We start from the raw sequence: 569,957 nt of genomic DNA on the forward strand, positions 1-569,957 counted from the left end.
AATAGATTTCTGTCATATTTTTGGTTCAGAAAGTCTTGTGGTGGCCTTGTATAGAAACCTAAGAAGTATTTGTTAAGCCTTTGCTCTCCAGCACTGTGCTGAATTCCGGGGAAGAAGGAAGGATTTAAAATATGTTTATAGCAACGTCTCCTCCCTCACGCTGCTCATAATCTAATTGGGAGAAAAAAACATATACACACAAAGGATGAATGATAAGGCCAGAACAGAGGAGCTGCGACAAGGCCAGACATGATTAGTTGCTAAATATAACATATACACATTAAATTCTGAGACAGAAAAAGGGGTGTGTCCAGAGTCATCAGGGAAGGCTTACAGAGGGAGGATTTAAGACGGGTCTTGGAAGATGGTTAGTTGGCACAAACCACCATACTGACATGACTCCCTGACATCCTCTTTCTATCCAGTTTCACTTTCTAGAGGTCCTTCTTTCATAAGGGTCTCCCTGTATTTACAGCTAGCATGATTAGACTCTGCTTCTGGTGCTATGGAGGAAAAGAAGTAAGATCCGAATCCTCAGAGCCATTAGTCAAAGGGAAGCTCTTTCCTGGTGATAGACAGAATGGGATAGGAGAAACATTCTGGCTATCTTTAGTCCCCAAAGCTGGCAATTTATATTTGCTTTTCTTCTCAAAGACTTCTTTCCTTTATCTTTTATCTCTCATGGGTTTGTTTTTATAGCCATACATGGAACATCACAAAGGGTTTGAATGTAACACTGCTGGCACATAGTAGACAATAAATAAAATTTATTCTTTCTCCTTCATGTTTCCCCATCGCCTCTGCCATCCACATCTAATTTATTAAATGCCCCATGTAATATTTAGTAAATATCACAGCATTAGGCCTTTGCTGTAGTATTTGTACAGCAAAGTTCATTCCAGGAGATCCCAGTATAGCACTGGGACACAAGGCAAGGGCTCAGTAAATATTTGCTCTTCCTGCTTGCAGTTCCTGAAACTCATCATGCTCGCTCATATCTCTGAGCAACTCATCCATGTTGCTCTATCTGCCATCACCTACCCCACTCACCAACCTAGCTAACTAGTTAATTCCCATTCATCTTTGGCAACTACTTGTCTAGGAAGACTTCCTTGCCCCTATTTCCCACCTATCCCCACTCTAGTTTAGGTATCTCTCCTACTGCTCCTAGAAATGATTATGGAAGGATGGAAAGATGGATGGATGGATGGATGGATGGATGGATGGATGGATGGAAGGAAGGATGGTTAGCTGAGGTATCCCAATCGGAAATCAATCTGCTGGGGCACCTGGGAAGCTCAATCAGTTAAGCATCTGATTCTTGATCTCGACTCATGTCTTGATCTCAGGGTTGTGAGTTTGAGCCCTGTATTGAGCTCCACACTGGGCATGGAGCCTACTTAAAAAAAAATCAATCTGCCAAAAGCTCCTTTAACACATTTGGGCTGGTATAAAGTGTCTCTTATGAGGCACACATTTCTCAAATCAGAGATGGAAGCTAAACTTTCTCTGAACAGGTGGGAGTAAATTATTAAGTCTCAGTCTCCTAGAAAAAGAGACCTGTCATGGAAAATTCCTGCACAGCACGTTGCACACTTAATACTCAGAGGAAACAGCAGGTAAGCAACATAATTAGTAGGAGATGCATAAACCCAAGGAACAAATGCCATTCCCCTCTGGAAGTTTCCAGGGGCAAACTTAAGACAAGGTCCATGGAGACAAGATTCTTTACCAACTGTCAGACTCAGTAAGCATAAGACCCCAAAGTTGAAATGTTTGGGAAGGAAACATTTCTGTCCTTGGAGACTGAATTTAGTGGCTCCGGGATCCCTAACATAAATCATTTCCATCCTGCCGAAGGCTTCAGCTAGCAATGGGACCAGGAGAGTCCCAGCTCTCAGTTTCCTAATGCCTACTTTCTCTCTCACCCTACAAAAAAACCCCCACCACCCCCTGCCCCACCTCATTATACAATGTGTACTAATGTTTTGAGATGACAGAAAAATAAACATTGCTTATTTCATTTGAAACACCATGACATTTTTCTTTAAAAAAAACTCATACAACAAAAATAAAACAAAATAATCAATTCAAGTGTTAAAGCCATGAAGAACACACTATCTGAATCTAATAAGAGAAAATGTATATTGTGAGTGCTTGATATTTTAAGGAAAAGTGTCAAACAAAAAAGAATTAAACTGATTTCTTGCATGTTTTGTCCCTTAGTTCTTTCCTTCTTGATATACACACAGCAAACATTTATTGATCGTTGTGTGCCAGACAGTGTGCTAGGCGCTTTGATGTAAATTGAATAAGACATAATTGTTTCCCACAATCTAAGGGGGACAGTGACAGATGATACACAGTTACTGTACAGTGTAAGACATGAGATGAGAGATATGTCCAGAGCACAGCAGAGCACAGAGAAGAACAACTTAGATCAATCTGGTGGGTCACAGAAGGCTCCCCCCAGCAAACAGCATCTGAAGGGTAAGAGTGATTTTAAGGATAAGAAGAGGTTTGTTTGCCAGTCAAGAAGGATGCAGGTTCCATGCAGTAAGAATGGCAGACACCAAAGCAGGGCAATGAATTAGCATTCACAGAACTATAGGCCCCTCATCATGACTACAGGAATGGGGTGGACAAAATGAAATTTTTTTTTAGATTTATTTATTTATTTGAGAGACAGGAAGAGCAGGTGAGATGCAGAGGGAGAAGGAGAGAATCTCAAGCAGACCTCCCACTGAGCACGGACCCCCCCCCTCAACTCCTCAGGGCTCGATCCCAGGACCCTGAGATCATGACCTGAGCCAAAATCAAGAGTCAGACGCTTAACCGACTAAGCCACCCAGGCACCCCCAAATTCTGAAATCTCTTTCATGCAAAATTGAATTTGGACTTTATCTTAAGAGCCCTGAGAGCTACTGGAGGGCTGTAAGCAAGCTATATTATGATGTGATTTGCATTTGGAAAAACAATCCATCATGGAGTGGAGGATGGACAGTAGGGGGGTGAAACCGGAGGCAGAAAGACCACCTAGAAAAGTATTGGAGTAACCTCGGCAAGAAGGTATGGAGGCCTGGTAGACCAAAGCAATGGCCATAGGAAAAAATGGTTGAGAGTCTTTCCGTTTTGGGTGGAATCACGTATTTTTGGATGAAACTTTCCAGCACATAATGTATTGTACATTCAGCCTTACCTATAGTTTCCTTTACATTCCTTTTATGTTTGCTTTCCATCAGTATCTGGTTTGGGAAACAATATGTCTGTGCCGTCACTGTGATCAGAAGCCAGCCCTGTGTTCTTCCTCTATCCCAATCCCTCACTAGCTTATTCCTTCAGGTGAATCATTTGTTGTCTCTGAGACTCATTTCTCTATTGATAAAATGAGATCATAAAGCTCATCTTCCAACCTTGCATAAAAGTTAAAACAATTTAATATATTATTGTTTAAACAAATACATTGCACAAATGCCATAAATCATCACACACTGTACAACATTAGGAACATTTTGGATGCAAATTATAGAAAAGCCAACCTAAACAAGCTCAAGCTAGAAAAAGAGTGCCAGCAAAACTGGCTTCAGGCACAGATTGACCCAAAATGATGATGTCACTAGAGTCCGAATCTTAGGTGTCTGGTCTCCGTGCAAGGGTTCTATCCTCAGGTTCCCATTGTAGTCTCCTTCTCAACCACTAGTAATTTCAGACACACAACCCTGACTCTTCTGGTAGGTTCTTCAGAAGCCTGGAACTCTTTCATTGGACCAAACTACATCATGTGTCCATCCCTACAACTAGAAAATGAAACTGATATATTAACTTATCCCTACATCAAGTGCTTCACCCCTGGGTCACCCAAATGTACAGGATGGGAATGTGAGGGACAGTTCTCCTAAAGCAAAAGTGGAGTCTACAAGCAAAGCAAAGGGAAGCTATGCTGAGTGCAAAACTCCAAGTGTCCCTTACACGCACTTCATAGTCGGGCACCACTCAAAGCCTCTAGTTGCTAAGCAGCTTGTAGAGATTAACTGACCTTGCTGTGGTTGCCACCGTTCTGAAACGAAGCATTAAAGAGCTGTGGCCCTTCTTTCCACTCATGTCATAATCATAAAATGGTTATTTATCGCCAAGCTTTCAAGTAGTCTTCCAAATGCTCTCATAACACCTACAAGCTATTCAGGGATCACCAGGATTCCACAGGACTCATTTAAGAGGCACTTGTAGAGGTAATGTGAGGCAGAGGGCAAGAGAGAGCTTCTAGCAACAAGAGAGGGCCTAATGGGCAGGAATCAGATAAAAGAAACTGACCATAATCAATAGTAATTGTATTTATAAGAGGTATCCTCTTCCTCGTTGGAAAGTACCTTCTAGCCCCTGGGGACTTACCCGTTTCTATAAGCTTTAAATCATTTCACAAATCTTTTGCATGCAGCAACCTTGTGAGTGGACCCCAAGAGTGAGTTGCCATTATGGATTCCAACAGAACATATCCAAGGGCAGGGAAACACACAAAACTAATAATTGCCTGGCCATCAAGAAAGGTGACCCTCCACAACTCAAGAGGTGGCTGCCATCATTTCTCGGACTACAGGAGAGCAAAGAGGGGATGAACCTTTTCTTGCCCTGGAGGTGGCAACATAGACAAAAAGAATGCCTCCTTGAAGTCTAAATCTCAGAACCAGATTCCTTTAACGTAATTCCTGGACATGTGTGTAGGTCACTCCTCTATTGGAAAGCAAGCTCCTTGAAGACAGAGGCCATGTCGTTTTCCTCTCTAGCACTTAACCACTATGCCTGACCCATAGAAGGTGTTTCATAAATGTATGTTGAATCAAGGAATTCACTTCACTAGGCACTGGCAAATATAAAGATCTAAAAGACAGCTCTGTGCTTAAAGGACTCATAACCCGGTGGAGTAGGAAATCAGAACATAACAGATTTGAAATAAGGTAAAGTGTTCCCGGTGTACCCTGCACACGCATGGTTGTCTTCTGTTTACAAGGCACTAAAACCACATCCATTTTCTTACCTGATTCTCCAGACACTCCAGTGATGTTGACATAGTGGATTCATTAGCCTCATTTTACATACATGGTCAGTTCCTTGGGATGCAAGAGGCAGGAATACTCAAGCCAAGTCACAGGACTTTTAACTGACAGAGTTTGGACTGGCTCTGAACCCCAAGTCTAGGCTTTTCTTATGATATCTTTGCAGATTGAACTTAGGGTTGTTCAACTCTCAATATCAAAGATGGTGGAACTGACTTAATTTTTAAAGAACAATCTTACATTATGAAAAGTGCTTTTATCTTAATTGTCACACTGTATTCATGTAGTGATTTCACAGAAAAAAGAACAGAAACAGCATTTCTGGTTCCTGAATCTAGACTAAATTGGACAACTCGTCAGCAACTAAGTTAAAACTAGAATCTAACCCTCCTGAGTTACCACTCCCCTCTCTCTGGCCTTGAAAAATTAGAATCATAGAATCCTTGGATGGTAGGAATAGATGAAAATTTGTGTAGTGTACTCTCTCACCCCATGCAGACATCCCTTCATCCAGCTTCTCCTGTGAGAACACGCCACTCACCACATCGCAGTATAGGCCATTCGCCCTTGGAAACCCCTGGCATCGATCTTTCTGTCATTAACAAATAGAATTCTGACTCCCAGCCATGTCCACTCATTGGTTCTGCACTGGTCCAATTTCTGTTTATGTTTCTTAAGTACCTGCCGTGCACCAAGCATCCTGTAGATTGCATCACTATGCCCGTTTTGCAAACAAAAAAATTGGGCCTTTGAGAGGTTAGAAAACTTACCGAAGAGGTTGGATCAGGGGTGCTACTTAAAAAATACAGTGCTATCTGTGGCTTGTACTTAGGAGACACACGAATGAAATGCATGCCTGCCTCCTGATAGGGCAGATAAGACCAGTTTTGTAGACATGGCTCCCTCTATGCCACTCTCCTGTTTTACAAGTCACTAAATGTTCAGGAGCTCCCAATCCAATGTATGAGGTTAATTAATAATATGTAAAAGTTTATAGTTTATACAGTATAATCTCATAAACATTTATTAGTATGCTAATAGAGAGTAATGACCATGTGAGCATAAAATGAGACAGGGGCTGGATGACAGAGTGAAAGAGCTGTCAAAAAAGCGTGGTATCATTTTTTACCAGAAACGGCATTTCAGGCATGATCTCCCTACAGATTCGTTTTCCTGGCTGCACGTCTACATGACCTTGACTGGGTTGAAAGGATGCTGACCTTAGAATCGGGACATCTGGGGTCTAGACCTAACTCTGTCCTTAAAGAAGGAAACGGAATTGACTTGTATTGAAACTTATTCTGTGTCAGTGCTCTGCTAAGGGCTCCCCCAGTGATTTCTCTGTTTGCCCTACCTGGCTGAGCTCATGGAATTGCTTGGCACATGACACATATTCAATTCTATCTATTCAGCGGTGCCTGGATGGCTCAGTCTATAGAGCATACGACTCCTGATCTCAGGGTCATGAGTTCGAGCCATATGTGGGGTGTAGAGGTTACTTTTTAAAAAAATCATTTTCCAAAAATAAAAAGATGCAATTCTATATGTTCAGTTATGCTGAGTTGAAATGAAATTGCTCTCATTCTCTGAGCTGTCTTCTCACCCTATCTCTAGAGGTCTTTGTATATTGCTCTCCTGATTCCAGGAAAGCCTTCCACCTTCTCTTCTAAGTACATCAGGCAAGTGGCATAAAATTTAAATTATCCCACTTTCTTGAACTCTAATGCAAAGCAGTGGAGTGCAAGAGAAATGGCACAAGAGACAGGGCACCTGGTATCTCGTCAGTCACTGCCCTCAATGGCCAAGGGCAAGTTACTTGATGTAATGTACTGCAGTTAGCTTCCTCATCAGAAACACAGAGATAATAAAGAGCTCATGACATGAGAAGGTCATGAAATATGTGTGAGTATCTAGAAACTCATACATGTGCATTTCTCTCTGCACCACTATGTACTGAGCATCAACGATAAATAAGCTGTCAGGCTGAGACACTGGGAATACAAAAATGGTAAAATTTGATTTCTGCATTTAAGAAGTTCACTATGTACACGTATTGGAGAGTAAAGGGCAACAAGTCATCCCTAAACAAAAAAAGTTATAAATAAATTTCTATGGGAAAAAAAGAACAATTAATTTCATTTAGATGGGATTTTTCAGAGAATGCTTCATTAAAGAGAAGGATTACATTTTTAACCCAGCCATGAAAAATGAGCAATTTCACAAGTTGTCTTTTTTTAACCTAACATTTGTTTATAATGCATATAGATTTTATTTATTTTAACTACGATCTAGTATTTCATTTTTTTTAAAACCACAGCATATTTTTATTTGCCTACTAAGGGACAATTAAGCCGTTACCACTTGTGCACTGTTAGACTGACTATACCTGTACATGCTTTGGTCACATGTAAGATCTTTCCCTATCAGGGACAATTGCGAATAAAATTACTAGGTATTGCTAAATAGCTCCCTGAAGGACATGCGCAGATTACTACCATTATGCAAAATATAAAATCACATAAACAATAATATTATGTATTATTTGAAGATGCATTTATTTTTAAAGATTTATTTATTTATGATAGACATAGAGAGAGAGAGAGGCAGAGCACACAGGAGGAGGGAGAAGCAGGCTCCATGCCGGGAGCCTGATGTGGGACTCGATCCCAGGGCTCCAGGATCGTGCCCTGGGCCAAAGGCAGGCGCCAAACTGCTGCGCCACCCAGGGATCCCCTGCAGATGCATTTAAATATAGTAAAAGCACAATGGGAATGATTACATCTGACTTCACCACAGAGCTCACCTCTAGTGAAAGGAAGGATAAGGACATTAGCAAATGTCAACATCTCTTCAAGCTGGGCCATCGCCATGAGTTTCTAGTAAATAATTTCTGTTCTTCTCTAGATGAAATGTGAAATTCCTCATAATCAATCCTCTTTTTTAATATTTTATTTAAATTTGATTTGCCAACATGTAATATAACACCCAGTGTTCATCCCATCAAGTGCCCCCCTCAGTGCCCATCACCCAGTTACCCCATCCCCCCACCCACCTCCCCTTCCACAACCCTTTGTTTGTTTCCCAGAGTTAGAAGTCTCTCATAGTTTGTCTTCCTTTCTGGTTTTTCCCCACTCAGTTTCCCTCCTTTCTCTTATGGTCCCTTTCACTATTTCTTATATTCCACATATGAGTGAAACTATATGATGATTGTCCTCCAATTGACTTCACTCAGCATTACACCCTCCAGTTCCATCCATGTCAAAGCCAATGGTGGGTATTCATCTTTTCTAATGGCTAATATCCATTGTATACATAGACCACATCTTCTTTATCCATTCATCTGTCGAAGGACATCTTGGCTCCTTCCACAGTTTGGTTTTTGTGGACATTGCTGCTATGAACATTAGCATGCAGGTGTCCGGTGTTTCACTGCATCTGTATCTTTGGGGTAAATACCCAGTGGTGCAATTGCTGGGTCATAGGGTAGCTCTGTTTTTAACTTCTTGAGGAACCTCCACACAGTTTTCCAGAGTGGCTGCACCAGTTCACATTCCCACCAACAGTGCAAGAGGGTTCCCCTCTCTCCACATCCTCACCAACATTTGTTGTTTCCTGCCTTGTTAATTTTAACCATTTTCACCAGTGTAAAGTGGTCTCTCATTGTGGTTTTGTCAATCCTGTTTTAAATTAGAAGACCCATGTCAGGCTGAGAAAAGGGGAGAGGTTGGCCTTCCTGGCTGATGGAAGCAGAGCTAGAGCGAAGCATAATGAGAGCACAGCCTGATCTGGACGGGGCATGGAGCATGGCCTTAACGAGAGTGAGTGATTCTTGGGTGGGAAAGGAAAATGGGAACCAGCCACCGACATATCTGGACTGTCTTCTGAAACTAGTGGGGAGCTGCTGGTGGCCTATGAGGCCTCCGGCCCACATGTGTCTTGCTGGCCTCTCCCACTGTTTAGACACCACAAAGTGCACAGGCCACACACCCCCATTGCTGCTCCCCTCCTCACACGTTTGACCTCTGGCAGATGCTGCAGTCCTGAGCTAGGGAGCCAGGCTGCCCGGAGGCCAAGGCCCCCCTCCGTGGCAGCCCTTTGAGATGAGTCAGCTCAGAGCTGCTAACATGGAAAATGGGCATTGTCTCATGCACAGGTGTGAGAATTGGGGGAGCTCTGAGCCAGCGCCGCCCTAAGCTCGATGAGAGTTCAAACAATCCCCAGAGCCAGCGAGAAGAAAATTGTCTCATAAAACTTCCCATTGATTTTAGTTGGATCCTTATAAATTCCCGAGGGGCCAGATTGCTTTTAGCATGATTAATATCCCTGCCTTCCCTGAGGCACGTTCGTTTCTTTCTCTCTCTCTCTCTCTCTCTCTCCCCAACCCCCCCAAACATGTACACAGTCACACCACACGCTCACACCTTCTCGCACACACACACACACACACACACACACACACACTTCCTGACACACACATCCAGTCACGCTCTACAGCAGGGACATGTGCACACCACAGAGAGACGCATGGTTTCTGTGTGTCTCTCACACTCCTTAAACATAGGGTTAAATGTTTCCCTTGTCAGGAAACTTCGAGTCTGTTTCCTTTTGCAATGTGTTTTTCACACTTATCTCAAATCTGGCTAGGCTTTGCCTTATGACCAAAATTTTCCCTTGAAAACAGCCCGAGTTCACATAACCCAGAGCACAGGCCTACATCAATCATGGGGCCTGATGACTGGTGGGTCGGCCCCACGAACCAAAACAAGCCACTCAGCAGCTTGTTCTCGGCTCTGCCGGGGCTTCCCAGGGTTCGTGAGGGGAGAAGACATCTCAGTGTGTCCTGCACCCAGAGGAGCGCAGACCTGGGGCCAGAACCCTGAGGGGCTTCACCAGCTTGCACAGGAGCAAACCGAGCTCTAGTCTTTGTTCAGGTAATCACAAGGAATGAGGAGAGGCAGAGTTACCCGGCCCTCTGCACAGCACAGGGGAACTCCAAACGAACTTATCCACAGAAAATGGTCCCAGAGGATACAGTTTCCAGCAGATGTCAGCCTTCAGGACTTGTTATTTTGGTGGAGAAATTAGTGTGTGTAATAAGAAGGGAAGAGATCCATAATAGTTCTTTTTCAAAGGCACACGGCTAAGCAGAGACGTTAGCTCACATTCATGACCATCTGGGAAACCCACTTCTCAGGCAAGAAGTAATCCCTGCCAGGTACCACATACTGGCTGTCCGCTCCTCAAGGCATCTCCTCCCTGGAGGTTCCCCATCCATTCTTCCAATTCTTAGACTTAACCAAAAGCTACCCAAAGAAGGCAGATTCTAGCTGGTAAGAAAGAACTTACGAGAAGCCAAGCTGCCCAGGAACGATAGGGGGCCCTTTGAGCTGTAGAAACCAGTGGCCAAGAGGAAGAGTGGGCAACAAACAATTTAATGGAATTATGGAGATGGGGCTTCATACAGCCCATGGCACATAGGGAGATTTGTGAATCCAAGGATTAAAAAAAAAAATTCAACTGAGTAAATTCTAAAGATCTTGTTGGCTTTATTCAACGATTCATGAATGAGGCAGCCTCCCATCCAGCAGATACTGAGGAGTGGAGGAGCTGTACAAATGAAAAGACTTTTCTAAGCAGAAGGCAGCAGGAACAAGGAAACATTGCCCCCCCCCAAAAAAAAGCAGGTTGGTTATGACAAGGTTATTTTCCTTAGCAGCAGGCAGGGGTCTATCAGGCAGGTTTCCTAACTAGTGCTGATCAGGTGATTCTTGATTGACTGATTTAAGATTCCATTTCTAGGAGAGCTGAAACTGTAATTAAGTCTTGGTTTGGTGACATGGGGCTTAGCATAAATGACTTCATTTCAGGCTTATTTTTACTGTCCTATTTTTAACACAGGCTCCATCTCAGGCCTTACCTACCACCTGGAAAGCAGTGGCCCCTCCACCACAGAGCTTCTATAGCCCATCACAAATATCTTTGTCTTCAGCGATCTTCCCATGTGCAGAGATTGTTCTCAGATGAAGTCTAGGGAATTTGAAAGCACGAACTTGATCTCATTGTTCCATCTTCCCCATACCTCCTAGCACAGTGCTGGCACGTGGTGAATAAATTATTTTATTTTTGGAGTGCTTTAGAAAGGAGGTGTACGCAAAAAGATGGTCCTGGGAACCTTCTCTCTAGATGGTTCCTAGAGGGCAGACAATCCAGAGTGGGATCATGTCAGGATCCCCTCCCATCATGGTAGTTCAGATCCAAACATGGTGACACACAGTGGACCTTCTCTGTGCATTACTTGTGCCCCACGTGGGATACCATGGGAATATCTGCAGGTCCTTAAAGCACTATCTCTTTTGTATAGCAAATGGCTAAGAGCAGGGACAATGGGTATCAGGCTGCTTGTGGTTCAGATTCCAACTTTACCTCTTACTAGCCGAGTAATTTGAGGTTCATCTATCTCATTGCTAGAACAGGGTTATGAGGAGTTTGTACCTCAGAGGGCTGTAATGAAAGTAGGTGCGTCGTTGCATATAAATCTGTTTAGAATTGTGGCTGGTATATTTATCTAACAACAAATATTTACCATGTGTCAGGCACTGCTCTAATTGCTACAAAAACAAAACAAAAAAAATAGTAGTGAATAAAAACAACAGACAAAAAATCCGTGTCCTCATAGAGCTATTAGTCTAGTGGGGGCATTGCTCTAAATATATATCATTGGTCTTCATAATTAGTTTACTTGTATTATTTCTACAGCATCACCTATTGTCTCCACTACTGACCTATATCTCCAGGCCTGGTAAAGTTCCAGGCACACACCGGCTCTTCAGTCAACAGTTTTTGAATGGACAATGCCTAGATGAATCCTTCACTGTAATCACTGCAATATTTACATCAATCTCAAAATTATATTAGCCAACATGTATGGAGCCCTGCTCTAGGGGCTTAAATGTTCAGACTCAGTTAATCCTCACAACAAACCCACTGGGCTAGTACTATTATTACCCCCATTACATAGATGAGGAAACAAACAGACCAAAGTTAGAGACCTTGCTCAAGGCCAGGCACCCAGATTTCATGCTCATGGTGTCCATGCCATCCTGCCTCTAAAGAGAATAAGCCAGATTTTTTTAAATGCACAATGGATGCTCCTCCCACAATTAGGAGGAAATCAGTCGACACTTGGACAATTATGGCCACCTAACTCAGCCGGCTGGCCTTGGTCCGCCCCACTTGCACAAAGCAGCCAGGGATGATCACCCTAAGTGGCAGATCTGATTGAGTCATCTGGTTAGTTTCCTGCTAGAACACCTGTGAGGCCCTGTCATCTTTAAAATGTTTTTCAAACTTCTTTTTTCTATTGTTATCTACTATTAAAAAAAATACATTTTACATGGTAACCCAGTACTTACAAATACATATACATAGAACTAAAACAAAACTTTTCAGAGCAGCACCTGCCCTTCTTGTAGGCAATATAGTTTGTGCTGGATATCTTTTTTTCCCCAGATCTACTCCCCACCCTCTCCATCCTACCCTGCTCTGGGTTCAAGGTAGCTGTGTGACCATGGGCAAGTTACTCATGTCTCTAAGGCTCAATTTTCTTCCCAGTAAAAAACAGAAATGGTAATAATTTACACAGCTCATAATAGGACTGAATGAGATTGTACATATTCAATTCCTGGAGTAGGCCTGACTTCTAGCAACACTCCAAGAAATGCCAGCTAGCATTATGATTATTTTGAGTAGAAATAACAATAAATGTACACTAATTTTTGCTATGGCACTGCAATGCCCATCTCTGATTTAGCGCAGAGACCTCAGACCTAGGAAGTGTGTCCACAGTCTTGGAGCTACAATATTAAGATGACTATTTTGCAAAGAAAACCAGCAATATGTTGTGTGAGGTGATTTATTTATTTGACACAGAGAGAGAGCAGAAGTGGGGGAGTGGCAGGCAAAGAGAAAGGCAGACTCCCGCCGAGCAGGGAGCCAGATGTAGGGCTCCATCCCAGGACCCCGGGATCATGACCTAAGACGAAGGCAGACACTTACCCAACTGTGCCATCCAGGTGCCCTGTATGAGGCAATTTTTAAAGCAAACTCAGATCGATTGCCCTACAGATCCCAGTTGCCCCAAACTGTATGTTAGAAGGCAACTTTGCAACTGAAGAGCAATCTCATATCTGGCAGTGTCGTACTGTGTCAGAGTCAGAAACCTGAGCAGGTGCCATTCCTAACAAACTTACCGAACACCGTGTTTCAGGTGCTGGGTAGTGAGGCCACTTGGGTCTCCCTTGCAAGATTATTCTTTTGCATAAGCACAATCAATGGCTTTTTATTCTCTGGAACTCAAGATTATTCCCAAAAGGCAACCACCCAGGTTAACAGCCAACGCTAAAAGGTGCCAAGGTAGTCTATTAGGACAAAAGAAAAACCTGAGATTATAAGGCACTTGGAAGGCTGTTTAATTATAAAATGTGTGAGGCTGAGTCTTAAATGTGAAGGTTCACATGAACTGTTTTCTAGGACTCTTTGAAAAATGTTAACTAGTTATCATTATATGAAATTTATGAATGTACCTAGCCCAGGGCTATATATTATTTCCTAGGCTCCTCAATAACTCCCAGTTACTAGGAGCTGGTATTCACTATTTAGACATTTCAATGCAGGCATCAAATTCAAGGCAAAAGCCTTGAATGCAAACATTTTTATCAATAGTTTGGTCACCGAAAACTCTTCTAACTTTGGAATATGTTGAGTGAGCATCTTTCAATAATGTTTAAACAGCCACCTTCTTACCTTCTCCCTCCTACAGCCCAACAATGTGAATCTTCTTCCTATCTAAACCACACACACACAAACACACACAAACACAAACACACACATGCACACTAATCCATTTTGAAAGCATAATTACTACTGATAGAAACAGCCTGGCACAAAATAAGTTGGTACAGAAGATTGGCCATGATGTGTCCTCAAGAACTCTACCCCAGGGGATCCCTGGGTGGCTTACCAGTTTGGTGCCTGCCTTTGGCCCAGGGTGTGATCCTGGAAACCCAGGATCAAGTCCCATGTCGGGCTCCTTGCGTGGGGCCTGCTTCTCCCTCTGCCTGTGTCTCTGCCTCTCTCTCTCTCTCTCTCTCTCTCTCTCTCTTTCTCTCTGTGTCTCATGAATAAAATCTTAAAAAAAAAAAACTCTGCCTCAACTAAAACCTACCTCTTCCAGTTACAAGAATGAATAGGCTTACAGTCCTTGATGCCATTCACCTTTTCTCCATTTGTCACACTGTGAGATCAAATCAAGGGGAAGGGCTGGGAATAGTTGGTAGATGTTGCCAGAAACCACCTTTTCATAAGCCCACACCCAAGTTTTCATTCTGCAAATAGGCTGGGGTAGGTCACCATAGGGAAAGGGAGAATATATTCCAAAGATGAATAGATGCTGGTCCCTGTCATCCACCTGGTCATAGAGCACAGAAGGATGCAGTTGATATCCCAGCAATGGCAAACAGTGTGGTAACTGCCTTGGCAGAAGTCTGAGCAGCCTCAATAGGCCACACTGCGAGAGCTGGACCCAGCATGGTGCAGGTCAATGCTTAACAACCAGCTCTCTGAGGAAAAAGAAGTCCTAATATGTAGTTCATGACATGAGATACTCCTAACTCGGGTATTCCCTACCCAGTGGCTCAGCAGTTTGGCACCTGCCTTTGGCCCGGGGCGCGATCCTGGAGTCCCGGGATCAAGTCCCACGTCGGGCTCCTGGCATGGAGCCTGCTTCTCCCTCTCCCTGTGTCTCTGCCTCTCTCTCTCTCTTTGTCTATCATAAATAAATAAATAAATCTAAAAGAGAGAGAGAGAGAGAGAGAGACTCCTAACTCTGGGAAACGAACAAGGGATTGTGGAAGGGGAGGTGGGTGGGGGGATGGGGTGACTTGGTGATGGGCACTGAGGGGGGCACTTGATGGGATGAGCACTGGGTGTTATACTATATGTTGGCAAATCAAACTCCAATAGAAAAGAAAAAAAATATGTAGTTCATGCCAATTGCCATGGTGTACATAATCCCACTATGACCAATATGAAGCTAGCAGCATGGTATCACAGAACAGAGAGCTGGAAAAAGATGTGCAATAATACACCATTACATAATACTTCCACCATAGAGTTACAATAGACAGAATAATCCCAAATACAGATCAGAGTGAAATGTAAGAAAATAATTTGGGAGGCAATACATTTTGAATACTTATTAACTCAGTTTTAAAAATCACTTATTTGATTGTGAATTGATATAATTTAAATTTTAGTAGTGGCTGTGTTTAACAACCAACTCGCAAAATTCCTACAACTTTTAACAATTGACTTTCACCAGCGGTTTCAATCCACTTCAGCACACTTCTAGACAGACTTCACTTGGACGGAGCGCTGACCAGGGCACCAGCAGTAGGGTGGGGATTCAAGAGGCCAGATGTGAGCTGAGAGCTTACTTGAAGCCATCTGGGTTGGCAAGAGCTAGAGGTGCAAACCCAGCCAATATTTAAGGGGAACTGAAGGCCAGACACATTCGAGACAAAGTACTAAGAGCAGACCACAAAGACAGTGTAGTGCAGAGTTGATTTGAGGCCAAGTCATGGTAAGAAAGTGAACAAGCAGGTCAGGAAACAGCGAGGAGGGTTTTAGAAGGTGTCACAAATACGAGGGGTTGCATTGCTTACATTTGTTAATAAATGATCTTGATAATCATTCACAAGTGCTTAATAATCACTACGGTGCATTTAACACAGACTGGGTATTGCTTTAGATGCTTTATATGCTTTCCTGCCACTATGATATCCCCACTTCACAGAAGGAACAGACGGCCCGGCTCCAGAATCCATGGTGGCATCTGCCATGCAACACGGGTGCCGTGTTTGGGTTAAGCTGGTTTAAAATGCCGTACAGAGGGCAGCTCGGGTGGCCCAGCGGTTTAGCACTGCCTTCAGCTCAGGGCATGATCCTGGGGACTCGGGTTCCAGTCTCAGGGATCCCCGCATGGAGCCTGCTTCTCCCTCTGCCTGTGTCTCTGCCTCTCTCTCTCTCTCTCATGAATAAATAAATAAAATCTTAAAAAAGAAAAATATGCAGTTAGCTTGATCCAAAAAGAGCATATAGGGCAGCCCCGGTGGCTCAGCGGTTTAGCCCCACCTTCAGCCCAGGGCCTGATCCTGGAGACCCGGGATCGAGTCCCGCATCGGGCTCCCTGCATGGAGCCTGCTTCTTCTCCCTCTGCCTGTGTCTCTGCTCTCTCTCTCTCTCTCTCTCTCTCTCTCTCTCTCAGTCTGTGTCTCCCATAAATAAATAAATAAATCTAAATAAATAAATAAATGCCGTACAGAGAGCAAACTATAAAACAAAGAATCACTTCAAGGTGGAACAACTACGTGTTTTCGAGACCGTGCTCGAACACTTGGTCCAGAGCACACACGTGTTCAGAGATGCCGGCACACGTTGCCTGCGCGGGGAGGGAGAGGATCGTGGGGTCAAGCAATGTCTGGCCTTACCTGTCGGGGAGCCAGGTCGCCGTGAGCGCGCCCACGGAAAACGCGAAGGTGGCCCCTGGCCTCGCAGGACCCCAGCCTTCACTCTTTTACCCCCACGCCCCAGCCCGGGACTCGACCCGTGCACGGTCCAGACTTCCCGAGCCTCTGGCCCGAGCACAGAGGCTCTGGTCCCCCTGGGCCACGGCCAATCCGGCCAAAGCAGCCCCACCTGTCCGCAGCCCTCCCAGAGCCCTGAGCCCGCGCCTCCCTCGGGGCAGATTCCAGCCTGTGAGCTCCTCGAGGTTTTACGGAAATTTTCTCCCAGGCTCCAGCACAGTGCCCGGGACGGTAAATACTGAACATCAGGTTTGCCAGGGCAGAAGGCAGGCATTATCACGGTTTCGGATTTATTAGGCCTTCTCGTTTCATGACGCGCCGCATGGGACAGAAGCCAACTGTCCCTCTCCCCTCAGGAAGTGGCCTTCGAGCTCGCAATGACACGGTGCTGCCCATTCCCGACAGAGAACCGCCAGGGCCCCCCAAATGCTTCAGGCTGGCTGGGAGCTTTCGACTGAGGCTCGAGAAGTGTTCTTTGCGGTCGGTCGTGTCTTTGAACGGCTGGGGCACACGAGGGATGAGCCACCGGGAAGGGCCACTGTCGTCCCCGGGGTGCTTCGGGGAAGTGAGTGACCGGGTCTCGCGCGCCGGACCTGGGAAGGTCTCCACGAATTCACTCTCGTCCCACCCTCATCACCTTCGTGATGCTCCGTTGGCTGACTCGGCCAGGGGAAGAGGTCTGTTTTCCATTAGGGCCTCTCAAAAAAGCGTTTTTCAATAGCCTGTAAAAATAATCCAATAAAGGCCTGAGAGGTGTGAGCTGTTGTCATCATCCTGTTTGGATAACGTCACTCAGAATGCACCCAGAAGTGAGACAGGGAGGTTGTGACGCCTTCAGAGAATTAATTTGTGAAATGAAGCTGCAGGATTAGTTGTCCCCCTTTGTGCCGGCTTTAATGTGTCCTCCGCCGGGGAAATCGGAGGCTCTGGGTCATTAGCCGGGTCGGATCACGTTACCCCGTTTGGCTCTCCAGAAATCACACTTTTCATTTTGCCTTTAATCCTAAAGGTCACCGGGAAGGTTAGCCCCCAACACAAATGATACTTTGTGGTCTTACTTTCAGACAATTATCAACTCATAAATCTTGGTCAGACTGTAATGAGAGTGCGAGAAATAATTGAATTCGGTCCAGACGAGCAGTGTCAGAGGGGGAGACACCTGAGGGCGACGTGAAAGGCGAAGGGAGGGGTGCTGGGGGTTCGGGGCCTGGAAGCCAGAAAGCCTTTGCTTTGTTGAGTCCCGTTTGTCCTCGTTGGATCGCTGTGTTTGGAGCCTTGGGTGGGGGTGAGTGAGGCCATGAAAGATGGTGCTGGTCCACTGGGAGCTCAGAGAACAGAGGGCAGGAGCTCAGAGGCAACGGCAGCCAGTAGAAAGGAGCCCAGGGAGGAGCCTGGCACTGGGATGCTCAGAGTCCCAGTTCAGCCGATTACCCAGTTGGCTGGCCCCAGGAGACCCAATTCACCACCGGTCCTGGGATGGAGGCTGCCAGCCGCTCCTACATCACAAGATGGTCACAAGGATCACACGAGATAATACACTGAAACTTTCTTTTTAATCCTCCAAAGAGAAAGTAACTCTTAAGCATGTTAACTCTCTAAGCCCCAATAATTTGCAGAAGACACTGTTGGCTGGATTTCCCTAACACATCTAAGACTTGTCCATTTCTGCGTCCAATCCAGCGTCATCTTTTTAGCCAGGCTGTTGGAATAGTCCAATAATCATTCTGTCTCTGAAGGCCCCTCCTCCCTGACCCATTCTCTACCCAGCGTGTAGTCAGGATCCTTTAAAAGTGTCCTATTCCTCTTCTGACTAAAACCTTCCAATAGTTCCCCACGTCACATGAGTCCAAGGCAAAGTCTCAGGACTCTCGACAAGGCCTTGCCTGATCACGTGCCCATCTCCTCCCTGACGTCCCCCCTCACCGCTCCCCACCTAGCTCATGCTCCAGCCACAGCAGTCTCCTTGCGGCTCCCCACACCTGCAGTGCATGCTCCCACCCCAGTCTTGCTCTGACCCTTCCTTTGGTATAGGACGCCCCTTGCCTGGGTAGATATGCATGGTTACTCGCCCGTCTTCTACTCTTTATTCAAGCTACACTGTCCCTGACTAGTTAAGCCCCACCTACCTTATTTATAATATTTGTTATCTGTCTCCCCCCACCCCCCAACTACAACGTATGCTGCATGAGGACAAGGATTTCTGTGTTTTTCTTTATTGCACCCCAGTTCCTAGAAGAGAGCCTGGCGTGCAATAAGCACCCAATATTTGCCAAACTGAAATGAAAACCTGATTTCTAATGGACTAGAGAGATTTCCTTCTGACTAGAGCTCTCGTTTACGCCAGGTTAGATACTGACGTGACGAATAATGCTACCTGAATTTCCAGACCACTTTTCAGGAATGACGTGTGTAAAGCCTGAATGAAATGCCTGGTTTTGTCAGTCTGTGTGCCCACCCGGGTACCCTCCAGGGCGGCAGGCACCATATTTGGTTTCGGTTTTGTTGTTCGATTGGTTCTTCCCAGTTTGCCCAGGGCTGGAAGCAGGTCCTGCACCTCTAGTTCGGACCAGGGACATATCTGGGCCAGCTTTCCAAGAGGTCAGGGCGAGCATGTTTTGGTGGGGAAGGAGAGGAATTTTGCACCACTGTGCCTTCTCCCTAACCAGCCTGGCTCGCACCCACGAGAAGCTGCTACAAATACAGACTAGGCTGGCAGCACCAGTAACAGAAAGGGAGGAATCAAGTTCAGCTTGAGGTAACAAGCATTTTTGTTTCCAACAACAAGCATTGTAAGTTAATGCGTATCTTACCTAGGCACAGCACTTCACAGTGTTTTCCCACATGCGGTTTCACTTACCCTTATCCCCAATAGCGTAGGCATTATTGTTATCTTTACACTATAGACAAGGAAGCTGACTATGGATTGAGTCCTTGGCAGAGCCACGTCTTACACTTTCTTGCAGTTGTAAGTGAGTTTGGCGTAGCTGGCACGAACATCAACAACAAATGTTCCCTGTCTGCTGTTGCACACTTCAGAATTCTGCTGCAGTGAGTCTGTCCGTCTTGCTTTCTCTGCCTCCCAGTTAAAGCAAAGGCTATTTGAGTGCAGTGACCACGTCAGATCTCCAATGACTGGGCACAGTTCTTGGCACAAGGTAATTTCGCAGTTGTAAGAGAGGCCGTGGTATGAAGTCAAGAAATAACTGAGCAAAATATAGGCGCTGTGAAGAAACAAACCAAAGGATGCTGAGGGAGAGAACATCTTCCGTGACGGTGATCTCTTTGGGACAGGGTAGCCAGGGAGGGGACCACTCGAGAGTTCACATTTAAGCTGAGACCTGATGGATGCCTGTTTGCCCCCTGGCAAATGACCTTGGCAGGACAGAGACAACTTACAGCTCCCTGAAAGCCTACCGAGGGCAGGAGCCAAAACTGTACATCCTGAGCACAGGACTTCTGAAAAAGAAAATGGGCAGGGGGATGGGAATGGAGCCACACGTGCTGTTTTCCTTTTAGTCAAGGAAAATTCATTGAGCATCTACTTTGTGCCAGGCTGCTCTAGGCACCAGGGGTATGAATAAAACTCGTGGATCAGGTGTTCTAACGGAAAAGACAGACATGGAGACTCTTTTTTAAAGTGCTCAGAGTGCAGGCTAAATAGGATAAGAAGAGGATAGATGATGATAGGGGAGAAAAGTTGATGAATCAGTAGGGTCAAGGGAAAGGCACACTCAGGAAGTGGCATTCCTACAGAGCCCTGAATAAAAACAAGGGATATGGGACACCTGGGTGGCTCAGTGGTTGAGCATCTGCCTTTGGCTCAGGTCATGATCCTGGGTCCTGGGATTGAGTCCCACACCAGGCTCCCTTCAGGGAGCCTGCTTCTCCCTCTGCCTATGTCTCTACCCCTCTATGTGTGTCTCTCATGAAAAAATAAATAAACTCTTAAAAAAAAAAGCAGGGGATACACACCAAAAATTGAGAAAAGAGGAATAGTCCAAAAACATTTTAGCAACAAGAGCAAAAGCAGAGACTGTGACCCAAAACTATCTTGCAACATTCAAGAAGAACTGAAGGAATAGTGAGCCACCCAGTAAGGCTGGAGACTGTGAGCAGAAGAGTAGAGGGAAAAGAGGAGGGAGGTGTTGCCAGGAGCAAGGTCACAAAGAGCCTTACGCCTCATCAGGAGTTCGGATTTTATCTTGTGCCATGAAAAGCCACTGCCTGCTTTTGACGAAGGGAGTAGTACAACCTGATTTGTATTTTAAAAATATCATCCTGGCTTCTGCGTGGTGAATGGCTTGCAGGAGAGGAGTTGCTAGGAGATGGGGGGATGGTGGCAGGGGTCTAGGTGGCAGTGGCCTGGGAGACAGACTCAAGATGAAGGGGGTGCAGGGAGGTGGACGGATGTGGAGCAATTTTTGGAGAAAGAGGTCACAAACTTATCTCTGATTCGTGGTGATGAGGAAGAGAGCAGAATCGAGGACACCATTAGGTCCAGGGTCTGAACAGGTGGCTGGAGGGTGATTCCATTTTCCGATATGGGAAACTAGCAGAGGCCCAGGGTCTAGAGGGCGATTGATGTGCTACATTTGGTGGAGAGAAGGGTGCCGAGTGAGACCTGCCAGCGCCCTTCCTTCCCTTGGTCTCTCCACTCGGGTAAGTCATTGTTTAGGAAGAAGGACAAGAAATGCAAATCCCACACTTTCCCTTCTCGGAGAGATAAGGGGAAATTTCATCCGGGACCTGTAAGGGAAAGTTTATAAAGTCTCACCCGAAAATTTAGATTTTATTTTCAGTTTCATTCACCCGGAGGAGGGAGTAGAGAGAAGCAGTAGGGAAGAGACAGAGAACCATGTAAATAATACATGCCAAATTGTAAGTACTGGAAGGAACCTGGTCTTGTTCATCTCTGCATCCCAACACCTATTACTATGTCTGGCACAAAAATATTTGTTGTACTGAACTGTCATACAACGTATGAATAAGGAATGAGAGGTGATTCTGAAGGAGAGGATCAAGGAATTCTTGGAAGAGGACTTCAAGCCTTACCTTGGCGTTTTCTTTATATTTGTTGTTTCAAGTCATAGGATTACTAAAACGTACAGCAATATTATGGTCCTGGTACTGTGACGAACCCACTTTAACAAAACTAGGCTCTACCCAAAGATCTTGGAATATGAAAGTGTATCAAGCCAGAATACGTCGAGCCCACAAAGTTTGTAAAAATTAGGAATCCGGTAGACAGGGGATAAGTACATGGACTTGGTGGTCTGAATCTCTTCTCTACCACTTACTTGCTGTATGTCCTTGGGTAAGTTATTTAATCCTTCTGTCCTTCAGTTTCCTCATCTGCATAATGGAGATTTCAATAGTAACTATCTCATAAACTTGTTGCAAAGATTGTGTTAACATGCCGAAATCACATAGAATGATGCCAGGCACGTTACAGAGATATACTGCTACTACGATAGGCAGTCTAACAGACCTAAGGGTCGTGTAGTTTAGCCTGTTCCAAGATGCACACTCTTGAAAATGATTTCTCAAAACAGGAAGTACAAAGGAGAAATGTTGAAATAAATGCTAAACAGGAATATATAATGCAATAATTAGGTATTCTTTTTCACTAAAGCTGTTTTTAAATCCAAGGAAGCAAACATACTTTTTCCTCTTGCACCCATGATCTTTGAAGATTTTCTCTTATCTCTTTGAGCGGTGTGATCTTTTTTGGGAGGGGTGGCAGAGGGAGAGAAGGAATCTTAAGCAGATTCCCTTCCCAGCTCATAGCCCAATGTGGGGCCCCGTCACACCTCCCTGAGATCATGATCTGAGCCAAAATCAAGAGTAGAACGCTTAACCAGCTGAGCCACCCAGGCACTCCAAGCAGTGTGAGCATTTTAATTGTATCCAAGATGGAAAGTTTTCAGAATAAAAATAAGGCCTTATAAAATGAATACCTTACAGGCAATAACAAGTATCAGTAAAGATGTGGAGAAATTGGAGCCCTCAAACACTGCTGACGGAAATGTAAAATGGCATAGCTGCTTTGGAGAGCAGTTTGGCAGTTCCTCAAAAAGTTAAAATACAATTACCATATAACCCAGCAATTCCACTTCTAAGTATATAATCTGAGAGAATTTAAAACATATATTCAGGGGCACCTGGGTGGCTCAGTCAGTTAAGCAACTGAATCTTGGATTCAGCTCAGGTCACAATCTCAGGGTCATGAGATCGAGCCCTTTGGGCTCCATGCTCAGCGGGGAGCCGGCTTTTCCCTCTCCCCACTCGTGCTCATGTGCTCTTGCTCTCTCTCCCTAAAATAAATAAATAAAACATATTCAAAAACAAAAACAGGAAAAAATTGAAGGAAGCATCTATTCATATAAAGGTGTATGCGTGACTGATACTGCAGTATGATTCACAACAGCACCAAAGCGGTAACAACACAAATGTCCATCAGCTGGTGAACGGACAAACAAAAGGTGGGTGATCCACACAATGGGAGGCTATTTAGCCCTAAAAAGGAAACAGAGTACTAATACGTCCTGCAACATGGTGAACCTTGAAAACACTATGCTAACTGAAGGGAAGTAGTCACAGAGGCTGTAATTTGTAAGATTCCATTTATACAAAAAATCCAGAGTGGGCAAACCCAGGAGACAGAAAGTAGATGAGTCATTCCAGGGGGTAGAGAAAAAGATGAGTGACTCCTAATGTTACAGGGTTTCTTTTGGGTCTGATGGAAATGTTCTGGAATTAGAAAACGATCATAGTTGCACAACCTTATGAATATACCAAACACCACAGAATTACATACTTTAAAAGCTTGGATTTTATAGTATGTTAATTAATTCTCAAAAAAGAAAAAAAAAAGATTAAAGTGTGCTTGGGTGGCTCAGTCAGTTAAGCATCCAGCTCTTTGTTTCAGCTCAGGTCTAGATCTCAAGATTGTGAGGTCTAGTGCCAGGTGGGCTCCATGCTCAGCAGAGAGTCTGCTTGAGGATTCTTTCTCTCCTTCTCCCCCGTCCCTCCCCTTGCACACCTGCTTGCTCTCTCTTGCTCTCTCTCATAAATAAATAAATAAATCTTTTAAAAAAATAGGATTGGGGGACGCCTGGCTGGCCCAGCCGTTGAGCATCTGCCTTCAGCTCAGGGTGTGATCCCAGAGTCTCGGGATCAAGTCCCACTTCGGGCTCCTGGCAGGGAGACTGCTTCCTCCCCCTGCTTATGTCTCTATCTCTCTCTCTCTCTCTCTGTGTCTCTCATAAATAAATAAATAAAATCTTAAAATAATAAGATTAGAGTTGTTAACCATAACCCTGTTTGCAAAGTTTTCTTATACATCATTGTCAAAGATACAAAGAATGTGGGGTTATTTGACAAAATAACACATGTAAAACACCTACACAATAAATGTGTATGATACTATCATTCCAAATGAGGTTGAAGTCACAGATTCAAGAGTTACACGGGCCACTAGACTTAACAGTGACTCCAAGGACTTGGCCTGTGTGCTCCATCGGGAGGTTGATCATACAGTAGAGGGAACAGGGAATAGGACTTAAGGAGACAGGGTTTGACTGGGGCTTTGCCACTAACTTAAGTCTGTGCCTTTGAGCAATTTACCTCTTTGCTCTGTTTTAGTTTCCCATATGTTAAATAATGGGGGGGGGGAGAAAAAAGAAAAGAAAAGAAGAAAAGGAAAAAAGAAAAGAAAAACTTTTCTCTGACCTCCCAAATGTTATGAGGATCAAGTGAAACCAAGTATCTAAGTTGACTTTGCAAAGTTGCTATGAGAGCTTATACACCACAAGGGAAATAGCTCCCTGATGGAAAAGGAACCCCGGAGAATGAGGGCTAACATTTTGCAGAAGGCTTGCTCTGTGCCCAGCACTGTTCTAAGTGCTTTTCCAGGAATTAACTTGCTTAATGCCTACAACAATCTTTTGAAGGCTGTTATTTTATTTCTGTTTTTCAAGTGAAGAACTGAGGAGATTAAGTAATTTCTTAATGTCACACAACTAGTAAGAGACACAGACCCAAGTGCCCTAAACCCAAAGCTGGCACTTATAACCTCCAGCAATGTTCAGTGTATCCCCATTTTACAGATGGGAAACTCATGAAACTACACACATGTGAGGCAGTAGAAGGCAAGAGCTAACACGTACCAGGAGCCCACCATGTGCTGAGCCGTTTCTCCTGCTTTCCACATGCTGTCCTACTGCCCATAGCAATCCCATGAGATAGGAACCATACCCATGTCACTGTTGGGAAAACCCAAAGCACATAATTCACCTACCTAAAGTCACCAGCGGAATAAGTCATAAAGCTAGGATTGAACCCTGTTCTTTCTGACACTAAAACCCCTGCTCTTTCCACCTACCATGCCTGGGTAGAATTTACCTTGATGTCAAGAATAATTCACACCACACACACACACACACACACAGCCTAATGATAAGGAACACTTTTTCCAATGGGTTCAAAGTCTCATCTGGATATAAGGAGGGCAGCGCATTTTGTCTGTCTGGCCAGAGATGCTGATACACTGGCAAGTACTTCTTTCAGCCACTGAGCAGGAACAGGCCTGTGACATGATGAGTTACACATCACAGAAAGACAAAACCCGTAATGACGATGCTGGCAGCGTCAGCCCTGGTGGAACTAGGAGCAGGTGGTGCTGAAATTAAAAAGTAACTGGAAAGCAGGGGAAATTGTGGCATACTTCATTTGGACTGATAGGCAATTTTTGGTCAGCTCCCATGGAAATCACTTGGGGATAACTTGGAAGTTATTAAATGCACCAGGCTTGTGGAAAGACCCATTCATTACTGAGTCCCTGCACCCAAGTTCCTGCTTAGCAAAATGTCCACATCCCCAGACCTGATTTAAGCCTAACACAAGAGGCCACAGTAAATCCTGTCACTTAGCAAAAGGCAAGAGAAGACAGCATCTTCTCAGAGATATAATGGGGCTGCAGATACTGCATGCAGGTGCCCGGAAATAGCTAAACATAGAGAATAGACTGAAGTGATCACATTACTTGTATTTTCCTGAAATGAAGGTTTCTTGTACTGAAATCCCAAACCTTAGGCCCCACAGTGGGAGCCACAGGGCATGACGTCACCCGCTCTGCACCCCCTGTCACTTCTGGCCCTCTCCTTTGGTCTCCTTGTCCCCCGACACTTAGGCCGGGGCCACCAAAAGGCTATAAACCCAGCTGCCTTGCCCATCACTGGCCACCGCAAGCAAGCCCACAGGTCCACTTGCACAGGCCGTAAATGTAGGAGCCACCTTGGCTCCTCTCTTTCTTCACCACCCACTCCCAGGACAGCAGGAAATTCTATTACCTCTGCCTCCTAAAGATGCCCAGGATCCAGCCATTTCCATTACTGTCACCCTCATCCAAGCTGCCAGCATCTCTCATCTGAATTAGGCAACAACCTCCCAACTTGTCTCCCTGGTTTCATTCCTGCCACTCTTCAGTTTTTTTCTCAACGCTGCAGTTGGCATGATCCTATTAAGATGTTAATCGGATTATGTCACATCTTTGCTTAAACTCTCCCTCCAATGGCTGTCCCTCAATAAATAATCCAGGTCCACTCCTTACAGTGGCCCTTGATGCTGTCATGATGTGGCCCTGTCACCTACCTTACCACGTACCTTAGTTCTTCTCCCCCACCACCACCGTTCTCTGGACCTGCCCCTTTGGTTTCCTGCTATTCCTCAGATGGCCCAGAAGGCCCCAGAAGGAGGGGGCCACAGAAGCTAAGCCCACCAGGGCTATGAGTGGCCAGGGCATCCACCTTCAGGTAGTCCAGCCTAGTGAGTGGGACACAATTTGCCTACAGTGAATGGAGGGTAATAGTGTGGTGCATCTGGAAGTAGCAGGGATGTTAAGCAAACTATGGGGACACTGAGAGGGGACAATGACCATCCAGTCTCCTACTGGTTCTGTAACGAGAAAGATGAGCTAATCTCCATTAGCTTGTGCCGAAGGCCCATTCCACCCTTTCATCTACCTTGCTACTCTGGTCACGTCCCCTCCTGTGTCCTCCTAACTCCTAGGCTTCCTCCTGTGACCCCTAACTCCATCCATCCCAGCCTGCTAAGAGCTCCCCAAACCAGTCATGCTCTTCCATACTTGAGAACTTCGACATTTGCTATTTTGAAAAACACTGATCCCTCTCCTTCTTCACCCCTCCCCCAATATTTAAAGAATCAGCTTGTGTCAAAGCCAGAGTTCCATCCATCTCCCCATGCCTCCTGTCCACACACATGCAACACACGCATACACACACCCCATGTGATTTAAGATACTCTTCCTCTCTGCTCCTATGATGCTGCGTGCTCACAACGATCACACAGCTTCATCCCCCATACTGTGATGCCTGACTTGCTTATCCCTGCCAGACTGAGAGCTCTTTATTGGCAGGGACTGTATCTTGCGCATTTCTGCATCCCTCGCATCTAAAACAGTGCCCGGCACACAGTAGGCGCTCTCTAAGCTCCATACACAGGCACCGAGTGAATGAAGGAGGGAAAGCAGGTGTCCCATCAACACAGGGCAGCTTTGACAGCAGGTACGGAGCAAGCCCCATTCACAGGCCTGGAGGTCTGAGCCAAACCTCCATCATTCTCGAGGTGAGAAAGCCAAGTAGGGGCTGGTCTTCCAAGAAGTGGACCATGCACAGGTCATCAAAGTGGACACTTAGGTACAAGGAAGGAGTCAAGGGCAGCCCCAGTGGTGCAGTGGTTTAGCGCCGCCTGCAGCCTGGGGTGTGATCCTGGAGACCCGGGATTGAGTCCCGTGTTGGGCTCCCTGCATGGAGCCTGCTTCTGCCTCTGCCTGTGTCTCTGCCCCCCCCTCTCTCTCTTTCTGAATAAAATAAATAAATAAATAAATAAATAAATAAATAAATAAATAAATAAATAAATCTTAAAAAAAAAAAAGGAAGGAGTCAGAAACTAGAGAAGAGATGGGATTGGTCTCAAAAACAGGACAGAAGACCCCCAACTAGGAATGATCTCTGACAGCCAATGGAGCTAGAAGAGGTGGTAGTAGATGGAAATAAAGCTTAATTGCCCCTGTTGCTGAGAACAAAGGTAGCAAGGAGTCTGGTCTCTCATCACATTACACAGTTTCCATGGAGGGTTTTTTGGGGGTTTTTGTTGTTGTTGTTTGTTTGCCAGCCTCCATCCACCAAACCTTAAATGCGCTTACTAGTGGCGGGATCAATGGGGCCATCCCTTGGCAGAAACTAAAATAGGTACTGTTCTATTCCCATATTTGCCTCTAACAGCTTTCTCCTTCTTTTTATCACTTCCTTTCCAAAAAGCGCAAGGAAAGAAATTCAGTCACCACATTCACATCTAGCAAACAAGCTCCTGAGTCAAATTGCTTGAGTTTAAATCCCAACTGTGCCACTTGCTACCAGTGTGATCTTTGGCAAGTTGTGTGCTCGCTCGGCTTTTTCCTTTGTAAAGAAGGGATGACAATAACAGTACCTACCTCACAGGGTTCTGTGAGGATGAAATGAGATGCGTAAAAAGCGTTTAGTACAAGGCCTGGTGTACAGTACTCGGTGAACGTTCACAGCTATTGTAATTGGTGTTGTGCTATTATTTATGGCATCATGGTTATGAACACAGACAGTAGAGCCAGACTGCCAGATTCGAATTCTGTCTCCATCTGTCACTAGTCCTGGGGCCTTGGACAAGTTCTTCACCTCAGGGACTCACCTCAGTTTCCTTATCTGTGCGATGGAGATTCTAACAGACTGACCTCAGAGGGGTGTTAGGAAAATGAGTCAATAATTATAAAGCATGGAGAACAGGGTTCTATGGGTTATAATAAGTGCTATCTAAATATCTGTGGAATAAATACGTCATTATTTCTAAGGAACCAGGGGCTTAGGGTGTCCTACTTCCTGAGATACTTGCATTTTTTTCAAAGGGCCCAAGGGGACAGCAGTCCTTACCCAAGTGGCCTAAACCAATAGACACGGACAATATTGGAGGTAACATTAGAGCTTGCTGGTATCTCCCTATAAGCACCAGCCCTTTCTCTGTGCTATCCTTCCGGCTTCACAAAACCCAAACCAGCTCCAAGCCTGCGGGGAACATGGGACAATGAGTCCTGACAACACATAACAAAGTGGCAGGAGGGAGTGGGGCCCCCTGCAGAAAACAGCTGACCCAGTGGACTGGCTCCTGCCACTGGATCTATTTCCCAGCGTCTTGGAAGTTGCTGACTTCAGCCTTTCCCGAGTAAAGCACCGTCCGTGGTCAGAGACAGCACTGGAACGAGCATGCAACACAGCTGTAAATCTGCAAGCCGTATTATTTAAGAGACCTGACTTTCTTGTGTTGCGATATTAAAGCAAATCTGCCTCCTGCTCATAAATCAGCAGGGTTATTTCTGTCCTCAGCCACTCTGCTCAGCCGTCTCGAGATGCACACAGCATACATTTTACTCACTTGGGAGGTGCAGGTTGACAAAGGAAAGGAAGATATGTATCCACCCCCTCCCCAAACCCTCTACTCACAACCCTGCCTACACATTTCTTTCTTATCTTCTGAGCCTAGATCCCCAATCCCCTCTTGGGAGCCACAAACACTACAACATAAGCCCCTGATGCTGAGTTACCAGGGCGGTTCTCTGGGTAGACAGGGTGGGTGCTGGGAGTCCCAGTATACAGATCATGAAACTGAGTCTCCAAGATATGAAGTGAATTTCCCAAGATCACACCGAGGGGACACAGGGCAACCTGGGCTAGCTCACGTCTCCTCACTCCTGCTCCAGTGCTCTTTTTGCAGCTTTAAACCTCTCTTATCATGAATTTCTTCATATACATAAAGCAAAGAAGTTCAGGCACTCTCCTGGAGGAAAAAAAAAAGTAGTCTCAGCTCAAAAGTTTGAAATGAACAGTGACTGAGACTCTGCACGTGCCAGGTGTTTTCTACTACATCAGCAAATTGTGCGGCTACACCAAACCTTTCTGTGCTTTCCCATTACCCAGAATGAAACCCAGGTTCTTAGCATAATGTACAATGATCTTGGCACTGTCTATGGCTTTGCTCCATGTCCTCCCAAAGCAAATTACAGCCCTCATTTCATCTCTCTTTCCTCCAGGACGTCAGCCTGGCCCCACCCCACCTCCTGCTGGGTTAAGGCTCTGTCTCAGCGTTCCGTAGCATCTCATACTGACTTCCACATGACATGCCTGCGCTTGCTTACCTGTCTGTCTCCTCTTCAGACCTTGAACCCCTTAAAAGCAGGGGTACACATAGCTTTGGGTAAAACAAGTAGGTGCTCAATAAATGTTCCTAGACTGAATCCTCACCACCAACCTATAAAGTGAGCACTGTTATCCTCATTTTACAAATGAAGAAATGGAGGCGCTCAGTGGGTTGAGCACCCGACTTTGGATTTTGGCTCAAGTCATGATCTCAGGGTCATGAGACGGAGGCCTGTGTCAGGCTCCGCTCTGGGCATAGGGTCTGCTCGAGATTCTCTCTGTCTCCCTCTGCTCCTCCCCCCACTTGCACATGTTCTTCTCCTCTCTCTCTCTCTCTCTCTCTCTCAAGTAAATAAAATAATAAATCTTTTTTAAAATGAGGAAATTGGAGGTGCATATGCAGTGAGTAAAGGTGGCCATTGATCCGTCAGGAGGGTCCCCGGCTCACACTAGAACTCAGCTCCCAATTTCTGGGCAGTAACCCACACCCACACCTTCTTCCCACCCTACCCCCCAAGGCCTTACACAGCCTTGGATGTTTCATCTGACTCCTGCTTTTCCAACCTGAGCAATACACTGAATTCACCCTGCCACTAAGTGACATCCAAGGCAGAAAGAAGAAGAGAGATAGAGTGTGTCCCTGGCTTCCCCCACCCTCCACTCAGCATGCCTCCACCATCTCTCTAGAAAGGATGCTTGTGGGTCACCCTGGCAGCAACGTTGCTCTGCATGTTCCTCAGTCGGCTGACCAGGGCAATGGGTGAGCACCGGAGGGTAGGGTATTTTCATTGACGAACATTGAATGTTTACTCTGCCAGGCATTTCCCAATAACTAGATCTATCAGAAAAGAGAATAGACTGGGCCATGCCTGGAGGGGGTCTTCTAGAAGCGGAGTGAGCACCTGGAAGGAAAGTTACAAGCAGAGACAGAAGCATTTGATGGGGGTGGTCTTAGGTATCTGCTAAGGTCTCTAACTTTGGAGCTTACCACCCCCATAGCCCTGAGGACCCTCTTTTTGCTACCCTCCCTACCTCAACCCCTCCCCGACTCTTCTGAGCACTGGAAAAAGGCAGAGGTTTTGGAAATGTAACTAAACTAATCGTGTGGAAGATTCTAAAATGTTCTTTAAGTATGGCTGTAAGTGATTTTGTTTCCAATACTTGCTGGCAGAAAAAATATTACCTCTGCATCTCAATGCAGGAGAAATAAGCAGGCTGCATTTGGCCAAATTCATTTATTTAAGTTATTTCCTAAAATGAGTGTAATTTGGAAATCACTAGTATTATTTTCTCCCCGTACAGGTTAATGCCTTCTACATGGCCTCTGGAAGGGACACTTTTCGCAAGAGAGTTATTAGTTTTTTATTTAGATTGTACTGTATGGGTGATTTGTGGGTGTAACAAACCTGAATAATTTAAAGTAGTCTTTATTTGCTGAGAACTGCAGTTTTAAAAAAAAAGTAGATTTTAAATCTTTAAACTTTCAGAGATTAAGAGAGATTGGCCAGGGATTTATTTGTAGCAGGAACTTCTTTCTCTTATGCTTGCGTCTTTCCCAGCATCCATTCTTCTTTCCTGCCTCCATCTAGAATCATGTAATGTCAGCGCTAGAAGAGCCTGTAGACAGCCATCCTTTAGGGCAGTAGTTTTTCAACTTCTTTTATGGGCAAATCCTTTATGCAAAGAAAATCTTCCCATCACTTGCAATAAACAGAAAAAAACAGAGCTTCTCTTGTTGGAGCTTCTTTCTGCCCTCAGGTCTCTCCCTCATGCAGAACCTCACAGAACTGCTAAGGAACACACTTTGAAAACCAAGACCCGGGATCCCTGGGTGGCACAGCGGTTTGGCACCTGCCTTTGGCCCGGGGCGCGATCCTGGAGACCCAGGATCGAATCCCACATCGGGCTCCCGGTGCATGGAGCCTGCTTCTCCCTCTGCCTGTGTCTCTGCCTCTCTCTCTCTCTCACTGTGTGCCTATCATAAATAAATAAAAAATTAAAAAAAAAAAAAAGAAAGAAAGAAGAAAGAAAGAAAGACCAAAGGAATGAGCAGGTCTAACCAAGGCAGGTAGGGCCCCAGAGTGGGCTAGCTGGAAGCATCGTGACCTTTGACCCTCCACTGCCCGAGTTTCTTTTCCAATAGGCGACCCAGTTTCATTCCCCACGACCACGACTAGTCTCCAAGCTACCACATGTCTAGCAGGCAGCCCTCAGTAGAGGCCGCCAGGTAGCCTTGAACCCAGAGGTTTGGACTCAAGCCTCGATTCTTGCCCTCTCTGATTCTACGACCACGAGTAGGTCATTCAGCTACCCAAGCCTCAATGGGTGTATTATTTAGTAATGAGCTTTCAAGCGCTTTCTTTTTTAAGAAGTAGAAGCTTTCTTCAAGTAAAATCTTAGGCAGAAGCTCCAATATACAAGAGATCAGAGCGGAGTTGGTTGGAAGAAAGTGAAGGTGACCATGGTGGCCCTGAGTCACCCCACAGACGCATTCACATAGAATGTCACCTGGCAGGTGCCCCCCCCCCATAACCTGGAGCGTGCAGTGGAGCAGTGCTACCTGTTCAGCTCCACATAGCACAGCTCAAAACATCACCCACTGCACAACAGACTCGCCCTCCACTTCCAGCAGACTATGGGAATACGCTTGCTCCAAAACAGGCCACCCATAGGGCTAATCCCAGCTCTCCTTTGCCCCAACTCAGCCTGGTTGCACCCCAGGAGACTGGAGTCTGGTCAACTTTGGACGAAAGAAGAGGAGAAAAAAAAAACAATGCCTATCTAAGTGCTTGGTTGTAGGTACCTTGATTTCAAAATAAAACACACTGGGGCACCTGGGTGGCTCAGTCAGTTAAGTGTCAGACTCTTTTTTTTTTTTTTTTTTTCTTTTTTTTTTTTTTTTGAGAAAAAGAAAGCACACGTGAGCAGGGAAGGGGCAGAGGGAGAGGAGAGAATCCCAAGCAGACTCTGTGTTGAGCTCGGAGCCCGATGGGCAGGGGGTGGGGGGACACAGATCCCAGACCCATGAGATCACAACCTGAGCGGCACCAAGAGTCTGACACTTAACAGGCTGAGCCACCCAGGCGCCTCAAGCTTCTGACTCTTAGTATCAGCTCAGGTCATGAGGTCAGGGTGGCATCACCAGTGTGGGGCCCCTCACTGGGCATGGAGTCTGCCCAGGATTCTCTCTCCTGCTCCCTCTGCCCCTTCCCCGACCCTTGCACATGCACGTGCTCTGTCTTGCTCTCTCTAAAAAAATAAATATATAACTGCAAAGCACACTGAAGGAGGAGATTGCTGTTGTATATGGAATGAGGCCTCATTTCTCAGGCTCCTACCACCACTCACCAGCTGTGTAGCCTCTGACAATTCACCTGTGAAATGGGACAGGCATAAATGCCTGCTGTCCTTGTTTGCTTTGAACAGAAGAGACGTTTGTGTTAAAATACATGTAAATCACGACAGGTACATGGTTTTAGATATTATTAGATTTTTTTATTTATTTATTTATTTTTTTATTATTTTTTTTAATTTGACATCTTCCTAGACGTGCTTTGGATTTTAGTACAATCTTTTATGCCACTGAATCTCAAAATGTGATTCAATTAATGTTTCAGGAGTTCTATAAACAATGAAATCACCATTTCAATTTTTTAATACATTCAAACACTTTTAAACTATTATTAAGTGCTTTGAAAGACAGCTACAGGGTACCTGCAGAACATCCTGGCAGTAGGAGGGGCTGCCTTGGATTGAAGTTATAATTGAGAGCTAAAGGATACAGGGGTGCAAGGAAGGCCAAGGGAGCAGCATGATAGATACCCTACAATAGGAAGAAGCATGGAGTATTTAAAGAGGCAAGAAGACCAGTGTAGCTGGAGGGAAAGAACAACGAGAGTCATGAGATGAGGTTAGCGAGGGAGGAAGGCAGGAGCCAGACCCAGCTCTCATGACCAGGCTAATCCTTACACAGGATTCAGAAAGTTTACTTTCCATTGTTAGCTCTCTTTTTTTAAGATTTTATTTATTTTTTCATGAGAGACACAGAGAGAGAGACATAGGGCAGCCCCGGTGGCCCAGCGGTTTAGTGCTGCCTTCAGCATGGGGTGTGATCCTGGAGACCCGGGATAGAGTCCCACGTCGGGCTCCCTGCATGGAGCCTGCTTCTCCCTCTGCCTGCATCTCTCTCTCTCTCTGTGTCTGTCATGAATAAATAAATAAAATCATTTAAAAAGAGAGAGAGAGAGAAAGACATAGGCAGAGGGAGAAGCAGGCTCCCTGTGGGGAGCCCCATGTGGGACTCAATCCCAAGCCCCCAGGATCACGACCTGAGCCAAAGGCAGATGCTCAACCACTCAGCCGCCCAGGTGCCCCTCATTGTTTTCTCAATAGCTAATGTATTTTTCCTTCATTTGGCCACTAGTCACAATAGAAATAAAACACCAAAATATTAAGGTACTCTGGCCAACCAAGACCTTTCTGACCAAGAAAAGCCTCAGAGCAGGAGTGATACCTGAATAATTTCCAGAGCAGCAGGACACAAGGGCTTGGCACAGAGCGACGCTGCAGAAATGCTTGTGGCATGAATAAATGATTGAAAGAATAAATGAATGACATTCAGTTTAACTGTTAGTTTATCAATGATTCTGCCCAAAGGACTGGAAACGAACTCAGAAGGCCCTCAGCATCGGGCTAGAGCTTCAGCCACTAAGGACCACCCGCACCACCCGTCCTTCCATAGCAGAGAGTGGATTGCTGGGCTTCGGTTCTTGTCTTTCATTTTAACTTGCTTTCAGGTGTCATGAAATCAAACACCCATACAAAGTTTCTAAATTAGAAGGGGCTTTTATTTTTTTAATTTTTTTTTTTTTAATTTACGATAGTCATACAGAGAGAGAGAGAGGCAGAGACACAGGCAGAGGGAGAAGCAGGCTCCATGCACTGGGAGCCCGACGTGGGATTCGATCCCGGGTCTCCAGGATCGCGCCCTGGGCCAAAGGCAGGCGCCAAACCACTGTGCCACCCAGGGATCCCTAGAAGGGGCTTTTAAAAGCATGTTGACTAAAGCCTTCAACTTCCTCTCTCAAGCCCCCACCTCAATCTCTTTTACCCTCCCTCCCCCCCCATCTCCACTCTATATCCTCAGCTCCTGCGACCAGACCTGCAACTTTTCAGCTCTCATACAACCATAAATGCTAAAATGATTCCTCCCTAAGCCCAAATCTACCTCTCTGAAGCATCCATTCATGAACCTTAGTTCTATTCCTCTGAGGATATGCAGATTAAGTCTACTTCCTCTTTCAGATAAGAGCCTGTCAGAGATTTTCTCCCTCCCTTTGCTCCACGGAAATCATGCTTTAGTTTTGGGTTGGAAAATTGGAGTTCTATCTCCAGTGAAGATTCCAGCATCCCAGGTTCATGGGCACAAAACCAGCGCTTGTAGGTGGCGTCTCTACGTCCTTGTTATGTGCTTCAGGTCTTCATATAGGGAGGTCAGTAAAATAAACACTAGGACCTTCGGCAGCTAGGGCTGAGGTTTGAGTTCAATTTGAAGTCTCCTGTGAAATATGTTGGGTGGTTTGAACTCCGACACTTGTGAATATTAGCTCACACAGTAAAACTATCATGACTAATTCAACCCAACTGGAGGAAGTTATTGGCAGGGTGCAGGGTAGCAGGGGTTACTTAAAGCGTTGCTTTTTGAGAAAGTAAAGTTGCATGAAGATTGAATGATTTGTTAACCCCCAGAGAAGGTGTTACATATAGGTCAAAGCAGAGTTCATTGGCAGGGCAGTGGTGGTGAAGGGCTCCGGCTATAAATTCACCTTATTTCAGCGTTTATAACAATGGGCCTAAGACAAACTTTGAAGAGTGTACACGGTAATTTAATAAAGCTTATTTGTGTTATATAGGTCTGCTTGAAATAGGGCCATGATCTTTATCTTTTTTTTTTATGACCGACCACTAGGCAAAGCAATTTCTTGCCCTTGTTGTCAGAAGTATGATTCTCCTCATCCTCTCAAGTGGACACTGGTAGCAAGAAAAGGCAACTCCCATGACCGCTTGAAGCCCTTGGTCAACAGTGTGGCATACCATGGCAGTCATGTCTGGGCCACTATTTGGCTTAATGAATCCACTTGACTTTCGTTCTAACCCAGATGTATTCTTTTATAGCTTAATGATCTGTTCTCCCAGGCACGCTGATGAAATAGAAACAGTTCTCTAGAATCTGGTGAAACTAGTTTTTATTCCCCATTTCTGTTTCTGATTAATTGTTGAGCAATTAGATTGAAACCTGATCTGTGGTAATCACTATAAAATGGCACCGTGACAAAGATTCTTAATAATGATCTTGCATCAGCCCCCAAAGTAAGATGCACTGGAGAAAGAGGGGAAACACTGGGAGGGCAAATCTTTCTTAATTTGCTCAATTACAAATGTAACATTTTGCACTGAAACAATGCCTATTATCTGAATCGGGCCTTTCAGCCCCCTGGTGAATGGGATGGATGCAGGAAGACGCAGAGGTTAAGTGAGTAACTGGAGGCTGAAGTGATGGGAGGCCACAGCAGAATTCAGCAGGGGAGCCCTCTCGTTAACTATCATAGCCCAGAGCCAACAGTCACAATCTAAATTAAACACCCCTAACCCAAGAGAGTCGCAGAGATGTCACAGTCGTACCAGAAAAATTACAACCAGGGCTTGCCTCCAAACTCTGAACGCACGTCCAAGGAAGAGAGGAAGAGGGTACACTGTTCTCATCCTCGATTTCCTCTGTTGGAAAAATGACGGTGGTGCCATTTCTAATTCAGTGTTATGCTGGGAAGGTTGCAAATTAATTACAATTATGCCTTCTTTGTGCCAAGTGATAATTTACTGCAATTAATTATCAAAAGATCTACTGCTGTCAATTATGATACTTGCTCTTGAGGGGGGAGGAGCTATTTGTGAACATCTGAAATCTGTACCAAAGTTATGTTTTGCCCTTTTTTCCCCACTTCCAATTAAGCTAGTATAATTTGTTTTCATTATGCCAAACACAATGGAAAAACTAACAACGTTACTCTAACCTTTTTCTTAATCTAAACATTATCTAGACTTCCACTGAGTCAACAGGCCTATTGTTACACCTGCAAGTCGTACATAGAGGGAGGCATACTTCAGAATTAATGAGCGCAGCTGTGGTCTCTCTTACATTCAGCACTTGTAAAATAGACCTCTTTAAAGTGCCATTATCACAATATTGATAGAGTTATTTATAGCATTGCAAACGCTCCCAGTCATAACAGAGGACTTGTTATCCACAGCGAGTTCATGCTGCTGTCATCCTCTGGCCTCCATCCAGCGCCGAGGAGCAGGCACCAGGTGGACCATCTTTCACAAACGAGCTCTAAAAGACATCCGAAAAACTTTCTCAAAGTGAATGTGATCACCAGGAGCAGGTCAAGTGGCCGAGCAAATGGGCCTGAGCCCAGGTATATGAGACACGTCACCTGTGAACTGACCCAGCATAGTTCTGCCGGCAAATGGGAAACTCAAGGGCAAGATTTGTTCTGTCTCTCTACGAGTCAAAGAGACGTCCTTGAAGTGGGGCAGTGTCAGGGGAAGTCTGTCTCCATGTCTTTGCTCAGGCTCTTCCATTCAACAGAAGATCATCCTCCCTTCTTCTCTTCCGTGTATGGAAATCCTCGTTTGCATCTTTTCCCCCATTAAATTTTAAGCTCTTTGTGAGTGAGGCATACAACTTATTTTTCCTATTCTCACATGCAATAATATTACCCTCTGTAATTTGCACTCTCAATTTATTTAAGAATTCTTTGCTATGCACCAACCATATAGTAAACACTGCATAGTTCCTACAAAACAACTGTGTATAGAAGTCATCATTTCTTCCCTTAAGAATGTCATAGTCTAGAACAAGGGATCTATGCCTTTTTTTGAAGTTATAAGGTCCTGTGTTAATCTCCTAAGGTGAACACTATGAGACATCTCTGTAGAGAAAGCGAGGTGTTCCTGGAATAGAACCCAGGTCTCCAGAATCCACGGCCAGGGCACTTACAAAAGAGGCTGCCTCAGAAACCATCTCAGCACAAGGGGGAGAATGCTGACCTCAGACATCCAGACCTGTTCACAGAGGTTGGGGGATCCCCTCCAGATGTCCCTGAATACACCTGGTAGGACTAGGGGAAAGATCCAGCGGTGGCTTATGAGGTCTCTGCAAAGTAGGTGACAGTCTGCCTGGGACCCTTGGAGCCAAGTGACACCAGCTGGGCTTATTCCCTGTCACCTTTCAGGGTGTCTGTGTCAGTGGGGACTCTCTAGATTCTTGCACCAAATTTTAGGGACTCACAACCTTATAAAGCCCACCCAGGGATGCCCCCCACACACACACACCTATGGGTGGTGGCTGTACATGGGCCAATTGAGAGAACTCTGTATAGCGGTTGAATTTAAAATTCCCAAGGGCATGTGTTGGCTTTGGGGAAAAGGCTGTTTTATCACCCTTCCTCCCAGATGCATATTCTCCCTAAACTGGTTGCCCTGGCCTGCGCGAATAAAGCTAACCAGTCATTCTATATTTTGTGAATTTGTGTCTGGATTTGTGGATTTGATTTCTTTTTCCTATCTGGCTTCTGATCAAATTCACCCCACCTCCTCCACCCGTCCACCCTCCTCAGGCGTGCTTCTTGAGAGTAGTAAAGATGCACACACGCAGATCAAGCCTGCCGAGTGAATAGGTCAGGACCTTTGCCAGCCCCTTCCACGCCTGGGAATAACAGAAACCCAGCTGAGAGGGAGAGATAAGCCCTAATGCATAATCTTCCCCACCCATCCACATCTGAGTTTGCTAATAGGCATTCTAAAGTGACCCTGGCTCAGAGGGTTTTCATAGTGATGTGTTCCAGCCAAACCCTATCCTGAGTTTCATTCCACAGATACCCTGCTATCTCTCACCTACACGGGTACCCTAAGGGGAGACAGGGTGTGCACCCACCCCATGCAGAGTAGCCTGTCACTTATCTCCAGGTGCAACACCAAACAGTTGCATAGATTGCAGAGAACTTGACATAAGTCTCCACAGGCCTTCCCCATAAACCCCACTACCTGCGTTTATTGGTGGTGCTAAAGAGGATTTTTTTCCCTTGCAAAGGGCAGCTTGGTATGGTGGCTTCCTACAGCCTGGACACATTATCTTCCCAAAGCGCTTTTCTGAGACGCAGCCCCTGTCACAGGAAGAGCCTAGTTGAGGTAGGGCACCCAGGATTCTCATCTGAGCTCTGATGTATTCCAGTCACTTTTCCCTCCAAGCCTTAACCTCCTTGTCTGCAAAATGAAGGGGTCAGCCTAGATGAGAGGTCGCAACCTCGGCTGCCCTCAAGGTACCGGGCAAGTAGCAGTCATTGGAGAAGTGTTTGGAAACCACGAGAGCAGAGAAAGTCTGCCCCACCTCTGAAGGCATTTTTATTTGAAAATTGTAAAATGTGCTTGAACAGCAAAATGTGTCTGCAATCTAAATCCATCCTGTGACTGCTAGTTGCAAACTCTGGCTATTGATTACAGCCCCAAAGCAAAATGATACTATTGGTATTTCAGTGCTTCTGGTATTTAAGGAGCTCTTTCTTTCAGGAGTCTTTAGACTGTTTTAAATAAAATCAGTGAGGGATCCCTGAGTGGCACAGCGGTTTGGCGCCTGCCTTTGGCCCAGGGTGCGATCCTGGAGACCTGGGATCGAATCCCATATCGGGCTCCTGGTGCATGGAGCCTGTCTTCTCCCTCTGCCTGTGTCTCTGCCCTCTCTCTCTCTCTCTCTCTCTGTGTGACTATCATAAAATAAATAAATTGAAAAAAAAATTTAAATAAAAAAAAAAATAAATCAGTGAAATTAGGGCAACCCGGGTGGCTCAGCGGTTTAGTGCTTGCCTTCATCCCAGGGTGTGATCCTGGAGTCCCAGGATCGAGTTCCACGTCGGGCTCCCTGCACGGAGCCTGCTTCTCCCTCTACCTGTGTCTCTGCCTCTCTCTCTCTCTCTCTCTCTCTCTCTCTCTCTCTTCTCTCTGTCTCTCATGAATAAATAAAGTCTTAAAAAAATCAGTGAAATTAAATATATTTCCAAAGTGAAATTTTAGCTGAGGTTCCCTCGGTGGGGACTGGTTCGGCCCAGGTCATCTGGGACCGACCCCATGGGACAGAGCTGGTGAAGGTGGGCTCTGACCTCTTATAGGGCTTAGCCCCTGAATGCAGCGTTCAGGAGCCCAGGTTCTGGGCAGCTCCTTCGCCCTGTCCAGGAGCTCTCCCCACTGCAGCAGTTTTTATTCTTCTCCCACCCACCCCCGGGGATGGCCCTGCCTCCAGCCCTCACCCTCCCTCTGCTTCTGCAGGACAGAAGGTGGGCAGAGGTGCAGATTCCACTCAAAGCTGGCTCTCCTTAAGAAATCACCTGTTGATGATATTATTCAGGTCCCACCAGTCCCCTGCCCAGCCTTTTCCCCCATGGGAGGGGAGGGAGGAAGGAAGCTCCGTTGATCCCTGTTCTTCTGGCAGCAACTGTGCTTCCCTCCATCACTACACTTTTCATACTGCATTCTTCATTTTATTGTTCCCATGTTTGTGTGTCCCACTAAAGCCAGAATCTCTTTGAAGGTATTTTTGTTGTCCAGGCCCTAGCACAATGTCCAATATATAGTAGACTCAACACTTTTTTTATATTATCCCTTACTTCCTGTTTATTGCAAGGATGTTGAATTTATATAAACAACATTTAAAAAGATAGGACATTCTGAGCTGGGGAGTGGGGAGAGCGTGAACATAATCAACATAATGTATAATTATGTATATATTTGTGTTTGATGTCTGTCTCTCCCCCTCCAATGAATTGACAGCACCCAGTGAAGTCCCTGGCATATGATGTGTGATGAGTTGATATTTTCTGAATAAATGAATGAGGAGAGGAAAAGCATTTTGCAGAATTTCTGTTTCTGGTGGCCTTCCTAGATTAATTCTTTTAGCTTCCCCCCTTTCTCAAACTCACCTACCAGCCTCACATCTCAAGTGTGTTAATACTTCTCTGTATCCTTGTGTTGGTTGAGAGTATGGAAATCTTGAAAGCAAACCTTATGAACAGCTCATGTACATACATGATAAACCAGACTGACAGTTAAATCAGAAAGGCCTTTTTCATAATTTAATTAAACTCCCTTAAAAGTAGACATAAGTCAGGGACAACATTATTGATTGAGTCTAATTGCATATACTTTCTTACACTTTTACTAAAGTCTGTGCTTTAAGTCACTTGAAAGACTGCTCTCATTTCTGAAAGGGAACATGCCAAAGCAAGGTTTTAATTCATTACCTTTTGGACATAGTGTCATTCCCCAGCTAGCACCAATCCGTTACAGTATGTGATAGTGTAATTACTTATAGGACTCCAATCTACCTTTTTATAAGAGTTAGCTTCTGGAAAATTCTGAAAAAGTTTCTGCCTTTCATTTATTTAGTCAGTCAGTCATTCAACAAATGTTTGTTGAGTCCCTATTATGCGCTAGAAATAGAGATGAATAATATACACAACCGTTCTCTAGGAGCACCCAGTCTGATGAGGGAGATAGATGCACAGTTAATTTAGTGCCATATGAGCAGTGAATTAGGAGATTTGTACAAGACACCAATGGTAACCCAAGGAGGACAGAGCTCATTCATGGAGGAGAAGTCAGGAAAGAATCCACAGAATGATGTGTGACCTGAGTCTTAAAGGCGATAGGAATGTGTCAGACAAATAAGGGGGGCTAAGGGCATTCCAAGCCATATAACCACCACAGCAGATCTATCCACCAGAGCAAGTAAAGTGTAGCTAAAGCACTGAGTGTCTGAGATGGAGGAGCAGCAGCGAGGACCTCTCATGCTAGAGAGGGAAACTGTCACCAGGAAGGAAAGGTCTTCTGAGTATAATAGGCACAGCCAGCCTTACACTTCAGAGCGAGGACTCCAGTGGCTGTAAGGGAAATGGCTACAGGACAGTAGGTAGACTTCATACTCCTAGCTGAAGCCAGAGCACTCTAGCACCTCCTCCCCAACCTATGGATGAGCAGTGAGGATCCCCCGGAATCAGAATTATCTACAGACTAGAAAAAAGTGTGGAATGGCACAATGCTTACCAAAAAATTGGACAAAGACCGAGGAGAGAGTATCCAAGCCCTACCCTTCAGCCTGACAATAACAGTTGCCATTTATAGAACACTCCATGGTAAGTGCTGTCGCACTCATTGCCTCTAGCCTTTACATCAACCGTCCAAAGAAGGAATTTGCTTTCCCACTTCAGAGACAAGAAAACGAAGGCCCAAAGGGCACCCTGTGTTGACACAGTGGGAAGGAGTAGAGTCAAAATTCATGCCCCTGTCTAGTAGGGGTAAAATTCATGCTCCTCCCTGCTACACACCATCCATCCAATGGTGCCTTCATTCACAAGTGGAGCTGAACCATTCCGGAATCGAATGGATTATTAAAGGACTCTTTGAACTGACTTTGGTAGACAATTGGAAACTTCTATGGTTTACTTACATACCCTCACCAGTCCAGTCCTACTGGACTGAAATGCTGCTTCTACATTAATTCCTACACCCACTTCAAAACCCAGCCAAGGCCAAGGCACAGCCTTCTCCAAAAGCCTCAAACTGGACAGAAGCCCCTCTTACTTTTTTTTAGACTGCCTAGTCTCTGCTTCCTCATGTATCCTGTCACTTATCACAAGACATTCTAGTTTCTATTTATCTCTTCTCCTCACTTTCCCCCAGTTCCACTAAACCACGAGTTCCTGATGGATACAGACTGTGTTTTACTGATTTTCAATTCTCAGGACTTAGCACAGTACCTGGCAAATATGTACTACTGGTTGAATGAGTGAGTAAACAAGATGGTGATGGGTCAGTTAATTCCAACAGTCATAGACTTATTTAGTGTGATTTGCAAGGATCCAATCTGTTTGCTGAATCTGGAAATTCTGATATATACAATGAATAACTAAATCCCAGAGCACTGATCCCTAAAGCATACCGATGCTTTTGAATTAAGTTTCCTTTGTAAGCTGTTAGAAGTGGAAGTCATGAATTGTCGATTTGAGCTCTGGCCCTAACACTGGTGCCTATGTGACCTGGGGCAAGTCATTTCACCTCTCTGAGATGAAGAGTTTCATGTAGACAGTTTCCATCAGTTCTGTCTGGGACAGTACAGTTCATCAAGGCAGCTTCATATCTTCTCCAAGAGCAGGCTTTGATAGGGAGGAGGGTTGGTGAGGATGGTGGATTTCAGCCTTGGGCATGACATGAAGCAGCTGAAGTATGCAGAAAAGGAATAACTCTTGGAGTGGATTTGTCCCCTGCTGCTGCTACAACAGATTACCAAAACTTGGGTGGGCTAAAATAACATCAATTGAAGATCTTACAGTTCTGTAGGTTAGAAGTCCAATCTGGGTCTCCCCAGGCTAAAAATCAAGGTGTTTGCAGAGCTGTGTTCCCTAGAAGAGAGACACTAGATGAGAATACATGTCCTTATGTTTCCTGTGTCTAGAGGCTACCTACAGCCCTCGGTTCTCAGTCCCTGTCTCCATCTTCCAAGTCAGAAACACTGCTTGTCTCTGACCATTCTTCCATCCCCATATCTCCCTCTCTGAGTCTTCTCTTCAGCATCCCCACCCTCAACATTTCCCACTTTTAAGGACCTTTATGATTACATTGGATCCACCTGGTTAATCCCGAATCATCTCCTTATCTTAAAGTCAGCTGACTTGCAACCTGAAATCCCTTTTGCCATGGAAGGCAACACATTCACAGGTTGCAGGGGTTGTGACATGGATATCTTTGGGGGACCATTATCCTGCCACCACATGGGAGAAGGGTGCAGAATGGGCCACTGTTAGGCACTTTAAGGAGGAAATCATTAGGATGTGATGGAAAGAGCTCTTTCCCCTGTGGCTTTGAAATTAGAGGCCTAGGAGCAAACAACATGTCCACATGATTGCCCATGAATTTGAACAAATCATTTCAGCCTCTGAGCCTCAGTATCTTCATATGTATTAGGAATAATAATAAATACCTCCCAGAAAAATCAAGAAGATAAAATATTCTTTTAAGTTAATTAGGCAGTGCTTGACCAAGAATAGATACTCAGTAGATGAAGAAGAGCAAAAAACTGGTTTCAGCTGCACCATTGAGCTAGCAGAGGAGCAAAAGGATATAGAGCTGGAAAGGTAAGCAGAATCCATACTGTGAGGAGCCTTGAATGCCAAATTTTATTTTATAGACCATGAAGTGCTATCAAAGGCATTGACTGGAACAGTAGTGAATGGCTTGAGCATTCACCAAGCAAGCAAGAATGTCCAATGAATTAGAATGAGTAGCTTTCGCGTGACGATTCCCTAAGGACAGGTATGCTAGGCCTCCTCATATCTAGATTTCACATTTTAAGCCAATAAGTAGAAAATAAATCCCCCAATTCAGTGCTGCCAGTGGCGAACAGCATGTTGCCTTCTAAGCGTTCAGTGCATGTTCACACATAATTTTAATTCTGCTTTAACTTCAGCATCATAGATTTCCAATTTATCCAACATCTGGAAGACCAAGAGCATTGGAAAAGCCATTCTGGGGCAGCCCCGGTGGCGCAGCGGTTTAGTGCCGCCTGCAGCCCGGGGCGTGATCCTGGAGACCCTGGATTGAGTCCCACATCAGGCTCTCTGCATGGAGCCTGCTTCTCCCTCTGCCTGTGTCTCTGCCTCTCTCTCTCTCTCTCTCTCTCTCTCTCTCTGTCTCTCTCTCTCTCTCTCATGAATAAATAAATAAAATCTTTAAAAAAAAAAAAAAAGGAAAAGCCATTCTGGGAGCCTGCCACTTACACAGTCATGCCTCAATAAACATTTGTTGATCAAAAATCCCAAACCTGGGGAAAAAGAAGATTTGGAAGCTCAACGAGATCTTTTGAAGTGGAACGTAATCTGAAGAGTTACTGTGACCCTATTGAAAATCATATTTCGCAATTGAACAATCAGTGAAAAATTGGCTAAGGTTAGCATAAACACCCAGGAGAGAAAAAAAAATCTAAAATCTTTGCACATGTGAAGGGAACATTTCGGACTTATTTTCATTTTTGTCATAACCACACACACACATATACACACACGCACACACATGACCTGGAGTGAATACATGATTACGATCGTCAAGCAGTAACTTGGAACATTCAGAAACAGGCTCCTTAGTTCCTATGACTATTCCATCACAAATATCCCTAACTAATATTTGTTGATCAATAAGTTGTTTTGCAAAATTTTCTGCAACCCACAAAATCCATTTGGCATGGCATTTCTAGTTAGCTAGTTAGTTCTACATAAATTGATATATTTTTGACATTTAAAAAATGTTTTTTAAATAACTATTTCCTCCTCATTAGAGGATAACACACGCACACTGTGCTTATTGCACCAATGATCTCTGCCAGTAATGTGAATCATTTTATACTCATGAGTAGTGAGTTCCACATGTGTTGACTTTGGCTTCCTGATTTAGAACGCTTGTCAGAGCCTTCATCACAGACCATAGTGTCATTGTGTCTCCAGAAGGTTCCTTTTAAAATGTGCATTTGTGGGGCGTCTGGCTGGCCGCCCAGTCAGTAGAGCATGTGACTCTTGCTCTGGAGTCGTGAGTTCAAGCCCCACGTGGAGTGTAGAGCTGACTTAAAAAAACAAAGAACCTAAAATGTACATTTGTTCCTGAGCAAAGGGCAAAAGGAGACAGAACTGATATTTGTATAACTGCTTGGACATTAACATGGACATTATCTCACTCCATCCTCACATCAACCCCACAAGGGAGCAATTATGAGTCCCATTTTATAGATAAGTGTGTGAACCTCAAAGCGTTTAATATCTTGCCAATGGTCTTTCCACCAGTAAGTGACAGAATCAGATCTGGACTCCATTTTCTCAGCCATCCATGGCTCTAGTTTCACTTCCATCTGCCAAGACAATTGGAAAAGGACTATGAAGATAAAACAAGTCATTGAAGAACCCGAACAGATGCTAAAACCTACAGGATGGGGTCTGAGAGTCATCCTTACTCTTTGAGTTATGTTAAGGAAAACATCACTGAACTAGGAATTACTAGTTTGTCGCTAAGAAGAAACCAAGAAAGATTTCAGTCAATAGATAAATCCCTGAACTGCAGTTGAAAGTAGATAAGAATAGCCACCACAGTCATGAAAATGCTTGTGTACTTACCATATGCCGGGCCTTCTTCTAAGCACCTTAGAGATATTTAATTCTTTCAATCCTGCAACATCCCTGTGAGGTTGGTACCGTTGTCATCCGATTTTACTGATGAGGAAGTAGAGGCACAATAAGGCTACAAGGTGAGTGGCAGAGCTAAGAACCAAAGCAGGCAGTCTGGTTTCAGCTCCCGTGTTCCTATCCACTAACCCACGCTGCCTCTGTAAAGAGGATTCCAGGACATACAATATCAATGAGCGCAGAACCATGCTGATACAAGAGGGTCTTTCAAACACAGAAATAACGATGCCTGCATGTTTACAGAACTTTGCAATTTGTAAAAAAAAAAAAGGGGAGGGCTTCTTCATTATTGTTCATATCATTCATTCATTACCTCACTTGATTCTCATGATGTAGCCTGAATGTGCATTTTTATCCATACTGCACAGATTTTCACTCATTTTAACAAATTTTGTTTGAGCACTTGTCTTGAGCTACCTTTTAAGATAGAGGAGTAATGAGAAAGGATCTCATCCTCGTCTTCATGGAGCTTACAATATAGTGGACAGGGCTTCTTTAGTAAATAATCACATGAGTATGTAATTACAAATGGTACTAAGAGCTATCAGGAATTATGAGAGCACATAACAGAGGATGACCTAGTTATACATTCAAAATCTCACTGATTGATCTGGCCTGGAAGACATTCCTAAAGAAATTACTTTCAGCTAAATTCTAAGAATAATTGAGGATTAATTCAAATTTCACCATACCAGTAAGGAGTTCTCTTCCATCCTATTTTAAATTCCCAGCACTTTCCACACAGCTTACTCCTTTCTAATCTTCCATATCAATTATCATCTTCTAACATACAATTTACTCTTTTATCATGTCTATTTTGGTCTGAGTAACCCCCCCTAAACTAGAATGTAAGCTCTCCGAGGGTTCTTTAATTCGTTTCATTAACTCAAGTGTCTGGCACTTATAGACAAGTATTCCTTACTTGTTGAAGGAAGGAACGAACAAACGAACTCGGGGAAGGGAGCATAGGGGTAGAGGGACCAGTGATAAGGGGGAGGGGCAAATTTCTCAGTAGAGAGAGCTCTCTTTCAAGGGTCCTGTGGCAGGAGAATATATCATATTTTGAAGAGACTCAAGAAGGGTGCCTGGATGTGGAGAACAGAACAAGAGAGAAAGTGGCAGAAGAGGAGGTAGAAAGGGAAGATTAGGCCATGTCATGAGGAAAAGGAAATTCAGAGTATACAGTCCCCAAAAAAGAAACCATACGTACATCTCACATTAGAGCTAGCCGACTTTGCTGTTTCTTAGGCTTCTCTAAGAATACAGAGCTACTGTCTCCTCATAGGAAAAATAACCATGCCTCAGCTGAGGACAAGGAGCAGCAGAACCAGATGAGAGGAATATTTCATATATAGTTAAAATATGGTCACTTCAGTCAGCATGCTTGCTGACTATGGTTGATTTATGAGCAGCTGGATATTAATGCAGGGGATGTCAAAGTGTATGAATTTTGTAGGGTTTCCTAATTCTGGTTTGTTAAAATGTAATATTAAAAAAGTGGTATCCTAGATCATTACTATCTGAGCTAGAGATAATTGATATTGTGGCAGATAGCCAGCATTGTTGGAGGAAAGAGAATGTTCCAGGTGGCCAGGAGCACCAGGCATTCCAGGACCCACTGAGAGATTCCTACTTGCCTGCCCCAAAGCATCTTTGTCCTCTTACAGGAAAGAGCAAAGTGTTCCATAGGACAGGATGGTTGAGGGTACACTCTTCTATGTCCCTCCACCTGCTCTAAAGAGGGAGGTTTGTGTCTTTTAATTAAAACAGACCTTTGTCATACTAGTGTTTTGACTTGAAGCTTATTTAATACAGACTCCCAGACTATGCCTACCATGTGGTAAGACTCGTGAAACCCTGTGGCACGGTATTACAGGAGGTGCTTTGGGCTTGCTTCTGTCAAACAAATTAAATGCCTGCACTTCATACGCCTTACAAGGCCAAATTAAACGGCCGTCAAAGGGGAGATGGCTTTTCATGTGCGGTGCCTGCAGCCTTCTCGACACCAGCTAGCTTTCTCAACAAATCCCAAACTGTCTTCACTGAATACATGAGGATGGCATTTTATCTCCTAGGCAGTCATTTCTAAGATTTAAGTCTTCCCTAAAAGGACGCTTCTTGTTCCAACTACTCTGAAATTCTAGTTAGTACATAGAAGATCTTAGCCACCACAGATATTCTTGCAAATAAATGTTACCATAGCTGTCAGCTATCCATTTTGCCCAGAAGGTAATTTATAGAAAATTAAATGGGACCACCATTCCAGAAACTCTTCCCAAAATACATGGCTAAAAGCCTTTGGAGAATGGCTATTTGTAAATTGAGCTATGAAAACTTACTATGTGATTCCACTTTCTGACATGATTACTGTAAATGCTCCGGTTGCTATAAACTAGAGATATTTAGCTCCCCGTTCAGATTAAAATCTAGACAAAACCTAACATAAGCATGCCTGCTGTGATCTTGCCAGCCAGGTATTGATTGACCTGGGTAATGCTTTAAGGAAGTAGGACCGTGTTCTAAATTATTGCCTTATCTTCCCCATCCTTATATTTATTCCGGAATCTTACATGTCAAAGGCTCAAAGAGACCTTGAAAGAACATCTGGCCAAGTAATTCTCAAATACAAGTCAGCTGAACAGCTGCATTAGAATTACCCAAGGTGCTTATTAAAAATACAATGTTCCTGGGAGCCTGGGTGGCTCAGTTGGTTAAGCATCTACCTTTGGCTCACGTCATGATTCTGGGGTCCTGGGATTGAGTCCGGCTCAGGGCTCCCTGCTCAGCGGGGAGTCTGCTTCTCCCTCTCCCTTTGCCCCTCCTCCTGCTGTGCTCTCTCTCAAATAAATAAATAAATAAACTTTTTAAAAGTACACTTTTCCAGACCCCACCCCAGACTTACTAAAGTAAGAATACTGGTTGTAGAACCCAGGGATCCATGTTAGTAATAAGTTCCACCAGTGGTTTTGATCCTTAACCATCACATTTGAGAACCGCTGAATTCTGTTCTATCCCTCACCCCCCAATCAAGAGGATACATAAGTCCTCTTGGCAGAAGAGCCCCTATAGAGGGATACAATAAATAGTGCCCCCTTTTTAAAATTATTATTACTTAGAAAGAGAGAAAGGCCTCAAGTTAGCAACATTAACTTCACATCTTCATCCTATTATCGGAGTTAGGTCAGCATTACGTTATAAGGAGGAGTAATTCAACATTCAAGTCAGTACACAAATGGTTCAGATCTATTGAGTGTGTTACAGCGTGGCTGGAGGTTCTAGGCGAGGTAATAGTCAATATCAAGCACCCGATATATCCAGTGGGAGTAGGACTGCAGCAAGTAGCCGCTCTAAGAGGAAACAAGTCCAAGACCATCAGGGGAAGGGGCCAACCAAACTTGAGTGAGAGCCCAAGTTGAGTAATTATAATAACAGCTAGCGGTTATAGGGTTTAATATGTGCCAAGCACTGTTGCAAGCACTTTCCACGTATTAAATCATTTAATCCTGACAGCGGTCCTTTCACATAGGCACTATTATTAACATCATTGTACAAATGAGGAAACTAAAGCACAGAGGGGTTAAGCAACTTGCCCAAGGTCACAGATACTGAGTGGCTAAACTGGGATTCAGAACCAGGCAGAGTGATTCTAGAATCCACACCTTTAATCTGCATCACCTTGCTTCCTCAGAGGCTCATGATAAGGATAACACTCTAGTCAGGAAGGAAGTGGAGCCCTCAATGAGAAAAACAGCCAGAAGTTCAGATGAATGCATAGGTCAGGCTACCAGTCCTATTGAAAAAAGACTACATTTTGGTGAACAAGCACGACTCTTGAGGCGCAATCAATCTAGACCATACCGTAGCAGGACTAATTACAAACCAACCTCAACCCCAGGGATGGAGCAGAGGGTTCCCTGTTGTCTCTGCTCAATAAGGGACTAGCTCAGGAAAGAAAGGGGCTGAGCATTGTCTTAGCTCAGGCTGTCATAACAAAGAGCCATAGACTAGATGACTTAAACAACAGAAACTTGTTTTCCTACAAATAGAAAGTAGAGGCAGAAAGTCTGAGATCAGGGTGCCACTTTGGCTGGGCTTTGGTAAGAGCTCCCTTTCCACCGTGCAGAGGGCCACATTCTCTCTCTGTGCTCCCATGGCCTCTCCTTGGTGCCTTGAGCGTGAAGAGAGAGAGAGAGAGCTCCTCCTCTTTATAAGACCAGCAGCCCTATCAAGCGAGGACCCCACCCTTATGACCTCATTTAACCTTAACAACCTCCTGAAAGCCCTATCTCCAAACACGATGGCCTTGACCTTTAGAGGAGTCAATGCTTCAACATATGGACACAATTTCGTCCATAGCAGGCATTTAGATGTAATGGGAACAACTTGATCCAACATCAGCCATGACAATGGTAATTCCTACCATTTAGTGAATGCATTTCTGTGTGCCAGACACTGAGCTAAGCACTTCATGTATATCATATCATTTAATCAATATTCCACAAGCTCAGTATTAATAAGCTCTTTTTTTAAGATAGATAGATAGATAGATTGATTGATTGATTGATTTTAGAGAGAATGAGCAGAGGGAGGAGCAGAGGCAGATGGAGAAAAGCTGACTTCCCCACTAAGCAAGGAATCCTACGTACGGCTTGACCCCACAACCCCGAGATCACAATCTGAGCCAAAATCAAGAGTCGGTCGCCTAACCAACTGAGCCATCCAGGCGCCCCAATAAACCCATATTTTAGATGAGGATGCCTTTGAAAGTCTACATAAAGCTATAAATCCTCTCCCTAGAAAAATACACACAAACACAAAATGTCATATATCATTTTAAGACACTTCCTAGCCATCTAGAGTAAGGTCATGTGGAAGCATAGAATAAACATGGATTTTTTTTCTCCCTATTATCAGGATTTCAAGTAGCCATATTATAGCATGAAGGCAACTCTTGCATACATTTCTAAGCTAAAGCACATACATCAAAACAACCTCACTGTTGCACAGGTTGTACTGGGCTATACCCCATGAGAAGAAGGTCACAGTTCTAACTGGGGATAAAGATGGTGCACCAGGAGACCGCTCCTTTCTGCAAATAGATTTGATAAGGGAAGAGGAAATGGCTTTTAAAGAGATGCTAAAAGAGCAGGCTGAAGACACAGGAGAACAGGAGTCTAGAACTCAGAGTCTGGGTCAGCAGATAAGAAAAGGATTGAAGCGGATTTGGCTTCACAGGTAGGGAGGGGCCAGCGGTCACCCTATGGGACTACCACTCAGGAGCTCACCATCTCCACGAGGTGGGGACACATCTTCATTTCTTAAAAGCAAAAATTCCAGATCTTTATGTAAAATCTCCCCCTTTTCGAATGTCTGCCTTAGAAGACATGCCGCCTAAGAAGAATCTCATTATTTATAAGCCTCAGTTTCTCCATTGGCAGCATGATGATTATAGGAAGATGAGTCTCAAAGGGTTTTTCAGGAGATCAAAAGAAATATGTAGATAAAAATGCTTTGTAAACCACAAAGTGCTGTATAGGGGTTAACAGAGAAACCCGTGAAAAAACAGTTCTCTCCCCAGATGGTGATGTTGTATCTAAGAGCTGTTTGTCACACACCTATAGAATCTGCAGGACAGGGGGAGGGACATTTTTGAAATGCAAATCAGATTCTTTCCTCCCTGGCTTAAACTCTCAAATGGCTTCCCATCCTACTTAAAATAAAATGAAAGCTATGTGAGATCTGGGCACTGCCGGCCTGTCAGAGCCTACTTTCCCCTCACTAGAATGCTCCAGCCACCATGCACTTGTTTGTATTCCTCAACCACAATAGGCACTTTCCCCTCCTAAGGCCCTGGACCTAGGCAGCCCCTTGGCTGGAACGTGCTGCCCCTGACCCTCTCTGCAGGTGGTCTCATCCTGCAGCTCTCCGCATAACATCACCTTCTGGAAAAGGTGCCCCAGTTCAGAGGAGCCACCGATCACTCTAGGCAGCAGCACCCTATTTACTTTTTGACATATCCCTTCTGACCATCTGGCAGGGTTCTTGATTTTTATTGGCTTGCTTTTTTTTTAATAAATTAATTTTAATTGGTGTTCAATTTACCAACATACAGAATAACACCCAGTGCTCATCCCGTCAAGTGTCCCCCTCAGTGCCCGTCACCCATTCACCCCCACCCCCCGCCCTCCTCCCCCTCCACCACCCCTAGTTCATTTCCCAGAGTTAGGAGTCTTTATGTTCTGTCTCCCTTTCTGATATTTCCCACACATTTCTTCTCCCTTCCCTTATATTCCCTTTCACTATTATTCATATTCCCCAAATGAATGAGAACATATACTGTTTGTCCTTCTCCGATTGGCTTGCTTTTTAACAAATGTGTCCTTCTACTAGGAGTAAGCTCAATCAGAAGGGACCTAGATAGTCTTATTCACTAGTGTATCCACCAGCCTCAGAAACAGGTCTAGTACATAGTTGGAATGATAAACACCCATCAAAAGGATAAAGTCTTAAAATTGGAATTAAGAGTAGAGAGTTGAGTTGAAGAAAGCACTTTGGACTAAGCCTACATGGTTTCTTGGGCCTCTCGCCAAATTTACCAAAACAGAATCTCTACACACGTAGGTCAGGTATCTGAGGTCGTAATAAACAGCTCAGGTGGGTACTTCTGATGCAGGTGACTTCAGAAGACACTTTAAAAAAAAAAATACTGGATTTAGAGGCCGAAGACCAAGTTCTAGATTTCAGGGTTTTCAGGAGGACTCTAAAGCTCTAATGGCTGGTAAAGTTTTTGCTTATACCCAAACTTACAGAAATAGAGCCAAGAGCTCTTCTGTCATGGCTGTCTTGTCTGGAGCTTGCAACAGGTGCATCCGGGGCCAGGGAAGCTCCCTACGCCCTGCAGCGGCTCCAATATGGAGGCCTTCCTTTCAGCCTTCAGCCCTTCAATGATTAAAGACAACTGTGTGGCTCCCTTGGGCATTCTAGCTCTTTCACCATTCTTGGGCCATGGCCACCTGGACAAACTTCAGTTTCTCCGTGCTTTTTTTAAAGGACAGATTAAGATTTCATTTATTTATTTATGAAAGACACAGAGAAAGAGGCAGAGACACGGGCAGAGGGAGAAGCAGACTCCATGCAGGGAGCCTGATGCAGGACTCGATCCCAGGACCTCAGGGTCATTCCCTGAGCCAAAGGCAGATGCTCAACCACTGAACCACCCAGGTGTCCCTAGAGAATGGATTTTTATAAATTAATGATATATTCCAATATGGTCTGTTCAGCATCACTACATGATACAAGTATCAGTTTAAAATAATAAAAATAACTATTTTTTATAGCTCCAGGATCAACTATTCAGGAATTTGATTTTTCTCTTCTCAGCTCACCACGATGAGGCAGATTTTTGTGGAAAGAATCATCTGCAGAATCTCACAAAAGACTGATGTAGAAACTTAAAAAGCTAGTGTATTGATCTATAATGAAGAGAATGATAATGACTAAAATGCATTGAACCCTGACCAACCCACACTATCTCATTTAATGCCCACTACTCCATAAGGGGGGGATCATGATCCTCCCCATTCTATAAAGGAGAATTACCAAAGCATCAGTAACTTGCCCAAATTGTCATAGTTGGTAATTTGCAAATTTGTCTTGGAGCCCAAGGCCAGGTTTCTTACCCACTGACTTATACCATAGTCAAAGGCCTTTATCCTCTGACACCAGGCCAATTGGTCTGCACTGGTTCTTCATTTCCTATGTTTTATGCTGACCCATCAATTCCCCTTGTCACAGATACTTTTTGCTTTCTAGGTACCAAACCATCAACTCTGCCACAACCAAATTCCATTTGCTTTCCCCAAGTCTCTTCCTGAAAGTACTTTTGCATATATCTAATCCCGTCCATTAGGTGTTGGTTCTGTAACTTAAGCCTTTAGACTGAGGCAGAGGGAGGGTCCCTTGCTGATGTCTATAACTTCTTTTAAGGATCAATGAAAATTCCCAAATATTTTTCTAGTCTGCTGATAGAAAACTAGGCTTGTATACTTGTGCCATTGTTGTTGATGTTGTTGTTGTTGTTTTATTCTAAATACAAAACTTTGAATCCTGTGGGATTTCATCTTGTGGTTTCTGACCAATGTTGGAGCTTGTCAAGATCATTTTAAATCTTGATTCTATCATCTGTGGTATTAGCCATTCCCCCCAGCTTTCTGTCATCTGTAGGTTTTATTAAATGAAACATCCATTCCTCATGCAAAAGAATTGATAGCAATGTTGAACTACATAAAAGGTTTCCTGAAGGAGGTGCACCTGGCTCAAATTTGACAGTCAAATGTGACTTAGCCACACCAAGAGTTGAAGGTGGAGAAGTTGTCAGGAGCTAGGGTCACAAAGTCCCTAGGCCATTCTAGAAGACAGGATTTTATATTAATCACATTAAATATTCTCTATAGGCTCTGTCTCTGAAATCTTCCCCACCCACCTCAACTTTCACCAATACCTCCAGCATCGAATATCCTATACCACTTGCTCTCCATCCTCTGGGGGCAGGTTGCCCTTAACCATATATGCATATTTTTACCTCATTAATGGGCACATGTATCTTTTCCACCCTCAGTTTGTGAAAGGGCATTGAAAACTGAAGCTATGGCTCTCATCCCCACCATGGGGCCTCATACAATCTTGCACAGTTCTAAGCACCAAGACGGCAGCGCACATATTCTTGATGAACTGAACAGAAGCAATGGCAATGAATGACAAACAATAGCTGTGGGAGATGAGAGGGGAGGCTGAGAACCAGGAAAATGGTGCACATGGTAAGGATTTTGGGAGACTGGGAGAGAAGCCCCATGAAGGTGGGGATCATATTTGCGATGGTCCCTCTCGTTGCCCAGTAACCAGCTGAATGCTCCATCTTATCTTTTGATAAACAAATAAAATGTGCTCCAATTTTCTCAAAAGAACTGTAAGCTGTACTTATTATTTATATGTGTAGTCCTATTTTCCAAGGACAGAATATGCCTTTGGAGTCCTCTGTCAAGTTTCCTGAGTTGTGAGCTGGTGTTAATTTTATCCACAATGTCTTTATACATGTCAATATATACTTGGGAGGATATGCCAAGCTGCATTCCTACACAAATTGGCTTGATTATTCTACTTTATCTAAGTCGTCAGGATACATAGACGACAGATGGAGAATAGATTGGAACCTTCATGACAAGTCAGTCAGGTTGGTTGAGAATGGCTGTCAGGGCTCTGTGGAAAATGAGACACAATCTACTGGTGATGTCTATTGGCCCAGGTGAGGGATGTGGTAATTGGAAGACACAGGGCCATATATACACCATCCCTGACAGATATTGTCTTTAATGTGGGTTTCTCAAAGATTTTTGGCACAATCTAAATGCTCAACATCATCCTTCACCTTATAAACTGTATGCATGTGACTTCATCCTCTAACTTTTGTACTATAAAATAAAACACATATACCTAAACATATTACTAAAGAAAAATATGTAAGATATACATATATAGTTCAACAATTTGTCCAAAGTGAACATGTGTGATCCTACCACCCAGGTCAAGAAATAGAACATGATCAGTTTCTTACAAACTGTAACTGATCATGATCTTTTGCCTGCTCCAGCCTACCATTATCCTGGTTTTTAAGGATATCATTTCCTCGCTGTCTTTCATAGTTTCTTCACCTAAGTATGTATCCTTAAGCAGTGTAGTTTGGTTTTGCTTTGTTTCTTTCTCTTTTTGCTATTTATACAAATTGAATCATATACTACACATTCTTTTGTGTTGGCTTCTTTTGATCAATATTATGTTTGTGAGCTTGATCGATTTTGCTGCAGGTAGCTAGCTGTAGCTCATTCATTTTTCACTGTTGTCTTAAAAAGTGTGAATATAAGAAAAAAGTGTGAATATATGACAGTTTTATTTATCCAATCCACAGGTGATAGACATTTAGATTGTTATCAATTTTTAACTAGTTTAAATAATGTTGCTATGAGCATTCTTATACACATTTCTTGGAGCACACTTTTCTGTTGGATCCAGGCCCGGAGAGTAATTGTCAGTAAGGTCATAAGGCATTCTTACGTTCCATCTTAGTAGATAATGCCAAACTGTTTTCCATAGTTGCTGTATCAATTTCCCTGCTACAAGCAATGTATGAGAATGTCATACATTCTTTACATTCTCACCCACAGTTGGTTCTGTAGTCTGTTAATTTTAGCTCCTCTGAGATGTGTGTGATAATTTATTGTGATTTTGATTTTTATTTCCTAATGACTAAATGGGCATCTTTTAATATAATTTTTGAATACCCTCTTCTATGAAATGCCAGTTCAGGTCCATGAGCCAGATTTGTTGTTTTCTTTTTAAAATCATAAGCATTGGGGTTTTTCTGATTGTTTGTTTGTTTTTTAAGATTGTGTTTACTTATTTTAGAGAGAGAGAGCACGAGCAGGAGGAAGGGCAGAGGGAGAGAGAGAATCCCAAGCCAACTCCCCACTGAGCACAGATTCTCCCATGGGGCCGGATCTCAGGACCCTGAGGTCATGACCTAAGCGAAAATCAAGGGTCTGACACTTAACCAATTGAGTGACCCAGACACCCCTATAAGAGTTGTTTTTATCTATTCCAGACACAAGCCCTTATATCTGTTACAAACATCTTTTCCTATTGGTGACTTCCTTTCCACTCTCCCAGTGGTATACTCAGAGGAAAAGAAATTCTTAATTTTATGTAATCCTTTATATCAATATTTCTCTTTAAAGTTTGTGCTCTATTTTGTCCTCTCTAAGAAACATTTCCCCATCCTGGGGTTGTAAAGATATGCTATATTATTTTCTAGAGGCTTTATTGTTTTATCTCTCACTTTTTACCTGGAATTTATTCATTTATTTGTTTCTTTGTTTGTTTGGGGTCTGCTGTGAAGCATTAAGTCACTCTTTCCAAAAGGATAGCCAACTGACCCAGTATTGAAAAAAAAAATTCTGTGAAGCAGTATCTTTGTTTTGAATCAGATGGACATATATGTGTGAGTTCCTGGGATCCTTATTTTATCTTTTATTCAGGTGGCAATGCCTTAGTGATTTCTGCAGTCTTCCCATCCAGTGGAGGAAATCCTCCCACTATTCCTCTTCCTCCAGTGTCTTTGCTATTTTTGGCCATTTGCATTAACATATGCATTTAGAATAATCTTTTCAAGTTCCATTTTAAAAATGGGGTTTTAATGAAAGACTCCTAACTCTGGGAAAAGAAATAGGGGTGGTGGAAGGGGAGGTGGGCGGGGGGTGGGGGTGACTGGGTGGTGGCCACTGAGGTGGGCACTTGACAGGATGAGCACTGGGTGTTATTCTGTATGTTGACAAATTGAACACCAATAAAAAATAAATTTCTTAAAAATAATAATAAAAATAAAATAGTTTAAAAAATAAAAATGGGGTTTTAAATAAGAAAATATCTATTCAACCTGTAGATAATTTTGGAGAGAAATAACATATTTATAAAATTGTATTGTCTAGTTTTATACATGGTATATCCTTCCTTTTATTGAGGCATTTCTATACAATATTATTGTTTTCTTGAGGCTTATTTCTGAGTATTTGAGACTCTTGATATTATTAAAAAGAACACATTTTCAAATTTCATTTTATAATTAAAGCATATAGAAATGCCATGTTTTTGTATATTGATCTCGTATCCAGTGATCTGCTAAACTCACTTATTAATTCCAATAATGCATATAAATTTTGGGTTTCACATACCTAATCGTGTCAAATGCAAGTAATAGTTGATTTCTTCCTTTCTAATCCTCATACATTTTATATCTTTTATTGCCCTAGTACAATAGCTAGGATCAGTACAATATTGAATAAAATACAATAGTAGTGATAGTGGTCATCCTATGCTGTGCCCAATCTCAAAGCTTTTATTTTTTTTTTAGATTTTTTAAAAATTTATTTATTCATGAGATACACAGAGACAGAAAGAGAGAGGCAGAGACATAGGCAGAGGGAGAAGCAGACTCCATGTAGGGAGCCCGATGTGGAACTCGATCCCAGGTCTCCAGGATCACGCCCTGGGCCAAAAGTAGTGCTAAACCACTGGGCCACCCGGGCTGCCCATAAAGCTTTTAATATTTTATCATTAAGTATAGCGTTTGCTATTGGGTTTTGGTAGCTACTCTTTTTCTGGTTAAGGAAGTTCCTTTAAAAAAAAAAAAAAGAAGTTCCTTTTTTATTCCTAGTTTGCTAGGGTGGGTTTTTTTTTTTTTAATCATGAATAGATGTTAAATTTTATCAAACACTTTTCCTTCATATATTTAGATGATCACACAATTTGTATTTTTTATTCAGCAAATGCAGTATATTTGTTGAGTTTTGAATAGCAAACCAACCTTGAATTCCTAGAATAAACCCAAATTGGTAATGATTTATTATCCTTTTATGTATTGCTGAAATTATTTTTTAATATTTTATTTATTTATTCATGAGAAACAGAGAGAGAGAAGCAGAGACACAGACAGAGGGAGAAGCAGGCTCCATGCAGGGAGCCTGACATGGGACTCGATCCTGAGTCTCCAGGACCAAAGGCGGCGCTAAACCTCTGAGCCACCGGGCTGCCCTATTGCTGAAATTCTTTGCTAATATTTTGACCAGAATTTTTATATCTATGTTCATAAGAGAGATTGGTATATGATTTTATTCTCTCAAACTGTCCTCATCAAGTTTTGGTATTAAGGTAATGCTGACTTTATAAATCAAATAGAGTAATATTATTTCCCTTTTTCTATTCTCTGGAAGACTTTTTTGGGAGATCAACAATATTCTTCAAAAGACAGTTTTTGCTAGGAAGGCCATCTCATTCTAGATTTTCTTTGTAAAAAAGGTTTCTAAGTATGGATTCAATTTCTCTAATTATCAAACTGTTCGCTTTCTCTTTCTAGTTTTATTCATTTCAGTAAGTGTGTTTTTTAGGGAATTTGTTTATTTCATCCCAACTCTCAAATGTATTTGCATAGTTATTCATACCCCTTTCATTCAATTTTTCAGTGCATGTAGTGTCTGTAATCATTTCTCTTTTTCATTTGTGACATTGATTATTTGTGTTTCCCATTTCCTTTTTTTCGTCAATCAGCTTCAATAGGGATTTATCAACTTTATTAGCCTTTCCAAATTAACTTTTGGATTTGTTGATCCTTTCTATTCTATGTTTCCTATTTCATTTGTTTCTGTTCTTGTCTTTATTATTCCTATGTTCTATTTTATTTGAGTTTAATTTTCTGCTTTATCTCTAAATTACTGAAATAGATAGCTTATTGATTTTCAATCTTTCTTTTTTCTAATATATGCTCTTGAAGCTAGAGATTCCCCTCTCAGCATGATGTTAGCTATATCCCACAAGTCTTGATCCATATTTTTCATTAATATTTAGTTTAAATTATTATTTAATTCCCATTGTCATTTCTTGTTTGAACTAAGGGACTATGAACTATATATATTAATTTCCAGATGTTTGTAGTTTTCTAGTTATCTTTTTGTTATTGTTTTGTAGCTTAATTGCATGGGGAATTTTTTTAGGTTTTTGATATTTTTCTTATGGTCTAGAATTTTGCACGTGCTTGGGAAAAATTTATGTTTTGCTATTATTTGTTGTGTTATTATATATGTCCATTAAATCAAATGTCAGCATAATGTTGCTCAAATCCTCTGTAGATTCTTAGTGATTTTTGGCCTGCAAGTTCTATTAGATTTTGAAAGTGATTCTTAAAATTTCCCATTATAATTATGAATTAGTCTATTTCATCTTTTAGTTTTGTCAATTCCTGCTTTATATATTTTTGTGCCTATTATTAGGAATATATACACTTCCTGTGAATTAAAAAAGTGTCTCCATCTCTCGTAATTTTTATAAGCATTTTAGAGTGTATAGCCTAACATTTTATATTTGGCTAGTACTTATATTACGTATATTTTTATTCTCCTTTCCTTCAGCTTTTCTGTATTCTTATGCTTAGGTATGTCTCTTACAAATCCACAAAACATAGTAATCTTAAAGTTTGTATCTTGTAATTCCTATATCTAGCATCTCTGTGGGTCTGTTTCTGTTGCCTATTGGTTTTGTTAGTTTCCATTCCTGTCATCCTGTTTCCTCACATGCCAACTTATTTTCTTTTATTACATAATAGTCTTTGTAATTGAGCATTTGTTTATAGAATTAATCTGTGGCCTAGGATAACATTATCTTCCCCACAGAGGATTTACATTGGTCTCTGCTGTCAAGCCGTAATCACTTCAATCCAATTTAAAGACGATTCAAGAGTCTTAGTCCCTGCTGGGCCTCTCTGTTTCTGGTTCACTCATACTCCTGATCACCAATCTCTCCCTGCCTGGCCCCACCCCCTTAGCTTAGAATTGGCAAAGTTCCCTCCTGGGAAAGTAGACCCAAATGCTGAGATTACTTTTTGGGCCTCACTCTCCTCTAGAGCCTACCCAGGTCATTCACTACCCTGTTGTTTTCTAATGCCTTCAAGTAGATATTTTTATATTTTCATCAGTTTTTCTCATTGTCCTCAACAAGATGATCAGTTCAAATTACCTTGTCCACCATTACTAGCTAGACATACAAGTCTGTTCCATTTGTTTTGATAAACCTGGGGGGATATAAGTTATCATAATTTATATTACATAAATATGTACATAACTACACAATAAATTACATATTTTCTTGTTATGCTTTCTTATTATGATTCCTTTCTTATTACAAAAATTATACATTCTCACTGTCAAAAATTTAGAAAATAGAGATAAAAGGAAGAAAATAAAAATCACATATTAGTTCACCATTCTGAAATATATTTCCTTATTTTCTTCTAATGCATATATACATTTTTAACAAAAATAAGACCACACTATACTTATTTTTTTAAAGATTTTATTTATTTATTCATGAGAGATACAGAAAGAGAGGCAAAGAACAGACGCAGAAGGAAAAGCAGGCTCCCCATGGGGAGCCCGATGCAGGACTCGCTCTCAAGACCCTGGGATCATGCTCTGAGCCCAAGGCAGATGCTCAACCACTGAGCCACCCAGGTGTCCCTTTAACAGAATTTATTCATTTAATATATCACAACATCTTGATAGCTTTATGGCATTCAAGTGTGTGTGTGTGTGTGTGTATACCATAATTCATTTGAACAATTCTCTAAAAGTGTATATCAAAATTTTTCTAATTACTCATCATTATAAAACCACTGTCACAAACTTTATTTTGTCAGATATTTGAACAGTTCATGATTATTTCCATAGGATAAATTCCTACAAGTGGAGTCGCTCTTCAAAAGCTAAAAAGCATTATATATATTGCCAGTTTGTCCTCAATGTACACTTCTCCCAACAGTGTTTGAGAGCAATATTGTTAAACTCCTAAAATCAGATTAGAATTTCCAAGAAATTATTTCCTTACCGACATAGGTAAGATTTTTGCCATTTTGAAGCAATTTTAAAAGGATTCTAAATGTTCTCTGTCCTGCCTTTTGCTATCATTGTGACTTAGATTTCTTCTTTGGTATGTAAAATAAGCCACTAGCTTGGGGATTGGAGGGATTTAGGGGCTTAGCATTGGAGACCAACCATTTTTAGGAGGGTGGGAGGGCTGTACAAAAGCTAGTAGTTTACTGAGGATCACCAGGGGTGACCACTAACTTCCAGCCCACCAATGGCCAAAGTAGGGCTCCTCCTTCTGGTGGGTACTCACATACTCTCTATTAAAAAGCAGTTCAAGTAAACAAGCAAAATCTTATTTTTGGTAACTCAGAAATTAATATAATACCTAAGCAACACTCTAAAATAGACAAACTTTGAACTCCCCTGTACTAGCAAAGTCCAAACTCCTTAACAAAGCAAAGTCCAAACTCCTTAACAAATCTTTTTGAGAACTGACCTGTGTCCATCTCTCCTGCTTAGACTTTCTCCTCCACCTCATACTTTGACAGTAATAATGATCTCCTTTCAGTTCCCAGAAAGACCCATGTTTCTCTCTTCTTCTCCCCTATAATATGGATATAGTGTCCTTTGCATGGAATACCCTTTCTACTTTTCACTATCAACTCAACTTAACCTTCAAAGGTCAGCTCAGCAGTCAGTCACCCCCAAGAGGAAATTTCCTGTGACCCCCACAGCCTGGCATAGGAGTTACTCTTGTCTTAGAGTACTCTCTATAGTTATCGCCACCACTCTACATGGCACTCCTCTGCTTACTTGTCAGTGTCACCCACTACATTAAGAACTCATGCTGTCATGGACTGTCTTATTTCACATAATAATACCCTGAGTACTGCACTTGGGAAAATGCTCATTAAATTATTTCCTTCCCCCATAAACTTTCTTCCATTCATTCCCCCAAGTCCAGGACCTTCATTTTCTTTATTAAAGAAAATCAGGGGCACCTGAGTAGCTTGGTCAGTTAAGCATCTGACTTTGGCTCAGGTCATGATCTCAGGATCCTGGGATAGAGCTCCACATCCAGCTCCCCTCTCAGCAGACCTCAGAGGGTTTGCTTGTCCCTTTCCCTCTGCCTCTCTCCCCACCTCCCCCCCCCCCCCCCCCCCCCCCGCCATGTTCTCTCTCTCAAACAAATAAATATAATCTTTAAAAAAAAGAAAATCAACGTAATTGATTAATTGTCCCAATTAAGGCAACAGTGGGATGTGGTTGCATAACACTCTAGAATGATAAAACTGGGAGGGATATAGGTAATCACAAGCCATGTCCTTTATTTACATAGCAAAGGAACCAAATTTCAGGGAGCTGAAGTGACTTGTTCAAGGTCATACTGCAATCTCATGGCCAAAACTAGAATGAAAATACTAGTCTTCTGGTTTCTAGACCAATATGCTTCCCACTAAATTAAGGATCTTAGGAGTAGTGCCCAGAGGATCTAGTGCCCAGTAAGGATCTAGGAGCCCAGAGGAGACAGTGCTTAACTCGCAGAAAGGAATCTCTACTGGTGGGATGCTCAGATGCTATGGCCCACGTACTAGGGAAATGACTGGCATCTCTTATCCTATGCTACATATGTCTACCCAAACTGAGGAAAGGGAAACTCTACAATATTAACATGGAAAAAAAATACTATGTTTCATTGTATATTCTGTAAAGAAGATTTTGTTAATTATTGTATGCCCTTATTAAGATGTTGAAACCTAATCTTAGTCTTTTTGGAGACGGAGAAGTAGAAACACTAAGCTACACATACTTTTTAAAACTAGGTGTTGATTGTAATCAAAATTGAGTTTCAAAACTGAGTTACTTTTCTTGGCTTACATGCTGTTGAAGAACTGCCCCATGGGAAATAGCAGATAATCCGTTTCTGAAATTATGATGACATGAGTTGATAAGTTAAAATCAACAAAGAAAAAAATAAAATCAACAAAGATATCTACCTGCCAAGTCTTCTATAATTCCAATTATATTATTTTTATATTTCTCTAAATATTATTAGAAAATAAGCTCGCAAAAAATATTGTATTACTAAGGTCCCGGCTTGGCAGGGGACAGTAGAGTATAGTGGTCAATATCATGGGCTCTGGAGCCAGACTGCCTTGAGTTTGGATCAGTAGCCCCAAGCTAACTTTGAGCAAATTGTTTAGTATCTCTGTGCCTGAGTTTTTTCACCTGGACAATAGAGATGTCAATACATGTTTCAGTTGGCTGTTTTAAGGATTAAATGAGATAATACTTTGTAAAGTGCTTAGAACAATGCAAGGCAGGTAGTATGGCTTGGAGTCAGTTGTTATACTAGGGGCTCTATAAATAAATGTGAGTTAAAAGTAATCAACAGACCCATGTGGAAACGGAGACTAACGACTCAGTGCCCGGAAATGCGAAACTCCTGCTTTTGAAATACTTTTGAAAAATAGAAATATCCTCCACTGACTCCTCATGATATTATGCCACAAGAGGCCCATGAAAGAAAACCTGATGAAATACAGGCATTAAATATTATCACGTAACTATCCATAAATTCTGGATCTCCACAAAGCAGTTCTTTCGCATCATAATTAAGGGTTTGAAAGTCAAATGATTTAAGTGCTAGTTTTAATTACCGCTTGGTGAACTTTAGTGTGTTAGAATTGTCACAACTTTCCTTAAGGATTACTCTGAAGCCAGGCAATACAGTGGGAAATTATTAACTCCTACTTTGGTACAGCAATTATCTGCATTACAAGGTTTATGCAATTAGCTGTTTAAGATGTCATTATATTTTGCCATCTGGTACACAGGAGTTTATGCATATGAACAGGCACGTGTTGAAGTGATTTTCACTATATGACTTGTTCTCAACCCAAGTCATCTCTCTAATGAGGGGAAGTTACCGTGCACCGTACATTAGTGGCAGGTGCACACTATCAAGCTTCATTTTCATTGAAGACCTTCATTTTTCCATTTTAAAGTATTCCGCACAAGTGCTGGGAAATTAATTAGTCGTTTGCAATTGAACAACGCCTGCAGACATGTTCCTCCGCAGTTAGAGGGGGGCACGGCTTCGCTCGGGGGCCGCTCCTCCTCCTCTGGTGGCAAGGAACCAGAGGTGAAAAGATCCGGGGCGCGAACCGCCGCGGTAGCCCGCCTCCCGCGGAAAGGGAAAGGGAAAGGGAAAGGGGGGGCCCCCGCCCCCGCCCCCACCCCGGGCAGAGCCTTCGGAGTCCCGCGGGGCCCCGCACAAACACTGCCCACCTGGAGGGGAGCGCGGCGGGAAAGGGGGCGGCGCGTCCCCGCCCCCGCCCCCGCCCCCGCCCCCTGCGCGGCCCGCAGCCGCCGCTCTCCCGGAGCGCGGGTCCCCGACCGAAGCGCATTAAACGGCGCCCTCTGGTGTCCGCTAGCAGCCGCCGGGTAAGAAGGGGCGCGCCCGGGGGCCCGGCCACTCTTCGCCCCGTTCGCACACTGGAAGGCCGCCTGGAAGGAGCGCCTGGCGCCGCCGGGCCGTCCGCGCGGGCACCAGCCCCCCCCCCACCGCGGGCACCTGGGGGCGCAGCGACCCGGGGCGCGCCGGGCCCCGAGGGGACTTCGGCCGCCGCGGAGCAGCCGCGCCCGCCGGCCCGCCCCGCCCCGCCCCTGCCCCTCGGCCCGCGGCGGGGGAGCTCCCCGCAAGCTGGGGGTCCTGCGTGGGGGCGCCTCCCAGCCCCCCAGCCCCGCCGGGCTGCGTTCCCCACCCGGGAAGGCTCGCGGACCCCGCGCGGGCCCCGCAGCCGCCACGGCCCGCGCTGCCCCTCGAGCTAGGCCCGCTGCTTCCTTTGGGGGAGTAGGGAGGCGCCAGGCGCGAGTCACGGGGCCCCCGGGTTCCCTAAGACACGTTGCCCCCATGCACACACACCCCAGTTGTCCCCTCACCCCCCCAGCACACCCCCGCAGCACCCCCCCCCCCCCGCAGCACGCACGTGTTCCTCTTTCCCAGTCCCGTACCACCAAGGGAGCCCAGGTTCCGCCCCCGCGGTTGTGGACGGAAAGCTTTTGACCACGGGGAAGTGTGGGTTTGTTAGAGCTAAGGCGAGAAGGTGGCCTCCCCAAGCCTTTTGTCTGGCCTCTCTGACTGCAGAGGTATCCTTTCCCCCTTTTATATTTGGGGCCTGAGGGTGACAGCTGGGGGATGGACGGAGGGAGGAGAATCTGGCTGAACCTGCTCTTTTTTCTGTCGTTATTTTTGCGCCAGCCTTTGTTGTGGGGGATGGACGGGAGGGAGAAAGAAGTGAGGGTAGGTTGGATGCCTTACAAGCAATCCACGGATATAGTTCCAGATAGACAACAGACCCGACCTATAAAACCCTGAACCAGGCACCAGCAGTGACTGAGAATGGAAGTAGGAATGTGCAAGGTGATTAGAGACAACAGGATTCAAAAAAGGGATAAATTGCTTTGATTAAATATTCAAAGAGTGCAGCCAGGCTGGGTGTACAAATAAAGGGTGAGTAAAACTACACTGACCTATTGGAGTGTCCGGATTTTTGTAACTGGGCGTCCCAGCAAGTGAACTGGAGATTAGAAGTGGTTCTGTGTAGGCTCAGGATAGGAAACAGATACTTAATAAAGGTTGAGATGATGGTGCCAAGAAAAAGAGCCAATCATTCCTGTTGGAAGAGGAAGTTGGACAAGCAAGTTGAGGCCAGATTGAGAAGGCTGTGGGGCTGGAAACTGAGTGAAGAAAATAGGAAAACGTGTGCTTTCAAGCCAGACTGGACCAGGTCTAAATCTCATCTGTCCCTCTTACCATTTGTAATTATGAGTCTCTGTTCCCTTCTGTGAAATGGGATAACTGTGCTGCAATGTTACTGAGGAGTGCATGGGTCAAATAAGACAATGTCCTTGGCCTAAACACATTCAATGTTAATAAAGCCCTATCTTCTCTACCAATATTTCAGAATTGCTCCCATGATCTCTAGGCTTCTTTCGGGCATCTTCAAAGGTTCTTCAAATAAACACGTGGCTGTGTCCCCTCTTGTTTAAATTTAGTCAGACAGGCCACCTGGGTGGCTCAATGGTTGAGCATCTTGCCTTTGGCTCAGGTCATGATCCCAGGGTCCTGGGATCAAGTCCTGCTTCGGGCTCCCTGCAGGGAGCCTACTTCTCCCTCTGCCTATATCTCTGCTTCTCTCTCTGTGTGTGTGTCTCCCATGAGTAAATAAATAAAATCTTTCTAAAATAAATAAATAAATGAATTCAGTCAGACCTGTTGTCTCCAGACACTCAAGAGTCCATGCTATACTACTATCATTTGTAGCTTCTAAGTTCCTTGAAAATACTGCTTTTTACTCCAGGCTTCTAATCATTGACTTTCTGAGCAAACATCCCATCAGATGGGCCATCTAACGCCAGTAATATGTAACGTTGCTTATTAGACTTTCACCAATGGCTTTGGCAGAAAACTCAACACTCCATGATCAGGAACAGCAGTTCAGCTTCTCAAGCTCCTACACCTGTCTGTTGTAAAAAGCTATCCAATTGTATTAAGTATATGCTTTCCCAGAGCTGAGCCTGGGAAACACAGAACAACCTCTGACCTGCAATTGACTTGGGGAGATACCCATAGTCAGAAGTCCTAAGTCTGGGACTGAGGAAAGTCAAGACTAAGGAGTTTCAAAGTGACTTACATATCACATCTGTCCTTTCATAACTAAAAAGAGCCCTGGATTGCTCACTGTTGGGAGAAGGATACCAAAAAGAAGTAGCCAAGATTTCCAGATAAACACCCATTCACACACTTGGGCTGATCAATATGTATTTCCATGGCAGAGTTCATCTCAGCATATAAAATGGGTGTCTCAAGTAGAGTGTTATCTCTTATAAATGTGGGTACACGTGTGATTGTGCAAAATGAGGCCATAAGCCATAGTTCTCAACTTTCCTAAAGTCTTTTCTCCATTCATTTATATAACTATATCTAAAGATAATGAATTAGTAACATTAAAATTCTCGGATGGGGACGCCTGGGTGACTCAGGCCATTAGGTGTGGACTCTGGATTTTGGTTCAGGGCATGATCTCAGGGTCATGAGAGCAAGCCCCACATGCGGCTCCATGCTCAGCAGGGAGTCTGCTTGTGATTCTCTCTCTCCATCTCCCTCTGCCCCTCCCCCCTCAAAGAAATAAATCTTCAACAAAATTCTAGGATAAAGATAGTAATTTCAGAAGGAAATATTTCAGCTCAACATTTGAGCTAGTATATGTGTTCTTTGAACATTTAGCCCATCATTTTATTATAACAGCACTAAGAGTTCCAGAGAGAGAAGAGAGGTTTCTACCCTAAAGCTTAGACTATAAACTCTGCTATATCTCTGTTGGTACCTAGAACACTATGGAACATGTAAAATACATTCCACAAATATGTATTGGTTTCAACAGATTTTTCTTCTTATCTAATGCCAGATAGATAAGCTACCAATCCAAACAGCTACCAATCCAAAGCCACCTGACCTTAAATTTGATAACTTTATGCTGTTAGTTACACAGTGGGGCTTTCCTGCTTAAGAATCTCCTGTGGCATCTGTTTCAAAATGAAAATCTATTATGTTATTAGAAACAATGTATAGAAGACAAAGGTGAAATGCAGTTAAAGTCTGAGGTAGTGATAATACATTCGCAAGCAGAGTCAGCATGGCTGGGCCCAGTAGGAAAAAGATGAAAGTGGGAGGCGCATGTTTACATCCAATGCCCCAAACCAAAGCATTTTATCACTTAACTCTCAGGCCTTTTGTATGTTTAGTTATTCTCAGGTGTGAAAGGGAGTTATTCTGGAGAGGAATGATGGTTTGAGTTGGTACTTAGGTAGGTAAGAAGAAAGAGGACTAATGAGTAATTGCTACACAATGGGAAAATGAAAGCCATGAAAGGAATATAATTCTCCCTAAACAGTCCAGCCCTTTCATCATAAAGTGTTGCTATTACACGGACACAAACCAGCCAAAATATTTAATGTACAAAAATACTTACTGTTAATAATTTTTACAACCAAATCAACAAAGCACTGTCTCCCAAGGTCCAATGCCACAATTTGGCAATAACCACATTATACTCAACTTCTCAGTGTAATGGCATTTGTTATAATGAGATTTGGTTGATTCAGTCATATTTATTTAATGTTATTCACACTTAAAAAATATAAATCAGCTCATTCTTTGGCCTCTCCCAATACCCCTTTGTCCCCTTCTTCGACCATCGATGTTTCAGTAGGAAACATTGTCATACTTTACCATTACTAAGGCTATAAACGCCATCCATTTTCTATAGGTGCAATGTGTCAAAGACACCAAGGTGACCGCTTCTCCTGCCTGACCTTCCTAGATAGCTTTTTAAAGTGCCCTAAAGCTAGCTGGAACCATCCTAAGTTGTGGTGTAACAAAAGGTATCTAGATGTGTAGTCAGAAGATCTGGGCTCTGCATGATCGGGCTCCACCACTTCTTTGTGAAGTCTCTGAACCAATATTTCCTTTTCTGTGATGAGAGAACTTGAAGTTTTAACTCATAGAGGTTTTGTGAGAATGACATGAGACTTATGATGTAAAATTGTTTAATACAGGAACCAAGCACATAGGACCTGCTTAATAAATTGACATTAAAGGAGGATTCTGAAATATCTGAAATCAGAAAAGAAAAATTTAAGTAATCTCTATGCCCAATGTGGGGTTTGAACTCATGACCCAGAGATCAAGAGTCACATGCTCGACTGACTGATTCATCCAGGTGCCCCTGGAATATAAATTTTTTAAGTAGAAAAAAAAAAGAAGATGAACCAACTATGCCTCATATCCTTATGTCTTATTTCCTCATCTTTAAAATGGGGATAATGCTTATTATATAAGGTGGCAAATTTTTTTAATTAAATGAGGTACTACTAAGTGGTAATAGTAAGTGATCCACAAATAGGTTATTATTTGTCTGTGAGAAGGGGATTAGCTAGAGAGTAGTTATTAAAACCTCCACTAACCCATCCTTCTATCCTAATCAGACACTCAAGCCTCTTTGGCTCTCTTTATCTTCTTCTAAGGCCCTAATCTTTGAGGAACAGAAAGCAGCTAGCCAAAGTCTTGTGTGTTAGATTTCTTAGGATAAAAAAAAAAAAAAAAACGTTTTCATATTAGAAATAGATGAAAGCTCCCTGCAAGGCACCTATATTTTCTCAGTACATTATTTCATTTAATTCTCACAAGGACCCCGTCAGAAAGATATGTGTCCCTCCCGCCGCCCCCCTTCCTAAAGTACAGCATCTCTGTGAAACCTTTTGTAAGCTGAAATGGTGTCAAGCAAAGAGGCGATTATCATTATATTCTTTGGAAAAATCGTAGTACTCCCAAACCCGAAAAATGAGCTCTCCTAGACTCTTCTCACACCTTACCACACATCCTGCTATGGGATGCACAAAATAAATCAAAATAAAGCACGGATACTCACAGATCAAAGCTTTGGCAGCTTGATGCTGAGATGCTGAGTGTAGTTCTGGGGGCAAGAGCTTGGCGGCGCCACTCTGGCGGCTGGGGGTGGGGAGGGGAGAAAAAGGGGGCTCTGTCTCTATAATGATCAGCTATTGCTATTTTTGCTTTTTCCTAAGAGCAAGAGTCCTCTTCCATTTCTTTCTGTTTCCAAAAACAGGTACCAAGCTAGGTTTTTCATGAAGTGGCTGAAACTTGTGAAAAGCAGGGGAGACCTGTACCACCACAATTCCCCCTTTTAAAGGTTGAGGACACCGAGACAAGATTAAGTAGCTCCCCCAAGGCCTCGCAGCTTACCCTCCTCTAACATGCTGCACTCCAGGAGACCAACCTAGGAGGAGATACTTCTTTCGTAGTGCAATAACCCAGTTCCTGTATCTACCCCCACTCCCAGCTCCCCACTCCCCAAAAGTTCGTTCTCAGTGCCCTCAGGACGCTCGCTGCCAACAGAGCCGAAGCTCTGGAGCACCGAACTCCCTGCCGCCGAAAGCTGGCTCTGGACTCAGCAGGCCCCGCTCCGAGGGCCGCGCACAGGGCGGGCGGCTCCCCCTCCCTCCTGCTACCCGGAGCTCGCCTGTAGGTGGCGCCCTGACTCGCGCGGGGGAACTTGCAGACCCAGGACGCGGGTCTCTAACTGCCTCCCCTAAAGGCCAATTAAAATAGTCCCTTGCCTAGAGTTTTGCAAAGGAACCTTGGCAAGGCGGTCGTGCCCTCCACCCCACCCCACCCCACCCGCCGCCGGGTCTCTTCTTGTCCCCCGCTCCCCGCCGCCCCCCCCTCGGGGCTGGCGCGCCGGGCGAGCAGTTAGCCTGCGCTTCCTCCGAGGCAGGGCTCCGGCGCCGGATCTCCAAGCGCCCTGGGCCGAGCCAGCCGCCCCTGGGTGGTGCCCCGATCCCGGGGGCCTCGGGCCTGCCCGCTCCGCTCTCGTCCCGCACCCCCCTAGGCCGGCAGCTGTGGCGGGGGTGGAGGGACCGGGGAGAGTGTGACCCGTGAGTGCTGGGCGGGGCGGGGCAGCTTTAAAAACTTCTGAAAGGCCTCGTTCAAAGCCTCAAAGAACAGAACTTGGGCCGGAAGGCGGTTTCCACGGAGGGGCCTTAAAGGGGGCGGGGGTGCACCTGCAGGGCCAGGAGCTCCCCTGCCTGGGAAGGGGGGGCGGTTACCCTCGAGGCCTGAGGCCTCCCGCCCCGCGCTCGCCGCCTGGCCTCGGCCTCCTCCCCCCACATCCCCCCCCCGCCCCAAGCTCTCGCCCCCTCGGGGGAGGGAGCCCGGGGGCCCCTCCCGGGGCCCTGCGCTTTCATCCTCCCTGCGGGAAGGCCGGGCGGCGGGGTGGGGTGGGGGTGGGGGGCTGCTTGGCCCGCGGGCTCCGCAGGGTCTTCCTTCCCTCCAGCCCCTCCCTAGGAAACCGAGATTTTGCAGCAAAGTTGAATTCCCGGATTTCAATCCCAATCCAGCCGGGGGTGGGGAGAAGGCAGAGCAAGTGGGCAACGCGAGGCAGGGAATGTTCCCAGTTGACACCCCACCCCAGCCCCCATAAAAGTCACTGGGGAGGAAGGGAAGGAAGGGAGAGCAGTGGCTCGCGCTGGGGGGCGGGGAGGGGGTGGCCAGGGTCGCGCGACAGCGCGGATCGGAGAGTGGCCCCGGCGGGGTCGCGAGTCGCCGCCGTCGCTGGGCGCCCTGGGGGTGCCATCTGGGGGCAGATGCGGAGGGGCCGCGGGCCAGGGCCTCTGGACGGCAGGCAGGGAGCGGACGCCGTCCCTCGCGGGCCCAGGAGACACGCACTAAGGGGATTTCCATTAGTATCGCATTATGGGGATCATCGTCCTCCAAAGTCCTTCCTATAGAGGCTCTTGAATGAATTAGGTAAATGGTTTGCTCCATTTGTAGTTTCTGGAGAAGACATTTTCTCCAGGACTTTTGAAACTGAGCGCTTTAGGTCCTAGGTCCCTCTAGGAGGGTTTCCACCACGGGCGGACTCCTCTGGGGAGAACTGCCCAGTGGGTTAGTGAGGACAGGAGGGGGCAGGGAGACGTGCGATCGCAAGAAGCTGCACGATTTAGTTAAGTAGGAAAAATAGCTACGGAAAATGCGGCAGCTAAAAAATAGCCTACGTAAAGTTTATTACTTTGCTTGGAGTCCTCTTCCTTGATCTGAGCAAATAAAATACAGGAGAGTTGGGTGGTGGTGGTGTTTTTCCAATTAGCGTTTATTACACTTTCTCAAAGAACTTGAAAGAACTAGTTTGGTGAAGTTTAGGAACAATAGTGGCTGTCATTACAAGCGGCAAAGATGCAGTGAACAGACTGGTAGATTCCCGAAGAGTTTGGTTGCAACATTAACTCTCAACTTTAGTGTCTACTTTATATATGTATATATAATGGGGTGATGTTTTTATTAACTCACTTCAGGAGGTAGGGAACACTGAGAAGGAAAGAGACCGAAGGAAAACTAGAGCAATGGAAACAAAAAGAGAGGCGAATTTAACTCTAAGAGTCTGGTCTTCAATGAGTCCCCAGCCCAAGTCAAATGCACCGCACATTGCTGGTATCGTTAACTTTATCCTGAATATCGGTGGGCCTGGTCTCTATGCGCTTCCTAAGAAAGGACAGGCTTAAACAAAATGTTTTTCCTTTTGTGAAGGTCTAGCTCTTTGCTTTATTAGGTAGCCCAAAGGAAAAACGGATCCTCTGGATCTGATCTCCCGTGGGCTGCTTTAAAATCTGCAGGTGTGCGCAACATCCCTAACGCCACCGGCATCCTCTGCGCTGGAGGCCAGACCTGCTGGTCAGAGAAACAGAAGACTGGGCTGCGGTGTGTCCCGAGTACCCTGCCCTGGCACTTGAGCAGGCAAGGACTGGCATGTTGAAACTATCCTCCTGATGTTAGCAAAGCCAAGAGATCGGGTTTCCTACAAACTTGGCCACTTTGCCCCCCAGCACTCTCCATATACAGGATGAAAGGAACATTTTTATCCCTTAAGGCTAAAATGTAGCCTTTAAAACACTCCTAGGATAGGGTTGAAAGCATGTCAAGGGCTCAAAAGCAAGCTTGTGTTGCACACAGGGCAAGTGCAACTTATCATGCTAAACAGCAAGAAACTTTGTAAAAGTTAGAATGGCCATTCAAAGAGACAGTTTGAGAAGGTGCTACAAAATAGTCGAGTAACCACAAGAGGACCAGAAATACTTGGGGGATGTATGTGTGTGTTCCCAAAGGCAGGGGAGTTGAGATTAGGTGTACTGTGTTTAGATGTTTTAAAGTTTATGGGAAGCAGTCCTTATCTTCACCCTCATGAAGCTGGCAGGTGATATTTTCCCAGCAAAAGACTCAGTGATTTGTTCCCCCCCGCCCACCCACCCAGAGTTATGGGGTCCAAGACCTTTATAAAATCTGAGAAATCACAAAACTAACAAAATCTGCAGTTTTTTTCTTGAGTTCATGACACAAAACACAGAAACCTTCAGCTCAAAAATAATGAGGGTGGTGATTTCTCTTAGAAACTCCAACAAAAGTTTGTGGAGATGAGAGCTGTGTTAGGCCCACTCCGTGGGGTGAGGGCTCAGACAACAAACTGGCACCTAACTTCACCTGCGCTGGCACCCACATTCCCATCCTGAGTCCACAGACTGCCAGCTAAAGAATGAGAACTTGTGCACTTCGTGTGTGTAAGGAGCAAGGCTTTTCACACATACACACACACACACATAACAGGGTCCAAACACCCACAAAACACAAAGGGGAGAGACCTAACTTTGGCTGTTGAGGGGAAAGGTTACCGGAAGAAAAAGTCTGGAGACTTCCAGAAAGCAGTGCAAAGAGCCTTGGAGGTCTACAACCTGTCGGCTCCAGCGGCAGTCACTACATTCCCCCGGCCCCAGGGTCCCACAATGATCAGGGCTTTGGTTCAAAAGTTGGAAACTGCGGTTTTTAATTGGGGCTCGGTCCTGCCTTTCCCCCTTCCTCTTTAGCGGCTCCTCTCTATAAGCGGATTTGCTTTTCCATGCATCGCTGGCAAGTCGCTTTTAGGAAACCTTGCCTCTGCAAAACCTTTTAAACGTGGTAATATATTGCAGTCTTATTAAGTCCCCTCCAGAAGTGTGTGAAAGGGGCTCTGTTTTCCTGAAAGATTCAGGAACTCGACTATCTGACCAAGGACTCAGCCGGGCCCAAGGAAGGTTTGGATTGATTCCACTCTATACTCATGTGAAAGTAGCTTTTTTTGTTTTTGGTTTTGCTGTTTGGTCTGGCTTGGTTTTTTAACGCCTAGGAGATTTTAAAGTCACACAATACTCTCCCCAAACGGAAAAAAAAAAAACATTGAACTTGTTCCCTTCATTAGAAGACACCCCCCCCCAAGTCCCTTAGGGAGAAGGGGCTGCTGAGGTGGTGGGACCACGGATTAATAAGGAGAAGTAGGCCATCCCGGGCCAAGTTCCCGGGGCCAGAAGACACTGAGGGGAGGGACGAAGTTTCTCACAGGTCGCCACTAGGGCAGGGGGCCGGTGCAGAGAGCCCCTGCTAAGGTTCGGTGGTGCTGGGCATCCGATCTTTCTGCCAGGACAACTTGCCTGGGAGCCCCGCGGGTTTCGGCTTCCACCAGGAAAGTAAGGGTCGCTTCTGCCGCGCCGCCCCCTTCTTCCCCCAGGGCTGCACCAGGCGGGTGCGGAGGAGGGGGCGCGGGGGGGGGTCAGCTCGGGGCCCGAGGGCGGCGCCGGGCCCTGCGCCCCGCACCTTGGCCTCCTCCTCCCAGGGCCTCGCGGTCGTGACCTTGCCCGGCGGTCCCGCTCCTCCCGCCCGGTCCTTCCACCTGCCCTCGCCCCCGTCCCTCTCCAGGCCGGCAATAGGGGATCCCCGTCGTCCCGGTTGGTGCTGATGGAGCGTACAATTTAATTTATTTACTCTCAATTTGCCCAGTACCTTTGAAGCTGGTAAAGTCCGCAGTCCACTAGGGACTGGGATCAGGGAAGTCGTCCCCCGGACGCCAGACGTCTCAGAAAGGTCTGCGAGGCCAGACGACCCACGGTCTCTGGATGCTAAGTTGGCTGCGGGTGGGGAGGAAAGGAAGTCGCCAGATTTCTCACCTTTGGCTCCGGAAAGTTTTGAAAGTGTAGGTACCATGGGTTTCCTCCCTGGCACCTTACAGGGACTGTGTAGGAGAAGGGATGTGCGCTTGTGATAACGCTGGAGGGGTGGGAGTCTTCACCTGCTGAAGTTTCATTCCGCTCCCACAAAGGGAAGGAAGAAGGCAAGCAGGTGGAGTAGAAGGCAGCGCACCCTCTTTTAGGGATGCATTTATTTAAGATATTGTGTTCATCAAGCTGACCAAGGATATCTGGAGCACTCACGCTAGCGCTTGGAAACAATCAACTTTTCTCCCAGCGCTCTCACAGTGAGGCGCTTTCTGTCCCAAGTTGAACTTAACCCCGGGCGCCTGCAGCCCTCTAAACTTGGTGTACGCCGCCACTCTGGGACGTCCCAGGCCTGCCAGCTTGGTATCTGCGCTGGCCCTTGGTGGAAGAGTTAGTGCACCAGGGCTTCAGGTGGCACTGGAGGAAAGAAGTGGGACATTACTTTCCAACAAGCAGAGAACTGAGCCAGCACCTATCTTGTTCTGGAAAAACACCTAATCTCCACTTCCTCTATAAAGCTTAACTGCAGCTCGCCTCCAATCCCAAATTGCAAACACTGGTGGAATTCCTCCCTGAAGCATTCCATGCCTATGACCCTTCCTAAAGCCTCGTTCAAGTCTGCACTCTGGGGGTCATTAAGAGAGGAGAGAAATCCAGGATGTCGCTTTTCCCCTTTAAACTAATAATCACACAAAGGGAGCACGCCAGAGATTTGGGGTTGTTTTGACTTCATAGTTCAATGACAGAGGCTAGGCCTAAGGTAACAAGTTGTACGCGGAAAAAGTATCACAACAGATACAGTCAGGAGCTGATGCCTTAGAAACTTCTCTCCAAAGGGGGAAAGAAAAAAACAAAAACAAAAACAAAACTTGGCTTCCTCCCACCTGCATAGTCAAAACACACATTAGTAAGTATGCATTCAACATATAGAGCCAATGTTACATATTTGCATTTATCTGATAAAGTGGAGAATTCTCCAGTTTCCCAACTACTGTATGTATGGGAATGGAGTTTTGGTAGGGAATGTTCTGGCCTATTCTTAATAATAATAAAGACTGCTGAGCTCCTCGCTTTAAGCTGACATAAAAGCCAGATAAAATAAAGTGCTTAGAGGCCTTAGTTGAAATCCAGGAGCAGCTCAAAGATTCCTCTATTATATCTAACGTTGCTTTCCCTGTGTTTACATTAGAGTCATAATAACCTCTAACATTTATTGAGCTGTTTGTTACATGTGCCATGCTCTGTTCCAAGCACTTTAATATGATAACTCATTTAATCCTGACAACAGCCCTATGAATTAGTTGCTGGTATAATCCCCATTTTAGAAATGTGGGAAACTGAGGCACAACTAAAGCAAATAATATGCCAATGATTACTCAGCTAGTGCATGTCAAAACTAGCTAATGGTTTGGCTCTAGCACCTACACTCTTGACCACTCACTAGAGAGATAAAGGGGGGTGTCAAACAGTGGCCCCTGCCTGTCTCTGCTTAGAATTGTTTTCTGGAAAAGTAGATGGGGAGCAATTAATCCTATTAATTCAGTAGATCTAGACAGCCAATCTAGTACAGAAGAATTCTTACCCACTAAAAAGTTATGTTTTCTGAATTATCCAAGCATTTAATGCATTTCATATACAGATTACAAGTAAACAAGAATACTGAAAAGTGTTCCTGTCTCAAAATCCTTTTGGCTGACCCTTTCTTCTCCCCTCCCCTAAAAAAAATATATATAATTACAAGATTACATTGTCATTCTCAAAGAGCACTCATTATATGCTATATATACTTGGACAATAGCAGCTCTTAATATAGACACAATCTTTATTGTTAAGGACTCAGGCATACTGGACTCATCACTTTCATCACCACCAGTCTTAACAGATGCCACCTGAAGAATGTGACCTCTTTTTCTCTCTATATTAATACATCCCCCACCCCATCATCATTCCCTCCTAAATAGAATCATGGAGTGTGTGTGTGTGTGTGTGTGTGTGTGTGTGTAGGGGTGGAAACATAAAACACAAAACTTAGAAAGCATATCATTTACCGCCTGCGATTTTACAGGAGAGAAAAGAAGGCCATAAGAAAAGAGATTTGCCCAACCTCACACTCCATTGTGTCTGAGACCCAGGTCTCCCCGCTCCAGCTCAATCCTCTTCTCCCAAACCAAACTGACCGCTAACGCTCATAAAGATATTTAGATCAAGAGCACGCTTTAAAAAAAAAAAAGTTTTAACAACCCTTTTTTGACCCAAGATACATAAAGAAGGGGCTGTCTTACGCCTTTCTTCCTTTCAGATGTGTTCCTGGAATGTCTTCACCAGATGTTTACCCAAGAAATTACAGTCGCTGAGTCTTCAACATGTGCGTGCATTTTAAAAGCAGCATTTTAGATCTGAACCCAGTTAATGATTTTCTTTTCTTTCTTTTATTAAAAAAAGAAAGAAAGAAAGAAAGAAAAAGTAAAAGGGTGTGTGTGTGCATTTTAGTTTTGCCTGCAAGTGCTCCGGGTCTTTACAGAGTCTGCGTTAACGTCACTCACTTTCACTCTGGGACGTGCTAGTCTCACAGTCTAGTTTTGTTCAGACTTTATTTTGCTCCAAGCTGCATTACAAGCCACTTGTCCACGCTGCACAAGGTGGGGGCAGGGGGTTGGGGTGACGGGCCCTTTTGCTCTTTTGCCCCCTTGGTGCACGTGAAGCCACCTGGAATCATTGCACTGGGCTCTGCGCGCGCGCGCGCACACACGTGTACATGCATGTGTGGGGCCTATGGATCCGTGTATACGCGCGTTGGTGATTTAAAGTGACAGGACCAAGAGCTGGACTGGAGCAGTGAATTATTTTGCGTGATAAATCAACTTGATTGTCTCCGCACTGTACTTCCATTATTCACCCGAGTGCTCGGTGGTTACGGCGGACGTGCGCTGCGGCAAAAATGCCCTCGGAGCCGCTAATTCTGTGGCCACTGCGGCGGCTGCGGCGGCGGCGCGGGGGCGCGATCACGGATTGATTTTTCAAGATCACGTCTCCTTCAGTGCAACTCGCCAAATCGAATCGAGTTGACTGCAGAAGCCTCACTGGATGCTTGTGGATTGGGTTTTGTACCTGAGATTTTTTTTGAATACTTGTTCTTTGGAGGGAGGAGCTGAGCTGTTGGTGCAAGAAGGGAGATGTACCTTTTCTGTTTTATTTTCCTTTTAGGCTCTTAAAAAAAAAAAAAAGAAAGAATTGAAAATGGCTACCAGCGCTTCCTCAGGACTGGGGAGGCCAGACCTTTTGCAGATAGGGCGATGATGCTTTAAATGGTCTTCTCCCCCCACCCCTCCCCTCCCTCCCTCACCCCCATCCTCCTCCTGTCAGCTCTGCGACAGCAGGAGAGAAAAATGGTCCTAGGCTCTTGTGCGGGTCGTTTGTCCTCGCTCTCGCTTTTTTCTTGGACATCTAGTTACCCTTTTTTTGTTTTTTTCCTTTTTTTACAACCTGGTCCTTTTTTTTTTTTTTTAATCTAGACTCAGTTTTAAAAAAATGTTTCCGGAATATGTTTGATTTGTTTTCTGCTTAGACACCAAAAGATGCAGGGGCTGAAGAGCAGCATGGGGTGGGATTGGGGACAATCTGGTTACCAGATCTGTAGAGATCACCTGGGGCAGACATAACCCAGTGATTACAGACACCTTTTTTTTTTTTTTGAGGGATACAGCTAATTACCAAATTGATTACCAGATGTGTATTGGTGCCTGTTTGTTTTACAAAAGCACGCCCAGAATTTCACTTGCTTGTATTTATTACTGCATTGCTCTTCTCCATAGCCTAGCAGAAGGATGATACCAGACTGATAATTTGCATTGAAAATAGGGGATTCCAAAGACGTAGGAGACAGCTTTGACGTCTCACTTTGTTTGCAGGATGAAACCTGAGTGTGTGAGTGTGTGGGTGTGTGGGTGTGGAGGGGCCTTTTCCAAGTGTAAAGGTGGCACTGACATACTTATCCTTGATTTTTACTTCTGAAGCTGATACAAAGCTGTGGTGGTATTTGCCAAATTGGGAAGATAATTGCAATGTCCATGCGTGAGTAATGACACAGTGTTGCATAATAATAATTTAAGCAACTGTGTCTTTGTTTATGGTGATGTAACTTTCCCAAAGTTTGTTTGTAACTTAAAAGGGTTTAAGTGCAGAGCGGATTGCAAATGAGTAGCTGCCCTGAAGAAAGTGCGTGTAATACAGTTCCCCCTCCCTGTGGGGTGTGGGGGTTCTGTACTTCCTATCTTTATCTGCAATCCCAACCTGTAGGTACCAGGGGTGTGGTGGAAACGGACCCCATTTTCCTTGGAGAGATTGAGAAGAAAGAGGCCAAGCCAATGACTTGACTTTCCCTGATAATGCCTGCCTGAATTGTCCATGATATGAAAGAACAGTCCTGTTCAAGGCAAATTAAAAAGCCAGATGCAGCAGTGCAGTGAAAAATCCAGCTCAGTTAAATGTGAACATATAACATAGTTGAAATACAGCTTTTTAATGAGCGTGTCTCAAGTAGTAAAAATGAGTGCAAATGAATTCAAAACCAACCACCCCATTTGCTCCAACATTTAAAACATACTAAGTTGGTCGTGTGTTTGGGTTGCTGTTTCACAGCCCATGATGTGTAGACAGTGTGCAATTTTCACATTATAATGATTCGGAGATAGAGGGGTATTTTAATTCAGTCATTAGAGTAGAGACAAATGAAAGTGTGTTAACATCTAGCTCCACAGAAGAGCGGCCTACCAGTTCAGAGGAAACCCACACTTTTGCTGGCAGCAACACCTCCACTGTCTGTTTTGCTTAAAGACCCAGATTCCAGGGCCTCACAGTTGGGCATAAATCTGATTTACAACTATAAAAGTAGGATACCAAAATGTATTGATTCACATGTGAACATATTAAAACTAACAAAGACTGTTGGCCATTAGGCAGGGCTCTAAATTTAGAAATACTCCCCTAAGGTTATCTGAATTAATACTTTTTGTAATATTTTCTATATAACCATGATTCGCCATATATATAGAGACCCTATTCAGGCAGGAGAGTCAGCTTTTTAAAACTTTTGTGGTACCAAAGTTTTTTGTTTTTAAAGAAAAATTACAAACTAGCCTTTCTTATTATAGGAAATGTTTAGTAAAACTGTTCATGTGTTGTTGCTTTAGAACTAAAGTGAACAGGCATTTCATTTGATGATACTTATAAATATCTGAATATTATATACATTAGTTATGGTGTTTTCTTAACTGATCATGCTTTTATTTTTAAAGCGATATGATAGTAAAAAAAAGCTTCAGATTTTCTATATTGAGATTACTCTATCAGTAAAGTGTTTTTTTAATTTCAAATGATGATTGTGATGTTAAACTTTCATATCCTAACCTGTGAAAATGGAGAGGTTTTTTTTTTTTTTTTGGCACTTCAAAGTTAATCCAATTATTTCATCTGCAGTCCATGGAAGTCTTTTTTTTTTTTTATGGAAGCCTTTTATTATTGTACCTAGCATACTCTTTAAGACAAATAGTAAGTACTTGTTATACATTTAAAAAAAATTAAAGCAAGAGACTTGAGCCAATTGAAACAACTGGAGTGATCAAATAACAATGTCAAAACTATATAGACACTTGTAAAACTATGGATTTGAGCCATTATTTACATTCAAACTTACAAAAGAAAAAGAAAAAAAAAGTATGACCTTTTATAAACTCTTCAGTAGCTTTCCAAGAAGAAACATTTAGCTTGGGAAATATGGGTGCCTGTATCATTGTTATCTACTGCGAAAAATTCTCACCTGGTCATATTACCAAAAAAAAATAATAATAAATAAATACAAAAGCATTTTAAATAGCACTTGATATTGATATTGTGATGAGTCTTTCAACTTTCTGTAACATAAAATTCAATTGCCTCAAATTTTGACTTCAAGAAACAAAATCAAATACTAGCTATATTTTATAGGTATTTAAGTAGCTATAATAGCTATATTTTAAAACATACTTTAAAGCAAGTATCATACATACTATATTTTCAAAATTAACTCAAATGTTATGTTGTCACATAAGGATTAGGATTTATTGCAACTAACGTTCAAATAGAGACTTTCAGAAGATAGTCCTACTAATAAAAGTCATTGGATTTGGAAGAAGAGCAGCGAGGTAGGATGTGCCTCGGTAATATGGTATAACATAATATGTCATATGTTTTTACTGACCTGGAGAAGGCTATTCTGCTCTGGCCTCTGGCATATAATGTAACCCAGCCTTGCTTAGAGTCAATTGCCTCTTTGAAGACCAGATCACCACCTACTTTTCCAGCAACCCCAGAACCTGATATAGTGCCTGGCTTTGGTGGCATTCAATAAATGTTTTCCAGACTTGAATTTATTTGATAGTTCATTTTTTTCTTAATTTTTAATAGTAAGTATAAATTTTTGAAGTGAATAGGACTAGTAGAAATACTTTGGCAGATGACCAGTTGGAAAAATTTTGTTTCTATCTGCTATCTCATGGCAAATTAAAATACGTTTGATTTATTGTCTACTTTATAGCTCTTGGGAGGACTAGCAAACTCATAGGAATAATGTTAAAACCAGAAACACCATTCTTTGGCTTCTTTCTTGAAAAAGCACTTATTTTTCAATACACCAAAAATATACCAAGCACCTCAGAAACTTTAATTTTTCAACTCTTTGCCTGGCCCTACTTTTAACAAACTGGAGATTTTAAGCATCCTCAACAAACTAAACCACTCTTTATAATGAGTTCTCTTTGCTCTCATTTTGGTTTTCTTTCCTTGGTAAAATACAAAGTAAAAACTATGCCAAACTGCCAAATATTATTCAATATAAATGCCATTCTTTCCAACATTATTTCACTGAACAAGGCATTAGTAGTTGAATGAATCTTAATATCTGCAGTTAATCAAGGCATTATTCTTGCATATCAAGACTTGGAGTATTTTTCCAAACAACTCTTTTCTGTACTCATGTGATCTAAGACAGAAACCAAATTCTTTTCTTCACCCATTAAAAATAGTGTCCTTCAGGGATCATTCATTGTTTTCATAGGTATACAATCTGCTGACACTGCACGACTCATAACTTTCATAGTGAAGAAAATAAGAGGTGTATAAAAAAGGAAAACAGTATCACTGTGTAATTTTGATTCTATAATACTGCATTATTTACATAAAGAATATTATATAAAGCCAGAATTAGACTATTTGTATCCCAATTAAGGAAAAACTTCACTGAGTCCCATATGAATTTTAATTTTTCTCATACAAGATAGTATACTATTGTGTGATATTTAAGTTTTTAACCTTGTAGATAAAGGGATAATAATCTCCTATCAAAACTTTTAAAAAATTGCCATAATGTCATGGTCTTAAAATATTAATTGGCAAACCAATGACCTGGAGACATTAATATATCACCAACCATGGTGAGTAGTTTTCTCAGTTTAGGGAAAATGGTGACCAAATATTTTTTTATTGTAAGGAGAAGCATAGTATAGTATTCTCCAAGATGAAATGATGCAGATTTAAATATCTTTTCTTGAAGGTTAAGTTCTGGGACATCTTGTCTACTTTTCCCACTTACAAAGCAAAGGGGAAAATTGAGATAATGGAGTGAAGAAAAGATAGCTTGTTTTGAACCTATACAATTCATTCTCTACACTATTGTCAGAGTGACATTTTTTTTTAATCAAACTGATCTTGTCACAGTCTTCTTTAAGCCCTTTAATGGCTCCCCATTAATGTCAGGATAAAGTCGAAAATCTGAAAGTTGGTTACTAGGTCCAGAACGTTCCCTTCATTTACCCCTTCAGCTTTATCTCAGAACCACTCTCCTACTGGTTTGCAGTACATTTTCTTTCTTTTTTCAACCATCAAACCAGCCTTCTTCCTCCCATTCCCACTCCTCCCCTGGTTACTCTTTTGTTTATCTTTGGGGGGACCTGCTCTGGCATTCAAAAAACATTTCCAAAATGAATGAATGAAGACATAAATGGATAGATCCACATGCAAAATGAAATACACAGAATTATAGACCTTTAGAATTTTAAGGCCTTGGATATCAACTATTTCAAAGATATCATTTTTCAGATGAGGGAACTGAGAGTGGTCCTGATAATTCACATGATTTTCAAAGAGCACTCAGTTAAATGGAGAACTGGGATTAGAATCCAAGATTCCTGGTGCTCACAAAATCAACTTCATAAATGAAACAAGTCATTAAAGATTTTGTTCAATTTTTTCTCCAAAGATAAACTATGATAGCTATATTCTCCTAAAAAAAATTAAAAATAGAATTACCATATGATTAATTCCACTTCTGATGTATATACCCAGAAACATTGAAAGCAGGGATCTAAACATATTTATATACCATGTTCATAGAAGCATTATCTGCAATAGCCAAAAGGTGGAAGCAACCCAAGCATCTATCAATGGATGAATGGATAAACAAAATGTGGTATATACATAGCATGGGATATTTCTCAACCTAAAACAGAAAGAAATCCTGGCACATGCCACAACATGTGTGGCCTTGAAGACATTATACTAAATGAGATAAGCCACTTACAAAAGGACAAACACTGAATGATTCCACTTATACAAAGTACCTAGTCAAGTTCATAGAGACTGAAACTAAAATGATGGTTGCTAGGCGTTGGGAGAGAGAAGGGAATGGGAAGTTATTATTTAATAGATACAGAGTTTCAGTTTGGGATAATAAAAAAGTTCTGGAGATGGATAGTAATGATGGTTGCACAACAATGTGACTATACTTAATGGCACTGAACTGTACATTCAAAATGCTTAAAATGTAAATGTTATGTATTTTAAAATTACAATCTAAAAAAAAAAAAAGATTACCATTTCCCAAAGGGATCTGCCAGCATAGTTCCCTCTCTCCCTACCCTGCCTGATCCACAGGCTTTTTAGTTTTACTTTTCTTCTGTCATGTTTTTGGTTGGCTTGTAATTTATTTGTATTTATTTATTTATTTAAACTTGTAATCTGATTCTTAGCCTACCAACTGGGCTTTGAGGCAAGCTACCTACTTGTTTTTGCTTGTGTGTCCAACACAACAACAAACTCAATTCTATAACTTCCCTTGCTGGAGTTCCCTTTCCTGATCCCATTTTGAGTCCCCTTATGAAAGATAGAGGTCAAGAGAGGCGGGAGAGCTAGAGGACACAGGCTGGAAAAAAGAGTCTAGACTCAACGTCCATGCCAACTGGGTTTTCCAGCTCCCATTTCCTTCCTCTCCATGTGATTTTTTGGGGGTGGGATATGATCTTAGGAATATTACAGTGAGTCTGAAAAACCTCAGGGTCAGAGGAGTCAACCTAAATTTGTTCTTTCTTTGTTGCAGATTTTCTGGGTCTATAGATACTGTTGTCAAGCTAAGCACATGCTAATTTACCAGGTACTGAACACTAGTACCACTAGCCCAGGGTATTAAAGCTATAACTGAGGAGTTCCTAAAATAGTAATTTTAGAAGCTGCCATCCTTCCCACTCCCTCTGTCCTTATGCTGGCTGAAATTTCATCCAGGGATTGAGTACCTGGTTCAATGTGTCATAGTAAAGATTAGTCCTCTTCATGACAACCCTGGTCTGTATATATGTATGCAGTGGTGGTGATGGTGGTGGCAGGAGGTTATGGGTTCAGTTTTCTCAGACCTAAGAATGTCTATGATGCTTTTGAAAATTGCTTCTTGAATTTGAACTTTATAATCATCAGAATATCATATATTTCATAAGTTTTTACCTTTTCTTTTTAAAATTATTAGGAAATTCAAAGTCAAATTGCAAATCAACCCTTAAAAAGTACATAGAATTTCAATGCATGTATTTTAAAAAATGTTTTATTTATTTATTTAGGAGACACACACACAGAGAGAAAGAGGCAGAGACACAGGCAGAGGGAGAAGCAGGCTCCATGCAGGAAGCCCAATGTGGGGCTCATCCCGGGACTCCGGGATCATGTCCTGAGCCAAAGGCAGGCGCTCAACCCTGAGCCACCCAGACATCCCCATTTCATGTATTTTGGATACAAATCGTGGCCTTGATTTCACCTTTTTTTTTTTTTTTAAGATTTTATTTATTTGACACACAGAGAGAGTACAAGCAGGGGGAGCGGACGAGGGAGAAGCATGCTCTCTGCTGAGCTGGAAGCCCCATGCACTGCTTGATCCCAGGACCTGGGATCATGACCTGAGCCTAAGGCAGATGTTCAACCAACTGAGCCACCCAGGCGCTCCTCACCTTATTTCTATCTTAATGGTGTTTGTCTCTCTTAAATACATAGTTAGTTAGTTAGTTAATCATATTTATCCTACCTCTATTCAAGGAGGTTTTGGAATGGAGATTTTGTGTATGCGCATATATATATATATGCACATTATAGATATGGATATAAATCGGTATAAACACACACAATTGTTATTGTAAAACCTTTTGGATAAATAAAACTATCTATATTCTTTATTTTGTGCTGTATTATAAACAATTGTTGGTGGTATAGGCCTTCACGGAAGAGAAACCTAAATTTATAACAGTTTCACATTCATGATTTCATTGAATTCTATCAAAATCCTGAGAAGTGGGGCTGATAATATTTACATTTTACTGAGAAGGAAATCAGAGGGAGATATTTTGAACTGCCCAAAGCCACAAAGAGCAGAGAATAGAGAACCAGTTCAGCTCATATAGCTCTTACCACCAAGGTAGAGTCCTATACTGTTGCTCTCATCTCCACCCTCCCTTATTTTTCCTGAAAATTATCTTTTGACTGTCTGAACATGTTTCGGTAAATCTTTCAGGTACCAGCCTAGATTTTATAGACATCCCTTTGGTTTAGATAATTAACCGTTTTCTTTCTCCTATCTGATTCACTATTTCTTCACTTGCCCAGGCCTCTTTTCAGCTGTGATACCAGAGATAGTTATTCACTCCTTTCCTGTTCCTGCAAAATATCCTCTGCATGATGTAATGAAACTGGCACTGGACTAGGAATTAGTTCTTTACCAGCTGTGTAGCCATGAGCTAGCTACTTCACTCTCTAAGTTTCGGTTTTGTCATCTGTACGATGTGGTGACTGGAAACTTCTGAGCTCCCTTTTAGCTTTCCTTCTGTAAACTAGAAGCTCATACTTCACACCCATGGCCTTAGTCAAGACCCAGTCTTCCTCTCTCTGATTATCCTAGCAGCTCAGTTGAATGACATTTGTGGTTCTTCAAGAACCTCTGCAATTTATTGTGGTGTGTGTCCAAGATAAGAAGGATGGATCTGTGTGGTGCAGGAAACAGGGAGCTGTCTTCAATGGGTGTAAAGTTTCAGCTAGGCCAGATGAATAAGTTCTAGAGATTTGCTATAAGACCATAGTGCTGGTAGTTAACAGTACAGTGTTAAGAGGGTAGACTTACCCCCAAAGGGATTAGTCTTTACCCTAAAATGAGAGTGAGGGGCCAAGGAAACTCTGGGAGGCATTGGATATGTCTATTGTCTTGATTGTGGTTATGGTACCATGGGTGTTTGTGTATGCCCAAACTTATTAAAATGTATATATTAAATATGTGCAGTTCTTTATATATCAACTATACCTCAATAAAGCTGTTAAAAAGAAATGGGTCCATTTATTTACCTTTGATCATGGTTAGAGCCAGCCAAACATTAAAATGGTACTTTAAAAACTTTGAAGCCTCAACTCTTTCCCGTCAGACATCATAGCCAGAGCTTTGGGGAGGAATATTAAATGAGTTGAATTTGGGCAGCCCAGGTGGCTCAGAGGTTTAGTGTTGCCTTCAGCCCAGGAAAGAGGCCTGGGATCCAGTCTCATGTCCGGCTCCCTGCATGGAGCCTGTGTCCGGCTCCCTCTACCTGTGTCTCTGCCTCTCTCTGTGTGTCTCTTATGAATAAATAAATAAAATATTTTTTAAAAAAATAAATGAGTTGAATTCTATTCAACCACTCACTAAGTGAATGATGTTGAGTGACTCCCTATAGTTTCTTGAGCCTTAGTTTCCTCATTTGTGTGGTGAGAAAGACAGTGCCTGACTCACCTATCCAGAAGGAGGGTTAACAGTGACAACATGTGTGGAAGGTCTGTAAAAAGCCAACTCAATGCCCTACTATTTATACTTAAAATTTCCCTTTAGTGATAATGCCATGCCTTGCATCAGCCACAGTCCTGAGCTTGTATTACATCAAAGTTCAAGGTAGGAAAAGCATTTGTTCATCTCCGCATTCACACATTAATTTACCAAACATCTATTGGCTTGTAAGGCCACAAGGATGAATAAAGGCATTGCACTTTCAAGGAGCTCATAGTCTAGCAGGCAAACACACAAATAAATAACTGGCACATGATGTGAAGATAACTGTCCTAGAGATGAGTATAAGATGTCAGAGAACACCCAGGAGGGATTGCCAATTCTGTGCAGGGGAGGTGGGAAGTAGCATTAAACTGACTGGTTCATGGGGGGGGGGGGAAGAATGGAACAGGGAGAAAACATTAGAAACTTCTGGGCAGAAAAAAATCACACAAACCAATAAAGAGAGAAATAGACATGCATGCTGTGTTCATAAAGTGGTGAAAGTAGAAAAGTGACTCATTTAATGCGTCTGGGGTGAGGCGCAATAGAGAGAGATTAGGCAGGAGGAAAGTCTGGAAAAGGAGGCTGATAACAAAATCAATAGGAGAAATGGATGAACTTTTTTTTTAGTTTAAATAAATCAAATTTTAAAAAATTAAAAAAGAAAATTCCAAATGTAATTTGTATTAAATTGGGAAAAGCCATAAGCTTCTTGAGAGGAAACAATCCAAAGGTACCATGAAATTGTTTTATTTTCTTGATGATGATGATGATGATGATGATGATGATGATGGTGGTGGTGGTGGTGATAGTCAAGGCTGGGCTGCCAAATCAGAGATCTAAAAATATAGTGGCTTAAATATGACCTAGGCCAGACAAGCGCTCTGTTCCATAGGATCACTTAGGGACCCAGGTTCCCTCTATCTTGCTGCTCCCTTGTCTCCCATGTCATTGTCCCTGGTCTCTGTAATTGAAGTTGAGCCTCTAACATGACCTTGTTGCAGCCTTTGGGAAGGCCACAATTTTAGGACAAATTTATTTTAAGCTAGTGACATGGAAGGTTGACTCAAAAATTCTTCTCCATTCTATTGTGATCTTAATAATGTGTCATGCCAGTCTGCAAGGATGGTTAGGAGATAGAGGCTCTATGTTCATTTATGCATCCAAGAATAGAGAGAGACCAGTTTAGGGGACAACAGTCTGCCAAAACTTCCTGATTAGTGAGTCTCATAAATTCCTAGATTTACATTTGCTTCTAGTATTTATCATTTATATTGTTACGTTGGTCCTCTAAATGCCAGTGTTGATTACTTAGCCTAAAAAGTGCTTTGGATGATCTAGGATTTACCCAGTCAAATCAAGAAAATGTGAAATGTATCCCTGTAGTCAACATTCAATTTAGTTCACAAATTTAAAACTATAGTATTAGAAAAACACTGCAATTTTGAATCACGTTGCTAAATCTGTAAGTCTAATGTTGTAGTCTCCATATCAATGCCCTGCAAGAGGATTAAGTTTTTATTTGGGTCAACAAAGCAGAATTCCTGGAAGAACCTACTATTTTCAAGGCATAAAGCCAGCCTACGTGGAAATATGAGGCTCTTAATGGGGTTGGCAACCCAAAGTCACACTATTGGATGTGCAGCTGATTTTTGGTGGCATGGTGGGACTGATGTCACTGGAATGCAAAATCATAGGGTGAGAATAGCCAATATAAACACTTAATCCATGTGTGCTATTGTTCCTGTTATGACTATTATTTTAAAATTATTTAATATTGGTAGGCTTAAGGATATAGAAGTGGAGTAAAGAGAGCTTCTTTCACTAATAGGTCTTATTATATATATCTTGTGGGTGTTTGGAGTTGGGAGAGTCTGGAAAAACTGTATTCCTAAATTGTCCCTGTTGATCAAAGTCCCTAAAAACTAATATTAATGGTGGGTCTCTCTTGCTTTTTCTCCTTTCATCCACCCTCTGCTCTTGCTTCCCTCTCTTTCTCTTGCTCATTCATTCTTGCTGTGCATAGTTCCAGATTTCATCTTCTCTCACCTCTAATTGGTCTCCTTGCCTCCTTTGCTGGGATGATCTTTCTAATCTGCAAAGTTACTTTGTGTATCTTTTGGTTAAATCCCTTTGATGTCTCCCCGTCCCTCCAGTGAAAGTTTAAACCTCTCACAAGGCTCTCTACTGTCTTGCCTCAGCCTCACTTTCTAACTTCATCTCTCTAGCTACTATGATACAAGCTAATTCAAGCTAGAGCAAGTTACCACAGTTGCATACATCTCCATCCTCTGGCCCAGGGCATACACTGACATCACTGTGCTTTCCTGGACATGAATGCCCTGCCTCTCCTTTGTCCACCTGACAAATGCATACTTCTGGCCCAACACAATATCATTTCCTCTTTTTTAACCTTCTATGTATGACTCTCCCTATGTATATACCCAGGCAAAATCAGTTATTCTATCATCTGTAGTTCTATTGCCCTTTATATATATATCCAAGTTGAACTCAGCACTTATCACATTACATTATTGTTTATTTTGGGGGCTTTATATCTTCCAAGGGACTAAAAGCTTCTTGAAGCCAGGGACAGTGTCTTCTCTGTGTCTCCAGCTCTTAGCACATTCAAAGCACCTGGAATATGGTACACATTAAGCAGTAACAGTGGTATTACTATAGCGACAATATGTTGAGCACACATAATGTTCTAGGTAAATTACATGTTATCTAAATATCTCCTATATTCCATATGAGGAATCTAAATCTTACAGAGGTTAAATAATTTGTCTGGAGTCATATAGCAGGACCAACATTAATACCTAAATTGGACTACAAAGCCCATACTATGCTGTTGTTGACTAGATGCAGATATAAAATGTCACTTTGGAAATGGTGCTAAACTACCACATTAAACTAAGTTAATGAACTACAGACACAAAACTCACTGTTACCACCTACTAACAAGGCCTGACTTGCTTAGCATTGGTGATTATTCAGACGTAGCATCTACAGAGCAATGCAGTACAAGTTGATACTTCTTGTGCATTCGAAAGGCTCTTACCTCTTGACAAGATCCTCCATTCTCACAATAGGTCGATGTCCTATTTTAGGGGTGTTATGTAACTATCTCAAGGTCACACAGCCTAGCACCAGCTGAACAAGGCCTAGAAGTTTTTTGGGTTACTTAAAAAAATTTTTTTTTCTTTTTACTTAAGCCATTAAATCCCATTAACTGTATTTCTAGAGTGAAAGTCCTATGCCAAGTTGAAATGGATGCTCAGTAGAAGGGGCCAGGATTAAATGCCACAGACTTTCTAGAGCAAGACAGTATCTGAATCTATAAGAGGGAGACCAGAACAGCAAAGCTTGTCTAAAACCACCGGTGGCCACAGTACCATACCTTTCAGTAATGTTGCATCGGTTAGCTTGTTGTATAGTGCAAGCCTAAAGCTAAAAATGTGGTTCAAAACAAAATAGGAGGTTTCTCTAACCTCTAATTTAACTGTGCGAGGTCTCGTTATTAATTAATAGGTGCCTTCACCAAGGACAGTTTAAGAAAATCAGACAACTGCCAGGTTGCTTCCTATTCCTCTCGACTTCTTATTGGATAATTTTTATCAAGTGAGCTAAGCACACATTTTCCTGTAACTCAGTTATTCAGCAAAAAACATCCAAAGCTACTTAACTGACGCAAAGCAAACAAACGCAATAGCCCTGGTTGTGATGCTTTCCATTTAAAGGGACACTCCCTTCCTTTAGAGTCGCCTTCCCCGCACCACCACTGCACCAAGGGCTAGTCTGTTGTTTAAAATAAACACTTAAAAGGTTGACATTGAGTGGTATTAAAGAGCCTGGGTTAATGAAGTAAGATGAATCAGTTAGGTGAAGCACTTAATGTTCCAATAATTACATTAACAGCCTCCCCCTCCCCATTTCAAACGTCCAAATCCAGCCCTTCTCTTGGGGCGAGGGGATGGGGGTGGGGGGGGAGGGCGTTAAACTTTGTGGAATCCCGGTTTTGTAAGGATATTGACACAATAGATGCTTGGCAATTAAGCTAGAATTCCACTGCATCTCCCCCCTTTAAAGGGACAACTTTATTTTTGAGGGAGCCCACCTAACAATTTTATGTTCAGTCATCTGCAGAGAGCAGAACCGGCCAGGCTTTTCCTTTCGGAATCTAAAGTAGAAGCTTTATTTCACTGCAAGTTCTCTGTGACATTTTGCACTCTCGTGATTTAATGCACCAAAGAGGATCTTTAACTCTTGGTCTACACCAGTGCAAATAAAGGTTAAATCTCTCACTAACCATCATGAACTAGCCTAATAACTCACGAGAGGCTATGGAAAAAGAAACCGAGGGAGCAGCTGTGCAGACTTGATTAAAACGTACAAAACCCGCACAACCGCAGGCAAAGGTCCTGCATCCTCACATAGTCCTAGTACCGGCTGCGAGGTCCGCAAGCAGGGGAACTTCCACCGCGCCAAAAACACGATCCTGCGAGCAGGGCCTAGTAACACTGGAGCTTTTCTTCCGAACGGTGTGCAGACCGGAGCCTGCGCTGAATGCCGGGGCTCCTATTGGCCACGCACCGTGGGGGAGGAGGAGACTGGCGGGCAGGGAGACGGGAGGAGGGGAGAAGGGGGCAAGGCCCGGTCCCTGCCCCCTCCCCGCCCCCTCCGCAGGCTGCCGCCGGCGCCGAGTGCGTGGTTACTATGCAAATTGCAGCGATTGCGGAAATAAACAAGGGGGTAGGGAGAGGAGAGAGGGACTGCGAATCGATTGCAACTTCTGCAAAGTCTCGTACAATCCAAAGCACACAAGGCAAAACCAGAGAGAATCTGAGAACCAGCCAGCCCGGGTTGGATTGCTATCAAAAGAGGAGGAGAGAGAGAGAGAGAGAGAGAGAGAGAGAGAGAGAGAAGACAGTGAGAGAGGCAGAGAGCGCGCATTGCAATTGCAAAAGCCTTCTGATTTGGAGTTAAAAAAAAAAAATCTCCAAGAAGCCTGCAATTGGCCAACAGCTTTAAAAAAAAATCTCTTCCGGGTTTTCAACGGTTCCAAGTTTATTTAGATCTTTTTTTTTAATGCAAAAAAGGGGGACAACAAATGAAGCCATTCGTCTGAACATTTTAAAGTTTCTCACGTACTCTTTTTACATTGCAATGGTACGTGGTACATCTTAAACTTTCTATTTTGCGTTTATACGATGTGTGTTTTATAAACAACAATAATGGTAGAATGGTTTTGTTTAATGGCTAAGACTTTAAAATTTCTCTGGCTTGCATATGCATTTAAGTGATTGCTGGGTGAATGTTTATTGTGATGGTTTTGTTTTAAAGACGTAGCTTTGTGGATGGCTTTTTTTTTTTTTTTTCTATGTGCATCAGAGACCGGGTTTCCTTTTTTTTTTTTTTTTTTCCTCCCCGAGATTTGAAAAAATTGCTGAGCTTGACAGATTTTTTTCCTCCTAGCGCTTGCTCGGTTCCAGAAAGGGGGAAAAAAATCCTGTACGTGCTCTGTTCTGTAAAAAGACGTCTGGCCTCAGCAGTCAACCTAACTCGAAAAGAAATGTCTGGACCCGGAGAATAATTGACGATTCGATCCTCTAATCAATGGGACAACATGGGAGATTGACAAAAGCTTTATCCAATCGTGAGGAAGCCTGGGTGTACAATGGTTCTCAGTAGCCAGAGGGGGCGGGGCAGAAAAGATCTAAAGTTCTCTGCGGCTCTGAAGGGGATGGTGTGGTTCAAGCTGTCAAAGCTACAAGCTCTTCCGGATTTAGCAAGCACAATAGGAAAGAGTTTTTGAGTTTAAGAAAAAAAAAAACTGATTGGGGGAATTTTTGCATGAATTGTAATGCTTTCCTAATTGCCTTTCGGAGAAAGTTAGAAAAACTCTTCTAGGGAAATATTAACTTTGCATTATTATTTTTGAATTCGGGGAAGCTTTTAACTGTTGTGCAAGGGGAGGTTCAACTTTTAAAAATGCGTGGCTTAAAAACTTGCCTGAACTATCCAGGAGAGTACTGAGCTTTGGAAAGTCACATATTGGATAGGCAGCATTACAAACTTCCCTGGTTATCTTAGAAGCTTTGACTTTTCAAGTACTTCGCAGGAATAGGCAAGCCTCTCTTCCTGAACTCCAAACAGTAGTTTTAGGGGAGATAGAATGTTTCACAGGTGGATTGACAGCTGTTTTATATATTTGAAAGGAGGAAGGGGAGAAAGTGTTTTTTTCTCCACTCTTCTTGAATTCTGCTGTTTAAATATATGGTCGGTACCAAATAGGATATTAAGGCTGGCCAAGTTCACATTTGTTCTTGTTACCACAACAACCCCTGTGGAGGGTGTGTGTGTGTGTGTGTGTGTGTGTGTGTGTGTGTGTGTGTGGAAGATTGTTGACTTGCTAACTCTTAGCTGGAGTCTGGCCTCTTGGACAAGTCTTTGATACCAATCCAGTGGAAGCCAACTGCAGTAGCTTGTCTTGGAGACAGTAACTGGCAGCCTCTGACCAAAGTACATCCATCTCTTCCTTCCCTCTGAGCACCTAATTCTGTTGGGAACCGAATGGAAAATAAGTATGGGCTCTTTCCCATCTTTGGATTAAATTCCCATCGAGCTATTTCCCAAGGCTTTAGGCCTTCTAATCAAATCTGGTTTGGAAATTTGACGTTAAAATCCACTTGGATTCTCAGTTCAGTGACATTATTCAATTTAGTATTATATGCATCTAAGAAAGATCTGCACACAAGTGACCAGCAGGTCAAAAAACTAGAGAAAAATATTGGAAAATGCTAGTGATAAAGTTAGTCTTGGTAACAACTACAGAGTTAATGGCATTGTCACTTATGAACCCCAATTTTATCTTCACTGCTTTGGGCATTAAAATCTAAATCATATTAATAAGATCTTCCTACCAAGTAACCTCCCGAAATGAGAGGTATTTGAGCTGTACATATAAGTGAAACCTTATTGACGTAATTTATATATCTAAGAGGATTTCACTAAAGCTGGCAAGGTAACATTTCTGCAAATAAAACACAGTAAATGCAAGGCTGGGCTCTGTGCCAGGAAGAATATGGATAGCAGAGAGCATGACAGGAGCCTCCTTTGCGCAAAGACAATCCCATTTCAAGGCAGCCTCCTAGCACTTGCAAAATAAATGATTGGAGCGGTTATTTCCAATAAGGGGTTTATCCTTCCTAACAATGGTTCATTTATGTGATTGCAGGAAACTAGGTTTTGTACTTCACCTGTTTCCTACAACTGTTCTCTCTTACTATCCTTTCTTCCTTCTCCCCTCCTTCCATCCGAGCTCTCTCTCAAGTGTCTTTAGTATCTTTGTGAACTCTGGACAAGGATTTACTTTTGCAACTTGGGAAGAGGGGAGAGTTGGAAATGTTTTCTACCCCCAGACTGCCCTTTGCGGAACATCTGTTTCTTTGTGTGTGTGTTTAAATTTATGCCTGTTGGAGAGAAAGTTACCAGAAGCCTTTCTGTAACTGTAACTCTTCTACTGTATTTTTCTCAGTCTTGTTTCCAAAGGCTGTAGTTGGAACGGTGCTTTGTAGAGTTCCCCCCGCCTCTCCCCCTCCTGCCAAGCCCCCCCCCCCCATCCCGCGGGGGAGGGAGCGGGAGCTGGCGGAGATAGGAGAGAAAGCAGGAGCGGATGTGCAGGGCTTTGGTGCTGAACTTGGATCCAGCCCTTGCCTAGAGGGCGCAAACAATCGTCCCATATCCAAAAGTCTTACGAAGGGCGCCAAAAGTTACTTAAGATAATATTGCTAACCGCAGAGAGCTGGAAATCGCGGGCACGTTCACTGCTGCAACAAAAGAAGTTTTTAAACTAGAAATATCAGCATTAAATTACTTTTCCCTATTTTTAAAAACCAGGGCGGTGTTCCAATCCCTTAAAAAAAAAAAAAAAACCTTTTCTTTTTCTTAAGATTCGGTTAAAAGGAAGAATCTTTCTTGTTTTGGAAAGAGGCAGATGTGAACTCTATCTTTTAATACAGCAAAAGAAAGATTTTAATCTGCTCTGGAAGAGAGCTTCCCAAGAGTACACACGGAACAATAACTTCTCACTGTGCCTCAGTTACATGTTGGGACTGTCAGCCAGAAACTTCTATCGAGGAAACTTGGAGCGAGTTGAAGTTATAGATCCCAGCAAAGGTTTCCGTGGCCAGGGAGGGTGTCTCTGTAACTCAGCTTAGCTTTTAGGACATTTCTCTTCTGCTGAAATCCAAAAGGAACCAAGGAGAAGCAGTTATTTAGTTGGGGAAAATGGGACTCTCTCATTAAAGATTTAAGTCATTATCTCCCCTCACCCCTTAATAAATAATTTGAGACGTTTCCAAGGATGTTTAGGAGCGGGGTTTGTGAAGATGGTCTTGAGCATTCAGAAATTATTTTAGCCACAAAGCAACTGGAGAACAAGCATACAATGACTTTAGACACATGCAGAATATTTCAGAGGATTATATTTTGCTTTTTCCAGTAACAGATTTCTTGCCCCTTACTTAAAGGAAAAAAAAAAAAGGTGGAGGGTGCAGAGGGGAACGCAGTCTGAATGAGAGTGGCCTTAGCACGTCACCTCTCACTCACCTGCAGAGTGGGCATTCCTACAGGAGTTTCCCCTTTTCAGAGGCTCTCTGGCTCTGTAACCTCTGCCAAGGTGCAGATTTCCCAGTCTGTGTGCCAGTGTCTTTCACCCTGGTCTTTCCTCTTGGAATTTTGAGAAGGGTTCGCAAATGCAGCAGGCTTGCAAACTACAGTTAGGAAGATGGGGGATGATGAGATGGGATAGGGGTCAGGGAAAAAGAAGGGTTTTGTTGTTGTTGTTGTTGTTGTTCCATCAGAGAGGAAAGCCTGGAGAGAAAATATGAGGTTAAAAAAAACTGGAAAAGCAGGCTTATTGGCAACTTGCCAAACCCTAAAAACCACCCCCCTTTTATGCCAAAACAATACTTTAGCAAACCTAAAATAATTGCAGGAAGCTCTTTTCCATTTTAAGAATGATTACCTGGGGGAGGAAAAAAGAGGGGATTCTTAAAAGGCACCCTTCCAGAGGTGTCCCAGGAACGGGGACGGTAATGATAGCCTGTGTCCAGTTCTGGGCACGCGTCTGTGGACCAGAATATCTCCCTTCCCTTAGGGGACATCCCTTTCACATTTTTTTTTCCCTCCTAAAAAGAAAAAGATGTCACAGCTAAACCACTGTTGTTTCTGAACGTGATAGAACTTTTTCTATGGCGTCTGTGTTCAGACCCACTAGTTTCACAGTCCTGGGAGGGAGAACGCTCATTAATCTCCGCCTCCTTTTCTCCAGACACCCCCCCCTCTTTTACCGCCCCCCCCCAAATCCGATGACTCTTCTGTGTGAAATTATTCCCCACCACCCCCGCTTCTGAATGCCATAGGACTGAAGCTGCACAAAGTTTGCAGGATTTTGTGCATAATTACCTCTACCGACGATCTATTCCCACAGAAAGCTTCGCTGGAGAGATTACAATGCTTTGAGCCGTACCGCATTTCAGAAGGGGGGGGGGCGCGGAAAAGTTACCTAGGAGGTCTGATTTTTAAAAAAAATTTGCATACATGCAAATTTGCCCCCCCCCTGCCCCCCACCCCCCACCCCCCCCGGCCTGCTCCTCGGTTTTCTACGTGCGCACACAGCGAGCCGGGAGCGCAGGGCAACCTGGCAAAGTTGCCCAAGTCCTCCACCGAGGTCCGCGAAGGTCTGCGGCGGGGCTTGGGGGATGGGGATGAGGAAAAGTAGTTTTGTTTGCTTAAGCACATCCTGTGGCAGCCTATAGCTGCCCGGGAGTACAGACTGTAACTGCTCCTCACTGCGTTACCCAGTAATGCGCTGAGCGGGGAAGCGGGGGCGGGGGGGGCCGAGGGAGCGAGAGAGCCTGCGAGCGAGCGAGGGAGCGAGAGAGGGAGCGAGCGAGCGAGCGAGCGAGCGCGAGCGGCCGCGGAGGCTCGGGACCCGGCTGGCCGCGCGGCGCCGCAGCCGCCCCCTCCCCCACGCACCCCCCCCCCCCCCGGCGGCGGCGCGAGCGGGCGGCGGCTGTGCGGTGCGGTGCAGAGCGGTGGCGGAGGCGGGCGCGGGCGCGCGGGCAGCTCGCGGGCACCGGGCCGGGCGGGCGGGCGCGGGAGCGGGAAAGGGTGCGCTATGCCTTTAACGCCCGCGTACAGTAGACATGTATAGTGGAGTGTAGGGAAACTCTAGGCGGGGTTAAAGTTCAGCTCATGGAGCGGCAATCGCGCTGGCTGGCTGGCTGCAGTTGAGCCGAGTTGGAAATGTGAACGCAAGAAGCAGGCTTGATTTTTTTTTCTCCCCCCTTCTCTCTCTTTCTCTTCCTCTCTCCCTCTTTCTCCTTTCTCACCCGCACTCACGCACACCTCCAAACCGCACACCCAGACGCACACGCACACCCCACCGCCCGGCAGTTATGTATTCTCCGCTCTGTCTCACCCAGGTAAGCAGCTGTTTGGATGCGGCGGGGTGTGTGGCAGGGCGGGGGGCGCGGGGGCGCGGGGGCGCGGGGGCGCGGGCGCGGGGGCAGCCCCGGGGCCGGGCGCGGGGTGCCGGGGACCGTCGCGCTGGCCAGGCCCGGGGCATGAGCCTTGCTGTGTGCCCGTGTCTGCGCGTGTTTCTGTGTGTGTGTGCGCGCGTGTGCTCGTGTGTGTGTTGGGGGCAGGCGGGGGGGGGGGGAAATGCAGCTCTAAGAAAGTAACTTTGTTTCCACGCGGGTGCATTCCTCTTGCACGGCCATTTGTGTGGGCACATGGCTAATGGCGCCCTCTTATTAATGCGTTAATTAATATCGGGGCGACTGACTGCGGAACGGCGGTGTTTTCGGACGCCCCGCACGTGTTTCGGCGGGGTTGCAGCCCATGACACGCTGAAATCTGGACTCAGCGTTTCTGCAGCCGGCAGGCCGGTGTCTGTAGTTCCGCGGCTCCGGGGAGGGGGCCGCCCACCGAGCCCGCCGCGCGCCCCGCACGCTCCGGGCCACGGAAGCCCCCGGTGCGGGGGAACTCGCGCCCCTGCGCCCACGGCCCGCGCGCGGAGCCCGCGCCGCCGCAGCCTCCCCAAACTCTTACTTTTGTTTATTGTTTGTCAGCCTTTGGGGTCCGGCCGCGGGCGGGACGCGGGCGGGCGGGCGGGCGGGCCGGCGCCCCGGGCCCGGCCGGGACAGCGCCCCTCGGACGCGGGCGGGCGGCGGCGGCGGCGGCGGCGGCGGCGGCGGCGGCGAGCCGGCCCCCGGGCTCGGCGGAGCGGGCTGCGTGGACGCGCGTCCCCCGGCGCCGGCCGGGTGGAGCCTGCGTCCTTGCCGCTCGTCCGTCGCCCGCTCGCTTTCCCGAGTGAAAGTTTCGGTGCCGGCACGAGCCCACGCCGCGCAGGGCTGCGAGCCGCGGAGGCCGCGGGCCGCGGGCCGGGGAGCGCCGGGCGGAGTTGGGCTCCGGGCCGCGAGCCCGAGCAGCAACCCGGGCCGGACGCGGCTCCCCCGCCGCCGCCGCCGCCGCCGCCTCCCGCCGCCGCCTCCCGCCTCCCGCCGCCGCCTCCCGCCTCCCGCCGCCGCCGCGCGACTCGGGCAGCTCCGCGCGCAGGACGGGGGCAACTTTTCCCCTCCGACTCTGCTCCGACCGTGGGTCCCTCTCGCCCCCCGCCCCTCCTTCCCAGGTCCTCCCTTTCCATCCCTCTCTTGTCTGCACCACCCCTGGGCAAAATACTGCTACTCCACGGCCCCAAATCTGGTCCCTTTTGAATATATTATTTATTTTCTTGGACTAAAAGGCATGAAGTCAAAGTGATTTTTGCGCTTAAAAAATTTTTTTTTATATTTATTTATTTTTTTTGGGAAAAAAGTGTGAGCTTTCATACTGTTTTGGTACGTTGCAGTCTGACCATTAATCACCTACATGAAGTTGTATGCTCCATATAAAATGTTTATTTATCACTCCCTTAAAAAAAAAAAAACCTGCTGCCACTTATTGCTTTCATTTAGCAGGAGATAACGGTTTAACCCGAATACTTTATGGAAGGTTAAAAAGTACCAGTGATTTTTTTTTTCCCCCTTTCCTCTCTAGATTCTGGATTTATTTCTCACATGACATCCTTTCTTATTGCAATATCTAACAGGAATAATACCGGTATTTGATCTCAGAAGACTCTTAAATGCATCTTTTATGTTGAAATGATCTGTTTGGGATTTAGGCCTAGCATTAGTAATGGGTAGCAGTTGCTTTGAGTTATTGTAAAAGTTTTTTATTTTTCCCTAACAAACTTCCAAAGTTCCTATTTTAGGAACTTGTGGAAGTGTGGAATGAAACTTTTCCAACCACTTCTGGCAAGGTTCACAATTGCATATGGATAAGATGCAAAGTGTAAGAGAATTTGAATGAGTTATGACTACAGTGGAAATGCTGAGATTCAAAGGCTGAGGTTCTTGCTGGCAAAAGTTTGCAGCAGAGAGAACTTGTAGACAATACCAGGGTGCTGCAATAATGGGGCATGACCTTAGCAGATACATGAACGTCTTCTCAAGTGAGCTCTCGAGAAAGATAAATTTATATTTTGGGTTGGTGCATATATAAGGATACCTGTGTATCCATGCAGGCCCAGGGCATAGTCAGGTACTTGACAAAGCTGGATTCTCTTGGCTCATGAGCCATTAACACATTAAGAAAGTTTAAAAAAAAAAAAAAAACAACAACCATATTTGGCAGCGTGATTGATACACTCCCTAGGCCTTCTTCTGGAAACACCAGTAAAAGAAACACTGAGTATAACAGTTTGTGAAGAAATTGTACACTAACTAGTGAATGAGAAGAATTTTTAATTCTTCTCTTAAAAATTGATTTACAATTTTATTTAACTTGCTGGAATGCTTGCAAAGCTTTAGAACCAGTTTTAAAAAGAAAAACTTAGGTAGTTTATTGGTCATTAAAGAAAAAGTCCAGTAAGCACAGTGATAGAAGTACTCTAAATGAAAGAATAAACTCCATGTACGTGTATGCAATTTTTAAAACTTTATCAGGAAAATGCCAGACATCATCTTTTAATCCATATAAGCATGTCATAGCCAAATCATTTATCTGGCCATAGAACGATACCCCAGTAGAAATTTATAGGTGAACCTTTAAAAGTAGTTCTAGAAATATCAGCGTTTAGTGGTTCTTAAACTTGGCTTACTTACAAACAGATCAACATATAAGATGCTGATTCAAAGTCATACCGCTTTTGAAACAGGTTTTCAGGTTTGTTTTCATTGGTGGCCTATAACTTTCTCACTGAGTACATATGTAAAATATTCTTTATTATCTCCCAAATATCTTGAAATATTACGTGGCTTATGGTAATATGTGCAGCAACATGCTTAATAGGGCTATTTATATATATATATATATTTTTTTAAATTAATTTATGCTGTGCCTTGACATTTCCTACAAGTTAACGATATTCTTTACTTTTGATGGTCTGGAGTATTTCTAATTGTGAGTTGAGAAAGATGATTAACGCTTTGATAGTACATGTGAGTAAAGTTATACAAAATATTGTGCACTTTTACTGGCACATTCTTGAAACCTTTGGGGAGTGATAAGTTGTAAATACTTTTGATGCAGAATTGGGGACTTAGATTATTCTTAATAATTAGTTGACAGAGTTGGCCTCATTTAAGGGCTTTTATGGTGAGATATATAGGCATTTGGTTGGCAGGTAAACAAAATCCTCTTGAACACGAAATGAACGCAGTTCGCAGTCCTGTGAGCAGCTCACTTAGGAGTATCTTCAAACACTTAAATGCCATATTAGAATGGTTTTAAAAAAATGTTTATTATTATTATTAAAGCTTTTGAGTAAGATAACATTTTAACATAAATGTGAATTGTTTGGAACTTAGTTGTTCTTTGCTTTATAAAATGGGCCTGAGATTTTAAAATGAAATCTTTTGGTGAAAGCTCACTTTGTAGTTAAGGTAGACTCCAGGAGTTCTTAACATAATACCACAGAACCTTGGTCCCTAGCATGTCCTGTAAAAAATCAATCTATGTGAAGGACTGTTTCAATTCCAAATTTTATGTATTTTAGAGCATTTCAAGGATGAGCCCAGAATTTAGTAATGTTTAAATGCTTTGCGGTGTGGCGTATACCTTGTTAGATAAACTGTGACCTGAAAAAATCCCCCTTCTCTCTTTTAAATTATGGCAATAAGAAAGATTCTTAAACATCAGAGATTTAAAATGTTTATGGTAAAGAATAATATGATTCTTGCATTTTTTTTCTGTTCCCTCTCCACTTGAAGAATGCACACGTGTTATAAAAGCTGACTTCTCTTTTGGATTTTTATTGAAAAAGAGCAGTTTTCAAAGCTAAATTTGTAATGTAGAGTCTAAAATTTGTTCAGAGAAGAAAAAGATAAATGCCAATTATTGAAGTGATTTATTATGTATTACATTAATGTGTACTTTAAAAATAATCATATATAGTGTTTAGATGATTGATTATAATTTATAATATTTTAACAGACCTGATAAAATCTTTTTCCAATTTTAGCCACTCAATTTACATTTGAACATTTAAAAATTTAATAATTTTTGTATAGTAATAGTATTTTGGACGTTACAGTTACTTGTGCCTCCAAAGTGTATATTTAAATGGATATTACAAACCAAAAAAGAATGCATTTTATAATATTTGTGTGTCCTACACTCTTTTTAAAAAAGTCATCAAATATCTTTTTGGTTTTCTTATCCTCATTTATTTGAAAGTAAATAATTTATCTTTTGGGGGTTTGTGCGGCGGAGAGAAGTTATGTAAGATTAGTGTGGGTTGGTTAATCAAAAGTTAGATGTACTCAGAAAGCTTTGTGGAGGTTACTGTTTAATTTTTCTTTAATTTTACATTTATATTTCCTAAGGAAATATCAGGTAAAAAAATCAAACATTTTCATAAGACAGTAAGAAAAATTTAAATATTTTAAATTGAATTTTATTTTCAAATTACTTGAATTTTAAGAGGCAACCGTGAGGGTTTTCCTGGAGTCTCGTAAACATTAAATGTACCACGTTCTCTGTTTCCTTGTGAGAAAAAGCCTGAAATATTAATTTCAGGAATTAAATACTGATTCTCTTTTTTTAGGGATGATTATTACCGAAGGCATTTCACAAAATTAACTGTATTTAGTTGCAACCCTGTTGTCACAATGACGCATTCTATTTACTATCTGGCATGTACGCTTTTCTTTGTTCCCCCCCCTTTTTTTTTTCTTTTTGTTTCATTCCCATAGTATCAGCAAGTATGTCTTCGAGATAGATCTTTTATTTCAGTCTGAAGAATATCAAATTCATCTTTTCTATATGCCAGATTTTTCTAAGTTTTTGACTAAAAAAATTATATGCAACCGTAATCCTTAAGAAGGAATTAAGATGTTACCAAAATGCCTAAGAAACAGATTAGAGTCTACATGCAATATTTTTAGAGGGAAAGTCTTTGTTTTCATTGATCGTCGAGATGATTTTTTTTTTGCTCCTAGACTTCCATAAACATTGACTGGCATCTAAATGTTTAGGATTTGCCAATCTGGCGGCCGAGACCTGGCTGTACTACAAGTAGTGAGGTCAAGGCTGGAGCAAAATTAGATATGCCTTTCTTGAAATAGGGTTATGATTATATATTGTTATAAGCATTTCAATAAATTTCACTTATTATCTAAAGGATTTGGGACCTAGGCCTGGCAATAGGACCTGGTGCACTTTGGTGAACATATCAAAACATTTAAAATTTTTTAGCAATTTTCTTCTTTGAGATTGTGAGAAAAGCTACCGTTTCCTTTTTTTCCCCTGTCAGATTTCCCATAGGCATCCTCTGTATAATTTTGGTAATGTAATGCCTGAGTTAACTTTCAAGTGAAATAAGCATTTCTTTTTAAATGACCATCTGAAGGAAAAAAAAAAAAAGTTCTTTCCTTTTGTTTTCATGCTAGTTACATTTTTGTGTTTATTCATTCCTCCAGGATGAATTTCATCCTTTCATTGAAGCACTTCTGCCCCACGTCCGAGCCTTTGCCTACACATGGTTCAACCTGCAGGCCCGAAAACGAAAATACTTCAAAAAACACGAAAAGCGTATGTCAAAAGAAGAAGAGAGAGCCGTGAAGGATGAGTTGCTAAGTGAAAAACCAGAGGTCAAGCAGAAGTGGGCATCTCGACTTCTGGCCAAGTTGCGAAAAGATATCCGACCTGAGTACCGAGAGGATTTTGTTCTTACAGTTACGGGGAAAAAGCCTCCATGTTGTGTTCTTTCCAACCCAGACCAGAAAGGCAAGATGCGAAGAATTGACTGCCTTCGCCAGGCAGATAAAGTCTGGAGGTTGGACCTTGTTATGGTGATTTTATTTAAAGGTATTCCGCTCGAAAGTACTGATGGCGAGCGCCTTGTAAAGTCCCCACAGTGCTCTAATCCAGGGCTCTGTGTGCAGCCCCATCACATAGGGGTTTCTGTTAAGGAACTCGATTTATATTTGGCATACTTTGTGCATGCAGCAGGTAAGTGCGATGGTGAGAAGTTGTTCGACTTTCTTGTGTGTTTCTTTTCTGCTGACCTCCGTATGTGCCGGGGCCATTCCCGAACCCTCTAAGTTATTGCAGGCCGCGTACAGAGGGGCAGTGTGGTTTCAGAGGTAAACCAAAGTCAGAACAGCCAGCAGCCCCACAGTCTGCAGGGACACCTTCATTCAGGTGGATAAGCCTAGTTTTGAGAGGACTCTCACTCACCAAGTTCTCTTCTTTTGGTGAGTGGTGTTATCAGAGGTGTTGGTAGTCCTGTGATATGTTTAGATCACCCTTTTTTGATGATGGGTGAGAGAAGCCTCATAAAACTTCTGTAATAAAGGCGATGTTGTAAATGGCAAGTGGAGATTTCGTTCACAAGCACTGGGTTTGGTGGCGAGGCAGTATTTTTAGTTGCTTATCTTCCGGGTGTGTTTTTAACCTGCTGGGGCCTCTTGAACCCCCTGCTAGTTAAGAAGAGGTGGTACGAGTACTATCAAATTGCTGATCATTTAGGAAGGAAAAAGAATCACATTAATAGGCAAACTTAGTAGCTCTGTGTTTAGGAATTTGTAGTGTCTAAGCTGAGCGAGAAACAGACCAACTCTTTAATTGATGGGGAGGTTAATCTTAAAAGTAGCCAATCTGTGTAGTGCATGAATGCACTGAGAAATCGATATTGATCATTGATTTAGTGAGTTGCTTTGATTGGTGATAAGATTCTTTATTGTTTGAAGGCTGGTTTTGAGGCATGTTTTACCTGTGTATATATTACAGCATTTAGAGTAGCATTCAGGCTAAAACTATTGAGCACTGACTAAAAGAATGCATTTTTACTTTGTTTCTTTTGCCTTGATTTAGACAAAAGGTTCATTGTGTTATGGGAAAGCTCAGGTCTTGTGTAACTTGTTGACTTTTTTATATGTACATATCGGCCTTGCTAGATTTTATTTTCATGGCAATTACTTGAGCCAGATGGAAAAAAGAAGGTTGTGGAATCCTACAAGTAGGCTGTTTTGGGGTTCATATATTTATGTATTTTTTTTTCCACAAAGAGAGGTGTTACCTGTAAAATCAACACTGTACTGTTTTTGTAAAATGTTTTTAATTCTAAGAATGTGAGCTTTTTTAAAAAAGAAGCCAGCTGATAGCATATTCTCTATTATTTTTCTCAATATATGTTTTAGAAAGAGAACTTTTGTTATCCATCTGTCCTTACATAAGAAACTGGAGAAATTAACTTTGCAAGCATGTCACATTATCATTTGCATTCTGTTGGCAGGGGATAGATAAGTATTTTAGAGGATGTGATCTGTAAGTGTTTCAAATATTTGGGTTTTGGAGAATGTATACTTAATTGGTAAGGAGTGCCTGTTGCTTTAGCCCGTTCTGGGTAGTGAAATGAAAAGGCAACACCTCTCTAATGACCTCTAGACAGGAACAAGTATCCCTTTCTTAATCCCCTTTTCACCCTATTGTTACTTTGTTTTCTCTACTGGAAAAGCAGAGTTAAATTTTTAAAAAATTAATTTGTGTATGTAAGTGGAGGTTCCGAAAGAGAAAGGCAAGGTGCAAAAAAAAAAAAAAAAAAAAAAAAAAAAAAAGATGGGTGTTGTAAGTGCTTTCAGGGAGGACTCTTTAAGATCTTGTGTTTAATCTTTTCGATATTTAGAAAAGTAAATAATTTATAAATTTTAACAAATGCTCTCGTTGGACCAGTCAAGAAAAAATGCGGGTGCTGCCAACAGGTGGTGCACATCATGGGGTGTGCTTCCTTACCAGGTACCCCAAAATGGAATACCACTTACACTTTTGTCCCTTTGAGAAGCACTCGTTCTGAGTTTTAGATATAAATATTTCCCATAGATTGCAGGAGCTGCAGCCTTCCTAGCTAGTGCCATAACGTGCATCCTCTGTCGTCGCTGACTGTGTGTTACTGTGCTGTTGCTCCAAATCCTTGAGCTAACATGGTTGCTGGTGGTTTCAGTACCTGAAGGATTCTGTTGGTAAAATGACAGGTAGAAGGTGGCTTTGGAGAGGTAGCATCCTTATTGCTTATGAAAGATTTATTGACAGCAACATGGATCAGACTACCTTTCGGTTTGGTTTTCCTGACGTATCCCAGAATCCCTTGGTAGGCCTGAATGGCAGCCAAGTGTTAGACCATTGGCTTTCACCGAGCGCGGTGATGGCTGCGGCTCTGTGCACGCAACAGGACGACTGCAAAAGAAAATATTAAGGGCCTTTTGTCTGAAAATATTACAAATTTGATTTAAGAGATTTAGAGACCTGTTATTTGTGGAAGGGAAGCTCATTGCCAATACAAATATGAGGTAGATCGGTCAACTTACATACAACTGATTTGACAAGCATCTGTTATAATACTGAAGATTTGTAAACACTAAACAATGTTTTTACCTCCTTAAAAGTTTTGAGAACTTGCCAGTATTGGCAGGAGGCAGAGACTCTGAAACGTGCTTCAAGAAACATGCCAAAACCATTGTGGCCTTTTCACCTATAGTGGATTTCCCACACCCCCCCCCTCTTTTGCTGTGTTGCATTTTTTTTTTCCTTCTGAAATGCCATTTTTCCCTCTAGATAGTCCCTCAAATGAAATTTTTTTTCTTCTCTTCTAAAAACGTATATGATAATTACGGCTTCATGCCTCGGCCTTCTCTTTGGTAGGAGGTTGAAATCTTAGGACACACGTGTAAATACTGGAAGCCAGTGCAGAATCAATCTTTTTTTTTTTTTTTTTAAAGCGGAGGTGATTTATTCGAAGACTTACTGAGATGCTAAAATACAATACATAAACTACATCACGGGTTTTTTTTTTTTTTCTCTCAATCCAGCAGCATTAGAACTGTGTGAATTTTGTGGCTGATAAACAGTAACAAGTATAATGAAATTGGAGTGATTCTATAAGCCTGAGAATTTCATCTCGTTAAAAGTATAAAAGAGTAAAACCGTGTTATGCCCTTCATTTGGTCTTTATTTGAGTCGTCCTTCCATATGTATCGTATGACAACTTGAAGATGTTATGGAATTGTGGCAAATGGTTTTCTTTGTGGGCGTGTAACAGTAAAGCTAATTTATGACCAGTCTTTACCAGATGATCTGTATCAGAATCTACAATATACCCGGCACGTGGCAAGGTCACAATTTAAGTTGTTAAGGTCATAACCTTAGCCACCAGGCATTTGACCTTTTAGATAAAGTTAACCTTTGTTCATTAGTAGGCACTCAACCGAGAACTTTCTGGAGAGTTTTTTTTTTTTTTTTAACTGCGTCTATATAACGTCTGGTAATTTAATCAGATTCTAGAAAGATTCTCAATTTAGTTAAGTTTTGTAAGAGGTTAGACTTTTTAAGGACTCATCTTTTGGACAGAGGTAAGTTGCTATATCCAGACCACAGAATGACAGAGCCACAATTTATTTCTGATAGTTATTACCTGCTGTGAAGTAGTATATAACTCTGAGGCAGCTGTGTGGAGACATTTAAAAAGTAAAATTAAATAAATAGAATCATATTCAAATCAACTAAGTAAGGCCTTTGCTAATTTTTTAAGCGGCGTTAGGCTCAAAAGCTAAATCACAATGAGCATCTTCAACCTTTTGCAGATGGGGATTTTTCTAAGATTGGAGTTTTTTCTTTTTTTCCCCTCGCCTTAAAATTCGCTTTGAAGGACTAACAAATGACAAAAATTTGTCAGATGATTACTGTAACTGTTAATTAGCTAGTGACAGAGTGAATTGAATTTGTCCTGGCGGTAGGACGGGTAGTGTTAGTAGTAAAGTAGAAAGTGACCATTTTTGTACAGGGATGTTTTAGTCCGGTAGCTGCTGGCTGCTTCCACGCTACCCCGCTCACTACTTAGTTTTGCTTGGACCAGGAATAGTAACGGTCCTGTCACTCACTGGAAGAACTGTTTGGGTGTCTTGGAAGTCTGGTACCTGTTCTGTAAACCTGTACGGCCGGTGTTACCGATTACCACACGACTTGTACCATATTGTTCATTTAATTATGCTGTAGTGAATGAATGCTCATTTTAAATTATTTACATTCTGCCAGTTTTGCTCTGATATGCCACATATTATTCCATTTCCACAAAGAGAGAGATACTCCCATTCAGGTGCATTTTACTTTTATTTTGGCTTCGTGATTGTCATTCCTTCATATAGTAATAGAGAAAGCCGTGATATGCAGATAGACCAGATGGTCATGTTGACAGATTGAGAATTCACTTCCTACTGCTTCAGAGCAGGTGTAAGATTAGGAGTGTCTGTGTATGAGTGTGTGTGTGCTTCGTGTGCATGTGTGTGCACATGAAGGCTGCACACAGTGCTGTTTAGAGCAGTGCAAATGATTTCTTTTTAAAAAAGTTGGTACTTTAAATACGGTATAATTCTATGCATAAGGTTATCAGTGCATATAGAATAATTGTAAAAAATTTTAAATGAATACTGTTAGATTGTTACAGTTTATAATTTTATGCTGAATTGGTTATGGTAATTTCTTAATTTTGGGATAACTTATCATGTTAGTTTATGGCAGGATTGCTTATCTAAAACATGTTCAGTATATTTTGTTAGCAGGCATACATGTGTATGTGTATTTATGGTCAACTTTTAGGACTATACGTTATGTAATTAAACTTTTTCAGTACCTTAATAAACTCACGAGGAGAAAGTTGTGCAGCTGGCACCTTATTTTTATAATAATAAACTGTATTAAGGAAAAGAAGGTGTAAGACTAATGTATAGTGACATTTAAAATTAAAAGAGCAGTACCACCCTATCTCAAATTGTTACTCTAACCTTACACTGAACTCAAGGTGGAGTTTGTGGCTCGCTGATCTATTCTAACTCAGTGGTGTATGCACAGTTCTAGAAAATTTAATTTATCTTTTATGTTTTAATTCTTCAAAGGGAATAGCACTAACAAGTCAACACGCTTAAGATAAATATGGCTTTTATATCCTTGAGTGTTTTTGCTGAACTTGAGGGTAGCAACAATATCTTTTACCTAGAAAATAGTAACAGTATCTTTTATCTAGAATGTAGTGAAAAAGATGGGAATTCAAAGTCAGGGAGGGTTATTATGGAGTAAACTTATGAACAGAGGTCAGCTCATTTATGGCTAAGAGGTTTGAGTGTTGGTAAGAAATTTCCCAATGCTGCTGGCTTAGATTTGCCTTGTCTTCTTTTCCACCCAGTGATGAATAGCATTAATTTAAACCTATTTAGGGCTAGTGTGGGAGAAACCACAGCCTTTGTTGTGGTCACTGCTGTACACAGTAGGACTGGGTGTTTCACTTGGTTAAGGCCTCAAGCTGCTTCCAGAGGATGCAGAATGGCCTGTCAGTTTTTTAAAACTTGCACAGAAGCAGCAACAATTCTAATTGCTCGCAAATGTTAATATAGATTCTTGAAAGCAATTTTGAGGTTATAAGAGAAGAAAAAACATGAAATACAGATTGAATTCACTGAATGTGCAAAACACCAGTTTATTACCATTTCAGCAATAACTTCCTCATCGTTATTTAGAGGTTAGATCTTGTTTTTAAATATATTATAAATTGTAAATCCTTGGGAGGGTGGGGTAAGGGGAAGGAAGAAGTCAGGTGGAGGAGGAAGAGAATGAATGAACTGGCATGTTTTGTTAAGAGAAACATAAAACCGTGAATTTAATCGCAAATGGAGATGCTCTCAAAAGTATTTTGGCTTAAGTAATAACTGTAAAAGAATCCTGAGCAACAAGATAGCAAGTGGAGAATTTTATAGTCCATCTCTCCACATTTTTTTGCAGTTTGTTTCTAAGAGACTATTTGGGGCTTTCGGAGTTTCTATACAAATTTTTGGAAAAAGAAAAGTTTTGTAACAGTTTTTTTTATTGTTTAAGGGTCCAGTAAGGGATACTGTAGCATATATAAACTTGGAAAAGGGGCTGTTGAGGTGTTTGTTATTATTACCATTTTGCTTTTTAAGGTGATAACTTCCAGTGTCATCAGAATTTTGGCTGTTGCTTAGGCAACTGTAGGATACAAATTATTGATCCAAACTTTAGCGTCCCTCTGAACTTACCAGGATTCTCTAGTTGCTGCTAAGACAGAAATGGCTTTTATGCTTGGTTTTCCTGAAAATATTAGAAAACAGCGCATTCATGTTTTGTTATGATCGTTTCACAGTGTAAAAGTGTATTTTACCTAACGGAATTATCCCCTCTATTAATATTCTGGTTAAATAAACATGGCTTATGAGGCAAAGAAATAAGTCCACAAATGTCGTTCTGTCAGAGAAACCAAGTAAGATAAAAGTGAGAGAAAGAAATTCTTTTTATTTTGTTACGTATTGTGTATTTTGGCAAGAGCTGGTCTTTTTTTTTTTTTATGTGTGATACATTGTTAATCCCAAATGCAGACATGATCAGGATGACCGTAATAGCTAGCGATTGAAGTGGAATAGCTTTAGTGTTCTTTGAGACGTTTACACTTAATTTCTCTTCATGGCTTTCGCATGCTTTCCTAGTGCTAGATATTTCGGACCTAGATTAATTGAAAATAGAGAATAGGAGATGGATGGAAGACAGGAAGGCAGGAAGGCAGATAACTTTTATAGAGTTGTCTGTTTTGCAGCAAGCATACTAAGTTTTGCCATACATTATAGGTTTCTCTCTCTCTTTTTTTCTTTTTTTAAAAAAAATTCACAGCCATATTGCAAATAAGTGATGCACTCTCCATTTGTACAGGTGAAAATAAAGTCTCAAACTGTCCAGGTGATTGGTGCACAGTAGGATTAAAGCCAGGCCTTCTGATTCTAAACCTAGTGCTCTTCAATAACAGTTTGGATCCATTCTGTATCCTTCTCTATATCCTGTTTTTGGGGGGTTGGATGTCATTTAAATGGTATCATCCACTACCTCGAATCAGAGGGAAAGAAAAAGTCAAAATCCAGACCCTTCCCATTGAGATATTTTACTATGGAGTCCAGTTCCTAGGCACAGGATGAGGCCCTACTTGGTTAGGAGAGGGAGAAAATGTTCTTATGCTTTTTGTCAGGGCTGGGGTCAAAAGTCTGGAGTGCCTTGTTCTTTCTTGTTTTTAGAATGTTGAACTTTGGTGAATAGAAGGATTATTACACAAGTTTAAGGAGTGTTTTTTCCTATTTGTCAGGTAGATGAATGGTTCTGGATGCTTTGGGAAGCCACTGAGAATTAAAGCAAGCTTCAGTTTAAAAATCAGAATTGCAGGCCATATTTTACTAGGTAAATTTTTGTACATACTTTCTTATATGCATAGGAGGTGTATTTCTCACTTCCCTTGATGATTAGATTGAAAATTTTAAAATTTGCTTTGCTCTAAAAAGATCCTTTGATTATGGCCTTCTGTGTCATTATTAAAAGAAAGCAAAAATTGAGTTTGTCAGTCAAATTTGTTTTTTTAATTTAAAAGAGAAAGAAGAAAAATTCAAACTACAAACAAGGTCATCTTAATCCCCTTAAATGATTGATTTATGGGTGGATCTATTTAATGCTCTTATTTTCTTTTCTTTAAGTGTAGGCAAGATTAGTTCTTAATGACTTCAGTGCAAAAATTCAAAGACTCATTCAACGTGAATTTTATAGTTGTAAATAGAAAAAAAGACTTGTAATTATAATTTATACTATGTTCATTGTATGTATATTAATTCTTCTAGGGTTTATTTAAAAATAAGCTGCTGAACTGAACTTACATTGAATAAAATGGAAATGTGGTTTCCTTTTTAAGTTTCTCTTTTAGAAATGCTGATAAATCTAAAAGTTGTGGAGTATCAGTTATGGCAGCAAGAGAAAACTGAAGGATGTAAATAAACGTGTAAACTGGAAATGAGAGGATCAGAATAAAAAAATAAGACTCACACCCATTGATTGTTCCATACTTCCTACCTTTCTGTGTCTCTGATGAGTATTTGTGGTGGTTGCAATAATCTGTGAGTTTCTAAACATAAATAATTTTCAGAGCATATGTGTTAACAGTATTTTAATGGATATTTTTGAAATGCTCAATAGGTTAAAAACGTGAGATGAAATAAAGATAACAATAAAATATTTTGAAAAATGAATAGTACCTAAAAATTTCTGTGTATGCCTGTTTAGCATCTGCCATTATCAGGCTGTTGTCTTTGTTGCTGTGGTTTGGGTGATTTTATTTCCTTTTGTAATTTTGCCAGCCCATGATTGGATAGTGCAACATGTTCATGCTCTTGGGGAAGATGTATCTGTGGTGAGTTATATAGCTTGATCTGAGTGGTAACTTTTGGTATGGAAAGGTATTTGTCAGTGGATAATAGGAACTACCTTGCTACAATATCAATTACCATTTAATTTTAATTTTCAAAATTAGGGATGTGTTACTTCCTGTGGGAAACTCAGGACTCTCTCTTCTGTTATGTGCCTGCCTCTTCCCCTACTGGAAACATTTGGAACTCTGTGTATTTTGATCTTAAAAGGATTATTTAATTTTAAACTCCTACATAAAGTGAATATTCTACATGCAGGATCCCATCATTGTCACTTTCAAATATTCCATTGCCTTTCAAAGGAGCTGACATTACAAGTCCTTAGGTTGACAAATTCTCATCAACTTTTGTGAAAAATTTGGCTGCAGAAGGAGTAAAGTCAAAAGAGGGCCATAGACAGATGGATTTCAGTGTTAAGATGACATCAAGCCCTTCTTCGTGGCATTTTTAAACATTCCAAATGAGTGAGGAATGGAGATGCTTAAGAGCTCACTATAGAATGAGTAATTAAGATACTATGTATCTCCTGTAAACCTTTGTTGCATACTATTAAAACAGAGCTGTACAGGCTCAGACATAATGGCAGATCAGCAGGGAAAATCATAAATATCTTTGATGCTGAATACAATTCATAAATAATATTAGACGCTAAAAATGTTGATGGAAAACAGCATCTACCTGAGAGAATATTTTTAGCATTTAGTAATTGGAAGTTAAAGATGAGTGGGTCACAAACGTTGAAGATCAAGCAGGGATTCTGGATAACAATTTGGCAAAAGCTGATCACTATCTTTGTGTGAACATAGAAAGATTTTTGCATGGATGCATATTATAGAAAAAATGAATAGGTTACTAAAGCCTCTGATTGATTCACTTAGTTGGCTTTTCCTCCCCTTCTTTTAAATGGTAGAGGTTCTCTTTTGGAGAGTAGTTTCAAGTAACTTCTGAGAATGAAGTCTTTGTAACTTGATGCCGTTCAACAGCATAACTATTGTTGTATGTTCCTGTCAGGGAAAGATAGTCATTGCAATACTTTTATTGTATGGCCTCTTAATATGTGACAAGGACTTTTATTAAGAATTCTTTTTTCCTTTTACATGTACTTTGGAAGTCCCCCCTCCTCCCCACCCAATCAAGAATTACAGTGGTTTTTAGTAAGATCCAAATGAGTTTTTATTACTTTCTTGGTCTATTCGCTGTATGGACAAATGTCTTATGTTTTTAAAAAAGGTTATGGAATTTATGTACTTTAGATTTTCTGTAAAATAAAGTGGGAGTAGTAATTAACAGAAAAGTGCCATCTCATGGGGCCCAGGATGTATACAGCTCTTTGGAGAATGAGGATATTGCAGTCTGAAATGTTAGGATTGAAGAACTAATTGTTCTAAAGATATTTGCTCCTCATCTCAGAAAAGATGGCAAACATGCAAAATGGATAAATGTAATCCTTTGTACTTTTACCACCTACATTTTTAAACTACAGTGACTCCGATTTCTCTAGAAAGGTCAGAGGTTTCAGACAGAAAGCTTTGTAATTCTTCAAAGAGAGACATTTTCAATTTTGCTATATAAAGACTGATTATGCATAGCTTTTTACTTTATTTGCAGTTGAGCCTCAGAGGTTCTGGGGTGGGGGCAGTGCTGAGTAAGTGAAGCCGCGTCATGAGACAGCAGAATTGCTCGGAAACAGATTAGAAGAAGAACATAGATTCACATTTAGAGATGTAAATTTTTGGCCCTTTATTCCCCCATCACCTTATTTGAAAGTGAAGACAGGGCAGCTGTAATGCTGCATTTTGCTTTGCACTAGGCATTTTATGACAGACTGAATATTGTGGGCACTTGAAGGAGTTTACATATCTGGGTGCCCTTTCTTAGGATTGGCTTTGTTGGTTTTTCAAAACTGTGGATATGGCTTTCTCTGGTTTTATGTGGGTTTCTTTGTTTCTATTTTGTTTTCCTTTTGGACTTCTCCAGGTTCTAGAGAATTTTTCATGTTGGGTGTTGGGGGAGAGGAGAGATGGTAGATGACTTTTGTTGTGGGTTACTCCTGTTATTCAGGAAACTGAGGCTCAGAGACTGTTAGTAACTCACTCAAGGTCTTGCCAATAGTAAGTGGCAAAGCCCGGATTAAAGCCAGATCCATCAGAACCCAGACTGGTGTAGTTAACCTCTATAATATTTAAATTGGCTTTTCGTATGCATTGTCTTATTCGCTCTGCATATAGACCTTAAATTTAGGTAGGGGAGCTTATAATTGCTTTTGTGCAGGTGAAGAAGCAGAGAGGCTGAATAACATATCTGTGGCAGGATGGTTAGTGGTTAGGGCTTTGTGTCTCCAAGGTGGTCCCCAAGATACCAGGCTATCTGAGCTCCACCCCAGAATTTATGGATGGGGTAAAAAGTGTTTGCTGGAGGTATGTACTGGTGCTGAAAGCCATGGGTTTTTCTCTGAAGTTTAAAAAGGCGTGCAACTAGAGCTTTTTCTGGTTTGTTGGTAGATTTCAGAGTTTCAAGCCTTGAAGGAAACTGAGAAGAAACCTTCATTTTACAAGGTGAAGATGCTAAGTGTGTGCGTCCCGGAGCTGTGAAGCTAGAAAATTCTTGTGTACAGTGGAGTGCAGTCATACGTAGCCTGTTGTTATCACTTGCATCAAGGTGGAAGCTCTTTGGTTGGTATTGGCATAGAAAATTTACCTCGTGGGACGCCTGGGTGGCTCAGCGGTTGAGCATCTGCCTTCAGCTCAGGGTGTAATCCCGGGGTCCTGGGATCGAGTCCCACATCAGGCTCCTTGCATGGAGCCTGCTTCTCCCTCTGCCTGTGTCCCTGCCTCTCTCTCTCTCTCTCTGTGTCTCTCATGAATAAATAAATAAAAGCTTAAAAGAAAAATCTTCCTCAGTTGCCTTTGTTGACAGATTCCACTGTGTCATTGGCAGCTTGGTTCAGCAAACATATTTTGAGCACTTACTACCTGTTAGGCACTATGCTAAGCGCCAAGGATACAGAAAAGAAGAAAATAACTATGGAGATGAGTCAGTGCCATCTCAGATGAAATTCCTTCCGAAATTCAGATTCTAAAAATTTTATTCATTCACTCATTTATTCATTGAGAGACAGAGAGGGACAAGCAGACTCCATGCTGAGCACAGAGCCTGAAGTGGGGCTTGATCCCATGACCCTGAGATCATGACTGGAGCCGAAATCAAGAGTCGGAGGCTTAACCAACTGAGCCACCCAAGAGCCCCAGAAATTAAGATTTAAAAGCTTTTGATGTCTTTGAATTAGGATCTTTACAAACTGATAGCCCATAGGAAGTTTTAAACATATGTAGAGCCAGCTCTAGGTATTGCAGAGGACCTTACTGTACCAGGTATATGTGGAGGAATCCTGTCACTTGCTGGTACTTCTAGTAAGTGGTACATTTTTTGTTTTCTCATGTCAAAAATATCTCGGTAAATGGAAGGAAAACTCAAGCAGATACAGGACAAGGCACAGGTGGTTTTTATTATTTAATAGTTCACTGTGGCATGTTTTCTTTAAAGAAAGCTGGTGGTGCACAAAAAAGTTCTATTTCTTTTTTAGAGGACATCCTTCTAGTAATGCCGAAGTATAAAACAGAGTTATAGGAAAACTAAACAGCAGGAGAATGAGGGAGTGACAAACAGAAAGGAAGGGAAGGCCTTTGAGAGCAAGCCGTGGTGAATTCATTTGGCAGTTGGTAGTAGTTCCTAAAACACAGCCAAGTCTCAGTAGCATAGCCACTTAAATTCTCTGTTTTGCTCTCTCTCCGAAGAAAGTTAGCAATCTTGAGACTTTTACACTGAAGTGGGTTTTAAGTTGTCCGAGGTCTCAAGCTGCTTTGCCTTTCTTTCTCTTGTGAAAAGAAAACAGATATGTATGACATTCAGACAGAAAGCACGGAAGAGGTCCTATATGTGTGAGTGTGTGTTAGTGTGTTAATGGGACAGCTGTGAGGGTCTTCTGGGAAAGTGTGTGCAGATGGTGATAGGAAGAAGAACTATCGCATGTCTGATAAATGAAACACGGACAACAACCCAAAAATCTGGTGGTCCCAAACAGTGTGTGTCGGAGTTTTCGTTTTTTTTCCCCCCGCTCTCCCTTCTATCTGCTTTTTGTTTAATCTGAAAGTGAAATCTGTTTGTCCAGCCATTAATATGTGTGCTTTTCTTTGAATAGAGTGCAGAACAAATGATTTGTTCTGTAATTATTTTCAAAAGGCAGAAAATCTGTGTGTAACATTGAGAATGGCATGAGATTGTCATAGAAACTCACTCTGAACACTGTAAATAAAAATGGTTGGGGATTAGTCACCCTACCATGTGGGACATCATGAAACTGAAGACAGATTTCTTTGTTTTACAGTCAGTAAGAGAAGTGAGGCAAACTTGATAGAGTTCATGGGATGTTAGCAGTTCGGTTCCTCCAGGGAGAACCATCTTGTCTTCAGATTAAATAAGCCACCTGGATACAGACATTAGAATTTACCTGATGATTTTAGCAATCGCTGATGTTTCCTTTATTTTAAGAGTGTTTTATCTCCAAATAATGAAAATTTAACAAGTTCGAAAATCTGTTTTTGCTACTAATCTTGAGAATCACCCCCTCTCACTTCCTCCCCCACACCTTATTTTCTTGTAATCTCGAATAACATTTTTACTGATCTGGCCTTATTCTGTTTTCTTTAATCTCCCATTTTCTTTTTTCAGTTAATGAATAAAACTGAACACATTAACCATCGGCAGACTTCATTAATATTATATATTTTAAATTATATATATTCAGGTTCGAATAATGAGTCTGCAACATAACACCCTTTTCTGTTTCTAAACCCATTATTTAGAAGGAAATTGTTTCAGAGTATTCTCATTGTCTGAATCCAACATCTGGAAAAGGGATTGTTTGTCTTTAAATTTGGACTGAATCCCCAATTGCAGATTCCCACCAGGGTGATGTTTCAATAAACTCTAATGTGTCAGTTTTGGATCCTTGAACTTTTGGAGGTAGGAGCTGACCTCTGAGAAGGGGATTTCAGGGTGTAAGGAGCTTAGCGTGTGCACTGACTCATCTTCCTCACGAGGCCCCTTTCACGATGCTATATGTTATTGAACTTCCTATTTGTAATCAAGAGAGTGGCTGCAGGATTTAAATAGGGGTAAGGTGTCTTTAGACAAATATGGGATAAAGTGAGTACATTGCCTTATATTAACAGTGAATACAGCTAACCTTGAAACGGAAGAGAGCACATGCAAGGACAGAAATGAGAATTTTGGTGCATGGAATACACAGGGGCAGGCTGTCTTCCTGCCTCTTTGCCCTAAGGCTCTGGCCACACTTTCTGTCATAGTATGTGCATATATATGTATATATTTTTGGTATCTTTTCCTTGTATTATTCCTTCTACTGAGAATGTCCTCACTCACCTTTAATTGGCTAATGATGCTTAGGCCCTCTTTCGACCCTAGCATTGGGCTCCGGGCTCCTTCCCTGCCTTCCCATAGTGTCTTGTTAGCATTGTAGTAGTGCTCACTATTACTGCTTCATTATAATAAAATGATCTGTCTTCCAAGGTGGGCTGTGATTTCTTTATGAGCAGAGACTGGGTTGTATTTATTTTTGTGTACCCTCTCCCACAGCGGTACGTAGGACCCAGCACCTAGTATGTGTTCAGTACCTTTGTTGAGCTGGTGACTGGGTGGGAAATCTGGGTTGAACAAAACAAACAAAAATGTGAGATATTTATAATATGAACTTAAAAACTAGGTGACATATAGCTTTTGTTCATCTCAGGAATACTGAATTTATGCCTATGTTTTGGGGGTTAGGATGACTTTCCCTTCTCACTCTATCATGTTAACTGACTTTTCTTTCTTCACCCAAATCCAGAGTCTCATGTTAACCTAAGAGAGTTATTGACCTGTGAATAATCACGGGTCAATAAATAATTCTGAAAATAAAGGTTTTGTGATGCTAGACTGTTTATAGAAAATATTCAGGTTATTTGTTTTCCCATGTAAGATCTTGGTCTTGACTTTTATTTGGACTGTTTACCTAGAAAAGGTGGTTTGGAAGTGATCAAGTAGCATAGCTGTTGATCGAGTTCCTTTGTGAGGAAATCATCTTTGTACCAGCAGTCTTTTATCTGGTACCTACTGTGTGCTAGGTGCCCTGCTGGGAGGGAAAAGAAAGGATTTTAATTTCATGCTTGAATTTTTTTAAGAGCATGATCTTGATTAAAAAAGGAACCCCTTCCTCAAGATGGCACACTTTTTTTTTTATTTGAACCCCACACTGTCTTGCTCTGCAGGGAAAGCTTTTGTGAATCATACCCTTGTTTCTAGTGAGCATTTGCAAGTTTGTCTGTCTTGTCTTTACTAAATAGGATACATTTTGGCATGGTTACTTATCCTATGTTGGGAGAGGCCAAAGGCAGTAGGAGTGAAAAGTTAAAGATCAGAATTAAGGAGGTAGGCCCAGTTATATATGGTTACCCCTAAATTCCCCTCCTAGCCAGTGCCGTACTCTCATTAAAACTGTTAGACCAATTTCATTAGCTCCAAAATGCACCAGCATATGTAAATCTTCTTTGTTTAATTGGAGACCTATTGATTGTAGGGTAACATAAGCCTCTCTAAGGGAAACAGAACCCAACTGAAGATAAGAGTTTCTTCCCCCCAACACATACAGCATTCATGATTTTATTTCTCTAGGCATGTTCATTATCAAAATCGTTCCACTGCAGATTTTCCCATAAAGTGTTTCCGTCTGGCCCCGTTTTCATATCTAAAGCTCCTACTGGTTTCAGCAAAGGATAATGGAAGCATTTTGACAGAATATATGTTTCTTTATTCCATTTTTTTAACTAAAACATTAAAAATAACGAGAAACAAAAAGTTATCACACAAAAATTAATTTGCTTGAAAAAGAGTGAAAATAAATCTTTTTGTGTTTTCATAGAATGCTAACAGGGACCAAAATCTGGCCATCTTCTTTAGGTGAGCAATCACCAAAAGTATTCCAGTGGGGAATGAAAACTAGAATGTAATTTTTTTCACTTACATCCTAATTGGATCTCAAAGCTGCAGAGAGGATAGTGTGCCAGCCTGCACTTTGCAAAGTGGTATAAAGTATGGGATTTTCCCAGTATGCTTCTTAGGATTGGAACATCTTATAACTGTTAAACTAATGAGAAAGCTTGCGTTTTCATATATATCTTCTTGCATTTCCATTCTTATTTCTGAAGATTCAGGTCAATCAATCTATAGCTAATCGCTTACAATAAGAATCTTAGGAAGGAGAAATATCTGTTGAGATGTTATAGATTGTTATACAGTAATTCAACATTAAATGATAAAAACACTAGACTGTATTGAGGAAGTAAATATCTATTTTCATTTCTTAAAATTATACTAAAGATTACTTCTAATAATAAGAGCTTGAATTAGGAAACATGCTAATTTTTCTCTCCCTTAGAGCATTATTGATTTCTAAAGGAGATATTTAATTAGTGAAATTACAGCATCTGGAAAAAATTGGTTATTTTCCAATTTTATTCTGTAGTTGATGCTATAGCAATGAATTCATGGCCTTTCTCATATTCATCTTCTTTTGTTTGGTGTCGCTGGTTGAGCACCTCTCAGGTTGTGAGGAGTGTGTGCTTAGATGGCATATAGTAGAGAGATCTTGAGTGGTAGACAGTAACTTTATATCAGCCGCTATAATGCTTATCAGTGAAATTCTAACTTATTTAATTATTACTTAATTCTCTGCTTATATTTTTGTATCTGATGATCACGTTCATTCTCGCAAAGTATAGGTGGAAAGACATTGCTATTTCATTTTCTTGGTTCAGCAGGGCTGGGAAGGCACTTTGAAGTTGAATATCTTTTAAAGAATAGTATAATCTATGTACCTATAAGAACGGATGTGGTGAAATTCTGACCAGGCTCATGGTGAAATAGGGAATGCCTCATTTTAATTAAATTAATCTTTGAGTACTGCATACCACACTTGTTCAGTCAGCTTTTTACAAATTTTCTCTTGGAGATAATTCATAGACACTCAGTTCTTTAACTGAGTTATTTATATTTAAATATTATCTTTGGTAGGAAGCTTTGTGCTCATGTATCATCCCCTCTCTGCCAAACCACACAAATACCTTGTTGATTTCTTCTTATATACATATTTTAATATGATATGTGATATATGACATATGATATATGATATGTGTGTGTATGTATTATTGCCCAGCTATCTACAATAAACCTGGGTCATCCCTCCTTGGTCCCTTCCCAGAAATAGAGGTTTCTTTGAGAGCAAGTATAATCAGGACATGAAATTCAGTGTTAAAAGCCTGAATGATACATTTTAATTCAAACAGAAATGTGGATTATCTGCTGTTTGGATTTGCCCATACTGGAGTTAGTTACCTCCTTTATCACAGCATCATCCCTGTTTGCACAGGGAGGTGAGATTGGATTTAAAATACAAATTATTCATATCAGTCAAGTAAGAAAGAATGAAGATTCTCCCCACTAATTTGATTATTCATACAATTTGAGGGGAAAAGGGGACAGCGTTATTAAAACAATTTAAACTAGTAATTCAATTGTATTTCTTTTAAGCCTCTTCAGGCCTGTTGCTAAAAGGTTCTAAAACATTATGAAAAATCCTTTTGTTTTAATAAGCATTATGGGCCTGATTTCATTATTTTCACTTTGTTTTTCAATATAAGAATATATGTAAGGTACAACATCATAATGAAGACCTGTGAATTTATCACCCTATCCGAGAAGGAAAACATCACCAGTGCTTTGTATTTATTTCTGTGTTCCCTGAAAATATCCTCTATTATCCTGAGTATTGTGTACTATTCCCCTCCTATAAAAGAGATGTTTTCATCACATATAAGTGTACTTAATATATTGTTCAGTTTTGCTTGTTAAGTTTTATAAAAATTATATAGACATATATATATACACATATACATACATACACATATACATGATTCTGGAAATTGTGTTTTCGGTCAACATTACATTTCTAGACTTGCTGCATGTACTGTAATTTATTCTTCTTTCTTATATAATATACCCTTTTTTGGTAGATTGATAGGATGTTTCTAGTTTCTTGCAACTAACAAGTGTTATGAATTGTAACGCGTCTTGTGGAGCATGTGTGTAAGGATTTCCTTAGGGTGTGTACCTAAGAGTAGAATTGTTGAATCACATGGTGTGTAAATGTTACATTTTATAAAAAGATACTGTTATTTTATTAAGTAGTTGTACCTGTTTACACTCTCCCTAGCAGTAGCACTGTACAAAGGATTCTGTTCCCTCCAATACTTGCCACTGCCAGATTTTTACTTTTTGCCAGTCTGGTGACTATGAAATGATATTTTATTGCAGTCTTAATTTGCATTTCTAATTTGATTAATAATGAGATGAAACATCTTTTTGTATATCTATGAGCCACTATCTTTTCTGTTAAATAAATGCTCATGTCTTTTACTCATTTTTTTGTTTTGTTGCTTATCTTTTTCTCGTTTTTTTGTTAGGAATTCTGTATATATCCTAGGCTCTACTCTCTTGTGTTCGGTGCTTGCAAACATCTTTTCATAGTTTGTGGCTTGTTTTTTCATTTTCTTTAAGATATCTTTGATGAATAAAAGTTCTTTTTTTTTGGAAAATTTTATTTGTTTATTCATGACAGACAGAGAGAGGCAGATACCTAGGCAGAGGTAGAAGCAGGCTCCCCTATAGGGAGCCCAATGTGGGACTCGATCCCAGGACCCTGGGATCACGACTGGAGCCAAAGGCAGATGCTCAGCCACTGAGCCACCCAGGCATCTTGATGAACAAAAATTATTAATTTTAAATTAGTAAAGTTTATGAATCTTGTTTTACAGTTGGTGTTTTGTGTCTTATTTAAAATACGTCCCTTACTTTGCATTTAAAAAAATACATGGTATTTTTTATACACCTTTAAATGTTCATCTCACATTTACATTTGTATTTCATTTGGAATTTATTTTTATGTATGGTGTGGGGTAGGGATCCAATTTCATTTTTCCCCCCTATAGGAGTAACAGTTTCCACTTCATCGTTTATTGAATAGTTTCTCTGTTCCCCAAATGATATTTAGTGCCACCTGTCATTTGTTAAGTTTTTATATTTGTGTGGGTCTGTTTTTGGATTCTTTGTTCTGTTCCAATGATTCATTTGTCTACCCCATACCAACAACATGCTGTTTCAGTTACTAAGCTCTTATAGTTAGTTTTGATATCTGATAAAGCAAATCCTGCACACTCTTTTCCTCCTAGGAGTGCTTTTAGTTATTCTTGAACCTTCATGTAGATTTTATTTATTTTTCTGTTATTTTATGTTCATTAAGATGGGCTACAGAGATACGCTTTCAAATAGGTTTCTAGAATTGAATTTCTTTTTTTTATGTCTTTTCACCTTTTGCCCCCCTTCATCCATTTCTCCCATACCCTACTCTGCAACCCTGGCAGTCACCAACCTGTTTTCTGTATCTGTGAGCTTGGTTTATTTTACTTCTCTTATATTTCATATATAAGAGAGATCATATGGTATTTGTCTTTCTCTGACTTATCTCCTATAGCATAGTGCCCTTAAGGTCTATCCATGTTGTCATAAATGACAAGATTTCTTTCTTTTTAATGGATAAATAATATTCCATAGTGTGAAATATTCCATTTTTTTACTTATTCATCTGTGGGTGACCACTTAGTCATTTCTTTGTTCTGCCAGTTGTAAATAATGCTGGAGCAAACATGGTAGTTCATATATCTTTTCGAGGTAGTGTTCTGTTTTCTTTGAATAAGAACCCCAAAGTGTAATTGCTGGATTGTATTTGTATAATAGCTTTATTTTTAATTTTTTGAGAAACCTCTATATTGTTTTCCATAGTGCCTATACCAGTTTACATTCCCACCAACAGTTGTTATATTTTATCTTTTTGATAGTAGCAATTCTAAAACATTTGAGGTGATAGAATAATTTTGTCAAGTTGCATGAAAAATCCTGTGTAGATTTTGTTTAGAAATGTATGGAATCTACTCTTGAATTTTAATTTGAGGGGAATTGACATCATTATCAAATCTTACTATGTCTATGAACATGGTATGCCTCTCCATTTATTTAGATTTTATCTTTCAAGAAGCTAAATTATTTTTCACCCAGGTCTTGAACATCTTATTTGAAATTACTTTTATAAATTGTATTTTTTATCTATGTGTTTCTAGTATAGAAAGAAATACAGCTAATTCTTGTATAATGATCTTATATCCAGCTATCTTTACATATTTTCAGCCAACTGTTTGTAAATTATTTGGTGTTTACTATGTAGCTACTCAGATCAAATAGAAACCATAGCATTTTCTTTTCTGTTATTTCAATCTTAGGCTTTTATTTTACTTATACTTCTCACTGCATTGGCTAGTACCTTCAGTTTAGTATTGAATTAACCTGTGAGGGTAGGCATCCTAGACTTCCCCTTAGTTTCCTATTTATTTTTTATTCATGAATGAGACTGAGTTAATGCCCTGCTATTTAATATTACATTTGCCGATCACCTTTTAATCAGAGAAATGCAAGACCTTAGCTAGTTTTGTTAAGTTTTCCCCAATTTTTCTTACTAGGTTTGATCTGTTACCCATAACTGAAACCTCAAATTCTCCTGGAAAATTATGCCAAGTGATATAGTATAAATTACTGAATGAGTGGTGTTTTTAGGAATGTAATCATCTAAAATTTTAAAATAAGAGCCCCGTTTGTACTAATCATTTTATATTTTAGTGAAGAACAGTACCATATTTTGTATTGACTTGAGATTCCTTGATATGGTGGTGTATAGATTAGCCTCTTAAATTTGGGTTTGCTCTGTGGAATCCTTAAGTATCATTTTTCACAGTTTAAAATGCCTAGTTTGAATGGTTCACTTTTTCCCCTTTTGCTCATGCAATTTTTGTTAAGACTTGAACAGATTACTCCTAATCTTGTGAGCAGACTGCAGGAAGACAACTATTAAAAGTAGAAAGCTATTAAGCAGTCAGGGGTTTATTATGCTTTAGTGTTTTGTTTAAGTCTGTTCTTAATTGGTTGATTAATGTACGTGAAGTCCTTTTCCCCCCTCCATCTCTACAGATGGCAAATGGTAAGTCCCAACTGTCATTGTTCGAAAAAAAAAGGTTATGGTTCAAAGTCAAAGATTCAGAGATACTACAATAATCAATCATAGGAACTTGTCTTGGGGTGCCCAGCCAGGCAAAAGTTAGGCAGAATAGTATTTACTTGGAATCCCTTAGGAGCATTTTTTTTTCTTTTGGTGTTTTCTTGATTTTATTTAGAAAAGATTAATTAATAGAAATGTCTCTCTGAATTTAGTGTCAGGCATTTCAATAAGTATGAAGAAGAATGGTAAATAAGTTTTCTGTTTATTGGTTGTCACATAGGGCTGGAATTTAGGCATACAGTTTTAAAATGGGTGTAATAGAGAAAGTAACATTCTTAATATATTGAGATTAACAGAACACTTTTAAAGGAACACCTTTTTACCATTTTCGTGTGAAGATGATTTATAATAGTTAGCTTCCTTTTTTTAGGAGGAAGAATAGAATTATGTTCTGGTATTGATCCATAAAGAGGATTTGCATTTTATTCATACTATAAAAGTACCTTTAATGGATACATTGTGGTAATTGAATCTATACTGTGTATCACTATCAAAGAATCTTTTTAATTATTTTACGTTATGTAATTCAGTAACTAAATTTAAGTCATGGGGAAGGAGATGACTATATTATATCTTTTATGTATAATGTATAGGCTTTAATATTCTTAAAGTGGACGGCAGTTAAGGACATTTTTAGTTGAATGCCAGAGAGGGAGAGAGGGAGAAAAGAGAGAGAGAGAAGGAGGGAGAGAGAGAGTGAGAGAGGAGATTCCATTACATTCAGCACAGTATGAAACTAAGTCAAAGGAGTTTTGTTAATTAAATTCAATTGCCATCCATTAGACTGGTGGAATGAGATGACTCTGCCAGGACGCTGACACAGCACAAGTAGGCAATTTGGCTAAATGGCCATTTCTAAACCATAGCACACATTTCTCTACTTGTTCACTTTTTTTTTTTTAAGTGAGAGTTTTTACTCTTTAAAAGTCAAAGTGTAACCAGTGCTTGCTGAAGGGTAAAGGTATCATTTTTATACAGTTTATTGAGAAACAATCAGTTTGTTGACTTGGAAATGTGTAGCTCACATGGAGAGTTTGGGAGAAAATGATTCTTTAAAAAAGTATGCAATATCTGTAGGCAAGCATATTTACAAAATGTATACACACATGTGTCAATATAGACACATGTATGTTTTAAAATTTAGTTGTCTTTTAATCTAAAGCTTTTTGAGTCGTAATTATTCCTCGAATTTTTGGAAGCCTCCTTAAAGTTGTAACTACAATCTGGACATATATCTGGGGGATGTTTTAATAATTGTGGGAATTATAAAAATGAAATTTAGGTGGTGGGTACGTGCATCTACATTTTGGCATAAACCACTACTTTTAGAGGCTTTATATGTCAGACTGATAACTTTCTTACCATAGTGAAATGACAAGAATACCACTCAGGCATTGGCTGACACATAATTTTGACAGCCAGCAAGATTGCAGTGTTGCTGAGTGCACAGATTTCCACTTCCTGCCAAGATTAAAATTGGCAAAAACCAAAAAGGATATTAGGGATTGTCACTTTAAGAAGAAAAAACATGTTAATGCTCTACATTTGCTTAAGAAATAGAAGGTTGATCTCTTGAACTGTAGTCTGTTGAAATCTACAAGTTTGCAATCAGTAAAAGAGTTTGGTTAGTGTGCACATCAAAAATTAAATAAAATAAATTGAGGTTCTCTGACATTTGTGATAATAAAGCTCATTTTCATTTTACTTAATAAGACATTATTATTTCTGTATAAAAAGAATTCCTCACCAAAGCTATAAAATAGGTTGCCCAACAGCCCCGGAAGAACAAAGGCCTACTTTAAGTTTGTGAATTTGAAGACAGAAGGCCTTACTTCCTGAATTTTCTTATTTTTTCCTGTGTGAGCAGATGGTTTTTCTTTTTATAAGTTGCCAGATCTTTCCTATAACAATAACTGTCGTTTATTGAGAAACTACTATATGCTGGGTTCTGCACAAGGCACTCAAACCTTTGACTTTTTTTTTTATTTAGGAGTTTTTGTTTAAATCTAGGCAGAAAAATGAGGAAAAATCTAGACATAAAAATGTGAAAAAGTCAGACTCTGAATTATGCTTATACTTTGCTATTTACAGTAAGTACTTTTGAAACAGCTGTAGACGTTCAAATCAAAGTAGCAATGTGGAGTGGGAAATGTGGGAGCGTTCATTTGTGAAGACTTTGCATTTCTCCAGCTTTATAGCCAACAGAAAAGGAGATTGTTGTGCATTCTATTAAATACTGCCAGTATGATTAATTTAAAGGGTTACATTTTATTGAACCCTGGTGTAGATGTTCTTTGTCAACCCACATTCACAGCTAGTTAGAGTGTGTGTAGCATTTATCAAAACTTTCTGGAGCCCCTCTCACCTCATTAGCATCTGAATCTCTATTCAGCAGTTAATGTCCGTTACTGCTAGAGTGCTCAATTCTTGTTTTCAATAAGCCAGTTGTAAAATGTCAGACTGTCACTTACAATATAAAAAACCAAAAATGATGGTATTTGTAAAAATGTTATCACCTCATAAAAACAAATTGTAAAGACATGAAAGTGATCTTGCTATACTGGGCTTTCAGAAGGGAGTTAGTACAGCTACTTTAAATACCAGTTGTGTAGATTCCCACACTTTTCTACCAATGGAGAGGTTTACACAAGCATAATTTAAGTTACAATTACACTAATTAACATCTCATTTGCATAAATTGTTGAAGTCAAAACAACAAAGAATTGTCTAAGAAGCTTAATCCTATTTGTCCAAAATAGAAAGATTTTTCTAAAAAAAAAACAAAAAACCATACTCTAAAAATTGGCAGCTTGAGTATGTCTTTAGTATGTTGAGCTGTGCCATTTAAAAAATAAATGCTTTCTATTTGCTGAAGAACGTATTTCTCTATTCTTTTTTGAATCTTCCATATTTAGTATGCTCTGAAAATAAAGTATACTTTGCTTCCTAAGTCACTAATAACTAGATATTACAATCAAGATACAGTACCATTTACATGTAGTGGTGGAGAGTAATGTTGACTCATTAGATAGGTGGTGAAGAATATTTGTATATATGCACATGTGTGTGTCCGTGTACATGTACACATGTATACACACGCCCATGGGCAGGAATTTGTGAATTGTCCCTGTCGTTTATCCATGGTCAGCTAACATTTTTTTCTTGTAGGCAGGTCACATTCAGATAGTGCAGGTATTTTCAGGGTCTTGCAGGGTCTTTGTCGTTCAAGGTAGTTTTTACCCATGTCTTCCACATGTGTGATAGCTCACATCTCCGGTCAGAAAGCTTCCTGTTTCATGGCCACCCAGATGCAGTTAGCCACTTCAGGGGTGACTTTGTCCTGTAAACCGTCTTCTTCGCTAAGACCCATTTAAAATTAGGGACATGTTTGCATACAGTGGACTAATGAAGTTTTCAGACGAACCCACAAAACTCAGCTGTACACTTCTTTGTAGGTCTGACATTCATTCATTTCATATGCAATTATTGTTACTGGTGAGTTCCCATTAAATAACATTGTGCATCTATGGAAATAAAATGTCACTGGCAGAGTTTAGGATTTTTTATTGTTAATTTTTATAGTCACTTGGGGTTGAGGAATTTAAATTATCCTGCTTAGTTAGTACTTCCAATGGTTTATTAGCTCTGAAATTGTGACAAGATGAGGAATAAGATTAGAATGAAAGTTTTACTTTAAAATTATAGGCCTGGAAAGCATTTTATTTGTTTTTAATAGATAGTGTATCTTAATTTAGTTGTGATAGTTTTTAATTTGATCTTTTAGTATAAAGTTTATAAATTACTGACTCAGAAATAATTAGTTAATTTACAAATACGTATTGAGTGTCAACTCCATGTGAGCCATTAGGCTAGGTTTGGTGAAGGAAGTAATTTTATACATACACAGTGTAGGCCTTGCTTGTATGAAACATACATTTTTCTTGGGGATGTATAAATAAATAGCAAGTAAGAACATGTTTTATAGAAATTTAGAAGAGAATTTGTGAAGAATTGGGATAATCTAGACAGCTTTTAGATAAAATGAGATTTGAGTTGTGGATTGAAGCATGGTTTGCATTCGGGTGAGGCGGGGTGATGCTTGAGATTATAGTAGAGAGAAGATCTGGAGAGCAGAGGCAAGGCATGGGGGAAAGTGTAGAAGCTAGAATATGCTAGATTTATTTCAGATGGGGTCAGCTGACAACTTTGATTAAGATAGGCCTTCATGTAGGGCAGGGCTTCGAGTGCCAGTTTCAAGACTTAGGCAATAGAAAGTCACGTAGGGTTTTCGAACAGGAGCATGACGTGTTTCAGGAAATGTTTTGGCAAGATTAACCATGAGGCTCAAATGCAGGGAGCCTTGAAAAAGAGGAAAAAGTGGAGTTAGGGGCAGTGAGCAGTAGCTCTTGTAGTTGTCTTGGCACAAGATTATAAATCATAGTGGTTTTCATTTCCTATGCCCTGAGTAATATAATGAACTAAATATCTGAAATGAAAGGGTGCTTTTGAAAAAAACGATTTCTGATTCTGAGTAGTACTTAAAACTTTAAAAGAAATATTTCCACGTAATAAAACATTTTATTTCTTTTTATTTTTAATAGTGATTAACTCTATAATTTAGAAAGGTATGTGTGTGGGGGGAATGAGCTTTATTTCTTTTCTCCTTTCAAAGGAAAATGACTTCTAGATTATTTTCCCATTTATTTCTTTCAAGGTTGATTTTTAAGAGAACACATTTCCATTTCTTTTGAGTATGGCCAAATCACTTCATTGTCAATATTTGATCTTTATCGGAAGTTGAGGGCATGTTGGAATTACTCAGGAGAACGTTCTGGACTTTTCTTTCTATCTTTTAAAGGCTTATCTTTCATAAGGTTGGACATGGTATGCACATGGTGACTTCTTTTCATTCTTCTTGTCACTTTTCTATGTTTACCTTTTTCATGGTATATAGTTTGAGAGTGCCTTCAAGAGACTAGAAGAGACCTGGCCTCAGAGACACCACATATAATCAGGAGAAAATTGGGTGTTGTCAGACAGGAAGGTTGAATGCATTGGTATAGAGAGAAGTGCTGGTTTTAAGCAGTCAACAAGTGCATATTAATTCTTTACTAGAAATATGGTAACATGGTATATGCTGATAGAGAAACAGGAAATCAAGAAGCTCTCCTTCCCTCCCAGCTGTCCATAGACCTGCAGGGGAAGAGGCAAAACGTCTTCAGTGGTATGTTTCATAGTGGAATACAAAGGATCCACATGACCCAATAGAGGACAGTATTGAGTTACAGAGAATGAGAAAGACTTCTGGGCAGGACAGGACGTTAAAGCAGGGCCTGGAAGGTTGGCAGGAGAAATGAAGGGACAGAGCCTGCCGATGGGAATGAATGGCATATGTTCTGTAAATGACCCACGGCTGAGATGAAGCACAGTGTGTGCAGTGTGTACAATGTCTTCACTTCTGTCCTCATTCATTCAGCAAGCTCCTATTATTTACCTTGTGCCAACCATTGAGCTAGGCTACCTGAGAGGAACTCACCAGCTTCTTCATGGACAAAGTTGAAAGGGTGTGTCCAATGGCCCTTGCCCCAAAGGGAGAGAGGGTACCACATATGGTACCTTTGGCATACTATCCCTTGGCATATTTAAAATTTGATTCAAGAGCACATTTAAAATTTTACATTCCCTTAACTAAAGAAACTTTCGATCCTATAAAAAGATGATGAAAATCATTGTTCTCTCTGCTCCTTCCCTTTCTTCGCTTGCAACCAGATTGTCCTGCCTTCCCTCCAAGGAGGATCTCAGGAGTATCTGCAATATCTTCTGTCCTTTCCTTGGTTTGAGGAGTCCTCTTCTTTCTCCCCTGAGAGAGTTTGGGTCTGATGCTAATTTCTTCTCATTCAGGAACTGCCCAGTTATAACAGAGTTCAGTGGTATAAATGCAAGGCCCAAATTGGTAATCCAAGAATAATGTTGGGGAAGGATAATTCTTTAGCTATCAGTAGACTTGTCTTATGGATTTGAGGAAACCCTTGTCTACCGTGAAAATGAGACCCTGAGTTAATTAAATAACTTCACAGTACATATCTGCCCCTGCCAGTACTGCTATAAATAATTGCAAAGGTAAGGATTTTTAATAACTGCAAATATGCAGAAAACATGGATATTTGAAAGTTTAGATGACCTTAATGAAGAAACAAGGTTGGCTTTGGAACTGTGCCTAGCAGGAATGAGGTTTTGTGAATATGATAAACACTGTCAGTTGTTAAGGCATCTTCTGATAGGTAAAAAGTGGTTTTTCAATGCAGTGCTGCCTGGCATGCATCTTCTCTATGGTCTATTATCTTGTGGGAATGACATTCGTTAAGTTGGTATCTGTGTGCATCCCACCCAAATAAAGAATGTTTCATCAGCAAAGTGAATTGTCATATAGTCATCAGACTCTAGAAATAAATTATCAACCATGACTGCAGTGGGTGAGGCTGTTTGTTTATCAGATCACTTGAGAACAGAGTAAAGTGAGTTTCATATTTTCCTGAGTCTTGAATTCTCATTTTAGACATCTGTTCAGAAGCTTTCTAAGCCATGGAGTATTCTAAATGAGCATTTTGTTAAATGGATGGAGGAAGACTTAGTTTTCCATTGTTAGGTGAAACCTAATTAAAAATTAAATAATGACCTTGTGTTGGCTTGTAAATTCCTTATTCCCTGCATGTGCAAGTGTATTTTGTTAGAACATTCCATTTTAAAGCATGGCTTTTTTTTGATGATGAGAAATACTTTAGAGGTACTGTTTGCTTTTGGAATTACAGTAGAGTATCAAAGAATAGCCTATAGTTGAGAGTAGAGGGGTTTAGGAGATGTTAGAGGTATGTAGCTTTATGAATTGTATTTTCTGTGAATATAGCAGAGTTAGTTTAATTGCAATGTTTCACCCTCTCCACCATGATTGCACCCATCATGGCAGTTAACAGAGGCACTGCTATTTGTGTTATATTAGGAGTTCTTTATAAACTTAATAAATGAAAGCTTTTTCTCTTATAGGCCTGATACACTAGTGGACTTCTAGTGAAATTAGATGGCTACCTTTCATTAATGTTAATGGAGGTTATAGATATAATTCCTTCCATAGTGATGGAAGAATGAGCCCTAGAGAAAAGAATGTTTGTAATGAATCACTGGGTTGTGGTACAGGACTCACTTGGTCTCCCTAATACTATTTTTTCCCTCCTAAAAGTTTAAAGTCTTGTATTTGGGAACTAGTCTCTCTCCACCCTAATCCTTTGTGGTCAAGTCTGCAGTTATGTTAAGAACAGAAAAATAAATACAGATTGATGAGTAGGCATAGTTTTGGAGTATGTAGTGACACAGCACATATATAATTTTATGTTTTCTTTTTACTTAATATTATTTGGTAAATATAACTTTAAGTTTTAAGAGATCATTATATTTTTCACTAATAATGGTTGCTTGCTAATTCATTGTCCTGACAGACTGCAGTTTATCATTTAGATATTAAAGCTTTCAGATATATTTATTGAGTACCTACTGTGTTCAAGGCTCTAAGCCTAATACATATAACACGGTCCCTATCTCAAACTGCCTGTCATCTTATGATGCAAGTTAAACCCAGTCTTGAGGCTCTTTCTTGTGGGCCAAGACCAAGTGTAAAGAATTTGTTGGGAGGGGTGTGTGTGTGTGTGTGTGTGTGTGTGTGTGTGTGTGTGGCGGGGTGGGGAGGTCTGTGAGTCTTTCTCTCCTCTCTCTCCCAGGGACTGAAGAAAGGAAGGCTGTTGTGGTTGGATGGTGGTGTGGAGAGAGTGGTCTAAAGAGAGATAACTAAGTTCCTCCAGGGAGGAAACACAAGATCTTGCCACAAGATCACATAGCAAGTTGGTGGGGGTAAAGGTAGTGTTTGACTCCAGACTGTGCTGGTAGCCTACCACATGATGCAAGCACCAGAGGGTAAGTGCCAAAGAGTAGTAGAAGAAATAATTTCTGAGTAGTAGAAGAAATAATTTCTGCCAGCATACAGACACTTTGATCTAAAGGAAATTTCAGGACTCTCTGAGAAAAAGTATAGCATATGAAAGATGTTAGAGGTATTTTCTTCCTATAATATAAGCAGAAAATAATTCAGGCTGATTTTCAGATAAATTATGATCTTGAGTTGAAAGATATAATGTACCTAAACTTTTTTTACTGGGTAATCTTTTCCCATAACATTTCAAATATTTATGCATGTAATATGGTGATGATTTTTGCTATTTAGGATCTTCCCTCCCTAGTGATACAAAATCTTCCTTGCCCAACTCCCAAAGTCCATATCACTAGTAAAAGTCTACTGCCTCTATTGCTGTGCCAAGCGTTCTTCCTTTGTTACTGGGTCCCTGTAATTAATGCTTTATCATGTGAGGTAATTCAGTTACTCAGCAAAACTAATGATATATACTTTTAGAGATGGCTCGAGAAAGTAAATTTGAACCTAAAAGTATTTAGTGGAGAGGAAATTTCTGTTTGTATTTAATTAAGAGAAACTATGGAAATGTAAGCTAAGGATGCATTAATCAGAGAAGTTGGCATTGCACCATGTTATTCATTTTTATTTGGCATAGATTGCTTGGGTGCTCATTAAATAATTTGTGTGGCTGAAATGATTCTTGTGATATTTCTTGCTAAATTTTTGCATTTGTTCAGACTAAAACTCTGGAAAGTTTTTAAAAAATTCAGTCCTTAGGTTTGAAACTTTGACCCATTTGTTATGACTGAAAATCTTTATTGTGGAAATATATATTCATTGTAATGTGTACCTCATTTTTGGGGAATAAATGTATGAGAGTATGTAAGTTGTTAATGAAAAATTATTGATCATATATGAGGTTTGTATCTGGTGAGTGGATATTTGCACTTAATGCTCTTCAATTTTAACAACTTTGCCTCTGCCCATCTTATCTGTGATCTTGTCAACTTTGATATTGTTTTAAAAACAAATGTTAGAAGGAGAAACTTTCCACATTTAGAGGGTTGGTAGTTGATTTCCTTCATAGGTATACATGTACAGTAGGAACCTGATCTATATAGATATCATATTTGGATCATCAAGAGAAAGAGAAAGAATTTTCCCCTACCAGTTTACATTTTTTTGGTTTATATAGTCAGGCTAGATTTCTTTGGCCTAAATTATGTGATGTACACTTGGCCATAGGTTTGGCTTGGTCTCTGTAATATTTGCAATTATATGAGATGACAAGATTGAATTAACTTAATTGTAGAGTTTTACGTAGTGTTTGTACCAAATCCTAATAAAATAATATGAAATTCGATGAAGAGTGCCAAGTGGGACAGTGTTCCACTCACATAAGCTTACTAAACTTGATATATTCTTATGGCGCTTCTCCAGAATGTAGAAGAAACACATTTATCTAGGTGATTAGTATTCTTTCTGTCTGCCAGATTTAAGGATTGTTTGGAAATATTGTTAGAATCAAAATCAATGTTTGTTGCTACACAGGGTTGGGCATTCCAGGCAAACTCCAGTCGTTTTTAATGGTCTTATTCTTCTGTCCACTTATTTCACATCTGCCACGACAGTAACGTTTTCAGTTACACAGAGCTGCTCTCAAAAGAGTGATATGCTTTTAAGTGAAGCCTCTGGGAAAGTAATAAAGTCATTTGTGTCCCGTCTCAAAGGAAATTTTTGAAAATGTCTTTAAAAGTGATCAAGGTAACGCATACTAGGCCCTCTATGGTTCCAGTTTTTGAAGTTAACAGCCTGCAGTTAGAGTCCATTTCAAGCTGAAAAGTGGTTCTTACACACTTTCTCTTTCTTTCTTTCTTTCTTTCTTTCTTTCTTTCTTTCTTTCTTTCTTTCTTCTTTCTTTCATCAAACATTTTTTATTTTATTTGTTTTTTAAAAGTTCAAATGTAGGGGCACCTAGGTGGCTCAGCCGGTTGGGTGTCTGCCTTCGGCTTAGGTCATGATCCTAGTGTCCTGTGATAGAGCCTTGCATCTGGCCTCCTGCTCAGCTCCTTCTCCCTCTGCCCCTCCCCCTGCTCATTCTTTCTTTCTCTCTCTCAAATAAATAAATCTTTTAAAAAATATTTAAAAATTCAAGTATCTTTAATACACAATATTATATTAGTTTCAGATATAGTCATTTAACAGCGATTTGACACAACTATATACATTACAAAGTGCTCACAAACTATTCTTTGAATACTATAGCTGGTTCTGAATTTAAGGAAGAATGAAAATATAGGAAAATAATAGTTACAGGGAACTCTAGGGTAGAAGACATCTTTAAGTTGGTAACTGCCTGGGTCAGATTTAACTTGAACACACGGCAGTGCTTTGCATTTTATGATGACGACTTCATGCCTTATGGTATATTTTGTTAATGGTATCTATCAGCCATGATACCAGGTCCAGTTTTAAAAAGCGTGAATAAATTTACGATAAATGTATTAACAAATGGTGAGGTTTTTAAATTGACCTCCTGGACATTAGGAAATCAAATTTAAAGCATTGCATTGTCTGTTACTCAATGGAGTGGACTGAGTACAGCGTGTGACTTGTGTCCTGCAAATGACGCAATAAGCTAAACATTCTGGTGTGAGTGAAGGTTGACTAGATGCTCATCTTTAACTCTGCTTTCTCTGGGGGTTTTTGAGCTATGTTTTCAGGTGATATTCTATGCCGTATTTTATTGCTCTTTTTAAAAAAATGTTCTCTTTTGGGCAACACAACATAGAGACTGTCTTTGGATTCTAGATGGAAATTAGCAACCTTGTGCTCAGAATGTAAAAGTATACTGTGTTATCACAAACTGACTCTCCTCCAAAAAAAAAATTCTAGGGAGTAAAATATATAAGCAAGACATCAGAAATTGATTTACAGAGTTAATAGATTTTTTAAAACTTTCTTACGTTTTTGTCCTGGAATTAATTTCAGTGAAAATGAAGACTTTTTTTTTTTTTTACTCATCTGGAATCGGTTTTTACCTCATTAGCAGGAAATGGTGATATACATTCAGCACAAATAGAGTTCACTTTATGAGGCAGAGAATTTGCACTCCATAAGTAGATGTATGTACAATAAAAGACCCTTTCTGCTGTCCTTAAAGAGCATTGTGAAGGAAGTTATGAAGCAGATACCACTGGCCAGGTAACCTTCAGTGGTGTGATTCCTGCCCCCCTTCCCCACAGTAAGTCCAAAGAAAGGAGAAATTTAAACTTAACCTGTTGGGGAGTAATGCAGTGTAGCCTTTGTATATTGGTAAAATTAAGTGTTCATTAGCTGGGCCTTGGTAGCGATGGCATGTGGGTATAGGGTAGAGCTCTCTTTTCCATTTTCTTTTGATCTTAAAGTTACATAACTGTGCATTCAGCTTAACTTGTGTTATTGCAGTAGGAAGATGTGTAGGTGGAAAGATATTCTAAAGGGAAGCTAGAGCTACCTTCCCTGACAAGAAAAAATTCAAGGGAACAAATAAATAAAAATACACTCAAAGAATCATAGAAGGTTATAGCCATAAGGGACTTTAGGTTTCATTTAACCTGAATTTTCGCTTCAAGGTCTTAGAAAAAAAAAAGTATATTCTGTGGTTGTGAATGGCATTTCTCCATATCTATAAGTTAAATTTATTGCTGTGTGTGCTTGTTATTCATGATGTTTTTGTGGCTATTTTTCACATTACTAATGGGAACATATTCTATATTATAGTATCTTTTTATTTGTCTGGGTGCTTGTTTATGCCTGTTAGTCTACTAATACTCTCATGGGTGCAAACGTACAAGAGCAAATGGTAATCCAGTGTTAAGACATGGAAAAAAAGTTATGGTGCAAAAAGACTGGATTAAGTGAGCTTTTCACAGTCAAGTAGCCATAAAGGTCATATTTTAAAGTTTTAGACTAATTCACATGTATCCCAGAGTTTATACAAGGTTGTTGAGTGTCTCATTAGAAATACAATCTGCCTGCTGTTTGGTCTTGACGTATAAAATGGATATCATTGAACTGGCATCTACAAAGCGTTGGTAGCACTGCAGATTTTATCACTCATTCCAAACATAGGAATTGCAAAACACCTTTCTTTAAATATTTTCTCTTCATGGTGCAACGGGGGAGGGCCAAATTCCAGGCGTCAATAAAGTTTCAACCTGACTAGTTGGTTGAATGGTAGCAGTGGGAGAGTAATAGAACTTATAATCAAGAAGCTAGACTGTGTTGAGGATTAGGCTGTACATTTGCGGCTGTTTCAGATGGGCTCCTCATTTCTACTCAAAACACACATCTTGTAGCCATGAGAGTTCTACCTTTGGTTTCTTCTTCTAGAGATGATATTCCCGACGGGACTGCTAGGCCTTAATCAGTATTCTTTTACTGATGATAATCTACTTAAATGATATCCTATCATCAGAACCCCTTTATTGAATTTTCTTTGCATTTTTCACTGTTTTTCCATCCCGGCTTCTAAAGGCATTTTATTATTATTTTTTCTTAAATCATTTTTCTAATGGTGACAACATGTAAATATGCCAGGAAGAATCCATAGTATTGGCAGGAAACCTGCATAGTAGGGCTGGTTTTGATACACAGTCCACCCTACTGGCAAGTGCATTGTAAGCAGCTTCAGATAATAATGCAGAGGGTACAAAAAGAGACCTATGCTGTGATTTCTTTGGTTTATATATTTTGCATTGAAATTGTAGATTTTTTTTGTTGGAATTTATTTGAGATGATTAAAGACATTTTGCAGAGTACTCAAATATAGGTGAAAGAATTTCAAGTTTGCTCATTTTGGCATAATTTTAAAACAAAAGTGTTACTGTTGGATCTGGGCATGTGATGGGTGAATGAGTGTTTCAATGAAATGACATAAGTCTGTATAATTTGGAGGGTAATGATGCCTTAGAACGAGAATAAATCTGGAGCGATGGAAAGGCTCCATATTCTAGATGAATGCATGCTTCCTCTTATGAATCTGAAAAATAAAATTAAATCTTTATTTATACGAATCCACTGGGAGAAAAAGCTACATGGACTGGGTTTATGATATATTTCAGGACAGGAATATTAGCCTTAACCTCTTTCCTCACATTGCATATGATATTTAATCCATCATCTTTGTTTTAAACAAACAATACACAAGCTGTTGCTGGCATTGGTATAAAGCTGATGGTCCATCTGGAGAGCAGGAATATAGATCAGGAAAATAAGAGAATTGAAATTGGGTGCAAGGGCAGATTTGCATGTGTAAAACCTCTCTGTTTACTAGCTTTTTATCAAATTGTTTAATATGAGGCAAAACAGAATCTTTCTTCTTGAATCTGCGAGCCTTACTGGAGGAAGAGTTGCTTGATGCTGAAGGGAGAATAGTTGCGTTTTGAGGGACAATCAAATAGCCAGTACTGTCATCTCCTTTAGCATGAGACCATCTGTGTAGAAGAGTTGAGAACACTGCTGGGGGGCATTGGGTTCTTGTTCTAGCTGTGTGATCTTTGGCCAGTCATTTCAGCCTCTTGACCTTCAGTGTCCTTTGATCCAAGTTAATTTGGCATCCACTTCTTGAGGCAACCATGAGAATTTTCTCTGAACCAACCATTATGCTAGACATTGTGGATCCAGAGACAAATAAGACTGAGTCCTAGTCTCAAGAAGCTTCAGGTCTTGCAGTGGAGACAGATGTTACTATTGAATCACATAGTGAGTGTTACATATGAGATATGGGCTCAGAAAGGAAGGAAAGATTACTTCTGTCTGGGATAGACAGGAAGATTTGTATTACCAATCTTTTGTAAGGATTTTATACTTTGACCGGCAGAGGAGCAGACATCCCAGGTATGTGAATAGTGAGAAGTTCAGAACAAATTATCAACAAAGTTCTTTCCAGTTCTACATTTGCGGTGTTATCAATGTAAAATTCTTTGAATAGCTTTCCACTGATGAGGTATTCGCTGAAGAGTGTTTATTGTCATGGTTGAAAGAAAATAATAATGAAAGAAACAATGATTTGCCTTAGTTAAAACTGGGGCTGGGTGGGAGGAGGCAGCCAGTATTTTTCTCTTTAATTATTGCATATAGGGTGGCAAGCACTCTGGCGTAGAGGCCTCCTTCCTTCCTTCTGGGGAGTGGCGGTGGATGGAACCACTGTAACCTGGCCTCCCGCCACGAGAGGAGGGAATCCAGGTGGCTGTGTTCAAATGTGTCTGTGTGCAGCAAGGCTTCTGAAATGACAGGAGGGCCCGGCGGCTTCCAAAGCAGCTGTGACTGGATCGCGCCCACCATCTCTGCTTCTCACCACAGGAGGAGTGAATCTCTGCTGCCTTAGGAGGCATGGAGCCTGGGACTTTTCTTCCTTTTTACATTTTTTGTCTTTATTTTTAAAATTCCTGAGTGGTGGCTGAAGCCTTCTTGACAAAAGAGAGATTTCCCCCCTCACCTCCCTGCTTTTTAAGTTAATTCAAGACCTTGTGTACGCTTGTGGGTTAGGAATAAGACTAGAATACCTTCTTTTTGTTGTTTACGAATGGCCAATAATTTATTCACATGTGACATTTGAGCTGGCATTTTTTTCCCCTCCCGTCCAAAGATGACAGTAGCTTCCGCTGTTGTGGTATCCTGAAGCAAAGTCAGAGTAGCCCTTTGCTTTTGTCCCCACTGGTAGTTCTGTTTTGCCCTCTTGCCTTTCTCATTTAGACCTTCTGGTATTTCCTCACCCTCAGACTGTTTTGAAAGGCTTTGATTAAAATATGCTGATAAAAGAATTTGATAACCAAGTTAGGAACCAAGGCTATCTGGGGAAGACCGAATGATTTGGCAGCCTAACAAATTCTATTCAGAGCACACAAAGAGATTCTGGGACGTTTTATAGGGACTTGTGTTTGGGGAACGCTATGAACTCAAGTTACCTGCTGAATAGGGTGTCATATGGAAACATTTAAGAGCGTATGGAAAATTCTTTGAAATAAAGTGGAATGAGCTAGCAAGCGTATAATACCTAAGAAGAAAAATAAGAGCATTCATTCTGATTTTTGAGGTGGCTGCTTAAGGAAGGGAGATGGATAGAAGTAAATCATTTCAACTCTGTGCACATAATGCAGAAGAGCTGTCACCTAAGAATAGTTTTGCTAACCAAACCCTACACTTAAAAGGATATTAAAGGTCATCTTGTCTAACCACCTTCCTCTGGAGGAACCTCCTTGGTGTTATGCCCAGCAGCCTCTGCTTAAATATGTGGAGAAAACAAGCGAGGGACTGGGGGAGTGGAGATGAAGGCTGTCAGGAACTTCTATAGAATACCTAATATTGGCAAGATCCTGCAGTAAGCACTTTCGCACCATCTCATTTGACTTCTGTGTGGATTTTACAACCTCCAGATTACAGGTGAGGAAACTGAGTTATATAAGAGTAAAGAAACTTGCCTCAGCTCATGTGTCTAGCTTCAGGCAAAACTGAAATTAGAGCCTCATTCCCTCTCCTTGCACTACACTAAACTGCCTCTCATTGAGGGAGACCTCCCTTTCTCATAGGGCAGCCCCTCTGTCTTAATAATGTACGTTGTTTAAAAATGCTTTCTTTTATTTAACTGAAATCTGTCTTTCATTAACATCTCTCCTTGGTCCCAATTCCACCTCAGAAACGACACAGAGCTGATGGAGTTCTCTTGTCTCACGCAGGTATGTTAACAACCACTGCTGCCCATATGGCCTGTGCCATCTTATACTCAGTTGATTTTTATTTTTTGACCACACACACACACACACACACACACACACCCTAATGCCCTCTTGTTGATTCTAGTTCACCTTCCAACATATGGAGCTCTTTTTGAATGGAAGTCTAGACCCAAAGATCATGAGTGTTAGAAGACATTTTAGTTTCATCTTGCCCTGCCTCATTCATCAAGTTGTTAGTATGCCATCATTTAAGCCATTAACAAACTACTCATTAATAGTGAACAGGACAAAAAGGTGAGGTTAACTCATGGTCTATGTATCAGACTTGAAGCCTATAGGAAGAATTTAGACTACCTGTGAATTTTTCTTGGAAGAAGGTTGGTGACGACTGCCACATTTTTAAGGGCACTTGTCTTGAAAGATTAGAAACTATCCAAAGTGGAGAACTTCCTCCATTTTTCTTTGTTTTAAATGATGAGCCCAAGTATTATTCACCAAAATCTTACCTCTTGCTCTGTAGGAACCTTTGAAAATGTATGGGACACTGATGAATATCCTGTATACACCCAGCACTTACCCGTTGTAGAATAGTGGTTGGCTTCATCCGTGGACTGGGAGCTCCTCAAGGTTAGGACATTTGAAAGTCCTTGACTCACCCGCTTTAAGCCTCTGGTAAATACTAGATCCTTAAAGTTTATGAATTGAGTGGAATGGTTCAGATGAAACTACCCATATTTTAGGATTGTGCTGTTTATTTTAGTCCACCTTATTTCATGTGCCTTTATTTTGGGTGAATGGCATAATAAGACAATTGTACTAAGCACCTAATTAATTTAATAAATAGTGAAGAGGAAGAATAATGGACCATAATGAGATGTGAAGAACTCAGTTAAGAATGATGAGTTTTATTAGGTATGAAACAAAAAGTATGTACCAAGTAAAAGTGTTTATTAATGTACTCCTTTATGTGTTGTTGTTTAAGATGATAACTGGCCTGCATGAAATGGAAATTGATACATACATAAAAAGAGAATTTACCTTAAAGAGTTTGGCTGATACAATCCCCTATACTTCCCAGATTAAGGAAACTCAGATTCTGATCATGAAGTGACTTTCCAAAGGTCACACAGTCAGTAGAGTAGTACTCTTTCTAACAAATGGTGGTGCCTACCTCACGTTTTTTTTTTTTTTTAATCTTCTAAATGTTAAAAGTGTAAGATTAAGTAAAGGCCATTTTTTGACCGTATAAAGTAGCCCAGTGGCCCCAGAATTAGTTTATTGTATGTATATCTGCTCTTGGCTTGCAGACTAAGAACATAAATCCATACAACTTGATTTTAAGGGACAGTTTCTTTGCAAGTGAAATATACCTATGGAAAGGAAGCAGTCATATTGTCTTATATGAGGTTACTAGTTCTTTGCTGTATTTCACATTAGTAATGGACATTTTCCAAGGGGAGTTTAGCGATAATGAATATGTTAAAGATCTCTAATAAAGGTAGGAATTTTGAGAGACATTTGGAGCACAACCATATTTCCTCAAACTGTCTCTTAGTTAGAATCCTGGCTTGAGAGACAAGGGAATTGACCTAGTGTAATGGTTTTTATGTTGTTATGAAGAATCTTCCTTGACTCTTGTTCAAAAAGCCAAAGTCAATGTGTTTGATGGCTTTAAACATGATTGTTTTGTCTCGCCAGCCTAGACTCTAAGCTTTTCATAGGCTCCTAGAATGACTTATTCAGTAATTACTTCTACTTTTTATTAAAACAGTTTTGGTTGTTGAGGTAGGAAGAAGAGGTAAGACTAACCCACTTCTAGTTTGCTTCTAGTTTGATGGTGTCTTTCAGACTGCTAGTGAAATAAGAGAGATTCCTGGTTTTTAAATCAGAGATGCTAAGTGTGTGATGAAGACAGATGTTATCTTACTCATTTTGAGTAAGGGACACAAAGACGTGCCCATTGCCCTGTAACTTTCAGATCTTCTGTAACCTTTTTAAACAAAATGGGAGAAGCAGCTACTTGTACCCAAGGGAAGAGAAAGTTAATGAATAGAAAAGACAGAATTTACTTAGGAGAACAGTGGAATTAAGCTCTGGACAAAACATGCATCAGTGATGCATAACATTTTTGTTAATTGGGTCTTAACAGGTTTCTGACTCATGTGGTAATCATTGTAGAAGTGGGTCATACTAGACCATGCCAACAGCATATCCCACAGCTATAAGAACTCCCACCTACTTGTGCATGTATACACCTGAGTTTCTGGAGGCATACATTTCTATAGCTTAATTTAGGTTCCACATACACTTCAGTGGTTAAACCTGAGCTAGACTCAAAGAGTTTGTTTCCATTAAGAAAATGAATCTTTTATGTGGACCAAGGTCAGGTTAGTTAATTTGTTTGCTTTTATTGGAATAACTTTTCCCATTCCAATTCATCACTTAATTTTAAGTGGTTCTACTAAAGCACCCATTAAAGTCCCTTACATTTCTCACAGACCAAGGCTATGACGGGTTCATGTGACTTCTTTTTCAAGGTGCAAAGGTAGTTTTTCTGGTCATCAGCGTATTTTTCCTGGTCTGTAATTTCCCAACAATGAGGGAACATTTTATATAATAGTATGAACTCCAATTGCAAAGAGGCCAAATGAAGTTTACACAAGAAGTAAGATTAAAATATAAAAATGCACCCAACTGTGATAAACTTTTCTTTTTAAAAAAAAAAACAATATGACTATTTTTTTCTAAATTCTTCTTTTTTTGCCCACTTCACCCTCTTTCCCACTGATGCCTTTTCCAGCAACTCAGAGTTGACTCCTGCTAGTAAAGTAACTAAATGTGATGTTATTGCTCTAATTAGTGGTGACAAAAGATCAATTAATGTTATAATTAAAAACAGTGTCTAGATCTGTTGTTTGTGATGAACAAATGTGACAATTACTTTGTTCATTGACATAGATGTGTTGAATTTCCTCTCTAGATTTTAAGGGGATGCATTTTAGTGCTGATGTGCGCATTTAACTGTGGACAGTAGGAACAAGGCAAGCATATTAGGGAAAGAATAGGGCCCCTAATGTCTAAGCTAGAGCCATATTTTAACATACTTGACACCTTTCCTTGGTGCCTGGTGCTATATCAGCAACTTGCACTCACTGGGTCTGGAGCCTCACGCTTTTAATATTTTATCACTAAATGCTTTAAGTGTTTATGTTGCAAAAAGAAAAGGAAAAAAAATTCCCACTTGGACTCTCAGCGCACATGAACAGGACAATGTATGATAACCATGTCATTGATGATTTTGGTTCTATATATGGCAGTAATGTTTAAGTTGATGGGATAGAATAGCGAGTATGTGATTTTTGCAAATCTGGTTGGATTTTCTTCTGATACAGAGCAAGCTGTTTTTCATACATTCAAGCCTGGGAAAGCTATGTTACTGTAAAAAGAGTAACCGTATCTCTTTTTTGAGTTGTTGCCAAGCAGATGTAGACTTTTGGAATGTGCCCAGAAAACTACAGCTGATATTTTGGTGACTTGTTCCTACTTCTGGCTACCAGCACCTATTTAAATAGCAGAGGAACATGATTTTGTATCAGAATGTCACAATTTCGTACATTCCTCTACAAGCAATTAAATATAACGAAACTAATATTGATGGAAATGAAGTAAACTCCATTGCTTTTGAAGAATAGCAGTGAAGATATGACCAGTTTTGCTAATGTCATTTTTGACAGAAAAGAATCAAGAAAATCCATCTAAAAAGTTCTCTGAGAGATTGGCATTGAGCGTCAAACAAGGCAATACTACGATTACTAAAAGAATCTCACCTTTTAACCCCATCCCATAAATGGATCATGCTCAGTGGATCTATCTGAACAGCACGTGGTTTCATTTTAAATTCTTAGATTACTGACTCCCACCATCATGCTTGAGTATTCTTTCCATGGTATTAAAACCGTAAGGGCTATTAAAAATGGGGAAATATCGACAATGTCAGGTTCACAAGTTTACCAAGAAATGAGCGTTTTCTGTAACATCAGCTCAAAACAACAAACACTAATATTACAATCTCAGGTAACTTGGTAGCAATGGAAATCCTGTAAACCTTGAAGGTCATGTGCTTTTGACATGGATGGTAAAAGAAAGAAGCCAGTTGAATTCATTTGCTCTGTTGCTGACTAAAAAAGACAAAACAAGAGAAGGAGAGAACAAAGAAAACTAAAATCTTTCTTGAGGTGTTGGAAGATGAGGAGGAATAAAACACGCTAGATATATATGTTAAAAACTTACAACAAATCATAGATCATACTAAAGGATTAGTGAAGTTTAAAACATGGCTGAGGGTATAGATGTCAGATTTTTCTTACACAATAGTGGGTCTTTTGTTTCAGAGTTCACTCTTGGCCAGAAACTCCCTACCACTGTGTTAATTTCCTGTGGATCTTTCATTCAGCAACAGAACTAGAGATGGGGAGCAGACACCCCCCCACCCCCCAGGCTTTTTAAGACTGTGCTTTGTGTAGATTAAAAAGAAGAAAGAAAAAAGAACAAACTTTTTCCAAACAAGATGTCCATGTGCATTCTTTAAGATCCTGTGTGTGTGTGCTTAAAATGATCCTTAAAAAAAAGCTCTCTCCATAATTTTGAACCTCTCCTTTTTCTGAAGACTTTTATAGCCACTTTTTTTCCTTCTCAGCATGTGAACAAATGTGTAACTCGAATAGATGTTACTTTGCTATTTGCTTAGATTGTTTTAAAAGCCTAGCGGTGTGGAGGAATGAAGAAGGAAGGGAGGCAGGAGTAGCTGGGGTTTATTTGTTCTGTGTTGACCTAATGAGTGCAGTTCTTAAAAAATAATAAATATTCATATGTGATCTTAATTTTTAATGAGTCTCATAAACTGGCTGGTATAGAAAAGCCATATATATTAAACTATACATATTGTAAATATATGCATATGCAGAGTAGAATGTTTCAGGAGGGAAAAGACCTTATTGATCCTGTTCACTGTTGTTTTTCTGGTATCTAGAACAGTGCCTGACATATAACAGGCGCACAATAAATATTTGTTGAGTTAAAAAAAATAGAAAAGAAATAGGCAGCATCATATAGTGGGGTAGCATTAGGTTGGAATTCAGAAGACCCAGAGTCTACTTTCGGCACTGCCATTAACAAAGTGTATGTGAAGTCTCTGAAGTCATTTCATTTCTTTGCTCAGTGTTTGCTTGAAAACTGGAACCCTGGCCTTCGTGGGTTGTTTTTGTTTTTAATTCTTTTATGATGATTAAATGATACCTAAAGGATACTAAAGTGCTTTGGAAACTCCAGGGTGCTCTAAAGAAGTGTGAGTGTGTGTGTGTATATATACAGAAAATCCTTTATCTCTTTGCTTCTCAATTTCTCTTCTTAGGAAAATCAGATTATTTAAATCCCATTATGCGCAGCTCTCCTCTGCTCTTCCTAAGCCTCTGTATTCCATTACCTCTAGTAAATCAGAAAAAGGTGGTGAGTCAGGCTATTGTAGGCGGCAAGGTCTGCTGTTTCTCATGACCATTTTACTGTGTGGAACTCTAAACTCTCCCATGTGTATGTGTCATGGAGTTTCTTACCTGTTTCAGCCATACAGGATGTAATGAATGACATGGGGTTCTCTTGCAGATTACCACTTAAATATTCTCTGATGAACGGGTTAAAGTATTAATTATTAGTACTATAGATTGATAATCATGAATTTAACAGTCTGCCTAATATTAGTGTCATGGAACATGGAATTAGCAGTAAAGATTTTTTTTTTTGAACACAGGGCTTGAGCTCATGACCCTGAGATCAAAACCTGAGCTGAGAACAGGAGTTGGATGTCCAACCGACTCAGCCACCCAGACACCCCTAGCTGTAAAGATTATTTTTTAAATGTGTGTGTGTTAATGATAATATGTCCTGAAGCTGCATATCTGGAAGAGAAAAGGATAGAAAGTCAAAAGTAGAAAGATCTCAACAAAGAGAAAAGAGATCATCATCAGGACAGTTGCTTTTCATTTTTGAAACTCCTCAAGGCTTTATACTCATTTACTCTCCACAGGTAATTTTTGAATTAGGATTCTTATTCTTAAAATTTAAGTTTCGAGTAACCAATTCGGGTGGTCCTTCGTATTAACATCTTGCCCTAAGTTGAGAAGAAAAGGGTGTGAAGGTTGAGGTAGATTATAATAGCATCACAGAACTTAGATTTGGAAGTAGACTGTATGAGCATTATAGGACTTCTAAGATTGTAGGAGACTTTTTAGTTCACTGTTGCACTCATTTGGATCTGAGGAGAACTGAGGCCCAGGTAGACCAGGCCAGGAGCCTTTTGGAAGATCAGGTGACCAGTTACTCTGGAGTCCAGACTAGAGCCCTAGGTCTTCAGATTTCCAGGTTCCAACTATTCCTTCCCAATACCCAGACTCAAATTTCTTAAAATGAAAAAAAAAATATACACCCCACTTAGAAGAGCTTTCCTAAATATTGTTAGTGTTGAATGCCGCAGCATTGCATTTGCTAGTGATGGCCACTCAGGTTTAGAGCTGGAAGCCTAAGTTGAGGAGGAATGAGACAGGCAGTGGTATCTGTGTGCCATCACTGGTTGGACATAACTAACAGATCACACATTTGAAATCTGAAAGAATGTAAGTAATTCTCTCCACACCACCCCCGCCCCCATCCCTTTTTAAATGACAAGGGGCTATTGACAACCCTCCAATGTCACTTGCACCCATGTGGTTTAAAATATATACTGGTGATTGAAAGAGTTGTTCAGCTCACATGCAAGGAGGTATATTATACCATGTAATATGCCTGCATGTGTTCATGCATTCTTTTTGGAAACCTGATCTTATTTATGTCTGCTTTTACCAGATAGGCTAGGTTAAGTTATGTTAAACATGTTGTACTGAGACTTGATTCACAGTGCTGCAGCCTGGCTTTCTTCCTTGATTAGCTTTAATCAAACTCTCCGCATTCCATGACCTTAATAAAGCTATTTTTCCTGACAACTGAAGACTGTCTTAACAAGCACAGCTCATCTGCGCTGAAACTAAGGCTGAGTTAAGATGGGGTTTAGGTGCTCATTAAAGCCCAAAGAATGGAGTATAAGAGGAAATGATGAAATGGTGCTCCCTGAAACATCTCTTCTTTAAATTTAATTAGACAAATTATACGAAAACCAGTAAATGCCCTGGGAAGGCAATCAACATTAGGGCCAGTAAAAGGCTTGAATAGTATAAAAGGGCCAGGGTTGGGAGGAGTTGTAGAACCTTTCTAACACTTGCGAGAGGTAAATTAACACCAATTGTTAAACACAGAAACTAGATGAATTTCAACATTGATTTAGAAATTAATTTTATGATGCCATTCTAGGTACAAAAATATAGCTTATAAAATCTTTTGAAGTTTGGCATGTACACACTTGCACAAAGTGTTTTATGAATACTTTGTATATAAATTATTCATATACACTTTATATATGAACTGTTTTATACACTGGGAGATGCAGTTATGGTCTGACTTTGGAGTTTTGACAGACCTGGGTCCAGATTCTTATAAGTTCCCCCCATTTTAGCTCCCTGTGTGTGCATGCAAATTACTTCACCTCTAGGAAACCCAATTTCATCATCTGTAAAATGAAATAATTCTTTTCCTGAAGAGGCTTTATGAGACTTAAATTAAATGAGTGAGATTGCGTGTATAGAATGCTCTGCACAACCCCTGGCACACGATAGGTACTAAAAAATAGATGCCCTATATTTAAAAAGAAACTCCTGCTTAGTCAAAGGTGGTTTTAAGCGAACTATCTTATAAATACGTGAGAATTAGATTATGAGAGTAAATATTTTCTACACATAATCTATGGATTCAAGATCACCTCTTAAGGGAAAATGCTAGAGGACAGAAGCTTGTAGTTTTTTAGAAAGAATGATGGCTCAGACACACTAAATGAATTGTTCGGGACCTAGAGCCACCAAATGGAGAGACACTTCAGAAGGTTGAAATATTTATTAAGCACCTTATATACTATTTGAAGATGACTCTGCAAGGTAGGTGTTATTGATCTAATTTTATAGACAAGGAAAAAGAGATTGAGAAAGACTGGGTTGCACGTACTAGGGAAGAACCGGAGTTGTGACTCAAGGTTGGCTCAGCTCCAAAATGCTAGCTTTTGGGGGCTGTTGGATGTCAGGCTAGTGCAGATGTGTGTATCAGTTTAAAAATAAGATCTGCTGTATAAGTTACTGGATATACAGGTCTCTCTCCCTTTTCATCCTTGGATGAATTCTAAGTGAACTCATTTTGTGTTGTGTTTAACCCTCAGTCCCATTGCTTTTGGACTATGGTTCTCAGGCTTGGCTGTCCCTTCTAGCATCACTCAGGGTGGGATCAGGCATTAGCATTTTCTGAAGCCCTCCTGGTGATTCCTAGTGTGCAACCAGGGCCAGGGGCTTGCATTCAGATATGTTTACCTCAGACATAGGTGTTTGGTAGCCCACAGCATTAAGCCTAAGTGTCAGCAGTGATTTGTCAGAGTTGATTATGATCCTCCTGCTTGTTTAGAGGAGGAAATATGGAAGACCTGAAATCTTCTCCAGTTGTGATAGATGTTGCTTATGCATTAAATGTTCTCTGTTCTTACTGTTAGCTCATTTTCTCTTCTTCCAGCTGAAGGAGGCTAAATTATGGCAAGACAAAAAAGAAAGAAACGTGACTGTGGTAGCTTTGCCCCTCAGAGGGCCAAAGAGCAAGAGCATTTTTTCATTTATTTTTAGTCAAACAGAAGTTCTTTTCAAAATAGTGACCTTACTTACACCTGCTCCCTTAGAAAGGGAAAGAACTTTGGTGGTCAAACTAATTCGTGGACAAACTCGAGCTCTCACTTTCTAATAAAAGAATGAGTCATTTTTAATGCATGGAGTCTCGGTTTCCTAATCTGTGAAATAGAAATAATTCTTAGCTCATGTAGTTAACTCTGAGAATAAAATGAATAAAACAGTTTGCAGAGGACAGTCTGGAACCCGAAGTGTGTAGCTCCTCTTCTTAGCTTCCTGTGACCAAGTGTCTTTGGATACTGGTCAGATTGAGTGTTTTCTGAGAGGGTCTGTGGGGCTGGCTGGTTCTGCAGAGCAAGGAGGTCTGCAGTTGACTCTCTCAGTCCTGGATGCTCCCCATTCACAGGGACCTTTTTCTTTTCCCTAAGAGATCCTGGGTATCTTCTTTACAGACCAGAAAGTAAGGAAAGAAGTCAGAGTACCTTCCCTGAAAGCTGGTCTGGCGAGTTAGTTGCTGATAGAAATCTGCATCCCCTAACTTGAGATTTCATAACACTCTCTCTGGTCTGGATTCTGCGTCACCCGTGCCTGCCCTGGTGGCATTGTTAATGACCTCAGACAGTTACTGGGAAGTGATCTTGTCTTTCCTCCTGCCTTGAGGCACAGCTACATCTAAATTACCCAAACAGATGTATTCCCACTCTTCTTTAAAAGACTCTGTAATGAGCTTAACTAATAAGTACATTCTAATTTCTAACTTTGATAAGCATCAAGTTAAGCATATTGCTACTCTTAACCATCTTCCATAGAGGTATAAAGTTGCTTTTATACGTCTTAGGGATTTTTACGAAGAAATTTTGGTGTGAGTTAATAGGTTGAAATTTACAGGAAGTTTTAAGAACTCACCAAAAGAGTAGCTTTTCCTGCAGCTCTGTGACCTGGTGGGAATCCAGACATTAGGTTCCACCAAACTTAAGTGATACCCAATAAATGATGATAGGAATATCCAGGGAGATTGAAGACTTGAGACCGCTCACTTAACCGAATCCTTATATGACCCTGAGACAGCCAGGCGGAGGGGCTGCAAAACTGAGATAAGTGCTGGAAATTGGCCAGTGTACTTTTTTTTGAAAAACATAGCCCTCTCCTTTACACTTTTTTTTTTCTGTACCTCTGCCCTGAAGGCTACACAGCCTGTTACATACTGATAGCTAAATAAATGCAATCAGCATTCCTTACTACTGTCTGCAGAAAAGACCTCAATTGTTCCCTGGCCTCCAGGATGTTGGTAAATATCTGGCTTGTTCTTTTTTGGGGGAGATGGTGGGGCAGTGTACAGGATCTAAGTTTATACTATGAAAATACAAATTTTGTATCATACAATAAGAAAGAAGTAATTGACAGTAGATCTGCATTGTTCCAGGACCAGTGAAAAATTATCTTATTCTCTGTGTGTAGCACCCCCAAGCCCCCAGTGGCTTTACATATGTTCTGTAGGGAGAAATGTTATTTATAAAGTAGCCTGGGATACGGAAAAGCCAGTGAAAAAAAGGATGGAACATTTTCAGACTCTTTTATTCTTGGAATGTAGCATGGGACAGCTCATTCCAAAAGGCTATATACCTCTGGGCATTCTGGCAAAACTAGGGACTGAACTGGTAAGAATGAAATAAAAATGGGGTGAAAATCCCCATTTTCTGCTAAACGCAGACAGGCTAGGAGTGGAGCATCCTGCATTTAGAATAGAAATGTCATTATACAAAGACAGGGTGGAGGAAACCTAATTTGACAGCAGTTGATGTGAAAACAATTCAAGAGTGTAAGTTGACCACAAGAGTAATAGGGGCCAGCAGTGTGACATTGCCGTTTAAAAAGCTAAGGCTGTGTTGGGCTGTGGTCTGACCACAGCTGGAATATTTTTGCCCAGTTTTGGTACAAATGCTAAAAGGAATGCCAACAAAATGGAGACCCAGATGCTAATGGATCAGGAAGTCATATCTTAGGAGGGGCAGTCGAGGAAAGCATAGCATGTCTGGAGGAGGGATTCTTTAGAATGACCCTAAGAACAAGCTAACATATTTAATGTCTGGTGGGATATTCTCTTTTGTTCTAGAAGACCAAAGTAGGAGTTGGGTCTTTCTCTGGAGCCTCAAACCCACACTTGACATGAAAAAAAAAAACAGAGACGAAAACCTGAGTTAACATCTTGCACTGCCTGACCCATTTTTCCAACAATCTGCTCATCTTCCTGTGTTTCAAAATGAGTGGCTGTCACCATTCTTCACCCTGTCATCCAAACCAGAAATCGGGCATTATCTTTCACTCATCCCTTTCACTCAGGGCAAAAAAAAAAAAAAAAAAAAAAAAAACACCACAACAAAACCATTGCACTCATAGTCAGCACCTCTGGACTGGATTTCTATTGGTCTCCAAAAACTCAACTGCTAATAGCTCTTGATGGGGAGGCAAAATAGTTAAACTTGATAATTTCTAGAGAGTTTTGAGCTATTTAGCACTAACTGATGCCAAAGGAAAAGAATACTAGCATTACTCACAGCAGAGGGAATAATTTAATATCCTTTTTGGGGGCCAAGGTTAAGTTCTGTGTGACTCAGCACATTATCATCCTATATGACCCTAAGTCCCTTCTGTTTCCTGATCTGCTTGTCCTGACCTGTTTCATTTCCACACCAAAATAGTTTCATTAACACTATGATCATGCACAGGAGATAGTAGTTAACTGATGTAATTAACTGGTGTGTCAAAGGCTATTGGTTTATTGCATATGCAACTGTCTTTCCTGGTGGGAAGATACTTTCTGCTGACATAATAGATCTGCAGACATGCCAAATTGCCAAATAATCTGCTGGGTGATGGTGAGGTGTTTGTAGTGATTCCACTTACATAGGCAGAATGGTGGGATCTGTTGCTGTGTTCTGCTGCTAAAATGCAACTGGCCAAAGGTGCTTATTGTTCAACAGTTGAAACAGAAGAAGAGAAGGCAATTTAATTTTGGGCCTTGGTGAGGTTCTTTTTCTTTCTTTCTTTCTTTCTTTCTTTCTTTCTTTCTTTCTTTCTTTCTTTCTTTCTTTCTTTCTTTCCTTTCAAATCTGTGCTTTTGGCATGCTAATGAATGCATTTAGTCTCTGCAAGAAATTTCCGTTTAAGAAAGAATTTAAAAACACGAAGTGCTCAATCCATATCTCCTAAACAACTAAAAAGACTGCAATTTCAAATGAGAAATTATGTTGCAAAGATGAAAAAAGTTGTTTATTATGGCTCAAAATTTTAATCACCCAAGGGCTGTAAAGTTAAAAATAGACAATTCTGCCTTCTGTTTATGGTAAACTTGGCTGAGTCCCGGCAAATTTCAAAGCTGAACATACTGTATGTTATTTTTGCTTAATTTTAGATTCCACATTTTTAAATTATTTCTTACAAGAAGCATATTTCAGGATATAAACTTAGCCTGAAGAACAGTATTCTTGATTTCTGCCCATATTGAAACTCCTTTGAAAATAGTAAACTATGGTTTTGGGATTTTCCTGTTCCCAAGAGTCCAAATGGGTACCTTTCTAAGTCTTTTACATTATGAATGAACACAGGAATACAAAACTGTAAAGGTTACTTTCCTCTCTCCAGTTCCCTTAATTGTCATTTTAGTTTTCTGCACAGTAGAACTTGATGCAAATATACAGAGTGCACACTAACTTTCACTCAAGGGAGGGGCATTTTGTGTTGCCCCTCGTGTTTCAGGTAGGGAGACTGGGAGACGCAGAGGGAGAGTCTTGGGGCTTAGGGAAGGTGTCTGCCCCTGTGCCAAGAGCTTAAGAGAGCACCTGGGACAGAACCTTCCAGCTGTTGCTACTGGACAGTGCAGCCTCTCTTCTGATACATTCACACCTGCCAGGAGAACTGCCTGTGTGGTGACTGTTTGCCCTAAGAGCAAGTAGGGTTGTTGACTCAACCTTCTTCATGCCTCCTCAGAGAGGAGAAACACCTGGCTTTACCTCTTTACATAACTCCTGTTGATTCTTGCCTCTGCGTTCTTCCAGAGAGCTCCTTTGGGTCTTTCCTCCTGGGGTTTTTAGAATGAGCCCTTTGGATGGTGAGAAATCTAGGAAGGGACTCTCTCTCTCTCTCTCTCTCTCTTTTTTTTTTCTTTAACCCATTACTTAGTGTGGCATCTGAAAATCAAACATGCCCCACAGAGTGAGTGGCATGCTTGGTAAGTATTTGCTAAATTGGAATGAACAACTATTTCCTGAAGATCAAGATCTCTATGATGACCCTGACAGAGGTATATTTGTGATTAAGGTAATTGTAGCTGCTGTTGAAGATTTCTTACTGTGTGAATTCTTACTCCTATCTGAAAACTTCATCTTTGTTGTCTTTGATCTTTCCAAGAACCCATTTTATAAAAGAGAAAACTAGGCTTTCCAAGGTTAGGAATATGCCTTGGGATATTCAGCTATATAGAATAAGCTCTGTGGAATCTGTGCTTAGTGAGTATAGAACCAACACTGATTCTGTGTTCTTTCCAATAGGCCACACACATCATCATGATTGAGAGAGGTTCTGGTAACAGTACCCCTACATTGATACCATGCTTCTCAATGGCCAAAGGATATGTCACAACATTCATGAAGGTGCTCATACCCTTAATCATGAAATAATCTCCCAAGTCCCAGTCAGAACCTGTTTATATTTAACTTGCACACAATTTTAATAAAGTTGGTTATCTGTTTTTCAAGTACACAGCAGATTCATTCACTCAGTAAATATTTTCTGAATACCTAATATGTGCTAGGTATTCTTCTAGAGACTGCAAACAAAAAAGAATCATTCCACTTAGATTATATTACAGATTTATACATCAGTGGTTCTCAAACTGTGGTCCTCAGAGCAGCAGCAGCAGTCTCACGTGGAGACTGATTAGAAACACGAATCCTTGGTCCACATTTCAGAAACCAGGGGATCAGGGACGCCTGGGTGGCTTAGCAGTTAAGTGTCTGCTTTTGGCTCGGGGCATGATCCTGGAGTCCCACATCGGGCCTCCCTGCAGGGAGCCTGCTTCTCCTCCCTCTGCCTATGTCTCTGCCTCTCTCTAAGTCTCTTGTGAATAAATAAAATCTTTATTATTTTTTAAAGATTTTATTTATTCATGAAACACACACACACACACACACACACACAGGCAGAGACACAGGCAGAGGGAGAAGCAGGCTCCATGAAGGGAGCCTGACGTGGGACTCGATCCCTGGTCTCCAGGGTCAGGCCCTGGACTGAGAATGGCGCTAAACCGCTGAGCCACCCAGGCTGCCCAATAAAATCTTTAAAAGGAAAAAAGCAACTTGAGGATCAGAAGCCCAGGAATCTTTTTTTTTTTTAAGATTTTATTGATTTATTTATTCATGGGGGGGGGGGTGGCAGAGACACAGGCAGAGGGAGAAGCAGGCTCCACGCAGGGAGCCTGACGTGGGACTCGATTCCAGGTCTCCAAGATCACTCTTTGGGCTGAAGGCGGCGCTAAACCACTGAGCCACCCCGGCTGCCCCTAGGAATCTGTTTTTAAGCAAGCCCTCTAGGTGATGCTGGTGTATGCTACAGTTTGAAAACCACTGTTCTGGAAGGCTTAAAACAACATTTTTTGTTCTTGTGGCAGGTAGCTCTGTAGAAAATTTTGTTGCCAAATCTCTCCTCTTTGTGTGTGTGTGTATTGGGGTCTGAGTTCATGATGGCATTAGTGATGGGCCCTTATCGGGTAGAGGTTCTAGGACATTTATACACAAGAATATGGACCCTAAAGTCACATGGACATGGATTCAGATTCTTATTTTGCCAAGCACTAGCCACATAAACTTGAGAGAATTATGAGAAATCTAAGCCTTGATTTTCTCCTGAAAATAAGGATATTAGTAAGGGAACCATTTTTCACACTTAGTGCAGCTGCTTGGTACAAAAAAATGCTCAATAACTAATTATCACTGTGTTTCTATCTCTAGCATCTAGTACTGGGCTCGGCACAGGGTCGGTGCTCAGGGAACATTCTTTAGAATATGGATGGATATTTATTTTCCTTTGTGTCAGCCTTAGCTGAAGACCTGTAGCTCTTTAATTCTTACCCTGTGTCCACCTTCAGCAAAAGAAACCAGAATAATGAGACCCAGTGTCAGAGCATACCCAACACACTAGGCCCCTTTGGAAATGTGTGTTGACCTGCCTCAGTTTAGCTCCTGCTGGTACTTAATCCTCACCTGTGTAAGTGACGTCGCCTTTTCCTCTAGCCTTTAACTTTGGAATAATTCAAATGCCTATAAAATTTTATTTAATTAAGGGTCTTCCATATCTGCTTGTAGATATTCTTGAAATGCTGGTGGCATTACTAGTAACTCTAAGAGAATCAAACCTCTGCCTCTTTTATGCCGTTTCAGCACTAAGCCAAGGAGAAAAACTCTCAAGGAAATTAATGCTTCCCTCAAGTACAGTACGAACACGAATCTAACATACTGCCACATAACCTGGTTTCACTGACTTTCCGAATTTTAGTTTTGCCATTTTTATTACATGTCACATCATATGGCTAAAACCAGAAGTACAATTATGAGGAGACTGTTTTCTCAAAATCTGCAGATTCTGCCAATCAGATAACCTTTCAGAAGAAATATTATCCACCAGAGACTTACTTGTTATTCACAAATAGATTATTTTTTATCTCCAGACTTTCATTAATTCACTAAATATTATTGAGCAACTATTGTGTGCCAAGCATTGTTCTGGGTGCTGGGGAACCAATGGGACAAAAACACTTGCTCTCCAGTTACTTCCTTTTGCACATGTGTGTTTAGGTGTCTCTGGTATGGAGCGTCCTGCCCGGAAGCTGAGCCTGTGGTGGCATGGCAGAGGCACTCAAATATTAATTCCCTGGACACTAGCTGTTTGTTCAGTTTTAGTCATAGAAGCAACCGCCTGTTTTAGGTTTTATGTGTGAAGTTTGACTCCTTTAGTAATGACCACTGACATTGTTTCTCTGCTGTGGTGTATCCTGGGATCCTGGATTTGTGAGGTCAAGTAAGTTCCGATTTAACTTGGCTCTCTGTATCACTGTAAGCCCCGTGTTTTATTTTTCTATTGCTGCTGTAACAAGCTACCATTAACTTAGTGGTTTAAAATGACACAAATTTAGTTTCTTAGTTCTGAAGGTAAGAGGTCTAAAAACCAGGCTGGTGTCAGTAGGGCTGGTTCCTTCTAGAAGCTCCAGGGAAGACCCCTGTTCCTTGCCTCGTTCAGCTTCCAGAGGCTGGTTTGGCCACTCTTTGGTCTCTCTGCTTCCTTCTCCTGGGTTTTTGATCCTCTCCTGCCTCTCTCTTATAAGTAACCTTGCGATCACATCATTGGGCCTACCTGGATGCTGCAGCATAATCTCCCCACTTCAAGATCCTTAACTTGATAACATCTGCAAAAATCCCTTTTGCTATGTTTACAGATCTGGAATTAGGAAATAACACATCTTGAATGGGTGGATAGGTGTGAGGGGGGTCATTATTCAGCTGACCCCCACTCTGCCAGAGATTCCAGTGGCCTCAATGGCTGATAGGCAGGATTTTTAAAGTAGTTTCTTCCATTCTATAAAACTCAACCCAGCAGAGCACACTCTAAAATGCAAATATTGCTAACTTCACAGAGTCAATAATACACATACATAACTATTTGAAACCTCCTTCATTATTCCTGTTTCTTTTACAAGACTGAGTTCAAAAATCCTGCCCCCAGGAAGCTTTCCTGGGTTACCTTGAGCTTGCAAGGTGTTTCTCATTTGTGATTCTGTGGCACTGTGTGACTACAGGACAGCACCTTTGCTCTGTAGTTGCGTGGACTTACTTGCCACCCACTGCCCCCACGTCCCTCTCCTCTTCTCCTAATTAGTGTGCTCTTTATAGGAAGGGACTGCTTCTGCTGGATGCTAGGAGATCTTTGGGAAAAGTTTCTGTAGCAATGAAAGGATTCTTTTCTCTCATACATTTTTGAAAAAATGTATTAGGAGAGTTTCACTGAATTTCACTTGATAAGATATTTACTAGAAGTTGAGAGTGGACTGTGGCCAGGTGGGTTCAGAAAGGACAGGCATCCTGTGGCTTGCATCAATGTATCTCATGTGGTTAGGACACCTGACTGGCCGGGAGTTAGTGAATCTTACAGATGGTTCTTTTCAAGTGACTGGTCCTGAAGCTATACACTCTTCTTTCCTTAGTGTCACCATGAATCTACCATAAACCAGGTAGATTCCTAATATTTGGAAATAATGATGTAAATCAAGGTGAATGACTGAATACTAAAATTAATCTCTACCACCAAAGAACGGATTCTGTGGCCTAAAAAATTTTAGGGTTACTCTAATGGAGTCAGGTCTCTAGTAATTGAGATATTTTATTTTATTTCAATTTTTAAAAGTAGAATCTTATTATGTGGAAAAATCTGTAAGTCCTGCATGGTTGCTGGTGGAAAATCATTTTGCCTTCTTTTATAGCATTCAGGCTGATTTTTTTTTTCTTTGTAAGTAGACCTTGGGCTTTCTGTGTTGGTTGGAAAGCATGTAATTTTCATTTGCTTTTTTTCACCTAGTGGTGCTTAATGATACCATGTGAATTTTTATGGTCCCAGCTGCACCGAAGTGTGTGCCCTGAAACTTCAGTTGGATTAAGAACCTACCTTGGTGTGAGGGCTGAAATTGGAGAAATGGGAGAACACAGGGTGCATCTATATATGTTGCAATTAATATTGATGAGTGGGCAAAAGTCCAATGTTATCCTAGGGGGTTGGCTAATGTTCATTGTAAACCAATGCAAGTGAGTCCTTCCCCTGCAGGTGTGGATAGTTTAATTTAGTAGGTGGATTAGGAAAAGCAAGGGGTATTTTCTTGTGTTCCAGTTTACATTTCATGTTGAACATCAACCAGCTGTGTAAGGTACAGCTCATCGTTGAGTGGTGGTAAGAGCTATCCTGAGACGTTGCTAACCCATCTCAGTATCTCTGAGGTCAAGCATCATGCCCGGTACATAGTGGATGCTCATTAGCAACTATAATGAATGCTCACTATCAGAAGGTCACTTAAAAATACTGGCCCCTGCTGACCTCTCAAGCCTTCTTTTACCTGCTAGCCGGAATATACTCTTTGTAGCTTGTTAAATGTTCCACATTCTTTCTTGCTTTTGGATCTCTTTACTTTTCATTTTCTCTGCCTCAGACCATCCCCTCCCCACCAGCCACAACTCCATCCCCTTTGACCAATTCCTGCTGATTCTTTACAATTTAGTGCCTTCTAGAAGACTTTCAGGAGGCATCATTGTTAGTATATGGTTGAAGGCCTGGCTCATTTTGCAATATCTCTGTGAACCTTTGGATAACAGCAGGAAGCTACTGACTAGTAGAACTGTTGAAATCTATGTCTCTGATTTTTCTTTTCAGGAGAATGTGGATCATCGTCACATGCTTGAATCATTTGGATTACATCTCCCAAACTCTATTAGTACTTTACATTTAGAAATGGGCAAAACATGGCTCTATAGTAACAGGAACAGAAATAGTCAAGTTGAGCAGCAGATTCTCTTGCGTTTGCAGAGCATCACAGGGTAAAATGGGATGATGAAGGAGAATGATTGATGAATTATCTTTAGTATGCCTGATACCAAAGAGTCCAAAGGCAAATAGATGTTGGGAATTTGAACCATTTCCTTTCTAATTAAGGATAGGAAAGTTTGGTGCATAGTAGGTGCTCAGCCAACATTTCCCAAGGACAAAAGAATAAATGAATCAAGTTTTTCGTTTGTTTGTTTTTTGTTTTGCCTCTTTCCTGTGGATTTTTTTTTCCAAGGGGGTGGTGGTGGTAGCTTTATAATAAATTTTAAAATTTTTCAGATAGTCTCTTTCACTTCACTCCTTTTTGCCCACATAGCCCTAGCCTCAATCTATACTTAGTGCTTTTGCTGAGACTGACTCATCTTGTTTCTGATTGCTTTAGTGATATGAGACTCTGGTATCCATGGGAATGGTGTAAGACTATATTGCTTTCATGCTTGGAAAAATGTTAACCAGAAAGGCCAGCTATTAGTACCAGCATCAACTAATTCCTGATAACTCTAGGGCAATCTCACCCTTAAATTCTTAACCAGTGTGGAAAATAGCATCATCCTTTGAAAAAAAAAAATCAGCCTTTGTGATGGATAGCTGTGATTTAAACCTTATCTCTGCCGCTGACAGGCTGTGTGACTATGGGCAAATTGTTCAGCCTCTCTGAGTTCCTTCATCTCTGTTTTTTGTGAGGTTTTTTGGTTGTTTTTTTAAAATTTATTTTCATTTGTGAAATAAGAGGACAGTATTAACTCAGGATTGTTTAATAGTTGGAAGCGATTTTGTTTTGCAAGTGTCCCCGTTTATATCCGATGCTCAGTAAATGGGAGGTATTATGTGACTACCATTACTGCTAGGAACCAGATTGGATATAGGCCGTCCATGGTTTCCATCAGGACATGGTCACAGGTAACCACCAAGATCAGCGCAGGATGGCTGAATTAGATCTAAGCAGACTCTTTATGTCCTCAAAGGATGTGTTTTTAACCCCTCTTGTCCCCTCTCCCTCTCAGGGAGAATTCACATCAGTTTAAGAAGGGAACTGAGTGTCTTCTTTATGTTCTGGGTGTTTCAGAGATGGCTAGAAATTGATAGTAGTTACTAAGGAAGAACTTTAAAAAAAATACACGTTAGGAGGCAGGGTGGTGTAGAGGAAGGAGTGCCGACCCGTGTTCCCAGGGGTCAAGGCTCTGCTTCGCTCCAGGTTCTCTGCCAAGTCCCCTTCTATCACTGTGCTCTACACCTCCCCCTGGGAGTGTATCAGAGCAGACAATTATCCTTGCCCTCTGGTTTGTTTCCTTCCCAGGCAAGTCCTTCTTCCTGACTGGGAGTTAGTATGGGTGGCCCCGGCTGGGGTGGTTTTATTGTTCCAAAAAGTGTCAGCAGAGAAATGGCTGGATCTTGGAGTATCCCTTGTGATTTAACATTTGGGGGCATCCCTTTATGGCACAAATGTACGTGGCCCCAAAGTCTTCCAGCTCAGAAAGTCTGTGAGTAGAAACTCTGAATAAGTGTAAACTAAGAAGGGATTTTCAGTGTAAATTGAAAAATTCTCATGTGGGGTGGCTGTAGCAACTGCTTCTAACATTGGACTTCTTTGGGGGCATTGAAAATGCTTGTATTTGAATGGGGCAAGAATTTCCCAGCTTTCTGGGAACAACAACAAAAATTCCCCCAACAAACCCCAGGGTGTCTGAAGCTCCTGCTTTCTTCTCAAAACAGCCAATCGAATACTCTTCTGTTGGTTCAAGAGCTATCAGCAGTATTGAACAATTAGACTAGAAGGAATGGTGGTGAACGGTTGTTCCCCAAAGGCTTGTAACTAACAAAGGCCATATTAGTAGGACCAGGGAGGGGGGAGCAATGGAGAGGACGGGGGCTGGGAGGAACAGTTCAGAAGTGGAGAGGGTGATTTGGAGGGGTTTGTTTCCCAGATAGTTTTCAAAGAAAAGAGATTTGTGCAGTTTGCTGAGGGGCTGAGAACGAAATGCAGGCCCAGTTGATGTTCTTTTTTTTATCCAACAATTACTTTCTCTGGCACATTCCTTTTAGGCTAACAAAGTGTCTTCCTTTTCTTTTTCATGGTCATTGATAGCAAGAGCTTAAGGACTCTTTGCTTCCCAGGGCTCGGGGTGGGGTGGAGAGAAGGATACATGTAAGAGGGAACTGACATTTTTTAGATTTTCTTGAATTTTGTCACAGACAAGGGGAAACCATCCAATGACTAGGGAAGGCTCAGGTTTTCATTTTAGTCTGGGGGTGATTGATTTCTTTCTTTCAAGGGGCTGATGGAGGAGGTCAGAGTCTTAGGGAAGAAGCCAGGGAAAAGGAGAAAAGAAAGAATGAGATTTATGACCTTCTGGATCCCAGCTTTTATGTCGCGTAACCATTCCCAATACAGGAAGTTCATGACACCCTGAGAACCAGCCTTGGAACTCAGAGTGGTGATCTGCATGCAAAGGCGAAATTAACCAGTCCAGCAACTGCTTTGATTGAGAGACACACACGGTCCGATCTTGGATTCTGAGCCCTGCTTCCCCTGCGTTTGTCCTGTAGGCACAGAATCCCGGGTTTCACGGACTGATGAGATGGACCACCCAGGGCCACTCATGTTATACTGAGGGTGATTGACGACGGTGCTTATAGAGGAATTATTTCAACAATGGGACTTTTCCATTATTCTCTCTGCAGTCAGCTCTCCACGCTCAGAACATGGAAACCTTTGGATCTGTCACCAAAGAATACTAAACGAATAGGTGTTGCTCACATAAGCCCCACCCTGGCCCCATAACCCTGAGATAATACTTGAAGATCTTAAAAAAAAAATGTATCTTCCATTTTTATTCCATATGGCCCCTTAGGTAACATGACCCAATGTGGCCATTAAATGACCCCGCTTACACTTGGATTACTCGGTACAAAGCAAATTTATGGTTGTTTATTCTCTCCTCCTATCAGCTATTAGTGCCTAATCATATGGTCTATCGATCATGAGATTAATCGCCTGCTCAAAGAGGCAGCAGGTCTTGTGGAATGCCGCACTGCGCCAGACTGAACTTCAACCTTTTATACAAACTGGAGGAGTCAAAATCATCATTCACTGCCTGAAGCCCCTGGTCCCTGGGCCTCCTGAACCCCAGGAGGTAAATCCCTGCTTTTTTACACAGTGTACTTTGCACTTCCTTTTCTTGTGTAAAACTTCACCTCATTGATTCAGGCAGGCACTCACAAATAAAATCCTTTTCAAGGCATCCTATAAATAATGATCTAAGCTGAAAATATGTGGGCTTTATTATACAAAGCCCCATAGTGCTGCCATAATTAAAGGTCTGTCAGTATTTCTATTACAAATTCTCATTTTGGAAGATTTATAACTGGGCCATTAAAGTTTTCTTAGGATAAGGGGTGTCATGATCTGAGACCTTTTTTTTTTTCCTTCTCTTTTTGTAGAATATATTTCTTTAAAGATTTAAAGCCCAGAAACATTATCACACAGTAGTACATGCCTGCAAAGATTGGACGCTAAAATTTGAGGACCGCGTCCCCTCACGTGGCTTCTGGTCACCTCCTCTGTACTTTCACTGCAGTTATGAGAACAGAGAATCATTGAAATGTTCATGCTGTATGGTAATGTTTGTTTCCTGGTCTGTGTCTCCTACTCTAAGGACAATGAGGGCAGGCATCTTAAATCATTTGTCTTTTCAGGCCCTGGCTTTTCCAGAGAGGATAGCCCAGTGTTAAGTGCTGGGTTTGCTCGGTAAATGTACCCAAGAATGGGCATCAGGAAACATTCTTTCCAGTCTTTCTGTACTACTTTAAGATGGGGAACAACCATAGTCGATACATTTAAGCAAATCACTTTACTTCTCTGAAAACAAGTTTCCTGATGGCTGAAATGGGTGTGTGGAGTTCAGGGCTGGTAAAGTGGTGCTCTGTGAGCTGGAATCTGCCCACAGAGTGTTTTCAAACATTTGAATCTGAACACCTTGAAATGGAATCTGGGCTTTCTAGTTTGCCCTAATCCCCACCACCATTCCCTGTTATATTAGGATGTATTAGCAGCCTGCTTTAAACATCTGCCTGCATGGTCGGGAAGTGTTTATGATTCCTTGTAGTTAAACCTTTATGGTGTGATCTTTTGCTTTGTTGTTATCGTAAAGGATCTAAGTGTGAGATTCAGGTGAGCCGGGGCTGCCTTTGACTGTGATTTTAATTCTCTGACTTCCAGTTCTTTCTACCACCGGGAACCTCAACTATTATTTTTGATTCCCTGTTTTGAAAAGTTGTGTCTTCTAGACAAACTGTGCTGGTTAATAATTAATTTGTTTTCCTATTTTTAAAGCAAACAGACATCTGAAACTGAGCCCACAGATACAAATAAGACATCAGCAGTGAGAGCATGGAGTCGTTTTTGTGTAATGAGTTGGTTGAGGTTTTAGCAAGCTTGTGCAGCTGTTTCATGAGTTAAGTGTATGGTTTCTATGTGAGCTTTTGACACACTAAAAATAGGTCCTAGATCGTCCTACCTTTTTAGACATGTTCTAGGTGAGTGCCTCGTTTGTTCTTTTAGGAGTTGCTGGGCTACTCTTGTCCTCAGAGCCCCAGGTCAGTTGTTTGTCTACATTCATGGTCCTGGTCTTTCAAAGTTCGCCTTATGGTCGGCTTAGGGAAGGCAGTCTCTCTAAAAGCTGGCTTTTATGCTTGTTAAGAGGAGGAGAGCTTCCTGATACACGTTGACCTGCACACCTTGGTTACCTGTTCTCCCTTCCGTCCAGGGCATTTCAGTAGTTGGTTAAAAAAGAGTGGGAGAAAAAAAAACAAGAGTGGGAGACCATTGGATACTTGACTCCCAAGCTAAGGAGAATCTTTCCATTTCTCTCTCTCTCTCTTTTTTTTTTAAGATTTATTTATTTATTCATGAGTGGCACAGAGAGAGAGAGAGGCAGAGACACAGGCAGAGGGAGAAGCAGGCTCCCCACAGGGACTCGAACCCGAATCCCAGGATCACTCCCTGAGCCAAAGGCAGATGCTCAACTGCTGAGCCACCTAGGCGTCCCGAATCTTTCCATTTCAACTCAGGCTGTTGCTTATTCTTGTGGATTGAGGAATTAAAGGCATCTATTTAAATAGAGCAAATTAGAGATCTGTAGCATAGAAATAGTCTGCATGGAAACCAATCCAAGACCTGACCTTTGGGGCTTGAAGTAGTCAGCATCACGCAGAAGTAAAGTGTGTTTGAAAAGAGCAGCCCGGTTTCCCCACATTATCACATGGATATTGTGTAATAAGCGGTGGTGCCTACTTTGTGGCTAGGAGCTTAGGCTCTGGGGTTCCACTAATTTGAGTTTAGTTCTGTTTTGGTTCCTTACCAGTTCTCACCTCTTAAAGAGGTTATTTAACTCTCTATAAGCCTCAGTTTCCACATTTGTAACCTGGGGATAGTCATAGCATGTTGTAAGGAATAAAGGCGGGCAACTCACACAAAGGGGTTATCATGTTGGTCATAGAGTAAACAATGCATATTAATTATTATTAGCTAGGACATAGAAATATAGTTCTGAGCTTTAAGGTTTTCTTTTTTAAGATTTATCTATTTTTGAGAGAGAGATAATACAAGCAAGTAAGCGGGAGGGGGTGGGGAGAGGGAGAATCCCAAGCCGACTCCCCACTGAATGCTGAGCCTGACCCGGGCTCAGTGCAGGGCTCGATCCCATGACCGTGAGATCATGACCTGAGCCGAAACCAAGAGTTGGATGCTTACCAGACTGAGCCACACAGGTGTCCCTGCAGTTTTCTTTTTAAGAGTTTTAAGATATACTTAAAGGTTTGCTTTCTTATGAGTGTCCATATATGCTGGGTCACTTACCTGCATTTCTAGGAAATTGTATGTTTCAGCAGTCCATATGTGCTGCTTTCAGGTTTTTCAGGAAGCAAGTAATGTTTGACTTTAAAAATCTAAAGCTGAAATCTTCTTTCCTGCATTTTCTTTTCCCTCCAAATCAATTCAAATTAAAGTTTTATTGCAAAAGTTTCATGGCCCATGATTAGCATTAATTATTATTGGTGTGCTGGTAGGAATCCTAAAGTGGGTGCATTAAGAATTAAAACCCTGGAGAAAACTTTAAGCCCTCATGGACTCATAGAGCTGGAAGGGACCTATGAGATCATGTTCCCTAAGTCCCATTTCACAGATCAGGAAAGTGTATTTTACAAGGTAAAATAAGTTTTGAACATAATGGCTTTTTAATTTGCACTCTCACTGGAATCTGCACTTATTTGCCATGTTGTGATTAGGTTCTTATTGTGGGACTTGTAGGTATTTATTAGAGACTATTGAGATGTCGCATTGGGCATTACTTTTGTGGCAAAGGCACGGGGGCAGGAATCATTATTAATGGATTCCATTATTTGGGAGAGCATTTTACTGACTATAGAGAATTCATTGCATTGATCTATTGTGCCACATTTGTATTATACCAGGTAGTTTAAAATGATACTCTCTAAACTGTTAGGCTGAAAAATTGTCCACTCTTGGCAGTTGTCCCATCAGTAAGACCTTCCTTTTCCTAGTGAAAATACATAGTTCTGTTGAAAGAAACCTTTTGACTGGTCCCCAGTGCCCTGAACGTGCTTAAATCCCTCACTACTGAAATAGGAGGATTACTACTGCTATCATTGTTCTAAAACAAACTTCCTTTTGGGCGATAACAGCAGCGGTAAATCAGATGTTGAAGAAAGTACCAGCTTAACTCCTGTTTGCTTTAAAAGGGTTTCCTCTTTAATTGACAAGTGTCATGTATAATAGAGCATGGTGGCTCACATAGAAAACCGTGTGCCGGACTTCCCGCTGTGGTTGGAGTTCTTAATGAACATACAAGTGAATACACCGAGGCAAAGACGTAAAGCGCCCCAACTGTGGAGTATTCATTCTGCTTGCTCTGGCCAGCGTGATGATCAGCACCAGCCACGCCGACGACCAAAGAGACCCGTACCGGTCATGTGGCTGTTTTGTAGCTGTGAGCTGGTGTGACTGTGGCCTTTCCCAGTGACATTTTGAATAACAGCGCGGAGTCCAGCTTCACATCTAAGGAATAAACAAAGTTTTGATTTTTTTAAAGAACTTTTTTTTTTTAATTTTTTATTTACTTATGATAGTCACAGAGAGAGAGAGAGAGAGAGAGAGAGAGGCAGAGGGAGAAGCAGGCTCCATGCACCGGGAGCCCGACGGCGGGACTCGATCCCGGGTCTCCAGGATCACGCCCTGGGCCAAAGGCAGGCGCCAAACCGCTGCGCCACCCAGGGATCCCCAAAGTTTTGATTTTTTAACGGAACAATAATACGTTATTTGGGGCACCTGCAACCTTATCCCAGCGCGATAGTTTTCTTGAGCCCTGGACCACTTGCTAACACTCAAGTTCCCTCACTTTGGAGTTCCCCCCGCTTTCCTTCCTCTCTCCCCAGAAGAGAACAGAACTGATTTTTTAGAGGTGATGTTTACAACAGTTCAACACACTTGAATAAGCACTTAGAGTAATGTCAATAGAGGAGGGGAGAAAAAAGGCATATTATTATCAAATTAAGTGATGGATGGGCAGTGATATTTTATTTATTAAAGCTCATCTGAGTACCATTGGAAACAGAGTATGTTGGTTCTGAAGTGCACAGATTAGAAAGGAATGTTGAGTTTGGAAACGTGGCAGCCTGCAGCACTGTGTATGGTTTAAATTAAACCTTTTTTTGGAAAGCAGAATAGCTCTAGGCCACATTTAAGGGAAAAGCTACAGCAGAGTGAGCTGGCTGTGGTTTTTCTTTTACTCTGTAACCGGCCCACTTTCCCTTGTTTTAACACAGAAAAAAGACTTTGGACTCCTTCAGACCAACCACATAGCTTCTCTGCTGACCACAAAAAGGAAGTTTGGCGTAGAAGCCATAGGATTAATACCCACTGTCTCTTAACCCAACAGAGTGTGAAAACTTTTATAAGAGATTTCTCTGGGCAGACTGACACTGTGGTTGGACTTTAAACATTTTAAATCAAGAACAACTCTGAATTGCATTATGCCACAGTGCTCTGTAAATTGTTATGTGTGATCCCACTGTTAAAAGTTATTTACATGAATCCCCAGGTTTCAGAGGGATAAACCACTAACAGCTTTGTGTATCTTGATAAAGAAATACAAGGAGAATTAAAGGTGTGCCCATGCCAAATTATCTCAGAGACAGTAGGTAGATCACAGTCTATCAGATTTTATTGTTCATAAGCAAATGGAGACAGTAGGCTCTTGGCAGAAAAGCCTTTTCATCTTTGAAAATAATAAGATTAAGATTGTGGATTCTATTAATCACTTGATCAACTTTATTAACTCATCACATTATTTTTAAACTGGGGAAGAAACCTTCCTTTTAATAGATTCGCATTTTTCTAAAATAATGATTTTTACAGTTCCACGATGTTATTTAATATGCTGACCTACTCAGCTATTATACATGGTTGTTTGTATGCCTTGAGCATTAATTTTAATGATTGGATTCTTACTACCCTGATTAACTAATTATGTGTTTGCACAAAGCAACTCTGAAATTACCAAAAACCAAACAAAACCAAAACCAAACCAAAACAAAACCCATATGTGTTTGTATTTATAGTTACTTTTTTTAATGCCTAGGGTTGATACTCTTTTTTTTTTTTTTAGAAAAATCATTTGAATTTATATTTGGCCATGCTGAAGCAAGCAGCTTTTCACAGGTGCACTGTATCAGCATTCTGGTTTCTGTTCAACAAAGAATCTCAATCGAAAGAATTGATTTGAAAAGTTGAAGGAAAAACCTGCATACATGTTTCAAAACTGTGATCTTACGGTAACCACTGAGTTACTTCTTGGTTGACTGTATGTCGCGAGAGGGGTTTATTCGCTGTTGTTAGAGAATTTGGTCTGTATGACACTTCCTATATGTGAAGAAATGCAGTTGTCATCTTGCCTAGATCATTAAAACAGTATTTAAATACTTCCAGTTGTGAGGAGCCTTGCATTTATTGTGGTTATGTTCCCAGGTGTCTTAGGAGCAGCTGTTATGTGCTTTTCTGAACTTAATAGTTGAAGAATGTGGGAAAGAAATGGTGTACTTTCTGGGCAAAGTATTTTAGCCACCCTGGAGTAGATACATTGCATCTTGATCTTTTTTTCATCTTGGTAGAATTATACTGTAACTAATTGAATCCATTGATCACTGTCTCGTTTTTTTTCCATCTTCTTCTCAGAGGATTCATTTCATAGGGGTCTGTACATCAGTCAAGAAAATGACTTCAGAGGAATTACCAAGACTGGTAATCAAGGTAATTTAACCTGGTTTAATATTTTTTTAAGGGCAAAACACTGTAAGTGCCCTTTAACCGGTAAGAGTTAACTTCTTACCTGGTAAGAGTTAGCTAGTAAGAGTTAACTTCTTACTTAGGTTATGTTGGAAAACAAGTCAGACTGTGCTACTGAGCAGTACTTTCAGAGAGAGAGAAAGAGGGGCGAGAAAGCATCGATTTTGGAATTAGTTGACCTGGTTTCCAGGCCTGTGTACCAAGAATCATAATGCATTTGAATCAACTGAGGATTCTGTTGGGCTGCAGAGTGTGACTCAGTAGGTCTTTGATCCAGCCTTAGGTCCTGCCCTGCTAACAGGCTTCCTGCGATGTCCTTGTGCGGCCCCAGGCCACACCCGACATAGCGGCCATCCATCAAGGCACTTGCCGAACTTGGTGGCTTTGGATCCACTGTGTGACAACTCTGCATCTCAGTTTCCTAATCTCTAAAATAGGAACGTTAATCTTTGCTCTGCCTACCTCATTAGGCTGTTATGAGACCCAATGAGATAATGTAGATGAAATTTTAAAAGGCTGCATACGTATAAGACACTGAGGATCTTTGTTTATAGATAAAGACATTCTTGGCATACCTTTCATCGGTCGGATCAGTGTGAGTCTCGTTCTCTGATGGGAAGTGTCCTGAACTGTGAGATAGCGGAGAGAGACTGGAATCCTCTCTTCCCTTGTCCACTCAGTGCCTTGGCCAGATCACTCCACCCTCCTGGTCCCTTGCTGTCTCTTTAAAACTGTGGAAACTACTACCTTTTTTTTTTTTTTTTTTTTAAAATGAGAGAGAGAGGGAGGGAGAGGCAGAGACACCAGGCAGAGGGAGAAGCAGGTCCATGCAGGGAGCCCAACACGGGATGTCATCCCAGGTCTCCAGGATCAGGCCCTGGGCTGAAGGTGGCGCTAAACCGCTGAGCCACCTGGGCTGTCCTGTTTCCTCTTTAAAATAAAGACTTCACCTGAATTAGTGGGCCTCCACAAGTGGCTGCAAGTCCAGTGGCCTCAGCATCATTTGGAAACTTACTAGACGAGTGGATGTCTAGTCCTTTCCTAGACCTAGTACGTCAGAAATTCTGGGGGAGGGGCCCACCAGTCTGTTGTTTAACAAGTACTTTGATTGATTCTGATACATGCTGAATTTTGAGAACCACTCTGAATGAAGTGTCATCCAACTCCCAGTGAGATATTGAAGCATTCTCTAGATAGGTCCAGACATGGGAGTGCCTTCTTGGGTGATCTAGAGAGTGTCCTGTCTCATTGGCAGAGACGAATTAGGAGTTGAGTATTCGTTAAAGGTGCCTGCTGAGCATGTGGAAAGAGGAATAAACATCTGGCGGTTTAACCTCACCTCCCTGGAAGTCAGAACAGATTATAACTACACTGGCCTACACCTTCCTAGTTTAGCCCAGCTTTGAGACTGCTTTCGTGGTCCATGACGGGATTAAGCCTGAGCAGAACATGCAGTCTTGCATTCTCCTCTTTACTCTTCAGTTCCCCTGATGGTTGTTGGCATGATGCAACATCAACTAACATTTTTCAGACTTTATAGGAACTTTTACAAAGATTATCACAATCTGTTTGCATAGGGTAGATTGGCATGACAAGAGAGGAACTGAGAAAATAAAATACATCTTTTTAGTGAAGTCATTGACAGCCAGACTTCATATACCTATGGCTTTGTTTTTCTGGTTTTATATTATATGAGAAAATGTCTGATAACTAGAAAAACACAGCCAGCCTTCAGTTGTCCAAAGTAGATTTTCTCTAGTTCAAGCACTAAAGCACATGATCTTATGCTCAGAAGAGACAATCAGTGAAGCCTAACTTCTATCCAAGTCTGATTTTTCATTGCAGAGCAACAAATAAAGTCATAGTGGACAGGTGCTTGAGACTGGAAAGTGGAAACAAATGAGGTGTTAGCTGGCAGTTTGAACAGTAAGAGGAGTCATGGAGATACTGTCAAAGTCGAGTAGATACGAAGTCAAGATGGTTAGTAGCTTGAGCTCCTCTCTCTCTGTAGATATACACATATTGTATGTGTACAATCTGAAAATAAATATTGATAGTACATATATGTGTATATGTATGCATATCTAGAAATACATAGTGCACATATGTGTGTATGCATATATAAATATATACAGGTATGCGTATATACACATTTTTTATATATGCATGCACACACATATCCTATATGCTAGTATTCCTAAGTATAATATTTTTGGGAGTGTTAACAGTGATAGAATACTTTTGTGTAACTCATGTTCTTAATGATACCTTTAGGAAAAGATCAAATTATGTTTCTGTATATAAGGATATTAGTTATAAATTATAGATTTCTCTCCACAGGGAGTTGATGTAGAAAACAAAGAACCCTTATAGTGATAAGTATAATTTTGCAAATTTGTAAAATCATGGACAGCTATGGTTATGAAGGACCTTATAGATTGTTTTATCCAGTGGTTTCAGATTTTCTTTACTGTATTTCTTTTTCTTTTTCTTTTTCTTTTTTTGAGAGAGAGGGTGGGGAGGGGAGAGAGAGAGGGAGAGGAAGAGAGAGAATCCTTAGTATTCTCCATGCCCAGTGCAGAGCCCATGGCTAGACTCTGTTTCATGACCCTGAGATCATGACTTGAGCTGAAATCAATAGACACCTAACTGATCGAGCCACCCAGGTGCCCCTAGATACTCTTTAAATAGGGATCTTTAGAACCAAATTCGTGGGAAAGCTGAATACACACACACACACACACACACACACACACACATATTTATATACACATATATGTGGAAAAAGTGGAAAAGTGTGGGTGTCCTGGATCCCTGTTAGCTTGGCCCATTTGTCCTTTCTTCCTAAAGCAATTCCGAGTTGGATTTGATCACTAGGGCAAGGAATCACGTAGGAAAACCCATTATAGGGAGATTATGATTTTGTAGGTCTGGAGTGGGGCCTAAGACTCTGTCTTAGGTTTTAATAAACCCCTGAAGTGTTAAACATACACTGACCCTAATTCGAGTGGCAAAGTCCTGGGGGAATCTGTGCAAATAGTTTGAAAACTTTTGATGGGTCAACCTCTGCATTTTCCAAGTGTGAAAAGAGAAGTCTGGACTTAATTTTCAGAAGCCACATGCCTCGTGAAGGTCTTCTGATTTCTGGTGAGATTCTGTTCTCTCCATGGCTGTGTCCTAACCCTTCCAGCTGGATGAGCTCAGTAGTACGAGGGTTCCAGTGGCACTACCAGTGCCCTGTGCCAACCTAGTTTATCACTGTAGATGATGCTGGGAATTTGTTCCCTTCCAGCCCGCTCTTTGCCCCATGGAAAAATAGTACTTTGAATCAGACACCATTTAGGGTGGAACATTCTGATTAGCCAGCAAGGGCCGTTAGGCTGGTAGCTGTGGTGTCTGCTGCCACAGCAGAATGGATAAGCAGTTCTCAGCCACCCCCCCCCAGCATAATCCATAAAACTCTTTCAACCTCTTTTTTTTTTTTTGCATGATGTCTAGTGTTTGCAAATGGAAAATGGCTGAGGAAAAACAGAGTGAAAGTTTGTATAAAATATTTATACCTTAAAGATCTTTTATCTTGTGTCATTCAAAAGATAGAGAAGTGAAAAATGTATTGGGAGTACATTATCAAGAGTACATTATAAATTTAAATCTCAGATTGAATAATACCAGCTGCTAATGTGTGGAGCTTTGGAAATGAGTCACTTTTGAATCTTGAGAATTTACTGTACCAGGTCAGTTACACTTAAGTAGGAAGTGCCTCTTGAAAAAAAAATTCCTATTCCAGAATCAAAACTTATACTAGTGAGTATTAAAAAATCAAATATTTGACATAATGTTCATATTCAAATGTAGTTATGTAGGAGTGAGATGTAGGGTCTGAAACATCTTACTGAATATTTCTCAAAAAAGTCAGATATTTTTGGATTTCTTTGTGAAGCAATGTAACCTGTGGTTAAATAGTATGTGTCATAGAGTCAGACTGAGATTCACATTTTCCTTCCACCGCTTGTTAACTGTGTGATTTTGGAACAGTTACTTTCTCTAAGGCTCACTTTCTTTATTTTTTAAAATAAAGGTAATAGTATTTATCTAATATATTCTTTTCAGAATAAGCGGCATAGCATTTGTAAAGCACTCAGCACACTGCCTAGACTCTCATAAAAATCTCAGTAAATAGTGGGTGTTATTACCATCATTATCACTATCATACTATCTTTAGCTCTAACTGATAATATATAGCCCTTTGGTGACATGGTATCTTTCTCCTCTCTGTATAAGTGTGCTATGAAAGCAAAACCAAAAACAGTGTGCCTACTGAAAAAGTTGGTAGGAAAAGAAAATATATAGTTTGACTATGACTGTCTATGCCAGATACCTGGATTCTAGGGAGCAAAAAAAGAAATATTTTGTTGATTATGATAGTACTTTGTTTTTATAGTGCATAATATATATTTATGTATGCTGTGTGTAGGATCTCACATTCAGGTGGTTGAAGCAGATGGACAGGTAACTAAAGGAGTGAAATGGTCTCTGGACAGAGAGACTCCAAGTCCCATTGAAAGCCAGTAGTTTCGGGCAGTGTTGAGTTTTTTGTGAAAACCTGGGCACAGTGTCACAGTTCTTCTTCTCCTTTTTTTCCCCCAAGAATCTGGAAATACAGATTGAAGAATTTTAAATAGTGGTAACCAGGTGCTGAGAATGCTATTGGCTACAAGAAACAAAAACCAGTAGTTGAAATAAAGACTAATTTTTCTTAACTAATGGCAAGTACAGAGGTCGTAGCTAGCAGTGGTTTATTTGGTCATTCCTACCAGTAAGAGTCGAGGCACTTTTCATTTTTCTGTCCTGCCGTGCTTATTTGTAGACTTATATTTTGTAATTCTTTTTTTTTAATTTTTAAAAAAGATTTTATTTATTTATTCATGAGAGACACAGAGAGAGAGGGAGAGGCAGAGACACAGGCAGAGGGAGAAGCAGGCTCCATGCAGGGAGCCTGATGTGGGACTCAATCCCGGGTCTCCAGGATCATACCCCGGGCTGAAGGAGGCACCAAACCGCTGGGTCATCGGAGCTGCCCTAATTCTTGTCTTGTTACAGTTGCCATAGGTATGTTTAAAGCAGGATGGTGGGGGAGCTAGCTGGTCATACTAACCTAATTTCTTCCATTTATCAGAGAAGGAAAAACTTTTCCAGAAACAACAGAGGTGGCGCCTCTTGATTATACACTTGTTAAAACTGATCACTTGCTGTAAAGATATTCAGATATATGGCCGTGCACCTTTCTAGTTCCTGTAGTGGGCAATGATGGGGAGGTTGTAAATGACTGTCGTGTTTGCCAGGGAACGGGTCCACCACAGAAACAAACTCAAAAGGAAACCTAGATGCAGGGCCCGGAGACCCTGTGACCACCAATACATATCAAAATCTCCAGATTTGACCATTATAAAGAAAAAGTATCATTTGGGTGAAGGCCAGTGCTTTAATTTTTAATAAATGCTCTTGCATTATATGAGACAGGTCATTGCTAATGATGAACAAACTGTTGGAACAGTAAATGAATTTATTTAATTCTTGGAGTTTACTTAGAATTTTAGTAAAAAAAGTTAGAAAAGAACATGCCATTTGGAACCCTGGGTGGCGCAGAGGTTTAGCGCCTGCCTTTGGCCCAGGGCACGATCCTGGAGACCCGGGATCGAATCCCACGTCGGGCTCCCGGTGCATGGAGCCTGTTTCTCCCTCTGCCTATGTCTCTGCCTCTCTCTCTCTCTGTGTGTGACTACCATAAATAAATAAATAATTTAAAAAAAAAAGAACATGCCATTTAGTGTTATTTCTGTATTCCTGCATCACAATAAAATATCTAAGTTAACCCATACATATTTTCCTTTTTCAAAATTTATAAACTACACTTTTTTAAAAAAGTATTTTTACAATAAATTTGTTTTATAAGTCATTCGCATCTGATTTTAATAACCTGTATTGGAAGAAAATCTTTTCTGTCTTTTTATTTATCTGTATATTTAACTCAAACACTGAGAGACTCTTCCAAAAATGTTTTATAAAAAGCAGCCATTTCATGCTGATGAAAAGCATGTTTTATATGTATGTGTATAGTTGAGCTGCTACCAAACCAGGTATATATATTTTAGTTAATTAAACTCAAGAATTATAGAAGTTTGAAGAACTGTTAATCATAGGGAAGCATGAACTAAAGGAAAACTATCTGCTTCTAGCCAGTTGACTCGTATGTAAAATTTTTGCTTTTACCTTTTTGCAGCTTATTGCTGATTAGATGGTCTCTAATATCCTTGACAAATTCAGGAAGGCACTGCATGTACACAAATTGAGACCAAATATTTTTGCCAATTTGATCCTGATCATTTCTACTTAGGGTTATACATTTGGGTTTTTATAATCTAGATATTAATTGGGGAAAAAAGCAGAAAAAAACCCAAACCTAAATGAAATGAAAACAACAACAACTCTAGATAATCTGAAGGGTTGCTCCTTGGTATAGGAAAGTATTGTAGAGCAAATTGGCCACCTATTGAGTACCCCAGAAGCATGGAGACCTTTACAACATTCATACAATTCCAATATATAATCACTTTGTCAGGCCCAGCAAGTTAGTGAAATCTCTCATAATGCTAGGATAATTAAATATTTCAGTAACTGTAAGCTAGAAGGAAAAAGGCAGAACTGGTTTTTATTAGGGTTACTACACCGAGACCATCTTTGTGAATTATTTAAGGAGGTAAATAGATATGTGAACCAGTTGACTCCTCTAAATAATCTGTTTAGCGTTGAAAACAAAATATCGTCCAGATTCTGCATCATAGTCTACTGTAGAGTGAAATGGTAATGAGGGACTCTTTTGAGAGTAAGGGAGAAGGACAGGGAAATCATTTGTATGGGTCAGTATCATGTGTTTCCATGCCAGAAGCATCCAACTTACTCATTCATCTTCATAGCAATTTTCTACACTGGCTAATGTGACCCCATTGCCCTGGTGAGGATATCAAAACTCTGAGCACTGGAGTGACTTGCCTGAGGTATGACTGTAAATTTTAGAGTTGACCTCTGAACCCCGCTCTATCAGTGTTCCACATGCAGTCTCTTTCCCCTGTATCGGAGGATTCACCTCACTTTGCACAAAGGAAACGCGAAACAGCAGATGGACTTAAATGTGGGTAAATAATGCACTTAACAAAGAAACAGTCCGAACTATTTGTAGGATATGCGCTCTCAGCTGCTAATTACAACTCAAAAAAGAAGCCTGAAAGTCAGTGTATAGGCTGTTGCTGGACCTGACCATTGGCTATCGCCTGCAGTCAATTAATCAAAGACTATTTGTTCAGCACTTCTTTGTGTGAAGATGGAAAGAAAATGTACTTGAACTTACGTCTTTTTCCATATGACTTTTCAAATGTTGCTAGAGTGAGAAAAGTCCCCAGTAAAACCTCCTTAAGCAACACATCCATCTGTATGTGGAAAGGATGGATAAGTGTACTCTCATTTAGGATTACAAACTGATTTGGAGTGTATTTTGGGAATGACGACTAGAAGTTAAAATAAGTTTGCTTTGATCTAAATGAGGCATTTTCTTAGTAGAGTCATTATGATATTATTTCCTTGCTATTAAAATTTGCCATCTTGATGCTTGGTTATTCACTGAAAGGAATGAAATATTTATTAAGGTCATATCACTGTTGTGTACAAAGGGAGCCATGGAGTGATTTTTATGCCATGCTTTTTGGTAGCAATGTTTCTGCTGGGTTGCATCAACGTCTGTAGATTTTATTGATTATAATTAAGTTGGTCTGCATTGTCTCTAAGAATTTTACATGAGTTTTAAAATCAATCCTTTATGTATTCCTTTGAAATAATTTGAAAACGGATCTTAGTAGAAGGGACAAATCTGCAATTTTTAATCCTGTTATTTCTGTAAGCCAGCAATGGTATTATTTCCCATTAAAACAGTTTCAGGTTTTAGATGTTATGATCCTTTTAGTTTTCTTTTAATTTTATTTCCTCTACCTCCAATCTTTCAAAAGCATGTCATAGCTTATCTTTATCTCCAGTAGATTTCTGGGTGTGCCTGGAAAACCTCCTAGCTCAAATTGTGGAAGGTTATTTAAATTCCAATATTGGATGCTCTCCACATATACAGATTTTGATGTAAAGTTAATAAGATATGAAGATTTTATGCCAATTGATATCTCTCATTTATGTGATGGATCAGACAAAGGACTATGGAAGTGCTAATGGATGGGTCTGGGCTTTGATTAGAAGAACATTACCAGGGCCATTTACTAAAAGATTCCTGTGTTACCTTATGCATACTCGTTTAAGCCAAGTTTGACAAATATATTTATGTTAAATACTGAGGCATCAACAGTTTTTTTTTTTAAAGAATTTATTATTTAGTTATGAGAGACAGGGAGAGAGAGAGAGAGAGGCAGAGACATAGGCAGAGAGAGAAGCAGGCTCCATGCAGGGAGCCTCGATCTCAGGACTCTAGCTAGGATCACGACCTGGGGCTGAAGGCAGATGCTCAGCCACTGAGCCACCCAGGCATCCTGAGCCATCAACAGTCTTACAAGCTTGTAGAATGAACTCGTATTGATAAATGTAAGGTCTTAAGTAATCATGCAGATGCCAACTGCAAGACCTGCAACAACTAGTGCTTTTGTTGACATTCAAGAATTGAGTTATATTTACATTATTTTTCTGTAGCAATTAATTTCAGGTATATCTACTTCTGCTCAAGTGCTCTATCTCTGTGTGTGCATGTATATTATAAGTATATTTTGAGAGAGACAGAGAGATGAAGAGATACTAGTTTTTGACACAAAAAATACCAAAGTAAATTGCACTTTTATTTTTATGTTGAGGAAAGATTATATAAAAATAAAAGAGCATTATTTATAACATAAACTCAAACTAAATATACAGCTGGGTAAGCCTTGAAAAAAAATTTTTTTTTGAGATTCCTTTAAGAAATCTTTAAGTTTTAGCTTCTTAAACTGGAGGTAGATGGAGATTTTTGGACACCAGCATTTTCTGTGGCTGTAATTCTTGAAGATATTCAAGGAAAACTTCTCCTGTTACATTTCTTTAAATGAACATTATATCTGTGTTATCCTAGGACTGTTTCAAGCTTTTGTACAGGGTACATGTCTCTTTCCTAGGAGTTGGAAAATTAAATCCTGGCTTTCAGAGTCTTGGTGTTTCCTATAAGTTCATAGCTTCACTCCCAAGTTTTTGAAACCTTCGTTATGAATGGCTGTTAAATATTTTTCTCTTCCCCAATTATCAGCATTTTCCCTTTTTTTGCAGCAAGACTTGCTTCCTCTGCTTATGGGAGGCCCCAAGCTTGTTTGGAAAACAAAGTCTGTCTTATCATAATTTCTTTGGAGACAAGATGGGGCTACATAAAACAAAGAACAAACCTGTGAATCTTTTGCTCCTGGTACCTGGCGTCTGTTCATGGGAAGCCTAAATGGATAAAATAGCAACTTAGTAAACTTAGCCTTGACTCTGTTTAAGGGGATCCTTTACTTATTAACAACATTGAGTTGGTCCCTCCTGAAAGAAAAAAAAAAAGTATTTTTACCACTAAAATTATCTTGAAAGCTTCTAGATAAATACTACAAGTTTTTTTTTTTTTTTCCTGCTGCTGTAAGCTTAAAAAGCAACATAGACAGTCTGAAGCCTGGTTTTTCCAACTGTGTAACAAGCACAGAATAGAGATTCTAAATATGTATTTCCCCCATTCCTGTCCCCTAATCTGTTCTGTGTTGCAGTCAACTTGATTATTTGCTGTTTGTTTCCAGGACACTTTTCACATGGTGGTCTTCCAGACCCTTCCTACCTTCACTTACTTGTCTGTTTAAAGGAGTCCTCAGTCTGCATCATAAATGCCATTTCTTCCTGAAGAATCTACAGACTCCCCAGATTTCTCTTTTGGAGAGGGGTCCGTGCTTTCCAGTGCAATAACCTTACCTACTTTGTGGTTTGCTCCACGGTGTGCTTTTTCTGCCTTGTGTTTTAGGTATTTGTGTATTCAGTAGGGTTCAGTGGTCAACAGATATTTATTCAATGTTATATTACTTACTGGAGAAACCAGAAGGTTTAAAGCAAAACAAAAAAAAAGCATGGCCTGGCATGTCAATAACCTCTTGGTCTTTTCTCTTCCCAATTTGGCTCTGAATTTCCAGTGGATAGAAGCAGCCTCGTGATTCTTTAGTACTCTCCACAAATCTTGGCTTCTTGCACATAGTAGCTGCTCGATAAATGTTCCTCTAGTCAAATTAGTTGACTAAACTAGCTTTTCCTAATTGAATTTTATTTTATTTTTTAAAGATTTTATTTATTTATTCATGAAAGACACACAGAAAGAGAGAGGTAGAGACACAGGCAGAGGGAGAAGCAGGCTCCATGCAGGGAGCCCAACGCGGGACCCGATCCCGGGACTCCAGGATCACACCTGGGGCCGAAGGCAGGCGCCAAACCACTGAGCCACCCAGGAATCCCCATCCTGATTGAATTTTAGCAGCAAAGATTGGCTTTTCTCTTAGGGATTTGAATAAGAGTAATGTTATTTATGCCATCTCCAATTCTACCGTGATCTGTTTGCAGTATATAAAGAAAAACTTTCCCACTGCCCCTGCCATGTAGTCTTAGATGTTCGCTGTTTACCTTGGCTTGGTAACAGCTAGCATAGGCCAGGCAATCAGAGTTTTACTGAGTACCAGTGGGCACTATGTTGGCCTCTTCATCTGGCCCCACGGAGCTACCCTGGGGTTCCTTATGCAGAGACAGCTGTCTGACTACAGCTTCTGCATATCATTGGCTGTAGCTTTCATCAAGTTCCCAGAGGCTTCCAGGACACAACAGAGGGTAAGTGAATGAGTAAGTTCACACCCGTCTCCCTGAAAGACTGAAAGTGTAGGTGGCATTTGGATAGGTTCATGGTCGCTCTGATCCATAGCAGTATATCAGAATTTCCTTTTCCTTGCATGGGGGGAAGAGGAACACCTATAAATGTGGAGAGATAATAAAACTAAAGATGTCCTCCGTGGAGCTGTAGGGATCTTGGGAAAATTATGGCTAAGACCTACATTACTTAGGCTAGCCCAAGAAACCCAGCTTGCTAGTAAATTGTCTGTGAAGATAGCTTATACTCTGACTGTAGCATTTGGCATTTTCCCTGTACTCCAGCCACTGTAGGATTTCTGTGTGTTTAGTACCGAACTCTTGCCTGAGGATATGCACCCTCCCACTCCCACCCCCCTAACCCCTTTCTGCCACTAAATGACAAAGATAATATCAGTAACACTGGAACTTTCCTGCAAAATGATATTCTTCACTGAGTGTAATGGGAAGTATTATTTCTTTACTTTGGAACTTTAGAAGATGGCCTGAGTTGAGCAAAAATTAATGTCACTGCCTTTATAACGGCTGGACACTTATCACCACACTGTGCCAGCATCAGTGATGGTGCACCCGCAAAGGTGTTTGGTCTTGATAAGCCTCTAAAGAAGCAGACTTTGTTTGTTTGTTTGTTTTAAATAGCTGGTGGACTCTGTTTCAGTTTCATTAAAAAAATGAGAGAATTATTTGCTAAATAGAAAAGGACAGAAAATTTACAGGAAATAATGCTTCAGCTACTAACGCAGTGTTTGCCTTTGCTCTGTGGTGTGTGTGTGTGTGTGTGTGTGTGTGTGTGTGTGTGCATGCATGCATGTGCGTGTTGCATGCACATGTGGCTGCTTGAGTTCATACTTAGTCTATGCTTTTCAATGGATACCAGATTGACTGTGTAACCTTGGAAGATTTATTTACTCCCTCAATTTCTTTTATTCCCAATCTTTTATCAAATACTGTTTATTATGTTCTCTGAGATGTTAAATAAAAGAGACTGTGGAAAAATTCTAAATTGCTAAATTTATTCCAGGCTGAAAGTATTACAATAGGATGATGCTGTTTAACTCGTCTACTTGAAATAAGAAGCCAAGCAAATGGAAATGTGATATATTTAAGAGGACATTTCTTAGAGGAAAAAAATGTTTGATGTTCTTTCTAGACTGACATTATTCATTGTATTTTTATTTTAAGCATAATTTGAAAATATTTTGAAAGTAACTATAGTGACTTTCTTCTCTGGTTGAGCCAAAGGATAATAAGAGATAAATGTTATCTGTAATGCAGGCTACATTGAATCATTAAAGCCCCATCTTTGTTAAGACATTGAATATTGGATTTGGGAGGAGGAGGAGGAGTTGCTTATTTAGGAAAGATTTTTTTGTAGGTTGCTTAAAGAAATGCCCTGCTGATCTAATCTGGGAAGGCATAAGAGAATCCAGCCCTCTGTGGCCACCATGCCCACAGTCCTGTGTTTGTATGGGTATGGATGTAATGTGTGCTTTTGTCAGGGAAAGGGAGCACGGGAGTAGGTTTATATACCCTTAATTCTAAGCCACTACACCCCTTAGGAACGGTGCGCTCTACTTGAGACAGCAACATGTGATCCTCAAAAAAAGGGGGAATTTCCTCTGCATCCCTTAGGGTTTCTCCAGGGTTGATGCAAAGGGTAATTTCAAGGGATTTACCTTGGGAGCTTTGTCACTGAATACAGAAGGAGGAATTTCTATGATGATTCCAAACTTAGCATAAATGCTGGGGAAGGATCCATAGAGCTCCAAGGACTTCAACCTCCAGGGGAGAAAAGCAGTAATTTATGGATCTCTCTAGAAATTATGGTTAGGTTCTTTTCCCTCTGAACCTAGTCTTCCTTAGTCATGTGACCGGAATTCAATTATCAATGCCATAAATAATCTTGTGAATGGAAGCAGTGTGTTTGGCAGTGAATTTCTGCTTCCTAAAGAGAAAGGAACCTTTAGCAGTTATTAGAAATAATGCTGTACTAGCTGTGATTCTGAAGGCAAATGGTCACAGAGGCACAGTACCAGCTCCCTGAAGACAGTGGGTTTTAGATGAGTCAGATACATGCTGGTGACGGATGGCATGAAGATTGGATGGGTGTGTGTGTGTGTGTGTGTGTGTGTGTGTGTGTGTGTTTGTAAATGCATATTTAAAGCAGGCTGTATTTAGAAGTTTATTTATAATTGGTTTTAGGATAAAGCCAGCCTGTTGATGCATAACAGAGTTGATCTTTTGGTTCCATTAGCATCCTTGAAATATTTAACAAGAAGCTGAGTTTAGCCTTTGAGCTTCTTCAACCATTGTTGGAGATCAGGCAGTCCATGTTGGATAATTCTTGTTGTAAAACAAGCAGGCAACCCCTTTGTTTTTCCATCTTGCCCCATGCCCTGTGTTCTAGACTTGGGAAGGTCAGCTTTTTATCGTCCGAGGTCTGTATGCCTTTGAAAATAGCCATTCCCCTACCTATCCTCAGCTAGTAACAATTTATGTCCCGAAGATAGCAAAGAGTGCTGATTTAATTCATTTTACAACCAGTGTCTTTTCATGGGAGCGAGCGGGGTGGTAAAATTGTTTCAGGAACCAGAACATTTTTCTTGGTTATTTATAACATAACTTGACCATCCAGCTACACAGAGCTTCTTTCAATTGAGAAAGTCTATTGAATCCAAAAATAATAATCCTTTATATTTGTACAGTATTTGCAGTTTTATAAGGGACTCTTCATGTCCATTCTCTCGCTTGATTCTTCTGACAACTCTAGGAGGTAGAGAGCAGGTATTGTTACCTCCAAGTTACACATAAGGAACCTGAAACCAAAGTGCTTGTGAATCCTGCCCAGGGTTTCACAACCAGTAAATGCCTGGGACTTGAGCCCCCTAGATTTTATTCTGGCTGAAGGGCCAGTGCTCTTTCCACTGTTTGTTTTGATACCCTTGGAAGGTTCATTGCTCATCTAGGAAAGAAAAATTGGCAGCTCTTGCTGAAGAACATGGAAGGCCGCTGGGAGGGACAGATCCGAGAGAGTCATACTGGCTAATAAGTAAAATGAGAAAAACCAGGGAGGGTCAAGTGATTTGGCTTCTGTCCCTGAGTCACTCCCTGTGTGATCTTGGGCAAGTCACTTAACTTATCCATGCCTGAGAATTCTTTTACTTTCTCCAAGGATGTCAGTCTCTAACCTGCCACAGCCATCCTGCATACCTGTGGTGAAGATGACAGAGAAGTAATTTCTCTGAGGGCTCCTTGGGAGGATGCACATCAGAATATGAAAGGTGGTATCACTGTGCTACCTTTGAGGTGTGAGGTGGAGAAGCAATTGTTTTGTATTGATAGGGCCCTCAAATCTACCCTAAAGGGAAGAGTAAGGGATTGCTTTATCTGCCTTTAGTAAAGCAAATAAATCAATCCTTTACTCTTCGTGATTCTCCTCTGTCTTCTCTCTCTCATCTCTCTGGATGGGACTGTGAAGATGTCCCTGAGTATTCCCTGTGAGAGGTGGGGGTGTGCCATTGAAGGAACATCAGAGTTATGGCTAAGGTAGCCCAGCCCTCCCACTTTGCAGCTCTCGGGCCTTGAACAGGTGACTTCACTTCCCTCAGCCTGTTTCTGCTACTTCAGTCAGGGACAAGGGTGATACCCGAGGGGACTAAGTGAAGTAATGGATGCATGGTGACTGACACTCAATACACTCTCAATAAGTACTATTCTTGAGTTAGGGAAGAGTGAATATTGATGATGAGGGGTGGAGCTGATGGGAAAAGTAGGTGGAGAGAGGGATGGCTGGGGGGAATCTGGCCGTTTTCTCCATTTGAAACACTATTGGTTATATTATCTTTCAGCTTTCATTTTTGTCTCTCATCTTTTGTCCTCCCAGCTCTGAGGTGTCTTAAAGGAAAAGGCAACGTAGGAGTGTAGTCATGGTGCGGATGGAGGAGTCCAGGGCCAAAGGCACTAACGGAGGCTCTGCCCTGGGTCTCTTCCCAGTCCACCTTGACTTTGGCGGCGGGCACCCCGAGTGGGCCAGGGTAGTTTGCGGAGCTGCCGGGGAGGCTTTCCCCAGGCAGCAGTACCCACCCCGCAAGTGATGCCCGAGCCTACACACGCTTCCTGCAGCAGGTGGGGCCTTTATTTTCCACGTGGTCTCAGAACGAACTGGACTTTCCCCGGGACTGGGTTGGGGAATGCCACAGTCCTTAGTGACTCTGGTGCCGGGGCAGAGATAGGGCACACCGTGGCTTTGAGAAGGATTTGCTGTCTCTAGTTTTGTCTGGCCTGTGGGGTAGGGAGATGAGGAAAGGGAAGCGAGTGGATGAATGCCACCATTCGTTCAGGGGGCATGCTTCTGGTCTAACAGGTTCCCACGGGACCAAGTGGGAGGGCAAGTCGGTTTGGTTCTGTCTGATAACCTTTGAGCGCCTCTGATGTACCAGGCACTGTGATAGGTGCCTCGGTGTAAGTAGGGAAGACCCAGATCTTGTCTTCGAGAAGATGGTGTTTAAGCCACATTTGATGGGGCTGAAGCTATGCCTTGAATTGTGAAAGTCAGGATTTTTGGACGAACTTCTGATAGGGCACTGATAAGAGATGATATATTCTTTTGAGGGGTGCCCTGGCACACAGCAAGGAACACCCTCTGTAGCTAGATGGTGTTTTAAATATTGCTATTCTTGGAAATGTGGCTTCTTCCCCCGTGACAGTGTCAAGGGTTTTGAGAAAATACAGCTCAAGTCTTGGTGTTTATTGGGTAGCAGCAGACCAGTCCCCAAAGCATCATTCATTCTTGACTTCTAAGCTAAGTCTTTCTGTGCTTTGGTGTATTTCCGGATTGTGTAAATACACAATAACCTGTAACCACAGACTCTTGCTGAATTGCTGTCCCCCCTTCCGTGCGCCATGCGCTGTTAGGCGTGCTCCTGTCGTCAAGGAGCTCACTCTCCAACCAAGAGACAGACAAGGGAGCAATTAAGTTTGCTTTGTGATAGACTTAAATGCAGTTTTCAGGGCATTCTCTGAAAGAGGTTTCCCTGGCTTAGTTAGAGAGGCTGAGTGGGAGCACCGAGGCGCAGAGGGGGAGGATGTAGGAAAGGTAGCACGTGTAAAGAAAAGCAGAGAGGCTGGAGATAACTGGCTATGTTCCCACACTTGTACCCGGTTCCGATGGAGCCAAGCGGGGTAGGCGAGAATCTGCTTGTGAAAGCCGATGGGGCCTTTGGTTATCTGCTGTGTCACCAAGAGCAGAATGTGACGTAGGGGTTGGTAAAGGACCACCACATGGGCTGTACTTCCACTTGCCCAGATACTGATTTTCCCCCTTTTTAAATATTGCCATCGTTTTTATTGTAAATGTCATCGTTTTAAGTTGGGTCATAAACTTTGCAGGGCGAGGAGGGCAGGCATGAATTAGTGAATGGTAACGGCCTTGAAATCTCCTTATTAAGGTCCTACCAAGTTCCTTCTTTCATCTTGGTAGATATTTCATAGGATAGAAATGAAAGAGTGCATTTTTCTAACCTCCTAATTGCTGACTTCTGTTTAAAGTTTTTTTCGTATAAAATGTGTTGATATTAAAAATAACTTATTTCTTCTAGTAAACTGGTAATATTATCTCTAGTATAGAAAAGCTAGAAAAAAATCACAGATGAATTTTAAAATTAACTCTAATTCTGGCCCCTTTTTATCATTTTTTCTCCCTTTGTTTCCCTGTATACATTTTTAAATAAAAGTGGGATCATACTATAGAACAAATTAATTTTTAAAATCCATTTGTTCAAGAGATGTTTGTATTAATGTTTCTGCAGCAAAACAAGCCTTCTAAATCCTTTATAGGGAACTCTGACAATTACTGGGAATACCAAAATGAGAAAAGTAGAATTATCTGTATTTCTCTCCTTCCTGTGTTTAGTTTTCTATATTTATGAGAATATTCAAAAGAAGCTTATCAGGAGTTACTTCAAAAATAAGTTCAAATGTATGTCACAGGGTTAAGCCATTTCAATTACCTGTATCTTCTCTATATATGTTAAAAACTATTTAGTGACTTCATGATGACAGTCATAATAATAACCCTGACTTAAAGAATATCTGTATGACACCATTTACCTACTGCTATTAGGTACATTATTTCATTGAATTCTGAACAATTTGTTATTGTTATCACTATTCCAAAGACAAGAGAATTTTGAAGTGTTGAGAAATTAATCCTATACCATAATACTCAGGTATGTTCTGAATCATTGAAGAAGGTTATATTATATTTCAGTATTGTGTTTATAGTAAAAATGTTTTCTATCCCCTATGAATATGTTTTGGAAGACCATGCTTTATATACAAGTCCCCCTTGATTTAAGCTAGTCAGGCTTCCCCTTCCATAATCCTCCTCCTCTTCAAATATAAGGTATCTTGAACAAAGAGGAGCTTTAATAAACCATCTCTATCACTGGTTCTGTAAGACCTTGACATTTGCAAACTTTATTTTTTTTGTCTTTTGTCCCACACAGTAGCCACTCTTGCAAATCAACCTTGGGAAGTTAGCATTCTTAATGAAGATCTATAGGAGACTTTCTCCTTAGACAGTAAATCAGTTCTTTCAAGGCACCATTCATCTCTTCCTTCGAGCGCATGAATTGGTATGTGGCACCTTACAAGAGCTCATTTATCTTATGTGGGTCCCTAGTTATTCCCTCTGCCCACTTCCCCTAGATCGCCGGAGATCAAGGCTGAAGTGCATTAGAGTATGGCTTTGTGCTTTGAAAGTTGCCAAGGTCAGCCGAGGTGCCTGTGGCATTGACTTACAGAGAGTGGTGCTGAGTATCACCCATAACTTTTAGGGTGATATCACCCCGCACCAGCAAAGGAGTTAGTTTGCTAAAGCATTTGAATTACTCCTGGTTAATTTAAGGTGATTTAGGGCAGCCTAAATCTGAGTGGCTCAGCGGTTGAGCGCCACCTTCAGCCCCGGGGGCGTGATCCTGGAGACCCGGGATCGAGTCCCACGTCGGGCTCCCTGCATGGAGCCTGCTTCTCCCTCTGCCTGTGTATCTGCCTCTCTCTCTCTCTCTCTCTCTCTCTCTCTCTCTCTGTCTCTCTCTCTCATGAATAAATAAATAAAATCCTTAAAAAAAATAAAGGTGATTTAGAGGATAGGCAAAACGGGAAAAATTTTGTTACCTGGTACCTTGCCATTAGAGAATGTTTTCCTCGTTAACATTTGTCCACATCCCCTTGGCTTTGTAGTTAGTTCCATAACAATGATAACGATGAACTTTTATAAATCTCTGTTGTATGCTAAGTGTTTTTACAACTTCCCTATTTTTTTCTTACAATCCTACCATGATGTAGGAATCATCCTCATTGCTCACACGAGGAGCAGATGGTCACTGAGGGTCAAAACTTGCTGAAGAATACACAAACAGAAGGGCAGAATCAGGAGTCAGAACCCAGTGCCCCCACCATGTTTGCCTCTATGACCATCTTTTTTGGCAAGACTGCAGCTTTATTAGACTTGCCCACCGTTTGAAGGATGCTGCAAACTGTACATAACATTCTGGTAACTAGCAGTGGACCCCAAAGCCAAGCTCACTCCGCTAATAGTGCTAAATATTAATTTTCTAGTTTGGGTTTCCTTGCTAGCAGACCCTGAGATGAAGGTTTGGGTGCAGTTTATTTAGGAGGTGATCCCAGGGAGTATAGGGAGGAGATAAGTCCAATAAAAGACGCCTTAATGTAGCAGATTATGGCTGTGAGCAATGGGGCCTCAGTCCTTCTGCCTACCCCTACCCCTCCTTAGAAACTATAGGACGTACACTTGTTTCACTGAAGGCAGACTCTCCTACTTCATAGGTTCAGGGTTGCTCTTAGGTACATTAACTTCCCTGTACTTTCAGCCTGCCCCGCTCTACCCTGTGGACAGAGAAAGCCCCAGGGCAGAGAGACTCAGGTGTTTGTGTTTTAGACTGGGAGGCGTGTCCACCCCAGCTGTGAGTGACTCCCAGGATGGGAGCCAGCATGTGGGAAGGGCACCAGTAGTTTCTGCTACATTTGGTTTTGAAGCCAACACTAGGGAGGATCAAGATGCATCCAGACTGGTGACCCTGACTGGGGGGTTGGCAGCCTTATATAATAAGCAAATCAAGGCAGCAAGGAGGGCAGTGAAGCTAAGCTCAGACTCGGAGGAGGAACAGAGGAGTTGGAAGAGTCACACAGTCTTGGACTTTGATCCCAGTTCTGCCACTTACTAGCTGTGTGTCAGGGTGAGTCACTTAATTTCTCTCAGCCTCAGTTTTCTCATCTCTAAAGTGGACTTAGCTGCCTTATAGGGTTCATCAAAGCCTTTGTAAACTATTTCACCTTTGCATGGTTCCCACTGGAGCCCCTGATTGAGGCATCTGATGGAGCACTAGATGCTAGCAGAATTTTGAGGGCCGCTGTTTGCTTTAGGTGGAGCTCTTTGAAGGGTACCGTCTCAATACCTTAGAGTCTGTCCTCTAATATTCTGACGCTTTAGAAGTCATGGGTGAGTTCAAACCCCTTCCTCTCAGTACAGTTTCTGATCAGCCGAGAATTGGTAGCCCCGTTTCTCTACCATGGTGAGATTGGGTTTCCAATAACCCCCTGTGGAGTGCAGATTTTTTTTTTCTTGTCTCGTGAAAGTTGATTTGGATTTGCAACCCCACAGATAAAAGCACTGGTTCTTCTAAAGTTCCACCAGCCATTGGAAGATGTCAGTAGGCTTTCATCTCTTATTTTCCATTTGGTTTCTGACCAAAGGCTGACTCATCCACAGGTGGCTGATGTCAAGTGAATCAGGACTCTCTCCACATATGAACTGGGCCCTACCGTAGCCAAGAACGGCATGGAGAGCCAGGAGCACATTTTGGTATCCACCCTTCAGTAGCCCCTGGCTCCTCAGGAGCCACACTCCAAGGAGGCCCTGAGTATACACACTCATATCCAGTGCCGTGCCCGGGACCGCGTTCCTTCACCCCACTCACCCAGTCAGACCCTGGCTTGAACTCCATCACTCAAAAGGGAACATTAAAAAACCCACACCTCTGACTCATGCTTTGATTTTGTGGCCTAAAGAGGCAAAGACGCCGTAAGGAGCTTTTAGGGTCCATCACCATGGAGCCTCTTTACTGCCTAGCAAGAGCCTTAAATGATAATGGGAAACCTCACTATTGATTGGCTGACTCTTAATTCTTCCTCTTTGGGTTTTGAAGTAGTAGTGATGGTCCAGAATATTTATATTACTCATTGGATATATTAAATTAAACATACAAAAGTCCTGAAGCCATTTAAGATGAGTTTGTAGCACTGGTGAATAGGACTTTATTAGCAAAAGAGAGAATAGTAGCTTTTAGTTGTGGCTTAGCTGGTAAGTATGTTGATGATAAGAAACGGCTCAGCAGAGGTCTTAGAGCTCTCAAAAGGGACTCAGAATGTGCTTTCTTTTAAGAAAGTTCTTCAGGCCCATCCTCTATAAACACCCAGGTCTGTGGTGTGATGGACAAAGACGTAGCTTCTGTCCTGGTGGAAGATAAGCCCTGTTGACATCGTGGCAAAGGCCGTTTTTGGGCCACTAAGGACCAGCGCTTGGGTTCTGGAGGCGCAAGTCTCATAAGGAAACGTATGCTCTTTGGAAGAAGCCACTTGAAGTATAACCTCACTGTAGTATGGGATTTAGATTCTTTATTTTTTTTTCTCTCTCTCTCTCTCATCTTAAACCCATTGGAAATTAGAATGGATGGGAGAATTGGTCCATTCTGCTAAATGACTGGGCAGGCACGTAAGGGCTACAATTTTTGTTTTAAGAGATTTTGACCTCTAGAAAAAAAAAATACAGGGCCCGAGGCAGTGAAATGGTTAATATGACTGCCTCCCTTACAGGTTTCCCCAGATATGCTTACTCGCTGTACAATGGATAATTGTTAGCTCTTGTTGTGCAGATGCTGTTGCAGATGGAGTCCTGTACCTGCATGCATAGCAAATGAATTAGACTGGCAATCCCCTTTATAAAGCATAAATATGTAATTTGTTCAGCTGTTGTAATTAAATATGTATGTGTGAAACAGCCACCATTCAGGTCATTAATGATGCGCCATGCCAAATTAGAGCTTACAGACAGTAATGTACATTGTTGTGCAATGAGGGAATTGCAAATAACATAACTAAGCCTTTCCTAGTAAAGTGATGCATTCAGCAGCTTTAAAAGGAATATTTACATTTGCAACATTTTTATTTAGAAGATACATTTTTGTTCAATGTGAGAGTCTGTAGGATAGAATTACTTTTAGCGCCAGTTTAGTTTTATTAATGTTTTAACATTTTATTGTACAAATGCCACAGACTTTATTAAACATGCTGTTTGGCGATAAGTCTTTTAAGTATCTACTTATATATAAAACAGCAGTTGCCCCTGGTTTTCTACATGGTTATAATAGAACTGATGTATCATAGCACCTTGGAATGTCTTGATTATTCATTAAAAAAAAAAAAAAAACAACCAACCTCATAGTATTTCAACTCTATTCCCCACTGATAGATAAAGAAATTCCTTTGACAGTAAACAGAATTTTTATTTCCATAGAAATTGAGCTGAGAAAAATGTAGTTATCAAAATATAAACAAATAAAAGTGGTGAATTTGCCTCTTGTGCTTTAATTCCCAATGAATTGCTTGTGAATCCAAGGAATTTCCTAAGAAAAGTGTCATCCATGGGTCAGAATGGTTGTTTTTTAAATTTTAAGACTCAAAGTCTGTGAAGTTAATACACTTGGGGAAATTATCGTCCGGTCCTTTTTCTCCTTGGCTCCCTGTTAGAGTCTTTAAAATACTTGTAGCTGAAATTTAAATATATTAAAACCACTTTTATTTTAAAAATTTTCTGCATTTATATTTTAGCTGCCTACAGACACTCTATTTTTAACGTGCGCGTTGTTTTGACGGTTGGTACTGAGAGTGTAAGAGCTAACCATCTTGACCTTTCTGTCTACCAGGGCAGCAGGAGGAAGCGTCTCAGAGTTAATTCTGTCTTGTTCACAGCTGGGAACAGAACATTCCTCTGTGATTCGCTTGCCCATGATTCGTTGGGATCTCTTGGAAGCCAAACTTGATACTATAAGTCCTGGGCTTCTGAGGTCAAACACAGATCAACCCCAGTGACACATTTGGTTAAGAATTAGATTACACAAGACCAATGTAGTCAAAGTTTTACAGACAAAGGAAAATGGAATTATTTGGTATATTATTTTAGTCTTACAACAAATTCAGATGCAGAAATTTCCTTAAGCAAGATCAATCAAGATTAAGGACCTTGAATTTCAAAGTTAGAACTCCACAAATTGTGTATGGATGTAAAATCCTCTTTATTTTCAGCAAACAGCAAATGTTTCAATTAAGCGAATGTGTATTTTATTTGAAACAGATGAAATCATAACAACTTGGCTTGCTTTACCTAAATTATTGTTCCGTTACATCGAAAATTTCACTTAAAAGGAGTTCTTACCTTCACAGCCCTTGATTTTCCTGTCCTGTTTTCTGTATAACTCTTCAGCCCATCCGAACAGAAACATTTCGTTTGCGACAGTAAGGGAAAGTTTGGTTCACTCATTGTTTATGGAGATAGAAACGTTACACGGGTGACAATGATTCAGAAATTTTGTGACTTATCTTGATTGTACTCAGACTGCCCTGAATACTGAAAACCATGAAAAGACTTTGCCCTGCTGGCTACATGGTTAGCATAAACTATGAATTCATAACTTCCCTGAAAGGATTTTCTTCCAAGATCCTTTTCTCATTCTGTTCCTTTATCCCTATTAAAGATCTTAATCTTTTGATGGGCAGCTTCTCTTATTTCTACTGATTTCAGAAGTAGGGGACCAGTAAAATAGGCACAGTGGTCTCTAGGTTTTGGTTTCTGGAGAAATTTGAAGGATGCGTGGTGGATTTGTGTAAAAATATCCTATGGCCAACTGTCTCTCGGAGGCCTCCCGAAGTATTTTCTTGCGGGAATTTCGAGGATGCTCGAATTCGTCAAATGATGATGACTGAGGGTTTAATGAGAGCATTAACGCAGGGAAGGGACCAGAACTGGAGGTGTCAGGCCTGGCGCCACCAAGCAATGCCAGGTGGTGTGAAAAGGTCACGGGGCCCTCCCGAGGTAGTTTCAAGGAGCAAAAACAAAACAAAACAAAACAACAACAACAACAACAACAAAAAGCCCTGGTTCTGCAGTAGTGGTAGCAGATTCCTGGGTGGTTTGGCTCCTTCAGACCACCTTGCTGTGGAGGAACCCATGCAAAACCATCGGCATGCCTCTTGGTCTTGTATTAACTGTGGCCAAGGCTGTGCATTAAAGAACATGACCCTTCCTGAAAGGGTGGGAACACCCCAGTGGCCAGTGGCCAGTGGCCAGGTGCTTTATGATAACACCACACGCAGGCCCGGCCAATCAGATGGGATCTTTTCTCTGGCAGTGGCTCCTTTGGCCACCACTGCAGTAAACACTTTCCCTTGGATGTTGGTTTTCTGTTGTGTCTGGCAGCCACACTGGGCTGCTTGAACTTTAGCCAGAGGCAAATATTTATACACCAGAGTGTGCGGTGTTCAACTGGTCAGGCCTGGGAGGGAGAGCGAGAGGGAGAGGGAGAGACCTCTGTGCCTTTTCACCAGAGAGGATGTGTCCTCCCCCACCCCCTTCCTCCCCTCTTCCCCTTCCCACTGTGTGACATGGTGAAGTGGGACCATCCTGGAGGTCATCTGAGCTCGGGCTGCGTGGGCTGCCCTGCCTGCCAACCATATGGAGGCAGCAAACGTAGGCCCTGCTTGCACACACACACACACACACACCAAAAAAAAAAAAAAAAAAAAGAAAGAAAAAAAAGAAAAAAGGGAGGGCTTCCTAACATTTCAGGCCTGCGCCTTTAATTCCTCTTGGAAAGTTTACAGTTAATATTTTCCCTGGAACATTGTCAAGCTTTTGACAGAGCCTGAGTGTATGCCCGAACTGTGAAACTGAGCCGGAGAAAGCAAGTTGTGAGAAATCTGTTTCTACTCAAATCCGTAAGGTTTATTGAAAAACAAAAACAAAAACAAAACCAAGAAGAAGGAAAAAAAAAAAAAAAAAAACCACCACATTTGAGGAGGAGGAGGAGGAGGAGGGGGGGGAGGGGGGAAACGGAGAGCGGGTCTCTCAGCTGGTGCGGACTCAGGCCGCCATTTTAAGAAGCCGGCGAAGGGCGACGTTCCGCTCCTTACATGGCGGCTGTATTTACCCGGCCGCAGCCAATCGCGCCGGCCGTGCCAAGCCACGTGACGTGCCACGAGGGCACGCACAGCCATTTCCTCGTTTCTAAAAAGACGTGCTACCTCCACGCGAGCGCTTTACCTTGGGTGGCGTGCCAAATGCGCCTGCAGAATGTGTCTAGCAGACTGGCGTTTGTCCATAAAGTTATTTTAGTAGGTAAAAAAGTCTCTGAGCACTTGAGCTTTGTGCATTCTTTATGTAAAATGGATTTCCCTGCTTGGCCAGAGGCCAAGGGTACAGCACACTCGCTGGGTGAGAAGAGAGCTCCTCTGCTGAGAAACTGGTGGACCGACACACTCTTAATTTTTTGGCTTCTGACCAAACAAGCTAGATGGATGCCAAAATTCAACAAAATAACACATTATTGTGTGATAGGAGCCGGGCTCGAAGAGAGCAGGAACTCTCGGAGCAACTTCATACTGCCCACCCCCACCCCCCCAACCACCCGCTCTTTTTTTTTTTTTTTTTTTGAATTTAAAAAAAAACTAAAGAAATTTTTAAGATTTTTTTTATTTTTAATTTTTAAATTTTTTTTTTTAAAGGCTTGTCACATCGGGGAGGACACGAGAGGAAAATGGCAAAATGCAACCTAGAGAGGGAAGGTATGATTTGACACGTAAGCACAAGGGGAGGAACTGAAAACAGGAGTTTGAAATTACTTTTATGGACTTCTCCCCCGGCGGGAACCCACAGTCCTCTCTGACTTGATTCGACTTACATGCTTTTAACCCTGTAGACTCCGTGTGTGTGTGTGTGTGTGTGTCCTACTCAACCTCCACTGCTGGGTATTCGTGTGACAGTTCCCTGTGAGACTTAAGCCCTGGAGACAGGCGTCGAGATGGAAGGAGAGCTGCAGAGTTCAGATACGGAGTCTTGGCAGGCCTCGGAGGAGCAAACAAGCCTTTGTAAACTCCTCTGTGTCCTTATGCCTTTGCCACCCCACCCACCCCACCACCCCGACATCTGCCTCTTGAGGGAAGTCTGCTCTGAATCAACCTGCACAGCGGCGTTAGCAAGTAAGGGGAGCTTTTCTCTACCTCGCTTTCCACCTACGAAGACCATAGAGGAGAAGAGTTCAGAGCTCCCTGAACTCCAGAGACACTACAAATTGAATTTGCAGAGACAAGTACAATAAGCATACAACACATCTCCTGTTTTTCTATGGCAATTTGTCGGCCCAAAGGCGGGGGAAAAAAAAAGAAAAGAGACCATCTCTAGTCTGAGCCACCACTCTCCTTGCTGAGATTTGGTAATTTGGGTAATCTGTGAGTACTCACCCTTATTCTGTTCTTACTCCTTCGCACGGTAGCCAGACTGGTCTCTAAAGAACTAAGTTTGATTTTTTTAAAGATTTTATTTATTTATGCATGAGAGACGCAGAGAGAAAGAGAGGCAGAGGCAGAGGGAGAAGCAGGCCCCACGCAGGGAGCCTGATGCAGGACTCGATCCCGGGTCTCCAGGATCACACCCTGGGCCAAAGGCAGGTGCTCAACCACTGAGCCACCCGGGCTGCCCAGATCTAAGTTATTTTTTATCGTTCCTCTGCCTAAAAGCCTTTCATGGTTTCCCATGGATTCAGGATAAAATCCAACTTGTTGCCATGGCCTGCAGATCCTAGTGCCTTACTGGTCTCCCTTTGGTTGTCGGAACCTGGCAACCTCTTTGCTCCTTGTTGGCTGCTCAGAATGCACTTACCCCTGCTCCTTCTGTGGCTAGCTTAGGTCCGCCCTTCAGGCCCCCGTTCAAATGACCTATCTGCGGAGCAGCCATCTATCTAAGATTGGCCTTCGTATTTATATATTTTTTTCATGGCACTTTTAGCAATCTGAAATGTTCGTGCTGACTTCTATTTGATTACTCATGTTATACCTGTTTTCAGTCCCACAGTGACAGGAATCGTATTTACCACTCTCGTTTTCTGCTTTTTGCACTGTACCTAAGCACAGTGAGAGCGAATGGTTGGGCAAGTTAGGGCACTCCAAGATGCACACTCCATTTACCTTCATTTTACTGAAGAATCCGGTATTTTATTACGTATACTCAAAAAAAAAAAGTTTATTATAAAATGCCTCGTGAGACCAATGCCTTCAGTTCTCCACTGAGAGTCAGTAGATCACATTGGTTTAGAGAGGACAAAGCTTGTGGATCTTCGGAGGGCCTGGATGGGAGCGTTGGCCCCGCCGCCGTGACCAGCTGTGTGAACTGAAGCAGGTGCCTCGGCCCCAACACTTCAGTTTCCTTAGCTCTAATACAGGATTCCAGATGATGCCTACATTATAGGGGTATCGTAATGATGAAATGTGATACCACGTGTAAAACTCTTGTCACCAAAACGTTAACTCTTGCTATTGCTGTTGCTGCTGCTGTTAATTAGTAGCAGTGTGGTGGGCTCAGTACTGGCAGGGGAAGTAGTAGGAAACAGTCCTGGCCATTAAATAGTTCAGTCAGCTGAGGAGACATACGTGTAAATTACCTACTGTAGGTGACACACACGGTGCCAACAGCTCTAGCAATATGTGAACAGAGGATTCAACACAGAAGGGGGAGCAACTAGCTTTCAGTAGACAAGCAAAGGTGCTTTGGGGGAAGGAGCGTGTGAGCCAGATTAAGGTAGGTAAAATACCTACCTTAGGTAAAATACGTCCCTTAGAGACAATAATAAAATATAGTAGCCTTTGCCCACCTAATTCTTTTAGTAATACACAAGACTCCGAGTGTTTTACATATACTACCTCATTTAATCCTCTCGGCCACCCTGTGAAGCAGGGCTACTGTCGTCATCCCCATTTTACAGGGAAGGAAACTGAGCCAAAGAGAGGTTAAGTGGCATGCCCAAGGTCACACAGCTATTAAATCCCAGTCCTGGGACCTCATACGTTTTTGTTGTGAGAGCGTGCGTGCCACCTCTACTTGGGTACTCGGGCATTTCAGGAGGGCTCCCCACTTTGGCGTTCAGAATGTATGGAAGCTCCAACAGGATTCCTCAAAGAGCTGGTTTCACCCTGTTAGCCTTGTTGCTTTACTGGTAAAATGTCCACCTACCTTGTGGGGGTGATTATGAGCTTCAGTGAGATAATTCAGGTGAAGTGCTTAGCATATTGCTTGGCATATGGTACACATTTACCAAATGTTCCCCCTAAGTATTATTATTATTATTATTATTTAGCCGTATTGAAATGAGATCTGAGATCCCTTGTGCAGGCCCCCCCCCTCCCCCCCGCCCAGCCTCTCTGCTCCTGTTAACCTCCATACTGGGATATCTGCCTCCAAAGAGAGCAAGTTCCCGGCAGTTGAAATGGCATGCTACCCAGGTTGCTAGCATCGTCCCTCAGCTGCCTCTCCCAACTGCCAGAGCTGCCTTAGTATTTAAAAATTACTCTTCCCGTTTTATATTTCAACTCAGAAATCGATGCATCTGTGAGGCAGTTTGTTTTCCTGGGGAAGTGTAAGGAGCTGTGGCGGTGGTATGGAGACGCGCTCGGTTTAGACTCAATATTGCCACCCACTCCCTCAGCAGTGTCAGAGAACAGTCTCAGAAAGATCTGTTCCTTCCCCTCACAGACTTGGTACCACAGGCTGGCCTATCCTCAATGACTTCGCTTATCTCCAGGAGTAGGGAAGTACTGATTGCCCACAGCTTGCCTCTGTTTCTTGTTTGTCTGGTGCACATTTTTAAAAAGGCTTCTAATGTTTCTCCTCCTTCAAGAGTTTTCGAACTGTCTAGATGCCCCTGTTTCAACCCATGAGGGAAGGAGGGGAAACTGAATGGAAAGAAATCAGAGAGGGAGACAAACCATGAGAGACTATTAACTCTGGGGAACCAACTGAGGGTTGCTGGAGGTGAGGTGGGTGGAGGAATAGGGTAACTGGGTGATGGGCATTAAGGAGGGCACATGATGTGATGAGCACTGGCGGTTATATACAACTGATGAATTATTGAACACTACCTCTGAAGCTCATGATGTACTGTATATTGGCAGGTCGAATTTATTTAAAAAAAAAAAAAAAGATGCCCCTGTTTCAGAAAGCTAGTGTTCTGAAAACCAGGGCAACCTCATCATAGCCCAACTTCTATTTTCCTTTTGTCGAAGTGGGTTTCTGTGAGAGGGGTGTGTGCCCCTTCCCCCCTTCCTTCTCTCTCTCTGTGTTTGGGACAAGGCAGTCCTGCAAAGAGGAGGCTAAGAAAGGAGCCTCTCTTCCTGGTGGAGATGGGGGTCTGTGTTCCCAGAGGTGGTGGGCCTGGCGTAGCTAGTTGTTTAACTGAAACAGGTGGTTTATCCCGGAAGTTTTCTTATATGCCCATCTTTAGATTTCAGAGAAGGAAGAGCACAGTCCCCCAAAGCACTGAGAGTTACAACATACAAATAGCCCTGCTGAGCTGAACAAAAGTGACCATTGTGTGGTGTACTGCTTAGCAAGATATAAACTGGGAACTAAGAACAAAATACTAGAGTTTTCTTTTTTCTTTTCTTTTCTTTTCTTTTCTTTTCTTTTCTTTTCTTTTCTTTCTCTTTCTCTTTCTCTTTCTTTCTTTCTTTCTTTCTTTCTTTCTTTCTTTCTTTCTTTCTTTCTTCTTTCTTTTACTTTTAGCTTGAAAAATTTGTTTTCCTCATTGCATAGTGCATTTACTCTTGTGTCTGAAACAGAATAATTTCAAAATGTGGGTTCAAATCCTGTGCTGATCACTTGGCAGCTATTTGATTTTTGGGCAAATTATTGAACTCTGTGCTGTTGTTGTCACTGCTCTTTCAGTGCATTTTGTAATCTTCTGGAGGCATTTACGATGGATAGAAATCTGCTCCAGATAATAATTCACTGTACCTAAAAATTTCCTTCTTTCACAGCTTAGGCCAGTTTTAGTCATAATTTTTCTATTCATTGTTGTTACCAGGCCATACTTAGTTGGTGTTTTTTCAAGTTAAATAAATCAGTTGAGGTGTCATAGTAATTGGTGCCTGAGCTTGTGTTCAAAGCCCTGTAGGTCTGATTCTACCTGGGGGCAAGTTTTTTAGGTACAATAAATGTTTCCTTGTCTATAAAATAAGGATAATAATACCTGCTAACAGGCTCATTAATAGGCTCATTGTGAAGATGACATATAATATAGGTAAAAATAGCCAGTTTGGTGCCTTTCCAAAATTTGAGGGGATCATGGCTGGTCACACAATCAAGCTAGTAAGGAGCCAGATAGATCACCTGTGATCACTTAAAAGCCCTTGAGTCGGCTAGTGTAGGCACGACGAGGTGGTAGAAAAGGTGAGTAGTCTTCTGTGGCCAGAAGAAAATCAGGGCAAGGGTGTGCTAATGGAAAGGAGGCAGATTTGGAAACCAAGGCAGACAAGGCCAGAAGTCCTGAACATTAGCGGTGTGGGGCCTGATCTTCGGGCAACAGCTCTTGGGTTTCTGCATTTCTTTCTGCCCTCTGCTTAGGTAGCACATGACTTCAGAACTAGAGGACAGGTATAGTGAGAAGGTTCTAAAATGTGGTTCAAATATGTGCCATAGGTCGCTTCCCCAGTTTTCAAATAAGTACCATATATCTAAATCAGGAAGTTCACTACCAGTGTTTTCTCATATAGAATGATTTGATTATATTAAAAGAGACTTCCCTTGTCTTCTTTTTTTTTTTTAAATTTTTTATGATAGTCACACAGAGAGAGAGAGAGAGAGAGGCAGAGGGAAAAGCAGGCTCCATGCACCAGGAGCCCGACGTGGGATTCGATCCCAGGTCTCCAGGATCACGCCCTGGGCCAAAGGCAAGCACTAAACCGCTGCGCCACCCAGGGATCCCTTTCCCTTGTCTTCTTACCTATAAGGAGATCTGGCTGGCAGGAGTGCTGGGATGTTGACTCTTGGGCAGGCATTTAACCACTTGCTGACAGATTGATTGGGTTTGGACCACATCTGGGTTTGGGGGAAGTCTCGTTCATATTTGGTTTTAGAATAAGGGAAAATGTCACATATTGCTATTCCTGATGATAACGCTATTGAATTTTAATAATATTAAGAGCATTTATTGAATGCTGCTGTGTAGGCAAGCAGACAGTGTTCTCAATCTCTATGCCCCTTATCTTATTTAATCCTCACAGTACTCTGAGTGAGGTAGTGTTATTCCTCCCGTTTTACTGACCAGGACATTGGCACCAGCTAGGGGACTCCAGAGGCCACCGACCTAAATCACCCCACGACACTGTCTCCACTCAGAATCATTCCATCTTTGCAGTACTTTGGACTAATTAATTCTCCAGCACCATGCGGTTGGTGAATTCCTTCATTGGCCAGATATTTCTTATTTCTGTGCTACCAGTATTGGGCCAGGCATGAAGTAGCACGTGGAGTCACTCCTGGAGGCTAGATCATTTTTCCTGGGTAGGATTGCTGTCAGAAGTGCAATTTAAAGATCCAAGTTCATGACTTCCGGTCTTGTGCTTGTAAAATGGACCCACATACCTTATCCCATTTTTATGGTTGCATCACGAGAATGATTTGCCTTTAACCAGACACAAGTGAGGCAGAGTGGTAGCTAATCAGTCTCAGGATTTGTTGCAAATTTTATCATTTATATAACTGACTGGGTCAGACTTGGGGCATTCACCAAAACAAACAAATAAAACATTTACTGACCTTCAGAGAATTATAAAGTTTGGGTTTAGAATATGTGCAAAATCAGGACCTAGGAATATGAGTTGGATAGTATATTAAAACATAGACTATATTTGGTTACTCCAGCACCACGGATTTTAGTTACATGACTTAGACTTGGATTTCTTGCAAGAGTAGCTCCTTTTCTTTCCTTCCCCATCTGCAGGCTTTCTATCATTTTTGGTACTGAGTACCAAACTCTTCTGGCACTTTTTTAATTGAGGTTTTGTAGTTTTAATGGTTTGGTACTATAAAAAGCCAACTTTGTGCCAAAATTCTTCCAAGACCAGACATGGGTTTTGACACCACAATAAATTAAAGATAAATAAATAAAGAAACATGGCAGTGAAAATGCGGGAAGTGGGTTTTTGTTGCTTTTTTTTTTTTTTTTTTTTAACTAGCATTTGGGGCCTACTTGTAAATTTCAGGCATGTTTTCTTAGTACTCAATGTTACAATGCTTAGCTACATTAATCTGTTACTGGGTAACTCCAGAAAGAATGTAAGACCAAACCATTAGGAGATTGGCAATGCCCCCCTCCCCCGCCCTTGAGCATTATTGAAATTTGACAACATTCTCATAGCCTCTGCTTTCATTTAAGGATTTGGCTATCAAAAATACAGGCAAATGAAAGGCACCAAGAGAAACTAATGACCAAGTGAATAGTAGTATTTAAAGGCGCAAGTTGCTACGATACAGGCTTCATCGTGACCTGGATGGATAAGGGCTAAACAGGATTTGCTTTCTGGAGAATCTGGGTGCCTGTTCTACCAATTCTGTTTGTCTCCAGCCTGCCTCGCTGGTCTCCTCCTTTTCCCGGCACCACTTATTTAGGTTCTGAGAAACAGCTTCCTCCCATTACATGTAGCAATTCAATTAGGCAGGAGATCGTACTGAATGAAGGTTTTTGATTCCATCAGCTTCTGGTGTGTAGACAGTAGCTGTGTTTGGGAAAACTCTGTGAGGTGCATCCTTCTGGATTCTGATCCCTACTTAACTTAATGACTTTTAAACCAATCAGTGAGTTTTTCTCCTTTCTTTCCCCTCTCCTCCCAACTGCCCTTCCTCCCATCTCTCTCTCTTCCTCTCTCTCCCTCCTCCTCCCCCTCCATCACAAAATGATGGAGGTGATGGCACTGATCAAACCCAATAGCTGTCTTGGTTCACAAATATTGGTAAATCATCAGGAAGCTATTAATTTTCTTTTAGATGGTATGTAATGATAACACCCTGTTGAGCATGTGGGTTTGGAATTTAGTTTGTCCCTTCAGGGACCCGTTTCCTCTTTCTACACTGTGTCTTAAAATTTATAGAAAAAGGGCTGAACAAGCTTTGAAGCGTATTAAAAATAACCAACAAAAACTTCCTTCTCTTTCTTTATTCTACTAAACTTTGTCTAATTTTAAGCCAGCATGTGGAACCGAGCCTTTATTGAGGTTTGAAATGTCAAAATAAGGAGGGATTTGTGTATATTTTCACTTTTGACTTCATTTACTGGAAGTGCTAAAGCACCAAGTGGGAGGTGGTTTTGGAAGTATTTCTGATCTAAAGAGGAAATTCCATAAATCATCCATGGTGATGTGTCTCATTTGGTATTCCAAGGAGGCGTTGGCCATTTTCATCATGGATCCTGGCTTTTGACCACATACCTGGTCTTAACCTGGATTTTAACATTTCTGTTTCTCACTCTTGAAAACTTTTATACTCAGATTCTTAAAATCTTCTTTTAGGTATTTTACAGATTAGCCTAGAGTAGAGTTCAAAACTGGCAGGCACTGTCAGAATTCTCTGATATGGGAAAAAACATGGCTATTATCATTGAATGTGCCTGTAAAACCTACCAAAGTTGGCAGGTGACCATGTATTTAGTTTGGACCAATTTATAAAATGTTCATGTGTTTATGAAAATTTTAATCTCTGCTATTCAAAATAGTTCAGTATAAAATTGAGCAGAAAAGCTTAAGAAAAGAAGCTTTCTGGGACTTCCACTGTTTCTCTTTTGATCACTGAGTGCTATGAGAAGAGTCTTTTTTCATTTCCAACTTTTGCTGAGTCTCTTAGAGTTACATCAAGTGATAACTTACTCTGGTGTCCTTTTGTCTCCTCCATGACCCTCTCTCCTCCCCATCCAAAGAAAGATGGAGTAGCTTCTGAATTAGCTGTGGCAAATAAGTGGCTTCTAATATATAGTCAAAATTAATTCTTTCTTTATTGAAAAAAATGTAGTAGGGGCTTTCCAATTAATGTGAATGTTTTCTTTGCTAATGTGGTGGAAAAGAGATGATGAAGGATCATCATCCAAAGTCATTTGTATTTTAGTTCTACCAAAGATGATATACAAGGTGATAGATTTCTGGACAAGCTATAAACCCACTGTATCCCAGGAACACATTCTGATGGCTAATGTATTTATTTCATCATCTGCCTGCCTTTCCCTTTAAAAATCCCACCCCTTTAATGTTTTTATTGCCTTTAATAGAAATACCAAAAGGCAAGCATCCTATTATAAGAGGACTTATGATTCTTGTGCAGATTCTTAGGAGTATGTCTCCTTAGACTTACTACATTTTTATTCAGGACTTTGTCTATATACATCCAAAGTCAACTTAACTTTTGACCCAATTAACTGATTGGACTGATGAATTTAATTAAAATAGGGGAAGTGCTTTTGCAGAGAGGAACAGCATTAGTATAATGTGGTAGTTAAGATTAACAGGATTGATTTGATTTGATAATTAAATCATTTGATAATTTGATTAACAAGATAATTTAGTGTCAGTCAGACCTGGGTTCAAATCCATATTAGCTAGATGACTTTACCTTAAGCATTTTAAATGTCATTCCACCCCCCCCATCTATTAAAATGGTGAAATAGCACATACCTCATGAGAGTGCTGTGAGGATTGGTGAAATCAGTCATGTAAAGTGCTTATTAGCACACTTGGCCCAAAGTCACTGGTGGACAACACTGCCTTTTGGTACATTCTAGAATTTTAAAATGTGTCCACCTAAAGAGACCATGTCTTAGTTTGCTGTCAGCTTTCTTTCTGAATGGATAGAGCATCCTTTCTTTTCCTGACATCAGTAGCCCAAGTATTACCCTTTGGTCCATCTTTTGGCAGCTGAAGCACTCCTCCCTGCCTTATTCATGTCAACTTTAGGTCATCATGATAATTCCCATATTAAAAAAAATTAATAATTTCTACACACACTTATTCTCACAGAAACCTAGTAAGGTAGTCAAGGTAGAGATTAGGTCATTGAGATAAAGAGTTTTAGAGCTAGAAGGACATGCAGTGGCCTCGGCTCCACAATTTTTTGGTAAGTGAAGCAGAACTGTGTTCAAGTTCTGTGTGGTTAGTGGCAGAAGTGGAGAAGCAGACCTGAGTTCAGTGCCCTTTCTTCTACACCATGCTGATCACTTCTTTTTTTAATTAAAAATGCCCTGTTCCTGGCCTCTTATTGACAAGTTGCTCATAGCTTTTAATTTCTAGGGTTCTTAAAACTGTTTAATGAGTGTATCTGGATTAAATCCAGATACTCTGACTGTATAGAGCTCCTTTCAGTTCCAAAGATACCTAAGCAAGGACAGCATAGAATCCATAACAAGTTCCTATCAATTTCCTCTTTTTAAAATCTTGGCTCTTTTTCCGGAGCCCTCTGAGAAATCAATTCTGTAGACCTCTGCTTCCTTCTAGCACCACTGCTTGTCACATATGTTCCTCTGATTGTAGCTGCCACATTTAAGATAATGATAGCTAGGAATCTATACTGAAGTATTTGCCATTAATTCTTATTTAGTCTGCAATATGGACATTACTGGGCTGCTAGATATGCATTTACAGATTTCCTTTTTCTGTTTTGTTTTATTGGGTGTTAATTTTGTTCAGCAGAGGTTCCTTTGTCAAAACTGCTCTGATCACAGGGTCTTATGCAGTCATGATTATCTTCCCCTGTTAGTTAATATTATCTCAGCTACATAAAGAAATGACCAGTACGTGCCAACTTGTATATGAAATGCAAGCCAAAGGATTTTCACTTAAACTTTAATTTTCTTGAATCCTTTGTATTTTAAGGTCTAATCCATAATTTACCCCCCAAAAACAATGTTGTGCCTGTGGCCTTCCTTGCATACTTGCCTCTGTATGTTTGTCTTTTCTTATTTTTGGTTGTATTTTCCCCTTAAAAGTTAAAAAATTTAAAAATACAATTTATGGCCTTATCCATACTATCTCTATTTAAATTGTTTTTAACAAGTAAACATTTTGCTTTTGCATCAGCTTTATGAATTTTTATCCTCTGACAGTTTTTGCCTATTCAAAGGTGAGATTTATTTTTGTGAATATCCTATAATTTGACATTTCTGTGAGATTTAGTGAAAACTTACCTATAATTAACAGTAGATATTATTTAGAACCATAAGAAATATCTGTTTTAAATGTTACTTTATAAAATTTTAGAGACTAGAAATTCAGTTTGTTTTTATTAACCAAGTTGTATAGTAGTCAGAAAGAATTACGTGAAATACTATATTTAACAGTTTTTAATGAGCCTGGTTTTTCTTGTAGAGTAAATGAATTTTTTCTGTAACAGAAACTTGATCTTCTTCGATAGATTTTGCTTTATTTGTCCACAGGTGGATTCTTATTCTCCTCATATTGATTGGAAATTACATTTTAAACTCTACAGTTCACACGTCTTTCAGTTTTTAATTTTACAAAGAAAATTAAAACTAAGTTTGCTTTGTCTGTGTGTGTGTGTCCTTTTGTGTGTGGGTGCTGAGGTGGGTTTTAAATGAAACTTAGTGCTATCTTTTGAGAAAAATCATAGCTAGAGTGGGCTATTGGAAACCCAGGGCTGGGAAATCAGTACCTAACAGTTGATTTGAACAAGAAATTTGTACTAATTTGATAGAAGATTTTAGCTGGATGAAAAATTTGTGTCCCTAAGGCAAGATCCAGTACTACTTAGTAAACTCCTAGGTCATGGCTTTGGAGCTCTTCCTCAAGTTAAAGGAATCTTCACTTGTGCTAGTTAAAGCTAGTTTAAGATAGATTTGGAAAAGATCTAGAATTGAGAATATATATTTTGCCCTCAGTTTTCTCTGTTGCTCTTAAAGGTACATTTTAGTGCATTTTTTGGTGCAGAGCAAATTTTATGGGCAGTATGACTGAGCAGTAGTATTTTATTTCAAAGAGCTCATGCTAATATATAGGAGGCTACAATATTTTTTGTTTGTTTTAGCAGCAAGCTTTATTTTTTTTTTAAGGGTAGCTGTATGCAGAATGCATATTTGCTGTCCAAACTAGTTAATGGGCTTACAACTAGAGGGTGTAAATTCTAGTATCTGTATTTTCCAGCTTGCAGCAGTGTTGTCTGAAGCCTGAAACGGCTGATGTTAATCTTTTGCTTGTTTTGTTGCTTTCCAAAAATTAAGTTGAAGTAGAATAAAATGTGATGTAAATCAATTGCTTTGCATAATAATAACAATACCAATAGTAAAATGTAAAGTGAAATTTCCTGTATGTCAACACTGTTTAAAAATTTGAAAGGAGTATGTATGTGTGTATGTTTAATTGAATAAGAGGAAGCAGTAAATTGCTGGCTTTTAATCAAATTGATGAATTTTGAATTTCCACTTCAATGATAGTTCTACCTTAAATTCATTTGGCTGATTTGATAGCAGTATTTGGAATGCAAGGAAGAGATAAGGATTTGGCCCTCGTATTTATAATATCCCAGAAGAATTTCATTGCTTATTGGCTAGAAACTCAGATTTCCCACAGAGTTGTCGATGGTGCAGTTTGGCATGTGCTTTTCCTTACTCCAGTTCTTTACAGTCAAAGATTTATAGCTCAGAAGGAGTCTGTAGGTAGAGAAGGATCTAAAGAATGGTTCTCTTAATATTGCATGGTTTGGCTAGGAAACTCTTCTGGTTACTCTGTTTCTTGTGGGTCCTACCTAGACTTGCTTAGAAACAGCCAGACTGTTCCCACGTCAAGTGAACTACATAGGCATAGGGGGATCAGGAAAAGCGGAAGGAAGCAGCAGCCACAAGGCAATTCATTAACCCATTTTAAGACATTTTCAGATGACTTGTTCAGCTTCAAAGGTCAAACTGACCAACATTTAATTCATCATGGAAAAAAATTCTGGTGGAAGAAAAAAGTTAGCCAACCTGACCTTTAATGCTTAACAAGTTGTCTTAAAATGTTTTTATTCCATCTTGATACTTTGCTAACATGATTCATCTTCTAATCTATGTAAATGTGACTTTTAAATCTTATTTGGTTTTAAGTAAGGGCTTAATGCCCTGGACTTTGGAGCAGGTAACATACTTCTTTCTTAATCGCGATATCCTGATGTGTCTTATCACAGACACATGGAGAGTGCCTTCTGCAAGGCTGATTTAGTGTGAAACTCCTAGGGTCTCTGAAACTGAGAAGTCACACACACAGAATCAGTGGTTGGGATATTTTCGGGCTTGAAACTGCAAATGGGGTGTGGGGGTTTTAATCTTTTTATTTGCTCTTCACTGTCTGTCTGAATTGCAGCAGTGGTCCCTGGCAGGCAGCATCTACAAGCGGCGGAAGGCAGTGCTGCATAGGGGGGTGATGTTGGCAGAGCACTTTCCAGGCATGCTAGCACCTAGCGCACAAGCGGAGAACTTTGCTTCTGCCAACTGTGACTTCAGAACCCAGGTCTGTTCCTGAACCTGGACGCCCAGCTGTCAATGTGTCGCCATATGTCACCAGCACATGGCACCCTAATTAAAATTTCAAATTGCATGCATTTGTGTTTGCTGGCTGGCTTGCTTAAAAGGCAGAGACCTCACCACCCCAGCCTGCCCCCCTCCTTCGTCACTCGGAGGTATTATGTTCGCCATCCTGAGGCATGGGTTGGGGAATGGCCTGTCCCCACTAAAAACCCATCATTCTTTCATTTGCTCACCTCCCATTTTGAAGAATAGTCCCTATTTTAAGAGACAAGGAGGGGTGTGAGAAAATGTGGCCAGTGGCCTCTACTGCAATTCTAAAGACCAGAAATGGGGTCTTGGTTTTACCAGTGGCTTATACAGATCACCCTTTATTCTATAGCTTTCTTTTCTCAATTGAAAAAAAAAAAGTGAATATTACTATCCCTTAAACATAGTATAAAAATTCTAAATGAAGCCAATTTCTTATGTTAAATATTTGTACTTTTGCAATAGACATTGTGAGGTGGTGTGAATGAGTACATGTATTTATTTTGTGCTGTCCTCTCTCTGTCCATATACATGTAGCTCTTTGTGTGTTTACATTTGAAATTTTCAGAAAGGATTAAATTCGACTGGAAAACAATACCAGCAAAATCCTATGAAAGTAGGTCCCTCTGTAGTAGTACCATTAATAAATGGTACTAATAGGCACCATTTAATCATCATTTACAACATGCTAAGGAAAATGCACATCAACTTGTCTATGTCACCTCATTTAATTATCAAACTGACCCTTACTATATCGCAACCACTAGTGTCCTCACTTCGGCAATGAATATACTGTGGTTTGCTTATGAAGCTTTTCCAAGTTAACACACTTAGTGTGTTAATGAGAAATGAGACTTGAACCCAGATCTGTTGGACTGAAGACTATGTGGGATTATACTGCTTCCTCTCTGGGAGAAGATGTAAGTGTTTTTCTGACTTATTCTAATCTAGCTCTCCTAGGTATGAGGTATACCTCCAAGTGTAAGCATTTGTGTGTAGTCTTGGTAGTTTTTGCTGATATGCTAGAGAATTTGAGCTAGAATTACGTGATTCATTTCATATCAAATTGTAGCCACCATTTGCAATGATGATAAGCCACGGGTATTTTCAACTGCAACTAGGTTGGGATCATACTGTCTGTCTCATGGTGAAATGTGCCTGTGGTTTATTTTAAATCTTTGACGAACTCCAACATTAAGCTCTAGAAGGACATTATTGCCAAAGATGTCACTGCTCAGGTGTTTGTGATTGATCAAATACATGTCATAGAATTTGCATATTTATTTACTTACTAACTGGTGATTAATGGTGAGGCCACTCATCTACAGAAATAGGCATACAAGGGGTTTTCTTTCTACCATCTGGGAGGCTGGTAACTACCTAAGAAGGCAGCATGGTCATTAGTAGGGACTCTGGAGCCTGCTTGCTGGTTCAAATCCCAACTTCCCTTTTTCATCTTGGGCAAGCCATTGACTTCTCCTCTGCCTCAATTTCTTCCTTTGTGTAAAAGGGATAAGAGTAGGAGTAGATCCTCATAAGACACTTCAGAATGTTGCTCCTGGAACACTGGAGGTACTCAACAAATGTTAGCTACAAGTAGTTACCACATGTAATACTTGACATAAAAAAATAAGTTATTTTTTTCAGGAAGATTAACCAATCCACTTGATTGCAAATTTTCTTTTTCTTTTCTTTTTAAGATTTTATTTATTCATAAGACACACAGAGAGAGGCAGAGACATAGAAAAAGGGAGAAACAGGCTCTCTGTGGGGAGCCTGACGTGGGACTAGATCCCAGGACCCCGGGATCATGACCTGAGCCGAAGGCAGCCATTCATCCACTGAGCCACCCAGGCGTCCCTGATTGAAAATTTTCATATCAAAACATAAACCTTTTGAAAGCATCTACATAAAACAAGTTACCTTCTTAATTTGATCTGCCAGTCAACAAATATAGATGGAGCTTCTGCTGTGAAACAGTGTATGGAATCTCCAAAGTAAAAAATACTATCACAAACCTTAAAGAGCTATCAGTCGTGTTGGGTAGACAAGACCTATCCACTTACTTATGTTTCAACAAGTGCTGTGGAGTATTTCCATATTCAGTACAGCAAAGTGTCACAATCATATAATTAAATGTATACTCATCCCCCAGGATGAAGTATAAAGGATGAAAGAAAGCTAAACACATAAACAAACAAACAAACAAAAGCCCGGAAATGTTGATAATGTATATAATGCTAATAGTGATATTTCTAACAATGATAGTAGCAGTAGTAAAAGCTGGCAGGACACATTTAAGTAGCTTCTCTTATGGCTGTAGACAAATTATTTACATACTTAGCAAAGTTATGAAATTCTATCATCTATAATCTTTTCAACCACAAACTATTCATTTCTTGTAAAACTCCCATGTATTCCACAGGGTTGCTGAAACACAGCAGAGGGTGAAGGGGAAACAACTACTCCCTCTACGTTTTATTTAAAAATAGAAAGTTCTGATGAGAATCTGCAACACAAGCCAAGATATGTATTAAGATTTCACATACATTCTCAGATTTGGCTTTTTTTAACCCCAAGTTATCATATGGAAGGAAATACATCCTGATAGCTGAAAGAATCAATATCTTTTACTACATCTATGGAAAATACAGTGATTGTTGATAATTTTTGTAAGGTTCATGATACTAATTTTCATCATCACATCCTCCCACCTATAGCATCACTAGCTTGAGATAAAACTGGCTAACGACCCATTAACTGACCTGTTTTCTTTCTTTCATTGAGCTTTAAAATGTTATGCTCTCCGTGCTGTTCAAAGAGATGTATTTGTATGAGCCTTTGTGTGTATTATGTATCATTAAGAAAATTATAAAGAACTTGATGAAAGCTCAAGGCAAACTCTTAAAATAGAATTTGTCATGTCAAATTCCCGTCTCCTTTGAGCTAAAAATTTTTAAAAAGAAAAGAAAGAGAGTGAGGGCCATTTGGAGGATAGCAGGTAGTAAAAACCTGTTTAATGTAACATCAATTGTGGAGAAAATATTAGGTACAATTACATAAGGATTGCATGAGAGGGAGCACCTTGAGAAGCGTAATTTAATTAGAATGAATTTATGAGAGAGGTCCTGTGCCATTAGACAAAGGGAAGGCGGTAGTGTTGCGCTCTCCTTTCACAAGAGCATTTTAATGAGTTTCCACACAAAGTATTTCAGGTAAAAGATTTGTAGCAGGTGGGAATAGAAATGTAGCACAAAGCAGAAACTGTCAAGTGGCTTCAGTGGCAATTTCTGAATTAAGAGTATTCAGTAAAATACATGGATAATAGTATTCCTTAATGGTGATTTTAGTGAACAACTATCACAGCAAGATAATCCTTTTCTTTTTTTAAAAAATCAGATGTCAACGCATTCTTTGGTTTGTCAGTGAACATCGTGCTGTAGTCCTTGCTTGATTCCCGTCTTAGACATGTGATAGGTCACACCTGACTTAGCATTGCAAACTCATCATCTGTCCTGATATTCCAGAAGGATAGGTGCCAGTGATGACTTTAGATTGAGATTTTGCCTTTATGGAATGTTTTCTGGTTCTGGTAAGAAGAACTTAAAGTATTATCTCCCTATAGTAACTGTGGTCATAAACTTTATCAAGATTGTCTTAAATAAAATTCAAGTAGGTGAAAGGAAGAAAAGCACTGTGGTGAAATTGGGGGAAAGAGGATGCAATAAAGAGATGACCTTAATTTTGGACAAAATATGTTCAGTAAGACTCTGGAAAATTGTGTGTTATATAAGATTCACGTGGAAGGGGTTTTTTAAAAAAATTAACAATAGAATAATTCGTTATTTAGGGATTTATTTGTGTCTGTTCCTTAGAAGGTAGGTCTTTGGGGTTTATTGCAAATAATTCTGTTCATCTTTTCTAGGTATTTTGGCATGCCAGGTGGTTAAAGAAGGATGATACATAACAGGTCTATGAGATGCCATAAACTATTACATAATAATATAAACATTTGTGGTATCCATGACTAACTTTTGGAAGGCAAAGTTATAAATATCTATAAAGTCTGTGTGCAGTTGTTACTGATTATTGTGGCATTAATGTATAAATAACATTTGTTTTGTTTTGCCTTCCACCCTAAATTCTACTTGTAAAACAAAAATTTTATATTTGCATAGGAGAATTAGAGTGTAAGTTAAAGACCAAAAAAAAAAACCCCAAAACCCCAATAGGGGAGAATATTTGAAATGTCTTACAAGGAGTAGAAGAAAAAGTTTTGCTTAAAAATTCCACCATATGCTAACTATATACAGCACTTCAAGTTTATTTATTGTTAAAGCCTCATGTAAATCACGTCATTCTGAAAGTCATGGAAACTGCACATTTGTGCATTAAACTATGTAAACAACAAAAACTGGTCATCCATCCAATTGTTGCTTCACTTATTTTGAATTATAGTGCAATTTTGTGGAGAGTGAAATGGGGATTACACAATATAGCGATTTCCTGTAACACCTACATTTTTGCTGATCTAGCAAGGTCTGTTAGTATGAGAGCTTAACCTTTATTTTATTTCAAAATGTGTTTTTTATTCGGAGAACCATTGGTGCCTGTGGTTTCACTTTTCTCCACAAGCCACATTTTAAAGCCTGCCCTGTCTAAATGAAGGAGTCAAGTGGTAGAAAAGATGTTGTAGGCAGGGGAATTTTATACTGGAATGAGTTCAGGAATACTTTGAATCTATCAGTAGTAGTATTAATAGGGAGACAGTGTAAATGCTAACACCTCAAACACTAAAGTGTACATGTCAAAACTAAAGCATGAAGTTAACATAAGACCACTCATCATCCTCCCTTATTTACAAAACAGATATATATTTTGTACCTGACTTGTCCCCCTCTCCTTTTTTTTATACCTGTTCTGTGACTGGGGTGCTGACTCCTCCCTCTGCTTGTGGAAATCCTGCTCAGCCTTGAAGCTGCTGCCAGCCTTTTGTGGAATAAGGAATACATGTGTCTTCTGCCCCACCTGCCATCACTCACCTTCTTCTTTATCCTTTTACCCACTGCACATGGCTTCTGTTGTCTTATGGTAGTTGAGTCTGGTTTGTATTTACCATTAAATGTATAAGAGTTGGTCTTTGATGCTGGACCAATTTTCTTAGTGCATATGACAGCTCTTTGTAATGGTGATGATCAATAACGATTGTTTGGACTGAAAGGGAAACAGAAATGAAAGTAATCTACTTCAGTACCAGCCAGGCTATACAGTGGTGAGGATACACTTAGGGAAATCCCTACATCTCCAGAATCATGGCCAGTTGCCAGGCTCCAGTACCGTTTGACCCTGTGTCTCAGGGTAGATTTTAAGGTGTGTGTATTTTCTGTGGTCTGTGAATACTCCTTTTGACCAAAGAAGAAGTTGTTTCTTTACATATAGATCTTGTGAGTCCCTCTTCCAAAAATTCTAAAGGATTTTTTTTTTTTTTTGGCCCCACTGGCTGCTTAGGAATTTAGGAAATGATGAACTGGGCAGGGACCTTTCTTTATCCAAACGTTCTCATCAAAGTGGCATCCACTTTTCCTCTGGCCCTCTTGAAGTGGACCTAGTCTAGAAGAACCTCTGATTAGTTTGTTCTTCAGATTTTCATCTACTCAGCCATAGGCTCAAAGGATCAGGATGAATTTGTGATTAGTGAACTGAAGCTGCTTAGGTGATGGACTGCAAGTTATTCAGGCTTGTACTGATTCATACCAAGATCTTTGGAAGTTGTCCTTGGGCCACAGAGCTTTCTATAGTCCTACCCATACCTCAATTTGGGTTTAGAGCATGCGTGTAAATGACCCTAAAGGGTAATAGCTGATATAAGGACCATCTTTTTTAAAAAGTGCCTTTATTGGGGATCCCTGGGTGGCTTAGCGGTTTAGCGCCTGCCTTTGGCCCAGGGGGCGATCCTGGAGTCCCGGGATTGAGTCCCACGTCGGGCTCCTGGCATGGAGCCTGCTTCTCCCTCTGCCTGTGTCTCTACCCCTCTCTCTCTATGTCTATCATGAATAAATAAATCAAATCTTTTTTGAAAAAGTGCCTTTACTGTGTAATCTTAGATGGTTTGTTAAGTGACTTTCCTTTTATTTGTATCTAGCTTCATTTCTTACAAAGACAAGCAAAAATGCACTAAATTTTATTTAATTTCTAGTCGTGAACATTTGACCATACTATAATTGCCTTAGTCTACCTTATAGCCCTCTTGAGTTGATGTGGTTACTGAAGATAACAAAGCTATGTGGAGATTGGATGTTGACCTTCACTTTAGTAGAACAAACTCAGCTGCTGTTCTTACCTACCAGGGGTGGTGAGTTGTAGGCAGCTGCAGCCAGTGATTCTGTTTGTTAGCATTCTTCTGGCATATACTGGGTGATACTGAAAATATTTAGGTAGAGGTGTTTACTCTCTGAGTCTGCTCATTCATTCACTCAGCAACTGTTTATTTAGTACCCACTATCCTAGGCACTGAGGTTGTATTCTCCTAGCTTAAACACACTTTGCTTAGTTCTAGGACACATTGATTGATTTCAAGTCTCTTGCCCATCATAAACTTATTTTGTTGTCAATTCAGTTATGTCCTTACTGTCTACCCTATTAGGTCATGCCATTATTATTCCCATTTGACAGATGAAGAACCTGAAACACAAGAGGTGAATCCATTTATTCCAGGTCATGTTGCTAGCACATAAGTCGTAGAACTAGACTTGAACCTAGCTAGTCTTCAACTCTTGAGTCTGTACTCTTCTATTTTTTTAAATTTTGTGATCTTACCATTATGCTAAGTTGCCTAAGACTTTTCAGAAGGCTTAGCCTAAATGAAATACAGCATTTCAATTTCTCTGAAGGTTCATTTAACAGATTTTCTGAAAAGCTAGCTCTCAGAAATGAGGCTTTTTCATAGGTACTGCAGTGATGATATAAAAATACAGAACATTTTAGAATCATGCAAATTTCCAGCCCCTGGAGATGATCTATCCACTGGATTCTTCATTTTAAAAATGTGAAAGTTGAAGGTCAGGAAGTTGTGAGACAGGCATAGCTCAAACACTCAGTTATCAGAAAAGGCAGGACCAAGAGGTTCGGTGAGTGAACTGAGAGCTTCAGTGATGCAGTATTTGTTTCACTGTTGACACAGGTCTCAATATTTTGTATCGATTTACAGTTTTACAATATTCAACAAATATCCTACAACGAGGCTTTACTCTTTATTTTGCAAGATTTTTTAGGCACAAAGTTCATATATATATATATATATATACACACACACACATATGTATGTATATATATGTATGTATATATATGTGTGTGTGTGTATATATGACTTTCATGGGTGAAAGTATTTTATTTTTCAATATTTTGTATTCATTTGAAAACAGTCTTTTTGTCAGCGCATGAAATCTTATCCAAGTTGATGCATAGTTTCTTGCTGAGAAGCTTTCAAGGTTTGGTTCAGCCATTATTAGGAAGAAAAGCTACAGATACTACCTTGGCAGCTAGCAAGACTTCAGATCAGCCCAATTTCACTGTGCTGACAGGACAGGAAACAGGTTGGGCTTCTGTGGGCTTTAAACTGAAACCAGGGACTGGCATGTTTTCTCTTCCAGTCATAGGCATGATTAGAAGTCAATTTGAAGGTTTTCTTTCCCCAGTTTTGATCATTCTTGTCAGTGTGACCTCAGAGACACATATTTCCTCTGCTGTGCATTCTCTGTCGAGATGGAATTTCCCTTAACATTGGATGTTACAAGAAAGCATTTTAAAGATGCAAGGTGTCTTCCCAAAAAATATAAATTAATTAGGTACTAACTTTTGAAAAAGAACAAAGATAGTCACAGAGCCCTTCTTTTTTCCTTTGCCTTTCAAAAGTGTTATTTTCTGCTCATCATAATACTCTCAAACCAAACCTATGGCAGTGTGCACGCATACACACACACACACACACACACACACACACTTTGTATTGTTGCCTGCAAACCTATGCATTGAGGCCAACATCCCTGTTTTTTTGAAGAGCTGTCATATCAACGAATAAGTGAACGCTTGATGGCTGTAGGTGTATATCTAGGATCAATGCCTGAGAGAGGCAGACAGAAGTCAATTCAGTATGAAGGTCATTGTAATTACTGAAGAAGTCCAATGGTGGACTAGACTTGTAGACAACCAGGGGACTCCATATCTGGTGATCTGGTTCAGAGATTTTGTAGCTGAGATAGACTGAGTAGTTGGATAAGAAGACCGAAATTTTGTACAAGGTTGAGATTTTGAAATGAGATCTAGTGAACTGATTTGGGGAACAGCTGGTATTTTTCTTCAGCCATTTTACTTCTTTCAGACGTAAGTAGACACTGGGAAATCATTTCTGAGTAATAAACAATAGACTCATTTCACATATATCCCTATGTGTTCTTTCCCCAAGATTTTTAAATTTAAAAACAAGACCACAAGGCAATTTAAAACTTGTTTAGCTGTGATGTCTGTGTTTTCCTTTGTCCTTTCCTTTCCAACTTCATGATTTTGTCCTGGCAAACTTACTAATTCCACTTACATGTGCCTCCCTTCCCAACCTGACAGCTGTCACTAAAAAGTAGCCTGGGTACACGTAGGACATGGAGGGTTCAGTTGATCCCCTGGAAGTGCACAAGGAGCCCAGGGAAAGATGTAGCCGTGAATGCTCATGCGTGGCTACAGAGACGCTGCGCTGTTAAGATGTGCCCAGATGGAATTCCTGTGACCCTCTCTTCTATGAAGTGGGACTTCTGTGGCACCAGCAGCCAAGTGATTCATGAATGAAAAGCATTCTCTGGTGTCCCCACTGCATTCACTATTTTGCTTTCCTTTGCTTTTGCTAGGCGTAGGCCTTTTATTGATTCACACACAAGTTTTTCAGAGATTAGAATCTACTCCCATGGTAATAATATTCCATGAGTTACCATTTGTGGGAGGAAGGTGCACATTTCATCTCGGTGTTTGTGTGTGGTTTTGCTGAGAAAAAGAGAACTGAGCAAAGTTTCATTCAGTATATGGGATAGAATGGTATGCCTCATATATGTACTGAACTTTTTTTTTTTTTTGACTCAGCTTCTCACAAAAGAATAAGGTAAGGCACTATCTATAGCACATGAAGTATTTTTTAAGAAGTGAACATTCTCAGTAGAACCATGGTATGGCAGGAACAGGTCAAGTGCTTTCTTTCTTTGATAGTTAACTAGGAAAGACCACTTTGCTACTCTGAAGCTTTCCCTACAACTGATCATCCTTTTCTCTTTTTTATTCACAGCATTATGATCAAACTCTTGTTCTTATCCACCAATGAGATCTTGCATCTGAAGACCCTGCTGCAAGCTCATTCTGACCAACTTGTCCTTCTTTCTGCCATACTCTGCCCAAGTGCAGCTTGCTTTGTGCCAGACTCGGAATGAGCTCAGCAGAAGAAGGAGAAATAGCTAGTGGTTTAAAAACATGAAGAGGAAAAGAGTGTTTTGGTGGTTTTTCTGTCTTCATGTTTGCTTTGTGTTTTAGCTTTGAAAAGACCCAAGCTCCCACTCTTTTAATTCAGAGGGAAGCAGTTTGACAGATGAGAAGCATGGTCTTTGGAGTCGAGGAGATCTGAGTTGGGAGCTATGCTTTATGACCTTAGGTTACTTAGTCTTTCCAAGGTCCAGTTGGCTGTCTGTAAAATAATAGCAGTCTATCACTGGGTTGGTAGGAGGATTAAATCAGACATTGCATGGAAGTTCTAGGGCACATAATAGGTGGCTTGCTGTTATTCTTATATTAACAAAGCTGCCCTGGTTTTTCTTCCCATTGTCAATTTTCATAAAGTACCTATTCAGAATACGATGTAAAATTTTTAATAAGCAGTTTAGAGTCTAAGATTTAAGACTTTAAAAAGGGTTCAGATATGACTGGTTTCTTGGTGATTAGTAGTGGACAGTGGAAAACTACTTATTTTGTGAGATGTTTAGGAGAAAGTACTGAATGAGGTTCACACTGGTAACATCCCCTTTGATTAGATGACCAGTTAGAGAAGTCATTCCCAGTGCTGTCTGGGAATAGAGTAGATTTCCTGCTGCATTAGAATAGCCCTGGGTAAAGGACCCCAAAGCATTCCTGAACTAAGAGAGCCTGGAAACTAAAAAATACAAATATTTTTCTTTTCAGAAAAATGATATATTGCATTCTAATGATATTAAGTAGAAGTTTGTTTTTTTTTTTTTCCAGAAGAAAACAGCTCTCTCGAGAGCTTGCATTGTCTGTCAAATTTACATATTTGATTTTGGAGAAACTGAAACCTGTTTGTTCCATAAAAGTAGTTATTTGTGTTCAGATTTGCTCTTTTGGAATCCATCATTAATCATTTAAGGTTAAATTAAACCCTAATTTTGTATATTGTTGTATATATTGTATATTGTATACAATATACTATATTGTATATTGTAATTTTGTTTTGGTATATTCATTTTTTAAAAAAAATTCATCTTTCCATGTAATCTCTTTGAGAGCAAGAATCAGGTAGGCTCCAAAGTACAGAGCACCTAGGCTCTGTACTACATACTGTGCTACACAGCATGTACTTAGGCTCAAAACTAATGTCTTTATTTTTAAGTACTTTTATTATCAAACGTAATGTGAGCTAATTGTAGCTCATTTGGAAAATATAGCAAAGTAAAAGGAAGAGAAATCATATACAGTTCCATCAGCTAAAATCAGTGTATTAACACCTTGAGTATTTCCTTCCAGATCTTTTTCTGTTTGTGCAGAGCACTATGATAGACTCATGATTATAAATATATATGTAAGATCCTCAAAGACCTTCTCATGCTGAGGCCAGGTGTTGTTGGACAGAAACTGATGGTAGCCAGGTAAAGTGTATAAACATGATAATAAGGATGACAGAATCACAGCAAGGATAGGAATACCCTTGGTTTCCTCAGCCCAGGGCTCCCTCCTCTCTGCATTGTGAAATGTGGTTTCTTATTTTGGAATAAGATTGTAGAGGGAAGGTAGGCAAACTCAAAATAAGTCTTCCAATTGCCCCTATGGCAGGTAACAAAGGCAATAAAACAACTCAGTTCTGCTGTATTGTGGTATTCCTATATTCAGGAAAAAAATAATTAGTTTGCACAAGTCCAAGCTTTGAATGTAACTTTTTTCCCTTGAACATATTAGGGCTTAAATTATTATCATTAACTCCACATGTAGACAGGGGGCACATAAACATGAGAGAATTGAGAATTGGTAGCACATGCAAATTTTTGCAGCATCTATCACAGTCCTGAATCATGAAAAACTACTTTTTATTGAGTGCTATCCTTATAGATGCTTTCTAGTATGGCCCACGCATCTCTGGCTTTTCTCCTGCTGAACCATACCTTATTCTGTTACGTGGATGTGTGTGTGCGTGTGTGTGTATCTCCATTATTGTACAAAGACTGGAGAAATGGATACGGCATTGGGAAATGTGTAAGATTTCCAAAAAGTGTATTGAGAGAGGATTTTATTGTAATCCTTCCTGATTGGACACCTCAAACCTGTTATTCTCATCTGCAAAAGTGAACATTTTTATTCCTTTTCCCTTGGCTTTTTGTCTCCATCTGCATGCGTTGCTCAGGTGGACTTCTTTCCCGAAGAGAAGAGCATAATATTCTTCTAGTTTGCCTAGCTCTTTGGCATTTAAACAAGCTAGAGAGATGCATAAATTTAGCAAAGGATCGGGGCCAAAGTGATGGCTGAACTGGCATCATTTCACATTTTTCATGCTCCGTATTTATAGCAATAAATTTCAAGCAAGGAAATAGATTGCAAGGAGTGTGCTGTATTAGGAAGGAAGTTTGTACACTTTTGTGGCTTATTGGTATCTTAGAATAACCTTCTTCCCACTTCTCTGGTTGAGTGAACTGAAATGAGTAAGTTCAGGGACTTTTTGGTGGTTCATGTATCTGGCCGGTTAAGGGATAGGGTTTTTTTCCTCACTAAACTGGGCTCCCAAAATTATTGTGCTGGGTTGTGACTTTCTTTTAAGGAGCTTCCCCCATCACACACACACTAGAACTCTCTCTCTCTCTCTCTCTCTCCACACACACACACACACACACACACACACTCAAAAACTCACAATCTATCTCACTGTCTCTCATTCTAGAGCCTGAAGAAATCCTCTCATGACTGCTGCCTCCACACTTAGAACATTCTGGGGCTTTGCGATGAATTGCATCTGTTAACTTAAAAAACAAACAGTACCCATTTTTTTTTTTATGTGTGATACAATAAAATTGTGTTTCCCAGTCATTCAGAAGCTTTAATAGTGTTGAGAAAATTTTGGTTCATGACTGTCTCACTTTTGGAATCAGTGGTTAGTTATAGTTTAGAATAAATTGCCATGGGGTGCCTGACTGGCTCAATCAGTAGAGCATGTGACTCTTGATCTCGAGTTTGTGAGTTCGAGCCCCATTATGGGTATGGAGATTACTTAAAAATAAAACTTTTTCTTAAAGAAGAAATTGCCAAATGATGATAATAAATAGTAACAGCTTATTTTTTAAAAGACAGATACTGAGCTAAATGCTTTCATGAATTATCTCATGCAATTTGCTCAACAGTCTTTGAAGTCTTATTATCATTATTCCCATTTTACAAGTGAAGAAATCCTTATTAGTTTGTTTGTTTGTTTGTTTGAGTGAGTGAGTGAGAGCACACGTGAGCAGGGAGGGCAATGAGGGGCAGAGGAAGAGGGAGTGAGAGAATCCTGAACAGGCTCCACACCCAGCACAGGGCCCAACATGGGGTTTGATCTCACAATCCTGAGATCATGACCTAAGCCCAAATCAAGAGTTGGATGCTTAACCCACTGAGCCACCCAGGTACCTGAAACCCAATTTTCTGAGAGCCTAAATTAACTTCTTTTAAAATGTAGCTCATAAATATCCTGAGTAAATAAGTGACACCGGGAAATGCTCCTCACAATTAAACATGTTTTCTCCCCCATATTCCATAAGGTAGATATTTTTGGAGAAGGGGTCTGTTTTGTTTGTTTTGTTTTGTTTTGTTTTTTTTTAAGAGAAAATCCCAGTGGAGGTTTTAGCCTTCATTAATCAAACACACTTAGGGTTTAAATTTGAATGAGCAGATTGGGTTGTTGGATATGTTGTAAGAGAATGGGGGTTGGTTGTGAGAGATTTCAAGGAGGGGTGAGAGCTTTACCATAGAAGTTTGTTTTCAAAAGAGGGACATGCAAGCAAGCTGGCTTTCTGTGCTCAGGAGTACGAGGTGAGATAGAAACAAACCACAGATCCCACTTGCTGCTGAAACTTCACCTTTTACCCCAATGAAAATTTTTTTTGTATGTCAGCTTTGAGAGACACACAGCTTCTTGTCCTATAGAGCCGCCAAATAAATTACATTTACTTCAAGGACAGTGAAATAATAGTCTAAAAGGATATATATATTTTTAAGATTTTATTTTATTTATTTGACAGAGCACGCCAAAGATCACAAGTGGGGGGAGGGGCAGAGGCAGAGGGAGAAGCAGGCTCCCTGTGGCGCTTGATCCCAGGACTCTGGGATCCTGAGGCAGATGCTTAACTGACTGAGCCACCCAGGTGCCCCTAAAAGGATATTTTAGATTTAGAAGCATGATTTTTGAATTCTCACGATTTCATATCCAGCATGGACTGTGAGTCCCATGAGTAGGAACTGAATTGTCTTCATCTCTATGTCCAGAGTGCCTGAGATCGTGTCCAACATATAACGTGGTAAGGATTTAATAAAACTTTATGAGTAAATGAACGAGCAAAGGAATGAACAAACAAAATTTATAGTTTTCTTCTGTCATCTACTAAGCCTCTGCCTATCGTGTTATAGAACTTAATTTTATATAAGATTCAAGGTATGTAACATAGCTTTTATTAACAACATTCATTCGTATATATTGTGACGGTCCTATTGTTGAAAGAGAACTTTGCCACTTGGTTCCTGAAAGAACATTCGCCATTCCGTAGAGCTGGGACCACACCTTCAGACACAGACACTCCATTCAGACTTGCAGACCCCCACCCCGCTCAGCGTCTGGGTCGCAGCCCAGACTGAGGTTGGGCAGTGGGAAGAAGGAAGCCGTGTGGTTAAACCACTTGGGATAATTGAAAGTCGACCATACTTATTTTCAATTTGGCAGCTGCATTAGCTTTTTCCTCAAGTGTGCAGTTTTCCCTGGCTGTCTTCACGCTGCGGCCCGCTCACCATTGGTGACCTGGCAGAGGCATCTGGGGAGGCTCGCCATGGCTCTTCCCTGATGGTTTCCCCTAGCCCGGCATTTTCCCTCATTGCTGTGCTCTCTGGCGTCTGGGAGTTAGATCAGTTTCCGTGAGTGCAAAAGAAGATAAAGACAAAAATCAGGAAAGCATAACCTCGAGAATAACAATAATGAAATTTTAAATTTAACATGGTGTGAATTTGGCTGCATGCAAATACTTACAGCATGGGAAAATGCTTCTGGTTCCTCCAGCCATTTCACCTACTTTGATTCAGACCCTTAAGAGTTTCTGGTGGGCAGTTGATATTTGAGTTCACTAACGTGTCAGTCCTGATGCTCCTGCCTTGGGATGCTATTTTCGTTAGACGCCCAGCATGCCTGCTACAGATTATGTGTGGTTGTTTCAGTGTCAACAGGAGAGGAAGGTTGTAAAGATAGACGTGGGACACATTTGCAAATCCAGATCTCCAAGGACAAGCTAGTGTACATAACCTTGTTCATGATGGGCCTGTGTTTTTTTTTTTTTTCTTTGTCCATTTTCCATCTCGAGTTGATGATATGTCATTTAAATCTTCACTGTCACATGGGCATTGTTTTCTACCCACGTTGAATCTGAGTTTGAAGGACCTCAGCTCTGTGGTGATTTTATTTTATTGTTTTCCTTGGATAAAATGCCCTTGATATCAGATAACTGTATGCTGAATATTTATTATTGCTAGAGTATAGTTTCTTGGAAAGGACATCAGGGTTTCCATAAAGGGGCAGTAAAATCCACTTTTCCCTTTAGCATTTACCAACGACTTCGCAATTTGGGTGGGTTGAAATATGGTCAGAGTGCACATTACTCAACTTCTCCCGGCTGCCCTGCTCTTTCACACTGCACTCAGATGATGCCCTCCACCCCCTGCCAAAGAGCGTAAGGCCTGCTGATGCATCAGGAGCACGCAGGCAGGGCTTTGGTTATATGGTTCAGGACTCTAGCAGGGAAGGATGGAAGCCAAGAAAGCAAGAATCAAACTACTGACCTGCCTGGTTTAGAAGACAGCACCACTGCATTTCATTAAAAGTATGGGAGTTTGGAGGTGCTCTCAATCAGACCTGCAGGTGGCCAGCCGTGATTGGGCTTTTTTCTTATAGATGTGCAGAGGGCGTCATTTCATGACTACCTGGGTCTGAGTGGACAGTTGATTAAAAGATATAAATTCCTGGGTGGAATTAGAGAATTCTATCTTGTGGTCGGTCAGAAGTGGGGCTCACGCCTGTATTCTATTAGAGTTGATCAGGATATTTCTTGCAGGGAGTTGCTTTTCCAGTTTGGATTGAACCACTTAAGTTAAATGGAGCCCCACTCTTAGCTTTGCAAGTAAAAAAATAAATAAATAAAAAATCCTGGAAAGTAAGAGTTATCTTGTGTGGATCTCAGTGATGGAAATTGGGATTAGGAGCCAGGGGAGTGGTGTGTGGTTGGTTAATGGAAGTTAGAAGTTGAGCTACTAATAAGTTACATTTGCATATCAGTTAACAGCTTGCAAACTGGCTCACACACCTTATCTGAACGTTATAATTGCTCACTGAAGAAATTAAACTGTTATTAGTATTTTTACCACTATCACCAGCATCATATTCCATCTTATGGATGATAAAATTGAGGCTCTGAGAATTTAAGAGATTTTTCTCAGATTGCTAAACTGTCACATCTGAATCTGAGCATATGACATGAACTCTGTCCCCAGATCCCGTGTTGTCACCTATAAACTATACTATTCCTAAGCCTAGCTTCCTGAGGACGTCCCTATCTTTTATTATTTCATATTTGGCATTCTAGCAGAACTGAAGATGTTTTATAAATGCATATTTTATTTAATACTTCCATGGCCAATATAGGAAATGGCACCAAAGTTAGTTACTTTGCTTGATAAAATCAGCACACTTGTGAAATTGGCCTAAACTTTTATAAACTTTCTTAGCTCCCTAAGGCTTAACTTCTATATTATTATAATAAAGTTTGTGAAGCACTGCAAATATTAAGAGACATACTTTTCCTCTTGCCTAACGCCAGATAGTACTATGACATGTCTGGAGTCTTCAGCAGAAGACATAGCCTGCAGTGATATATTTATTAAAATGTAGAGTTTTTCAGTGAGTAAATTTCTTTTAAAACTGAAAAAATAGTATCTAGACAGAATTTGTAGCATTGCTTTAAAATGTGTTTTTAATGAAGAGAAATACAAAGTATATTTGATAGATTCTTTCACATTGCCAAACTTTTAAAAATGATTATACTGGTATTTGAAGTATAAAGCCTATCACATACGAATGTTTCCATTATTTGTAACACAGCTAAAAAATTCTAATGGGGCTGTGTCCATGCAGCTACAGATTGTGTAATACTATGCATTTTTGATAAGCATGTTCCAAGTTTTTCCTGTTCTAAAAACAAAAGCATTAAAGTCACCCACTGTTGAAGATAAAAGACCGTAACTTGGGCAGCCCGGGTGGCTCAGCAGTTTAGCGCCGCCTTCAGCCCAGGTGTGATCCTGGAGACCCGGGATCCGGTCCCACGTCACAGTCCCTGCATGGAGCCGGCTTCTCCCTCTGCCTGTGTCTCTGCCTCTCTCTCTGTCTCTCATGAATAAATAAATAAAATCTTTTTAAAAATGTTTTTTTTAAATAAAAAGACCATAACTTTTCTTTAGGAGACATCATTAGATACATTTAGAATGAGGTAAAACATCAAAACTAAATCAGAAGACGGCTCCACTGATAAAAATTCAGTTCCTCTGTAGCCGATGAATAGAGAAGTCTTTTCCAGTAATAACCACTGAACATAGCAGGCTTTTAAAGCACACCTCACTGTCATTGTAGAAGTGTGACTTTTTCAAGTAGGTAAGATGAACCAATTCTCCTTCTAACAAGCTGTAATTAAACAAAGATGATGATATCTGACCTATAAATGACTTCTTTTTTTATATTGCCTGTGTGAATCAGGTCACTACAAAATGGCTGTCTGTTACATTATTTCAGTAACACAATGGCCTGAAGAATTCCACGACTTGTCCATCCCTTTTTCCTGTGACTCAGAATTAGATTCTGCCCTCTGCTCTGCCAGTGTCATTCCCACCCCAAACAGGTAAAACTAAACAGGAGGAATGAGGACTTAGGCCCGAACATATATGGTCATCACATACGTTCCTCACTTTGGTTAAGTAGTCCTTTGTTCTACTTGATTGCTTATTTACTGAAGACGTGATAATCCCCCCAGACTGTTGATGTTCCTAAATGCAAGGAGATATATTGATGGCTATAAACTTTGCACAGTGCTGCTGCACTCTCGTAGTGCTGTTTTTGCACCGTTGAACTTTCTTGGTTCACTATCCTTCACTGCATTAGCCTTTAGGCCTTTAGTGAGCATCACCATATGCAGTTCTTGGTGATATGTAGCCCTCGTTTCTAGAAGGGCTCTGAGATTTGGGTAGGAATCCAGGGTTGTCATCATTGAATCTTTCCTGGAAAAGATGTATCTGTATAATATAAGTGGCCTTTACTTCTTGGGATGCCAAATTCAGTACTGTGTGTTCCAGGGTGTTTTTTTTTTTTTTTTTTTTTTCTATCGACTCCACAACCTCCTCGTTAAAAAAAAAAAATTAAGGTGAATCTAGGACTTTCAAAGGAAGGTATCTACTTCTTATTCTGGTGACCAGTAGTAGGTAGAATGTTATGGCAAAACATAGAAATTGTTCCATTTGGTTCTTGAAACTTGAAAAAATTTCATGGTTTCATCTGAACTGGATACTGAGTTTAGTTTTTCAAAACTGAGCAATTCAACAGGACGTGATTGATTGCACAGGCAAATTAATTGCTTCTGAGACAAATGTTTGGTATAATTATTCATGTACTATCTCTGGTATCAGTGTGTAGCAGTAATCTTTACTGTCCCATTTTGTTTAATTGTCTGTGTATATATTCTCTAGAAAGGAGGTTGATTAAACTTTGAAATAGCTTGTATCTGTTTTATGAATTCTTATTAATATGCATAATTATGCCTGGAAGAGAACTATAAGTAATTATAAGATTTATAGTTAGAACAGGTGAGATATATATATATTACATATATACATTATATAATATACATATATATTTCCCTTTAGCTTCTTTTTACCTGTGTTTTAAGAGCTGTTCTGGAGTACAAGTTTTGGTTAATAATCCCTGAGAGTGAAAGTCAGGAAGGGATGGTCCCACAGGACCTGAGCTGGATCTTGCTGGGAAAAGCTCAAGATTGGGAAATAGAACTTTGGAGACACAGGTCAAAGGAGGATATGAAGTATTTGCCTCACCACCCCATACATGACTAACCTTTATTTTGGAGAGGAAAGGTTTCTCAGGCTTCCTGAAATAGCATTAGATTAGAACAAACCTGATTTCAGTAGTTTATAAACTCATAAACTAGCAGAATAAAGGCTTAAGATCAGACACTGCATTCAGCCTGGGCTCTGCCACTTAAGAACTTGGGGACTTCAGGCATGCTGCTTCTTATCTGTTAACCTCAATTTCTTCAGTCTTACAAAGGGTAATGATAGTATCTATATTGTGGCATTGTTACCAAGAAAAAAATGAGGTAATGTCTGAAAGTGTTTATTTAACACAGTCACTGGCACATAGAAGATATTAATAAATGGTGGTTTCCTTCTTGTTCAGCAAAAGCTTAAGGAGAAAGCTGGTGGGGATGTTTATGTGTTTCACTACTTCGATAGCCTTTGCCAAACACAATTACCTCATTGTTGCTAAGTAATTAAAATAGAAAGCACATAGCTAAATATGCAGATACCTATTTTGTAATTAAGGTACCACTCATTTTTTGTAGCGCATTTGGAGTCTTTTGCCTTTGCACCTCTGAACATTTGACACTTTTAAGATATGTTGATAAGCTCATCTGGGAGTCTTCTAATTGAAATGGGAGTTTTTTTACCTCCATTCACATACTGACTTCAGAATATCTGAGAACTCCCTGAATTGTCACACAAAGTAGTTTGTTTGTGAGTATATATATATGTGTTTTCTTGGGAGGAGAGGCCATGGCTTTCATCATTTCCAAAAGAGATATGGGATTCCAAAAGTTTAGTATTGATCCTAATGATAATAGGATGAATATTATCTGTGTTTTTTGGTCTAAGAGTATAAACATTTCTATTGATAGATGTTGGAGATTTACTGTATGTTGGGCTAAGCTCGTTATATGTTTTACACTAATGGAGACTGGGCTTTTATGAACCTCCAGTTCACAGAGACTCTTCAGCACACTCAGGAATGGGAATCCAAGGCACGATTTACCATGGCACTGTAAAAGACACAAACCAAGGATGGACAATTAATTCTGCTGTTCATTTTACATATAATTTCTAAAATATTTGGCTATAATGTCATAATAATGTTATGTTTTTATACCATGTATAAAAGACATTATAGTTTTTTTTTCAAGCACTAAAAGGATGTGATGTCAAAATGATCATTCCATGAATTGTGGTGTGTGGATGTGTATGGAATATACCGTAACCCATGAACCTCAGATTTTGGGGGGTTTATTTGTTTATTTACTTACTTAAACAGGCCGGAAGACTGCCATTGCCAAAAAGATTAGCTGTACTTGTCCTTCATCCCCTCTGTGGGAGTGAAGAGATGGGATAATCTATGGAAGATTCAGATGGGTTAGAAAACCCACAGCAGGGAGTCTTTTGCTGTGAAGTGTCCCAGTTACAGCTGGGAAAATTAGGAATAACACATACTGCCAAATATTTGGATACTGGCCAGTTTGAGAAAATCTTTAATATAGAGATTTAGCAAATTCTTAGCTTGCCGTTGAACTGTTCCATCATGTACATAGCTTGAAATTATCAAGACTTGTGAGTTGAAAATAAGATTGTATTTGCCTTGATTAGAATTGTCAGCCTTACTGGACATCTCCTGAAATAGCCCTTTTGTACCTGGGGTTTGTTTATGTCTATTGTATTTTAAACATTGTTAATAATACAGTCAATCATAGCACCTCTGCAAAGTCAGTTTTAGTGGTTACCTGGTTACTTTTGTTTGGAACACAATTCAGATGCTTAGTAGAATTCTTTTCATCTATTGTGCATTTTTTATGGTTTCTGTAAATTTGCCCTCAAACTTCATTCATTCACTCTGTTTATCTAGTGTGTAAGTACTGAACAACTATTATGTCTGTGTTCCAAGTATTAGTTCATTGCTTTTAAGAGTGCACATCTGGACATTGTTGTAGAATTATTAGCTGTGTTTTGTCCAGAGGAATAGGTGAGAAGGAACAAGGAGATTCAGCAATTTTGTCAGTGTTCAAGTATCAAAAATGATTAATATAAAATAGAAATACAAGTCTGGGCATTCTGTTTCCTGACTACATGATCCCCCACGTCTAATGCATATTATAAAGTGTGTGTAGTAGAATTGCTGTTTTTCTAAAGCCATCTTTAGAAGATTTTTCAAAGGATTTTGAATTTTTTAGGGAATATAGAAGAATTTTACTTCATTTTGGCTGGAAATTTGGTGTCTCCATTGAAACTTGGAAACCAGACCAGACAGCTTTGGGTTCTCATTCATCATTTAGAATGTCAAAGAATGTAAAAGTGCAAAAGCCAGTTTTATCTTAATTCTGCATATCCATTATATTTTATTTTCAGTTTTTACCCAATAAGACTGACTTCACTTGCTTCTTATGAACCAAGCCTAATAATCTATATTTTTTATCTAGGCGTGTTAACTAAATTATGTATCCTTGAACAAAGTAACATAAGCTTTCTGGCTCTCAGTCTACTTCTTGACAGTTTTTAAATTTTAAGAGTTGTTTTTTACTTAATTTTTCTGTAAGAGAATTTCATGGTAGTAATCTAATAATAGTTTGTATTTGTTGTGTCTCTGAACTTTTCTTCCTGATCACTTTTAGAAATCTAGCACAATTTAGTAAGTAGTGATTAATACTAGACCACCAAAAAACTTAGGAACATTTCTAAAATGCATCTACTCTTAGGATCGAATTTGATAGGAGTGATTTAAATGCCTAGGGCACAAATGCCTTGCATCATGATATCTTTCTTAAAAACAAGAAAAACTTACTTCTGTTTATTATTACAATATTCATCTGCCATTGTCATAATTTGCATCATACATCCAGTAAAGAGAAGAAAATGAAATCACCTCGGGGAAAAGAAAATAAAGATCACCTAGGGAATGCCATTATTAAAATTTTGCTATTTTGGGGTTTAGCCTTCCAGATATATGTATGTTTAAAAATCCTTCTTAAAAATGTAATGCTATACCACAAACACCCTTTCCTGTCATCGTACATTTTCCCACAGCATTGTGTTTAATGGCTGTGTTATATTTCATAATACAGATAGACCATTATTTGTGAAATCAATTCTGCATTGGATACTGAGTTTGTTTGCAGGTTTTTGCTCTTATAACTAATATGGCAATTATTATCAGCAGAGCACAATTGCCATTTTATATTTGTAGAGCATCTTTATAAAAAAGCAGTATTTACTTGTGATTGAAGGTTATTTCAGACAAAACAGTGGTACAGAATTGGTCAATTTTTCCTTTTATACTTTCTTATTGTTTGCACCCTTTGTAAAAATTATTTTCCAAACTAGTAACCTCAATTATTTTAAAGCAATTTTAAAACATTTATTAGCTATATAGTTTTGATGTGTTGTGTGAGTAATCTAGTTTTTAAGCTTATGGTTGTCTTGTACTTGAGGAAATACCAGTGGTCTCACATTATTTTCACCAGTAGAACAAAATATAATAGTGTCCATTTTGGGATGGCAGGTAAACTAGCATATCTTCCCTTGGCATTTTTCATCAGGGGAGCATGTTTATGCCATTGTCTCCCTGGTGAGAAGTGAAGAATTTCTTCAGTCTTAGGGATGAAGAGGGACCCAAAATTCACAATAATTATGCTTATATTTTAAAATACTCTTTTACTTCCTGTTTGGTTTCAAAACCTATGAGGCTTTAACTGTATGTGTGTATTTTTCCCTGCCCATATGCCTCACTATCCCTCATAGAATATCTTAAATGCCATTGGAATACTTTACCCTGTCCCCCCCAATTTGTGGGTTTGTGGGCTACTCCAGCAGCAGGCTTTGGAGAAGTTACTTGCTACCTTATTATAACATACTTAAACTCAATAGCAATTCAGGCTTTACTGGGTATTTACCTAATTTATTGTGGCAATGCGGTATTTAGACCACTGATTAAGTGAAGTCTGTCAGTATAGTTAAAAGAAATTAGAGACACTATCATTGCTAAATCACTTAACAATTCAAAGAAGAATTGTAAACATATGAATCCATTTAATTATAATAGTGCCAATTATAAGAGAAATTGTAACGCTGAGAACAGTGGCTTTTATGTAATCATAATAATGGCATGTATTTATCTTGGTTTGGCAAGTTAGGCCTTTCTTTAATACTTGGCTTTGCCTAAATAGAATGTGGTTTGCTGAAACCCACAATAACCCCCACACCCTCCAATTTGTTATTGCAGAAAATACTGAACAATAATCATGCAGTATGAATGATTAATGTATGCATGGGTTAGTAAGTATCTTTGAGGTTTAAAAAGTGTTTTTATTTACATTCTTCTGCTGGCTGAAGGTATAAAACAAATAAATACAAATCCACATGTGTTAAGTAGTCCCATCCCTTTTCATACAAGTATTTGCAATGTGAGTACAATCATAGTTTTTTCCTTATTTTCTTTGCTTTCTGTTTATGTTTACCCAATGCATATCCTTTGATTATATTGCAACTGTAGTATTTGATATATAATCCATTTTTAAATTCACTGAGTACTTGGAACATATAGCTTCCCCAAAATATAAAAATAATTAATTTAATGATATTTGAGGATTGGCCTAAAATTTAATTTATAATGTTGTGTTCTAAATACCTATTGGAGTCACACTTATAGGAAGAGTATATGTAAAAAGATTACTCGCATTCTCTGCTTAATAAGATTATAATTGAGGACGAAGTGCTATCTAGTGGTATAACCAAAATTACTCTGGAATTGGAACATTTCTGTGTTTTATTCTTGGGTCTTTTATTTCTTTTTCTTATTTCAGAAAGATAAATTTGCAGCAGTTTCACACTGTGCCTTTCTCGAAGTAGAAGGAAATCCTACTTTCTTGGGCAAAGAAGAGAAGAATTTCAGTTTAAAGAGGGCTCTGATAAAAACTTCTAAAAATTTGGACAGGTCTTTTTTTTAAGAATATCCCTTCCATGGACACTTAGAATTCATTGTGAAAGCTATCTATTACAGAGAACATCAGAAATCCAAACTGTGAACTTTTTTTTTTTTGTGAGAAACAGCCTAAAAAGTAAAGAAAAACTGGAGATTTTAAAAATTAGTGTCCAGAAAGGGTTAATATTTTTATTACTTGAAATTTGATATAAAATTGTGGGCGACCCATGACATGGTTTGGAGTACTTGATTATTCTTTTCTCGATAAATAAGAGTGGCATACAGTTAATTTCAGCACTGTGATTGAGCAATGCATTCTGGGAAGTCGAAAAGCACTGTATGATGAGGAAATGTTTTAGGGCCTAATCATGAGAAGAAAGGAGCCTTTCATAGGCCGTATGATGCTGTTGTCAGAGCTAAAGGCAGATAATGATTCGGTAATAATGGCACATTGTGAATATTTAAGCTGAAAAGATTTGGGCAAAATGAACAGACATTGTTGGTTTGTTAAAACTGAACAGTTGGTCTTTGGGCTTCAAAAGCACTCTGAACTCAGTACAACATTTTTATTCAACATTTTTCCTAAAGCAAGATACTTTTTTTGAAAGTTATATCAAACACCATCACCATAAGAAGTTTTTAAAAAGATCTTCTTGTTTAATTTTCACTCTAGAAATTGATAGTATGGGCTCTTTTTCGTTTCAGAGTTTAAAAGTTTCACATGTTTCTTCCTTAAACACATCTTTTCAATTTTGTTGGCAGAAGCAACACCTTCAAAGAACACTCTCGTACAGAGCAATGATGTAAAATATTAAATATAAAACCAGGAGTGTCAGATTGTGAAGAAAGTGAAGTAATTTGCATTTTGTTCCTAAGGTTTCCAATACGCCCTCAAGAGTCTTGCAGCTGGGTTTCTATGTACCTTGGCTTTTCTCCTCATTAGTATATTTTCAACTTGTTTGTTTTTGTTCTTGAAACATCTGTAGATTGCAGATTTATACAGGTCTGGTTTCCCATTTTGGGGTGAATGCTACCAGAAGCTTACGATTTGAGTCCTCATAACCTTCTTAACTTTAACTTGAATAGAAGAGACCTGGTCCCCAATCCCAAGAGCAGGATATTTTAAAACTTACTTAACTTTCATGGTAGGTTTTTAGAGTTGGTAGCACATCTGGTAAAGAGCTAGGTTCTGTTTTGCCAAAGTATAGGTAATACAGTATTATTATATTGAAACAATGCTTTTTGAGACTTTAAAATCTGACTCAATTAGAAAAGAAAACTTTTAGAATAAGTTTTAGGACAGAATTCAGCCTTTATGAATGTAAGATATGTGATAACTTGTGAGCTCTCCCTTATTGTGTACGTGCTACGATGACATAAATAATTCGCAGTCTGGTATTTCTTTTATAAATATACTTCTCATGTGCAGTTTTACACAAAGACTGAAATTAAACAGATTTCTGAGGCTATATAAATGTTTTTTCTTGAGTAAAAAAGATTACTTATTAAAAATGGCTTCATAATTTAAACCAAAATAACTTTTTTTTTTCGGGAGGGGGATGTTTCTACTCTGAGATTTTTTGAAGGGAAAAAAATGTTGCCGTATGTTTATACTAACATTCATTTTTGCCCATATGCTTTAAATCTGTGTATTTGTTTAACCAAATATTGTTTATTTTTAGAACTGTTTGATTTTTTCTTTTTAACTGGAATTTTTAACTGAAGTTCTTTTAAAATTAAGTTAAATAAAATTATACTACTTAAAGGACATTTTCATCAAGAGTTTGAACCAAGAAATAAATCATCTGTTACCATTAGGTGAGACTTTGGGCAGGAAATAGGCAGAGTCCAGAAGCAAAAATAAAGCAGAAACAAATGTTTACCAAGAAAGTGTGATGTGATCCAGGCAGATTCTTGTATCACTGTTTAAAAGTAGCTTTTATGCAAGGAACCCAAGGTAGCCATAAGCAGAAGAGTCTCTCCCAGTCTTCTACAAGGAAATACAATTTGAATTTTGACCTGTACAGACTTACACTTTTTTAAGTTTGTAGATATTGAGAATATAAAATGATATTGTTTGCTTGGAAGCACCATAAAATTTAACTTATTTTTAGCATGTATGATCAACCTTTCAAGTTGTATTTTTAAAAAGTCTCTATAATCATTTTTTTACTGAGTTTTTTTTTAAGATTCCATATCACGTCAGATTTGTAATTTTTTTTGTCTGTGTGTCTGAGAGTGTGGACTTCTTATTTAATAGTAGCAGCAATTTTATTTAGAATGTTGATTATTATCCCCCACCCCTTCCTCTGTATTTCTGTTTATTCAAATTTACATTTTTTTGTCTATGGTCAAAATCAAGTGAATCAGGGATGCTAAACTCTATTAACATTTACTTTGAGGTTTTCTGAGGATAGCAACTAAACCTTTATTAGAGGAAACTTCCAGGAACATTAACCTTAAATTTTGTTATAAATAATTTAAAGCCCATATTCAGAAACCAGCCTGTTTGAAAACTGGCCTCTCCACTTACAAATTACCAGATGGTTCTTTCCTAATATGAAGAGAGAGGCTTGAGTTGGAGCTTTAGTGGGGAGGTGGAGGGAGGGATTGTTACTGCTGCCAGAATGGCATTTTATTTATTGAGGTATAAAACAGTAAGGTTAGTTAGATGATATATTTAAAATAGGAAAATTACTGAAGAATTTCAATTAGTTTAAAAAATTTTTAAGTTTATTATCTTAAATTCAGCTTTTCAGTTTAATTTAAAATTTTTTTACTTAATGAATGTAAATGAAATTATATAGGTAAAAGATAATATACTTATTCCAATTAAAAGCCTCAAATTTATACTAATCAAAATCTATTTTTCAAAATATGCACCTTAGGACATGCCCTATGGAAAAAGGGATTGTGTGTGTGTGAAATATTTTTAAAATATAAATGCATACTGTTGGCCCTCTTGAAAAGTCACAGTGCACATTAATAGGTTAAAAGGTCTGAGAACGAGCAGTTCTCAAATTTATCTGTTAGCAGAACCTTTTTGCTTGTCACCCTTGTTAACCCCCCAAAACACCCTTTGCGAAATTATGTCTTTCACCTTTTCTCCGCATGTAAGTGAAGAAACCCAAGATTTCAATCCCTTTTGGTATAAACATTATCTTCCTGCTGACCTTCCTGCTCTGCCAGAGCCCTTAACAACAAATATGTTCTAGTCTCCATTTGGGTGGCAAATGCCCCCTGAAGGGGGATTTTATCTCAGAAGCAATACTACTTCATTCAGTTGTCCCACCTCCACTACCCATCCAGTCTATTGCAATTTACTTTAAGTACTTCAAACTGTGTCCTTGGAAGACAGATTTGCCTGGAGCTGTTCCAGGTTGGCAAAGGGATGTTCTAATAAAGCTCTAAGTGGTACTACTTGCTGATCAAGAGGAGAGGGTAAGGGTGGTGACAATGTGATGCTACAAAGGTCATTTCATATGACTCTAAAAGTCTATTTTTAAAGGTCTCCTTTCCTTTCACCCCATAATTTTTTGAGTATTGCAAAGATTTGTTAATGAAGCTCTCTTACTGTAACGCCTACCAAGAAAGAGACTTTTTTTTGTTTATTTATTCACGAGAGACACAGAGCGGCAGAGGGAGGATGTGGGACTTGATCCCAGGACCCCAGGATCACGACCTGAGCCAAAGGCAGACACTCAACCACAGAGCCACCCAGGTGTCCCAATAAAGAGACTTGTAAAAAAATATTATTTTCAGGATTCATGACATAGAGATCCATTAAACACTTGTGTTTTAATTTGCCCCGTTCCTCCAAAAATGTTTTTATCACTTTTTTTTTGAAAAAAAGTCTATGAGAAGGAAATTGATTTGAATTTACCTAAAACTCAGTAAATATTCATTGTAAAACCATGATATGAATTTTTAGGTATTTAATATCTTTTTACGTGGGAATGACAAGCAATTTTAGCTGAAAATTCTGGTGTTTTTTTTTTTAATCAAAAAAAGTTTGTTGTCCTCATCTTCAATATTTGCTGGGATAAGCATCAATTATTTTTTTATGTCATAATATATATGTTTGCAACTATCTCAAAGATTTTAGATTTGTTAATGTCTGAGGCCCTCACTAATACGAGAGATGAGTTTATGTCAGTGCTTGAACTGTTACCAAGCTAAACAGTCTTTAAAATGCACATGTGCATGTACACACATGAAACCAACCACATATACACCAACTCTATAATCATGTTACCAAGTAGACTCTACTAATCCTGAGGATTTAACACAGTTTATTAGATAAATGACATGCAATATTAAGAAACCATAAGCATACATTTAAAAATTATTGTGAAACAGACCTTGATAATAATTCATATAATCTAATTAGCAGATGTATCAGTTGTTAATACTTTTTAAGATATCCAGTAAACTAAAGTGAAATGTTGGACACTGGCAAACATGTGTGACAGAAGAAAATCCAACTCCAGCAGGAAAAAAGTATTTGTGGAATATTTAATGTGGTGCTCTAGTAGTATTACAGAAGCTTAGTGACCAGCTGGGGTTATTAAACCTCAAGTTTGCCTCATGCTATTGACATTAGGCAGCCACTTGGTAAAGCCTGGAGAGTAACATGTGCCTCAACAGTTAGCGCTTGGGAGACTGTTTTAACAAGTCTCCAGATATGTATTTACATGATAGACCATACTAACACCTTTTAGTGTTATCTGTCAATCAAGATTTAATAATGTTCCTTGATAAAATGTATCTGGTGTTCATTTCCATTGAGTTACCCTACTTACTTGGTATTTTTACGTATCCGTTAAGGATCCGTGGTCACCTGACCTCTTGGCAGCCTTCTGTACCCTGCATGTTAACCTGCTTCCCAGGGACAGCAGGGGTCATTTTCACCCTTGTGAAGCTGAAAAGTTCCCAAAAATGAAGTCCAAGGACAGTTGAGAAGGGATCTGCTAAAGTCTTCCCCCAAAAAAGAAAGGCTTAATTTATGCATTTGGCAACCACCCCTCCTCCCATTTTTTTTATTTTTATTTTTGGTAAAAGGATTTTACATCAGACAGATATTATTAAAAGATTTTATTTAACACTCACATGCATTTTGTTCGAAAATGAATGCTTGCTCAAGAGTCTAAGAAGGCTTCATGGGAAGAGCAAAGCAATCTAAGCCATATGTATTGGGCAGGTTGCCAGTTGTTTGCCAATATGCCCAAGCCACCTGGCTGTGCATTCAGCCAAGTATGCCATTCCGACCAGCCAGCTTTAACCTCCCGGCTGCTTTTCAGTGCTTAGGAAACTCCAAAGGCCTGGGAGCTGCACTTCATTTCTCCCATGCCAATAGTTTTCACTCAGGCAAACTGCACAGCTACACTGACCAGTAACTCACAAACGCCCATTTTGAATGAGGTCTCCTTTTGTTGAAAGCACCATTCACTGGTGTTGAACCAGTGCCATCAGATGAGTCTGGAGATAGCAGACTGAAACCTTTACCCATATGCCATAGACAGACACTTTGACTGACAAGCAGTATTTATTCCCAGGCCTGCAGTGACAAGGTTTTGTGATTCTGGTTTGCTGAGATTTAGGTTGACTTTATTTGCCGCTGGTTTCAATTTTTATTTTGGGTGCTTCCTAACTTTTAAGTGTTTGGAAACATGTGTTCATTTGGTTTTCCCTTTTTGTTTAGTTTAGAAATTTGTTGTGCTGTCTCATAATTTATTTATCAAGCCTGATTTCATAATCGTTGGCAATCTAGGTCAGGAATTGTGTGGAACAGGCAGCCTTAAAATTGTCAATGGAATCTTGAAGACTGATTTGTTCCTTTCAAAAGTTTTTATTCCTAAAAGGTGGTCTTCTTCCTTCTAGCAGATCATAAGAAGCGTATAGTGTGTTGTTTGTTTTTGCCTTGGCTTACAAGAAACTCAGAAATAAATTTAATTCTTAGCCTCAGTAACTACATCAGCCTAGGTTTTTGCCTTCATGACTTCTCTTCCTGAACTTCACGCTGTTGTTTTTGTTCTTATGTTTTTCTGTTAGGCCTGAAATTTGCATGTTTTGTATATGTATGTACGCATTTACTATATGTTTGTGAACCATCTCAGATCATTTTTGGAAGGTTGGTGTGATCACTGAGAAGTAAACATAAATTCAGCATAGAAACTTTAGTCTCTTCCTAATTAAAATCTTTAAATGGACTTTTCTGGTGTAATAAGCAGCTGCCTCAGATTAATTAACACATGTTCTAAATAAAGGGGGTCGTGATGATTTAGGCCTAGAACTTTCATTATTATAAATTTCCATACTAGCCCTTGGACTGGCCCATTTATTATTTCCCATCAGTATTGTGGTCTGTACATTCTCAGTTGATGCTGTTTCCCTCTTCCTGGCTCAATGACCACTATCTCTCAGATCTTGAAGATCTGTTTTGGCCTGGCTCCAATTTAATCAGTCTGAATGGATCCTATTGAGTAACTTGACTCATTCACCCTGCTGAAGAGAGTCTGAATACACTATTTCTGAGGGTTTTTTAAAAAAACTATTATAATGTTCTTTTTGATTAGAATTGTCAGTCATTTCAGGAGAAACATGTGATCTCTGTGTGTGTATGTTTGTATTTTGGGAGCCCATTTTTCATCCCATTAATAAGACCCTTTTGGATGGTAACATTTTGGCCAAAGTCCTATGATACACTCAACAAAGCCCTAAGCAAGGTGGAGTTACACCAGCTCACAAGATGGATAGACAGAGCTGGGGGAAGTGTCCCAGCGGGTTTTTGCAGCCTGTCAGAGGAACTGCAGCTGTAACCACCCATCTGTGCATCCTTGGCTTAGACTGGGCCTCAGTGTTGAACACTTAGCCCGTAGAAAGATGTTCAAAAGGAATGGATGGTATGGTTCAGATATAATGACCAAAATGTGACAGGGGTAATGTTTAAAGAGAAGAATGATTATATTCCACAAACTGTAACATTTAGCCCTTTGACATTTCTAAAATTCTAAAATTTCTGCAATATTCGTCCCTTTGCTTATTTTCCTGGATCCTACCAAAAAAGAAATACTGGGCTTTCGGTTTATTTTTTCCACATGTACATGAAGATTTTCAGCATAATGTTAAATCCAAAAGAATCCCAGTGACCATATTCGTAGTGTCTTCCCTGATTCATGCTTTTAGCTTATGAGTTAAGTTTCTATATTAGGTAGTCATCTTACATATCTTTGTTCCTGAGCATTTATTATCTCCTCATTCATTTTTCTTTTCAAAGCACTTGTGTACAATACAGTGAGCTCAGTGTTTCTGGACAAGGAAAAGGTCATTGATTATTTGTGTTTTTTAAGGTTCTTTGTAAAAACCTTAAAAGACCCTGATCAGAACCCATTAATAACCAAGAATGCAAATATTCCCCCCAAACAATATAAAATTTCTCCCCCTTTTTGATATAGGCAAATGATACTATCATTTATATTATATTTATGTTTGATGTAGACAAACGAAGAGGTTTCATCTGAATTGTCTAAAATAAGTTATTAATGAGGTCAGAGTAGAATAAAAAGCAGACCTGGCAAGATTCTTTTCCCTTATTGGTTAAAAATTTTGATAATTCCAATATATAAATCAGACTGAATTAAAGAGCATATGACTTAAAAGGTATTCTTGGAAAAATAAATTACAGTTGACCTTGAACAGCACAGGTGTTCGAACTGTGCGGGTCCACTTATATGTGGATTTTTTCTGATAAGTAAGTACTACAAATGTGTTTTTCTCTTCCTTGTGATTTTCCTAATAGTATTTTCTTTCTTGTAGCTTACCTTATTATAGGAATACAGTGTATAACACATATAACCTACAAAGTGTAACATATCTACTATGTTATCAGTAAGGCTTCCCAATAGGAAGCTATTAGTACTTAAATGTTGGAGGCGTCTAAAGTTATATATGGATTTTTGACTGTGCTTAGGGGTTGGTACCTCTAACCCCCATGTTGTTCAGGAGTCAACTATACTATGCTGTTTCCCCAGTACAATTTCCAAAACCGATTACTCAACCTATATTTTTAAGGAAAAGAAATATCTTTTATATTTATGCTTAAAAATTTGTTATGTGTTTACAGTACAGTGAAATCTGTATTCCATTTTTAAAATATTTTCCCATACTCAGAGGCCTCCCAAACATATTTGCTGTCCTAGGCCAGATCCGTGAGTAGCTTTTTTTTTTTTTAATTCTCTTTATTTGATTTCACTGAAGTAGATGAAGTAGATGAGCTTATCCCGCAAAAAGTGGAATGGTAAACCAGACCTCATCTCAATGAGGAAACGTTGATGGATTTATTTATTGAGTGCCTCCTGTGCTAGGTGCAATAAATCCCATCCTTGTTCTGTGGAAGATGAATGTACAATTGAGTCAGGAGGCACATGTCTTTCGTTCCTCCCCAAAGTTCATTTACTAGCCCTTTCCTCTAATCTCCTTGAAAATTCTTCTGTGTTGAATTTTCTATTAAAATCTAGGATACAGGTGCAAAAATTTTATTAAAAATAATTTTGGACCGGGGCACCTGGGTGGCACAGTTAAATCCAGTTCTTGGTTTTGGCTCGGATCAGGATCTTAGGAGCTCAACACTTGGCATGGAGTCTGCTTGAGATTCTCTCACTCTCTCCCTCTGCCCCTCCCCCTAAAATAAATAAATACATCTTTAAAAAATAGTAACTTTGGACAAAAAGGATTTGATAAAATTCAACACTGATTCTAAACCTTTCAGAAATCTTTGCTAACCAGTAATTAAGAACATCCTTAACATGATAAAATTATCTGTCATATCCACAGAAGGAATCATACTGAATTATGAAATATTGGAGTCATCCTCACTAAAATAGGAACAAAACAAAGATGACCATTATCAAGATTATTATTTAATGTTCGCCTAGAAGTTTTGACAAATATACTAATATAGAATCAGGAATAAAAGGACTGTTAGAGAACACAGAATTATCATTAGTTGCAAATGACAGAATTATCTACTTAGGCAAAGGATTCAACCAAAAACATGTGGAATTAATCAGAAAATTTAGTAGACTATTTGGTTAAAACATAAATACCCCAAAGCAATATATTTTCATCATTCAGTTGTTTCCACTAAGCAGCTAGGGTGGAAAAAAGATCTCATTCAGGAAAGGAATAAAAAGTACAAAATATCTAGGAATGATTTTAAAATAATTTGGCAGTGATTTGATGAAAAAGTCGGCTATGAAGTTAGTGTTCTGAATTATGAAGATTAAAGGAATGGGAAGGAATGGCATCTGACAGGATTACCACTTATGCATTTCTCCATATTGCAACCTGGAAGTTATCTCTTACTCCTCTTTCATCATGCCTTTCGTCTCTAATCAGCCACCAAGTTCTGCCAAGTCAGCCATCTTATTAGCATGCAAATCAGTTCCCATCTTGCCCTGTGATTCCTTTAGGTTTAGACCCTTATTATGTCTAACCTGCACTATCTCTGTAGGCTCCTCTCTTTGCTCCTGTTCTTTCTCTGTCATCCATCCCTTCCACCTATTCATGATACTACTGCCAGAGAGATCTTTCCACAAAAAAAGATTTTTCACTCCTTTACCGACATCTCTTCAATGGCTCCCATCACTTGCTGTATAAATTTCATGTTTCTCAGCATTCCATACAAGGTACTTTATGGTCTGGCCTCTCTTCGCCCCTCTGGTGTCACCTTTCACACTTGGATACACTATTCTTCAGCTCTCTGATCCATCTCTCTTAAAATGCTTGTGGTTTACCAAAGCTCTCTATCAGTACCTCAATGCTTCAATAGCAGTGTGGCACCGTTACATATTCTGGTTCCTCTGCTGAGTATACTCTCCATCCAGATGGCTCCACAGCCTGCAAAACTCCAGGTCCTCTTGCCACACTCAGTGTAAGCATTGAATCATTTGGAAAACCATTGCAGACACCTTCTTCCAAAGTTAGAGACTAACTTTCTCTGTTCCTTAGTATCTTTTTGTACTTCCGTCATTACAGTTACTGTACTATACAATAGCCAAGAGTGGCTGGTAACTCCCACTAGAGTATCAAGCTCATTGCATTTCTAACATCTGGCACAGTGGCTGCTGGAACATAATGGACACTCCATATTATTTGCTGAAAGGAACATTTTAAAAAATCCCTTACCTTTGAAATTCATGAAATTCTGTTTCTGGCGTAATTTTATAGTTATATAATTGTTTTCTGTGACAATTGCTTTAAAATTTTGTAATTTTTTTTAACATCTTGGAATTAAACAATGGGGATAAAATGTAAGTACACACATTTTATGTCAAAGCTAAAGTTTGACAGATATTGAGTGTTTTTTGGGAATAAATAATAAAGTTTTATGAATTAGGCTATAATTTGTGTTTATATTATCAGTGCTAATCATTGCTTTATTTGATGCCTGCGTTATGGTCATTACCTAATTTGCTGACATTTGCAATCATCTATCAGTGTTTCATTTAAGCTAATAAATGACACAAAATAATCATAGATATGTAAAATTTGGACCCATTTAATATATTTATTCAGATTCTTGTATACACTTAGGACTAATGTTGGTGCTATTGCATTTCAGAAAGGTATAAAACAGCTGCATCATTAAGAAGGTTGTATAAAAGATAAGACTTGCTTGCATACTAGCTAAACCAAGACAGAATTAAAAGGGCATTGCATCCTGAGAAGGCAAGTATCATCATCCCCATTTTATAGATAAGGAAACGGAGTTTCAAAGAAGTTTGGTGATTTTAGTAGTATTACACCCAGCTGTTAATGATGGGTTTGAGGCTAGGGCCTAGGTTTTCAGTCTCCTGATGAAGGGCTCAAAACAGAGTTTAATATGCTAAAAATCAACTTAATGAATTGGGAACATGTAAAGCAAATCCACACAGATCAAGAAACAGAATAGTGATTTCCTGATTTTTCTAATTGTTTTCCCCTATTTTATTTATCCATTTGTAGAAATAAATATTGAGTAGGTTATATCTGAATAATACAGCATGGCATTTGGGTGGCTCTTTATTTTGTAGGCATTCCAGAAGCACTAATTAATCTCAGTTCAAAAATATTCCTCTGAACGATTGGGCTAGACCCGTTTTAACTAAGAGGGAAATCAAGCCATATGTATTATATATGTACATATTTATGTAAAGCATAGTAGAGCCATATTACATCAGTGTTTTATTGCCGTGAGTTTGGATGACATGCTGTAAGTGGTAAAGCCACAAGTGAGTTACGCAGGTCATCTCAACTAAATGCCAATAAAATGTTTTTACGGTACCACGTCATCCGGTATTCTGCCTATGCTACAAATTTAAAGGGAACCAATTTTAGAAATTTCCAGAGTTGTAAAAGTTTTTATTGGCACTATATTTCAAACCTGCTGGCCTATAAATATCAGTTCCATTAATTGTGGCAAAAATTAACACACAGATTTTTTTAAAAACACTCATAATGGGGCCTTTTTTTTTAAAAAAAAAAAACGTTTTTCTTTTAGATTTAGTCCAGTTTTTCTGGTTTTAAGTATCAGTGCTTTTTTCTCTCTTTCCTCTTTATGTAAATCCTTTTCTCTTTTCTAAAAGGTCCTGAAGCTCCATCTCCAAAGAGCAAACTGTAGCTAATATCCCCCCTAGTTTTGATCTCATTTTTCACTTACTATTCATAAATTCATGTGGTGAATTTTTTTATTGCTTTTTAACCACTGTTAGTTGTAGCTTATTGTTGAATTATTAATTTATAATTTATCATTATTATACTGTTGAATGCATACTGTCTTCCCAAATAAATTCTAAGCTCTTATAGAGTTTATTCTATGCTTTGATGTCCCTGGGCTCTAAGGCAGTATTTTATTTGTTTGTTTTTACTGTCCTTTTTTGTTCCTTCCCTTCCTTCCACAGGCATCAGCTGAATGCCTACCATTTTCATGTCTAAGCCCTATATTGGATTCTGGAGATGAAAAGGCTGCCTAGTGGGACATTGGGCAGCTCAGTCAGTTAAGCATCTGCCTTCATTCAGCTCAGGTCATGATCCTGGGCACCTGGGATTGAGTCTGGCATCAGGCTTCCTGCTCAATGGGGAGCCTGCTTCTACCTCTCTCTCTCTGCTGTTCCCTCTGCTTGTGCTCTCTCTCTATATATATCAAATAAATAAATGAAATCTTGAAAGAAAGAAAGAAAGAGAGAGAGAGAGAGAGAGAGAGAGAGAGAGAGAGAGAGAAAGAAAGAAAGAAAGAAAGAAAGAAAGAAAGAAAAGAAAGAAAGAAAGACCTGCCTACGAAAGAGCAGATAGAAATGATTCTCAGGGATCCCTGGGTGGCGCAGCAGTTTAGCGCCTGCCTTTGGCCCAGGGCACGATCCTGGAGACCCAGGATCGAATCCCACATCGGGCTCCTGGTACATGGAGCCTGCTTCTGTCTCTGTCTCTCTCTGTGTGACTATCATAAATAAATAAAAATTTAAAAAAAAAGAAATGATTCTCAAACTGTTGTGTGCATAACAATCCCCTGGAGGGAATTGTTAAGCAGTTATATTTCCAAGCTTTACACTGGAGGTTTTGGCCAGGGAAACAAATACCTGTATTTATGAACAACAAGTGATTCAGATGCAGGGACCCCACAGATGTGGAGAAATCACAGTATATATATATATATATATATATATAGGTGTTGGGAGAAAGTTCCACAGACAGATCCTCACAGTGCTATAGTTTAAAAAGTCTTGTGATAGCAACATGCTCTGGGTATTGAAGGAGCCCAGTAGAGGGACATCTGTGGGAACCAGAGAAGTCAGAGGAGTGATGTCACAGTTGGTGCTTAATATGTGCTCTATAAATTAAATGAATGAACACTTGAATTTAGAATTAGACCGAGGTGGTTGAGTTCGTGGGGCTTGATTTCTCTGAGCCAGAGGGGAGTGGTCACAGGTTGGGGTATCCCCAATGCTATTTCCATTAAATTGGTTTCAGTAGTTGCTTGGCATAATTGATTATTTTCTTCTAAGAATCCATAGGTAGTTGCACAGAGAGCTGTGAAGCAACCTTTGAACTCTTAAGTTTTTCTCATTTTAAACAATGTGGACAGAAGGCCCTATTCCTATTGTTTTGAAGGGCCCATTTCACAGGGACCGAATTTAAAAATGGGTTTCTCAGATTCTAGCCCTAGTTCTGCAGTTTTGAATGTTTGATGCTGATCCATCCTTGCATTAATAATGTGGGTACATGTGTGCTCCTCTGTTCTCTGTTTGCCAGCCATTCTGTGAGCTAGAATGTCTGTCCTTTTCTTTTGTCTCAACAAACCTATCTGCTACTTGGCCCTTAGTTATCCCTTCAAAATACTGGTGTATAAACAAAACACTTCCCTCAGAGGTCCCTGGTAGCTAGCTGCTGCCCCAGCAATAGATGCGGTATTTAACCACTTTAGGTAAATAAATAATTAATTAATTAATCTTAAAAAAAATTTGTGCTTTTCATATTACCAGAGAATTGTCACTGTTTCTGCCTCTCATGCCGTGCTGCTTTAATAGTCAGAAATTTGATGACTTACCAGTTATTCAAGAAGACAGAGTAGAAGTCGAAACTGCCGGTACTTCCAGGATGAGATTTTCATTAAAAGGCAAGAAGAAGCATATTTGTGTTACAAAATTTTTACTTTTTTTCTTGGTTTCTAAAGATGCCCACAACTGGGTTGTCCTAGAAATAGAGCCATAATAGTGACAACCATCTACAGTTTCTGCAAACTTGTGAAGGCTGTGACATCTGTCTTTGGTTTTCCTGGCTTCGTATTTTAGTCCCTCCCTCTCCCTGGTGGGTCCTCTCTTAAACAGAGTCAAGCCTTTATACCCTTTATACCCTTTAGACTCCACTGACAAGAATGAAGCTATTCCCACTAACAGAAGTTACAACTTGTGCGTAGGGTATGGTAGACAGGAGTACCAGTGTCTGTTGAGTGAATAAAGGAACGGAACAGCTCCATGACAGGCAATTTCAAAAGGGTGAAGAAAGTAGATTTATCAGCTTGTCATTTCATTGTAAGAATGGAAGGGGACAGTGTTCCCCCACTCAATTGAAGATTGCTTTGCAGCTATGTAGACTCATTGTGTTTTTAGGGTTAGTATCTGACAATGTAGTTTATAGATCCGTGGGGAAGGGTGTTCTCTTATTCATATGGTTCCTGAACTTCCCTTCCCTCTCTTTAGCCCCTGCCTTGTGACATACCACTGGGGCTGCTCTTATGTTCTAATGCTGATTCAGAAAACATGGAAAACACCCTGAATGACCAGTTCATCTGCATTCAATGCAGGGTATACTTATCTTTTCAGAAAAGGTTCACCTTTAAGAAAATGGTGGGAAAAGGGGGGAAGAGAAGTAATTTTCTTTAGATCAAGATCAACATGGGAACAACTATTCTGCTTAGAACTGACAGATACAGTCGTCATTTGAGAGAGTTCTGTAGGTAAACAGGTGTGAAGTGGAAGGTGTATCTAGAGTGTACTGCCAGGTAGGGTCCCCAAACATATGGCACAAGATATCCTTGAACAAAATAACAGTGTGTGCTGCTCTTTTAAGGCAAGGGTGATATATAATTTTTATGTTCTTTCTTTGATGTGAGTTGTCACAGTGTACTTTATCACAGCCAAGCCCTCAGTCCTGATTCTCACCTCCAAAAGTGTGATCTAGACAAAGAACTAGAAAAGCTTGAAGTTGTAGGGCTAACAAACACCTTCAGGCCATACCTTGGCCTACTAGTCTAACTTAGCTACCTTTTACTAGAAAGGAGTTTTCCTAGAAATGACCTATTTCCTGCTTCTCATCACTCAGTTTCTTTATTTTTGTAACTCCTTTCTTTTCCCTGTTGTTGGTTAGTTGACAGTGATTCTGCCTGCATATTCATTTACCATATATTTTTTAAAGATTTTATTTATTTATCCATGACAGAGAGAGAGACAGGCAGAGGGAGAAGCAGGCTCCATGCAGGGAGCCCGATGTGGGACTCAATCCCGGGTCTCCAGGATCACACCCTGGGCTGAAGGTGGTGTTAAACCACTGGGCCACTGGGGCTACCCTCATTTACCATATTAATGTGTGAGGGGTACAACCCAGGACTGTGTGCTTTTTAGTCTACGAGCAGATAGTGACCACCTCTCTAATTATCTCCAGCTCAGTGAGGTATGTCAATCACTCTTGCTTTTCATCAGTGAGAAGCCTTAGGAAACTTAACCCTTAGAAGAAGGGGAACAAAACAAACAACTCTGAATCAAAGCCATGGCCAGTAACTTTTTTCATGTTTCTATCCCATGCCCAAGATGTTTACTAATTATAGCATGGATGAATTAATACATACCTAGAATCTTTGTTGTCAACTCCAGTCTAATATAAGATCACAAAGGGCAAGTTTTGTCTCTGGTTCACCACTATACCCATGGTGCCTAGAATGCTACGTGGTACATGGTGTGGTAGATGAACCTCTCCTTGCCATCCCCAGTGCTGAATGAAGGAATGAATGAATGAATGAATGAGTTCAAAGCATTCCTTAACCCACAACAGTCAATGATATAGTCATTTCTAGTCCATATTGTTGAGAACCTCAGACTCACAGGGACATGATTCCAGTAAAATCATTTACATAATTGTACAAAGTGTGTGTACTTATTTTTATAATTTAGTCACTTTATTAAACCAAAGATAATATGAGGACCTTATCTTTGTTGGGTTATACTGGTGATAGCATTATTTTAACAATCAACTAATACATTCTTAAGTCTCTATAGTGGGCAAAATAGGGTGCTTAAATTTATTAGAAATGGAATTCAGAAAATACATAAACTTCTTACTGGCAGAATAGGTAAAAGCAAACAAATAAAGCTCATTGTTTGATTTTTCTTTTTTTAAGTAACAAAATCAACAGGAGATGAGCCAGATCACTTTTTTGTTAGTCATACAAGTTTTTTTTTCTTTCCTACCACTATTTTTAAATGTAAATTCAAAGGTAGAGTATTCTGTAAATCTCCCACATTCTTATTTTCATTCTTGTGTATGCCGTATGATCTTGGTTTACCATCATCACTTTGCTTTGCCTCAGCTTTCCCAGGTGTAAAACTGGCCTGACAATGCTCAATGCTCATCTACTAGCACAGGGGAGGGGGGTGAGGGTGGTGGGGGTTATGAGACTTAATTAGCAAACAGCTGGAAAATCCCTTGAGACAGTTCTGTGAGTCAGAAGGGAAGTGTATTGTGATTAATCATTATTATTATTGTTATTATTTGCAAATGGCTCAAAGCCATCTCTAAATTTAATAGTAAAATGAATGCATCTAATAATTCTTCTCATGTACATGATCTGTGGTCATGCATTTCACAAATTAAATGGCAGAATACTTGTAGGATATGATTATAATGATCCAAGTAAATGGTCCTCAACCAATTCAAAATTATGTGATTAAGACCCCAAGGAGCTAAAGCAAGCATTTTTCTTTGTTACCTTTCAGCTTCTCGAATAACCCATTTGTTAATTTATGTGAAAGGGAAAGATTAGCTATTTTAAATTATTAACTTGGACTTTTCTGTGTAATTGGTTGGGAATTTGGGAGTGGGTGTGTCAAATAAGTTGATCTGTCACACCTGTCTGTCATATACAGGCAAGTTGTTTCAAATATGATTGGCTTAGCTTCCTATCAGTTGTCGGGTCGAGGTAATTTGTGAACCCTTAGCTTCCTATCAGTTGGCGGGTCGAGGTAATTTGTGAACTCTTGAAGTCAGAGACCTTCAAATACCACCTGAAAAGATAACCATATGTCTTTTTTTTCTGGTAGTTCCCTTTCTTCCCCTGTACCCTTTTGTCAAGAAATGCTCTTGGGTCTGAGTTAGGTTATGTTGCACGTCAATGAAGAATCGGCTTCTACTGTAGATTGTATACCTTTAGCTTGAATTATCGCAGGCAGACATCCTGGCTAGCTGTAGTGCAAAACTCAGAGGGCTCATGCCTGGGAAGACCTACAGTCGGCAGCCCCGTAAGTTGGAGAGGAGAAAAGAAAAGGGAAATTCTATCTTTTCTGGTGCTCTTCTCCTCCTGGTTTCCCCACTCACAATCAATAATGTGGTCGATAGTTGGTTTTGAGTTGTTCACTACATGATGGAGTTTTTCTGATGTAAACCTTTGGTGTCTAGGCTTCAGACATTATAATGTATCAGGGAAGGTTTGATAGCTGCCACAGCCCTCCTGGGTTACATTTTATTCCCTGTGACAGCTTTTGTAATGTGAAAGGGGAAGTACAGATCAATTTTTACACCATTTAGTTGTTGGGGGAAATTTTTTTTTCATGAATTGATTATTCCTTTACAAATTTACCATATTTATGTATTTTTTTCTTAACAGCAGAAGCTAATAAAATGAGGCCTTTTCATTAAAGAATATTTTAAAATACAAAGTAATTCAAACCTTTCTTGAAATTGTTAAGGCCCTGTTGTGTCCTGTTCAGAGTTTCTCAGATTCTCTTTGCATGACTTGGGATGACACTTTTAAATTTAAATGTATCCGTTTGGGAAAACCTGGTGTCTTTTCTTAGCAATGTTCTGGAATGGTGATATAAGGAAGAAAATGGCACAGTGTCAACTATAATGCTTGTGTGGTTTTAATGCAGATTTTGGTTTCTTTGAAACAATATGGTAGCCTTTATGGATATAGAATAATTCTGGATGATGAATAATCATTATAAGTGATGTCTACTACAGAGTTTCCATTTTCATTGGAGTCCTTTCTGTTAAACGTCTTGCTCTCTGTATTAGCAAATCATTAAGTTTTCTCTTCTAAAAATAATATTTTAAATTGCTTACCTATTTTCTCTCTCAACTGTTTCTTCTTTACCACAGTAACTTAACAAAATTGTTCTTGAAAAGCTTAAAGGTAGGTAACCTCTAGTCTATTCAGTGAGTAAGTACAAGATAATAAAGTCGCGTTTGTAAAATGTCTTCGAGTTTTGAAAGATCAATTTCTAAATGGAATGAAAATGTTCGTGCAAGACTGTGTTGAAACAGCACTACAGAAATGCAAATGGTCTTTAAAGTACTAAATTCATTTATTTGAAATGCTGTCAAATATTTGAACAATAATATTTAAGCAAGAACTCTAGAATAAGGCCGCTTATTCTCAGACAGTGTTAGAAATCCATCATGCTGTATTAATTGAAAGGATTTGGTATAATCTCGTAAAGAAACAGGCAAACGCTGGGCTTTCCTCTCTAGTAAAAATATATCATTCATGTCTTCCATTACTGTGCTATAATTATGGTAAGTGAAGCAGAACGGAATCAATAGAGCAATTTATCAATGCATTCTAAAGTATGCTAGCACCATTTACGTCATCTACTGCAGATACTGTCATTCAATAAAGAGACATCTAATAGTATCAGGACTAAAGACTGATCCTTTTCAGCATAATATTTTCACATGTAATGTTCTAGTTTTGATAATAGATTAATGAATTGTTTCAGTTGTGTGATATAATGTGAAGTAAAATATTTCCTGAATTAAATTTCAGTAGAAATTTAGAATTTCAGTCTTCAAGTTCAAAAAGCACTGCAACATTATAAACATTGGAAATAGTTCACGGATTTAGCCTTTTTTAGGTGCTATTATGAATCATATCATAGTTGGAATTAGAATACAAGCTGGGTGTCCCTTTTGCCCCAAGAGGCATTAAAATTTAAATGACAAATATTTGGCGAGGCATATCATTTAATGACTTCCAATTTTTGTCATTTTATTATCACAATATTCAAAATAATTTAGGCTTTATCTTCATATTTATGATTTAACTATAATTATGGATTCAGAGAAAGATGAGTTCACTTAGATTTTTTTCAGAAAGCCACAAAGAATATGACTTTTTTTTTACCATAAACCACCCTTCATATTAATATGATTAAAAATTCATGACACTAAAGGGAAGATACTAAGTTGTATATTAAAATGCTGTTTATTTCAGTATGGAAAAGATATTTCAGATTATTAGATCATCATTTTTCTTTTCCATATGGTGGTAAAATTATCATCTAGTATCATTTTATTATCATAGTATCATCAATTCAACCTTCTATAAAACTATATAAATCTGGTGATGCCAAAGTATACCAACACAAAATTATTATTTGTATTTCAGACTTGTTACCATCAAAAAATGTTTTCAGGAACAGAGCTTATTTTTCACCAAGTTACAACCATTGAAACTGAGGCGACGTTGAATATAATAGCATTATCCAAAAACATTTATAACTTCTAACTTTGGAAAACTGACATTATGTACAAGATTTTTCTCTTTGTTTTCTTTTACACAAGTTCTTAGGGTTACTTATTTTTTAAGGTAATTCCCTTACCAAAGGAAGAGTTTTGTACTACACAACTCAGGATAGTTTCCATGAACTCATAAAACATTAAAGGAAAGGGGACATAGTCTGAAGTTGTGGGATCATTTTCTGGAATTATACTCCATGGAGCGGAATGACATCCTTCTCCCTTCTATTTTATATCTTGGATTTGAATGGACTTGTGAATGTTTTGATATAGATTGTGACTATGTTTTCGGCCACTTCTTTCATCTGTTATACTTTCCACTTCCCTACTGGCTGGTGCCCCTCCAGTATTGATTTTTAAGAACTTGTCTGCTAAAGGGTTAAAGAGTCAGCTTTTAAACTGCTTTAGCGCGAGGTATTTAAGAAAATGTGACTGTCATTCACCTCAGTGAAGATGTTATAAATTGTTTTGTTGGCGAGGTTTATTGAGGGTTATTCTACCTGATATCACATTGTATTGTTTAACGTGGACTATTTTTAACTAGCATTCTATTTAAACAGTGTCAGCGAATTCTGAGAGCTTGCCAAGCAAATTCTCAAAATGGTTGCCAAGCTGTAAGATGGCTGCCAAGGTCTGAACACACTGAACAGGTTCAAAATGGTGACCAACTTTTTAGGGTTTGTTGGTCACATTTCCCTACTGCCACCCTCTCCCCCCCTCCCCAGATACCACCCAAAAAGGAAGGGGAGAAAATCCCGAAGATGCAAGACTTGGCACCAACTCCTTGGCACGAGTGGTTATAGTGTCATCCAGAGATTCAAGTAGTCACCGTGTACTACTTGTTTCACATGCTTGGCAGAGGACTATTCAGGGGAATACGTGAGGTGAAAACACCACTGTCAAATAGCATGGCCATTTTCTCCACCTGATCTAATATGCACCAAATACTTATTTAGAAAGAGGTCTGGGGGAAGACTAGACAAGGCAGTACTTTCAAAGAGCTTTCTAAATGAGATCGAAGAGCGTTCACCAAGACTTCAGGCTGTGCCTTTTTGTACTGCTTGCCTAAAGTGGCACAAACTTTATATACAACAGGTTTAAGATTTATTTTAGTTTTGCATTTGTTTACTTAAGTTTATAGCAATTGCTTTCTGGCAGTTGTGCTACTTAGCAGATTGAAATAAAATCATAAGGGTGAATTAAAACATACTGCTGTTAGTGCTGATTAGAATTTTAGCTTAGTGTAAATACCGGATGCAGGGTCCAATTTTTCAGACACTTGGCATGAGCTCAATAGGGATCTCCAGGCTACACAGGAGACAGTGTGTTGTGTACTTGGATGCTTTTAAAATTCTTGGATAGGTGGAGCATACTACTTCTGCTGGCATGTTAGTTCATTGTGCTGGCTGCATAATGTGCTTGGGTTCCAAGGTAGATAGAGAAGCTGGGGAAATGATAATAAAGGAAAATGGTTTGCACATAAAAAACAAAGCCTGGAGAAAGGGATGTTAATGAAACCCCATGCAGTTTTTACTGTGTATTTTGATGATTAGATATAAATAACTAATACCAACCTCAGTTGAAGAACTGTAGAGTTTGTGGTAATTTGAAGAACGATCTAAAAGTGAATATATTTCTGCAACTTGTTAAAATTTCTCTCCGTGTGACACTCTAAAAAATATACTGGTGAGTTAACTTCTCCAGGCAGGCGGTTGACTCAGTGAATGCCCGGAATAGGTCTTCTGTTTCATATCAGCTGGGGACTAGGTTTTCCAATCTGATCGAAACCTGAATTCCTAAAGATATTTTTTTAATGGGGAATGTATTTAATTCTTAAGTAGCCATTTTAAAAAGCTGGTTGTCGGGAAAGGTGGTGGTTTTATGTCATTTAATAATTGGAATCAGCTAGTGATACTATTACAGTCAATGGCATATATAGTTTGAGCTTTTAGAAATCTACAGTTCTAGGTTGTTTTCAGTCATGGAGCCCTCAGGCGATGAGATGTATACTTGGCGTATACTCTGTTGTAAGAGGTAGCTAAGAAATAATCACTTTTCAATCCCCGCCCCCCCCCCTTTTTTTTTTTTTACCAATTTTCCCTGGATGTTTAGTCAACAATGTTTGTAGTTAAGACTCTTGTAAGTTCATTTCTAGTCCTTTCCCTCATGGAGGACAATTATCAACCAAGACGTGATCATTCAATAGATGAAAACAAATGTTATTGACAGTGATGAAATCTGAACTCTGCATCCTTCAATGTAAAAGATCAATGCCATTAAGATGCTTTAGCTCTGGAAACTTCAACATAGAGCTACATAGGCATTTAGAGGTTAGCTGGGCAAATGAGTGATATGAAAGTTGCATGGCAGATCCTTCAGTACATATTTATAGAGTACATTCGTAATGTATGAGATTATAAATGTAAGGTAGTTTAAGAGTCTTTCTTGCTAATTCTTATATATCTTACTATGAATTGGTGACAAGGAACCTGAATATTTATTTATTTTTAATTTTTTAAAAGATTTTATTTATTTATTCATGAGACACATAGATAGGCAGAGACACAGGCAGAGGGAGAAACAGGCTTCCGTTGGGAAGCCTGTTGTGGGACTCAGTCCCAGGACCCTGGGATCATGACCTGAGCCAAAGGCAGACACTCAACCACTGAGCCGCCCAGGTGCCCCTTGAACATTTCTTTTAAAGTAAAAATCAAGAGACCGTGCTGCTTTATAGTAAATCAAAGCATCTTTTTAATCTTCAAGTTAGGAACATACTGATTATTACCTGTCATTTTTTCCTATTCTATTACATGTTATTCACTGGCAGTTTATTTAGATGAATTACTATTATTGTAGCAAAGGTAAAAATTAAATCATTTAAAAATCTTTTACCTTGTTCATAATGGATTATATCTATGAATGTGTAAATAAGTGGAATTGTTTCAAATTGCCTGAAACATGAGGTAATTCTAAACTTTATAGTATGAAATGCCAGTCAGGCAATGTCTAGGGAGATAGAGTGAGGAATATTTTTGCAAATTCTCAAAGAATTCATCAGCATCCTTGGTTACATGAAAGGCAGAGTATGTTTTCAGTATTTTAAGAAAACTTTTACTTATCTTGCCATTGTTAGATATAGCCCGTATTTTAAATTGGTGAATTATAAAATCTTTTCTTTAGGAAATTTATCTATTCGTCCTTCCAAAGGGAGTGTTTTTAATTCAAAAGAGCTGTTTGTGTTTCAAATTTATGTGGCAGTGTGTTTGGCACTGTACCCTTTTGTACGTAGGATACGTGTATAATTAGTACATGGGGTGTATGTGTGTGCTCGTGTCTCCCTGAGTATGTATAGAGATATAAATTTTACTTTCTATATAGTAGCTTTCTGCATAGGGCAACCCAAACAGCTGTTATTCCTTTTTATAGCTTCTTTAATCTATGTGCCAACAAGTCAGTTTACAAAATCTGTTTTGTTGATGGCTGCTGTGATAATAATTGTGGTGTTTTGTGGCTTGGCAAAAGGCTGGGGTCTCCTCTGAGGACTCTTGCCAAAGGCTTTGAAGGGGTTGAGGTGGATTCGCTGCCAGAATGAGTCACCACTCTCTATTTTATTTAGTGTCCTTCTGCCAAGGCCTTAGACACTTTCTGTTTTCATTCTTTTGTAGGCTTTCCTCCCCACATTGTGGTTTTCTTCACAGCCAGAGGCCTGGGTCTGCCAGGATAGGTGAGAGAAGCTGGCTACCCTTCACCACACGCCAGCGTGCAGTCAGGCTGAAGGGCTAGGGGGTTAGCTGTGGTGCACCTTGAGTCAATGTGAGTTTAATTATACCGTTATGAATTATAGATAAAATGATGGACTTGGATAATCTAGTATATACTGTAGTCACCTGGGTTTGGATCAGAAATTCTCAGAAGAGTAGTTATTACTTACTTTTAAGTAGCATTCAGATAATGTGACAGTGTTGTAGTGCTTTTCATAATTGATTGTTTAAAAACCTTAGATAACTCATGAATTCTGGCTCTAGGCCCAAATCTTGAATTTTTCCTCAAACAAAAGAGTACCAGTCCCCTCTTTTTAAATTCCCTAGTACGTGCCTCACATAAACTGTTTCCTGGATACACCTAATGGTTTTCAGGAAATAGTCTCAAAAGATGTTATTTCTACCTATCTCCATGTACATTGTCACTGGTAAATGGACTCAGATATGCATTGCTAGTCTTTTATTTAAGATCAAGTAGAAATTCAAACATATTTTTATCATTAAATACTTTCAATAGATGAAACTAAGTTGGATGAAAAGTCCTCTGGCTACGTTCTTCCAACTTAAATATACTATATATATATATATATATATATATATATATATATATATATGCCTGTGATAAATTGGAATCTTCAAAATGTAAGCAAAAATGGAATCTCCTACATTCCTGTGAGGAGGACTTAGTCCTTTGATGATTTTTGCTCCATAAATTCAGATGGCTTTTTCTTGACTAAAGTTATGACACCATCCTAAAAATCTTGTAAACTGTGTGTGTAGAATTAAATTGAGGGGTGTAGCTTTTGTTTTCTTAAGTACCCATTCATTGTGTTAGATCTTTAACCATGGTGTACACAGTACAACTTCATTATAACATCCCCTGAAAACATTTCCATAAATGTAAAGTGTATTTTTCAAAGTTCAAAGTCCTAACTGTGGGGTACCAAATTTTTTTCCATGTATTATGGTCCAAGCTTTTGTTTCTCAAGGGAAAAAATGCTATAAACTGACTTAATTTAATACTTTGTTTACAAAATAAATGCTATTAATAATTGATTATTATTCCTTATAAATATTTGAGTTAGAGAATGTATAATTACATAGGTGAAGAGTCTGAAATAAGACTGGATAAAATTGATCTAATCACATCATACAAAGCTCAATGGTTAGCATTCAGGCAAATTAATATATGTAGAAGTCCTTTGTAAACTGTAAAATATTGTATAAATTTTAAGATATTACATTTTTATTTTTTTCCTTAAATTTCAAATTATCAGATGCTTCTCTCCATGTATCTACCTTACAGTTTTCATCTTAAAAGAGCAAAAATAGGGATGCCTGGGTGGCTCAGTGGTTGAGCATCTGCCTGTGGTTCAGGGGATGACCCTGAGGTCCTGGGATTGAGTCCTGCATCGGGCTCCCCACAGGGAGCCTGCTTCTCCCTCTGCCTTTCTCTCTGTGTCTGTCATGGATAAGTAAATAAAAATAAAAGAGCAAAAATAAGAAAACAGCAACAGATACTAAAAATGTGCAGTCACTTTGTGATGTAAACTCATTTGGAATTTTAATACTTGGAGTTCACTGCAAGATAGAAATTCTTTTGGATGATCTATAAACCACTCAATCCCTGGTTAATGCTCAAACCATGTGAGAAGTTCCAGGTGAAGTTCACTTTGAGCCTTGTCTGAACCCCATAAACAAAATGAAGTCCTGTAAACCCTGTGTGAACCCCAAAGAATGAGAATCACTAAACCTGATGCCTCTAATTAAAACCCACTATTTTCTAGTGACTGCTTTATGTGTCTGATATTTGGAGACAAAATTTAAATTTGGAAGTAAGCTATTTTATTTTGGAAGGTATGAATCATAAGCCACTAAGTATTTAGATGTAGCTATATTGTGAAGCTCTGATAATAATGCAGTTTCAGAAAAGGAACTGGAACCTCCTTATGAGTATTAATATTCCCAGGATCTCTTATAAAATCAGCAAGACATAAATACAGTAGTAATAATGGTTGTGTTAGCAATAGTATTAATTGTAGAGATCTTCATCAATATTATTTTGAAAGAGTAATGTTATTTTGAATTCATACTGAACCTTTGTGCCGAATGCTTAAAATATGACTCAATACATCATTTGTTATGATAGTATGAGTTGATAGGCTCTAGGTATTATTTGTCCCTTTATACAGAAAGAGAAACAGAATCACTGATCAGTTAAGTCATTTGGCTTCCACCTAGTTGCATGACTTCAGATACAGATACATCTGTATTATCAGGTTATGATCTCAGAGTTGTGGGATCAACCCTGCATTAGGCTCCTTGCTCACTGGGGAGTCTGTATTATCCACCAGGATAATACGGGGGGGGGGATAATACAGTGGTTTCCTCTTATGAAAAATGAGGAGATTGGACTAAAATGACTTCTTAGATTGCTTTCAACTCTTAAAAAAGATCTGGAACTACTGTTGCTGTTGTTTATGAAAGCTAGCTATCTTTGTGTCATGGTTCATTATATCCCTTTTGAAGATGAGGTGACTTTTCCATGGAGGACACATTATAAATCACTAGCCTTCACTTATTAATCATCATAATCAGAAATATAATCATAGTTATCACATGCCAAGCTTACTTTGTCTTAGACATTGTGTGCTGGACTCATTCCATGAATTAGCTCACTGGTCCTTCTGCAGTTCTTCATTAGTAACCTTAGAACCTGGGTATATCAATGATTTTACTGGCTTGACTAAGCATTTCATATGACCATTTTGTGAGGTGGAGGGGAAGGACAGAGGGAGAGGGAGAGAGAGAGAATCTCAAGCAGACTCCTTGCTGAGTATGCAGCTGGATGTGGGGCTCAGTCTCACTACCCTGAGATCCTGACCTGAGCTGAGATCAAAAGTCAAATGCTCAACCAGCTGAGCTATCCAGGAACCCCTCACATGACTGTTTTTGTAGTCCGATGTGTCCTTGAGTGTTCAAGAATCCTAAAACCATTCCATTTGCCTTTAAATGTTAATAGTTAACCAAAATGATAACTCTCTCTCTCTCTCTTTCTATCTTTCTATCTATCTATCTATCTATCTATCTATCTATCTATCTATCTATCTAAGATTTTATTTATTTTGAGAGAGAGTGTGAGCGCAAGCTGGGTGAGAGGCAGAGGGAGAGAGAGAATCTAAAACAGACTCCCCAGTGAGCAAGGAGCCTAATGCAGGGTTGATCCCACAACTCTGAGATCATAACCTGAGCCAAAATCAAGAATTGTACCCTCAACTGGCTGAGCCAACCAGGTGCCCCTGAGGACTCTCTTTCTATCCAACAACCATTTTGCTTTTTTGACTGTTTGTCTCCCGATAAATTGTATAAGGATTCAGTAATTTTCATATATTCATTTGCTCATCCATCCACTTGATTACTTGCAGCCCTTTGCTCACTGGAGAAAGCTAGATGAGAGAGAAGTGCGGTCTATCTTTAAGAGCTTACAATTCCCAAAGGATTCACCCACAAAAAGAGTATTGTGTCACATGTTGAGTTCATCACCTAACTGCGAAAAACCATCACCTAAATGGCACTGAAAAATAGTTTCAGATGGGCAGAATATGCAGCTGGCACACAGTGAAACGTGTGCTTCACAGATTTTCATGTTCCATTTCCAGAGAAGAGGTGGCACTGTCAAGAACTGGGCTTCTCAAATGCGTGTATTTAACTCCGTACTAGGTGCTAAAGAAAGTAAATGGCTGCTGAAATTGTCCTCTGTCCCACAGTGAACAATATCTTTGAAGCAGTCACTGCATACACTGTACCACGTGAGGCTCTGTCTGGTGTCAGGTCAGCTCATTAAAGCTACTTTCTGGGTCTTTGTTAATGTCATGCAGACCTTGTGACAGGTGTTACAGCTGCCAGCCTGGCACAGTCCATTGAGGGTATGCTATAATTGCTCTTGATGCCACCCTTAATGGGTGGGGGAAGAAGGCAGCAACATGGGTGAGGGGAGGTGGAAGGATGCCCCCAGGCCATGACTGACATCTGGTCACCACTGCTGTCTCACTGCAGTGTCTGTTCTGTGCCTACAAATATTGGACCTTTCGATTGAGTTTGCTGCCACCACTGGATTCCTGGCAGCCATCATTATTTCACAGCTGGGCAATGAGTTTAGGTTGGGAAAGGGGTATTTATCATAGGGCCAGAAACAATCTACTGCCAACATGACCCTGAGAAATTTCCTACGTTTATTAAATGAGAGATTAGTATCCTTGGGATCTCCTTTATTAAGTGTTTTCTGGTTTTGATGAACTTTTGGGTTGGTGGTGAGAATGTGATCTTTCGTCATGATATCTGAACCCATAAATGACTAGATTTCCTCTTAGGCATTCCAGATATTTCTTATATGTATGTAGGGTGATAAGCAAACCTCGATTGGAGGAAGTTCTGAGAAATCTTTTTCAGCCAGCATTTACTGAACTCTTTTGTATCAGCCACTGAACCAGGTACTGGAAAAGTGAAGGCCTGACCTCAGCCAACTCTCTCACTCCTTCTGGAGAGACAGACCAATGCATGATGAACCATAATGTTAGCCAGGCTGTGGTTGAATTACAAATTAAATAAAATGTGTAACCGTGTGGGTACAATTAGGATCTGTGTGCGCTGCAGTGCGAGATAGTGCTTTTGACTGTGAAAGCTTGGGTGAGACAGATTTTAGGAAACTTCATGCAGACTTTTTGATGCCACACAAGACAGCTCCCTGATATTAAAACAGTCTTGAGAGGGAGATTTTCAGGTTACCTGGAATCTCCAGACTGGAGTTTACCCACAGAACTAAGTTGAAAATGAGTACCTCTTCCTTGTGATCTTTTTGTTTCTCTATAAAAGTACCGTCATACTCATGCTCTGTGTACTTTTGGTTCAAGCAGAGCTGTCACCTCTTGTTAAATTGCATCAGAAAACTGAGTGGGGAAAAATCAGAGAGGAAGACAAACCATGACTCTTAACTCTAGGAAACAAACAAAGAGTTGCAGAAGGGGAGGTGGGTGGGGGGATGGGGGTAACTGGGTGATGGGCACTAAGGAGGGCACGTGATGGGATGAACACTGGGTGTTATACTCTATGTTGGCAAATTGAATTTAAACAGAACATTTAAAAAAATAAATCAATTGCAGCAGAAAACTCAGACAATTAATGAAGAAGATTTGAATGTTTATTTTAAACCAGTCACAAAGTTCTTCTTTACAGAAAATACCCACAGTGCCATCCTAACTTAAATACCAACTTAAACAGGACACTTGGCTCTGGGTGTGCTCAATAAATATTCAATGACCATTTCTGGGGTATTATGAAGCACTTTCAAAACACTTAATTATAAAGATATTAGTAACTAAAAAATTACCAATTAACCCCCCCCCATTGTCATGTCTCTGTGTGCATACCTACTCTCAGTGCTCATGGAGAAATAACATTAGGGCTCTCATCTCACCGTAGTGATTTCACAAATGTAAAGGTAGCATCTCATAGTCTCTGAAGTGATATATTATTGGAAAAGCATTCATACGATTTTGTTTTAATTGATTCTGACTCTTAAGTATGCAACCAGTCTGTGTATATCTCCTTTTAATTATTTATCTGAACTATGAGAAAGAAGTAGGCAATCATTCGGTGATCCATTCAAATACCTTGAAAGGAAGGCATCCGTCTTTTATGACAGACATACTGAAAGATATAAAATACATTTTTATTTAATAATTTCAGTAATATTGTTTATAGTGCCACCCATTTAAAAATACAACTTATATGAAATGCTCAATAACTATTTTTTGACTGAAAAAAATGGCCACAAAAAGTAACTTTATGAAATCAAGTAAGGTAGGCAGCCCAGATGGCTCAGCGGTTTAGTGCCACCTTCAGTCCAGGGCATGATCCCAGAGACCTGGGATCGAGTCCCACGTCAGGCTTCCTGCATGGAGCCTGCTTCTCCCTCTGCCTGTGTCTCTGCCTCTCTCTCTCTCTTTCTCTGTGTGTCTCTATGAATAAATAAATAAAATCTTTTAAAAAAATTAAGTGAGGAGAAAAGAACATAAGAACAATAAATTAATGAATAAACACTTTTCAGAAGGAAACCAAATGCTGTTGTTAGGACAAACAATGAAATAACCCCACCGCAAGAAATGAATTCAGTCAGCACATTTATTAAGTGCCTCCTGTATGCCTAATATGGGAAATGTGACTGGAGGATGTGGAGGAAATGTATCGAAAATGAAAAATATTCATTCCCATGTTCCTATGGACATGTTTGAGTACATGACATATGCTTGTGAAACTGTGAATTCAAGGAAGTAAGCATAAGATAGGTTAGAATCATCATGGATGGATACTTACTAGAAGAGACAGAAAAAAAAAACATGTAATTCCTCTTCTAGGAAAATATTTGTAAATTATGTGTGGTTAGTACAAGCACACAGAAAGCAGATGGAAGTTTTCAATCTATTTTCCATAGAGTTTGTAAGATGTTGGGTATGGTGTATGGGTCCTTGTCCTAGCCCTTTATGCTGAAAATGAGCATTTTAATTGGATTGCTTCTTTGGAAACAAGACAAAGAGTACATTGCTAAAAGCTTTTGGAGGCCATTTTCAATATTCGCAATAATATAAGTGCTAGGGATGTGCTTCCATTTATATGTAAAGGCAAGAGTGTCTTCCGTAAGCATAGAGTCTCTTATAAGACTTTTATTATATTGTTTACTTAAATGCAAGCAAACAAATTATTTTTAACTTTAGATGACCAACTTCATCTTTCTCCTTTGCAACCTTTTAGCCACTTTTTCTATTTCTGCTCCCAAGAGCAACTTAAAAGTCACTTTTTATTTCACCAAAAAGGGAATGTTCATTTCTACAAGTATCTTGTCAGCTTCACATGATCTGGATAGCGTGTGTCATAAACATAATTTCTGTATGATTAGCCGAATTTTTCACCTTTAAGTTAAGATTGCTGCCGTAGCCTAATACTTGGGAATGTTTGCATTGGGGGCTAACTTAGAATTTATTACCTTACTTTTAAAAGTACCTCTGATAATATAGGTTTAATAGTTCAATTATTAAGTTCCATCATCTGTATATAGTTATACACATGAAACAGGTTTAGAAATTAAATGAGCTATACCGTATAATGTGTTTCTTTTCAAGATTTTAATTAAACTTTTATGATGTTATATATACATAACAGACAAGATTTGAAATTTTAAGAAAACAATTCAGTGAGCTATTGAAACGTACATTGGGATATTGAAATGTAGAGCATTATGAGTGTGTTTAGTGAAAAGGCACTCTATCTCTTTTCTTAAGCCAAGTCAAAAAGTTTGCTTTCATAACATGCCATTGAAAGAGATACTATAAAAATATTTTATAAAATCTGGCCTTGCAATTTTTTTTCTTGCAAGTAAGGAATTATGTTTGAAATTATGGATTTTACTAGAGGGTAATGTAATTGTGTTTAACATAGAAAAAAAAATCATTGAGAATGTGTTGATTTGGTTCTTCTCAACTGTAAGTTGGTTGAACTTCTTTTACTTCCATAAATTCCAGATGTCTTTTCCTGGCTTTCCCATGTATGAGAAATCCATATACAGCAGAAAAAAGACGGAAAAGATGGAGAGCTTTCATTTCCCTTATTTTCACTTTTGTTCCATCCCTCTGTGCTTGTTCTTTGTTTAAATAAACTTTTGTGGTATGTCTTTCACACATCATCGCTCCTTGCTTCAAAGGCTTCTTTTAATAACTTAGCCCTGGCTCACTTTTCTTTTGCATATGAAATTGATTTACTAAAGTGTGTGTGTGTGTGTGTGTACGTGTACAGGCCAACATGCACACACACATCTGTGCAAATAAAAATTTCACTGAAAAGGAAAGTTTATGATCTCTGGTTTACTTTAAACACACACACACACATGCAGGCACGCATACACACACACAAAAGAAACCTTGTAAAAGTGAGAAGCCTAAGCTTGGAGTCCATCTACTTTTGAGATCCTGATTTTTCTCTTACTGTTGTCTCAGTTTCCTCAACCTGAAATAAGAATAACTATATTTACTTTGCAAAAGTTGCTGGGAAAGTTACATGTATGTAAGTCACTTAGCTCTCAGTGCTGGCCATTTTTAAGCAGTTAGTAAACACTTGCTATCATAGTTGTCATCATCATATATGAACTGAATTAAGTAACACATTTATTTAAAGCTGATAATAAACTGATAATATTAAGTTTGCTAATAAGCAGAAAGTTGAGATTAGGCTTTTCATTGCTAAAAAATTGGTCTGGGTACAATTACATGAAAAGTGATAGTTATATAACCTAAAAATAATACAATAGTTTAAGAAGCAGGACAATATTATCTTTGTGATTGTTTTCAATTGTCAAACCAAATGATGGTAAAATGCAAATTAAAGTTATCCAATTTAGACAATTACAGTGTCTATAATTTTAAAAAATGTTTTACCAATCACGATTTTATTTTTTTTAAGATTTTATTTATTTGAGAGAGAAAGAGATAGCGAGGAGAGAGAGCATGAGCAGTGGGGAGAAGGAGAAGAGAAGCAGGCTCCTTGCTGAGCAGGGAGCCCGAGGTGGAGCTCAATCCCAGGACCCCAAGATCATGACCTGAGCCAAAGGCAGATGTTTAACCACTACCCAGGAGTCTCCCTATCACAGTTTAAAATCAAAAACAGAAGTAATGATATTCTGGTACTTGTATAAAGTAACAAAAATATAAATATAGTTTACAACTTGAAATACTATATTAGGAGCTAAGTTGTCCGGTTAAGTTTGTCATCATTATTTTTTAAAAAATAAATTTAGGTCAGTTTAAATACTGTTTTTTGTTACAAGTGAATAGAGATACCAATTCAGTTACCATTTTAAATACAGTAACTCTGATATATGTTTCTAGTTATTTCTTTTTTTAAATTTTATTTATTTATTCATAGAGAAAGAGAGAGGCAGAGACACAGGCAGAGGGAGAAGCAGGTTCTCTTCAGGGAGCCTGATGTGGGACTCGATCCCGGGTCTCCAGGATCACACCCTGGGCTGCAGGCGGCGCTAAACCTCTGCGCCACCAGGGCTGCCTTTCTAGTTATTTCTTACGCTATTAGAAATTAGGGCTATATGAGAATGCTGGGAAAGATGTCTTTTCCAAAAATGTGTCCCACCGTCAGGCAGCATGCATGCAGCATCAGTGCCTGCTCATAACATACACTCAAAGACTATTTGAATTTTATTTTCTTTGGGTGGACCCTCACAGTAGAAGCTTTGTATTAATCAACTTACAAGATTAACTAAATCTTCTTATTTCCTTTGTAATGTACTAACTGATGCCTGTAGGATGGTGATTGCTCATGGTCAGTAGTTACCTACTAGTATATCCTAGCACTTTGTTTCTTCTGGTTGTGTGTTGTCACCAGACCTGTTTATACTACTATATTGGTATTGCTATTATATAATTCAATTAAGTTTATATGAACCGATGACATGCAATTTCAAAAATAAAAAAGAGTTTTATTTCTATGAGACTAGGCCAGTGCCTAGTCTTTGAAGGCTTTGGAAGACTCAGTAAAGGTGAGTTAAAAAATTTCTGTCAGATTATATGTAGATGTGATGTCTCAACTGTAAAGAGAAATTATGAAAATATAAAAGGATTCTGTACTCAAATTGGTTTAGTATTTTTAGGTTGTCTTTGTAATTAAAAAATAAAACTAGAAATCTTATATGATGCATTATGAATGTGGTTTAAGAAAGGTGCTGCAATTAATAGACATTAAAGTTTTCTCTGCATTAAAAGATCTGCCAACGAATGTGTATATATGTATATTCAAAGTTAAAATGCCTAAGGTGTATATGTCTCGCAAAAAAAAATTGTCTTTATCTAGTTTTTTAAACTAACCAAATACCAGTCCTGATGGTGGTATTAGATATGAATGCTTCTACTTTTTTGTGTATATTCTTTTCAGAGTTTTAGAGATGTTCTGTTTCTTTCCTACCAAGGAAACGTAGAGGGGATTGACAGAGGGGGGTTTGTACCTTGGAATATTAGACTCATAAAGGACCAAAACTTGAAATTATTATGTGAGAGGTGATATTCTGAAGTTCATCTAGTTTTGGGGTTCTGTAAAAAAATTCAGCCCATCCTAAAGAGATTCTAGATGGTCTGATTATAGAAATTGATTGCTAGCTTAGTGAAGCAATGGACAACATGGAGGTCTAATAGGCAGAAAGTAGAGTGTCCCAAAAGTTAGGCAGACTCAAGAAATAGAATACGTGGGCAGATGATGCTAGTCCAGGCAGGAAGTTATAGCATCAGAGAAATCTGTCAGTAGGTAGTTAGAGGTCCAGATGCTAGCCTGGGCGTCAGTGTCAGAATCTTGTTCTTGGGAAGGTGGTAAGGAAAACCAAATCGGTGTCTCCAGTTCCAGATGAGGCAGCATACTTGACCAAACACAGGTACAGGAAGGAGATGGCACTTAAGGTGGAGCTTACTGATTGGAGAACAGGACACAAATTACTGGAATCAAAATTGGAGCCTGAGGGCCAGAGGCCTATGGGTTGCTTAATGGTGGTGAAATTTTCTCACAGCCCCTCCTGTCTGCAGAAAATGGAAGTGCTTACAGATTGGGACTCTTAAGAAATTGGATATCAAATGGTTTAACTGGGGAGAGTCCAGTTAGGTGGACCAGAAAATAAAACTGCTTCATGCCTGTCTTCATGACAACAAAACCCGAATGAATGGCCACAGGACTGAAAGTTTTCCCAAAGAAACCACAAGTTTTGAAAGGGCAGTGGAAGATACATCTGCTTCCTATGTTAGAATAACCATGTCTAAATGGGATAAACTCTTTGTCTTTTATTGTTGCTGTTGTTGATTTTTGTCCTGGTATCTACTATTGCCTGGCACCAAAAAAAAAGCAGTGAATAATTATTGGCTAATTTGACATTTCTTGATGACACTTGCAATTCAGATATAAATAGTTATTTAAATTAAGTGTATTCATTATTATTATTTTTAAAATCTGTTTACTATTTTTGTAAATGTGGGTTTCTGTTTTGTCTGACCTGCAGCTTAACTAAGGTGTTTGGATCAGACTGCATAAACATTAGAGTACTTTGCATGCATTTATTTCATGTCCTTCATTTTATATCATTTGTGGCACTGCAAGTGAGATCATAATTCCCAGAGGGCTGGGACAGTTCATTCAAAGGCCAGCCCACCTATGTTTATAGTAGTTCTCTGTAATATAATTGTAACTAATTTCCACTGTTGTTTTTGGAAAAAACAGTAGACTGTAATTATGTGTTAGCACTTTTTAAACAGCTCCCTGCATTGTCATATTATTTTAAACGGACTCTGTTTTAAAATAACCTTTCATGTTTTGATTGCAAGAATATAGCTTACATGGGTCTATAGTTAACAAAATACAAGGATCTAGTAAATGATAGAGCGTCAACACAGCTCTGAAAGCATTTGTTCAACATCTCTAGCACTGCCCTAGGTTTAGAGGGGAAAATAGAAATTCCTTGTTGTTGTTGTTGTTGTTGTTGTTGTTTTTAAGTTTGTCAGTTTTATTGGGTAGGCAAGATATTACAGAGAAAAGGGTCACCTGGGTGGCCCAGTCAGTTAAGGCTCTGACTTCAGCTCAGGTCATGATCCCGGGTACTGGGATGGAGTCCCAAGATATTGGGCTCCTTGCTCACCAAGGAGTCTGCTTCTCCCTCTTCCTCTGCCTCTCTCCTTATGCATGCACAAACGCACCCCTCTCTCTCATATAAATAAATCTTAAAATAAAATCTTAGTTATTTAAACCCCCATGTGCTAGTTATACGATGTTAGAATGCTACAAAGAAGCGTACTGTATTTCATTTTTGTGGTTCACTCCTAGGAAGTCTCAGCGAAGAGTTAGGGGTAAAGTTCCATCTTCCAGGATTAAGAGCGGTCCCACCATTTTATCTTTTGGGAAATATTGCCCGTATCTTCAAATGGCAAATATCCTCATCTAGTTAGTCATGTGGACACACCCTTCCCCTGCTACATTTCATTGCCATATTAGTAATAGAATTTTAGTGTTGATTTAAAAGACAATCTGCCTTAAAGCAGATTGCATAGTTTGCACACTGTGAATTGTAATTAAAGTGTAAGGGGTGCTTATTATGTCAACAACTGGCATGAGAACTCCCGAGCAGCAGGTGACCCCGAGCAGGTGACGTTTGTGACAGCTAGGATCCCCTTTTCACTGGCTTAGCAATCTGAAAGTCCAAATTGAAAGAAGCCCAGAGGCTGTATATTTCATTAGATCCCAGGGGAAGTTCAGGATACAGCTTCCTTCTGCTTTCCTGGGAGGTCGCCAGAAAGTTTGGAGAGCTCTGTTTCTGTCAGAGGCTCAAAAGAGAAAAGAAAAAGCACACACAAAACAAAACAAAACACCATACACACCACAAAACCATCCACCAATCACCCCCAGAACCATAAATTTGACATTTCCCACAGTCTCTCTGAGACCACAGCATTGCTGCGTCAGCAATATGCCCGTCGCTTTGAATTGTATGAAAAGAAGGCTCAGTGTTCCAGCCTTTAAGAAATGTCTGATCTTCACAGGCAGTGACTCTCTTGGTTTTGAACCATGGAAAATTATCAAGTACAGATATCCTATGATTTGCTTTAAATACTTTCACATTACATATTCCATCCTCTTCAGCTTCTAGAATGGGACAGAAGTCCAAACTTAGAAAGAGGAGACCACACGAATAAGGAAGGAAACAGACCAAGGAGGCATGCTATATGTATTTCAGTTCTTAACTGTGATGGGTAAACCATGTGGAGGGTGGTCACCTTAAAGGTATGTTACTGTAGGAGGTTCAGAACCTTTCTAGACTGGTGTTATGTTGTATTTCACAGTGAGTACAGTCACTCCCTTTAGTTTGGTCTTTAGTCACCTTGAAGTCTGACTGGCAGTTGCCAGAGTGAGGAGAAAAGGTGAATCTTTTTCTTGGCACCTGACATGAGTTCATAGGCTTTTTTTTTTTTTTTAAGATTTTATTTATCTGTGTCTCATGAGAGACACAGGGAGAGAGAGACAGAGACATAGGCAGAGGGAGAAACAGGCTCCATGCAGGGAGCCTGATGTGGGACTCAATCCCAGGAATCCAGGATCATGCCCTGGGCCGAAGGCAGGCTGAGCCACCCAGGTGTCCCCGGTTCATAGGCTCCTTACTATCATAGAGTTTTCATATCACAGACATGGAAACAACAGTACTATCTTGCTTAGCTTCAGTAATCCAGATCCTTTGATTTTGAATTTGAGAATCAAGCTTCCCACGTGAACTTGTGGCGACTACTGCTAGCCTGCCCTCAGGAAGACCAAAATTTAAGCTCAGAAGGAAGTATTTCTCACCCCACATATACCTGCCATACCTTTTAGTCCCCAAGTGTTATTAAATTTAAGGCAGAAAATAATTCTCAGAACACGGATTCTGTTTTCCTGTGTGCTTTATTTTTTTGGTCAAGAAAAGTGTTAGCAGTCACCATTTGTATGCTTGTCTGTGACTGTGTGTGTTTGCTCTTGCTAGCGTGGAAAGAGAATTGCAGGGCTTGAGAGAACAAGATGCACCATTCTTATAAATTTGGTAAGTAAATGAAAACTGTCCAACTTTAGAGCTGCATTCAAGTATTGTTATTAAAGGAATACCAGTTGTCTCTAGTCCACCAATTTTAGCAAACTTGGAAATAATTATTTTCTGTTTATTTATATCTTTCAAGGTCTGTTCCTTTATCCAGCTAGAGGAAAACCTAATATACTTAGCAGAATTTTACTTCAATTACCTAGACAGAGAAGAGAAGAATAGGTCAGAGGGATGCGACAGACATTTGTCTGTCTGTGCTGCCTACAGTTAGCTAGCTAATCATCAATTTCTGTAGCAGTATAAGCAGGCAAAGGTAGAAAATTGTCCTAGGTCATGAATTTTCCATTTTTTACTTAGCTCCTTATGTGAAACTTTCCTTCCCTCTCATTGTATTATTTAAATACTTCATCTTTATTCTTAGTTCAGCATCCTTTATTATATGTCCTTAGCTCTCTTGCAAGTGTGCAGTATGTTATTTTATCATCTGTACAAAGTCACATCACTTCATGGATATTCTAAATATAGTTTGTTAGTATAGAGCACCTAATAAAAGGTGAATATAAGTATATTTTAAAAATAGGCTGTTTTCAGAACTTTTGGCTAATTTTAGAAATAACATGCTCAACTTTAAGCTAGGTTTTTGAAAAAAGAATGTAAGAGTATCTGAGACTGTGCTTACATCAAGCCAAAGGTAGAGGCTGTTCTGTTGAATGAAATAGGATGTGGCAAATGTGCTGCATATTGGAATTGGTCTTTTACCTCACAACTTTTTAAACTAGTTTTGGTAGCTATCTCCTAAAATGCGTGCTACAATGAAAACCAAAAAAGGAATTTTTCAATCTTATTTTTAATGATCTAAATATAACCTCTGATATTCTTTCAATGTCGTTATTGCTATTCTCATTGACAGCAACTTTACTAATACACTAGTCCAAACATAGCTATGTCACTCCTTCCCATACTTAGTAAAGTGTTTTTGCCTTCTGATATATATCAAGGAGTTGTCTGTCATTATGAAACTAGAGATGTAGAAGCCCATCATCACATACTATAGAAATTTTCTATAAGATTGACCTAAAAGGATTTAAGGTAAATAACATTTTAAGCTTAACTTGATTCCTCCTACTACAGATAACAGGAAATGTTTTGAAAGATCAGTCCCAGAATATTTGCAAAGAATTGTCAGAATTGTCTCATGATTTGAGTAATCTACTTCCCTCTTAGAGTCATATTTTTTTGTTGATTTATGTTTCAAATATTGCATTGATAGGATGATTGTGAGCACGAGAAAAGACATTTGGCCATTGCTGATAGGGATGAGGCAGTTCTTTCATATGTAACCATTTCATGAATTGTAGCCTTAATTGAAAAAAATTCAGCATGTTTTCCAAATAGAGTGTGTTTCTGCTGGAGATAGAAAAATCTAAAAGCCATCTCTGGCATAGTCCCTGCTTAGAAGTCCTACCCAGCCTGGCCCCTCCCCTGTAGGCCTCTGTTCAAGGTCACTTACTGAGCATTTACTATGTGCAAACTTTCTTTAGGCAAGTAGGAGCCTTGTGCCCTCAAGGGTTTACAGCTTGTTGGGAAGGCAGATGGGGATTAAGAAATGAAATAGGAGCCTAGCCTTGTTCTTAGTAACCAGGCAGTGGGGAACCAGAGGAAGGGAGTGATTAATTCTGCCAAGAGGAAGGGAGAGGATTCTGTCTTCAGCCTCCTCTATACTGAATTACCTTCTAAATTCAGGAGAGGGATCTGTGCTGTCTAAATGTGACTAACAGGGATCGGGAAAGAATGTAGTTACTTTCTGTGCCTAAATAGGGTGTTGGCGAAAACAGGGTAAAAGCAAAGTCAGAACTGTGCAAATTATCTGAAATCTTTTCAGATATTTGATAGAAGTCCTTGGGTTAAGTGTTACAGTTTTAATTAATGTACTTTAATGGCAACGGAGGGTTAATAAACCCGATGGGCATTGTCCTAGTTATCAACGTGTTGTGGCCATACAGTTGGGAATAGCAGTGTGGGCTTGTTTGTGCAATACCCGTGGGTTAATTAGAATTTGCAATAGTCTGTCACTCATTCCTTAGGCAGAACATCTTTTGAGTTTGCAACAGATCATCCTGTTAGCCACAGTTGTGCCTACTGAAAAAAAATCGTGTAAGAAATGGAAAAAGTGTGGGGCACCTGGGTGGCTCAGAGAGAAAGGTGACTGACTCTTAATTTTGGCTCAGGTCCCCCATCTCAAGGTGGTGAGATAGAGTCTGCTTGAGCTTCTCTTTCCCTCTTTCTCTGCCCCTCCCTCCATTCACGCTCTTTCTCTCAATACATAAATATATAAGTAAGTACAATTTTTTTTAAATGGAAAAAGTGGAGTTTTGAATTAATAGATTTGTTCAGTCAGGGCAGAGGTCCAGTTTGAACAATTTAAGCCACAGACATCTTTCATGGGAGACTGTGTCTGCACTTTGATCCTTATTGCCCCTGTGTTCTTCTTTGCTCCTGTGTTCTTCTTTGCTTTGCTTGTTCCAAAGGCATGATGCCTATTTTCCATGTAATTTTCCAGCAAATATCTGTACCCATTTATTTTATTTTCTAAGAAAGCTTTGAGAAGGTTTGTCAATGTAGTGAGCATGAGGGACCATGTCTGTCTCTACGTTGGTACTATCACTACCCTGTTTTGAGCTGCGTGGTGATTGCAGTTGAATTCTACAGGGGATAAATGTCCCAACTCTGTAGATTGTAGGGTTAGTGTTTTGTGGATATGATGAGTGCAGGACTTTGGGAGACTTCTATTCACTGTTCTGTCTCCAGAGTTCCCAGGAGTGTTTGGCACACAGTAAGTGCTCAACATATATTTGGTTTTATTTATAGAATGATAAGCTAACTGATTAGAGTGTATCATTAAGGAATTTTAGTTGAGCTTTCATTTTGTCAGTTGCTAGATTTGTAGTAATTTTAATCTGTGTATGACATTTCATAAATTATATCAGACTTATCAGACTTATACATCTGAAGCTCCATTTACTCTTTCACAATCAGTAGTTTCTTGGGACATACAGTTTTAGGGAAACATGATTTAAAGAATTTATAAATTTTAGGGAAAATCTAGATCTCATTGACTTTAATAGCCTTTAATAGATAAGGTCAATGGGACCCAGGTTTACCAAGCTTTTAACAATTGATTCTGGATCCCAGATTTCATGATTCTGAACTTGGTGTTCTTTTTTTTTTTTTTTTTTTTTTGGATATTAAGCCAAACACCTTAAAGCTTTTCCTCTCTGTTGCTCTCACTTTTGATCTCTCATTTGTGAACACTTTCTTTAGACCAAACAGGGAATAATAAAGTACTCCAGTAGAAGAGAACTCAGAGGTGAACTTCACGTGGAAGTATTACAGGCCAGGCCCTACTGGAAAGTGCAGCCAACAACAAAAAAAAAAAAAAAAAAAAAAAAAGAAAAGAAAAAAGGGAAGAAAGAAAAAAAAACATGAAGCTGGCAATCCGCCTCCCATGCAAAGGTTATTTTTCTTATTACAACAAAACTAATTAGTGGATTTTCTAATGTAAGAAAATGTTGCTGTTAGTAAAAGTTTCCTCAGTGTGCCAGAAAGCAGATGGTGGCAGTGAACAGTGTTTTCTTTTGCCAGGTTTTGTATATGCTTTCTAAACCTGCAAGAGATTTTGCTTTTCCAGATTCAGACTTCTGATCTTTTTTATTTTTCAACAGAAATAGAAACTTATATTTAAATGTACTTGCATCATGTGGCCTGTTTGACATATCATGGTTACTTGAAAATGTTGAGTAACATTTGATGTTCTGCATGAATTTCTTCTCTGGGAGTCTTGTTCTATACTTTCTCTCCTTACGGAAATCAAGAGTTTGTGCCTTGAGAGTGCCACAAAAATGAGGTTTGATGGGATGATGAAAAGCCATGTATAGGATTTTTTTTACGTGGAAATCTTTTTTACTTTGTTTTGTTTTGCTCCCAATTACTGGGTAATACCAGCTTTTCTCAGGAAGGTTCCTGAGAGCCTGCCTCTACTCATTGTGGCATCAGTGTTTGTGTCCTTTGGAAGAATGCATTTCCCTATCTAACAGAGAGATGTTACTTTCTGCTAATTTGGGATTTTCTTTTTGCCTGTTTTTCAAATGAAATCCCTTCCAACCATATTTGTTTAAATTCTTCCCCCAGAAAGTCTAAGCATGTCCATACAATACTACAATGGCAATATTAAAACAACACTCTCTGAGTTTCAGGCCAGTTGGGAGAATATGTGGCAGCTGTGGTGTAGGCATGAAGCAGTTTTGTATGGTAAAGACTTACAGCTTTGTTGACTCCAGACATTTTTCCCTTTCTACAGGATTTCCATTTAGAGGGGAAAAGGAAATCATTAAATCATTAGGTTTGTTGTTAAGTAGAAAATAAAAGTGGGAAATGGAAACCAACTCAGTGATATTGTTGAAATCATTTGAGCGAAATGTTAACAAGAAAGAATCGTCCCCAAGTTACTAAATGAGAAAGTCTTATGAAATTATGTGCTATTTGTGGAGATGAATAGCCAGAATCAAAGGAAAAGAAAGAAAAACCATTGTTCCCACGTAAAAGGGGGTACAGATACTGTTCTGTCCATTCCCCAGGACTAACCTGGAAATTCAGAGATGCTCTGCAGGGAGTTATTTTACCCTTCACCACTGAAAAAGCTAATTTTTTACTTGTAACATTTCCCATGTGTGTTGCAAATAAAATTTCCTATCCCATTGGAAGAACTGCTATTCCTGACCCCAGTTCATAAGATACCACTTCTTTTGTTACTGCTTCCTTTTTTCTTTTTTTTTCTTTCAATTGTTTCTCTCCCCCGTCCCCACTTATGGTTCATTTTTCCCTTCTAGTAACCAAAACATAAAACAGGACAGAGTTTAGAAAGCACATTCATAGGTTCTAACCAAAAATGGTCTAGCCAGTGTTTTTTCTTTGCTTATCTTAAGATTGTAAATCTGAAAAGATGGCGGTGATATTGAAGTCACTGGGAACCAGAGGTCAGAGTCTTGGCTGTGGGAAGGCTACAGGGACTTAAATGCTGCCTCATGAAGCCTAGCAGGGTAGGGAGTAGAGGTGAGGATATGTGAAAGTGGGGGCTGATTGGCGGGTAGAACTGCTGGCTTGTGTTGTATACACTGGTCCCTGTACCTCCCTTAAACTTTTACTTGAACATAGGCTCTCCACCATGACCAAAGACATTGGAAAAACCATACATCCCAGGGATCTTTTTTGTTGACTATAAGACAAATACAGGAGCCATTTTTTACTTATATAAATATCTATCTCCTCACCCCTGATAAATTTTGGAAAGGGTTCTAACTTAGAGAAACTCTATGGTACTACCCCTGATGGAAATGGAGTACGTACTTTAAAAAAACAAGTAGTGTACACTTTTCTAAGAGGTATGGAGTTGAATGAGTGGAATTCTTAGTCAACATTACGAGCTACCTTTGGACTAAATAAAAGTTCACAGTGCTTTTGCACACAGTAGGTGATCAATAAATGTTTGATGGGCTGAAATAATCAAGCTTCTTCCTCCTAAGAATGACTAATTATTAGTCGTTGCATAGAGTGGCGATGATTTTTAAATAAGGAATCAGAGTAAAGATCAAATCACCCCCTTAGAATTTTTGATGAGGATTAGCTGTTGAATAGCACCTATATTAGATTGCCCAGAACACATGATTTTTTAAATCAAAATAAATCCAGGTGACAAGAAACTCTTATTTTAAAAGCACATCCTGGGGGCCTTTGGGTGTCTCAGTTAAGTGTCTGCCTTTGTCACAAGTTGTGATCCTGGAGACCTGGGATCGAACCCTGTGGGGAGTCTGCTTCTCCCTCTTCCTCTGCCCCTGTCCCCACTGCTTCTCACTTGCACTGTCTCTCTCTCAAATGAATAAATAAAATCTTTTAAAACAAACAAACAAACAAATAAATAAATAAAAGCACATCCTGCAGATAATTCATTTGACTAATCTGACCCAGACTATCACTAGGCATTATAAGGAAGATAGTTTAATTTTAGGATTAATAAGCAAATTATTCGTCCATACTGAGTTACTAAAATGGAAAATACTTATCCCTTACCCCAGCATCACCACAGAAAAGAATGTAGACTGTGTCCCAAAATGAAAACAAAAATGCGGATAGATGAACTTTAAATGAACACATGCACTCAACTGGTACCTAATTGTGTTCAAGTAATAGGACCCCACAATCACTGGTGGATTTCTGAAAGTTTTTCCAGATTTCAAAGCTATATGAGTGAATTCATGTGTTTTAATTATCTAGGTTTGTTTTTTTCTTGTTACGTAGAATGTTTGCAGTTTTCTCATTTGTATCAACTCACACATTTTTGAAATTTTATAATTTAGTATAGTTTTGGTTATAGATTAAAGTTCACTGACTAATCTTTTTAGCATGTTCAACTGCTCCATGAGAGATACACAGAACTTGATGGCTTCCAAGTGTGGTTCAAACATCCAAAGCACTTGAGATTAGCACCATGTGAAGAAATTTTAAAATATTGTACTGCAATTAATTTTAAATAACTTAGCACTGCATATGTCAAGGAGAAAGCCGATAGGATCCAAAAGGAAACTCCTGAAAGTGAAATGATTCAGTACATTTAAATCATTTTATCTATCATAAAGACATAGAAGCAAAACATATATGATTATTTCTACTTGTAAAAGACTTGGGTGAATTGGTAGAGAATCAGATATCACTTGAGCTTTATTATGATACTATGGGAAGTCTGAGAACCATTTTTTGGCTGGCCAAGTGATAACTCCCCATATTCATGCATATTTGTTATAGGTTCAGAAACCAAATTATTAAGGAAAAGTTATTGTCAATGTGTATTTTAAAGATTATATAGGGGCACCTGGGCAGCTTAGTCAGTTAAGTGTCTGCCTTCAGCTCAGGTCATGATCTCAGGGTCCTAGGATGGAGCCCCCTGTCGGGATCCCTGCTTCTCCCTCTCTACCCCTCTATGCCCCCCTACCCCTGCCACTGCTCATGCTTTCTCTCTCTTTCAAATAAATAAATAGAATCTTTATATATATATATATATATATATATATATATATATCCACACACATATATATGTATATATGTATTAAAGGAAGTATATCTGAAAAATTTTCTAACAAGTATTGTTTTAAATCCTAGGGCCTAGACCTAGACTAAATTCTTTAAGGATACCTTATTCAGTAGATCCTAAAACACAATGTTTTCTGGTTCTCTGGATGACATGGTAGATCAAAGTCCAAAGAGAAAACATTGCTTATAGTCTTTTGTGGTCAGGGTTGGCCAAGTCACTTAAGATAAACATTTGCAACTCTTCATGGGCCATTTGTGGTCATTTATAAAGTAAAGAAGAGACAGTCTTTGACTTATAATGATAATTGCACTCATGTTTTTTTTTTCTAATTGTGCTTATGATTGGCAGCAAATAAGAAACTATCACCCAATCCCTTTTGATGGAATAGGGTCCTGGCCTTGAATGCCTTAAAAAGAACAACTGGATTGCTCATGATCTATTTCAAATTAGAATTCTAGGGCTGCAAAGAATCTTTACAATATACCTAAGACACCACCACCACCACCACCCGCCATCCTGCAACACCCCATTCTGGCCCAGAAAGCAGGCCTTCTGACTTCTGTAGGGTCTTTCCTTACCATGTGGGATATACCACCACCCAGTCTTGCAGTCTCCCCAAAGCCAGGGAATCCACCCAAAAACATCTATTGACATTTCCTAAGATAGATCCTTCGGTTTTTCATGACTCTAAAAGAGCTATTTTTTCACTTTCTGATTTCAATTCCATTTTAACAAACATCTATTAGTACCTATATGTTCCAGATACTGTGCTATCTGGCAATAAAAATAATGGGGCAGGAAATAAAAGTAGGTAATAAGTGTGATTCTTTCACCAGTTTATATACTTTAGAAAACCTGCTTCTGTGCAGTGTGCAGTTAGAGAATTATTGCTCTTATAATTTACAAGACATTTAAAATAATACCACTCAGTTCTCATAATCTTGAAACTCAGGCGTTTAAAAGATGAGGAGAAGCAACGGGGGCTTGCCCAGTTGCCCAGAGAGGCCTCAGATCCAGGCTTGCTAATACCTTTGCCTCCTTCACTTGGACCACAGCTTCATCAGTTAGAATTGTCCTTTCTGTTAAAAGGGAGGACACCAGGCCTGACTAGGAATAACATTTGGCACTACCCTAGGAAATTGTTTATATGGGGAAAATCTGATTCAAAAACACTCTTTTGGTATTTACACCATGCCCGACAATGCCAATTATATAATTATAGCTCCTATTTCTCTTAAAAGGATTCGGCCTAAGCCTCCTGTATCTAACTAAAAAAGTGAATCCCAGCCATTCTGCCAACAGTGAGCATCCAGGCTCTTGTAAATTTTGTTACAAGGCTACATCTAGTGGTACTGATTCCTGCTAACAGTAAGAGAATAAAAGCAATTAGGAGTGTGCACAATAACATGTTGCTGTACATTGATTTCACTAGGAGATAGGACTCAATCAAGAGGCGATGCTACAGAATCTTGATTATTATTGTCTGGATAGATTGAAGGCTCCTTGAGAACAGAGCCCTTACCTTTTAATATTTTGTGTCTCTAGGTAGATAGGGTAAAAGGCACACAGTAGATGCAGTAATGAATGCAACAACTTCATGAATGGAGTGGGTAGGCCCAAGGACAAGGAATTAAAAGGAAGCAATGCTGTTTCAGGAAAATGTTCCAGTGTTGTCCTTCCACCCCTTGGTTAGGAGTAGTGGTGTGAACACTGCTAACACTGCAGAATCCCAGACTTGTCCAAAATCTCTACTTCTATCTCACACCAGGGGTGGAATTCATCACACGCTGATAGTCCTGTTTTCTCAAATGCTTCAGGGTAAAGATAAACAGAAACAACAACAACAACAACAAACTTCCTGATTCACCCAACCACGGAACTTTAACCTTCCCATTAAGGTGTCTGTGTTTCTTAGGCAAATTGTTTACTATGCCATTCTCACTCCTGTTCTTTCACAGAATGATTTTCTGGTTATGGATTGATGGGGTCCGGTTGTCTCATTTTTGGAGTTCAGTAGTATAGTTAGTGGATTTGAGTCTCTTCCACTTATGTTTTCTCTGTGCCCCTTCATCTCTGGCCTCCCCCCACTTTAATCCCCTTTCCTCCTTTTTTTTTTTTTTTTTTTTTTTTTGCCTCTCCAAGCAGGCAAATGTCACAGCACACCCACTACCTTGTCATCCAAAATTCCATGGGAGCCTGAGCTCTGGGGGTCTTCTTCTTGAGGCCTTAACCTTACTTTTAGACAGTTGTCATTATCTTTGTCTAAAGGTCATAGCTAAATTGAATAAAAGGAAAGCTGTGTTTTCCTGTCGATGCACAAAGGCAGTATTGACTTCCCTAATCCAGTTTGCTGAGGGGTGAGAGAATTAAATTAGATATCTAAGCACAGAAATTGAGAGCCTTTGAAAACAAAGATAAGGAGACAAGACTGTATTTTCCCTTTTCCTGGGAGCTCTGGACTCAAGATTTTGCAGGTGTGTCACCTGATCCATGGCTTGCATCGATCAAAACTGTGCCAATGCATATTTAATTAGCAAGGGGACCCTGGATGCATTATAGCCATCATCCCTATATTGAATGGACTGTCAGACTCTCTGCACACTTCTCCACCCCCACCCTCCCTTCCAGCCATGCCCCCTCCCTTGCCTCCTTGTTTGGGGAGCTTCTGCATTTTGTCTGAGCAGCTAAAAAGTTTCTTTGTTTTTAGCTGCTGATGCATACAGCACCACTGAGGAGAATACAAACAAGTAGAGTCCTAACGTGTTTATTTTGTCTAGGAAGACAAGCTAAACCAATTCAGTTCCTTTGGTAAGATTTTTCAAACCCTGTAGGAAACCAACACACAAAACAAAAAGAAAAATACACTGTTCAATTCTTCATGTATAGATTTTTCTTTTTTAAAGATTTGGTTATATTAGGATTAAAAAAAAAAAAGAGGATTCCAGGATAAATAATAAGAGGATTAAAGAATACTTTTTATTATGAGAGAAAAGTATTTTCTTTTTAAAAAAACCTGTCTTTTGATCATGACATGAACAATTTTAAAAAATTTACCAGTTCAATTTGCATGATAAAATTCACCATTTTTGCCTGAGTTTATCATGCCTGTAGGAGATACGGTGAATGTAGAAAAGTTATTTAAGATAGAAGGTGGGCAAAAAGTTAGAACTCTATGAATTTTTTTTTTTTTTTTAAGTTTCAAAGGTTTCATGGGAGCTTCTACTGGTGGGGATTCTTAAAGTGACAGGAGGTTTGGAGTTTTGCCTCAGACAGGTTATTTCATGGGATTATGGTCACCGTTCATTTTCACACAGGTTACAAAGCCTGAATACCCAGACAGAGTGTTGTCTGATAAACAGATGTATTGCACCAAGTCTGCTTAGAATAAAGAGCAACAGACTGTGAGCACATGTTTAGGACTCATTTAAACTAATCAGCATAGTCTAGCTCATAGTTCTGTCTCTAGTCTACTTTTGAGGTAGCTTCTTGCTGGTAAAGTAACAAGGAATTTTTTTTTCCTTGCTCCAATTTGCTGCAGAGACTCATGGGAAATCATTTGCATACATCTTGTTACAAAGACTGACTACTTCCTGGCTTAGACAAAGTGTTGCCTGATAAACAGACTTAACACACAAATGTCTGTCTGGAATAAACAACGGCAAGCTGAGATTTACATTTCCATTATCAGAGATAATCTCTTTCCCAGTATATGGGAATTAACCTTTTCTTTTACACCAGGTCTGTGATGCTGGTGTTTTATATCAGAATCATATCATGTGTGGGTTGGGTCTGATTTTTAAAAAGAAACAAACTCATTTGGGTGGGAAGATTTATGTTGCAGTGGGAAATGTACAATTTTTTTTTGGAGGAGGGAAGAAAACCAGATTTTCTCGTATAATTTTATTTGAGTTTATCAACAATCCTGTTAAATTAGGCAAGGTAGCAATTAGTGTCCCCATTTTAGAGATGAAGAAACTGAGATCAAGAGCAGTTATATTATATAGTTGAGATTTTTTAACACCTTTTTTTTAATTCATTTCGTACTCCTTTCAGTAGTAAAATATGAATGCAAAAAAAGCTAATACTTAGTGTACACCCCGAACTTAAATAGCATGGATGGTTCCACTTAACAGAGGGTATTTTGTTATTGTACGAAATTTCTTTTTTTTTTTTTTTCGAAATATCTTTATGGTTATTCAGATACAAGAAAATAATGCATCTAGACTGTGACTCAACTATGCATCATTTTCATTTGACACACTTGTTTTTATAACATGAAAGTATGCAGGGGAATTTTCTATTTAAAGTTGTATAGATGAGGGGATCCCTGGGTGGCTCAGCAGTTTAGCGCCTGCCTTTGGCCCAGGGCGCGATCCTGGAGTTCCAGGATCGAGTCCCACGTTGGGCTCCCGGCATGGAGCCTGCTTCTCCCTCCTCCTGTGTCTCTGCCTCCCCCTCTCCCTCTCTCTCTCTCTCTCTCTCTCTCATAAATAAATAAATCTTAAAAAAATAAAGTTGTATAGATGACTATGTAAGTAGTCTTCAAGTATATGTTCTTCTATTTAAGAACTCCAACAACTTACAGTTGTAATTAATTTTGTTTGTGAAAAAGGTGACTAAAAAAGGGATGTGTTGGCTTTTTAAGCAGGTCTTTGTTTACACATGAGTAGGTAGGTGACCAAGTTGACTTATTAGTAACCTTGGAGTTCTGAATTGATCAACAGGTTACCATCACATTTCCTGTTGTGGGAAAAACAAAACTCAAAATGATTGTCTAAATATCATAGTTTATTTTAGTCACAGACCCTTGTCAAAGAACATGTAAGAGATTATAAATTTAGTGTCACGTTTGCAAATCTTGTATCATCTCCATATTCTTGCTATTGACTTTATGTATAACTTTATTGAAAAGCTGATCATTACTTGAAATCAGCCTCATGCAAAGATTGAAGGTTTAAGATTGAGTCATTTTGTCGTTACTTTCAGAGTGACTGAGTTTGTAATTTTTAAAGCTTAGAAATGATTCCCCTTCACTGTCATAACACAATAGTTACGCCATTTTATTTTTTTCCCCAACGTGTTAAAGCTATATCATTCTGCAACCTCCTTGTGCACATAGAAAAATAACACATTTATGAGTAGGTGATAAGACAGTTGACTCACTCTTCAACCTAAACGGTCTCATCATCATACACAGTCCCGACTAAACAGATGGGCTCTGAATACCAGTACTAATGCCAAAAACTCTAATTCTTGCAAATTTAATATTTCACAAATTCTTCAGGAAGACATTTAAAAAAAAAGTTTCAAGAAAAAAAATTGTAGTAACCTAGATTATGTAACACTCTTGAGTATGCCCTGAAAATGCCATCTAGGGGGCTGGCTAAGAGGTACAGATCTCCTGAGCAGCTGGCAGCCCCCAGGGTGGTCTGGTGAGCCCTTCCAAGTCACTGCTGCATGAATGCAAGCCTTCCCCCTCCGAGTCTGGATTAGAGATGAGGAAGGCCCACATGTGTATATTAGCCTAATTCTGTTGGAACTAGGGCTTTTCCTCTGCCTGCATCTCTCCTTCTCCCTTCTGGTGAAAGACTTGCTCTGCATACTTCGGTTACTGTGGTTATCAAGCACACACACATCCATACAAACACTCAGTTCTAGCTTAGTGAGAAAGTTCTGGAGATCAAAGTTTGTATTTTAAATATAATAAAGATAAAACTTCCCATTTAGAGGACCGTGGAATGTGTCCATTTTTAAAGCTAAGAAAACCTTTATGGTGTGATGCACCATGTGATTTATCTGTGTTGAAAACTAGGTTATTGTATGTTAATTTTTCATTAAGTGGGTCATGACTGTGTACATTAATTGACATTAAATATTGGTTCGGTTATTCACTGAGCTTAAAGGATTTTATCTATTCTCTGGAAAGCTAATAATAATTGAATATATTGAGTAGCCCCAGATTGAATGATAGTATTATAAATTTCTGTTTGTTCTTTTTCCAGACCGTGATGGATAATGTTAGATTTAGCCGATGGTATTGTATTCATCAGTGTTCACATGTAAGCTGCAAATTGTGTATACATACACCGACATTTTACGTTCTCAGATAAAGGTTTTTCAAATATTTCCTCACACCTCAGTCTTTAAGGTCATGGTCATACTGGGAAAAAATAGATATCAGCCTTAAATATTATGAAACCTTATAATATTTCTTTTGTAACTATAGCTATAATGGCTAATAAGCAAATGTGACTATCATAACAATTTGACCTTCCAGATTTCTTTACTATCATAACATATGTGATACTGGATGGTCACAGTAGAGTAATTCTAAACCTTACACTAGTAATCAGAAGGAGAACTATTTTTCCATTATAACATCATGGACGTAGAAAAAAATGAATCTTGGTGTGTTTTGGCCCGACTCTTTTGTGAAGAACTCTGTCTTCCTGAACCATAAGAAACAAAACTTACTAAATTTTTAAAGTCTTTAAGGGCTACAATTATGTAGCGTAACTATTAATTATATTCAGAGTATAATCACCCCTATTCCTTATTTTCTTTTCTTCCAGAAATACTCCTAACTCTTCATTTATTTGCAGCCAAGTACTCATTCCCGTCTTTGCCTTTTCTTTTCACATCACAAAAAACTCCAAATTTTTTTAGATGAAATTTTCATTTGATTTCGTTCATTTAACTGACTCATTTTTGTTCCTGAGTACCTTCTGGCTTTTTCATACCACCTTTAAATTAGGGAGATTTGGGGGCGCCTGGGTGGCTCAGTGGTTGAGCGTCTGCCTTTGGCTCAGATGGTGATCCCTGGGTCCTAGGATTGAGTCCCACCTCAGGCTCCCCACAGCCTGCTTCTCCCTCTGCCTATGTCTCTGCTCTCTCTGTGTGTCACTCATAAATAAATACAATTAATAAATAAATAAATAAATTGGGGAGATTTCAGACCAGACATAGAAGTTTAATAAAAGCTTTTCCAACTTCATTTTTAGTCAAATCATTCTTCTGGTAGGGAGGTTGAAACCTCGGCTGAATCATTTTCCTGGTGGAACAAGAATTTGTACTGTTATGGTCCATAGACTTCTGTTGATACCATGATAACTGAATGCGAAATACATTGGTTTGCATCAGAAAGGGAAGGGGTTCTTCACCCCCCCCCCCCCCCCCCCCCCCCCCGCTCTCCTTCCTTTATCAGTTGTTCACGACAGCAGTGCTTGGGATTTTGAGGCCCTCTTCAGGTGTCAGAGTATGGCGAATTTCTCTCAGCTCTGTGTTTTTTGAATGTGCGGCAAGGTCCTCTGCTACCTGGCATTTTAGACCACACACATTTTGGGGGGCCCTCCCACATGCCTGTCACCGTCCTCAGCTCCTGTTATTCCAAGGAGCCTCTTGTGGTGTGTTGGCCAGGGGACCATTGGAGGTGACTGTCTGCAACTGCTAAACACTAAGCAAGGTTTCTCACATGTAGGCCAGAGGGATGTACCGATCTCTCCCTTGCCAGGCCCCATGAAGGGGAATATCAAGCAGAGATAAAGGCCTTTCCTGCCTTCCTTCCTCATTTCGTGAGTCCCAGTCCCCCTTAGGTGTGACTTTGGTACAATTTTCAGTTGCTGGCCCTGACCCCATGTTAGAAAGCTGAACAACAGGTTCATCTTATTGAAGATTCATCTCTTTAGTTCAGCAATTATTCACTAATTCACTATCCTTGGCTGGACCTGGCACCTTGGAAGGCCCTGGGGGTAAGACAAGAGTCAGAAAGGAACTCTTGGGATGCCTGGGTGGCTTAGTTGGTTAAGCGTCTTTCTTCAACTCAGGTCATGACCTGAGGGTCCTGAGATTCATCCCCGTGTCAGGCTCCCTGCACAGTGCGGAGCTTGCTTCTCCTTCTCCTCCCTCTGCCTACTTGTGCTCTCTCTCTCTGTGTCAAATAAGTAAATAAAAATCTTTAAAAAAAGGAAGGGCACTTAGGTGGCTCAGTGGTTGAGCATCTGCCTTCGGCCCAGGGCATGATCCCTAGGTCTGGGATCTAGTCCCACATCCGGCTCCCGATAGGGAGCCTGCTTCTCCCTCTCTCTTTGTCTCTGCCCGCCCCCTCTCTCTGTGTGTGTGTGTGTGTGTGTCTTAAATAAATAAATAAATAAATAAATAAATAAATAAATAAATAAATAAGATCTTAAAAAAAAAGAATTATTTTCTTACAGAACTTGATTCTCATAGGAGATCATTTAAGATCACCTTAGTGTAACACAGAGTAAATCACACAACAGGAGATGTATATACAATGAAGGGAACTAGAGAAGAGAATGTTTAACAGTGTGTCAAGCACAGGGAAGATTTAGCAACATGCCACCTTTGCTTCATGTCTATAGAATGTGAACTACAGGGAAGTAAAGTCTCTATTTTTTACCTGCCTAGTTTGACCGTATTGACATATTTTTGACATTCTTCCCCTTTCCCAGTAGGAATGTTCTCTGGAAGCCCATGCTGAGGGGGAGCAGAACTCAGATTGGGACAACTGCATGTGTGGATCAGTAGCAAATCCAGTACAAGGTTTCTGTTCATTGCACAAGCTTATGGAAGCGGAGACTGATATGTAGGCATTAGGATTTATTTTATTCCTTTCCCCAGTGATTATATCGATAGTAAAATATCTTTGAGTACTCCAGCAATATAGCTGTAGGCGCCATAAAAATGCATAGATAGATGGCTACAAGTTCAATTAAGAGGTCTCAACCCAGCCTCCCATATGCAAACCCTGTCTATTTTAGGTTTAAATTTCTCCTCATAAATTTTTTAAAAACCAAAAGAAACATTGCTTTTCAAGATTAGGTTGATGTCTAAGATTCCTTAAACAAAAAGGTAGTCCCTAGATGGGGAAAAAAAAATGATGACCCTAATGTATTTCCTCACAATAGCATTTCCAACTCCATCATTTAAACACACTTAAAATAATATTCTCTTCATTGTAACATACAAATCTTCTGGCTTTCAACCAGGGAACTAGAGGAAGTCATGCCAGATATAAGATTGAAGCTATGAGATATGGCATCCAATTCCATGCAGTTGCGTCTGTTATTCTGGGGCCTCTAATTCTTTCAGGAGGTGGGAATCAATGGGCCATGTAGAAATTGTCCAAAAAAGTAAGCTATGAAGTTAACCTAGGCTTCTGACCTTGGCAGGTCTCTACCAAGTATGAAAAAGAAAAGTAAGTTAATTGTTAACCTTCATGATTGTGTTTCAGTGTACATGCTTAAGAGAACAATCGTTTATTTATATCAATTATGTATGGGTAGAAATTAATTTGCAATTCTGGTCAGCTCCATGCTTAACAGCATCGATGACCATTTGCAATAACTGGGAAAGTGTCCATGCATCCTCAGTGTAGAATAAAGCCCTGGGGAGTGCCTGGGTGGCTCAGTCTGCCTTTAGCTCAGGTCATGATCCTAGGGTCCTGGGATCAAGCCCTGCATTGGGCTCTCTGCTCAGCAGGGAGCTGCTTCTCCCTCTCTTCCCTGTTTGTGCTATCTCAATTGCACAAAAAGGAAAAAAGAATATAGCTATGGGACAGGGCAGTTCTGTTCCTTGTTGGTTCAAAAAAGAAAGGTATTAAACTGCCTGGGGTTGAAAGTAACTGCTGAAATTTTTGGATCATTTAAATTTTCTTGTAGATTTTTGGCTCTGCCTATTCCTTACCAGGATAGTGTGTTTTAGTATGCTGTCCTCGGTGGACAGCAGTGTCTCTAGCTTTTCAAAAAAACTGGATAAATTAAATTCTGTTTCCGGTTTGGCTAGATGCATCCCCCAGTGTGTGTATCTGAGCTTTCAGAAGAGCGCTGCGGCCCCTTTCACACCAACTCTGAGTCTTTTCTTGCCTCTCAGTTTATTTGCTGCTTTTTCTCCTTCTGTAGCTTGGAATTTTAAACTTTGAACACACCTGCAGGCATCTTTTGTTGCTGTTCAAGTTTTCTATAATCATGTCATATTTCAATGAAGATAGGATGGTGAACCAAGTGGAAAGGAAAAGGAAAAAGAAGTAGTCCACTTTCATATTATTAAAAACATTTTTTAATCTCATTATCCTTCTTGTTTTAAATCAGTGGATAAATATCAGAAAAATAATTGGCCTTTGTATATTTGAATCAATTGAGATGAAAAATGTTCTTCTGTTTATTCAAAGTGATTAATCCTAAGGATATATCTAGAAGAAGAGCATCGGCAAAGCTATCATATTTCCACCAGTTAGGTTTGCTGGTATTACTGCAACAACATAAGTGTTCTGTTTGGCAGAATTTTATGCATCCTTTTTGGAATGAGATCTGAAAGAATTTTAACTTTCCCTGAAGCAAAATTATGTATTTTTAAATTTTTAATTATAAATATTAATGGTTTAACATTTTCTTGAACAAAAATAATAAAGGTATGCCTTTCTCGTAAAATGATGTTGAAATAGTTCTCAGACTAGTTTATAATTTTAATGGCAAAATTGTAGGATATTTTTTTAGAAAAAGAGGAGGTAGTCCTATTTTTTCATTGTTCCCTACAAAATTAGTATTAGTTTATGGGGTTAAAAAGTCAAATATGGTCCAATATAACTTTGCAGTTCCAATTTTCAGTGTAGCCTCCATATTTCATTTCAGGGATCATCCTAAAGGATTTATCTCAAGTTTTTTTTGACCTGTCATGCTTTTATGTTTTCACTATGACAATTGTTACAAAATGATAAAGGCTATCATGTTGCCAGACTTAAATAAAAATTCACACTTCATGTCTTTTGTTATTTGTTCCTTTGGATCAGCATAGATTTTTTTTTTTTGTTGTAGTCACCAGGTTAAGATCATCTGAAAACTTAAAGATAGATATTTTCCTAATAGTACTTCCCTATAATTAAAACCCTCATTTGCTTAAAAGCAGGGAGCCTTTCTAAAGTAATAAATTAGCATTTCTCGACTTAGGGTCACTAGGAGTGCTACTTCTTTTTGCAAATATCTCCAAGAAAGAGAATAGTAATGCTATACCTCTGTTGAAATAGAAGTAATATTTTCAGTTTAATCACAGTTAAGTATCATGACCTTTTGATCTTGCACTGAACTTCTTGCTAAAATGTGGTCAAATTTTAGACAGCCGATTCTAACCCTGTGTAGCCAAGGTAAAATTATTAACCATACTTTCCATAGATATAGAACTTTTTCTAAAAAAAATTTTGTTTTTAAATAATGTTCTATACTGTTTCAAAGTCTCCGACTGTTTCAAGCACAAAAATTTACCCTTGAAATATTTTGCCTAATTTTTGTTTCCTCCCTCCAAAAAATGTCTAAGTATGTTTACTTCTAATTCTGTGAAATTCTTTTCTTTTGCTCTAACTTAATTTTATCTCATTTTTAAAATTAAATGTTATTTTGTAAAAAAAAAATCCCATTTAGAAATTAACTGAATTGTTTTAGTTTGAAAATAATTGTGGTTTTTGGTTTTTGGTTTTTTATATAAATGGAGTCCTGTGAAGGTGTGCAAGAACCTGTTTTTTGCAAACAAGTCCTCTTAGGAGCTCCCAAGGACATCAGTACAAGAGGAAAACTGTACTTATAAAGTGGAGGAAACATGGCCCCTTCAGAAAGATGCCTTGGAGTTATCCTGTGATTTCAAGTAAATGCGCTAGAATATTAGGACTCTTGTATTTGGTGGTGTTAGTCTGCATGGTGTGTTGCTGTAGCACAGAGCTAAATATCAACAGAACTTGTTACTGTTGTTTGAGTTGCTTTTTATATACCAGCTTCAAAATATGTTTTGACACTTTATTATGTTCTGAATCAAGCTTCAGATGTGTGTAATGAAGGATGAAGTCTTTATCAGACTCTAGTGTATAAATAATGGAGAAGAGCAGTTTAGAAATGGTTTCTCTGTAAGAGAATAGTTTCTGAAGAGTTTCAAGTTATGATCCTGGCTCAAGCCAGACGCTACTGCTGAAGGCATATCCAGAATGGAGCATCCTCTCTAGAGGCACAGGCTGCTCTTGCTGCTTTTCTCTCTCCTTTTTTTTTACCTTCCTCCCTTCCCCCACTCCCCTCCCCCCACCTCATTCATCTTGTCATTTCTATAACATCCTCATTCCTAGTTTACATGCTGAACCTTTTGAGAAAGTCTGGCACCTCTGATCCACTTTCCCTCACAGACCCTGTAATTTTTGGCTGTATTTTTATGTTTTTCAGATTCAAGTCAATCTGAAAGTCCCAGCCAGCCAAGTGATGCTGACATTAAGGACCAGCCAGAAAATGGTAAGTTTAGTTGGGGACTCTAGCTGCTGCTCTCAGAGTCCAGCAGTGGCCAGGAGCCAACCAAGGACAAGGGTTTTTGAAGTCTGCCCTGTGGGCAGCTCACAGTAGGAACAACTTCGATGACTCAAGGAGTTCTCTGGATCATTCTAGCAGTTAAGCCCTTCTCCACCCCTGCTCCCAAACATCATCAAGAGAACTTTAGTTCCCAAGAACATCGATGACTCTGGGAGGTGGGGTTGGTTTACCAAATCAGAATCTTTTGCAGCACAAGGGAGGAGGCACTGCCTCTCTTGTTTCATTTCTCGTTCCTTCTAAGGTGACAAATGCCCCTCGACCTTCTTTGCTGGTGACTTAAGGGTACTGACTGATAAATATTTTTGTGGCCTTTCACAGCTCAACCCTTTCCTAATTGCTTTCATAAAATGAACTCTGCCTTTGAAGGATTTTCCACTTTCAGTTGTCTGAAATAAAACAGTAAAGGTACCTGACAGTATTACCTTCCTAAATTATGTAATTATATAAATTTTCTGTCTCAGAAACTTGATTAACATAGAATGCATGTTTTATATACAAAATAATAGTATCCAGTAAAATACTAGCTCCACGGTATGCACTCCAAGTACAAAACAGATTGTTATAGGTTGAAATTTAAGATTGAGTAAAACTATCAGTTTCAGAAAAAACTGAGAAGTGAATTTGCAGTCCCTATCATATACTAAACATTGTACTGTGCTTTTTTACTGTGTACCTTCATGGATATCATCTCATGAAATTCCAGAGTGTTCTTCCTCAGTGATACAATGAAAGACTCTAATTGGGAGGCTTGACCTTGAGGGCCCTGTGAAGGGCATATAGCATCATGTTTAAAATTTTGAGTTGTAGCATCAACCTGCTTTCAAATTCCGCCCCTGCTATTTCTTACCTTTGTAATATTGAATAGGTTATTTAACCTCTCAGGGTATAAAATTACTCCTCATCTTTAAAATAGTATGGTCATAATATATTACTAATAGCCTACCTGTTGAAGAGCTAAATAAAATGCACATATTCATATAGTTTATTAAAAAAATTATTGACTCCTCAATGTTACTACTTATTTTTCTTGTCAGTATCATCCGTACCATATTGGTTTTTCATTTACTTAGAATGACCTCATTCCTTTGGTCACTCTTTTATTGTTCTATACATTTTTCCGTTTTGATCTCCATCTGATCTTTTGGAAAAGATAAGGTAAACTGAATTCTGTCAGTATCATGGGATGGAGGATTTTTACCACATGAAATATCCTCTCACTAATTTTTTTCAGGATCTGTTTCATTTTCCAAGCCTGGAAAATTCTTGATAGCATTGCTGGATTCTGACATCAAATACGGACTCTGGCTGTCCCTCTTTTCTGGTGTTTCAGTGGTAGTTTCCTTATCAAAGTTGTCTCTTCAAAGCAAGCATAAGGAAGGAGAGACCCCCAAAGTCTTGTTTTTAGTGACATTAACAGCTACATCTTATTTTTTGTTGACATTTTTAAAGGGATACTTATACATTAGTTTCATCCTCTGTTTCCATCTGGTATCTGATCCATAAGGAATCACTTACCAGTGATACCTTAAATGTTTCATTTTTCTAGATTATACTTAAATATAACCTGCCTGAAGTTGTGTCCAGAGATACTCATTTTATTCTCAATTCATTTTTAAAAATTTGTGGGCTGTCCGGGTATGTGGTTCGCATACTTGGGTCTGGCCGCCCCTTTCACAGACCTGCAATTCATCTGTCTTCATAAAATGGCCGACAAGCTGTTCACATGCAAATATAAATTGAGAGCATGAGAGGCCTGGCATGCCTTTCTGGAGCTGTCTGTAATACCGATATTGTGCGTTTCCCATTCCAAAAAGCAACCAGGATCAAGCCTGGATTTTTCGGCCAAAGGCACAGAAATATTAGCCAAGTTCATATTAACCCCAGATTACTTGGGGCTACTTCAAGGATTCTCGATACCATTTGGGGGTGGGGGGGAGGGGATAGGGGAGGATTGTGTGAGTTCAAAGAAAACATTAATATCTGGGAGAGAAAGTAGTAAGTTCCTCTGTTTCAAATTTCTATTTATTTTAAAGAAAAAGTAGAGGCTGCTTTGTCTTGGATGACTCCAGTTGAAGCTTAGCCTAGAGGAATGGCAGCCTACGCAGTTTCCTCTACCTGCCTTTTGTCAATCTCAGATGAAGTGATTGAAGGAAACATGATTTTACCTCTTTTCTATAGACATATAATCCCTAAAGGAAAATAAACGAAGAGTTCAGGACCAGGTACTTACACCCATTAGAAAACCTTCCAGTGTCACTTTGACCAAGAGTGATTTTCTTTTTCATTACCCAGGTTATGAACAATGAGCTCCTGAAGGGTTTTCGTTTGTTTCATTGTTGTTTTTAAAAAGGCAACTCTCATAAACATAGCAACCAACCTCTGAGAACTTTTGGAATCTTGGTGGGTGAAGAAGTGACAGACTCTGGTCTTCAAATAAAGTGGGAATGCATTACATCTTCTTTATGTATATATGCGAGGGGAAATCATATTCTTTTTATCCTAGCTCTTGAAGAGAAAGGTAATGGGAAACGAATGGTATTTTCCTAGTAAACCATGGAGAATGAATAGACAAATGGTAACATGCCGTTTCATCCAAAACCATAAACTAGGCCATGTAACTTTACCTAAAGTGGATGCAGCTGTTTCTTCCCTGTCCAACTAGTCTGGCTTTTTTCTGTGGAATTTTTGCTTTCTTTTCTTGTACTCCCTTAAGACCCAACTGTAAAAGAAAACAAATCTTTGTCCAATTAGAGTATTAGATGGGAATCTTGAAGGAATTATTTGAAGCCCAGAGATAAAATATCAGAATCTCTGAAACTCAAAATTGGCATAGTGTAATGATGAAAAACTCTGTCTTTCAAGTCAGACAGACCACCTTTAGATGAAATAATGGCTGGGTGACTTTGAATAACCTATTGTCCCAATCTCAGTTTTCTTATCAGTGAAGTAGCAATACTAAAAGAGCATACTTCGTATTAAAAGGGAGACTATTCTGTACACGAAACAGCAACATGTCTGGTTCATGGTAAGGACTCAAAGAAAACCTTATATCTGTAAAGTGCATGCATATTGGAGAGGCCAAAAGCTGGGAGATTTGGAATGGAAAGGGGTTTGGTGTATGTCAGAAATAAACCAAGACTTTTAGAGACATCTTTTGTCGGTACCTGTTCTGTTCTGAAATGTCAGACATAAGTCTCTTTAAATCTGTCCATAATCCCCACAGTGCCACATCTAGTTTATTATGTAGACTATTATTCTTCACATTCTGTTCCTCTCCTAGCAGTTGACTACCACAAAAGTGATTCAGAGTTGTCAGAACCTTCAGAATGAGCACTCCCAGAGAAGGCGATTCTGGAAAGAAGGGACCCCACCTAGATGGCTTTAATTTTAGCAGTCTTTCCTTGGCCAAAACCAACTAGAATCTGGCCTATTAAAACCTATAAGCTGATTAAGGGTCAGTTTCATGACCAGTTCCTTTTAAAACAATATGGCAGAGCATATTGCTCTGTGACTTGAACTGAGCAGGTACCTGGTATTTATCTGCTTAATGAATAGAATTAATAAGTCGATGAATATGTTCTCATTGTCCCCAATATTTTGTGAATGTCTGCTCACTGTTGATTTACCAAGAGGTTTTTAAAGAAACAAGTATCACATTTAAAAAAAAAACTGGAAATGCTAAAAATCTAATTTGGGTGTGGGGGAAAATTGTACATGGGGTCATCGACAGACATGAACAGACATGCTAGGAAGCCAAGGCCAAAGGCTATGTTAATGTCTATGGTAGACCGAGTTGTACCTCTGCCCCTCCCAAATGAGCAGGTGTGAGCAAAGGTATGAAATACCATCGTGTTAGCTTATGCTTGCTTACCACAGGGGACGAAATTCTGACAAAGTTCTCAGCTCTGGCTGGACTCATGCATTTAATTCTTTTGCATACGACTGGAACCCCCTTTCTGGCTTTTCAAGAGACTCTGAAGGATATAAGCCTTATTTGTTGGACTTTGACTTAGGACGTCTATTCAAACCACCTTTGTGAATTCCCGTGAAGTACTTTGGCTACTGATTGTTAACAGTATTTATGGGACAGAACATTTGAAATGACTGCTTGGTATTTACAGGACCTGTGAACAGTCGTCTAAAGCTTGCACTTTGTGGTGCATCAGGTCAGTCATTTCTGAGGGAGGGAAAAGCTCATGTGATAACCCTCCTCCTTAATTCAAGTCATGCTTCTGTAGGGCCACAGTGAATCCATGTCTGAGGGAAGCACAGTCCAGCATTGGCACTCTGAAAGCATATTCCCCGCTGGGACTCGCTGTGAAAACACCCTTAACTGAAAAAAGAAAATATGGGATTCCCTTGCCAGAAAAAGAAAAGCTGTGTTCACATGTTTTTTCCCCTCTATTTACTCTCTCTCATCACCTGCATAGACTACTATTAATAGGCTCATCTTCATGGTTTTTAAAATGTGATATTCATAACAGGAAAGCAGAGTTGGTATTTGGATTATTTCCTTTAGGCTTAATCATGTTTGTTCTTCCTCATTTATCTGGTGCTTGCACATATGTTGGTGGCATAAACCCTCAGATGGGCCTTTGCAATCAGTGGAAAGCCATTAATCATGATGCTTGCCCCAGATTTTGAAAATATTCAGCTCTACCTGCCAATTTGAAAATCACCCTGGAGAATTGGTTGAGTATGGCTTTCATGGTCACCAACTTCATTTGTGTCATTTCCATCTTGTATTGCTACACTAGATATTGTTGCTAAATGTTGCTGGATGAACAAGGAATGTACTCCAACCACAGCCATATCTCCCTGGTTATCCATTAACTCATTTCTGTGAGTATTTTGAATATTTCAATACTTATGAAATAACTTTCAAAGCTACTGACCTGTAGGATCCACTTTGTAATTTGAGGGTGAGATAAGAGAACTGTAAATTTCTATTTCTCTTATGGATAAACATTCTTTTATCTGATAATGTGCTCTTAAAACATTGGAGGCCCTATGCTTTAACTTTTTTCCCATCTCCTCAAAAATATAGTAGGTATATTGCAATGTTATAATATTATTAATACACGGTGGAAAGGCAAAAGATAATTCATAATTCCAAATTCTAAGAATTGTCTGTTACTTATTGCTGGATGCACTGCCCATTTTAGGAACAGTTTTGATTAGTGCGTCATTTTTGTTGGGTCGTTTTAGGAATTTTTGAGGTAATGCAGCCCTATAATTTGCATTTTGCTGGGAAGGCAGGAGCACTCTAGTGCCATTGACTTGTAAATACAATTTATCAATATTTCATAATTTACATGAGTTTCTTTTACAATTACCTAGCAACAGTCATTCTCCACAATGCTCTTTCAAAAAAATGCCACAGGGACAGACACAGCAGAGTGACCACCAGAATAGCAGCAATAACAGTAATGATCAATATTCTAAACTATGTAAAGGTCCCAACTTAGGGAGACATTCAAAACTAAATGCCTTCTGGTTTCCAGATCTGTATAATTAAATTCTGACTGATGAATTTTCAGCAATGCGATTAAGTTGGACTCTCTCCTTTAAGAGACTAGAGAACCAGAATTTGGTTTGAACCTAAAAATGTCAATCTGAGACCAGGTAAATTGTGCTTTCTTAAATATTGTTAGCAGATGTGACCCATCATTATTTGCAGAGGCTCTTTAGAAATGCCTCTAGACAAAGGAAATTCTTGGATATTGTGTTTTGAAAGATGAGGTACCAGGTGAGGCTGCAGGGTTTCCCCGGCATGTGTATTGCAGTGCAGTGTATGTTGAGCTCTACCCCAGGACCCAGTGTCATTAAGGAGCTTTTTCAACTGAAAAATAGGGAGGAAATTTGTAGTCATTTTTAAAAAGTAGTTTTACCTCACACATTATGGGTATTTTATTGTCTACATACAGAGGATAACTAGCTGAATAGACTTTAAGTGGTTGGCTAGTAGCCAAAATAGGGAGTGTTTTAGACTCATGTTCCTTGATGTCTAAATTCTAAAATGGACTGGATGGGTGGTCTAGTTCAGACATCTTCCCTCCTCCACCTCCCCCCACTTCCCTCCCTGACCATCCCTCACATGTTAGGGATGTTACAGAGGAAAGAAAGAAGTTAGTAAAGGGATTTTTTCCGGTCCTCAAATTTATTTGTGTCTATAACTCTTGACCTAGAAGACATGACCATGTGAATGCCTATTGGGTATAACATTCTAAGTAGGAAAGCATTTTTAGGTGTCGATTTGTAATTTATATGGGATCATGTAAATCTATCTGTAGATCTTGATTCCAAAAATATGAAGCAATACAATTCATGTAGTATTTGAATTGGGCTCAGAAAAGAAACCAAATGAGGAACCGTCATCAAATCACAGTGTGGTAGAAGGTACACCTGGTGTTTATCTGCGGCTCCATCTGCTATTGTTCTGTTTTCTCTGTGATCTGAGCCCGAACAACTGATAGGACCCTTTGACAGAGAAGGACCTTAGAAGGACCTGCAGGATACTTTTAATGGTCCCTTTAGGATAGCTTTCCATCAATTAAAAATCAGCCCAGTGAGATATCAGGGAGGCTAGATTGGGTCAGGAATAGTGAATGAGCTTTCCTTGCCACAAATAATAGGGTCTGATTTGACACTTGAGTGTGAATTTGTTGATTTAAAGCCTGTATATTATTTTTGGGAAGGAATTATCCATTTGTGGGTAATATTAGAAAACTGAATGTAATATAAATAATTTATTTGAGGATTTGGAGTCACTAATCCAGATTGATTAGTTGTCTGCTACAAAAATTCATGTGGCCACAAGGATTTTTGGCACCTTTTCTCCCTGCAGCTTCCCCATTCTTTTTCTCTTCTTCGGGTTTTACTCAGCTCCAGGCAACTCTGTTCCCTTGGCATTAGCTTGTCGTTAAGGAAATCTACTGGGATAGCTCAAATAGAGGTGGGGGGAGGATAATATTTACTGCCGATTACTCTGCCCCATCTCAGTTGTTCACTTCTGTACCTGGTTGATTTTAACCCAAAGGCAACAAGGGGGTCTCATATGCCTTATTCGCAGGTATCATATGGTGCATATCCAAAGAGAGAAATGGAAAGGATGTTGTGGAAAGGCCCAGCAAAGTAATAATAGGCTTCCAACAATCTCCAAGTCATTGTTTTCTTAGATCTCTGTAGGTATTTTGCAGCCAGAGAGCTGCTCAGTAAGCAGCATTTGTAAACTCAAGAGATGAGAAAGGAGAAACTGAATCACAGCTTCCGAATAGGTCAAACCAGTAAGGGAGAGTTGCCATTATAAGTCTGACGTTGAGCATCTCTTAAGAGAAAATCAGTTGTCCAAGTCACTTAAAGACTTTGTTCCTCAGTTTTCTCATAAGTAATTCAACAGATAGTTATTAAGAATCTGCTAGGTACATTTGGTCAATGTACTTAGATGCATTGAGGGAATACAACCATGGACCAGACATCTTGTTCTTGAAAACCTGATAGTCTAGTAAGGGGGAAAAGGCTTAATTTGTCTATCCACTCAACAAATATTTAGCTAATACATCTTAAGAACCGGGCACTGCACTGAGTAAAGTTTACCTTCTGGGGGGGGCGGGGAACAGACAGTGAACTAACTAATAATACGTATGTCATGTGCCCAGTGATATTAAATATTACAAAGAAAAATGGGGACAGATAAAGGGTTGAACAGTGGAGGGTATGGGTGCTATTTTACATAGCATGATGGGGATCAGCTTTTCTGATCTGTTGACATTTGAGTTCAGACCTGAAGAAGGTAAAGAAGAGAACTATGCAGACATTATGGACTTTGATTCTTAAAGGAGAGATCAGTAAATGTAAAGGCTTTCAGGGATGTGGGAGGAACAGTAACCAGTGTGTGGCTTTAAGGGCATGAATGAAGGAGAGAGTGATTGGAAATGGGGATAGCAGGAAACAAAATTGTATCAGACCTTCTAGGCCAGGGAAAGGACCTGGCAGCTCCTTGGAAAGCTGTGATATGGTCTATAGAGGTATGCACATTCCAACTCCATTCATTTCTTGATATAGTAAATATATCCTGAGCCCCTACCATATACAAGATACTTAATGTTTAGTGACGAGCAAAGCAAGCATAGAGTATAGTGCAGAGCTATAGACAAAGACCTGATTTGTAACATTGCCAGAGAGAGAGAGAGAAAGAGAGAGAGAGAGAGAGACTCTCTCATCTACCATGGCAACATCCTTTAGTATCCCCAGAGGCTTGTTTGTTTTTGTTTGTTTTTTATGCATGTCATACTAAAAGCTGAGTTACTTACATGGGATACTTGACTTCACATACCCACTCATGCAAACGATTCCTTTTTCATTTAATGGAAATCTAAATCTGTGGGCTTCTAGCTTATCCCTTATCTCATGACACCATTTAGATCATAAGCCCCCAGGTCTCAAGTACATTTACCATGAAGCTTCATTTTTCTCCCTACTAGTTACCAGATTCAGCAATAAAAATGGAGGACACCACGTTAAATTTGAACTTCATGTAAATAAACGATGTATAATTTTGTAGTATTAAATGGGATATACTCCTATTTTTAAAAAGTATTTGTTTACTTAAAGTAACTGCTACATTTTATCTGGCAACCAGTCCTAATTGGCCACACAGTCCTGTGTACAGTAGTAACAGCAGCATATGGAAAGGTTTGATTAGTCTGTGATAATTTCACTGATCACAAAGGGTCAAACCACTGGAATTTCACCCACTGAAAATGAACCCTGGGAAGAGAACCGCAAAGTTCTAACGAGTTGACTACTTAAATTCCATTCCTCCTGCATCTGCTGGTACCTAGTCCAGTAGTTATCTTGGAACAATAAGCCTCTTGTAAGGCACAGTCAATAGGTACAGTATAGTAGTTGAGAGCCATTCAGCCTATGCAAGTAAATTTGTAAGTTTAATTAGTGGGATAGCAATTGAGTAAGCCATTGGACAGTATGTGAGTCACTTCTTCAGAACAAATGCAGAGGAAGTATACTTTATTACAAGATTTAGTTATCAGCAGATTATTTGCTTCATGAAAGATGGTGAAAGTAGAAAATCGGTCAAATAATGAAGACTGGGAAATTCCACATTCAAAGGTGAGGTAGACAAAAGACAATTCAGGTAGACCTGAAAATAGAAGGTGCCATATTTTTCATGTGCTATCTGGGAAACAAAATATATATGTTTTCGTTTGTAATTGAGGACTGTTTTGCTAGGTGTGACAAACCTTGTCAGAATATGTTACAAAAACACAGTGTGATCTTTGAACCCTCCCATTTAAAATAAAGAATAACGTTCACAGATTCAAGGAAAATAGTTTGGAAAATCAAGATTAAACTCTACTGGGCTGTAGAGCCAGATAATGATAAAAATAATGATTTTTGGTCATAATCATGATAAGAGCTTACATTCATTGTGGACTTCCTGCATGCTGGCTTGTTACTTTGAATCTTTCAGAAAGAATATGCCCTGGTAGAATTATATGTGCATGGATTTATTTGGGGTAAAGCCTATTAAATATAAAGAGAGGGAGCAAGAGTTATTAACTGGGAGAGCTTTCACACCACAATACTGACCTGATACCTGTGGAAGGAGATGGGGAAGGAAGGAGGATTGGATTGGAAGCCTCTCACATATCAGTAAGTTTCTAAGAAAGTTTTGTACAGGAGAGTCTTTGAGCCAAAATCACCTGTTTTAAGAGTTCTATGTCCCATGGGGTGCCTGGGTGGTTCAGTTGATTGTCTGACTCTTGGTTTGAGCTCAGTTCACAATCTCAGGGTCATGAGATTGAGCCCTTCATTGGGCTCAGTGGTGAACATGGAGCCTGCTTGAGCCTCTCTTTCCTTTTCCCTCTGCCCCTTGCACTCTCTCTTTCTCTCCCTATCTCTCAAAAAAAAAAAAAAAAAAGAGAGAGAGAGAGAAAGTTGTGTGTCCCACTGGATTGGGTCCACATTAGTATTCTCCCCCTTAGTCATTGGCTGGAATATCCTGGAGGAAGGATGGCCTTTGAACAGAGGAATGGCCGCTGGGGTTATCAGGCAGTTATGCTCCTTGTAGCAAGTGATCTGATGGCTCATTTTCATGGCCACCACAGCAAAGCACCGTGCTAGGATTTCTCCTTATTTAATCCTAATACAACCTTACAGAAAGAGGTACGATTAGCATGCCCATTTCACATATGAGGAAACTGAGACACAAAGAATTTAAATAGTTTGTCCACCATCCAGAAGGTGGGAAGTGTACTCAAGCTTACTCTAACTCCAGGGTCTAATTGCTTAATCATGACATTGTGTTATAGAAAGAACAGTATTCAGCTTCTGGTTCCATATCTTATTGATTATGTGAATTTGAGCAAGTAATTTGAACTCTTGGACTTATGTTTCCTCATTTATAAGGTGGGATGTCATCACCTTCCCAGGAAATGTGTTTTTGTCACTGTTTTGTTTTGAGCTTAAACAATGTTAGTTCCTTTTCCTTCCTCATGTTTTTCTCTCATCTGGGATTGTCATCTCTTCCTTTATTCCTTATCTCATCCTCCCAGGTATCTGCCTCAGCCTTGCTCAGGCTCCCACAGGTTTAACTATGTCCTCAGAACTAACAGGACTGTTTCTGTACAGATTTTATATATGGATGTATGTTGGTATGTAAAGCACCTAGAACTTGCGGTGATCGGTGGTAGATAGTCAATCACGTATAGCCCGCCTTCTCTTTCACCTGCCTCATTGCCTCATAGACAGGAGCCATATTGCCAGAGGGGCGATCCAGAACACATTTTTTTTTCTTGCTTTAGATATTTGAGGGCCAAAATTACATTCTTGTTTTTCTTCTGAACATTCTTTACTCTCTTACCCTACAATCTCAAGTATTATGAGTACTTGATTTTTTAATGGTTTTCAACAATGGACTGAATTTTCACTTGATTTTTCTGCTGGAGACAGAGAGTATCAAATGAGATGAGCTGTGAGATATTTATACCAGATGTCATTAAGTTTGTCGAATGGCATAAAACAATTATGATTGCCAATAAATTTGAAGGTATTGCAGTGACAAAAGAGGTACGAATGTATTTATTGAAAACATAAAATGTTTATTTCTGCTTCCCGTTGTTGGTGAAGTGCAATCGAAACTTGTACCTCATCCCTTTGATTTTAGATTTCTGAATTATTTAAAAGAATTGGTTAATTCTCCAATTCAAGTGAGTAAGACCAAGTTCATTAGGATATCTGACTCCTAGCATGTCCCACATTCACAGATCATGTTAACTCCATGGAGAGGTTTATCTTCTCTTAAAATTGCAAATGCTGCCCAAACTGAAAGCTTTTCCATTAAATGCATTCTTGCAGCTTTGGACTATAAGTAAGATCCTTAACGATAGAGAGGGGGACAATGAAGTACCTTGTTGTCAGAGCATCAGCCAGTTCTAAAAGTAGCAGTGTTTAGAACATGCATGTCCTTTGAGTTCTAGCAGATTTGCAAATTGGTATCATGAAATAACATATAGGTAAACTCAGCACACACTAACACACTCTTTTGACCAATGGTTGCCAACTGGTGGTTCCCGAAGGGGGTGAAAAGAAAAATCTTAAAAGAAATTATGTGTTTTCCTCCTAGAAAAAGCTACACAGGCTGAAGATTTTTGCTTTTGACTCCATTTATGAACTCACTGGTTATCTTAACGCTTACAGAGATTTATAGTTTGGATTCATTAGGTAAAAGGTGGGGGAGAGATGAATTATCCATTATTTAATGAAGGTGGCAAATTAAATACTTTGAGAAATAGGCTCCATGATAGGAAAATATTACAAGATATCCTTAGTAGAGAAAAGATACAGAAGCCTCAACTACGGACCAGTGGTTGAATAATAATAGCCTTTAAGTTTCTCTTAATGGAAGGAGAGAGAAGATAAAAGCAGGTTCCAGTAAGACTCAGACAAGACTGGTTGTGGCCATAAGCTGTCTAGCACCTCTATATTTTTTCCTTCCACTCATTTTTTCCACTAGATATTGCTGAATTCAATTCTACCTGAGCAGAATTGATAGTGAAGGTCAATGGCGAAAGCAGCTCAAAATAGGAGACTGAGGCAGCACTTCTCTACATAAATTGATCAGGAAAGCATACTTTTGGAATACAAGATCTAAAGAAAGTTTGGGCAGCCTGGTCATACATAATTGTGTAGAATATTTGAGTTCCAGGCTCAGATCTCTCTCTGTATAGATTCTTTCTGTGCGTCAATTGGAGAGGCAAGAGAACTGACCATAGTTGTATAATATTACATACTAGAAACTTTAAATCATTTGGATATATTATCTTAATTTGGCATAATAGTTCTGAGAAGATGAGGAAAATGAGATTCAGGGATGTTGAGGCACAAATCCATGGTGAGCAGTAAGTGAGTGGCAGAGGAGGTGCTACTTCATTTTCCCAATTAGACTTTGAGACTCAACAGAAATAATGGGTAGTGAGGTGCTCTGAAATGTTTTGGAGCAACTATAATAATCTCCAATAGCTTGTATCATAAGATTTTCAGTGTATTTTCTATCTGTCCTATTCCTTCTTCCCAGGGAAATTACAACCCTGAGGTTAGGAAATGGCAACGGTGATGTCACACTTGTGGTGGTGGTAGTGATGGCAGTTAACTAGTTAAAACTAGATGATCTCCCAGTCTTTTCAACTGAATACTGACACCTGAAAACAGTGATATGTCAGAGTGTGCTGAAAGTGAAGCGAGTAAGAGTGGGTGTGCAGTTATTCTGCATTTTGCTAGGGATACCTCGTGTACTATGGGCGACATGTCACCATCTGACGTATGTACCAAGTGAGGAACATGGCATTATTAATAACTAATTCATTGTTATTTTTTAGAGGATGCAAAATAAATATGAATAGAAGCCATATTATTTTCTTTAAGTCCCCCAACATGTATTTTGAGGAGACTACTATGTTAACTGTATACTCCTTGAGGGCAGAAACTAATATTCATGCTGCACTTCATTTTTTTTAAAGTTTTTATTTATTCATGAGAGACACACACAGAGAGAGAGAGAGAGAGGCAGAGATACAGGCAGAGGGAGAAGCAGGCTCCACGCAGGGAGCCCAAAGCGCGACTCAATCCCAGGACTCCAGGACCACACCCTGGGCCAAAGGCAGGAGCTCAACCGCTGAGCCACCCTCGTGCTGCACTTCAAACACAATGTCTGGCACTATAAATGTTTTTGGAATGAATGAATGAGTGAGTAAATGAGTGAATGAATAGACCTTGTCCTCAGGAGTTCAGAGTCTTTTGTTTTTAATTGAGATGTGTTTGACATATAACATTGTGTAAGTTTAATTGTATACAACATGTTGATTTGATTCATGGCAGTATGATCTCCATCAGCTAACATCTCTACCTCGTTATGTAATTATCATGTCTTTGAGTGTTGGGAATGATTAAAATTAGTCTCTAATAATGTTGATAATTCAGTTTTGTCATCTATAATCACTGTACTGTATGCTAGGTCTCTAGGACTTCTTTATCTACTAATTGCAAGTATACGTGCTTAAACAGTATCTCTTCTATTCCCCCCCACCCTGGTAACCACCAATTTAGGATTTTAACGTCTTTTAAGAGAAAAATAATAGGTAATTATAGGTAATTTCTCCTCTTTCCAATTCATCTTTGCCCAATCATACTAGTGTTTATTAATATATGTGAGAATCCTTGTGTTAGGCGATGGGGACATAAAGATAAATGAGATTAAGATGCAGTTCTCATTGGGTGCACATTTAAACACAATTTGCCATCAAATGTGATTGTGTTTTTCTGAAGGTATTTCAAGTGTTTGGGGCCCATGATGAAGGTGGTACAAGAGATAAAAAGCTACTCAAGAGACAGCAATAGTTAAGTTTTAGGTGTTCATAAAAGAGATTTATTGGATATTTAATATAAATATTGAAATGTATGTAGATTTCCAGATGTTACCTATGGTCTCCTTGCCCCTTAGAATTAGCTCGAGACCTCTGTCCCGCACGCTGAAGAAATCTAATGTCTACCACAGGATTTTTGCACATTTTGGAGAGGGCTTTCGGGCTTAGGTCCCCTTCTAGCTGCAGGTTCCTGTATTTGCTGAGTTAATTGAGGCTTCTCCATAGCCTTATCCAGGCCCTGCACCCAGGTGTGGGATTCACCCCTTTCATTATACCTCTATACTACATACATAGAAATTATGGAAGTAGTTGACTTTGGTGAAGTTGTAAGGTGGCAGGGTTGGGGAGGGAGCACTTAGGTTATATCTCAGAACACACAAACCACTTGACATTGATTTTAAACAATTCTGCTCTTAAAAACCACTTAGGCCACGGTGCCACATTACCACAGCAGCCTGTTCTGTCTCCTACCCTCTTCTTTCTGAGCCTCTTTTTGTTCTTGTTAACTTGTAAACACAGAGGAGTTTCACTATCTCGTATTTCCTTCAATTTTGCAAATTTATGTTCTTGGGAGTTCATTTTATTGCTAAAAAAAGACCATCAGTGTATTTTCCTAATCAATGAATTCTAGTATTCTTTTTTTTTTAAAGATTTTATTTATTTATTCATGAGAGATACAGAGAGAGAGAGAGAGAAAGAGAGAGAGAGAAACATAGGCAGAGAGAGAAGCAGGCTCCCCTCAGGGAGCCCAATGCGGGACTGGATCCCAGGACCCCCGGATCACGATGTGAGCCAAAGGTAGAAGCTCAACCACTGAGCCCTAGTACGCTTGGTTAATAAATGGGATTCACTAGCTATGTATGAGAGGGAAAACACAAGGTCCTTGTCAAGCAAAAAGAACATTAGGCCCATCACATAAGGCTCCGTTTGGCGGAGGCAGAGTGTTTCTGACCAGTGTCTAATACACCAGTTGTATCCTATTTAATTCTTCACTGGCCGGCCATCTAGTGCGCTCTCCTTGGAATGAAGCTTGCTGACTGGTCAACAGAAAAGCATCCAGAAAGGAGAGATGGAGACAAAATTAAAATGTGACTTGTTTGGCATCCACCTTTGGAACATAGGCCTTCCCCCACTTTACTCTAATTCAATTGAGTAGATGTTGGGTGGAAACTAATACAGTTAAAAAGAACTTCATGTAATCTCACTAACATTCTTAGAACATGATGCTCAAGGTCTTCTGGTCAAGGATATTTGCATTTGCATTTAGAGAATAGTTAGAGCCAGAACTCTGTGAATGCGAAAAGTCCTTGCTCTAAGGATGACATTTCTAAGCTGTCAAAATCTGACGCGCTCAAGGCTAAAACCCAAAATCGCCTTATATTCCGTAAATAATGAAAAGAAAGCTTAGCATGGCACTGGTGAATTTGCTAGCCAAGGTACTAGCCTAGTGGGTTGGAATCAGAGAAAATCCATTTGTTGAGTTTAGATTGTTATAAAAATTCAAGCCTGAGGGACATGGCAAGAGAGTATAATGGGCAGACACAGTCCCACATTTCCCTGTTGGCACTCAGCCACTCTGACACTATTTACGAGTGAAGTTTCATTTGGGGCATAAGCACATTACAGAAATTTCTGTTACTTGACTGTTCTTATCTCTAATTTCTTCATATTTACTGTGAACTACAGAAATATTCACACCAAATCTTCACATATTCTATTCACTCACTCAATCAACATTTATTTAGCAAACATCTGCTGTATGCCAGACACTGTTCCAGGCATCAGTTACAGGACTGTTGGAGCCCAGAGAAGTTCAGTGATGTGCCCGAAATAACACGATGAGCAGTAGAACTGAGGCCTTTGAGGTCCAGCACTTGTCCTGCCTTCTTTCTCTTATAGTATTACTCTGCTTTTCTTTGCCTTCTTGCTTCTCCTCCCAAAAGAAACCAGAATTGGAAAGCTACTTGAAAGGCTATTGAAACATTTCCTTTAATTTGCCAACAAGTTGTGAAGTTTATTGGCAAGTCATGTATTTAGAATTCCGAATTGAATTATTGCAGTTTTAATATCACATCTTTTTGCATGTGATTCTCTGAAGAGTGTCGGCAAAGGCCAGTACTATTATAAAGCAGATTGTAAACTCCGTGAAGGCAAAGACTGTTTATTCTTTCTTACTTACTGTTTTGTGGTTTTCCTGTAGCACGTTGCCTGCCGTGGAGTCTGTGTCTACAATCGTTTGTTGTAAACGCAGCACGAAATGCATCTCTCATGCCTTATAACATCTCTGTTTATCTTGTGTAGTATGTGTGCAATATGAGCTCTCCATAAAAGCCTGCTCCAGGGGAGATCATAAGTGATGTCATCCGTATACAGTGGGCCTCCGCTTAGAGCATGAATTTCCCAGCCCATATTTTCCTATGTTCAGTGCTTAGATGGCCAGTCAAGCAGCTTGCAATTTTGCTTACTGGATTGGGGGTGGGAAGTATGCCTATAATACCTGGAGGCGGGGGGTGGGTGTTCATGATACCGGGGGGTGGGGGGACTGTGATACCTGGAGGGGGGTGCCTATGATACCAGGGAGGGAGGGCCTATGATACTTGGTGGGGGGGTTGCATATGATACTGGGGGGAGAGGGCATGCCTATGATACCTGGTGGGAGAGTGCATATGATATCGGGGTGGGGGAAGGTGTGCCTGTGATATAGGCAACACAGCAAGATGGTTTTTCTGGCAAAACGTGGGAAGTTTGCTGCCAAGTGAGGGAGGAAAGTTTTTCCCCAGGTCTTGGCCAGGACTGGCAGGAGTTCAGGCTGCACATTTGATAGTCTTCCCTTTTTGCCGCCACCACTGTCCTCATCTGCCTGTAGTCGTCGGTTTTCCTAGGTGTAGCACTCCAACAGAAGACAGTATGTGAGTCAGAACCAGGTGTGACTAGTCAAACTGTGAGAGATGTGCAGGTTATATGGCAAAACTGACTTAGACATGAAAAGATCTTTGTGCCAGAAGAGGCTGAGCGAAAGGAAGGAACGCAAGAATAAATAGAAGTAGGCTCTGTGTAAGCATGTAAGCAAGTACACATGTGAAAAGAAAGGCCAACTCATAATTCTAATAAGTAACCTATACTTTATGGGAAAGCATAAATGTAAGACATAATGTCTCTCTTGCTCATTCTTCTTTTTCATGATCTTGTAGGGTCTATCTAGAAAGTGGGTAAAATTTGAGGAAGGTGATGGGTTTGATAACTTCACTTACTGGAGGAACTGTTTTTTGAAAGGAAGAGAGGGTGGCCCTCCAATTTGAACTTCGACAGGTGCATGGGTAAAAGAGGGATGGGAAACCGAGGCCAGAGCCTTGACTTTGTCACTTATCTGGCCATGAGATGCTTTTAAAACATTCAGATGCACTTGGGTAAGGGTACTTAACCTCTCTGTGCCTTAGCTTCTTCGTCTGTGAAACGGGACTACTGATTCTTGCTCTTCTTCCTCCCTAGAATTTAGTAAAGATATAATGAGGGGTTGCCTGGGTGGCTCAGTCAGCTAAGCATCCGCCTTCGGCTCAGGTCATGATCCCAGGGTCCTGGGATTGAGGCCCGCATCAGGATCCCTGCTCTGCAGGGAGTCTGCCTCTCTCTCTCCCTCTGTACCGCTCCCCCACACACACTTGTGCTCTCTCTCTGGCGTGCTTTCTGTCTCTCTTTCAAATAAGTAAAATCTTTAAAAAGAAAAAAGATACGGCGAGATATCCGCAAACACTTTTTAAGAAATAGAATGAGGAATTCCTTCATTTCCAGCCCTGGTCTCCAGACAAATGCTAGGAAACAAAATTAGTATATTCCACATCTTTTTTTTTCAGTCAACCTAACAGTACTCATTTTCAGGTGAATACGGTTACAAAGCTGTTGCATGGGAAATGAATGCTCCTCTCCTCTGGAAGCATATTTTACCGTTTAGCCCACAACTTCTCTCGCATGCCCACAGAGTCCTAAGGACACTGAAAAGTATTCTTTCCATATTTATCATTTTTGCCCTTTATTACCAAGCTAACTTAGAATTCTAAAATTTTCAAAGATAATTTTTAAAAATGTAAGCACCTAGAATTACCTCAAATCGCTCAAACAAATAAATGAAACTCACAATTTCTAATAATGACATTCCAGTTGATTCAGAATACATTTAAGGAATCTTTAGACAATGTTAGCATATTAGTGTTTGACCTCATCTTAAACTTCCTTGAATCTATAGCCATTTTTCTTGTTTGTACTGAGTATATTCACTCCAGTGACATTTAGATACATTTTTAGTTGGCTTTTATTTCAGTTTTTTCTTTTTCTGGGACAGTCAGGTTAGAGACAAAATAGGCTCAAGCCCAGCATGTTTATTGTTTTGGCAAAAAGATGTATTTCACTAGATGGTGAGGGTTATAGGAACACGATTGTTTCCAGTAATTCTTATGTGTGTTTAGTGGTCTTAAGTGGAAATATTAGTGTCTTCTTTCTTAAGCCACTGGTCTGAAAGATCTATCAAACATAGAATTTAAATCTTTGGCAGATTATGTCTACAGTTTTAGAAGTTTTGAGCACCTTCTGATTCCAACTCTCACCTCTGCTTTTGAGTCTCCATTTCTATCCATTATGACCTCTGCCTACCAAATACTTGTGTCCTCAAGATATCAAAGCTCATTTCAAAAAAGAAAAAGAAAAAAAGAAAAAAAGAAAAAGATAGGGCAGCTCGGGGTGGCTCAGTGGTTTAGCGCCACCGTCAGCCCAGGGCATGACTGGAGACCCGGGATCGAGTCCCACGTCGGGCTCCCTGCATGGAGCCTTCTTCTCCCTCTGCCTGTGTCTCTACCTCTTTCTCTCTCTCTCTCTCTCTCTGTCTCTCATGAATAAATAAATAAAATCTAAAAAAAAAAAGGAAAAGATAGTAAGTTTCAAAGCATATGTCTGATATATATTGGGAGGGCTATGGTATGTTTGCCTTTTTATGCATTTTTCTGGTGGAACCAAATTTGTTCAGCCACTCTTCTCAGAAAAGTCTGAAACCGTGCCCATGTAGAGGTACAGCAGGACAAGCAAGAGTCAGTCATTCCCAAGACCTTGTTTTTTGGTTTGTGGTGCCTACCGAGGAGGCTATTTATAATCTGACATATATGACATAAATTGGTAGAGAAGAGCCTTCTTCGTTAAATGGTTCATTCATTTCACTGGCCTGATGCAAGTTATATGAACCACAATGAGTCACAACAATTACTCGTTTAATTCTTTTTTTACCCTGTATTCATCTAAAAGGTTTGCTCTATAAATATAAGACCTGTAGATAAAAGGTTTCTCTAAAAATCACTCTCTTTTCAAGATGTTTTCATTAGTTGGGATTCATTTAAGTGGGTTCTACGCTGCATACCATTAAAGGTGTGTGTAAATGTTTTTATTGGTTTCTTCCCTATCTTCCACTGTGATATTTCCCCTATCAGAGGCAGTGCCATTAACCTTAGCAGTGCTGAGTGTGATTGTCTTTCGATCAGCCCCATCATTGCAAACCACTGATCCATAGCTTACATTACTTAAACCACTGGTTCCTAAACAGAAAAATAGCCCCATTACCTTCCTTGGAATGGTGATAGCCTGTCTGAAAAATCCTTTCAAAAAGAAGAGTGAGCAAAAATACTTCCTACTTCCTTTGGGAATAGTCCTTTCTTTGATATAAATGTTGTAGTAGTAGACTGTAAGTGTCCTATTTTAACTATACACGAAACATTGATTGAGTGCCTGCTGCATTCAGGGTGCTGTGTGAGGTATATGGATGATACAAAGATGGTTTGGGTGCAGTCCTTTAAGAGACATGCTTTTTTTCTGCAGGTGATGGGCGTATATGCCTCTAATAATAATATAGGGTAGATATGCTACATGCTCTAAGAACAAAACAAAGTCCCCTGAGAAGATAGTAGAGAGAATGCTTTAATTCAGACTTCAGGGACAGGGAATGGAGAGTTGGATTTCACCCCAGCAGAGAAGAGTGAGGCACATTCCAAATCAGTAGAAATAGCCCCCACAGGCTCTGTGTGATCTAAAAGTTTATGGTGAGCTTGGAAAAGAACCAAATAGTCTGGTATGGCTTGCGCAAGGTGAAAATGGGGGATGACAGAAAGGCACAGTGTGCACAAGTATGACCTTCATGTTTTAGCTTTAGCTTTTCGGTTCTCCTTGCAACATAAATCAAAGATGCTATCAGTTCACACACATGGCAGACTCTCACTGTCATTAGAGTTCAAGTCTTAATCCCACCCCATCATTCACCCAGAATGTTGAAGACAGTATCGGATTAGGAACCCAGAAAACTGGGTTTCACTGCTGGCTTGGTTGTTAAGTAGCTGTGACCTTGAATAAGTAACTATTCTTCCCTGAGCCTTGATTTCCTTTTCTGTAAACCAGAATAAAGATAGTGCCTACCTCATGATTGTTAAGAGCTTAAATGAGATCATGCATAAAAGGCATTTAGCGCAGTGCTCTCAGCATCTAGCTAGTGCCCCTCAAAAATGAAAACTACTAATTTTCAATAATATTTTGACACCTCATCTCCCATCTTTTTTTTTATCTGTCCTAATACTTTATTCATTACCTTTTGGCCTGTGCCCAGCTAGATGGGCTCTAGGGAAGGGCTCACCATTCATCAGCTCCCAACTGGGAGAATGAGAAGGCCTTGATCAAGCCCTCCAGAGTCATGGACTATGAAGTTTTAAGGGGGCAAGTCTGGCCTTTCCTGGGTCAGCATGGGGTATCCAGGTAGGGGTGTAGGTGGGGGCCGACAGCCCAAGCTTTCCGCCTGTCTGCAGTCTAGTTGTGTTTGGAGAAGTATTCTTTGCTGTCGTCCATGTTAGGCTTGATTGTGTCACTGCCTGGCTTCCAGCCAGGGGGGTAGACTTCCCTGTGCTCATCCGTGCACTGCAAGGCCTGAATCAGTTGCAGAACTTCATCCACAGAGTGCCCAACAGACAAATCATTGACAGTGATCTGGAGGACACCTTGCCATCAATGATAAAGAGGCCCCTGTAGGCAATGCCCTCATCTTTCTTCAGCACACCATAATCTTCGGATTAACTTCTAGTTACACAGCCAGCAGGGGATGTTCAGGGGGCCTCTGTCCTTCCTGGGAGTGTTGATCCAAGCAGGTGGGTGAACTGAGAGTCCGTGGAGACCCCAACACCTCACAGTGCAGCTTGCAGAAGTCTTTGGCATGCTCGCCAAAGCCAGTAATTTCCGTTGGGCAGACGAAGGTGATGTCCAACGGGTAGAAAAAGGGGACCAAGTATTTCCCTTTGTAGTTGCAAAGCTTCGCCTCCTTGAAGGTGCTGTCCACCACAGCAGTGACCTGGAAAGGTGCAATGGGCTTTCCGATGCGTGCCTTGCCAGAGGTCATGACTGCAAGCTGCATGGGCAAGGGCAGCGTGCACAGGCTGGCAGATGCAGGAATACCCTCATCTCCCATCTTAAATGAACTGGACTTTATTTTAGTTATTGATAACTTATAACACACTGAGGGAAAAATCCCTCTGTTCATACGTGGGTGCATTAATTTGAAAAGAAGATCCCAACTATTTCCTTTCCTATAAAAAGCACTCTAGGTGAGTGCCGACTTCTATTTGTAGAAGAGGCATTTTGCAGATTTGGAGATCTAAGGCTTAGAAAATTGGACTTTCATGCATATCTAAGATAATTTCTAATAGAGCTCTTTTTCATCCAGTGGGTTTATGGAAGCTAAGAGAAGATAGTCCTCTCTAGTTATGTACTAAGTGCTAAAGTTTTCCTTACATGGTTCCATCCTTTCTCAAAAGGCTCTAAAGATCCCTCACATCGCTGTTAGCATTTACTGCCGCTACCATAGCAATTTTGCATCTTGATCTTTTCATTGATTCATATTTTACCTTCTATTTAGATCTTTGAAATTCTTTTCTGAACTTTGAAAAGACATAAGAGTATGACAGCTTGACCTGGCTCTGTCTTAGGCTATGGGGAAGAGATTAACTTATGTTCCAAAACTAGGGTGTTACCTCTTTAATTTTACTTTTAAATTTAATCTCTGTGTCTGTAAAAATTAAAGTTGTTGGGGTTTTTTGTTTTTGTTTTTGTTTTTTTTACTTAAAGCACAACCTTTAAGAAAAGCATATTTGTTAAAGGGAACTCTTAATGGGGAGAAGGAGAGATAACAAATTTGAAGAGAATGTCTGGCAGCACAGACTTCTGCAAGTTTGAGGCGCTTGGTGAAATTTCAAACAGTCCAAATGGAAAATTACCCAGTCTGTTTCCTCAAGATAGACTTGTTTGTACAGCTACTCAAAGTTTAAATGGCAGAACAGTAGGTACACACGCTGTACTTATAAGCTGTGTTTGTATTACAATGCTGTGTTTTTAACCTCCTTTGAGTTTGGAACACAGGCTGGTTAATGTCTTAGTTCTGTGCTTCCTGGATTATTAGGGAATAGCTCGGTTGTATTTAATAACCAGAAAGAAAAGAAAAAAAAAACAGGCAAATAACTCCGCTAAAAATATCTCTCATCTCTTGGGTTTTTTCTTCTGTTTTATAGGGAGACTATTTAAAAGTTAGATATTAAGTCCCAGTTTCATGAGACTGAAGAGTGTTCAAATAGCTGAGGGTTTTCTTGAGTATCCTTATTTTGTAGAGACCCAGTGAAGGAACACACAGGACAACTTGAATTCATGAGCAGATCTGGTGCATCTCTGATAATCATGTTTTATATGATTATGGGCAATGGTAATAATAGCTAACATTTGTATTATCCCTTGGAGTTTTGCAGAACACTTTCCTATGCATTATCTTCTTGCCTTTCTTCTTCTAAGTATAATTACATGATATTCAAATCGGTCTCTCCCCAATTCACTGGAGCATGAGTAATAAATATAGTGAATTGTAAAAAACTGACACATGTCTAAAATTTTGGAGAACAAGGCCATGAAAAATTAGAGTCCATGAAGTCTAAATCCTCATTTGTACTTGGTAAAATAATATTATAGAAAATTATATTGAAGTGTAATACAACTATTTCTGTATATTAGTAGTTAGCTCACAGAGATTTATAGAACGTGTTACAATAATTTCTCTACAGTGAATGATCCAGTACAACCAATTTTATTTCTGTTTCATGTAATAGTTCTTTCCCATGAAAATAAATATACTATTAAATTGTGATCTTTCTGGGGTGCCTGGGTGGCTCAGTGGGTTAAATATCTGCCTCTTGATTTCTGCTCAGGTCATGATCTCAGGGTCATGAGATCGAACTGTACATGGGGCCCCCCATAAGGGGAGGGCTCCACACTCAGTGGGAAGTCTGCTTGAGATTCTGTCCCTCTCTCTCTCTGCCTCTCCCCCTGCTTGTGCACTCTCTCTCTCTCTCTCTCTCTCAAATAAATAAATAATAAATCTTTAAAAAAAGAAAAACTAGAGGTGCCTGGGTGATTCAGTTGGTTAAGCATCTGCCTTCAGCTCAGGTCATGATCTGAGTCCTGGAATGGAGCCCCGCATTGGGCTCCCTGCTCAGCGGGGAGCTTACTTCTCCTTCTTCCTCTGCAGCTCCCCCTGCTTGTGCTCTCTCTCTGTCAAATAAATAAATAAAATCTAAATAAAAAATAAGGGGATCCCTGGGTGGTTCAGCGGTTTAACACCTGCCTTTCGCCCAGGGTGTGATCCTGGGGCCCCGAGATCAAGTCCCATGTCAGGCTCCCTGCATGGAGCCTGCTTCTCCCTCTGCCTGTGTCTCTGTGCCTCTCTCTCTCTCTCTCTCTCTTGAATAAATAAATAAAATCTTTTTTTTTAAATGAAAGAAAGAAAGAAAGAAAAAGAAAAGAAAGAAAAGAAAAGAAAAGAAAAGAAAAGAAAAGAAAAGAAAAGAAAAGAAAGGTACTCTTTCTAATTACCAGGCTGACATAAGGGGTGTGTGTATGTGTGTGTGTATAGTTTGTATGTATGTAATCTGTGTATATATAATAGCTCCATTTTGGAAAGATCAAATGGCTTATAAAGAATAAGTACAGTAAAATGGAAAATATAAACAAGTTTTAAAAATGAGGGTTGGGAAATATATAAATTAAAATAGCAGAAAGGCAAAATCAGAGAAAAAACTTGAACAAAGATTCTACAATATAGATCTACATAGTTAATAACATTGAGATATGTTTGGTTCTGTATTTCCTGGCAGCCAAAGGAAAAAAAGAAATATACAGGACTAATTATGTGATTCTTACTACCCATAACATGATACACAGCAATTCCTCAAAGAGAGAAAGTGTTACCTGGCACACAGTTCTGATATTTCCATGTAGAACTTCCAACAGGGGGACACGGAGTTGCTCCAGTGACATTCAAAGCCATTAAAGTTAATGCAGTAGAGGATTTGTTAAGATAGCTTCTTTAAGGGCCTACTAACTAGAAGCTGAGAGCCTAATGCAAATGTGTAACTCAATAAAAATAATTTTGAGTGACCCATGAAGGTAATTTGCTTCCAATCCATCAAGAAATTTATAAAAGTTAGAGAAATTTACATCACAATCTTTACAAAGTCTACACAAGGAGGTAGATCTCATAGCCTTCAAATGATTTTAGATATTTCTCACAGCTAGACTTTTGATTAAAGCTGAGCCATAAACAATTCCCATTGATTTTTTTTTAAATAACCAATACTTGCTTAGAGACTGGATCCATATACTTTACACAGTAGACAAGCAGAGTTGGCCTCATAGGCAGAAACTGTGCTTTTTAGGAAAGGTCTTGCTGGGGTAAAGGGAGAACAGGTATTTGCCCTTGTGATTATTTTTAAAAATTCCGTCTGTAGTATCTTCCCAATGGCTTGAAGATCTAGTTAACAGTGAATAAAATCTGTTGTTGGCTAAAGAGAAACATGATTTAGAATGCAGAGCCTTTAGAGAGAGAGTGAAAACATGCTGATTTAATTCTTCTCCAAATAGAAATGATTGATATCACATTGTTGTCTGAAAGCACTTTCCCCAAGTGGAAAGAACTTTGGGTTCTTTGGGGAAGGGGGTTGGTGAAAAGGTATGTTCTGTCAAGGCCAGCTCACCTACAAAAGCAAACACCAGTGCTTCTTCCAAAGGTGCTTGTTGGCAGTCCTCAGCCTCTCCTGGCCTAGTCACCTTTTCTTTGAGTTCCACCCATAACTTTTGTCTGAAAGAGAACTTTCTCTTTTTTTTAATAATAAATTTATTTTTTTATTGGTGTTCAATTTGCCAACATATAGAGTAACACCCAGTGCTCATCCCATCAAGTGTCCCCCTCAGTGCTCGTCACCCAGTCACCCCCCCTCCCACCTCCCCTTCCACCACCCCTTGTTTATTTCCCAGAGTTAGGAGTCTCATGTTCTGTCTCCCTCTCTGATATTTCCCACTCATTTTTTCTCCTTTCCCCTTTATTCCCTTTCACTATTTTTTATGTTCCCCAAATGAATGAGACCATATAATGTCTGTCCTTCTCCGATTGACTTATTTCACTCAGCATAATACCCTCCAGTTCCATCCACGTTGAAGCAAACGGTGGGTATTTGTCATTTCTAATGGCTGAGTAATATTCCATTGTATACATAGACCACATTTTCTTTATCCATTCATCTTTCGATGGACACCGAGGCTCCTTCCACAGTTTGGCTATTGTGGACATTGCTGCTATAAACATCGGGGTGCAGGTGTCCCGGCATCTCACTGCATCTGTATCTTTGGGGTAAATCCCCAGCAGTGCAATTGCTGGGTCATAGGGCAGATCTATTTTTAACTTGAAAGAGAACTTTCTGAAACATTTACAATATTACATGAACATGCTACTGTTGCTAAGGACCAGAAGGGTTATTCACACAAGGGAGAGTGTGGTAGGTGTGAAGGTATGTGTTTTGACAACTGCCATTCCCCCATACAGTGATCAGTTTCTCTTTTGACCCTGTCCATCCATTGCAGAGAGGTGTGGGCTAGTGTTGGATGCTTGGAATGGGAAGTCTAGAAGGGTCTTTTGTTCATAGTAAAAACCACATGGGATTCAGGATTGTTAAATTGTTGAGTTTGTATATCCTGATATTGAACTTTTAAGCATAACAGAACAAAGAGAGGGTTTTGTTCTCCAAATACCCAGCTCCTAGCTGTGGTCATTTTTTAGTACGTCACCTCAAACTGATGTCACCAGAGAGCAGCTGGGAGGTCCCAGGCCAGTGTCTAAGTGGGAATATGCAGCAATGATGAGGGAAAACTTAGTTTCTAAGAATTTTGTCTTTTTGGAAATCCCCCTTAGACTAATGACAGAAGAAAAAACATGTGGTGTGTGTTGAGTTGATCATTCCCCAACAGGATGTTTTATTTTTTTGTGTTTAGTCTTCGTCCATAGTAACAATTAGAATGGACACATCAAAAATCAAATATGCAGACCTTGTGACCTATCTTGTAATCAAATTAGTTTGGGGGCAGGAAAATCTAGCTACGTAATAGTCTTATTAGATGTTCCCAAACATTTTATTGCAATATTTTGGAAAAAACATCTACAAACAAACCTAAGTTTTCAATGTGTTTCCTATTCAATACATATTTTGTTTTTGGAAGATTAATTAAGCTGTATGTTTATAATTCCTTAGTTATTTTAATTCATCAAAAAATGCTGCCTTTTGAGAAACCCATGTCAGCATAGGGAGATTATGCTTTGCCCCCAAAAACATGTTCCTGGAAAGGGGGATATATCTTTAGTACACTCACTACCCACTCCCAAATGTTCTCCAAACTTTAAAAATATTTTTGAAACTTCAAGCCGTTACTCTTCATTTGTTTCTAGTGATATTGAAATAAGTTTTTTCTGGGGCGCCTTGGTGGCACAGTTGATTAAGTGTCTGACTCTTAATTTCTGCTCAGGTCATGATCTTAGGGTCATGAGATCGAGCCCTGCGTCAGGCTCCATGTTCAGTACAGAGTCTCCTTGAGATTCTCTCCCTCTCTCTTTACCCCTCCCTGCCCCCACACTCTCACTCTTTCTTTCTAAAATAAACAAATCTTTTTTTAAAAAAAGTTTATTCTGATGATCACAGTTGCTACCATTGAGTGACTAAAATGAGCTGAGCACTATGTATACTTTTCATTTTCCTAAACTGTCTTTTTATCGATGAGTAGACTGAGGCTCAGAGATGTCAGATATCTTATACAAGTCAATGGCTACTAAGCGCCAGAACATAATCATTTCTTCCTTCAACACTCAAGAAATATTGAGCACTTACTTTGTGACAGAGACTTTTCTAGCTACATAGGCTACATCAGTGAATAAAGCACCTAAACTCCCTGCCCACTAAGGAGCTTCCATTCTAATTAATGGAGACAGAGAATCGAAATATGTTGTAGTGTGCCAGATGGTGAGAAGTGGTGTGGAGAAAAATGAAGAAAAGGAAGATAAAGGGGGAGTCAGGGGTAGGTTGTGTTCTGAAAAAGATGGCCACAGATGCGTTAACTGAGAAGTTAACATTTGAGCAAAGCCCTGAAGGAGGTGAGGGAGTAGGACGTGCAGATATATGGGGGAAGAGTAGGGTAGATGGGGTGCAGTGAGAGAGGAGGAGCACAGAAGGGCTGGGCAGAGGCACAGTTCATGCAGGACCATGGTTCTCAAACTTTAACTGCACCAGAATCACCTAGAAGTCTTATTAAAGATTTTATTTTTTAGAGAGAGAGAGAGAGAGAGCGTGCACACACAAGCAGGGGGGAGGGGCAGAGGGAGAAGGAGAGGGAGAGGGAGCATCTCAAACAGATGCTCCGCTGAGTGCAGAGGGCAACACAGGCTCGATCTCACAACCCTGAGACCATGGCCTGAGCCAAAATCAAGAGTGGGATGCTCAACCAAATGAGCCATCCTGGCGCCCCTTGGAAGTCTTGCTAAAACACACTGTGGAACACTTCTCCTACTGTTTCTGATTCAGAAGTTTGTATTTCTCCCAAGGTTCCAGATGATGCTGATGCTGCTAGTCCAGGGGTCACACTCTGAGATCCACTGGGGCTGTTGTAAGAGTCTGGCTTTTCCCACCAGTTGCATGGCTGTTGTTGGCGGGTTGTGAGTACAAGAGAGGTCTCTATGCTTGCGAGAGTACAGTGTAGGGGACAAGGGCAGAGGAAGGGACACCGATTAGGGCCCTACCACAGCAATCCAGATAGGAGATCATGTTGATATCACTAAGCTGTGTTCTCTCCATTCAGAGTCTCTTTGAGGTTGTCCTCTAAAGACAAACTTTCTAAGTGTGAGTTGTGTTCAACCTAAAATTCCTTTGGCTAAATCTTTAGCTTCGGTAAGTATTTGAGTTTCCCTTCACAGAGCTGCTAGTCAACAAGTTTCTGAAAAGGATAGAAAAGATGGGGGAGCTCAGAGTTGAGAACTCTTCCGAAAGAGCTGACAAGGCTCTGCCTAGGAACATGGAACTTTGTAAAGAGATCATTAAGGTGCCAGTGGGGATGCCAGTGAGGACGGTGGGTGGGAGGGAACCCAAACTTGGCCTTCAGCTTCTTGCCACTGTGTCTACGAGCTGATCCTTGGTAGGACGGGAAAGGTGGAAATTCCCAGCGTCTCAAAAGAAGTGTTGTTTAGGGTGCCTGCACAGGCTCCCTGGGACAACCCACATCTGTGAGGGTCAAATAAGGAAAGAAGGAACTGAAAGGTGACATCGCCTTTGCTTCCTTCCTGATACACAAAATGAGGGGAGCAGCAAGGAGAAAGAAGTTTGAGCTTGGAGCCACCAGCCTCCAATGAATAACTGTGCAACTTGGGCCTGGTCCCTTAGTCTCATCTGCAAATGGGAGTCACAGTGGTGCTTGTCTGCTTGCAGGGGTTGAGGGAGCATACTCATCAAATCTCAGTGGTAGCTGTCATTCTTATCACAATGAAATTTAAGTAGGTTTCCATCAACTTTTCAAATCCAACATTTCGTGGTCCCTTACACAAAAATGGTATAGTGTACAACTAGGGAAAGGGGGAAAACATGGAAATGCCATGGGTGTTGAAGTACATAGTGGATGTGGGAGAGGGAGGAGTAATAACTGCTGTGAAGGAGGGAGGAGGAAGAGAAGACAGGTAGAAAGTAGAAATATAGTGGAGATTGGGAGGGAGAGGTGTTTAAGATAGAGAACCAGAAGAGGCAACATAAAAAAAAAGAGGGAAATGAGGAAAAAATGGCAAGGTGGGAAGAATCAGAAGGTCATGAGACTGCTTAGCAGGGCAGAGAGTAACCCCAAGGCAACCATCAGGGCAGATGTCCCTTTTGGAACCTCCATGACACACAGGAGGGCCACTGACTGGTGCTGCAGAAGTCTCTACAGTTCTGAAGGGCCACAGAAAACAGCAAGACAGGTATCAGAGAGGTTGCAAGTTAGTGTTTGGAGACTTCTTAAGTGTGATGTCTGTGCCATGTAGACTCATGAAATATGATATCCATGCAGACCTCTTAGCTGAGAACCTGGACAGTTTCTACCAGTCCCCATGAGAGCACACGAGGACCAGGATTCCTTCTGCACATCCTGGGGCTGAGTCCTGTGTGACCTGCTCCTCCAATGGATGGGAATGACAAGGACCACCACCACCATCCCTTTGGGGCCTACCCTTAATGCTCAAATGGGCAGCATTGGTTGTGTTTAGCAGATGCAGACTGTGAGGCTTAATTTGTTAAAGGGGTATGGGTACTCCAGCCTGGCTTGAAAGGACTGTCTTTCTATGAGCAAGAAACTATCTTCTGATGGTTTTTAGGGACTTATTACTCAACCTTTTTGCTTCTCTCAGTTCTCTGGCTCTCTGCCTGCCTGCCTTTTGACTCTTTCACTCTTACACCCTGGAATTGTTCTTGAATAGAAACTATGAGATTTGGTGTAGAATTTCTTTTTTCCCTCAGCTGTTGTTTCTAAAGTGTTTTCTCCCTGTCATCCACCTCTTCTTTACCACTTGGCATTATTGATTACTCAGGTTACCTACAGAGTGATCTTGTTCTCTGAATCACCTGGTCTATGGAGGTTCTTTGCTGGTCCCACCCAACCTTACAAACATAGTGCCCACATTTTGACCTGAGAGTCCTGGAGGCATTGTCCCATAGGATCAGCAAGTCCATGCACAGCCGTGTATTGTCTTCCGTGTTATGTCAAGTTATACAAAACCCCTGGACTGTAAGAAAAGTCATCCTAGGGCTAACGTTCAGGAAGCATTCCCCCCCTAGTGTGTCTTTCTGGGCATCATCCTTTTCCAACTCATCTTTTCATCTACCAACATCTGGCACACTACCATACACACAGAAGTTCAGAAAGTATTAGGGTGACTCATGGAGAGTGGATTACCCATTTTAGACAAAAGCACTTGTAAAACCTCTGGTGGGTGGTGTGTGCACAGAAGGATCCGTGCATTTTATAATAACCACACCGCCATCCAACACCAGAAAATGTGATTAAAAAAAACATAATGAAAATCAGTCACCTGGATAAGTGTGTTGAGTGATCAAGTGAATTGGCTGTGATCTACAAAGAATCATTTCCAGTATGCAGGTCTGATCCTGTTTCCTTTTTGCATTTTTATTGAGTTGCTCTGGGGTAATACCAATGGGAGTGTTTGCCCATACAGTGGAGTTGGCAGTTGAGTCACTTGTTTGTGATAGCTAAACTTTTATGAACCCTTAGCAGTTCCATTTGCAGGCATCTTTAAAGATTCCAGATTTTCCCAAGCCTTTTGTGGTAATAGCTGATGCATCAGAAGTAGAACTGGGAGCTATTCTTTGTCAGGAGTTAGGAAATATAGGCAGTCTTGTCTTCCCTATAAATGTAAGTTGTTGTTGTTGTTGTTATTATTATGTCAGCAGTGAAGTACTCCCTGGAGAATGGAGATACAGCTTCACAGGGAAAGCCTGCCTTGCTGTGGAAAGAGGCAGTAGGAGGAAGATGATATTATCTTGTGGTAATGAATTTACCTTTATGACAGATCATTATCCCCTTCTGTAGCTGAACCGGATGAAGGACAAGTCTAACAGAATAACCTAGTGGTACTTGGAATTTATTGGCTTTAAATTTTTCAGCTGGAAGAATGCAATAGCAACCAGGTTATTTCTATAGGAATGTTGCAGAGGGGGACAGAGATGAAGGAAGTCACATTTTCTTGCTAGTGATGGTAGAAAGCAGGGGGTGGTGACAGTCCTTTACAAAACAATGAGTGTGGGATGTCTGGGTGGCTCAGTGGTTAAGCATCTGCCTTTGGCCCAGGGCTTGATCTTGGAGTCCCTGGATCAAGTCCCACATCTACTTCTTGCATGGAGCCTGCTTCTCCCTCTGCCTGTGTCTCTGCCTCTCTCTCCCTCTCTCTCATGAATAAATAAATAAAATCTTAAAAAAAAAACACACACACATGAATGCAGTTTCTCATATACGTTGCCATTTCGGTGTTTGAGTCACAGGACTAAATGAGTGGGAAAAAAGCATAGGACATTGTCATCGTCAGTAATAGAAATTGCTGGAGGTCTTACTGAGTGTTATACTATAGGAAAAGAGCAAAGATTTATTTTTAAAAAGAAGGAGATGAGCAGCCTGGGTGGCTCAGCGGTTTATCGCTGCCTTCAGCCCAGGGGGTGATCCTGGGGTCCCCGGATCAAGTCCCGCATCAGGCTCCCTGCATGGAGCCTGCTTCTCCCTCTGCCTGTCTCTCTCTCTCTCTGTGTCTCTCATGAATAAATAAATCAAATCTTAAAAAAATAAAAAATAAAAAATAAAATAAAAAGAAGGATATGAGATTCCCTTCGCAGGTGTGTATAATCTGAGGTCATGCTTTAACAGCTGCATGTAACATAGAGCCATCGTGTATTAGTGAACTGGGGTTGTAGTTTTGCATGGAGGCAAGCAGTGGTATAAAGAGGTAGGTATCCTGATGGGACAAGGGTAGGCTTTAAATCATCTAGGACTATATCCTGGCTTTGTCCTTTACTTAGGGTGTGACCTCAAGCAAACCACTTCAACTTTCTTAGTTTTCTCAGTTAGGAAGCTAGAAGTCAACACCTAGCTCAAATCTTTTCTGTATGCTTTAGCATCAAGCACCTAGTAAGTCTCCAGTAAATGATCATTTTTGGTGTTTCTGCCATTCTTGTTGATGCTGCTACTGCCTGGAATAAGGAGGCCTGGTGTGACACTCTATGCTAGATTCCAAGTGGGGCCCACATCTAATTATTTTGAATGATCAAAAATCAGTGTTGATGTAAAGCTCCTCAAATCCAGCATTGCTACCGGAGCCATAAGGAATCCATCGCATTGCATTGGTAATCCATGCTATAGGGTCAGACTCTCAAACCATTTCCATTTGCACAATCATCAGGAAAGACAGATACCAAGTGTGCATTATCTCTCTGTACACACTCCATGGAGTTTTCCTCATCTTTCCTGTCTTTCCTGTAATTTCCAGCTGATCTCTAATACTTGTGAATCATGTTGACTTTGTGGAGCCTAGCACTAAAAACTCTATATTGAGGGGCTTTGCCAGAGTTGGATTCAAAGAGACCACTGAGCCGTGTTCCCTACGTTTGCTCCTGTGAATCTGGGAACCTTATCTCCTTCTTCAGTATTCATGTCCATTATCTTTCATTTTTGGCAAAATGAAAACCTTCTCCCTATGACTTCACCAAAAAAAAACCTTCCTGACCCACAAGTCTATATTATGATTTTTCCTTACTTAAATCTTCTCATTTCGGGGCATGTTCTCTCTCTCTTTCCCTTCTCCCCCCGCCCTTTTTTTTTTTTTGTTTTTTTAACTTTTTCAACCATGAGAGAGAAAAACAGGAAAATTCACACGAGAGTTTACATACGTAAAGACTTGGTTAGAAGTTCCCCTGAGTTCAGGGAGTAAAAGAACTTTCAAAGCATAGAAATTTAAGTGAATGCTTCCTTCTTCTCTTCTGTTTTGTAGAATGACTGCACAAAATAGAAGCAATTGCTTCCCTTTTATTTTTTAATAAAGCAGAAGCCTGTTTTCAAATAAGTACTTGAATTTCCCTTCGCAGAGCTGCTTGGAATACATAAGAATACCTAGAGAGCTTTACCATGGCAGAGATGTTTTACAAAGGAAGACCCAGTTGGAGTTGCTCAGTCAAGATGTGTCTTGGGTGAAATGTTAATCAATTCAGCACATCCTTGTGTTTTGGAAATCTCTTTCCTGTGCTGGGCTGGTGGCCACATTATCTGGTAGTATAGATGCAGTATTAGACTTTAACAGGTCTGTTGCAGCAACTATGCGATCATGGTGCAACAATAGGAAAAGACCACTGGAAATGGAGCAGCTCCACCTCCTTCCAGTTAGAACTGCCATTTTCACCTTCTGTCTGATTACATTACTATGAGCCTGCTACCCCTCAGGAGCTGTGCAGTGCTTCAACCAAGCTTAGATGGAGCGGCAGTGCTTGCTGCTTTTGGTATCAGAAGTCAGTGGAGGCTGCCCTCTTTGTCAAGATTCCTGGGGAGGAAGTGTCTTACTGCCTTTTAGTGTATGGGGGATACACGAAGGGGGAGTTAGAGATGCTAGGTATCTTGTAATGCTCTGGATAGTCCTGCTTGATAAAGATTTATTCTGCCCAAGATGCCGGGAGTGTCCCCATGAGGTAAGGGCCCCCAGACTCTTCAGTCACATCAGCATTTCCAGCTCCTAGTTACAGCCCTCATCAGCATTTGAGCCACCTGCTCTCTTTTCTTCCTCTTTTTTCTCCTTTCCTCTTTCTCCTCCCCTCCCCTGCACTCCCACCTCCCACTCTGTATCTTGTGGTACATCTCCTATCCTTTCTTCCTTCCTTCCTTCCCTTGAATCTCCTGTACCTCCTTCGATAGACAAAACAAGTGTCCCCACCTCTGTGAGGCCTTCCAAACACCCCCACATATTTTTAGGGGCTACTTCCTCTGTGCTGGCATTGCCTTTAAAATACATGACTCCATCCTGGGAGTGATCCGCTGCATGATGTTCCCACTGTTCTGTGCCCGTATAAGTGCCTGGTGGGCAGGTGCCTGGTCTTCCTCTCTGTATCCCCAGAACTCACACAATCCTGGCAAACTGCAGGCTCTCCATTTCCGTGGAATAAATGGATGAACAGTAGGTGTTCGGTTAGTATTGCATTGCATTTTCTGAAAAAATATGCATACTGTGCTGGAGTTGAGTAAAATTTCAGTCGCTGCTTCTCAGCCTCAGCACTACTTCTACTTTGGGCGGCTGCTTCCTTCATCTGTCTTCACATCATCTTCCTTCACTGTCCTGTGCATTAATGAGATGTTTAGCAGCCCTGTGGCTGCTGCCACTAGATGCCTGAAGCACCCCTCCACAGTTTGACCACCAAAAATATATCGAAACATTGCCAAGTATCACCTGAAGGCCCAGTGACTCCCAACTGAGAACCATTAAATTCAGGTAAAGGGGGGATCCCTGGGTGGCGCAGCGGTTTGGCGCCTGCCTTTGGCCCAGGGCACGATCCTGGAGACCCGGGATCGAGTCCCATGTCGGGCTCCCGGTGCATGGAGCCTGCTTCTCCCTCTGCCTGTGTCTCTGCCTCTCTCTCTCTGTGACTATCATAAATAAATAAATAAATTAATTAATTAATTAAAAAAAATTCAGGTAAAGGAAGAACTAACGTGCATTCCATTCCATTGAATAAGCAAAGTGTACATATCTTGTGGCATCAATAGTTCATTAATCCAGTTAGCAAACATATATAGAGCTTTCTCCAAATTATTGGGCTATGTGGTCTTAACTGTTAATGCTTGAATATTCTATGAAAATCCACTGTTGGCAGAATTCTAGCATTATGAAATCACAGAGCAACCTCTCTGATGCTTGAAGGCCCTCTACATGGCAAAGAGGCCTTTGGAATCACCATGAACATCTTAGGTCCCAAAACATAGCATCAGAGGTATTAGGAAATGGTGCCCACTACATTGGTTTTCCACACCACAGCCTTTATGAGGTACCATGCTTGGGTTTGTGCATGATTTCATTTAATTCTTCACTCCAGCAATAGATTAAGAAATTGAGGACCAAAGTGGTTAAATAGTTTGCCCAAGATCCTCAGCCATTAAGTAGAAAGAATTTGGATGGGAGTGTATGTCTGCTTGGGAGCAAGACCTAGGCTCTTTCATGCTGCCCACCTCTTAGATGAATTTTTTTACTCAGTGGGGAATAGAAGTTGCCCACTTCTGTCTAGAGGTTGGCTGTCATCAAGATGTGGAGAGACATCTATTATCTGTTCTGTGCAGCAACATCTGTACTCCTTATATCATTGGCAAGCTAATAAATATCTGACAATGATTAGCCCAGTTATGTGCATTTGGGAGTATTGAGTCACAGCACAACTGTAGGTATACAGTTGGCTTATACTTTGGGTGTTGGAAAGTAGAGTTCATGGAGATGGGGCCATGGCCAACCAAGAGATTTGTAATCCCCCCTCATCTTTTGTCTATACCAGACCTTTGTAAGTGCAGTGTCTACATATCTTAATGAGGTCTCAGATGAAAAACAGAGGTATCAGTATTACCAAGGTTGTTCTTTGTAACAGTCCTTTATTACGTGACTTGATTGGCAATGCAAGATGAGTTTCCAGATTGTGGTTCTGAGTAGCATTCTGTAATTCACTGCTGACCCCCATTCCCAACATTTTGATTTGAAAAAAAAATTTCAAATTGGGATTTCTTTATAATAAGATGAATTCTATACAGGTTTCATTTGATAAACCAAAAAATAAAACCTTCTTAATAATTCTGTTCCCCCCAGTGCTCAGTCATAGCTTTCACTCTTAAGCTAATAGAGCTTTAAGTTTTCACATACGAACAAAAAATACGGTCAATTAAGTAGAAAGTGCAAGGATGGATCAAAACCATATATATGGGGAAGGAGGTAGAAGAGAAGTGGTGTTGAAGGATACAAATTGTTTTGAGAGATTGTAGTTTTAGTGGTATTGATATGGAAGAAATAACCTTCCCACAGTGTTGTTTGGTGAGAACACTTCCCTTTGAGTATCAAACTGAATTTCAGTTTGGGTAGAGTCTACTGGGTCCATCATCTGGTGGGGAAAAAAATCTGTAGTTAGATCTGTGGATCAGGGATTTGTGTATATATATATTGATGTCGATACTAGTTCTCATAATCTTACCATCATCTCCTGAGCCCTTCCTCAATGCCTGGGCCTCTGAAATAGGTATTCTTATTCATGCAATTAAAGGTAGTGCCACAGTTAAGGACATGGGTTCTTCAGTTAGATGGCTTGATTTGAAATCCCATCTCTACCCATGACTCTTTGTTTGATCTTGACTTAGTTGCTCAGTCTGTCTGTGGCTTGGTTCCTTCATCTGTCAAATGAGGACATAACAGTACCTACTTCATGGCACTTTGAAGATTAGAGGAGCAAGAACACATGAAAAGTTCTGAGAAGAGTAGCTGGCACACAGTGAGTTCTCAGCAAACACTAGCTGTTGTCACTGTATTGTTCTTCTTAAAGGCACAAAGAGACCATGCCACATTCTGGTCATTAGGGATTATATAAACCATCACTGCTCTTCCAGGAAGCTTTCCCCAACCCTCCCTAGACTTTGTGCCCTCAGAACCTGCTTCCATTAACAGAGTCATATCCTGTTGGATGATAATTGTCCCTATACTTGACCTTCAAAGAGGTGCACCTTGATGCCTCCCATACTGCCTGGAACAGAATAGGTATTTACCAGATGTTTCTTTGGATAAATTCATGGACGTTTAGTTAAGATCACAAATTGAACAAGAGCCATGTCTGACTTATAAAAATAAATGATAAGCTATAGAAATATTCTCTGACAATGATATATTAAATTATGACTCAGGACTTACTGCTACTTACAGAATATTGTCAAAATTATTTAATCAAATTTTGGCTGTATCATCCACTATTGCTATCATCTAGCACAAGTACTTGCTGCCTCTCCTACCCTCAACATATGCACTTGGCTCCCTAGGCTATAGGATTATCCTTGTTGATCCCTGTAAGTGCGTCTTACACTTTCATCTTCTCCTGTCAGGCAGTCATCAATATTTATTGAGCCTACGATGTGGAGGTCTGTGATGCTCTAAGGATACGGAAATGAAATCAAAAGGTGGTGACATTTGAATTGGGTCTTGCAGAGGTGAATCAGGTCTTCTCGCTAGTTCTTTAAAGGGTGTTTTTGCTAGACTGTGAGCCCTTGAGGACAGGGGATATGTCGATATTTATTCCAAGTTCGTCATCTATACTTAGCTCGTAGATTGGCATCAATAGCCATTTATTGAATGAACGAATCAGGCAGTAGAGAAAACTTGAAGTTTATAGTTAAAGCACATTAAAAACACACACACACACACACACACACATTCAGCCTCTCCCTAACCCTCTTGATGGTGGTTGGAGCCTCAGAATTGGCCATTGAGCTTACTGACATTTCCAAACAATTTACTGTAGAATAGAGCAGAATGCACTTGGCTTCCCCAGCTGTGTCCAGAGGGGCTCCATGTTCAGATTAGCCACAAATCATACCCCTCTTGGTATTGTTGCTAAAGGCAACACTGAAGGCCAGAAATACCTATGTTAGTGAAAAATATTTTATTTCAAGTGCTTCTGACAGTCTACATCTGACCAAAAAGAAGTGTTTGTCTTCTGTCTCAGTTTTTGAGAAAGTGAACTAAATTAAATACATGTACATATATGTGCACACGCATGCATCTGTGCACACAGGGTTCTCACCTCTGGTCTGTGACCATTCCACAACCTTAGGAAGATTTTATAGATTTCCTAGGGTTAAGGAGAGAAATTGAGCAATAGGTGGTCACAAACCGGAAGGACTTTGGTGTGACCTGGCACTGAGTAGCTGCCCTTGACTCTTACTTTTGGAATAATGACAGGTATTCAATAAAGTATCATAGTGATTAGAGAAAAGAAAAAAATATTAGAGCCATAGGACCTGCCCTCCTTCTGAACAAGCAGTGAGACAAAGGCATTCATTTGAATTCCTGATTGGTTGACAGTATGCAGCCTGTTGTTGCTGAATTTTATTTCCTGTTTATTTTCAGAGTGTTGTTGGTTTGGTTTTGGCAATAAGAACTTGGGTCATTTTGGCTTTATCTCTCTTCTTATTTCACCTCTGTCCCTTCATTGAGTGCAGAGAGCAGAATGAATATTTACTTTCAAGCTTTACATGTTATTTTATATCTTTGCAGAGTCTGTGTACCTTTAGATTCAAGAGTGATGCTGTGAACAAACAAAATACTATTTATGTGATTCCCGAGAATTTATTAACAGTGAACATTTCTTCTTAGCAGCAAGAGGAGATCAGGGAGCCTTGAACAAGATGTTCATATATATATATATATATATATATATATGTATATATATATATATATATATATATATACAGACTGATGAGCCAATATTTGAAATCAGGACCCTTCCAGAAAATCCAAAATGCATATTTTGTATTTACAGACTGTATGTATGAGCCCCCCCAATAAAACAACAAAACATAGAGTAGTTGAAATATAATTAATTTTTAAAAATCAACTTCTAACTATAATACCTGAACTTGATACTTGGTAAGGGTGAAGGATAGAGGGCGTGATTGGGGTTGAAGAGGAATTTGGAAAGAATTGTAATAATCTGACTTGTAAGAGTTTGCATTCTAATTATAGAGACAATAAGCCAGTTCAGTTGTGGGCAGAATTGCGTAGTATTAAATACCTAATGAAATCCATAAGGCAACAAGTGTTATACCCTAGAGTGTGCTTCACCAAGGGAGCCCTTCTGGAGGGGTGTTCAGAATGTGTGAGGACACTCTTGGACAAGGTGGGGATATGGGCAGTCAGTGGTGGAGGGCAGGGATACTGGGTGTTCTCCAGCATACAGAGGAGTTCTGAACATTGGAAGGAGTCCCCCCTCAAAATGCTGGTAATGTTTGATGAGAAACATAGAAGAAATTCCGAGAACTCCAGTGCTCTGATTTAGCTAAAGCTGAGTAGAAGATGTACTCGGTCCATTCTGTGAGTCAAACAAAGATTCTGTTCCCTAAAATGAAGGAAATGGCCTGCATCATAAAGTGCTTCAGTGATCAAAGTCAGTAAAGTGAAACATGTCGATCATTCTTCTGCTAAAAGGGCAAATTCTTTTAGCATTGATTTAAAGCAGTTAGGAATCAAGACCCTTTCTTTAATGATGCTTTCTGATGGCTCTCCATTTATATTTAAGTGAGGAGCTAAAATGTGGAGGCCCTAGACTTGTTCATTTCAAAGAGGTATTTTTACATTTAAGGTTAAAATTGCTTATTTTGTATATTTTTATACCACCCAAAATATTTTCATGTTTAAAAAAATTTAAATAGTTTTCATGTGAAAAATACTGAAAAACAAAATTAGATTTCTAAATACCTATTTTCCAGAACAGACAGCATTCATGTAGTTACCAATAAGAACTTTTAGCACACCAAATTCTTTAAATAATAAAGGCCAAAAAAAAAAAACCAAAAACCCACAAACAAAAACCCAGCCATTTTAAAATTTCCTCTTTCTCTAAATATGCCTGTACATTGTTTATTGAAAAATTAGATAAAACTTGATCTGCTTGAAAACAAATTGACCTAGAGTTCATTTCTAGGTTGAGTATCTATAGTTATCACCCCCAAAATACAAGGCCAAAATTTGAGTCTCTGTATTTAGGCTAATGCTTGGCTCATGTAGATGGCCACTGCACATTTAAAAAATAGATTTATATTTAAAATTATATTAGGAATTACAAATAATTATATTTTTCTAAACATTTGTAAATAAATCTAGAACTTGATTTCTAAAATTTAACTCTGTTTATTAAAATAATGGATACTAAGGACTGTTCTATCGCACTTTAGAAAAACTTCAGAAATGCCAGAGGACTTGCTTTTAATAAGTTTTGTGTTACTTGCTTTAGAGAATGGTTTTATTTTTACTCAGAAATTAACACAAAATTATATTATCTAGCATTATTATTTATTTATACAACTTTTCTGTGAATAGCTACATTATTTATTACTCTGGTCAGAAGAACATAGTTATTTCTACCTGTTGTTTGTTTTTAAAGTTTCCTATAGAATTCAAGATCTAAGATATATAATATATTTATTATTTATAAGAGTAGCTGCTATTTTTTTTAACACATTCTGAGTCTTAGTTTCTTTGCTAAGCGTTATAAGTGCATTATCTTGTTATTCCTAACAAATTTGTGGTAGGTAAAACCCATTAGTGCTATTTTACAGATGAAAAAAACTGAGACTTACAATATTTAGGACTCTAACTTCCGTACTACTGTCCCTTCTGCTATTTTATATGTAAATAATACCTTGCAAATGTAATTTTTGAAGGACAAGATAAATGGACATGCCAAGATATCCCTGTATAAGAGAAAAGAAATACATTGCAAGTTTGCCTTGATTTGTACTTAGACTAGAGTATTTGGTTTTTCTGATCAAAAAATGACTAAAAACTATGAAACTGAATGTGTTTGATAATTTCTTATTTTAAATTAGATATATAACTTATTTGAGTTCAAAAGTAAGTCTGGAGAAGCTTGCTCAGTGAGGCAGAATTAGCTTCATTTTAAGCAAACTTTCATAAGCAATGGTAATAACTCGCTGAGAAGAATGGACACTGGCAGGCTGAATCCTTGGTTGCAAGCTGACACTTTGAGGGAATGTTCTTAGCAAAACACTCACTTCAACGGAAATTAGGTCAGCCTTCTGGAACATTTATCATGTATACCTGTCACCAGCAAGACCCAGTCCTTAAAGTGAACTGAGATCACAAGCAATAGTCCCTTCTGCTCTGAGTTGCAAAGAACACTCTAAACCAATAGTTCTACAAATATCTGAGCTTGGCAGAAACTCCCATAAAGCCAAAGCCAATGCTCATATAGTTGCTGTGGGAATTGAATTCCTTAATACTCTGTTTATAGAATTTTGAAACGGCAAATGGATTTGGTCTGTTCTGAAAAACAATCTGACCCATGGCTTGTTTGGAATAACATCTAGAGTTGCTATAGAAGGATGTAAGCAGACAACCATGTCTGATTTGCAAGCCAGTTTCACCAGCCTCTGTTTGTCCCATACCACACAGCCAGGTTGGTTTTTGCCCTACTCAAGTTATTATTTGCATTTAAAAGAAAGGCCACCTCCTACTGAAGCTAAGGAGTGCTAATTTGATATAGAAACTGGAGTAGTTAGCAAAATCCAGAGCTAGAGGAGTTAGCAAAATCTGGAGCAATAGAAGTTAAGATAGAGTGTATGGTAAAACCAAAACAACACAAATGAGTCATAACCCAATGTCCTTTCAGTAATCATGTGGCATCATTCTGGTGGTTTCAGAGCAATGTCAGCAAGTATGAGTAGGAATTGGAGATTGCATCTGTGTGGGTTTAGGTACATTGCAGCTCAATGGATATCATTCATTGAGAGTCTTATGGATTGAAATGCCCACGTTCAGCAAGCAGTCAAATCTCTCTATCTGCTCGGTTGAGTTACCTTCTCTTTAAAAGGAAATAATTACTTACCTTCTTCATATGTGCTTGTTGGGTAAACACACCTGTAGACTTCACTAAAAAATTGCTCATGAATATGTGAAATTGAAGAAAAAGAAGAAATTATTGAATGTGTGTGTGTAATAATCTCAAGAAGAGTAAAAAGAATGAGTGGTTAAGAATAAATATTTCATCTCGATGCCTATTTGTCATACATGGAGTGAGGACCCACCATGTGGTGTACACCGTACACATGGTAGAATTAAAAAGATGAGAAAGATACAGTTCCCACTCTCACTGAGCTCTCATTTGTGTGTGTGTGCATGCATGTGTCTCAGTGTGACACATCCTTAAACAAGAAATAATCATAGCCTGTGTGAAAAACACCACAGTGGAGGTTATTTTGAAACTCAGGAGAGAACTCAAGAACTCAAAGTAGTTTTGTCTGTGAGGAGTAGGTGGTAAAACAAAGTTTGGTTTTAAACTGTATCCATAGAAGGATGGGCCTGTTACATATGAAAACCCGCAACATTTGAGGGCTGAAGGGAATAGTGGGTATGGAAGAAATCTACTGATGATTTCTTGCTGGAAGAATTAAAAACAAAACAAAACAAAACAAAAAAAACCTTTCATTATCACACCCTATTAAGCCAGGACCAGGAAACAATTTCTAATCAGCACTCGGATCTGGGCAGAGATTGTGCAGTCTTTTGTACCAGGCCTCAGATCCGTGTTCTCTATTCACACATGCTCACTTCCAGCTGTTGTCATTGAAATCCCACATAATCTTTTAAGGTTAAAGGCCAGTCACCCATGGCTGCTGCAGTTAAAAGGTTATGCTGATTTCTGTTGTCAAATATTGGCCCCTTTCTCTCCCAATCACTCCCATTCTACTTTTTTTAACAAGAAAAATCCAGCCTAGAATTGTATTACATGACTTTAAAGTCTTAAAAGTGTTTCTCCATTGTGCTAACACGACATGGCCTGAACAGTGTAATTCATTCTGTTATATTCACAAAGAATTTTCTGGTACTTCGAAAATACTTTGTGTTTGTGCTAAGCCAGCAAACTTCAAAGTATAGGGGCCCACACAATTTGTGGCATGGTGTAGTATCTGCAGAAATGTATAATATAGAGTCTATAATTTAATAAATGCTGTGAATTATGGCATCAGTAATTAAGTAATTGCCGGGTGAGAGCAAGAATTGCATGGAGCAAATGACTTTTAAAAAGATGAATGCACTTTGTATTTTGTGGTTCTAAATGTTAACTGATATTATTATATATTTGGAAAGTGGCATTTACCTGCTGGTAATTTTTTTTTATTTTTTTATTTTTTTGCTTTTTGTAGTCTTGGACAAGTATAATTGCAAGGATTCTTTTGAATCTTTCAACTCATCAATGATTTCCTTTCCATGCTTGGTGAACACAACATCAGTGCCGAGTGTCTTAAAATTAGCACATGGCCCCTGGTCATTTTCTTTCCTTGTCATTGGATGTGTCCTCAGGTGGTTTAGCAAGCAAGGCTCTCTCTAATGTTTCTCAGCAATGTGAATTAAACCCAAAAACGAAGAATAGGACAATGCACATTAAGGGGTTTTTTTGCTGTTTTACACCCATAATCCAGGGTAGCCTTCGGGTGATCCAGTTTATTTCTGTTTCAATTAAGGTATCAGTTTCTGATGTATTTAGAGAATAACTTTCCTTATTTTTTCTCCAGTATGTGTAAGAGTTCATAACTAGAAACTGAAGCTATTACAAATAGTTTGATCCACTTGTAGATTACCAGTTATTACTGTCCAGGCTTAAAGAAAACTTTGATTCAGAACATAAAAACAATAGTCATTTAAAAATCTGTCAGTTCAAAAATTTTAATTTAAAAAATCCTTTAAAAACATACTTCTAAGTACATTAAAAGACAACAAAATTAATCTTAAAATATTTAAAATTACTGATTTTATTATGCTAATGATACTGGAATTTACTTTTGCTAACATGAAGCAAAGTCTTTTTCTTTTTTTAAAGATTTTATTTATTTATTCATGAGAGAGAGACACACACACACACACACACAGAAAAAGAGAGAGGCAGAGACATAGGCAGAGGGAGAAGCAGGCTCCATGCAGAGAGCCCAATGTGGGACTCGATCCTGGAACTCCAGGATCACACCCTGGGCTGAAGGCAGACACTTAACCACTGAGCTACCCAGGCATCCCCTGCAAAGTCTTTTTTTTTTTTTTTAATTTTTATTTATTTATGATAGTTACACAGAGAGAGAGAGAGAGGCATAGACATGGGGAGAGGGAGAAGCAGGCTCCATGCACCGGGAGCCCGATGTGGGATTCGATCCCGGGTCTCCAGGATCTCGCCCTGGGCCAAAGGCAGGCGCCAAACCGCTGCGCCACCCAGGGCTCCCCCTTTTTTTTTTTTTAATGGTGCTTAAAAAAAAACCATTGTGTACAGCAAGTGTTTCTCTGTCCTTATACACAACTACTCTGTAGTTGGGTCCACTTGCAAAGTATCTATTTCTGCTTATGATATCCCTTATAAATCTATGATTCTAAATGTTTAGGGATAATAGGAAAACTAATTTGTTGACATGAGAGAACTATGAAAGAAAGGCCATTTAGCCTAGAGAACAGAAAATTAGAGGCCAAGGGACTATCTTCAAATACTTGAAGGGTAGCAAAACACAAGAGGGATTAAATTTATTCTGGTCTGTTCCAGAGGATAAAATTGAGGTAAAAAGAAGTTATGAAAAGGCAAAATTATTAAATGAATTATTATTTTTTAAATCACACTTCATTAGTTTGTTAAAAGCCTTTGTTACAATACAACAACAATTATTCTGGTGCTGGGTGATCTTTAAGATCTCTTTGCTTCCAGTTGATTCCATGTTGTCATGCATTCACTATTTCTAAACATGCAAATAAGTAAAACTTGCTTTTCACTTTTTATTTAGATGTTTTCCTATCTGTTAGACATAGTCCTTTAATTAAGTGCTTAATTCTTGTAATTCAAACTCTTAAACCCTCTTTATGTGAAGTCATTGAGCAATCAAATTTAATTTAATGAAAAACTACTCTTCTCTTACTAAGTGTAGGAATTGGTGAAAAGATATAAGTCCTTTGGGTTAGACTGAATAAATCAAGTCTCTGGTATTATAGATGATGGATTAAAATGCAATAACATTTGTTATACAAAGAGAACTAAATGAACCTATATTCTAATCCTAAATTCTGCCACTAGCTGTGTGACCTTCAGCAAGTCACTTAACCTCTCTGAGCATAAGCTTCCTTTTCAATAAAATCAGACTATTGCTAACTACACAGAGTTGGAGCAGGAATTAGAGCTAAAATGTCCAAAGTGCATAGCACAGTGCCAGACACATAAATGCCAGGTAAAGGATATTTTTGATGAAAATGAATGCGATCTAGAGAGGTGCTGGGGATAAATTTTTAAAATAGCCCACTTTTATAACATCTGTTACTGGCTTGATCCATTTTCCTAATTTAGATATGTCAGAATGATTGCAAGTAAAGATGCAGAGCATCCTTGGGCCTTGCATTAAAGTGTGAATTAGCCTGAAGAGTTCAGATTCTACTTTCCCCTCAGCACATTGGTACATAAACCAAATGGGGAAAATAGGAAAAGTTGCAGAACAATCTATCTAAAGAACGATATTTGCCAAAAACAAATGGGGTCCTTGTCAAATTTTTTTGAAATTCATGAGTTAAAGAATACTAAAAAACTTTATTTGTTGCAGGAACTCTCAGAGGCTTTAACATGTAAATATTTCTTGTCATTCTCCAAGGGTGGGTGTGATGGTCTTTTCTGAACTTATTTAACTGTGGAGATCTTTATTTTACATATATTTGTATCCTTTTTAAAAATTTATTTGCTGTGGGGCATTTGGGAGAACTATTATACATAACATATTTTGGGAAGTACTGATGTGAATTCTAATGTGGAGGATAGAGCATATCAAAATTTGGAGAATAACAGGTGGGACATCTTGGCTGCTGCATATGGAGTCTATATTTGGGCAGTATTGGAAATATACCTTAAACACTAGAAAGGTGTACTAGAGGACAGATTTTGAAGGGCTTTAAATATACAGTAAAGTAGTCTAAATTTAGTTCTCAAAGAAATCATGAAATACTCACAGTTTTTTTTTTAATTAGACAAAAGACACCAACCATCCATTCATTTTCTCCCTACCATTGCTAGTAGATTAACATGGAGAGAAAATGCCCAACAGGTGTCCCAAATTATTGTGCCTACAGGGGCCTTTCAGATCATTAAATAAACGAAATATAATAAAGAGTATTGGGGAGTGTGGCACATTTGTAAACTCATGCCCAGTTTCAAAACATCCATATGTAAAAAATAATAACCAAGAAAAGTATGTTGACATACTGGAATTGGCCTGTTGGCTGCTCTTTTGTGACACTTTAGATTTTAAAAGCAAAGGTTGGCGCTTACATTGGTTAAGGTAAGTGGTAGCCTGCTATAACAAAGAGAAAGGGAAAACAGACAGTGGTCTAAGTACACTAAAGTCTTTTTTTCATTTTGGTAACTCTTCCAGATGACCAGGCTAAGTTGACAGGGTGCTTCTGCTTCACACTGTCATTCAGAGTCCCACATTCCCTCTGTTGTACTACTTTGCCATCCCAGGGGCTCTGTCCTTGTCTTTGTGGTTGAAACTGTTCTAGTTCATAAAAAGAGGAAGAAGAGTGCCTAGGGCAGGAATTTGTTTTCAGGCAAGTTGGGTAGAAATTGATTGTCTCACTTCCATTCACTTTCCAGGGGTGGCCACTCCTCAAAGAGGCTGGGAACTATGGTCTATAGCTGTCAATCATGGATGTGCATGGACAACCAGCAGACTCGGCATAGGATGTTACAGTAATCTCCACTATAGTCTTTTCCTAGAAAAGTATTATAAAAAGACCCAATTTTAGATAAATATGCTACTGGAAATCTTGGTGTCCACATCTTTCTTAACTGGAAATGTATCGTCCCTCCCCCTCCAAAAGTAAATACCTTGTGCTATTTTTGCCGAATCTCCAGGGCCTAGGACTGTGCTTGCCACATGATAGGATTCCAATACGTATTTGACGAATGAAAGCAGTAAACCAAATATTGACTTTATGGATATGGAAGAACAAACAAACTAAAAACACAGATTAGGTACCTGTATTGAATAATACCTGAGCAGGGCAGGGAAATTTAGGGCAGCAACAAAAGGAATCAATAGTACCTAAGTCCCATGACACATACTCCAAAAATCATTTCTTGACTCATCCTCCTCTTCAGCTCAGACTACATCCTTCCCATACTAGAGATAATTCCTTGATGTGTTGTGATAAACCAGGATGTCAATCATAACCATCGTACAAATGCATTCATAACAACCCTTTGCATCTGAGAATCTTAAAACACCTCTTTCGTATTAGTGGTTAGCAAATACCATTTCTTTATTTTACAAGTTCTCAGGCACAATTTCCTAGATTATTGCCAGTCCAACTATGTATGTCAGTCTTTTAACGTTTACTGTAAGCAGACTACTGAACAAAACTCCACCACAGTGAAGATTAATTACACAAAGAGAACATCTATGTTATTTTTATTGCTACTGCATTCTTTTAGTAGATGTCTGAATTTTTGGCATTTTTGTAATATTAGGTATTATTCTAAAAATAATATCTCATTATCAATGAATGGCAGAATGATTTAAATAGTCACTGTAGAGTCATGAAAAATGGGACCAAAATTTAGAATTTGGGCTTAATGGAATACCACCTCCTTTAAAAACTTATTTTCTAAAAGATATTCCAAATTAAGAGGACAGAAGTAAGGCATCACTGGAGGTAAGCTAATCATTATTTCCGTTGTGCTTTAGAGGGCTACTAAATCCAGGTATCTCAAGTCACTCATCTGGATCATTAAATAAATATTTATTACACGCCTAGACCAAGTGATTGTTCTGGGCTCTGAAGAGAATGTAAGATCAAGAAATTGTTGTAGGAGTGGAGAGTTTGTTGTAGGAGCGCAGAGCTAAAACAGATAAACAAGTAACATCCACATAAGGTAGAAAGAGGCTGTGACATGAGGCAAGTAGAGCAGAAGTTCTACTCAACAGTATTGATGGAGCAGACATTCTACTCAATGTATTGACCATGGGGAGAGGGAGTGAAGGAGCCATGTTCCCTTTCCTTAGGTGGCTCCTAAGCCAATGGGGAGTTTAGGGAAGGAGAAATTAAGATTCTAGGGAGGAGCAGTGTGGTGAAGGGAGACTTTCCTTTAGAAGGATGAGCATCTAAATTCTGTGAGAGCAGCATCCTCAGGACTTAGCCCAGGGCCTGCACATCACAAGTAAGCTCCAATACTTGCAGAATATAAGTGCATGAGAGCAGTGGGCTCCTTTTCCTTTGGAGTAGCCCAGACACACAAGCATGGAAAGGCCTGGTCATTGGCCTGTCTCTTCCTGGTAATGAAACCTGATTCACCAAGGGCAGAATAGAATAGAGATGCATTCTTTTTGATGAAATGACCTGTGTGTTGTGGTTTGTCTGCATCCTGATTTGCCAGAGGAGATTTGATCATTTAGAGCTGAGAGCCCTTTGCTATCCCAACAGGACAAACAAAAGCACCATCTAGTGTGTCAGTGTTCCTCCTCAAATGCATTCTCTGACTCACGGACACTCAACTTCCTCCCAAGGCCAACCCTCTGGGTGGTTTGTCCTGAGTTGTTACTTCCCCTCAACCTCTGAACAGTTCTGCAAGGTGACCTGTCTCTGCAAATTGAACTCTTTTCCTTTCCTGCTTATGAGGTAGATAGATGTGCAATTCCTTCATGAGATGAGATTTGGTTCCCATATAATGGCATTTTCCATAATAACTGCTGATATCAAGGTAAAGATAGAACTGCTTTTCCTAACCACCCATAAAAGAATTTAGCTTTTTATATTTCTGCCTCTCTTCAAAAGCGTCATCTCTCCATCGTGAGTACAATTGACTGCAAGGTATTGAAATCTGTACTCTAATTGGGAATTCATTGAGCAAGTTCATTCAGGGAATGAACTTTTTTTAGCCATTTTATATAAAATGAAAAAGGATCTGTCCCTCCTTTCAAGCTACGATACAGTTGCTCCTGAACAGTGGTTCAGAACTGAAGAGAGAGATTGCTGCAAAATCTGGGTTTTCCGCTAAGACTAACTTCACAAAAGTATGTTTTGCGCTCGTTTCTGTATTCAAAATGTAAGTCTTGGGACCTTTCAGGGATGTTTAATCAGCTTTTCAACTGAGAATCTTTTAATATGAACATCGAAGTTCAGAATTACTGAAATTGACCTTTTTATTTTCTTTTCCATTTCTCTCTCATCTTGCAATAAAGTAGAACAGCCAGATTAGTGTTATTTCCCTGAAAGTCATTTTTATGATTTGGTTTGTGTTAGCAAGAATGAAATATTAATCTGCTCAAGTTTGCTTAGTAATTACATTAGATGTGTCACTTTTTCCATCATTTCTTAGGTTTCATTTCTCATTGCTTTCTTCCTCTAGAGTTCACCAGTGGGTTTCCAAATAATTGGTGAAGGAACAAAACCAGTTTCATAGTCCCTTAAAGTTACATGGAGTGTTTACACATACCTTTCCCCAGAGACACATCACAGAGGAGATGGTCACATCAGGACTTGTGAAATCATTCTACTTTTTATTTTAATTTTTCCAATTATTGTATAGTCACATATGGGCCACCTCCTAAATTACACGCATTCTATGAAAATCAGTGTGAGGGAGCAGGTTGCCAAGAGGACAAGGAGGATCCAATCGTGATTTTTGCAGCAACTTTCCCAGGATCGCAGAAGATCCTAGTTGAAGCTTGGGACTAGACTCTTTTTTTTTTTTTTGGTACTTTATGTCCATTAAATCATGCTTCCCTTTAACTCTGTTCTAACTCAGGCCCCCAAAATAGGACCACAATCACAACAACAGGACAACCTCTTAGGCATTCCTATTTTTTTTGAAAAATTTTTTTCACTTTTATTATCATTCAGATTAAATCTAAACTAATAAAACAAAAATTATGTTGAAACATCAAAGATTTATTTATTTTTTATTCTTTATTTTTATATGTATATCTTTATTGGAGTTCTATTTGCCAACATACAGTATAACACCTGGTGCTCATCCCGTCAAGTGCCCCCCTCAGTGCCTGTCACACAGTCACACCATCCCTCCGCCCACCTCCCCATCCACTTGTTCATTTCTCAGAGTTAGGAGTCTCTCATGTTTTGTCACCCTCTCTGATTTTTCCCACTCATTTTCTCTCCTTTCCCCTATAATTCCTTTCATTATTTTTTATATTCCCTGTATGAGTGAAACCATATTAGGCGTCATCTCTCATCAGACAACCTGATGGCACCTTCTTAATGGGAAGCTCCATCCTGAATGGATTGTCTCTTCAGTCCTTGTCCTATTTAGTCTGGAGGGACTATTTGGATTGTTCACTTTAATAGTTTTCAGATGTACATTGGCTCCATTTTAGGTCAAACTGTATTGCTAGAGATGAAAGAGAGAAAGAAAAAATAAGTTCTGTCAACATTTCTATAAAAAGGAAAATAAACATCCTTGAGCTCAAATTGGATTGTGTTCCCTCAGAGACAGCCCTGGAGTGCTTACTGCTTACCAGGCACTGTGTTAGGACCTGGAGGCACAGAAGATGTTCTTTCTCAAGGGGCGTACAGTCTAATACGAGAAGAAGATAAAATTACAGTTCAATGTGCTAGGTTCTAGATTAGAGGTGTATTCTGTACACCTGGTCAGGATTGAGAAAAGCAGTCTTTGCCAGCAGTGCAGGTAATCAGGGAAGGTTTTTAGAGAATGACAATAAAGCTGAGTCCTAAAGGACAAGTAGGAGGTTGGCCAAGCAAAGAGCAGGAAGGACAGAGACATCCCAGGAAGAGGGAACAGTGTGGGGAGAGGAGTGAACCACAACCATGGTGAAGCAAGTATTTCCTTAGGCCCACAGGTAGGGCCAGAAGAAAGAGAGAAAAGATTTTTTTGAATGAGCCTAGACGGGCACCTGGGTGGCTCAATCAGTTAAGCAGCTGCCTTTGGCTCAGGTCATGATCTCAGGGTCCTGAGATCGGGGCCTGCAATGGGCTTACCACTCAGTGGAAGCCTGCTTCTCCCTCTGCCTTCTGTTCCCCATGCTTGTGCTCTCTCTCAAATAAGTAAATAAAATCTTTAAAAAAAGATGATCCTGGGAGGGAAGATAGAGGCTATGTCAGGATGATATGTAATGGAATTTGTACTATACCCCAAATTCTCTGTGGGGCCCTTGCAAGATTTCTGACAGGCCAGTGAGTTCTGAACAGATTAGATTTATCTCAGTCTCTAGGATCTCATTCTTTCCTACACCAGGGCCTTTACACACACTAATCCCTCTGCCTGAAGGGCTCTTTCCCCTTCTTTTCCTGGCTGTCTCCTCAGTATCTTTCAGATATCAGCTCTTAAGAGAGACTATCCCTGACCACACTTTCTAAAGTATTTCCTATTTATTTTCTTCATTTCATTTATATCATATATAATTTTTTAAATAATTCATTTGTTTTTTTGTGTTCATCTGTCTCTAATCCTAGACTGTAAATCCGTAAATTCCCTGAATGTAGGAACTCTATCTTGACCCTTAGCACTACGCCTGGCTCATGGTAGGTGTTCGGTAGATATTTGTTGAATAAATGAATGAGCCTTCAGATTTGCCCATTGTTGAGACAGCTCTGGCTGCAGAGTGGACAGTATACTAAGGAGACGCTAGGACTGATGGCAGAGAACACAGTTAAGAGGCTGCCCCATCAGGCTGTAATAATTGGGAAGAGCCTGAGCCACAGACTTGACACTGGGCAGGGGAGGGTTAATGGAGATGTACTTGGAGTCAAGAACTTGTAAAAAATGGAATCAGGATTTGTTGGCTATGGATTTCTGTAAGAAGCAGTAGTTAGGGATGACACCAAAAACATAGAAAGCAAGATGTTGGTGGATGGCTCATTGAAGTAGGTAATTCCACAGAGTCAGAACAGGTTTAGGGAGGAGAAGAAAACGAGCTTGGCTTTGGACAGGTTGGATCTGGGGATACCCATGGCGATCTGGGTAGAAATATCCAGTAAACATTTTGAGAGAGCTCTTGGCAAAGGACAAAGATGTGAGAGTCATTGGCCTGTAGAGCCATCCGTCCACTCATTCAACACATTTTCTCTTACCAACCTTTGTCCCAGGCATTAAATATAGCAGTGCAGGAAACAAACGTTACTCTGATATTCATGAATATCAGAGTCAAGACTGGTAACAGATCATGGAAGCAGAGGAAATAACTAGGAAATATACTCATTGAGCACAAACTCTGGTGAAACCACATCTTAGAGATGGACAGAAGCAAAGGGCGAATCCAGAGGTGGTATTGGAATGGATGCGTGCAGGTGTTTCCTCCTCCCAAGTCCTTGCAACCAAACTAAACTCAGTTTTCAAAACACAGTGCTTGCTTTTTTCAGTGGCACGATTGAAGTACACGTGTTCACATTCACTCTGCACAGAAATTCTTGTGAAGTTGTCCATAAAGTAAGGAATTTCAAAGTTTGGAACTGAAACAAGTATCAGCCCGCAAGCAAGAGCTGCAGAGATGAACGAGAGCTGGAAATCAACCCTGAGATTCCCATTTAACAATGCATTTCCTTGCTCTCGTTAGGTGTGTCTTAAGTCAAACTTAACGTATGTTGTGGTTGAATTTGCTTTGTTATAGCCTGTGGGATTAATGCAATGTCAAGGTAAAAATGGAAGAGATGTTCTCATCGGTTTTGACAAGATGACTTTAGAGAATTTTTTATTTATTTGCTTATTTTTATTTATCAGGTGTCTTTATCCAAGAAATGATACCTCCGGCGCTTACCAAGTTAAAGTCAACCAAAGACCTGGGTGGGGGTTGTTTCAAGAAGTGAAATTTCTTAAGCACGTCTTCAAGTGAAAGTTTGCCATTTAACTTTAAAAAGCAATTTATAGTTATTGCACATCCTACAAGTTAGAGCTGTGTTTTATCTAAAAATCATAGATGGTATTTGATATAAAAATTAACTGAAAAAAATTTCAAATTCAGAAAAAAAAAACCTTTCTTAATCCTGAGGCACTCAGAAAAAGAATAATTTGAGGGTACCTTTATAATTCTTCAAAACATAGTAATTTGTTGCATGTATTTATTTGCATGACATTTGATGAATTTATTGATGTGTTAACTATACCATAGGTAAATTTGTTTCCCCTTAGTAATGAGCAAAAATCTATTTTTTGTCAATACTTATGGGCATTGTTATATATTCAGATTGACCTGTTTTCTTATGTTACATTTCTTAAAAGTATGTTTCTTATTTCAAAGGACAATTATTTTAAAAATCCCTTCACCCAACCTCTCCTTTGGCCCTATTTTTAAAGCAGGTGATTATGCTAACCATATCGACACGTCTGAACTAGATTTTACCTATCTAAGACTCAGAATCAAAAAACTTGAGAAGCAGAGAAGATAACATATCATAAATTATGTACTCCTAGCTATTTATAAGTTTTATATTCCAGAATGTACCATAAAAATAAATAAGCAAGTGAATAAGAGATGTAACTGCAGATATCTTAAAGAAATTCATTATATCCAGCAAAAATAAAGCAGATGCGAAATTCAGAGATTGTCATTTTGAACCATTGGTTTATTATCTTTCCTTAAAAAAAAAAAAAAAAAAAAAACAGACTCAACCCACCCACTCACAAAAAAAAAAAAAAAAAAAAAAACAACCCCTTGTTCTCAAAACAAATCTAAATTTTCAGTGGTGCTCAAAAGAACTTGTTTTCATGTTTCAAGGGCTAGGGCTTGCTTTTTCTGGTCTGGCTTTTTAAAGATTCACTCTGTGATACCTCTAAAAATGAAGAGAACATCTTTAAATCTTGTTTGATTTGAATGAATGGATAGCTAATCCTGATCAGATGTTTCTTTAGAGAATAATGTTTAAAAATTGTTATGGAATGTAGGTATCCTGGCTGATTCCTAGGTAGGCTGTTTTCATCCCAGCTGTTAAGGTCTCAGAGGTCAGCCAAGGTAGCCATTTATTTTAAATCTTCTTTTGTTTCAGATTTCCTGTTGAGTTTTTTTTTTTAAACCATTTCAGAAATCACCCAGTTGTGTCATAGCTTTCCATAGCCCTCAGATTCAAACCAAAAAACCATCTATGTAACTAAATGACTGTACCCTCCCACATAAATTCTAACTAGAGCAGAATATGAAATTAGACATTGCCTTTTTTAATCACAATGAAACTAATATTTAGAATTCTGTTGTCAAATGTCTTCTATTTATGACACTGTTTCTTTTGTTTTTGTTTCCCCAGGACATTTGGGCTTCCAGGACAGTTTTGTCACATCAGGTGTTTTTAGTGTGACTGAGCTAGTAAGAGTGTCACAGAGTAAGTATAATTTTGCTTTGATTTGGTACAGATTTGCCTTGGGTTTGTACTTACTTTCTGCCTAGGCCTCCTAGAGACATAAATAGCTTTTAGAATCCCTTTTGCATTCACCCATTGGAAGAATTTCGCCACGCAGTTTATTTGACAGCCAAGAATTTAAATCAGGAAAAATTAAATATCATTTTAATGTGAGACTTAGGGAAAGAACTGAAATCCTGACTGTCTCACATATTCCCTACTTTATAGTGTGAACCTGGTTAAAAAAAATTTCTGAGGCTTCCCTGTTTCTAAGAAATTCTGCATTTTAAAAGAATTTGGTTTTGACCTTTAAAGAATGCTAATGCCCTCAGCATGAGTGACACAGTACAGCATGATCATTACCAGCTTGTCAATAATCACCAACAACAATGAATTAAGAGTACCTGTCACCACCCTGTTCCATTGATCAAAGGGGTCGGTCATTGATTGTATTTTTGCTATGACATAATCCAGACAGTCCAAGGAGAAGGTATAGGATTCTCCCCTTCTCTCTCCCTCAGTCTCTGTCTCTCTTTTTCTCTCTCTCACAGTCTTTCTTGCCTTCCCTCAAAAACATCTCTATTTTTATTTAAATGCATACCTACAATGACTACCATGTTGTGGGTGCCAATAACAAGAGGAAAATATAAATAGCAGATATCAAAATGTTGCTTCTTTATTCTCCTCCTACTTCAGAATACTTTTAGATAAACTTTACATTGTTAACATTGACTCCAAGCTGCATCAAATCCTTTGCGGATGGAGGTAGAGTAAAAACTAATATTTTCATTTCAAGTTCATACTCCCATCCCCTGCATTACAGTCTTGCAAGATTGACTGAGTATACCAGTCAGTCTCTGACAAGATGTCAGTTCAAGCAAGTCAAGCTGTCCCAATCTCACAGGCTCAGATTCGGTCTGTTATTTCTTAAAGCTGGAAGATAGTTAAGAATCCAGAAAATGGGATATAAGATGGGAGCATAGAGGCTGGAGTCTGAGGGATAGGCAAAAAAATCTAATGACTGTTGAGCATTCACTATCTGCCAGATGCTATGCTGTGTTTTCATGTATGTTGCATAAATTAATCTTTGCAATAAACTTGTCAGGTAAATAATTACTCTCATTGTTACAAAGGAGTTGAACTGTGGGTCTATTTAAGCCATTTACCCAAAATCAAACAGTGGGTAAATAGTTAAAGTTAGGTCTGTGTAATGCTAGAATGTGTATACTCCTAACAGAGGCCCAAGGGGACTTGAAGAAATGTGCAATGTGAGACAAGATGGGGAGATGAGAAGGAAGTAACTCTGAGTGTGGGAATTCTGGGAGTCAGGACACTTGGTTGATGCTGGGGCTTTCCAGTGTTAAGGAGGTGGAACCATAAGGGATGAGGCATTAGGAGCAGGAGGGTGTGAGTTGGAATGGAGAGGTTGCTGCCATGTTATCAAGTGTGCTTGAGGTACCAACCGATGAAGAACAGACGAGATGGCCTTGTTCACTGGAGGATAGATGCTGCTCTCACACAGCTGACTAGCCAGTCATTCGCCATGGGCAAAGAATGCATGTAGAGATTTTTTTTAAGTGTTTTTTTTTTTTTTCACTTTGTGAGACTTTTAAAAAGGATCACTAGGCCACATTCTTCTGGTGATTTTAATAATAGTAATAGGATACAGATATATTATAACTGTCATAATGGCATTACAGGGAAATGCATTCCTTGAGCCCTTCCTAAACATAGCCTTAAAGAGTGAAAAGAAAATCCTGCTAGCTCTTACATTGGAGCACCAGACCTTTGCATTCTACTCTGGCTGCTGTTAATGCTCACATTTTGTCTTCATTACCATCAGGGTCCCAAGGCCTGGGTGGTGTAGAGAAGGCCCACGCTGCTCAGGACCATCCCCAGAATCTTGTCCCTCTTCCACTTTCCATAAGTCCCTGTAAAGTCTTATACCCCAAGGCCTATCAGCTCCAAGCTAGATTAGACCTCCATTTAGTCTACCAAGCGTGGTTGCCAAGTGAATTCTAAACCTGCGTTCAAGACTGCCAGAGGGTGCGGGCCGACCACAGATTGAATTTGCAGAGGGACCTGGTTTTGTTTCCTGTCCCCGTTTAGGGGGTTATGTTGCTGATGCCTGGCGTCATGAGCATCCTTCGGCTCTTGAATGCTTTTCGATTCTGCACACTGCTGTGTAATCGCTGTAGGACTCACTCACACATGGCCTCGTGCTGACTAAATCCGTTTGGCAGGAGTGGGACTGGGCTGTGTCAGCTAAATCATGGCTTCAAGCCAAACTGCTGTCCAGAGCCCCCTCTCTCCTGCAGATCTTTACTCCAGGTTTGTCAGGGTACATGTCACAGGACCATGTCAGCTGCTGGGGTAAGGATCCATCCCCCCAGCTCAGGTCTCCTCACCCACACACCTTTCTGAAAGACTTCACTTCACGTTCAAGCCACAGGATGAGTCAAAATCCTTAACCATTTCTTATAGCCCTGCTCACTTCCCTAAGTTGGAAGAGCTAAGTGTCCATATTAGAGGTACAGTGGGCACTTTGTACAAGTGAGTGGGGCTTGGGATGTGGGTTCTGCAACCTTGAAATAGAAATAAGCTAACTGGCTCATAAGCTGATTAAATGCAGAATGTTAGCCCTGTTAGGAGCACAATACTAATATGAAAAATTACCGTAGCTAGCATTTATCAAGCATACACTATGTATCAGGCACTGTGCTAGGCACTGTCTTAAACATAATCTCAGTCAGTCCTCCTGTGGTTGCTGTTACTATCCCTTTTTATAGATGAAGGAGACCATGATGTTCAAAGAGGATAAGAAACTTGCTCTTTTTACTTTGCTAGCTGACTGCAGACATTTTCATCATGACCTCTCCTATAACTGCATTACAGAACTAAACAGAATCCACAAATTCTGTGCTTTGATTAAAAACCATTTCTTGTTAGAGTTGATAAACTTTTAGATTATTAATCTGTGCATCAAAAAAAGGTTAAACCGATTTTCATATGAACCAACACAACTGAAATACTTAAATTTTCTTTTCCCCTGGATTTGTATTCAGTTGTGTGTGTGTGTGTGTGTGTGTGTGTGTGTGTGTGTGTGTGTGTGTGTCTAGGCTTTATTTTTTTAGAGCAATTCTAGGTTCTCAGTTTTAGGTTGACAAAAAGTACAGAATTTTAATATTACCCCCCCATACAGTTTCCTTTATTTATTAACATCTTTTGTGAATGTGGTACATTTGTTACAAGGAAGGAACCCATATTGACATGCTATTGTTAACCAAAGCCCATAGTTTATGTTAGGGTTCATTCTTTGTGTTGGAGATTGTGTGTTGACAAATGTATCCATTCTTGCAGTGCCCTATGGAGGAGTCTCACTTCCTAAAAAAATCACCTGCACTGCAGCCAATCTTCTGCCCCCCTGTCCCCCGCCACAATTATACTCATTCTCCAGATAGTTCAGCCTTTCCCTGGATGTATTTAATGGCCTTGGTGTCTTAGAATTTCTTCCACTCTGTTGCACATTTCTTCTCAACCCCCTCATATTTATCTCAGCCCCACCCAGTTCCCCCAGTCACACTTATGACCACATGTATGGCCTGGAAATGTCAAACTAATGGTTGCCCTAGGTTGAAAATTTTTCCCTCTTCCTGAATCTTTAGTATGCAATTTTAACATTTGCTAATATAAATATTTACTTTACCTAGGTTTCCAGTTCGTGTCTGTTTTTCGTTTTCCTCCTTTTAAATTTAATGGAGGTGCGATTTCAGCATTTCCTCCTGAGGATTCACCGAAATAACTATGTGCTAAGTTTGTTGTTTATAATCGTGTTACTACAGGGTGGCAGTGGCAGAGAAACTCAAGAGAGAGCTGCTGGCTTAGCTTCACACATTTGGAGGTGAGGGTCAGGCAGCAAGGTGGCTTGACATTAAATTACACTGATCAGATGTATGGGGCTCATGCTGCAGTCTCTCACCAGTTCCCCTGGTCACCCCTGCCTCCTGCCTACTTACCTCCCTACCTACCTTTTAATTTTTTGCATTATGTAGAACCCATGGGGGGCAAGAAAGGAGAGGTCTGTTTCCCTTCACCATGAAGAAAGTGCTGTAGCCTAAGAGTTAGATGTATATCTGCACTCCTCCTACCTTTCCCCCCATGTGATAGGACCATCTGAAAGTCGTTCTAGTTATTTATGACTTTGTTCCAGGAGAGGGTCAGGAAGGGGGAACACAGACCACTAGACACCGTGCCAGAGAGAGAGCGAGGTCTTCCCTGCTCTGGGGGAGGGGGTTTCCAAGTGCTAACAACACGGTTCAGAATCACCAAAGTTGTTTTAGCATAATACCATGAGGAAAGAGACAGGAACCATCTGCTGAAATGGTTCTTACATGATGCTGCATTTTCAAACAAAGCCTGCAAGAAGCATTTTCAGATGGGTCTCTTTCCCATGAAGCCACCACCAAGAGACAGCCAGCTCCCCTGGCTGCTGACTGACTGACTGACCCACCTCGACCGCTGCCTCTGGCAGGGCCCACACCGGTTGATTTTGCACGGTGTTTTCCTGAGTGTGGGCTCTGAGGCTGTTAAATTCCCTTCCTGGGATGAACCCAGAAAATCCTCCTGAAGAATCCACTACTTCTGCCCATTTCCTTCTAAAGTGCTGACTGTTTTACTTGAAGCTGGTGGGGTGACTACGAAACATTAAATACTTCACTGGGAAAGAGGAAAACCGCAAATACACACAGGCCATTGTGACTCTGGCCTGGCGGGTTCCAATTTGCTAGCAGTGGTTTGTACACCCGAGCGGGCTGCAAGGGTTAAGTAAACTTCGTGGCTAGGGATGACTTCATGGCCCTGGAATTTTGAAAAGCCAGGGTTCCCAGTACACTGTGGCCAGCCTTAGTGTCTTTGGGTGTAAAAACCACTCTCAGTTACCCAGACTGAATTTTTGGTTCCTCTTGCACTGCTACAGAATCTATTAAATCCAGCAGCTGAATTGTCCTGGCTCTGCCACAAAGCTGGGCTGCGGGGTGGCTGCAGGATTCCCGAGTTGTTTGTCAATGGAAAGGGGGAGTGAACGGAGCCCGCTGGATGCCTCAGCCTGGCATGAGGTGGCACCCTAGTGGCTGTTTTCTGCCTTCGACATATGCACTCTTTCTCTATTTTCACACAGGAATCATCATTAGGATCCAAATTGCAGTTCATTTTTCAACTTCGTTTTTAAGTCTCTAAGTCCTTTTTGTGACTTTGAGTACCCATATCCACGCACTAGGATTTTCTGGCCAGCGTTACAGTAAGAACAACTGGCAGTGTTCTAACCTGACATGATGAGGCGAGTGCAACAGAATTAACTCGGCTCCAAGGTACAATAAGAAAACGAAGCTCTTCATATGAACAAGCCCAGACTTGGAAATTACAAACTATTCTTGCAAAGATGGACTCATGAGGAAATTGGTATAGGAGGAGGGATTCCTGATGTTCAGTCCTTTGGGGTGCCATTTGAAACAGTTGCAGGATTTTAGATCTTTGTTAAAAGAGATCTAAAACTTTCTTTTCTGAACAAGTGGCCTGTTGGTTCTCCTCTGTTAAGTAACCTGATAGCTATGATCATTGCATGGAAATTAATTTTAAAATTAATATTCTTCAGCAAGCTCTTCTTTCGAAAGAAACCATTTGGACTTGAGCATTAAAGGAAGAAACAAAAAGATTATAATAAAAAATAGACTGCAGCCCTAGCATGAACAGTGGCTGTGACCTTGCCTTTTGTTTGCCATTACACAATTCAATGGCAGTCCACTCAAACTATGCTCTCGATCAATATCCTATTAAAGCAGCACAAAAAGTCTCCATAAACTTAGTGGTTAGCTATGTTTATAAATGGAACTCGGCATAATTAGATGGTCAATAGCAGGCTCTACTAGTAATTTTAAAATGAACATCACACATTTTCTGTCTGTAGAAGTCAATGGCACCTTTTCCAGATTGAGGGTATCGTGTGCCGCAGACAAAAGCGTGGGAGATCCTTTAAAAAATCATAATGCCTATCTTGAAAATGCAGGTTTTAAAGAAAATCTGTTAAGTTACAGACTCAAAAATACTGATTGGCCCTATAATTTTTTTACATTTTTGCCTGCCTAAGCCACCTTATTCTGAATGTATTATGACATCGCAAATGTTTCCTAGTTTTAATCAGCCTCTCATAGGGAGATAAAATAATAAATATTGCCATACTCTCTGGAAGAAAAATATCAGTCTGGCTGGCTTAATTTAGTGGGTTTCCTCTACTATAATTCAATAAATTTTCAAAATAAATACTGAAATTGAATTAGTTCAGAAGGATGTTTTGTTGTATAGTTTTTTTTTTCTTTTAATTTTCTTGCCATATTTGGGTTGAATATTTGGACAGTAAAGCCGGCGGCAAATGGAACGGACTGGCAGTAATAGAAATTTTTGTCAAACTGCTCTTTCTTCCAAATCCCAGCTCACAGTATGGGCAGCCACACATGATTTTTCCCATTCTCCTCTCCTCACCCAATAGAAGGAGCCACATAAAGTGAGAGGTGTCCTCATTCTTACCTACAGATCAAAATATACAATGTGCCTTGTGTTTGACATGGACCCTGACAGTGGCATTATGACCACCTTGCCGACTGAAATTAAAACTATGGTGACAGGAGCTTATGACATCAGCATATCCACTGGTCAGCTTGATGCTTGAAAGTCCATTTTTTTCTCTTGCACTCATCTTCTTATAGCCTTCCTGGTTAGAGCTGGTAGTGAGAGTTTTCATGGCAGCTTTGGGGCTGGGGGCGGGGGTGGCTCTTGTTCCATGTTTTCCTAGCTGAAGCTCTTGCTAAATTGACCAGACCACAAGCATTCTTATTTTAAGGATTTGACTCTGAGAGAAGTAAAACATGTAATACCTTGATGTCCATACTAATTTGTTATTATGATCTCTATTTGTATATTCATCTATTTCTAATCTTTTCTAGCAAATTCATGGATTTTGCTTCCTAAGTATAATACATTCTATGAAATCCATATTTAAGATGGCAGCATGGTATCATAGTCCAGGATATAGAACTGGGGATCTGGCTCTGCCACTTACTGACTCTATGACTTTGGGCAATACTGAATGCCTCCCAGCTATGTTCTTGTAGGAGGTAGCAATCACTTGTTCAGTCAGCAAACAAGTATTAAATACCAGCTGTGTGCTGGGCCTTCATCAGAATGCTGGAAACACCTCTTAGGAGTGATTTGAGGATTAAGTGAGAAAATGACAAGTATCTAGCATATAGTAGATGCTGAACAGTGGTAACTACCATGCTTATTATTGAACAGAGCCTTTGTCCCTGGTCTTTCACTGTGTGTTCAGAGTTCATCCTTGAGGTAGCCACATTATCAGCATATTTATTAAGAATCTCTGTGTATGTCTGTATGTGCTCTGTGTACATGTGTAAATTAAGAAGGATTGATTTTAGATTCAAGTTTTAAAAGTCAGTTTATTAGAAGGACCATTCTCATGACCCCTTCAAAGTTAATAATTCTGATGGAATAAGAGCTTGCCAATACTAGGTCTAATTCATCTGCTTTAAGAAACCAGAAAGTTCTTACTCCTTAACCTCTCAGTCAAAGCTTCTACATCTGTGTTATTCTGGAGATTTATCTTCCAGGATATCTACTAGATAACAAGATGTTTTAAAAATTCTAAATCTAACACTGACACATTAACAACTTTTTAAGTGGCTAGCCGCACCTTAATTATTTTCATCAGAGTTCTTTAAAGTAGTACTTAGTTCTGTAGTATTTGAATTCTTGCTTTCTTTTATATTATGGACATAAAAATTCCCTGTGAGTAGTAGGGGCATGCTGGAGGTTTACCAGCAATGTGGTTTTTAGTAAACTTTCACTTATGTACTTATAAGCCTCATTTTTTTAAGAGCAGATATTCCTATCCAATGGGTAACATTAGAAAACTTAAAGGTATTTTTGGGATTTCCAGAAGACTGACAGAAAATCAATATTACTCCCACAATAAGACCACAAATATTAAAAAAAAAGACCACAAATATTATTGAGATTTTGGCTGGAATATATTGACCTAGCTAACTCTTGCTAATTAGAAAGACTGTTGTTGGTGACACAGTAGACATGTCCAGGATGAGATCAGTACAGTCCAGGCTCAGCAAAGCCACACATTAAACCCAATGCAAGAACTGAGTTAATGCAGTATGTGATTGATATGAGTACATGTTAATACCCAGGATCTTTCAGTGGATGGAGAAGGAAAAAAACAGTTCTTAGTGAAAATACTGAGACTTATTAGTATAGCCAGCTGGGTTTGTAAGTTGTTGAGATGAGACTCTGCTGATATAGTTTGGTCTCCTAACAGCTAATGGTCAGATAGTCCCAGTGCGCTCTTGGTGAAGGGGCTTATATTTAGAAGCCCTTCCCTGGGTTATAGATCATTGTGGTAAAAAGATGTCTCAGGCCATCAAATCCATCCCCTGTCAGGGAAGACTTAATCCCATGGCTGAGGCTGTATCAGGTACTAAACGGGTACCACATTTGACCTCAACCAAAAGCTAAGATGAGATGATACTCTAAAATGCAGAAAATCAATTTCAGTCCCTAAGGCAGAAGCCACTAATGCAAGAGATTGGTCAGCATTGCCCACCGCGCCATGGATGGCTCTGCTCGACCAAGTGTCAGGCCCTCTATCCAGTGAAGCACTGACTGACTCTTGCAGCTCTAAAGACCTGTAAACACAAAGAAGGGAGAAGAAGATGATAAATACAAGTTTTCCCACTTTATGGATAGGTGATAATTATTTTTCTCTATAAATCTTAGTGCATCTGTCTCTGTAGTAATTGATGATAAAGGAAAGACAGGGAGACTGGAAATGTGAGTTTCACCTCTGGGCTGATATCTAGAGATACTCGGGTTCAAATCATCGCTCTGTCACTTACCTGTGTGATCTTGAGCATGTTACTTAACCTTATAACTGATTTTTCCCATTTGTAAATGAGAATAAACAAATACATGTTCTATAGGGATATTGCAAGAATGAAATGAGGTAATTCAGGCAAAACACATAGCATGCCAGCCTGACACATAATACATAATAAATATTAGTTCTTAGCTGTTTTTCATTAACAGGCTCATATAATCTTAGTTTGATTTTAGTAAACATTTGTTGCATGTGTAATATATGAAGCATTTCACTCTGTGTGCTGAGAATACAGAGATAAGTAGAAATGGTTCCTTCCTTTATAGAGTACATATTTAAGTTTCTTGAGATCCAAGACTGAGCTCTCTTGTAATAAAATGCCCAAATATGCTTACTTCACAAAACGAATTCACAATGATTATCAAAGGTAAATTGTCTTCACGATTCAGAGTGGGGAGGAAAGAGGGTATCAGTGAACTGTTCTTATCTTAATAAAAAGAAAACATTTTTTCAGAAATAAAAATTTCACTATTCACCTCCTCCTACCCGTTCTAGCACCACAAACCCACATATTTCTTAACTCGTGCCCACAAACGTGGATGTGTGAAAACGGTGCTCTCTCCGCATTAGCAGTTGCCGTTGATGGGGTTAAAACATCGTGCTGGCTTTTGGCACCTAATACTCCATTTCATAAAAAGCATTGCTTAAATCTCATAATAGCAGGGAAGTTCATTTCCACATAGAGGGAAATCCTCGTTTTGGTCCAGTGCCTTTCTTTTATGTTCCATTTTGGAAAACCATACTCCTAGCCTGCGCTGGGGCAGACTTTTTAGAAAGGAAGGGCAGAGAAAGGAGAGCAGTACGCAGTTTGCAGACCAGAAATCTGCTCAGCAAAGGAGTTGCTGAAGACTGTGGCATAGAAGCTGCAGGGAAAGTACCTTTATGATTGATTTCCATTCAAGTCAGACTGACTTGCAGTGTGGTCATTTTTCTAACTCATAACCGTTCACACTGCAGCAGTCTGCTATCTGCAGGGTGTCTGAATTATAGCAGTGTATGTCCATGTTACCTCTTACACAAATTACTTACACTGGTTTCTTTTTCCATGCAAATTCATCAGTTTTACAGCCCCTCATAGCCAGTCAGGAAACTCTGGCCAACAGCACAAATTGATAAAATGAGTTAATTTTACTATACTTATTTTTTTTTCTTCCTAAAAGCCCTCTTTCATAGGCAGTATTCAGGAAGCATATTACGGTAAAAGGAAGATAACAAAGGAGTTGAATTTTCTTGCCATAAATTACCTTCCAAGTTAATTCCCTTTAACGATGATTCCAGATTTGCTTGAGTTTTCATAGCATTGTGCGTTTTACAACTGTGCCTTTGAGAGAAAGAAGACCAAGTATTTTCCCATGTTCACTCCTTTTGTACCAGTGACATGGACTTTCTTATGAGATCTTTGCCACCAGAATGCAAAACAACACTAAATTGTGCTGGGCCCCTAGAACTGTGTGCTTGTTGTTGGATCTTCCTCCCCCTGACCCCCCACAAGCCTTAAAGTACAACTTCCCAAAGTCTCAGTGAGTACATTAGGTTACGTAATCTGGAAAGAAATATACCTCTCTTATTTTTTCATAGTTATTTTATAAATTGAAAGTGGAGCACTAAGCCCAGTAGTCTTTTTTGAGGGTTACCTATTAGCCATATGGCCATATTCTTAGTTGCCATGGAAATTTGAGGAAGGGACAGCTATGACTGTTAATCTCTACAATGGAAGCCCCACGAGGACAGGGGGTCTTATATGTCTTGTCCACTGATAGATCCTGAGCATCTGGAACAGCACCTGGCACAAGGAAAGTGCTCTCTGAATATATGTTGAATTTCATTGGCTATAGCCTCTCAGAGAATATGTGCCATTAGCAGTAGGCTGGCCACACGAGTCATTCACTTAATGCTCCCTGTTGATTCCTGCTGAACAAGTTGTAAACTCAGGGCACTGTCATCTCCTAGGCTTGAAATTTTGGACAGAATTTTTTTTTCCATCACCCTCTCTTCCCAACAGCACAAGCCTGAGCAGATTGTCTCTGGTGGATGGCAGAAGTTCAATAAACCACAACCTTATCCAACTACTAATGTGTACAGAAGAGCAGGTCATTAAGAGGGTTGGCTACTAAAGTAACCCCTTTCTTCCAATAGCCCACATTACTATAATGATTCCTTAATAGCAAACCATTTATTAAGAAGTGACACAAAGACTGCATTCTACTCATGACAGGAGAAAAGGAAGTGGGGGGACAAATGGCTTAGAAATAACATCCAATGAGACAATTCCCAAAAGTTCATCTTTTGGGAAAAACAACCGCGTGGAACACAATCCACAAAAACTTCAGGTGTGATTCACAGCAGTACTGCTTTAAAAAGTTGAGGAACCAGTCCTCACTGCTCATGTACTTATAGATTTCTGAGCTGCATTTCACACTGCATAAAGTTGAGAGGTGGAGAGCAAATGGAGAGGGTGGTTACTGATACTCCTTAATTCAAACATATTTATTGATTATCAGCTGTTGTGTTGGATTGATCATCACATAAAACTCTGCAGGGCTGTTTAGGAACACACAAAAGGCTGTCAGATCTGGAGGGTTAAAGGTCATCTGGAATGACCCTCTCTGACTTTGTGACCTAGGGATGTGACTTCACCTCTTTGTACTTCCATTCTTCCCTGGTAATCTGATGAGGATTAAATGAGATGGTGTGTTTAGAGGGCTCAGACCAGCATCTGGCCCATAAATGATGCTTAATAAAAGTTGGTGCTTGTGATGCTGGTAGTGATGGCCCTGGCTGTGGTGGTGAGTTTGCATTTCTGTCATACTATTAGGGAATTTTGAGGTCCAGAGAGTTTAAAATTACTTCAGCTACACAGGGGGTTATTGGCAAGGCTGAAACTCCAGACAGTCTCACCCAGGCCCACACCAGCACTTTTTCTACGCCCTGGGATGTCTATGTTTACAATCCTCAAAACGCACTCTATCTAGTGTGGGGAGAAAATGTCACATAGGAGATAATTTAAGAATGATAGAGCCTAGGGTCAAGTACAAGGGGAACAAAATCAGGTTTCACAATATATGGAACAGACAGGAAGTGCTGTGGTTGGTCCAATATTTCCTTAACATCCCTGCCTTTGATTGGCAGTGGCTACATAATCTCTGTAACACATCAGTAAGCTGTTAGTCTTTGGCTTTAGAAGCCCAGCATGACATCCTGGGCAGACCTTGTTCAAGTCATTTAACCCTTGACAACTTTGGGTTCCTAAATTTGCAAAAAGGACTTATTACCATTATTAGCTAAGAAGCACAGTGTGTTATTTACATCTTATCAATATTTTATATCTGTGGAATAGTATGACCCATTTGCTTGTATATGTCCTCTCATTGTGCACCACTGGACACAGATCTTTTTGTATCTGTTTACCAAGATGACGGATACCCAATGGTGAAAATTCTGTTTTATTTCCTGACAGCATGGCTTAGGCGTCCCTTCCCTCGGGGAAGGGACCCCATGGTCCCTTGCCAGGACCATGCATCAACCTACCAACTGATTTCCCCACCTTAACCCCTTTGGTGCATTCTGTATGCTGTTGTCACAGTAATGTTTCTCAGATTCAACAATGATCACTTCCCTACTCAGAAACCGTCATGGATTCCACAGGTCACTAACTATACTTCCTGCCTCTAAACTAATGCACATATTGTCATATGCCTAGAAACCTTCTTGGTTGCTGCCTCTTTAAATCCTACCATCCTTCAAACCTTAGCTTAAGTGCCCAGCTCTTCCTGGAATCAAACATTTGTCTGATCCCACAAGCCAATATGATTTCTCGTTCCTTTGAATTTTCCTAACACAGCCTTTGTATTTCTCTCGTGAGACTTAACACATTCAGCATTGAATTAGATATTCAAGTATTATCTACTCTAGTAAACTTTGTGAGACAGAGATGCTGTGTACCTTTTTATCATCTGACATTTAAGGCAAATACTGGATATGAAAGACAAGATACTGTGATCAGAAAAGCAACAAGTTTGGAGGTGAGACACCTTTGAATTTTAATCCTGGCCCTCCCTCTTTTGTGCCTTTCTGTGGTCCACAGCAAGCCAGTTAACCTCATTTTGGGGCTTCTTAGTTTTTCTCATCACAAAGAGGTACTTTCCTAAAGAGGTGGTTTTGAGGATGAAGTTAGGTATAAAAAAATAAAAAGCTCCATAGGTATTCAGGAGAGCCTGCTTCCTTAGATAGCCCACCTTCCTTAGATACCTCTCTAAGCCTCTTCCTGTTCTCCAGATAGAGGCACCAAGAGTACCCAACTCATCGCAGGGACCCTTGTCAGTGACCCCCTCCCCAAAGGCAGGAGGCTTTCTCTTTAACTGTCATATTATCACTGAATCAGATTCCATTCCCATTGACTGACCTTCAGATGATGCATAAAGACACACAGTACTGGGGGATGTTTCCTTACAAGACTTTTTCAAAGAATGTGGAGTTTGCATCAGGGCTTTATTAGGATTGTTTAACCCAGGTTGTGAAACCTGTTCTCATTTCAGAAATTTAATGATGTTATAAAATTGAGGATACACAGAAGCAGTTTGTCAAGACCTGAAGTTAGGCACTGTAACTCCAATAGGCACTTTGAGAAAATATCACAACACTGCCAGTCCAGCTGATAAGCGTTTGCTAGATTACAAACACACCGTGCTGAGTGCTTCACAGGAAGTAAATATATGGGCAAGTGAAGGAACATTTCTGTGGGTTGTTTATTTTTTTAATCTCTCTCTCTCAGAGGTGTGCACACTATATTTACCCTGTATTTTCCTTTCTTCACCTATTCTGGCTTCTTTGACATTTTAATAAGATAATCAAGGCAGAAGACATTTTTCCATGGTCCAACATGGTAAATAGAATGTAACGCATAAGCGCAGCTGGGCAGAGGGCCTCCAACTTCTTTCAGTCCGCTAGGCCATTCACTCACACCTGGCTTTACCTTTCCTTCTGAGTAATGATGTGGGAGCTCTGAGGCTCGTGTGTTTTTGCCGGTGCTCAGCTACTGGGCTGAGGCCTGAACCCCATCTCAAAACTTAGAAAGAGAATCTAAATACAGAGCCTTGACACCGATTAGCTTCATCCCTCTTCTTTGCTTAACGGGAGGTGTGAATCTTTAAGCTACATGAAGGCACAAACATTAATACGTACCTGTTATATGTTAGGCTGCTGAGAGGGGATGAGGGGTGATGTATTGAAATAACATCCTCCCTACCCCCCTAGCCTGTTTAATCCATAAAATAATATGAAATAAAGGGGAAACTATGCAAATAAATTTAGTATAAAAAGCAAATTAGGGAATGACTACAAAGTCATTCATTGGAACTCTACTTATATGTATCGTCAAGCTCCATCATTTGTTTTTGAACCAAAGGCCCTTCCTCTATTACGCCTGTCATTAAAAGATTGGTTTGAATTTCAGAAAGTATATGTGAATTTCAGAGCTTTCCACTTCTCAGCAGTGACCGTTTTTATATAATGACAGTTACGATTAAGGTTTAGCCATTGCTAGTGATCAAACAACTAAGTTTTATCCTTAGATATTACTCTATCCCTTCGTACCTTTCCTTGATTCCAGATTTTTATTATGGTACCACAATTTACCCAGTTTCCCAAGCAATAATCCTGGAAATCATCCCATACTCTTCCTTTTCCATTATCACTGCACTCAACAAGTCAGCACATTTTCCTGATTCTATCTCCTAAATCACTTACATGAGGCTCCTTGTCTTCATCCCTTGAGTTTAGACCCATCCCCACCTTACTTTTTTCTAAATGTCTTCACTGGCCTCTGTGGTTTTACTAATGATATTCTTCAACTGCGACCCTCTGTCCCCCATGCCTACCTTCATGACAGGATGATGTTTCTAGGTTATAAAGGCAAGTTTGGTGACACATTCTTATGCTTTGCTGGTTCTCCTTTGACTAGCAATCAATCCCATTTGACCAATGCTTACTGACTGCCTCTTGGTGTCAGGGATTATAGTAGATGCTGGCAGTATAACCCCAATGGCCCCCAATGAGTACAGAGTGATAAGCTCTTTAATAGCTTACAAACTTGGGAATTTTCTGGACTCAAAGTCACGTTCCTTAAAGAAATTCATGTTCCTAAAGACCTTTTGTAACCTGACCTTAACCCTCCTCTGATTTCCCCATGTACTATATATACTTCATCACACAGAGTTGTCAAAAATCCAGTATTCGTTTTATATTCTCTCACCTCTGTAAATTCTGTCCCCCCTACCAAGCATGCCATCATCCCTCTCAGTTGGGCAATTCCTACTTGTCCTTTTAACATTTTCCCAGACATCATGTTTTCTGAGGTCCTTTTTACTCCCGGAACCTCTCATTCCCCAGCTGAGTTAGATACCCACTTCTATGTGGCCATATCAATTTAGGAATTAAGGACTTAATACACTGTATTGAAAATAACCTGCCAACTTTCCCTCTAGAGCTGTCCCAGGGTAGCAAACATGTCTTCCATCTAAGCACAGTTCTAAGCAGTGATCATTTGTTGAAAGAATGAAAAGTCCCTGGTTCATGATATTCCCAATTATCCTTTCTTCTTATGGATATTAGTGTCTATTTATATATCCACTTACATGGGCTTACTTCCTGAAACCAGCTCCTTAAATACAGTAATTTATGAATCTGTTGCTCCTGCTTTTGCATAATCTTTCAAAAGAAGAGGTTATTTCCACTAATACAGTTGCACCACTAACTTTACGCAGTCATTTCATAAAATTGATGTTATTTGTTCATTCAAAAATATCTATGAAGCTACTACCATAAATGAGGTATCTGGAGGCAACAGGCTTTAAAACATACAGGGAATCACATCTCACTCCATAGTCAGCTCCAAAAATCACGCATTCAAAATTATCTTTAACAATCTCTTAAGTCAGATATCAGAAAATTCTATGTAAGTTTTTATTCTCTTTTATGAGCCATACGGTGTCTGTGTGGTTGCTAGTCTCTGTCATCACAGTGTGGAAGCAGAGACAATATGTAAATAAGTGGGTGTGGCCATGTTCCAGTAAAACTTTATTTAGAAGAACACACAGTTCAGGAACCCTGGTTTGAGGACCCTGCCTCAAAATAGAAGGTGAGACAAATAAAGTGAAGGTATATATGTAGATGCTGAGCCAGTTCAGAGTAAGGAGAAATGGCACATTTCTTGTCACCAGAAATTAGGAATGGGGAGCCTGGAAAGATGAATTTGCAGTTCAGAATTAATTCCAAAATACCGATGAATGAGAGCTAGCAGGACCAGACAAAGCTAGGAAGGCCCTAGAAAATGTTCTGGTTGGTCATTCAAGAAAAGCTTCAGAGCAGAATGTGGAGGTATTTTTGTTAAAAGCACCCAGGAATGTTGCAACCGTGGTGACAGTTTGCCATTACAAGAAGAGAAAGGACAAAAAGTACATTATAAAACTAAGTCTTTTCTGGTGTAGACAGTTTTTGTGGTCAACATTCTTTGGAGGTCAGAGTTCATTACCGATTATTTCAGATAAGCTTACTGTATAAATGCAGAAATAGAATGTGTTACATGCAACACTGATATGTACTCTTCATTGATCTTTTATTCACAGAACATAACTATTTTTTTTTCTAGCACCAATAGCTGCAGGAACTGGCCCAAATTTTTCTCTCTCAGATTTGGAAAGTTCTTCATACTACAGCATGAGTCCGGGAGCAATGAGGAGGTCTTTACCCAGCACATCCTCTACCAGGTAATTTGATGGGTGGTTCTCCACAGTTCCACACCTTGATTTTGACTCTGAGCCTAGAGGCCCTTGCAATGTGTGTTTGCTGGTGGAAGATACTAGGGAAGTATGTTCAGCCCCAACAGATTTTCAGTCTTATTGGAAAGAGAAAGCAAAATGTACATGCTACAGAAATAAATATATAAGTGTGTCAGTGAAAAACAGTGAGCTAAATTGTATGGCACAGGCTAAAAATAGTTAAAGATTTATCCGAAAAGATTGACTTGAGTTCAACTGTAAATGTTGGTTTAGAGTGAGCAAGATTGGAAGAAAAAGGAATGGTGTCTGGGTGGGGTGAAGACATGAGTAAAGCATAGAGAAAGGATGAATGATAAACACAGCATGTTCTCAGGAGATTAAGGACAGCACTTGACTAAGGAAAAGGGCGTGTGTTTTGGCTTGTTTGGCAAAACGTTGACACTGGCGATACCAGTTCTAGTCCCAGTGCCTGCAGCAGACATTACAGCTCAGTCCCAGTGCTTTTCCCCCACAGGATCTAAAACTCCAGGCTACTGGAGTTGCCCTGCGACATGAAACCCATTTGATATCTAGGTGTGAAGTTACAAAAGTGAATGCAGTCCTGTGACAGGGCGGGGCTGGCTCATAAACTCCGTTGTACCAGGAGACCTTTAAAAAAGTAAAGCTGGAAGAGCACAACCAGATAACAATTCCAGGGTTCTTGATCCCCTTGAGGTCACAAAGCCCAAATCAAAATGAAGCATTTTGCAAGATCCTGTTGTCTCTAGATAACCGGTACCAGAAGGAAAGGGATTAGGCATTAAACCCACAGTATTCTTTTACAAATTGGCTTTAGCACTGGACTGTGACAACAAAGAAAAGAATGGTGCAGAACGATCTTTAATGTTTGTGTACTTTGCAGAAAAACGTTTCACAAAGGTATAGTCTTTAAAGCAAGCACTGGAATTTTATGATTTAAAACAATGGCCAAATTATAGAAATTTTCCCTTGATAGAGACTCTTTCTTACCTTGACTTTATATATTTTAACCAGCATTACTCTAAAAAGAAAAAGAATCAGCTTAGTCATTACTAATACCTTGAAGACAGTTAAAGAACCAGTCATTCCCTAAATATGACCACCAGCCACATCCTCCCTCATCTTTCATGTTGTTTAAGTATTCCCTTTAGTTTATTGTAGTATCAGATCCTCGGGAAAAAAAAAATTTCTAAAATCCAAAGTACATTTATAATGAAAGAATGAGATTGTGAACACATTCAGGTGTTCATACATTTTGAGGATTTTGAATGTTTGCTCATGGGGGGACATTGTGTGTGACTGCACTCTGTCAACACGAAAAAGCTTTGCAAATACTTGTGGGTAGTGATTAATTTACAAGTTGATGGGATGTTTGTTTTTCATATGTGTGCTGTGCATGTACCATGGACATCCCAAACGGTGCTCCTCATCCTCCTCACCTCCCCCCAGACCCCTGTCCTTTTGACTTCTCCAGCTGTTTTGTTGCCTTTTCTTGTGATTCTCTGATTGGAAACCTGGTTTTTAATGCCATTTCAAAGGCTACTGTCATTTTCATATTCTGCAAATAACCAACCCTGATAAGGAGCTAATTATAAACAGCAGCAGTAGTTAATAACTTGGTAATATGTTTGTTTTACTCTCATTAGGCTCTCCTAGGATGATTTTTTTAAAATTATTCTCTAAATATATAGACTCAGCAGAATTATCTGTGTACAGGTTAGAAAATATGCCCAGAAGAATACCCCAGATTTACATATAGAAAAGTTCATCAACCAATCAATATTTGCTCATGCTGTGCCAATATTAATCGGTCACCTGCTCTGTAGCAGACACTGTATTAGATGCTTTACATACCTGATATGATTTAATATTCACAGTACTTTTACAATATAGATAGTGTTGCCATTTAACAGCAGATCAACCCAGAGCCCAGAGAAGTTAAGTAACTTGCTCAAGGTCACAGATGTAGTAAATGGTAGAACGTACATTCAAATTCAGGTGTGCTGGAACTTCAAAAACATGATATTTTCACGTTCTCTTAGGAACGGGGCTTACTCTTTCAGTAAGGAACAATAGAACATGAAGCCCCCCCAAAAAGAATATCTAGTATCCTTATTTTTCCTGGATACTTAGTGCTTGCTACCTTGAATTACTGTTACCATCTTTGAGATCTGTACAGATCCTGCCTCCCCATCTGGGCTGTAAGTCCTGTAGACGTAGACCCCGTAGACATAGATGTAGACGTAGACAACAGTGTGTGTAACTCCTCCAATTTGGTGACAAACATTTCTTAACAAGGATATCATCCAAGGCACTGTGTATATAAGTCAAGTAATAGGAGCTATACGGTCTATTGGTAGAGACTGACAAATAAATGGAAAATTTTCAGTCAGAGTACTCTGACCGCTCAGGAAGAAGTCATTTTACAGATTTGTGGGTACAAGGTAAGGCTTGTATGCTTTGCATAGAGTGAGAATTAAATATTCAGAATGAAGGTAATAGTTTGACCTTAATTTCAGGTAGAACTGCTAGGAACACAACAAATTACACACGCAGGAAGAGATAGTGCATCACTCCTCAAAAGGATTTTATCTTCTCTCTTAGGTAGAGATCTTACTGGTACTTTCCTTTTTTCCTCCAGTGTTTCTGGTGGAACTGAATAAATATCTTAGAAAGTCAAGGGCAAGAACCAAAATCAATGACTGATTCATTTCTAAGTTAAAAAAACAAAAAAAGATAAAGGAGATTGATAGGCATTAACTTTAGTTCTGTACCCCTTTGTGGTAAACATCTCCAAAAATCACAGAAGGGGTTGTGTAAAAATTGGGATAAGAAATACTTTTCTGTCCCAAAGAACTTCATCAAGAAAAACCAACTGTCAAGTTTGTGAGGTCAGTAAACTTTGTCTTGGAAGCCTTCCATGTGTCCATCCTGGCACTTCTAACTTTCTTCACTCCTGGATCTTTTTCTCCTCTCTACCCTCCAGACATTTTTCCTGTATCAACCTCAGGAAAGTCTTTGCTTTCAAACTAAGGTTTGAAAAACTATAGATTTTCACTTTTAGGATTAGCAACTATATGGGGTATTTGCATTTTAGTAAAGGACACCAAGAAAATTTAAAAAAAAAAATAAAAACTCAGAAAAATATTAATGAAAGAACAATGATCAGTGGAGTTGGCCTTTTGCGTTTGATCTCAATGAATCATGACACTTGGGCAAATGCCTGTTGTAAGTACTCAAATGGCTGTTTCTAAGTCAATAGCCCAATTCAACAGTTTTTGAGCATCTGCTGTTAGCCAAAAAAAAAAAAAAAAAAAGAAAAGAAAAGAAAAAAAGAAAAGAAACGGGCCTTTCCCTACAGACAGATCTTACAGTCCCATCAGAACATATAGGTCTTGCCTTTTTATTTGCCAGGAAACATAGAGAAATATTTGTTTTGTTTTTAACATGTGCCTTACCAACTTCCAAAATGATTTCAGGTGGCTTTCAGGTTTTAGATACAGCAAGAACTATTAAATATAGAAACAGAGGGCAGAAACCATAAAGAAGAATAGGAGAGTGTGTTGTATCAGGAGCCTGAAACCAAGAGTTGCACCTAATGTTTAATCCTGAGGCTCCTGGTTGCCAAGGCAAGAAAGGGAAGCAGTAGGCTATAGAATCTGCATTTTCTGATAAAAGGAAAGAAGAGAAATTCATGCAGAGAGACCATATTTTTTCTGGTTTTATGTATAGAAGGAATTTTTTGTGTACATCTTTCCATAAAAAAATTTCTGTTCAATATAGTTTCACATAAATTACAGAAGAGTTCTTCAAGTGGCTATTTTTCATTGAACTTCAAGGAAAGCCAAGCAAAGAACATAAAATAAGCTATTAAAGGTTTTCTTTTGGGGACCAAGCTAGCATGCTGCAGATATGTTGCTTTCCTGTGGTCTGTCTTTAACGAGGACAGAATTTAAAGGCAAAGAATATGGAGGGAGATACCAACTTTATTAATTAGAATTTCTTGCCTTAAATAGGGTCCTCAACATTTTCTTACTCGGTTTGCAGCCATTGCCTCTTAACTGTCTTGCTGCCTCTTGGTTCCATCTCCTTCTTTCTCCTTTGCTTTTCCAAAACCATCATCTGCACAATTACCAGAGTGGCCTTTCCAAAGTCGACTCTGATGTCACTCCCTGCTTAGTCTTTTTCAGGAGTCTTCTTTGCTTATAGGATGAAATCTGGATATGTAACATTTTCTGTAAACTCCACCCCCTTCTTTCACTTCGACTTCAGCCACGCCAGACACCGGGCAATTCTCTGCACGTGTCACACCTTCCTCTGTATGATGTTGCTTCTGCCAGATAGGCACCTTCCTCCTGGGAGTGATGTTGGGAATATCTGATGACCTGTGTGGATGCTGCTCTGCCACAGTGCTCAGGCAAAGTCCTGGAATGCCCCAGATACACCGGATGTTAACCCTTTAGTTTTTGGATGATGAGGGTGTCCTGGGACAAAGCTAGTGAAACTTTCAGGGCTTGATATCATGATACTTCATGAACTGAGAAAGAAGTATTTCAATATTTTGAAATAATAATTGCTGCCTGAGTGGTGCATCAGCTGAATACCGGCCTGTGCGTGCCCTTTCCTTTCTTATACTGTCCCCTCAACGCTCACTCATACAGCTCAGGAACTACCTCCTTCAGGAAGCTTTACCCAACCTCCCAGCATATCATTGTTTTCTTATTTCATCAGGAAATCTGTGTCCTATATGTGCTTTCATCATAATACTTATATTTCTCTTTTGCACAATTATATTTGCCTCTGCATCTGTGTCCACTAGACCATGAACTCCACGGAGACAAGGGGCCATGCCTGATGCATCTTGATATCCCAGCATTTAGCATGGCACCCAGCATGTAGGAGGGACACAGCACATGTTTGATAAATGAAAACATATTAAAAATTCTGTACCCTGACATGGGAGGAAGAGATTTCCCAGTGGGCACTCCCACTAGGTATGAAATCTATTCATTCTGGTAGTGTATTAGTGACATAATCAATTAAGACAATTAGGACATATTAGCAACATGGCATTTTGCTGCCTTCTCATTTCTGAAGCCTCAACTTGGGAGAAAAATTCAGTTCTTCAACTGGAGGAAACAGGATACAGGCTAGAAATTTCTCAACCATACCTCTCCAAAAATAAAAAATCCAGAACTTCATTTTGATAGCCTCTGTGTAGGCATAGAAAGAGGAGAGGCAGGGCACCTGGATGGCTCAGTTGGTTGAGCATCTGCCTTGGGCTCAGGTCATGATCCCCAGGTCCTAGAATGGGAGTCCCACATCAGGCTCCCCACAGGGAGCATCCTTCTCCCTCTGCCTATGTCTCTGCTTCTCTCTGCATCTCTCATGAATAAATAAATAAAATCTTAAAAAAAAAAAAGAGAAAGGGCACAAAAAAGATCAGGTCATGCTTTTCTCTATGTCCTTTCTTCTCAGAGGGAAATGTACTCCTTCCCCCTATTTTTTTATCTCTCTGGGCCATTGTATTTTCTCTAGCATCTGCCTCAGAAACTGGATTATGTAGCTGTGCAGCAAATATTTTTAAAATGAACAGATCCAAGTGGAAGATAAGAAAACAGTGGGTGTGGGGGGGAAGCATCCAAGCTCTTCTTGAAAAGCTATCCAAGTTCATAGCAATCTGAGCTATGAACCCCTGATTTTTATCCTTCCTGGGGTGCCAGAGGGATAGACTGATGTCTAGGGACATCACTGAAGTCTAGGCCCTAGGCGCCGCCTGAGGAGACACGAAACGCAGTCTTCCTACAGACGCTTGCTGCAGGTGGAGGCAGAAGTAGGAGCCTGCCACCAGTTCCTCAAAGGAGAAGGGAACAGGATGTGGCGGCAGCAGCCACTTCAGGGATGATAAAAATCAAACCCAGACACTTGGAACAACACAGACCCAAGACTTTGTTCCACATCCAGTGACTCACTCAACTGAACCAGAGCCTAAAACAGAGTCCTAGAACTCCACCGAGTTGCCCAGTTGCTTCCTCCTTTGGCTTGCTTTCAGCCAGAGGTGCAATCTCCAAGAGAGGTGGTTTGGATGGCCTTTAAGCGTGTACCCGTTGTGTTATTTCAGCTCCACAAAGCGCCTCAAGTCTGTGGAGGATGAAATGGACAGTCCTGGTGAAGAGCCATTTTACACGGGCCAAGGGCGCTCCCCAGGAAGCGGCAGCCAGTCTAGCGGATGGCATGAAGTGGAGCCAGGTAAGCGGGGCGGGCGCTGGGCACGGGGCTGGTGCACGCAGTCAGAGAGGCCCGTGGGGGCCGGGCCAGGTGTAGACAGAGGAAGCGGGCCCAAGGCAGTCGACTCGGGCAGCGCCAGTGCTTTGGTGTCCAGGTGCAGACCGGCTGAAAGAACGGTGTCTGGTTTTTGGCTCTCACATATTTTTGCCTACCCTACAGTCCCATGTTCATTTGCCCCTGCTTTTGTTTTTAATCCTGAGTGCCTTTGGGGATTGGCTTTTTGAATGATCTTTTAGCAATCTTAAATAAAAATCTGTCAGCATTTTCAACTGGATGGATAATGCTAGGAAGGAGACGAGGGTCCCTGGGCCACAGCTTATGCTTGGATTTTTATAAAATGAGGAGGTGTCAAATTTTTATTTTTTATTTTTTTTGCTGTTACTTATCATCATGATGGTTTTTCTATTTCAATGGAACGGCTGGGACACCTGGGTGGCTCAGTGGTTGAGTGTCTGCCTTTGGCTCAGGGAGTGATCCCGGGGTCCTGGGATGGGAGTCCCGCATTGAGCTCCCTACAGGGAGCTTCCTTCTCCCTCTGCCTGTTCTCTGCTGCTCTCTGTGTGTCTCTCATGAATAAATAAATAAAATCTTTGAATGAATGAATGGAACAGCTATCCATCTCTAGTGAACTAAGGTAATGATGATTGTGACCTTCCAGGATAGTCTAGTCTTGGCTCTGGAGTCTTGAGAGGAATGTGAGAAATTTGGCTAGCAGGAGCTTTTTGGAACCTTTCTCAGTGTCCAACCTCCACGTGGGCAAGGGAAAATCTCCCTTATCTTCCTCAATCTGCAAAATCAGATGGAAAGAGAGGGTAGAGTGTGGGCATTGGACTAGAAAGGCAGAGTATAATCCTGGCTCTTTGCTGCTGCTGGCTATGGGATTATGGGCAAGTGACCCAACCTCTCTGAGCATGTTATAATCTGTCAATACTAATAGCTGTTTCAATGCTCTTGAGAGTTAAATAAGGTAACATACATAACCCCTCTAAGAATTACACCTACCTAGCACAGAGTAAATTTGAAACAAAATGTTTTCTGATTATTCTCCCCCACCTAGGCCTCAGAGTGATTCCTTGCAAGAACAGACAAGCACCAAGGAGATTTCTGAACTATCCCTTTTGTCTTCAGATCTTAACTCCTTTCTCTCCTCCCTGACATAGCAAAAAACAATCCCCAGAGGGAATGGCATGAGAGAGATTGGGGGGTCATGGAACTGTGGGGTATCCTGACTGTGGTGGTGGGAATAGGAATCTGTACATGTGTTAACATTCATAGAAATGTATACTTCCTTCCCCCAGCAGTTTTATTGTATGATAATTAAAAACAAAACAAGACAGAACAAAACCTCAGGCAAACTGGCTGAGTCCTTTATCTTGCTCCCTTTACTGAAATGCAGAAGTTTCACTTCTACTTACTTCTACTTAATCCTCTCACTCACCCATTCATCTATCTTCATCGGGAACTTTCTGCCTGGTTCTGGAAACTGAAGGGTGAATGGGAAGGCTCTGGCTTTTGCTTTCAAAGAATTCACAGTTGGGGGTAGGACACAGATGCATAAGGAGATCATTACATGGTGATAGGGGAAGTGCAGGGATGGGGAGATTAGCCTCCATCTTCTCATTATTTCTAATTATTACCAACACAGCATTCAGGGTGTGGGGAATCTTCTATAAAGGTCATACACATCTGCTTCACACCACACTTAGCTGGTGCCAGTTTACGGAAAGTGGCTAAGAAAGCCAGTCCTAAATGCAAATGAAAATGCTGACTACCCATTGCTGCTAACGGCATCATCATCAGCAAGACCTCAGGATAGTGCCAATGAAAAGTTTATGTGCTATTAAAAAATTAAAAGATGGACAACTTCTTTGAAACCTTTTCAAAAGGCTAATTAGAGTTCTAGCCAGTTCTAGCCCTGCTTCAGTGAAAATCAGGATCAAAATATATAGGATTCAGGCAGCCTGGGTGGCTCAGCGGCTTAGCGCCGCCTTCAGCCCAGGGCCTGATCCTGAGACCTGGGATCAAGTCCCACATCGGGCTCCCTGCATGGAGCCTGCTTCTCCCTCTGCCTGTGTCTCTCATGAATAAATAAATAAAATCTTTAAATATATATATATAGGTTTCGTACATGGTGCTTGAATGTTGTACTAATGCGGTTTTATACACATTGAAACTGCTTTACTGCATTGATGTACACGACCCCCCCACCCAAGACTCTTCTCTGGGTCCTTAAGTAGATTTGGAGGGGGGGGGGAGGGCATATTGGGGGCAGAGAGGGGCAGGTCCAATGCACAGGATACTTTGACCTCGTGACTTTTTTTCAAAGTAATTCTATTCATGTTTGCCCCTTATGATTCAAACAATCATAAATTTTAGCATCTGAATGCCTAGATCCTTTGCAGTCATTAAATAATGAAAGTTTAATAGCCGAATTCTTTTTGGGTAATGATATTATATATCTAGCATAAAAGAGAAATTTCCCCACAATTCTACTGTATTCTTGGATTCATTCTCCATCGTCTATCCCTATTTCATTACAGAAAAATGCAGCTTCATGGTATATGTGTTGGGGAATGGGTGAGGACAGTGGGTAAATTTACATTTGGCCATATTCAGCACAGAAAGTCATCATTGAAACAGGGCCTGAGGGGACATTAAAACTCAACCAAAGGATGTTGTACATGTTCGTGGTGACTTTGGTGTCATTAACTCACACCAGCCATTTTAAATGGATAATTTATGCTGCCAGATGGTCCTTTTTGGGGATTTTCCATCTAGCCCAATCCCCTTTTTGGCACAGAGAACACCCTTATGTTGTTGCCTCACTGATCGGGGCCTGCATAGCTTTTCCCCAGGGGTACAGTTCATTGAGTAGGAGGCTTTTAGTGGTTCACTCATGTAAATTACCTTCAGAACATGTTGGGAGTTATATATATCTGAATGCACCAGCAGCCTCTTGGTTGCCTACATTGGGGATAATTCTCTCAAACAAATACTAAAAGATACTTTGTTTATGCCTCAGATGTGACACAGGAAGCAAGGCCTGTACTTACTCCTCACTCAGAGAGCTTTGCATCTGTTTACCTGCCCTCAAATGCTTTTTCAGGACTCCCAGCCAAAAGAGGGCCGAAGGTTGCCAGAAGAGACAAATTTCCTTGAGCAACAGGAAGGCTTTGGAAAGTAAAACAAACCAGACATGCAGTAAATTACATGGGCTCTTTCAAATGTCTTTTGTAGTATCCTGTTCCCCATTAGTTTATCTCAGCACTTTTAGTGCACAGCTCTTATTATCTGGGAAGAAGGGCATAGGAGATGAAAGATGATGTTAGTTTAAGAACATCAGACAACCTCAAGCTGACTTTTGCTTCTCTTACAATGCTGCATTTGTTCCCTCCACTTAGTTTCATTTCCCAGTTATCTAAAAAGTGGGTTAGATTCGAAGCTTTGAAGCTAATCATGCACTGATGAAATGAGTCCTATGAAATTCTATCAAGCAAAAACTCACATACCATCGACTCTTATTTATCTGTACAAATGAAAAATTACAGAGAAACTGATAATGCAAATAAATAGGAAGGAACCCAAGAGGCGCCTACATTGGATCAGACACTGTGCTGCACGGTGCTTTCATATACATGGTGAAAATTATAGTTACGATTGTTTGATTACCTTCTGTATACCAGTTTTTTTAATTACCCTAAATTATGCAAGACAGAATGACCTTGGCTCTGTAGAAATGAAAACAGAATTATAAAAGGTTAAGTGACTTGTCTCCGGCCACACAGATAGTAAACCTCTGAATCCAGGATCCAAACTTTAACCTAAATCTGAGTTCAGAAGCTAAGTTTTATCTTCCGTGCTCAGTAACCTCTTTTACAAGAACACTTATGCTATAAAAGTATAATAATAAAAAACAAAAAAGTAACTCAACAGAAGGAACTGGAAAAATCCCCCACTTTCCTTATGCCAAACCTTTGTCATTTAACCGAAGCCAGAGAAAGAGTGTGGGCTATTTAATGTACATAGGACACAATATATGAGCAAATAGTATTAACTGTTAACAAAGTAAAATATCATTTTTTCCCATAAAATCAAATCCTCTTCAGCATTCAGGTCTTTGTTTAAATAATATCTCATCAGAGACGTTCCCGATAATCTAAATAGTTGCTCTTTTTCTTGCATCATTCTATAATTCATAACCCTGCTTTCCTTTCTTTATACCACTATCTACTGCTGTTGTCTGTGTTGTCTCTGGAGAGTGGACGGACATTCCATGAGCAGTGGGACTTAGTCTTTCTTTTCACTGCTGTATCACCAGCGTCCATAACAGCATCTGGCACTTAATAGGTGCTCAGTAAATATTGATTGATTGAATGAGTGGAGCCTAACAAAGCAGGGAATTTGGTGTGTTTTCAATAAATCTAAAAACAGAATTTGCCACCAATAATCCTCCTAGAATTGATGTTTGCTATATTCTCAATCCGTCAACTGTTATTTAGCCAAATCCAATTATTAACAAATAGTAATCAAAATAATCGCTCAGCCTCAACCATGGGTCCCATTGACAAGTAATGGTGTGCCAACCTTTATTTCAAGTATCCCTTGCCTTAAAGGGTATTCCTTTGAGTGAATCAAACCTTTTTTAAAGAGAATTATTTTCTCTTTAAGATAATTCAATATTACAAGCTCTATATCAAGAACCACAATTTTGAGTTTTTGTAGAATATTTAATATAACCACCCTGATTTATGTCTAAAGTGTTTCAGATTTCCCTATCAGATTTTCTCTTCTACAAGTGCAAGGAACATCCATATGAGACACTATCAGCTCTCTATCATAGGAGTTATAACCTTGCTACTTGAAGTGTGGTTGGAGGACTGGCAATATGGCATCGCCTCAGAACTTATTAAAAATGCAGGATTTCAGGAGGCACCTGGGTGGCTCAGTCAGTTGAGCTTTAACACTTGATTTCTGCTCAGGTCATGATCTTGGGATCATGAGATGGAGCCCTGCATCAGGCTCCTCACTCAGTACAGAGTCTGCTTATCCCTCTCCCTCTGCTGCTGTCTCTGTCTGTCTCTCTCTCAAATAAATAAAATAAAATAAAATCAGAATTTCAGGTCCCACCCAGACCAACTGAATATTAACAGTTAGTGATGTTTATCTGGGTGATATTTATACATGTTAGGGATTAAAAAGCACTGATCTAGCCCTTCCCTTGGCTCTCACCACTCAATCTTTGTCTGGAGGCAAAGTAAGTATCATGGGATACTCTCCAACCTACCTCCCTACTTTAAATAAGAATGCCTTTAACATTTTTTTCTGGATAGGTAAAAACCTAACTTATTTTAAAACATCAGAGAGGGTAGTACACTCATGCAGTGACTCATGCAGTGTTTAGATACCTCACTGCATGAAAGAACATTCTCCATATCTTTCTCTCTGTCTCTGTCTCTCTCTCTCATCTTTCTCTACTTTAAGTGCATGAAGAATGGCCAATCAGTATAATTCAAGTCAAACCAAGTCATGGAATCTTTATTAAGCGCTGACTGAGTGCAGTATGGAGTACGTACAGAGATGACCCCATCAAGTCCCTGTCTTCGAGGACAAATCAGATTTCTTCAGTTGTCAGTCACTATCCGTATGATGAGAACTGTTGTTTCTGGCCCATCTCTGTCACAGGGTTGCCACAATCAAATGAGGTAATGAACTTGAACTTCCCTTCCAAGTGCCAGAATCCCTTTTTAAAGTTAATGTTCTCTAATCATGTGAAGTATCATTAGGATTATATTCAGCAAATGGTAGTTGAAAGCAGGCAGGTTTAAATGCCTTAGAAGGAAAAGAAGAGTTGTTCAGTTTGGCTGGAGAATAGAGGACACTTCCCCCAAAAGGCAGCCATGGAACTAGGTTTCAGCTGGAACCCAGATGAGAAACAGTCACCAACTTGAAAGTGAGACTTGATATTCCTCAGCCTTTTAATCATTAGTATATATAAATTTAAGTGTTCTTCCTGTATCTTTCTTCCTGAGTTGAAAGGCAGCTTTGTGGTTGTCCTGTGAGCCTTCTCAGGTTCTGTGTCCCCAAAAGTGACTCATTTAAGGGTCCAGTGCACTTCATAGATTACCGAGTAGCACCACTTACTGCATTTGAGACCACAGCTGCCTCAAGCACGTACGTTTTCGTGAAGTTCCAGAAGAGGTGAAGATCATTTTTTATTGTGAAAAAGCATGAAATTGTAGGACTTTTGAGTGAAGTTTAGTACTGTGCTTGAAAACAGGAGTAAGAGACTCCTGAATTTCTCTCCTGTAGAAAAATGGTCAGAAATAGCATACTTTCAATTATACCATGATTGTCAAACCTTACTAACAGACACCATTACGTTTGCCAAGACATCAGAAGTTCTAAACAGTTCAGTGAAAAGTTTTTAAAGTCAAACTTGATAAATAGTAAGTTTAGTTCTAGCTATCCTTTTAAAAACTTTCAGCAATAAAGTTCTTCTGGAGATAAACTTCTTCCCAAAGGCTAAGTAGTCTTCATTTTTGAAGGTCAGAATGCAGTAACATGCTGTCTGTTCTTCATGATCGTTAGGTAAAGAAATACATTTTTTAATGGCATTTGTAGAAGAATATCTTTGTAAACATCTGGTCAGCCACTAACCTGGGACCTGTTAGACCCAGAGTTCAGTGTCATAGTGACTGGGAGCATGGTTGGATTTTGCAGGCTTCTGTTCATTCACTGTCATGTTAAATACTGCATGTTAGGTTCACTTGGGTTCCCAACTCTGCTGGTCCTAATTTGACTGCCAGCCGCCATTCATCAATTGTAAGAATGGGCCAAGTTTACCAACTTAAACATGTAGCTGAGACACATAGGAGGAGGCCCATTATCGATGCCAATAAAAAGGCAGCAGACTGGTAACAAAAGTACATTGATCACAGACACTGCTGCAATAGCATATATTAAGGACAATGATTAAATCTCCCACCGTCTCCCGTTTTAATAGGAATAGTCACTGTTACAGAACACTGCCATAGGATCAATGTCTTGGCTTTTCTTCTGCATTTATGGAGCAGTGGGAAAGCATCATTCTGTGGCAACGTTCTCTTCCATTATCCCTTTAATATTGGCACCTGCTCATTAGAGACTGGTACACCAGGGAGCATGGGTATGATAGCAAGGGGGCTGTTCTTTAGTGACCCTCCTCTATCAGAGAAATTTCATCCAAACAAGGTTTTATGACAGGAAAGCTATATTCCACAATGAGCACTCTAACCATCTTTCCCACAAATGTCCTTACTTTATTTATCAAAGCTGGGTTGTTGTTTTTTTTAAGGCCAAATTAAGGCCTGAAATAACCTATTGTAATTGGAGTCCAAAAGGTTACCTATAAAAAGAAAAATAACTCTTCTCACATAACTATACCATATAAGAGAAAACATGGGCAAAAAAATATACTGTTCTGTTCTTGAAGCCTATATAGTACCCGGCACAGGGTATCCATTCGATCAATATATGTTGAATAAATAAATGAATAATAAGATGGAGACCACACATGTCTGATCTCACCCTGCGAGTAGGGCAAAGCGCTCAGGAAGCTGAGCGCTGCATACATTTGTTGTGTGAATGAGTGCGGCTCCTCTTGCATCAGAACCCAGATGCACAGTCTCGTGAATACAGAAGCTCCCAGGAAAACAGATGCTGCATCTCAGCTGGGCTCTTCTGAGTAAATGAATTATCCAAATCTCCAAATTTTTAATTTCATGTTTGAAACTGAGGCTGTGTAAATATTCCAGAAAGAAGGAAGGAAGAGATGTAGCATCTACCTTGGATCTGGATGTGCAGTCTTCTGCCCTGCCTCATTCCCATCTCCATTTTCCCCACAACCCTGGTGGCCTCGGTTAGCAAAGTGCTGGCTCATCCTGTGGCCCTATTTAGCATGTTGGAAGGAGGAACTGCAAGGCACATTTCATTCCAGCCACAGCAATCTTCACAGGCTCACTGAGGAGGGAGGAAATAAGAATGAAATAGAACATATTTCTGAAGAGAAAAAAGTGCAAATTAAGAATCAAAACTCTACGATTCTTGCATTTTGCCATGAACCCAACCTGCCTGGGGGTTCCAGCAAACTACTTCTCTGATTTTTCATTTCCTTATATGTGAACACTGGGGACAATAAAGCAGCCCACCCTGTATGATTTATAGCTTTGAAATGATCAAATAGAAGTTAATAAAAGTAGGAGCTACCATTTATTAAGCACCAGCTGTGTGCAAGGTACTGTGAATGGCACCAGACATAGAGTACTTTTAGCATATGTAAAGTATACTTCATAAACCATACAGCTTTATATGAATACTATTTATCTTTTTGTTTTAGTGAATACTTTGAAAACGCTGAAGTGCTATGAGTTTAAGGTACAAGCATACCTCATTTTATTGTGCTTTGCTTTATTGCATTTTTTTTTAGATACTCTGTCTTTTACAAAGGTTTGTTGCAACTCTGCATTGAGCAAGTTTCTCGGCATCATTTTTCCAACAGCCTTTGCTCACTTCTTGTCTGTGTCATATTTTGGTAATTTTTGCAACATTGAAAGCTTTTTCATCATTATTGGATTGGATATGGTGAGCTGTGATCAATGGTTATAAGTGGCAGGAAGCTTAGATGGTGGTTAGCATAGTAATATTTTTAAATTAAGGCATATACATTATTTTTAGACATAATTTTTTAGACAATGCACTATAGTACTCTTAGTGGACTATAGTCTAGAATAAACATAACTTTTATATGCACTGGGGAGCCAAAAAATTCATTTGCCTTGCTTTTTTTGCAATATTTGCTGTATCATGGTGGTCTGGAACCAAACCTGCATCATGTCCGAGGTATGCCTGTACATGAAATTAAATAGAAAATATATTGTACGTGTCTGTGTCTACTGTATGCCAAGCACTGTGCTGCTGATAGAGGGAAAGATGAATAAGTAAACCAAGACGGACCTTGCCCTCAAAGTGTTTACAACCAGCAAAAGAAGGAGGGCTAAGTGCTTAACCAAGTACCCAGTGGCTGCAATACAGGTCTGAGTACGCTAAGATTCATGCAGGTTAGGAGTTGCTTCATTGGCTTGGACCACAGTCCTCCACTGTAACTGCTTGAAAACGCTAGTGCTTCAACCATTCCATTATTAAAGGAGTATCAATAAATACTAGTCCCAGGACGCCGGGGTGGCTCAGCAGTTTAGCGCCTGCCTTCAGCCCAGGGCGTGATCCTGGAGTCCCGGGATCGAGTCCCACATCGGGCTCCCTGCATGGAGCCTGCTTCTCTCTCTGCCTGGGTCTCTGTCTCTCTCTGTGTCTCTCATGAATAAATAAACAAAATCTTAAAAAAAAAAAAAAGACTAGTCCCTATTTCCTTCCCTTTGTAATACCTGCCTTTCTTTTATCTCTAAAAAGCATGTGAAAAACCAGTATACTAGAAAACTCTCAGGAAGTGTGCAAGGCAATGCCATCTGACTCCAGCAAAAGATTTCTGTATCCATGGATTCAAATCTGCCTTCCTGACACAGAGTTTTCTGATTTTTGAGTAATGAAATTGGGTAGAATCTAAGCAAATGCTTACTTAGAGGAAACACAGTTATTCTGAATTGACACTAAATTCACTGAAGGGAAAAATAACCAGAAAGTATAGTTGGAAGAGAAGAAACGAAAGGGATAGGTAGATAGGCAGGCAGATCAGACTTACCTAAGAGTTTGCTATACTGGTTTTCCTGCATCTCATAAATGTTATTATATCTAGCATTATTAAATATTTGTAGAACTCAAACAGAAGGTAGTTTTTTAACCTCTAATATAAAAAAAAAAATTCTTTAGTGTTCTTGCTTCCTTTGTTCTATGAAACACAATGTAGGTGTTTCATAGACACAGATAATACCACAATTTAATTAACAATGAAAGATAAATTGACCTATGTTCTATCATTGGAATGCTGATGAAATTTTAAGAGTTTGTAAGTAACAATTAATGTTTATTGAGCACCTACTATGGGCCAGACATTGTTCTAAGAGAGGGAGAGAAAGAGATTTAATTTGTAAAAAAAAAAATTATACAGGTAAATCATAAATCTGTTGTCTGACTTCCTTCTCTCTCTCCTACATTTTTCTATTTTTCCCACATATTGGTTATTCTAGTTAAATGCTAAACAAATACAACACCATTGGTCTATATAAGCATAAAGTTTACTTTTTTTTTTTTTGGCCATCAATGTCTTCAATAAAGTAGATTTTTAATGCTCCAGAATAGGGGCTTTTTATATGGGGAATATGAGAGAAAGGAAGAAAGAAGCCTTCCTGCCCATGCAGACCTCAAGAGTCAGTAGCTTTGCTGCCGTGCTGTGTGGCAGCTTCTGATGCGGTTGTGCACACATCCCAATCACTTTCCTGCTTGGCAGAGGATTACAATAATGCCTATTTATCCAACTCTATCCATCCAAGGATTTCAAATACATCATAAACTCATCAATTAATCAAAGATGTGGCACCCATTTCGAGATGATGGGTGAATTACATCCTACAGGATTACGAGAAATGCTCACATTGGCATAGTAAATCAGGGGCTGTTTCCTGATAGATTCCTGAACAATAGAAGTCCTAACACGGAGAGGGTTCTCTCCAGCACTGAGTCACAAAGTGTGTCTCTCAAATAGGGGAAAACGTCAGGAATTAAAAAGCCACTTTATGTCATAGCATCACTTAACCTTACAAAGAATTAAACTCCAATAAAAAAAATAAAAAAACTGGATCTGTTGAAATACAGTTGACTGGCTTGCCTCCCCAGGGTAAAGTAATACTGACCTCACGATTGAAAACCCCTCTGAAACTGCTGGATTTAAAACACTGGCCTCCTCCAGCTCTTGGTACTCTGGTCTGTTTGGAGTGAGGAGCTTTGTGTTGTGATCCAGTGCCGTGAGCCCACTGTGGAGGATGGGCTTTCCAGACAGCTGTGAATGTTCAGTACTCATCCAGAGGCTACCCCAGCTATTCTGGGGTTTTAATGTGGTCCACACCGCATTTATTGCCCTTCATTTTGAAGAAACGTGCCAATCTTTAGGGATTGTCTGTAATGACAGGTTGTTGAAGTTTTCATTGGCATTGTTGGAAATGCACTCAAGTCATTAGAAATTCAAGGAACGACAGCCCAATATCCATTTCTAATCTGAAGTGTCCTCTGTAATACCAGATTACTCTGCCTTTTTAGGTAATCCCAACCCAGAAATCGCTTCACGGTGATTCGCTTCCAAGATTACTGAATTCTAAGATATCACGATTACTTAACGACTCCATGCCAGTCCGAATTTGCCATCTGCCTTTCAGCCATTTCATGAACCCAACTGAAGTGAGGGTTTACCAAAATGGCTCCGCACCATCTCTTATGTTTTAACACTCTTTAGGGACTGATTTAAGCGGCTCTTCATGTTCTTATGTCAAAATACATATGTAAGGATTAAAAGTAGTATGGGTTGCATAAGAGTGCTTTTCAGGGCCAGTTATTCTTTGATATTTATCACTTCATAGTGGTGACACCTGCTTCTAATTTTAAGAGTTCTCTTTTTCAGTGGGTGATTTTTTTTTTCTTTTCAGAAAAGAAATCTTATCCTCAAAAGACTTAACTGGTGATTTTTCTCCTTTTGATGTGCTTGATATTTTTATGAGTTTGTCCATCAGCATTGAAGCCTTAACATGCCTTTAGTTTAAAAAAAAAAATCCTTATGACACATCATCATTATATTAGGTTACCTCAATTTATGTCCTAGCCACACATTTGGAGACTTTTCCAGAGATATAATTTGTTATAAATGTCATTATTTGCCACTTGGACTACATGATAGTTGTCTGAATTTGACTAAAGCCATAGGAATAAACTCTGCCTTGTGGGAGCAGTTCAGCAACTTACATTCAGTATGTGTATTTGGTTGTTTTTTTACAACCAGGGACACGATTGATGACAACTGTCATTTGAGATTGGTGAGTGGAAGGAAAAAAAAGAGAGGACCCGAGTTTTGTCTATTTAGACACATATGAAAATAATCCTTTGGTTTGAGGGTAGCCAGCCCACTTGTAGAACCCAATGTGGTTTGCTTTTCAGATTTTATCTTGTGTAAGGACCTTTTCCTAATAGATGCTGGATGAAGTTAATTATATGAGTAGAAGAAGCTGCAAAAGATGGTATATTGCTAGCAACCCATTCTGATTGGCCTGTGGGGAGTTGTCTGTATAAAATTGGATCCTTGTGTTGGGTTCCAAAAAAAAAGGTGTGAATATGAAGGAGAAGTGCTAAATCATGACTCCAGAGAAAATGTCGGCCACGAGCAGTTTTTAGTTTAAGTGAAAACCAAACTTTAGGATTTGGACAAATAAGACAAGGAGAAAAAAGCGTGAATCATTAACTCCCAACATAAAAAAGCATGACAGTGATCAAGTTTCCACCAACCCTAAGTAAGAGACTCAGTGAAGACTGAGTGAATGGAACTAACTTGTTGACTTAATTGATATGAAAAACTTTGCCAAGTATTTACCCTTAGTGTCATATAAGTAATTTTTAATAAAATATTTCCAAGATACGAAGACAGTTAAGAAAACAGCACGGTTTTTAATCATTGCACTCATAAGTAAATGGATCTATCATTACGTTGTCACAAAGAATGACAGTGAGCAGAAACATGCTGCTAATCCCTCTCAGATAAGTATTCAATGTAATTAGACAGACAACGTCTCTTGGGTTGAGTGTAGCATTAATCAGGAGAAGTGCAACTTTACACAGAGTTTTTTTTTTTTCTGATATGTCATTGTTAAAAAAAGAAACGACTTTGTCAGATATTGCTTCAGAAAATGATTTATGCGGCTGTGCACAGTTATTTCCCTTTGTAATCTTTATTTTGTGTTTTAATGGTGTTTAGTAACAGTGTGGTCCTTTTGCATCCACAGAGCTGCCTTTGAGGTTAGTGGTTCCTTTTTTCTTGCATAATGAACATAACATAAAGTGTTCTGAAGCTTTCAAATGACCTGTTGGCTCATCTATTGAAAGTGAAGGCTGAACTCTTTATTTTTTTAAGTATTTTATTTATTTATTCATGAGAGACACAGAGAGAGGCAGAGACACAGGCAGAGGGAGAAGCAGGCTCCCTATGGAGAGCCTGATGCGGGACTCGATCCTAGGACCCTGGGATCACGACCTGAGCCAAGGCAGACGCTCAACCACTGAGCCACCCAGGTGCCCCAAGGCAGAACTCTTGAAGAGAGAGGTTTTCCTTTTATAAAGAAAGGACTCGGAGTTTTCTGCATTAAATAATAACTCAAGAGAGAACCTCTTTTTGTGAAAAATTTCATGTTAAGATGATGGAATGTGTTGCCCCCTTGCAGCATCCATAGGCGCTGCCTTTAAACACACACACACACACACACACACACACACACACACACACCAAAACCCATTTCCTTTTGCTGTGTAGCGTTCAGCTTGTACTATGAACCACTGCATAGTTATAAAGTTGTATCATTTCTGCTCCTTGCACAGCTCTATCTTCCAACTTTCTTGGTGACTCTCAAAGGCCTTTGATGGCAAAGAATAGGGTTATCGAAGGATGGTGGGCAGATTTCACTAAGTAACAGGTGGAGGTCAAAGTAGTTTATTTGTGAGGATGAACACAGTACAGAGATGAAAAATCAAATGCTTGCCATAATAAGGTTTAGCAAGAAAATGCTGACTACACTAAGCTCAGATTCTAGCTGACAGAACCTTTTCTAGTGTTCATTACTTGATTTCACAGTTCAGGCAATTTGAAGAGGCCTAAAATTCTATTTCTCTTTTCCCCTATGAAATGTTCCAATCAGTTTCAAATTTTACCTTAAGTAAAGTGATGGGCATTGTGCTTGTGTCCAAGGAGTACTGGGATTAATAGATCCCCAGTGCAGGCATAGCTCAAACATGGAAGATCACAGACAACATTTTTAAAATTAAATTTTATCAGTAAGATCCTTAAACACCAAGCTTTCAATCATGTTCTGACAGAAATGAGCATATTTTGATAAACACTTAACTTCACATCATTGAAACTAGTATTCTAGGTAGAGAAAAGTATCTATAAAGGTGTTCACTAGGCTTGAGCCCCGATTATCCCCAGCCTGTTGGGAAGTTGGGAGGAGAGGGCTATTGGTTCCCCCCACCTATATATAATTTTGTATTTGTATAGTGTATATGTTTTACTCTGTGTCTTGCAAAAGAGCTACACATATAAAAGTAAGGTTTGCCTGCTGTATAACAGTAGGACCAAAAGGAAAAAATTATTTGGTGGCATATAGATCATAGAACTTCCTGCAATGGTGCAAATGTTCTCTTTCCTGTCCAGCATTTTAACAACTAGCCAAATATGGCTTTTGAGCACTTGAAATGTGGCTATGCTGAGCAACTGAATTTTTAAATTCATTTAATTTTAATTAATTTAAATTTAAGTAGCCACATGTGGCTAGTAGCTACCATATTGGATAGAGCAGATATGAACCAAACATATGTATGATTGAGTTTTTTACTTTTCAGCTGGGTATCTAGGCAGGATGAATAAAACATTATGCTATACTGTATTTTTTATGCAAAGGAAATTATTTGGTTTTCTCAGTAATTTCTTGTTTATTCTTAGTCCTCTGTGAATGTGTGTGAGTGCTATGTTGAGCCAAAATCAACCCTCCCCTGAACACATGGGAAGATGGGATAGTTAGAAAGAGGATGGGATGGGTAGGGAATCTCGAACTTGTTAAGTGGTAGGAGCATGAATTATAATGTTTTAAACTTTGGTCCTGACACTGAGGTGTCTGTATGTACCCTCAAAGGAGAGAAAATCCCCTAAAAAATCAGGAAACTTTAACATTGGTCCAAGAACCAGATCTTTGTATGACATTTTCCTCGTGTCTATTCTTTATTCTCTTGGGTTATAAATTTTCACTCACAAATGAACATTTGGAATACATTAGAGGACTCATCATTTCTTTTCTCCTGAATAATCCATATAATTTTTGCTCCATTCTCCCATTTTTAAAAATTAAAGAAATCACTTGTATGCAAGCCTCTTAAATTACCTGAACTTCTTTATGACGTGCTAATTCTTTTGGGGGCCCTTTCAGCTCATCTTAAATGGGTGCATATAGAATAAGAAGGATAAACCTCAGAAGCTATATTAACTTCCATTTTATTCTCCCTATCATAAAAATGATTTTAAGACATTTCTATTCACTGAAAAAGGTTAAAAGTCAAAATAGTCTGAATGTTTTACTTTTTTTTTTATTGTTGAGCGTGTTAACCATAATAAATTACGTTGGAATGAACCATAATGGATTTTATCATTAGGACACAAATCTAAGATGAGTGCAGGATCTTGAACTACCTCCTCATATCACACACACAGCATGTGTTTCTACCCAGAGGAATGGAATGGCCCTTTAAGTGTGGGATTAATCTGTGCAATCAGATCCTTTATTTAGCATCATGGTTGGTGATTCTTTCATCACAAGGTGCAGAGGAGACGGTCCTGGGAAGGTCCCCTTCTTGCCTATGTGCCAGCTGCCAGAGAGTGCTGCATTCTCTCTATTGGGAGGAGATGAGTCCAAGCATAAATTTGCTGGTGGTAGATGACTTGCAAAATATGGTATGGGTACGTCAATCAACTTTCATTCTGAGCTTGAGAAATGGGGCTGAAATGTATGTTGATACTGTTAGTGTGACAGATATGACTGGGGCGCCCATTGCCTACACTTAGACTTGGAGATGTAAGGGAATCTGAAGAACAGCTATAGTAGTGGTTAGCACACCATTTAGGCTATAGACACATCTTTGAGTATCATTAATGTGCTCAGTTTTAAACCAGCTTGTGATTAGTCTGTGTGAGTAAGATAGATAAATAATCGGAACTTTTTTCAGGAAGAGGTATCTTGGCAGAGCAGCACCCTGGAAGTGGGAAGAGCTCTGGTTCAAGACCAGCTCCTCCAAGTAGTTGATTGTGTAGCCCTTCACCTTCCTCAGGACTTCCCTTCCTCCGTTATCCTCTGAGTCTTTGCTTTCTGCCCATCTGTCAGGCAAGTGTGCTTTACTGCCTCCCATCTTCGGGAAGCTCTGCCCGCTGACCCCCCAACTCCATATAACTTACTACCCTATTATCTGTTTCCCTCTACAGACTCATTCTAGGAAGAGTTGACTCTGCCCATTTTCCCTTCTTCATTCCTGATTTTGTAAACCACTCTGACCTATCTTCCATGTACCTTCCTCTCCTGGAGGTCATTTTTTCTCATTATACATGACCTCTCAATAGCGTTCGACTCACTCCATCACAGCCTTCTCCTTGAAATACTTAGAGTTTGTAACACTGTGATTTCCTATGAGTTCAGTGACTCAGCTAAGTTGCCTATTTTGACACTGACTTTAGTAGCTCAGGGGCCTCTCTTGATGGCCAGACTTACTGAATCCTAGATAACTGTGTGTGTTAGACTTTACCTCTGGTTGAGGTATTCCTGCACTATAACATACACAAGGCTTACAAAATACCAGTGGGTCCTAAAAAGAAGACTTTTTATCCTCATGTTTGCAGGAGGCTTTATAGAGGAGCTAACTTGTTGAACAGGCAAGAAGCCTCTTGTATATATTAAATGTATGTATTTACTATTTTACAATTTAACATTTTTGGGTCATTATGTTCTTCTAAGTCTATGCAATATTTATGTCTTGGAGGTTCCATCTTAGAATGACTGTTAATAAATGCAATATAGTTAATAAAAATCCTAACTAATCCCTACTAATTAATGCCAAGAAAAACCTTTTGTATATAAGACAAGATAATTCTTAGTATACTTGGGAGTTGTTTTTATTTTTTGCATTTTTTTATTTTTTTTGGATAACCAAATTAGAAACTTCAACTATAAATATACTTTATTGACTTAAATAGGACACAATTTTTATAATATACAAGGGAAACTATATGAGGCAGTGTGGTGTATTACAAAACATACAAGCTTTAGAACCAGAGATCTGGGTCTAAAATACCATTTAATAGCTTGCTATGATCATCAGCAAGTTGCTTGACATCTCTTGGTGTCAAGTTTCTGCAATATTAAGTTATAAATAGGCAGAATTTTAATAACTACCTATTGGGAAATGAAAATGTAAGCTTTTGAGATATTTGTAAGTACTTGGCACATAGTAGGTACTCCATAATTGGTAGATTTTATTCTTTTCAGTCTGTGTTTTAGAAATGATCAATATGCAGAGATTTGATGACCATCTCTTTAGCTGCCTCCTAACTCTCTTGAGGCCACTGGATGGATGAAGGCTTCCAGCAGCCTTTAGTTTTGGTATAATAGTTCTGCTTAAAGCAGTAGTACCGATAGGTCATTGGGAATTAGATGAGGGCAATGATCTGGAGAATATATAAAGTCAAACTTGCAGCATTTTGTAGTCCTCTCTAACCTGCTTATATATTGGATTTTAGAACAAAAGTGCAGAGTTTGCTTGTTTCCAGATTTTTTTCCCAAACAGATTGTGACTATAAATGCACATTACTGAATACTTTCTGTTCTTGACTTTGATACTTTGAAGAAAGAAGTATATACTAGTTAACTCTGACAACTTGAATTTCAACAACCCAAACTCCTTCAATAGACAAAATAAGATCCTGCTGTCCTGAACAGCATTTATCATTGATAATTTTCACAGGATAATGAATTTTTTAATAACTCCTTGGACTAAGTTAGCACTCACACTGGCTTGTCATGGTTTTCCTTTGTAATAGTCTAGCATGGTGTTCCATTGTTTCTGGAATAGTTACAGTTTATTGTGATCTCTCCCTCCAACCCCCTTCCCATTAATACTGTACCTCCTTTGACTCCTAAAAATCCATTTTAAGTAGCTTCCTTAAGCAAAGAACAGCGTTGTACTTTCTTCTCATTCCTGTAGGACTTGTTTCGTAACTATCCCTGTAAAGTTCTTGGTCAAAGTGTTTGGTAAATCTCACAGTTGAGGAGACAGACAGAGTTGAAATTAAATGTTTTTCCCCCCTTTCTTCTTTTTACTTTCTGCAATATCAGGTTGTAGAAAAACTTACCAGAAACAAACCTTGATTTGTTATAGGAGAGTCCAATAATTACTTTTGAGTTTTCTCATATCATTTGATCTGACTTTGTTATCATATTTCTTAAAAGAATCAGAGTGAAATAAAAATTTTCTGAATTTATTTGGAAATAAAATTTATGCCATTGAAATAACCACTTACTCGCCTCTTTTGCACAAAGTAATACTGTTTTCTCTGGGTGAGTTTAGCTAGTGGAAAACCTCACTACCGAACATGAATTTGCTAAAAATGATGGAAACCTCTGGAATTCTAGAGAGTTATTAGTGTCCAGTAAGCATCTTTAATGCACACATTTCTAGCATGGACAGTATGATTGAAAGTCTCATATTTTAGTAACATGTAAGTAAGATGTTGAGTAACATCTTAGTTTGTTATTGCTGTATAACAAATTACCACAAACATAGTTTAAAACAAAACACATTTATTACCCCATTATCTTATTACATTATCACTAGTTTCCATGGTCAAGAGTCTGGGCACAGCTTAGGTGGTCCCTCATCTCGGAGTCTCACAAGGCTGCAATCAGCATTTCATCCAGGCTGCATTCCTTTCTGGAGCTCTGAGTTCTCTTGCACACTCTCATGATTATTGACAGAATTGAATTCTTTATAGCTTTAAGATGAAGGTCCAGCTTTCTTAAAGCTGGCTGTCACCCAGGGGCCTTACTTAGCATCTAGAGGTCCCCACATTTCCTTGCCATTTGGCCCTGTCACAGGTGCCTTCACATCATGGCAGCTTACTGGTTCAAAGACAGCAGGACAAGCTCTCTGACTTCTAGTCCCTCTTTTAAAGGGTTGCCTGATTAGGCCAGGCCCACCCAGGATCATAACCTTTCATTTAATTCAGAGTCACCTGATTAGGGACCTTAATTACATCTGCAAAAGTCTCTTCACCTTTGCAATACAATAACCTAATCACAAGAGGAACATTCATCATATTCCCAGATGTACTACCCACATTCAGCTGAAGGAGATTATATAAAGTATATATCTCAGGGTCCAGGAGACTTAGGGCCATCTTACAATTCTGACTACCATAGATATTAATGATGAGTGTAATGGAATCTTTGTGACTACTGTCTTTGGCCTCTGCTTTCAAAGTTTTCCTATTGGGCTTCTCGCTTACCACTGCCTTTAGGGATCACAGTCACTGAATGACTAGAATTGTTTGCCCTTGTCCTCTGGATACTATTTAAAACGACTCAGGTAGCTTAGGAAAATGGTGAAGTGGAGAGAAATTCAGAAAGTCTGATAGAAAACCAGTGACAAACCAAAATGCTTCTTGAAAGCCATCTTCTAGGGGCACCTGGGTGGCTCAGTGGATTAGACGTCAGACTCTTGATTTCAATTCAGGTCATGGTCTAGGGTTGTAAGATCCAGCCCCAGAATGAAGCTTGCTAATATTATCTCTCTCCCCATCCCTTTCTGTGCCCCCCACCCTCCCCACACACACATGCTCTCTCTCTTTCAAAAAAAAATCTATTTTCTTTACCATCATTGGGGTTTTTTTAAATAGCAATCAATAGGAGAAAATGTCCCATTGAAACACAGCATTCTGCTAAACTTCTTGTTTTATAAAATTCTTTATTTTTACATAGTGAAAAGAACTTTGAAGTAATATTTTGTTCTAGAAAAGGGCAAATCTTTTTAAAGAAATATGATACTTCTGAAAAATACATTGAAATAAAAGTTTTGATGTATTAAGAAAAAGCCAATCAGTCATTAATCTGGACAACCATCGCATAACAGTTGTGCGTAGCTAATTGGTAAAAGAAATTCTAACAAGAAGCTTATACTTAATCTAACGGCAGAAATCAAATTTGATTTCAAAAATAAAAGTCAAGATTAATGTTCTGTCACTTTTAACATAAAGTAGTTTACTACCATTTTGAAATTTTATCCTGTCAAAATTAAGAATACAAAGCAAATTAACCAAAACATACATTATGCATATGGAGAAAATATTAAAGTATATAATAAGGAAATGTGCTCAATACAAGTCTTTAAAAATTGAAAACACCAAAGTAATTTTGAGATTCATGATAGCCTTAGGGTTCATCTTACTTGACTGTGATAAATTTAGAAGATTATACATAGTTTGGCTTGTTCTTCTTGTGTGCAGACAGTATTTCTTTTCACATTAACCCTTTCAAGGAGGGTTTGAATTTTGCTGTTTTTGAATCTGTTTACCAACTTCATTCTTCATGCTCGTTACTGCCTGACTTTTACCTGTATTCCCCCTTTTAAAAGGGTAAATGTAAATGGTGGATTTAAGTCATGTCAATATTCCTGCAGTGTTTAGAATGGCATGGGATGGAACTCATGAACTTTTCAAAGAAATGCTCCCTTTTCTGTGAGTCCAACCATTTGCTTTCTGTAATAAGGCTAGTTTAGATACTGCATTTCATCAGTGATTCCATTGTCTGAAAAAATTCTGCCATCTTAAAAGTTTTGACATTTTCACTTTCTGCTCTATTTCTGTTTCATGACACATAATTCAGGCATTTGATGGAGTTTAAATCAGTGGACTGGTTGGCAGCCTCAAAATGTGTTTTGCACAGGAGACGTTTGAATGAATTGAGGGATTTGTTTATATTTTGGTAACTATTTCTTCCCTTTAATTTTTTAATTTGAAATCCCCTCTCTAATGTAATTCTGTGATTATACCTTAGGCTAGGTTACTTGCAAATGAATGTTGATCCAAAACCCCAATCTATCCTAATGATGTTAGAATTTTGGTATGGTGTGACTTTGGTTACTGATTCAGAGAGCAAGGAAACACATAGTTAAGGTCGCTTAATGACCTGCTTTTTAATTCAAATCACATAGACATTGATCTGGAATGGATGGGATCTAGATTTGTCAAGCTGGTGTGAAATCACAAACCACTTCTCAATGTCCTTACATGGTACCATGCAAATGTGCTTACCAATTTGCAATTTGTTTTTCTTTTTTGAGGTCAGACTCTGAAGTTTTACTATGTCCATGTATCAGTTAGTAAAGCCACAGATAAAGCTGAGACTGTTACATGTAGTTTAAATATCTTTTCAGGCCACTTGCTGTGTTCTAGACTCTGCTGGATACCCTGAAAACAGAAGGGACAAAACAGACTCTATCCTTATAGAATCTGTAGTCACGCTCAAAGCTTGTGTTGTAGAACCTCATTAAGGAAATCTGTGAACATAAATAACAAGGACATTTTTAGATACAGTCCAAGCTAAGTTTTGGGACACTTCTATACCTATAAAGTGCTTGGCACAGTGCATAGGAGTTAGTAACTCTCAATAACAGGTACACGCTAATATCATTATTATTTTCACTACATATCTTTCCAGCTCACTCAAATAATTCTTTCATCATAGACAGAATAAAACACATGTAGACATTATGTAAGTAAAGGAGATTTGGTTCTTTTCACATGAATACAGACCAGTTTTGTGCTACAAATGTAAGAGAGCCCAAATTTGTCCTGTAATGTGGAGACAAGGAGTCATTTCCTTTATTTTTATATCCAAGTTTTCATTGTTTTAATTGGCACCCTACCAAACTGATAGATGCTTCCAGTTGTGTATGTCAGTGTGGTTGCTGAGAACATTACAAACTCAGTAATTACAAGAGACTATTTTCCCATTATTTTCTTCCCAAAGCATTCTCTCTATGCTAGAAATGTTATGCAACCTCAAAAACTATGTTAAAAATACTATTTTTAAAAACAAACTTTTATTGTATTTTCTTAACATAAATGTAATATATGTTCATCATAGAAAAAACAAGTAAGCAAAAAGAGGCAATGAATACCACCCAAATCTAACACACAGAGAACTGCCGTTACAGTTTATGTGTATTTCATTCCAGTTCTTTCTCTGTACATAGGAATATATTTTTAAGTGGCATCATAGCACAACATCTTATTTCATAATTGCTCTCCATGTCTTTCCTCCTTGTCAGGTCAGTAAATTATTATCTTTCCATGTCATTATTCTCTAACAGTGTTATTTGCATATTATTATTTAACCAGTTTCAATTGTTGGGCATTTAAGGATTTTTTTTTTACTCTTTTCTTTCTTTTTTCTATTATAAATAATTCACAGGATAAGCAAGATTGAGTTGTCATTGTTAAAGTTTTTTTTTTTTTTTTAATGTTAAGGTAGCTAAATTATTTAAAATGTGGACTGAGTGCCTTGGCTCTTCAGTAAAGTACCTGGCAAGCTGAACTGATTGCAGCTGAGGTCTTTACGTGCCTTTGAGAGCCTCCTTTCTGAAGGGCCCCGGGAGCCACAGGCATATACTACCTGTAGGAAACACTGGGAAGTGGCCCTCTGTAATTAGACAAGATCAATAATGCCAAAGTCGACTGTGATTAGTAGAATAAGTTGAAATCAATTATAGTTGGACTTACCAGGGGACCATGTTGTCCCTGTTTGTTCCTGTGACGAATTCAAAGAAACTCAAAGCAAATTTTGCACTCACAGGTGGATTTCTTTTTTTAATTCTTTCAGTTTTATCTTTTAGGTTGTACAAGCTGTCGTGCCATGAATTAAAGTGTGCTTATCACTCCATCCTTCTTGCCAGGAATGCCATCTCCAACCACACTGAAGAAGTCGGAGAAGTCTGGTTTCAGCAGCCCCTCCCCTTCGCAGACCTCCTCCCTGGGAACTGCATTCACACAGCACCACCGACCTGTCATCACAGGACCCAGAGGTGAGCGGCTCCACAGGCATCCTTGCTTGTGCTTAGATTATGTCCTTGTAAACAACGTAGCAAAAGGAGAGACAGGGAGGTCTCTCCCAGAGTGCTCCTAAAGGCACCCAGTGTGCCAGTTTCTCATCCTTGGGGACAGCTTTGGTGTCAAATCCTTGATCCTCATCTCAGGCCAAAAAAAAGACCACACCTCTCATTCTCAGGGGATGCTGCAAAGAGGTGCAAGGTAATTCGAATTGAACCAAAATCAAATCTGTCCTACAAATTGTACAAGAGGAGTGCATGCATGCGTGCGCGTGTGTGTGTGTGTTAGGTAAATATATTTTCCTGTAGTTAGTTACCTGTTTTCAAGTAAGAGCTGTGTTTCATTCTCATCCGTGCTGATTCCCTTCCTTAAAACCTGATTTCAATATGTGGCATTTTGCATTGAGGTTGTTTGTATCACGGTGTTGACGAGCAGTCTTCACTCACTCCTTTTGAAGTGGTAGATAGTTAGTCTGGTTTTCATTGCAGTGTTTTCATTATTTTTGTCTCGTGTGCTTTTAAGTTTATTATTAAAATGTGTCCACAAGAAATATGATTTGTATTTCACATTAAAGACAAGCTTTAAACCTCAAGAGAATGTCAGCAAATCACTTAACTTGATCTTATTGCAAGATGAAAATATTTATTAGTTTGTTTATGAAACTCCACAGTAGGAGTATGAATAATTGTAACCACATTTACTTTCTGCCATCAGATTGTCGCTTAGGTAGGTCTGTGATCTACCAGCTGGTATTATAAAACATCCTAGAAAAAGTTATGGTCTCGTGTCTACTTTGACATATGCCTGGGGAAACTGATATTTCTTGCATTAATCTCAATGTTATACCCACAAATCTGAATCCCTTTATGAATACTCTGTGAGCATCTCAGGGAAATAGGGCAGTTGAGAGGGCTGTCCAATGCACACGTGCAGAAATCACTCTGAAGAAAGTAAGTATTCAGAGTATTTTGTGAAGTGATTACTATATCCACAATTATGAAAACCTACTTGCTCCATCTTTAAACATCTTGTGATCATTGACAGAATTTTCTCAAGATCCCTTATTATTTCACTTGTGTGGTATGCATGCATGCATGTGTGTGTGTGTGTGTGTGTGTGTTATAATAAGAAAGGCAAAATAGATTTTTTTTATAACTTGAAAACTTTGCATCCAAATTGGATTATAGAGTCCCAGAATGAGTCTCTGTAAATGGGCTATGGTATTATTATTATTAGATAATGATATTATATAATGATATTATATGATATTATTATGATATTATCCTCATAGTCAGCATTCATTAAGCATCTAAACTGTGGTGGTAAATAAAAGATACAAAGTCCTTTTAGAAGACTTTTTGGTCTCAGAAATAAGGCATGTGACATTTCACATCTTTTTATGGTCAGGTTAACATTTTAAATGCTAAATGAATGTTAAAAGTAGAAATTTTGGCAGGGACTATGGAGGTTTGTTCATTCATTAAACAAGTTACTAAGTGAGTGCCTGTCGCTGGGAATTCAGTGGTTTCTGGCCACATAAAGCATATAGTCTAGGGCAGAAGAGATACAAGAAAATAAGCATTCAGAAGATGATGTGAAATGTGCTATTACTACTTTTTATCAAATAGAGAAAATTCAAAGTTTAGACAGCGTTGAAGTCAAATCTTAAGAAGTTGCTTGCATGAATAGATGGCATTTCAAGCAGAAGAAAGATTTAGTGTAACAGATAATAAGGAATGGGAAGAACAGTAGGCTGGCAATCAGGATAGCTGGTAAGCTGCCTCTTTGCCTTTCCATTTCTCTTGTGGATTTTTTAATGTCCTCACCAATAAAATGGTACAGTACTATTGTTGAATGAACTTTTCCTCCCAGCTTCCTGATCTTAATGTAAAAACACAATAAAACAGTATTTGTAAAGACTCTTTGAGGAGTATAAAGCAATGTACATATATTATCATTTATTCAATAAATATGAGGTGCCTTCTATGTGTCTTGCCTTAAAGCCATAGTTCTACAAATTATTATAACAATTCTAGAATTTACTCATGGAGTGCCAAGATTGGGAGCTTCTTCATGCTAGGTACTTAAACACATTTGCTAAAATGACCCACCCTGGGTTGAACCAAAGTGGACCTCCTTAACCTTCAGAACAATGAGCTTTGATCTCCTGTTCATACCATGAAAAAATGTTTATGAGGAAAAGAGAAAGATGCCTAGTTTAAGAATTATGGAATACCAAAGATTCTTTGTTTTCACCAGAATTCAAGATGGTTCCCAGCATCCTCGGTTCTCCTTTCTGGAAAATCTACTCAGGTACCCATTCTTATTGCACCCTGCCCCCCCCCCCTTAGTGGTCTGGTAAAGGGAATTTAATTTAGATGAAACTCTTCATTGGCATCTTTGTGGCAAGAATCACAGAGCAGGGATCCCTGGGTGGCGCAGTGGTTTAGCGCCTGCCTTTGGCCCAGGGCGCGATCTTGGAGACCTGGGATCGAATCCCACGTTGGGCTCCTGGTGCATGGAGCCTGCTTCTCCCTCTGCCTATGTCTCTGCCTCTCTCTCTCTCTCTCTCTCTCTCTCTCTCTCTCTATGACTATCATAAAAAAAAAAATCACAGAGCAGAGATGGGCTAACCTGAGACATTTTAGGGCTAAGATACTTACGAAGGTTAGAATTGAGCCTCTCTCTGTCTAAAAAATATTTGCTGTAGGCACCATGATGCCCTTTATTCTTCTCTGAACCAGATGATAAGCTAATGTTTGGGATGAGATCACAGGATTAGGAGTCGATGTTTTAGGAAGATGGGGCCAAAGGGAAGGAGAGACAGTCTGACTGAATGAGTCGGTGTGGAGTACATGTGATGTGTACATCAAGGAGACTTCAGCCTTGCTATTCCTTTTATTGTAAAGAGTTGCCATAACCCAAATCATGAGAGAATCCAGACAGACAGTTGAAGTTCAAAGGGCCAAGAAGAAGAGACAGGTGTGTCTTTTATCAGAGTCCTGGGGCACAGGGACAGGTGAAGCTGTCTACTACACCCTTGCTTAGAATCACATGGCATATCCACTCCTGCATAGTACCCAGATTGCAAGGCTTCTGCTGCCTTCTTCAGAAATTTCTTAAAATTTCCCATTGGAATATCTTGATTAGACAAACACCAGTTTGTAAGCAATAACTGTGTAATATAGCTCAATGCCCAGGCCAGGGGTGATATTTTAACAGAGCTACAACCAAAACAAGGTCAGCTGGCTAAAAAAAAAACAATGGCCCTATTATTTTAATTTATTTCCCAAATTTGGAAATTTGGTGGACACTTGTTACAAAGGAAACCTCTCTTTGAAATTGCAGAGCAAATGCAAAAAAAAAATAGGGTCTTAAAGGGAGGTAGCATTGCATAGTGGGTGAGCATGGATGCTTAGGGGTCAAATGAACCAGCATATGAATCCTGTCTCCACCACTTTTATCAGCTGTGTGAACCTGGTACATTGCTTTACTTCTCTGAGTCATAGGTCCTTGTCTATAAATTGAAGATCATAATCTCTACCTCAAGAGAATCTTATCATCTGAGGAGCAAATGAAATCCTGTATTTGCAGTTGTTTGCACAGTGCATGAAAATAGAGTACGTACTCAAATCATGCAAACAAGTAAATCACCCATTTTCACCCAGGCTTTGAAAATTTCATGCTGTCCCTACTACTTTCACCTATCAACATTTTGTCCATCCCAAGACCAGCTCAAGAATGATTTCCTACATGAAGACTCCGTAGCTCCACACAGGCTGCCATCACCTCACACTCCTTAAAGGAGTGTGCTTTGCTAGTTAATGTACAGGTTTTGTCGCTCTCCTAGAATGAAACCTTTGGAAGGGAGATCTATAACTTACACTTTTTGTTACCTTTATTGTATCTCATGCAATGGATTTTCTGCCCAAATATTGATGGATAAATAAAAACTACTCAAATTGCACATAAATGTGCACAAGGAGCATTCATCCCCTCCCTGACATTGACAAGATCATATTGCTTCAGAAGAACTTAAGAGTGATAAATGTATAATAGTTTATGCAGGACCTCTTTTTAAGAAACATCCAGATGGGGAAGAATGACAGCCTTCCATCCAAAGAAAATTTTTGTAAGATTATATGAGTAAAACTTTGATATAAAAGTCATGGTTTTTCTTAGTTTCTGCTATTCTGCTACACTTCTCTATGTACATCATGAAGGTAGATACATGGTTTCTTAAAATAAGTCCCCTCTCTGGTACTGGTTTTCTTTGTGGCTTTGATAAATCACTTAACCCTGTGGTCTCAGTTTAGTCATCTGTATCATGGGGACAATCCTTGGCCACCTATGTAGGTAAAATTAGGTAAAGGAGTTGAAGCATTTTGGAATAGCTTAAGGAGCGGAGAAGACATTAAGTTTCCATAAAAGCATTTGTATGTCATTATACATTATTGTAATTACTATGCACTTTTCAGCTGAAAGATTGGGCTTTCAAAGGCTTTCTTTTATCAGCACTTAAAATTTCAACCATAATAGTATTTAATCACAACTGTTTGTTTTATTCATGATAATTGAAAAAATCTTTGTTCTTCCTTTTGCTTTTTTAGGAGTTATAAGTTTGATGATTTAAAGGATCTAGCTCCTTTTATTGAAATTATTTGGAGCAATCGGTGATATTTTAGAGTGTCTGGAAAGTTCATCTTCTTGAAACATAGGTGTCTGCCTAAAATCTTTGCTATTTTAAAAAACAAGATAATGAATGATACTTAATTTAAGCATTTCATTTCATTTAATGCTTTCTACTAAGTAAAGCAACTCTGTGCTTTAGAGATTTAGAAATGGGGAGGCGCCTACACTACACATTGCAAGGCAGAGGTTGAAAATATTTAGCAAGTAAGCACTTACTGAGCTTCCTCTAGAACCACAGAATGTGAGAATAGTGCTCTGAAAATCTGGTCTAATCCATTTCCTATATCAGCTAAAAATGTGTTTGACTGCAAGTACCAGAAAAATCTGACTAAACAGGTCATATTTTTCTTGTGAAAAGAAGTATGTGATTCAGGACTGTTAGAGCCCAAGGACTGAGATTTTTTTTCTCTTAGCCTTGATTTCATGGGTTGTGTTCATCCTCATGCTGTGACCTCATGGTCACGATGTGGCCACTGCACAACTGCCCTACATCTGCATCACAAGCAGAAAGAAAGGCCAGCTCATTCTGCCACCTTTTGTAGAATGTTATGCTGTGTGGCCAGAACTGTGTTGCATGCTTACCTCTAGCTGCAAGAGAGGCTAGGAAGTCTTTTTTTTTTTTTTTTTTTTAGCTGAATGCATTGCCACTCTGTATAAAATCAGGGCTTCATAAGTGGGGTGAGCAGGGGAGAAATATGCTGGTTAGCAGTTAGTAATGTATTCCACATTACTCTTGCAGATGGAGAGGTCTGGGCCAAGAACAGAAATCAAGTCTCTAATTCTGTGGCTTTTCCACCGCATCAGTAGGTTCTACCTTTTTCTCCCCACTGGGAGAAATAAACTTCATTTATATAAACAATTAATTTGTTTTCACATGTTTTATTAGTCTAAGACATAACATAGTCATTTAGATCTTTTGATAAGCATGACATAGCCCATGTTATCACACTGAGTTTTTTAATAACAGCCATAAACAAATCACTTGACCTTTTTTTATTAGCTCTTGAATCCTTGCTACCGGTAATGCAGGGTTCCTGCTAGATGCAAGTCACTTCAAAACACAATTTTGGGGGTCAGTGTGACTTTTTTCAGCATTGAAATTGATTCGCACACTCCCCTATCTGGGGACCCATTAATTTTTTCCACAAATATTTATCAACCACAACAGCATGTACAAGGTGCTCTACTAGTAGTCGAATAAGGCGAACAAGAGAAGCCTGGGCCCTGGCCTCAGAGTGCTTACCTCCTGGTGGGTAACAGGACAAGGAAGCCAGCAGGTGTATTACTGTGATAGGGGAACCACAGGGTGTTGTTGGGGACAAGAGCATCCTAATAGAGAACTGCTGTGACATTTGGCAATGGGAGAATCCAAGCAAACATAAGACTTAACCCCTATTCTCCTGCAGAGTGCCTTTTAACTGTAAGTGTGCAAAAAAAAAAAAGCAACACCAACAAGTCGTTCTTTTGGATTAAAAAAAAAACTGAGGAATTAAAGACATGCACAATGTGAGTATGAACCTCAACCACCCACTTGTTTCTGAGTCCAAAAACATACATGATGGGAATTGAGAAGTAAAATCGCCCTGGTACTGAAAATATACATAAGATACGCTAAAACAATAGCCATATAAACCAAAGATTTATTGTGTAGCTTTCAAAGAGTCATGCCAGTTTCTGTTTGGAGAGGTAGTCAGAAGTTTATAAGCTCTATAAACCTCTCTAAGTCCATGATCCTCATGATTCAGGCGGGGATCCTGCTCTTAGTGATGAAACATCTAAGGGTCTGCAGTTAACAGTATCTCCCGGTTTGGCCAAGAAAAACATACTGCAGAGAATTATGAGAATTAAGATCACCTTCCAGGAAGTGGAGGTCACCAGGAAAGGTTGGAGGAGTGCAGATTCATAGAAAATAATAGAGGAGGAAAGAAAGGTAAAATATGAAGGCAGCAGTTGTCGTCTAGTGATAGAGCAGGAACCATGGCTTTATTCCTCCTGCCTGTGTCCCTCCACTTTGTACCTGGTATAAGGAAAGCACTCAACAAATATTTGTTGAATGAATGAATGACTACATGGATTTGATTGGAGACACACTGAAGGTTTGGGAATAACAGGGAGTTATTTCCATCCCCCATGTGTAATGATAATGTAATATTCAAGTGCATGTATTTGGTAGCATTTAGGGAGCTGCACTGCATGGTGAATAAGTCCTCAGTACATATTCACTTTGTCTTAATGAAGAGCTTCTACCTTGACAGGCAGTAAGAGAAATACTGAGCTCAAGGTGATTTGATCCCCTTTATTACAAAATTTTTGTTGTTGAAATTAAGGGCTCACTAGTAGAAATACTCCCTTTATCCCCACCATAACCATGGCACCTCTCCCTTGGCACAGGCCCCCTCTACCTCAGTGATAGGAGTGTTCAGCTTTCTTGCATCATATGTGCAAACTTCTTTGCCTCTTAGGAAAGCTTTTACGTTAGTTGTAGAACCTCCCCATGCCTTTCAAAAGAGCTGAATCTAATTTGTCTCTCCTGGTTTAGTGCAATTGAATCATCTCAGGAAAATGAGAAGCAATTAAATACCTGTTGCTAACAAGGTGCTGAAATAATCTGCCAACAGACACAAGGTGTTTATTTATTATTGGAGTATGTCATTTGAGAAAACATTACGTTGTCATTCTACAATAAGAATTGCCAGAATCGATTTTCAGATGGAGGCATCACAGACCTAACAAGTACCACTTTGAGGAGCATTAAAAGACAAGTTAAGAGGGCCTGTGAACATTGGTCAAGGTTAGCTCAAGTGCCAGTGTCCAGCCCAGTGGGAAACCCTGTCGATGGGATTTGAAGGATCTGGATGGTAAAGAGGAAAGGCAGCTTTTTAGCAAAGGCCCTTTAAGCCTCAGTTCAGGAAATTATTAAATTCATTAGCCAGATACTTACCACCAGCTATTACTGCCCAGCCAAAGGAAAAAACAGTGCCAGCAAATGTTTTAAAACTACAACTAAACAAAAGTCAGGAAGCGTGTAATTAAAACTGTACCTTTATTGTATTGTAAAGAGTTTCACTATGACATGGAAAATATTTAAAGGAGAAGGCTGTTTAGCTAATTTGTCTGCAAGTGAACTGCTTAGTGGAAAACTATCCTAAATTAACTGTAAGGCCACCCACCGAGCGAACCTCATAAAAGGCCATGGCTGCTCAGCTTGGTTTTGTGTAACCGTTCAATAATTACTAGATAAATGCATAACTAAAAGCTCTATTACACTAATAATTTGTACTGAGATAGATGTGTGGGACACCCTGCTGGGTTAATTTGTCATCCCCGCAGCAAACTTCTAAAGAGAGCTCTTCTGTTGGGGGAATCGTGCTAATATGTGGTCCCAAGGAGGACAGGTTAGAGCAGTAAGACCAATTGGCTCCTTAATCTCTTAAAGAGGCAAAATGCCCCCACGGTGAGCACCAGAGAGAAAAATAGGGTGATTAACCACATGGGCCTAAATTTAAACTCATCTGGACAAAAGAAGCTGCTCTCCCTTGTTATTCCTTGCCCCTTTCTCTCCATCTGTCTCTCCCTCCCTCTCTTCCTCTCTTCCTTCCCCCACTCCCCCACTATGGACCCACATAGGCACACATGGTGAAGGCAAGGTCCTAAGCAAGGTTTCTTTAAACTCCTCATTGATGAGCCTTCCTGGTATTGCTTATACTATAAATCACATCATCAGATAAATCCCTAGCGGTTCTTTCTTCTTGGTCTAGCTTAATATAATGTGGATTCCATGTTTGGACTCATTCTTTATTTTCCTTTTTTTTTGGAATGGAATAAAAAAAGTCAATATTGGACTTGTATCTCGTTTTTATGTGGAATGTTTTCTTCTGTCACATATACACACACACACAATCGCTGTTTTAAATATGAAGCTCACATTGAAGCTTCATTGCAGGGTTTTCAACCTCCCCTATTGACAGAACCATAAATCATGTTAAAGTTAAGTGAATTACTGTAGCATGGAACTGTGGCTTTAACAATGTTTATGTAGTATCAGCTTATCATCCATGTAGGCAGAGGGGGGTGAGTACTGATATTTGAAATGGGAATATACAGCCCTATTAATGTGGTTGCAGTATTACAGAGAGTCACCCATTTCATGCTGCACGCTTTGTATTCTTGAAATTAGTGTACTTAATCACACGTAGAAGATGTTTTCTAAAATGTATATATTCACAGTAAATTTACATTTGTCATGTGCCATTGCTTCATTTGAAATGGGGACTGCTTCTCCCCCTCCCCCCCATCAAACACTTCCTTTCTCGGATGTGCAAAACACACATGAGCAACATCAGAGTTGCCAGGTTCCGATACAATAATAAGGGACCTGTGAACACAAACTTCTGAAGGGAAATAAACCATCTGACCTCTGAAAAAGAAGTCAGATGGGAGCAGCAGAGGACAATGAAAAGTGCATGGGCTGTAGGGTCAGCCAATGGGGTCCTGGATGGTCACTCAGGACCCACGTGTGCTTGCGAGAGTCACTTATCTTCTACCTTGCCTTTTCCCCCCACCTGTACAAAACATTAAAGCGTGAGGAAGAAGAGGAAGTGAAGTGACATATGGAAAGGGCTGGGTACTGTCGTAAGTATGGTTACTAAATACTCTGCGACTCCTTTTATCCTCATACCTGTGTTCGCTTTCTTTGAATGTGGTTCTGTCGAGAGGGTTCTCACTTCCTCCATCCCTCAATCCTCATCCCCAATCTGCTCTTTCTACCTGCTGCCGTGGGTCTAGAAGGAGCGCATGTTTCTCCTCTCTGGGTAGAGCCACAGAGGCCCCAGAGGAGATGTGGTCTCAGGGAAGTGAGCCAGCCGGGTGACCCCTTCCCACTGCTCTTGTCTGGTCGGGGGAACAGGGAACTCTCAGTGGGGCAAGCTAATAGCTCCCTCCCATTTAGCCATTGCAGAGACTTCTCTTTGCTATGTCTTCACTAAGGCATGGCTCTTGCTAAAAAGTTCACATAAGCACCTTTTTTGTTAACAAGAGTCTGTGTCGTTTCTAGGAATCAATTCAGCAGGTAATTATTGAGCGTTTACCATCTGCCAAGCACTGTGCTAGGCCCTAATGAACAAACCAGACAAGTCCTGCCCCTGTGGTTTAGCCAAATAGGTAGATATGAAACAAAGTATTATCACTATGATGAGATTAATTGGAGGCGAACTCAAGAAAGGGATAATCCAGCACAGGTATTTAAAGTATTTGTGGGAGTTTGGATTTACTTGTGTGGGTCCCTTCTATCGGCACAGGATATGAATTTAGAAAACCTTGGCATCCCTGAGGGATATCTCCAGATCTTCCCAAATCCCTGAGTTCCTGAACACCGTAATAAAAGTTGTGAAATTCCTACATACCCAGTAATGAATGCTTTGAAGATATGGTAATATAGACTCTTTCAAATGAAATATTCTTAGGAGTGAAAGAACCCAACCAAATGCCTTAACCATCCTTCTACTCCTCCAAAGGAAATCATGGATTGGTGCTTGTAACTAAAAAATGTAGAGGTTTATGGCTTCAGGTAGAGCTGGATCCAGATGCTCAGGTGAGACCTTCAGAAATCTGTATGTCTTCTTCTTTCCTTCAGCTCTACTATCTTCTGTGTGAACTTCATTCTTAGGCTGAATCTCCTCAGAATGTGGCATTAATGATGTGAGCAGCTCCAGGCTTAATTTCCACCTATGTAACAATCCCAATGGAGAAAGAGAATAGCTTTTTTACAGATCTGGGAAAGGTTCTACTCCTGGATGCTTATGACTCTGATTCTCCTGATTTGGGTCATTTGCTTGGGTCACTTTTGGCATAATTCTTATGTTTAAAAGGTAAAGGGGTTTCTCATTGGTGTGGCCTGGGTGGCATGCATACCCACAGAGCCAGGAGGTAGGGTTAAGGCCACTCTTGACCACATAGCTTGGGGCTGAGGGAAGGGTACATAACCCTCAAAAACCTGAGAGCTCTGTTGCCAGAGGGAATGGCAAGACAGAGAACTGAGTCCTTTTTCCCTAGCTGAAGTGACTTATTCCTGCAGTTAGGATTTGCAGGACACAGGTAAATGCAGGTCCTAGAGAGTGGTGATTAACCCATGCTATGGGCCTCCAGGTCCATGAAAGCAGTCCAACTCTTGATATGATTATTGTCACATTGCATTATATGATCCTGATTATTTTTCATGTATCTTAATCTATTCTAAAAAAAAATTCTGAGAATAACAAATAACCCACAGTCTAATATACTGCCTAGCACATAGTTGATTCTCAACACATACCTTTTTAAAATGAGTGAGCCTTGCTAGGTACTAGAATTAATTCTAATCCTGAGAAAAATACTTTTTTTCCTGTGCTACTTTATCCAATTTCTGGATAAGGAAATGTGGGCTCAGAAATGTTGAGTGACTATTCCTAATAGGACAGGGAGTGATGATTTCAGACGCAGAATAGTCGAGCTCTACAACCCAAACACGACATATGATTTCCATTCACAGTAGAGAAAGTGAGGAGGCTGACACACAGAGCTAATGGAATACCCAACCTGGGATAAAAACTTGAACCCCTAACTTCAGACACTGGGCTGATTCTTCTCCTCCTTCCTCCCCTTGTGTCAAATCTACTACAGGAAGAATAAATCCTTCAATCCTATAGGGTATATTCAGGAAGATACTTGCAATTCAGGAGGACGCTTTGAAAGTAACCTCCGATTTAGTAATCCTGTCTCTCAGAAATAGGGGCTTGAACCACAATGTAAACCTGACAATTCGGTGGAGGAAATGCTGCAAATCAGCCCACGCTTTTATTTTTGTCATGGGTTTTGCTGTTGTTTATTTGCTTGTTTTTTGCCCTTTTTTTTTTTCACATTGGCAAATACTTGCACAACCACCAGTAGTCCTCTAAGGGGCTTGGAGCACCTCCATGGACTTTACTTTGGAAATTCTCTTTTGCAGGACTGCAATTTGTTAGAGGACTCCCTGCCTCGTTCCATTAACCTCTGTGATCACCCAATCTGTGGGGTTGTTTTTTTCTCAAGTGTTTTTCATGTTTCTTATTCTTGATCTCTTATTTCATAGCATTGGTTGCAGATAACATAGACGCTCCAGTTCTCGTCATAGAAGGGAATTCTTGTCAACTTTGCTTAAACAGTCCCTCTTCATATTTCCAATAATCATAGCTGTTATGTGGCATTTGAACATATTTCACATTAGCCATCATGGCAGCCTAGGCAAGTAGTGTGCAAATATGGCATATTCAGAGAGGAGGTCCCATCAAGATCCCAAAGCTGGCACTCGATCTCACAGAGCTTGAACAAGTACACTCAGGGATTTTAAAACTCAAAAAAGGGATCCCTGGGTGGCGCAGCGGTTTGGCGCCTGCCTTTGGCCCAGGGCGCGATCCTGGAGACCCGAGATCGAATCCCACGTCGGGCTCCCGGTGCATGGAGCCTGCTTTCTCCCTCTGCCTGTGTCTCTGCCTCTCTCTCTGTGTGTGTGTGTGACTATCATAAATAAATTTAAAAAATTTAAAAAAAATAAAAAAAATAAAACTCAAAAAAATTACAGCCTTCACAAAGCCAGGATGTCTTGGAGATTGTAATCAAAAATACTCTATAACTTAGTACCTCAGAAACACTTGAAAAATAATTTCTTTTAAAGGGCACATGCTGGGACGCCTGGGTGGCTCAGTGGTTGAGCGTCTGTCTTTGGCTCAGATCATGATCCCAGGGTCCTGGGATCGAGTCCTGTATCAGGCTCCCTGAGGAGAGCCTGCTTCTCCCTCTGCCTATGTCTCTCCCTCTGTGTGTGTGTCTCTCATGAATAAATAAATAAAATCTTTTAAAAATATTTAAAAATAAGGGAGCACATGTTCCCTTGTTTTAGATATTTTAGATTTTAATGTTATTACTATGGATCAGTTGTACTGAGTATTTGTAACTGTAATCCCAGAGACAGACTTCCATTGGAATGCAAAGCTACGTAAGCATCAGCGATTGAGTACAAGCTACATTTTGCAGAAGAGAGAACTAGAAGAGAAAGAAGTCACCCATATTAATAAAGCCAAGTAGTGGCAGAAACAAAACTAAAAGTTCCTTCATCTAGTTAGTAAATTTTCAAAAAAAATAATAATTATTATAAAGTTTTCTTTAAAAGCACTCCTGGGATGCCTGGGTGGCTCAGCCATTGAGCATCTGCCTTTGGCCTCATCCCAGATGCTGATCCCAGATGCTGGATCGAGTCCCACATCGGGCTCCTTGTGGGGAGCCTGCTTCTCCATCTGCCTGTGTCTCTGCCTCTCTCTTTGTGTCTCTCATGAATAAATGAATAAAATCTTTAAAAAAAAAAAAAGCACTCCAGATCTTCTTTTAAAACTTTTTTTTTTGTAGTATTTAACATGTATCAGATCTCTGATAAGCAACTCCCAAAAACTGACATGGTGGGCCTTTCAAAGGGTAATAGAAATTTGCATTGTATCTGGGTTTGCTGGGGCCTGGACTGGGGAACGGGAGGGCACAGTGTGGGAGCAGGAGGAAGACATGCTCAGATCCTGGTTAGGTTGGAAGTGTGCCTGGGTAGCAGGGGTCTACATGGTAAAGGGGGAGGTCAGTATGGACACTCAAGGACAGTAGATCTAAGTGAAAAGTAGAGCCTCGAGGGAGACAGCTCCCTAATTCTAAGTTTCTGGATTGTCAGAGTTTGAGATTTAAGCAAAGGTACAGGTTCAAAGTATATTTGGTCAAAAAGTCTTTATAGGTCATTGTATCTATGATAGCTATGAGCATTAGATCAAAATTGTTGCTACTGTTGCTTTGTTTTGCATTTTGTTGTTAAGGGATTTTTTTTTCAAGACCCTCATGTCATGTCCATACTTGATAGTACCTACTGTCTCATCAGTATTTATGTATTCATTTGTCCAAGAGACAGATAAGCAGCAGGTCCCTCTTAACTAGTACTTACTATTCCTTTCCCCTTGTATATTCTGTAATCCAAATAAATCTTAGCAAATAGGAACAATTTTTAATTTATTCATCCCCCATCCTCATCCCCATCCTTACTTATGACAGTATTTCCAATAAAAGAAGCTATTTATTGATCACCTACCTTCATGGTCAGGAACTACACTATGTGTCTTATATACTTTGTCTCATTGGATCTTAACAACAAATCTATGAGGTGTTATTCGCCCCACCATACAGAAGGCAAAACCGAGTCATAGAGAAGCTTAGAAACTTAAAGCATAGCTGATAAGTGAAAGATCTAGATTTAAATCTACACCTATTTGACTCTAAAGCCCACAGTCCTCATATTATACCTTTTTTGGATTCATATGTTTAACTTGAAATTATACTTACACAAGTGTGGGAAACCAGCACAGACCAAAGCAGGTTAAATAATGGTGAAGACAGACAATCAAAGAGCTATAATGGGGGAGTGGGGGAGGAGTGGGTGAAGGTAGTCAAGAGGTAGTCAAAAGGTAATCAAAGAAAAAAAGCGACAATGGAGTTAGTAGAAATATAGAAGGAAAGCAGATTGCTTTGAAAGCTTCAATACAGTGAGGCTTCAGCAGAAAGATGGACCAGCAGAAAGACAGGGTTTAGTAGGGAAGAGCTGGAAGGAGCAGTGATCGTCAGGTGCTCAACTCATGAGCACAGCATGGCAGGTGTTTGGAAAGTGAACAGGAGTTATATGGGGCCAGCACACTATGGCCCACAAGTCAAGCCCAGTCCTCTGCCTGTTTTTGAAAATAAAATTCTATTGGAACATGGCCACACTCATTTGTTTGTGTGATATCTATGGCTGCTTCTGCACCATAGCAGCAGGGTAGAATAATTGCAGGCAGAGACCGTGCAGCCTGCAAAGTCTAAACTCTCTGCTCTCAAAAAAAAATAAAAATAAAAAAAATAAACTCTCTGCTCTCTGGCCTTTACAGAAAACGTTTGCCAACCCCTGGTCTAGATTATAAGCCAGAGCCTCAGGGCAAGAGGGGTCCTTCAGTGGCTAATATTGATCTAAATAAAAATGTTGAAAGACCTTGCCCTCCTCCCCTCCCCCTTTCTGTCTGTTTTTCCAGGAGACCTTGGCATTTGATCTCCAACCCGAGGATCCCCTTTATTCAAATGGAATAGAAAATACCAACCGTCTTGGAAGTGCAGCATAGCATAAAGTTACTTTGGTAGCAGGAATATAAAAATATCAAGTGCTTGACCAGCTATCATGCAATGTCATTTGTTTCTCTCCTGTGACATCTGGGTCTTTCACATGCATCTGGGCAATGTTAAAGATAGGTACTATAGGTTTTGAAAGCCTTGGATTGCTTCAAGTCAGAGGTTTGTTATTCAGACAAGGCTCTACCTCCTAAAGGCTTAAAAACCATTGCCAAGTCCCCTTTCCTTGTGTCTCTATTAAAGTAAATCCCAGGGACACCTGGGTGGCTCAGCGGTTAAGCATCTGCCTTTAGCCTAGGGGGTGATCCTGGAGACCCGGGATTGAGTCCCACATCGGGCTCCTTGCATGGAGCTCTGCCTGTATCTCTGTGTCCCTGCCTCTCTGTCTCTCTCTCTCTCTCTCTCTCTCTCATGAATAAATAAATAAAATCTTTTTAAAAAAATCCCATACTTCCAAACTCCTGGGCTTTCATAAGTGGCCAGTCTGACTCATGCATGATTTATAAATTATAGCTATAGACCATTAAGATAGATTCCTCAGCTTTAGGTAAGCTACAGTGGCATCATATACTGTGGTTTTGAATTTCCGAAGAAACCAAGTACATAGTAGTTGACAACCCAAATAATTCGAATTCCATTTGCCTTTATGGAAGGCATTTTTTTTTCCTCCCACTTTCTTCTCCTTTTAGCGATCTACCTTATTAAAATCTTCACTTCTAAATATGAGTAGTCAGGAGTTCTTAATGCCACCCGTGCTCTACGGCAATGGTTATTTTGGTCTAAAGTACCATCTTATTGCTAAAGAGAGGAGTGGGGTTTTTCTGCTAACTGTGCTAACACGGGAATGGTTTGGACTCTCACCTGTTGCCCCTGACTTCGTGTCGATTAATAGTAAGACTATGAAGTCTTATAAATGCCATGGCTTGGGAGTGATCATTCCTCCTGTGAAAGAAGAAGGCTGTGTGTTTCTCTGTGTTAAGAGCACGCTGCCCCTGAAAGGGGATTAGGTCGTATTGTTTGCGCTGTTCTCTTGACAGCTTTTCTTTGGAGCCTCCCAGACAAGAGACTCTAGGACTGCCAGAAAGGAAATGCTAAGGTGAAAAGAATCCAAGTCTCTATCCAATCTATGAGAATCTGTGACGGTTTGTGAACGAGGAATAAAGCAATTAAGGCAATGTCAGTTTAAATACAAGAACCTATTTCAACCCATAAATTTTGGTTTGAGGAAAAATGTGGGAAGGTTCTTAGAATTCTTGGAGGTTGAGTTTGGGGAAAATTGCTAAAAATGGTGAGGAAGGATTACTTTCCGCTCTCTTTTCTTTCTCAAGCTTTATAAAAGAATGAAACGAGTTTCCAAACCTATCTAGCTGTGCCTCCTTGATAGCATCCTTTTTGAGCTAGAAAATATGTTAGTAAGGCCTCTTCCCTATGGAGGACTCAGACCAAGAGTCCCTTGGATCAAATAAGACTCCCAAACTACACAGTAATACAGTCATGACCTTGACCTTCTCCTTCCCCAGTCCTCATTCTGCTTTAAAAGAGAAAGCATTTGGGGATCCCTGGGTGGCGCAGCGGTTTAGCGCCTGCCTTTGGCCCAGGGTGCGATCCTGGAGACCCGGGATCGAATCCCACGTCGGGCTCCCGGTGCATGGAGCCTGCTTCTTCCTCTGCCTATGTCTCTGCCTCTCTCTCTCTCTCTCTCTCTCTCTCTCTCTCTCTCTGTGTGTGTGTGTGTGTGACTATCATAAATAAATTTAAAAAATTAAAAAATAAAAGAGAAAGCATTTAAGTTTATACATTTAAGTTAAATATATATATGTATAAATATATAAATATAATATATTTATAAATATAAATAAATATTTGTATTTAAAATATATATTATATACAATACATATTTACAATATATATTAATATGTACATATATATGTGTGTGTGTGTATATATATATATAGTGTTGAATTTTTAGCTTTTTCTCTTTCAAACTAAAACCAAGAGAATCTTTTTAAAAGAAGCAGAGTCCAGGCAGGGGCAGAGTAAAAACAAGTAAACCAACCTGTCTGACCTGCTTTCTTCTTTTTAAGTATCCAGTAATATGATCATTTTGTAATAAATAACTGAACTCTACACCCTTTGGGAAATTCTGGCTCCCTGTTTCTTGAATTGTGGCTACTTTGTTCAGAATGTGTAGGCAGTGCGTTCTAGCCAAAGAAACCTGATCAAATTTCCTTCCTTCTTATTTGTATTGTTTGTGAAAATCCCAGCAGTTGTTTTAAATAAGTCTGGCCCCTGGTTAAAATTTAAGCTGGTAGTGAGAACCATCCAGAGCGTTGTGTTTCTGACACTCTTTGCTGCTCCTGGCCTAGGGTACTAAGAGTATTAGACCCCAGAAGCAGCCAATTTTGTAGTGCCTTTTAATACACAAAATTGTATTAACATCAACATGGATACAGATGGATACACTGTAATAAACTGTAACCACTTGAGAAAAGCCTTTATTGACTCTCAAGTAAATAATGCACATTTTAAAGGATCTAGATATGCATTTACATAATGTGCTATAATTTTTTATTGTGTCAACTACACACACACACACACACACACACACACTCATAAGAGATGTTTTTCTCTGTCAAAAGTTTGGACTGAGACCATTCTTTGTGCATTGCATTAGTACCATGCCAGATTCAGAATGGTGGAATTCCCAAATGGTAGTTTCTTTTCTGTGGGACCCCTGATCTGAAGATCTCAGTGTATATTTAATGAATTTTACTGATTGAGCGATGGACTGATTTAACCCCAACAACACTTCGTAAAATGATTTGAAACTACTCAGACCAAAGCTTGGGCACACCAAAAATATCTAACTCAAGGTCAAAGAGAGAAGACAAGAAACAGGAAAGAAGAAAATGCAAATCTACATGTTGCCTTTAGAGAACCGAAGAACATGGGTCTTACCCCGTGAAAGAGTAATACTAGCGCTCTACCTAAAGACATAGCATGTATTTAATGATATTTAACAGGACTGTGTAATGTCTGTAACACAACTGATTTCCTTCTGAAGAAATGAAAGCTCAGGACCTCAAATGATTTGTATGCCCACTTTCACTAATGGCTGCACCAGTAAGTCCAAAGCATAACAAAGTAAGGGTTGTGAAGGATGACCCTTTGAAATGCAGACTCAGCAACTGCCTGATTTGAAACTACAGGCGAAATGATTCCCTGGTGCTAATTAATTAAGAATTGGTCCTTATAAGTCAGTCGTTGCACTTAGTTTCATAGAGCACCACATGTTCTTAAGTTCGTGTTAAATTCTGTGCCACAAGGAAAAAGTGAATTGTTTTAGTAGAATATAATAAACTCGACAAAGGTCTGAATTCAGGTTACTAATGATGTTCTTTCACCTATTAACCGTAACAAAGAGGGCTAGGATGGATGTTCGTTACCAACAATCAAAGGAAGGATTCCAAGATCTGTTGAGTTATTCCCTCTGTCCACTTCCTTTAACTTTTATCTGCCTGACATTTTACTCAAGTGAATATTTTCCCTTGGGCATCATTCTCTGTGGGCCACCACAATGCGTCCTCGAACGTCATTTATCACTTTCCACTGAGCACCTGAAGTACTGTCACTTTATCACTAAGGTCGGCTTCCTGGGGACTTTTGGCAGTGCAGTTCCCACCTTTGTGTTGGACATGCTGCCAAGGTTGACCGTATCATTTTGTTATGCTCAGTACATCCCCAGCCATATTTGGGAAATGTCTCCCCCCCCCCCCCGCCATCCCTGACTGCAAACTATTTGGTCATCTGCAGGGTGCGGGGTCAAATTTTCTTGCTACTAGCGAAGATAGCCATGCCGTATTAGATGAACAAAACTCCTTTGGTTTCTTAAAATCCCATGTGCAAAAGTAAGAGATGACCAGAGCCATTTAACAACTTAATCTTGTGGGTTTTTACTCAGAGACAATTATGGATCCCCAGATCCATAATTTATCATTTATTATATGAAGTCCTAAGTTTGACCAGTTCTGGCTTTTTGCCAGGTGGAAAAAAATGCAAGTGTTAAGTCTATTTGTATGGTTCTCGATTTCTATACCACCCTTGTATTCAATCGATCACTGTACATTCGACTAATATTTATTGAGTACCAGACAGTGTTCTGAGGATATGACAGTGAACAATTAAATAGATGGAAAAGCTATTTTCTAAGATGTGAAAGATTGAAAGAAGAGCAAGTGTAAAGGACGGAAGATGACAACAATTCTGGTTTCATTGGCTGTGTTCAAGATGCCCTCAATTGTATGATTGAAGATAAAATTTTGTCTGTGTTGGCCCACTATTGTATCTCACACCCACAGTAGAAGGCCATCAGTGTTTATTGGGTAGATTACCCAATAATCTGCATGAATGAGGTGGTCCCATCAGATCATCCATAAGACATGGAGTAGACTATTGCTTCCACTCCACATCCCCATTTTCACTCTTTAAAAACTATAGATGCGGTTCTGAACCTCAAAATCCTAGCCATTTCAATTATTAGTCAGAAAGTACCCCAATACTAAAGATAGTCCAGTAGGGAACAAAGAATCCATGGCCAGTGATCAATGGGGATGTATCATTTTTACAGTCCTCAGCCATGCTTCTAGAGTAGTGGAAGAAAGCACAGCCTCTCTTGCTTAGTCACCTCTACAGTTTTATGAGTCACTCTTGGTATTAGAAATTTTACTGTCTAAAATTGGAGCATTCCTTTGTTTGATCTTTGCAGGGACTCCTTGAGTTTGAAGACTTAAAATGCAAAGTGTAAGGGAAAATAAATATTCTCATCTGCTTTTATTTGGGAGCTGCTTCTCTGGCCTTCATTGAGAAGTGAGAGCTGCTACCTTGGCATTACTTGGTTTGAGTATCTCCAACTGTTCCCATGCCTGCTCTTCTTCTCTAGCAGATTTTATCAATCACCCTTCCAATTCAAGGGCAGATGTTCTCGCAGAAACATTATCAAGCGTCTCACATAAGTTTTTTAATCTACTGTAATCTTCTTGTACAAATAAAATGTAGCAGGGCTCAAATAAAAAGGAGTAATAGTTGTCTGAGTTCTTTTATCAATTTTTATGGGCAGAGGGCCCACAGTTTAACAGGAGTCACTGCCTACTCAGCCTGTGGGTTCCCCTGCTCTAACATTTATGCATTTCTGAGTTTCGGTTTGAGATGGCCAAAAAAGAAAAAAAAAGTCTACGTAAACTGTCCATGTAAAGTGAGGCATCCAAATTGTACAGGTTCATTAAGTGATCATTTACTACATACTTCAAAAAAATTCCATCCTGTATTAGTCCCTAGAAATTTCCTTGAAAGGGGTATAAGAGCTTTAACAATGAATTATTGTCTATGGGTTAGCTCAGCATGAAAGAGGATCCATATGTGCAAACTAGAATTTGTCATATGTAATGTCAGTTAAATCAGGTCTAATCTACCAAATACATTTTTTATTGCTTGCTTCATTAAAAAGGCTCTTAAGGTAATGAATAATCTTCAGCTTCACCAAGGATTATTAATGCCTTTATAACTCATGTCCACTGAAAATGGAAAGACAGCCTGAAACCCTACCCTAATCTAACCTCCATGTTTGTCTTAGAGCCTTAAGGAAGAAAATCTGTCAGACCTATCCAGTGTGAAATTCAGCGCCATAAGCAGTGCTGTGAGCTGGGTCAGGAAAGAAAGGAAAAAGGAGGTTGAAGCGGGCTTGATGCTGTGGCAAAGCGGACCTTTCCCTTCATGACTCTCACATTTTCTTTTCCTACAGCAAGCCCTCACGCAACACCGTCGACTCTTCATTTTCCAACATCGCCCATTATCCAGCAGCCTGGGCCTTACTTCTCTCACCCAGCCATCCGCTATCACCCTCAGGAGACGCTGAAAGAGTTTGTCCAACTTGTCTGCCCTGATGCTGGTCAGCAGGCTGGACAGGTGGGGTTCCTCAATGTAAGGAGACCTCTTTTTTTTTTTCAATTTCTTTAGAAATATTAACCGAATGTAAAAATAACAAGGGGAGACCTTCTGACCATGTGACATTGTGCTCTAATGTTGCGCTGACGGACTCCAGGCAAATGTCATATTTATTCTAGATTGTGGGAAAGTTAACTTGCTCTAAGAGTGATTGGCCAGGGTTTAAAAAGTGTTTGTGTTAAGTTCGCAACTGTCAAGTTTATGGATATAAATCATCTCAAGGGTGAACCGTATAACCTTCTAAGGTCTGTGGGCTGATAATTCCACCTCAGGCACACTAACCCTTGGGCTCACGCAGTTAACAAAATAGAAAGACCAAATAATTTTAAATAATTATTTGGGGTGGTAGGGAGAAGTAGGGGGATGAGGGGGCACAGATGTTTCAGATCAACGGAGTTGATATTTTTTAAAAATACAGTCTTCTAACACTTTAGATCAAGTTGACCAGTACTTGAACTCAAGATGCTAGAAGTACAGTTTATTATGGTTTGTTATTTCTGCAAGTAGTTATCTTTCCCACTTATCTTTGTATAAAGCTAAACAGTATTCAACAGCTTCAAATGAATGTTTTCATTTTTTTCTCTAATAAACCAAATAATTGCAACTTGAAACAGTATTCCAAATGTAAAAGTGATTTTTAAAAATCAAAAATTTTATTTCAAAGTTGGACTAAGTGTTTACAGTTGGATAGCTGTATCCCACAGCCACTAATAATAATAATGAATAGTAAATAATGACCACCATAAAGCCAAATGTGATTTTCCTTTTCTCCCAATAGCTACACATGAAGCCACAGATCAGCCGTCATTATCACTGCCTAATTTAGAATATTATATCACACCGCCCTGTCGCTGATTTTCTCAACCCTTGCAGAAATACCTGATTGTGCATATCTGAGACAGAACAGGCAGCTTTGACTAATGTCTGGTGATGTGTTAGCAGATACATTTCTGTCTAGACAACAAATCAATATGGGGCCTTTTTTCTTTTTGCTTGTGTATTCATTTGCTTGGCTTATTCTAAAGCATTCACTTATGGACTTTAGCCCACTCAGAAATAACACACGGGCAGGTTTGCTGGCAAGAAAGCACAGCATTCTGATTGTCAGACGAGATAGTCTTTGAGGAAACAATACTAAATATATAAGAGAATGTGGATGAGGGCCTGACTGAGGCTGCCCCTACAGAATTATTAAGCTTACACTTATTAAACCTGGGACAACTGAATCTCCTTCACCTGAACTTTGATTCAGGACTGTAGCCTAAATACCAGCTGTGGTTACCGGTTGTGCAGTGACACTGAAGTCTGGCATCGGAAAAGCCACCTGGGAGACCATGAGAAATCTGAAGTGATCACCAGCAGCAAGCATCTGACTTTTGAATTTCTAACTTCTTTAAAAATAGTCCTGACATTATCCTATGTAACTGTCAAAATCCCGGTTTTGCATTTTGATCAAAATTTTGTAGGGCTTAAGGCAGGTCTCTTCGTGGGACTGTTTTGAAAAACTTGAAAATAAAATAGATTTTATTGCTTTCTTCAGAGGGGAAATTTCTTTTGTCAAAGAGCTGTTATTTGGTTGTTCTAACATCAGGCAGCCAAATAAATATGACTGTTATGGCATATGCTTATATAATTTAAATCAAAATTAGAAGTGATATTTTTCCCTAGCAGAATTTTGACAGCTCAATTCTAAAGTTTCTGTGCCTGATGTTATACAATATGTGAAAGAAATTTTTTATGTTCCCTTAACATATTTATTAAATGTTATATAATATCAACTTTGAGGAGTGAAAATAAAATATTATTTTTAATTTCAAATGCATATTTGGGGAACTTCATTATATCTGTATAAGTAGACAATATGGAATAATCCTACAACTTGTAAAACATATATTAAGAAAATTATAATCATGAGAATGATGATGAAGGTAGCAATTAATACAGAAGTGAAACATTCCAAGCAAAAGTTGGTGGGCCATTTTATGGAAGCGAGATGTGGAGAAGGTCAAAGTAATTCAAGAGATCATTTTAGGATACATTGAGTATGTGTGCCTAAGATGAAACTTCTGTGGAATGCCTTAAGAACAACTCAACTTTTTTTATCTATCTGCTTTTGTGGAAGAATTCAAGCACTAAAATACTTCGTAATTTTACCTAAGTGGTGACTAATACGTCTTTTGTTTTCAGAAGCTGCTAATGGTTGATATCTGTCTCTTCTTTTCCTTCTGCGTGTTCTGTTTTGCTCCTATGCTCACAGCCCAATGGGAGTAGCCAAGGCAAAGTGCACAACCCATTCCTTCCCACCCCGATGTTGCCACCGCCGCCGCCACCCCCGATGGCCAGGCCTGTACCTCTGCCGGTGCCAGACACAAAGCCTCCAACCACGTCAACAGAAGGAGGCGCAGCCTCCCCAACCTCACCAAGTAAGTATGGCTGAGATGAGGCGCCGGTCACTTATCAAGCTCTGTTTACTTGAATCCTCATTTAAGTTTGGTCCCTAACTACATAGGCTCTAGTGATAGGCACATATCCCCAGAGATGATTATAGCATGAATTTGCAGAGCCAAAACCAGATTGCAATGTACACCACTCTTGGGTATGATCAGCTACACCAGATGCGGAAATGACTGAGTGTTTGGGTGGAGAAAATGGCGTAACTACATGCCCCAGACCGAAATCAAGATATGACTATTAAATTTTCATATTATTTGAATGGCTTTGAATGCTCTCCTCATGATCATCAAACATCATCTACTTGCATGAATTCTGATTAGCAAAAAGCTCCTTTTACTTCTGGAGAGCCCTCTATAACTTACAGTCCAAGAGAAATGCACTTGATGAGCTATAAAGGCTGTGCACCTCATGCATCAAATAGGGGAAACAAAGTTAAGTCAAAGTAACAGTTCAAAGGTGTGTACCTTGAACACTCACCAAGAGTAAGAGCCTAGCAGCAGATCAGAGCTGATAACCATGGTAGTTGCATGGCTAGGTGTGGCAGGGGAAGGAGGTAGAAAGTGTAATTGAATGAACTCTTGGCTCTTCTCTGAATAGTAAGGGAACGTGTGATCAGACAATATGGGATTTCCAAACTTTTTTAGATGATAGGGATTATTACTTGCTGAATTAGAGGAATCGTTACCAATATTTGAGAGATGACGAGGGGATAGAAATAGTCTGAACACACAGATTTGACTTTTGTTAGTACCTGGAACGATGTCAAAAAGAGTGATGGCTAGAGGCATAGCTCTGAGGTGATGGTTGGATGGGAGGACCTAACCTTGATAGAAGGGTGTGATGGGCACCTCCCGAAAGCTTTACTGAGGGGTCAAAGTGTAGGAAAGGATAGTAGTTATGACAGCAGTCCTAAAGAAAGCAGGTTTACAAAGAGTTCTACAAAGGTGAGACTGAAGGCAAGGAATCTACTGAGGAATAGATAAGAGTAGACTAGGGGAAAAGTGTTAAGATTAAGAATTTGACCAGCGATCACAGAAGTTGAATGGAGGAAAGCATGAGGAGGGATATTTTGTAGACATGAGCTTTGGGGTCGGACAGTCATTTCAGTGACTATAATGAAGGATGATTCTAGGCCTGTTAGGTTCCTTACTTTCAGGTTAGGGGACATAATTGTATTGGGTGCAGGAGGGAAAGGGCCAAAGAGGAAAAATAAGCCTCTGTTGATACTGTGTTTGTTGGACTGGGGACACTAAATTAATTCTGGGACACTAAATCCAAAAGGTCTGAAGTTCCTTGTGGGCATGTCTTTGAGAATGAACTTTGGGTTATCTAGTATTTATTCATTTTGCTAACACACGTGCAAGTAAGTGGCATTGTACTTGGATTCTGGTACTACAACAAAAAGATTGAGGGGCAATTTTGTGGGGACCTACTTCTCTTGATAAGAGATGGGTCAACACTTTTCAACAAAGGAGAAAACCCCAAGTGTCCAGTGACACAGCAAACAAACGACGCTTAGTCTTCGAATTTGGAAGCTCAGCTTGGAAAAGAAGCTTTTGAGAAGCAGAGGCTCATAGGAGTGTCCTGCTTATTGTGAATTAATGTAATGTCTTCAAACCAGTAGAGAAATCACCATCCCCAAACTCTATTTAAACCTGTTCACTGGGGATATTGACCTACAGATCGGTAGCCACATAATTATTGCACCCTGTACATGCTTCCAGGTACACTTTTCTGCTCATCTTCTCCCTATCTGTTCAGGACAATGACACAGTTCTTTAAAAGCCGTGTGGTAATACTCTACCTATTCCATTTAAACACATCCTCCCCTCCACCATCAGCATCTCCTGCATTCATAGTGCATTTTCCAGTAATGGGGATGGGGCCCCTCCGAGGCACTAGGGAAGAATAGGTATACCTTGTGCAGTTATGGAAAACTAAAAGATAAGGACCCAAATCCCCCCACCTTTCCCACTACTAGCTGTGTTTATCTTCAAGTCAGTTTCCTCATGTATAGAATGTGGGTGATGATACCTGCCTGTCAGGGTTGTGTCAAATCAGCCAGAATAAGTACCACCACCAAATAAATTGGGATATTTTATTACCTGCCAAAACTCTGACCTAGCAGAGTCCCCAGGCTTGGGTAATGACAAAATAGTTCTGTGGGACATGTAAAGCTATTCAGCCCCTGAATCAGGTTGATGTCTTTGGGCCCATACTTCTGGATTCCATACCATGGATAAAATCCGATGCCTTGTATGAAAAGGTACCTGTCATTCCATCGTGGCCAGACTCAAGCATTCCTTCAACATGATGGGAAGAAGTGTGGAGGGGGTCCCAGCAGATCCAATGCATGTGGTTTCATGTCCATTAGAACAGGGTTTGAAGATTTGGGGGAAGGGGTGATATTGGGGGAGAGAGGGCCAAAAGTTTGATACAGGTAATTTGATATTTACTTTAAAAAAAAAAGATTTTACTTTATTTAAGAGAAGAGAGCATGCAAGCTAGCACAAGCAGTGGAGAGGGGCAGAGGGAGAAGCAGATTCCCTGCTGAGCGGGGAACTGGGCTTAGGACTCCTTCCCAGGACCCTGGGATCGTGACCTGAGCTGAAGGCAGAAGCTTAACCAAGTGAGCCACCCAGATGTCCCAGCCGCTCCATATGATTTTAAGAATTTGGGCAAAACAAAATGTTCTATTGGTGGCATAGAAAGGCTTTTATCATCATAAAGTCTATCTCTTGTTTCTAGGCTTTTTGGGGTTTGCTGAATTCTCAAAAATGTGCTGTTTCAGAGCAGTATCTCACCTTACCATCCTCTCTTTTATTGAAAAGACAGTGACAGACTGGGGGACCTATAATTTATAGCATAGGAGGAATATTTCAATTTAAAAATCTCAAAACCCACTGGTCCATACTGGAAAGAAATTTAACAACTCCAGCTCCTCTCCCCCCCCCCCCGCCCCACACAAATTCCTCTTCCATGCCCTGATTTCTGAACCAATTGCTAAATAAAATACAAGCAAAAATCAGATTTGAAGACCAGATTATCACTTTACTATCAGAGAGTTGAGTTTATGACTATAGGCAAATATGCTGCCTAATGCTGAACTCCTGAATTACACAGACAAATCTCCAGTCAACGGGCAGTGCTGAACTACCACAGGCCTTCCCAGGTGAGGTCTGCCCTCCTGTTTAGAGCCGATAGCATGGAGGCCCAGATGGCTGCATGTTGCCTGCCAGCACCTGTCTTCCTAAGAGAAAAGAGCACGACAAGTCACCTCTGGTTTCTACTTCCAAACTGTACAGTCTAGAGAATAGAAAGTGAGCATGGGGTGGGGGTGGGGGACCAAGAGGATATGGAAGGGAACCAATATCAGAGTGAAATCGCCTGCCCCTCTCTTACCATTCATCTTGATGACTACCTTCTTCCATTTGCTTATTCAGCCTTCATATAGCGAGCATGGACTGTTAGCCACTTGGGATATAGATATGATTAATCCCTGCTCTACAGAAATGTGGGATCCATGGAAAGAGACAGCTGGTAAATGGGTAGTTCACAAGAGACAACACTAGGACAAAGGCATGAGTTCTATAAGAGCATTTGGGAGGGAGTTTGGTCCCGGCACAGGGTCTCAGCTGAAGATCATTTTGAAGAGGGTGACTTCTATGCTATTTTAGTAGGGATAATATTCAGGTATTTTAAATCTGAGAAAGAAGAAACCACCCTGGTAGGAGGGAAGGGATGTCTAAAATTAGATTACCCTGAATAAAAATTCAGGGCAAAAAATATAGTTTCATAAGCTATGTGCTTTCCTAGAAATTAAAACCACAGGGTGGTTGGATCCTGTTTATCTTTGCCACTTTATTAGAGCTCAGCTTTAGCAAGAAGAAACATCATGACAGGGTATTAAGTACAGATGTTCAACATCCCAATAGTATGTCCAAAATTGAGGCTTTTTCAAAAACACTAATTGCATAACCTAGGACAGCCATTCCTATTTGGGGTTTGAGATGACTTGTAATAAAATGAGATTTATAAAATAAAAGTAGGAAATCATGCCAAAGGTCTCCTATATTACCAACTTTTCTGGGCCAGAAATTCCCTTATCTGCTATTGGGAGTATCACTGACTGCTCTACCCACTCTCTTAGGCAGACTGTCAGGACAAACTGGGGTGACAGATGCGCTATGCTGTAGACAGTTAAGAGTCCAAGGCATAATTTTTAATATCATCTTATAATGAAATACAAATGGATGCCAGCCTAAAGCAGAGTATGTATTTTTAACCTAATCAGTTGCCTCTGGCACCAAATACTCAACTTTGCAACTGTGGCCAGAAAAACATGGATAAGGCAGATTTGGGGAAAAATGTGCCTCTGAAATAAATACATTTTAATGGGAAAAATCCATACTAGTGCCCTAAAACAACAACAGGGGAGTAGGAGTGAAGTTAAAAGTTCTCTCTCTCAAGGAGAATTTTTATATTGTTGATTTATTTGGAAAAAGATTGATAAACTACTATGCCAGTTCTCCTTAGGAAACCATGATAACTAGAGATGACCTGACCTATAAGGGTGATTCATAACAAATGTTCTCTGTTCTGCTGACTACCTACCTACCGTTGTAGGTTTAGATACCTGCTGAGAGAATATCACTTGTTCATTCAATAAATAGTAATTGACCATCAGCTAGCTACATGCCAAGTCATGTTCTAGTTACTAGGATTCAGCAGGAAATGAAAGAGATTTTACAGATTCCCTGATCTTGTGGAGCTCACATTGTAGAGAGAGAAGAAAGTCAGTCAACAAAATAGTATAAAAGGTAGGGATGACATAAGCTGGTTATATGTAAGCGTAATGTAGGGGTCGGGAGTGGTGGAGGTGGGGGTATGACTGTCCATAGGGTGGCCAGAGAAGGCCTGTCTGAGAAGAGGAAATTTGAATAAAGACCTAACAGAAGTGAGAAGGTAAGCCATGAGACTGTAGGGGAAGAGCTTTCCGAGCAGAAGGAACAGCCCGTACACCTGGCCAGGGTAGTGAGAACAGAATGAGTAGGCTAAAGTAGGAGGAGGTGAGGTCAGAGGTAGGTGGATGCAGGCTGGGAGCTGGGAGTTGGGAGTAGGCTCTCATAGACCATTGTAAGGACTTGGGCCTTTACTCTGAGTGACAGGGGCAGCAGAGAAGTGATAACTTCCTAGTTTTTAGCAGAAACACTTAGAAGGCTTTGTTGAAAATAGATTGCCAGGGGCAAGAATTAAAGCAGGGAGACCAGTTAAGAGGCTGTTTTTTTTTTTAAATCAATAAATATAATGAGTGTCTTCTACATGCCAGCTACTATTTTAGACACAAGGGAGGCAAAAGTGCACAAAACAACCCCCTTCCCTGTGGACAAACAATAATCAAAGTAAAAGTAAATTAGTAAGTTAAGGACCAGAAAGTCCAGTAGCAAAGACTAAAACAAGGAGGGGGGTGGCACACTGGTATAGGACTCCAGGCACCAACATGGGGCAGTGTGGGTGGTGAGAATTCTTTGAAGGGTAGAGCTGACAGGATTTGCTGATGCATTAGATATGGGTTAAGAAAAAGAGAGAGAGAAATCAACAATGACTCCTAGGTCTTTGAACTAGGCAACTGGAAGGATGGAGTTACCATGAACTGAGATGGAAAAACTGCAGGAAGAGCCATTCTGGGCAAGGGGCGGGGACCAGAGTCTGGTTTGACCAAATTATGTTTGACATGCCCATTAGGTATTTTACCAATGATACTAATTATAATAGCATCCTACCTATGAAAGCTCTTTGCAGTTTACTGAGTTTCTCCACGTGCATCCTGCATTAATTGGGTAGGGGCTCCTTTTCAAACATGTAATACACTGAGTGGATATTCCTCAGAGTCCTAAGGACAACAGCTGAAGTATAGGAGAAATACCTCATTACATTTGGGTCTGTTTTGTGGTATGATGATTCAAAACGCACTATTCTTTTTCTTAATTGTATTGTAACACCCAATTCTTATATAATAGGCTAGTACAAAGATCATACTATAAAAATGGACTTTTCCAGAAAAGAAATTGCAGATTGGCATCATAGCCTAGAATTATAATGGAGAGAAAAAACACTTTTGGATTATGATGGAAGATAAAACATGCATATTTTCTTTTTTTAATTAATTAGGAACACAAAAACTCAATTTGGGAATGCATAAAAGACTCATAAACATTTTTCTCCATGCCTCCTTAGCTATGAACTTTTGATTTTTTTCAAACTAGAATTCTATTAAAGTAGAAGCATGCAATAACAAGTTTCCTTTATTATTTATTTTTATATCTCCAATGAATCTTACATACATTCACTCTATGAATGAATATGAACCTGTTAACCAAGAATATAACAATAATCTATGACCGGAATAGAAATTTTGTAGTATAATAATTAACGTATGTGCAGTGCTTTTCGGTTGGCAGAACTATTTACACAAATACATTATCTTGTTCTGTCTTCCTAAGAGTCCTGTGTGGTCAAGATTTTATAGACAAGGAAGCTGAGATTAGAAAGTACAGATGACCTTCCCAAGATTATACTCCTGTAGTAGCCTGGTAGGGACTCAAATGCAGGCTTTCCCATGTTATTTCTGCTATCTCATTCCTACCTCATACAAATTACAGAGCAATATGACATGATCTCTGATTCTGAGGAGCCACAACCACCTGCTTATTGGAAATTAATAACAGCACAACAAAGAACTGGGCCAGTTCTACTCATGGGCCAGGCACTTTAAAATTATTTGTATATGTATTGTTTTAATTTTCCTAGTAATCCTATGAGGTTAAATATTCTTGCTACCCTAATAAGATAACTTGCTCAAGGTCTCTCACCCAGGGGTAGCAGCATCATGATTCACACCCAGCCACCTTGAACCTACAATTCATACAATTGGCCATAGCATCCTCCGGGTATCTTCACATTAGCCCAAAGCTTCATGTTTTTGCTGTGAAAACCCTATGGGAAAAATATAAAGGAAGATGTTAGTTGGTCAGCTATACTTCAGTATGAATTGGTTTCTGTTGCTCAGAGTAAACCTTGTCAGTGAAAGGAAGAGAACATAAGATTTGGAGGGACACAAAACAAAACCAGCAAAAAAAAGGTAAAAAATAGGAAATGTTGAGAAAGCCAGATTTCCTTTATTCTCCAAGACTCCCAAGAACTGTTGAATGCTTTGAAGAATTATTTCCTAAGTTATCATCCAAATAATGATACCTGTCCTTTTCACCAACACTTTTCCTTAAAATGTGTAACACATTTTTGTAATCAATAATTGGATTTAGAGCAAGCCAGGGAATGATGTTACATTTCCACAATTTTTAGATGATGTAAGGACTGTGTTTCCTCTTTCAGAGAAGAACTAGTGGATAATCACAAGAGAGAATGGGAAAAGAAGTTAGTGGCTTCCTTTCACAAAACACTTTTTCATTACTAATGCCTGAACTATTGCATTATTCTTTTTCTTTACACTTTTAAAATTACATTCAATAAATAAAGTCCATTCTTTGCTGTACACTTCTTAGTTTTTATAACATCATAGATTTTTTAAAAAAAAGATTTTATTTATTCATGAGAGACAGAGAGGCAGAGACACAGGCAGAGGCAGAAGCAGGCTCCATGCAGGGAGCCCGATGTGGGACTCGATCCCGGGTCTCCAGGATTATGCCCTGGGCCTAAGGCAGGCACCAAACCGCTGAACCACCCAGGTGCCCCAAGATTTTAAAAAAAATTTTATTTAAATTCATTTTAGTTAACATACAGCGTAGTATTAGTTTCAGGGGTAGAATTTAGTGATTCACCACTTACATGGAACATTACATCAAGTACCCTCATATTAATGCCCATTTCCCGGTTACTCAATCCCCCCACCACCCTCCCCTCCAGCAACCATAAGTTTTTCCCTGTAGTTAAGAGACTCATATGGTTGTTTGCCTCCTTTGCAACCAATTCCACAGGTAAGATGGAGAACAATTCCAAAGAACTCTCTTCTCATTCTTAAGTTAGTGTCTGTCTGATGTCACTTAGTGCCAGGAAACTCATTTTATGTTGATCTATTCCCACATTGCTATCATATTTTCTTGTTTTGTTATTCCACATTGGTTTCAATTTCTCTACCAGCTCTGCTGCTATCTCCATTATATTCCAATGTTTGATATTCTTCTGAATTAGAAAGAGACCTACATACCTGCAATATTTTAATATGTGACAGTAGTAGCATTTTGTATTAGAGGAGGGGGAGGGATTATTCAGTGAAGTCTGTTGGGACAACTGAGCAGCTGTCCTGAAAAAAAAAAAAAAAAAGAAGAAGAAGAAGATTCCTTAAACCAAAATAAATTCCACCTGGAGGGAAAAAGAAAAATAACAACAACAATCATACAAAGGTTAAGCTTTAAATACCACATGAAAATATAGGACAATTTTTTAAATAATAATGGAGTGAAGAAGGCCTTTCTAAATAACACACATATACAAACACAGAATCCATGAAAGGAAAGACCAACAAATTCTACTCTAAGAATATAAAAAAAATTATGTGTGGAAAAAAACTCACCATAAACAAAATCAAAAAGACAAAAATGAAAGTGGGAAAAATATTTGCTACACACGTAACAAAGGGTTAAATTATCTAATCTATAAAGACCAACAGTCCAATAAAAAGACCAAAAAAGGGTATAAACATAGAGAAATAGAGAACAGTTAAAAGATGTCTCATTCATGTAACATAAAAACAATGCAAATTAAGACTTGGGTGCTATTTTTACCTGTCAGAGCAGCAAAGATCAAAAAGTATGTTACACAGGCTTGGAAAGTGTGTGGAAAGACAGGCAATCTTCTGCATTGAGGACTGTAAATTGGTTCAACCTCTTCAGAAGACAGTTTTATTTTTCATGTATATAAAAATACATATATCTTTATCTAAATTTTAAATGTAAGTGATAGAGTTAGACATGAAAACACATATATCAAGTATTCATTGCATCACTGATTATAATAAAAGATTAGTAATAACCTAACGCTTTAAAACTAAACAGCCAAATCTACATGAGTTATGTTAAATCAGCAAACAAGAATGCTAAGAAATGTGTATAGAATACACACTTACAGTGAGGGGATGTATATACACATTCGCTTGTGTGTTGAAAGACAGAAACTGGTTTTTCATAGGATAGCTCTTTGGTACCTTATCCAGTGAGAATGAAAGATATTACTGAGTCTTAAACCCCCCTTTTATAGCAAATACAATATTTGTCTAATGATTTAAAAATTATTCTTTATACCTTAATCACTATAGTGACCAAAACTTACTCATGGTGGGGACATAAAACCCTTGGAAATTTTTATACATCTGGCTTTTAGCTATACTAACCTGAACTTTGGATATGATAACAGAAAATGTGTGTTCTTTCTGGTAAAGAATAATATTCTTTTTCCCTCACAGATAGCATGGAGCTTAGTGTAAGGTTAGCATTTTCATTCTGCACAGCCAATATTTGGTCACAATTTCTGCTTTAGGAACCTATTTAAATACAAATGTACATATACAATCTTTTTTTAAAAGATTTTATTTATTTATTCATGAGAGACAGAGAGAGAGAGAGAGGCAGAGAAACAGGCAGAGGGAGAAACAGGCTCCATGCAGGGAGCCTGACGTGGGACTCTATCCTGGGTCTCCAGGATCAGGCCCTGGCCTGAAGGCGGCGCTAAACCGCTGAGCCACCTGGGCTGCCCCATATACAATCTTAAATCATAATTTTTCATAAATGCCCTTTGGAGAGTATTATTGATCTCTGTACAATCCAATTTTGTCATGTTTAAATTTGCAAAGGAAAAAGAAAATTGTTGAAAATCAGGTATTTTCATATACATTACCTTAATTCATTTGGTTATGATTATAAATCTGCAAGATTGGAATTGTTAGCACTCTTTTAAAAAAGAAAACCCTGAAACTAAGTCAGGCTTCAAAGCCCTGGGTTTTGTACTCTACCAGGACATATCCCATGTTTAGAGATATAATATTGTATGTATACCTGTCCTCTGAAAATCCTAAGAAACTCCACAGAGAACTTTTACATATTCCAAGAATAACATATATTTGCATACATTGAATTGGAAAAAAAGTAGAGGAACAAGAGCAAAGTAAGAGATGGTCATTGTAAAGGAGTGACAAAAGAGAACGGGCAATGGATGATTCAGTTCTTTTAGGTTTTCATAACCCATTCAAGTCTTGTTTTTGCCTCAGTTTGTTACTTTTTTAGATGACAGAACTAACAAGTGAGTTTTAAGATTTTCTTCACCAAAGTAATATGTTGCAATGTAAGAAACTTGGAAAATGTGAAGGATAAAAAAAAATGAAATTAAATTCTCCTATAGTCAATTACTATGAACATGTTGGTCCATTTTTTTCCCTTAATGCATGTTGATGTGTGTATTTGTGTGTATACATACACATATAAGATGATTATGACCATGGTAAATATAATATTTTGTATGCTGTTTTCTTAATTAGTATTTTACCCCTTTTCTTATTTCATAAAAAATAGGAAATTTTTTTTGTATCTATTTGTATCTATTCCTCTACTATGGACATTAACTTTTGCCCCAATCTATGAAATACATTCCAGCAATTATTCGAAAAAACATTTTGTGCCCAACTTAATAATTTTATCAGGATAGATTCCTAGTATTAGAATTACTAGTATCAACAGTGTGAATATTCATAATGAGATACTTTACCAAATTGTGCCAATTTACACATTACTTATGAGTTTGACCACAACATTAACCCTTGAGAGGTTTGAGTTTTATTTTTTTAAGAGTTTGAAAGCAGATGTCTTAGAGTATAATACCCTTATCAGATATTGGAATCAACAGCCCCTGATTGGATGATTTTGGCATTTTTCTTCAATTGTTTTAATATAATATATAGTGGAATTTGGGGGATTTCCCATCTTGTTGGCTAAGCCTCTCTTAGGGATTACTTTCTGGACTGCTCCTGCAGAGAGTGTTACCCATTAGACATGTACAGAGGGATGAAGCCTTAAAGGCCTATGCATATTGGAGTAAATTATATTTATTATACTGGACTCTTTATATATAGAAGCTCAGAAAGGTTCCTGTTCCCCAAAGAAATTCTGGATCGTGAACGAAGAGCCAAGCAATTATGTCAAGAAACAAGTAGCGAAGTGAAGATAAAAAGAAATAAGAAGTAATTATAATTGAAAGAGAAATAAATATTTCATTGTCACATGAAGTATGAAGATAAAATACAGATAAGGAATCAAGAATTCTGTGCCTTTCTTTTATTTTACATTTAAACTTCAGGAAGTTTTGTTTTCAGATGGTGTCTTAGTGCTGTTTTTATCTATCACCTTTCACTTTCTGTATGTTCTTAATAAAAGATAAATTGGACTAAAAAAAAAAAAAAACAAAAAAAACCTTCCCAAGACCACATTTCAAGTAAGAGTTCTGAATGGATTCAATCCAGGATTTCCTGGTTCTGAAATTCATTCTGAAATTTCATTCTGAAATTCTACTGGTCACCTTGCATGGCTGTAAAAATGAAAGTGTTACTTGGGGTTTTCAGGTTCTGTCCATGTTTATTAAAGATTAAAAATTACTGGAAGTTATTTAAAAATCATTTATAATCCCATTCTTCAGAGGTAATCATTTTATGTGCCTATTTTCCAATCATTTTCTATGTATATTTTAAACATAATTGATCAGGATATGTGTGTGCATTTATTTGTCTATGTGTATATATATACAGTTTTTAAACTGATTTTATTCATTTTATTACATACTATCAACATGTCTTGATGTCATGATTTTTTTAAAATATGTTTAAAGACTGCAAAACATTTCAACATATAAATGAAGCATTAGCTTATAAGGTGGCTCTGGTTTGTTCCTCTTTATAAATAATTCTGTAATGAACATCTTAGAGCATAAATCTTTATCTGTACCTTTAAGTATTTGTTGAGGATAAATTCCCAGAAGTAGGCTTCCAGAGTTACACTGCCTTTTGAGAGGCCACAGAAGCCTTTCAAAAGGGAGCAATCCGATATATTGATTTAAGTTTCTTTTTTTAGTAAACCCCAGCTGAATCCAGGGTTTATTCCCTGTGGCTATTTAATATAATTTCACCTGTGCCTACTCACATACATTGTTGCTTCTGATCAATAGATGTGTTCTATCAATTGTACAACACACAACAATCTACCTAAAAATAAATGACAGTTATAGAATTTGGATTAGCCATGAGAAATAAATTTAAATGAACTGAAATAAGCCTCTGTTCTTATCCTTTACAGCTGTTATGAAAACCAATGTTATAGGCAGTTTAAATAGATTGCCTACAGGAAACAATCCAAAGTGCCTGCTTATGACACAGATTTGGGTAACATTAAGGTCAGAGCGTCTCCAGTTTACAAGTTGTTCTGATCCCTTTCTCTCTGTGCGCACGCATGAATTGTCTTATACTTCTCTTTCTGCATTTTTTTACCCCAAATCATGATGTAGCTAGAGCCCGTACCTCCCCGTGAGGATCCTTAATACAAACAGAAATACGAGCAGAGCAAAACCATCTGGCTAAATTGCCTCTTCTCAAGATTTTTGTGAACTACTGGCACATTAGCCATGTCATGCAAATTGCTACCATACATGTTAAGTAATGCTAATATATTAAAGTTAGAATTCATTAGCTTTTCAGGAAGAAAGCTTATGGGTATGTTGTTCTGTAATAATTTACTAGCAATAAGTAGGTTTTAATTTCATGCCCTGAGGGCTGTGTCTTTTTTTGTTGGTAACTTGTTTGTAGAGACAAAAGATTTACAGAGATAATAGAATGAGGTAACCGACTGCACAGATGTGATCAAAATAATGGAAATTCAGTGTGGTTATCTTTTAGATTCCAAACATCTGGAAGACAACTACAATATCCATGCAGTCATGTGGGAATTTCTAAACCTCTCAATACTGGATCATGTGTAAGAAAGGCTGTCTGTGTTTCCTTGGCTATATAATGATATTAATAATACTAACCCAGGCCCTGTAAACTTGTCGATACCGATAGATTTCTTCAAAGGAAAAACACTCCCAATATCCTCCAGGATTTCTTTGTGACCTTGGAAGAAAATAGTACTGTTCAAGTTCCTAAATGAGTTCAACCACTGTAAAGGTTTCATTTAGAAATTAGCCAATCTATTTCCTGATAGTTTCTGCTTTTTGTTTTGTTTTGTTTTTTAGAAATGGAAGTTATCTCACGAGGCTTTTTCGTTTGGTGTTTTTTGTTTTTTTTTAAAATAACATGATAGTGCAGTTAAGAAAAGATTCTAGAACCATTTCACTTAGGTATTTAATCATCTCATTATTTCAAGTTTACAGCTGAATGCTTTCTCATGCACTTTTCCTTCACTGTCAGGTGTCCCTGATAAACATTTAATAAAATTGCAACTTGAATACACAGGGATCTGTTCAAGTCTGCGTTCCTGAACTTGCTTTGATTACTTCTGTCCAATAACTAGCACGTTTCTGTGCAGGTGGTAGAATCACAGTTAAGTCTATTTTGAATGAAATTGAATTATTGCCTAGGTTTTTTTTTTAGAGGGGAAATCCCCACATGTGACTATGTCTGAGTTTCTGAAAACGAGGGAACTTGTGACGTGCATATTGCTATTTGAGATATGAAGGGAGTGGTTTAGCATGTGAGGGCCTCTAATTGTCTTAGAAGTATTTGGAATAGAAATTTTTGATATCTCTGTTTATTTTAGAAATTATTTCTTCTTCTTAAAAGCAATTTCACGAGACTTTTTCCCCCTCCATTTTCAAACATTCAGGTCTCTGATGCTTAACATTTTACCTTCCCGTGCAATACAGCAAAACATAATTTGCAATCTCCTGTCTTTTCCCTTTCCCTCCATGATCAATGCCTCTGCTTCCTGCCTCCGGGCCTTGGCTCTTGCTGCTTCCTCTGTGACTCTGCATCCAGGCAAACCCGTCATCCTCCTTTCCCCTGTGCTGCTTTTCCCGCCCTCCTGCCAGGTGTCACTTTTCTGTCCTTTAACATCTCATAGATTCTTATTTATGTCACCTTTAAAAGCACCCATATCTTCATTTTTCTACACAGAGCCCTCACCATTAGGTAGATGCTAGCATTTCTAGGATGGCAGTGTGTGCTGCTCACCACTGAATCTCCCCTGGTGCTCAGCACAGAGCCAGTGGTCATGAGAGACAGCCAGAGAGACAGAGACAGACGGGGGGGGGGGGGGAGAGAGAGAGAGAGAGAGAGAGAGAGAATGAATAGGAATCTATTGAATATACAGAAACACCTCTCTTTGATGCACTCTCGAGGTTAGACCTGGCAAAGTTCAAGGGAATGAAGAAGGGGATGTTCACTCTTTTCCTATATCTGGAGTCTGACAAAGAACACAAATCTCTCTTCTAACCTCGTGTGAGGTTGGAGGCCAGGTTGCCAGGGTTCGGGGGACTTCATTGCTTCCTGTGTGTGGAAGTAAATGTAGAACCTCAAAGCTCACCAGGTCACTTACATTTTCTTTTCTGCCAAGATGCCTTACCGTGTCACTGACCCCGAACCAGGGCAGAGAAGCTGGCTGTCCCTCTGCGCAGGCTGTTCTGCTGTCTGTGAACCGGCTCTCAGCCTCGCCGCCAGCACTCTGAGTCCTGGAGGGGCTTCATCCGAAAGGCAGCTCTCCCTTCACCCTCTTCCCCCACAAAAACGTCTGTCTAAATTTTCTCCCTTTGCTCCCTTTCAGTGATTACATATATTTTAGTGGTTGCTAAATGTGAACTAGACCTTGAGTCTGTCTGCCTACTTTTCATTTTCTAGTTTGTCAGATTTAGGTGATTTTAATGCTAGCGTTTCAACATAAAGAAAAACCACCTGACAATGGTACAAGTATTTTAATATCTTAACGTCTTTTTCTTCAGTCATAACTTTTTCCAAAAACAGGGAACACTCCAAGCATCTCTGTTCAAAACAGTGTGACTGCCTTGTTAACACCATGGTCAGATTTGATTTATAGGTGAAGGCTATTACAGACTCAAAGTGGATTTTTGGGGAAATACCATGATTCCTTTATCCAGACACATCCTTTATTCCTTCTTATTGAGAAAAAGAAACAAAACAGAACCTGACACCTTGAGAACAACAAAAGTAGGAATTCTGTTTGGCTTGCAGGCGGTCAGTTACATGCATTTCTTTTTTATTTTTTTTAATTTATTTATTCATGAGAGACACACAGAGAGAGGCAGAGACATAGGCAGAGGGAGAAGCGGGCTCCCTGTGGGGAGCTGGATGTGGGACTTGATTCCAGGACCCTGGGATCATGACCTGAACCAAAGGCAGACGCTCAACCACCGAGCCACCCAGGTGCCCCAGTTACACACGTTTCTGAAGACAAAAAGGCTGAGTTCTCCTGGGGAACACCTGCTGCACAGTGGTAAAGAGCAGCTTAAAAAAAAATAATAAAACTGCAAAAAAAAAAAAAGAGCAGCTTTAATGGATGATCTCAGGCACTCTAACCTCCCCACTCCCTATGCCCACCCCACAGCCCCCACTAGAGATGGATTCCTTCATCCTCAGAGGCCCTGTAAAAGTATTGCTTATAAGGAAAGAACTGTTCTTGAGCCATCCTCCCAACTGGTCATACTGAGATAGGACTTGCAAGGCCTACGTGAAGGATTTTATAATTAGCAACGCATATGGTAAGCGGGTAACACAAAAGAATGGGATTTTCTGGATATGCGATCAAATTCTGACCGATTTTCATACTTATCACTATAGCTAAGGCCAAACTAAGGCCATAGGATAATGGGAAGACATACAAGTAGAAAGAGGAAAAATATGATCAGGTTAGTATAAATAAAATAGCGGAAGCTTCTAATAGGAATGTTCATCCATACCGTTAGGCAAATAGTTGACGATGATATTGCTCATGTGGGTAAGATGGCTGCTTTAAAAAAAAAAAGCTTCTGCTTCAGAAGCAGCCAAATAATCAATAATTTGATTTCTAATAGTCATGCTTACCATGAGAACTTTTACAATGAGATTATATAAGTAAATTGATTTCCCTGTTGACTTTATTAGAAAATCATCAAATGCCACTGAATCTTCCCTCCTGAATCTTCAAACAAATGCCTATAATAATCTTTCCCAAAAATCATTTTCTGGATTTCATGATTTCCTGAAGCTTTTCCTGTGGCATTTTATTTTTGCTGCTATAAATAACACCAGAATTATAATTGAGAAATATACGAATGTGATATAATAGCATAGTAAATACAGTTGTATATAATTAATTACCACATTGCCCCCTTTACTTGGTTTAATATTCATGTTGAAAGCTCTTAACTGTGCATGTATAATTGATTCGCTATGGTATATGTGGTTGTTTTAATAAAACGTTGCAACTGAGGTTTTTGTTCAGCAGTATAACTCCCTTATTCCACTTTTTCTTTGGGAAAATCAAATTTAGCTAATGTCACATCATTTCTGGAACTACATCCTGTTACAGGTGAACACTCTGCCTATTGCAACTACAATAATGGAAGATGAGTCAGACTTACTTTCTTCCTTCCCTTTTTCTCCCTGTGTCCTTGAATTTTCCCAGAAGCTACATTTCTATAGAATAAATTTCCCCAGGCACCATTTCTTCCATTTGATAACTTGAGTACTCAGAGATTCCCAAGTTTTTGTAGTTGTAAAATGAATTATTTTTTCTTCTCCTTCTCCTCCTCCTCCTCCTCCTCCTTCTTCTCCTTCTTCTTCCTTTTCCTCCTCCTCCTCCTCTTTCTCCTCCTCCTCCTCCTCCTTCTTCTCCTTCTTCTTCCTTTTCCTCCTCCTCCTCCTCTTTCTCCTCCTCCTCTTTCTCTTCTTCTTCTTCTTCTTCTTCTTCTTCTTCTTCTTCTTCTGTGCTAACACACTACCACCTTTCTTACTGTTGCTCTCATTTTAAAAACCAGACTAAACGTTGAAGCAGTTTTAGGAGCCTATGAAGGCATGAAAGGCCTTCTGGGATATTTTGAAACCAAGAATGCAAAGTTTCTCTCGTGCCTGAAGGAAGGAAAAATATCCGGTTGTTAGTCTTATAGCAGTTTTGAATGGCTAAATTATTTGTATGCTACACCTTTCAAATGGCAAAATTTAGGTGTGGCAAACAATGGAGAGTAGAATGTAATACCAACCTTTTCAGACTTCGTAAACTTGGTATGATCCATGGAGAACTATCTTCACAGAAAAAGAGAAGCAAAAAAAAAAAAAACTGCCATGGTTCTGAGGATCACTCAGCATGCTTGTTTCTGATGTCACCAGTATGATAAAAGCATCATAGGAAATCCTGCTATGTGTCTGTGCTGACCAGTGCAGCCCGAGGACACAGTTCCACTAGGACTCATATTTCAGCATCTGTCATCAATCACTTAGTCTTAGTACCTTAGCATATACTCTTCAGGCCTTTTTTGGTTCCTTCTCTACCTACCTACCTATTCACGTGTAAAAGAACACTTTTTCCCCCCTAACCACTGAGAGGTTGGACAGGTTATACTAGCTTCCTCCTTCTTTCTCCCACATCCTCTTTGTGCTCTAGAAGCAGGTAAAGTCATCACCAGGTAATTATAGTCCATCATTTTGAATACATAACTCTATGGAGACTTCTTAAATCCTATCAAAGCAAAGCGAATAGAGCAATTAATAAAGAATATTTCACTGAACTTTTAAAAACTTCAGTTTCTCCAATACCAGTGAGTGAGAGGCACATACAGAATGGCTTGATGCAGAGCTATTTCTAAAATCTGTTCATTTTAGTCTAACATAGGAGGGGCTGGGATTCACACGGCTAGATGGTATAACATATCATACATGTTTTTACATAAACATTTATATATACATTGTTTTTTTTAATAAAACTATGACTGGACAGATTCTTCTAAAACAAACACTCCAACAAAACTTTCTTATTAATAGACATCAGAGGATCCTCATGTTGATGCCCTGTTCCATGCTGCTTTAACACAGCCCCACCATGTGCCCATCACAGATCCGTGTGGATGACTTAGCTCTTACCAGAGATGACCAACAGGACTTGGGCCAGTTGGTAGAAATTTTATCTCCAGACATGCTTAACAAAGGAAACAAGTCTGAGCCGGTTTCTGTAAAACAGAAAAGCAAAGAAAAGCAGATGATGCCAAAAAGAAAAAAAGAAATCTGGCAAAGGAATTTGGTACTATTCCCTCAGATATCTGTGTTTTTTTAAAAAACTTGCAAATCCTTTTCATCTTTTAGATGGCGTGTGTCTAGAGTCAGTCCAAAAAATTAGGGCCTTTTACAAGTATCGTGAAGAAATTTGAATTGAGCAGAAGTCTGTTATCTAAAAGTTCTAGTACAAAGAAAGAATGTGAATAAATATTAGGATTTTGCGGTAAAGAAGTGAATTGCAGGACACCAAAAGACCAAATGCACATTTGGATTTGTAAGTCAATGAAACACCGAAGCCACTGAGTTTTTTCTCACTAGAGTGAAGCTCTTAAATAGAAATATATTTTAAAATATATATATATATATAAACAAAACTTTCATGTACTGTGAAAGGAATGGTAAACTGAAATGTGGTTTTAGTGTGATGTCTTGGTTTGCACGGGTTCTTGATAGTTTGTGCCTTAACAGAAAGGTTCTAGGATGGGAAGACTACAAATGTTAATATTTTAAGCATGTTTTGTGCTTCCTAGAAACTCTGGACACTCTCCCGAGGCCTATAAAGACAGCTGGTTCTCAGTGCTTTTCCACCTCCTTTCTGGAGAAGCCATTAATTCCTTCTATAAAGACTCCTCTTCATATTTAGCTATAGAGACACAGGAATGTCTCATGATTTTTGGGAGTGTCATAGTGTGAAAAGCAAGGTTGTAAAATGAACTGCTTTCCTCCTCTTCCTACCTAATTTCTCTCTCCCTGTGCTCTAAGGACTAGGATATCTCTTTCTGGCCCCAGAGCTCATGTTTAACTCTGAAAGTATACTTTGCCAATGTCCTGCATGTTCTAATTTGTATGAGGGAAGGAGAAAAGAAGTCATGTGAGCACCAATTTGATATGTTTTATTCCAACAGTCTTTAGAAGCCAACACCCCTTCCCTTTTATGACTGTCTAAAATGCCCTCGCTAGCCAGATCCCTTTGCCTAGCTCCAGTGTTTGCACATTTCCTTGTTAATCAGCTGCGTAGGCTCGGAGACTGTGTGTTTTGGTGTTGTTTGTGTGTGCAATCTCGTGCTGCTTCCTGAACGCATGTGTCCCTTCCCTTCACAGCCTACTCGACACCCAGCACCTCCCCCGCAAACCGATTCGTCAGTGTTGGACCACGGGATCCAAGCTTTGTAAATATCCCTCAACAGACACAGGTGGGCCGCTCTCATCTTTTCTGTATGTGGTGCAGCTTGTTTTATTCATCAGGTGCATTGTAACTGGTCTTTTGGCACAACAGGCTGCATTTCCCAGACCCTGTTCGGTGGTCCCCTTTCCTCCCGACCCCAACCTTTCCCGGCCCTCCCCGGCCCTCCGGCCACACTTCCCTGTGTTCTCAGAAATCGCAGAAGACAGTGTCTGCGATTTTTGTGTCTTGTGTCGAGGGGGTAGAGGAAGAAGGCTTCTGTGCCAGAACTCCTTTCGCTATGGCAAGAAAGGTTTCCCTGTGCCAGCGAGTGTGTTTCCTCGTCTAGGAATTCATGTCTCTCTACTTTCGAGCAGACAGAAGGACGCCCCTGCCTGGAGAAGTAAGCTCTGGTTGCCCATGGAATCAAAGTGCATCCTGGGAATGGGGAACCAGCCAATCTTCTGTTTTCGTCATAGGGTCCCCAGGAAGCTGGCAAGCTTTCTGAAAGAAAAAGGAAAGAAAGGGTTCATGAGTCCTATTAAGTTGCTGGTGTTGGTGCAGAAATAGGTGGTGTTGGTTCCGGGGTACCCTGGCCACTAGGGAGCAAGGGGTGGGAGGGGATGTATGTGAGTACGATGTCATATTTTGGGGCAGATGATTGAGAAAAGATTCTCCTGGGACATCGAGAGCTTGTTTCTCGGTAGATAGTTGTGTTTTGTGCTAGTATGGGTCAAAGAGAGGAAATCTCTGTTAAAAGTTTCCAAATGGCTGCTGTTAGAAACAGTGAGAGACTTTTGGAGATCAGAGGTAGCAGATGTAGAGATATTTAGAAGTTTGTCAAAGAGAACTAGGTTCAAGTTTTGGAAGGATCTCCTCATTGGTTTCCTAATTAGAATGTAACCATCCACAATCATAACTGACATAAAGAGTTTCCTTCGAGGGTTCTCGGCATGTTGTTTGAAAGAGTTCTTGGAGATATTTTTTGCGTGTGCCCGGCTGTGTATTCTCCAGATGCTGCGTTTGTAACTACTCATCTTTGTTTGTAAGAATATGACCAGATGCTTATCAACGGGATAGATTTGCTTTCTTGGGTCCATTTGCTCGCTCTCTCTCTGTAAAGGATTTTAGTTTATTGTTGTGTCGGCAGCGCAGGTGAAACTGCACCGCATCTGAAGCCTTCCTTACGCTAAAGCAGGGTCACATAAAGTACAGCTTCCGAGGAGGCAGCTGTGGGGGGGGGGGGGGACAAAAAAGAAAGACAGAAGGTTAACTCTTGAATTTCCCACCTCTGCTGTTTCTCCTGAAACTGGCCTGTCCGTGGCTTCTGGGATTAACATCTATTCAGGACCTCCCATAAAATTGTTCCAGGGTATTGCTTATTTTCCCATACCTTCAAATGCTTAACTGATGGATTTGAAGTCAAATAATTAGCTCAAAGGCATTAAGATTTCATTTTGTACTTTTGGCTCATGCGTTCCAGTTCAGTGGGAAGGGAGAACTGGGGACAGTGGCTCTATATTGAATGATTGCTTTTCTCAAAGCACCAATGTGCTCGGATTACTTCATTAAGAACCTCAAAAATGCAGTTTGGAAATGTCCTGTTTGTATTTTACATAGTATTTTTTGTATAATCTGTGATTCACAATACTGAAATGGTACCCTATGTTCTATTCAATTTGTTTCTCTATAATCAAAACGTGTTATATTCCAAAATGGCTTTGTTTCACAAATGCCTTATTTAACCCAGAAACTGAGTCTTCATGATGTTGACCACAAAAATTCAATTCTTGAAAATCCAGATTTTCCACGCATCTGGATGAATGATGTCACTTAGACCCAGTTTTGGCATCTGGAACTGAATTTTTTTGGTTTCTGTTAAATATTTGGCATCATAGGGACAACAGCTTAAATGTTTCTTATCAGAGTTAACACCTGCCACGTTTGTCTTAAAGAAAGCCATCCTCGATTGTCTTAGGAGAAACTGTCATTTTTTTTCAAAAAAAAAAAATATATATATATATATGTATATATCCTGAGGTTAAAATTCTGTGGTCAAAAATATTTTAATTTTTAGGTGTATATATATTAATTCTTTTTTTTTAAAGGAGCTACTTCCTGGAACCATTTAAAGTGTTAGACATATAAAGATAAAAATAGTCATATACTTTAAAAATAATCTCCTTCTTGAGAAGACATTAGTTCAGAAGAGATTTTTTTTTACAGCAATTGTTTTTAAGGCTTCATTTGAATATGGCGTGCAGATTAGTAATTTTCTAAGCAAGTTTGCATTTGTCCTATATTAATACTTTTGCTAATAAAGCACAAAATTCGTATTAATTGGGAGGACAACATTTTAACTTCTACCTTTAGAGAAGTAAAAATGGAAGAGGCACCCAGGCAGATACTTGAGCTTTACTCAATGCAGAAGAGGTAACTTGCACATGAATTCATAAATAAATGCAAAGTAAAATGGTGTCCCTTTCTCCAAAAGGCCAGTTCCCAATAGAAATCTCTTCAAATGCCTGAGACATCAACCCAGAGGAGACAGATTAGGTATGGTCTCAATTTTTCCCAGTAGATAGAATTTGAACTACTGCATAGTCATTTTAAATAGGCAGCTTCCAGTTTATCATAAGACCTTTCTTTATAAAAAGTATTCTTTAATTATATATAGCTTCTATTCATTGAGCACTTTCTATGTATTAAGTGCCTGAAGTACATTACCCAACTAATCTTGACAGGGACCCAATAGGATAGATATAATTATCTCCACTTTGTAGATGTAGAAACTGAGACCTAAAGAGATTGTTCATTTTTCCGTGGTCGTAAGCAGTAAGAGGTAGAGCAAGAATTTGTACCCAGTTTGCCTGACCCCAAGGCCTGCATTCTCTAACCACTTCGCTGCATGGCCTCATGAGCTGGTAGGCACCTTTCCCTACAAGTATTCAGACATTGATATGCTCAGCTCTCAGGAGTATTACTAGCATACCCCCTGCTTTTAAATCTGAGATTGCATTAAGATCTAGTCATTAGTATATATCCAAAAAAACCAAAAGCAAAGTCTTGAAGAGGTATTGGTACATCCACATTCTTAGCAGCATTATTCACAACAGGCAAGAGGTGGAAGCAACCCAGGTCTCTATCAACAGATAAATGAGATAAACAAAATGTGGCATATGTATTTTATTGTGTATCTACCATTTTAATGTGGTATATAGTACACGTTATTTGGCCTTAGAAATGAAGGAAATTCTGCAGTATGCTACATGGATGAGCCTTGAAGATATCAGGCTAAGTGAAAGATGCCACTCACAAAAGGACAAATACTATATGAGTCCACTTATGTGAGGTTCCTGGCTTCATAGTCAGATTCATAAAGAGAGAAAGTAGAATGGTGGTTGCTGGTGGGTGAGAAGATGGCAGAATGGAGAGTCATTTTCTAATGGGGATGGAGTCTCACTTTTGCAAGATGGAAAGAGCTCTGGAGGTGTTTGGTGGTGATGATTGCACAACAGTGTGGCCATACTGAAGACCACTAAACTGTCCACTTGAAAATGGTTAAGATGGTACATTTTATGCTATGTATTCTTCACTACAACTTTTAAAATGTAATCTTTAGATAAACTCTGATGGCCCTTTCACCCCTTAAGAGCATAAAATTCTGTAAAACAGACAGGACAAGTAGACAGTTATCAACAAAATCCACTGTGAGTATGTGCTGACCTCTCTAAAAGTACTATTTCTCATGCCCGTTGCATAGTGGGTAGTCAGCATATATTGCTTGAAGCTAAATGATTCATAAGGAAGTTTAAAAATAATGACTTTTTCTTATTACAGTCATGATACATGTTAATTGTGGAAAATACAGATGGGAAAAATAATAAACATCACTTGTAGTCCTACTGTTAACATTTCCATATAAATCCATCCAGACTGTTTTCTGTGCATACAAGTGTATTGCAAAAATAGGATCATATTATATACGCTGTTTGATAACCTGCTGTTTCTTCCCTTTAACAATATATTATGGCCTTCTTTCCATGTAAATTGGAAAAATTGAATATTGGCTTTTATTGCACCAATTCATCATCTGTAATGATTGGTAAGGAAAGATAACGTGGATAATTGAAAGCCATTTTTTTCTCCTCCTTCTCTTCCAGTCTGTTTTTTTTCCTCCAGAGAATTCCTCCCTTGACTAAAACAGAATTGCCTTCTTTTTTAGCCTTGCCTTGAGCTAGTTTTCTATCAGCCTTGCAATTGCGTTGTATATCTCACCCCAGCTTTGGGCTGTGTTTGAACATTCCTGCCCAGTTATTTGTCCCATTATTTGTCCCATTCTTCTGCCTCACTTGTCTGGTACCTCTGCTACTCTCATCATTTGCCTCCTATCCCTCTGCATCCTCCATTTCATTAACTCATCAGTAGAATAGAGGTGGCCACCTCCCTGCAGCTTTCAGAACATCAGTGTGTTTTGAGAAACCATGACTGCTCCTCCCCAACCCTGAATCTCTTCTTTTTCAAATTTGTCCCATGACAGTTGATATTATAGAGAAGTCTCTGGGGCATAGAGTATTTACTTCACTTTGGACACTATTAATGTCCCCTGCATGCCCACTGAATGATATAATATAATAGAGAACATGCTATCATCTCAAATAGCAGAAAGCCAATGGCCATTTCAATTGCATCCCATAATTTAATCTGATCCCTGAAAACAAGAGCCATTAAGAAGAGGCATTTATTTAGAGAAAAAAAGTTAATATTTCATCATCAGGTAATAAATAGAAATACCAATTCCCACACAGAAGGACTGAGCAAAGAACTCATTTTGATTCAGGTTCTAGTTTAATCAGAATGCTCAAATAAAATGCTTAACCTGCAGAACTCCAATGAGAACTAATTCTTTAAAATGAAAAATGAGTGCAAACAATATTAAAAACAGGCATTTCTTCCCTGCCACCCAAATCTATCACTGTTCTGCATCAATAGAATTGTGGTATCTGAAATGCTATTTAAAACCAAATTACCATTTGCGTTATTAGAAGAATCGCTTGGCATGGCATGGGCCTGATTTGTTGACAAAAAGGCACAGGTGCTGTAACCTTTGCTTAATAAATCATGTAGCTGCCCGGGTTGTGAGCAGTGTGACTGCCTAGGCCTCATGAAATTTACAAACGTGTACACAAGCCACACACTTCACTGTGCCGAAAACCAGCTGATCTGGAGAGGTACCCGCATGACTAAATTATGGGCATGTCACCTGCTGTCTGCATTGGTGGGGATGCACGAGGAATGTGGGGAGGCGGCAAATACGGAGAGCATTTCAATCTCTTGTCATTCTGTGTCATATTCCTGAAGCTCTCCTTGAGAAATCAAAGCATAGGCAGTCTACAAAATTCTTAAGTTCCTTTCTTTGCTTACTCATCGTTTCTTACAGTATTCCCAAAAGCTACAGTATGAGGAGTAACAATTCTCCTCAGGTTGTTCAAAGACTAATAGAGGACATGGATGTAAAACATAATAATAGTAGTAATGACAACAACAACATGAATAATGCAGCGTGATACCAGTTACACTAAGGATTTGCCTAAGAGGCTTTGAGACACAGAGCTGGGTAAAAGAACTTTCCAGAGTGGAAGGAGCAGAAGGGCTAAACCATTTTTCTGTCCGTGTCTAACTTTGACCTGAGGATATGGCTCTGATTCTCACATAATTTACCTTTTTTCTTCTGAGCTTTAATTTTTGCCCTTTTATCTATCAGCTAGTAGATATGGCTTTATTTAGCCCATCCTAAGAGAAGTGACATGTTTGTTGGCTTCTGTCTTCTCTGGACCAAGCAAATAAAATTGGAATCCTTTTTTGCTGCAGTCAAGTCAGCCAGTAGCTCCCTCACCCCTCATTTCCAAGAAACTCCCCCTCCTTGTATCATGTCCTCACGCAGGACACCACATTCACCTGAGACTTAATTCAGATTAGCTGAAGCCTTCCCCATCTCCTCCCCACCCTGCCCTGTGCTGCCTGGAGGGGTTAAATAGCCACAGAAATTCAGGAAGCAGCTGCAGAGTTGCAAAGGCAAGAAACTGAGATTTCCTAAGAGGAGGGAAAAAAAAGTATCTTCCCCCTTCTAGTTCAAATTGCATTTTCAGTTATAAGCCCACACAATGACAGATAAAATTTCACCTCCTCCTGACTTTGGAAAAAGTAGGAAGTCTTGTTGGTCAAATTGGTACTGTCTGAAGCACCCACGTGTGCCAGGTCTGTGCCTGCACTTGCTACAGCACTCAGAGTCCTCTGAGGTTGGTGCTATTATCCCTGTTTTACAGATGAGGAAACTGCAGTTTCAAAAGGATACATCCACCTCAGGCAAACGAGGTTGCCAGGATTTGAACCAGTTTGTGTTTCAAATTTCTTTTTCCCAAGTGCCATCTGCATGCTTAATTAGTGTTAGTGAAATGTTACTGACCCATTTTCTCTTCAAGATGGTCTAGGATTGACTCATCCTCTTACATCAAGGAATCAGAAGGCTAGAAATTGGGTCCCATGGGATAGGACTGATGTTATGCTTGGTCCTTCTGAAGACCTGCCCCAGTTTCCTATTAGTTCATGCATCTGTAAAATAAGACTGAGCTCATTCTCTCATCTTGCCTGGGAAAAAGACCTTTACTAATGATGTTAGTCTGCATCTGTGAGAACAGCTAGCCTCTGCCCAGAGACCAGATAGCAGAGCAGCTGAGATTGTAGGCTTCCGTTTCAGATCTTGGGTGGAGCTTTAGTCCATCACTTAGAAACAGTATATGTGTTTCTTTTTTGTTGTTGTTATTCTTTTCTTTTCTTTTTTTTTTTTTTTTGGCGGGGAGGGGGGTAATTCAGTTTTGTTAGTCTGGTTTATTAACTGCAGAATGGTAATTGATTGTATCATCTCTGATGGTTGTTTTATCTCTCAGATTTTACTGGTATAAAGAAAGTAAATGCTTGACTCCAACTAAACTTTCAATAAATTATAGCTTTTATTGTTTGGCTGATAACTAAACTCTTCGATTTAAATAGTATTTTCTGGATTATAAAGTATTTTCTTGGGGCACCTACGTGGCTCAGTCAGTTGAGCATCTGCCTTTGGCTCAGGTCATGATCCCAGGGTCCTAGAATTGAGTCCTGCATCAAGCTCCCTGTTCAGCGGGGAGTCGGCTTCTCCCTCTGCCCCTCCCTCCCGCTTGTGTGTGGTCTCTCTATCCTTCACACACATGCTCTCTCTCAAATAAATAAAATCTTAAAAAAAAAAAAAGCAATCCATTGAGGTGGGCTGAACCATTATTATTGTTAACCCCCATTATGCAGATTTAAAAAACTGAGATTTAAAGAGAAGTGACTTCCCTGGAACCACATAGCCAGGGATCAGTATAGCCAGGGAACAAACTCACTTTGATTCCCAAGCCCAGGCTCCCTTCATTGTGTCCCATTAGGCAAGGTCTTGAGTGAACCTTTTAGCACATCCTCATGTGCTACTATGTGGATATGGCCAGAACCTACCAGCCAAACTCTGGATCTAAAGCAACTGTCAAGCAAATTAGGACAACCCCTCCCCTAAAGATTATAACCCCATGGATCCTTCCATTGAGCATTTGCCCTAAAGGTACCTCCAAAGCCTAATTAATTAGGCACATCTATTCCTCTGCACACGATTTCTCCTCTTCAGCTAAATTGTGCCCCAAGGAAGAGAGACTCCCCAAGAGAAAACTGTCTCTGAGGGTGGTAAGGACTGGCAGCAAGTGAATATACTTCCCCCTATTAGACCCTGAAACCCTGAAGGGGAGAAGGCAGCGCCTGGTCATTTTTTCTCTTATGGTCTCAACTCCAGTCACAGGTGTAGAGTAGTAAACAACCCCTCACCAGGATGAGTAACTTATGCAGTGTGCTTCTCCTCCTTCCTCTGAGGAAGCGGGTACTGTGGGCTAGAATGGATCCTCTCAGCTTCCTATCTCTCACACCAACCTGTACATTCTCTTCAGGTACACTTGGTAGTTGACTCAGTGATAGGCTATGAGACACTCTTAAGATTTTTAATAACGCTTGTCTTTCAGTTTTTCAGTTTCAATTTTGTAGCACGTTTTAGATGTCTTCAGCCACAAACTTCTCTTCTGGGCAAAGTGAGAGCATCAGTTCTAGGTACTGGTCTCTTTTTCCTCCCTCAGTTCTCTGTTTTTTTTTAAAAAAAATAAGATTTTATTTATTTGAGAGAGAGAGCATGAGCAAGGGACGGAGCAGAGGGAGAGGGAGAAGCAGACTCCCCACTGAGCATGGAGCCTCATGTGGGGCTCCATCCCAGGACCCCAGGATCATGCCCTGGGTTGAAGGCAGATGCTTAACCAGCTGAGCCACCCAGGTTGCCCTCTCCCTCATTTCTTATACTTCCGTAATCCCATTATCTTTAAGTCCCATGTTTTAGTTTGCTCCAAAAAGATTTGGGGAAGCTTCTTAGTTAAAGCAAATGGATGATTATTGAAAGAATTAGGTGCCTACTTGGGGTCTGGCACATAATAGGTGCTCACTAAATCTGTCTCCTTCCTCACTTGACTCTTCTCAGTATTAAAATGAGATCAGTGGCCATGGAGAAGGAAAAGATAAGAGGGAGCTTGCACCTGAAATTTTAGATCTTATGGAAGAAGATGGATAAAACATCTGGTATCCATTAAATTATCTGTTGGGATTGTGGGAAAGGGGAGGCTGAAAATGAAGTGGGAGGAAAGCTTGAAAACAGAAGGTGAGAATTTGTGTAGAGAACTATGAGGAGTGAGGTCAGAGTTTGATGATAGCCTTACAACAAAGCCAGAAAACCCTAGCTAGTATCAATTGCAGAATTGCTGTCAACATTTCCAGTCCTTAGATGGATCTTGATAATGATGTTTCTGATCAGGGGATGTCCTGGGATTCTAAGGGAAATATATTTGGTACTCATGGCCTGATTTCTTTTGAGGGAACAGGGAAAAAGTAATGAATTAAAGAGTAGGATAGACCTATTTTCATATCCTGGCTGTGCCATTCGTCAGAGTGTCTTGGATGTTACCCTTTAAAATTCAGTTCCTTCATCTATGAAATGAAGGCCACTGTACTATCTGCCTCATAGAAGAGAACCCGATTAAGTGTGGTTTAAGCCAATCAGGATTATTTTCCTCATATGAAATCTATGTGGTTGTTGACCTTGTTTCATCTGCTATATGATGCCAGCAGGAACCCATGCTCCTGCAGACATTCTGCTCTACTATCCTTTGCATGTTGTCCACTCATCCTCATGCTTGGTGCCTTGGGTTGTAAAATGGCTGGTGCAGCTCCAGACATCAAGCCCATATCCTACTCCATTATCCCTCTTACATCAGGGAAACAAAGGCCATACCATACTCTTCCCCTGCTTCCTGTTAGAAAATTTCTATTTAGGTCTCACCAACTAAAACTGGATTACCTTTGAATCTTTAGCTGCAAGGAATGCTGGGAAAGCTAGCACGGAATTATGTTGATTGGCTAAAATGGGGATTGATTGTGACCTATGCTGAATACATCGTCCTCCCTGAACAAAATTGCCCCAAGAAAGAAGGGGCCATACATAGTAGGTAAACTGTTAACAGTATTTGCCATATTCCTCTTTCCCACTGTCTGATAGGTTTCCTGTGCTTTTAACTCCTGTTCCTGCACTTGACTCCCTTCATCCCTTGATGCCTGTCTTCTTACAGTGCCTTTCCTCTACACTCACTCTCTGTGTGTCTAAGAGACATATATGTTGTGTGTGCATGAGTGTGTGTGTGCAAGTGTGAGTGAGTGTGTAGTGTCATGTTAGCCTTCTGTCCGAAACCAGGATTCAGGCAGACATACTGGAGTTTTGTGCAGCCCAGCTCCCACAGGCTGGGTCAACTTTCTCCTGGTAAACTGGAACTCTGAAAGGGCTGAGTTGGAGGACATGTCCCTTTGTAATTGCAAGGGAACTCTGTGAAACGGTGCCCTCCGTGTGTCCTCCCAGGTGCTTATCAAACAGTCAGCAATAGGTTCTGGGTTTCTCTTTTATGACTTGGAACCAGATGCTTCCTTTGCAAAAGAAAAGAGCCTGGTTTTGCTGAGCTTGAGTCAACAGAGTTCAGAGAACAGGAAAATGAGTTGATTGGCCCCACTCCGTGAACTGTGAGGAGAGAGGCAGTACAGGTGGCGTACTGTCCGCCTTTCCATAAGGCCTCTGCCTGTGAAACTCCCATGCCTGAGGAGTTCACTTTATCAGATGTTTCTGTGCTCTAAAAAAATGACCCTTCCCATTAGGAGGGGTTCCTTCGGGCACTGGCTTTCCCAGGCTTTCTCCTGAGCCCAAGATGTGAAGGTCCCACTGACATACAGTTTCAAGGCCAGGGCCTATTGTCTCAAGTGAGGTTTTCACAGATCTCACATGAGTTCTCAGTGATTCTTTCTGCCCACTTTTCTCACACCTACTTGTTTACCTTCCTGTTTGTTTATTGAGGATGAAGGCACATTCTTTTATTGGGTGGGGGGGGGACTCTCTTTTTGGGATAGAGCCTTTCAATGAGGCCTATTCATTGAGTTACATTCCACAGCACACGCCTCCCCAAAATATTTGCATGAGAATTTTTCCTTAGGCTTCACATTGCTTCCTTTACAGCAGAGATGAAATAACTTAGCACTTCTAATTAGCTTTCCACTTTCCAAATGCTTTACACATTAACTAATGAATCACAAGAGCTTGTGATAAGCTGGATCCCTGTGTTGGGTTTGGACACGGGGTTAGGGGGGTTAGGACGGGCCGGCCGTGCTGGCCCTGTGTTCCTTACCCTCACGCCCTCTCTCCCACAGTCTCAATGTGTTGGGATAATGGAGCTGCAGCCCAGACATGAACTTGAAGGCCAACCTCAGACCCCCACAGTGCCGCCTTAATAATGTGGGAAGTGTTCAGTGCTCCCTTCCAAGGCAGAATATGCTGAGTGGCTCCTGTCGCCTTGAGTAGTTGGGGGAAACTTCAGGCCCTGTGTTCTCTTGGCACACAGCCTCTGCCTCTCTTAAGTACCATCTCCCTTCCTCAGATCCCTGGCCATTATGTGTGTGTTTGGGGAAGGGAGTAGTCCTGCGAGGATAGGACAATATGATAGAAAATTCTAGTAAGGGAACTGACCCTGGTAGTGACCTGTGCCTCTTGGTAGAATAGAAGGAGCACTAGACTAGGAGCCAAAATACTTGGGATACTTAGCTTATCTCCCCCCACTCATCAGTTATGTGATTGATCTTGGGAACAGGGGGAAAAAAAAACCACCCAGAATTTACTGAGCACCTACTATATTCTGGGCACCACACTAGGCTGGAAGAGGAATGCGTGTGTGTATATGTATGTATGTCTGTGTATCCAATCCCTGCCATACCTTGCTCACAGACTTCTAGGGAGAAAGGTAAACAAATTATAGTAAGGTATGATAAATGAAACAATTAAAGTATGTAAAATCTGTAAGGAGTACAGAGAGTAGGTAATTATCTCTGGAGAGAAGCTGGGCACTCATGGAAGATATTGTAGACGAGATGACACATGAGCTGGTCTCGAAGGAGACAGACAACATTCCATTCCAGACAGGGGGAACAGCACGTGCAAAAGAGTAGCAGTTTGAAGAACTTTACTCTGTTTGGTATGTCTGTTAATGTAAATGGCAGAGAACGTTGAATAATGAGGCTGGAAGTTAGGGTCTAGTCATGAATAAATACATTACTTTATACAATGGTAAGGCAATTGGACTTTATTCTGTGGAAGGTGGGAAGCAGGTGAAGGACACAGAGGGATCTCTATAGGTGAAGCAACTTTAGCCTAGCTTCCTTTAACAGTCCTTAGGTACAGGATTTTACAGATATTAGTAGTTTGAAGACCTGTGATCATGAGGCACCCTCCTCTCCTGGGCAGTGGAATATAGGAAAGAAGACATCCGCCGGAGCCAGACAGACTTGATTTTGTTTCATCTCAGTATGTGACTACTGTCAACTGAATTGTGTTGTTCCCCCTTTCCTCCTACCCCTACCCTGCCAAAATTCATATTCTGAAACCCTAGCCCCCACTGCAATGGTATATGAAGATGGGGATTTTGGGAAAAGAGGTTTATCTGTGGGGTGGGAGGAGCTCATGATGGGATTAGTGCGGGTGTAAGAAGAGACACCAGAGAGCTGGTACTGTCTCGGCCACGTGAGGACTGGTGAGAAGGCAGCCACCTGCAAGCCAGGAAGAGGACCCTCAGGGACCGGTCAGGTACAGATGAGCTAGAACCTTGACATTGGACCTCCGAGCCTCCAGAACTGTGAGAAAACAAGATTTTCAGATATTTAATGTTATTTGAGCAACCCAGTTTAGGATATTCTGCTACGGCAATCTGAGACTATTATAGTGATCTGGGGGTAGTTTTTAGCCTTTCTGAACCTCAGAGGTCACATTTATAAAATTGGAAATCTGTGCGTGCTGCTTGGAGTTTTATAAAGATTGAACATGGTTAGGTTATAAAGCCCCCAGCACCCTTCCCTGGCACACGGAGAGCTGTGGATGTGTGCTGCTGCTTGTTCACCTCTTAGAATTGAATCTCTGTAAAGCACCAGAGGTCAGGCAGGATGCATCTCATTCATCTTTAGGACCAGGGACCTGTGATTGCCCATAGGAACCCAGAAATGTTAATATGGCGAAAACCCCAGAGGTGATCTGGTCATGTCCCCCTAAGCTGAGTCTCTTCTCCCCCCCATCCTCCCACATCCGTGTTCCATAAGTTGTGCCATTCATTAATTCCCTCATTAGCTAGTGGAATGATATTTATTTATTAAGAACATACTTAGCATACTCCCAAGGAGCAAGTTAAAGCTCAGCTAACAGCTGCAGTTTCTGGTTGGGAGGCAAAATACACTGAGAAATGCATACGGAGAGTTTGTATGTATGTTATAATTTCATATTAAAAAACTATTAAACTTTATGCTGGATGAGGGAGAGAAGAAAAAAAATCCCAGTGCAAAAAACGTTATGAACCTAGGAGCACAGTTTCTGAATGTTTATTTTGTCAGATACACAGCTGACATGATTAGTTCTAATGGGGTGGTGATCCTCATTGAATTGCAGATCTGTTTGAGTGACTGAAATACCGCAGGGACCTAAATAAGTGGTGCATACGGTATTACTTAGGCTGCATCCTTTAGCCAAATCGAAGGCTTCTTTTTCTCTGCCCCTTCTAAACCTGCACACACACACGCGTGCACACATGCTCATGCACACAGCACACCACGAATGCATTCATCTCTCCAGAAACTCCATGTAGAGCACTAATTACCTATCCAGAGTGACACTGACTTGCCTTTGCGGATTTCTCCCCCTTGCCCTCAGCCACCCAAGCACACCCAAACCACCCCCCCAACACACACACTCTCCACTACAGATAATGGTGTATCAGATCAGTCTGCTTTGCTGCTGCATCAAGACCCAGATCAATTTATTGACTCTGTCAGAGTGGCTGGTACAGTAATTGTTACAAGAGAAGAATGGAAAGTGAGAACGCATCCACATGAAAAATAAAAATGACGTTTTTTTCTTTCCTGCCCTCCCCCTTTTTGCCTTTTTTTTTTTTTTGCCTCATAGCTCTTTATGTGTTTACACAGCAGAGAGCACTTTACTTAAGTTAATCAGCTCCTTCTACATTATTAATTGTGACAGGGTGCTACATGACAGGAAGAGTATTATGGGAAGCATTGACCTCCCTCAGATGGTGTGGACCTGAGCAAGTTTGGTATTCCTTACCTTATCTCACTGCTTTGGGGTCCCATCAACTCACATTTCCCTGATTGACAACACAGAACGCCTCCCATCAATACAATTGATTTTGTGAAAAAGGACAGGGAACATTTTTCAGCTGGAGATAGATGAATTATGGTGATGGCAAGAGAGAACATTTCAGAAATCTTTTGGTTTAGAAATCTAAATTGGGAGCTAAGGTACTATTATCATCCCAAACACACGCCTAATTTTTATCCTCAGAAAAATACTAGTATTAGAGGAAACTTACTACAAGTGAAAAACAGATTTAGTTGAGGCCAGCCATGAACCTGAAGATATAATAGCTATTTTTAAAAGGCTATCTGCTAATTTTTTTGTGGGAAATTTTTGGTTAAGTGCACATCTTTGAAAGACATTTCATTAAAGTTCAACTTTCATGGCTTATACCTGTAGACCCTAACATAAATCCTATGTGAACGGACAAAAGTGAGTGGGTGTCATTTGTGACCTGGAAATAAAAGGTCAACCATTGGATTTATAGCTTTTTTTTACTGAAGAGAACATAAAGATTCCTGCCAACTGGAGTCAATCCATATTTTAATGTTTCCTAGTTAAGATTATAAAATCAAGGGATTAGGATCATGCTGTTCAGTGAAGGTCAAAAATTAAATGTGGTGGGCTAAGTGTCATTCCCATGGGGCAGAACTTAATATTTCAAAAACCATTTCTACCACTGGCAGTCAAGAAATGAATTGTCTATGGTCATTAACCAAGGTAAGGGGAATCCCACTATCATTACTACATTTAATGATGATTATTACACTAATCAACTATATTGTTAAATTACTCTGCTGTTCTCCTGTAATGTCCCTGAACAGTGATAGTGGATTGATTGCTATCAAATAATTCTCATATGCAATTGGGAACAAGTCAGAATGGAAGATCATGTATGAAGGCTTCCTTGTGGGAAAAGAAGTTGTGGCTGTTTTATGAATGTAAGGGCAATAACATAGAATCTTACGCCACATTTAACATTCTGCTAAGACCAAGAATCTGCGACGCTACAGGCCTGTTATTTGGTATGATTCACCAGTACAGAAGTGTTTAAATGCCCAAAAAGTGAAATGCATTTCTTTTTATTATTGTTTTTTCTATTTCACATTTTTTGCATGTGCTGCCACCCCCTCCGTCGTCTTCTCTTTTTAGAAAAAAAAAAAAATTCATCCACCACGTCCTTTCCTTCCTTAAATTTTTGGAACTCTGGATTCCATCTACATTGGATTTTCATTAAGAGAAAAGGTTATTTGCATGTCTTTACAGGATGACTCAGATACAGATACCCCTTACCATTTTCAGATCTATTTTAAGATGCCAGTATTTTTTGAAGTTATAGAAATACAGAATATTGAAGCTGGTAATTTCCTTAAAGATGATCTACTCTAGGGATACCTGGGTGGCTCAGTGGTTGAGCATCTGCCTTTGGCTCAGATTGGGATCCCGAGGTCTTGGGATGGAGTCCTGCACCAGGCTCCCCACAGGGAGCTTGCTTCTCCCTCGGCCTATGTCTCTTCCTCTGTGTGTCTCTCATGAATAAATAATAAAATATTCAAATTAAAAAAAAAAAAGATGATCTACTCTAGACACCATCATTTTCCAGATACAACTTTAAGTGCATTTTGGAATAAAGCCTGTGTCATTTTGATAAAACAGCACCTCCATTCAAGAGACCCAAAGCCCAAGGAGGTGAAAGAGCCTCCAAGGGCACGAGGCTAACCAGAGGCAAAGGGGAACTGGAATGTAGGGTATCCCACACCAGGGAGGAAAGGGACTGGTGGTTGAATCTCTGCCATAGGAAATGGGTGCGTGGCCTCTATTTTACAGAGGTGTTTTAGAAAAGCCCTATATCCATTAGACTGACCTGAGTGCATTGGAATCCTCTGGAACAAAAGCGTGTAATTCGAAAGTCTAAATCACAGAATTTCTCCTGCTAAACTGCCCTGTGGGTGTACCCTGTGGATGTGGGTGTGGGCGGGTCTGTCTGTGCTCCTTGGGTAGCTTTTGCTTGCACAGTTTCTTAACTTTCGTCCTTCACAGTATAGACAAAGGTTAAAATTCCCATCTACTTTCCCAGGCAAACACTTTAAAGTGCTTCTACAGGAGGCAGAGAGCAGGGAGGACCTTTGATTTAAAGTTCAACATTTACATTTGTAATTTTGACTAATTTCTGTGCTCGCATTAATTAAATTGAAATTGTTTAATTAGAATAAAACTAAAATTGATCATTAGGATTAATTTAACCTGATAGGCTTTGTGTGCCTTTCTAGACAAATATTATGAAATATAGTGATAATGAAGCAGTGAGAGGTATAATTTCACATCTTATAATGATTTTAATATCTGCCAGTTGTTCTCCCTGGTATCTGGATAGCTCTGAATGTTGCTATTTGTTACATCATTACCAGCCAGCGAGGGCCATGCTGCATCTCACTGTTGGCCTCTTCCCAAATATTTTTCCCTGTCAAAGTCTAAAGATGTACCCACTTCTCTTCACCCCCACCCTCCTAAAAACATCATTCTTCCTCTTTTTCCCACCCCCACCATCTTCCAGGAAGGCTGCTTGCTTGGCTCTTCCCTTCCCCTGGGCCTTGCATCACAATGACCTTTGTAAACTAAGAACTGCTGCTTGATACTCCTTATGGAATTCACTAATGCTCCTCAGCCATAGGGTCAGTGCTGTCAAATCTGGACTGCCCCCCTTTACACCCCTTCCTGGCTGCTTGCTTAGAATAAGAACCAGGCACAAATTAAGCTGCATGGTAAGATGAGCTATTGACACCACTGAATAACTAACACTAAGGGAGCGGAAGAAAGAAGGCAGCTTCTCCAAGGGTCTAATTGGCTTCTAGGAAATAGCTTGTCCTCTTCAGCCCATGCCTTCCATGTAGCTCTCTTAAGCCAGTATGTTTCCAGATTTGGTGCTCTCTGTTTCTTGCAGAAAATCATAGAATAAGGCTACTGTTTGACCAAAGGATTCAGCATCGGTTTAAAAACATTAGACCTGCATCTACCTACCAACACACTAACAAGTGAACAACTTTTTTTTTTTTTAAGATTTTATTTATTTATTCATGAGAGAGAGAGAGAGAGAGGCAGAGACACAGGCAGAGGAAGAAGCAGGCTCCATGCAGGGAGCCCAACATGGGACTCGATTCCGGGTCTCCAGGATCACGCCCTGGGCTGAAGGCGCTGGGCCACTGGAGCTGCCCCAACTTTTTGAACTTACCAGGTTGACTGTCAAATTATTTTATCTTCCAAACAATTAAAATTCACATTGGTAAATTAAATCCTCAGGAAAATCTGCAAACCATCTCGAGTTTCAAATTCCTCCCATCCACCATTTTGTCAGAGTAACTTAAAAAAAAAAAAAAGTCACGTTAGCCAGTTATGTTTGTTTCCTATAGCAACCTTGAACAGCAGAATCCAAAAGGCAGTGGAGAAGGAGTCCAAATCATATATCTATGAAAAAGAAAAAAGAAAATAAACCTAGATGAAAGAAAGAACATGACTCTCAAGAATCTGTGGATGACTGACCAGTGGGATTAGCAGAGACTATCTCCTATGCAAATTATCATCTTTCTGCCAGAATGGCCAATCAGTCCTGGCCAGAGGCTGACAAACTCTTAGGGTTACGAGCCCATCCACTCAATCACCGTAAGTAAACTGCTGTCCCAAAAGAGACTTCTTTTACTGTCCATTCCTTCAGAATGTCATCTCAATGATTCTACATTTTATTCATGTCTTATCCAGTAGAAGAAACTTACTTTCATAGCAAAGAGTTTTATTTAGAAGCTTATTCACATTTAACTTGTTTTTAGAAAATCCTTGATGTTTCTCAGCCTTTGAGCTAGTCTAAGTTCAGGGGATTGAAGGAAGAATACATGGCTAGCATACAATTGCTGTTATTGTATTTATTCAAGAAAAATGACTGCCTATCATTGTACTAGGCCAAGAGGAGCAGTGACTGACATAGAAAGATGAGGTTTCTGTCTTTCCTGTCAGAAAAGAATACCATAAAACAAGCATCAGTTCTGCATAGTCTTGTTAAGACACAAAGCACTTTCATATATCATTTCCATTTATCCTCAGAACTACAATGCTAGGAAGGTGGTCTTAATCCCTTCTTAACAGAGGTACGCACTGAGACTCAGATTCATTGTGGACTCTTTGCACCATCCTCCCTTGGCCAGGTAGATTCTTCTCTAACACCCACAGCAGTGCTTAATTTTTCTTAAACTATTTGATTCATCACATATCACTCTGCAGGGAGACAGCTGCTGAAGCTGGGAATGCCACATCCCACAGTGATGCTGGATGTTTCACCTATCAGGAAAGAAGCATTCCAGTGTAAAGAGATGCTAGAAAGTAACTCTCAGGCCCTGCATCATTGGTTTATTACACCTGTACCTGCTTTCTCACTAGATAAACTCAAATTTCAGAGACAAGTGAGTGGCAGAGTCCATGGTGCTATTTCTCTGGTTCTCTTTCCATATCTGCCCATGAAGACAATGGCTGCTTTCTCTGAACTCCTGGACCCTCGCTTAGTCTTAACCTCGGTGATTCATGAACTCAGCTCTCTCCAGATTGGTTCTCTATAATAGCATTTACGATCCCTACTTAAACTCTTTTATAGTCCCCAACCCAAAATAGCTACTTCTTCCTCTCCAGTGTACCTTTATTGCCGGGAAAATCCCTAAGATCTTTCTGACCTCAAAAATCCCTTAGGTTTTTTTCATAAACACGATATGGGATCCCTTTTGGGTTGGGGACATTTATCTTCATAACACTCTTTATCTACATTTTCAAGGCAGAAAACCAGTTTAGCAAACTCTAGTTTTTATGTTTGAAGAGAATAAATATGCATTGACCAGTTTCATAGAAACACTGAAGACAATTGCAGAGAAATTCAGAGTCCTGGCTTTGGAATTCTAGAATGTATGTCTAGAATCTGTTACTCACTTTTCAACTGGAATGTTAACTTGAAAGCCTTACAGGGAAAATTAAGAAGATACAGTTGGCCCCTGCCTTGTCTTTCTTTTTCTCTTTCTTTGACTTTATGGCAGATCTGAGGAAACTTTGAATACTAACTAAAGCTTGTGCTGCTCAGCCTCAGAGTCTGAAATGCCTGAGAAAGCCGTACAGATTCCAACTGTAAAACATTCCTTCACCAAGCCTTGGAAACTAGCACACTGAGGCCGACAGAGCTCAGAGGGAACACATGTAAATGAGGCTCAGTTATAAACTCCTGAAGAGTGTTTTATTTAGTTTAAACCTGAACTTGAACTCGTAAACCTGTTCCTGAAAAACACCACCAAAAGGCTGATGGAGTACAACAGGAAGCCATATTTTAACTCAGACAATTCACTCCTCGAAGAGAAAGAAAAAAATCTTCAAGTATTTTTTTTTTAACTCAGTGCCTTTAAGACAGTGGTAGAGCTGCAAGATTTTTGTGATTGCAGAATCCAGTGAAAGTTAAGAGGTATCATTTAAACTTCCCACCATTCTTGCAAAAAGAACAATAGCATCTCCCATCCATATGGTGACTTAACAAGAGAAAAGGGTATTTAAGGAGCCCATGAATGTATCACAGTCCAGTGTGTAATTGGTTTCATTAAAGTATAATAAAGTGATAGCGGAATGTGTAACTGTTCTAGATTAGCACTGAGTGCATGAGTTCTAACTTTGTTTCCAGATGTGATTTACTGGGAGAGCCCTACCTGGTAGAACGTATCTGAAAACAAAGTAGGTGATTTTGTTACCATGTTTGATTTTATAAAACACATTCTTAAATCTGTCTTTGGTAATCTTTGCTTGGGAGATCTTCACCACCTCCAAAGTCATGACTAGAAAGATAAAAATGCAGTAAATTTGCTGTTAGGATGATATTACCTCTCTCCAAGAAGCATAGACTCCTGCCAGGGAAGCCAAGTAGCTCTGCCAGTCATACATCTTATGTATATGGCCAAACCATTGATGAGACCCTTCACACCGAATGCTAAGGTTATAGGATCTTGTCTTTGTTCAGTTCCCCACCCAACCCCACCCAGAAGCTTCCCACTCACCTCCCCTAGAAATATTCAGGAAGAATCGAATCGTTTGTAGTAATGAATATCGCTTAGTTTTAAATTTAATCTACAAATTTAGAAGGAAATAAATCTGAACATAAAAAGCATTTGCTGTTTCAGCATTAAAAAAAAAATACTGTCATTTGAAATTGCCAACTCTCCCATGTGGGTTTGTTTTGCAAGTCACGTCTTAACAAAGACAAGTTGTGTTGCCATAAAACCCTAAATCCTACCACATTTTCAGAAGAAGGAGGAAAGCATTGTTCACTGATCCCTGGTTTGTGCATTTGGGGATGTCACATGAAGCTTTGACTAGGCCCGGGGAAATCATTCCATTTCTATCAAGGGTAATTGGCCCAGAGGAAACCTTGACTCCCATCCCATGTCTTCCAGATCACAGCCACACCTCCCATGGCCCTGCTGCTCATTACTCTTCTGGCTGGTATTTCAAAATCATTTAGGCCAGTATTTGAATGTTTCATCTTTTTGAGTTTGTTATTGCCTCCAAATGCTGTGGGTAACTGGTACACCCAGGCCTGCTTTGCAGATAAGTTAGGTTGGACCCTCACCACCACCCCACCACCCCTGGGCCCCGAAGTCACAGAAACTAAAACTCAGGTCTCTAGCTTTCTCCATGGCCAAGTTCACTCTCAGCTCAATGAGGGGTGTGACCAGTTTTACCCTAGTATCCCATCCACACTGTCACTGACTCCTGGAACCAGTGAAATGGAAAAACAGGTGTTCCCAGAAGGTCAAGAAAGTTAAGGACTGAGATCTTAGTAAGTAGAATCAGAGTGATGGCCTCCCGGGATGCCAGTCCCAGGGCAGCCAGTGCCTGAGCTGAGGCTTCCAATTCACAGTCCAGTGCTCAGGTACATCTCACTGTCCTCGTGAATCTGAGAACTGAGATACAGCAGCCTCCTCCACTTTCCACCCCCATTCTACTTCTAAACCTGGTTTCTTTGGCTCACTACAGAAATCTTCCATTCCAGCTGCTGGGTGGGGTGGTTGTGGTTGCAACTCTGAGTGCGTTCTCCTGCGCTTCTTTTCTTAATCCAGTGAATGGAGTAGGAAGGACTGTTGGTTTGTGCAGCCTTTGGGAGAGGAGGGGGTCTGCCCTAATTCCTGTGGGGGGCTCAAACCCAGGTGGAGAAGGAGAGAAAGAGACTGGCTGGAGGGCTGGGAGCGGGCAGGAAACGGGGCTGGAAAGGACAGGAGGAGGGAGCCCCTACCGTGAACAGAGGGTGATTAAGGGGGTAAGAAGCAAAGACCCGTGCTGTGGGTCGTGCCAGTGGGCACCACCTGGGGTGGAAAGGTCCAGAGGTGGCAGGTGCCATCCAGTGCCTATAGGGCTTCTTGGCGAAAAGGTTAGTTTGGGAATTCGTTTCTGGCAAAGTATCAGATCCTCCATCGCTCTATTGCAGGACGTCTCTGGGAGCCTTTTTGTAAGAACTGGACTTTTCGCTTTCATGTTATTTTTTTCCCTTTCCAGACCTTTTCTACCTGCGCAATCTGAACACTAAATCTACATGATAGATGTGCTGTGAACCTGAGTGGTGTTGGGGAAGGGCTTTTCAGCTCTGGGGGAAGAACAGGAGCAGAGAAGCACCGGGTGGAATGATTATTACAATGTGGCCACGCTCTGCTGAGCTCTGACCTCCACTCCCACGCCTCTCTTTTTAAACAAGAAAGGTTACCTCCCTGGGCCACCATTGGGCCAGCCCCAAGTGTGACTGTCTGCACTTGTTAGACAACAGGCATTTAATTAAAGTCGGAATCTGATGTGCAGAAAACATACATTTTTTTTTCATTTCGTAGCTCCCTAGGAAATCATATTCTCCTCCGTGCCGACTGTACTCAACTCTCCCTGCCGCCAAAAAAAAAAAAAAGAAAAAAAAGAAAAGAAAGAAAGAAAGAAAAAGACCAGAGGAAAGATTATCTTAATACCGAAAATCAAAAATTACCAAAGGGTAGCCTGCCTTCTTTATTTTTTTGCCTTTCGGGACAGACATTAGCCAGTAATAAAGCCTGTATTGTATCTTCAGACCAGAGCCAGCCTTTTAATGGCTAACTTCCCACACACGAAAGGGTTCGTCCCATTTCGGGGCACTAAAATAACAGCATTTAATGAATCTGTAACTAAAATCTTTCATCTTTCCTCTGTGCAATCAAAGGGGTTGCCTGATGCCTTCTGGTACTTGGTCTGGACTTTGTGGAATCAAAAACGAGTAAAAAGGAACAAACAATAAACACCAGGCCTGGCTGAAAATAAACCGCGGAGCCCCATTGTCACTGCATTTCCGTTCGCAGAGCCATCCAGCGCACTGTCGCCGCTCCACCCAGAGAATCCGGCAGTGCCATCCTCGCCCAACAGATAGGAACTCTGGACGATCTCATCGGGCCCTTGTCCCCTTAATCTCCACGCCGCACCTCAGATCTCAAGCAGCTTCCGTGGCGCGGGCTCACTTTAATGGATAGAATCTATTTTTCATGAAAAAGCAGGAAATAAGCTGTCTCTTTCATAAAAAGATTTACAAAATGTAATCATTGTTGAAATATTCCCTTTGAACTGCCGTGTCCACGGGGGTCTCCGGCTCCCAGAGTCGTGCTTCATTAGAACCCCCTCACAAGCGGCTCCAGAAGGGCAGGTACACTGGTGGCGCCCGGCTTTGATGTCTTGAATGAATGAAAGAAAAGCACAATAAAAAAAGAGCTGTTGATCAAGCATAAAATACTCTTTAAGCTGACAGAATAGCAGCGTTAACACACCCTAAGCTGCTTTTAGTTTTTCCCTTTTTTCCTCACATTTTCCTGTGCTTTGTGTACAGTGGGGGTTTGTATTTTATAAGAAGTCTCTGATCTATGTAGTATGCCATTCGCTAACAAAAACCAAAATAGGATTGTTTCTGGCCCACTTGGTTGCCTGACTACTCCCTCCCTCCCCGCCGCCCCGCTCCCCCGCTCCCCCCCAACTTCCAAGGCGTGCAGTTTAGCCTTGCAAGGCAAGGGCCCAAATGCCTTTCATAAACTTGAGCCAATTCCTTTTGTGTGGTTAGTTTCGCTGCTCTGATTTTAATACCGCAATTAAAGACAGATTTTTATTTTCTCAAGAACTTTCTCTTGCAATGGGGGGCGGGGGGGGGGGGAATGGAACCGACGCAGCTGCTACTTTTAACTAAGAAATTATATCATTAAGTCCGAGAGAGCCGCCTTGTTGAGCGGTGACTTTCCAAGGGAACGGGTCTTCCCAGGGTCTCACGTGGACCTGAGGGCCCAGACACATGTTAGGCCATTTCCCCTGACGTCCTGGTTTTCTGGGCTTGCCTCTATCCAGGCATTAGCTCATCTAAGCCACATAAAAACTGGTCAGGTTGTTCTCTCCATTTCATGGAGTCTAAAACTGAGACTCGGGAATGCTAACTTCCCTGACATGACTTAACTAGTACAGGGCAGTGTGTACTAGTTGGACGATGGGATTCTGCTAACTCCACCTCTGGGGCCCTCGCTCCACCACGGGGCATACAGCCCTCTGAGAGGGAGGTCTGCAGAGTGAATGTGAGTGGGCCAGAACACTGCTGTTAATTCAAAAAAGTCTTTGGTTTCATGAGGTAAAAGGTTACTCAGATGAAAATGTAAAGGGAGACCAAAAAAAAAAAAATTCTTGATAGTGAGGCAGACACTAGGGCAGGTTGGAAGATGGTGAAAGATTTAGACTTTGAAACTACAGTTGGAATAATTGGATTGTGTGTGTACTCTCAAGGTTTGGAGGTGCTGGATGGCTTATTGGGCAAAAAGATTAGTGTTTTCCCGTCTTGAGGTTTGAACCAAACGGAGGTCTTGGCCGGGAGCAGCACGGTCACTCTCCAGGGAGCGGTGGTTTGGACAACTCCTCTGTGCTTGTAGTAAGTAGGCAGCCGTCCATGTTACAAAACTATTGCACGTGCTACTGACGCAGTTGGCCACAGTTGGCCCTACTGCAAGAACTCTTCCATCAGAACTGCCTGGGGCAGCTTGTGGAGACCTGCGTGTCTCTTGCTCTCTCTCCCTCTCCGGAGAGCACCTGTCATTTGGGGAGGCATGGCCATGTGGCATGAGCATGGATGTGGTACAGCTATGCTAGAAGTCATCCATCTAAATGCCTTGTTGGGGTAACTGACACCAGGCTTCGAGAGAACCTTAGGGACAGCTCATTTCTGCCTGCCTGCCTGCCTGCCTGCCTTCCTTTATTCAACCGCATTTAGTAAGTGCCTACTCTGCACCAGCCGCTGGGCAAGACACTGGGGATGCCACACTCAAGAAGATATCCATTTTCTTTTTTTTTCTAATTTTTTTTTTTTATTTACGATAGTCATACAGAGAGAGAGAGAGGCAGAGACACAGGCAGAGGGAGAAGCAGGCTCCATGCACCGGGAGCCTGACGTGGGATTCGATCCCGGGTCTCCAGGATCGCGCCCTGGGCCAAAGGCAGGCGCCAAACCGCTGTGCCACCCAGGGATCCCAAAGATCCATTTTCTTGGGGAGAAAACAGGTAATTACAGTTCAGAGACTGTGACAGAGGTAAACCCCAGGACTAAAGGCCTGGAGAAAGACCCCTTGGAAGAAGGGATGCTAATCTGGGAATGCAAGAACTAGCAAGTGTTAGCAAAGCCAAGGAGAGCGGGATCGCCCGTGCCAAGGCCCAGCAGGGAGAAAGCATTTGGCTTTGGGGAATCTGGAAGAAATTTAACACAGCACAAGTGTTGAGTACAAGCAGTGAAAAGATAAGGCCACAAAGGTAAGTAGGGCCAATCATGGCCCATTAATGTTTTAATAGTTTCCTGTACAATAAACAAGTCTTGGTTTAGCATTATTGAAAACAGGCTTTCTTTAATTAACAAAATCAGACAAGAAAAATGACAGCAGAGATCAAAGCCTGTGGCTGGCAATCCCAATAACTGACACCTGTGTATATAGCATGCCACCTTTTCCAGAAGACCCCCACCCCTCTCCTCTGCTGTCATGCAGAATGAGTCCTCTCAGCAGGTCTCTGGGGGCCTAGGGCAGAGACCTGCTTACTTAAAGTCATACAACGAGCTAAGGGAAAAAGTAGGACTCAACCCAGAGTCCCTGGGACATCAGATGTTCAGCCCCATCAGTCGATATTCGGTTGGTAAAGACCCTACTATGAGAAGGGCAGGGTTCCTGGTATCTTGAAAGGCTGCAATCTGGTGGCATCTTTCTGCACAACAGCTCCTTAAGGGCAGGACCTGTTTACTGTACACATTCTATCCCCAGAGCCTAACATACATAGCACGTGTGAGGCCCCTAGTGCTTGTGGCATGAGTGAAGAAATGCTCCAAAATGATGGCGAACTGATGCTAGAAACCCAGAAGGCCTGTCCATTTCTGTTGTATTGAAAGGATTGGGGGGCTGAATGGAGCTACCAGGCTTTGGGCTGATTTGCCAAGAGCAACTCATTTGGGCTAAACAGTGGGCTTTGGCTCATCCATACAAGAGCAGGAAGCCAAAAATGACTAACTGGGTGAGTGTGAGCCACTTGAGGAGAAGAGTCAAAATGGTGCCCACAACTCATGCAGTCCTGGTTGGTAGAGAACTCCTTGGGGCTGATGAAGAGTCAAGCCTGCTGGGGGAGTGGAGACAGGCCTCCCTGTGTCTGCATGTCTCTGTTTTATGTATGTGAATGTCCTTAAATAACCCACCTTGCCTGGAGAAGAAAGCGAAGTGTCACACCCAGTTCTGGATTCCACATTAACAGCCTCCTTCCGCACTGTTCAACTTTGCCCTTGAGGCCTTTTGTTTAACTTTTTAATCTGAAAAACAGATTCTGCTGCGTCACAGTCTGTGCCACCTTCCCCCTCTCCACCCCCTGCACCCTCTTTTTTTTTTTTTTTGGTTACAGTAAAATATAGCTATCTCAAACAGACTTGTATTTCCTTTCATCGTTAAAATATACATCCTGTCGTCTCAGTGAGAAGAGTATATAAAAGGTCTTAGGAGAAAAAAAAAAAGTTGTTATTCACATTAGAATGTCTGTTGTTAACGAAGAAGGAGTCGTCTTCCTCAACCTTGTCTTAGGCCACCTCATGACCAAATTTTGGCAAAGAGTTTCCTAACAGCTCTCCATGGGGCATAAGAAAGGAAGGAGCCTGGCACTGTCAAGGTGCCTACAGCCGTCCCAGTCCCCCTGTTTAGGATGCAGCCGGATGGATATTGTTTATGGTTCATAAAACCTGGCTACTGTGAGTATTCCAGAATCCCAGCAGAATGGGATTCGAACTTTCATAGAGCTGTAAATTAAGGGGTGGGAAGTGTGATAAAACTCCTTAGAGAACGGTGAAGAAAAAAAATTTCGCGCTGCAATGGTTAAATGAAATTTTATAAGCACATTCAGTGTGGAGCTGTTTTGCATTACATGAGTTGAATACCTTAGAGACGCCACATCTGCAGGCACTTTATTAAATCCTTAGTCAGCACTTTCCAACCTGATGAGATTACTTCTTCATTTGACTGGAGAAAAGGAAAGCTGAGCTCTGGTCCTGGACTGCAAGGTTTCTTTTGATGTTTCACCTTGAACACTGAGAGAGGACAATCACCACCAACCCCCTCAGCCGCTCCCACCCCCAGCACTTCCCAAACTGTAGAAATTGTGAATGTAACAGACTAATTTTACTGAACTGGAGCCTCTGTGGGAGTGTGGATTTATGGACCTCCAAAACAACTATAGCTGAAAGTCCCTGAGGAAAAAATAGATCAAAGCTCTGTGTTTACTTCCTTAATGTAAATGTATCAAGATAACATCGTCCTATATTGTATTGTAATATTGGAACTCACTGCAGATAAGGGACAGAGATTCCTTTGTAGTCCATCTGGATACAGTAGGTTAGATTAAGGGGTTATAAAGTAGGAAGGCAGAAACCATATGAAATGTAAGCTTGTGTCAGTAAATGTCAGAAGACAGTATTTTGACTCTCCATAAATGAATTTTGTTCAATGTGGCACCATTTTCCCAGTGATTTGCTGCTACTCAGCCCCAACAGTTTAACAACCTCAGATTATTTTTGTATTTCTCTTGTATGGCCCAAGGAAAAAAATGCTCAGTGTCATTCTTCAAGTAATGTTTTGAAACTCGCGCTGCTTGCATAGTAGATTTTCTAAGAAAATGTCACAAGAGAAAAGTGGGCTTTTCCAAATACTATCTTGTCTACTTGATGTTACTAGTAGTTTATGGAAGTTTCTAGAGATCAAGTGGCAAATACATGTGCAACTATCACATTCGTCATTCATCATAAAGAAATTAAGAGCGTCTTCAGCCACAAACTGATCCTGAGAAAATAATTAGGTGAAATGGATGAGTTTTTGTTTTTTTATTATTATAACTACTTATCTGCCATCTCGGCAAATAAATGATTTAATCAAAGAGAGCTTATCCCCCCCCCCAAAAAAAAAAAGCCTCAAAAAAACAAAAAACAAATCCCCTGTGTGGTTCCACTAACCGATTGACTTCCCATTCAGGGGTGGGGGGCAAGGGGAAGCCTTGGTCAAGTAGCTGGGTTAATTGTCATGAAGATTAGTGTGATGTTGAAATAAGTACTAATGGTCAAATTACAGGAGTGAAAAAGTTTAAGAATAGGTTTTGGTTTGGGCCTGAAAGGGTTAATTAAGTTTTTTTCATGGGTTATTAAAGACCCCCAACCCATGCCTTCAGGAGTCATATTGACACCACACCACAGGGCAACTCGCTTCTCTATTGATATGTTGCTGGTCAGAGCACAATAGCCTTCTGTGTCTGAAAATCATTGCTAAAATCATCTCAAGGAAAAAAAAAGTTTGAAAGCTCTAACGGTAGACAAAAGCCCAAGAGCTGCAGTGCGCAGCTCAAAAACCCAGAGTCAGCAACTTCTATTGATTAAAAACTAACCTTTAAAGTAACTCTGAGAGTGTGTGGTTAGCATTTAAATTTAAACATGTCATGAGTTGATTTGTGTTACTGAATACCAACTCAGAAGGAGTAACATTCACATCGCATTTTTTTTCTAATTCCCTTAAGCAGCTAAAGTATTTCATGAAATGTCAATAGGGCAAAAAAGAAAAAGTGGGGGGGGGGAATGCTAGGCCTTGTGGTTTTCTTTCCCATGCAAATATTCACACACACACCCCCCCCGAAAGAAAAGTGTGGAGAGTGAAACACAATAATTAGTCCTTTGTCTAACTTTCCCAAGTGCCAGAGAAAGACAGATTAATTAAATATACAACAGTGTTGGTTTTTGGAGTGGGGGTCTCGCTTGCCGTGTAGGTCATAAATTAGGCAGAATAAATACTTCAATGTGTTTGCAGTGGGCTTGCTACGTCAGAGCCACTGGAAGGTTGGTGGGAGGAGAGCGGAGGGTTTCTTGCTAATGATAGTCACGTCTGGGTCTGTCTGGTTGCTCTTAGCAACCAGACATGATGTAACACCAGGATGAACTTGAACTTGGGGGACTTGAAAAGAGAACAATAGACCAGAGCAATCAATAAAGCCTATTTCAGTGAAGGATTACAGAGCTGCTCTGGGGTAACCTTGTCGGCAAGGCGCACACTGAATAGTAAGATGTGTGAAGAAACTTTTTTTTTTTTTTTTTTTTTTTTTTTGCTTTGCTTTTTAAGAGAAGTGCAGAGGCACTGCAGATTTTTGTAGTGCACTGAGGTTGTGTCCAGAAACTGTGGTATGGAAAACTGCTCCCCCTGCTGACTCACTGGGTCCCCCGTGTGTGCTTCAAGAGCTACTATGCAGCGTCAGATTGAAGAAGGCTGGAATTTCACCACCGACTTAGAAAGTGTGAGGACAGAAATGCCGTAAGCGTTACTCGTCGCACCCAAACTTGGATACTGTTTTGTTAGCGAGAGACAGAGGCCGTAGCACGCACGGATCAGTGGGCTACTGGGAGAAGCCTCCTGGAAATACAGCTTGGGGCTTGCCACCCCTGTCCTTTCTCCCCCCCCCACCCCCCTCCTTTTGTCCGGTTAGATTTAGGCCATTTGTATTTGCCAGGATGATTTCCTTTCGGGACACAAGAGGCTTTATTGTGTTCCTCCAAGCATGTGGTCAAAGAAGAATATCTAAAAGTTACACAGGATAAGTAGTTTTTCGATTCAGGCCTGGCTTTTTCAAGTCCTCTGGAAATCAGAGGTAGCTTGTGCGACCAGGAAACCTCATACCCACCTCCACGTAGCTATCATTTTGCCACTTCCCCCTGGGATCAGAGGCTGTCCTTTACCTAGTTGAATCTCTTGGGCACCAAGGAAAGTCTGACTGAACCCACTCAAATGTACCCCTTTCTGATACTGCCAACTCAGTTTTCAGAGACATTCACTTTTGCTAGAAGTTGGTGATTTTTCTGTGAATGATGATGAATGTGGTGAATTTGGCAGGGCATCTCTAGGGAGAAGCTGGCAAAAGCTAAACACTTCTGTTTCACTTGAGAAACCAACTCTGATATTAGACCATAACTGGTCACTTTAGTTAACCAACAGAGAAAGAATTGCCAGCATATAAAGTGATGTTGTCCAAAGCCAATCACCTGAGGATTTTTGAAGGGAAAAGGTAACTGGTAACTGGGCCCAGCAGGCATATGGCAGGCTCTAAATAAGTGCTGATTGAACATAAACAAGAACAGAGGCTATGCAATGGCCTCATTTATGTCCTTTGGACATCATGGCAGTTAATAGGGTGAAATCTTGATCCCACTTGATTATTATATGTCATTTTTGATAAATTATCTTAGAAACACTGAGCCAAAGGAGCATTTTACCTCATAAAATCTATCTCAGGCACACATAAAGGAAACTGGGTATCAAGGAGGTGCTGTGACTTGCCCAAATCCTGCAGAACTCTTCATACAGCACTTTTTCTACTTCACCGCCCCTATTTTTCTATCACTATTGATCATCTGCGCCTGTTCAGAGAATGTCACAATACCATCTTTAGTGCCTACATCTCATTGAAAAGGAGATGTGAAAAATCATCAAAGTAGACATTGATTGGCACAGGAAACCTCTTCCCTCACCCATTGTCCATTTATTCGACACTTCTTTGTTGAGAACCTTTTACTCCTGGCACTGTGCTGGGCACTGAGGGCTCAGTGACAAGATGATCAAGCTTCTTGCCATCTTATAACTGCCCCCACCAGACTGCAAAACCTATATATATATATATATATATATATATATATATATATATATATATGTATCAAGCAGAATAAATACTTTATTTTTGAGACACACTCAGAACGTTTGCAAACCCCAATGAAGACGCTGAGTTTCAACTTCAGAGAAATAAGATCAACTTCAGTGACTCAAGATTTACTACTGTTTGTCATTCCCTTCTACCTTACCCAGAAAATCTGCCCCTGTACCGCACCCCTACCCACAGCTTTCATGCCTAATACAGATCCCAATTTCATGGTCAGAAGGGCAACTTCTAAAATATTTTACTTTCCAAATTATACCTCTAATCGTTCTTTCCTTTTTGTCTTCCAGTCCTGGTACCTGGGATAAAAGTCGCAGCGTCCCACCATCCACCAGACAGACCACCTGACCCCTTCTCAACTCTGTAACATGGACGCATCCTCAACCCAGCGCGGTTACAACTTCACTGTCAGTGGAAGGGGAGAATCAAATCAACTTGTACATGGAAACAGCGAGCATTATGGTCAAACAGCAAAGGCCATAACCTTTTGGGATTTTTTTTTTAAATACTTTAGGGACTGTTGTAATTTTCTCATATGGTGCTGGAAATGGTTGGGCTTTGTAACATTTGGAGTGTTTCCGTGGTAGCGTGAGCATTAGGTGATGTGGCGAGTGGAGGTCTACCCTTGCTCACTGACTTCCCGTTGTAACACACTTTCCTTACGGAGCCTGGCTGTTTCACAGTATTTCATGAATTTACCCACACAGGTGTGAGCCTCCTTGAGTCATCAGGAGACACATGGAGAACTAAATCTTTTGTAGTAGCTGAGATCTGCAATATATAACTTACGGGACAGTCAAAGGGCAATGTTTTTCTGTAACACATTGGAAAAAGAAAATGCAGTTATGTTCCTTTTTTATTTTTTCTTTTAGTTTGGTTTGGTTCAGCAGTCAGCAGTTAAATATATAACATGGCCCACAAGGACAGTGAATCCACTCACGTTGCAGAACAATTCCGAAATGACAAACTACTACTACTACTATTCAGTTTTTTAAAAGTTGTGAAATGCTGCACTTACATTTAAAAAAAAAAAACATTTTTTCAACAATTTCAACAATGACACACAAATTCACATGGAAATGGGGAAGATGGTCTGTTTTGACAGAAACTGACAGGAATCAATCAAAACAATCGAATTTTGAAATGAGTAAAGTGCAATTTCATTGGATAGCTAAATATCTTTGTAAGATAGAGATTGTTGAAAATTCTATTTTTGTTTTTCAAGTCCTTCCACCCCAGGACTCTAAATTATCGGGGTAAAAAACAGCCTTGCAAGAAAAAGGGGAGCTATTTTTGCTTTTTATGTTTTTTATTGTTAAACTTGTATCCCTTTAAAAACTGAAGGAAAATTTAAAAAAAAAAACAAAAAAACAAATCTAATGGTGCTTTTACCACAATATGTTAACTACATTAAATGCTAATTAATTATTTTCTGTTATTGAAGCACATAACTAAAATGAAATCATGGTATCTGTTAATTTTATAAGCTAGAAGTCACTATTATAATGGATTATGCCAATTCTGAAAATTTTTACATGTATCCAGCAACATAGGATTTATCAGTTATCAGACACTTCATTGTACCAGAGATTGTCCAGAACTTTTAAAAGACCTTTGTGCCCCTGAACTGGGCTATGGGAAAAAAAATAATAATAATAATAATGAAACCAATACTGACACAAATGCTGGTGCCCATTCAGATCAAGGGTACCTGTTAGGGAAAAAAAAAAGTTTGCACCCCCAAATGTCCTGTATCTTATGTAAAAAAAAAAAAAAATACACACACAAAAAAACAAAAAAATAACAAAAAAAAGTGCAAGTGATTTTTCTACCAGACAGCGAAGCACCCCTTTGCTTCCCATGCAACTTCAAGAAGGTTTCCTATACTATACATATATATACGTTCTGGTTGGCAAGCCCTGCTGATCAGAGAAAGTCTCTGCATGTTCTAGTGTTAGTAACTAATTTTTATATAGTTAATGTAGGATAAAGTAGAGTGCATTAAGACACAATATTGTAATCCCTACTCTAGGCACTTGCCTTTAAACTATGTTTTTCAGCCCTTCAGAAGGGTTCTACTACTGTCCTATACAATCAAGTAACTGAAATTCTTGGGAAGACACTTTGCTCCTCATCTTTCCCCCCGAAACAATGTTGTTTTGTTTTGTTTTTTTTCCTTAATTTGCACGAAAACAAAAATTCCATATCAATGTGCCTTGCCCTGGATAGCGATTATTTGTGGAATTGTTGCACATGCTCCTCTATTGAAAGGGGTTTTTCCCTCGTCAAGCATTTGGAGACACTTTTTGTAAATGTGACTTTTATGTCAGCCATCGTCAGTTTCAACATCTAGAACTAAATAGAGAGTTAGTTGTTCCGCAGATAGGAGTAGTCTTTATTGTCCTCTGTGGTCAGTGGCAGTGCTATTCTGAGATCTGTAGATGGCTTAGAATATCAGTATTTTGGATGTTGCTGCATTTTACAATTTATTTGGAGTCTTCCTTTATTTCCCCCCTCCCAGATATATGAAAATATGCAATACCTGCTTATATCGTGTAGAAAAGCTTAGCGATTATTAATTTTTCTTTTATTTTTTTTTATTTGACCAAAGTCGGTGCTGCACTTGACGCAGTGTGTTTTAGGTGTTTGTCTTTGTACTTTTTTTGTGATTTTTTGAATGCACGTGCGCAGGAAGGGCTCCTCTTAGAGAAGCAGTCAAACTGTGAAGCACTAAGCTGACCCTGCTTCAAGCAATTTTGTTTTTACAACTGTTCCTTTCACAAGCAAGCCTTAAAAAAAAAAAAGACAACTTCCTTTTTCTTCAGCTCCCACACCCCATTTTTCTTAGCAGACCGCAGTCAATCCACATTCAATAAAAAAGTATATAATGCCCATTTTTATATGCACGTTTTTAAACTTCCAAGTTCTGAAAATTGTTTACTGGTTATCTCTATTTAAGGAAAAAAAAATAAAATAAAACATTTTGGATTTTCATATGTGTCTGATAAGTGGTTGAATAGTCGTTTGGCGCTGTTGTATGGTGTGATTGTCAGTATATGGTGTCACTTCCTATAGCCAGCCAGCATACTTTGCCTTCCCCTATAGCACTTAGCTGGGCATTACTTTATTATGACATATGTGCACTAAAAAAAGGAAAAAAGGAAAAAAAAAGAAAAAAATAGCAGCTTTTCAGTGCTTCACAGTGAAGGGAAAAAAGCCTAGACAAACATTTTGTCAGAACCTTGCGATAAGCCAAGGTATTACCAGGAAATTGGTTGTATATACAATAAAATTGCACCCTTTTTTTAAAAACAAAACAAACTAAGCAATAGTTTGGGCAGTTTTAGTGGTTTTTAGTGAGCATGTTGTAGTCATGACTGCAAAGAGAGAGAATAAACTGCCCACTCAGAAGATATGTAATTTGTATTGTTGTATAGTTTTATTGATTACACTGATTTATTCTACCCTATTTTATAATGCAGGACTTTTGTAATGTTGTTTAAATGAGGAAAAATTTCTGTCAAATTAGCCTAGTGAAATTTCTGATTGTCCATTATAAAGGCAGCGTTCATAGAATTGCTTTTCTTTCTTTCCTGCCCCCACCCCCCTTTGGGAACTGGATTTAAGTTTAAAACTTTCCTGTTTCCTTTTTTTTTTTTTTGTAAGTATTTAAATACAGTTATTTTTTCTCTCAATGGTATAGCATATTCCTATGCTTGTGAAGTATAGGTCTACTGAAAAACCATTGTAAATGGACGTTACAGGTATGCTGTATTTTTGAAGGTATTTTGTTGTATTAAGTTTGATGAAGCTAAAATTAGGGAACTCTGAACAAGATTTGCAGGAAAAAAAATGTTTTAAAGGCTTTAAAACATTAAGGAGGCAGTCTAGGGTGATAACGAACAGGGGTCAAGTATTAAATACACTAAGTTACATTTTTGTTAATGTTTCATTGTCCAGAAAGCAGCAGGAAACTGTAGTTCAGTTGTGATCAAGCAGGAAAAAAGAAACACCAACAATCCGAGTGTTTACCTTTTTAGATGAAAGCCAAGCGAAGATGTTTGAGGAAGACTTTGCTACCTGGGGTGTGTAGACTGACAGGCTGAGGGCTGGCCCAACTTCCAAGGCCCCGCCCTTGATTCCGAGACACATTTGAATTTTTTCTCTCCCGTCAAATGGCATTGACAATATCAGCAAAGAGAAGTCCCCCAAATCCCTCTCCATGTTTTTTCTTTGGGAACTGAAGTCAGAGGCACAAACACTAAATCTGATCATTTTTCTGTATGCTTTTTCTTTTTTTTCACCCTGATCCACTCCCCTGCCACCAAAATGCTCCTTTTCTGATCATTCATGGGCAGAGGCCCTCCCGCTAATGCCACTCTCTCCATCCCAGAGCCTTTTACTTTCCTCTGAGGCTAGAGCAAACTTTTCTGTCTCTTCACTCCCTGGCCTGGCGGGTATTGGTGTCAGACCCTCCCCACTCTCCCCTCCACCCAGAGTCGGGTGTGGGCGCCCTTCCCCCTCCGGCCAGCAGGTACACCTCCCCATGCTTGCATTCTTCATTCTCTGACAGTCGAAGTGTAAGGGAACCCACATTTTCCAGAGTCACGGTGTTCAGTCAGCCCACAGGAATATGCAAAACCCATCTCAAAAAGTTTGTCTTTTACTTTTCAAACCCTTATCCCCATAAACTTTGAATTCTGTTGTAATTTATGAAATCTGGATTAAGAAAAACATTTTTTTTACTTGTGATTTTTTTTGGGGGGGGAGGAATTTCTAGGAATGTCATTTAATGTACTTTGCATCACGTCTCTGGAAATATCTTTTTGTCCATAGTGGTGGTCGTCTCTCTGTCTCTCTCTCTTTCTTTCTTTTTTCTTTCTTTCTTTTTTATTTCTTTAAGTGTTTTGTTCTTTTTTTTCCCGGTAGCAGGCCTCCATAGAACAAATTTAAAACACAACTGGCATGGTAGTGTAAGGAGAGCTTCAGTGGCACCTCACCACCCACCCCCGGAGACCTGTCCCAGGACAGTCTCAGAAAGCTGCACTGCCCACCGGCAGAGCTTTCGTTCAAATCGGCTTCCAAGGCCAATTTTGTCCTGAAGTCAATGCATGTATTTACTGTTTGACAGTAAACCCGCTCTGCCTTCTCCACGTCCAAGGCTGTGCATTTGCCTAATTAGTGTCGTGTATGTTTTCCTTTTATTTTTTCCAATAAAAAAGCAGTGGGATGAAAATTGCTTTGATAGATAGCAGGTAACATTGAAGCTGTTCCATAGCACTTAACTGTAGTGAATACTGTGTCACCAATTCTGAAATCAATTTAATGTTTAATGCAAATCCATTACATGGTGCTATTACAGGCTGACAAAATGATTTACACCAATGTGACAACTTGGGCTCAATTCACTCTGCTTTCCAACAGTGTAAATGCATAGCAGTGTTTATCTGCATGAGAACTATGCACTAATCTATCTGAAGAAAAAAAAAACTATATCAACTTTGGTATCTACTTTCCGTTTACTTCAATCCTTGCCTTTTTGGTCATTGTTATAATGCCAGCTTTAGGACAGAAAGAATTATAAGAAAACCAGCATAATACCTGATATATTAAAATGTAGTGCCTGTGAAATCTGTATTATATTGCTCTTCTGAAGTAAGATTTTTCTACACCGGTAGCCTTCGCTGTCTGTCAGTCAGGATCTTCTGGTATAGGTGATGTAAAATAACCGTACAATATTAATGCATGCTATTCCATAATGCTTAGTGAACTGTATGAATATTACTCAAAGTTATGTTAGTCTTTTTTTCTGACTTGGTTCTTGTCAGCTAGGTTTAAAGGTATTTCACTGAGAACGCAAATTCTTTCTTGATTTCGGCTGTTTTCAGTATTTTGGAGGTATACATTTACTTAAATTCAGTATTACTGTGTTTTTGTTTTCGTTTTCGTTTTTTTGTTTTCCTTTTCCTAGGGGACAAGCATGGGTGGTTGATTTCAGAAATCAGTCCCTGGCAAGACTTTTGTCTCAAAACAACCGTTTGTATTTCGAGAACTGTGCTACGAAGAAACTCTGAGAACATTTCCAAGCGAGGGACGTTTTTCCTTGACTCTCGACCGAAGCTATGCTGACCCTGAAGCGTTTTCTTAATGGACAATGTTCAGCCAGGTACCCATGCTTGATCCGTCTTCACACCAGACTTCCTCATATTAAAAGAAAAAAAGAAAAAATCTTTAAGAAATCACATGGCTATTTAGTTTCATGCACAGTTGCAATATTTTCTTCAAAAATAAAACTCTGTACAAACTTTGGGCCCGATTCATAAGAAAAAGGAGTTTGCTATTAACACGGGATTTTTTTTTAAATATACTTTTTTTTGGTCTAAATTTGAAACTACTTGCTTCCCAAATTAAATCAGTTTCATCTCACTTTTTTTTTCCCCTAAACCAGCACCCATCTGCCTTTTGTGCCCCTAAAGGGTTACATAACCAGATGAGGAGAATGGGGAGATGGGGAGTAGGTACCAGAGATGCTCAGAACGACAGGGGACCGCCTGCAGTCGAGGCCACCAGAACCGGGAGGCGGCAGTGTGGGGGGCAGGACCTCGCCTGGGTGCCAGGCATCACAAGTTTCACATGTGGGCTCCTTATGCGATTTCATTCAAAAAACACAATTTCCAAAATGTGTCTGGGCCGCAGGAATATGTGGTGGAAGTGCCACCTCTAATCCAACCAGAGCGCCTTCTCACGGTAGAAAACACTCACCAGGTCACGCAATGTGAACTCTTACATCTCCACAGTGCTTTTAAGAACAAAACGTGTCCCAGGAATTGGGCTATTTTTCCTGCTGTTCTTTATGCTCCACTTCTCAAAATGACAGAAGCTCTCCCACCTTTGATTCTATTTGTGTTATTCTTATTTTTCCATTTTTAAAAATTTTTTAATTTATATTTTTAGTAGTACTCATACATATACATCAGCACTTTTTTTTTTTTTTTTTAACATCCCAACCGAAGGTCACCAGGCCACTGGCTATGTGGGGATGGAGGTTTGAGAGACCTGCCAGGTTCATTTTTTTCTCCCTGGTCTCAGACCAGCCTGTCTGCACTGTGAAGGCATTTGGTAGTGTTATCCTGAGATACTTACTAGACCAAGAGCTGGAGCTTTGTCGGGTCCTAGGAGGTCCTCACGAGAGACTTTCCAAGTCAAATACATGATCCCCCTTCCCTACACCTCTGACCTGTTACGCAGAACAAGGTTCCCTGGGGACCTTTCCCACCACCCTTGGAAATCTGCCCATTCAAGATACCTCGGGTTTTTCATTTCAAATTGCGGGGGGAGGGCACCGAACACTTCCAGAGATGAAAAGAGATCTGTTGTGAAACTAAACACCCCCCCGTGTTAATAACTTGGTTTGACATTTGTTTTTATGAGCCGGGCCCCCTGTGCCTCTAGTATACTTGTATTGACTCTCATAGCTACCCTTTTAGTTTTACTGTGTTCTGTGAAAATTTGTAATTGGTTGAGAATCACTGTGGGCGTCCATTCTTATTCAACTAAATCTCCACAGGTTTTTTGAGCTGGTGTGGATTAGTTTAACTCTTGTATTCAACCATTAGTGCTACCACCTTCTCACATTACGATACAATTACTGGAAGCAAGTACTGCATTTCCTATGCAACAAAAAAGGAAAAATAAAAAATTGCTAATGCTCTGGAAGCTGTGTCATCATTTGCTTTTGAATCACAACCTGGGCGGTTGTATTTGAGTGACAGTTAAGGGGATGGATCAGCCTTTCTGCACCGTGGAGTTTGCATTATCCTTAATAGATGCCAAGCACATCACGCCCTTCACAGAGTTCTGATGGGCGCTGCTGATTTTCTTGCCCAGTTCACCAAAAGCGAGGCTTAACGTTCATTCCCCTGTGCTTCTGACGTGCCTGATATTGTGCTTTAGGTGTTGTATCAGGGCCCCATGAGGAGTCAGGAATAGGGCCCAGTAGGTTTTCCAAGAGGGCTCTGCAGTAGCCTGGAGGTAAGGAACTGTAGGTTACAGCCACCAGCCCCAGGGCTGGGGACCCAGAGGGGAAAGGTTGAGTTACCAGAACCTGGGCACTCCAAGGAGGAGCTCCACACAGCTGAGACTTGGATCTTTACTGAAAGGGGTCACCATGAAGGTGGGGCGCACCACATGGGTGGGCACAGACCTCTGAGAGGACATGGGTGGCTGGTGCTAGGACCGCCGAGGGGCACGCGGCCAACAGTATTAGTACTTCCGAGGAGGCGACGGTGGCTGGTGCTGGGAGCACTGAAAGGAGCTGGAGGCCGTTGGTGCATCCATCTTCTGCTGCTGTCACATGTGGACAGGACCTGAAACCGGAAAGAAGTCCCCTCTCTCCCTAACCGCCTATTCTGAGGCTCCTGCCAGTGTTTCCCAGTGGCTTGATCAAAGCATAGGCATCTAGGAAGGGAGTATGGAAAATATAGTGAGAAAACTGCCAACCCCCAGAACAGGATACAGAAAGGTGAGCCTGGAGACCAGACCCAGGGTGTCAACAAGCAGCAGATGTATCTTCACCCATTTTATTCTCTCAGCCACCTCTGAGATAGGAACTACTTATATTCCCCTTTCCAGGTGAGGAAACTGACGCAGAGACTTAGTAAGTTACCCAAGGTCATACAATAACTAAATGGCAGGGTGGGATTCAAATCCAAGAAGTCTGCTTCCAACTTCCATCCTATAATCACCCCATCAACTCAATTTTTTTTTAGATTTTATGTATTTATTAGAGGGTATAAACAGAGGGAGGGGCCGAGGGACAAGCAGACTCCCCGCTGAGTACAGAGCTCAATGGGAGGCTCCATCCCAGGACCCTGAGATCATGACCCGAGCTGTAGTCAGACGCTCACAACAGACTGAGTCACTCAAGATGACCCTCAACTCAATTATTCGACAAAAATTGAGTGCCCACTATGTGCCAGAGACTATGCCAGTGGCTAAGGATAGTAGGTGAATAAAAACTGTGCAACTATTCTTATGAAGAGTACTGTCTAGTGGGCAAGGTAACATTATCCAAATAAACACAGCAGCCAAGGTAAGCATATAGCTGTGATGAGGGCTATAAAGGATACAGGTTTCTGCAAAAGCCCATTGAGACCAGTAGGACAGAGAGAAGCTAACCAAGCACAGGGGGCAGGCTGGAAGGAGAATGTTCTGGGCAGAGGGAACAGCACGTACAAAGAGCCTGTAGTGGAATGGAGCTTGGCACCTTTGAGGGGCAGGAGGAAGGCCTGTTTGGATAAAGGGAAGAAAGAAAGGAAATAGCGGTTCAAGATGAAGCTTGACACTTAGGTCAAGGTATTGCAAGGCCTTGCAGGCACAGTAGGGACCTTTATCCTCTCCCCTACGAGCATCAGAAAACATGTCTTGATCACATTAGGCTAGATCTCTGCTGTGATACAAGCAGGTCCAAAATCTCAGCGGCTGACAATAGAGGCTGGCATCTGATTCTGCATGTCTGTTCAAAGGTTTGTGGGGTCTCCTACAGAACCTCCTCACTCTGGGACCAAGGGGGAAAGCAGCCACCACCTTAACAACTGCTGGATGTGTCAGCCTGAGGGAAAGGAACGTGGCAAAGCCTGGCCTGGCTTTCAACCATTTCATCTAGAATGACACATGCCAGTTCCACTCACAGTTCATTGGCCATGTCACGTGGCCATGCTTCAGTTCAGCAGGACCAGGAAGGAGACTCCTCCCTCAGAGAAGCCTCTTAGAGAATACTTTTTTTTTTTAATGTAAATCTTCATTTCGGTGGGGTTAGCACACAGGGTTGTATTAGTTTCAGGTGTACAACACAGTGGTTCAACGATTGCGTACCCCACCGTTGCTCATCATGACAAGGGCACCCTTGATCCCATTCACCCCTTTCACCCATACCCCAGCCCACCTCCCCTCTGGAAACCATTAGGCCGTTGGCCAGGAACATTCATAGGTTAGCTTGAGCGGGGGAGGGTAAGGTGCAGAGAGGAGAGGGTCAGCAAGCGACATGACGGGGTGGTGGCCAGGGCTGGGCAGGTGCCTGTGGTGGAGCGGACAGGTCAGAGAAAGTAATAGGATATTAATAGCTACTGGGTATTGAGCTCTTTAATGGGATTTATCCCATTAAATTTCATGTTTTCTCTCTTATTACTGCAGCTCAAAAAGGTAGAGTAGGTCCTCAAAACACATTCCTAACTCAAGTGAATAGAGCCATTTCACACACGTGTGGCTCAGGGTTTAATTTCGATGGTATCAGTCACTATCTTTAGGTGAGGACTCTGGCCAATAGTAGGCACTCTGGTCTTTATTATTCAGAGTTCAGAAACTAGAATTAAAGCCCTTCAACAACTCTTACTGACAGATCGTGTGTAGATACAGGGCTGGGGTGAGGACGATGTAGAGGTTAAAGGCACAGACTCAGGCACAGCACTGCCTGGGAGGCATCTCAGCCCTGCGTCTTATTAGCTCTGTGGGATTGGCAAGTGCCTCAGTTTTCCTACTGGTAAAATGGGAGTAATAAAAAGAGCCCCTACCTCCCTCACAGGATTGCGGTGAATATTTGTGGAGTTGTTGTTTGTAAAGGGATAGAGCAGTGTGGCCTGGCATGTTGTTAACGCTATGTGAAGGCTTTAACTAAACAATAAATACGTGGTTCCAAAATGTGGAGATAGGGCAGTCTTTCAGCGCTTTGGCGCCACAAGCCTTCTTCCTGGTCATTTCCAGGACTCTACTTGAATGAACGCTGAAAAAACTTCCATTCAATATCTGCCTCAACAAAGTAGAAGAGGGAGCTTAAAAACATATAGTTGAAGGTTTGAGGACAGACACAGGTGGATTTAAATCTTGACATTTGGGGGAATGCCTGGGTGGCTCAGTGGTTGAGCGTCTGTCTGCCTTTGGCTCAGGTCATGATCCTGGGATCCTGGGATGGAGTCCTGCATCAGGCTTCTCGCAGGGAGCCTGCTTCTTCCTCTGCCTCTCTGCCTCTCTTGTGTCTCTCATTAATAAATAAATAAAATCTTAAAAAAAAAAACAACTTGACATTTGGGGCCTCAGTTTTCCTGTCTGTAAAATGGGAATCAGGATAGTACCTACCTTACAAGATCAGGAAGACGGTCAAATGAATTAATGTATGCAGAACATCTGACACAGTATCAAGCATATGACAACTATTATATTTGCAACCCTGGGTTGGTGCATCCCTAAGAATACTGACAACCTGGGAGGGCAATATATGGTGGAAAGGAGCTTGGGTTGAAAAACGTGAGTCCCCCTTCTACCATTTATTGGCTATATAATATTAAAAAGTTATTACACCTCTCTCTGAGTCACAATTGAGAGAAAGGCCCAAATGGCTCAATGAATATGGATGAGAATGTGCCGGGAAGCACAATTCCCAGCATCAGGCACTAGGCTAGATTGAATAGAACCCAGCTGGAGGGTCCCACCTGGCTCTCGTTCCTATTTCCTTCGACCATGGTAACTGCCAGGGAAATCCATTCTCATCACACAGGGAAAGTTGGCCAAGGGAAGTGATGCTAGTCATCATTTTAACCCTTCAAGTTCTGACTCTTTGGTAAAAGAACATGACTAAATTATGGAGGTCTTACTGGCCTTTACGGAGGAACAGGGCTTCCCTTGACCTAGGAGGAATAAACTAGTTTCTATTCCTCTCTGAAACACCTAAGCCTATTGTACATTTGCTTTCCATCTGGAACATTCAGTTTGGATTTCAAGTTCATTCCAGGGAGCCCTGGTAAAACAAATAAAAATACATTTATTTCTACTGTCACATTTAAAATTTTTAATTGGTAAAATACTACATATGTACAAAATAGAGAGAATTGATTAATGAACTCTTATGCATCTCCTACTCATCACTTAGAATTAACCCCTACCCCCTCTATACCCCATCCACTTCCTGGCCACCCCCAGGTTGTTTTGGAGCAAATCTCAAGCATCCTATATTTCATCTGTGATTTTTCAGACTCCATCTCTAAAAGGCAAAGACTCTTTTATAAAACATATTCAAAATACTATCTCACACCCCTAAAGCATTAACAATCATTTCTTAATATCGTCAAATAACCAGTGTTCAAATATTCCCAAGAGTCTTCCGATTTTTTAAATAGTTTTCCAACTAAGAATCCAAATAAAATCCATAGACTAATTGATCTGTATCTTAAATCTTTAAATCTATAGGGTCCCCTTCCTTCTCTTTTATTTTCCTGGCAACAATTTTCTGAAGAAACTGGGTTATTTGTCCTGAAGAGTTTTTCAGCCTCAGTTTTGTGGATTGCATCTCAGTGGCATAGGCATGTTCTACCATTAAATTGGAAGCGTATTCCTGACCTTGGGAGTTGACCTGTAGCATATAATCCCCAAACTGCCTCACACACCACCATGGGATGAACCAAGAAATTCACCTTGTATTTGTGGTCTGACTCTGAAAGTTATAGGCAAAATAACAGAACCAAGGTGAAAGATGATCTGGGAGCTGTTCACCAACTCCATCCCTAGCTGGCTTTTTCTCTCTTGTAGGAACTGTGAAGGCAAGGGTCTACCCGAATGATAAAGAATACAGTCTCCTTTGAGATCTACTGCAGACAAAAAAGAAAGAAAGAAGAAAGAAAGAAAAAGAAAGAAATAAGAGAAAGAGAAAGAGAGAAGAAAAAAAGAAAAGAAAAGAGAAAAAGAAAATCCAGCTTCCACCTTCAAGGGGCACAAGATAAATAATTCTGGTTGGTTAAAAGTCTTCAGGTCAGATAAAAGTCTTTCTGCTCTTCCCTCCTTGTTCAACAGGCATCCTCTTCCCTTGTGAATATTTGGCTTGGGGGCAGAAGACAGTCCAAGGGCAGGGAAAAGGAGCTCTCCCATCAGGCTCTATGGAGCAACGTTGGTGCCCCAAGATTGCTTCATCTAGGTCATCTGCTGCCTCCACTTCTACCTTCACAGACTCTGAACACTGGCCTGAGCCACACTGCTCTTCATGAAAGTATAAAATCTCATTCCAAACAAACTGGACCAACATTATCAAGTATATCCCATGTGTCAGAACATGGGGCCGCCAAAGGAGATGAATCTGAGATCATCCCTGAAGAGTTCAGAGTCTAGCAGAGAAAACAGAGGCAAGTCAAATCACTGCACCATGGCCTTATAAAAACCAGGGAGACAGCATGTGCCTGATGATCTGGGGACCAACTATATCCAAGGGAGAGTGAGCCACAGGGAGGAGATGCACAAGCTAGGTCTTCAAGGATGAGGAAGATTTCTAGAGATTGTGTCTAAAAGACAAAAATATCAATAGTGATGATAGCGATAATAACAGCTGGCATGTACTAGGCGAGCCCTTCACAACACACATTATTCTAAGCGCTTTACGGGCATAAGCACATATAATCCAACCCCATGGAAGAGAAACAATTGTTATTCCCATTTTAGAGACACTAAGGCATAGAGAGTTTTAGTAATTTTCCTTACTTATGTTAATAATTAACCACGTGGGGCCTTAACATGTCCGGGATAAAAGGGTAGATAGGTTTCTAAGTCACAACTAGCCCAAATGTTAAGTCTGGTTCCCTGTCCTCTCCCAAGGGCCTGGAATGGTGCTGGGCACATAGCAGGCACTTTGTACTGTCAGAGAATGAGCCATGGTTGTGTCAGCTTTTATTTGTCCCCCTCCCCCAGATCTACTCTCTATCCTTCTCTAAAGTGTTCTGTGCTCAGGAGGCTGACCTGTGTGGACCAGATCAATGGGCTTCCTTGGCCTGGGGTTGCCAGCTGGTGAATCAGCAAATCAGAAGCCCTGGTTTTGGGGGGGGGGGCGGTTGCTGGGGAGGGAGGACAGTGATGTCAGGATATTTATTTCCCTGGCTCCCTCCCCAGGTCCTCTCTGATCGGTGACATCCCTCAACAGAAGGTCACGGTTCCTCTCAACATAGCCCTCTATACCTTAATTTCTCCTTCTGTGTCCCCCTAAGAGCTCCCTCCCCTCACCCCTTTAGGCACAGGGATAGTAAGAGCTTTGGGTTACTGCTCTGTCCTTTGTAACTTCTTTACCTCTTACCCACACCTCTGTAAATAGTCTCTTTATTAAACCCCTCTCAAATGATCTTGAGTTGAAAGTGCCATCTGTTTCCTGCTGGAACCCTGACTGATAGAGTGGTCAAGCCAGAGCAGGCTTCTGGAATCTTCTTTATTCCTCAAATTCCAGCAGAGGCTCAGATTTATTCACCTGATGGCTGTCAAAACCGTAAATTTTCCCATCTTAGTTTATCCTAGATTCAGATGGCTGGACTCAACCTTCAAAGGTCGCTGAAGTCCATTTCCCTGCCTCCAGCTAGGAATCCCACCTCCCCACCTCCACCCCCCCGACTGCTCCTGTCAGAGGGAAGTATATCTTACTTTGAAGATCTCCAGGTAAGGAGATACCATAACTCATTTTAGTGTCTTCATACTCCCAGCCTGATAAATCTCCGTCCTGTCTCACACGAACCCCTCCTGCTACAGGTGAAGCCTGTTTCCTTTGTCTGCTCCCTGGCAAGAACTGAACAAAAGAGCCTTCCTTCTTTGAAAGTAGGCATTAAACCTTCTTTACCCTCCTCTAGTTCCAAAGTGCAGATCAATGAAAGCAGATCATCTGCCCAGGCTAGTCTCAGGTCGTCAACCCAGACGTTCTAGGAGAACTTCACCTTAACAAACTTTTACAAGAATGAGTTCGGAAAGGGTTGTCAGGGGAGGGAGGGAAAGATGAGGCCCAGCGTCTGCTGAGAGCCCACTGACTGGGCTCCCGACAAGAGTGATGGGGAATTCTTCGTCTCCTTTGATATATGTATCCACTTGGCCTTTCATCATCCTCGCCTGTTATCCTGACCCTGAATTCTGGACGGTGCTGATTTGCTGGTAGTTAAGGACTCTGACAAAGCGCTGCCTCCTAAACAGAAATCCGCCACTAGGGCCTCAGGCCTCCTCCTCAGCCTCCTCCACCCGCTGGGCTTTCACTGCATGTGAACTGAGGCGGGGTGGCCCGGATCCACCACGCACCCCAGGACCTGATAAACCTCAAAGCCCACAGACCATTGTTTAAAAATAAATTTTACTAAATTTCAGTTTCCCGTCAAACTCTAATGCACACACACACACACACACTCGCACGTGAAATCCCAATTATATAGTTTAAACCACGTATCTAGATCTTTCAAATGTTCTCCAACCTGATATGCTTTTTTTTTTTTCTCATTCCTAGGTTGGTAAACATGCACAGGGCCTGTACCCCCTTCCCACAAAGACTGATATAGCGGCTTTTACTTACTCCTACCTCAATTCGATGCCCCACCACGAAACCCTAGAGTTAGCGCTGGAATAGGTGCTTGCCTTTTGTCACTGGGTTATCCTATGTCATCATTTAATCCTCCCAGTTACCCGGCAAGGTAGATGCCGTAAGTCCTATTTAATAACTCAAGAAATGGTAAGTCACAGAAAGGTTAAAATCACCCAGCTAGTGGGCATGAACCACCTGAGCCCTGAAAGCTAAGGAAAATCTATCTAGACAAAGACAAGTGCCAGCAGCTAATACTGTGGAATACTCACACCTCAAAAGTGCTCTTATTTGGGACTTGTAGGTGTCTTACAGCCCTTAATTTTTTTCAAAAAAGTTGAAGAGAGCTCTGAATAATTTTAGTACCACTTGAGTGTGCCAAATTCTTTTTTAACAATTCTTGGTTATGAGAATGTGGTTAGTTAGTACAGGAACCATCAAGGAAACCACTGGGTACCCTGAGCACCATTTACAGGGGCGGGTGGGGTCCACAGGCGGCTGATTGGGGAGCATGATTCCCAGGGACACACAGCCTGACTATTACAAGGATAAGTGGAGTCCCAATCTTCAAAAACTCTAGAAGTTAAGTCAGGGCAAATCCTCGGTCATGGCACTGAACGCTGGGTGTTTGCCAATGACATGGCAAGAGGGAGTCAGAGATTCACACTCTGTGGCCCACTGTTCCTTGAGTGACTGAGCCTTGTGTTTTCCTGGGATCTGGATCTGTTCAGAGTTGAGGGGGTTTGTGTCTCTCCTCTGATGGTCTCAGAGGCTGACTCATCGTAACCATCCTATCTTTGAACTTCAGCACTCCTTGTTTGTGAAACAGGAGTTTCTCAAAGGTGAGAAAAGTCCTTGGTAAACAAAGGAAGATCATAAAGAGTTGAAGATGGATCTTAAGGGCTGTGAGAAATAGAGCATAAAGATAGTGTCCCTGAGTCAGGCTCTGTCTAGGGGAAAGACGTCATTAGGGTCCTCACTGCCTCTCCCTTCTGTCTAATGACACCGCTCACTCAGTCCAGAAAACCCAAGAAAGGGTTCCCTGCTCTTTGATCTATCTGGCTCACTTCTACTGAGATATGAACTGGCCAAACCTAGATAGTCCCTTCAGAAAGTGGGCCCCTCTGTTGCTTCCAGGCCAACCTGGGCCTGGGGCTCTTTCGCATTGGTGTCAGAGCTGAGATGCATAGAGTCCAGCCTCCTCTGCACCACAGGCGGCACTTCCCCCATCTTACTGGTTCTGTGCAAAAGGCCCAAGTGTAATAGAACTAAAGGTTACCTTGGCCCTTCCGCTTGCTCAACTTCCTGCCTTCCTGTGTCTTATTGAGGCTGGATTCCTAATAAATAGTTGAGTGGAAGGTTTTTTCCTGGTTTGCTAGCAAGTTATTACTTGGCCTCGAAGCACAAAAGATAGTAATGATTCTCTGAGGGAAGGTAGCTCAGGTCATGGAGGCTCTGCTAGCTTCTTGGCATGAGAGAACCAAAAATATCTCCCTTATTTCCAGATCTGATGTAATAATGAGAGCAAACTTCATATTCTTATTTCTACAAATTAGACCTGCATTCATGAAGACCAAATGCCAAGCACCGTGCTAAGGGCTTCCTTTGTAACTATTATCTTGTTTGAATGGAAGGTAATAAAATAACCTGTGCATCCTAAGAGATGCCACAGAAATACTAATGTCGTGCTCCCATTTGCTCCCTTGGGGCCACTCATTGCTTGTCACTCCCCCCACCCCACCCTCAAGAAACATTCATGTGTTATGTTGACAGTGAATTGATTGCTATGAACAGAGCCCATTACCAAAGCCAAGCCCTGGTCTTTTATACATAAAGCTCAAAGTGCACCATTCCTGTTGTCTGACTTAACGAATTTGGGTGGCTTTCGGAAGAGACCGAGCTTTCATCTTCCCTTGTCCAGGGAAGAAATGGTAAGTGGGCTCTGGAAAGGGAGGGGCAGAAACAGTTTTAGAAGAGAGAAAAGTGGTGACAAGAGTTTGCCCTTTGCCCTGAAAGGTAGGAGGAGGGATGGTTGGGGAGGGGTAGAAGGGAAATAAATATAGGAAACTCCTAAGGGAGGAGGGGGCACAAGTTGAGAGCAACAACCTCAGGCTGCTCTGCTGGAGACACAGTCCCTGGGAGAGCAGGCCCGTGTGCCATCTGCAAGAGGCCACCTGCTGGGGCAAAGAAGATGCACACTAGAGATGCCCATGAGTGGGTCATGGGAGTGAGGGAAGAAAAGGTATCCTCCATGGGAATCACTCATTCAGGGGCTTCCCAGGAACCAGAGGTGCCCCTGAACAGAGCAGCCCCTGGGTAGCATCTGCTCAGGGCGGAAAGGTGAGACCATGAGGACAGCAGCATCTCTGGCAACATAAAGACAAGACACAAGAAAGATGGGAAATGCCCCCTTTACCCACTTTCACCCCACTGTGGTTCCCTCACGGTCCCTGACATTGGAACAAACTCCAGAGTGGGGGAGAGAAGAAACCGAAAATGGTTTTAAACCAGACATGGATCCAGGGTGTGATCCCAGGGTCCTGGAATCGAGTCCTGCATCGGGCTCCCCCCAGGGAGCCTGCTTCTCCCTCTGCCTGTGTCTCCTGCCTCTCTCATGAATAAATAAAATGAAATAAAATAAACCACCAGGAAACAAAACACAGACATAGATCTAAAAATTGTAAATTTGACAGAAATCACTGGCTGGCCTCAATTTACCCAAAGGTGTCTAAATTGAGTTGCCAGCTGACAGACAGCTGAGAAGTTAAGAATCAGAAATGAAAGAGTCACAGTTTGTACACAGCTGAACAGGACTGTGACATCGCAGACCCACTGCAGCTGCTAGGAAGCATGAGGGCCGGGGCTCCCTGGGCACAGAGGCTGACTACCTTGGCCGGATGGGAGAAGGAGAAACCCCCAAAACTTCTCCTCTTTTTTGACTCTCCTATAGCCGTAGCAAGGACAAACCATGAATAGTATCTGAGCGAACGGTCCTGTAAAAATAACAAAGATCCTCACAACAGTTATTGCCAAAACTGAGAACAGTGAGGTCGTCATTTACCAACTGGTGCAAATACTGCCGGCAGCGCAACAGAGGTGTCATTCTGCATGGCTCAGGTGGGAGCACCGATTGTGCCATGCAGCTGTTCTTTCCCAGGAAACCCCATTGCTCACAGTCCCTATCAGCTAAGGAGGGGAGAGAAGGTCACAGCTGGAGACCCACTGGGTGGGTGTAAGTTTCCTAACATGGGTAGGGCCCCATCTCCTTAGCCCTTCTGAAGACAGACCCCTGAACTCTGGGTCCCAGTTGAAATAGAGTGGACCAGCGGCCAGGACACAAGCATGGCAAGCTAGGCACTCGCTAAGATGCAAGACTGAAGAGGATGCCAAAACATTCAGTAATGAAGATAAATAATACTTTAGTGCGAATACATTTTAAATAAAAGTTAACACAAAAATAGTCTCGATGAACAAAATATCAAATTTTTCAATAAAGACAGACTCGGTGTTACTAATCTTCCTTTTTGTCTCAGGGTTTACTATGGCTCAGTGTATCACTGTATTAGGATCAGTGTATTACTGATCCTAAAAAGAAGAAAGAAAACTCTCTCTATTCACAGGCTCCACAATAGTCTATGAGGTAAATCCAGAGAATCTACAAAAGAAATTGCCTGCAATTAAAAAATGAGATTAGCAAGTGTATAAAAAAATCTGCTCAGGCTGCTATAACAAAATACCATAGCCTAGGTGGCTGAAATTACAGAAATTTATTTCTTACAGTTCTAGAGGCTAAGAAGTCCAAGACTGGGTGCCAGCAAGATGAGTTCCATTCTGAGGTCTCTCTTCCTGGCTTGTAGGCAGCCACCTTCTCTCTATGTACACACATGACCTCTTCTTTGTATAGGCCTAAGAGAGGAAGCTCTCTGGTGTCTCTTGTTGTTATCAGGGGACCAATCCCATCATGAGGGCTCCACTCTCATGACCTCATTTAACCCTAATAACTGCCCAAAGGCCTTATCTTCAAATACTGTCACATTGGGAGTTGGGGCTTCAACATATGAACTGGAGTGGGGTAGGGGTGAGCAGAGACAAACATTCATTCCATAACAGCAAGGTCACAGGATACATGGTCAATGTACAAAAATCAATTATATTTCTATGGAATAGTAATGAGCAATTGGAATTCAATTTTTCAAGTACCATTTACAATAGTACTCCTGCAAAATACTTAGATATAATTCTAATCAAATATGTTCATGATCTGTATGCTGAAAACTAAAAAACGCTGGTAAATAGATTAGATAAAATCTAAATAAATGCAGAGATACATCATGCTCTTGCATAGCAAGACTCAGTGTTGTTAAAATGTTAAATCTCGGGGCATCTGGGTGGCTCAGTCAGTTAAGCATCTGCCTTTGGCTCAGGTCATGATCCCAGGGTCCATGTGCTCTCTCAATCTCTATCTCCCAAAAAAATAAATAATCTTAAAAAAAGTGTTAAATCTCTATATCGATTTGTAGAGGCAATTCGATCTCGACAAAAATTCCACTACAATGTAGATATCAACAACCTGATTTCAGATTTTTTTCATGAAAAGGCAAAATGGCTAGAAAAGGCAAAACAATTTTGAAAGAAAGAAACAAATAGGTTTCATAGTGATCTCAAGATTTACTATAAAGCTACAGTAATCAAGACAGCGCAGTATTGGCAAAAGAATAGTGGGGCACTTGGGTGGCTCAGTCGGTTAAGCGTTTGCCTTTGGCTTAGCTCATGATTCCAGCGTCCTGAATTGAGTCCTCCATTGGGTCCTTGCTCAGTGAAGAGTCTGCTTCTCCCTCCTCCCTCTGCCCCTAACCCCTGCTCATGTTCTCTCTCTCAAATAAATAAATAAAATCTTTAAAAAATAGATAGAAGGCAGCCCCGGTGGCACAGTGGTTTAGCGCCGCCTGCAGCCTGGAGTGTGATCCTGGAGACCTGAGATAGAGTCCCACATCGGGCTTCCTGCATGGAGCCTGCTTCTCCCTCTGCCTGTGTCTCTATCTCTATCTCTCTCTGTGTCTCTATGAATAAATAAATTTAAATGTATATATATATATATAAAATAAAATAAATAAATAAAAAATAGATATCTCACTCAATGGAACAGAATACAGTCCAGAAATAGATTCGCACAAATACAGTGAACTGATTTTTGACAACAGGGCAAAGGCAACTCAATGAAGAAAGTATAGTCTTTTCAACACACGATGCTAGAGGATTGAACATCCAAATGCAAAAAAAGAAGAAGGAGAGGAACAACCTCAATGTATACTTCACACTTTCTACAAAATTTAGGTCACAATGAAACACAGAACTAAATGTACAACCTAAATTTATAAAACTTCTAGAATACAATATACTAGAAAACCTTTGTGACCTTGAGTTTGCAGATTTTTTAGATATAACCACAAAAGCATGATCCATGTAAAAAACTGCATTTGTCTTTATTAAAATTAAAATATTTTGCTTATCCAAAGACAGTGTTAAGAGAAGGAAAAGTAAAGCCACAGACCAGGCTTATATATATATATATATATAATATATATATATATATATTATTATATATATTATTATATATATATATATATATATATAATAGGATATTTAAAATTTGTTTTACACAGAAAGAGAGAGAGAGAGCGCATGAGTTGGGGGGAGTGGGGAAAGAGGGAGATGGAGAGAATCTCAAGCAGACTCCCCGCTGAGCAGGGAGCCTGACCATGATCATGACCTGAGCTGAAATCAAGAGTCAGATGCTCAGCCAACAAAGCCACCCAGATGCCCCAGGGGAAAAATATTTTCAAAGCATATATCTGACAAGGAACTTATGTCCCAAATATATAAATAGCTTTCAAAAATCAACAATAATAAAACAAACCACCCAATTAAAAATAGAAGATTTCAACAGGCATTTCATCAACAAAGACCAGTTAATTTTACTATATGTAAACTAAAAATAAATTTTTAAAAACTTAAGGGAGTTAGCTGGACCATACTCACATAACATTTTATAGCTTTGAATAAAATATGTTAGCAAATAAAAAAAAAGATGAAATCAATGGACTAAGAATCTAACTTAATAATTTGTTTTAAACCACTGAATTATTCTCAAAGAAAGTAGAAAGAAGAGAGAAACAGAAAGAAAAATAATGGAAGACAAGGAAACATACAATAGAGGTCAGCACAGCCATAAATTGATACTTTGAAATGAACAATAAAATTGAATACTTTGAGGAGAGTGACCCATAAAAGCAGAGCTTAGATACATATTTAAGCAGTGTCAGGGATAAAAAGGGAGGTATAACCATAGATAAAGTAATCATTAAAAATAATACAGTAAGAGAAATTCATTGAAATAGTTTTATCCCAACGAACTAGAAAATATTGGCTAAAATCCTTAAAAAATCCTGACAATAGTCAAAATCGAAATCTGAACTGTCCCATCAAAATGAAAGTAAAAACCTTCCCAAGAAAACTCCTGGTCCTAATATCTCCAAGAGTGACTTCTGTTAAACATGTAAGGCAGAAAGGATGCTAATAGTTCATAACTCTATTAGAAAATAGAAAAAGAGAAACCCATCCAACTATTTCACCTTGATACCAAAACTTGACAAGGATGTTATGAGGAAAAAAATTTACAGGCCAGTCTCATGCATGAACTGAGATGCAAATATTTTAAACAAAACATTAACACAGAATCTAGCTTGAGGATAGTAAAATAAGGATAGTAAGAGTATGACCAGTTTGGTTTTATTCCAGTAATGCAACGTTAACTTAGCGTCCCCAAATCAAAGTTAATTTACCATATCAACCGAATAAAGGAGAATGTTTGCTTGGGATGAATCATTGAGCTACAGATTTTTATTGTGTGCAAATTTATTTTTATCTGTATTTGTGTTATATTTTATTAGTTAAAAAATTATTGTAATGAAGATCCTCAAGGCAGAGGATCTCTTAAAATTCGCACATCTTTTATAGTAAGTAGGGGTACTTACTGGTCAATACAAAAAATTGTAAAAGTTAATTGCATGGCTAAGCTTGCAAGGAAGAAAAAGAAATGCTCAAGTTCTAGATACATAGCAGAAACTGAGATGGGACCCCTGGGTGGCTCAGCAGTTCAGCATCTGCCTTCAGCTCAGGGCATGATCCCGGGGTCCTGGGATCGAGTCCAATATTGGGCTTCTTGCATGGAGCCTGCTTCTCCCTCTGCCTATGTCTCTGCCTCTCTCTGTCTCTCATGAATAAATAAAATATTAAAAAAAATAAAAGCGTTTCAGAATAAAAGGCATGATATGGAAAGTATCACAGTAAAGAATTATAATATGGGCAGCCCGGGTGGCTCAGCGGTTTAGCGCAGCCTTCAGCCCAGGGCTGATTCCTGGAGACCCCGGATCGAGTCCCACGTTGGGCTCCCTGCATGGAGCCTGCTTCTCCCTCTGCCTGTGTCTCTGCCTCTCTGTGTGTCTCTTATAAATAAATAAATAAAATATTTTTAAATAAAATATTTTTTTAAAAAAAAGAAAGAAAGAAGAAAAAGAGAAAGAAAGAAAAGAAAGAGAGAGAGAAAAGGGAGAAAGAAGGAAAGAAGAAAGAAAGAGAAAGAGAAAGAAAGAAAAGAAGAAAGAAAGAAAGAAAGAAAAAGAAAGAAAGAAAGAAAGAAAGAAAGAAAGAAAGAAAGAAAGGAGGAAGAAAGAAGAAAGGAAGAAAGGGAGAAAGAAAGAAAGAAACTGAGAGCACAGGGGCAGCATCTAATGAATCTGGGGCAACCCAGCAGGTGAAGGTTGGGGCCCTCCGTGCCCATACAAGCAACAAGGGCTTGGGTGTTACTGCCGGTGCTTAGTTTCGGGCACGCAGGAGATTAAGAGCTCAATTTTAAGCCACAGATGCGTGTGAGACGTTGAAGTTTAGGAGGCAGTTGGTTGTTAAATGTCGGAAGCACAAGCACACAAAGCAAGCTGGAGACCGAGACTGGGGTTCCAGGCCGCAGCCCGCGCTGCTGTGCTTCCCTCTGCCTAGCACTGTCCCCAGTCAGGATGGCATTTTCAGCACATCTGTCTGTCCTTCCCTTGCTGCTCAGGGCAGGAAACACTTCTGTATCCTCAGAAGACGTTCCACAAACAAGCTCTTGAGCAGTTGGCGTCTGCCAGAGGGCGGGAAGCCGGGAGGAGGCCCTAGGTGGGAAAGCAGGTGAGCCCGGGAGGGAGCGCAGGCGGTGCTGGGGGAGTCTTCTAAGGAGCAGCTGGGGAGCCTCTGAGGAAGGAGTGGCGCTAGGACCCCCGAGGCAGCTTCAGAGAAGAGGAGGTTGGGGCCACCTGGCTCCAAGATTGGCCTCCTGCTTTCAGGGTCTGGCTCCTGGGAGGTACAGTCTGAGTGATGGGTGGTTAGGAAGGTCCCCCCAACCTCGCACCACCCCGCCTTCCTGCACCCTGGCCCTGTGGCCCGTGGGGATGTGATCTCAGCAACCCACCCGAGGGTAGGACCCAGAACCTTGCCTCTTTTCTCATCAGAGCTGCATCTGCCCGGCTGGAGCAAATCAGGGAGTCTCTGCACCATGAGGCCATAAACCTGTGCTTTCAAGTGCTCTGAGCCACCTCTCCCGGGGTCTGTGAAAGATCGCATAAAATCTCTCCTTCCAGAAGCAACCAACCACCCGGCTGATGAAAGAAACATCTCCACTGCAGGCAAAGCCCTTGCCCATGCCAGGTGCTCCCTACAAGAGCTCTTGCCTGGCTCACCCTCCTTTCTCAGTGGCATTTGGTATCATTGCCAAGTGATCCTGAGGAGCACTCAGCCATCCTGAGGAGCACTCAGTCACACACCTGGGCATCTAGGAGCAGGCAGGGGAGGGGTGCTCTCAGTCCAAGGCTGCTTTTTGATTATCTACTTACTTTTTTAATTTTGATGAAACCCAAAGCACCACCAGAAAGCTCCCAAGCCTGAATCTCTGAAAGTGGAAGGAGAATCAGAAAGATCAGAGAGCCGGCTACACGCTCCTTTTTAATAACCTGAATATAGCTGCCGGAGGCAGAGCTGTAACGGTGCCTAAAAAGGAAGAAAGGTGGACACCGGGAAATATGCTGGGAAAATATGTGGCAGGCTAGCCTGCAAACAACTTCTGCATATGGGGGAAAACAATAACAGAAAGTCTGGAGGAAGCTGACCGAGACAGTACACTATCTTCCAAATAGTCTAGAATGTGTGTTTCTGCTCTATTTTCCACATAGGTCTGTAACCCACATGCCTCTTCTACCCGCAATTTGAAAAATGCCAATGCACATTTCTTTTTTTTCTTGTATGTTTTTTTATTGGAGTTCAATTTGCCAACATATAGCATAATACCCAGTGCTCATCCCGCCAAGTGCCCCGCTCAGTGCCTGTCACCCAGTCACCCTCACCCCCCGCCCACCTCCCCTTCCACCACTCCTTGTTCGTTTCCCAGAGTTAGGAGTCTCTCATGTTCTGTCTCCCTCTCTGATATTTCCCACTCATATTTTCTCTCCCCTTTCACTATTTTTTTTCTTCCCTAAGTGAATGAGACCATATAATGTTTGTCCTTCTCCGATTGACGTACTCACTCAGCATAATACCCTCCAGTTCCATCCACGTTGAAGCAAATGGTGGGTATTTGTTGTTTCTAATGGCTGAGTAATATTCCATTGTATACATAAACCACATCTTCTTTATCCATTCATCTGTCGATGGACACCGAGGCTCCTTCCACAGTTTGGCTATTGTGGACATGGCTGCTAGAAACATCGGGGTGCAGGTGTCCCGGCGTTTCACTGCATCTGTATCTTTGGGGTAAATCCCAGCAGTGCAATTGCTGGGTCATAGGGCAGATCTATTTTTAACTCTTTGAGGAACCTGCACACAGTTTTCCAGAGTGGCTGCACCAGTTCACATTCCCACCAACAGTGCAGGAGGGTTCCCCTTTCTCCGCATCCTCTCCAACATTTGTTGTTTCCTGCCTTGTTAATTTTCCCCATTCTCACTGGTGTGAGGTGGTATCTCATTGTGGTTTTGATTTGTATTTCCCTGATGGCAAGTGATGTGGAGCATTTTCTCATGTGCATGTTGGCCATGTCTATGTCTTCCTCTGTGAGATTTCTGTTCATGTCTTTTGCCCATTTCATGATTGGATTGTTTGTTTCTTTGAGTTTAATAAGTTCTTTATAGATCTTGGATACTAGCCCTTTATCTGATACGTCATTTGCAAATATCTTCTCCCATTTTGTAGGTTGCTTTTGAATTTTATTGACTGTTTCCTTCACTGTGCAGAGGTTTTTGTCTTAAGTCCCAATAGTTCATTTTTGCTTTTGTTTCCCTTGCCTTCATGGATGAAATCTTGCAAGAAGTTGCTGTGGCCACATTTCTTTTGATGTAGAGGAATATTTAATGCCCTGAGAAATATTCATGATAAAGTATTACATAAAAACAGCTGTCCCTCTAATATGTGTATGTGTGTGTATAGATTCTTTTTTTAATGGACCAATCTGAAATTAATGGGGTTCAAAAGAAAATGGCTTACTTTTGGCCAACCATTCCCTTCAAACATATTCTGTTGAATGTCCCTTCCCTGCCCCTATGAGATTTGGAAGCTAAGGTGCCTTAGCTTTTCTGTCATGAGCATGTTCTCCGTGATTACAGCTCCTTTTCAGGCATTAAAAAGTCCTTCTTTCTACCCTTTTCCTTCGGCTTCTGGTTTCTTTAGGGTACTAGGCCGGGGGAGTGGCCAATGCGCATTCCGTAAAGAAGTAATATGGACACATTTACTATCCTGTACTCTAGTTTGGCAGACTGAACCGGCACCTCTTACTCAAACAATTGTAACAGCAACTCCTACTAGGTGAGTTTAGTGTCTATACGTGCTGGGCATGGTGCTCATTGGGTTGATGATGTGGAGGTGGCTTATAACTTTGGTAGGATCTGTCTCTCAAATCGGAGGCAGAAGCCAGACTGTCGTGGGCTATATGGTGAGAAGAACCAAGAGGATAAAAGGTAAGAGCAAATTTGTTCAAGAGGTTTGGTTTTTTAAGGGTAACCATAGGAAAGGTTTTCTATAATAAGGTTGCATTGGTTTCTGGGGGTAACAAAACACCACTGACTATGGGGCTCAAATAACAAACATGTATTTTCTCATAGTTTCCCTAGACTAGAAGTCTGACATCAGGGGTCAGCAGGTTTGGTAGACCCCTTGCACTTGCAGATAGCTACCTTCTCACATGTCCTCACATGGCCTTCGCGGTCTGCCCACCCATCTCATTGTGTGCCCAGGTTTCCTCTTCTTATAAGGGCACCAGTCGGATTGGATTGGGCTCTCCCTTAAAGGCTTCCTGGTAAGTACATCACCTTTTTAAAGGCCTGATCTCCAAATACAGTCACATTCTCAAGTACTGGGGGGTGAGGACTGCAACATAGGAATTTGGCGGCGAGACAGTTCAGCCCATAACAGAGGTCAAGGACATTTTTTCCTTTTAATATACAAGAGACAGGATTGTTAGGTGTTGTGGAAAGAGCTCACAGGGCAAGAGAGTACAAGGGACACAGGAAGAGCTCCGAGGCGGAGGGAGGGGTCCTCCCACTGTAAACGGAGGGAGGGGTCAGGGTGGAGCAGGTGCAGTCCGTTTTTCCATCATTTGACTATGAGAAACTAGGGAGTACTCACCTGGCAGAGGACAAGCATGTCTGGGAGCATAAATAGGAGCCCCTCTTTTTTAAAGGTTTTCCTTATTTATTCATTAGAAACACAGAGAGAAAGGCAGAGATGTAGGCAAGAAGGCTAAGCAGGGTCCCAAATGAGAGCTGTTTTGAGGGCAGTCTGGTCTCCTAAGTCAGAAGTGTTAGGATGCCTACAGGCTCTGCGGTTTGACGTGTCTGTCTTCCGCTTGTCGTGTGACCCTGGGGTCCCGGGATTGAGTCCCACATCGGGCTCCCTGCGGGGAAAGCTTCTCCCTCTGCCTGTGTCTCTGCCTCTCTGTGTGTGTCTCTAATGAATAAATAAATGAATTTTTAAAAGGCTTTAAAAATGTTGCCTAAAGGGCAGCCTGGGTGGCTTCGGCCCAGGGCGCGATCCTGGAGTCCCAGGATCGAGTCCCGCGCCAGACTCCCTGCATGGAGCCTGCTTCTCCCTCTGCCTGTGTCTCTGCCCCACCCCTCTCTTTGTGTCTCATGAATAAATAAATAAAATCTTTAAAAAAATGTTGTCTATAAATTGACCTAGAAATTCCAATTCAACAAATCGGTCTCAAGGAAATAATTAGGTGTGTACACCAGGATCTAATCATAATGCTTAGTCAAACAGAGCCACAGTGTTGTTTATGACTTAAAAAGGGCAGAAAACAATATTCAATATTCAAACACGGAGGGACAGTTAAACCAGCGCATGTTCCCAGGATCTGCACACACTGTTGTGGGGCCCTGAGATGTCCACAGCCACTGGACATGCTTTTAGAAAGACAATAGATCCAGGAAAAGAAGAAAAAGAGCCCACATGTGTGGGAGGCAAAGGTTAGCTGTGGTTATCTCTGGGTGGTGAAATTTAGGGAGCTAATTATTTTCTTTTTGCTCACCACTAGTTTCTAATTTTTGCCACAGCACACACATTATTTAAGCAACACAGGGTCGGGGGGAGCAATAGCATTTTTTATTTTAAGGCAACACCCGGGTTTCTTTTTGGGGCTATTTTCTACAAAGACACTTTTTTTTTTTATTTTTTATTACTTGAGAGTTGTTATATAAATGATGCCTGCCCAGGACAAATAATAAAGCAGAGAGGAGGGTACTCTGTGCAGACTGAGATGCTCAGGCGGCATCCCTGGGGCCCAGAGCAGCATTTTGCACACAGTAGGCCCACAAATATACGATGAAGAATGATTGAATAAGGTGCTGGGGGCAGAGCGGGTCACCAGTCTTCCCTGCAAGTGAGAAGATCACCCTCAGGGCAGCCTCCATATGAGGTGTAAACTCATGCCTTCATAAATAACAAATGACCAGAGGTCATCAATCCCTGATGTGGCTTCCGAGTTGTCAAAATCTAGAATATTCTATCAAGGTTTCGAGCCCCTGACAATGTGGACTCCAATTCCCACCCACTGCTCAGACTGCTGAGCAAAGTGGATTCCAGCCCCCATCAGAGGCAACGCATTTGCTTTCCAGAAAGCCTCTGAGGCCAAAAGGCTTTGGTATTGATGATGTACCTTCCTCAGAAATGTTCCATCTTCTTTTCAGGCACGTTGTCATTACCACTATATCCTGAAGGCATTACTGAGATGTCATGAAACAACAGCCTTTTAAATTCATGTTATGGGCTGGCCTGGCGATTTAATCTCGTTCTTAAATGTAAATGTTTCAGATGCTGTGGAGGGGAAGAGAATGGAAGAATATTATTGAAACAGGGGATGAGTCTAATGTCTTTTATCTGCCAGAGACAAGCCACGACTGAAGATATTTATTGGTTCAGTACTTCAGCAACATGGTATTAATTGTCTTTGAGTGTTTTGATAGGTAGTTAGCGCAAGGGTATTAATGAAAACAGCCCCACTTCATTTTAAAATTAACTGCTTGGCCATTGAGCAATAGGAGTTGATAAATGATGGCAATAAATTTGTGATGGAGATTTATGTGCTCGTAACTCAGAGCAGGGCTGCGGGCATGCTCAGATGGGGTGGGGAGATAAGAAATTCCAAAAAGTAGCTTTATCCAAAAGAGCATTTCTCCCGAATCACCGCTGAACCCATTAGCAGTCACGTCTTTCTGGGCCGCCGCAGGTCGGTGCAAACTTGGCCTCGCAGGTGCTGGGAGCAGGTCCCAGGCCATCCTGGGGGATGAAAGGCCTCCTGATCCGGGAGAGGGTGTTTTCTGGGTGCCCTTCGGGACTACTACACCCACTTTGTTTGGCCGGCTGGGGAAAAGCCTTCCTTCACCTGCTTCTGGAAAGCAGCTCCTCCCAGGCCGTCTTGGCTGACACAACTGATACCTCCTCAGAGCTGCTCCTTTGCTAAGACAAAGGGAAAGTCCACCCAGATGGACACAGCGAGGCGGGAAGGAAATATTTCTTGCTCCGTTGCTGTCAGGCCCTGGGCCGGGTGCCTCATTTACATAATTCCTTTTAATCTCTACAACAATCTTGAGAGGTAGTTCTTATTAGCCAGTTAGTGACTCTGGTGTGGAGAGAAGGAAACCGAAACCCATAAGCTGAAGTGGCCCACACTGGGCCCATGCATTCTGCTGGTATGGAGACAACCTGAAGGGGAGAACGTGGGGTTTGGGATCACAGAGCGAGAGTTCGAATCCCAGGTATGCCACTCACTAGCTGGGTAATTAAGAAAAAAAAATAATAATAATTCTTCTATGCCCATAGTTTTTTGGTTTTGGTTTTGGTTTTGGTTTTTGTCTGTCACCAAAGATGAGAACACAGTCATCACAGGATTCTCAGGTACGGTAAAATACTTGAGGAGATGAAAGTCGATTGGGCTTTCCAGAGCTCCTGTAACTGACCCATAGAAGCTCGGGACTCTGGAGAGGCCCGGAGGCCAAGGCAGGGTGCCAAACCAGAGGCCAGGAGGAGGCAAGCAAGGAACGCAGGGTGGGGCCCACCTGGGAGTAATGTGGGGCTTGGATCCGTACAGGAGCAAGGCTGGAGCATTAGTCCTGCAGTAAAAGGCCACAGCAAGGTCAGCTGGCAGGCATACTTGAAGGTGGAATAATATATCCATGCCATATGGGAATGTTAGACCCCCCCCGCCCCCCGCCAAGCACACACACAAAGAAAATGAAAATGAGTCGAGTAAGGCTGGTTGCTGGGAGTTAAACTATATACAGCAACAGCCCCAACTTAAACCTGAGTGAGTTCGAAGGTCTGACAAATACAGGTTTGAAGCCTACTGGTCTGAGAGTGGATGAGTGTCTGCAGGGAAGATAAGGGGTAATAGAAAGTCAAAGTTGGTGGCCACGGGATATCCCAAATGGGGTTTCCTTGGAGTGAGCAGGACACCATCGGCCACCTAAGGCTGCTGTAGAAGTCATAGGCAGAAGTTATTCTCATCTGGACATTCTCTAAAATAAAAGTCATCCTGTTGCAGGAAGACGAGTAGAGACCATGACAAAAATCTAAGAAAGGAAGTAGAATTTTCCAGGCCATAGATTTGACTGAGGTCTCTCAGCAGTGGGGAAGCTACGGACAGTAGGGTTAGGGCATTGGAGACTATTTGGAGACAGGATACAATTTAGCAGTAAGAGAATGTGGTCGGGCTGGCAATCATTGATGCAGCACCCACTCTGGCAAATATTTAGGATTCAGAAAAGCCAACATGGAATTGAAAGATGAGGGCACAGAGGTGCCAAAGGAAAAAAAAAAAAAAAAGAAAGAAAAGAAAAATGATGCCTGCCCTCGAGAAGTCCCATGGGAAAGATAGTGCATAGGCATCTGGGACACGATGTGATTAGTGTCTGTTCCCAGAATAGCCTTGAGGAGAGGCATCTCAGCCACGAGGAAAAAGTTCATGGAGAAGCCAGCACCGAAATGAGCCTTAGAAGCAAGCAGCAGCTACTCAGGACGAGAGGGAAGATGTCTCTGCCACTGTCCTGCTTAAAATCTTGTCCCATTCAGTAACATGGCATTTACAATGAACCACATTCACGACTCACCTCCCACCTCAAATCCCCAAGCTCATTCCTTGTCACTCCCTGCCTCATGCTTTTGGCTACAGCAACATTAGCGGCCGTGTTGCCTACACGTTCATGCTGCTTGCTAGCTTTTGCTTTAGACTATACACTCCTCTCTGCCTGAACTATTCCACCATCCCTTGGGGTGGCTGAACCTTCAGGAGTCTTTTAGCAACTCTTTTCTGCCTCCCCATCTGGTCTTAGGTGTCCCTAATGGACGCACCTCTGTGTGTATCTCTATCACTATGCTTATGACCTTGTATTAGATTTAACTATGGGTCTTTTCCTCACTAGACAGTGTGCTAGTTGACGTCAAGGACTGTGTGTTTATTCTTTTTTATATCAAAGCATCCGGCATTTAGCTACTACTTCATAAATACTTGTATTGTGTTCTATTGTGTTTTAATTCCAGTATGGTTAACATACAGTGTTACGTTAGTCTCAGGTGGACAATATATTGAATCAAAACTTCCATACATCACTCAGTGCTCATTCCGACAAGTGCGGTCCTTAATCCCCATCACCTAGTTCACCCATCTCCTCACCCCTACTTCTCTGGCAACCATCAGTTTGTTCTCTATAGTTGAGCCTGTTTCTTGACTTGTCTCTCTCTCTTTCTCTCTTTTTTTCTTTCCTCATTTGTTTTGTTTCCTAAATTCCACATATGAGTGAGATCATATGATATTTGTCTTTCTTTGACTGACTCATTTCACTTAGCATTATACTCTCTAACTCCATCCATGTCGTTGCAAGTGGCAAGATTTCATTCTTTTTTATGGCTGAATAATATTATATATATATATATATATATATATATATATATATATATATATATACATACCACATTTTCTTATCCATACACTTAGGTTGCATCCGTAATTTGGCTGTTGTAATAAATACTTTTTGTAGTATGATTATTTACTAGAGGTAGACCGACAAATTTAAATTAAATATTTCTTTTCTCCTTACAGTTATCAGATAGACACAGGACACCCAGTTAAATTTAAATTTGAATTTAAATATCAGTTAGGCAACAAAACTTTCTGATAGTATGTCTCAAAAGTTACGTGGGACATACTTAGACCACGCAGCATGTGACTCAAATATTTCATGGGACATACTTACACATAAAAATTAGTTGTTATTTATCTGAAATTCAAATTTAACTGGGCATTCTATATTTTTATTTGCTAAATCAACTAGCCCTATTTCTTCTGTTAAACTTGTAAATACCAAAAAGCACAAAGGATGTGAGCAAGAGCCTTGATGGAAAAAATGTTCAATCTGGCAAACTGTTTAGCAAATGTTTTCAAATATAATTATAACTGTATAAAGATAATAGGAATTCTGGTATTCACAATGGCTCAAAGTTAGAAACAATTTAAATGTACATCAATAAGGGGATTGGTTAAACGAAACAGAACTTTTTAATATTATTATTCTTTGATGTAGGCTGTATGCCCAACACAAGGCTCAAACTCATGACCTCAATATCAAGAGTCGCATGTTCTATCAACTGAGCCAGCCAGGTGCCCCATGAAATAGGATTTTATATGCAATGTAACACTGAGATTAAGAGCACAGGATCTGGAGTCAGAATGTCCAGGTTCAAATCCTGACTGCATAAAATACTGGTTCTAAGATGCTAGGAAAGGTTACTTAATTTTTCCATACCTCAGTGTATACATTTGTAAAATAGGAATAATACAAATGTCCACCCCATAAGTTTGGGAAGCATAAATAATTAACATATGTTCAATCCTTACAATAGGGCCTGTTCAGATAAAGACAGCAGACAGCAATGTTCAGATAAAGATAGCCATCACTATTAGAATCATCATCATCATCCCTATTGTAGAACTACAGTGCCATTAAAAGACTTTATAGGTTTTATGTATTGACTTGAGACATTCCCATTTTATGAGTGAGGAAACACAATCAAGACAACATAAGTAAAGCATCCATCTAGCAAAGAATTTTTGAATGCCATCCCTGTTGGGCCCACTGTTGGAAGTTAGCAACAGCAGACACAGCAAAGAACAAGGCAGAAATGTATAAGACCTAAAGGATCGTGAATAGATAGACATTACAGAAAATGCATACAAATTAAAAGAAAATTAACATTCTGACAAAAGCAATAGAGGAAAATATATAATATAGTGTGATAGGAAAGACCTATGAAGAAAGGGCTGAAATCTGAAGTGTAAGTGAAGCTTAGCCAGGGCAGGGATAGGAGAAGGATATTTTAGGCAAAGGAAACAGCATGTGTGAAAACTGGGGAAAAGGGAAATCAAATGAATATGAGGAACTGGAACAAGGCCAGCGTGGTTAGACCCCAGTGAGTAACGGTGCAAGGTGAAATTGGAGGATGACTATGGGTTGGCTCATAGTGAGCTTTGTAAAATATTAAAAGTCAAAGTAGGTGGGGTTGAGTAGTTGGGTCTAAATCCTTGGGTCCTCCAATACAATCTCATCATCTGGATTTTTATTTTTCTTGCTCAAGATTCTGAGTCTTGAAGATGAACAAAGTTGGAAGGGTAATGCTACCTGAATTTAAGACGTAACTATAAGGCCAGTGTGACCAAGGTAGTGTGGTATTGGCAAAGGAGAAGACAAATAAATAAATGAAACAGAACAGAGAGCCTGGAGATAGACTCAAGTAAATACAGTCAGTTGACCTTTGACAAAGGAGCAAAGGCAAAATAATGGAACAAAGATAGTCTTCTCAACAAATAGTGCTGGAACAACTGGACATCTACATGCAAAAAAACAATGAATCTCTGCGCAGACCCTCACAAAAATTAACTCAAAGTGAATCATAAACCTAAATGTAAAATGCAAAACTATAAAACTCCTAGAAGATAACATAGGAGAAAATCTAGATAACCTTGGCATGGATGATGACTTTTAAAATACAACACCAAAGGCACGATCCATGAAAGAAATAATTGATAAGCTGGGCTTCATTAAAATTAAAAACTTCTTCTCTGCAAAAGACAATGTCAAAAGAATGAGAAAGTGAGCCATAAACTGGGAGAAAATATTTGCAAAAGAAACACCTGATGAAAGATTCAGAGCTTTGGGTTGGAAAATCTCACTGGCTGAATAAAAGCCACATGTCCCCAGGTAGGGGAGAGGAAGGATCCCCCTTCAGCTCAATCTCTGCCATTGAAAAGTTACTACATGGCCTTGCCTGCCCCCAATTCCCCCCATCCTTATGAATCCAGAAACCCCATGTCAATTGCAGCTCCCATCACAATCTCCAGCCTCCATATAACAGTGGCCATGGTGAAGACATTGGTGTTCCCCTCCTCAAGGTATTTCTCAAGACTTTGGCAAGGAGGTTGTCCTCTGTGCTGTCCCGGGAGACAGAGTCAGGGAGCGAGAGGGTAAGTTGCACATGATAAATTCACTCCAGCATTCCTATCTTTCGGAGTCTTTGGATTCTTTCCTTTACTTGATATCAAGGAATTTATGACATCTCAACTCTGTTTAGTGTTGGCCACCACTGAGTCCAGATTTCTGTCAACCAACTGAACAAACAACAGTGTCTACTCCCAGCTGCTTGAATTTGCAACAGAATCTGGGGTCTCTGCTAAGTGCATCCATATCCATGACTTTAACTTGTTCTAAAATGATATTCTTCTTGTCTTTAGTCAAGAGCCTACAGAACTCATTCCCACACATACTCCCCAGATCTTTGAAGGTGTAAATTAGCAAAGTTTTGCAAATTACTTGTTATGCCTTCTGCTCCCAGGTTTGACTTTTTACTACCTACCTCCCCCGTGGGTATTCTAGGTCTGATCCTGTAGACAAGGGAAGGTTGTTACAATGCAGATCATTAAAATAGACTCTTTCGGTGTAACTCTTTAGGGTAAGGAAGTTATAGTATCTCTGGGCAAAAAGTAAAAAGAGTGAATGGTCAAAGGAGGAAGTCTGCTTTGGCTGGCATAGGGTATAACCATAGTCAGAGGGTTCTCTGGGTCATCCCAAATACCCTCATCTCAAGTCTTGTTCTAGCCACACCTTACCGTTCTCCTAAGAAGCATGACAAGGCTGAGGACTTAACTGATGTAATTCTACAAACCCCAGAATCCAACTTAAATTTGTTTACCATTCTCTCAGCTGTGTGGCTTTTAGCGGTTGGAAGTCCATTTAGCACAGTCATAGACAGCTACTGGGTGTTAATACTGCCTTACATTGAGAATTCCAGGGTTTAAATCTATCATTCTCTTTTAATAAGCTAACCAAGGCCAGTAGGAGCAGCCACTCTATCCCACAGTCCTTGAACTCCTTCTGCCTTTTATACTGTCTCAGGACATTGGTTTTGGGGTCTTAAAACTTTGCTTTTCATGAGCCCCTCGAACACATGACCGCAGGTGATAATTAAGATGCTCTGCTGCTGTGACATGGGCTTCCAGTTTCCTATCTCTGAATCCTAAGAAAATGATCATAGTCATCAAGTCCCCACTTGAGGCATTATAATCAATCCCAGATTTCTACCCTGAAGCCCTTCTGACTTAAAGAGGCTGTGGCACATTCCCTGGTACAAACTCCTGTGTTGGGAAACTACAGGGAACAGAAACATATTCTAACTACCTTTCACAAAAGAGGAATTCACTGGAAGGTATTGGGTAGCTCACAGGTCTGGAAAATCGTCAGGAGCCAAGCGAAGCTAGTCACCAAGAAAAATTGCCCAAGATGGGGTCACAACCAGTTACAACAGCCATCCTGTGGTTGGTCTCATCATCCCTCTGCCTTTGCTTCACTCACTCAGGAGTCAAATATCTTGGGTAGAAGCATTTAATTAGTGACCAAGGGTCACATACATTTCCCCTAAGGCTTCTACCAAAATTCCAGAAAGGGATTTGTTTTCAAAAAGCCAAAAATTGACAAAGGATCAGTATTGTGGGACGTGTGTCCCTTCAGGAGTGTTGCACAGCATAATGCTGGCGGGTGGGAGGGGGAGCCCGACCCTTGCTCATTATTCATCTCCATTGGCTGACCGAGATGTTGCCACCTGTATGTGGCCTTATGTCCTGAGCCCATGCAGGCACCATGGAATCCGGGTCCTCCTACCCACAAGAGCTCCGGGCCCCACCCCCTCTCTGCGTGTTTGGGAAACATCCTTCCACCCACTACCATGCAGTGCTGTGCTGTGGGAAAGTCTGTGGGGACGTGGCAGATGTGTTTTCCTACACGATACAGGAGGCTGTTTCCACTCTGGTTTTTCCGCCTTTCACAGACTTTCCCCAGAAAAGGAAAGAGGACTCTTGACTTCCTCAAATCTATCTGGAATATCTGCTGTCCCCTCTCACCCAGAGCTTGACCTAAGGTGGGGTGTGATGCAGGGCACACTTCTCAACACCCCACTATGTCCAAGCTCTCCATGTTTCTCCTGTGACTTTCTGACCTTCTCCATCCCAAGAGTCTCTTGTTTTGTTCTAAAGGCTGGCTTTACATCTATATTCCTCAATCTATTACTTATGTCCTAACTGTCCTTTCTTCTCTGCATTCTGTTCGGCCTTCCCTCTTCCAAGGCAGAAACCATAGAACATTCAGGCTGGTTGCTAAATCAGGGGAAGGTTTATAGAATAACAGGAAATACTGAGAAGCAAAAAGAGAAAAAGAAAGCTAAGGCATAATAAATAAGTTAAAATAATAATATATAAAATATTCTGCAACACTACTCTTTGTGCTTATCTGTATTTTTTATTTTTTCACTAATTAGATCAGATTACAGTATAATTTAAAAACAAAACTGTCTGCCTTGTGAGATAGTGAGATCTCCATCAATGGAGGTATTCAAACAGAGGCAGGATGACCATCTGTTAGGGATGCAGTAAAAGGAAGTTCTCCACTGGTGGGAGGTAGTATGAAATGATATCTAAGGTCAATTCTAAAGTTAATATTTTATGCTTTAATTTATTTTTTATTATGTTTCTTATTTGCTCCACAAATTTTGGCATCTTAATAGGACTATTTTGAGGTTCTTACTAATTATAAAAATTTTAAATGGCCTCCTTGGTTTCCAATAAATCAGTCAACATTTTTAATAGAGCTTGTTCTGAATGCCCAAGATTGGCTATTTCCAATTCTCTTGGTTCTATTGGCTTTGGTACAACTTTTTCTATTACAATGGCTTTATTGTTCTTTTCAATTCCTCTGCCCTTTTCTCCATAAATCTTCTATGGAGTGGGTGTTTGCTTATTTTTTCTGGGTAAAGAGGAAAAAGTATTGCTCTGACCCAAGTGTGGGGAAAGCATCTTTGAAAACACTGAAGAAGGCCCAGACTTGAAATGAAGGAACATATATTTCCATCCTAGACACAGTTCTCTAGCTATGGGAGCCTGAGAAGTCCACCCTATCAGAGCCTCAGTTTCTCATATGGAAAGTTGAGAAAGACAATACCTACTGCATCAACTCAATAAAAATTAAGCAAAAATGAGAGGTCCAGGTGTGATATGATTTAGAGGTCACAATATCATCTCTATTTCTCTGCTATTCTCTCCACCTGCCCGCCTCTAGGAGTCAATTTCCCTCCTCCCAACCCCCTTCCTTGGTGCTTCCTCCTGTGGTAGCAAAAAATGACAGTGATGTTTTCAGACCCCTCCTGCATATACTCTATGCACCAGAGGAAGAAGGCTGGTCTCTTGCAGTCATTACCATGGATAAAAGAGGAAAATTCTTTCTTGAAAGTCCCAACAGTGGTTTCCTCACATCTCAGCAGCCAAACTGGGTCCCATCCTGCCAAATCCTTGTGGCCTAGAGTGAGCTGAGCTGACAACCTAAGCCAACCTAAGCCGCCTGTGAGATGAGGTCGATGCCATCCCCTCCAGAATAGAGAGCTAAGCCTACGAAGGAGCTTTCCTCCAAATGAAGATTTGGATGCTTTTTCTAGGAGAAAGAGATGGAAAAATGGGGACTTGAAGGGCATCCACCAAATGATCTCTACACCCACACAACTCCATAGATTAATTTAAAAGTCATATGAGTGGCGCCTGGGGGGCTCAGTCGGTTGAGTGTCTGACTCTTGGTTTCAGCTCAGGTCATGATCTCAGGGTCCTGTGGTTGAGCTCCGCATCAGGCTCCACTCTCAGCAAGGAGTCCTCTTGAGATTCTCTCTCCCTCTCTTCTTCTGCCCCACCCCCTGCTCTCTCTCCAAATAAATAAATAAATAAAATCTTTAAAAATAAATAAATAAAAGTCATATGAGATTGTGAAAATGGTAATGCCTCATACCTGTAAAAACGTCACATTCCAACAAGGGAAGTGGCCTCAGGGGAATGACTTGATTTTTTTACCCTACTTATCAATTTTATACAACTTCTTTGAGACTTGGTTTCTCCACCTATAGAATGGGAGTGCCATCTATGCCATCTAATAATGAGACATACCCACAAATATTCATTTATTATAAATTGCTTTTAATCGAATCCATGTTAGAATTGAGTCAGCTGTTATAAAACCAGTTCGGGCTGGTACATTTGCAGGTCCTGCTTACAACCTTGAGAAAACCACCCCTAGGCACATTAATAAGTTTCAAGTAACCATGACACTGAGACTTCAGATGGAAGGAATGCTTTGTGAACCAAATTTTTACTAACATACAGAAAATCATATTCATGTGTGCATAAGTCATCATGCCCTGAACCCTTAATCTCCATATCTCTGATGCAGAAAGATTAATCTTAGAAGGAATAACTGACAACCCATTGCTCCAGGCTGCAGAGAAGATGAAAATGTTCCCTACAAATGTGATTCATATTACAATGTTTATGCACATTCTGTGCTATCTGGTCTTGTTCGAATGAAAGAAACTTAGTCGACTATTCTGTTGGAAGATACACATTTTTTTTCTTTTTTCTTTTGCATCACTCTCAGAATTTTTAGAAGCTAAAAAGATGCCTATTTCTTGCTAACACAATCTTATCTATGAGCCAGGCATTCCTTGGGAGGCAGTATGGCTCGGTGGGATCTCGTCAGATTGTCCTTTTACCAAATTCTGACTCAACTATTTTCTTAACCTCTGCAAGCCTCAGTGTTCTCCTTGGAGAAGCTGGGGTGATAATAGCACCCACTTCATTGTAAGAAATACATGAGATAATGCATGTTAAATGCATGCAAGAGAGCCTAGCAGATTTAATACATATTAGCCATCACTGTTTTTGAATTTCTGAAAAAGAAAAGATGGGTTTATTACATTGGAAAGATACCAGGGTAGGTTGATACTTACTCTGATTTTAGACTGTTTCCATCATGGCTGATTTGTTCTAACATTCGAGGGTTCTGAAACAAGAGTACATGTAGGGATATAGGGACCCCTAGTTCTTGACTAACCCCTTTCTTTTCCTACCCTCAACTAAGTCTGGCACTGTAAGAAGCCTCATGCACATGCTTGAACATCACAACCTGAATATCCAAGCTAGGTCTATACTCCCACCCAAATGCAAAGACAGCTTTCAAATTTAGGAGTATACGTACCTGTAGCAAAGTCCACCAGTACCATTGGGAGATGGACAAGTGAATAGACTACACAAGCCATGAAAGCAGACTGGGGCCTTTTGAGCAGGAATCCCAGGGTGCTTAGAACCAACAGCATGGGTTATAAGCGGCAGTGCTACCGACACTCAGTCTATGGGGAGGCCAAAGAAAGAGACCTCTAATGCATGGGGCTCAGGAGAAGAGCCTGGGTCTGAAAGTGGTACCTAGTTCATCTCTTGGAAACTTATTCTTTAGAAATGAGTGCCTAGAGACATGTCTTTAAAAAAAATAAATAACAGCTTTCTTGAGATCTAATTTACATACACGCAATTCACCCATTCAAAGTATACAATTCCAAAGACAGGTAGTCGGTTGACCTCCATTGCAGCAGTGAGAGAGGGATTCCACTCATTGTACTCAACCCATCTAGCCCAGGGGGAGTGTGAGAAGGAGGCTTGGATTTGGCACGTTCTCAAAGACCTGTCTTCTCCACAGCCTCTCACAGAATTTGTAGCTGCACCGAGTTTGATCCTAATGTTTAGAGATATGAACTTCTGGTACCACATGGCCACAGAGTGCAAGTCAGTATTTCACTGGGGTTCAATTAAGAAATAGTGATTTCTGCCTGCCCCCAAAACTGAAGCAAAACCTGACCACATTGGACTTACTAATAGACGATACATCAGCCTTTGAAGAGTATTTTCTTAAGGGATTTTCAAGGGCAGTTTTGACTATCTGAAACTTTTACCTTACATGCTAATATCAGAACCTAATCCTCAAGAAAAATATAGCTTCCCTCTACATAGGAGCATGGAAGGAACATTTTGTTTGGTCAGGGATTATCAGAGATGACCTCAGGGTTCTGCGAGCCCTGTCGGCCTGTGATTTCAAATCAGACCTATCGACATGGTCATCTGCAATGGTATCTCCTAAATTCTTTTCCTAGTGAATCTTAGTTAAAAAACAAAACCAGGCGTGTGCACGATTACACACAACTCTCCTTCACTCTCCAAATATTGGTTCCTGAGTTAGGATAGCATATTTGAAGAGTGAAGAATACAAGCTCATCCTCGAGTTTCCAATAACAAGTAGTCTGAATTTGGATGGCAAAAAAAAGCCATTCTACAATTTAGCTGAATTGATTCAACTCTTGAGTTCGGAAAGCAAGAGTAAATAAGTAAATTTATTTTAAATTATATTTGTGTACATCTCTACTAATATATTATGGACACTATAAAAAAATCACACAAAACCAGTCATCTTTATTTTGTATGTTATTTTTTAATATTTTATTTAAATTGGGATCCCTGGGTGGCGCAGCGGTTTGGCGCCTGCCTTTGGCCCAGGGTGCAATCCTGGAGACCCGGGATCGAGTCCCACGTCGGGCTCCCGGTGCATGGAGCCTGCTTCTCCCTCTGCCTGTGTCTCTGCCTCCTCTCTCTCTCTCTGTGACTATCATAAATAAATAAAAAAATTAAAAAAATTAAAAATATATATATTTTATTTAAATTCAATTTGCCAACATATAGTATAGCACCCAGTGCTCATCTTATCATGTGCCCTCCTTAATGCCCATCACCCAGTTACCCCCTCTGCCCAACAACCTCCCCTTCTACAACCTTTTGTTTGTTTCTCAGAGTTAAGAGTCTCTTATAAAATCAGTTATTTTTAATAGAAGACAAAAAATGCAAATAAAAGTTCTAAAAATCATCATGTGTGTCTCCACTTTGATGATCATTCCAACAGGTCAAGAACCAGAAGTGTCCTCTGGTCGCCATGACGCATGGCTGTGAAACAACCTGATCTAGTCATTGATTTTCAGAACAATTCTCTGCTCTCAGATATATTCCCAGCTATTAGCGTGCCTCATGCTTGGGATGACTGCCTTTTCTTCATGTAGCCTCATTTTATCACTTTATAAGTTTTGATGGTATTAGCAAATTTATAATAGCTTCTCCCTTCTCCCTTTCACAGAAGATCAAACGTTAGCGTTAAATGGGCAGTTTCTGATTTCTCCTTAAAATAGAATCCTAATTGTGTTGAAAACTACCTTCTCCCTGGGTGGTTTTTCAATAATAATTGCCAAAATGCTCAAAGATTTTTTGTCCTCTGAGAAGTAACCACCTAAATCTGTCCCTTTTGGGAAGCTGGGTGGCTCAGCGGTTGGGGCCCTGCATTCAGGTCGGGTCATGATCCTGGGATCTGGGATCGAGTCCCGCATCAGGCTCCCGCATGGAGCCTGCTTCTCCCTCTGCCTGTGTCTCTGCCTCTCTCTCAGTCTGTGTCTCTCATGAATAAATAAATAAATCTTTAAAATAAATAAATAGATGATAGATTAGATAGATAGATAGATAGATAGATAGATAGATAGATAGATAGATAGATCTGGCCCTTTTGTGCCTCATAGTGAATTCCAGGTAAGTGTGTGGTTGGCCTTTGTTGCCCTGAGAGAGGCAAGTAGGACCTCACTGGTGAACCACACTTGCCAATGGATTTGAGACTTTCCATTCAATTTAAACAATATTTCTGAAACCTAACCATGCACAAAATTCGGTAATCTGAGCAAGATGCCCCCGTTGATGTTGGTATTGAGTTAGTGAAAGGCATTATTTATGTGGAAACTGGCTAATATATAAGAACCAGGTCTTCAGATAACATTCAGATTTTTCATGTCATCTTCATATCCAGTTGCCAAAGAAAGGAAAATTAGCTTGTCTACTATAATGGTCTTCAATGTCTTTTCGCGGCACAAAGTCTTTTGTCTAAGATTGCACGTGAACCACCATGTGGGAAAGACAGAGAATGTTCTGGTTAATTTAGAGGCGAGAGCCCCAGGTGCCACTACTTGGCCTTCTTTCCCCCCAGCTCCTGCTTCTCTGTGGAACACAAGAAAAGAGAAGGGAATGTGGGGAGACTGAAACACCTAGACCAGGGTGCCTGGATGGTTCATTTGGTGGGGTGTCTGCCTTCAGCTCAGGTCATGATCCTGGGGTCCCAGGATGGAGCCCCACATCGGGCTCCCTGCTCAGCGGGGAGCCTGCTTCTCCTTCTACTGCTCCCCCTGCTTGTGGTTTCTCTTTCTCTCTGTCAAATAAATAAATGAAATCTTTTTAAAAAGAAGAAACACATAGACTAAAATCTCTGCTCTGCAAGAAATGATATGAATGTGTGAGAAGGGTACTCAACCCCTCTTGCCTCTGCTTGTACCACTTTTTACTTAATATTTAAGTAAATATTTACTTAAATATTATCATAAAAATAAATAAATAAATATTAAATAAATATTTAAATATTTATTTATGATAATATTTACTTCCTGGAATGATCCAGAACCCCACAGGAAGTTTGGCTCCTTGTTGTACTTCACTCGCTCTGCTCTGAGCCGGCTCAGGTTTCCTGGGCAAGAATAAAAAGGCACCCATTACAATTGCTGTCAACCCCAGCCAAGGTACACAGGTGAGAAGGCATTCCTGCCTAAATCTCCTTCTAGGCAGCAACACCAACGGGTAGAAATACAGACTGAAAACTTGGATACGCAGCCATGAGATTTACGATCCATACCGACTTCTCCCTGTCAGTGAGAGAAACCACAGGTCCGCAGTGCCCCAGATGTTCTCCATAAGGTCTTTAGTGACTAGTCCCACTTTCTCCTAAATGTATTAATGGCATACTTTGCTTCTAATCAGTAAATTTTATGTCTTTCCCTCCTCCCATAACAGTCTTTCTCCAGATTCTCCTTCTGATCAGTCCTGCCCCACTCAAGAAAAACAATTGTGAATATGTTCTGAAATCATCACAAGTTGTTACCGTATTAATTACCATTGTTGTTCTTTTATACAAGTTTCCAGAAACTCTACATATCATACCTTCTGACGTGATGAGCCAATGGCATTCATCATTGGCTCAGATGGGCTTTGCTTTTCTTTTGTCTTCTTTCAAACATAGCTGACCCACACCTCACTCATTTCTCTACAGCCCTTGAGACCTGAATCCAAGGGGCGCCTGGGTGGCTAGTGGTTGAGCATCTGCCTTTGGCTCAGGGTATGATCCGGGGTGCTGGGGTCAAGTCTCACATTGGGCTCCTCACAGGGAGCCTGCTTCTCCCTCTGCCTGTGTGTCTGCCTCTCTCTGTGTCTTTCATGAATAAATAAAATCTTTTTTAAAAAAGAAGAAAGAAGAAAGAAAGAAAGAAAGAAAGAAAGAAAGAAAAAAGAAAGAAAGAAAGAAAGAAAGAAAGAAAGAAAGAAAGAAAGAAAGAAAGAAGAAAGAAAGAAAGAAAGAGCCTAAATCCAAGACAAACCTCTAACTGGTGTCTCTGCAAGGAAAATTTGTTTTTTGTTGCTCTGTCCTTTATCCCCCTATCACCTAGTGTTGTTTTCCCCAGGGTAGAGCCAAAATTCCACACCAGATACGCTGCTGCCCGGGATTCATTTCATTAACAGGCCATCCACCACTAGGAATCATCAGTGACTGGTGGCCCAGAGAAGCCATAGTCTTTCCCACTTATGAGGTTGGTGAATGTACCAGGCCGAGATTAATTTCATGTCCCCTCCCTCCTCTCTGTCCCCACTGGTGGGTTTCAGAATCTGCACTATTTAGAGAAGGGGCTAATGGGATGATTTCTAGGGAAGGTGGAACCTGTGAACAGGGAGTATAAAGAGCTGCTGCTTAAAATCCTTCTTCAACCTACATGGCCTGGAGGAGGCACAACTGGGACATGTGAGTGAAGAGGCAAATGTGGCAGGCAGCTCATTGCTGGGGCCTGATGCTTCAACCCCGACAGTGTTAGAGGCCTTTGCCAATCACCCCACCCTTCTTTGGAAAGGGTGAGTTACTGACTGTGAAGAAATAATGGAATAATGGAGGCTGTTTCCATGCAGAAACAACATGAGACAGGCTACTCTTTTAGGTAGTAAGTCTTATCAACAATGGCTTCCCTAAGTGCCTCCAAAGTGTCTATCCATTAGGGCCCAAGGAGGCGCTTTGATTCTCCCTCGGAGGGGAGAGCCGTTTAATAAATCAGCAAGTGGATAGAGCATCTAAATTCAATAATTGTGAAGTGCAGATAAATCACAGCTGTCAATGCCGACTTAGACTTTATTCATTCAAAAGAGTGAAATTCAAACAGCCTCCCTCCTATCCAGCGTGCAGACACAAGCGGCTCGCAGCCCCCCGCCTCCCCACCGGGCTATAATGTCTTCCCAGAGTCGGGCCTCGTTCCTGGCCATCTGTTGGGAAGTGGGGAAGGAGGAAGGAGGTTGAATTATAGCCTGAGAGATGGCCCATTCTAGTGACAGAGAGATCATGGAAGTTCAAAGTGAATAATTCATTGTCCTGTCGGCTGTGCGTTAGGTTTCATCCCAGGAGCTCCTGATGGAAATGAAATCAGTCTTGGGCATCTTGCATGAGCTGCACAACTGGGCCTCCCAACACATTATTTGTGGCTGATTTGCTCACCAGCAACACGAGGGTGTGAACAATGGCACGGGATTGTAGCTGGACAGTTTGCAGGTTCGAGCTGAGCCAAGACTGGAGGACATTTCCATCTCCTGCCCCAGACTCCTTCCCATAGAGTCGGGGGTGGTTTCTACCCCCGCCGTTCAACTCTCAGTGAGTTTCATGTAAAATGCAAGAAAGTGTAGCCCTTGTATTTATAAACATGCCAACTTGCAAATGGTTGGATAGGTATTTGAATTATTGATTGTTAAATATTTAAGCGAAATTCCTCATCCATCAGTTCTCGTGAGAAGCCAGGGGACAGATTTACGATGCTGAAGTTTTTCTGGTTAGTTGGCACTTGGCATCTCTATTAATTATGGCCCCCACGGTGGGTCTGTACCGCTCGCTGCAGCGCTGAAGTCCGTGTCTCTCACATTCCTCTTAAAGAACGTTGGTGCCTCAAGGGCTGCTGAACTGAGAAAGGAGAGTCGGTCACGTCCAGCTCGCTGCTGCCTCGGTCTGAGGCCCGGGGAAGGGGGGGTGGGGTGTCTGACTGCACCTGCCCATGGCAGGGCTGCAAGAGCACCCCTCCTTGGAAGCAGACAGGCCTGGATTCCAGTTCTAGCTCTCCTGCTTTCTGATCCTGTGAATCTGAACAATTGACTTCAATCCTCTGAATCTCCATTTCTTGATCTAAACAAAAGGGAAGAGCAATAATTAGCAGGATATAAGTATATCCATAGGTAGACACATAATATGTGTGTGTGTGTGTGTACGTGTGTGGATAGATGATCAGATAAAGTTGGGGTATCGCGCCTATCAAATAGTAACCAACGGCCACAAGTCTTAAGCAGTAAAACATAAACTCCATGAGGGGAGAGATTTTAGTCGGGCTCATACACCGTTGATCCCCACTAGCTAGAACAGTGCCTGACACAGAGAAGAAACTCCACAAACATTTATTGAGTTGATAAATGAGCACATTCCATGTTCTAGACACTGCTCTCTGTGCCGTTTAATCTCGTGACAACCCTATATTACCATTTGTTTAGATCAGGCCACCGAGAAAGAGGTTGAATAATTTTCCCAGTGTCACCCAGGTGGCAGATGCTCAATGCTCCCGCTAAAGGATACAGTGAGTGCTGAGATCTCTTCTAAGGTTTCTGGGTCCCATGGCCAAGTGATCACATGTAGAAAGGCAAGCCCTGTCTCTCGAGGAGGCCCTCACTTATCCCCACACGATGGAGAAGTCTGAGGCTCCTTTCCCCTTACAGTTTCACAGCTAAAGGCTCAAAATTGAGCGAGCTCCCCAAAACCAGCAGAGGCCGCAGGAGAGAAGATAAGTGCCAGTCTGTCATGCTCGTGAGGACTCTGAGGATGGGACGAAGGTGGGAGAGGAGGAAGGAAAGAAAATCTTCTTTCCTTCGAGGCTGTCTGTGGCCAAAATATTAACATTGTTCTCTCTTTCCTCAAGAGAGACACTCAGATGGCAGAGAGGGATGAGGAGCTGCTTTTGGATGATGCAGTTTGCCAACTGGATCCAGGAGGAGGGGCTAAGTAAGACCTACCGTGTTTTCTGATAGAGGTTGGGATGGTGTGTGTGTGTGTGTGTGTGTGTGTGTGTGTGTGTGTGTGAGATGTTTGGTGTGGAAACCATGAAGACCAGAGCAGCACTTTATTCACCATCGTATCCCTGTGCTGGGCACAATGTCCAGCACATAGCAGACCCTCAACAATTCTTAATGAATAAATGGATTGTGGGTCTGCCCCAACCAGTACAGTTACTATGATCTAAGTGCCCACTATGAGCCAGGCACTGTGCCACCTCTACCCGTGTGGTATTAGCAGCCCCATCACATAAAGGAAGAAACTGAGGCTCCAGAATTTTAAGTAATACTCCAGTGGTTATGTGGCTAGTGAGTAGTATGGGCCAGAGTTCAAATCTTGACTCTCAGACTGCAGCTTGTGCTCTTTGCAACAACTACCACAGCCACCTCCTGGGGTTCTAGTTACTTCTAATCCAGGATTTCTCAACCTCAGCACCACTGACATTTTGGGCCTTATAATTCTTTACCGTGGAAAGCTGTTCTGTGTACTGTAGACTGTATAGTGGCATTCCTGACCACTAGAGCCACAGGACCCTCCCCAGTGTCTCCAGACATTGTGTCTCCTGGTGGCAAGGGGATGCAATATTTCCTCATGTGAGAACCACTGTAACCTCTCTGACTCCTCCCCACTCCATCCATGACATTCAATCTGTTGGATATCGAGCCTTATACATCCAGTTGCTTTCTGGATATTTCCATTCAATGTCCCTACAATTGAGTTCTTCATCCTCTCCTGGCTCATATGATGGACCAGCCTCTCCCAGCTGGTATAAAATTTGAAGGCAAAGTTCCATCCTGGAAACAGATTGCTGATATGGGCGGGGTGGGGGCAGAGAACAGAAACAAAAAAAAAATTTTAACCAAAGATTTGGGTGGTGAAGGTGCTTATACTTTTGGTTCTTCTGTGGATAGAAAAGTTTTATGGGGGCCTTCTTGAATTACTTCCTCCCATTTATTATTTGCTATAACAAATGAACAAATGAACTGATGTAGTCTCTATTTACTAAAAAAATAACACCCCCCCAAACTTTCCTCTTCTGCACCCTCAACATCCCCTAAGTCCTGCCTATTTTACCTCTTGTGTAGCTCCTTTTTTTTTTTAGGATTTTATTTATTTATTCAAGACACACACACACACACACACACACACACACAGAGGCAGAGACATAGCCAGAGGGATAAGAAGCCTCCCTATGGGGAGCCTGATGCGGAACTCTATCCCAGGGAATCCCAGGATCACGACCTGAGCCGAAGGCAGATGCTCAACCACTGAGCCACCTAGGCTTCCCCTCTTGTAGGGGCCTTAAATGTGTTCATTTCTCTCTGACTCCACTGGCACCCACCATCATTTCTTACCCAGTCTCCTCATGGGCTTCCCTGAGTCCAGAGTTTGCTCATGTCTCTGTAGCTCTAAATCTATTCTCCATAGCACAGCCTAAAGACGCTCCTTCTAAAATGTAGATCTGACCATGCCTTTGTGCAGTTAGCACTGTCCAGTGACACCCAGTCTCATCCAAGGTGAGTCTGAGTCTCCTGGCATGGTTTGTAAGGCCTTTGACAATTTCCCCCTCCAAGCCCATTCCTTCCCCTTTTGTCCTCTGTCCTCCCTGCTCTGGCCACACAAACTATTCCAATATGCCAGGCTTCCTAGAGTCTAAAGGAGCAGAAGTTGCGGCAAGATGTGTTCTTTCCTTTTCTATCCCTATCTCCTTTCTTGGGGCCTAGCACATGCTCTCCTCTTTCTCTGTGCCTGGCTCTTACGGAAGGTAGGATAACAGAAGGTAGCAAATTCAAGTAAATATTAAGAAAGGACAGACACTTTCATCATAACAAAGCGTGGGACAGATGCTAAGGGGAGCTCAGTTGCACAGTAAGGTGGGGTGAGAGGCTCAGGAGAGGTAAGGGGAGGGATCCAGGTTGCAATAACAAACAAGGTGGTCAGGGTAGGTCTTACTGAGAAGGTCCAATCTGAGCCAGTTGTAGAAAGTGAGAGAGTGCACCAGGCAAATATCTGGGAAAAGCCTTCCCAACAGAAAGAAAGACTCGACCAAAGGCCCCACAGTGTGATTGCAGCGGGCTGTCTGAGGCATAGCAGAGGCTAACAGAGTCACCGGGGAGGCAAGGCGGGGGGTGGGGAGCTAGCCGAAGATGGGAAGTAGCATGGTACTGTACCTGCTATGCCAGGCACATAGCTCTTCTTCAATAAATATTTGTCAGGTGAACTTACCCTCCTACTCATTACAGCTTTAGACACACATCCTCAAGCAAACTTTCTCAGTGAATGAACAGGTGCATGCTGTGAGTTGGGGCGAGCCCTTTCTCTCCGACCCTTGATTCTCTCATCCATGAAACAGGAAGGTTGGAGCATTTGGTCTTTTCCTGCTCCAAAATGCCATCATATCAGGAAAAGTGAGATAATAATCTCCATCTTACCTACAACACAGGATCATTGAGATACTCACGGGAAAAGCTAACTATGAGCATTCCTTGAGAGGTGGAGGTGTCTGAGAGCAGAGGTGTGTTAAAACACTTGGCCTTTCTCAGGGTGCCTGGGTGGCTCAGTGGTTGAGCATCTGCCTTCAGCTCAGGTCATGATCCCGGGGTCCTGGGATTGAGTCCTGCCTCAGGTTCCCCACAGAGAGCCTGCTTCTCCCTCTGCCTATGTCTCTGCCCTCTCCATGTCTCCCATGAATAAATAAATAAAATCTTTAAAAAACAAAAACAAAAAACTTGAGTCTCTCTACCAACAAACTCATCCTTTCTGGGCCTCAATTTGTCCATCTATGGAATGGGAGTCACAACTACCATCTTACTTAACTTCAGAGCTGGTGTGAGGGTCTGATGAGGCAATGTACATGTCATGCTTTGAAGGTCCATAAATCATGGAACATTGCATAGGGTTAATATCCCTCCAATCTGCTTATACTCTTTCTGATCTCTGTGGCTTCACTTGATATACCAAAAATGGATGAGCACTTTGTCAAGCAATGCAAGAGGCCTGTTGTTTGTGAATTATGCTGCTTGAAAGCCAAGATGAAACCCAGATGTGAATATTCTTAGTCTGGGGAGTATTGACCAGCAATTAAGAGTGAGGGCTTTTAGTGTTAGAGAAAGTTGGGAGGGTGGGTCTTGGGCAAATCACTTATTTGCATTGCTTGATGACACCTTTCTCTGGAAACATCTCTGCTCCTCATCATATAGAAGGAGTCATATTTCTGTCATGTGACTAAGCCTCAGCCATAGCTGATTGGACTACAGTTGGAGACTGACCTAAGCCAGCCCTGTAAAGTTCTCTCTATAGAAAACATACCTGTAAGATCTCAAAGTCGGGTTGAGAATTGTCATTGGAAGAACTCTAGCAGTTCCAACTCCTGCTATTAACAATCCTGAAGTTACCACCATTCTTCCCCTGCCTAAGGTATAGGTATTCAACTTCTTTTGGACTCCACAAGTTATTAATGAGTCCTTCCAAAATTTTCCTGTTTTTTTTTACTATATTTAAAGCCACAGTATAAAGAACCTCCCTGTCTTCTTGAAGCCTGCTTTGAAATTTCAATGTTTTCCAAATTGTGTTCCCATAGAACACTAGTTCCATGAAATGAATAGATACAAAGATAAAGGATTCCAAAATTCCAAAATTTAAGAACAGTAAGTTAAACAAATTATAATAATAGGCCCCATTTATGGAAGACTTGCTATGTGCCAGATGCTATTCTAAGTGCTTTACACATATAGGTTGTTTAACTCTCAAAACGATCCTTTGAGGTATGTATCATTTACTAGGCCCATTTTATAGATGGGAAAACTAAGGCACCAAGAATTTAAGGAACTTGTCTAAGTTCATGCAGGTGGTAAGCAGTGGAGCTGGACTTTGAAGCCCTGCATCTGGGTCCAATAGAACTTCCTGCAGTGAAGGAAACATGCTTTATCCATGCTGCTTGAATGGTAGACACCAGCCACATGTGGCCATTGAATACTTGGAATGTGGCTAGTGAGACTACGGAACTGAATTTTTAAATTTATGCACACTTAATTACTTAAATTGAAATACCCACATGTGGCTAGTGGCAAATGTATTGGACTGCCCAGGTCCAGACTCTGTGCTTCTAACCACTACACCACCAGAGGAAGCTTGACTAGGTTTCTTTCCTGCAGGACTTCACAGAGCCCTTATGCATTAATGAGAATTGTGAAGCCCAAAGAGGAAATAGAACATACCCAAGAGGATGTAATCATGGAAAAGTTTTCTCATAGAACATCTTGAGGGACCAGTGTACTGCAGAATACAGTCACCAAGGGGGTGTGACAGTCAGTGTCCTCTCTATGGAGATGACAGATGACCTCTGTCCTGTTAGGGGGACGTCTGGGGGACTGGTATCCCACAGCCAGAACAGATGGTTGCCCATGAAGTGTCATGGAGGCTGTCGGGTGCCCAGATGTTTTCCTAAAACTTCTACCATGGGACTTACTCCTCTGGCAGAGAAATAAAAGCAATTCCTCCCCAAAGCACAGAAGCAGTAAGAGATAAACCTTATCCCATGAACACGTCATTATTTTAACAGAGAATGGACAAATCAGTTTAAATTAATTAAGATGTATACTCTAAAAAGGACAAAGCATTTCAGCTTCTATCCATGCCTCTCAAAAGTGTGGTCCCCACCAGTAGCAGCAGTTGAACCGAAGTGTGAATTCACCAGCCCACTCCAGCCCTACTTCATCAAACCCTAGGTGTGGGGTCTAGCCCTCTGTGTTTTAACAAGTCCTGCAGTCGATTCCCATGCATGTTCAAGTTCAAGATCATTTGCATGCATTTGTCTAATTTAATCTTTAGAACTGAAGAAAGAGAGGTCCAGGGAATTTAAATAGCATGCTCAAAGTTACACAGCTGGAAAGTTCCTGAGCTGGAACAAGAACCCAGCTCTCAAGCAGCAGATCGGAATCTGCCTGGAGGTCTTCCAGCTTTGCCAGGGAGAGTCCCAGCAGCTGGCTGGCCCTTTTCTTTCTCTGAGCCTGTCCAGGATTCAGAGTAGGGGGGTGACCGTAGTGCTGAAGAGCCAATGCCATGCTCCCCTGCACTCTCTTCTCTGCCCGCCCCCCTCCTGTCCCTTTCTGGTTCACCAAATACAGAGTCAGCAGCATTTTCCACCTTCCCTTCCCTCCCCTCCCCTTCATTCACCCTCCTCCAGGCTTTTATACATCCCTGGTAGAAAGTAGAGGGGCACCTGGGTGGCTCAGTGGTTGAGTGTCTGCCTTTGCTTCAGGTTGCGATCCCTGGGTTCTGGGATCGAGTCTTGCATCCAGCTCCTCGCAGGGAGTCTGCTTTTCCCACTGCCTATGTCTACCTCTCTCTCTGTCTCTCATGAATAAACAAATACAATCTAAAAACAGAAATTAGAAATTCGATGGGCATAATGGGGTTCCATGGTTGGGAAATGCTGGATTAAACAAGGTAGATTTCTTTATTAAAGGTATTTTCAGGGCAGCCTGGGTGGTGCAGCGGTTTAACGCCGCCTTCAGCCCAGGGCATGATCCTGGAGTCCCGGGAACGAGTCCCACATAAGGCTCCCTGCATGGAGCCTGCTTCTCCCTCTACCTGTGTCCCTGCCTCTGTCTCCCTCTCTGTCTCTCTCTCTCTCTATCTCTCATGAGTAAATAAATAAAAAATAAATAAAAAATAAAAGGTCTTTTCGGAGCCTTTGCTATGTCAATATGTGAAGTTCCCAAACAAGGGTCTAGCACACAGCGTTCAGTAACTTTCATGACTATAGAACCTTTTCACTCAGTCCAGTGTTCTGCAGGTGATGAGTCCTATCCCTGTGGAAAGCAGACCATGAGACCTAAATGGATTAGTCATGAGACAGGTCAATTTTGAGGGTCATGGTAAAAGATGGGGAAAGTTCCAGAACACAGAACTCCAGTTGCACCCATCTTTGCCACTCCTGGCCCTTCCTCAAAGCCTAGCCCCATCAGAGCTCTTTCTAAAGTGTCATGTTTTTAGCAGCAATGTCCACAACAGCCAAACTGTGGAAGGAGCCTCAGTGTCCATCGAAAGATGAATGGATAAAGAAGATGTGGTTTATGTATACACTGGAATATTACTCAACCATTAGAAATGATGAATACTCACCATTTGCTTTGACGTGGATGGAACTGGAGGGTGTTATGGTGAGTGGAGTAAGTCAATTGGAGAAGGACAATCATTACATGGTCTCATTCATTTGGGGAATATAAAATATAGTGAAAGGGATTAAAGGGGAAAGGAGAGAAAATAAGTGGGAAATATCAGAGAGGGAGACAGAACATGAGAGACTCCTAACTCTGGGAAATGAACAAGGGGTGGTGGAAGGGGAGGTGGGCAGGGGGGTTGGGGTGACTGGGTGATGGGCACTGAGGGGGGCACTTGATGGGATGAGCACTGGGTGATATGCTATATGTTGGCAAATTGAACTCCAATAAAAAAAATGTCACGTTTTATTAAGCAGAGAAGGGTAATGCTAGGGAAATATTCATGCTCAAGGTTGAGGGCCAATAAGGAGTGCCCCATGGCAGTGGGAGCTGGCTACTAGAGGCCCTGCCAGTCCAGTTGCTCACCCTTGAGTTGCTGGATTGTGGAGAGGTGGGGTGAAGGGTCCTGGTGAGGGTGCAGGATCTCTGAATCAGGGAGGAGGTGTGTGAGTATCCTGAAGGCTCAAGGCAAGAGCGTTCCACTAACTCTGGGATTACTTTGATTGTCTTTGATTCTGGTACCTGCCAGCTAAACATTAGCCTAGAACTAATTTGAATTCAGCAACAGGCTTCAGGAAATCTATGTCTGTTTGAGGTTGAATCATATGAGTATAACAGTTATCTATAACTTTTGGGGACCTGATAAAATATAAAGCTTTATTTTCCACTTAAAATCAGTTATGTATATTATTAAACACGTGTTATGGTTCCATTCTATAACAGTGTCAATATCCCAGATATCGGTGATAAGCGCTTGTTCACTTTACGTATCTGTTGCTTCTACTTGGTGGACTCAAAACCCACATTTTTCTATAGGAGTGGTCCCACAGCCGGCAGAAGTCCCTGGCTTGGCTGGTTGCTCACAACAGGACAAGGAATATTTAAATTAGACTTCAAAACCTTGGTGATGGTTCCAGCTCGGCCACTTACTTGCTCCATGGTCTTGGGAAGGTTATATATGGTCTCTGAGCCTCCTTTTCCTCATTTGGAAAATTGATAATGTGCATGAAAGCAGCTGCGTGGTGCAAAACATGCTTTCAATAAATGTTGCAAGAACTCAAAAATTATTACTAAGACTTGGAAAACTGAAAAAGTCAACTAATTAGCTAGCTAAAAAACCACATGCACGCACACATACCAGCTTATTCTGGGCCACAGGCCTCATTTGAAAAATACCGGCTGGTTTGGATTTGGATGTGGCGAGGAATCTGAGATTAACTGCCTCCCCAACTCTGCACCCTTGCCTTCAGTTAAGGAAAAGCAGATGTACAGGAAAGGAGGTACCAATCTGAATGACAAAGCCCGGGCTGGAAGAAAGCATTCAGAATCCCCATCCCCAGTGAATGGAATGGTGCAGAAGGTTGTTGCAACCATGGGGAGGAGGGGGATTGTTTGTGTCCTTGTCTTCTGTGGACTGCGGTGTGGTCTTTAGCTTATGTTTCACTTAAAAGAGCCACAACAGCACCACTGTCACTTTCCTGTCCTCACTGAATGGCAGTTCACCACTCATCAGAGACCTTAAAGAGATCTCAGCTCAGGGGCCCCTCTACACTGGGTAAGTGGCAGCTTAGGTATCCGTCAGCTTCACGCTCTGTCTCCTGGTAGTCTAGGCCCACCGCCGGCCCTTCTCAGATTCATGAACTATATGGCCAGGAAGGATCTTCATGGATACAATCTCTTCATTCCTGAGCTAGGGAAGTCTAGAGAAGGTATGTTCCATATTTAATGTCATACAGCATATTAGTAGCAGGTATCACCTAGCATTTGCCAAATAACAACCACCCCCAAAATTAGTGGCAGTGACCGCATGTTCATTGTTCTGTAGATCAGGATTTGGGGGCTGGGCTCCTGTGGTCTTGACTGGGCTCATTCATGCATGCGCAGTTAGAGGCAGAGTCTGCTAGAAGTCGGCTGGACCATAGTAGCCTCAGTTAAGATGGCTCATCCCTGCTCCACATGGTCTGGCACCCTCCAGCGGACTAGTCCAAACTTATTTCCATGGCAATGAGCAGGATTCCATGAGAGGGTGGAAGTGCTCCAGACCTCTTAGGACTAGTGTCAGAATTGGTATGTCACTGAATCCTGCTTATTGATCAAAGCAAGTGACAAGGCTAGTATGGATTCAAGGAGTGGGGAATAATCTCCATCTCTTGATGGAAGGAGCTTTAAAGTCACATTTCTAGGGCTCAGAATAGAAGGAGGGAAATAATGGGGCTTTTTCGCAAACTATCTATTCTCCCCAGGTCTCCTGGCTTTGAGGTATAACAGATACCTTTTGTTTGCTCACCTAGGATCTATTCCTTCTTCTTCTATCGGAGTATTGGAGTAACACTCCGATAGTATTCTGAATTCAGTCTTGGTAGAACTTTTAATCAAAGGCTCTACCTGTCTTGATCAGCAGGTCAGCATGGAGCTAGGCCACCTAGGTATGGTTCCCACCTTCATCACTTACTACCTATGTTACCTTGAGCATGCTATTTAATCTCTCTATGCCTCAGTTTCCTCTTCTGTAAAATGAGGACAATTATGATAGCTATCTCACAGAATTGCTATGAGAATTAAATGACATAATATACTTAAAATCTTTGGAATAGTGACTGACAAACTATAAGCTCTATAGAAGTGTTTGTTGGTTGATGTTAGTAGTAGTAATGGTATTTTAAAAATGATTTTATTTATTTATTTATTTGAGAGAGAGAGAGAACAGAGTTAAAGGCAGAGGGAGAGGGAGAGAATCTTAAATAGGCTCCACACTGGGCATGGAGCCTAATGCAGGACTTGATCCCACAACCCTGAGGTCATGACCGGAGTCAACCCAACAGTTGGATGCTCAACTAACTGAAGCCACCCAGGTGCCCCAGTAGTAGTAATGGTATTAATATTGATATTTCCAATTCCAAAGCCTGTGTCTGCTGTGTCTCCTATCTTCCCCATGGGAGAACACTCTTTCTGACATTTCTCCAACTCATCTTGCTCCCAGAATGCCAGAATTGGAGCAGAGAGCCACATATCTCTAGTGAAAGGGAAAAGCCATGCCAGCTCTGCTGACCGGGACCTTCTTTGCTGGCCTTCCCATTTTTCTTTGTTGCAGGTTTGATGTACTGTCTCCTCCCCACTCCCTGGCTTTGCTGTAAGTAATTGTCTTCTTGGAGCAACCTGAAAGGCCCTCCTGTCTGGTAATTTGTTAAAGTATATTTATACACAATAGACTCCCAGAGTAAATGATCCCACTGTGCTACCTAAGGAGCTGATTTAATTATTAGCATGGTTCTGCTGGCCATTCTTTATCTCAGGCCTGCATCTGTTATCTGTGCATCTTGTGATGGGACACAATGGAAATATCAGAAGCAATAAATTACAAGTTTTCAAGGATGAAGGCCACACAACAGTAACCTGGTTACTGGGCACCAAAGCCAGCTTCTCCTTAGAAACCTTAATCCTTGAACAAGAAGGCTGGACAGTAGGACATACTCTTGTTATGGAGCACATGCTGTTCTAAAATTAAAAGAATGCGGCTTGGTCTTAAAACCTGGGACCTTGTAATTACAAGGAATGAATAGCTCTTAGTGAAAACAGAAGAATTCCTGGGGCTTAACTAGCTTCAGTTTTGAAATCACAATGTCAGAGTGAATGGGAACAACAAATGTTGCCTGAGCATCCCTAAAGGTGCAAAGGGTAAAGAGAGAGGGGTCAGAATCCATGTCGTCCTCCCAGGAAGGGCGGTGGGGAGAGATACAAGAAAAGCATCTTTCCAGGAGGGTCAAGGACCTATGAAGGGAACATAGGGAAGGGCATCTAAATCCAGGTTAGGGTAAGTGAGGGCTTCCCCATGAAGAGTCTCAAGGTGAGGAGGAGAAGGAGGGGGAAACCTGGCAGAAGAGCAGTCTAGTGGGAGCAAGAAGCTCACTCAGGGGCACCGGTGAATGAACAACTTTGGGACCTGCAAGCATCTCTTCAATCCATCCCCCACCAGCTCCAGCTTTCCTCTCACCCTTTCTCACCTAGCACCCTGCAGTGGCCTTCTCGCTGGTACTGCTCTCTCCTGCCCCTCCAATTACCTTCCCTACCGCTGCTGCCACCCTCCCAAATCCATCCTCTCCCAAGCAATCCCATTCTCTCCCATCAGGGTAAGATCTAAGGATCAGGATAAGGGCACCTGGGTGGCTCAGTGGTTGAGTGTCTGTCTTTGGTTCAGGTCGTGATCCTGGAGTCCTGGGATCGAGTCCAGCATTGGGCTCCTGGAAGGAAGGCTGCTTCTCCCTCTGCCTGTGTCTCAGCCTCTCTCTCTCTCTCTCTGTGTGTGTCTCTCATGAATAAATAAATAAAATCTCTAAAAAAAAAAAAAGGATAAGATCTAATCTACTCAGCATGATAGCTGGTGCCCTGTGCGAGCTAATCCCTGGAGACTTCATCTCCTGCTTCTCCCCTAGCTTGTGCTGTGATGACACAAAACTAAGCATTGGCTGCCTTCTGTGTGCTAGGCTCTGCGCTGAATGCTTTTGCCTTATATATTATGTCCTTTAATCCTCATAGCAACCAGGTGGGATGGAGTTACATATCTTCATTTCACAGATGAGCCTAAAGGTTAAACCAGTTTGACCTTAACACCCATGCTATTCCTAGGGCTATAGTTTGAATCAATTTGGCTTGTGTTCAGACTTGTAAACTAATGATTTAGAAGCCCTTAGAAATCAAATTATGTTGGTTATATAAAAAGAAAGATAATTATTCACAATCATTAAATTAATAATCCATCTACTCAAATCACCTTAAAGACATGGAATTGACACCTGGCACTATGCTCAGACTCCAGACCACCTGCCTGACCTAATTTCCTAGCAGTTCCCCTCCTGCTCACTTTGCTTCAGCCACACTGGCCTCTTTGTTATTCTCTGAATAGGCCAGGCAAGCTCCAACCGTGGGATTTTTGTACTAGCTGTTCCTCTGTCTGGAAGTGCTTGTTCATCAGGTTTTTTCATGACTCGTTTTCTTTGCTTCATTGAGAGTTTGCACAAATCTTACCTCCTAAAAGAGAACTTCACTGACTACCCTCTCTTAGGTATTCCCATCATTCAATTTCTCTTTCCTGTTACCTTTATTTGTAGCCTTACCACTATCTGACATAAAATTGGAGATCTATTTGTTTGTTCACTTGTTATTCGTTGCCCTTACTCCACAGGGTTCTACAATGGTAGAAACTCCAGAACCCAGAACAGTACCAGACACACAATTAATATGGAATGAAAGAATATAGAGTGAATGGTAAAATGGCTCCCAATACTCCAAACTTTGACTATGACCTAAGAGTATGAGAGTAACTAAAACATATGGGGTCAGGCAGTGGCTGGGGTTATTGGTGGACAGGAGAGGCATGGAGACAAAGTTGCTGGTGTTTACCCAATGGTGCTTAGGAAAGAGCAAGGTCTGTTGAAGTCATACCTTTGATGGGAGTTTTGTCATTTATGGAGATAAATACCTATCTTTTTATCTTAAGTGTCTGGTATAGAAAAAACACTCAACAAATACTTAAAGTATTAATGAATTCTAGAATTTTATAATTGCCAGGGCCTGCCTCCGGGGAGGTTTCTATTCAACTTCTGAGAGCAAAGATTGGCCAGTGATTGTACAAGTTATCGTTTCTTAAGCATGCACCTTTTCAATCCTGAGCATGGAGTGGCAACATTTGTAGTCTAATTTCTGGTCCTTTTTTTGTTAGAAACTGTCCTCTAACTTGTCAAGGCTGGCTCAGACCCAGGTTGTGGAGTCTGGGAAGCTGAGGACTGACTGACTATTCTAAAGGCCTCCTCTGTATGAATGGTTAGTGTTTCAGCAAGCTTGTTAGACATTCTTCACTATGGGAACCACTGACTTCTCAGGGTGGCTCGGAATAGCTGGATGATCACAGGGAACATTCTGTAGCAGCATTTTTCAATCTGTGGATTTGCAATGGTTTGTGGTAGACTTCAAGCCACTTCAATGTAATGGTTTGTGAAATCAACGTAATGAATCACATACATCCTTTTAAAATAAAATATATTACAATAAAAACTATAACTGGGAACCTAGAATCAAAATAGTATTGCAAAAAAAATTGTATTGCAAAAACAAAGGTAAAATAAGTTCATTTTAGAGACAACTAAATTTAGTTGCATTTTAGATGCACACTAAAGACAATGCTGGAGATGTTCAAGTAGAAAGAAAACCATCCCACACCCAAGTGTGGAGATATGGGGACGAAAGAAGAGCAACAGAAAAGATAAATTTTAGAAAATCTTATATTAGTGTTGACATATAAACAATAACAATACTGTCTTGTGGGGTATAAAACACTTAGAGAAATAATATACATGGCAACAAAGCACAGAGGTTGTCAGAGTATTAAATGGTGTAAAGATAGTCTCATGTTCTTGCATTTCTTGTATTATATGTAATGATATTTAATATATTATATCATATATTACAGATAGGTCAAATTTTATATTATTTATAAAATATAGATTTATGTCTATTATATCAAAATATATACCTATTGTAATCTCTGAGATAAACATTAAAGTAATAATAAAACAATATATAACAAATGAGATAATAAAGTGGAAAATGAAACAATAAAAAAATCTTAACCCAAAAGAAGAAAAGAAAGGAGAGAAAAAGCAATATTGAAAAGGAAGCACAGGGACTGCTGGGTAGCTCAGTCCTTAAGTGTCTGCCTTCGGTTCAGGTCATGATCCCAGGGTCCTGGGATAGAGAGCCCCACATTGGGCTCCCTGCTCAAAGGGGGTCTGCATCTCCCTCTCCCTCTGCTGCTCCCTCTGCTTATACTCTGTCTCTCTCTCTCTCTCTCAAATAAATAAAAATCTTCAAGAAAAAGAAAAAGTAAAAAAAGATAGAACAAACTAAAAACAAATAGCACAATAGTAGATTTCAATCCAAGTAAATTAATAATTCTATTACATTTAAATGGACTAAATATTCTAATTAAAATGCAAAGACTGGACACATCAAACTAAATTCAAATTAAAGACTAGGCAATATAAAGAAAATACTATATGCTGCTTACAAAAGATGTAATGTAAATATAAGCAATAGGAAGGTTGAAAATAAAAGTGTAGAAAAAGAAATGCAATGCAAACCTAATAAAAATAAATTGGATGTAGATAGACCACCATCAAACAAAATAGATTTTAAGGCAAAAAGTATTGGGGGAGATGAAGCGTGATATTTCATAATAATAAGAGTGTCATTCTGCCATGAAGACATAAAATCCAATTTTTTTGTTCCTGAAACATACTATATATATATACAAAACTTGGCCAAAAAAGGAGAAATAGACAAATGCATAGCCATAGTGGGAGATGCTTAAAATAAAAGATTGCTTCGAGAAATAATTCACATATGAAGTTCACACTTTTAAAGTGTACACTTCAGTGGTTTTTCATATATTCACAGAATTGAGCAACCATCACCTCTACCTGAATTTAGAACAGTTTTCTGTCCTCAAAAAGAAACAAACACATATTCACATTCACTTCCCCTCTCCCTCTCTATCCAACCACTAATTGCCTCCTGTCTGTATGGGTTTGCCAGTCCTAGATATTTCTTCCTATAAAAAGAATAATACAACATGTGGCCTTCTGTGTCTGGCTTCTTTTACTTTGCATGTTTTCAATGTGCATTCAAGCTATCCCATTATTTCATTCCTTTTTATGGTCAAATAATATTCCCTTATAAGGATATACCACATTTTATTCATTCATCGTTTGATGAACATTTGGGTTGTTTCTAATTTGAAGCTTTATGAATAATGGTCCTAGGACTATCTCTATGCAAGTTTCTGTGTGAACACATGCCTTCAATTACCTTGGTATATACCTAACAGCAGAATTGCTAGGTCCATTGGTAACTATTTAACTTGAAGAATTGCTAAAGTATTTCCCAAAGGGGCTAGCTTATTTTGCATTCCCACCAGCAATGTGTGAGGCTTCCAATTTCTCCACGCTCTTGCCAACACTTGCTGTTGTCCAGGATGTATTGTCTACATATACAATCAGGTTGTCTATGAATAATGACAGCTTTCTTCCTTTACAGTCTTTATCCTCTTATATTTTTGTTTTGTTGCACTGACTAGGACCTCCAGTGTGATGTTGAATGAAGCTGTTGATAGCAGATCTTTGATTCTCATATTCAAGAAGAAGCTTTTAAAACTGCACCTGTAAGTATATGTCCTTTAGGTTGTTTTTTTTTTTTTTTAAAGAAAAAATCTATGTGTGTGAGTTGTTATCTCTAACTTGCTAAGTTTTGTTTATTGTTATCACAAATGGGTATAGGATTTTGTTAACATTTTTAGTGGAATAAATCCAACTTTGGTTTTGCTCATAGTTCATTTGGGAATTTTGCATCCAGGCTCATGGACAAGAGAGAAACTAAGTAAGATGATAAATCCACAGAGTAACATGCTGACGGTAGAAGAACTCGATATTATAGGAGAACCTAACCAGACTGGTTCTTAGAGACTGGGAAGGCTTCACATGAGCTGAGAGCTCTAAGTTAAAAGGTTAGTGGAATAAGCTGATTGATGGTGAGATGGGTAGGGGATGGTGTTTCCCAAGCAGAGTAAAGAGTACATTCAAAGGCCTAGAGGTAGGAGAGAACTATTTGTGCTTTCCAGGAGTGGAAAGACATCCAATATATCCGTAATACAAGGCAGGAGAGGTGGTTCTGAGAGTGGAGGAGGGGAGACCAGCTTGGAAGGAAGGAGGCCACATGGAGATTCCTTGATTGGCTTTTACATTTCTTGCTCAGTTAACATTAACCCTGTGACCGATAGTGAAGTAATGTTAGTTCCATGATTTTTCCACTTCTGCTCCAAGTAGCCCCAGGAGTTCGGGAGAGATGCCCATGGACTGTGCCAGATTGGAAAGTGGGAGGCAGAACAAGCCCCGCCTGCTCCTTCGGCATCTATTTTAAAACCACCATTTCCACCAGAGCAGCAGTTTCACACTTAGTTGATTTATAAAATGAACTTCTGTAAAAGGTTTCACCAAATTCTATGAAGAGATATAGTTGAGTTAGATAGTTCCCAAGAAATGAGCTGTTGTCTCCCCGAACTAAGATATCTGCCTGGAGGAAAGGACACACAGTCTGTCCTCCTAAGGTAGGCAGGGGTGGGGGTCTCGCTGTAGAAAGGCCAGACGTTTCCAACATGCTCACTGAAAACTTGAGCATTCCCAGAACTGAACTGCAAACAGTGAGGGAAGAGGGAGGCTGGAGAGCAAGGGGAAAAGTCAGACACATGAGTGGGAATGCTTGCAGGCAACTTGAAAAAGACACGTTCTGTAAGAAGAGAAGATGCAGAAACTCAAACGGGATCCTTCTTAAGAGGACTTTCTGAACGAGTGGTTGAACGTCTACCTTTGGCTCAGGGCGTGATCCCGGGACCCGGGATCGAGTCCCACATTGGGATCCTTACGGGGACCCTACTTCTCCCTCTGCCTCTCTCTGTGTGTGTGTGTGTGTGTCTCTCATGAATAAATAAATAAAATCTTAAAAAAAAAAAAGAGAGAGGACTTTTTAAACAAACAAGCTTCTCCTTGTTTCTCGGGCCTTTATCTCTGGGGCCAACATGGTGCAGGAAACCAAGCGTTTCTCTTCCCATCCTCCTTGTCATCACTGTCTCCACACCTCCCAACCCCACACTTACGGAGAGAGGATAATTTGAGTTTGGCAGAAAATGCAAAAACAGTGCATTTTCCCCAGACTTTGAAAAACAGCAATTAAAACCATCCCAAACACCTTGAAAATGAATTAATTCTTTTCCAGTTAGGCTGATAGCCTTGCGAAGGCAATGAACTCACCCTGTTAATATACATGGGAACATTTACTCATTATTTCTCCATATCTACCTGTCTTATCTATCTTTATTTAGACTCTTACAAAGTACTCACTAAATTGTGTGCACCAGTAAATATGTTAACTTTGTGCAATTTCATGGAGATTTATGCATCTGCAATGCCGAATATATTAGGTTCCCCTAAAAGCTCAGCATTTGGGGTATGTTCTTTTCAAAGACCCTATGGGGTGCATTTTTAAGGTGCAGCAGCATATGCATGAATCGAAATCAATGGGCTTAAATTATTAAAATTCTAAGCAGTCGTTACGGATTGGGTCAGGTATTATAAAACTTACAGTCCATCAATTTACTTTCAATATTAATTTTAGCCTTGTGCCTTGCCATGAAAATCATGAGAATGGAAAGCATGTAACATCTCACTTACAGCTGACACAGAAGGGAAGTGACTCTGAAATATAGGCCCTCTCGGCCTCTGGGGAAGATTTATGTGGCGAAGATCACTCTGCTCAGAGTGAGACTGCAGGTGAGTGGCAGGTCTGCATTATAAATGCCTGGGGTAACTATAAAAACATAAATGGTATCAGGTTATTGATTTTTTTTCTTCCTGGAACCCACAAATTAGAAAAGCCACTGCTAAAAATCACTGGTCTATCCACAAATTTTAATTAAAGCATAAATAAATCATTTTGGTTGCCGTACTTGCATATAAACAAAGGGGGAGAGATGGCATCCTTACAAATGCTTGTCAACATTTGGTGACTAATGGCTCACAGGGAAAATACAATCTGAAACAACCGAATTGAAAGCAGATTCTGGAGCTAACTCATATCACATGCAAACCATCTAAAGCTATTATGGCAAGAGGCATTGAAACCACAAATCAGGTTTTTGGGGTTGGGTGGAGGGATGAGGATAATTTTGTTAAGTAGAGCAATACTCTTTTTTTTTTTATTAAATAAAGTGAAGCCCTGTAATGAGATATTACAGCTGCTGCACTTCCGCCACATGATGGAGAAATGGATACCCCACCCCTCACATAAAACACTAACCATATGTTGCAATGTTTCCAAATGTTGATCGTGTTCCTCAAGAAACACAGAGCAGGAACTCATATAAATAGGCCTCCAGAAAACAGGGAGGAAGGGGATGTGCTGAGCCTTCTTCGGTCCCATGGCATAGAAAGAAGAAATTAAGATATGGTGTAGTAAAGGAATTCCCAGGGGATTTGCAGTCTTGGCAGGGGCACAGGAAGCATGAAGGTGGCATCCACGGTGTGCTTTGGGGGAAGCGGGTGGGATGCTCCTCCGCACGCATTTCTCCCCAGCAACTAGTGTGATTCAGAGGCCCTGGGGCACTAGGTCCCGCTGTTGCTACAGGGAGAGGGTCGTGACTGAATGACCTGTGGCAAACACACCTTAATAGAAGGTCTGTCCACAGTAGGAAGATGGACTTGCTGTGATTGTCTTTGCAGTGGTACTCGAAGCTCAGACACAGCAGGACACCTGATGTAGGGCAACCGGATGGCTCAGTTGGTTAAGTGTCTGCCTTCAGCTCAGGTCATGATCCTGGGGTCCTGGGGTCCTGGGATCGAGCCCGGAGTGGAGGTCCCTGCTCATCGGGGAGTCTGCTTCTCCCTCTCCTTCTGCCCCTCCTCCCCCACTCATGCTCTCTCTCTCTCTCTCAAATAAATAAATAAAATATTTACAAAAAATAACACCTGATTTGTCAAATGTTAGTAAAATAAGGAATAATTTTTTTCCTTCCTTCCTTCCTTCCTTCCTTCCTTCCTTCTTTCCATTAGCATACATTCCTTGCGAACTTAACTGCATTGTCATGCATGATGTTAGCTCATTGAGGCTATGGAAAAGCCTGATACAACATCTTGCCCTCAGGAAAAGTTCAAGTTGGAAAAAAAGAAGAATGAGATTCAACACAAGGAGGGAAATATTTTAGTACCAGCATCGTAAGGATCTCAGGGGAGCTCAAAAGAAGGTAAGCTTAGCTTTGGGAGAAAAGCCATGAGGCAGGGAAAGTGTCACAGAGATAGTGGTGTTTGAGCTGATGGTTAGTCTTGCAATATAAATGTGTTTTGCTAAGTAAAAAGATAAAATTTCTAAACAACTGGAACTTAACATTTTGTGTGCTCACCCCTTATTGTTGTCGTTATTTAACCAATGGCTAAAAGAAGGAATATCTTATTTAAAAAACAAAACGAAACAACCCTACCAAAGGCATAGACAACAAATGCTGAAGACAGACAACCTAGTTCTGTATCCCAGCTCTATCCCTTCCTAGCTCTGGAAACTTAGGTAAGGGAGTTAGCCTCTCTGTGCCTCAGTTTTCTAATCCTTACAACGGGGTAGCAATAGTACCTACCACATACGTTATTGTGAGAAGTAAATGGGTTAATACCTGTAAACATCTGAGAACAGTGCCTAGCATGTAAAAAGCACTGCAACCAGGGGTGCCTGGGTGCCTGGGTGCCTCAGTCAATCAAGCATCCAATTCTTGATTTCAGCTCAGGTCATGATCTCAGGGTGGTGAGATCGGGTTCTGGTGCTGGGCCTGGAGTTTGCTTGCAATTCTCTCTCTCTTCCTTTGCCCCCTCCTGCTCATGCTCTTTCTGTCTCTCTCTCTCTCTCTCTCTCTCTCTCTCTCAAAAAAAAAAAAAACAAAACAAAAAAAAATCACACATTGTAACCAACTGATACACATCAATAGAATATATTTTCATAGACCCACATAGATGGCTATAACTATTACACTCACCTGACAGTAAGCATTCACTGGGCACTGGTTATACACCAGGTCCTGTACTAGGCACTGAAAAACCATGGAAAACGGGGAAGCAAAGTCCTTGCCCTCCAGGAGCTCTCACTTTTAACTGACCCCCACTGTTTTTGACTGCGAGCTCTGTCTTTAAACCTGAGCGCTGCATGTGGTCGTAAATGCCACCTCCTAATTTTACAGAACCCTCCCACGCAAGATGTACACAATCATACACCTTTCTCCCTAAACCAGTTCTTTTTTTCCTTTATTCTCCACCCTGCTCAGTAGCATCACTGCCCAGCCAGTTGTCCATGCCCAGAACCTGGAAATCATCCCTGACTCTTCTCCCTCTCCTTCATCCCCAAATCCAATCACTAGCCTTTTCTGTTTTCTCTCAAAAAGATGTTCAGACCTATGTCGTCTTCTGCATATTGACACTAACTTCCAGAGTTCAAGCCCTTGACGTTGCCCTTCGGTGTGACTGCCTTGCCCCTGAGCCAGCCTCCAGTGAAGCCACCAGGGACCCAGCTGCTGGAGGGAACTTGCCAAGATACAATCTGCCCATAGCCTACTCATAGTCCTCTAAGTGGAGCCTTATTGCTTGCGGTGTATACAGCATGACATCCACAGTCCAGCCAAATCAGGCATCATTCCATCAAACGGTGCTGCACACCTTGGGCTTTGTCCTGAACGCCTCCCTGCCTCATAGTTTATCCTCCATCCAGAGGGAGCCACCTCTGTCCTCATTGTACTCCTCTCCTTCCCCTACCACCTACATTCCAACCCGCTGGGATGTCTCCCCTGACCCCCTCCTTCGGGCTTGTGCCCTTCTCGTGTATCCCCACACGCTCCTGTGTAGGACTCTTTCACTGCACACACCACTTGGCATCGTGGGTGATTATTAACGATCTGTATCATGGTACACCACGTGGCACTGTGAGCCTAGCATGGTTGCCTGGCATAGAGTAGGAGCATCAGCAATGCTTGTTGAAAGAATGTAGTGCTTCAGCAACTGTAGTAGGACTCCTTTTGCAAGACACACTATTATTTTATATGCCGGTGAGGAAGAAAAGATGCAACCAATGAAACTGATCCTACATATTCTTACCATATCTATTTTTCCTTATTTTTTATTGAAGTATAATTAGCATTCGGCTTTGCACGACTGTTTGGTGTATAATGTAATGATTCAACAATTCTATATGTTACTCAGTGCTCATCAAGGTAACTGTACTCTTGGGGTGCCTGGTTGGCTCAGTTGGATCCTTAGGCTCAGGTCAGGATCCCAGGGTCCTGGGATCGAGCCCCACACCAGGCTTCCTGCTCCTTGGGGAGCCTGCTTCTCCCTCTCCCCCTGCCTGCTGCACTTCCTGCTTGTACTCTCTCTCTCCCTCTCTCTCTCATGAATAAATAAATAAAATCCTTAAAAAAACAAAAAAGATAAGTGTACTCTTGATCTCCTTTATCTATTTCACTCCTCTCCCCACCACGTCTCCAGTGCCAATGGCCAGTTTGTTCTCTGTGTTTAAGAACCAAAGGTGTTTTTTTTGTCTCTTTTTAAAGTTTGTTTGCTCATTTGTTTTGTTTCTTAAGTTCCACGTTCATAGCTATTACATGGCACATCTCTACTGCAGAGATATCAAAATGGGAAAGATGGGCTTCTTAGAACCCATGAACTATGGTAACTAAAGTTGCCTTTCTGATTTTATCAGAATAATGCAGTCATAAAGCATGAGCCCTGCAGTCTGACCAGAATCCCAGCTTTAACGTTTTTTAGGTTTGTGAACCTGAACAAATTATATCCCTTCTCTGTGCCTTGGCTTTCTCATTTATAAAATGGAGCATTTAGTCCTACACTGCTTTGTCCTGCATCATTCCTGAGTTTTGGCCTTTGAATGCTGAAGCCATGGCCTTTCTAGAATGGCCTATTCAGTGATTAATAGATATGTGATTGTCTGCCCAGCGTCACTTCCTTTGGACTGCCAGCCCTCACCCCATTCCAGTTACCTCGCTCAATCCACAATGCTCTGTCCAAAGGAGGTGAGGGGTCTGAGGGAGGGGAAGGGAGAGGGCAAGCAGTTCCAGAGGCCTGACCAATCAGAGCACACCATGCAGCTTGGCCCGAGAGACTGACTGGTTCAAGGGGACAAATTAACACTAGATTTCAGTGAAGGTTAGAGAAGCTCATGTACAGAGAGCGTACATTAGCCATTCGTTATTATCATCACTATTACTGTGCCGAATGAGCTGTGAGGTAATGAAGCCCAAAACAACTACAAAAAGCCATCAGGGATGTGCCAACATTCTAGAGGTACCCATGGATTTTCTGTAACAACTCAGAACTTGCTAGAATGTAAGCTTTATGAGGACAGAGATTTTTCTCTGATTTGTTCATTGATACAGCCTAGGTAGCTGGAATAGAGGCTGGCATACAACAGATGCTCACAAATAATTGTTGAATAAAGGGACTCCAGTTTTTCTTAACTTCCTCACTGTCTAGATGCAAAATATCATTTGTGCTGATTCCAGTGTGTCTACGTCTAAGTCCTCCACACCCAACTTTCTTTCTTCCCTTTTGCTTCTTTGACTTCTAATATGCTATTTGCTGAAAAATAAAAATAGCCATATATTAGAACTGTTTTTCAGCCAAAGTAAGGCACTCTCATCTTCACGCATGTCTCCCTGTCAATCCTCATTTCTGTCTATCCCCTCCTGGGGCACCACGTCACCCCAGAGGGAACCCAGGGCTCATCCCTGAGCTTACTAATGTGTTTCTATCCACAGAATCTTGCAACTAAAGAGATGGTTGTGACACGAGTTTCCTCTACTTTTTACTCCTGGTGGCTTGGCCTTGGCAGCCCACTTCACTTAGAGACATTCCAAAGAAAGTTTGGGCATTTCAGTGTTCCTGTGTTGCTTTGGCCTCTCTCCTAACCTGTTCCTATTCCCACCACCTGTTCCTGGCTGATTCCAAACTTCAAACTGAGATGGTTGATGCCATCACAGCTCAAGGGACCTCAAAGACAAGCTCCCTCTACTTGTCACATGGAAGCACACTACTTGGAGGGAGGAGAAGCAGGTCCCATTCCAGGAAGTAACCCCTGGACTTACCCTCTCTGTCTGAGACCGTGGGGAGAATAGAACTGGCCTGCACTTACAGAGTGTCCAAGGACAAAATCCCTCCAAAAACTTCAAAAGGTTGCCAGAGAGGTGACAATATGGTACAAAGCACTGAAATAGAAAACCAAGACACTAGTTAGATGTCTGCCTCTAACGATGGGTGTGTATGTGTGTGGCTTGAAGATTTCTACCACAATTCAGGCAGTGTACATTTTTATTTTATTTATTTGTTTATGTTTGCCCCACATGCAGTGAGATGCTATAGTGTAAAAGTCCCCCTTTGATTTTTTTTTTAAGATTTAATGTATTTATTCATGAGAGACACACACAGAGAGAGGGAGAAACACAGGCAGAGGGAGAAGCAGGCTCCATGCAAGGAGCCCGACATGGGACTCGATCCCGGGACTCCAGGATCACACCCTGGGCCGAAGGCAGGTGCTAAACCACTGAGTCATGGATCCCCCCTGCCTTGATTTTTAAACCTGGCTTCTTAGGAGCCCTCGAGCTCAGAGGCACTTACTGCTCAGTGCTTGGTCAGAGGTTGTGTTTAAGCGCCTGTGCTCCTGAACTGTCTGCCCTGTGCTAACAGCTCTGGGGGCAGCACGAGCCACGCGTTCAAGTCAGCCCCGCATAGTGCCCTGATTCGTCCTGCCTGGTGCAGCTTGGCACATGCGTACGTTCCTCCTGAGTCCAGAATTGACTGTCATCCCGGAGGGCTCTCCTTAGCTATCTCTTTCTCTGGTCTATCCTTGCAAAATTTCTGTTCTGCCTTATTTTCTTGTATAACAGTGCTGCAATAATCAAGATCTCCATTATTTTCAACAGTGGCTTCAGGTCAAGTTCTCCACGCTGTTCCAAGTGAAGCCAGCCCCTGGGGCAGAGCTGCAGGGCTCTGCAGCTCTTGGGGCCTACTTTGGCCTGGGCGGAACACCTGCACCCCTGCCCCAAAGCTGGGGGGCAGAGACCTGCTCTTCCAAGGCCACCATGCCCACTCCACGAGTGAGCACTGTGGGGCCCCGGGAGATCAGCCTCTGATCTTAGTCTGCCTCTCCTGGTATGGAGCATCCCTCTTACAATCAAGCTGGGAGGGGGCAATAGGGCTCCAGTGCCCTCAGCCCCGTAGTCTGAGTTCTAGAGCTGGTGGGGAAGGGAAACTCAATCCCTTTGGCCATGCCTGCCTAGACTAGAGCTTCTCAACGTGGGGCTGGGCAAGATAAGAAATGGCAGTCTGCCCCTTCTCAGGGGAAACTAACTCCAAACCAGGGGCTAGGATAGAGGGCGAGGGAGCCCCCATCTGCGTGGCTGCACATGCCTGGCACACAGCCTCTGTAACAGGTGGCTGTAGGGAGGGACGTGGGAGCACATTCTGGCTTAAGCCACCGACTCTGTTCTTACAAAGATTTAAATCTTTTTCCCTTTGCTCTACCCAGCTTAGGACAATTTTCAGAGACTTTCCATGATGGTTGCTTATAATTTTCACCAGTGAACTTATTTTTCTGTTTACCCAACATCTCCTCCATTCTGAAGTTTTGAATCCACACAATCCATCATTTGGTTAAAGATAAGCTCCCCTGATTCACTTGACAAATATTTCAAGAGTACCAATCACATGGCAGGCAGTGATTTTGCTGGTGGTTGGCCTCTGCTGTTAGCCTCCTGTTTCAGGTTTGCGCGTATTTCACATTCACGCCTCCAATAGCATCGAGAGGGCCTCCCTGGAAGGAGCCATAGTCAGTTCCTATTCGTTAATCTCTGCAGCACTCACAACGTGGGATGTAGAGTTAACGAGTTTGTTCAATTCCTTCCTTCCTAATGTCCCTACTCGACTAACATCACATTTTTCAAAACTGTATTTTTCTGAAGTGCTCATTTCCTCCAGCCGCTATTTAGCAAATCACTTGATTTTCTTTTATCTGTCTCTGATATCAAAGTGATTTTTGAGCACCTCATGTCCATTAGGCTTTTATATATGCAGCCTCATTAATGCTGGCGTTAACCCCGTGGTTAAATTATTCTTTCTTTTGAAAGATTTTATTTGTGTATTTGAGAGTGAGAAAGAGAGAGAGGGAGAGTGCACACACAAGCAGGGAGGGAGGGAGAGACGGAGAGAAAGAAGCAGGCTCCCTGCTGAGCAGGAAACCTGACAATGCAGGACTTGATCCTGGGACCCTGAGATCACGACCAAGCGAAGGCAGACACCCAACTGACTGAGCCACCCCGCTGTCCCTAAAATATTCTTATCCCATTTTGCAGATGAGAAACCTGAGGCTCAGAAAGATCAATGAATTTATCTGATGTTAGGGTGAGTAAAGTGGCAGGGCTGTGCTCAGAGCATAGAACCACTGAACTCTAAGGCCAGTTCTCTTTCCTCCAGACTAAACTACCCTGAGGTTAGATCTCTCTACTCCTGAGAGAGGAGAACTGCAGTGAGTTTAAGAAAAATAGTTTTCGGGATCCCTGGGTGGCGCAGCCATTTGGCGCCTGCCTTTGGCCCAGGGCGCAATCCTGGAGACCCGGGATCGAATCCCACATCGGGCTCCCGGTGCATGGAGCCTGCTTCTCCCTCTGCCTGTGTCTCTGCCTCTCCCTCTCTGTGTGTGACTATCATAAAAAAAAAAAAAAAAAAAACCAGAATTAAAAAAAAAAAAAGAAAAGAAAAATCGTTTTCAACACCTTGAGTCATCTACAGCATTGCATACTTTGGCAGCCTGCTGATTTTCCCAAAGCAAACGTGTGATCTGGCCTCTTTGTGCCTGTTGTGCTTTGGCACACAAAATGACTAATGAAGAACCGTGAGAGTGAAAGGAGTGACCTTGTTGCACCACCCTCGAACCCTCAAATGACCCTAATTAAGGCAATGATCTGGCTGATTTGCGAAGATGTAGCCCGCAAAATGGCAAATATAACTCAACCACAACCATTCTGGCCCTTGTTAGCTGTGTTGTAACAAGAACTTGTATGAATATCATTATGAAACACTTAGGACAAGAATTGTGCTGAATTCAGAATTTTCTCCTCTGAAGGAAGAAAAAGAAGCAGTCAAGAATGGGGAAGCATAGCTACACCTCTACTTTTTTTTAATATTTTATTTATTTATGAGAGACTCAGAGAAAGGGGCAGAGACACAGGCAGAGGGAGAAGCAGGCTCCTTGCAGGAAGCCTGATGTGGGACTCGATCCCTGGACCCAGGATCATACCCTGAGCTGAAGGCAGATGCTCAACCAGGTGTCCCAACTTCTACTTTTTAAAAATGGATTTGAAATTAATATCTTCAAAACCCTGCATCCTGAGAATCTTTAGCCCTTCAATGGGATTTGAGTGGTTCAGTTGGATCTCACTGGTTAGTTCCATTAAACTAATCTAATCTCCTACCTTCTCCACCAAGCTGCAGAATCAATAAAACAAGGAGGGCTAAAACTGGAAAGAATTTGAGTGGAAACCTCTGAGGAAAATGTGGGTGTTTTTTTGCTTCCGTCGTAAGAGGAAACATTGACATTTCAATAAATTGTATTAGACGATAAACTTGCTAGATGTTAGATTGCTTCTCCCCTAAGTTCCATAAAACATCTGGAATAGAATCATTTACCTATCGGTATTACTAACCTATCAAGGAGCCGTTGATTATTGTGACCCAAATCTTTCCTTCGCTCACTGCCAGAGCTGATGGGACCAGAGTTATATCACTTGAAGAGTTTGCCCCTAAACCTGCTCTCTTACCTGTCCTCACCGGCCAGATGGCTTATTCAGACCTTCTTTTTTTGCATCTCTCTGGGAGTTCCAAGGTGTGGTTGGAAGGTCGCATACATAATTGGAGCCACTCTGTAGTCTCCACTCCTGCCCCATCCCCTGACTGTTGTTTATCTTATCTACTATGCTGTGTTTCTACTCGACCACATTGCTGTCCTCCGGGTTGTGTTGGGAGGACCCAGTAGTGCCAATCCCTTCCTTTGCCACCCACTCCTAGGAAGCACTGATCCACTGCAGGTTGCCCCAGGGAGGATCCGTTTCCTGCTTCACTTGTGGCATAGGGAGGCAGACTAGAAGCCATGGCCCCTGAGACAGCTTACTCTCAGAGAGAATAAGGGAGGAGTCTGGCTGGCTTGCCATTTATTCTTCCCCCAAATCACCCATCAGTTAAGTTTTTCCAACTATCCTGGCAGAGAGTGAATAAAGGAACAGGAAAAGGACAAGAGTGTTTCTTTCTCTCACTGGGCTCATTCCACAAAGAAGGAAACACCAGGAGTGGTGGAGAAGCATTTACCCTCAAATGCCCTGCAGAGTTGGGCTGAGCACCGCCACTTGTAATGGGTAATACTGGTAATGCCCTTGGCCTCTTGTACCACTGGGGTTCCTACGTCTAGATCTCTGGCATTCACCTCTCTCCCCTTCCCCTGCCTGTCTCATAAGGAAAAGGGCCACTGCCAACGCAGGGTGGGAGGAGGGCTAGAGTTATCATCTTAGCTATTTTCATTTTGATTTTTTTTCAGTTTGTAGCCAGTTTATTGAATGGTCTAAATTCAGTAGAGTGAAACATGAAAAATATTTCTTCCAGTGACTTCCCTTAAAAAAAGCTCTGCTAAAATCTTATTCTCCTTTCCCTAAATGATGTTTTATTTTTTTTTATTTTTTTTATTTATTTATGATAGTCACACACAGAGAGAGAGGCAGAGACACAGGCAAAGGGAGAAGCAGGCTCCATGCACCGGGAGCCCGATGTGGGATTCGATCCCAGGTCTCCAGGATCGCGCCCTGGGCCGAAGGCAGGCGCCAAACCGCTGCGCCACCCAGGGTTCCCCTAAATGATGTTTTAACTAAAACTTTCCACTAGTTTTAGATATTTGAAAAATGCACTATAATATAATTGATCCAGCTTAAAGTGTCAAACTCAGATCCAACTTAATGATCTCCCTCCTAACTTAAGAGACTACTGTCTGCCGTGGAAGGGATGCACTTCTCTCTTCCACTTTTCCTCCTTCCTCCTCTTTCTTCTCCCGTGTCTTGGGACTTTAAAGAAGGATGGGGAGGGGGGAACCGAAATTCTTCTATCTATGTGTTGTCTGGTCCCTCCTCCCTTGGCAGTCAGCATGCATGTACAGCAAGGGTCTAAATGCAGAGTCTCTCGTGAGCTCACAGTGAGTCCCCACTGAGATCCTCACGCTGCACATCCTGCAGTGGGAGATGCACTCCAGCCTGATTCCTTACAGTCTCCCACCCCACCCTGAGTTCCCATGCCTATTGATGAACCCCAGAACATTTCTCTGGATGAGATATCTGGAAAACAGCTTCAGCCTTATGTATCACCTTAACCAAAAATAGCAGAAGTTTGTTTCACTCTGAGGAGCAGGCTTGGGCTAGGTAAGCTCTCCAGCCTGGGTGGGAAGCTCCATCCCACAGGATCATTCAGGGAGTCAGGTCTCCTCATCTATGTCTTCATTTCAGCCTGTGAGAAGGGGGAAGGGGAAGCCAGCATAAGCCGTGTTTTCTTTAAAACGATCATTTTCCTTAAAAGACATCATTCCACATTCAGCCTATTGACCTGAACTTAGTCACATGACCATACCTTGTCACAGAGGAGCATGGGAAGATGTGATCTTTGGCCAGGTGGCCATATGACCACCTGAACACCTGGAGGAGTTTTTACTGCTAAAGGATAAACAGCCCATGGATATTGGGGCAGAGTTTAGCAATCTCTACTGAGGCATTGTGAGGTACATCCTCACACTGTACTCAACACCACTTTGCCTTCAGGCTCTGTTGTCGAGTGTGGGCCTCCATATTAGGCTTCTTCCTGGCTTTCTCTAGACTCCCAATGACCCTCCCTGCAGTGTCTTCCTGCTTCCATTTTACCATCCACCAAGCACATCTGCTGATACTAGAATGCCAGTTATAAACAAGTTTCCATGTTCAGTTGGAATCACTCTGATAAATGACCCAGGAGTAACCTTAGGATGCTCTGAGAACACAGAGCAGAGACACCATACATAACCAACATGGAAAGGAAAGAGCGGAAGAAAGCTATTTGGATGACAGTAACACCTGGGAAGTGTTCAAACAGAGTAGGAGTTAGTCAGTGGAATGTGAGCAACAAGAAGAGCAGGTGCCAGAACCAGAAGAGAAGCATGTAGCACACTATTGCTTGACGGTCAAGTTTCAGTTGGAATAGAGACATTTTTAGAAGATGAGACTTACAGAGGCAGATAGGAAGCAAAATGATGGAAGCCCTCGTAGGCTTCATCCTGAGGGCAAACGAGATTTAATGGAGAACTTAAAGCAGGGAAGTGACCCAAGCCAGTCTGCATTTGCAGAAGATGAGTCTGACAGCTGGGTGAAGGGTGCCTTGAAGCAGGCAAGACTGGGTGCTGCTGGAACAGTTGGGAGACAGTTGGACAGATCCAAGGGAAAAAATTAAGGGCCTGAAGTCGAATAATGACAGTTGTGCCTCCAGAACTCACATTCTTTCCATGATAATGATGGTTTTCTTCTGTTGGCTTGTTTGTTTGTTTGTACACTGTCTCATTCCAAAAAGGATTTGGGATGACTTTCACAAATTCATTAAGTAGTGTCGTGAATATGAATCCTAGTCTGCAAATTTAGGTATAGAGGAAATATTGTATTTCTTTGTGTTCTATATATCAAATTTAATTTCTAATCCAAGCCGACTTCTACTAGGTGGGTGGGCTACCATCCTACCCACCTGGGGCCTTGCCACTTCTGTGAGCTCTGATTCCCTCTAAACCCACAGATCCAAATAGACTCTGGGAATCTTTTCATCATTCTTGGGGAAATCCTCCTCTTTCCATGTTTCCCTCAGAAGCCCTTTCTCTTCATGAAAGACACTTAGCTCATCCTCCCTAAAGACTTTAGACTTTTCTAAACAAATCTAGAAAGGGAAGTAAACCATTAGCCTACCACCCCTGAAACAAGAAGACACGGAATCTGCAAGCTACTTTCACAGAAAAGGGAAGAGAAGAAAACTCCCGAATTAACATGTCAAAGGTGGTCCTGTCAGTGACACCAGATGATTATTTCAAACATAAATAATTCATGGCCAAGGGAAAACAAAAATAAAATAAAACTAGTGAGAAAGTTAATGTTTTGAAAACTTTAAATGCTTTCTAAAGTTAGAACCATGACTTCGACTCTGAGCAATCCAGTCACCGAAGCAAAAATGGACACATGAACTAAGAGTACAACTGTCATCGTTTCCACTAAAGAAAGTTTATCTGTTTCTCAGAGATGACAAGGTTTCACCTGTCCTCAGGAAAAAGGAAAGCTTCTCCACCAGACCCTTGTAAAGGGGACACTATATGAGGCAAGCCACCCCATGCTGAACATCATCTCTGTGATGAGTTTTGTCAGATAGTTCTTATAACAACATAGGCACCAACTCAGAAACCTGCTCTTGGTATGCCCTGGGCTAGTCGGGAACACAGGTAAACAGACAACAGCCCTGTGTTATAAAGTTCCATGGTGGAGGTACAAAGGGCCAAGGGAGCACTTCTACAAATTTCTAGGAGAAGAAAGGATAGAGCGAGTCCGTCACCCAAAGGTCACGGGAGCAGGAAGGAGGCTGGAAGATGCTCACGTCATGATAAGCAGAAAAAATACAATCTCATATTCAAAACAAACTTGTACAAAATACCCAAAGGAAGTGCACTACTAAATCACTTAATTGTTGTTCTTAGGTGATCATATCGTTGGCAACGTTTATATTTTGCTGTCAGCTTATCTACATTTTCAAATTTTTATGAGGAGAAAGTTATCAATATTTAGAGACTGGGTTGAGCTGTAACTGAAGACCCAAATAAAAGTAGCTTTTAGTCTGTCAGGCATGATGTAATCCAGAATGAAATAACATGAGGTCTGGGATTTGCTTCAAAATAATGTGAGGCAGGGGGAAAGTGGACAGAGCACAAATGAGGCAAGGCTGGCCTTAAGTTGCTGGGTTAAACTGGGTGATTGATGGCTACGTGGAAATTCATTACGCTAGTATCTACTTGAGCATATCCTTTAAATTTTCTATAATAAAAAGCGGGAAAAACAAATAAGGAGAGTGACCTTGGTGCGTTAACCCCTCTCTGGTTCAGGTTGCTCAAGTATAAAATGGAAATAATTAAAATCAACATTTTGTAAGGTAGTTGTGGTGATTGAGTTAACATATATAAGATGCTTATAACAGCGCCCAACACCTAGTCACGTTTGTAATTATTATCATGACACCTTAAGCCAGGGGCACAATGACCCATCCAAGATCTCAGGTTCTTTCCATCTGCCAATCTCATGAGAGCCACGAGGTCCTGTGGTTCTGTGGTGCTGAAGCTGTCCTAGACATCACCGCCTGCATAGCCCTGTCTAGAAGCAGAAGAGAGGTAGGTCTCTGCCTTTTGGAATGTGGCCTTTCTTAAGATACAGGAAGCTTTGCAAGAAATCTAGCAGCCTTCCCTTTGCTCCTCATTGGCCAGGATGACATCACGTACTGATGCCTAAACCATTCAATTACCAAGGATCCACCAGTTTGGCTGCAGACTAATCAAAATCTCTACCCTGAGGCTTTTTGTGAGGGCCCCTGAAGCATGAGCTATATGAATGCCAGAAGGAAGAAAATCATGGTTCTATTAGGAAGGAAGCAAGTTCCTCATGGGCAGTCAACTAATAGTGACTTCTCGTGGCATGTTAGACAGCAGTGAGTAGGGGATCCCTGGGTGGCTCAGCAGTTGAGCGCCTGCCTTCGGCCCAGGGCGTGATCCTACAGAACTGGAATCGAGTCCCATGCTGGGCTCCCTACATGGAGCCTGCTTCTCCCTCTGCCTGTGTCTCTGCCCCCCTCTCTCTGTGTCTCTCATGAATAAATAAATCAAAAAAAAAAGGAAATAAAACAGTGAGTAGTTCTGCGTGATTACTATATCATATATTGTAGGGAACAGGAAAAGAGGTGGCAACAGTAGGACAGGTAGGATAAGACTATAACGCACCAAGCAAAGGACACTACATTTTTTCCTGCAGGCAATGGGAGCCATGAAGACTGAGGCACAAAAGCTAGGGAAAGCATAATTAGGGAAAATATCACTAATTTCATTTTAACTTAGAATTTTTCTGAAGATGGTATAATTTTATGCAATTATACACATATCATATGCAAATGTACTTACTGCTCCCTCAAATATTTACACAATTGGATGTGGTCTGTGCAAAAAAAAATCTTGGTGGAAATAATTGACTCAGCAATAATATCTCTAAGTGGGGAAGTAAACTAGCCTTGGATTCGATATTTACATCCTGCAACTTTGTTTTCTACTGACTAAGACCTTTTTTTAGCTTCTGTGCTGAGTTCCTTTATAATTTGCCTTCAAGGAGTTGGTGAATATCCACATCCCTCACCACAGTGTCTACCGTCAGTGCTGAGTGCAATTATCCCTATGTGAAAATGAATTCCACATGAATCTTTTGAGGAAGGCAGAGCCATTTAAGGTATTATTTAATTACAAATGAGAAATGCATTATTTGATTCATTAAAGAAGACCATGATGCAAAGAAGCTGACCTCAAGCTGATGAAACTTTTCAAATTAAGATCCTGGGAGCTTCATCATTGGCATAAGTTTTATTTACAGCAGGCGGGGTGGGGGTGGTGCTGCACATGTGATGAAATGCAAATGGATCAGGAAGCAGAAATGAGAAAGTGTGCTTGTCACATATGGGACTTTCTAGTATTTTTGAACCAAGAAAACCTTAATTTCAGCCAGATCGTAGTTGAAAAAAGGAAGATTGGAATGCCTGAGTGGCTCAGAGGTTGAATGTCCGCCTTTGGCTCAGGGTGTGATCCTGGAGACCCGTGATCGAGTCCCACATCGGGCTCCCTGCGTGGAGCCTGCTTCTCCCTCTGCCTGTGTCTCTGCCTCTCATGAATAAATAAATAAAATCTTAAAAAAAAAAAAAGACAAGGAAAGAAAGAAGGAAGATTATTTCTTTTACTTCCATAAAAGTCAAGCAGCTCCTTTGCCTCCATTGACAAAAATAGTGTAAAATAAGAACGGTAACAGGTTCCCATGTATCTGGTATGTTTGAGAAGATGGGGATGTTCTCCTTGATGCATAGAGACTTGCAGAAGTTGTTATACACTCGAGTCTGTTGAATAAATCAATAGTCCCAACCCTGGTTTGAGCTCAATCACAAGCCTGGGCAAGTGAAAATCACTGTATATTTTACATGGATCACCCCTTGTATCTTTCTTGTCATTTGCTTATTTGTTCAATAAATTCTTATCTAACACTTCTATATAGCAGTTACGATTCTAGACACTGGGAGCAGAGCATTGAATAAAACAGGCTAAAATCTCTTTTTCCATGAGGTTGACATTCTAATGGGGACTGATAAAAAACAAACAAGAGAAACAAGTAATGTATGGGGTATGTGTAGATAGTGTAAGATACTAAAGAAATACATAAAATAGGGAAGAGGAGGGAACTAGAAAGTAGTTGGAAGGCATGTAATTTTTTATTGCATGGCCACGGAAGGTCTCAGACAAGGACTGTGATAACCATTAATGTTATAGTACTGTTCATCAATATTTCTGGTTCTTCTTCTAGGCACATGATAGGATTATATTTCCTTGCTACATTGGAGTTAGAGAAGCCTAGTCACTTGCTACTGCTGATGAAATGAGAACCGAAGGGATGTATGCTGTTTCGGCGTGAAAGCGCTAAAAGCTAGTTTATAGTACTCTTTGTGCTCTTTCTTTCCCTTCACCAGCCATGTTTCAATAGTGACCATTTTGTTAGCTTGAAACGTGGAGTGAGGTTAACATGGAGAGAGCCCAGGCACCCCCTCCCCCAAATCAACATGCATTACAACTTGTTTCAAGCAACTGAGGTGTTGAGGATAACCTAGCCCATCCTGTCTGCGCAGTGACAATTGATTGAAGACTTGAAGGAAATGGGGAAGTGAGAGGCAGGGATCACCAAGAAAGAGCACTCCTAACAAGGATAATAGTCCAAAGGACTCAAAGTGGGAATGTGCTTGGCATTTTAGAACCAAATGAATGAGAGAAACAGTAATAGAAGATGCAGTCTGAGATAGATTGGACTTCTAAATCATGTAAGACTTTGTGTAAGGATTTTGACTTTTCCTCTAGATGAGAGATCAGTCATTAGAAGAGAAGTCACATTATCTAACTTCAATTGCTTTAAATATTCTACTTGGCTATTGGGAATAAAATGATGTGGGGACAAGATAGGAGCAGGCTATTGCTCTAAATCCAAGTAAGAGAAGAGAGTCCCTTGAATCATAGCAGTAGCAGTGGAGGCAGTGAGAAATGCTTGAAATCTCAATATACTATTTTCCTAGAGAGTTGACAGGGTTTGCCGATGGATCAGATATGGGATGGAAGAAAAAGAATGGAGTCAAGGATGGCTTCAAGGTTTTTTGCCTTAAGTAAATGGAAGAATTGAGCTGCTATTTCCTGAAATGGAGAAGACTGGGAAATTCGTTGGGGAGACCACAGAAACCTATTTTTGAACAGTGTTAAGTTTGGGATGCCTATTAGACTTCCAAGTGGGAATATAAGGCAGACAGGTCCATAATGGAGATTAAATTTAGGAGCCATTGCTGTATAGATGGTATTTGAAATCATGAAATTGGATGATAGCACCAAGGGAAAAAGTCTGAAGAGAAAGTTGTAGAGGTCTAGGAAATGAGCTTCTTAAACTGAATGCTAAGAGATCAGGAAGGAAAAAAGAAACAGTAAAGTGGGCTGAGAAGGAGCTGCCAGTGGGATAGCAAAAAACAAATCAAAACATAAACAGGACAATGTGTTGATGAAAGAGCATTAAATTCTGCAGATATGTCAAGAAAAATGAGGCCTAAAATAGAGCATGGGATTTAGAAGACGGAGCTCATTGGTAACCTTGATAAGAAGAGCTTCCCTGGAGAAGCGTGCCAACAGCCTGAGGGGACTACACTCCAGAGCTAATGGGAGAAAAGAAATGGAGACAACTCATTTAAGGAGTTTTGTTGTAAAAGGAAGTAAAGAAATGGAGCTTTGCTGGTCAAGAGATGAAGTCGAGAATGGAAAACAGATGGGGCAATTAATAGTAAGTTTGGAGGGAAGTGGGAAAGAACCACCCCAAAGGAAAATGTGATAATGCTGGAGAGAGAGAGGAGATTGGTGGAGCAGGGTACTCAAATGGACAAGAAGAGATAAGACCTAGTGCACGAATAGAGGAGTTGGCCTCTGCTGGGGTTCACCCAGGAGAAACAGGCATAGATGTGGGGAGGCGGTTGTATTTGGAGATGGGAGTGTGTGGAAGCGATCATCTGAGCCTATATATTTTCTTAGTGCCACGGGATGCAAGCTCATGGGCTCAGAGTAAGTGTGGCAATTTGAGGAGAGATAAGAAGGTATGAAATAGTCATTGGGGAGGGGGAAAGTGAATGGATTAGGAAAATATATGGTGATTGCTAGGCAGCAGTAAAGTGAGTGCACGAGAATTGAAAGGAGACCACTCGGCGTGGTAGTGTGGTTTTCCCAGGCCACGTTGAGCTGTATGGGCAGGCGTGGAGTGGACAGAGAGATGGGTTCACATGGGGGGTGGGGAGTGCGTTGTACCACAGTAGAAGGACAGCGAAGGACAGAAGCAGGACAGCCAAAGGTTGACACAAGGGTGTGATGATATTGTAATGATCGTAGTGATGGAACTGGAGCCAGCCGATGAGGGAAGTGAGGAAAGCAGCAGGCTGGGTTCAGGAAATGCTGAGACTCAATGGGCTGTACAAACAGTAGCAGTGGCTATGGCTGACTGCGGGCTCACAACGGACCATCACTGGGGTAGGCGCTTCATATTAACTAATGTTGCTTCACAACAAGCCTACAAGGTTGGTATTACAATTTTAAACTTAAAGATTGCTAACAGACTGACCTGACATATTGTGACCATGAGTGAAGCCAGGAGAGATATTTGAAATTCAATCAGTTATCATTTCGCCTCCTGTATACAATGCACATATCCCATATCAATAACAAGTGTTATGTGACTCTAGGAACATGGAAGAAGCGTGGAGGCAGAAAAGCAAAACTCAACCAAGAGACTAACTGGGGCAAGAGTTACAGGCTTCCCTTACACACATGGGGACATGTGTAAATGGACAGCAAAGGGACGCCTGGGTGGCTCAGCGGTTGAGTGTCTGCCTTCGGCCCAGGGTGTAATCCTGGAGTCCCAGGATCGAGTCCCGCATCAGGCTCCCTGCATGGAGCCTGCTTCCCCCTCTGTCTGTGTCTCTGCCTCTCTCTCTATCTCTCATGAATAAACTAATAAAATCTTTAAAAATAAAGAGTGGAAACTTATACTCCTTCTCTTCAGGGTGGAAAATGGGCAGTAGGGAAAGAGGGACAGAACTTGACAGAACTTGAAGTTGGGCTGCAACTAAAAAGTTCAACACATCCAGGCACCATCAACAGCAGGAGTCCAATCAGCATCCTGGCTGAAATCTCTAGTAGCCTAGGAAGCAGCCTCAGAAAGCCAGCCCATGTGTGGCACGGGAAGATACAATAGTTTTCTAAGTGAGGTGTGAGAGGAGTCGCTGCAGGTAGCTGAAGCTCCAGGTCTCTTGGTGTAAATGACCCTGGGGACTTTCAGTGACTCTATTTGTAGAGACAAATAGAGAAGGATTTAATATTAGTATTTCTGGCTGAGGAATTGATGCAAGTTTTTAATATTTCCAGTGCTTATGTGAATTTGACCAGGAGAGTGACAGTCTTGTAATTCTAATTTAAATGATGTCATCAGATACCTAAATTTGTGATTTTATTTTTTTATTTTTTTAAGACGTTATCATTTATTCATGATGGACACAGAGACAGAAGGCGGAGACACAGGCAGAGGGAGAAGCAGGCTCCCTGTGGGTAGCTCCATGTGGGACTCGATCCCAGGACCCCAGGATCACACTTTGAGCTGAAGGCAGATGCTCAACCGCTGAGCCACCCAGGTGTGCTTAAATTTCTGATTTTAAATTTGAAGTCTCACTACGTTTATTTAAGAGAACTACAGTTTCCCATAGTTACTAGCTTAATTTATTAGACTTTTAAAGGGTTTTTTCCTTAATACTAAGAAGATTTTATTTGTTGTCAGGGAAATGAGATCCTTAAGAAAGGGAGCAAAGACATTAAATGTATAGCCACACTTTAAAATATTTGAAGATGTTCAGTTAGCCCAATTTGTAAATGAAACCAAGCCACCCCAAAAGTGACTGTTAAAATTTGCTAGACTTATAAATGGACTAATAAGATTTGAAGCCAAACAAAAGCTTAAGAAAGTACTCAAGTGTTCAACTTGTAACTTCAACAAAAGAACAGAATTTATGAAAACCAGACTAAGCACTAAACTGCTCTTGAAGATACCCCAAAACTCTTACCAACAAACGTGAGAGTACTGAGGCAAGTTGCTAAGTGACAGAGCTGGGATTTGATCCCAAGTCTGCCAGCTGCAAAACCCATGCTTTTCTCATCATTATTCATTGCCTTTCCCTGACAAATAATGAGACAACAGTAACATGCAATTAACATAGAAACTTGACAAGAAGACTTCATTCTTTCTCCCATGTCCTGCAATGCCTCAGGGTTATAATTATATGATTACCGCACAGTGCAGACTCAGGCGGAATAGGTGTTTAAGGATTGGCTGAATTAGTATGACTTTAATTATAACATACCCTGGAAACGGCTTTTCTTACTAAATCCCTAACGTTGGGGTGTGTGTGTATACTTTGCCAGTTTCTCATAAAAGTAGTATATAAATAGAGAAAAGGAATCCAATAGCCTATGGCTGATTATTTAAACTATAAGAATGTTTGTTGTATAGATAAACCAGAGTTTCTGTCCTCAAGCTTTTTCCTTAGATTAGTTCTGTGTGTCCGGGGAAGATGGACTGCATGGAGGGGTGTTGAGCATTCTCATGAAAAACAAAATCCAAATCTCCAAACAGATAAGATAGGATTATTCGCAGAAGCAGCCAACTCTGTTGAAGTTCCAGTCAGAGGGCTCAGCCTATAAGCAGGGACTTGAGCTCCAAGATCCAGCTCATTTTTGCACAACTGTTTGACTCTGTCCCGTCCACGGCTTCTTCAGCAGCGCCCATCTCCCACTGTTGCTTCATTTTCTGTTAACAAGAAGGAAGGCTAGTGGTGGTGGTTGAAGACACCATTGGTGGCCTTCTGGATAACCAGCAAGCCCTTCCTTCTTGCTAACAGATTCCCAGGGTTGCTCGGGTATCAGACAGTCCCCAGGAAGGGCTGGGATTATCCCAGTCCTCTTTGTCACTGATAGGTGGACAGGTGGACACTTGACTCGGTTTTAGCCAATGAGACACAAGGGTAAGACTGCAGTAGCAAATAAGAGACTTCTGGGAAAGATTTCTTCCCTGATATAAGAGGGAGTGCTGTGGCCAAAAGCTCCTCTGGCTATGCCCTCCCTTCGGATGGGTCGCTGTCCTTTAAACAAGTGATGTCTGGAATTTCAGTAACCATCTTGGATCTATATAGGGTAAAATGTCCTCTCACATCGGTGCTTGCCTGGAGAGATCAAAACTTACTGTTGTGTTTCATCACAACTGGTTCCAAGCAGTGGAACGTGATGAAGGACCACAAACTTTGAGGGACCCCAGGAATCAGTTTCCTACTAGACTGAACTGAAGACTTTTGCTGGTTGATGAACATTGAGACTGGTTTTGACAAATCCTGGACAGACTAATGGGTTTAGTCTGCTTTGTCCAGAGCACTAGTTTTCAATCTTTTGTTAACCTAACTACCACGAATCACTCCTCATCTAGTCCTTAAACCTCTTGACTTTCCCCCCTCAAGAAACATTCTCAGTGAATTTCTTCACCTATATATGTTTCCTTGACCATTAATCTAAGAAACTTGTATTTTAAAAAAAGGAACCAGTATCTTTGTTTCATTTGCTCACATGACCATAAGGGAATCACAGAGCTGATTCTCCAGCTTCCTTTACCCCATGATGTTGCTGAGCCAACCCTGCAACAACCAGACTGTCAGACATCTTGCCACGTGAACTATAAGTACCCTATTATATGCCAGAGACCAACAAACTCCAACCTATGGACCAATAAATAAAGCTTTATTGGAACACAGCCATGTTCCCTTGTTCAGATATTGTCCATGGCTACTTTTGTGCTACACCTGCACCATCAAGTAATTGCAACAGAGACAGCATGGCCTGCAAAACCTCCAATATTGGGCCTCTGGGTGGCTCAGTCATGAAGCATCTGTCTTTGGCTCAAGTCATCATCTTGGGGTCCTGGGATCAAGTCCCACATTGGGCTCCCTGCTCATCAGGGAGCCTGCTTCTCCCCCTTCCCCTGCTTATGCTCTCTCTCTCTTGCTCTGTCTCAAATAAATAAATAAATAAATAAATAAATAAATAAATAAATAATAAAATCTTTAAAAAAAACCTCCAATATTTACAATCTGGCCCTCTACTCATCTCTGCTAACCTCAGTTTAAGTACTATTAGGTAGATTTTCTGTTACATCATTTGAAAGCACGTCAAAATGATATAGCTCTGTTTCAGCTACCTCGTCCAACTCCTGGATCCTCCCAGTAAGCTCCCAGTAAGCTCATGGGTATTCCTCCAAACATTACGTTGTGGACCATGATCTGAATCCAACAGCTACTTTGTCTAAGATCTGGTACAACTGACCTCACTATTGGCCAGTCATCCCAGCTCTCTTTCAGGTCTGTGGCTGAGCCATGCTCTGTCTCAATAGGAAAACACACATGTGTTCTGGAAACATTCTTATAATTCTTCCCTTCCCCCGGCTAGCGTCCATTCATCTTTTGTAGCTTTGCTCAAATGCCATTCCCTCCAGAAGATTCTCTGACCTACCAAATAGGTCACGTCCTTATTTCATGGTCTCATGGGACCCTAAATTTCTCTGTCATAGTGTTTATCAAAAATTATAATAAGGCATGAATACTGTAATTAGTTTTTATTCTTTCTCTTCCTCTTTAGAATAAAAGCTCTGTAAATGCAGGGCCACTCTGTCCTATGTTCTTTATCCCTAGTGCCTAGAACTTTATCTTATTTGTAAAACACACAAGATAGATAGGTAATAAATGAAAGAGAAGTAAGTGAACGGAGCAAATAGCACAAATCATACCCTGAACCATGTGAAATTCTATGTCTTCTATTGGACCATATTAATCTTTCAGAAATACAGAAGTGACTCAATTGCATCAGGCTGGTGTTTTTGTTTTTCGGTTTTTTTTAAGATCTTACTTTATTTATTCACGAGAGAGGCAGAAACATAGGCAGAGGGAGACTTGGGCTCCTGTGGGGAGCCCAACGCAGGACTTGACCCCAGGACCCTGGGATCACACCCTGAGCCAAAGGCAGATACTCAACCACTGAGCCACCCAGGTGGCCCTGGCTTGTGTGTTTTAGAGGAGTCTCACAGTGTCCTGACAAGTGTATCAAGGTCTGGCATCTCAGCCACCCAACCCAGCCAGCATGCCTCTCATTCTGCTGACACGCCAATGCTTTAATCCACTCACCTGGTGATCTTGCATTTACGTACATCAACGTCTGCCCAACTGCAGAGGGAGCTCCCCCTCACTAGTATGGACCTTTACAGGTTCCTGAACCTCTATTTTCTCATCCGTAAAATGAGGATGTGTACATGGATTAGAGACTTCTCCTCCCACTGTGAAAAGGACGTGTAAGGTTCTGCCTAAACTCAGATAGTATCACAGAAATGAGGAAAAGAGAAAACAACCTGAGAAGGAGATACAGTCGTGGTGGTCCTACTAACAGAACCCACTGAATATTTATCTGGGACAGTTTTAAACCTAGAGACTGCATTACTTTTCCCTTCCCTTTGTTTCTTTTCCTTCTTTTCTTTTAAGATTTATTTAGTTATTTATTTGAGACAGAGAATGCACGAGCAGGAGGAAGGGCAGGGAGGAGGGGCAGAGGGAGACAGAGAATCCCAAGGAGACTTTCTGCTGAGTGCAGACCCCAACTCGGGCTTGATCTCATGACCTGAAATCAATGGTCGGTTACTTAACCAACTGAGCCACCCAGGTGCCCCTATTTTGTTTTGTTTTTTTAAGAAACTGTTTCTTTTCTATCAATCTTATTTCTGTTTTCAGTTTAAGAACTTGTGGAAGAACAGCTTAAGACCACTCAGTCTTGTTCTTTACCATTCAGTGGCCTGAGCAATGGGAGCTGTTGCTCAGTTTTCAGTGGCAGGCTAGGGGCTCTGGTCTTCAGTAGGGAACTGTTAGTTAGGCACCGAGGCCACATGCAAGCCTTCAGGCCAGTTTGCAACCCCGGGCTCAGTAGCTGTAAACTCAAGCAGTTTACTTGGGCCGGCACTGTCCATTCACCCCAAAATTCCTTCTTATTCATGGCCTTTTCAGTGGCAGCCTACTCTTCCTTTCCAATCTCTTTAGGGTCTCTGGAGAAATGGATTGGGCATGACCTCCTACAGGTGTCCATGAGGGATGGCGGCACACACACAGAACTTTCTGGGTCATCACATACCATGATAGACCCACTGAGTTCTCTTGTTGCTCACGATGACAGTGTCCACATAGCACAGAAGAGAGTCCGCGTTACACAGAGCAGTGGTTGGCAGGTTAACTTAAGATGCCCGTGTGGGACACTGGTCGTCAGCCCTGAGATCAGTAGCTACCAGAAAATGTGGTTCCTGGAAGTCTGCCTGGATCTGGCTAGTGAACTTTCTGGGAGTGTCCAGCAATAGGAGTGGCTCCGGTGGCAGCAGCAAATTTTATGACACCCAGGAGCCATATGCTAGAGGGTATGAGGCTCTGAACATGGTGAAAACTTCCCTTGAAAGCTGCATTATTTTTCATTGGCAAATCTGAAGTTTCCCCGCCGCCCCCCCCACCCCCCCATCCATCATCAGGAATGGGATCTTGAGATCAAAATGGATCCACAAGGAAAATGTCATTTTCAATGATAACAGCAAGTTTCACTGAATCTAAATCCAAGTTTTGATCTCACTGTCAATGAAAACTGGCTCTCCCCAGCATCCTCCAGTTTGTAACCCATTGTCCTGAGTCATGGTCAGCAACTCCTAGTGAGGAGTGGGAGTTGTGTGTCTGTCTGTTCTCCTCCTAGCACTGGCTTTCCAGAATTGGGGTGGAAGAGAGGGAAAGAGGAAGAGAGAAACATCCTTCCCTCATTGCTGCTGCCCCTGTTGTTGTCTTAGATCTCTCTTGGCTAATACGGCCTGTATGTGATTGGGGGCTTCCGCATCCTGGGTCTCCGGAGCATTGGGCATGTATGAGTTACTGGCATGCACCCTGAGGACAACACAGTCCCCAGCTCCCTGGTGTCAGTGGGAGCAACACACACTCCAGCTGATGTCTTGTCATCTTTCACACCAAGCTTTTGCACTTACCAGCATTTTCTGCTGGGGTGACCTTCAAAGAGCTTTAAATCCAGTTATCTTCCAAAATACTCTTTTGCCCTGTGGAAAATCAAGGCATCCCTTCCTCGGTGAATAATGGAGTCACACTGCCCCTCTGCTGCTGCTTCTACTATTGTAAACTGCCCTTCTAGCCTCATAACTTTAGGGGTGCTCAGGCAGGATGTAGGCACAACTCTCCAGGTTCATGTGTGACCTCCGCCTCTAGGAAAGGGAGTATGTGTCAAGCCCCAGGAACTCGCTCAGTCTACTCTGCTTGGGAAGCAGCACCTCCACGGACCTGGGAATGTCTATGACTCAGCCAGCAAGGAGTGAGAAGCCAGGCTCCCCTCCTGTAAGCAGCCTTAATTTCTAGGAATTGTTCCCTTAGAGCTACTCTCATTTGGCCTGAAAGGTGGGTAACTCATCAAGAATGGAGAGGAAGATGACACAAGAATCCCTATTGAACTCACAGCTCATCGCTCTGCAGTTCCTACCTAAGCAAATTGACTTGGAGTTTCTCATCTTTGCTTAGGCAGGCTGCTTGAGGTGGTGGGGTGTTACAAGACTATCTGGTCTACCTTTTAATAGCATCTGTGCTTATGTGGCTAGGGTCTCCTCTTTAGAATATGAGGGTTCTTTCAGCTTTGCAGCTGTAGCCTGGAGTCCAAGACAAGAAGAATCCCATTTATCATCCTGTTAAATAAATGTAAATATGTTTGCATATCATATTTTATGAGATTGGGATTGTATTATTTTATAACTCGCTTTTTCTTACTAAAGATGTGTAGTGAAATATCTCATGCTACTAAAAGTGCTTTGAATTTTTTTTTAAATTTGAGTACAGTTAACACACAACGTAACATTAGTTTCAGATGTACGACATAGTATTCCACAAGTTTATATGTTATGCTATGCTTACTTACCACAAGTGTAGCTGCCATCTGTCCCCATACAATGCTATCACCTGTGAGATGGAGACAAGGAATCTCTCACAGTATCAGTAATACCTGGGCTGTGCATTAAAAGCCGAGTCACTGTTTTCTAGGAAAAGATAAAGGGAAGCCTTGTATTAAAAGAGAATGAAGCAAGAAAGAACTTTATATGCTCTAGGAATGGGAAAGAGGGGGAAGAGGCTTGATCTATACAATTCTGTGAATTTGAGTGTAAAGTGTAATTAGTAGTAGTAGTAGTAGTAGTAGTAATTTTATTTTCAAAAGAGGAAACTGAGGTGGAGACATAGTAAGAGATTTGTTAAGATTAACTAGCCAGTCAGTGGCAAAGCCCGAATTCAAAGTTGAGATTTCTGGAAACTCAGAGGAAACGGAATGCAAGCAGGAAAGGAAGAAATCAAGGAAACCTGAACCAGGATGAAAGAGAGGGGATGCCCTACAAGCGGGGAGTGGAAAGAAAAGCAAAACTGCCCACTCTGCATCCAGTCCAATCTCTTTTGTTCACAGAGAGGCCTGGGTAGGTGACCGCCAACTTCCCTCATCTGATGAGTGACGGGCAATAAATGTGTGCTTTTAAAAAACCTTTTGGACAAATGTGAAGTAGTTTCCAGAAGTAGCTCTGTCCAATTGTTAAAATCCCCAAATTCCCAAACTCTCTCAACAGGAAACCAGCAGTGGACATCCAGATGTTTCTCCTCACAGTATTTGTCTGTGTAGTATTTACATTGATCTTTTTCTTGTCAGATCATGACTTTATGAAATGCTTTATTATGCTGATTGATCATTTACACAGAAGAACTGAGAGGGGGAACTGAGGGAAACAGGAAACATGAGTACAGGGTGCCATGTGGCTCCTTAGCCAATGATCCATCCCAGAAAACCATATGCCAGCAAATAAATGCTCAGGGTTAAGAAATTCACCAAGCACAAGACTCAACTGAGACTGCCCCTTTTCTGTATCAAGAAAGCTAGCACAAGGAGCAAACCTCAGTGAGCCCACCCTTTGGAGATTACTAAGGAAAATGATTTTTCTCCAAATCATGGAATCGACTGCAGGCTATAAAGACCAAAAGAACATCTTTCTGCAGGAAGAAAACTAAACAAAAGCCTGGGATAAAGAGTAATAAATAGGCTGTCACCTGGGGTATCATTAGTTATCTCACCTTTTGCCAGGAATTGGGCTATAAAGGTAAGTATTTGCACGCATACTCAGTTTGTCCTCACCACAGTCCTAAGATGAAGGTATTGGGTGCCTGGGTGGTGCTGTCCACTGAGTGTCCAACTCTTGATTTCGGCTCAGGTCATGATCTCAGGGTCATGAGATCAGCAGGGAGTCTGCTGGAGACTCTCCCTCTCCCTATCCCTCTCTCTCAGACTGTCTCTCCCATTCTCTTTCTCTCTCTCTAAGGTAACCTTAAAAAAAAAAAGAGGGTACTATTCTCATGTCCTGTTTATAGATGAGGAAACTGAAATCCAAGAAAGGTTAAAAACCTAAAAGTTTACATACCTAGTGAACAGCTGAGCTGAGGATCTAACCTAGGTCTACATCAATCCAAAGAGACTGTGCATTTAACTAACCATTATATTCTCAATGTAATGCTAGGTAAATCTGTTCTTAAAAAAAAAAAAAAGCTGGTGGACCCACCTTGTTGAATCTCTAAGGAGAAGATGGGATTTGCCTCAGTTGCGAACACTACAAGAACTGTTTTGCTCTTAGCAACAATTTTATGAGAGCCATTCTCTTACCTTCACCCATGGCAGCTATTTTGCTTAGGCCATGAGGTCCCTTATGATCACTTTTCTGTCTTCCTTTTGAACTATCATTGTTTCAGTCTTTCTTTGAACCCCGAAGAAAGATATAAAAGGCAAACAGCATATACCTGGCAGGTCACAGTGATTAGCAATGAAAAAACAAAAACAAAAACAATAAAACAGCAACAGGATTGGATCCTGGAAGCCTTTCTCTTGCCCCGTAACTGGTGACCAAAGAGAGAACATATCAGACTTTCAACTGATACCACGTTTGATTAATTAGCCTCTCTTCTTCCTCTTGAGTTATAATCTTAGCCACAACTCCATGTTGTTTTGTCCCTCTATTAAAGGGAGGGAAGAAAGAAAAAAAATGAAGATAAATATAACCAACTTTATTTGGATGGACCAAGTCTCATTAGCAATTTTATGGTTTTAGTGTAGAGAATACTTAGTACAGAAAAGGCATTTTCTCTATTTTTTTAACTGAATGTTTAATTGGTTTATCCCCTTTGGGCTAGCTAGAGAAATGCCTATATCCAACATGCACATACTGTATTTAAGAATGGGCATAAACAAAAGTCAAACATCTGCTTACCAGACCTGCCCCTCGGTCTTCTTCTTAAGCACCAGGAAAAGCATCTCAAGCTAGTCCCCAGTTTGACTTTGCAGGAATGCTGGATTCGCCGTAGCGTTTTTGCCTCTCACCTTTCCTAGGAGTTTATAGGGGGCTTTGAAGTCTCTCTGAACAAACAGAGTCTCTGTGTTTCACTTATTGCTGAGCCAACCCTGGGGCCTTGGTTCCATCAGCTCCTTATTAAGTGTTTAGTCATTTCAGTTTCCACCTTTTGGTCTTGCTCGCTTCGCAAACATCTGGAGAGAATTAGCTCCCAGGCCTCTGTAACATACCCATTTTGTGGTTCTAGAGAGAGTTGTGGGCTAGGGGATGTTGTTGCCCTTAACGAGCCTTCTTTATGGTTTTTAACTGTAAAAGGTACCCTCGTTAATATTAGCAGAGAAAGGCCACTCCATTCCTGTTTAGCTCTTGCCTTCTTGACTGTGAGCATGTTGAAAGGGAAAGAATAAATATTATGAAGATGGGAATGAAGTACGAGATAAAATAATGCATAATAATAATAATATCTGTCAGACATTGAAATGTGCATGTCTATACCTGTGTGATTCATTGTGATCATTGTTAGCTCTGGGTGGTTTATGAGCACTTGAAACCTGTCTAGTACAAATTAAGATTTACTGTTAGGAAATTGCACGTTGGATTTAGAAGACAGCATAAAAAGTGTAAATATCTCATTAATAATTTTATACAGATTACATGTAGAAATGATAATAATTTGGAGATATAAGGTTAAAATTAATTTTAGCTGTCTTTTTACACTTTTTAAATGTTATTATTAGGAAATTTTTAGTTATATAAATCACTCACTGTTGTGGTTTGCATCATGTTTCTATTGGACAGCAGTGCACTGAAGAATCAGGCAAATTCTTTTTTAAAACAGACTTTATTTATTTATTTGAGAGAGAGAGAGAGCACAAACAGGAGGGGCAGAGGGAGAGGGAGAAGCAGACTCCCTGCTGAGCAGGGAGCCCAATACAGAGCTCAATCCCAGGACCATGGGGCCATGACCTGAGCTGAAGGCAGACGCTTAACTGACTGAGCCATCCAGGTGCCCCATAACCTTACAAATTATTTAACAGGATATGACTAGAACTACCAAGATTCTCATGATGGAATCCATATGACGTCTAAGTGAACAGGACAGGTATCAAAAGAAGTGTTAAGAAAATACCCTGAATTTTAATAAGCAGGAACAGATGTCTATCAGAAACTACTGATTAATAAGGGGTGCCTGGGTGGCTCAGCCGGTTAAGTGTCTAACTCGTGATCAGGTCAGGACCTTAGGGTTGTGAGGTTGAGCTTTGCAGTGGGCTCTGGGTGTGGAATCTGCTTAAGATTCTCTTTTTCTCTCTGCCCCTACCCCCCACCACTTGTGTGCATGTGTGTTCTCTCTCTCTTTCTCTCTCTCTCTCTCGAAGGAAGGAAGGAAGGAAGGAAGGAAGGAAGGAAGGACAAACGAACTGATTGGTAAGGTTTTTTTTCTCAGGACAAAATTCTAGAACCAATTATTAAATATAAATATAGCATTTATAAGCAGATTAGGAAACAAGTGGATAATCACAAGAAACTGACTGAGTTCACTAAAAACAAGGCATAAACAAGGCATTAAATTCACTACTGTTTTTCATTAAGTGACTGGACTTACAGATCTAAGGAATTATATAGACATGGCTGATTTCAGCAAACTATTGGACAAAACTTCTCGTGGCATCCTTTTAGCCAAATTTCAGAAAGTTCTATTGTACAGTAGTAATTGAGTAAAACTACAACTGTTTGAATATTTGTATGTAGTCTTGAAAATCAATCTATAGAAAGGCCTTTGGGAGGGAAACCACAATACTTAACAATTAATTTAACATGACGAATACCAAAACAAGTACTCAAAAAATAATGCATCAGTAATGGGAATATGATGTATAACTTCCATAAATGTAAAGTGCTGCATTTGTAAAATGAATTGTGTTAGGTATAACACTGAAGTGGCCCAGCTTAAAAATGATGCCAATGCAAAAAAATTACTTTTTAAAAGTACAACACAAACTAAAGGTGTATTATGCTTGTGGGGAAACATCACAGGAAGTAGGAGTCTTACTTTATTGTACTGAACTGGCCAAATCCAGAATATTTTGCTCAGTTCTTGGATAACGACATGGTAAGCCTATCTTAACAGCTGGAAAATGAAGGCCATTACAGCCTGACAAAGAGGAGCCCTGAGAGTGTCACGATAGTGTGCTCAATGCTATCACTTGGAGAATGTAGACATCCTGCTTTGCTACAGAAAACAGGCAGACCCAAGAACAATTGGTGGAAGTTACAGGAAAGGTATGAACAGGTCATTACAAAGGAGAATTTTTGAATAATCGTGGAGCTCTCCCTGAGAAAGACTGCCTGGAAGATAATAAATGAGCTCCCTTTCCTTGAGAGTGTTGTTCTGTAGAGGCCAAATGGGCATTCATCAGGAATGTCAAAGAAGATATTTCTACACTGGTTAAAGTAAGTGACATTTTTTAAGTTTCCAATTCTAAGGCTGGAAAATCCTGTTATACTCTGCAAGCTTCTGCTTTGGTAAAAAACAAACTAAATATCATCTGGAAGCTTCTTAAAAATGACAATGCACCAGAAATTAGACTATCAAGCCATCTAGCACACAACTGGTTCTCTCCATGTGTATGGGGTGGAGAGGGAGCAAACCCCTGGGTCGTAGGGTTTGCCAATTTCTGCAGTGTAAATACTCCTATCATAGCAAAACCTAAGTATCCACAGTTTAATAACCAGCACACAAATTTCCTGAGAATTTAACCTGACTTGCACAAGCCAGTATGAGCTGGCTCTAGTACTCCACCACTCACACATCACAATCAGAACATGGTGTCAGCGAGACAGAATCAACCGATCTATCAAGTCTTAAAACAATGTTTGCTGTGGGTCACACACCCTGAAAGGTGTTAACATGTGACATGGAATTTTACCTCAAAGAACTTAAGGCCACCTGATGGAAGAGGGAAATGGGTTGAGGGACAAAGATTACCACGTACAGGAAAAATAGAAAACAGAAAGTATCGTAGGACGTGAAACAGTGCTGACCATATAGGTCTATTATAATGGAGCCTGGGACAAAGCAGTGAAGGGACAAGAGCTAATGTTTACAGAGCACTGAAAGTTTCCATGGGCTCCATGAGCCATCACTTCTTATATCTCAAGAAACATGGATGGGGAACCAGAGCTCAAAAATGTCCAGACACGGACCTGAGGCCACACCATGGGCAGCAGCACAAATCCATCTTTATCTACACGTCAAATCAGGCACCCTGTCCCTCCTCGGGACTCTCAGGGAAGAAGGAGGTAAGACTGAAGCTTAGCTAGAAGGACTGAGAGAACTCAAATGCCTCCTTTAAAACTAGAGGTTCCCAGAGCAGAGGAATAGCCACACTTGCTTGCAAGGCGGACCTGCTGCTGCTGACATTGACAGCTTCTCTGTGGACAGTGTCACCGTCCAGGCACAGCTGACTCAGAAAGCAAGACAGAGTGGACTGCCAGGTGGTCAGAGCCCCAAATCCCACCCCATCCACTCTAGGCCGCTTATCTCTGCCTCTATATCAAACCGACCTGGACGTAGGTTATGAGTTTTGGTTCAAAATTCCAGCAGCTTGAGTTGGGGAAGCGTATGGCTCCCTGAGCCTCAGTGTCTTCTAACATAAAATGAAAAGATAAATGATCCAATTCATATTTTGTGGAGATTAAATATGTTAATTAAAACAAAAAACATCTAGCAGAATGCCAAGCACAGAGAAACCGTCAATAAATATTAAATTCCCTTCCCCTCCATGCAGGTGCATGGTCGTCTCCCTACCTGGACTGCCATGTGCATCTTTGTGTCCCCGGCAACTAACTCAGCACAGGGCAAAGAGCACTGACTCATTACTCTGGGCCCAGAAACACTTTGTTCATTAAATAAAACAAATATATGTGCACATGCAAAAATCCATTCACATGTCAAGAAGTCTGGTATATGCTCTTCCAGGAGCTGGTCGATCCGCGCAGGTGAGGGAGTGCCAGCTGTCTGACAAGGCATCCAGATTATTCACTGTCCTCAGTCTGAAAATTGCCTCTACCAATTGATTTACATCCACAAGGTATCATCTTTCTACCATGATCTTTCTTTTTTTTTTTTTTTTAAGATTTTATTTATTTGAGAGAGAGATAGCGTGCACGAGAGGCCAAAGGGGAGAGGGAGAAGCAGACTCCCCACTGAGCAGGGAGCCCGACGCGGGGCTCCATCCCATGACTGGCATCGCGACCTGAGCCGAAGGCAGGCTGGCAACCGACTGAGCCCCCAGATGTCCCTACCATGATCTTCCAATTCTGCTGAGCTGTCTGTCCCATCACAGTACCAAGGGACGGTGCTGGGCTAGGAGGCCAAGGAAGAGCGTCGTGCTGGATGCCAGAGTTCAAGGTTAAGGCCGGTTCAGTCGAGGAAGCGGCGGTGACAATCCTGGGGCCGCTGGGGAGGCCCTGGTGACCGTCATTGCTGCCAGAATTGACCAGTAATGCGTGAACCAAAGCTGGAAGGAACTGCCGCCTGAGCTCGTTGTGACTCCAGGGGATTTGAAGAGAACGGCAAAGTGGTTGGCATCGTTCAAAGCCCCCCAGGCTCAAGCAGAAGCACCCAAATGTGCCGCCAACTCGCCCTTTCCATGGACTCCTCTCCCCGCACCCAGCGCTGCTCACCTGCAGGCCTCCCCACCGCACACACGCGCTGCAGAAACCCGGGATGAATCCACCTATGCATCTTCTGTGGACTCCGCCTCGGATTTTAGCAGACAGCATGAGCTGTCATCTGGCTTTTATTAAATTCCATAAGTAAGAGAGTAATTCATCCTCCAAAATGTTACAGACTCACTATTTACATAGCGAGACTCTGATTGAAAACTGTTTTGTGCTTTTCTGCTTTTCCCTATTTTGCAAATTTCCTTTAATGAGCGTGGAGTACTTTTATATTTTAAAAAGTAAACATTTTTTTAAGTAAGAGTTTCATGTCAGAAATAGAAGTAGAGGCACAGGAACTGCCATTACTCACGGCTTTGAGAACCACGTTCCTACAGCTCTGATGACCGCAAGTCACGTTGATAAGATGCTTTCCTCCACTTTCCGTGTATTTGAATGAGCTTTGTTCTGAGACTGCCAACTGAAGAATGGGAAGTACACATTATTATTAGAGGGATGAGGAACTCAATTCCCTAGTACCCACTACAGTGTGAGTTCTAGGTTAAGTACTTGAAAATGACAGCTTTCCTGTGCTTTCTCAGCATAGGATGATGAGATACAGGACAGCTCTTTGTCCACTGGGTCACTGAGCGGCAACCGAGTGCCAGGCACTCTTCTGGGCATTGAAGACACAAAGAGAGTTTGTGTCTTCACTCTAGCTAGGAGAGTAGATCTAAAAACATTATAGCAGTACCAGACAGTGACTTGTGTCCAAGAGGGAATGGAGGAATAGTCAGAGCAGCAGTCACAAAGGCCAGGATATTTCAACAGTCTTTGCTTCAAAATAGAAATTTGTGAAGCAGACCAGACATGGTTGGATGGTAAAGGGATGGGTAGAGATAAGGAGAAATCAGCGGAGGGAAAAGATGGGAGCATGATCAGGGTCCTAGGACCTAACTCATTTAAACTAACTCAAAGACATAACAGTCCTTGTCCCACGTGAGAAGCTAGGTGAGTGAACCACTGTGAACCCCAATCCCATCAAACACGTCTTAGCCCTCCCATGTACCCTGCATAAGCACAGCGAGGATTCAAAGAAACGACATGATATACCTATCCAGAAATCACTTGAGGATCCGAGAGTTGCCTTACTGTGATCCTTCCTGTCCTTTTGGTGAAATTGCAGAGCAAAATTTAAATGCTGGGGCTGCCCGTCTGAGGATGAGAGGTTGCATACTAGGATTAGCACAATACATAGTGAAATTTTGTATGATCTACTGGAGATCCTGGGATGACTTTTCCCGAAAGAAATTACAACCCGGACACTGTCGTACCACGTAGGTAGGAAAGGGAAGCGGGTGGTGGCTCTGATGGTGCTTTGCTAGTAGCTTCAGCAGCCTTCCAGTCCAAGAAATAAGAATAATCGTAAGGCAACTTTAATCTTTACCGAGTTCTTTTAAAGCATATCAAAGAGAATCCCAAATGCACAGCAAAACAGCTTAAAATTGCCTTTCCCCATCCCCCTCTAGTCATATACATCATACATTTATGGTTTCTGCCTCCTCATTCTTTCTCCCTTCTCCCTGTGTGCCTCCAGTCTCCCCTAAACCCAACCGCAAGAACACTGTCCTTCCCCCCAGCTGGCTCCCCTCCCCTTCTGAATCGATTTCTCCTGTGGCTGGTGGCTCTCTCTCTGCTTTCTAGAGTAAATCAATTTCACCTTCCCACCCCGCTATTCCAATCAACACCACAGTATTTTTATATCTGTGGCAAAAGTTTAATAGGCAGAATTGGGGGATTCTTTACAGAGGCTAGAATACCCAGGAGAATGATTTGTTTTCCTTGTCATCTGAACAGCAAGCGTTCAGCCCCTGCTGGCTGAGTTTCTTTCTGATGGATCCCATATTTTAGGCCCTGCTCCCCCGAAACACATAAGACTTCCCATATCAGAGAAGTGAGAAGTAAAATGATCTTCAGAAGTCTATTTTCTCTTAACTGACTTGAGTCTTTCCCTTCTGTGGATAGTAAATTTGAGTCTCTATTTTTTTACTCACCCAAGGTGGATGACCAAGAAGAACACTCTTCATTTAGAGCCTGTCTTCCCCCCACGACCCTCAAGGGCAGGGGCCCTGGCCATCAGCTGGGGAAATAACCCTAGAAAATGGAATGCACTCATTTCTCGTTGTATTTAGTATTCGTTGAAGTGAATTGAATGTGAACATGAATTTCTCAAAGGATCTTTTAGTCTCTTGAACCATTTGTGAACCAAGTGTCCTTCAAGTCATGAAACCCGGTGCATACACAATTGCATTTCACCCAGCCCCAAGCCACCCTATGAATAGGTGACCAGGAAGCAATCTTCCTTTCATAGCATTTCCTCCAATGTCGACACAACAAGCCAAGGATCCGAAAGTACAGAAAAAGCCATTTGTTTTTCTTTTCCTTTGAGGGAAGTGACCAGATGCCAAGTTTTCAGACCCAATCCCTGACTGCTGCGCACCCGTTCTGGCATTTGAAGAGTTAATCTGCTGCCACCTAGTGGCTCTCAGCCAACCTGCGACCCCCCAGCTCACAGGGGGGATGAGTGAACGTGACTGGGGTGAGGTTGCCTTGGTGAAAGGGGGCAAGGTTCCGGAGTGGCTTTGTCTTTCCACCCCAAAGTACCAGTTAGAAGTGTTGCCTTTTGGAAAGCAGATTCTTTTCCCTCTCCTCTCTCTCCCCCTCTCCCTCTCCTTCTCTCTCATTCCCCCCTCTTTTTGCTCCCTTGCAACAGCGGCCTGTTTCCTCTAGACCTGAGGCAAAACAGTAGTACAGGCTAGGATTTCTTGCAAGTTTTCCACTGTGGGGTGCCTCAACAGCTGTGACCCTGGCTTGATTTTGATGTAGACTTCAAGGGCGCCGTCCCCAGCAGGGGGAACATTTTTACCTCAGGAGCCTATTCACTTTGGTAGCCTTGGCAGGGAAAGTTCCAGAAGCTTTGATTACACAAATACCTCTGCTAGGTACAGGCCCCTTCTTGGCAACCTGGGGAGACAGAATGTGCACGTGGGCTGATTAAACCAAATGACCCGTTTCCTTTGCTGGGGTGGAGGCTGGGGGCTGGGGGCCAGGGGTCTTCAGCTTGGAAATGATTTTTTTCTTTGGCTGTGTTGCCTGGAAACTTGGAGAGTTTAATTAGGACTGGGGAGGGGTTTTGGCTTCTGCAGCTGCCTCTGCTCTCCCCCAAAGTTAGTGAGTGTGTGTGTGTGTGTGGGGGTGGGTGGGTGGGTGTGTGTGTCTGTGTGTGTGTGTGTGCGCGCGTGTGTGAGCGCGCATGTGTCTGTCCCCTGCAGTGCAAGCCAAGCCGTCTGGAGAAGTGAATTGTGTACCATGGCAGATGTGATTCTTTTTATTTCAATTGATTTCAGTTAATAACTTTTAACCTTGTGAACCAGAGTGGCTGCGTGTGGTTTATGTATCACGTACTGGAACCTGGGCAACTGAGTGGAAGTGGTAGCTATTACCTTACTTCCTATATCCATCAACAGCCGATCTTGGAAAATTTCCTAAATGTTCCCAGGCAAGTCTGAGAAGGACTGCCCCAGGTCAGTGTCTCCCTGACTCTGTGCCTTCCCAGAGCCCCGCCTGCCCAAATGCAGTTATCCTACTTTGTTAGGGAAAAAGAATGAACAAACTAAATGCAATACTTTATTCTCTATTAACCTCAATACTATTTACTAATGTCAACATCATCAATTAATTATCCTCCCATTGGAGACTTGAAGAATTGAAGAAGAGTTGTTTTGTTTTGTTTGGTGTATGTATATGTCTGTATCTATTTATTGTTCAACTACACACGTAATACATACATATATTCCAGTTATAAAATAATTAAAAGCAGAAGTAAAACCCCTCTTGCTCAAAGGCAGTTTTTCCAGCTGGAGTCAAGGTCAATGTAGGCACATTTTGGCCCTTCTTTCTTTCCTTCTTCTTTTCTTTCCTTTCTTTCTTTCCTTCTTCCTCCAGAGGAAGAGTCGGAGACATACTCCTTTCCTTTATGAGTGTCCCTCATTGCGCCATTGCATGCCACATATACGAGTTTCCGCGGGCTACCATAACAATGAGCCACAGACTGGAAGGCTTAGACAATAGCACTATGCTGTGGTACCGTACTGGGGGCTGGAAGTCCAAGGTCGAGGTCAAGCTTCTGACGGTTTGCTGTCAATCTTTGCTGTTCCTTGTCTGGTAGATGCCTCGCTTGATCTCCAACTTCATCTTCATATGGCATTCTCCCTGTGTGTGTATGTCTATATAAAGGGATCCAAATTTCCCATTTATATAAGGATGTCGGCTGTTTTGGACCAGGTCCCACCCTTACTTTAACCTGGTTATCTCTATAAAGACCTTGTCTCCAAATAAGGTCACATTCTGAGGTACTTTGGGTTAGATCTTCAATATGATTTGAAGAACACAATTTAACCAATAATACCAGGTAAAGCAATAGCTTGTATACTTGGTATTGTGGTAGCACCCAGGAGAGAGCTTTTTTAAAAAGCCAATTATGGGATATATTAGCACACCTACTTTTCTCTTTTCCTTTTTAAATTTACTGCCCATTTTCATGAACATTATATATATACACATATATGAAAGAGTCAAATGGTTTTATAAAGCCTATTATGAAAAATACGAGTCAATGAGCCATACAATGCTCCCCACCTCCATTTCATATTCTCAAAGGCAGCCTCTTTCAACTCTTCTGACTCTGTTACTATTTAACTGTAAATTTTCAAAAAATAGATTTATGTAGCTACATGATCTTTCTATTGTAGACTTTATCTATCAGTTTTCCAACATGAAAGATGACCACTCAGCTCCCTATAGGTACAGTCCACCTCTAACAGACACGCACACACACACACACACACACACACAACACACACGCTTCTAGTATTCCATCTGCCGAATATCGTGATGCTGTGATTCCATTAGGTTGATACCCAATGTTTATTTTACATCACCATGAGTGTAAATGCTATAGATAGTTAAGGTGCATGGAATATCAAGAGTACTTTTTCTTTCCTGCACAAAACTTTTCCCACCTGGAGTAAAAATTTGACTTGTTTTTTTCAGTTGCATGGTTTTTAATATACGTACCATTTATCAAACCCAAATTCTGCCCCAGTTGCATAAAAGCCTCTCAATACATTCAAACACCTTCATAACTATTGATTTCATCTTCTTGAGGTCTCTTCCACAGTCCTCGGACCTGCTCCAACCTGGCACTGAGGGTACATGACCAGCCTGTTTCCTAGGGAACCCTGAATTTAGGACTTTCTTCTTGGACTGGCTAGATGTCCAGATAAGACTCTGCAATCCCCTACTTGGCAAGTATATGCCTGACTGCTATGTTCTGGAAGCCGCGTGTGAGATGAAGGCTGAAGCCCAAACATTCAGTCAGGCCATCAATATTCCTTGAGTCTCTCTGTTGTCAGTACAGCTGCCTCCCATACCTCAACTCTGCCTTGCATCTCCACTTCAGAAATCCCGTTCACTGTCTCTTGAAAACAAATCTCTCTTGGTATTTACTGCAATGAAGAAGGAGTCAAGTGACTTCAAGGCATAGGAGGTGAGGGGCTCAGGGGATACCTACCTACCTCTGGAACTCTCTCACTGGCCCTCCTGTTTCTAGCCCACCTTCGCTCTCATTTCCAGATGTACCAGGTGCCACTAACTCCTGCACTTCTAGTGTGCTAAAAACGTAAACCAAACCACTTTTGGAGTTTACCCACTGCAGGCTTAGCACGTGGCTTTTTTTGACCTAGGCTTCTAGGTCAGCTGCCAGTCTGATAGTATTTCAGTTCCCAGGTTTTGCTGTTTTCCCCTTTTCCATCCTCTTTGTTTCTGTGTTAGGTTACAAGAAGAGAGGGAGCTAAATATATGTGTCCAGTTTGCCAGCTTTAACTCTAAAGCTGTTCTTGTCCTTTGACCAGCATCTTCTGGAGGTATTTTGAAATCCCAAAGGAGTGAGCCTATTGCTGGGCTATCTGGAAGCGGTGGGTGAATTTAGGGAGAAGAGAGGATCTATGAAGGTTCACACGCACACCCAAGTACCCACACATCCCAGCCATCTACTCTGCATAATCTATAGCAAACCTAGGTGGGGGATTGAGATTCCCTAGCTCTAGATTCTTATCTTGTTTTTTGCGTAATTTTCTTACATTTCCCAATTTTCCTTTCTCCCCCTGTCTCATTTATTCTTGAAAATAAAGCCAAAGTGTTTCTTTTAAAAATGCAAATCCTACTATTATGTCATTCCCCTACTTCGAAGGCTTCAGTGTCTTCTCTTTGCCCTTATAATAAAGTCCCACGCTCTACACTTGTTTTATAAGATGCCCACAGTCTGGGCCCTGACTATCTGCCCAGTCTTCTATGAGTCTCCCCTCTCTGGCTAAGCTTCAGCTTCTTTGACTATTTATCAGTTCCATCAGGCCTTTACACATGTTCTTGCCTCTGCCTGGAAAGCTCTCTATCTCAGTCCCCCAAAGGTCCTAATGGGTAAACATCCTGTTCCCAGGGAGACCTCTGACTACCTCTCAGCCCAAATATATTAGGTTACATTCTACATTACACACCCTCATGACACCCTACTCTTTTGCTTTGTTAACTCTTTAGTCACATGTCTGAGCTAGACTGGAAGCGTTAGGAGCACAGGTTCCTTTTCTATCTTGGTCTCATCACAACCCTGAAAACTGACACCAGGACAGCCTCCTAGAAGGTATTCAAAGGTATTTAATCAATTGTACTTTTCACTGTAGGTTTTTCTAATCTTTGCTCCCACCTTCACCCCAGCATACTATACTCTCCATTCTAAATCCACAGTTTTAATCAAGGAGAATATTAGCTAAATATCAAATGTGTTTGGCCTGGAAAGATAATCATAATTCCCTTCCTGGAAAACTAGGCTCGGTGCCTCTCTTTCTCGCTCCCTTGTGGAAAACCAACCTAGATGTCTTCAGGACACTGGAGCTGGTGACCAGGTGTCTCTCAGTATGTTCTGCTGACTCTGAAAGCAGAGATTATAAAGATTATAAAGAGAAAGGGAAAGACTTGATTTTTGTTATTCATAGGCAATTAAGGAAGTTGACTATAGTGATAAAGTTAGTAGGTCATAAGAGGGTTCTCATAAAATAAACTGAGTGGAGGCCCCCATGACAGAATTACAGTTTCAGTAAGACATATAAATGTTACCCTAGATTTTTTTCCTCATTGCTTCTCTTAAACGAGGAAACAAAAAATAGCCCCCTATATGCAATAATTGGAAGTTTGAAACTGAAACTATTTCTTTCCTCATCTGTAAAATGAGGAGGTTGAACTAAGTGCCCTCTAAGACTGCTCTGAAACTCTCTGAACTTATTCTAGGATGCTTTGTAAGAACTGTTCACAAGGACTTCTGGGTTTCCGAAAATTCATTGCTCCTGAGAAAATCAAAGTTTTATTGCAAAGTTTTAAAAAATATATATAAACACTTGTATGAATCTAGCAAAGAATCAGGTGAAGAATAGTGTGGATTTGTGATCCACCAACAATGGTTCCGCTCTGTAGAGGTCAATAGCCCACATTTTAGTGCTCCAGGAAGAACTGCATAAGGATTAGAAGGGCTAAAATCTTCAATAGTAGCTTTGGAATTTTGTGTCTTCACACAGAAACAAAAATGAAGTAATACCTGCCCAAATGCAAAGGATTACATATCCTAGACTTTGTTTTAAAAATAAATGAATAAAAGAATGTGATTCATTGTAGTATCATTCAGTAAGTATCTACTCCAATCCCCATCCCATCATGGGCTTCCACCTTCCTCTTTCATTGGTGTTGGGTTTGGCAGATTAGCAGATGAAATCTCTGTGGACATGACACTTACCTTAAATGTGCTGCCTCAGTTTCACTTTGATCTCGTGTACTGGTGAGCTGCCACGAGATGCCCTGAGTAACTACCATCCCCTTAGCCTTGACTCCAAATTTAAAAATGTGGAACTCCAAATTTAAAAACTAAACCCCTGGACCCTTCCAACTGAGCTCAGCCTAACTCAGCTGAATCACAGGTGATCTGCAGACCTTTGAGCACGAAATAAATGCTTACCATTTTAAGCCCTTGCATTTTGAGGTGATTATTACACAGTATTATTGTGAAAAAGCTGACTAATACAGAATGAAATGTGTATTCTCATGAGATAAACATGATGGTTAAGAGTATGGTTTCTGAAATTCAGCACATCTTGTTTTGAATCTCACTTCTGTTATTTACTTCATGTGAAATGTTATGTAATTTACTTAACCTCTCTGCGACTCAGTTTCCTCATCTGCAAAATGGGAATAATCATGGTACCAACCTCACAGCACTGTTGTTTAGACCAAACTAGACAATACATATTAAGCAGTTAAGACAGTACCTGGTACCTGGCAAAGATCCAGTAAATGTTTGCTCTTACTAAAAGTAATAATAATTTTAATTTCTATAAAATGAATCTTAGTTTCCAATTGGCCTGCATTATAAAACTAGATATCTTTTTCTTTTCTTTTTTTTTTAAAGATTTTATTTATTTATTCATGAGACACACAGAGAGAGACAGAGACACAGGCAGAGGGAGAAGCAGGCTCCATGCAGGGAGCCCAATGTGGGACTGGATCCCAGGCCTCCAGGATCATGCCCTGGGCCAAAGGCAGGCGCTAAACTGCTGAGCTACCTAGGGATCCCTGATATATTTTTTTCTATAAAATTGGACACAAAGACTTATTTGGAAGTATGTGGTGAAGAAGAATGAAGAAGATAAATATCTTGCCACATGGCTGATAAGTTCCATATGGTATCAAAAATTTCTTATATACGGGAGGTATATTTTCTACCAAGCAAGACTACCTGCATGTGTGTGTATGTGTATAAAACAGTTTTGAGTTAATTTGCAACAATTTCCAAAATCTGAGCTCCTTTCACAATCAGAATTTACGTTTCCATTCCCCAGGGTCCAGGATGTGAAGTGTGGTGTGGAGTATTAACAGTGTCCGCCTCATTCTATGCCTTTGTCCAGCATTGTTCCTTGGAGTTCACATCTAATAGTTCAGTGCCTTCGTACTTCACTTCGTCTACTTAACAGACATTTATTAAGTCCTAGGTATTGCACCAGATATGAGAGGTAGAGAGATAAATCAGACATGGCCCTGTGCTCACGACAGAGTTTAGCGGCAGACTGGCAAGCTTGCTTCACACTGGTGTCAACTCTCATGGATGTAGAGGGGCCACCCAGAGCACTGGTTAAAACCCAGTAGTAAGCAGGGTTGATTTTAGCAGGGTAAGGAACTGGAGGCAGGGGGAAAAAACGGAATGGTTTCAAATGTTTGCTAATCCAGACTTAGCTGGGGACGGAAATATATACAACAAAACAGAACTTAGTATAGGAAGTGTTATTTGTGAGATAAGAACAAAGTAGCATCGAACACAAAGCAAGGAATTATTAATTTTGGCAAGAGGGGAGTGGAGTAAGGAATGGCTTCATTGGAGAGGTGAAATTGTAGCTGGGAGAACCAGGAATTTAGTAAGCGATGACATGGGGAGAGATCTCAGGCCAAGGACACATCATGAGCAAAGGTACAGAGGTGTATAAGTGTGTGGGGTGTTCAGGGAATAGTGAGTAGTCCTGTTTGGTTGGAATGCAGGCTGTGGAGATGATAATGCTAGTAAAAATGAGTTGTAATAATAGCTTGGGACCAGTCTGGTTTAGCCTGTAAGCCACAGGACCCATGGATGGCTTAGTAGCTAGAGCATGGTATGCCCAAATATGAGCTTTACAGAAGTTACTCAAGGAGAACTAGACTACAGACAAGAAAAAAAAAAAAGAGGGAGAGAGAAAGAGGTAGGAGAGGAGAGGCTGCTGCAATCATGCAGACAAGGGATATAGGGCTTCTAAACTGAGGTGGCGGGGCACCTGGGTGGCTCAGTCCATTAAGCATCTGCCTTCCACTCAGGTCATGACCCCAGGGTCTTGGGATGGAGCCCTGCATCAGGCTCCCTGCTCAGTGGAGAGCCTGCTTTTCCCTCTTCCTCTGCTGTTCCCTCCCTGCTCGTGTACTCTGTCTCTCACGCACTCTCTCTCTCTCTCTCTCCTCAAATAAATAAATAAAATCTTTAAAAAATAAAAAATAAACTGAGGTGTCACAGGGTGAGGCAGACAGAGAGGACTTAGCATCATCACATGGCACGAGGATGCTCTTCTCTCAAAAATGACCTGTCCTTAGGGCTTCCATCAACAGAAAGCAAATTCAATGGTCTAATTTTTCGTTGCTCGGGTTCTAATACTACTGTTTGAATACGTATACATGTCACAAAATGACACATAGAAATGGGATTTCCAAGAGGAACCTCAATTTTTTAAATTGATCCCCTCAACCACCTACAAAGTAGATACTCTAATTCCCATTTTATGGAGAAGAAAACCGAGGCTCAGCAATTTAAAAAGCCCAAGATCAGTGATCTTGGACTGCGTACATCTTCCAAATGTCAAAGATAGCACTTGAATCCCTGGCAACTTGAGTCCAGAGTCTATGCTCTTAGTCGCTGCTCTGGGCCACAGAAACAGTGAATCTTCCAGAGTTGTTGTCCATTTCTACTAAATGTTATATCTCTCACATATCTCCTTTTTTCAGTTTTCTGGATCCTGATCCAGGAGATAAGCCAACGAGTATCAGAGAAGCGTTGAAAACGGAAGAAAGTACCAAAAATTGAAAGATAACTGTGATGAAGACTGACCTCTGAAATAATCCAGATGACTTGGACTTGAAGTCGAAAGAAAAGCTACTGCTATTGCTTTTCATCAAGTGATCCTGAATCTCTTAACTCTTTTGGAATCAATGCATTAACCAATCCACTGGCAGCGTACCTAGAACTGCGCTGAGGAACTCCATCACCTGTGACTCAGCCCTCTGCACAGACGAGGGAGAGAGAGCCCAGGACTGTGAGACGGGAGACATGCTTCGGAGTCCTGGCTCGGCCACTCACCCACCCTGTGGCCTCGGACAAGTCACTTCCCTGTAAGGGGCCCTTCAGCCATAGGAAAGAGCCCCAGTGATCACAAAGGTCCTTACCACCCCTACCCCGTTTCTGTGCCTGCCTTCCAGGATTCATGTGAAGGAAAAATAAAAGCGCAGTTAATATTCAACATAAAAGTATGGTAATAAAACACATTCGATTGCCACGACTGGTTTAGCAATCACTTGGCCTCTGAAACAACCTCTTATATATGCGGGGGAGAGTGTTTATCATTTCTGCTCCCGTGGAGCCTGACACTTCACTAAAAGAATGGACTTTACAATTTCTTACTCTCAAAAAATCATTGCATTTGAATTCTTGCAAAATATTTAAAACTTGCTTGAGAGAACCAGAGGCACTTTGAAGCTGAGTTACTACTTTATCCCTCCTTTCTTTTCATCTGGCCTGGAGAATCCCCAGTGGTGAGTTTTAAACACATTTAGGGACATCATCGAGGCCCCTCGGAGGTTTGGCCAGTGCCTCGTTTACTCTGCAGCAAAATATTTTTAACAATAGCCGGATATGCTCACTGCTTCCTGGAGCTAAAAGATTGCAAATAGATTTTTGCATCCCATTTCTTCCAGCGGGAGACTGGACGGTGAATGGAAACACAAACTTGCTTTGGCCTCTTGAAAAGCACTGTCCGATTCCTTGCAGCTCTCATTTTGGCTCCCGGAGGAACCGAAGGAGAAAATGTTGAGCCTTGCAACCGTGCAATCCCGGCTGCCTTCCAGCTCTAACAATCAAGATACAAGTCTCCAGAGAGCATGGCTCCCAGCAATTATTAGAGATGATGGCATCCCTTGGAGTGCTGGGACCGCATGCTCTGCCCTCCAAAATAAACGCTTCTCTCAGGGCTTCCCACTATGCGTTACCCCTTATATTAACACAGGAGCTGACAGATTGGTGGCGACGCTGCAACTAATATTTTTGAGGGCATAAGAGATGATTGTGCTAGTTCTAATTCCACAGCCGATCTTTTTAGCAGATTATGATGGATGACTCTCCATGGTGGTCAACGACTCCTGTATATTTTAGGTGGAATGCTTTCTTTTGACACACACTTTACAGAGACATATGTGTATCCTATTTTAATTAATGGAAGAAATGATTCATTCACAAGTGAAAGATTTAATTAAATAAAGGGTCAGCATGGGTCAGCCATGAATTGCAAAATACCTCCGATGTTTATTATACTCTCCGCTGTCTCTGCATGCTGTCTGGAGGGGTACATGGCAGTCAAGGCAGGCCCTGGAAAGAAATGAAATGAAGTTTAATTAATTCATTCATTCAACAAATATTAATTGAGCCCCTACTGCGTTCTCGGCGCTGTGCGAGGCTCCGCAGATGGAATGGTGAATGGTCAGACATGGTTTTTGCCCTGATGGCAGCTACAGTGCAGCAGGGGAGATAGGAAAAAAATGAGGAACAAAGAGAACACTACGATCACAGATTGATTGTAATATGCTTTATGAAGGAAAAAGTCATTTGGGGGCTGTCCTCCTTGCAATGTTTTGGAATGGTTTTTAAAGATCTTCATTCCCTACTTCGTGGTGCTGTACTTATTTAACTTTGGACAATGTATCTGAAACCAATCTGACCCGAGTCCGGTACATACAGCCACATACATTGAGTTACCCAAACTTGGCTTGTCATTAGCTCTTTCCTCTATAAACCCTGTGCTCTAGAATCACACAAACATGAACTCAAATCCTAGCTTCTGAGCCTACCTGATTTCTGACCGTGGCTATTACTTTGCTTTTATGACCTCGGTTTCCTATTTACAGGGGATAATAATAATAGTCCATAAGACATTGTGTCATGGTGAAAAAAAAAACACACGAATGGCACGTGGGGCAGAGCATTAATATTAATCGGCATTAATATTGCTAATTCGTGTTCCTATTTCATTATTAGTAGTGGTAGTTTTTTTGTCTCTCTTCTGGAATTTTCTTCATTGCACTTTTGTTCTGGTTGTCCACGTCATTTTACTAACCCCTCACTTGATGACAGAGGTCCCAACCTTATTTTTTTTCCCTTTGGTTTTATAGATTTATATTAAAGGGCAAAAAACACTTAGAAAATTTAAATACGAGTCTAAGCAGAATTACGCTGTCAAAGTCCGCGGTAATGCCAAAAACACATTCCCACTTGCAGACACTCACCAGTATCTTCCGAGTCTTCTCTCAATGAAGAAGAGGAGCCTGATATTTTATTCATGTGCATCCTTCGTATCTGCAATGTAATCTATAATTTCTTATGAACACATTAACTTCTCTGCCTCCCCATCCGGAATTTCAAACCCAAATTCGTTCTCCATGGCCATGATAATGTCCACTTGATCCCAAGTGTCTAAGCCCACGTCTTTCATAAAGTAGAAATTTACCAAGTTTTCCTGGGTCCATCTAGCCACGGAGTTTCAAGAGTAAAGAATGTGTAACTGATTTCCTCTAACGTCAAAGGAATAGCATCAGTGTGCCAGATGTCCCTCCACCTGGAACCCGCATGAGCCCTAAGGCAGGCTGCTGAGCCCAAGCCTCCTCTGGCCTTGTGGGGCATAGGGTGGTGCTGGGCTGCTTGTGACCATGGTCAGCATGTGGCCCAGGGCAGGGGTGTGAAGGCCATGGGCGGCCAGTGGACACAGGCAGAAAGGACAGGAGCTGCTGTGATTGCCCTGAACCCCAGAGGTCACAACTTTATAAGCACTGGACCCAGATGGATGTATGGTTGGTGTTCGATAAATAACTATCAAATAAATGGATGAAACTTTCTCTTTTTAGAACTGGGAAGGGGCGGGGGGAGCGGACAATAAACAAAGTCACTCAATGGCTTCCCATAACTCTTGGAATAAAATCTGTATTTCCTATCATGCTCAGCAGGAGCCTGCTTGTGCTGGCCTCCGCCTACCTTCCAGTCTCCGCCACCACCACATTCCCCTTTACTCCGCTTCAGCCACGAGCCTGGCCTGCAATACCCTTTCCCTAGAACTGTGCATGGTTCACTCCTGTCTTTCCTTTAGTACTCTATGTATATTCTCTTCCCAGGGGGGCCTTCTCTGACCACCTTGCCTATTCATTTTCTATCCCCTTACTCTGTTTTATTTTTCCTCAAAGCATTATCACTGTTAGAAATTACATGATATTTTTCAGAGTTTATAAATTTACTATTGATTTCCGTCACTCATCACATGTGAGCTCCTGAGGGCAGGAACCTAGTCTGTTCCTGTCCAGCCCTGAGTCACCATGTCACTGAATGGATCAAATAAATCAAGTATCCATTTTTCATTTTCCTAGGAAAATATGTATAAAAACTATTCGGGCAGCATGGCTGGCTCAGCGGTTTAGGGCTGAGCCCAGCCTGATCCTGGAGACCCGGGATCGAGTCCCACATGGGGCTCCCTGCGTGGAGCCTGCTTCTCTCTCTGCCTGTGTCTCTGCCTCTCTTTCATGAGTAAATAAATAAAATCTTAAAAAAAAACAGTTTCTACAGTACGGTAGCCTCCGAAATTGCCAAATATTTTGCCCCCACAAACTTTTGCTTGCAGCACTGAATTTAATTTTTCACCACAGAATGGCAGCAAGAGGAAACTAGATAATTCTGGTTGTATGGAATGTGAAGACACAGCCACTCACTACAGGAGGACTCTCAAAGCCCACATTTTAATAGAATTCCTACACGTCCTACAGTCTCATCATGAGTCTGGCTTTCTTGTAAGTCGCTTCCTTTGAGCTTAAAAAGTAGTTTGTTAACTCCTGTTCTCCAAGCCAGCAAACATGGATTTTCTTTAGTTTTCACATGATCTGGCTCGAAACATCAGGAAACTTGGATGTTTCGTTTGGCATGTTTCACTGACCAAGAACTGAAGAGCTGCAAGCAGGAGAGGTGTCTGGGTTCGCCCAGGACGTCTGAGCGGCGGAGAGGAAAGGCGAGAGCCCTGGGGATCACGGCGGCGTCCCGGGGGGCACCCCTGGTTAACTCTCCGCGGATCGGAGGAAAGGAGGGAAGCCGGCACGTTCTCTGCGCTCCCGAGCCTGAGCCAGTGAGCACCCGGAGCAGGCGAGCACCCGGAGCCCCAAGAGCACTCCGACCGCCCCCCGAGCACCTGGAGCTGGCCGAGAACCTGGAGCCCTGTGAGCACCCGGAGCCAGCTGAGTACCCGGAGCAGGCGAGCACCCGGAGCCTGGTGAGCATCCGGAGCCCTGCAAGCACCCGGAGGCAGCTGAGTACCCGGAGCCAGGTGAGCACCCAGAGCAGGCGAGCACCCGGAGCCAGCGAGCACCCGGAGTCAGCTGAGTACCCGGAGCCGGCGAGCACCCGGAGCCCGGGGAGCACCCGGAGCCCGGGGAGCACCCGGAGCAGGCGAGCACCCGGAGCCCGGTGAGCACCCGGAGCCCGGTGAGCACCCGGAGCCGGCGAGCACCCGGAGCCCGGTGAGCACCCGGAGCCCGGCGAGCACCTGGAGCCCTGCGAGCACCCAGAGCCGGCGAGCACCCGGAGCCA

At 40.7% G+C, this 569,957-nt stretch overlaps 1 protein-coding gene, 1 long non-coding RNA gene and 1 pseudogene across 9 annotated transcripts; 1 reads left to right on the plus strand and 2 right to left on the minus strand.

Annotated features, from left to right (window-relative positions):
* Nucleotides 1–95,582: 95,582 nt before the first annotated feature.
* On the minus strand, nucleotides 95,583–96,765 carry LOC129496804 (uncharacterized). The gene is made up of 3 exons (XR_008661846.1): nucleotides 96,547–96,765; nucleotides 96,129–96,392; nucleotides 95,583–95,759 (listed from the first exon to the last, which is right to left on the minus strand). It is a non-coding gene; the product is annotated as an uncharacterized LOC129496804 (long non-coding RNA).
* A 910-nt stretch (nucleotides 96,766–97,675) lies between these two features.
* Nucleotides 97,676–466,077, plus strand: NFIA (nuclear factor I A). Of its 8 annotated transcripts, none has more exons than XM_055305118.1 (13): nucleotides 97,676–98,008; nucleotides 103,550–104,081; nucleotides 192,906–192,965; nucleotides 285,390–285,455; nucleotides 339,435–339,509; nucleotides 356,186–356,303; nucleotides 362,455–362,582; nucleotides 385,347–385,475; nucleotides 387,760–387,813; nucleotides 406,184–406,362; nucleotides 408,644–408,809; nucleotides 428,192–428,283; nucleotides 458,658–466,077. In XM_055305118.1, exons 1-13 carry the CDS (start codon nucleotides 97,982–97,984, stop codon nucleotides 458,673–458,675), a joined length of 1,644 nt encoding a protein of 547 aa, XP_055161093.1. In that variant the 5' UTR covers nucleotides 97,676–97,981; the 3' UTR covers nucleotides 458,676–466,077. The 8 variants fall into 8 exon arrangements, with proteins under 8 accessions (XP_055161093.1, XP_055161094.1, XP_055161095.1 ...); XM_055305119.1 differs by having other exon boundaries at nucleotides 406,184–406,347; XM_055305120.1 differs by lacking the exon at nucleotides 428,192–428,283.
* Nucleotides 306,290–306,881, minus strand: LOC129496803 (peroxiredoxin-2-like; annotated as a pseudogene).
* Nucleotides 466,078–569,957: the final 103,880 nt, after the last annotated feature.

Source organism: Nyctereutes procyonoides, unplaced genomic scaffold (assembly GCF_905146905.1).
Source record: "Nyctereutes procyonoides isolate TBG_1078 unplaced genomic scaffold, NYPRO_anot_genome, whole genome shotgun sequence".
Lineage (NCBI taxonomy): Eukaryota > Metazoa > Chordata > Mammalia > Carnivora > Canidae > Nyctereutes > Nyctereutes procyonoides.

Excerpts from the sequence above, each read along its gene's own strand:
- NFIA (XM_055305118.1), top strand. The coding sequence starts at position 97,982 with ATGTATTCTCCGCTCTGTCTCACCCAG. Across the intron at positions 356,304-362,454 it reads CCCAGCACATCCTCTACCAG|CTCCACAAAGCGCCTCAAGT; the intron begins GTAATTTGATGG and ends GTGTTATTTCAG. Across the intron at positions 385,476-387,759 it reads TGTCATCACAGGACCCAGAG|AATTCAAGATGGTTCCCAGC; the intron begins GTGAGCGGCTCC and ends TGTTTTCACCAG.